This window comes from Phodopus roborovskii, unplaced genomic scaffold (genome assembly GCF_943737965.1).
Source record: "Phodopus roborovskii unplaced genomic scaffold, PHOROB, whole genome shotgun sequence".
NCBI lineage: Eukaryota > Metazoa > Chordata > Mammalia > Rodentia > Cricetidae > Phodopus > Phodopus roborovskii.
The window spans coordinates 25,876,464-26,453,179 of record NW_026126460.1 but is presented as its reverse complement, the minus strand read 5'-3'; the positions used below and the strand labels follow the sequence as shown (position 1 = coordinate 26,453,179).

The following is a 576,716-nucleotide window of genomic DNA, read 5'->3' as shown; positions in this document are numbered from 1 at the left end:
AGATGGAAGGGCAGAAGTGGGTATACAGAAATAGAATTTTTTTGTATCTTTTGTTTATAAGGGGGATTTATCTTCAAAATTAATTGATATTAGCAACTTTAAAAGATAACCAGGTGAAGAAATAATGTACCACAAGAGCACCATCTTAGTAATTTCACTCTGCTATAATAAATTAATTATAAACCATATACCTTATAAACAAAAGATGTTTTTCTTGGTTCTAGTGGCTGGACGACAGATCAGAATACCAGCATAGTAGAGGCATCTTCTGAGATGCAGGCAACTCTGTCTTCTCTGCCAATCTCATTCATGAGAATTCCATCTTCATGATGTCATTAATTTACAATAGCATCTCCAAATATCATCACAGTGGAGTTTGGGTTTCAACATGAATTTGGAGGCAACACCCATATTAGCCTATTACAAACACTCCTCCTCACAAATAAATAAACACATTAACAAAAACCAAAAAAACTATGAACACCGAAATAGTGGTTCTTAAAGTTGAAGGAATGGGATCGAAGGGCCTTGCACTCCAGGCCTAAGCAAGGGAAAACAGTTTGGTGTATAAAATCTTGCCACTGTGTTAGATTTTACTCTTCAACATGTGTGTATTTGAATGAATTTGACCTGTTAATATTGCATTTTATGTGCTTGTGCAGAAAAGGAGAATCCAATGATGACTTTTGCTTTCAAGTACCCTTCACTTCAAGGTGATAGTTTCCCTGCTTTGAGTAACTGATGACTGAAGTATGAATATATGCATCAATGCATAGTCACTGTATATGGGTCATTATGTGGTCACTTTGGAGATTCACTGTTGAGGGCTAAGGAGAAAAAGCTTCGACTATCACTGCTTCCATGGCAACCAGAATGAAGCTCTCCTGCAGACCTGGGAGCTGCTTCTGAGATGTCATTGCTACCTGTAGTAGCATCAGATCACTGGCCGAATCTGAAAATTTAGCATTTCTCAATAGCCAAGAATAACACAATACATACTGTTGGGGAATAGAAGGAAAATATTTAGTTATTGTTTCACTATTAAGCATTCATTTATGATGATGTCACCAAAGTAAACCATTTCCCCCTCGTTCTTGATTTATTTTATATTCAGTAACAGAGGACCTTTGTTAGATGACCCAGATTTAGCCAAGTTAGTGACCTGGACATACTAGTGACAAAACAAAAGATGTCTGATTAAATGTAAGCAGACTTCCTTGGAACTGGATTGGATTCTATCCAAATGTTTTCATGTCCTAAGCATTGAATTGAAAATGCCTGTTTTGTAAGCCAAAGTATGTACATCACAGCTATACAAATAAGAAAATATTCTGACGAAAAATTACCAGAAGAAGTTCATGTGGGAAAAAGAAATGATTCCACTCAGCTCACCTCTTCCCATCCCACGGGGAAGCACAGAGCATAGAGCGTGGGATCATGAGGAAGAAACAGATTTTTCTTGTCTCTAACTAAAAGGCAAAAGCTAATAAGATTGCAATGTTAGGGATATGACAGAAATGAGGGCATTGTGAGAAACAGTGGGGTAATGCTGAGTGAGCCTCTCCATGCATTGTTTGAAAATACCTCTCAGGGCACTCTTGGATTTTTTCCTTTGTTTGTTTTTGTTTTTGTTCTCTAATGCAGAAAGAAGTCTATTGGGCAACCTGTCCAAGAGAGACTAGCTGTCAAATTATCTCATTCTAAGTCTCATGCACTAGGTTCCTGTGGTCCAAACAGAAAGGCTCCACCCCCAATGTGGAGACTCCATGAGTGCTATCACTTTAGGGATGGTCATTTGTTCACATACTTCTAAGATATTGGACAGATCAAAAGGACTGTCAACACTGATTTCTGATTTTTTAGTGAAGTTCCTCCTTCATCTAATTAAATAGTACACTCCCAGTTTTTCAGAAAAGAGTCTCCTCCTGACTTTGTCATACCATCTGCCTGCATACTGCAATTTATTCTGCTTTGGGTAGCATGTGTCTGATGGAGTTTTACCCAGAAAGACCCAGAAAGTCTTTCACAGTCCCCCCCCATGTGTGAGTGTATGATCAGTCTAGGATAATACATTGTCCCAAAAGTATTCAAGAGAAATGTTCATCTGGCAATGAAGATGGTAGCTGAATCAAAGAGGAAGTTAATCATGCGCATCTGAAGTATATTTCTACGAGCACCAGGGGCAAAGATAGTCTGTCATTGGATCAACTCATGCTCGTTTCCCTGTTGCAAATGTTCATATACATTTAATTTGTGGCATAGTATATTTGGTCAAAATCAAAACTGTAAACTAAATGAGCAGAAGCCTACACAAATATTTGTCTAGATGTGGTTGTTTTTATAAACAGAATTTCTATTTTTTTTGTAAAATTTGTTGTATCTATTTATCTATTTTTGTTAATTTTGAGTGTATACATGCTACAGTGGACATGTGGAATTAAAGAGTAACTTGTTGGAGTCTTTTCTCTGCTTTCATCATGTATGTTTTGGGGGTTGATCATCATACTAGGTGGCAAGTGCCCCTACCTACTGATCCATCTTGCCAGCCCTTAAATCTACACAATTTTCATTATAATTTTTAAATCTTTATAGTGACATTTTCCAGAAAATACTTTATTAGGAGTTTAAAACACAAGAGATGATACCTTCTGCATTTTCTGCTCAGTCATTCATTCTGATATAGTGATGCCATTATTTTTATAGAAAATGACAAGACTTTTGAAATAATGTATATAACATGTTAATTATAGAAGCCTTATGCATATTTACTGTCAGTTTATATGAAAAATATTTGTGATTATGCTTACTCTTTCATGTTGCTACTGTGTACTAAGAAATGTTTTTTGAGCTCAAACATTTATTTCTCTAAATCATTTGATACTTAATATACATTTTAATTTAGTGAACTGAGTTGAACTTGATCCCATTTTACACTTTTTTCCCTGTCTTTTCTTTCCAATTGTGTAGGTTAACTTATTTAAACTCATTCAAATTATCTTGATTCAGGCTTCCAAGTGTTTGGATGATAACTATGAGCTAGGATTCCTGGTGTAGAAAAGTATCTGATGCCTGTGCATTACCGGTCATTATAATGCATGGTTAATAAATTTATTTACTGGGGTCTATATTATCAACTATGAAACAGTTATCCCCTCACTGTGTTTCAATGCACTGTGTTAAGTACAGATAGATGCAGGATAATATGATAGTTTTAAGTCTGGCATAGGTGATGGCCAAGGGTTATATAGGCACCTGATTAAATCAAGCTCCTTTCTTCATCTTGATAATTTTCAAAGGAGCACTTGAATGAAGCCTATCCAAGAGATAGGAGCATTGTGTATGTCATGTGTATATCATATGTAATAAGCATCTAAACATATTAGAACATTACCTGACACAAAGTCATTGCTCTTTAAATGTTGTCCTGACCGTAAATGAGTGTAGACGTGAAAATAAAGTCATCCCTTGGTAACTAACCATGGGGATCGAATTCAGGAACCCCTAGGGATGCTAAAATCTTCAATGTCTGAGTCCCTTATATAAAATGATGTAAGTAGTATGTGCAAAAAACAGATGTTAAATCCATTATGAATTAAAGTCATGTCTAAAGGACTTTACCCAATATTATATACTGGCATGTAAATACTTGCTGTAGTTATTGTTTAGAGAATGGCAAAATCATTAGCATATGTTCAGTACAGATGCATCCACAATTGATCGACTCCTTGGATAAAAAGCTCATAGACACAGAGAACCATCTTCATTGCTTAGGTAAGACTCATTGTTCTGCTAATTCTGCTATGTCTCCAGCATACAAGAATGAGCCTTGCACTTACTCTTCCATACATACTTAAATTCAGTGCTCACTGTGTATATTGATTGGCATGTCTGGTTTCTCGCCTGGATTATCAACAATAGGAATGATCCATTCTTTCAGGCGTAGCTTATTCTGGCTAATAACCAAAGTGTTGTTTTGGTTTCATTGTGATTGAGTGAATTCATTCCTTGACTTTTCTGAGTCAGATAATTCTATTAATATGCCTGGGATGGTGGGTATTTATAAGCTATTTCTCATTGTATGCAGGCTTTGTTGTTTTATGAATTTTACCAAAAGAAAATGTTACCTTTCATCACTTTATGTGACCCTAACCATATGATGAACCATTCGTATAGAAACATATTTTTATGTGAACAACATTTGCCATAAAAAGAATCATTAACCCTTCTTAATGACTTTACATTATAATGATAACTTCAAGTGTAAGACTTCAGCCTGTCTTCTTTCTTGCTTACAGCCCAAAGAAGCTAAAGCACCTGTTTTGTATATTGTATCTGTTAATGTAATTGCAAATATAGCCAGTCAGGTTCTTTACAATGATTATTTGGTTCTCACATATCAGCTATAATCAACCTTGCAAACTGAAAGATAGTCTATTGTTATATCAGGAGAATCAAGTTGATTGCAACTCATTATCCATCTCCCTCTTCATCATCCTGAGAAAGGAGTGGCAAAGTAAGGCATCCAACATAATAAAAGTTTGAATAATCTGTGGCACACACTGTATTTTAGTGATTTTCTGTTTGAATGCATTTGACATTTGCTTACATATTTTAACATATAAAAACATAAAAAAACTAATATATAATTTAAGCGATGAAATACAGTACTTTTATTTATTATGCATTATTCAATAGAATAAAAATTGAGTTAATATGACAAAATGATTCTACAAAATATAAATGTATTTCCTGTCTCCTAATGGCATGGAGAAGGGAAATGGTTTTTGATTTGGGAACTCATACTTGGAGAAATGGCCAACAATCCTGTACTCTATTAGTGGGGCCCATTGTTCTCATTTCCATCTAATGCTGAAAAAATGTAAGTGGTATTTCTAAAACAAGTGTATTTTAGCTTTAGAAGGCAAAAATTGAAAATGTAACCTTTCCTCCTACTCCTTTGACAAGAACTTAGTCAAGGCCACACCTTACTACCTCAAACTAGAAAGCATCTTCTGCACTAGCAGCTTTATATCCTATATAAGCTATTGTTTCAGAAGATGCAGAATGGACATTTGACTAAGTAAGTAGCATTTTCTTATGGCTATACAGAGTGGAATTTTATATTTTACATGAAAATGGAAGCATACCATCTGCTTTGTTTACTTTGCAGGACCTAATGAATGACACTGTCTTTGTCTTCCTTGAGTAGTATAAATACAAAGTTATCTCCTTGAGTACTGCAAATATAACTGTCTCATTCTTCCTGAAGAATGTAGAAGATGGGAAGTAACAGTAAATAGGTTTGTGCCTTTGCCAGGGCAGACCATGGAGGATGATGACCGTGCACAGATATGCAAGCTTCATTGGGTCAAACAAGTGATCACGTAATGTCCCATAAATGATGAAAGAAGACTGTGATAATGGGGAGTGAGGATAATTTCTCAGGACTATGACTTAGGTTCATGATCTGCAGCTCTTGCAAATTGTGGTGAGGGCAGTTGGGGAGCAGGAACAGAAATAAAGAACTATAGCCTAAGGTATATTGTTAATTATGAAAGATGCTCTATGGCTGATATGTGGCCACAAGGACTAAAGCAAGGATACATGGAATTAGGATGAAAAGGAAACCTGAGATTTGCTAAAGAGATGAACACAAATTACTCAGTGAAGCATGTAGGTTCTTGTTTATTATTCTTAGTTTCTTAATGAGGTTCACACGCTAGAGTAAGTTAAATCTATAGCCATCCTTGATGATACCAGCATGCCGAGCTGTTAGGAGTCAAGGAGAAAAGATATGTTAGCCACTTAAATATAATTAAATTAAACTATTAGCCATAATAATTCCTAGAATAAAATGGAAAGAATGAACCTTTCATACATTGAAGAATACACTATATCTAAATATCTAATATCTAAAACCTGTTCTTTAAAGTAAAAAATGAGGGGTGTCATTTAGAAGAGTGAAAGTCTAAACATTTTTTGAAAATGAGAACCATGGAAATGGTTCAGTGAATACAACACCTAACATTAAAACTTGAGTGGTATATGGTACTCACAAAGGGAGCTGGCAGGTTGTGGCAGTCTTTCTGCAATCCCAGCACCTTGGAGACAGAGACTGGATCTCAGGGCAAGTTGGCTAGTTAGATTAAGCTAATCAATAAGCTTCTGGTTCAGTAAGAGATGCTGCCTCACCAAATATGCACAACCATCACCAACCTCTGACCTATACACACAAGGGGGGGTTGGAGAGAGAGAAGAGGAAGAAGGAGGAGGAGAAGAAGAAGAAAAAGAAAAAAGGAAAGGAAAAGGAGAAGAAAATAAAGGAGAAGAAGTTGGGTTAAGTGTTCAAGAGCTTGTTATTAAAATTAGGACAGCCAAGAGAGCTGAAAAAGCCTGATGGTTGTATTATATGATATATTTAATAGCAGAAGATGCTTAACAGTAATTAAGATGGAACATTTAATGCTGCATTTTCATTAACAGAATAGAAAATTAAAAAATAGGAATTGGAGTTTAGAAGTAATTATGTCTATCAAATTGTATCAATTATTACTATTCATACATAAAACTGACAGCAATTGCATGCCAATCATATATGTAAAATTTAAATGCAACATAATTTCCAACACACTTATTAGTGTTGATTACAAATATTGCTTCAGTTTGTTTACATCAGAGATTGTTTGTTGGATCTTGAAATTTCCTTTATTGAAAATTCTCTGCAACAAAAATAACAGCAAAGAAATACAACTAAAAGTTATTGATTCATCAAAGAGTATACATCTATAAAACCTTGACAAGTAAAAGCACAACAAGGAAACACAATGTTACGTACATGTGCCTTACTGCATGATAATCTCTCCTATGTGTTCTGTATTAGAACTAAATTTAGATTTAGAGCATCTTCTTAAATACCTATTACCAAAGAAAACCTAGAAATGTTTCTGTATATATTGTAAACAATTCTAGGCAGCATTTGGCTATGCTGAGCTGATTGCTAGCTTATGAGCTCAGTTAGTCCTTCTACGCAAGCCTCCAGAGAAACTGAGGTAAGAGATATTGGCCACTATGCCTAGTTTGTTTGTATTTTCTTAAGATGCTAGAGACCACTGATAAGGAGCTTCCCTTCACAGCCATGGTAGACAGTTACCTCTGAGTATGGTTGCTTTGTTATCCTTACCTCCTGCTGCTCAGACCTCCATGGGCTTTCTTCCTTTGAGAGTATTTTGAATGTGGTGTGCTCCAAATGATAAATTCCTTCATAACTGAAAGCCAAAATTACACTTTTTTTGAAGGCTAAGGCTTAAGTTTGAGGGTTCTTCCTCTTTCTAGAAAGCTTGCCATAAAGGAAACCAGCTTCTAAGTTGTGTATTGCTCAATGGTAATGCCTATGTGACCAAAGCCAAGATCTGATAACAGTCAACAGACAGAGAACAATATTGACTACTGATATACCAAAACGTGATCCTCCCAGCAGCCTTGTTGACATCTGTAGAATATCCTGAGTTTAAGGTCAGTGGAACCTATGTCTGTATTCCTAATCTAGAGAACATTTAGTTATGGTGTACCTGTCTTAAGTAATTACGCTTTAGAAATTCTTTTTTTTTCCCCTAAAATAACTAATGAATACTTGCTCAGTATATACTGATGATTTTCAAACAAGACAAGAATAATAAACCCTCCCTTTGTTTATCAAAAATATATGAGGTAAAGTTGGCTATTGTCAGGTCACTGGGATCTAGGGCAGTGGTTCTCAACCTGTGGGTCATGACCCACTGGGGATTGAGCGACCTTTTCACAGGGGCTGCCTCAGACCATCAGAAAATACAGGTATTTATATTACAACCCATAACAATAGCAAAATTACAGTTATTAAGTAGCAATGAAAATAATTTTATGGTTGGGGGAACATCATCACAACATGATAGACTTACTTAGTAGAGGGTCACAAACAGCATCAGGAAGGTTGAAAACCATTAATCTAGGATAATCTATGGGTTCATGCTAGAAGCAGCTACCCAGCCAGAAGCTATATTTCTAGTACTATATTTCACCCCCTCCTGTCCATGAGTGGCCATGTGATTAGTTATCATCATGGAAATATTTTTTTTTTGTGCTACTTCAGCCTGAAAGTTAGAACAAAGCACCCCCCTCCCCCATGCTGGCTTCCTAGAACAAAAAATGAACTCGGGATTTAGAGATTCTGTTGTTATAGTCGATAATATTAGTGTTACTAACATAAGAATGGATGAGTGTACATGGCTTAGAACACTGGGCAGAGACAAACTCCTCTTTTAAAGTATCCACATGGCCAACAACATCTAAAGACTAAAGGCAAATGTCTTCCTATTTCAGAGAAGTACCTACATTTTTCCATATAGCATTGTATCTAGGAGAGAAGGTAAGATGTTAATTGGGTTTTGAGATATCACTAATTCAAGCGTTGACACTCTTTATCATGGTTCTTGCTTTTCTGTCTACTTTCTTACTATGGGTCTTGTGTTAATGAGGATAATGCACATGGTTGCTGGCAAACATCAAAAAGAAGACATGAATAGTTTTGAGGGAAAGAAATGTCAAAATTTGGAAAAAAGGAAGAGAAAAGAGAGAAGTCTTAAAATTAACTTCCTTATTTAAGCCAATAACAAATTGTCAGTCTTTCCTCTTATTTACAGTTTTGTTTATTTTATTTTAGCAAGATTGGACATTCCAGAATGTTGCTAGAAAACACTAAATTGGCTTTCAACATGAAACTCAGATAAGAACTGTGACAGTTCTTATTAATCCTTCAGTAACTCACCAAACTTTGACATTTACATGCTCTGACATTATTCTGGAAATGATAATCCCACTTCTCTGAAGCTATTTTAGCCATATTGTTTGGAGCATTTTGATTTCATTCTGCTTTTTGTCATTTTTTACCACCTCCTTAAAATCTACTATCAAAGGAGACTTTTATGAAAGCCATATGAAGAATGTGTTTTGAGAAGTATGCTTGAACAACTCCCATATTGTCACCATTTTTTAAAATATAAGTTTGACTGAAACAGAAACTATGTTCCTTTCAACAAGATACCTAAAGTCAAATTCCTTGTGGGATGGAGCATAAGAATCTGATTGGTTCTTTCAGATAAGGAGCCAGAACTGGAAACGGAGAGGGAGAAGAGAAGGAAATAAAAACCTCAATTTTTTATTAGCTTTCTAGTGAATAAATTTTGACATGGTGTTTTATACAAAGGAACACAGCACTGTGGGAGAGATGAAAGAAATGATGAACTGTTGTTGAGCTAAGTAAGGAAACTAATCTTTTTTAAAATTCTTGTTTTATTTTTCATTATTTATTCACATACATGTCCATGTATTTATATGAACATTAACATGCAAGTGCCCACAGAAGCCAGAAAAGGGTGTCAAATACCATGGAGTTAGAGGTACTATAGGAGTTTCTGAGCCATGTGGTGTGGATGCTAGGAGATGAACTCAGGTTCAAAGTCAAATTTGGAAAGTCATAATCCATTGGTGACTGAAGTTAGGGCAGGGACTCAATGCAGGACAGTAAATTAAAGCTCCTTATAGGCTAGTATTCTGGCTAGTTCACTGACCATGCTTAGCTAGCTTTCTTAATCAGCTCAGGACAGCCTGTTTAAGGATGGTGCCACTGGCAGTAGGCTGAATGCACCAATTAAAGTCAATACAATTTCTGATAGACATGGCCACAGACCCAACAGACACTTACTCAACTGAAACTTTTGTTCCAGATGATTCCAGGCTATGGCAAGTGGACAGTTAATATTAACTACCTAGAACAGGCTTAGAGATGGCAAGTAACAGAAAGAGAATGATGGTTATTTAATTGCCTCAATTCAAACCAATGCCCAGGGAACATACCTCCATAAGCATCTTTATGAAACAGGAGGTACCAACAACCAATCTCTAGATGTAGGGAGCAATGTGCAGCTCAGTTGGAAAGAAACACATCTCTTCTCACTTCTGAAAAATTCTTCCATGGTTCCAATTGGCCAGAGTTGTAACAGACTGAGTGCTTCCTGACATCTTGTGTTTTGGAGTTTGGGGATATCTTGAGGGAACTATGTGTTTGGCTGAGAAGAAGTATACATAGTGAGGACCTCTGGCCACATCACGACACCATATGTCAACTGATTGGCCAGCAGGCTACTTCCAGAGAGCCAATCAGCAGAGCCAGTTGGGCTTATTCATATGTGAAACACCCTAGAGAAAAGCATATTAGGCAAGAGTGAGATCTTCAGTCACCTCAAGGCAAGGGGGTGTTGTTTGAGATTGAACAAGTGCCATTAGCTAGGGGCCTCCTGATGCTTAGAGTGTACCAAGAATGTCTTAGCTAGTTCAAGTACAGTCCTTTGAAGGGTGTCTATCAAATGTGAGCCATTAAGCTGAGGATAGTATCTGAGAGGCCCAAGGTCTCCACCAAGGTTTAACACCTTTAATCACCTTACCCCTAAACATCTGGGCCTGACTTTGAAGAAAACAACCTGAGATCCTATAAGCCACGGCTAGTACCCTCACATGATACTGCAGTACCACTGCCGTATTAATAAATGCTTTGTGTTTTTCATAATGAATCTTCATAGTTCATATTGAACAACATCAGAGCTGAAAAAAACCTTTGAACTATGATTGATAATTCTTTTGTGTTCCATAGTGAACATGCTAAGGACATAGAAAGTAAATCATTTGTCCAAGGCCAAAACAGCTAACCCTGTTGCAAGGGGTGCAAAACCAAAACAAAACAAAAACCAAAAACCAGACAAAAATCAAACCTCTCTTGAAATAACTTTTTCCAATTTAACAAAACAATTTGCAAAACAGATTTTATTTCTTGGTTAGAGGACCTGCAATTCTTGAATACATGCTATGGACGAGCCAGTCTCTTTCAAGGAGGACAACAGAGTGCTATCACCTGTGTTCAGGACTCCACTCACAAGAGGGCTTCTTTTCATAACTTGATTTTATTTCATTTATTTTGAATATAAGTTGTTTGAGTATTTTTCTGCACTCTTCTGTCTTCTCTGGTAAGACAAGGAGATACAGAATTAGGACCAAAATTATTAGAATGAATCTATTTCCCTTTTCATTGAAAATTGTGCATCCCATCACTGATTGTCTGAACCACTATTCTCATGAGTTCTTACAGAGCCTGTTACGCTGTTTCCCAAATCCCTTCCTGTCTATTACCATACCTAAAATGCATGGAGAAAAGACAATTTCTTTAGAGGGCTTAGGCTGAAAACCTAGGCCAATCATAGCCTGCTCTGTTCAATACAACATCAGATGGATCCTTCAGTATTTGGGGCCACAACTAGGAGGGAAAGGCCAGTAGATTAGCAGCAATAACCCCAAATGACCCTGATATACCTGGTCCAGAGCCACATTCCTCTCAAGGTGAGCCTGGCTTTGCCCTGCCCTAATTATCCTGTGAGCAGGGCAGTGTTCTCTGTGGTGTCAAGACTATTCTTAGGTCTGATTCAAAGGGGACATATGAGGTCACAGAAAGTAGGTTTGGGTGCAGGACACTGCTTGAATTCTAAATCTGTCACTAGCTGTCAGATTTGGCCATTTAGCCCACTCATTCCTGCCACATTCTACAATGTAGTATGCATGAATTTGGTAGAAGTCTACAATAGAACCTATGCACATTAAATACATATTTATACAGAGACCGAAGGCATATGTCTTGCAGGAAACTGAAAACAGGCTAAAATCCAGAAATCTGAAACACCTCTTGCAAGAATCCTTCAAAATTTTCACCATAGCTTCTTGACAACATTTCCCCTGTCTTCTAAACTTATTTCCCAGTTTCTAAACAGAAAAAGTCAAATCATTCTATGCATTATATTATAAAGAAATCAATTTCATGTCTAAAGGTCATTATGAGTCACTGATATAGAGTCCTTCATGATTTTATAAGATAGATAGGTTCCACACTCATTTCACAGGACTGTAGGGATGATTCAGCATGTCCTTGCAGAGACGTGGAGCCACAGTTTCCAGCACCTTCATCAGTGGCCCACCAGTAATTGTAACTGCAGCTTCTAGGGATCTGACACACTTTTCTAGCTTTCATATGCCCTTACATATGTAGATGCAGGCACACATGTAAATAAAATAAAATTAATATTTAAAAAATTAATTCACAATGTTTCTTAAAAATAATTAAGTTAAATCCAGTGTTGATATGTTAAGAAAAGCATTGAAATGCCATAGTCTGTTGTTTAGAAAATCTAGTTATATAAGCACATACTCTGTGACAGAAGAGATAGTTGAAATAGTAGATTGACTATAGATTTATTTAGTGAGAGGAGTGTGTGTGTGTGTGTGTGTGTGTGTGTGTATGTGTGTGAGTGTGCCTGCTTGTGTGTAAGGCAGGACCTCACTGAACTCATGGCAGTCCTGCTGCCTTGGCTGGTCAAATGCTAGGATTATTACAGACATGTGCTACCACATTGCCACATTGATTTTATAAACAAGGTGCCAATTGAAAACCAGAGAAATACATATTGACAACAAGAAGTAATACTCAAGAGAAGACTAATGAATGCAAAGGTGCAATGCCATAGCTCAGAGAAACAGAAGATAGGCTTGCATTTGTCATAGAGAGTGATCCAGGAAGGTGCCTGACATCAAAATCTGACCTCTACGCACATGTGCACTCATATAAACATGGACTTACATGCACACAAACATGAACATACATACACAAATATCACACAAACACACAGATAAATAAAGATTTTAGTTTTGTATTTTTAAACCATCAGGAGGTGACATTTCTTTTTATTATCCTGGTGGGAATTCCCTAAAAAGCCAACATCAGCATAGTTCACTAACAGCAAGATACAACTGAAGGTGGGTTCATAAATGTCCCATTTCCTTAGTGGTTTTGGCAGCTAAGATTCCCCTTGTCCTGTAAGCCATTTAAAGAACCTTTTTCTAAATAAATGAACGAAGAGTGGAATGAACAAAATGTACTCACCTCCTTTCCTTTCATGTGACTCTAAGAACTAAGCCAACTTATACTACATTGACTTTGACAGTTTTGTGCATTTAGTCAACTGTATTTAACACCAAATGCACCCAACATGAAGCAGGGTAATCTAAAAATTCCAATGAATGGTGAATGTTCAATATAGTTAAATAAATATTTATAAGGGGTCATTTTCTTTTATAATTTAAAAAGTCATTTTATTATGTTGATTTATAAATTTAATTTATATGTTTTTATGTTTTATTATAAATCATCTTATTTTAAATAGCAATCTCAGTTCTCCCTCCCTCCCATCCTTCCATGCCCTCCACCGACCCCGCATCCCATCCCCTCACCTCAGGGAGGGTAAGGCCTTCTATGATGGATCATCAAAATCTGTCAAGTTATTTAGAGTAGGGCCTAGGCTCTCCACTGTGTATCTAAGCTGAAAGAGTATTCCTCCATAGGGAAGGGGCTCCCAAAGTCCGTTCGTGCACTAGGGATACATCCTGGTTTCACTGCCAGAGGCACCATACACTGCCCAGTCCTCCTCGCTGACGCCCATGTTCATGGGGTCTGATTTGGTCCTATGTTGGTTCTCCAGCTGTCAGACTGGGGTCCACGATTTCCCACTTGGTCAGGTCAGCCTTTTCTGTGGGTTTTCCCAGAGTGGTCTTGACCCCTTTGCTCATCACTCCTCCTTCTCTGAAAACTGGATTCTAGGAGTTTGGCTCAGTACTTAGCTGTGGATCTCTGCTACTGTTTCCATCAGCTACTGGATGAAGGCTCTAGGATGGAATATAAGGTAGTGGTCATTCTCATTATGGGGGAAGGGCATTTAAGGTAGCCTCTCCACTATTGCTTACATTCCTAGGTGGAGTGTGGAGTTGTGGATTTCTATACAATTTGCTAGTGCCAGATTTCTCTTCAAATCCATTATGGCTCCCTCTATTGATGTTTCTCTTTTCTTGCTCTCCTCTATTCATCTCCCCACTCAATTTTCCTGATCCTTCATGTTCTCCTCTCCCTCATCTTTCTCCTACCTCCTTCCCCACTTCTAAGAATGGATACAGAAAATATGGTACATTTACACTATAAAGTCTACTCAGCAGGAAAAAACAAAAACAAAAAACAATGGACTATCGAAATTCTCAGGCAAATGGATAGAACTAGAAGAGACCATCCTAAGTGAGGTAATCCAGTCACAGAAAGACAAACATGGTATCTCCTCGCTCACATATGGATTTTAAACATAGAGTGAAGGTTTACCAGATTACAATCCACACCTCCACAGAAGCTAGGAAACAAGGAGGACTGTAGGAGAGACATACACAGTCCCATCGTGAGGGGGACTAGAGCTCCTGAACAAATTGGGGGTGTAAGGGGTTCAGAGTTATTTTCCTAGAATCATAATTTAGTTTAGATCGCTAGTCTTTCTTCATATAATTCAGATCATCATTTGAGAAGTTGATACTTACTTGTGTCTGATAATTTTTATGCATCTATGGCTGACAAGGAGATGGTAAAATCAAGTTGGTGTGGGTCACATAATCACTTTATTCAAGTGATGTAGGCTAGGAAATGCAGTGTTGCGTATTTGATCAGAAAAAAAGTCAGACAAAGCTCACAATCCTTACACTCATACTTATAGCATGTATTTATGCTCTGGACTTGAGTCTGAAAACACTATTATACTGTGCTCCAGAGTCAGAGTGAAACACCTTTATTGTGAGCCAATTACCATCATGCTGCTTCCTTGTGATTGGTTTATTTAGGGTACAGTAACAGAACTTTACTCTTTGGGGAGATTTGCTAACTATTCTTCAGAAAATCTTATTCAGGGCTTCAGTCCTGAGGGACAAGTGGCAGTCCGGTTTCTTCCTTTGCATGAGTAAATAGAGCATCTCTGAACTGCATTAGCTTCTGAAAAACACCATTGGAACTGGGCTGTGGAAGAGTGTTTAAGTCTGTGACAAAGTTGGAAGATAGAGGGAGCCTGGGTTTGTTTGTTTGTTTGTTGGTTTCTTTTGTTTTGTTTTAACAATATCAGCAGCCTGCCATGTGAACTCAGATAATTTCTTTTTCCTCCTTGTCTTCTTGGATGGTAATATAGATTTGCGACTATGGCGCTGTTTCATTCGGGTTTCAAATTTCTGTGGCTGAAATTGTTCTAAGAGATTTAAATTACCACCTTTCATCCTGATGCAGTCATGGAGCCTATGATGAACTTATTTTGTTCATGATACAGTGAATGACTACTATGTGTTTGATTCTAAGTGTCAGGTATATAGATTTGAAGAAAAACAAGTTCCCTGATCTTGAAATTTCATAGAGATACAAACAAGCAACAGCAGTTAAGTAAATAAATGCATGTATATTAATTAAGACTATCTCTCTGAAGGGGACAGAGTGACATGACTGAGTGAAGAGTTCAGCAAACAGACGTTTCTTTAAACAGAGTAATTGCAATGACCTTTCTAAGGGTGGGGACACATGGGAGCTGGTTGGAGTCAGTTTGGGAGAGTATGAAAAAGCTCACCTTAGAGAAAGATAATAAAATTAGTGTGTCACTTTGCCTAGGAGCATTGCCTTAGTTACTATTCTATCACTATAAGGAGACACCACAATACAGGTGACTATTATTAAAGAAAGCATTTATTTGGTGGCTTGCTTGCAATTTTAGTGAGTAGAGTTAGTTCATGATCATCATGGCAGGACGATGACAGGCACGGAGGTATAGAAGTAGCTGGGAACTTCACATCCTCATCTACAGGCAGCAGACAGAAAGAGAGAATCACAATGGGACAGTTCCAGGGTAGCTAGGGCTACATAGAGAAACCCTGTCTCAAAAACAAAACAAAACAAAATAATTTAAAAAGTCAGGAAAGGGCAGTTTAAATAAAGGTCGAGAAAAAGGAAAGAATGGAAAACAAAGAGAATCGAGTTTTGCACGGGATGCTAGAACAACAAAGAATCATGTTTAGTGGCTGGATAGATGGTTTTATGGTTGAGAGCACTTGCTTCTCTCACAGAGGACCCTGAATCTTTGCCCCAACACAATGTGGTTTCTCACAACTGTTTATAACTTCAGTCAAGAAAATTTGATGCCTCCTTCTGGCCTCCTGAAGCACCAGGACTACACATGGTACAAATACACTTATGTAAGAAAACATTCATACACATAAAATAAAAAAAAGTAATACATTTAATTAAAGTTTAAAAGAGTCATGCTTCTAAAGCTGCAGAGGTGGCTAACTCTTAAGAGTGCTAGCTAGTGTTGCAGAAGAGGGAAGGTAAGTGCCCAGCACCCACTTCAGGTGACTCACAACTAACCATAACTACAGCTCCAGAAGATTTGTCTGCTCTCCTCCAGCCTCTGTGGACCCTTGAATATACATGCACACACACACACAGAGATATAACCAATTAAAATATTTTTAAAAAAAGTCGGTAAATAGAGTGATGAATATGAAGAGCTTCTGACCAATGAATTTAGCTCCTATCATTAAACCTGCAAGCATCAGTTTCCATGGAAACGAGGCCAAGGCTAAGTTCCTTAAAAGTCCATGACCAGAAATGCATACCTCAATGAAAAGGTCTGAGAAATACGTGGGTCTGTAGAATTGCATGGCAATTTAGTATACCATACACACCATTGCTTAGAGCTAATTACATTAGGCACAGTTTCAAATAAAATGCTGAATGGTGGGAAGGAATCAGAAAATGCATAACATCAACATCAAGAGAAATTAGTAATCATGAATGCTCCTCTGTTAAATTAATAATTTTTATGTATTCTCAGCAGAAAAAGCAGAGACTTATGAATATCTTCTCTATGTCCATGTCTGTCTCTGTGTGTCTTTGTTTCTCTCTTCTTTCTCTCCCTCCTTTTCCCCATCTCTGTGTTCCCAATCCTTAGTTTTGTTTTGTTTGGTTTCTATTTTCCAATGGAGGACAAAGGAACACAAAAACTATTTGGACTTCTTCCATATATCATTTTCTGAAACTGCTACTTAGAAACGTGAACGCTTCCATTCCAATTTTGCTTCATTGTTCGTATACTTTTATCTCTGCTTGCTTAGTGTTTTCTTATCTTTCTACCACCCTGTGCCAAAAGCATTGCAAATGTGCACTAATACATACCACCTGGAGTGGTCCTCTTCAGAAGAGGAAATGTGCACTCGAGAACTGGATAAATTCTACCAGGCCCACATTCTACAGCTAGATATCCATTTGCCTCTCATACATAAAGTCAGTGCAAGATGGCAGGACTCCAGGCATCTCTTTTGGGTGTGGCTAGCCCAAGGCCTCTTACACAGCAGAAGGATCTTTTCAATTAGAAGAATTTCTTGGGTATTTCAGAAGTGGTAAAGCTTTGAGCAATACTCTGAAGTCAAATAGCTTTAAACCATTTTGTCACAAACTATAAAATGGTGTGAGAGAGACAGCAATAACAGGCATTGGTGAGACACCAAGGAGTGTTAGTCTTTGAACTTTTTTGGCACTCCCAGAAGCTCCAGTTTGTTTGGAGACAGCCCTGTAGGCAATATAGGAGGGGAAGGCATAGTTTACTTGATAGTTTTTGAGTCATATTTTGGTCAAGTTGTACTATGGTCTATAATTTTATTATACTGTACAGCTTAAACTGCAACTAGGATTTGGATTTTCTTTTACAAAGACTTTCATTTTTATTTATGTGTGCAAGTATGTATGTATGTATGTATGTAGGTATGTTTGTATGTGTCTGTGTGTATTGGCTTGTGTTGGGGTTCCCATAGACAGGTGTTGGTGAGCTGCCTGATTGGGGTGCTTAGGGCAGAACTCTAATTTCCCAAAATGGCAGTAAAGATACTTAATGAGTCATCTCCTGCCCTGAAGTCTGCATAGCCTTGAAAATTATATAAATACTAGTACAATGAGAAGGTGTGTTTTGATTAAGCTTAGCCACCAAGAACACACAGAAGAAGGTAAAGGGATTATGTAATAGAGATGAAAATCTTTTGTTTAAAACTGATTAGAGCTGGGCAGGAGGCAGAGGCAGGTGGATCACTGTGAGTTCGAGGCCAGCCTGGTCTTCAGGGTGAGTGCCAGGATAGGCTCCAAAGCTACACAGAAAAATCCTGTCTCAAAAACAGACAGACAGATAAAAGTGATTAGAGATGGCCACACTAATATTAAAGCTTTTATGAGGCTGAGACAGGAGGATTTTGTTCCCTGTCACCCTGTCTTTAAAAAAAGAAAGGAAGGAAGGAAGGAGAGAGAAAGCAAATTTTAGAATCACTTTGCATTTTACCAGCATTAGGCTGAAGGAAAAAACAAGACAAAACAAGCACATCACAGGTCTGAAATTAAATGTTGACATGAACAGGGATGATTAATATTTGACACTAATTCCTCATCCTACTGAATAAGGCTGTTGGCCACCTTTCCTGCAGTACATTAGAATTTCACTTTTGCAAGACACCTTTTTCTATACCAAGACTCCTCTAGAACCTTGAGAATTGCATTACTGAAGTATGGAATGAATGGCTGCTTTCCATAGGGAGAACTTAATTCCAACTCATCAGCAGCCCTTCCTCCCTTCTTGAATATTCTGAGGTTGACAAAACTCATCAAGACGAAAGGATTCCGTTCAAGGAACAATGCTTCTCAAAGAGAACTAAAAGATTACTGTGATCATACACTGCATATCTAATTCCTGTCATTGGTGCAATGATGCCACACCCAGCAAAGGGGAGTGAGGAAAAATTGTCTTTTCATTTTCTTGTTTGACTGGTTCAGATCTGGGAAACAAAGTCTGTTTGAATTAGAGAGGAAAGCACCAGTTTTTATTCAGCATGTGCTGGACTGTGCATATCACATCCTGCTAATGTAAGAGAGATATAGACTCGTTTACTTAAGTGGATGATCATTTCTCTCTTTCACTGAAACTATTTCTCATCTTCTACTTTGTTCTCTGTTTCTGTTCTCCTCTTCCTCCCAATTCTTTGAACAGATTCTGCTCGAAATGTATGCAATCAAAATGATGATGATTAAAACAGAAAATGCCAGTCTTCCTGTGTTCTCATTGTGAAGAGATTTAATCATAAATATATTGCGACTCTCTCCCTCTTCTATCTTTTCCAACATATGGCCTTTTACATCTTCTTTTACAGTATTACTGAGGTATAATTTCTTTTCCAGGAAAAATCTAAATAAAAAAAAATGAAAAACGTAATTCTGGGAACCCAATTTTTAGAATTCCATTCTGGTCATTACCAATTATATGTACTTAGACCAAGTATTCAGTATGCACAGCCTTCATGACTGGGACTCATTTCATCAAATAGTGGAAAACTTAAGTAAGGCAACAGGAGGAAAGTCCTCACTATGTGGGCATTACAGAAACAGGCATTGCATGACAACTTTTGCTCTTATAATCGTAACAGTTTCTATTATAATTTTATTTTAAGGCTATGTTTTGTTGTGATTATAGTATGAATTTGAATTAATTTTGATCAGTTTCTACAATTAATTTCTACAATATTATGAAGTTTGGAAAATAGCTTTACAAATGTCATATCCCTTAGAATAAAAGAAGGGTTTATTTTTAAATTGATATATTTTTAAATGGATTTAAAATGATGTAGTCACAATTCTCCTTAAGACAAATGTCTGTATTTTATAAATAAATCTGAAACCTCCTTTGTTGTCTTGTAACTATAACAATCTGATAAACTAGAATATGTATCAGGAAACAGAAATGCCATAAATATGTTCAATGTTTTCAAAGATGACAAGCTTCAATGTGAAAGCTGTGGATGAGATGAAACAAAGGAACTGTGCAGCGATTAAGATGGAAGGAACTATGAAACATTTGGATTTGATTCCATCTTGGCTCTATTCCACCCAAGTTCAGTGAAGTGTACAGCCTGAAGCAAGTGATTCCTCTTTTTAGTCTTTATTCTTTTTTGCCTTCTTTGAACTTTTATGCTGTAGGCCAAGAATTTTCAAGGTATCAGATTTCTGAGCAATTAGTGATTTACTTTTGTATTAGAGATTAAAAAATGAGAGAGGAGAAACAAACAGGTTTAGATAAATGATAGATACTTCCAATGGCCATTCGTTAAATGTGTCAGAACATGACACAGCAGTAGAGGGTGTTCTGTTGGCAGGGTGTATTTTGATGGAGTAACTCTGAACAGGAAGCGTGCTTTTGCGCAACATTCCATATGGTGCTTGCACAGAAAGTACTGACATTTAGGACTGCAAACATGTCTATTAGGACATGGCAATACCAATGCCATTGGAGATATGAATCCACTTGATTGATGTTACAGAATGTTGACTTGTACTTTATTTTAAGAAAAAGTGTGTGTGTGTGTGTGTGTGTGTGTGTGTGTGTGTGTGTGTGTGTGTATACTTTCAGAGCCCGGAGAAAGATGTTAGATCCCCTGGAACTGGAGTTACCGACTTTTGGAAGCTGACTGCTGTGGGTAATGGGAACCAAACATTAATTCTCTGAAAGAGCATCAAGAACTCTTAACCACTGAGTTATGCTTGCAGTGAGTGTACTTTTGTTCTGATTAATAGACGCTACAGTTATGAGCTTAGTGAATCAGTCTTTATCCTCCTTTCTCTTGTCCCCAGTCTCACAGAAAGAAGCCTCTTATTCCCAGTAAGATTGTGAACTCACCAAGTTTTTTTGTGGAAGACCAGAAGGTAAGAAAACACACTAATCTCAGTTCTTTATGTTTGCATACGGAAAGCCAGTACTGCATCCAGTCTGAAAGGAATGTTTATCAAGATGAAAGAAGATTCAAAACACAAAAAGAAGACCCTGGAACACAAGTAAATACTGTGCCTCCAACAGAGATTGAATCTCCAAGTTTCACAAATGTTCAGAAAAAAAGATTTCTTAAGTAAACTAAAATGTTTCCAAATGTTCCTGTTTCTGAATATTTTAAAAACATCACATTTCCTTAAAAAGAATTATTGATATCTCTTTTAAAATTATCAATTAATTATTTGAAAAAATATGGGTCATTCAATATCATATAGAAGTCTCTATTCTAGCTAAAAGATGAATTTCATGTTTAAGTGAAACATAACAGCTAGGAGCAAATGACATTTAATATTATCAGTATTGATCCCCCAAAACTCATTTGTAATGCATTAATTTATTCATAAGCCTTGTTGGAATGATGAACCATTGTGTGATAGTTACAAGAGAGATCTATTGTTTGTAGGAAAGAACTAATAAAATATGATAAATATCAACATAATAAAAATGTCTAGAATTGCTGCCATTAATTAGGTAATTGCTGACTTGTGTTTGGGGGTTATAGATATGGAAGTGTGTGTCTGTCTGTAAATGTGTGTAAGGATTAACTCCATAAGGAAAAGATTGAGCACAGGGTAATGTTTAAAATGTTTACCTTACTTTTTTCTTTGTGTTTTGTCTACGTTTTGTTTATTTTTATATTGCTCAACCAAGCCTATAAAAACAGTCATAATTTTTTCATGTTTCTAAATAATATTGTATAAACAAACTCTCTTTTTCTAAGTTTGGTAAAACACTTTCCATATAAAATCCTATCATTTGATAAGAATAATAAAATATTAAAAATGAACATTAGAACATATGGTATTCTTTTAACTAAAAGGAAAATAAAAACCATGTGGTTTTTCCTATAAGACTTATATAAATGTGTATATTTAATTAAAATATCTTCTTGTCTGATGACAAATTTATCCTGATTTTTCTATGATCCTCAGAGTACCTACTGCCATTGAAAACTGTCATCTTCTATGTAAATGTGAATTAGGCAATGTCTCATAGAAGAACATTGAGAATCAAATATCATAAGCCATACAATAATCTTCAAATGTTAGTGGTAGGATTAATAGTACCCTATTTTGTAATTATTTCTACAGAGCTTGGAATTGAACTCAGGCCTCCCAGGGTTCTATGTAACCAGTTCACTGTTTTCCTTCTGTTTTAAACAAAGACACTTTCTAAGCAACTTGAATTTTACTTTCTCAGCCAAATATTGATAAGTACAGACTAATTATTTACATTTCATAATTGACATAAACCTTCTATTTTCATGCTGCATTAATACAGAAGCCCTTGCCTCTTATACCCATAGGAAAGCCTAATTTTTGCAGCGTTTTTGTTCAGTTTGTCAATTAACCCAATGAATTATCCTCCTGTAGGATTTACTCTGCTTGTGAAACATACTTAACCATCTACCTCAAACAAGCACATACCATAACGTATGCAACAAATAGCATAGATTCTCTGGTTCACATAAAATTGATAGCTTTTTCTTTCTTATATTAGCATACACTGTCAGTATGGCAAATGGCATGATTGTGATTAGGAACAGACATGACAGGTCCCTTGAAAACATACTGATGGTGTGGGAGACATTCTTTTTAATTAAAATATAGAGTCAGCTTAGCTAGACAAACACAAGTTTCTCACAATCTATCACATATATTCAGTCTTGTATTTGTTTATTTATATTATTTACTATGAATGATGGTGAATCAGGGTAATATACAAAAGGCAAGTTCTAGAAAACAGGGCACGGCCTTTTGCTCATGGCAAGTAAAAGCACTACTTTGTGTGGGATGTTTAGCAGGTTTATTTGTTCCTTTCAGTTTTATTTCTGTGCAGTTTCTTTATTACTCCATTGTTTTAAGCAAGATTGGGTCCCCCACTTTCACCCGCTTCCTTTCACCAAGTATAGCTTAGGCAAGCAATTCCAGCCCCAGTTGCCCAATATTCTTGGGGTTATTGTGATCTCAAAGGACGTTGTGAAATTCTCCAAGTGAAATTAACTGCAATGTGATTTAGTTTTTCAAAGTGCGATGTATACCATTAAAACGCACCAAAGAAGAGTTCGGGTGGATGAAGAAGGCAGGAGTGAATCCAGAGAACGATTACAGGGCGTCAGAGCTGCAGGACTGGAGGGGCTGGCAATGACTTCTATGTTTGTCCACAGACATTTGCGGGCAAGGGCAGGAGATGAAAAGCCAGGCATCCTCTCTATAATTTATATTGCCACAGCATTCCACGCTGGCCACATGCTTTGGTCATAGGGAGCTTACTTACAAGCTCTTTTGTTCATTCAGATGGCTTTCCAGAAGATTTCCTGTCTGCCTGTGAGCAAGTTTTGATGCCTCTTAGGGAAGCAGTGAGTTAGGCTCTGGAGTACATTTGCTTTATGTCTGTTTATTTGTTTGCTTTAGAATATAACCTCTGACTCTCAACCATCTCTTCTCCTTTTCCAAAGAGTCGCTGGTTTTAATTTGTCTTTTCTGACAATGTTTCAGACACCTACCTCATAGAGGTATTGAAGGGTTTTAAATACCCTGGCAGATTACTTTTTGAGTGAAAGGAACTCCACCAAGTTGAGCCCCTGATCTTCCGGAATTAAGATATTTTAACTACAGCTGTCACCATAATTGTACTTCTACTTGTCTTTGCCACCCTAACCATCTCCCTTCTCTGTTTTCACTGGAAGTTCTGGGTCACTCCCAAACACAACCTTCTATTTGTCATCTCTCACCACACACCTCATCACCTCCCTTTGTTTTCATAGAAAGAAAATATTAGGAAATGCCCTTTGTGGTTATTTAATTCATTGCCCCCACTTCTGAGTCTCATGGAAATGAGAGTCAAATTTCACAGCCTTGCATTAATTTGCAGGAACAATTGGTGACTTAGGTGAGATGGAATATCATTTGGGAGGCTAAATTCATTCTCGTCTTTTATGTCTCTCTCCCACCCCTTCATTCTTCTCGTTTATTTGGCTAGAATCATTCCCAGTCGTTTATATCTCCCCTGCTTCTTAATTTTTCTGTATTTTTATTTCAAAACCTGTCATTGTCTTAGGAATAAATGGTGCTGGGATTCTGTGTAATCAATAGTCCTCAGTTAATATAACGAAATTCAAGTTTATTTTCCACTTTCCACACATTTATTTATTGGGTGCACAGTGTGCCACAGTGTGCGCGTGCGTGCATGCATGTGTGTGTGTGTGTGTGTGTGTGTGTGTGTGTGTGTGTGTAAGTCAGAAGATAACTTGTGGGAGTAGGTTCTCCCCTTCCAATGTGTACATTCTTAGGACTCCTGGCTTCCAGTCCTCAAACTTGACAATAAGTACTCTAATCCACTGAGCCATCTTGGTGGTTTGAATGAGAAGGCTCCCCCCATAGGCTCCTAGATTTGGTTGTGTAGTTCCCAGTTGGAAGGATTTAGGAAAGTTTAGAAGAGGTGGCTTTCCTGGAGGAGGATGTCACTAGGAGTGGGCTTTGAGATTTCAAAAGCCTACACCTCGCCCAGTCTTTTCTACCTCCTGCCTGTGGATATAAGTTCTTAGTAATTGCCTCAGCACCCAGCCTGCTAGCATGCTTCCATGCTCCCCTCCAAGATGGAAATGAATTAACCCTCTGAAACTATAGGAAGGCCCCCATTAAATGCTTTCCTTTGTATGTAGCCTTGGTCCTGGTGTCTCTTCACAGCCACAGAAGAGTAACAAAGATAGCATCTTGGTAGCCCTCAGAGTTTGCCTTTCTTGAAGCAGCTAATTAGTAGAGGAACACCAGTGTGTGTTTTTATACCAGTCAGGAGCTGTAAACTTACAGCCTCAAGATAGTGAGTGATGAATCTGACAAACCAATTTGAGTTACCAAAAGCCATAAATACAATTAATAAGACAAGAAAGAAGGGTCACATGACATCCCCTCTATGGATTGATTTATGTATAAGTGATTTGCTTTGTAAAAGAACTTACAACAACGATTTTAAGGAACATAGAGAATTCTCAAAATAAAGGTGTGGACTGATCACATTTGAGTTAGCATTATGTAAGAAGGTGATAGCATCTCTCAAAAACCTTTCTATGTCTCTATGCGTTGGGTCTTGGTTGGACTAAGAGCAGCTCTCTAGGACTTGGTTGAAGTGAGAACAGTTCATAATTACGCTGTTTCAAAACTGCTATTTCCCTGATTTTAACACACCTTACAAGAGACTGATGGTGAGAGAGTCTAAGAAACCTTAACTAGTACACAAACTCTCTTTAGGAAGAGCAGAAAACATGTTCAGCAAGCCAATGTCCTCCAGAAGTATCACAACTTGTCTTCCTAGGCACAGTGACATAGCTTAGAAACAATAACATCAAGCCAAAAATCACTGCAGCCATAGTAAAAAAAAATACATGATATATAAACAATAATAATAAGACATATGCTCAGATATATAAATTTGAAAAGAGAGGACTATGAGAAAAGACTGAGCAACTGTTGAAAATAATACCAACCCATCAAAAGAGTCTTATTAGACATGGGTGATTTTCCCAGATATATTTTTTGGACTGAATTGCTATGATTTTAAACTTTTTCTTGGTTTTATAACAAATGGTCATGTCAGAAATTGATGTGAAATATTGACAAAACCCAATTGGACTAGAAGGAAAAGCAGGCAATATCTGTTCTGGAGGATAACTGTTCGTGCCACACATCTTGTGATACTATTTATTTATGTATACCCCTGTTAATTCCTCGTCTGGATTTCAGTATTCTCCAACTAGTATTGCCAAGTACCTTCTCTTGTTGTAGATTTTGTGACATGGGAGAACTTGAGTTGTAGTATCTGGGATTGAGGTTAGATTCTACCCAAGCTTTTGGTAAGTGACTTCACTGCTTCAGACTTCATTTCTCTAATCTGTGAGGTGAAGATCTGACATATTAGGGCTATTGTAATGCATAAGAAAATCATAGTTGTGTGACAACAGAGGTCATGGATGGCAGCAGCCAACTTAATATTCCACTGAAAAAAAATTCTATGGAGTGGCTGCAGAGATGGCTCAGAGGTTAAGAGCACTGGCTGCTCTTATAGAAGTCTTGAGTTCAATTCCCAGCAACCACATGGTGGCTCACAACCATCTATAATGAGATATGGTGCCCTCTTCTGGCCTGCAATTATATATGCAGACAGGACACCATATACATAATAAAAGAATAAATCTTAAAAAAAAAAATCTGTGGAGCTAAAACATGTTAGAGTGTATGCTCATGGCTACTCAGCTTCTCTAGAAATATTTGAATATGATTGATTCTTATTTTAATAGTGATGGGAAAGAGTCAGGCCAGGATCTAATGAATGAAAACAGCAGCATTTGTCAGCACACAACTTAATGTTGTATCTTATACATTATGACCTGTAGAGCCTGTAGAGACCATGAGTCCCTTTGTTGCTGAGCCCCTCTTCTCACAGAGCAAATGTTGCTGTGACTAACCTGCAAATTCCAAGGAATTTATCATTAAATATTCTAGATGACATGTGCATTACTTAAAACTACAAATGAATCCACCATCTTCCAATTCAGAAGCTTACTTAGTATAGACATTCTGTTGAACCTTTCGTATGTTTCAAACACAGAAAAGTAAGCCAAGGCTGTCATTTATTTGTTTCTACTTTGTGTGTTTAAGCACTTCTCTTACTATTGATCTCCTACACGTGGCCTCTAGTACAGAGGAAAATTGACCTTTGCCAGAATTCAAGCTCTTAACAAAAAAACATGCCTGACTGATTCACTGCTGTCTCTCTGATTCAGTTATAGCTAACACAGAACCAAGCACATAGAAGGTACTTAACACATATTGGTGAAATACCTATTTTTGAAGAACTGTGTTATTAGTTACTTCAATACTACTCATCCAAGAGATGTCTGAATGGGATTCAAAATGGTGTTGTGGAAGGTGGCCTTCAGCCTGGATACTTATCTAAATGTTGTCACAAACTTGGCTTCTGATCTAAAAAGCTACCTCACCTTCCTTTGTAGACTGTAAAGAATATTATATCTCAAAAACTACACAGACATGGCTTTCTTTAATAACTTGTTCTCATTTCTAGCTTGCTATCAATTTATAACTTTTTAAAAAAAAAAAAAACTGAAAACAATGACTTTGTCTTGTGGTAGTGGGAAGAGAAACATGAGGAACAAGCAAAACCATATATACCAGAAAGATGACTACATATTCCTTTGGATGGAGTGTTTGAAGGTTTGGCATGGTGAGCATGGAGTCCCTAGTGATTAACTGTGCCTCTGATTAGCACACTGACTCACCACACAAATAACCACACATTAGATATTTGTCTTGGGCCAACCCTGGTTGACTCATAATCTATGGTTTACATGAAGATCTGTGCTTCCTTTGATCCTCTTGTGAACATTTCAAAGAAGATAATACCCTGTGATGAAGCAAAGCCAACCTGACTGCCTCACAAGATGGACCAAATCCCATTATTCTGAGTCCTCAGAGAAGAGGTATATGAGAAAGAGTATTGGAAACATCTTTTCTGAATGATATTTGGATGACAAGGCTTGCAGAAGCAAACACAATTTTGTCATAAATTATGTGTTTTTGAAGAAAGAACTGCCTGCAAGCATGATGTAGACATTAATTAGTAAATGACATTAGTCAAAATCAAGTGTAAGGAATCAATGACTTACTTTGCCATTATATAGCTACTTTTTACATTAGATTGTGTGTGTGTGTGTGTGTGTGTGTGTGTGCGTATGTGTTTAGTGAATGGTTGTGTGTATATTCATGCTGTTCATATGGAGGCCAGAGGTCAACCTGTCCTCTATCTTTTTTACTCTCCCCCTTATTTCTTCAGACAGGGTCTCTTAATGAATCTTGACCTCACACAATGATGTAGTCATATTGCTTCATCAGAAAGACTCTAGGGATCTTCTTGCCTCTGCCTTTTGGTGCTGGTGCACAAGTATTCCCAACTCTTTATGTAGGAGGCAAGGTTCTAAAACTAAGCCCTGGCAATGTTTTACACATTTTCCCAAGTCTTCCAATCTTGGTTTCTTGTGGACATAGATTGTTATCTATGCAGAATTTGAGGTAAAAAACAGAGAGACTGTTAGGAAGACTGGGAAAGAGAAGACAGGCTTTGTGGTAACTAAACTTTGCTCATATGTAGGACTCAAGTGGCCTTTGAGCCTTTCCCATCTATGAGTCAAAATGACTGGGTTTTGTTAGTCTCCAAATGTAAGTTCTTAGATGCTGGCAGGATTTGACCTGTCACTACATTGTGGCTATGGCTTACAAAGACAATCAGGAAGCTCTCAAGAAGCTGTTGCATTCTTCCACTACCACCCATGGGGAAAATGTTCTATTCTAAATACCATTGGGAAAGAGAACCTTATCATCCATAGTGTACACCAAGCAGCAAATAATGTGAGGAGACAAGAGCAAAATAGGACCAATTTTTATGATATATAATTGCTTGTGCATAAAAAAGTTATTGATTGTTTCATATGAATAATTACATCAGAAGTAGTATAAAGATTACTTTCTATAAGATACCATTTTCTTGGGGACAAAGGCTATGTCCTCTGATCTCTCTGTAGCGGATAGCATCTGTATTTGAAAATAGGATATATTTATCATTTTATTATAGATGTATCTAGCTACATTGCATTGTCTAATTAAAATTATCAAATAAATATCAAACTATAGAGGATAACTTTAATATTTATGTCATTTTTTTGAAAAGAAAACTGATATCACAGTATGGTGGCATGTTGCCTTGCCAGTGAACTTGTGATAGTGGCCACGCCCTTTGGGCATAGTTTCAGGTGCAGACTTAACACATTACAAGGGCTGGCTCATGCTCTCTTGGGTTACAGAGATCATTGGAAAGGCAGAGAGACTGTATCTTCTGGAGTAGGAAGACCTGTGCAGTTATTTACTCTTATCTGTGTAAGTGCTTCCCTAATAAATACCTATTTATCATTATCTTGGGTCTGGTGGACTCATTTAAACCACACCTTCATCACAGACTCAGTAAAGGACCATATTTGTCCTCATCTATCAAATAATGTTAAATTTAGACAAACTCTAATGCTGTTTTCAATTGTAAGCATATAAAAATACCACCATTGTGTTCCAGAAGTAAATCAAGTTACTAAGAATGACAACAGGTAGCAAATTTCTTCATAGGCTCAGGATTTTTATTTCACTGCATATGCCATGAACCCTAGATTTTTATGAAAATCAAATCTATTCAAATTTGAGCTTGCGTTATAAGGATGTGAAGATCAAAGGAATGATTGGGAAATTGGCTATAAAAACGTTTAATATGATTGGAGATGGCAGACACTAAAGTCCAATGACTCCTATGTTTTCTGTGTGTCAGTTGAGTGTGGAAATAGGATAACTTTTCTATTGGGGAAAATGCATGTAATTCATGAATAGAAGGAAACAACTCTATTAGTCTTCTATTTTAACAACTTAGGCATTTGCTTTCAGTAGATTTTTGTCTTTGCATAACAAAAAGCATTGTACTTTCCTGTATACTCTGACAGATCACAACAACATTGGGTGATACAGGGAATTAAATTTCAAAGTAGTGTCTTGTTGATAAAGCTAATCAGCTAACTTTTTGGGCAGTGAAAATTACATTCTGTTTTGTTTCTTCAGCTTTCTTGAAGAATGACTGATACACACAAATCCATCATATATACATATATATGTGTGTGTGTGTGTGTGTGTGTGTGTGTGTGTGTGTGTGTGTGAGTTTGCAAATACAATTACACTCATGGAAATACCTTTAAATACTCTAAATCATAATATGGCCTGTACTTCTATAGTTTCCTTCCTCCTTTATCTCCTTTCATTATTTCTTCCATCCTTCCTTAAATCATAATATGGCCTGTACTTCTATAGTTTCCTTCCTCCTTTATTTCCTTTCATTATTTCTTCCATCCTTCCTTCCTTTTTTCTGTCTTCCCCTTTCTGTTTTGTGATGAGAATATTTATTTAGAATTTATTGCCTTAACAAAATTCTTAATATACACCATTTGGCAAACATAGGTTAGGCATACAGACAGTAGAAGTGTAGAATTTATTGATACTGCACAACCAAAACCTCTGTATTCTTTGATGAATATCATTCTATTTATCCTTTTCCCATAGGCACCAGCCTATATTCTACTTTTTAGAGTAATTTTTAGATTCCTCAATGTAAATCATATAATTTATTTTACCATTTTCTGTCTTCCAGGTTTACTCATATTGATGAAAATAATAACACTCTTGAAAACTTTTTGTATAAGGATATTTCCCTTTGTATTTATACACATTTTCTCTATCCACCCATATATTATTGGGTAGTAAAGTCATTCCCACATTTTGAACATTATAAAATGATGTTGTGGACACAGGAGGGCAAATAACTTTTTTGATACTGATTTCATTTCCTTTGGATATGGTAGGGATAATTTACTGTAGATAATAATTGATGCATATCCTACAAAAGAAAACACTCCCTTCATCCTTCCTCATTCCATCTAGGTTTGCAGTTTTGTTCTGCTTTTTAATCTTCTCCTTTTACTTTACAGCCTCATTTAGAAGATGAATGCAGTTGTAGAACAAAGTAGCTCATGAGAAACCAAAAGTAATCAAATTCTAAATCTTCCTGGATTCAATGAAATTTATATAAATCAATCTTTCTAATAAATAAAGAATGCTACAAACAAGAAGTATTACATGGCTCAATTGACATTTACATTTGTGTCAATAGTTATTAATATGCAGAATTAAAAAGACATGCTACATTCATCTGTGTCAACATGAGAAGGTGGAATAAAAAAGTAGAAAAGTAGTGTTAATCATCTTTGTCTCTCGTAACACAGAGGGAATTGTTCCTTTTTTTTTTTTTTTTTTTTTTTTTTTTTTTCTTTAAAAACATTTTCAGTTGATTTTCATGCTCTTTACATAAATTGAAATCTTTTTATGAAGGGGAGATGTCAAACTATTACATCTATGATCCAAATATGCACCTTTGCTGCTAAAATTATACAAGTGGAAAAGAATAAATAGACACACAAACACGGATTCATATCATCTCATTCATTATTCTATCAGATCACACATTCAATTTGTTTTCACTATCACTTTTCAGACACAGCTTCTTCATCATTTCTATGATTGAAATATCTGCAGTAAATATACTGTCTGGGACTTTTATTTGCCTTTTTTATCTACAGTTGCTTTCTGTGAACCACTGACTGACTTTACCATGTAAACCAAGAGTAAGCTTTAAAAAAATATTTTTCAGAGATACAGAGTTTTTGTATATTTTGGGGAACATAATAGCTTGTAAAATAAAAAGTTACACAGAATGTAAAAATTGGAGCAAATATAGTCTTATCTAAGCCAGACTTGTGGTTATTAAATTAAAGCTTTACAAGGGAAAAGGCAGTATCTAATTTTATATGAATAGTCCTAAATATAATATGATGGTCTTACTTTGCATCACATGTTTTCAGTTTCAGCTGAGTACATTCTCTTGCTTGTGTTTCTTCTCTTTGTTTTAAATGTTTTGAATTTAAAATGTACTTAGGTTGTTATGGTTCCTCTTAATTATGAAGTATAAGATTTATCATGTTTTATACATGTGTTGTTCCACAATGACTCCTCACATGAATTGTGTCATTACAGACTTCATGTGCTGGGTACATGTTCATTATCAGATTAACATGTAGAATGTTTTTCCTTTGTACCTGTCATCCAATTACTAGAAAATGCGCACTAATTTTTCTTAAATGCAGTCTTATGATTTACTGGTAGCATTCACAAAAAGTGTGTGTCCTTAAAATTTAATTTACCTGTAGGAGTAGCAATTTTCCCATTTTGACTCTATTTGGAGACAGCATCTTTAAAAGAGCAGCTCAATGAGACCGTCACAATACTCTGATTTGGCCTTAATAGAAAAGGACACCAGAAGTGTGTATGCACAGTGTAGAGTTCATGTTGTCCTAATGCAAATGGCAGACATATACAAGTCAAGGGGATATATGAGACTCCCTGACCTTAGCTTATTTTCTCCAGAGCTACGAGAAGTTGAGATTTATTGTTTAAGATACTAGTACATGATATGTTGTTATGGCCACCTTAGGCACTGAGCACTGCCTGACCAACCACTAGACCTAAACAACTTAACTACTCTGTAAACATTGGCACAACTCTTTCTATATGTATAACCACTTTGATGTGGCTGGTATCATTTATATACCATGAAACACCCATTTGAAATGTAGAGTTCAATAGTTTTTGTTGAGTTAATATCATAGTTAAAACATAGCATAATAACTTATATTTTACAAATCTTTGCAGTGCAATCTAAATACACCAGTAAGCATAGAATCATGCATTCATTAATTTGTTCTCTGTAGCAATATGTCTCTTTCCTATCTATCATATATACATGCATAGCACCTAATACTCCTGTGTAACCACACAAAACGTTGGTCAATTATATTAATCAGTCCATTGCACTTTGTTTCCACTTAATAGAATTTGAAGTTCGTCCTTGCTCCTTATGGTCACGCTTCACCCTTCAGTTTCTGAATAATGTTCTGTAGTAAGGCATTGCCACACTTGTGTATTTATTCATCGGGCAATGGGCATTTCAGATGCTTTTTGTTTGGGCTCATAATTAATATTGCAAAGGAGACGTGTGCTTTCATATCTATTGAAGAAATGGTTATGAGTGGACTTGCTACTCCCATGGTTGACACTCTGTTTTGTTTGCTCCATAATCACTAATGGGATTTCTGGTTGCCTCATCCTCACTGGCACATGATGTGAGCCATCAGCCCCACTAGAGGTCTGCAGGGATATCAACTCATAATTTTCCTTTGCATGTTTCTGGTGATTGGCCACACTGAGTATCTTTAGGTGTGCTTACAAATACAGAGTTTTCTTCTTTTTTTTTTATATTCAAAAACATTTATTCTTTTCTTCAGTCTTACACTTTCCAAGGCATTATGTACATACAATTCTTACAATTCTTTTTTTTAATTTTTTTCTTATTTTACATATTAATCCCAGGTCCCTCTGCCTCCCTCACTCCCTCCTACCCTCCCTGAGTCCTTCTCATCTTCCCTCCCATGCCCCCCGACCACCAACCCATCCCCCCAACTCCACAGGGAGGGTGGTGCCTTCCAGGAGGGGTCAACAAAATCTGTCAAGTCATCTGGAGTAGGGACTAGGCCCTCCCTCCTGTCTCTAGATTAAGGGAGTATCCCTCCATGGGGAATGTGCTCCCAAAGTCCTTTTGTACACCAGAGATACATTCTGGTTCCACTGTCAGAGGTCCCTTTAGACTTCACAGGCCTTCTAACTGAGACCCATGTTCAGGGGGTCTGAGTCGGTCCAGTGCTGGTTTCCCAGCTATCAGTCTGGGGGCCCATTGGCTCCTCCTTGTTCAGGTCAGCTGTCTGTATGTGTTTCTGTAGCCTGGTCTTGTCCTCCCTCTCTGCATCTGGATTCTAGTTTGGATCAGTGTTTAGCTGTAGATGTCTGCTTCTGTTTCCATCAGCTACTAGATGAGGGCTTTATGATGGTGGATAAGTTAGTCATCAATCTCATTGTCAGGGAAGGGCATTTATGGTAGCCTTTCCACTGTTGCTGAAATTGTAAGTTGGGGTCAGTCTTGTAGGTCTCTGAACATTTCTCTAGAGTCAGTTTTCTCTTCAAACCTTCTTATAAGATGGTGTTCAAATCATTTGCCCATTGTTTTGACTAATTTATTTTTTCATTACTATCTTTATAAACATCTATATATATCTGAAAACAAAGGCTTTTTGTTGAATTTTGCAAAAAAATATTTTCACACTGCATGGCTTGCCTTAATATTCTGTTAATTATACTTTTTGAATAGAAAAACATAATTATAGTGAAATTCAATTACATTATTAAATTTGCTTGTTATCACAAACACTTTTTCTCCTTTATTTTCCTTCAGATACTAAGTAAATTATCTTATTGCGAGTTAATTTTATGTTTGAGGTGACATAAGAGGCACAAAGTATATTTTCATGAAGACTTACAGTAATTTAAGCAGCAGGAGACCACCCCCCCCTCAAGTTCCCATTTGATTACCTTATCAACTTTCCAAACATCACTTAATCATTATGGGACTCACCACCGTATTAATTAATCTATGCCATTATTTAAGGAATGCACCATGTCTTATTAATCTATATATGTATGTATACACTAGTATCAATACATCATTACTATTTATTACAGTCAAATTAATATGGTTTGAATATGACATGTTCCCCACCGGCTCATGTCTATGAACATTTGGTTCCTAGCTATAAGTGCTGTTTGCAAAGGTGGTAGAATGTTCTAAGTGGGGATGCTCCTAAGTGGGTCAGGGGGTGTAGTGAGATAGTCCTTCTGTAGCACTGACCACGCCCATTGGGGGGTGGAGCGATGGGCGGAGGTGACCTGAGGAAGGAGGTCGGAGGGGGCCAGGAAGGTGCACTCTCTTTCTGGCGTGACTCGGACAGGAGAGGATCGGGTTGAATTTCCTGGTGTTCATCTGTCTAGGTTGTAAGTTATTTCTCCCTGAATAAACATCTATTCGGCCTATTTGTTTATCCTGATCCTTATTTACCACAATAAGGGGGAGCAAGACTTTGATACTTACAGAATGGTTTCACTTTTGGCCCAACCTTTTCCTTCACTGGCTTAAAGTTTGTGTAAAGAGTACTGCCATGCCTGGGCTGTGTTCCCCCAAAATATGAGCTCTAAAAAAGATTTTTTTTCTTGTTTCTTCTGTCAGATAATATGTCAAAGACATGAGACATAACTAAAAAGAAAATTCTAGAAGAGGTGGAGTTATTGCTGTGATAAACCTGCCTATGTGGTTTTTAAGCCTTTAAAATTGATTTGTGGCAAGGACATAGAATTCTTTGGAGCTGAAGGCAAATTTAGTCTCAGAAGGCCCTCAGCAGAGAATCTGGGACACTTTGCTGAGAGTTTGGAAGTGCAGAACATAGATAGATGTGCAGACAGTGAATTTCGTGGGGTTTTGAATGGAAACTAACATCCCATAAGGAAGTGGGCGCACAGCCACTGATACTACACATGGACAAATAATTTGACTACATTTTGCCAATTGCCTGAAATTTTAAAAGAGGCTGGATTTAAAAGTAATGGAGTGATTTGTTTGATAGAAAAAAAAAATTAAGGCAGGACTCAGGATGAGGCATGGTTATTGCAGGCTATATTTATCCATGTTTACGGAGTTAATTCTGAGCAAAAATTGGAGCAGGAAGATGTGATAATGTACTGTTTGGTGAGAAAAGGAGAATGAATATTTTTAAAAATATTTACAGTAGAAGAAAACATGGATCTGGATAAATTTATTGTAGTCAGTAAAGAGAGATTTTACCATTAAAGAGAAACCACCCTGGTTCAACTGGTGGCCCTTCAATCTATCCATCTGAACCAGCGGTAACTAATTTTGAAATGATATTACTTTAATAAAAGTTGGGTGTTTTTATATACCTTCTCATGTGAATTTCATCTTCACATTACTTTAGCTTCTTTACTTTATTGTATGTACCAATTCCTTAGTTATGATTTTTCAATTTTCTTTAACATGTGTTTTCCCTTTTCATTGTGTTCCCATTAAAACTCTCTTGAGAGATGGTCCAATCATGAAGAGAAAGTTTTGTTCTCACAGGCAACCTAGTTCTGTTCTCAGCATCCACAGTGGGATCCTAACTACCTGCTGCAGAGAATCAAAAACCTTCTTCAGGTCTCTGTAGGCAATTGCACACACATGTACACATAATTTAAAATAAAAATTAATCTCAAAAGAAACACTTTCTTTAGCTGCAGAATTTGTGTACAGTAATGTGAAATCATTGCATCCATCCCCTGTATTTTTTAGTAGTTTTCAAACTAACTTTGTTTTGTGTTTTCTTTTTCTTTCACCTGCAGTGTGTCTTGGTCCCTGATTCCAAATAGAGTTCTACACAAGTTAGTCCTTTTGATCTACATTCCTCTATTGCAATATCAAATATACTTTTTTTGTTGTGCTTTTTATAATGTAGTTAGTCTTCCCTTTAACTTTTTATCTTATGTTGTCACTATAAACTCAAAATTTATCCACTAAGACCTTTTACAAGATATTAGAACTCTCCTGGAAAATGATTTAGATACTTAAGTTCCATTTGTTAAAAGCATGCCTGGCCTGAGCCTTTGAAATGTTTTATCTCTTGTCTCATGCTCTAGGAGATTTTTCTAGCTGAAATATTGCTGTGGATTAGCTGTAGATGTATATGATTTTCCCATTAATGATGAGTGTGGTGGTTTGAATAGGAATTAAATGTTTTCCTTTATAAGATTGCAATGGTTATAGCATCTCTTCACAGCAACAAAACGCTAACAAGACAGAAGTTGGTACCAGGGACTGGTGTATTGTTATAGGTCTGACTATGCTTTTGTTTGCAGGAATGTGGATTTAGGGATTTTGGGATTAGAATCACAGTTAGATGGCTAAATGGGCCATCCTAGTAGGAACACAGAAGACAGCGGTGCTGAGGGTGATTTGAACTGTGTGAGCATGGCTCAAGAGGTTTCAGAAGAGAGGAATATTAGTGTGTGGGCTAGAGACTGCTTTTGTGACATTTTCGTGAAAAAAAGGGGACTTCGTTAGGCCAGTGTCCAAATAGTCAGCCTGAGATTAAATTGAAGAGTTGGGGACTAATTGCTTTGGCAGAGAAAATCTCAAAACAGCCTAGTATGGACTGTGTCATGTGGCTGCTAGTGTTTAATCTTATGCAAATCTAAAATGAAAAAGAGTAAACCAAACAAGGAAAAGTATAAAGTATACAGTTTGAAAAGAAAGCTGGCACCAGGAAATGGAACAGAGTTCAGTCCTGTCTTCAAGGAGATGAACAGATTAGAGAAAATTCTAACAGTAACTGTAATAGAGTGAGTGGTGACCTCAGGGCAAGACCCACACAGCCAGGCTCCCAACTTGTGAAAAGGAATTAAAGAAAAACCTAGAGCCAAGCTTGGTGGTACATGCTTTCACTCCTGGAACTCAGGAAGGAGAAGAGGTAGATCTCTAAGATCAAGGCCAGTCTGGTCTATGAGCAAGTTCCAGGACAAGCAAGCTTGGGTAATGAAGGAAACCACTGAAAACAGAAAGATGGTGAAGACATAATTGAATGAGGAGGCCATGTTCCAGCAATCAGCAGGACTTGGCAGCTTAAGCCACATGGGCCCTAGCTTTACAAACAAGGATACACGAGAGGGGTTATGTAATCTCTCTCTGGAACTAAGGAAAGCTGTTGAGGCCAGGCATGTAGCAAGGGTGTCCCTGAATGGAGACCGATATAGGCCATAGCATGCAGCTGTGAAGACAAAGCCTGGATTGCTTTGGAGACCCCAAGATGTTAGAGATGTCAGAGTCATGGGATGCCTGCCAAGGAAAACTGCTAGCAGGGAGTGGAAACAGCCCCAAAGAAAAAAATATGTTATAATCAACAAAGATGAAAGTAGTTAGAGAGCTGAAAAGCATTTTGACATTTGACACGGAGATGCAGAGTTTGGAGTTTTCCCAGCTGGTTTTTGCTGTCTCTTTGGTCCAGTATTTCCTCAATATGCTACCTTTCCTCCATTTTGGAATGGTAATGTATAGCTTGTGCCATGGTATGTTGAAAGTGATTTGCTTTTTGGGTTTGATTTTACAGGGGATTACACTTAAGAGATTGAATGAGTCTCAGAAGAGACTTTGATCTTTGGACTTTTAAATGCTGTTGAGACCGTTATAGATTCTGGGAACTTTTAAAGTTGGACTGAGTATTTCTGCATCATGTTAGGCTAAAAGCCTATGGAGGCCAGGCAATGGAAGGTGATGGTTTGATTAAGAATGTCCCCCATAGACTCATGTGTTTGAATACTTGGTCCATAGAGAGTGCCACTATTCAAGGTGTGGCCTTGTTGGAGTAGGTGTGGCCTTGTTGGAGGAAGTGTGTCACTCTTAACTTCCTGCTGCCTTTGGATCCAGATGTAGACCTCTCAGCTCCTTCTCTACCACCATGTCTGCCTACATGCCACCATGCTTCCCACCTTAACAACAGATAATGTATCAAACCTCTGGCAACCCCAATTGAATATTTTCCTTGATTTTGCTGTGGTTATCGTGCTGCTTCATAGTAATAAGTACTAACTAAGGCAGTGAGGAAAGGTGGGATCCTACCTGGATATGGTCTAGTCTGTCTTTGCAGAGATTGGATATTATGGTTATTTTGACCTTGCTTTCTGGTTTTTTTTTTTTTCATTTTTGCCAATCTCCTTTCACATGTTTGAGTGTTTCTGAGATTTAGATAATATAGAGCCCAGATGATAGTCTGGTATGTTTATAGGAACTGGACCTTTGCTATTCTGGGCAGCACCTTCCTCCTAATTCTATGTTATTTCCTCTATCTTTGAAAATCTGAGTTGCAGTACATAGACACAGAGTCTTCTTCTCTTAAGTACCCTGCACCAGATGTTTTCCTCCATTCTGTTTGCCATTGGTTTCTTTGGAAAGTTCTCAAAGCTGAGTTTTCTAGAAATAAAAAAAGAACATGTAAAAATATTGCCCTATTATCCACACTGAGCAACTTCCTGCCCCATCTAAAGTTTCTAAAGACTGTGGTCTTGTACTAAATATAGGAAATATGAGATGGTGAAAGTGAGGGGGAAAGGCCATGATTGCAAAGAATAGAGGCTGTCTGTTCAGTTTTCTCCTTAGAACATTTAGCTTCATGAGGCAATGAACAGAAAGTAGAGAATAAGACATGCCTTTCCATTTCAATTGTTTAAAAGTTGAGTCCAAGGTCGTAATTTTCTAGAGCCTGCATATTGCCACAATCATGTTCATCTACCTTATAATTAGAATTTCTCTTCAAATTATAATAGCAGAGTCTTAGTGGCACTTATCCTTTTTATGACCCTGTTAACACTGGAATTGCAATGCAGATGTCATCTTGCATCATCATTAGTCTGTTTCTCAGTGACAATCTAACACTGCATCTAGTCTTGAACTTTGTGATTCCCAAGGCAAAAGGGCAGGAAATAAAATTATGTCTTTGGTAATAATGTTGAATCATTCTCTTCTCCTGCAAGAGGAAAGGTCCTGAATAAGGTAGACTGTTACTTCCTGGCATCTCTCTATTTGTGAGTAAACTCACATGGGTCCATCTTCAAGTCAAAAGACAAGCTTCTAGTTTGGTCGGATGTTTTCCTGCTTGTGTCTGCTTCTGGGCTTCTGTACACGAGAGACTGTACATGTTAGTGCTGAGAATAGCAGGGCTGCCTCAGGATGAGAGCTCAACACAGTTACCAGGATAGCATGGGGCTGGATGAAACAAAGACATCAAGAAGGAAGTTGTTCTGAAGATCTAGTAAAAGACTTCATCCAGTAGTTATGGATCTCCCTAGCACTTAATTGGAAACAAACAAACAAACAAACAGCAACAAAAAATGAAAAGAAAAAAGAAAGCAAAACAAAACAACCCACTAACTGTAAGAAAACAGAAGAAGATAGTTAAGGGACCCGAACCTGCTAGAACACAGAAGAAGCATAACACCAGATAATTCATTGCAGGAACTCCTGCTAACGAAAATACCCAGAAGAATACAATAGATATTCATTATTTCCTCATATTCCCAGCTGACACACATGACTCCACACAGCCTGATTATTTTACTCTAAGAACTTGGCAAGCATTTCTTAGGAGTATTTGTTGCATGATGCATTCAAGTATCCTCATTTAGTGAAGTAATCCATTCTTGTTGGATTGTTTATGTGTAAACATGTTTTCCTGTTATAAAATTGCTACAGTGACTGTTCACATACATAATTGGTTTGTATATCTTTATTGTGTGTCAGTGTGCTGTGAGTGTGCTGGGATTTCTCTTTTATTCCATGATCCATTTGTTTTGCTTCCAAAAGTCATACTTAGGCTATATCAACATACAGTTGTTTTCAGGTAATGTTTGCAAGGTAGAAAAGAACTAACCACATTAATCAAAGTAAGAGTGTTGATAATAAGTAACAGTATGTTCATATAGCTAAATGCCATGGAAGAATGAAAGTAACATGTTTGCATGTTTTACATATTAAATATTAAAACCTATCTCAATAGAGGGTATATGCTATAATATCATTTCAAAGGAATATATATGTAGATATATACTTGTAATACTTAGAAAAAAAGTAGTATTTTGAGAAAGATCATTGATTATTGGGATCATTATTTTTTTTAATTTTATATAACCAAGTCCATTTAAATGAAAACAAAACATTTATAGACAATATTTGGGAATTTGGGCGTTGTTCTTTCCAAACTACTTCCTGCTGGTAAGGGGCGCTGTCATGGGGGATTCAAAGAAGATTCAGAAATCCAGGCTGTAGTCTGTCTGGCTGCTTTGTCCAGCATTTTTTGAATGTAGGATCACCTCCTACTCTGTTTCAGGTGGTCTGGCTTGATCAAACCACATTAGTCTGGAAGGAATCCACATCTTTTCATTTTCTGTGGAAACAAAAATAGAAATCCTTTTCCCCAGTAACTTGTCCTTGAACTTAAATTTTGGAGTCAAAGCATTTTTTTTCAATTTAATTTATTATTTTACATGTCGATCCCAGTTCCCTCTCCCTCCCTCTCTCCCTCTCAACCTCCCTCAGTCCCTCCCTTCCTACCTTCCTCCTTCCCTCCCTTTTACCCTCTCTGCCCTCTCACATGCACTCTAACCACCCTCCCATCCCCCCACCCCAATTCCATATGTAGGGGAATGTCATCCAGTAGGGGTCATGTAGGTCTGACAGGTTATGTGAAGTAGGGACTAGGGCTTCTCTCCTGTCTCTAGATTAAGGCAGTTATCCCTCCATGGGGGATGTGTTCGCAAAGTCCTTTTGTGCACCAGGGATACATCCTGGCTCCACTGTCTGAGGTCCCTTAGACTGCTCAGTCCTTCTGGCTGAGACCCATATTCAGGGGGGCCTGAGTCAGTCCCATGCTGGCTTCCCAGCTATCAGTCTGGTGGCCTGTTAGCTCCTCCTTGTTCAGGTAAGCTGTCTCTATGTGTTTGTGCTGCCTGGTCTTATCCTCTCCCTCTGCATCTGAGTTCTACTTCGACTCAGTGTTTATGTATGGGTATTTGCTCCTGTTTCCAACAGGCATTAATTGAGGGCTCCATGGACAAGTTAGTTGTTGATCTCACTCTCCAGGAAGGGCATTTATGATAGCCTTTCCACAGAAGCTCAAATTGTTAGTTGGCAGCATTCTTGTAGTTCTCTAGACCTTTCTTTGTGTTCAATTTTATCTTCAAACCAACATTGGCTCCCTCCCTCCCTCCCTCCCTCCCTCTCTCTCTCTCTCTCTCTCTCTTTCCTGTCTTCTATTCCGAACCAGGCTAAATCTTCCTGGTCGCACATGTTTTCCTTTCCTCCCCCTCGTTTTCTCCTACTTCTATTGAGATCATTATAAGGTTTACCTCTACTATTAGCTGGCTTTCTTGCTGTGTGCTATTTAATATCTGAAAACAGGGAATTAAGAAAGGAGAGACCTTCCAAATTTTTTTTTATATATAAATATGGTGAGTTTGTAATAGCACATGTCTCATAGCATTTGAAACCAAAATCCTCCATATATTTGGCTGTATATATTTTATATTTTCATAAGACATTTAAATGACTGATGTGTTCTGAACATCATATTGGTATTAGACATACTGGAAAATGTTAACTCTCTTCATCTATCAATTAAATTTCTATTTGTGCTTATATACAAGTTTGAAAAGTACACCATACACATTTTCTGTATAAATGATATCTGCCTTTTGTTACAAATATACTATTATTGTTTATTTATTTGTCTGAAATAACATAAATTTATTTTCTCATACTCCTGTAGGCTAAAAATCAAAGATCAAGGTGTCAGTACATTTCTTTTCTCTTGAGGGTTCTCTTTAGTTTGCAGGTGCTGGGATCTTCTGTATTACATGATTCTTTTTTTCTATGTCCTTAATATCTCTCTGTGTGGCTAAATTTCCTTTTCTTTAAGAAAGTATTTTGCTTTATTGTTCAGTTGCATAGGAATTGTATCTCTTAGAGTGTTATGTTTAATGTTGCATGGGAATCAAGATTCACTAGACTCCGTAGAGGTTAAATGAAGTTTATTTGGGGAGAATGCACTTACACAAGAAGCAGGTGACTGCTGCAAGTTCTAGCTCCAAGGATTCACCCAGGCTGCCCTTGGTGACCCAGCTGAAAGTAAGAGAGCAACACCTGTGTCTCGATCCCAGACCTAAAAGCATTTTCCATCACATCTGCACCTGTGGCCACGAAAAAATGGGCCTGGTTAGCACTACAGGTGTGGGCAAGGTGGGTATCTCACTACACAATCTCATGTTTCAATAGAGTATACATTATAAATTCATATGACAATCAAACCACTTACTGTACCTATAACCCCATGCTCATTACTTCCCTTGGTTCTCTGTGTGGAAATACATTAAGAAGACTTAAGACCTACCTCATAAAAGTTTCAGTTTACACAGAATAATACTGTCAACTGGTTCACCATGCTCCATGCCAGACCTCCAGCATTCATTATTTTGAACTATTAAAGCTTTATACACATTCACTAACATTACACCCATTGCCCCACACCCATTTTCTGGCCACTGTCATTCTTAACTCTGCTTTCATGAGACCAGCTACTTTACTTTCCACAAGTAAATGGATGAGGCATGTGTAATGAGTACGTATTTATCTTGAAGTCAGTATCCATGATAAATCCTGTTGCTATAGTCAAGGAGTTTCCTATTGAAATTACTTCTTTTCTGGGTAGACAGGTCTGGCCTATATAGTTCAAAGGCTAACAAATCAATTTAGTAAGTAGATAGTTTGGTTTTCCCTCTTCCAGTAGATTTATGTCTTATCTCTTTTTGTGTAATACTTATTTAACTACACTACAAGTAATGCTGATTATGGTGACATGAATCTTTTTTATGTCTTTAATGGAAATATCTAATTTGTGCATTATGTTTAATTAAGCCGAATGTAATCACTGATTAATTAATCTCAGAAATATTCTTCTTTTCTTGGATGCTCTTTCAGTCATTTAATTTGTGGTTAAAATTATCATGAATTCCTAGCCAAAACATCCAGAAAATTTGGGACACTATTTTTAAAAAATCTTAAGAATATTAGGAATAGAAGGAAAAGAAGCCCAGCTCAAAGGCCCAGAAAATATATTTTTTAAAAAATCACAGAAGAAAATTTTCCCAACCTAAAGAAAAATATGCCTATAAAGGTACAAGAAGCTTACAGAATACCAAATAGAATGGACCAGAAAATGTCCTCTTGCCACCTAGTAATCAAAACACTAAACATACAGAATAAAAAAGAATATTAAAAGCTTCAAAGAAAAAAAAATCAAGTAATATATTAAGGCAGACTTGTCAGAATTACTTCTGACTTTGCAATGGAGACTCCAAAAGTCAGACAAGCCTGGACAAATATTTTGCAGATGCTAAAAAACCATGGATTCCAGTCCAGACTACTATACCCAGCAAAGCATTTATCACCATAGATACAGAAAACAAGACATTTCATGAAAAGACAAATTTAAACAATATCTATTCACAAATCTATTCCTACAGAAGATACTGGAAGGAAAAATTCCAAGGGAGTAAGCTATATCTACAAAAACATAGACAAAAGATAATCTCACGCCAACAAAACCCAAAAAAGAGAAACATACACACACACATACTACCACTACCACCAACAATAACAACAACAACAACAAAAAAAAAATCACAGGAATTAACAGTCACTGCTCATTAATAGCTCTCAATGTCAATGGACTCAATCCAATAAAAATAAAAAATAAATACAAAACCCTACAGGCTAACAGAATGAGTATAAAAACAGGATCCATCCATCCATTTTCTACTTACAACATACCCCAACATGAAAGATAGACATTAACTCAGTGTAAAGAGTTGTAAAAAGATTTTCTTCAATTAAATGGGCCTAAGAAGCCAACTGATGTAACTATCCTAATATCTAGCAAAATAGACTTCAAACCAAAATTAATCAAAAGAGATGGAGAAGGATATTTCATGTCTCAATTCTGAACATCTTTGTCCCAAATGAAAGAGTATCCACATTTATAAAAGAAACATTACAAAAGCTAAAATCACATATTAAACCCCACACATTAATTGTGAGAGACTTCAACATCACACTCTCATTAAACATGTCAGCCAAACAGAAACTAGCCAGAGAAATAACAGAACTAACAAATGTTATGACTCTAATGCACCTAACAGACATCTACAGAGTGTTTCACCCAAACACCTAAGAATATATCTTCTTCTTGGGACCTTATAAAACCTCCTCCAAAATTGATCACATACTTGGTAACAAAGCAAATCTTAACAGACACAGAAAAAAATTAATAACTCCCTGTATGTTATCAGATCACTTCGGATTTACATTGGAGTCCCTCCTTTAACCATATGAACTCTGGAGATCAAATTCTTTGGGCTTAGTGGCAAATGCTTTGAGCTCTCACATCAGCCCAATTTAATGACTTCTAGAACATAAGCTAAACTGCATGGCTCTTTTTAAATAGATAAATCCGTTATGTTTCTAAACAACAATTATGATAATCTGGTACAATATTATAATTTATCTTGAAAGTATTTTATAAAGTCTTAGCAATTTATTCTCTCAAGCCTAAAAGGCCAATAGTTACTATGACTTAAAAATTTATACACATTTCAACTGTATAAAATGTATATACTCCAACCTACTGGCTGTGGCTTGAGAGTTCATGCATTTCAAGGTTGTTGTCAGGTTGCAGCACTTGGAGGCGATGCAAGTGTATGGGGTCTCTTAAGTGGGCATTAAGTCACTGAAGATGTGTTGTCAGCAGGATGGCTGTATTCTACTACCTCACTTCCTCTATGCTTCCACACTCAAGATGCACTTGACTTTGACTCCCATGATTCTGCTGTGATTTCTCCCAAGCCAGAAGCCAAATTCAAGGGCAATTCGAGGCATGACTTGAATTTTTAGAAGCTTGAACCAAAATAAATCTTTCTTAATTTATAGGGTAAATATTACCATGACTTGTCATGATCAAAAGCTGACTAACTTCCTAGTGTACTGATTTATTAGAGAAGAGTTCCACAAACTGCATGGTTTACAGAATTGAATTTAAGTGTTTGACTCTTCCAGAGGCTAGAAATCTGAGGTCAGGTTGTCAACAGTTCAGTGCATTATCTGGGTGCTCGAAAGCATTCCTTCATTTTAAGTCGACATTCTGTATGACAGTAATTCTAAATATGGGGCATTCTAAGGAAGTGGACTACAGTATGTTTTTTGTAGAAAACATAATTCAACACATTCACTTTCCATTTAAAAATATTTTTGAAGCAAGTGAGATGTTATTTTCAATTATGTATGTCTGACAGGAATAACTTTTGAGGTGATAAGAAGTAAATTGTATATATGACAGTTTTCTGAATAAAGAATAATGATGTCTAATTTCTTAGTCTATGAAATTGTGTCTTCTTGGGAGGCCGTGCATCAAAAAGCGTAATTGAATTATAGCATATTTGAAAACAACTATTAGCTGTTGAAAAACTATTTTTAGCTCTCGATTTTAGTATATGCTCAAGCTTGGAATGTTTTGAAGAGATTAATATGTATACTTGACTTAATCTATATGATAATATTGCTAATAGAATCAAGAATGCTCTTGTTTCCCTTTAAAATATATCCAGCTGTGTGGGTATTCTGTCAAGTCGTTTATTCATAATGTTGCAACAAATGAGGTCTCTTTTGTGACAGGCAGTACTTGAAGATATAGGAATGAATACAGTTACTTAATTCCCTGAATCAAAGAGTGGACATTCTGGTGTGGAAACTGAGTCAATGAATGACTGAATACACAAGGAACCTTTAGAAAATGATATGCATTGTGAAAAGTTTGAGAAGAACAGTGAAAGAGTGTGATTCATTTAGAGATGCAGATTATTGAAGATAATCTTTTCTCAAAAGGTCAGGTCAAGGTTTGGACAAGTTTGCATTAAAAAAAAAAAATCAAGTCAGTGTGCCTTTGGATCCACATGTACCAGATAATGCTCTCCTCCTTTTTTATCCCCTGAAGAGACACAGTGGCTATCATAGCACCTTTCCTTTTCAGTTCAACATGCATATCTATTGACACATAGATATTTACACAGCATTTTTTGGAAGTAGTGATCACTGTAGTCTTACTTAGTCATACCACACTGATCTCCTGATATCCCAAATATCTTTGTCATATGTGCTTGTGGCAACACCTTTCCTAGAGAAATATATAAGTGTCTCCTCATAACTAACAGTAGAAAGTCAATTAGAAGTTGGAGATGGAGGAAGATGACATTTAAAATCAGCTGTTTTTAAGCAGTTGATCTTTATGAAGATTATCCCTGGATGCTGGCCCCAGGGTACATAATGCTGTACATCTGAAAGGAGTTTCCAAATAGTTTTGCCTATCAGCACTTGATGAAACAAATGGCAGATACCAGTGAAATAATTTGTACAAAGGCAGAGATAAATCACAGTGCATCCCATGAAACAACAACTTGTCTGTAGCCCATTTCTTTTTCTCCACTCCAAATGCAACATTGTGATCAGCTAAACATGACCTATGGCTTTCCTGGAGTCATGACTGATGTAATTTACTGTCAGGATTCCCAGTTTCAAAGCATACACATATGAAATGGCAAAGTGTCGATGCACCTATCTAGAACACCATGGTCATGATATCACCCCACTGGCAAAGATACAGCCCCTGGACAATTTATTGAGTACAGAACAATCATATGGATAATTTCTTCTTTCATATCTTTTAACCAAAACACTGGATTTGAATCTTTGGAGTATGAAATGACTTTACTTCTAACTCCAAAGAACTGTTTGCAGCTTTATTCTCAGGGTCTGAAGATTTCTCCATCATTTTGTTTATAATCATGCTGAATCCTTTCTCGAAGTGATCAGCTCTTCTTTGTGACTTCTGACGAAGCTATACTATTTTAATAAACTGCATTTGACCTATTTATCTTGACACAAAAATTTTATGCTTGAACCCAGCTGGATCCTATAGTCAAGAAGTAGAGATACATGGATGCCAAAGCTTGGGTACTTTTCTCCCTTTCATGAAGTTCAGAAGTCAAATGTATTTGATGGTGGGGCTCACTTTTAGGATTTATCCTCTCCACTCAATTATCCTAATCAACATAATCCTTCCCAGGCTATCCCAGAGGCTGAATAACTCATCACAGATCTACCTGGAGGCTCATCTCCTAGGTAATCCAAGATCTTAAGTTGACAACTCACACTGTCTCCTTGTACCTTTATAAAACACTCAGTCTATTCGTATTCTATCTTATTCAATCTCCCCAGCAAACCTGCAAAACAATTGCTATCTTTATTCTTATTACAGGTGAAAGATTCATGATACATGGTTAATATGGGAGGTTACACAGTCAGTCTGACACCAGAGCCTGTGTCTCGGTCATTAGGGGCATATATGGTCAGAATGACAATCAGTGGATAAGGAGGTCCAGATAAGTACAGAGGGACAGTAGAGGTTAATATGCATCTGAAGACAATCTCAGGAAGGATGAGGAAGGAGACAGGCTACAACAGCACATAAGTTAAATCATCCTATGATGAGAATACCAGCACTGTAAATAGTAGAATCTACTATAGAATATTATTTTAGGGTGTGTTACTTTTGTTTATGCTCTGGAACATTTGTCTAATGATGCAAAGAAGTGTTCGATTAAATAGAATTCACCTGTGGTCAGGAGGCTGGCTCAGCAATTAGCTGACAGGAAGTTGTAGGGCAGAGTCAGGGTTTATAAGGAGGGGCGAGAAAAACTATGAGGACTTCTTGGGAGACCAGAAGAGGTGAACTAGGTGAGCTATTTCAGCCTCTTTGGGAGACAGGATTCTACCTCAACCTTTGGAATTTTTTTTAGCAGGACAGAGATTTAAATAAGGTTTTTTAGTAGCCCTGAAAGAGTCAGTGCCTGAGGGAACAGAATTCCCTCAGGCTTCAGCTCCTTTAGCCTAGCCTAGCCACTGCTGGTAGCTGCAAAACTGTAGTTGCTAAATAGGATAGCCTTGGCTTTAAGGCAGCAACAATTAAATAAGAAAAGAATAAGAACCAGAAGCAAATATGACTTCATATGAATTATTGTTTGGGCAACTTGAGAACAGAATACAGAACTCAAGCCAGAGTTACCAAACAAGCCTGACCAGTAGAAAATGATCAAAACCATGTAAGAGAAATGTAATCAAAGGGAAACTTCCAAAGACAGAATCTAATCAGAAAAAATAAGATTCTGGATCTGCTCTATGGATACAAAATACAGATGGTGTGAGAACCAATTGAGCTGGATCCTTGCTTTGGCTCCCATACTGTTCCTCGTGGGCACTGATGCTTAGAGAGCCCCTAGTGTATAAGCCTGAAGTTTCCTTTATGCTTAACAACTTAGGTTCTAGAGAGAAAGTCTGAACTTAATGGGTCATTTTCAAAGGATGGAGAGATAAGATCTTCATCACTGATTTGTGTATTTATGGTACCCAAAATCAGCCCACACCCTGGGCTCCTGGACAACAGCAATGTACACTCTCTTGATTCTAGAGGCTAGACATCTGAGCTCGAGGTGTTAGCAGGGGTGGTTTCCCCTGAAGTCATGAGATTATTGACCAGGCACATTGTCTTAACCTCTATATTTATCTTCTTCTCATTTTCATGTAGGAAGATCAATATTCTTCATTATAGCCTTCACTAACAATCTCATTAATGATGATTTCTCCTTTCTCCAAATTTGATTAGCTTCTGTGCTACTGGGGTTGGGACATGAGCATATAACTTAAAAGAAGCAAACAATTTGGCTCATGACAACGCCAAATGCAAGTCTGCCAGTGAATGGTGGAGGGGGGGGCAGGAAGAGAGAAAGAGACTGCCTGAATTGTGAATTCACCAACTCTAGACACTTTGAAGTTCTGTAGTACATAACTAAAAGAAACCATGAAATAATCCCATTATGGGCAAAATTCCTTAGTTCCAAATCATCCATATTCAAGCATCTCCAGTCAAGATAGTTTCCAATATAACTTTAAACATTACTTTCCATGACAGAAAAATCACAAGTTTTGAGGTCATTCACTTTTAAACAGAACCCTTATAGAACTACATGAAACTGTCTTTATCACCTATTAAGCTAGATTCAGCAAGGCATGCACATTTTAACAAATACAAAGTTTCATTATTTTCCCATCTTTGTATTCTATTCAGCAGGGAGAGAAGTAGAACACAAAACAAGGGAAACAGACATAATTGACCAAAAAATATCCTTGTATCAGTGGCTGTTAAGGAGAGGTTACTTCTTTGATAGGTAGATAAATAAAAATGTTACTACTTCAAATCCTACTTGATAAAATTTGACTCCAGAGGAGGAGTCAAAGTTCATTGGGTAAGATGCCTGCCATATAAGCATGAGGATGAGCGTTCAGATCCCTAGACACCCTTAAATCTGAGGCAGGCATGACAGTTTCCTGTAACTCCAGTGCAATGAAGGCAGAGATCAGATCCCTTGAGCAAACTGGCTAAAGAGATTGGCTGAGTCAGAAAGCCCTGGGTTCAAGTGAGAGACCCTGCCTTGACTTACATGGTAAGGAACAGATTAAGACAACATTCAGTGTCTACCTCTGGCTCCACATGTTAGCATGAGCCTTCATACACACTGGAACATTTTTGCACACATGTAATCTCTTTGTGCCCACTCCCAAGCCAAATAGCAACAAAGGTCAAGTTTCAATTCCTTTCCCTTCCAGAGGAAGTATTATTTAGCTCCCATAAAAGATTTGTAAAGAAAGAATAAATCTCTAGTGTTTGGTTGAAACATAAGGTATCTCAAAACAAGTTTTGAAAAACATTCTACATTTGGCTTTATCGATTCTAAGTATATCTTAGCAGCATTCTCAGCAGCGTATGCTGAAGCCCATGTGATCTCAATGGGAATCCAATCCATATGTCTCTGATTCATTCACACTTAGCTCATCAAAATATTGTTTTGCAAGAGCTATCTGAAGTCCAAGAAAGCTTTGAAAAGCTCTTTTTCTTAGAAACAAGGAAGTCAGTTTTTTGCCAAGTATAAACAAACACATTCCCTTAGTCCCTGTGCTTCTTTGAATTAGAAATGTAGAAGACAGACGGCTACAGAGCTCTGTAAACCTGTTCAAACAGAAATCCATCCTTTATAGGAGTGGCACTGAAGTGTGCTCCTTTCTTATCTTCATGTTTAAGTGCCTTTAACTATAAATTTCCCTATAACTAGTCTGTTTAAATTATTAGTATTTTTTTACTGTTAACTTAATTTTTCACTGAACAATTTTTAATCTAAGTATTCTTAAAATAACAATGCAATGAGAAAATTCTGCATAAGCATTGTCCTGATACCATGTAGATAATCTCCTAAACCCTTAAATCAGGTCTCCCAAAGTTATTCTGTTAGCTTAGATAAAATAAAAACACATTAATCAGAGTTATGTTAGTCTCATCACTTACCAACCCCACGGTTTGTGCATGTTTTTGTGTCCCCTATGTCCATGGGTGTGTATATATTCCAGGTGGCATGTGCAGAGTTCAGGTGACAACTTCTCTGCAGTTGGCTCTTTTCCTTCACCTTTACATGCATTCCAGTCATCCTACTCTCATCGTCAGGACTGCACACCAGCCTCCTTTGTCCACAGAGCCCATCAAGTTGGTCCTTGTGTCATCTTTCTTTCGATAATCAATCAAAGCATAGTAAAGTTCTCTAAAGTACAGATTAAAGAATCAGCCTGATGGATGATGGAAACTTAAGACTCCAACTGAAGTAAAAGGTAGCCAGAATTACCAGCCTACTGTAAGAATTTTCAAGTGTGCATTGGAAACTTATGACTTGAGAAATAGAAACACCATCTTTTAGACTCACCAATAATAATTTCAAAGGAGACTATTGTCTGTCTTTCCTCTTGAGTATTTATGACAGGCTGAAAAGTGGTCCACAGGAATGTGTTAGCACTTCACCAAGCCTGGTCAAGAGGATGGCAACTCAAACCGGGAGCTAACTAAGAAGGTGATTAACTCAGAGCAGGCAGGGTTAGGAGTGCCTGGGTTCCAGAGCAAACTCCAGCCCGGAAAGGCAATCTAGAGCTAAAACCAAGAATAGAGGTGGTAAGCAAGGGAGGGGGTATGAGAGGGGATGGGGGAAGGGGAATGGGGGGGTGGAAGGGATGGGGAAAGGATATAATTATATTATCATCTCAGAGCATAAAATAAATGTTTTTAAAGGGAAAAACAAAGAGTGAGTGTGGAGCTTAAATCAAGCAGATATACCAGTATTGAATGTGAACAATAGAAGATGAAGCTGAATTAAAGAGATGGAATCTAAGTTACCATGGCTTAAATCTCAGGATCATACCCCAGGCTGATTGTCTTCTTACAAAGCCTCTTACAGAAGGAAGCTAACAACCCTTTCCTCCTAGCTTCATGAGAATCTCCTATGCTGTATAGGGCAAGAGGTTTGGGGAAAAGAAATGGGGGACCACTCAACATCTAACTCATATCCCAATGCAAAACTTAGCTCTTTTAAAGACTCTAGCTAGTTCTTCTACCTTACAATTCTAATGCCAGAAGTAGAATTGCCACAAGTTCACAGCCAGGGTCCATTAAAACACTTGATGTAGGCTAGGCTAGGCTAGGCTATAGAATGCTACTCTTTCTTAAAAATCAAAACAGTCAAGTTATTTAAGGATATAAATGGAAAAATATTATGAAATCAAGCTTTCATGCCATTCACAAAATCTAAAATTGACAACCAATTTTTATCCTTGTTATATATGAGAGATTATTAGGTTTGGCTGTTGCCTTTTTCTAAAATGGCATTGCCTGGAGCAAAGATTTCAAATTGTGCATGGTGACAGATTTATTTTTTTAATTACCAAATGGAATGTAATCTCCATTTTTCTGAAGAAATAGAAAATGATTTCTTGGAAAAGTGACCCACCAAGTAAGCACATTTCTATGAATGGGTTCAGGTTGTAGTCCAGCTTCTCAAGACAATCAGATAGCTTTATAAGGGATACTTTCACAGGTGTCAGTGGCTGTTTGATTCCCCATGTTCCACATTCTGTTTCCCTCTCTTCATCTAGATTCTGCTTCAACACTCATGGTGGTAAACCTGCAATGTGGATTGCCCTGCAGGAGGTCCCCTGGTTTCATAAACTGAGAAAACACACCTCCTTGTATTGACTGAATCATGCTTAACTGTTTTGCTCTGATTCTGGGTTGTTGCTCCTGTAGAACAAAAACTAATCTCAAAATAAAGAACATTTAGCCAGGCAGTGGTAGTGCCAGCCTTTAATCCCAGCACTCTTAAATTTGAGGAAAGCCTGTTCTGCAGAGTGAGTCATAGGCCAGCAAGGGCTACACAGAAAAACTGTCTCACAAAACCAAAAGAAGAGAGAATGTTACTCATGTTTCTGTGTGATTTTCTATTTAGTTACTTTCACTTTTGCAGACATTTTTAAAGTGTCATAAATCTCTTAAATCTGTCCCCAATCTTTCATTATTCCCTTGTGTTGTCTAATGTCTTCTAACCCTCTAATCTCCACTCCTCCAGAGAGATCTGGTCTGTTGACTCAGGAAACCTGGCCATATCGTCTTAGTACGTTTAAAGTCCATATAGCTTTCAAAATTTTCTCCTGCATTACAGATGTCTCTGCACCAAGCCAGATCTCCCTTGAGTCCCTAATCTAAACTCTTCAGTAGAAAGCTTTAGAACTGATCTAATAAATAATGCTTTTCTGAGAATCCATGTGTGCAGTCTTCAAGTTCTGTGACTCCCATTTGGCAATGGCAGGGTAAGACTGCATGATTATGTTTAGGTATCAGCATGAGAGGATTAAGGAATACCTAGAGATTTAGATATTGCTATTGTAGGGTATATCTGTGAGGGAGACTTGCATGTGAGTCAGGGGGTTGAGCAGGGAACACTCACCTTCAATGTGCACAGACACTAGGCAGGAAGGACAGATGAAAAAGAAAATCTCTTCCCTTGTCACCTGACTTTGACCCTAGACTTAAAGATCTTCAGCCTTTGGACTTTAGAATGCACATGAATATATCTCTGGATTCTGCAGGCTTTGGTCTCAGGCTGAGCTGTACCACTGGCTTGCCTGGGCTGAGAATGTTAGGCTTGGTTTACCCATATTTATCATTGACATTGAGAGTCTTCAGGATAAAGACAACTTGCTGTGGGAATTATCAGTCTCCATAGACACATGAGCCATTTCCCCTAATTCATGACTCTTCATCTCTGTATATATCCATGCACATGTGTGTATGTTTATATATGCCATAGGTAGTTTTATGGCAGCTTGACGCATGTGGTTTCCAATGATCTTAGGAATCCCTGATCATAAATTTAGTTTTGTTGCTACATAATAACTGTAATTTTGTTACCTAGTGGTATCTCAGTTCCTCAGAGTATAAGAAACATGTGTTTTCCAATGGAACAAATGACAGGTTGAGAACTGCTTATCTAGAGTCTTCTGAGAGGAGGGGACTTCAACTGAGAAAATGCTTCTATAAGATAAGGACAAACCTGTAGGGTATTTTCTTAATTGATGATTGATGTGGGGGACCCAATCCATTGCAGGTGGTGTTATCCCTGTGGTGGAGGTCTTGGATGCTATAAGAAAGTACTCTGAGCAAGCCATGTAGAATAAGCCAGTAAGCAGCACCTCTCCCTGGCCTCTGCATCAGCTCCTGCCTCCAAGTTCCTACCTTGTTGAGTTCTTTTTCTGACTTCCCTCAGTGAAGGATAGTGATATCCTTTTTCCCCCCAAGTACTTAGGCTCATGATATTTCATCATACCAATAGAAACTGTAACTAATACTCTCTTTATATATATGTATATTATATACATATATATATGTATATGAGTCACACATATATACAGATAATCTATATATAGACACATATGAGATATGTGTATCATAAGAATATATCATATACATACAAACACATACATGAGATAGTGTATGCATACATATATAATATATGTGTGTACGGGACCACACACTTTTTTGTTTCTGTGAAGTATCCTGATTAATACACTTCTATTTGAGCCAACTTGTAAAGTTCCTTTGAAATTTGTATTACTGCATAATAACCTGTCATTTTGATAGCACAAAGTTCAATTTGCAGTTCCTTCTGCTACTTTACTGAAGCCAGGCTAAAATGAATGGTGTGGCATTGTTTGTGCACTTGAATTGCAGTGAGTCTTGAAGTGCCCTTCTAATCAATGTGCTTTGGACAAGCTATGGATGAGTCGAAATATTTTCATTTTCACATTGTTAAACTAACCATATCTGACTCTTTTAATTTTGCAAAAATGTCAGATTAATTTTTTATGTAATTTATAAACAAAGAAGGCTTTATTGGAGCCTAAAATTTCAGTAAATATCACCTGAATTTTCACAACTAACCTAAAAATTATTGTAATGCTTTTAAACTCCTCTTTATTCTCAAACTGAGCTCCAAGAATATTTTCCACTCAAGATTTGTAATATTGTAATGTTAGAAATAATTGTTCAGAAACTTTGGTTTCTGTTGATAGAATGACATTGACAGTATTTTCAATCTCTATTTAAAACATAGCTGCCCTGGCCAGCAGGGCAGCAATAAGGGCCTGAACCCCAAAGGACCTGGAATGAAGGACAGGAGACAGGAGAAACCAGAAGCAAGACAGGCTTTTTGATCAAGCTGCAAAATTTTATTTTTCTCAAGCATGTTATATAGTGGTCAGGGCAGGAAGGTAGGTAAGGTGGGAATTTAGAGGAGGGAGGTCATTGCCTGGTAACTGGACTGCAGGATGTTCTTAGTCATAGGTCACTGAAGGTGAGCAGGCTTTGGCTAAGAGGAAATGTAGGTAGAGATAAGCAGGTTGTTAGCAGCAGATCTAGGAAGTCCCAGGAGTTGCTAAGTACCCTAGCTGCATAATGAAGGGTTACCAAGTAACCTAATTGCATTCCTGTAAGCCCTAAATTCTACTTATCAGGAAGTTGGGGAAGGGGAGAAGGTTGATTGGGACTGAAGGTAGCAATCTTCTAACTCAATGGGCTATTCTTAAAAAAAGGCTGGCAATCTCTAAGGCTTATGCCGTGATCTCTACCACCACATAACCAGACATTTCTCATCACTTCATATATAAGTATATAAGTGTATCTATATATGTATATCTATATCATGGATCATCAAGTTATTGATTGTTCCTTGTAGATAGATGATATTGTTGTGAGGATTTCACATTGGAAAGTGTTCCTTGTGACAACATAGCAGCGTAACCTTAGGCATAATTTAGAATTGGTTTTACAAATTCTTTTTTCTTTAAATTTAACAATATAATTAATTAAATGCTTATATTAAATACATTTCTACTTTAGAGTCAAGATTTTTTTTTAGAAAAAGTATTTAAATAGATGAACAGTTACCTCAAAACACTCATGAATGGAGCCAAATAAATTTGAGTTTATTCTAAAAAGTTATAAAGATGAAAAACACTTGGGGGAGATTTAAAAAGATTTGGCTTATATACTTTTAAAAGTAACCCAATCTTCCTCCCTCTCTCATTTTCCTTCTCCTGCTTTGTTTTTGCATCCTAATTCCCCACATGTCTCCCCAAGGAAACAATAAAAATAAGGAAAGGAAAATATTAAATAATACTGCAGATGTTCACAAAGAAACCATAGTTTGCATTTTATACAAGAACTCAAGTTCTTGTCCAAAGTGTGATTTAGACACGCATACTTTAAGTCTGGATCCTGTCCAAAGAGTGAGGGATGACCACATACACAAACACACACACACACATACACACACACACACAGAGAGAGAGAGAGAGAGAGAGAGAGAGAGAGAGGGAGAGAGAGAGAGAGAGAGAGAGAGAGAGAGAGAGAGAGAGAGAGAATACAATATGATGCTAAAGAAATGGTGATATTCAGCTGCAATCAGATTTAGAATTTTGACCTTTGACTTTAAATTTCCAGCTTAAAACTGAAATCCTTGAACCTCTTTACAAACAGAAAAGCAGGAGGGTTTCCTTCATCTAACTTAAAAATTGTGTTCTGTTAAATTTTGCTTTGGTTTTCAACTTCTCTGGAGGAGCAGATGATTCAGATTCTCTCTGTTTCCCCAAAGACATTATTTTTGGTATTGTGTTTTATACAAGCCTTAACTATGTAACTTAAAATTTTACACTATAAAATTGCATTCACTTTTTTTTCCCTCTGATTTCACTGAACCTGGATTTAAGAGGATGCATAGGAAAGGAGGTAACAGTGGGAAGGAAGCTGGTATTCTTAAAGGGCCTAAAAAATCAACAAAATTGAAGATGTTGGGATTGGGCTTAAAGACAGCAGACTGAACATGTGTGCTTGCTACTATACCCCTTGCTCTATCTTTTAAGAAGAGACTTTAAGAGTATATTAACACTGGTGGTAGTGATGCACGCCTTTAATTCAGCACTTGAGAAGTAGAGACAGACAAATCTCTGTGAGTTCAAAGCCAGCCTGTGCTACAAAGTGTTTCAGGACAGCCAGAGCTGTTACATAGGGAAACACTGTCTTGAAAAAGAAACAAACAAACAGAACAAAGAAAAAATTAAAAGCAGAGTGTATTAACAATAAAAGGCATGAATCTGTATGCTATATGTATGGAGAAAAGAGATAGCAGAAGAAATGGGTTTGGATGCCAAGAAGCAGTTGGAACAGTGGTAAAAGACCAGGCAGAAAGGGGTTCTAAATCAAGAGGAAAGAAAAGCCCTGAGAAGTCCTCCAGTCTCAGGTGACATAAAAACTGTGTGAAGTTGTGGTTAGAAACAAATAATAGGGTCAATCCTGTTACAAGTTATACTCCCTTCTCTGGCCCCTCCACTGAACACTGAATGGGAATGCTTGTGACTTATGCTTACTTACCCACAGTTACAGAAACTGTTGCTAGTTTTCAAAGATGCAAGAAATAACTGTGCTCACCTGAAGAATCCAGAGCATTCTCATTAACTTAAGATCCTTCCTCTTAACACATCTACAAAATACAATTGGCAGTACAAAGTAACAGGCTGGCAGGTTCCAAGGGTAAGTTGGTGGGCAGTTTTCAGAAGGATGGTCTTTTATTCTGAGTACTGAATGGAGTCCATTCAGATACTGTTATTTAAAAGGGGTAGGGACAGGCAAAAGTGCTTGGTGAGCAGTGGTGACAAACTAAGTTTTGATCACCAGGAACCATGTACAAAGCCAGATACAGTATTTCAAGCATGTACACAATCCCAGTGTATCCCTGTTGAGAGAAAGCATCTGTATAAACCTAGTGTATCCATACTAGGAGATGGGAAGTAGAAACTTAGAGACAGGAGAATCTTCAGCAGCCAATAGCCAGAAGGCTTAATTTACAGAGGCAGAGACAAATAAGGCATCCCAAATAAGGGGGGAGGAAAGAACCAACATAAAGGCTGAGCTCTGAATGGCACACTAGCCCCATGGTACCCACATGTCCTTAAACACACACACACACACACACACACACACACACACACACACTGTCTTAGTTAGGGTTTCTCCTATTGTGATGAAACAAGGTGACAAAAAGCAATTTAGTGGAAGGGGGCTTATTTCAGTCACACTTCCATATATTTGGTCATTATCAAAAGCAGTGAAGGCAACAACTCAAACAGGTCAGGAATCTGGAAGCAGGAGGCCATGAAAAGACATGAAGGATGCTGCTTACTTGCTTGCTTCTGAGGACCTGGTTAGCTGATTTCCAAAATACACAAAGAACTCAAGAAACTAGACAAAATAAAGAACAAACAAGTAATCTAATTTAAAAATGGGGTATAGATCTAAACAGAGGGTTCTCAACAGAAGAATCTCAAATGGCCAAGAAATATTTAAAGAAATGTTCAACTTAAAGCAATTATCCATCAGGGAAATGCAAATCCATTGTCTCTCTTAAAATTAAATTTCCTACATAGCACATATGCCAAATACCATGAAATTATACTTACTTCTTGTATTTTAAAGAAGAAAAAGAAACTAAAACTAATGAAATGGCTCAATGGGTAAAAGCACTTCGTATGAAAGTCTGGCAACCTGAGTTTCCTCTCCAGAACCTACAAAAAGCCAGATGTGGGAGCTCACATCTATAACGCTGACATTCTTCTGGCCAAAGGGAAGTTAGAGGAAGAATTTCCCAGAAGCTCCCAGGACAGCTGGTCTGGACTAAACAGAGTGGCAGGAATATAAAGAGTCTCCCCTTCAGCAAGGCAGGTGATGAGACCTGATTGTTGGAAGCTGACCTCTGATCTCTGTATATACATGCATGCTATATCATAAGTATGTCCCACTCAGACACACACATCACACACATGTATTTAATGATTAAAAAAAAGCGATCAGAATCATCTTTCATTAAAGAAAGAAAGAAACTAAATTCTTCTTCCAGATGCTCTTAACGCAGGATCTGCTCTGGGTTGAGACGGGTGCTACATTCTTCATTGAATTGACCCTGTGGTTTTGGTCAACTGCTCCTGTGAGCAGCTATGAGCTAGAGGATGCATATTTCTTAATCCCTTTGTGGATATGGATGTTAACAGGGCATTTATGTAAGTCTAAACCAGCTAGTAAGAATTCAGACTTCGATGGGAGATGTCAACCTGTAAATATGTTTCTCTTATTGGCTAATGAATAAAACACTGTTGGCTAGGTGGGACTAGGAGAGGTGGAAGATTCTGGGAAACATAAGACAGAGTCACGATGTGATCTTGGGAGGAAAGGACTCATGAGCCTGGAATTCTGAGTAAGATAAGACCATATATATATATATATATATATATATATATATATATGTAAATATGGGTTAATAATTTAGACAAAGCTAGCCAATAAGAAATGCCAGTAACTGGCCAACAGTTTCATAATTAATACAGTGTCTATGTGTGTTATTTGGGGCTAACACAGCTGTGGGACCAGGCTGGCAGGAAAGTGATCATAACAAGACTTACTATGTAACAGTGAAATTTCCATCAAAGAACATAGTGGAAATACTGAGAGTCCTATTAAAACATATCTGTCATTGGTTACCCAAACAGAGCATAACATGATTAATAAATATATCTCAGTGAAGGAGCCCAGCTCTAGTAACAAATGGTTCTGTATCACTGATTGAGTAATTAGATTATTTTAAAATTCCATATATAAACTGTATTAGTTTTTGACAAAAACTCATTTCTTTCTAAACCATTATTTATTTTTAAATAAAACAGAGCAAGTAAAAACTCTACTTGGCTAACATTCTTTACTATAGTTACTTTGATCCCCTGGGAACAAAGGCACAATCCTAATGTTTACAACTTAGAAAAAAAAAAAGTGAAGGGGATGGAAAGATGTCTCAGCACTTAAGAGGATGCATTGCTTTTTCAGGTGACCAGAGTTTGGTTCAGCACCCACATCTAGTGGTTGGTTGATTGCCTCCTATAATTCTAGCTTCAGGAGATCCAAAGCTTTCTTCAAGCCTCTGAGGGAACCTCACTTTGCTACATGTATACCTCTTACACATACACCCATACACATACACATCATTAAAAAATAAAGATAAACCCCCTTCAAACCAGAAAATAACTCTTTATAGAGGAAAAATTGTATGTGAGATTACAGTTACCTGGATCCATAAAGCATAGTCTTGAGTGGGAATTTTTGATTTTGTTTTTTGGGTATTTTTGTTTGTTTGTTTTTTTGGTTTGTTTTTTTTAATTTCCATTTCTTTTATTGTAATTTTATTTGATTTTTTTTCATTTTACATATAGATCCCAGGTCCCTCTCCTTCCATGCCCCCCACTGATCCTCCCATCCCATTTCCCCGTACACTCCTCAGGGAGGGTAAGACCTTCCATGAAGGAACATCAAATTTATCAAGTCATTTGAGATCAGGCCTAGGCCTACCCCCGTGTCTCTCTAGGCTAAGGGAGTATCCTTCCATGGGGAATGGGCTCCCAAAGTCCATTCATGAACTAGGGATATATCCTTGTTTTACTGCCAGAGGCCCCATAGACTGCCCAGGCCTCCTAATTGAGACCCACATTCAGGGGGGTCTAGGTTGGTCCATGCTGGTTTCCCAGCTGTCAGTCTGGGGTCCATGAGGTCTTGAGTGTTTTCAATTTTGTCATTACCCCTTGGAATTGGAATTTTCTGTACATTCATCTGCCAAATCCTTTCCAATATCAGTTTTTTTCTTGAGGGTCAAGCCAAGATATTTCATGTTCCCTAATTATCTTATACATTGTAATATTAACAAAATCAGATATAGTAGATGTTGGCTAAACATGCTTATTATCTAAACAATTGAGCAAATGGGCACATGAATAAATGAAAGCAATGTGTAGAGTGGTAGTAGACTTTGTTTGGGTATAGACAAAGAAAAATACTGAGAGACAAATTATGATACTTGAAAATGAATTTTACTTTATACATTTTTATTACTGGTTTTATAGAACTATATATATGTGTGTGTATATACACACATACATACACACACATATATATATATACATATATATATATGTATATATATATGAGTAAAAATGAGGAGTAGATAAGTAAATACAGAGATCAGAAAACAAGAAAGCAAAGAAAGTGACTGCATAAGATACTGAGTTTTTCAGACAGTTTCCGTGTAGGATGATTAAGGGCAGACAATAAAGGATAGCACTTCTGATAAGTTGACAGTTTAATGTTTATCTGGCTTGAAAGACATTTTGGTTTAATTTGAAGCCTGTTCATCTCACTTGCTAACTCTAGATGCTAAATGAAACTACTAAACTTCCTTCTTAATTTCCCCATCTGAAAAGTAAGGTTTATTATAGTGACTGCCTTGAGCAATTGTCATGAGTATCAAAATCTGTGTGTGGAAAGAGCCTATAGCAATCACAAGCATATAGCTGATACTGTGTGTGTGATTGTAAAAATTCACTGGACAATATTATTGATGGGTGGGTGTGTTGTTTGATTAAACAAGAGACTACTACCAACTGAATTGTGTCTACTAAAAATTCCTATGTGGGAATCGTATCTCAAATATGACTGCATGTGATAAAGGACCAAGGAAAGCAATTAGGCTTAGGTGACATCATGAAGGTATATCTAACATGTTGCAACTAGTGATCTTGAAAGAATACACACCCTAACCTTATTTACCATTGATTTTGCTTCATCTGCGAGGACAAAGAAAGCAGATGCCTACAAGTCATGCAAAGCTCATTTAGTGAGGAACCAACTCTAACAATCACTTGATCATGAATTTTTCTATCCCCCAGAACTGGATTTAATAAATTTCTAGTGTTAAATCACCCAAACTGTGCTATTTATTTTGACTTTCTGAACAGAGTACTGTGAAATGCAATATTATCTTTTTGTTGTTGTTGTTGTAAAACTCTATGCATGGCTAAAGGCAGAATGATAGATGCCAACAGGAAGAATGAATATAAACAACAGTATAAGAATACCCATCTAGGTACAGTTGTTTCTCATGATGCCTTTGTTGGACGGGCCTTTTGCTCCTTTATTGTCTGTTTCCTTTATTGTCTTTTGGCCTAAATGACCAATGGTTCTGGTGATTGGCTGGTCTTCAGGTCCAGTAGGGTTCTCTCAACTGAAGTCTGTGTGGGTTTGGGCACCCTATAGAGTCTGTTCTTCCTACTGGTATGGGTTGTGCCTGTGCCAATGGAGACTGCTCTTCCAACCGGAATGGGTGTACTTGATTGCTTTGCCCAGCCTTGATGCAAGGGGAGGAGCTTGGTCCTGCCTCCACTTTGACCAAGGCTGCATGGGAAGCCTGCCCTTTCCTGAATGGAGATGTAGGAGAAGTGGAAGGGGAGGGGTAGATGGGAAGCATGCAGGGTGAGGGAGGAGACTGGGAGGAGAAGAAGGACGGGGAAAACTGCAGTTAGTATGTAAGACAAATGAAAATGCTATTTAAATGAAAATAAAATATATAATAATAACAATTTTAAAAAGAAAGACTCAGGAGCCAGATGCTCAGTAGCTCAAAAAGGCAGAGAAAGCAACTAGCTGATCTTCCTCCTCTGCTATCATCCCTAAAAGACCTCTTCTCCTACTTTCTCTCAAACAAAAACCAAAACTCAACGTCCCTCCCTCTACTTCCTGTGTGTCTCTCTGTCCATCCTCTTGACATCTTCTTACTCTCTGTGTTTTTTTTTTTTTTTTTCTATATTCCCTTCCTGTCAATTGGCTGCTCACCACCACCCCCCTTTCACCTATGGTTGACCTTATTTAATCCTGTTTGCAACATTTAATCAGAAAATTCTTGGATTAAAGGTGTGTTCCACCTTTAATGAAAGGATGGAGCCACACCACAACTAGAAGCAGGTTACTCCAGTAAATAATGCAAACTTGGGGGGGGGTCACAGTGTGATCATATACCCTGCAACAGGGGAGGGGCATTGGAAGCTCCTCTCCAATCCACGCTGGGATTTTTTTTAATCGGCATGACTCTGAGTAGAAACCACAGCTGCCCTGAGTTTATGTGTGTAACAAGCATGTCTTATCCAAAGGTCAGCATTTCATAGCACTCCTTTCTATACTCTGGCTTATACTTACAGGCTTTCTGTCCCACTTCCAAGATGATTCCTGAACCATGGAATTTATGTCCAGTACTATGAGCATGGTCAGATCCAACCTCAAGGGAAGTCATATACCTTAGGAGAGAACATAGTTTTTTTCTAAATATTGTAATTCATAAATTTGAAACAGGGAATTTTGTTTTAAAATTTACTTTGCTTTTCTTTGTCTTCTTTTGAATCTATACCTTTTGTATGTTTAACAAATAATGCCCTAGTTTAACTATAAAATTGATGCATAACTCAGAACAGTGCTTGCTATCATCACAAACTCTGGGTTTAATCTTCAATGTCACATAAATGGTAGTGGTGGAACGACCCTGTAGTCCCTAGTACCTAGGATATAAAGGCAGAAAAATCAGGATTTCAAGGCCAATGTTGGCTATACAATGTAAGGCTAGCCTGGGAAGATATTAGACATTGTCTCAAAAACAGGATTAGCCAAATAAAATTGATTTCATATTATTAAGTTCTTACTAAAATTGTGAATTAAATTAACATTATGAAATAAAAGGCTGACATAGGTACTATGTGTCTTTTGTTTCTTAAAGCACAAAAGTAAATTTCCTATATTCATCAAGAATCCAACATTGTACCCCATGTCTTTCAGGGAGAGTACAAAGAAATAGCCATAATAAGGCACTGTGATTTTTATCAAGAGACACAACGTGAATACAGGGATGATCTGATTTCATCAGGATGTAATATATTTCAGATGCTTGGTCTCTGAAAGAACACCAGGGACCAAATGAAATGAACATGGATAAAGGAAAAAGATCTAAATGGAATGTGAATATAGGTTGTTTTTTTTTTTTTTGTGTGTGTGTGTGTGTGGAAAAGCTGTGCAGTTGATGGATGTGTTGAGTGAAGACAAATGTCAAAGACAGCTCTTGGTAAGGCAATAGGTATCAGTAATAAAAAGAAAAAAATAGTCCTTATCTTAGATAGCTCATAACAATAACGGCATGTTGTCTTAGAGATGCCACCAGGAGATTATGCTTGGATAGCAGCCACAAAATCCTTGACAGGTGGTGATTCTATGGTCTTCAGTATTATTCACAGGTAGATGTGAGTGGAGAAAAGACTGATAACTGGATGTTACTAGCAGAAGAGGTATCCTCAAGTCACAACTTTGTAGGTCACCCCTAGAAACATGTAACTGCATCTTTCTCCATGTTCTCACTGCCTTTTTGAGCCGTGTTGTTATCAATTTAGGCAGTTTTGTTCTCAGCTCTGTAATGGAGCAGGAGCGTACTAATCTGGGTTCTCCAAAAGCACCAGGGTTGCTGTGAATTGGCCATGAATGCTACCTGCTACTTGTGGCTTAGAAAGAAATTACAATTTGCATAAAGAGCACAAATGTTGAAAATAACACCACGGGATGGTCACGTATCCCTGAATGGAGCAACTACATTGCACTGTCCCCACCTCTGATATAATTTGGAAGCATAAAATTCCCTAAGTTGATTTTTACACATAAAGGCTGATCATAGGTCACAGGATGCCTGCCATCTGACATGAACAATGTTTTGTGTGTGTGTGCATAAAACTATTCTTGCAAACTATATAAGATATATTACACATGTATTACTATGGAAATATACAGTGTAAAACAAACATACATAATGTAACTGTTATTGTTAACAATAATAAGAAGAGTAATATTATAGTACCTTAGAAGCTGTTCACTTGTAAGTGTGCATATGAAGGGTTGTCATTCAGTATTGAAAAATGGGTGGCAGACAAGACCATGTGCTGAAAATTATTGCTAGCAACTGATCTGTCTTCAACCTAATAGCATTTTGTATTATGGACAATCCTGCCTCCATGGTGTCTGGCTTCCTGAGGCAACAGCTGTTCTTTTTTATTGCAGTTTCCTTCAACTGACTCCTTCAAGTGACTCCTGAAGCACTGCTGTCACTCACAATATTTTGTAAGTGATGATGAAATCCCAGGTAAGCATGTGTCTGTATGGATATTGTCTGAAAGACATTTACTTATATGTGTATGTGCAATGCCTTCCCATATATGTGTATGCATAGTGTAACGTTTACACAGAACGGACTATATTTCTTTAATAGGTATTCTAACTTGTCAGTTTTCCTCAATATATTCATTTCAAAGTCAGTTATTAATAGTTCCAAGATTTACTGTCTGGAACTTAAAATTCTTCAGCCTGTTGAGTGTGTGCACTCTCTCACCTCTTCCTCCCTGCTTAATCTACACGAAGTGAGGATCAGAGATCCTAACAGGCATCGACTTCAAAGAGGAAAGGGAAGTGCAAAACCTTCATGGTGTCCCCTAATGAGGAGTAAAGAGAAGAAATCCAAGGCAGGGCTGTGGTTGCTCACATAGTTTAGTTGCATATGGTAACACCCAAGACTTTGCAGACAAGAACCTCCCATCCATCAATCAGTCCATCCCTTGGCCTCTGGGCAGGACCACACCTCAGAAATTCCAGACAAGTGAGATGCTACATCCAACAGGATGGCTCCAGGACAGAAGGCTTAGCACAACGTTCCCCAGCACTGGTAGGGACTCCAAGTGACTCACAAGCCTCAGGCGCAAGCAGCGATCATGTACAGCTTAATTAGCACCTTCCATACCACAAGATGTTTTACTGCATTTCTCACTGCTGTAGCCAATGGGAAAAACCTGATCCACAAATGATTTTATTATTTTAGACATTAAAAGGAAGGATCCAGGTTCAGGCACACTATGCTGACATTAATTATAGTCGTGGGATACTTTTTTCAAACATAGATGAAGTACATAAAGCTGCTCAAGACTATAGTATAATACACATTGTTTAAAAATAAGCAAGGGATGAACTGCCTTTGTTTGTAGTAGCAAGTGTGATTTGGAGACACTAATAAGTGCATTTTAAGGAGCATGCAAAACAAGACAATTTAAATAAGAAAAGCCAAGAGGTTCAGAATTATTTATGGGAAAGTATTTTCATAAGAAAACTAGGAGTTCAACTTATACATCCTATAACTAGCTAACTAGTACTTATCTGTTTATCTATCTATTTATCATCTATGTACCTATCCATCCATTATATATCTATCTATTATCTATCCATCTATCATTTATTTGCCTATCTATAATCCATTCATCTATCTATCATCTATTTATCGTCTATCTACTAGCCTATCTAGTATCTATCTAGTGTATCATCTTTCTATGCAACTGTGGGTTTCACCTTTTCTGTTTCCATGGTGCTCCAGAATTTGGTCTCATTCATTAATTCCTGAGATATTCAGACTTCGTCTTTCATTACTCCTTTTAGGTTTTTGAACAAATTGAATAGAAAATTTTACCTAGTCCTTACCCCTCCCTTAACCCCTAAATGATGAGATGTAAGCCTTTTTAATATGCATGTAGTGGTGTGTCACTTTTGTTCTGAATTGAAATTAATTTTCATTTGTTTCACTGATTTTAAATGAATGAAGACAATTCATATGATAGTACATACCTTTTCTTATTGCTATATTAATCTTTGGTAAGTTATTGTTTGTTCAGAAATAATGCCTTTTTAAAAAATGTATTGTTTTGACTTCTGGAGAGCTTGGTATGTAGTCCTTTAGTGATGTGACCCTCAGGTCAGGAAAGCTTCCTGCAGTCTGAAGAGGAGGTCTGTCTCCATAGGTCTATGAACTAGGAACCCACAATATTTTGGAGAGACATGATGGCTTCAGGGGCAGGAGTTGTATATCTACTTTCCTTGGGTCAGACAGGATTTGATAAAAACCCAGTAGGACAGCTCTAGTAAAATGACTTTTCCTGGGTTAGGGAGATAGCTCACTTGGGAAAGTGCTAGCTTGTAAACATGAGACTCTGAGTTCAATGACCAGAACCTACATAAAAACACCATGCTAGGAGTGGGGAGACAGTAGGATTTATAGGCTTCTCTCGTCAGCTACTCTAACCTAACTGATGAGTTGTAAGCCAGTAAGAAGCATGCACACACTCATGCACACAGGCAAACACCTCACACAACTTTCTCCTGAGGTTGGGTTGCCTTAGGAAAAACAAAATGTTCTGCATAGAGAGATAGTAAATGATTTAGGGAGATATTTTAACTCCATGGAGGGGTTAAAATTATAGGCATTCAGGACAACAGCCCTTCAAATTTTGATTTGGGAGCTAGCATGATGGCTCAGTGAGTTGGTGTGATGAGCTGAGCTTCATCCCCAGAGCCTATATGGTAGAAGGAGAGAACCAACTCCTGTATTTCCTCTGACCTGAACATGTGTCATGGCATGGACATGCACACATTTCCCCATCCACACTTTACTCTCACATGCATGTGAACACACATGCATAAATACACACATCCACAACGTAAAAACACATATATTTACATAATGTATTTAGATAGATATATGCATATGTATGTATGCATGTGTCTGAACTCTTCTCCTTGGCTAGTGATGCATACATAGCTTACAGACAACTATGTAACTAGAGGAGAACTAAGATGCTGTGTTTTACCCTTTCACTAAGCATTGATTTTGGAGTTTTAGGTGTTGAAAGGAAGCTTTGGGGACTTAGGATATTTTCTATGATGGTTTGTTTACTCACATGTAACACATCCTAAGGGGCAGAGCACCTGGAGTTACAGGACTGCATTTCTCCAATCCTCAGGGATCATGAGTGGATTTTTGTCAGATCTTCCATGCGGATTTGGAAAAAAGTAGGGTTCCTGGAGGTAAAATAAGGAAGAATGGGGTCTCCATGAGTATCTTGGCCTGCTGCCGTGTTTCAGTCATGTTCATGCAAAAGTCTTATCCACAAGTGGCATTCAACAATTCGGCAATTACTGTTTTAGTTGATTTCTCCTGTCCTGATTCTTGCCAGTCCCTGTGATATTGAGTGTCAGTTCAGTTAAGGTGAGATTCCATGAATGCTCCTTACTTTTCTCCAGTGCTCAGAGCAGCCTTTTTCTTTGACCTCAGTTTGCTGGTAGATGGAAGGAGAACCTCCAGTTTTCACTATGTTCAACCCATTTTCTTCTTGTGTGGATAAAAGCAGTTTCCATGGTCACAGCATGACAGGCTGGAAATTGGAAGCTAAATACTCATTTTGAATGTTCCCAATAAAGAACCCACTAGCTGCCCAGTAGGCCTTGATAATAGTCTCCCACTCATACCTTCTATTTCAATTCTCTCACAAAACCTTCTAAAATGCATTATTTTCTTGTCAAAAGTTATTTTGTTCCTTAATTACTATAAAGTAAGCATTTTACAATTTATTTAAATTATTAAATTATTAAAATTATTTTAAGTAATAATAGAATAAGAAACTACATCATACTGACTCATGTTAAATCTGTAGCTCCTTGTGTGATGTTGAGAACTAAGCAGTATCTTATTTAATCCATGCAGTTTATACATTTTTGCAAAATAGACATTGGAAAATAATTCATGGGGTGTTAGGTGATATTTTGATTCACATAAACTATATTCTATATTAAATTGAGTTACATATAATTGCATATTTTATCTTATAAAAGATTTCATTCTATATGGAAAAACATTCATAATCTATTTTATTAAAATACACGATGTGTTTTTACTTATGTATTGCTATCTATTGTTGTAAAAACATACTGCCTCATCATTGTCATGCATTTTTTAAACAATTACTACTACCTAATGTTTAATATGATCACCTCCTCAGAGTATCTCAAGGTAATATATATCTTCTGAGTGTAAATTTTATATTTTCAGTTCCTTATTAAATACATCAGAGCTATAAATCCATTCATGGATATAGATTCTCACAAACCACACATAAAACCAGTCTAAAACTAATAATGAGACTAAATTAGGGAATTTGTGAGTTTATGGGAAAATTATAACCACAATATAGTGAAAATAAGAGTATAAATGTATTAATTTCTTGTTCAGTTATCAGTTCTGTATTTCTATGGCTGATCACTTGGATTGTGGTGTCTGCCAGTTGAGTTATATTTAAAAACATTTATACTTCATTTGTACCCATTGAGATGGCTTGTGAACTATGCAGATGATGACATAATTAACCCTCATTTTTTGGTTGTAAACTATTCTAAAGCTTCAACAACCATATTTTTGTCAACTCTAGTGTGCACATCAGCACTTCCTCTGCAAGCAACTCATTTTTCTCTTCTAGAATTTCATAGCTCTACACTCATTCACTGATTTCCTCTGTGAAGATGGGAAACATACATCAAGTTCTCAGATCCTCCCTCCCTTGGTTTGTGTTTCCACTTGTAAAAGAAAATAAATAAACATATAAAACTAGAGAGCTGAGAATGTTGTGCCCAAATTCTGAACACCCCCTCCAGATCACCAAGGGACCCATTTCCATGCAAAAGTAGAGTCTTTTATTGTTTAATGAGCTAACCACATTAACTGGGGCCCTTTATCAGTCCAACAGGGAGACAGACTGGTGTGAAAAAGGACCCCAAGGGGTTGGGAAAAGCATGGAGAGAATATATTGGGTAGAGCAAGGGGACTGGTATGCTTCCAGGCTTGGACAACCTGTCCTGGGTTGATTGGTCAACTGCTTGTTATGGCCTCTAGGCCTCTGGGTCCTCCCAGGGCAGTTGCTATGCTCTACACAGCACTGCTACACCACTTTTAGCATAAAATATACCCAGAGCCATAAAGCACATCCAGAGTCCTGCCAGCTAATTTCTAATTAGTTCCTTGCCATGAGGAGGATATCTGACCCCATAGTGACTTGGGCAGGCCCATCAAGGTCAGACTTGTGCTGAGTCAGAGGCCCACCTATCTTTTCTGCAGCCTGTCATGGCTACTAAAGCAGGAGGCTGGGTGAGGGTCTGGTCACTTCAAGAAGAAGCTTGCCTTAAAATTATGAAGAACTAAGTTCAAACTCAGAACCCTGTAAAACTGGGCACTACAGTGTTGTTCTTACAGTTAGATGAAAGAGAAAGGGAAGAACTGGTAAACACTCATGAACTAGCTAGTGTAGTGTACCCAGAAGAGAACAGCATCAGCATGCTGCCTTAAACACTATAAAAGGCAAGGACTAACATTTGAGTGTGTCTTCTGGTTTTTGTTTGTTTGTTTGTTTGTTTGTTTTTTGTTTTGTGCATTCCATCTCTCATGAATGCACACAAACGCATGCACACAGAGAGGTACAAAGACAGAGAGAGAGAGAGGGAGATGCTCATTAATGATGTAGAGTCAATATACAAAACACAGAAGATTGGAATAAGGTGAGTACTGCATAATGTTTATTTATTCTCCAATCATCAAAGAAGCAACCATGATATTATAGATATATAGATATAAATTTATATAGACATGGAATGGATGCATATTCCAGTTTCCTAAATATGCTCTGATGCTCTGTCTATTGACTCTAAATCATTAGCAAGCAACCCTAAATACTATCATCCCTCTTTGGAGACATGCAGCCTTCAGACTCCATATCTAGGTGAAGGCACAATTACTTCCCCTTTCCACAAATGTCACACAGTCGAGCCAAGGAAGATTTTATATATAGATATAGATGTAGGTGTAGATGAAGATGAAGATTGTGTGTGTGTGTGTGTGTGTGTGTGTGTGTGTGTAGATTAGCTAGAGATCTCCATATAATCAAATCAATAAGTTCATCATGGGAATGTATATTTTGCTCTTGCCATGTCATGCTTATGCTTTTAGTTCTAAAAGTTCAGTTGTCCCACATAATAATCTCTTGGCTAATTTATCTCATGTATCAATTTCTCCCTCTATATATCAATATCTATATATCATCTTTATGTATATATGTATGTATACATACACACACATACATATATATATATATATATCATACACACACAGAGAGATAGAGAGAGGTAGGAAAGAGAGAGATACAGTTGTTTTATGGAAGAGTAACGAACATCTATCTATGACTACATTGTAGGCAAAAGTGAGGCTATCTGTATGTGTGTGTACAGTTGTTTAATATCAAGACTTATGGGATATTTAACTGGTTTGTTGTAATGTAGTAGCATGATAATCCTAGTGATTGCTGAGTGAAACTATAGCTTTCAAATCACTTTGGTCTGTGGGAGTTGAAAGAGATAATTTTCAATGACATCTTCATTCTTAGTATGAACAAATGCATCTTTTTTATTAAGATAGGCTTTCAATAGCATTTGACATTGCTGACTTTTAGCCAGCTGGTATAGCAATTTCAAAGCCACAAATTAGGTCTCCCCAGGAGCTATGCTTTTGACTTTTAGGAGAACAGTGTATTATGTCTACCTTGATAATAGCACTTTCTCATGGCCTGGCCCAAACACATACCACACAGTCAACCATCCATAAAGGTGAGTCAAAGTCTCCTGTGTTCCCCTGTATCATGCCTTGCTGACTCACTTACCCTTGCCATGTGTACACATAAAAAGCAGTAGTGCTAATCTCATTGTTGATTCTTTGAGGTTTATAAAATAAATAAACACTATGCATTGCTAACCATATTCCAGTTTCCTAAACATGCTCTGTCCATTGACTCTAGATCATTAGCAGGCAACTCTAAATACAGCCTCCAGCCTCCATATCTAGGTGAAGGCACAATTACTTCCCCCTTGCACAAATGTCACACAGACAAGCTAAGGAAGTTTCTTCACACAGGCCACACAGGCTATGAGACAGAAATAATGGAACGTAGGAATCATGTTTAATGATTTCCCATCCTTAGTACTATACAGTGTAAAGCCCATCTCATGATGGTCTTTGATATTGCTCGCACACAGTCTCCTAGTTTGTCTAACTTGTATAAAGGTTTTGATTTGCTCTTGGTATACCTTACCTATGTGAAGTCTATTTTAAAAAAGTCTATTAAATTTTTCTATTATTTTTCAGTAATACAGTGATTTGTTTTTCTGTCTAAATGAGTGTGTGTGTGTGTGTGTGTGTGTGTGTGTGTGTGTGTGTGTGCTATGTCTGCAATGATGCCATTGGTAAGCACCTGGAAAGCTGCTTTCAATACACAAAAATAATTCTAGTAAACAACAGATCAAGAGTGCTAAAGGATGTCTACTCTTCGCTAGCCTGAAATCAGATAAAAGAACTTGAACATTGTCTTAGGACATTAGCATTTACAGTCAACTAAGCTGCCAAGTTCACGCAATACTTCCTCCAATTACCTGATAAACTTGCTGCAGAGGATTGTAGACACCTGCAACCTGATGGGAAGTGTCTCCCAAGTTGAAATATAGACGTGTTCTCCAACACTACATGATGGGAATTCATCAATACATGATAGCATTATGATCCAAGGTAATTATATTTTTGAAATTCATCAACCATTTCAAAATTTGCAAATTTAAATGGAGGTAAAAAGCTTACTTGGAGTTTTTTTTTTTTTTTTTTTTTTTTTTGGTTTTTAAAACCATTTTTAAAATGTGATTTTTTTTTTACCCATGAATTATAGGATAGTGTATCTATAGCTTATATTTTTATTTTCTTCCTTATTCTCCAGTGAGGACAAAACGAAGGAATCACGGTGATGATGTGTTAAATAATCTAAAGCAATGAAAGTAAGATGAGTTTTTCCCTAAAATTATAAGTATTTTAAAGTGGATGCAAGGCTGAAATGCACACAATGGTTAGGGATTGGTATTGGGGTAAAACAGCTAGTTTATTAGCTATCTAGTGGCACCCACTGTCCTTGAGGTGACACCTATGAGTTAGATTTGATTATCCCGTGTTAAAGACAAAATGGTGTGCTGCAAGTAGGCAGGGTAGTCATGATTTGAATCCAAGCATGGCCCTGAGTCTTTGTTTTTAACTACTTTTATTCTAGTTTCCTTTCTAAAGACTTCTGATATTAATGGTAAGAAGGAACAGGGGTTGTATTTATTCTTCATGCTCCTATGTAGTGAAGAGAATGTTAATGCTCGGGGTTAGTGGGTCTGCCTTATCTATTCTGTTGCCTCCTTCCTACAAATGGAGATACGATACTGCTTATCGATTAGTGTGGCAGGAAGATCTCATAACCCTGAGCTGAGGTGCCCTTGTCATATCCATTTTGTTCTGGACCAACCTCTCAGATGGTAGTTTTCTCTGTCCTCACTATGGCCAAGCAACGCTTCTCCTAGGTGGGTGGTCTAAAACTGCCCAATGATGCTACTGATATTCTATGTGAGATAAGGAAAGAGGCTTGTCTAGATGCACCTTATTGAGTCTTCTTGATTATTGACACTGTGGTTTTCATCATGATGAGTTTTCATCTTGGTGAGGATAAAGCCAAATTAGACATAGCAAGAAATAACAGTGGAGATTTCTACTTTTAATGGGTAAGAAAGCATGGCAGTAATTTCCTAAGTAGTGACTTCCTTAGAGAGGAAGCATGGTCATTTGATTGAGCATTTGTACATAGGAATTCATTTCAGGGTCTGACACATTCTGAGCTTGATTAGTTTAGATAATAATCCTAGCAGGTAAGATGACAGTCACATTTAGCTCAAGTTCATGGCACACACATGTCAAAGTTAAAATGACAGAAAAAAGATTTGGGCCCATGTTTACTTGTGCTGTAAGATGACATATAGAAATGTGTTAGGGCATGCTCAATTTAGACAATAAAGATAACAGACAGGAATTCCTTTAGGCATGCTCAGTTTGAATCATGAAGATGGTGCACTGAAGCACTTCTTGGGATGCTTGATTCTCCATAAAGTTTTAGCTTGAAAAAAAAATAGGGATACTTCAAAGATACAATAATACAGAGGTATGTTGCTAAAGGTTCCTCTATCCCTTAGTAGCTATTCTAGGAAGCATACAAAGGAGTCCTGCTTCTCAATGTGCTTTGCATAGTTTTCTTTCTCTTGGCCAGGCTCCTTCTTCCGTATCTGACATAGCTAGCCCAACAGTAACAAAATCAAATATGCATGTGGGTTTAGAGGTAACATGCATATATACCCACTGGACCCATATTTATTTATATTTCTTATAATTTATTATTATTCTTTCTCATTTCACATATCGATCCCAGTTCCCTCTCCCATCCTTTCATGCCCACCTTGACACCCCTCATCCCATCCTATTCCCCACCTACTCATCAGGGAGGGTGAGGCCTTCCAGGAGGGATCATAAAAATCTGTCATGTCATTTGGAGTAGGGTCTAGGCCCTCCCTCCTGCCTCTAGGCTAAGGGAGTATCCCTCCATGGGGAATGTGCTCCCAAAGTCCTTTCATGCACCAGGAAAACATCTTGGTTCCACTGAGGTTCCATAGACTGCCCAGGCCTTCTAATTGGGAACCATGTTCAGTGGGTCTGAGTTGGTCCATGCTGATTTCCCAGCTATTTATCTGGGAGGTTCATGAGCTCCCCCTTGTTTAGGTCAACTGTCTCTGTGGGTTTCTTTAGCTTGGTCTTGACCCCTTTGCTCATCACTCCTTCCTCTCTGCAACTGAGTTTGGCTCAGTGTTTAGCTGTGGGTAACTAGATGAAGGTTCTAGGATGGCATGTAAGTTAGTTATCAATTTCATTATCAGGGAAGGGCCTCTCCATTGTTGCTCAGATTATTAGTTAGGGTCATCCTTGTAGGTCTCTGAACATTTCTCTTGTCAGTTTTCTGTTCAAATCTCTTTTCTTGCTCTTGACTATTTGTTCCTGACTCAATGTTCCTGGTCCCACATGGTCTCCTCTCCTCCCCTTCTCTTTCTCCTAACTTCCTCTCTACTCACTGACCCCTCCTCCCAATACGCTCAGGAGATCTTGTCCCTTCCCTTGCCTTCCCGTCCCTTTCCTTCCCTTCCCTTCCCTCTCCTCTCTTCTTTACTTTTTATTTTGAAATATGGTGTGGTACTGTAGTCCAAACTAGCCTGGAACTTGCTAGGCAGCTCCGGCTGGCAATCTTAAATTCTGGGCTTCTAGGCATAAACCACTGTGTATAGCTGAATCTTTTCTTTTTGCCCCTGTGGGATTCTTGGGCAATTCCCTTCAGGTGCTTGGAAGTCTTTATAGGCTATTGAACTTGAACTTAATTGTAGTCAGATGATCAGTTTTCAGGTAAATTCTGGTCATGTGATCTTCTTTGGAATAGAGAGGCTTTATTTCCCTCTCTCCTCTAGAGAGAGGGCATATGGGGACAAGGTCAGGTGTTTGTTTTTCATCAAACAATCTTCACTGAATTCTGATTTTAGATTTACGAGCTTCAATACCTTGAAGATGCGCATGTGTACAGCGTAGGAGCTATGATATGAGCAAGGAGGACTGAGAATTGCTATTTTATTTATGCTAAAAGGTCTAATGAAGGGCTATATTAACATGCTCGGGGAGAACCTGGGCAATTATGCAACTTGTGTCTGGGTTGAAGATAAACAGTTCCCTGTTCCTTTCTTTCAGCTGAGGCAGAACAATTTGCCACCATGGCCTTGGGCAGAGAAGTCAAAGAACTGAGAAAAGCAGGAGCTTGCCAGTGCCAGACTCTGTAGTTTCAGCAGAGGAAGACTGGAAGAATTGGTCACACTAGCCTAGAGAACAAGGAAAGCTCACAGGAGGCAACACCATGCAATTCTTGCCTGTTTCTCATAGCTCCCTTTGTACTTCCTCTTGCCAAGTAGTTCTTCCTTTGCCCTGGAGAGAAATTCATTCCAGTGCTTGCATTTCATGCTTCCTCTTCGGTAACAGGAGGTTCAACAGTCCTTTTAATTGGCAAGCACATTTTCAATTTATCTGCTACAATTATTCATTGCAATGTGTCACTTTATATTCCTATGTTTGTTTAAGTGGGAGATTTCATTTCCTTTAGCTCAGGTTGCCAGACTGTTGGCGTTTTCAGTAAGTTAAGTTCATTTTCTCTTTAATGATCACCTCCCCACAACCACCCTAGCTACAGCTTTAAAAAATCCTATGTTTAGTTCTGGAGGATGAATAAAGGGTAAGATAGAGGTCATGGAAGTTCTTTCTCGGCTAGGTTCCTGATCTGTTGTTTTCAGGCTTTTAAAGCCATATCTAGTCGTACATGGTTCCCTGGGATCTGAGCCTTTCTTTCTAAATGTCCATCCACCCAAGTTCTCATCATTTCATATCCATTGTCACTGCTGGTCTTTACATTTTTTTTAACATAATCTTTTCAGGGAGTCTTTAGTAGCTTTGTTTATGCTGTGTCATTGTTTGAATATGAAGTATCCACCAAAGTTTCATAAGTTTGGGGACCTGACCCTCGGTGGCACTGTTCTGAGAGGTGGTACAAGCTTTGGCAAGCTAAACTTTGAAGGAAAATGTAGAACATTTTGGATGGGCCTTTGAAAGTTATATCTGGCACCTGGTTCTAGACTCTCTCTCTCTCTCTCTCTCTCTTTCTCTCCCTCTCCCTTCCTTCTATTCTCCCCTTTCGTTCCTATCCACCAAGAAATCAAGAACAACCTCTACCACAAGCTCCTGCCTAGGCAGTGATCTGTTTATGCACAGAGAACCAACTAATCATGAATGAAACACACTAAACATTTATTAAAGAATATTCTCAGTCCATATTGGTGACATTTCTCACTGTTACTACAAAAACATAATTTACGGGCTTAAGGAAGGAAAAGGTCACACTGGCTCTGATGATGGTATAATCCACCATGGCCTTCCCCCCCCCACCCCCGGCTGCTATAGGAAAAGCAACTTGAGGCTGTGGAAGGAGCATGAGAGCCATTACTCAACTTTGGGAAGTTCAGGAAGCAAGGAAATAGGAATTTTGGTGGTTAATATTTCCTTTCACTCAGCCTGGCATTCTAGCACATGAGATGGTACTGCCTATATTCATGATAGATTTTTTTTCCCCTCACCATTGGTGGTCTATTCTCTCTCTCTCTCTCTCTCTCTGTGTGTGTGTGTGTGTGTGTGTGTACATATGACTTCATGTATACTCAGAGGATAGTAAGTTACCCAACATAGATACTGGGAAGAAAATTCAGGAAGGATTTTGTCATGACACCACTAAGCCTAACTAATAGATAAAATTGATGTCATGGTAATGAGCTTGTTACTGAGGCTAAATCTGACCATGTGTTTCTTAGGCATTTAGAATTTGATTGGGGGAGATTCAGAAGAGATTGGAGATACAGGATAAGTAGCCATAGCTTCATTAAACAGAAGCCTACCACTTTGTACCAAAACAGTGGAAAAGACATCTTGAGGGTGTCTCAGAAAGTAGACTGAACCCATCCATAGCAGAATTCCCACTGCAAGTTGCAAACTCATTTGAAAAAATTTCTGAGAATTTGACAGTTGCTATTTGCTGCTGCATATGGTCACGCAAGACTGCCTAGGGAAGTATTATCACAAGTTCACAATCCAGATATTCTATGACCACTGCAAACAGCCCCATGGAAGACATGCTCCAGAGGAAACTTTGGGAGGTGTTATCCTGGCCCCTGGTTCAAGTCTCCTCTCTCTTTCCATTCTTTGACCAAATAGAACAGCCCCTGCCATGTGTCTCTGCCATCATATTTTTCCCAACTGCCCATAGATGAATCCACTGAAACTAGAAGAATGAAATCTTTCATGTAAGTTATTATATTAATTATTTTGTCACAGAGACAATAGAAATGACATGTGTGATCTACTTCTGAATTGTGAAACACCTAAAATATTACTGTGGAATTCTTATTTTCAACAGCAGGTTTCACTGTTCTGCTTACAAATAATGCTTATAAATTATTGTCCTTTGACATATATTTCTTCCCCTCAGACTCTTGGCCACTGATCACCCATCCCAAATTCCAGTCTCTAGAACTCATTCCAAGTTCTCTGAAAGTCTCTATTACAGTTAATGTCTGCTGAAGTACAGACAGTTGAGAAAAAGAATATATTCTTTTTTGTTTGATATATATATATATATATATATATATATATAATCTTATTTTACATAATGATCCTAGTTCCCTCTCGCTTGCTCCCATCTCCCCAACCCCCTTTCCTGTCCTATTCCCCAACACTCCACAGGGACGGTGATGCCTTCCAGGAGTGATCATCAAAATCTGTCTAGGCCCTCCCTCCTGCCTCTAGGCTGATTTCCCAGCTATCAGTCTGGTGGTCCATGAGCTGTCTCTGTGGGTTTCTGTAGCCTATTCTTGACCCCTTTGCTCATCACTCCTCCCTCTCTGCAACTGGATTCCAGGAGTTCAGCTCAGTGTTTAGCTGTGGGGTCTGCTTCTGCTTCCATCAGCTACTAGATGAGGGCTTTATGATAGCATACAAGTTAGCTATCAATCTCATTATCAGGGAAGGGCATTTAAGGTAGCCTCTCCACTATTGCTCAGATTGTTAGTTGGGGTCATCCTTGTAGGTCTCTGGACATTTCTCTAGAGTCAGTTTTCTCTTCAAACCTATAATGGCTTCCTCTATTATGGTATCTCTTCTTTTGCTCTCATCTATTTGTTCACTGACTCAATCTTCCTGGTCCTCCATATTCTCCTTTCCTCCCCTTCTCTCTCTCCTGACTCCCTCTCCATTCACTGTCCCCCCTCCCAATATGGTCAGGAGATCTTGTTCCTTTCCCCTTCTGTGAGGGACCTTATATGAATATCTTAGAATCCTCCTTGTATCCTAGTTTCTCTGGCGGTGTGAATTATAGGCTGGTGATCCTTTGCTCTATGTCTAAAATCCATACAAGCATGAGTACATACTATGTTTCTTTTTCTGTGACTGGGTTATTTCACTTAGGATGGCTTCTTCAATTTCCATCCATTTGCCTGCAAATTTCAAGATTCCATTATTTTTTTTCCGTAGAGTAGTATTCCATTGTGTAAATGTACCACATCTTCTTTATCCATTCCTCAGTTGAGGGGCATCTAGGTTGCTTCAAATTTCTTGGTATTACAAATAATATACTCTTAAGAGTTACTTAAAAATCTCTATGGAAAGTAAAACAGTCCCTTCCAATCAGACCTTCAGTCATCTTACATACAGGTCCTATAGTAGATTGAAACTCCAGTGAAAGGTTCAAATAACCTTAGCTGGTAATTTACCTAGTATATTAACCCATAGTACATGCTAGAGCAACACTTTCTTTCCATCTAAACAATGGACTGAGAGAAATGTTTCTGAACCATTGGTTAGAATATTTGGCACTGCTGTGTCTAATCCAGGGATAGTTACAAATTCAAAATTGAAAGTATAGATTTTGTTGAAATTCTATGAATTAAACTTTATAAATTAAAAAAGGCTATGCAGCAAGTCCAGGGTTGTCTGCATTTGGTATGGAGTTCTTTATACAGTTGTTATTCTTGTTCATTCTGAGCCTCACACTGAGACTTGCTTACCAAGAGTTCTGTCCCATCACTTACTTTGTTGCCTTGAATGAAAATGTTCTATACAGTATCCACTTTTGTTTACCTTGCTCCATTTATGGGCTGCAAAATCACAGCCAGTTTACAAAGCTGATACTGTATTTCCTTAGAAGCACTCTCAAACAATGAGGAAGAACAGTTGTCTGTGCTTCCTATCTCAAAGAGAAGAGTGAAAACAATACAGAAACTGCCACCTCACCACTTCTGAGTTGTAGCTTGCTCCTAAGTATGAAAATGTGCAAAGGACTCATTAATCTAATGTTTTCCCACCCAGCATCCATACCATCCCACATATCTTATTTGAATTTTGACTTGAAATTGATTCTCATGGTGGTACCTAGTAGAGGTGGGTAGAAGCAGAAATGCCTCCTTTTCTTCAAGTTATTTGGATATATAGATGATTCGTGTAACCCAAGTGGTATTTGTTGACTGGAGTTTCTGGGGACAATTTCTTAGATGGAGGTGAATAAGCTATTGGACCTCTGCTCTCTCTCTCTCAGCTGAGCATAACAACTTTTCACTAAACTTAGAACAACCAGTTAAATTCATACCAAGAGTTATGGATCTGTTATGGGATGTTTCTGATTGGCCAACACCTGCTTTGAGAAAACCCTCATTTAAGTATTTTTAGATCTGTTATGGTCTAAATTTATTACTATTAAGTTAGGTAGCAGATATGAGACATTGATTGAGAAGGCTGTGTGATATATCTATGTGTCAACTTCCTTGTCTGTAAAAGCATGATCTTGGAAGCATTGGGAAGCACAAAAGGCAGCAAGCATAAAGACTTCCTAACATATTGCTTGAATATCATGAGTAGTTCCATTTACATCATATAGTCGCAAAAGTGGGTTGTTTGACTGAAAGAGGCATACATTTTAAAATATTTTAAATGGTAGTGGTTACCTAAAAGCATCCTGATTCATTTTTAGGTTTATTTTTTAATTTGCATATATGGTATGCCCAGAACTATTAACTGAAAATTCTCTTCTTTTGGCTAAAGTGCCACAGTCAGTAACTGTCTTGATTGAGCACTTGAAAGTGGCCTTACCCACAATTAGATGCCAGTAAATCCTTAATTTGAAATGAAAGAAATCCCTACTGAAATTTATCAAGGTGGACTGTTTGCTATAAAGCCCTGCTCATGCCCAATCAATGTCTTGCACATGCCCTCTTCTTTCTTTCCAGTTTGATGATTTTACATTTTCTATGAATCCTTCTTTCATGTTGGATTTCAGAGTTTCACTAAGGAAATGTCAGGTACAGAATATGTTCTCTGTTACCACGTGGTCAAAGGCTCTTTAAGGTTTGCTTCACCAGTTAATAAGTACTGTTTTGAGCTGAGCTGCCATCTCACTAAACAAGTACAGTACATTGCTGAGACTAGTGATAAGTGGAAACGTCAGGGATCATGGGCAAAGAGACCTGAAAGGGTCACCGTGGCTTCTTTTTTACCCTTTGTTCTGCCTGAGTCTTACTTACTTCACTGTATGGAGAAAAAAAAAAAAGCAGGTCTATTAGAAACTGATTGATTGATTGAGTTTTAGACAGGGTTTCACTTCATAGCTTTGGAGCCTATCCTGGAACTTGCTCAGTATACCAGGCTGGCCTTGAACTCATAGAGCTCTGCTTCTGCCTCCTCCTTACTGGGATTAAAGGCATGCACCACCACAGCCAGCTCTATTTGATAATTTATTTATGCTATTCTCTTGTGATGAATTTTAAGTTTTCCATTGGCTGCCAAGTCACAACTCAAGGAACTCTGACATCTATTCAGGCTCCTAAAGTCCCTTTGCAGGATATGTTTTGTGGATGTTCAAGCTGTGATGCTGAACAGGAACAGGGACTTCCATAGGGCTTGGCTTAATGTGGCTTAATGATAATATCAGTAATATTTGAACAATGGGTTCAACATCCCATTTCACATGTGGCCCTGAGAACTCTGTCTCTACCCTGAGCTCACTGCCTGCCTCCTACTTAGTTGAATCTGTGATTAGGGGAGTCTTTGGAACTTGTGTTCTTGGAAAATTCTCTCAAAGGATGTTCTTATTTATTACAGAATTTTAGTACTACATTAGCAAACAATTCCCTGGGACTTTGGACTCATATTACTGTTTTATAATTGACATTATCTTTGGCAATAAAAAATGAAGGTTATCTAGTTTTTTATTAGTTAGAATTCCCTTCTACATGGAAATAATTCTTTTATTTTATAAACAGACTCTCTTAATTTGTACAAACCATATTTATCTTCTTTCCTCTGTGGATCAGAGGCATAATTAATTGTCATTCTAATTTAACATAAAGCAGTTTAACCAATAAGTCAAAGAAGATAAAAATGATGGGAATTTTTTTTCATGAAATTTGATTGAGTCCCTTTCCTTTTCAGACTATATATTGAGTAAACTGATATTGATTTTGGACTTTAAATGAGAACATCTGAGAGGTAAATATAACTGAAATGCTAAAAAAAATATTGTGTTATCACAGACTAAAGTCTAACATATTATTATTACATATTGAGATAAATTGCAAGGTTCTATTTTTTCCTCAAATGATTCCTGAGTAAGATAGATTTGTCCTTTGGAAAATGCACAGCATAAATCAATGGCCCTAATATTGTGCATGTCCACAGTGACTCCGATGGACCAATATTCAACATAGTCAAGGGACTGATACAGTTTAGTTCCCATTAAATACTTTTTATTAATTGTGTCAGTGGATAGTGACTAATGGGAAGATATGTTGAAGTCCTGTCAGATTTTTGAGAAGCAATATATTCACAGGAAAAGTGTGGTAAATGAGTATCTGGGAATGATAGGTTGATGGATATTTATTCAGGGAGAAATCACTTAGACTAGAAACAGATGACTGCCGCTTGTTCTGGTCCCAATGATGACTTCATATGTTCTCTGTCTTCAACCAGTAAGTAAGAGAAGGAGACCCAGTCCCCCCAGTTCATGTCGGCACCTGCCCCAAGCCCCAATGGGCGTGGTCAGTGTAACAGGTGTAGGCAGGGTGGATATCTCACTACACACACGTGTCTTCTATCAAGACTCACAAATGCCGACATGTAAAAGAATTAAGCTAATGGTTTGAAGTGTTATACATAGTTTTTATGAAACAATGGCTTTTGGTAAATTCCAACAAAGTTTTTCGCCTGTTTTGCTTATTGTATTGTATAACTTTTTCAGTGTTTATATTGCAATTTTTCTATTTTAACAATTTATTAGTTACCTTCATATGTGACAAGTTTTCAGTTTTGTTGTGTATCCTTTTTCTCTGTTTTAAATGAACCACACGTTTTTGGTAAGTTCTGAAAACCATGGATGACTTAATAATTCCTGTCTCCCACAAGGGAGGCAAAGGGCAGATATGTTTTTATCCTAGAGACCACATCTCCCTTTGTTTCCTACTTAGAAGCTTTTTTCCCCCATGTACAAAATACATTAAATATTCCACACCACATCCTTACCAAGCAAATGTATTATTTTATTCTCTGTGAACTCTAATTGATTTCTGTGCCTGGCACTAAAAGGCATGTGTTAATCTTTCCAAGTCATGAAGCCACGAGAGAGATGATGAGAGCCATGCCTTCTTTCTCAGTTAGAGACCCTGGTTACAATTTCAGGAGGTTCATGGGTCACTGAAGTTCTTCATGACTAAATATTACAAACGCCTGGTAAGAGCCATCATTTCCTGTTTTATAGATTTTTGTACTTATTGTTTCCAGTACTGTTACTTTTACTTTACTAACCTTTTAAGTCCACTCTGCCCATTCCTTAACTACACCAGTTTAGAAAACCCTGTGTGTTTTCAGCCTCTGTTTCTGATATTCATATCCAGAAACTTGTTTATTGCAAGAAATATGAAACAATCATATCCTCACATTGCCAAGAAGGAATGAGTGCTTATGCTTTGTGCATTTTAGAATGTTCAAAACCAAATATGGAAAGAGTTTACATCTCAGGATTTTATTAATGACAATTGGTAATATTGCCATTGGCTCATTTTAATTAGACATATTTTATATTCTTTTTGTTTGTTTGTTTTTTGTTTTTGCTTTTGTTTTTCAAGACAGGGTTTCTCTGTGGCTTTGGAAGCTGTCCTGGAACTAGCTCTTATAGACCAGGCTGGCCTTAAACTCACAGAGATCTGCCTGCCTCTGCCTCCAGAATGCTGCGATTAAAGGCATGAGCCCCCACCACCCAGCCCATATTTTTTATTCTAAGAACTATATTTTTATTATCTTTCATTCTGTTCTTTTTCACCTCTTTATCTTTTTTTTAATATTTTTATCATGTTTTGTAGCTGATTGAACAATCTAAGTTGACAAGGATTAAATAACTTATTAAAGGTCTTACAAAATTATAAAACTAAGTGAGCTTGACTTCACTTCAAACAAAGGTTTCTCTGATTTTAGAGCAAGCAGTTTTCAATTTATTGCTTTATTGTGATGGGGTTTTCCTTTGTAGGACAGAATGGCTTCAAAATCATGATTCCTCTAAATGAATCTCTCAACTTCTATGATTAATCTTATGTGCCTTCCCCCCAACTGTTAGAAAACGTGATCAATGGATGTACATACATATCTTAGTATCTGATCTCTTACCTATTATAGTAGTAAAAATTTTCTTTGGTGAATTAATTTACCCATTCAGAGATAACGGGTGCTGCCAACATACACCTTCTACTAGTACAAGGGAAGAAAAGGGAAAGCATGTAACGTATCTAAATGCTGTAGAGATTATGGGAGCTAGGAAATATTTACTCCTTTCTTCGTGGCAGAGTTGGCATGTGAAATGCCAGAAAGAGTTTGTCCTGGTATCAGAGACCTCTGAACTCCAGAAATGTTTGCATTCACTTTAGTAGCAGTCAGTGAAGGGAGGTTTGTCACTGATGGAAGGAGGGGTGAGAATACTGGGAAGCTAGGAGGGAAGAGTTGCTTTCCACAAAAAACACGTTTCTTCTCATCCCCTTGACTACATTTTTCGGAATGAGACATCAGTGATGGTCTCTGCATTGAGGTGGGACTGGGGAGCTCTGTGACTCAGGTAGCTATACAACCAATAAAAAAAAAACCATCGAGGCTACTCAGTCCTAGCCATCTGTTTTATTGTAGTTTGCACATCCTCCTGGCTTAGGTGTCCTCCCTACTTTGCTTTCTCTCTAGCCTTTCCTCTTTGCTTGCATTTTTATTCTCTTTCCTAACTACTTGTGTTAACAGCCACTGATTTAATCTTGTTGTTGTGTCTATAGGTTTGATATGCTTGATCTATATCTTCCTTCTCTCAACAATGATACCCTTAACCATTAATCACTACCCTTGTACCCTGCTGGTCACTGCTGAGGTCAGCTCATCTTATATCATGTGTTTCTGCTACTAATTTTCATTTGCTCCTGATGCAGGCATCTTAATGAGCTGGTAAACATCAGAGGCTCTTGGTCTTTGCCTGGACTGTCATGAGTTAGAAGAATCTTAGAGCAGCCTAAACACACAGATGTGTGAGTTTCTACCTATTGTCCTGTGTGTTAGGGTAAGATAGTACTGCTCCTATCCAGGAATGGAAGCAGCTGGCAAGTACTAAAGCAGCATTCTACCAGTAATTAGGCAGTTCTGGAAAAGAGAGGGAATGAGTTATGCAGCAGTTTCTACTGAGTATGTGGGGGATAAAAGGAAGAAATGCAAAAATAAAAATAATGACAATTACACATTATTACAGACACAAATAGATGCTGCTTTCTTGTGATAGCTGTGATTTGTGCTGGGTTTCTTGTTTGTAGATGGATGGGACTAGTTTAAGTTTAGGACTTTCTCTAGGTTATATGGTCCCATCTTTTCCCTCTTAGTTTATATTTGAACATAGATTTGACTAAGACCCTAACCAATGCTGCATTTATACTTTTCTCAATGGTTTGAAAATTGTTTGAATGATTATATTTGCACTAGAAATTAGATAAAACTTCCAATAAAATATTCTTAATCCCTTCTATATTGGGTCCACATGATGTAAACACAGTTAGCTGGTTCCTGTCATTTTCAATTATGGAATTATATACAACTTGGGTTTGGAATTTTTCCCTTTATCAAATGTATTTGGAAAATCCAGCAGAGGGAAATTTAACATGCTACCTACTTGAGATTTTTTTCCTTTGTAATTACTCTCTGTAAAGGACCAGAGAGAGAGCCTTTTTGGAAGGACTCCTCAGTGCTGTCAAGGTAGGATTTGTATATCTTTTTTTCTTGACACCAAGGTCATTCCCCAATTCCTTTCCTTGAGTTGTGGGAAAGGTCAGAACACTGTGTGTCATTCATTCTAATGTATGCCAGCCCACCTAGTAAGCTGCAATATTTACTCCAGGAAGTTTCCATTCACTTTATATCCTGAAGGGTTAAAAAGACAGAGAGTCACTGTATTATAGTGTTGTTGCTGATGTTACCAAGGAAACCAAAGAAGGAATATTGGAATACCTTGTTTCTCCTCAAATCCACAGGGTTGCTTGTATGAGGTTTTGATGTCCTCTTAATTCTTGCCACAGTTGCTCTATGGGAAGGTTTCTGACTGGATCAGAACTCCATGGAAACCAACAGCTAGGCTCATAGAATCAAGAAGCTCGGGCAGAGTTGATTTTGCATCTTCCTCTAGAAATAGGCTGAGGGAAATTTGACTTGGTTACAAACAGGATGAAAAACAAAGAGAGAAGGGGGCAGATAAGGAGAGGGAAGGAGAGAGGTGATGAGGGGAGAAGGAACAAGAGGAGTTAATAGACAGTGAGGGTAGAGGATGGGAAAGGAAAAAAAAAAGAGTCTCTAAGGTGTTCCCCATAAATGTTGACTATAGATTATTTTCTTCAGACATGCACCATAGCAGACTCCCTGAACATTTCATTCATGATAAATAAATGGTTTTATGTAGCAGCATCACGAAAAGATTAAGTGTACATGGTATGGAAGACAGTGATGGAATTTAGAGGTATTTTAAGGGCTATTGGAGATACGATGCAGTTATTACACGGAGATTTCTGCTGCCTTCCAGTGGTTATAAGCAGTGTTTGATGTCATCTTGTTTAGAAAATATATATCCAAATAAAAATAAAATTATGAAGAATCCTAAGCTGATGTCTCAAAGCAGTAATTTATTTAAGTTTGAATTAAACATTTTAAACAGTAAATGCAATAAGATAATAACTAATTCTTTTTAGAAGTTTGTTAAAAGGACAGACAAATGAAGAACACAAGAATTTTTGTTCAGATTATTTAGACAAGGAAGACATTCTCTCACAAATTCTACTCCCATCCAAACACAGAGCATACAGAAACACACACACACACACACACACACACACACACACACACAAACACAAACACACACACACACACACACAGACAGAACATGCAGGCACAGGTTACTATCACATATACATGGCAGTTCATTTGTGTGTCCCTCAAGCATTTGAAAGTATTCAATTATACACAGATAGATGGGTAAAAATTTTTATTTTTATTTGAAAATCATGATTTACCAAAGGATATAACTCATTTTTAATGCTATTATTTCCCAGGATAAGGATGTAATTATAAATTAGAATTATGATTGCCGTTTTCAGTTATTTTTCTGTAACTGTTTCTTGCAAGTTATCTTTAGACTAACCTATGGTGTTTTGAGTATCATATGCATAAATGATCTAAGATGAGATGAATTTTTAATGTGTAATTATACATTCACGGCTGTCTTCAATGTGCTGTCCATTTAATGTGGATTAGTATCATTTCATTTGCTTCTTTCTTTAAGGACTAGCAAAAATTTCAGAAGGGATGCAAGATGTTTAATATCCTATTAGTATGTATTGTGTATTTATATAAATAACTGTAGCTAAATTATTCCTATAAGAGTTGTTTTGGTAAAGTCTTGCATATCCTTAAATATACATATAAAGTGTTGAATAACAATTATGAGATGATAACAGCTTACATTCTGTTATTTTTAATTAGAAAAATAATAATTTGTCGCTAACCTGCCTTCATTCTCCAATTGTTATCACTGAATAGTTAGAGCATATAAATGGTCCAGCGAAGATGTCTTTAAATTGCCATTTCCTTTATTATTAAACATTTAATGGACATAGTACCTTTTTATGCATGGTGAGGTTGAGCCAGCCATGGCACAGACTGTGTTTCCTTTACTGTAGAGTGTGTAAATAAGCATAAGACAAAATGTTAATCCTGTACATTAAATGTGAATCTACTCAAAAAAGTAAAGCATGTTAAGAAAGCAATCAAATAGCTTTTGAGAATGTTTCAAATAACTATTTTCTGTCTTTAAAAATATATGCATGTAGAAACAAAGGCAATTAATAACCAATCAGAAGCCACCTGCTGCATCCCATTCCTTAATCTGCCACTTTTATAAATCATTGAGATTTGGCAAAATAGCAGTGCCTTGTATCCTGGTGGGGTTTCTTTGTAGACAGCCTGAGGCTGGTATTGGGTGTCACAGGGAGTCCACTGGGGTCTGCTCCAAGGACACAGAAGCAGAGTGTCAGAGAATATGAGAATAGTAGGAATTGGCATTATAGCCTGGCAGTCTACAGGCACTGTTGGGGGCAAAACAATTTAATTTTCCAAAGATGTTTGCAAGGATTGTTGCCCAAAATAGGAAGCAAGATAAGATCTATTGATAGTCTGCCCATTTCCCTTGGTTGAAGATAGATCATCTCAGACACTTTTCTCTGCTCCTCTAATCCAGACTGCAGGACTGAAGGGAAGCAATGGGCTTCTGTCACTTTCAGGAGGCTCCAGGAAGGAAGAGACAGGATGTTGTCAGGGTCTGTCTGCAAAGTGCAAATCTAAGCTGCCAGTCACTGCATGGGGTAGGTTGGGGTTGTATCTTGGGCTTAGGCAAACAAAGCCACACCAGCTGCAATATTTCAGAAGGAGTTGCTGCCCAAAGGTGTGCTCTGCTATGGAGCCATGAACCATCTATCTAATGGGATCACTTGGTTACAGGTAGCTTGTAATTAGATAGCAGGAACTGTCCCATGAAGCTAGGGAAACTGAAAGCTTTTCCAATATGATAGCCTCAATCACAGGTAAGGTCAATGACTGATGGGCTGATGGAAATGTCATATTTCTCAACTCCAGAATTCATTAATGTAGTTTCATTTCATATCTCTTTATATACAATGAAATAATCACTGAATCGTGAGCATGACTGTTGCCTTCTATTTTTAAATATCTAGTAAATTTGACTTTACTAAATCAATTCATTGAACTTTTCATTTGTGTTCTACTGACATGCTGCCAACTCTTGCTAATTTTGTAATATGAAGCTTCTCACTCAACAAGGTTCACAGAAACTCAAATAATTTTCCCAATTATCATCACTTTGCCAGTTTGGCATAAATTTGACTAGTTAAGGATTAAGATATTAAGATGTTTCTGGATACTTTGAACAGCTAGAAAAGTTTCAGAGAACCAGATACATAGTTAGAATATGCTTGAAGTTTAGATAAAACCTTCACTTCCTATGAATTATTAATATTCTCATTTTTTGACAGGTAAACAGCACAGATATCCACAATTACACAAGCTTAAAAGTATTTCTTTATTTGTATGTGTGTATGTGTGTATGTATGTATGTATGTATGTATGTGTGAACATGATATGTCTTGGTGCAAGGTAGTCATACATACCATGGCTCATGTGTGGATATCAAAGAGTACTTTGTTGATTCAGTTCTCTCCTTCTACTTTTGTGTTTGCTGCTAGTTATTGAACTTTGTTCATCAGGGTACATAGTGTGCACCTTTAACCACTGAGCCATCTCATCAGCCAAATTCCCACTGCTTCAGAATCACTGAAAGTACAAAATAGAATAAATTACAATAGCCACTTTAGAGACAATGGAAAATGTGGAAGATACTGCCATTACGGCACAGCTAATAACTCAACTGAGATTTTTGTAGGGCATTATTTTGCCTACAGATAATTCTTATTTTGGTTTGAATGTGACCTGCCTCCTTTAAGATTTTGTTAAAATTTAATTGATAATGTTATAAATTGAGAATCCATGGGACTTTTAAAGAGTAATTGGGTCATTGGGAAGGTCATAATGCCTTTCTTGAGGATGTAGGCTAATATGGGAGAAAAGCAGATTGCTGCTATTAAGTCTGCCACTAGTATTTTGTCTCCTTTACATAGGACAGCCTCCTCTTTCATCCTTATTATAACATTGTAAAAGAGCCTTACCCAGACTTGTGGCTACCCAATCTTGGATTTCCAGCTTCCAAAACTATGATACATCAACAGAAAACAGACTAAGATGGTTCACCACTGCATGCTTATGAGAAATGTTACCCTGGTAGTTTTAATGACAAATTATACATTCCTACATGGAATCAAATACATCTAACATAAAATATACCATTTTGTACTGGTCAGTAACTTCATCTGCTAGAGCAGAGTAAAGAAGAATTTATATTGCTTAAGAGACAATTTACAACTATAGCCAGGATTTTATACTTGAAATTACTCTTGAAAGTTAAGATAAAATTGCCAAGTTTACAGAAGTTGTTAACATTTCTACTTGGTGTGTGTGTAGACAGATAAAATAGGGAGGGCTAAAAATAAATTATAACTAAAAGTCATACTTTCCCTTTGAGCCTGCCTATCAGTTTGTTTTTCGTTTGTTTGTTTGTTTTTTAAAGACAGACTTTCTCTGTGTAACAGCCCTAGCTGCCCTATAACTTTGTAAACCAGAAACCAGGATGGCCTCAAATTCACAGAGATCTGCCTGTCTCTGCCTTCTGGGTGCTAGAATTAAAGGTATAAGCCACCACACCTGGCTAGATCAATAGTTTCTATATATATGTTAGCCAACAGCTTCTTCTTATGACCACAAAATTGAAGACCTTATCCTGAGAATGTACAGTATCTTTGGATGTATTACTTAGAGTAATTTTGACTATCTTCCATTTATAGTTTACACACATCATCCTGAAGCCTACTTCTGTTCCTTTCATTCACTCACAAAGCTGTAGTTAATCAAAACTTCAAAATCTAGATCACTAAATGCACCTTTTATATGTGCCAAAGATCTCTGAGCACTATTTTTAATTCAGTAGAGTTTAATTGGTAGATTACATTTCAAGTGTATCTTAAGAGGAAAATCTCTTTTATTTATGAAATAAATAAATATATAAAAATATACTTAGAATTTGACAACAAGGCTGCTAATGATTATCTTACTAGATTTTTCCATCTTAGGTTGCTCATTTGTAATACAGCCTTTCTAATCCCTCACTCCCCTGATTTCTACATACTGGGAGGTATGCTATTACATATGTTGGCTACAGTGTACAGAGGCAAAAACTGTGGAGTGAAACAATTATGTTGAAAAGAAAAGACTTGATTACTACAGAGATATTGATACATTTCATTCCACACTGAGTATTCCTTTGAGGGGCTTCCCACCTCAGGGTTCAGAGGCTGGAATGATGATGCTCTGAGGGCATGATTTATATATAGATGTCTTCCTATATCCCTCTCTTGGGAACAAGAAATCACAACAGGCCTGTCTGGCACACTGGATGGTGTATTACCATTTTCCCAGTTGTCTTTTGGAGAGTGATGTTTACTTGTAAGCTCTCAGGAACATTTTCTAATTTCTAAGCAGCCAGTTTTCTCCCTACATATTATCTTCTCTACCAAATGTTCTTATTGAGGCATTGGCATCTGAGGTTAGAAGCAGTCACCCTCCCATTGCTATGGAAAATCGCCAAGGATAGCTAACTTAAAAGAATAGCTTGTTTTAGTTTTTGACGGTTGATCTTGTGGCTGTTTGGCCGTATTGCTTTTATACTGTGGTGGCACAGTGTATCACGATAGCTGTGAGGCAATGAGGAAAGACCAGGCTTCCAAAATTAATTTTACCTCAGTTTCATTTATCTTTCTGTGATAAACTATCCTGACGAAATGCAGTGTAGGGCAGAAAGCTTTTCTTTTAGCTTACCCCAGGTCATAATGCACCCCAGGGAAGGCCAGGTAGTGGCATGTGTCATTCACAGTCAAGGGCAGAATGGAGTGAATGCATGCATGCTGCCCACTTCATTTGATTTCTCTGCTCATATGTAGCTCAGGGTTCCGTGCCCAGGAAATAATGCTGCACACAGTGGGCTGGGTCTTCCTATATCCACTGCATACTCACAGTCCATCCTAGTGTAGACAATCCCTCGTTGAGACCCTTTCCGCAGATGGCTATAGGTTGTGTCAAGCTGACAATTAAAGTTAACCACAGCATCTTTAGTACATGATTCCTCCCCACCTGACAGTGACCTTTGAAATGTTCTGAGACAAGTTGGGGTCTTTCCATGGAAGCACATGTTTTCATAATGACCCACTGCTTTAAACTGAAGAGCTTTGGTTTACAGTTATGCTCCTTTTATCTGTTTGTGCTTTTATTCTCATACCTAACCTTGGTGTGAAGTTTGAAGACATTATATTATGTCTGTTTTAGCAGAGAAGGATCTGAGCACTGTACTCCTCCAGATGCCATTTTTCCAGAGTGAAGCAGGAGCTTTAAACACTCCTTAGGACCTCTTTCCAGACCCTGTCCCTAAGTGCTCTACCCACCTCCATCACCCCAGCACTGGAGACCAAACTTCCAGGAAATGAACCCAAGACACTTGTTAATTTGTTTGCTTCAGGGCAATCTTCTTCCCTAAAAGTATAAAATTTACTGGTATGGTGTAAGGACTCACCCAGAGGTTTTGGGGGTAAAGAGTTTTTTTTTTTTTTTTGTGTTTTTTTTTTTTTTTTTTTTTGAGAATTTCACCCATGAATTCTATGTTTACCTCATTTCCATCTTCCTTCACACCCAACCAACTCCTCCCTTGTCCCCTCCACTCTCCAAAGTTTATGACAACTTTTGTTTTTTTTTGTAGCTATTATTGTAGCCTGGGCCCTTGCCCTAGTGTGCCTTTCCACACAGGCCCAGCTGGGAACCATATTACCTGACATTCTTGAACTTTACCCAAACAGTCTCACATAGCCCTTAATGTTACCACATCACACCAGTTACCTGTAAAGTGGAGTCACCTAGTTTTCCAAGTCAATGATTAGTACTGAGCATCAGAAGGACAGATGTCCTCATTCCATTTGCCTGACCTGATGTCAAGAGCAAAGTAAATCCAAGTGTTAGGTCACAAAGTGGGGTCACAAACATAGTAGTGCTGCTGAGAATGTACTACCGTGACGATCAGTCATAACCCAGGCAAGATTCTTACCAAGTATAAATATAAAGCATAAATAGAAATCTAAACTCAGAATTCCTCAGAAATCTTGAGGGTTTGGGTTTCTGTTTGTCAGGACTCTAACCCAACAGTCAGCTGAGGTGGGTAAAGGCCATTTACTTCCCAGTGAATTCAAACGACCAGCATTATCTATTCTGGCCCAATATACTCCTCCAACTGCTGCCTAGCAGCTCGTCATACAATAAACTGTTTTCTGTACACAGAGTGTCTTTGCTGTGCTTGCTAACAGAAACTTCGACTCAGCCTAAGCAGGCTATAACCTTACTTTAGACGCACGCACACACAAACATTGAAATAAACCTTTATGCCCAGATCCCACTGTAACAGTTTTAAAATATTACATGGCATCTTTTTCTAGTCCTTTCCTTTGGATATATTTGATGCTTGTACAGGTTTTTCTAGTCTTAAGGAACCATCTGCTGCACAAACCAAATGAACCAAAGAATTGGCAAATACCAGCTTAAGCCGTGTAACATATTAAAGATTCATGCCAGATTATTTAAAAAAAAAAACGACAAACTAGTATTTGTTTATAAGAAAAAGTAGAACAACTGAAAAGCTAATGAAGAGGACTGTTAGGTCAATATTTCTCCTTAGAAGTTACATTCATTGTAGTAAAAATATACAGCACCATTGGTCAGCAGAGACTACAAATCCAACCCCAGATGAGTTGCTTTCTTCCTGACTAGAATGACCACAGTAAGAAAATTGTAACTGTCAGTAAGGAGTTGGAGCAATGAGAGCTTGCACATTCCTTGTTAGTGAAAATGGAAAACGATGCAGCTTCTTTGGAATACAGTTCACTGGTTCTCGTAAAGCTTTGTGTACTCTAGGCAACAGCAACTTTACTTTCAGCCCTTTGTTTTTTTTTTTTTTAATATGTATTCACATATTCAGTTGTACGTGAGTTTTCAGAGCTGCATCATGTGTGTTGTTTCAGAGAAGAAAGAATTTGAAGGTTTGTCAGCTGCTGATGAAAATATGGTATACTCATACATTGGCAAACCATTTTGTAGTTGGCATGTTCTTTGGGCCACCAACCAGCTCCCAAATAAAGACAAGGAGACTTAATATTAAATATGAATGCTTGGTTTTAGCTTGGGCTTGTCCCATTAGCTCTTTTAACTTAACTTCAGCTTTTGTTTGTCTACTTTTTGTCTTCGGACTTTTTACCTTTCTTTCATTCTGTATGTACATCTTTCCTGCTTCCTCCCTCTCTGTCTGGCTGTCCCCTGGGATCTCTCTGTCGTCTCCCTTTCTTTCTTTTCTGAGCTTAAATTCCCCCTCCGACTTTACTCTTCTTGTCTGGAAGTCCCAGCTATGTTTCCTCTGTCACTATTGGCTGTTCATCTTTCTATTAGACACTCAGGTACCTTAGGCAGGCAAAGGAAAACAGCAACACATCTTTATATAGTTAAACAAGTATTCCATAGCACTAATTACCAATGAAGAAGAGCAAAATGCGTAGATCTAAAGCCAGTGCTCAGAGAAAGAAGTCAAACACACATACTTACACACTGTATGGTTCCATTTATATGAAATGTGCCAAGCTGACAAATAAATATAGTGATTAGAAATGATGAGGGAAAGGGATGTGTTATAAAATAACCTCCATAGGACATCTCTGTAAATATTTTAGGATCACAGAATTGAACAACAAAATTTATTTTTTGTTATTTAATGATATGTAAATTATATCTCAGTGGTTTTTAATTTTATGTGTGTAATTTGTAAGAGTAGACAAGAACATCCATGTGTTAAACATACAATGACTAATTGCTGTTATATTGTTTCCTAGGGCACCTATTAGCATTCCTGTGACAACCTCATTCTTGCCAAACTAAATGTTGTTTGGAAATGTAGTCTTTTCAAACCTAAAGGTCCATCATCACCTTGAATGTTTACACCCAAGAAAACTTGAATGAGGTGTGATATGCCTTCTGTATGTTATGAGTGGCGAGAATCTGACCACATACATTCAGTGTCAGTTGTAGTTTTTAATTATAATACACTAGAAATTACTTCCCATAAGTTTTCTTCAATATTAAGCAAAATTATTTAATTCTCAGACCTGTATGGATTTACATGTAAAGGGTTATCAGATTCACCCTCCCCCCTATTTCATTCCCCACACTGGATCTTTAAGAGCAAAATGCATTTTTCTTTACACTGTTGGTATGCTGTGCATCAGATAGAGACAAGGGAGCTCCAATCAAATGAATATTCTCTGATGCAGAGCATGAACTGCACAATTTTCCCAACCTCCCCACTGTTGCTTCCTCATGGAAGCTTTGCTGAAAAACAAATAAACCAACAAACAAAGACAACACATGGCTTCTTATTGGCTTTCATTTTTCTGTACCAGGATACATTAGTGGGTATGCTGACATTCTCTCCAATTGTGCAGTGAACTTTCACAGGGGCTGGAGGATAGGCTTTCTGCTCTCCCTTCTCTGTATCCTTGGGATGCAATCTAAACTACCCTTGAAGAAACCCTGTAATGTCTCTCTGGAGCCCCCCTGAGCATCCAATGGGAAGATCTTCTGACATCATCTAGGAATCAACTATGCCATTTCCATATTGATCACTCAAGGACCCTGGTTCTGAGCATGTGTCTATTTCAAGAGCAAAGCCCCCCCCCCCCCCAATCTCTGCTTTTCCCTAGCAGAGGCTGCTAAATCCTGTAGCCTCCTTATTCCCTCCCTCTGTCTAGATCCAGGGGCCAGAGAGGGAGAGCCTAGAATCCAGTCTATTCCTGGGAGCCTGAAGTATATAAGAACACAGTCTGTTGGCTAAAGCGATCTGTTTGCTTAATTTCTCCCAGTTCAGTTAGGTCGTTTTGTCATCATCATGGTGCTCTCTGTATTTTCTAAAAAACTGCCAGCTTCCAACAACACTCTCTTTCTTCCCACTGGAAACAGAAACACATCCTCTGCAGGAATTTTCCACTTTGCAGTCCTTGCTTCCCTGGCTGTGGCCTCAGCACACCAGCCTGCAATGCTGTATTTATTTCCACTGCAGTTTGTCGTTTTTTTCGACCAAGCACAATGAGTGGTATTCAGTCATTTTTAAGCCACCCAAGCCCCCTCCTATACCTTAGCACTCCTTTTTAAAATAGTGTATAATTTCCAACAGTGTCAGGGGGAGCCAAAAGCTTTACATTACATTTAATCAGTTATGTCACCATCACAGAATCATCAGCATTCTGGTCGTTGCTCCTCCCCTCTTCTCTCCTCCTCTCCCTATTCTACCCCATAATTTCCCCATCCCTGATCCCTTTCCTGTCCTGTAAACACGTTAAAGACAAACCTCACGTTGCATATACTTTTCTTCCAGTTATTTACCTTTGCAAATTATGTCTTTTGAACAATATTTACAAACCATGCAACGCAGCCTGACGCGACGATAAGAGGGAGATAGATTGTTTATAATTTTCGCTGGAAACCGGGAACAGAGATTGCAAATGTGTTCTCTGCCCTGTCTGCAAGCATCAGCAAAGGCTTGCTGCTGAGCCCCAGATCAGCGCCACTCCCCACCACTCAAACGCCAGCTGCTGCAGAACTGGGGACCCCTAGGAGTCCTGGGGCAATCCCAAATCCCTAGTGAATACAGGGAAATGGAAGCATTTTAGCGGGGATCAGCCACAGGGTGAGTTACAGGGAAATGATGCTCGCCTTCTCTGGTGCAAACTGTAGGATTCATGACCACAAATGCCTGCAGTGTGATGCTCTAAGGAGCCCTCCACAGGCAGAAGGAGGAGGAGTCAGGCTGAATGTCCCCTGTCTGGCTGGGTGGTAGCTTCTCAGACAGTCTGGCCCAGGGGGTCACAGAAGCACAGCCCAGTGTCTCCAGAAGGAACTAGAATTCTGAAGACTTAGAGGAGGCAAGAAGAGGGGGGGTTTGTTCAAGCTGGGAGGGCGGGCCCCAGGGGGCGTGTGCAACAAAAGAAGAAATAGATTGCGGCCTTGCAGGACAACTAGGATATTTCTTTCAGGGGACATTACTTCCACTTTTAGTCAGGAACAAGAGCTGGGAGGCAAACAGCAGCACGAACTGACAGCTCCAGGGTGATCAAAGGGGACAGCATGAATGTCTTGCTCTGCCAGCTATTTATTACAAAGAGAGGGGTTGCTCCTGGCCATGCTGAAAGGGAGAGGGATGAAGATCAAATAGAGAGACTGGCCAGGGCCTGGCTCCTTTATGTAGGAGAGGAAAACAGGCATGTATATTTTAATATATGGATATTTAAATGTACTGGGGTTTGTAGAATGGATTTCAGCAAAGCTGCTCCTCCCCACCCCCTGCCATACACACACCCCTGCTAGCACCACCTGTGTGCTATCATTTTGTCTACAGAGGAAATTCCACCTCTTCTTTCCAAATGTTATAATGCCTATTATCTCCTTTCTGGGTGGGCTTGGATTGTCTTAGTAGCCCAGGGTGGATGGTCCAGGATTGGGACATTCTTATCCACAAATATTCCCCAGGTGAGTGTGGTTAGCCTTAAGAATCAAGTTCTCACACATACTTCTGGGATTCAGGGAGTATTTGACTCTTCCTGGACAACAGGGCAAGGTGTAAAAAATGTTCTTCCAAGAGGCCCCTGTCCAGAAAGCTTTTATGTGTGTCCCTTGTAACATATGGGCAGATAGATCTCTGTGTGCTTCACAAGTCCCAGCATGGTTGTTGATCTCACAACAAAGGCATGGGAAAACAGAAGTGAGTCTGCCAGGGCATTTGGTGCAGTTTGTCCAGCTAAGTAGCTGTGGTCTTAACACTTGGAAGCACAATGCAGCTGTATAGGGAGTCTTGCATTATGAAATAGAAAACAGTTTTGTATGTAATAACTTTGTTTGGGCTGAGAATCAGTGTTACACACATATGTGTGTGCCCACAACATTGTCTGTCTTTTTCCACTAAAACTTTAGAAGACAAAACAATTCAACATAACAAACAAGCCAGATTTTACCCAAAGTCAATTTAAAACAATGGTACACATCTTGCCACGAGGTTCCATTTGCTCCAAATGACTCCTTTCCCCAGAAGGGGTCATGTTTATGCTATGACCATATGTGCCTTGTAAGATATTTTTTTGCATGCATATATATGCATGTGCAACCACTTACTGTTTAAACTTCATAATTCCAACCATAGCATTTACACAATTTATATATGTACATGTGTGTGTATGTGTGTGTGTGTTTCACTAAGTTGATTTTTATGTATTTATGAGGCAGATAACTTTTTATATCAGTAGTTATAAATCTAATTCTTTGCACTGTTATTGAATATTTTGTAATTTATTATAATTATTATTGATGTAAAACTAGATTATTTCTAGTACTTACTATTATTACAAGAAATGCTAAAAACGATATGTTAAGTATTTTACCATACATATTGGTACTGTATAAAGGCTAAGTGCATTGGAATCAGCAAGCTAAAGGCATATTATAACATTTTTAATTTATAGATACCACCAAATTACTCTTCAGAAGGACCAAGACACAACTTGATTATGATTAGAATATTCCATATGCTGTCAAACAACATCTCAGTTTAAAAATGCACTTCCATGCCTGGGAAGATGGCTCAGTGGTTAAGAGTACCGACTCTCGATCCAGGTTCAGTTCCTAGTACTCACAGGGTGAAGAACCACCTTTTAACTCCTGTTCTGGGGGATCTGGCACTCTCTTGTGGAGTCTGTGTGCACTGCATGCACGTAGTCCACAGACATACCTGCAGACAAAGCACCCATCTGTACGAATAGAACAACAACAACAACAACAACAAAAATCTCAAAATGATTACAAATAGACTGTCAACTTCTTTCCGAAAAAATAAGTCTCAGGTGGTGGAACCTGGTGCACAAAGGACTTTGGGAGCACATTTCCCATGGAGTAATACTCCCTTAACCTAGAGGCAGGAGGGAGGGCCTAGACCCTACTCCAAATGACTGGACAGATTTAGATGACCCCTCCTGGAAGGCATCACCCTACATGTGGAGTGGGGGTGGGTGGGATTGGAGAGGGCTCAGGGGGCATGGGAGGGAAAGGGAACTGGGATTGATATGTAAAATAAGAAAAAATAATAAATATGTAAAAAAAATCTCAGGTTTCTTCCAAATTTATTATTTTTTTTCCGATCACTATTGAGTTAAACAAATCTTACTTATTGGTGATTATTATTTTTTTCTTTGAGCTCTCTGTTCAAGCGTTTGCCCCATTTCACACAGTAGAGTATTATGTGGTGCCTCCCAGATGTATTCCTTTCTCAGCTGCTTGTGTTCCAGAGGCTAACTTTTCTCACTTGAACGATTTTCTGGCAATTTCCCTCAGTTGGTGAGAGCCACTGGATTTAAGATAGGGTACCTCCCCAGAGTATCAAGTGTCTTGGTGATTAATTGGGATGTGTATAAATATCAGGGTGGGAGCATTACAAGGATCTTATACTGCCTACAGAACTTCTGAATTTGGATTTATTTCCTTTACTGAGGAAGATAAATTATTGCTATTAATATCTTATAAGTCTCTGCTTTTCATAGTGTACCAGGCTACTCTATTACAGGAGAATAGGTTCAATCCAGGTGGAAGGTAAAGTAAAATCTCTAAAATTAAGTGTTTAAAATATAAACAAATGTCAGATAGAAATACACATGCATCTTAAATAAAATTTTCACTGCATGTATTTTGGACAATTAATTCAATTAATTTAAACTGGTACTTCCACATTTCATTTCATACATTTTAAATTAAGGCTTATATAAAACACTATTTATTATAAAATACAATATACACACATTACACATTCACAAATGTCCACAGATATATTTGTGCATATATATATATATATATATATATATATATATGTGAGTGTGTGTGTGTATGTACATACATATATACGCGTTATATATGTCACAGAGTAAAATTCTTCTTGCATGTTGTTTTAAAACTGTCTTTAAATTAGGTCTCTAGTAGGAGTTGTAAGATTATATTGTATGATAAATTTGCACAATAGAAGCTTATTTAAATAAATCTGATCACTTATATCACTGGTTCTAAAATCATTCACTACTCACGAATATTAAGACAGGAGTGAAGAGCTCCTTCAGTATGCTCCTTTCCACACTGCCATGCCTTCTTTATATACAACTTTGTGAAATGTTAGTTTTAGTGCATCTATCATGAATTGTCAATCAGGGTATAGATAAGTTTTATTACAGCCTTTATTCCTGGCTCAAGTGCTCAAGGCCTAAAGAGCTATCTATTGTTATCTACAGAATCCCTTTTTGTTTTTCTTGTTAATGTGGAACAGATAGATTTGGGAGTTAAAGTTCTTTTTTTCTTTTTAACTTCTGCAAAAATATAATTAGTATTTGAAAAACTTACCCATGAAATCTATGCAGTTACTTGGAGAATAGGAATATAATCCAGACATAGTAGACACATTTTATTATTATTATTTTGCTTCAGAAAATATAAAGGTAAATTTTTGACCCTCCTCTGCTTAGAGGATGCTAATGAACTTTTGTCCCTATACTCCCTGTACCTCCAGGCCAGGGTAGATTACTACACAAGGGTAAATAGTGGAAATAACACACATTAGAGAAGTATATTGAACAGCTTATTGCATTTCTGGCCTTAGAGCCCCTCGGGATGTTTCATGATGGAGCAATGTTTTCAGAACCTGCAATCTATACAGAGTCTTTTGGAACACAAAATACACTCACTGTTCTCAAGGACTGATAATCAGAGCAATGAAGTAGAATATGGAGCATTAAGGAATGCTGTGGCAACAGAGTAGAGTTTCTGAAGAAAGAGGACACAAGAGACAGGTTTTAAAAGTCAAGCAGGCACTGTCTAGAGGAGTGAAGAAATCTAAGCAGACACAGCATCCAGCCCACATGCTGTTATTCACTGTGTTTACTTTAGTTCAGTTCCCAGGCTTGATGCTAGTTTTCTTAATGTTACTGAATCATAATATGCTATATTTTATGGTTAAACCTCTCAATTTATATAGGAGGAACTAGTTATATGAGCTCAAGTACTTGCCTATTGTAATAACTGCTTCCTTACTTGGAGAATTCAGGCCACCAGGATTCCAGTGATGGCACACACTACAAACTATATCACATAGCCATCATGATCCACAAAGAGGCAGGGTTCTGGAGAGGATCATTGGTAAGAGCTCCAGTACTACAATATTGAAATGTTTTTGAGTATAGACAGTTTGAAATTTTGACTGAGAAGTTAAATCTTACCTAAACAATATAAAGGAAACCACAAAAAGTTTGAATGAGGAGATGGAGGAAGAATTTCAAAAATATTGGCTGGCTGAGTATGTAAAAAGATAGGCAGGATTTTGTGACTAGCTAATCTTTAGAAAGAGGAGAACAAAATCCCTCATAATAGTATTGAACATGAGAATAAAATGACTTCATGACTCACAGAGATTTTCCTTGCAGGTAAAACAGAAGGAAGGTTATGGACATTTTAGAGACTCAAATAAGGATTCAAAACAGTGCTACGGAATCACAACTGATAATAATATATAAATATGATTTATGGATAATGTAAGAATTCTGGATACTACAACATAAACATAAAATTCCAACTGTGATGGTCAAGCCCTAGAACCACCATTAAGAAAAATAAACTTTTGTTTCCTTGAGTTGCTTTTCTTAGATATTTTTATCACAGTAACATGAAAGCTGAAAAATAAACACATGCAGTCTTTGCTATCATTGTAATACACATAATAGATGAGGTTACAGATTATAATAGCTCATGAGTAAATCAGCTGACAAACAGCAAAGATAGCATCTAGATGGCTTTGTCTACCAGCTTTAAATTCTGGTGTCCATTGCCCGAAATCAGTATCCAAGAGATAAATATCGTCTTCATTTTGCCTTGTAAATCCCTGTGTCTTTAGCAACATTCTGAGATCTCTTAGCTCTTCTTTCTCTACTGGGATCAGGGACTTTAGATGGCATGCTTCTGTGAAAACTTGTGCTGCTTTAGGATAGATGAGTCTACAGCTGTGTGTGGAAGTGACTCATTAGAAGAAACACACAAGACAGTGTTGTTCAACAAGATTATATTTACAACCAGAGTCATGTTAGACATGGTGAGACACCAACCTCAAAACCTGAAGCACTTGCTAAGGATATGGATGGTTAGCTGTGCAAAAAAGTTCAAGTGCAGAGAACTCTTATTCTACTGACCCATTTAATGTGCTTTCAAACCTTTTAAGCTCTTATTTTCTGGTACAATGACTGCTACTCGTCTCGTCTCGTAGGTGGCACTGCTAATTGAAACCACATCACAGTGCAGATCAAAATAAGCCAGCCAGGCTTTACCACTGAAGACACACCCAGCAGGATGGCCCCTTTGTTCCTCTTAAAATGAACTAGTTCACAAAATGCATTGGCTCCAGATCATTATCCACTAATGTATGCAGCATCCCTTTTCCCTCTTCACCTTTCACTGTAATATTCTTGTGGATAAATAAAAGAGCTCCAGTCCTCCTGTAAACTGAATAATTGTGTTTAATATGCAGACATACCATTTTTAGGCAAGTACGTTTTCTGCACTAATGGGATCTGTACTCAGGATATTTGCAGATCACCTGTGGAAGGCTCGTTAATTAACCAAGTTGGAAGCCGGTTTCATTCCACCAAAACCAGAGCAATGAAATCAAGGTCTTTACCACTACAGAAGCCAGCACATTTCCTTCTTTATTTTGGTAATTATGCTCCTGGATGAGCATGTTAATACATGTCATGGTTACTTTCTGTAATGGATGTCTCTGGGTCCTAAGTTCTGTGCTTTGTCTTATCTTTCATTATCACATCTGGTCTGAAAATATAAAAATAGTCTGTCATCTTTTTAGCCTTTGTGCCAAATCTAGTCTACAATCTATGAGATGTTCAGGAAAACACAGAAAAGCAACTAAACCTAAATTCCAGCTTTATCCTATGATTCCTTACACTATCAATTTTCATATTAATAGAATCACTTGTAGTTAGTGAAGTGCAGTTAGTGCAAAATTAGTGCTAACACTCAGAGGTCTTTCTCTCCTTTAGTTAACTAACCTGTGACCACAAGAACTCTGAATTGGATCAGATAGAAGGCATTGGGCTCCTACTGCAACTCACAGGTAAAGCAAATAACAGGAAAACACACACACACACACACACACACACACAAAGTCAAGGAAAAGAAAGGGAAAATATTTTAGTGTTACATTTGTGTCATCTTCTATATTTTCAACTACTACTGTGGAAGACAAATTGCATATTCCAGAATTAGAATGTGAATTCTAAGCTGGTAAGCTGGTACAATAGCAATAATTCTGTTTCATTGATTTGGAGTATAATATATTTCTCAATTATTTGCAGTACCATCGTACAATGTCTCAGTAATCTTTCTTCCAATTACACATGTTCCCAGATTTTCTTGGATACAGTTAATAGAAATAAAACACACCCTTGTGATAGCAGCACAATATGTGGGAACTGTATATTCAACTCCTTTCAATCTGTTCTTACATACCTTCTGCAACTAATATTTACTGATTCTTTTCTATTTTTATATCTGTTCAGACAAATTTCTAAACACGAATCTCACCAGCAAACATATCTATTTATTGGACATTTTTTGCTACCTGATACATTCTTACTCCTACATACACCCATTGTTTCTGAGTTTATTTTTTTAATGGAAAATGGGAAAATTATTTATTTAGCTATTTATGATGGAAGTGTGGATGTGTTCATGTTTCCGCTAAGTTGTTTCTGGATTCTCTTTTTTGTGAGAAGGAACATTTGAAATCTTCTTGAAATTTTCTCAATCATAAATGTTCATTTATTTTGGCCTGTGGTATTCGTGGTCAATGGTGATATTTATACACATTTATTATATACATGTTTTGCCCACTGGAACATTTTCCCAATGGATTAATCTTATTTTTACATGTGGTTTTTTCCTGTATAGTTGATGAAATTTTCCTTTCTGAAGCTCTTATATTTATTGCTTCCCAACTGCAATTGTCTGTCTCAAAAGGTAAAGATGTAGCTTGAATAATTTCATTCTGTGAAGGAATCATAATTAGTCTCTTAATGAAAGAGAGTTGGGGAAGAGGAGAGGGAAGAAGAGATCATTAGATTACATATATTAAGTTTGTTTATCACTATAAAAATTAATTATCAGTACAACTTTCTAGTCTGATGTATGCCATTCTAGCCATGCCACTGGCAATAAGTTACTTCAGCAATTCTACTTAATACTGCCCTACACATTTATTCAAAAACATTTTTGTTCATAGTCTATCCTGATTTTGTAATATGCAATTAGAGAAAATGACCATTTTAATATAGAACAATTTTCTTGTGAATTATACAGTAAAAATATTTGAAACATATTAAAATCAAATAGATTTAGAGTGATTATAGCTATAAATTACTGTAATTTGGTCTTACACTGCTAATTCCAGAAGACTGCACAGCCATTTAGCAATTTCCGTTCTTTAAATATCTCATAATGGGATTAAAACAAAAAGGAAAAAGGAATCTTCGTATGTCCTTCTAACTGTTCCCCTTCTTTTGTAAAAAAAAAAAAAAAAAAAAAAAAAAAAATAAGCCTCTTCTCCTACCAGCATCAGGAACATCGAGGAATTAGCCCAGCTTCTTTCTTCAACCTGCTACATGACCATGTCATGACCATGACAACCCATCGCTCAGATATACCTAAGTACTCCACCTACTGCCACTCATGTCCTCTGCCATCTGCTGTTCACTGAAACACTAGATATGCACTTACACCATATCCTCCTCATGAGACGTGAGGCCCAACAAGATTTTGTCATAAGGGCTTATGAGAATGCAAATGCAACAATGTTGCATTCCAACTTGAAGTCCAACAGTAGATAAACTCTAAGGAGTATTTATGGTAAATACAAACCCTGGCTAGGTACATAAAGCCCTTCATGCATGAACAGTTTCTGGCCTTTGGCAATATCTAAGAGTGAAGTGTTCTTATTCCTATTGGTCAACTCTCTGTTTTCATATGATCATTAGATTTGATGCATTTATATCAATTTTAGCTAATATTTTATATAATTTTCTTTAATTCTAAAGCCAGCATTAATTTCTTAGGGATTTATGGATAAGTGAACAATAAGTTCCAGCCTGAATAATTCATCCAGAACATTTTTCTATTTTTGTCATTACTTTACATTATTATATAAATTAAGAACTAATTTTAAGTCAACATCTGACTTAAGACATACAGAATCTAAGCAATCATGTGATCATGGCCAATTTTTTTTTTTTTTAACAAAATGAATAAGGTCCCCACTATCTGCCTATCTCCACTCCGGATCCCCAGTACTGTGGTTATATATGTAACCATGAGTAGCTTTGAAATGTTTTATTCAGACATTAACTTGTTTTTACAGATGCTTCAGTGTTGTCCTTATTATTTTCTACTGGGGAGAAATCAGAACAGTAGAAGTCCCTTGAAAATTCACAATGCTTAGGCACTGGTGTGAGACTGTAATAGTCCAGTTACAAACTTGCCTCTTCCCCTCTGCTAACATCTTCCTGTTACTATAATATCTCTTCCTCAAAAAGCTCCTTTAGAACAGATTTGATAATGTGCTGCAGTAACTTCAAGACAAATAATTATCCTAAGAGTGGGGACTTCATCACTTATTGTCCACCACAGGCTACCAAACTCTCAATTTCTTTGAAGTTTCCTGCTGAAAATGATAGATGTCATCAGGTCTAGTTAGCAATCAGAGCATGACCACAGTCACTTGAAGGTTTCTTTGATGCAGACATTCCTCAATTTGGAGCTAAAATGATCCTGACCCTTCTGAGTGTGCACTGCCTTTCTGACAAGTGGAGGGGATGACATAATTGACTCTTGGATTCATGGGCTCTTTTGCACATGTGGGAAATTTAGATAGTACACAGGTGATCTGAAAGCCCACTACAAGTCAAAGACATCTGTTTAGAGACCTTGCACAAGGGTTTAATTTTCTTTCTCTTTTCTTTTTCTCCAAGTGATTCTGCATTCTTTCATTTAAAAACTCTTTTCCCTTAACAAATGAAAAGCAACGTCAGAAAGAGCACATTTTATATCGCTTTGATATTCAGAATTACAAGTCTTTCAAAGGAAACTGGTTTAAGGCATGCTAAACCAAGGAGCCCTTTGACACATGGGTGTCATCTCTCCAGACAGCACCCAACAACCTCATTTAGGTATGATAGCTTTTATTCTGCAGAATTCTAAAACATTACATAAGGTAATATGGAGAGTAAATGATATACAATGACTCAGAAACAACAAAAGTCTGGGAGCCTTGCAGTAATCACTTATTTTCCTCTCAATTCTGGAGGCTAGGAAGTCCATGATCAAGATGCCAACAGCAAGAAAGGGATTGGCAGGATCCCTCTCTCTGCTTCACAGATGGCTGAAGTCTTGCTGCAAATTTCTATAGAAGAGAGATCATTTCTCTTTTGTTTCTAGTCAAAGCCTTGTGTGCATTGCTAACCAGAAAAGTTACATTTGAAACACAGAAAGCTACTTTCTCTAAATTATTATTTTTATAGACAGAATTTCAGCTCCCATATTCGCTAAAATCCACAAATTTAGAAACACATCTGGGAAACCAAACAAACAAAAAATGACCCTACCAAACTAGTCACTGGGCAAGATATCCATACAAAGACAACAGTTTTTTCAGCTCAGGGACCTTTTTTCTCAGAGGCTTTGTGCATCTGGTTTCTGGAAAGCAAACTGCTTGGAGTAAAGACACAGCAGAAGGAATCAGTAAACAGAAAACGAAGGAGAACAGATTTCTAAATCAGTTCATTAAACATCTCTGGAGTCTACAAATTCTGGGCATAAAATCCCATAAATTATGGCAACAGTGCTGCCAAGAAAAATCCATGATGTTCTTTGAAATATTTCATAAGGGAACCTAGATATCCAAAATATATTTCACTGAAAGAAGAGGAGAAAGAAACAGTGATGCTTTTGCTCATGACTACAAGAAGAAATTTCAGTTTTCTTTAGGGATTAGCAAAAAGAAATATTGTTCCCCCTCAAACAGGAAATCTAAATACAGCATGTATCTATGGCCACTTCATTTCTCTAATATTTGAATATCATCTTCCTAATTATTAGTTATAAAGACTAATGTGTAGGATTGTGAAGATCATCATCTTTTAGTGGGCTCTGTCTTCTCATGGCTACCTCATACCTTCCTGCAGGGCACCTGTGGCCATAGGTGGACTCTATTCTCTCTGCCTTGCTTGTGCTGGGCCTATCCCCCATGACAGAGGGAGATATGAGTAGCCAGCTAAATGCAGCTAATTTATTTCTAATAATATTTTAAGGTGCTATTATTATCTATGCGTAAAATAACTATTTCCACACAGTGATCTGACTTAAGGGATGGGCATGAGCTTTCCAAGAACATTAATGAAGACACTCCTGCTCTTTCTTTCCTCTGTGCCTTTTGGTTAGCCTTTGCTGTTCAGCTCCGGTTCATGTGTAGGGCATACATTTACTATCATAAGTTGGTAATATCAGAAAAGTCCCCCCCACACACACAGTTATTTTCTTCTTTTTGATGGTGGGGAGCCCTTTGGTGCCTTCTTGAAGTACTTCGAGATTCCTTCAACTATTGCCCAGTAGGAGGAATGGATGAATTTAATTTATTTATCTATTTATTATTTATTCATTTATTTATGGAGTAAGACATCAACCCAGGGCTCAAGTATACTCAGAAACCATGTCACCATTGAGCTGCATCTTCAACCTGAGTGGAAGCCTTTTAAAGCAGGAAATTCAAACAAATAGGAGTTGTATCTCCAGTAATATACTCAGAATTGCCTGCTGAATTCATTGCTATTTTTCCTCCTCCTCTTCCTCCTCCTTCTTCTTTTGTTGTTGTTACTGCTTCCTGTCCTTCTGATAGTCATGAGTAGACAGTTTTGTCTGTGATTATGTGCTTGGTTTCTAAGTTCTGAAGTTTGGCTCTTTTCATTAGACTACTACAGTTTTCTTATTAGCTGTATTATCAAAACTAAATTGCTTAACCCCTCTGTTATTTTGTTTTACCAACTGAAGTTTATGGTAATCATAATGATGATGATGATGATACCTCCCTCAAAGCTTTGTTGAAGTGAATGAATGGATTAAAGGAGTTAGTAAGTATTTAAAATAAGTCCTGCAAGGTAAGTTATGCTCTATGCCATCCTAGCTCTAATAGCATCTGGCTCTGCAATAAACTTGTGGTTTTGCTTGTAAGACCTATGGTTGTTCTTGACTATTCCTTGTCATAAAAATTTGAAAGCCATGTCTTGATGAAACCCAAACATTGGATTTCAAAAACCACTTTTGAATCCTGGATACAGTTGATAATTTTTTTTTATTGTTATTTTTTTTTCTCATTCTAGAAAAGTATTTTTCTGCTTTTTTAAAATTTAAATTTGAAACAAGGTTGTTTTACATGTCAATCCCAGTTCCCTCTCCCTGTCCTTTGCCTCTGTCCCTCCTCCCCCAACCTTAATCTCATCCCCTCTCTGTTCCCCAGAGAGGGTGAGGCCTTCCATAGGGGATACTCAAAGTCTGTCATATCATTTGGAACAGGGCCTAGGCCCTCCCCAATGTGTCTAGGCTGAGAGAGTATCCCTCTATGTGGAATGGGCTCCCAAAGTCCATTCCTATACTTTGGATAGATACAGATCCACTATCAGAGGTCCCATAGACTTACCAGTCTTCCTAACAAACACCCACATTCAGGGCATTTGGGTTGGTCCTATGCTGGTTTCCCAGCTATCAGACTGGGGTCCATGAGATCCTCCTAGTTCAGGTGAGCTGTCTCTGTGGGTTTCTGTAGCCTGGTCTTGCTTGACCCCTTTGCTCATCACTCCTCCCTCTCTGCAACTGGATTCCAGGAGTTTGGCTCAGTGTTTAGCTGTGGGTGTCTGCTTCTGCTTCCATCAGCTACTAGATGAAGGAACTAGGATGGCATATAAGGTAGTCATCAATCTCATTACTGGGGGAGGGCATTTAAGGTAGGCTCTCCACTATTGCTTAGATTGTTAGTAGATCCTTGTAGATCTCTGGATATTTCCCTAGTGCCATATTTCTCTTTATACCTATAATGGCTCCCTCTATTAAGGTATCTCTTTTCTTGCTCTCCTCTATTCTTTCCCTGACTCAAACTTTCTGCTCCCTCATGTCCTCCTCTCCCCTCCTCTTCTCCCTTTTCTTTCTCCCAACTCCCTCTTTCCCCTCCCTGCTGCTCCCAATTTGCTCAGGAGATCTTGTCCCTTTCCCCTTTTCTGCGGGACCATGTATGTTTCTCTTAGGGTCCTCCTTGTTTCCTAGCTTTTCTGGTGGTGTGGATTATAGGCTGGTGATCCTTTGCTCTATATCTGAAATTCATATGAGTTAGTACATACCTTGTTTGTCTTTTTGTGACTGGGTTACCTTATTCAGGTTGGTTTCTTCTAGTTCCATCCAATTGCCTGAAAATTTCAAGATTCCATTGTTGCTGATTAGTACTCCATTGTGTAAATGTATCACATTTTCTCCATCCATTCTTCCATTGAGGGCCATTTAGGTTGCTTCCAGATTCTGGGTATTACAAATAATGCTGCTGTGAATATAGTTGAACAAATGTCCTTGTTGTATGAGTGTGCACCTTTTGGGTATATGCCTAAGAATGGAATTGCTATATCTTGCAGTAGACTGATTCCTATTTTCCTGAGGAAACACCATACTGATTTTCAAAGTGGCTGTATGTGTTTGCACTCCCACCAGCAGGGGAGGAGTGTTCCCCTTTCTCCACATCCTCTCTAGCATAAAAGGTCTTTGGTGTTTTTTTGATTTTAGCCATTGTGACAGAAGTAAGATGGTATCTTGCAAATGTTTTGATTTGCAGTTTCCTGATGGCTAAAGATGTTGAGCACTTTCTTAAGTGTCTTTCAGCCATTTTAATTCCTCTATTGAGAATTCTCTATGTAGTTCTGTACACCATTTTTTAAAATTGGATAATTTGGTGTTTTGATGACTAGCTTCTTGAGTTCTTTGTATATTTTGGAAATCAATGCTCTGTCAGTTGTGGGGTTGGTGAATATCTTTTTCCATTCTGTGGGCTGCCATTTTGTCTTGTTGACAGTGTCCTTTGCCTTACAGAAGCTTCTCAGTTTCAGGAGGCCCCATTTATTAATTGTTGATCTCAGTAACTGTGCTACTGGTGTTACGTTTAGTTAGCGACAGATAGGGATCTATCTGCAGTCTTCTATACACAAGCATCTAGTTATGCCAGCACCATTTGTCGAAGATGCTTTCTTTTTTATTTTTTATCTTTATTTCTTTTTTAGCTTCTTTGTCAAAAATCAGGTGTTCATAGGTGTGTGGGCTAATATCAGGGTTTTCAATTTATTGGACTACCTGTCTGTTTTTGTGCCAATACCAACCTGTTTTCATGACTATAGCTCTATAATAGAACTTGAAGTCAGGGATGGAGATGCCTCAGGAAGTTCCTTTATTGCACAGGGTTGTTTTGACTATCCTGGGTCTTTTCTTTTCCCATACAAAGTTGAGTATTGTTTTTACAAGGTCTGTGAAGAGTTGTGCTGGGATTTTGATGGAGATTGAATTGAATTTGTAGATTGCTTTTGGCAAGACTGCCATTTTTACTACATTGATTCTACCTATTCAAGAGCATGGGAGAGCTTTCCTTTTTCTGGCATCTTCTATAATTTATTTCTTTAAAGACTTAAAGTTATTGTTATATAGTCATTCTAGACTTCCACATTTAACTGTTTTTTTTTTCAGGCATATAGAGAGTATTTTGTATGTGCCCCTCTGTTAAGCTATGTGGATACACTCAGGAAAATGATAATTATGTGGAGTCAGGTTAAAGTAGCTTGTGGATTTGTTACTTGTTTTATTCATTAGTAGAACCTGAACTAGGATCCTGGTAACAGTGGATGGTTAGGCTACCTGGAGATATTGTGGCAGCTCCATCTGCTATTGTTGACATTTAGAAATTGAAATCTGATGTTCTCTTTGCTGAAACAGCTGCTGCACAAGCTGCCAGGACTTGAATATGTGTTAGATACTTAATGCAAAGGCTTACTATGTGCAACCATACATATTTCTCATATAAACCTTAAAACATAAATTCTATCATATTTATTTAGACAAAACACACAAATACAATATAGCCTGCTCACCCATTTCTGAATGGGTGAATTTCTAGAGGCTAAGGTATTCCTAAAATTTCTTTGAAAAGTTTACTATGGAGTTGGATTAACTATATTGTCAGCTTGCTGCTAAGTCTATTATTTGATATGAAGGAAGAACAGAGTGTCTCAAAATTTGTAAACAATCTGAAATAATTAAAATCAATAACAATTTAAGACACCAGTGATGTGAGAATTAGGATTAAACAATAACAACACAAATGATGAGAAATAGATAAAGGCAGCATAGTAAGATGCTGAACATACCTACAACACCTCAGTTAGATTGTAAGTCTATTCAAATTCAGTGGTGATATCTAGCTATATCATTTGAATAGTAAGGTCTCAGTAATGTTTATGAAAAAGAAAATTCAAATTTGAGCATTGTGACAGTATACAAGCATCAAATAAACTATAAAACAATAGTAGGACAAATTAATAAAATTAAATCCACATGTTTTATAAAATTAACATGATTTGTTATAATTGTTTCATTTTGTAAAGTTATTCAAACTGATATATAGTTAAGTGTACTCATGTATACTTTTTTGATTTTTATATAGATCTAGTAATGGTGGTGTGTGTGTGTGTTTGTGTGTTTACTGCTTAGTTTTGTCTACTTGATAATAACTAGAGTCATCTGGAAAGATGAACTTCAATTGAGGAGGAATTGTCCCCACCAACATGACCCCTTGGTCAATTTGTGGGAGGATTTTCTTGATTGGTAATTGATGTGGGAGGGTTCATCCATCTGTGGGCAGTGCTAACCCTGAGTGGATCTGGACTTCCTTTAGAGATCCACTAAGATCCAGACATGTAAACCCAATAAATTCTGTCTTCCTCAAGTTGCTTTTGGTTGTGGTGTTTGTCACATCAATATAAACCAAACCAGAACAGTGTATGTCTGTGAGTGTTTAATGTGTTGCAGGTATTAGCCAAAATTAAATAGTATTATAATGCATAACTTTTGATAAAAACACAGGAACTCTGAGTTTTGCTCATAAAAAAAATTATAGATATGTCAAATGCCACCACTGTTATTTTCTGGCTTTGAATTTTGTTTTGTTTATGTCTAAAAACCTTTAGTTCCTGACTGTCCAGATACTGGCCCATTAACAAGGCTTATCGCATTCTATTTTCTGTGACATTCTCATGGAGATGACTTTGACATTAACCATTTGTAAATGCTTTGCTCCTTTGTAGCTTGACCCAGTGGCTTTCATGTGATGGCAGGAGACTGATTTTCCACCTCATTTCATTGCCCAATGTGTGACCAAAAAAGACACAATCTAGTAATAGTGAAATTTACAAAGATTTTTATGTTATTAGGATTATTTAAAAACATGCTAAGATTGGAAATTTTAACCCAGCTTCCTCCCTTTGAACACTTAGCCATTCTGTATTTTACCCTCTTTATTTGCTGGATACTAGAGGGCCAACTGTGTCAATTGGGCCCCTCTGTAGAGAATCCAGACATCAATATTGACAGAGTGCTCTAATATTAATGATATTGTTTACTAGTGGTAGAATCATCTCTACTGGTGATACTAGCTGCTCAGGAAGACAATCCTGATTGCTGACCAAGCTTTATTTACTTTATAAAAAGAAACTACAGCCCAGAACTTTTAGTTTACAAGCCAAGGAAATACCTACCTTAAGTAATTTGCTGTTAAATTGCATCCTGCCCACTCTTGCTTGGAGGCTACTCTGAAAATTCTTTAGTATAAGACTATGCTAAAACAGGAGGGTGCATATTTCGCAGTAAGAGGGCTTTAAAAGTCAACAAATTAATTTGCTTTCCCCTTCCAGCTGTGCCATTCACCCCCCCTACTCCAGCTTTGAGCTGTAATTAAGTGCATGTTTTCATAATAAGAGCAATCTTGTCCGGGTGCTTCCCCAGATGCACATTCTGACCTAGATTCCCATTATGAATCATGACTGTCACACGGTTTTGAAATCAGCTTCATTTCCCCTTTCTACTCCCCAGCCCAGATGCTGAAGATTTATTCTCACTTCAGCATTTAATTTGATTTGCAGTTGTTTTGGTTTTCAATTCTTTAAATTCTTTTTCACTTAACAATTTTTACATAGAATAGATTTTAGTCAGATTACCTCTCATCCCCAGGTGCTCCCCACCTCCATACTCAACTCACCTTCATGTTCTCTCTCTTTCAACCAAACCACCGTAAAAACAAAAAGCATACACCAAAAACCAAACAGAAAACCAACCTGATGAAAAATCCCAGAATGATACAATACAAAACAAAAAAGTACAGGTGTATGCCCACACACACACACACACACACACACACACACACACACACACACACTGAAGTCCATTTTGTATTGGTCAAGTACTCCTGACCATGCGGCCTGCTCTGAAGTATAGGGACACTCTTACTGTAGAAAATTTATTTTCCCTTTCATCATTTGCAAATAGCTTTTTGGTTAGGAGTGGAACTTTGTGTCCATTTTCTTTTCTGGTGTTCAGATTTTCTCTGGGTTGAATCTGTGCTGGTCTTGTGGGTGTTGTCATAGGCTCTATGAGTTCATCTGTGATCCACCCTGTTGAGTATGGAAATTACTGTTTCCTTAGAGTCACTGACCCCCTCTGACTGTGAGAATCTTACTGCCTCCCTCCCCTTGCACATAGGTCCCTGAGCTTTCAGGAGAGTGGTTTGATAAAGACATTCCATTTAGGTCTGGCTTCTCCAAAGTCTCTCATTCTGCCCATTGTTCCACGATTTAATTTATTTTTATTGATTGCTTAGAGAAAGGATTTAACTCTTAGGCTCCTTGAAATTGGCAGTGCCTTTATGTTTCATTTTACAGAAAGGGTCAATATCCAAGAATCCAATAATGACAGCTAGGAATAAAACTATTATCATTAAGTAGCATTGAACAGTTGGATAGGGATGTTGTGGAGAAGTAGGGTCATTGCCTTCTGTGATGGTCAGTCTTGGGTCAACTTGAGCAGATCTAGAATCACCTAGGAGATTAAGCAACCCTCTAGATATGTTTGTGAGAGCACTTCCAGAGAGGATTAACTAAGGAGGATAGACCATAACTGAACTGGGAAGCACCATCCCATGGGCTTGGGTCCTAGACTACAGAAAGCCACCTGAGTAACAGCATTCATCTCTGTGCTGCCTGACTGTGGACTGCATTCACCCCTTTACTTTTCATGCCTCTGCCACGGTGTCTTCATAACCATGAGTCAAAAATAAGTTCTTTGTCCCGCAGGCTGTTTCTCTTAGGTATTTTGTCTCAGCATTGGGGAATGTAACTCAAGTGCCTAGAATGCTAAAAGCTCAGGATTTCAGAAAAGCTATCATTCAAATAATCAAACATCTAATTTAAATCCATGTTGAATAATTGTAGCAGTCACCACCATTTTTGTTCCTTCTGGGAAGATACATCCTGACACCAGTCCAATGTAGTTTTCCTTTTGATGTTGGAATCTTTTCTTCCACCATAGTTCTGCTCATAGTCTCTTTTGTGTCTTTCCTGACAGGCCCCAAACTAGGTCCTCCATGTTAGAAGTAAACTGCTCTTCAACCATTGTCTTCTTCTCATACAGTTTCATTCCTGCCCTCATTGGCGTCCCTATCTCTTACAGACTCCACTCAGTAATCATTAAATCATTTTATCTATAGCTTCTGTCTTCCAAAGCCGTTGGAACATCGTTTCCAATTTTTTTTTCCCATCACTTGAAAGACAAACTCTCTTTCAAAGTCCTCACCACACTCACCCTCTCTTCCCTTCTTGGCTTCTGTAAGCCTTTTTCATATTTTAACTTCTTTGGGATTTCTAAAATATTTCCGTCTTCCATTTCTTATGCTCCCCGATAGCTCATTAAAGTTTCTTTTTCTGGTTCTTCCCCCAGACACTGTTTCAATGGACCTAAAGCTTTACTCTTATAGGATTTGACCTGGGAGCCTTGGGAAAACCTGTGTTGCTGAACCTGACTTTCAGAACTTGCTTAGTAAGTCTGGACTAGGGACCACAATTTTGCATTTCTATCAAGTTCATAGAGGAAGTAAACAAAACTTTGTAGATGGAAATCCCATGAAAAGAATTGTCCCTAAATTTCAACTTTGCCCCAGAACTTATCTCTGCTGTCACTCATTCCTTTAGGTCCCAGATTTCTGTTAGGCACCATTCCATCTCCATCTGAGGCTGGCATTCTAGAGCTCTGGTTTCCTCCCAGATCTCCCTAATCCTTCTATCCAATTAGACTTACTATCCTGTTATTTCATTTGTAACTGCCCTCTTTTTATGTGTAATCAATGTCTTTGTGGCTCAGCCTAGTCATGTAGAGTATGGGAAGACACTTCATTTCCACAACACACTTTTGTAAAATGGCTTTAAAATGTAAATTAATGGCTCCCTATTGCCTTCAGATTAAAATATGAAGTTTTTTGCTTGATTGACATATAAATCTCTTTGATCTCACTTAATGGTTTTAGCTCTTTCTAATCCTCCTATCAAAGCCCTTTCTCTGGGCTTTTCTTAATGCCTGGCTGAATAGAAGACAGACTTCTTTGCATAATTTTACATTCCTACCAGAAATACATGTGGGTTTTAATTTCTCTGTATTTTTTCCAACACTTCCCACATATTTGTTAACTGTTATTTCTGCTCTAATACCACATGTGGAATGGTATTTCATTGTGATTTGAGACTGTAGTTCTTTAACACTGATAATTACTTATGGTGGCTATGCTGCAGCCACTTATTTGCCTGTTGTATGGTGTGATGACTAATTTTGATTTTCAACTTGACATGATTTGGAGTCACCAAGGAAAGTAACATCTGTGTAAGTCCAAAAGAGATTGCTAGATTGGGTGGGTAAACTGAGGAAGGAAGACCCACTCTTGATGGGGCAGGACTACTCCAGGGCATGGGGTCTCAGGTTGAATAAAAAGAAAGGAGGGGACTTAGAGGCATCATTCTTTATTCTCTACATTTTAACTGATAATACAATATGAGCATCTGCCTCATGGATTCCATTCCATGATGGAATGGACCCAAAATTAACCTTTCTCCTCTTATCAGTTATTCTATCTCAACACCAAGAAAAATAAGTAATGCACAAGTGTTATTTAGAGAAAGGCCGCTTCAAGGTTTTGTTGATGAAAATATATATCCATATTGTTGATCTCTAAGTATTCGATGCATTCTCTGTAGCAGACTATTACTAGACATGTGGTATGCAAATAAGATCTCTCATTCTATTAGCTGTTGCTTCAATTACATGCACAAGGAGTTTTAATTTTTGTTACATCAATTTTTTTCCTGGTTACTTTGGGTTCAGTTTGTTTACAAATTAGTTACCTAACCCTTCTCATAAAGTATTGCACTTATATTTTTTTCTAGGTGTTTTGACTAGTTAAAATAAGTGGTTCAGGCTTGACAGCAAGCACTTTTACCTAGTGAGTCATCTCACTGGCTTTCTTAGAAAATGTCTTCCTTCAAGTGCTTTCTTCTGTTTCGTAGGTTCATGTCTTATATTACATTAAAGCATTTGCTTGGCCCGTCTGTAATTGATTTCAGTGTGGAGTGAGATATAGGAATCTAGTTGTTTTAATTCTCCCTGCCCAATCAGTATGCTTTTTAAATTTCTATTTTATACCCAGTGCAAGTACTTTATACTCAGTGCAAGTATTCAGAACCTCTAGGATAACCTCAGTATAAGGTGTTAAAATCATTGATTTTTGTCCTTTATAGATCTTAATGGAGAAGGCAGAATGCAGTCTGGGATCTTTATATTCCCTATTCTCCTTGGAAGTTTCTGTGAAGAATTCATATCAATTTTCCTTTAAATGTTTCATATAACTCACCAATAAGAGTGGCCATGGTTAGAGAGCTGGAGTGAACTTGTAATGACCCAGAAATATCTTTTCATTCTTTCACTTTCAACTAATTTGTACACTTGACTTACACAACCTGCTTAGTCCATGTAATGGTGCCTATAGAAGGGGTCTCCACAGGGAAGAGATTCTCTATTAGTCATTCAATTCCTGAGGTCAGTCTGGAGGTTCTATTAATTTTTTTACCATAATTTTTTGAGTCTCTGGGAATTTCACATCATGCACCCCAATTCCACTCATTTCCTAGCCATTCAATATCTGCTATCCAGCCTTGTAACCTCCCCCACCAAAAAAAAAAAAAAAAAAATTAAAAAGTAAAAAATAAAAACTGGAAATTAGAAAAGAAGAAGAAAGAAAAAGAAAACAAAACCAAACAAACACAAAACTATTTCTATGACCCCTCTGAGCACTGATGTGGTCCTCTTTCAACCACAGCCTTCTGTGCATGTACCATTTCGCTCACATGTATTTCCTGTCTCTCCATTACATATCTGTGGTCATAGTGGCATTGGAGTTGTGTGTTACATAGTATACCCTTTTGACCAAACAGCTCAGCATGGCCCTTGGACATCAACATGGCTAGGCTGCAGTTCAGACCATGAATGTTTCTTTTCCTTCCAGGGACATCAATACAGACCATGGCTGCCATAGGACCATGGTCCAGACATGGCACTTGGTGGCAATATGGCCAGACATCACTATGACCTTAGGTGGCAGCCCAGGCTTCTTATATTGGCCTGTTCCTCACTGCTGTTAACACTCTAGTTCTGACTCTCTTAGTAATACACAAACAGTTCTGCCTCTCCCATCTCTCCTCAACCACATGCGTGCTTCTTGCCTCCCTTTCCTATTGAGGGATGGTTGTAGCCTGGTGTGTTTCAATGCTTCCTAGTCTATTATTTTTTAAAAGTCTCTTCTGCTATCTTCTTTTTAATTGGAAAGTTGGTTCATTTACATTTGATTAGTGATAAGGTATAATATACATACATGGCATATTTTGCTGGTTGTTTTACATACCTTTTGCTGATGTTGGATTAAAAATCCATCTACTACTGCTGTCTTTTATTTTCTAGCAGCTCCCTTTAGTTATTTCTCTCTTTTTGTTGTAATTTTGAGTTATCAATCCCTGGTTAGGTTCAATAATACCGTTCAATAATATACATAACTTTAGTAATTTGAACTTTATTTTCTCATTTTATGTTATATTTACTACAAAATTGTTTTTAAACATTGTACATCTATTCACCTAGACTGTTACCATTTTACGTAGTTAAATCAGAAGAGAGAGAGAAAAAATGGAGTTAAAACAAAGAGTTTATGGGCTAGCAAGATGACTCACTTACTTACCCCTAAGCCTGAGGATGCAAGTGAATTCTCGGGCCCCATTTAGTGGAATGGAAGAATAACTCCCACAAGATCCTTTGATCTCCACACTTTTGTACTGACAGATGCCCACAACAACAACAACACAGAAACACACACAATGAATAAATGTAATATAATGTTTAAAGAACACATGCTGTCTTTTACATATGTGCCCATGTGGTAGCTATGCATTCTCCTTATTTTCTTATGTGGTCTGTGTTACAGTCCACAGTCATTTCATTTGAATGCCAAGGTCAGCCAAGGATGACTGCTTAGGGACCGCCTAGGTCTTTGTGACCATATACACAGCCACATGCAACCTGCACATACTTGCAGGTCTCCAGGAACATGTCAGAGCTTTGCAAAAATCTCTAGGGCATCTCATCCACAGTCCTTCTCTCTTTTTAAGCTTTTGTCAAGCCTGTCATTTGCTGTGACTTTCATCCTTTGCCTCAGGCATCCATGATTTTAAACATCATAAAGACCCTCTCCTCTGAGATGTGTAGCAGTCTGTGAATCCTAGCAAGTTGGACTAAAGACAAACTTTTTGAGTGGGATTTTCCAGAAAACCATAGAACAGGTCAAATACTGACAATTGTTTGGGAGCAAGATCTGTTATCCTTGAAGTGCCAGAAATTGGGCTATCACAGGTTCTCCATAGCTAGCCACTTCTCAGTTGGAGAACTGTACACAAAACTAAACGCACAAAGGCAGAAGCACATTTTCTGCCTTTAGTGTTCATTTTTGTTTTTTGGTGAGGATTTTTGTTTTCTTTGCTTTTGTTAAACACTGCCCTGGCTACATACAGTAAGCCTTTAGTTAATTCCTGAAGTCTTAAACAAACAAGCAAATCAATTCTTAGTAACTTTAGTCAGTTACATTCATTAACTGAATGGTTTTACAGAAGACTGAATTTATTTTAAGAATTAAAAGGTCCTTAATTTTTTTATTCCTGGCACCACTACCACAATTTACAGGACAATATACCCAGTGTAACCCATGTAATAAAAAGAAAAGGCTACAACAGCTAAAATACCTCAGGAATGGACATCTAATTGACACTATATTTGAGCTACAGTAGCTTTTCTGACTGGATCATTGTTCCTTCTGTGCATTACAGTTCCTCTAATGCATTTAGGACAACTGTTCAAAGACACCTGCAGCTTTCCTGACAACCCCTCACTCTCTCTCCTGCTAAGAACTGTAGCTGTTTCCTGATGTTTTTTTGTCTGTTTGTTTGTTTGCTTTGTTTTCTTAACCTTCCGCTAACATATCCACCACTTCCACCACCAGATTCACAGCCACCACCTGAGCTTCTATCATCAAAACTGTCCCCTTTCATGGCTCCATAATTTGACTGCTGTTGTTACAGTTCCCACCACCATAGTTACCTCCACCAACATTTCCTCCTTCATTGTAAACATCATATCCTCCTCCACCTCTACCATATCCACCACCTTGGTTTCCACGTCCTGTCCACCACCACCATAGCCGTTTCTACTCCTGTAACCATGATTATGCCAGAGTTTACTGTCTCCCCCAAATCCATTCTATCCACCATTGCCACCTCCTCTGCTGCCACCACCTCCCCCACCAAAGTTTCCACCACAACCAAATACCTCAGCCACCTCCAAAGTTTCCTCCCTGACCCATAAAGTTGCCAGATCCACCTCCATGACCTCTCTGTGATCCAGCACACTGAATCTCTTGCTTAGAAAGGGCCCTTTTCATTTCACAACTATGCCCATTAATAGTGTGGTATTTCTGAACAATTTTATCAACTGTGTCGTGATAATCAAAAGTTACAGGAGCAAATCTCTTTTTTCCACTCTTCCTGTCTCCCATCACATCTATGGCTTCAATCTTGCCATGCTTTTCAAAGTAGGCCCCCGGATTATAGTCTTCTGTATATTCTTTAATACCACCAACAAAAAAGTTTCTTCAAGGTTAAATGGGCACAAGGATTTACAGAATCCTCTCTAGAATCAGCTCACATTACAGCATCTGCCTCTTCAACACAAGAGTAGATCAAAAGACTAAAAAGCCCATGAGGCATTTTATTTGGGGATTTCTCATTGCCACACAGTCTGCCTGTATGCCCCATTTCTCCAAATGTTATCTTAAGCTATCATGGGTGGTTTTAAACTCAAACCACCAATAAAGAGCTTCCTCAATGGGTCTGGTTCCTTTGGATCATGGCTGTTTGTTTTGAGACATGACTTGCCTCTTCCAACTTCAATAGAAAGGGTGAGATTTGAAAAGACCTTACTAACTCATTCCCATTAAAATCCTAATGACATTTTCTAAAAAATAAAACATGTTGCATTGATTATGATTATTATTCCAACAACATCAAGACTTATTAATGAGAAAAGTAAACACACTTTATGTGCAAATTTAGCAGTTTCAAACTATTGCTTTTGTTCAGATTTTAAGTGTGCTCCCATATCTGATAGCTCATGATCAACGTTTATATGCAATCCACATTTATTTTTACATAAGCACTGGAAATCATCTGGCACTCCTTGCTACTTTATGAGCTATGATTTTCACCAGGTCTAGTCACTTGGATAACATTTTGGAAATTTGCAGGTGATTTGGATGCTTTACCCTCTTGCTCTGGCCAAGATGACAGTGTCTAAAAAGCTGCAGAACTCACTCATGCTTCCAAAAGTCACAGCAGAGTAGAAAAATAGCACTTGAAGGGACACTAGCCCACTTGAGCATGTGGCTTTTACAGGCCTTGCCCTTCTTCCTCATTCCCCGTGCCTAAAACAAAACAAAACAAAACCCCAAAAAACATTAAAAACCTTAGATTACATTCCTGAAGCTAGCTCCCAAAGTTCATTGCCTTATATGGCCAATCCCTCCTCCTGAGGCTGACAACAAAGGTCTAGCTATCAAAGTACTGAAATCCAGCAATCAAAAGGTCCCTTCAGCTCATGTAATGAACATGCCCAAATAAAATTAAACACCTCATCCTAACACAAGGATTCCTTTTCTAGCTTTCTAAACTGCCAGTTTGCTATATGCCAAGTCTGTCTCCTCACTATCATTTGTCCTCTGGGACAAATACCATTTCCCCCTCTGTCTTTCCATTGTTCTCCCTTCTCTTTTGCTTTCTATCCCTTCCCTGTCTTCCTCTACCTCCTGATTTTGTCCTTTATTCCTGCCCTTTGTCCCTCTGGTGCAAATGAATCTTTCATGTGCTTACTCTTGTTCTGAGAACTTGGTCTTGGGTGTCCTGAGCCTATACTTTTCCTTTCACTACTAAATAATAGCTGTAGAATCATGGTGATTGTATCTATCCCCACAAACTCTTTGGTGTTTTTAACACATTTGCCTTAATTATATTTACGAGTATGCATGTATGTTTCTGTGTGTGAATGGGACCTGTGTGCAGGTATCCACTGTATTTGAAGTCCAATGAATTTCAATGGAAGACCATAAGCACGAAGACTTTCAAACTCCTCAGTTTTAACGTTATCATCCTGGCTGTGAAGTGAACAGATATTAGAAAAAGTTGCAGTAGTGACAAAGATGAAGACTAGCTGGAAGGCTAAGGCAGCTTCCCCGGTGTTAAATGGATGACTGTTCAGAGTAGAAAGGGCAGTAGACTTGGAGGGAAGTATATTGTTATGAACCACTTTGTATATAGAGTATAATCTGTTAATGTATTAAAAGAGCATGTGTGGTAAAACTAACTGCGGGGTCTTGGGCTTGAAAAAAAAAAAAAAAAAACCAGAAGGATAGAGATTTATATGCTAGAGGAGGCTTGCCAGGCAGGCAGAAGGAGGTGGAGCACACTGAGCTTGGAATGGAAAGGGAAGGTTAAAGCCATCGGCATAGATGTCTGAGATTCAGGAGCAGATTATATGAGAAAGTCATGGCATGCATATGAATGTTGAGATTTTAAGGCAGTTCTGGGAAATATCTTATTTAAGGGGCGGAAGAGCTGGTTCACCACGCAAATTGCTTTCTTCACAAGAGTAAGGACCTAAGTTTGAATATCCAGACCTACATACAGCCAGTTACTATAGTGTGTAATTAATTATAATTCCAGTACTCTTGTGGTGAGGAGGATTGAAGAATCCTGGAAGCTTGTGAGCCAACTATCCCGGTGTACCCAGGGGTGATCAGCCGAGAGACACTGCCTCAAACAAGGTGGGAGATGAGTCTCAAGGTTGTCCTCTGTCTTCTACATGCATGCCATGTCACATACTCCTGTACTCACATGCACAAACATGTCATACACACACACACACACACACACACACACACACACACACACACACACACATGCATAATTATAGGCTTCTTGTATACAAAGATTAAAATAAAAGCCTTATTTGTAAAACCTGTGGTAGTCTGTCTCTTATGAATTTAGATAAAGAAAAAGGCCACTAAGTAAAAGATTAAACTATGGTAGATAAAAATTTAGGACCCAAAGGGAGTGATTCTTAACCTTTCAACCATTAGTTTACAGTGAAGCCCTAAGTTTTGGGATCTGGCAACTGAGTGGCTGCCTTTGTAGCTCAGCTCTGCCCTTAACTTCTTCATTTCTCACTTGTTACTTTACAAGACGTTTGCAAGGATAAATGGATGTAGCTGAAGTATGTGGAGCAATACTCAGTAAGTGGTCATTGTAATTCTCAGCAGCTTTAATTTATCGAATAAAGCTTTTTGTATTAATTCCTCCAGAAAGGTTTTATTCCTTGCTGTGGAATTCATGAAAGAGTGTGATATTTAATTGAGGATTTACATGAAAAATATATATGAAATATTGGAGTAATGGAGATAGGTTAAACTTGCAAGGGTAGTATGAGAAGTGGGCTTGCCTCACTGCAGGAATGATACAAAGATGTGAAGAGCTGCATGAGGTATCCAGTAGCAGACTGAGGCACCGTATACATGATGGAAAGCGGAGAAGTTTGCAAGAGCAGTAAGGATGGTAGAGGTTGTGAACCCTTAAGTCTAAATTACAAATAGGTGATGGAACACAGAGATCTGATCATAAAAGGTTTTTGTTTGGTTGTATTTTGTTTCCCCGTGATAAAGCTAAAAAAAAGTCATTTAATTATGGGGTACATTTTAAGGGAGAAGAAGGTGAGTGTGTTGAATGAAGTAGCTGGCTTATAAGACACTTTGTGGGCAGTTTGTCCCAGCTGTTTTCTGATTTAGAGGCAGAAAAGAGAGTTTGTTGAATACTTTGCAAGTGTCTATTGCAACTTGTGATGCATACATGGGGGTATGTTTGGTGCTGTCATTGCATATAGATGTGGTCTAGCGTTGTAGCTGATTAACTGCCAATCATTTAAAGATAAAACAACGACTGTTTTGAAACAAGCATGGCTGAGACATACTGTAGTGAATTATCCACCCTGTCCATACCTGTTGCACTATGCCCAAATGGGTACAGATGTGACCGGGTGGGGGGTATGGCTCTGTGGTCCTGGGCCCCAGCTTGCTCTCTTGCTTCCTGGTCTGGTTGCAGAGAGCATCCAGGTGGCAGGGTGGCTTCCCTGGAGCAGGAACCCACAACAGTCATCTGTTTCATGTGTAAGTGAATTCTCCCCAAATAAACCTCACTTAACTTATACTGAGTCTAGTGAATCTTGATTCTCACCCAATAGCATAAGCTGGTCTAAAATTGTCTATTTGTGCCTACATTCTTACATAGGAACAAAGAGCTAAATACTTTCCCGATTTTTGAAAGGTAACAGCTATGTTAAAATGAAAACTATTACACATCACAAAATCAACAGTGGTAGCTCAAAGAGCAGAGAACAAGTTACCTAAAGTCCCCTTTAGTGTTGTCTGTCATATTCCAGGTATAGTGATAAACTAAGGATGAGCTGTGAAAACAGACATCCAAAATTGAACTACAAATTGAAAATAAATGAATCAAAATCTAGAAAATAATGTCAAAAAGCCAATTTCTAGATCAAAACAATAAAAGATCATAGCATTGGTTTGGAAAGAAATGCAGAGTATCAGAGATGCCATCATCTTTACTGACTTCATCAGATAATAATTAAGGGTGCCCTTGAACAGAACACAGGGGAAATTAAGAAAAGCATGGATTCAGTGAATAGTACTTTAAGTCGACAGTGGATAGGAGAATAGGAAACTTGGAGAGCAAGGCAACCTCAGAGCATGATTGCAGAAAGATTTGGAGGCTATTTGGTGTTTGTGCATGTGTGTGTGTTGTGTGTGTGTGCGTGTCCATGTCCATTGTGTGTCCGTGTGTGTCTGTGTGTGTGTGTGTGTGTGTGTGTGTTTGAATAGGAGCTGATGTTAAAGATGGAATTATGAGGTCACTGAATGAAATAAGAGAATTAGTGAAGTGACCCAAAAAGAAGGAAACATTGTGAACACATTCTGTCTTGACTATGCAGCATCTTTTTTGTGTATAATAATTGGGTTATAAGACCTGTTTGGCTCCATGGTAACCTTTCTGTATAAATTACTGCAAAAGAAACATACTTCTAAAATCTACACATAAATTAACTGTATAGCTTAATTATGTTTACTAAAACAAAATGCATGTCTTACAATGCTGAACCGAAGATGCAGCTGCAGCAGTCTAGATGCAGAAGATAGGAAGAAGGAGTGAATGGAAATAAGGAAGAAACATCTTAGAAGGGGAACATCAAATATGTGGAATGAGCATGTGTACAGGGCAGGGAAATTGAAAGAGACCCATGAAGTGTGGAAAGAGGAGTTAAAGAAAGTGATGTGGACAGTAATGGCGTATACAAGATAGGGAAGTAAGAGGAGGACAGGGGAGGGAGGGAGGGAGGGAGAGAGGGGGAAGGGAGGGAGAGGGAACTGGGATCGATATGCAAAATAAGAAAAAGAAGGAAAGAAAGAAATTATACCCTAAAAAGAAGCAGAAGCAGAAGCAGAAGCAGAAGCAGAAGCAGAAGAAGAAGAAGAAGAAGAAGAAGAAGAAGAAGAAGAAGAAGAAGAAGAAAAGAAGAAGAAAAGAAGAAGAAGAAGAAGAAAAGAAGAAGAAAAGAAGAATAGAAGAAGAAGAAGAAGAAGAAGAAGAAAAGAAGAAGAAAAGAAGAAGAAGAAGAAAAGAAGAAGAAAAGAAGAATAGAAGAAGAAGAAGAAGAAGAAGAAGAAGAAGAAGAAGAAGAAGAAGAAGAAGAAGAAGAAGAAGAAGAAGAAGAAGAAGAAGAAGGCTACTGGCGGCAAAAGAGTACCAGCAGGGACACAGGTAGGAGATGCAGAAGAGGAGCAGGAAGACAGAAGTAAACATGAAAACACCACAAGGAAATCTAAGTTTGTATGCTAATTAAAATATAGACATATTAGGTGAAGGCAACAGAATCAGAAATTCAAGGGCACCCATGGCTAGGCAGGAAATTCCAGGACAGCTTGAACTGCATGAGACTAAATCTCAAAAATATTTTTAAAACATATTTAAAAAGAAGTGCAATGAAGAGAGAAGGAGAAGGATTAGCTCATTCCTCTGGAGCAGGCATTTACAAAGGAACACCTGCAATAATAATGTTCTTACTTATCTGCGAATGGAAGAGGAAACAAGTGGTGTGGGTTGCTAATAGCTAACCTGTTAGAAAAGAAAGAACATGTGTTCATAGCATAAACAAAATTTATGGGTTTTGTGATTCACAAATAAATAAATAAAAAAAACATTAAGAATGTTTTCCAGCCTCTCCCATACCTCTACAAGACTGGGATTTGTAATATATTGATTATATTATATATTATACTGTAGTTTGATGTAATTATGAGGTCTTGTTATCAAGGTTAAATATCTAAAGGACCATGTTTTACTTTGGTGCTAATGAAATGTATGAGGATGGAGTTTTAATTGTTCCAAGATTTCTGCCTTGGAAATGAAAGAATGATGATCAAGAATAGAAGAAGAGAAATTATGGCAAGACTAGATAGAGATATTAGGTAACCTTTAAATTCCAAGGCAGCAAAAATCACTAGAGAGAAGTCTGGACTCAGATGAATTTTTCTAGTGTGATTTTCCCAAGAAAGTTATTGAAGCCAAGTAGATGGATGAGGCCACCTAGATGATGCCAGGTAATAGTTAAAAAAAAAAAAAAAAAAAAAAAAAAAAAAGGACTTCAGACAGTGGAACCAGGACGTATCCCTGGTGCACAAAAGGACTTTTTGAACACATCCCCCATGGAGGGATAACTGCCTTAACCCAGAGACAGGATAGAAGTCCCACTCCCTACTTCAAATGACCTGTCATATCTACATGACCCCACCTGGATGGCATTGCCCTACATGTGGAATTGGGGTGGGGGGATGGGAGGGAAGGGTGGTCAGGGTTCATGTGAGAGGGCAGAGAGGGTAAAAGTGAGGGAGGGAGGGATGGAGGGAGGGACAGAGACCTGGGATCGACATGTAAAATAATAAATTAAATTTAAAAAAAAAGGTTAAACTCAGAGTCTTAAAGAAAACAGGAGAAAATGATAATTTGCATGTTCAAGAGAAATTCCTTATTTTCCATTTAGCCCAAGATGAGAACTTATTATGCTGAGGCTACAAAGGAGAGAAAAATCTACTCTACAAGGACATAATAAACAAAGCATACAGTCTTTTCACAAAAATGTAAGCGTATGAAAGCTTGCATTCATTAGCACTTGATAGGTGATTCTGGGTACAATAAACCACTGAATTCTCACCAAGTTTCAAAGAACATTACTAGAAGAAGGAAAGCATAGATCTAGAAAACATGGTTGCCACAATACTTTTGTCCTTTCTCTTGTTTCTCTTGTTCTCTCCATGTTTTCCATATCCTGAATTTTAAGCCTCGTAGTTCATTAAGCAAGTTGCTTAGCCTAAAGACTTCCGTTAAGACTTAAAATCCTTCTTCCTAACAGAAAAATACTGTCTCTGGTCATGATACTAAAATTCAGTATTTCTGGTGACAATCACTCCCTTCCACCACTCTGTCTCCATATTGCTAGATACGTCAGGCAAACGATTCAGAACATCTGTTCTCAAGGACTGTTTTTGTACATTTCCTCTGTCTGAAACTACTTTCTCTACCAAGTCTGGACCTCCCAAGCATTCAGTCTCATAACTATTTAATTAAACTTTTTGTTTACAATTCATTTTCCATATTCCCCTTGCTGGTCAGCTTATTCCCATCATTGAAAAAGTTGTTTTTATATTTACTAAAAGCCAATGTTTGAACAACAATGTCAAAAGAAGATCTTACATTGATTTGAGTAACCAAGTGGGCAGTAGTTAATTTTATGTAGGGAGGGTGATTTCCAGACATTTGATTGGATAATGTTTCTAGATATGCCTTTAAGGTTATATCCAGAAGAAATCATCATTCATATCTTTGGACTGTGAAAATTTGATGACCTCTGATATGATCCACTACAGATTGAATTAGAACAGAAAGCCAGAGAAAATGAACTCAGGATGTCTCATTGCTTGAGTATGAGCATGCCCTTCCTGTCCTTAGCTTTCCTATATGCAAGCTATTAGGTAGACACTGGAGTCTATGGCAGTTACAACATAGCCTGTTTAGATTTTCTACTTTTGAATGACATTGTTTAGTTTCCTAAGTAGTCAATTGCAGAAGACAAGAGAATGAGACAGTCTTCACTATTTAGTAGAGACTATCTATCTATCATCTATCTATTTAATCTTATCTTGTATGTACATTCTGAGTTTTCTTGATTTAAAAAATAAACAATATAGTTTAATATTATTTAAGACACTGGCTTAAATAATACCTAAGCACAGAATCAACCCTTGATGACGTTGCAATGAAGTGTCTGAATTCAGAGCTATTGGCATTTGTTTGCTTTTTTTTACTTAATGATCTCCACAGTAATGTGTTTTTAATGGATTCCTTTAAAGAATGGATAGTGTCTTTTGGAAATTTCTATCATCATAAGTGGTTATTTATTCATATAATATAATTCATGTAACATGGTAGTTAAAGACATGGACTAGGTAAAGAGACAGACGCACACTGAAACCATTTCTTTGGAACCTCATTTAGAAAGATGCCATTCTCTTCAAAGTCTGATCCCGTCATCTTACCCACAGTTAAAGCCAGCTCACCTCTCTTGTTATTTCCACCCACTTCATCTTTCTTTTTAGCATCTTCCTTGCAAGTTAACATCTGACATGTTTTATGGTTCACACTCTCCAAACTCACTGAAGTGGCTAGCAGGAATTATGAGGCCTTTTATTTATCACTCTCCTATTGCTTCATTGTGAAGTCTTTGCACACAGGAGCAATAGATCCTATCTGTGAATGGGATCCTGCTTCACCTACTCACTAGCTGTGTGCTCAAGAGAGTTACTTAAGTGCCTAGTCTTTGATTACTACCATTCAACACTGAGGGTACCAGAGCTCACTCTGACATCATTTTTATTAGAATTGATAGGAAATAATTCATCCAAAAATTTTTCAAAATTCCTGGTCCCATTCAGAACATGTACTTCATTTGTTGACTACTGGCTTGTACCATCACTGGTTCTAATAGTCTCAAATTAAAATTAGGAAATTGTCCAGCAATAGTAGACTGCATACAGACATTTTGGTACATTCATGTGTCAATACAATGAGACATCAGTATATAAATATCACAGATGTATATACTAATATGGATGAACATTAAATTTAAACAAACATGTAATTAAAGACATAAAACAAGTATTATCTATGGTATGAGACTTTAGTTGAATTTAAATCCTGTAGAGGGGTAGAAATGAGTTGTGTTGGGAAATTGAAAATACTATTGCTTTTTATAATTGTCACTGTCATTTAAAAATAAAACAGTACAATTATTCAGCAACAATGATATGTGACTAGAAAGCAAGATTCTCAGTGTTCACAAATATGTAGCATGTTACTCTTTGAGATTCAGGGACAGTAAGTCAGTAGTCCAGCAACAATGATATGTGACTAGAAAGCAAGATTCTCAGTGTTCACAAATATGTAGCATGTTACTCTTTGAGATTCAGGGACAGTAAGTCAGTAGTCCAAGAATTTTTGAAATGATGATTATTTTACACATATATTTCTAACAAACTACACTTTATTATTTGAATATCTTATGTTGTATATTTAAAGAATGAAATATACTGACAAAGATAAAATATATTTAACAAATATCTACACCCTACAGAAATACTCAAACAATGAAAAAATACTCATCATTTAAAACACAGATCTCCAAGCAAGGTAGCAGTGCCCTGAGACGCACATGTGGACATTGTACATTAAGAACATATTTTTCTGCATTGAAAATAAGATATGGCATGATAGAATATCCTAAAATCTTACATGAAGTATACTGTATCACAGCTCATTACTAATCTATTTTTTTTATTTTAAATTAGTATTTTTGTTCCCTTTTCTAAATGTTACTATGCCAACACATATACTGTTTACTTACAACTTACATCCATGAATACTGTGTATTTTTTTTCTTTAAGTTTTGACCCAGGGTCTCACAGTGTAGTTAAGGCTAACCTGAAATCCCCTACATAACTGAGAATAACCTGGGAGTTTTAATTCTTAAACTCTTTCTTCAATCTGAATGATGGCTACACAGTGAAGCTTCATAAAACTTCACTGGCTTTTTCTCAAGAATAGCCTATCTGAAGTTCTTTTTATTTCGGAATAAGCTGTTTCTGTTTCATTTCACAGTGAAGTCACTTTTGCAAATAGTTTTTTTTTTTTTTTTTGTTAAGTTTAAATAGTCAGTTTTTAATAGTGGTAAGATATTTTTCTAATACATGAAACATAACAACAGCAGATAATAAACAGCACCTATTGACAATGCAGGCAAATATCTTATGAAAAGAATATTTAATTTATGTTTCAACACATTATCAGAATTTACAAACATAAAATAACATTTCATTAAATTTTAGTCTGGTTAAACAATTCTTATTAATTTTTGCCTCATATTATGAGTCTCAATCTTATAATTGTTTCATTTACATTTCTATGGCTATATATGCACTTTTTTTAAATTCAAGATTATAACTCCACAAACATTGTTACTGCCATAGAACATTATCTACCCACAGTAACCGTAGATTTCCAGGGGCATAGCTGTTTGAGTGACAGATAGAAGATAACAAAGAATTTTTATCTTATGTAACAAGCCACATCATCTTTTGGGAATGCAAAGTAAGTCATGTGAATTCCATGCTGTGATGAAATGTCCCCAGTGCTTGTCCAGGGCAGACAGCAATCTTTACCCGTGTATCCCCTCTGAATATAAACCTTGTCTGATCATCTAACCCCATCCTCTCTTTGATCTAAGCCAGTCTTACTAAATTTTCCTTTTCCTTGATTAACCACACAAGAGAAAACATTTACTTATTATTTAAGAAACCTCAGGTGATCTTCCTATTTCTGTATGCCTGGCTACTTACCAACACAGACATGTCACCTAAAGCACTTCTTTGTCTGTGAGGGAATCTCTCAACAACTTAACTAAAGTGCTTCGGCTTCTCCTCACCACATATGGTTCTGTTTAGTTCTTCAAGAGGGAAGACTCTTCTCCATATTTATAGTGAGGTATGATAATGAGGGTCTTACCATGGGTCTGTAACAACTGCAGGTTGGTATTGGTAATGAATGGAAAGCAGTGCTACCAAATGCAACAGAGATTTCTGATCTCATTAAAATGAGTTGGCTCTTGATCCTTTGCATCACTCAAATAATAATAAGTTTAAACTTATTTATGCTCTTCTAGATATCTATGTGCCCACATCTGTCTGATGGAAGCAATTGTTCTATTGTATGTTGCTCCTAGAAGGTGGTATGAGGCTTTAGTAATGGACATTTAAGTCTTAAAACTATACACACAATGATTCACATTGTAACTTCCTTATATGAGGACTCAGACTTTAAAGTATGTTGCAACTGTACTCAAAATCATTGCATGTATAGCTCATGATTTTTCCCTATCTTTTTTAGATAAATTATTGAAGGCAAAAGTGACTAAAATGATATGTTATGCTCCAACATGCATATTCTAGGTTAGCAGTTTCTGATCTATGATTCTGAGTACTGTTTGGGGTCATGGATAGCTATAATCCTGTCAGTAAAAGGAAATGCCATTTACATTTTAAACCAAAGTAACCAAAAAATTTATTATATCAACCTTATTTCTATAGTGATAAAAAGTGTTATTGTCATGTGGGTCAAAGTGTCTTGCTAGGAGGTAAGCCACCAATTCCCTGGTACTGATGGTGACCTTTTATACTGGATGATAGCCTTCACTTGTGTCAGACTCTGCTGACAGAATGTGACTAGGGATATTGCCCTTGTTGCATCATGTGGAATGTGAGACAAGATAATTTAAGGCCTGCACCTGCTATGGAATCTTTAGTCACCACCAACTGCTAATTTGGTCTCAGGTTCACAGCTGCACATCTATTTGTGAATATGTAAATAACTTAACAGGCAAAGGACAAAGATTACGTAAGTTGAACCACACATGACTTTCTATTGCGTATTAGCATCCTCAATTATAAAATAAGTAGCTATAACCTGATTGTTAGATTCTTTCAGTTCTGAGGTTCTTTGGATCCATTAATATATGGAGAAATTTGTTTACTGCAGAATGATTGATTAATTGATGGTAACAATATTGTATAGGTCCTGGACTATAATTATTTAGTTTACGCATGAATCAATGATTAAAAACACATTAGGCATAAGTAGATAGAATCTATGTATGCTACAATTAATTTGATAGCATTTTCCAAATTGACAATATTTAAATAAAATTAAGTCTTAACAAACTTCTTTTAAAATTTTGATCATCAGCCACAGATTGTAGCACACTTAATATTTTTTTGGTTAAAAAGAAAGCTTTCTGGACAGTTGCAATTCTGGGTACTAGAAAAAAATGACAACTAGAATTTTAAAGAAAGCAAAGCAGATTCACAATATTCTGTCACTAAAGTTATTATTCTCCATGTCATCACCAAGACTTTACCAACTTTATCTGACCAACATCATTAATAGTATTGTCCAAACTGGAAATGTTACTGTAGCATACTGTAGAGGATGTAGCATTGCTGTAGACAAAGCTTGAATCACATGTCTGGATTGGGTCTGAGCCCCAGGACTATTTCTTTGTTCATTCTTTGCTTAACAGCTGTTTATAACGGAAGGACAATAGGCCAGGCACTGTCCCAGGTGCTGAAATATGGCACCAGTCATTCAATATAGTTTTAAAAAAATCTAATCATATATAAGAAAATGAATTTACTATTAAACAACAAGAATCTACATTTTCCCTTTGGTGTAATTTAACCAGTTTTCTGGAATCTTCTGCTACCCATCATGCCTTAGCTTTTGTCAAGTTGATATGAGGAGATTTTCCATCACTGATCATTTTGGAAGAGTCTAAGTACATTTATACTAATATAAATATAATCTTGTCTCAAAATATTTTTCCAAGAATAATTTATTGTCTGTTTTCTGATTGTCTTCATATAAGTATAGAAGAAATTTCAGTCAGGGCATTTTGCTGTAGCTTCCAATATTTTCTAATTCTTCCACTACGAGATATATTCAGTGTGTATATTGGACCATATAGAATATTATAGGCTATGTGATTAAAATATGCACAAGCCAAAGTAAGTGTTCAATCTTCAAATGCCTGTTGGAGGTGAATATATTCACTGATGTATTTTAATTTTATAGAATATTTTCTTAAACTATTACAATAAAAAAGTATAATCATGTGTCAGGGGAGTCAATAATTAGGCCTGATAAATCAAGTGAAAGAAAGAATAGGAAATAAGAAACAGGTATCATTCCACAAATAGAAAGACATCCTGCCCTTGGATTTCTGCTTGAGGCAACACTTTGTTTCCTTTTTTAGAGTTCACCTTATCTAAGTTTGGATTTCTTAGCTTCAGTTGTAAAAGTTCTCATATAGAGCATCAGAAGATAAATGGAGTTAGTGGGAGGAAGTTTCCAAAGCTCCAGGGAGCATATCACTTGGTAATGAGATACAGCCTCTAAGAAAGGACAGTGTTAGAAGGAGAAATATAGAGAAAGAAGGTAGAGAAAATAGAGAACAAATGTTCTGGTAGGGTCATGCCTAAATACAGAATTAGCTGGGGGAACTCACAGAAACAATCTCTTTTTCCTATTTATCATCTAAGTTTATTCCTGTGTTTTTCTACACCAGAATTAAAGAAAAAAGCAAGAGGTTTCAGTTGGAGATATAGTCCAGACATAGATTGTGCTCATGCATACAGGAACTAAGTTCTGGTTTCAACACTCAACATCAATAGAAATAGTCAAATCCAAAGATAAACCCCAAAGAAACAAACACTACAATACATCGGATAAGTGTTTTCTGGAGCAAGTTTCTATTTTTATTCAAATCTGATCTAATGGCCTAAGAATTAGATGTGACTATCTAGAGGGCAACATAAAAATGGTTAGGTTGTCCTGTCCACTGGCCACTACTTGTAGCAGTATTTAATTGATTTTTAAAGTTTTTTTTTTCAATGCTAGATTTGAGTCTACTAAAAGTATTTTGAGTTTTTATATTAAAATTGTTAAAATCCTAACTGTATACGTAACCACGGTTTGAGTATTTGTTCTTTAAAAATAAATTTTTCTGGTAGCTTTTCACCATACCAAACTTAATTTTAAAGTATTAGACAACTTGTAGGCACATAATTGCTGGTATTAAACTGCCTTCACATATTGCAATGATTTATAGAAGACACATGTGTCATTTATGCAGAGAAATTAGACTATAAATTCTGTGTGTTTGCTTTTTTTTTTTACTTATATCCCAGTTGAGTGTAGAAAAAGCATGCCATTCTTTAGTGGCTGGCAGAGCTAATTTAGTGTTATATTTGAAGTTATGGACACTGAGTTTTAGAAGTAATCACAGAAGTTTAACCATTTCTAGTGACAATGTTGTGATGAGATTTCCACTACTGATTCTCTGTTCAGTTGCTTCTTTCTCTCAGATACCCGTATGCCCCTATCCATTTAGGGAAAAAAAAAATCTAAGTTCTAGTTCATAGCTACTTTACCACTAAAGAATTGTTTGAGGTATGAAAATAAGAGTTCTGAGCTAATTTAATCATCACTGTGGATATTGTACCATACATAGACTCCAGTATTTCTTTCTAAAACAAGAATTAATAATGTGTGTGTGTGTGTGTGTGTGTGAGAGAGAGAGAGAGAGAGAGAGAGAGAGAGAGAGAGAGAGAGAGGGAGGGAAAGTTGATGGAAGTTGGTTCTTTCCTTCTTTCGTGAGGCATCCTGGGATTGAACTCAGGTCATCAAGCTTGGCAGCAGTGCCCTCACCCACTGAGGCATATCTCTGGCCTTGCAATGGAGATATTTCCAAATCCAATTTTAATAGATCACCTATTTAAAAAAAAATCAGAAGTAAGTACTTAGTGACTCTTCCAATTCCAAATAGCAAGTTTTGCATGACTTCAGTGTCAAAGAACGAGCTGATTAAAGTTCCATACAAAATCTTAGTGTTCATCACTAATGCCCACATCATTTTATGATGCCCTATGAAAATTTTCATCAGTTTTCTCACTTTATTTTGCTGTGTTTATCCCCAAACCCCCTCCCTACTAGTTTTAAGTGGCTGAAAAGGATCTGTCTCTGTTGCCCTTCATAATAGTTTGAATTTTCTCCAATGACTTTTGCTCTGAATAAACCATTCCCTTCCACAGGTAGGGGAATGCCACTACTTCACAAAGTAAGCTCTTCAATGTTTGGTTCCAGTGCTTGCCTTTCTCACGACTGTCACATTGGGAAACGTAGAAGGCTTCATAAGCTTTGGTGACTGAGGTTGTTTTCCTTAACACAGAGTCAGAATGTTGTAAACATGAAACCTTATACAATAATGGAGCAGAAACTTGAACTAAGTGGTGATGGATGCTTTCTCAGTGGTTTGCATTAACAAATCACCTTAAGAAGAATGAGTAAGTATCAAGACCAGTGATTTTTATAAACTAGAAAGAAATTAAGTGTGCGTGTAAATACAAATCTACCATCAACCAGCACCTGCAAAGCAAGAAGCCCAGCGTCACTGTCCAACCTGATTGGGTTGACAAATTTATAATCAACCTCAGTATTAAATAACATTCTCTGCTCAGGACCTTCTCCAACTAACGGGTGAGCTTCATGGTTTGACATTTAACAATTCATGCTGGTGATGATTTATTCTCTTTCTGTCAGAGACTTGTGATCACAGAAGGACTCAGAAGAGAACATGGTTCTTTCTGTTGCTGCAGACAGTGCTGTTTCTTAGCAAAACAGAGCCAAAGAAATATCTAGTACATTTTAACAGAAATTCAATTCTATTTCCCCAAGCAGTGTGATCTGGAGAATGAAGCTTGCGTCTAATAAAATTCCCATTCAGAGTTCCTCACCTTATGGTTACTATTAATATTTAGTTGATGAGAGAAAAGAAAACAGTGACTATACTCCTTACAGCACCTTCTCAAACATTAATGGAACATTTATTCCTACATACTGTTAAAACTCTAGCAAAAAGTCATGGACATTAGTAGAGATAAGCTCACTATCTGATGTTCTTGAACATTAAAAATTTCACATGGGTCTCTGTGGGACAAACTCCTGGTGTCAGCAGGGCTACATTCCTTTCAGAGCCTGAGAAGGAATCCATTTCCACCTTCTAAAGGGCATTTGCATTCCTTGGCTTGTAGCTTTTACAGTCTATCTCTACAGACATCAATGTCAAATTGAACCATTTTCACATCATATCACAGTTACACTGACTCTCCTATGCCCTCTTTAGAGTGTAATGAAATATACCCACAGGTTCAGTGTATGCTCAAATTGTAGGCACTTTTTTTTTTTTCTTCTTCAGAAGGGAGGCATTCTGCTAAAAGCTGGGTTGGAGAATGTTCTTAGTATTTCCTCACAGAAACACAGGCAAGCGTGCACAGGGGGAGATACAAATGCAACAATAAATTTAAGGAAAAATGGTTAAAAATACTCTCCGTACTTCTTGTCAATGTCAAAATGTCTGTATTTCTACCTAAGAGGTACTGACAAGGGAAAACGGTGTTTGTGCCCATGTGAGTTCATAATGAGCTATCCAGTCAAACCTCTCGACTGGATAGGTGTAACAAGTTATTAAGAAAGCAAATCAAATTTAAGGCAAATGACAAACAAACTTGCTATTCAACATGCCCACCTCTCCTGTCCTCTATAGATAGCTCTTACAAGTATAAAGACTACTAAATAGAGAAAATCTCAAAAAGAGCATGCCTATCAGACTTCAGTGACTCCCCAAGGGAGGCCTTTTCCTCTCTGAGGAGTGGATAGTGATGACATGCGAGATGGTGGGGAGCAGGAGAAGGGGAGGGAGGGGGAACTGGGGTTGGTATGTTAAATGAAAAAAAATTCTAATTTAAAAAATAATAATAAAAGGATCTGAACAAGCATAAAAATAAAGAAGGCCTATTAAAACGAATTCTTATAAGAAATCATTTTGATTTTCAAAACTTGTTATTTTTAGATGAAGTTTTCAATGAATGTAATATTAATGAAAAACACGTGAGTTCTCATAAAATCCTCAAGGACTGCTGACATGGAATGAGTTCCTTTAGTCTTATATTTGTCATTTCCTGTCTCCTCTCAATCTATGAAATAAGATATTTAGACTTTACCCCTTCAGTTTCTACTGGCATTCTCCAGTCAACTGGACACAGTAGAGGACATGCCTTAAAAAATATGTCCATTTATGTGGTTTAGAAGAGTGTTGTCAGCACAGCATTTGAAGTTGTAATTCTTGCACTTTATGTGCACATTACAAACTTTATAAAGGTTAAAACTTCTGTATTTGAAACAATGTTTTTTGAGTCATGGTCCCATGGGCTCATCATTTGATTCCTTAATTTTTTGTGTCTGTTTCTAATAAGTTTTATTTGAAAAATAAAAAGATAGGATCATATGAAAACCTAGATACTCACGTGTTAGACTTTACTTGGGAATATCATGAATATCATATTTGCTAACTCAGTCTGAGCTGCACAAGAATATCAGATACTAATGATAAAATATCTCAGTGGACTGAAACCACATAAAGGCTTATTCCTTAGTCATGGGGAATCCCTGGTGGATCCAAGCAACTTCTAAGGAGAGTGTCCTCTCTGTAATGACATGGCAATTCATGGTCCTTCCAACCATAGTTATGCCACTAGAATCTGAATTTTTCCTGTTACCAATAGAGGGAAGAAGGGGAATGGAGATGGAGACAGAGATGGTGATTGTGGGGCTTTAACTCACAATTAAATACTTGACTTTGTAAGTGGCATGTGTTTGTTTTGGTCTCAGGATTGTGTCCTTCCCCCACACTCTATGCCCTGGAAAAAGTCCTGGATGTCCCAGAATGCTTTCTTTAGACAAGGCTGGCCTTGAACTCAGAGATCTGCCTGCCTCTACCTCCTAAGTGCTGGGATTAAAGGTGTGTGCCACCATGGTCTGGTCTCAGGTTCTTAATCTGCAATGCCTAGTACAAGAGTGAGAAACAAAATCCTTCTGGGAACCTGCAAGGGAGAAAGGAATGCATATGTGTGTGTACTGTGGAGACTTACCTTACCAATCAGAGGGCAAAGATAACTAATGTATCAACACTTCCTTTAATTTTTACATTTTTTCACATACAATAAAGACTGGTGTTGAAGCCAGCCTTTTAGTAAGTCAATTGAATCAATTTTCCTTTTAAAAAAAGTCATAAGCCTTTTCTATGTGCTTTGTATAAGACTATATCAATGTAACTTATAGTCAAAAATGTTTGTGGTTTCGTGAATTGTCTACTCCTTTACCATTTAATCTGTCAAAACAACCATCATTTGAAACTACTGTCACACAATCATATGCACATTGATATATGCATTCATATATACACAATGATTCCTTCAAACTCATGGCCCTACTACCACTGTAAGCAAAGAAGAATAGCATTCTTGTGCATGCTGTCATTTACAAAGACACTAGTTTGTATGAACTTTTCTGATAGGTCCATGTTAAATATAAACATTTGTATGTGTAACATGAAATTAATAAATTGTGTTCAAATGTATCTTTTAGTTGCAGTGAAAATATTTGTACATGCAAAAGAGATCTTAAAAGAGCACTTAAATATTATTGCTGAATTTTCTAGTACAAACCAATTTTCCAATATTAAGTTTACATATTTCATCTGAGAAGTTATATCTGCTCCACAGTGGCTACTATTGCGTACATAGGCAGATCATACATGTAATTTTCTTTTTAGGACCAAAAGTTGTCTACATTCTCTGTACTTCCAAGTGAATTATTCTCCTCATTTCTGAAACATATTTTCTCAACAATTATTTTCAATGATATAAGACAGTCTTCCGGCCTGAAGTAAGTTTGGAGAGTACTGAAACCAATGCCTCTGTCTTCATTTTCATGTTCTGTGTAGAACTGACACAATACAGCTGAGATCTGGAGGCCCATCTCAGAGAACAAGAAAGATAATACCCATGGGCAGTGCATTGTTCTATCCCAGCCTGCCCAACCTCTTCATGGTGTCTATTAGAATCTGTCTTCCCAATGACTCATATGTGTCACTGAAACCTTGATAATTTTGCTCATCATGTACATTTTTACCTGGTTGTTATCTCTCTTGAGTTACAGTAGATACATATATTGGGCTTGGAAAAAACACTATCAAATTTCTACATTCTTTCTAATTTAAATGCTCATGACAGTGAAGAGGACCCAACAGTTAGGACACTGCCGTGGAAGCCATTTCCCAGGTACTCTGCATGTTCTGTAACATTTTCAATCATCCCCACCATAAAAAAGACTTATGGTAACAAAATACTTATTTGTCTCCTTAAGTGCTTGTCTGTAATTTAGTTTAATGATGCTACACTTTCTTGTGGTCTCTTTAGCCCTCCAGGGCCATTTGTATTGATTTAGCCATTTGGTTTGTCTCAGTAACAAACAGTCACATAAAACACAGACTAGAACAAAAGGAACTTTGCTGGAGTGGAAAATAACACTTATCAGTGAACAAAACTTTGGGTTCTGGGTGACTTCTAGGGAAATTTTCTACTTCTCAAAATTTAAATGATGATGGCTATGCCAAAGAATGATATCTCAACTTTATAAACATATGCTTTACATTTTTAGATACAACAACCAATTTCTATTGATTAGAAAACACGCAGAATTAGTTTGCTCTATCAATTCAGGTTGGTTCATAATATTTTGTTACTTAATGTTAATACACAAGGAGTGTAGAGAAAAATATGGAGTAAGACCAACTAACACAAATAAACTACTACAAAGACATAGGGAATCAGCTAAGGGGGGGATTATCCAGGTGGCCTTTATTTTTTTTATATTATTCTTTTTTAAATTTATTTTATATAACAAAGTCCATTTAAATGAAAACAAACATTTATAGACAATATTTGGGAATTTGGGTGTTGTTCTTTCCAAACTACTTCCTGCTGATAAGGGGCGCTGTCATGGGAGATTCAAAGACGATTCAGAAATCCTGGCTGTAGTCTGTAAGGCTGCTTTGTCCAGCTGTTTTGAATGTAGGATCACCTGCTACTCTGTTTCAGGTGGTCTGGCTTGATCAAACCACATTAGTCTGGAAGGAATCCACATCTTTTCATTTTCTGTGGAAGTAAAAATAGAAATCCTTTTCCCCAGTAACTTGTCCTTGAACTTAAATTTTGGAGTCAAAGCATTTTTTTAATTTAATTTATTATTTTACATGTCGATCCCAGTTCCCTCTCCCTTCCTCCCTCCCTCCCTCCCTCCCTTTTACCCTCTCTGCCCTCTCACATGCACTCTAACCACCCTCCCCTCCCATTCCCCCACCCCAATTCCATATGTAGGGGAATGCCATCCAGTTGGGGTCATGTAGATCTGACAGGTCATGTGAAGTAGGGACTAGGGCTTCTCTCCTGTCTCTAGATTAAGGCAGTTATCCCTCCATGGGGGATGTGTTCGCAAAGTCCTTTTGTGCACCAGGGATACATCCTGGCTCTACTGTCTGGGGTCCCTTAGATTGCTCAGTCCTTCTGGCTGAGACCCATATTCAGGGGGGCCTGAGTCAGTCCCATGCTGGCTTCCCAGCTATCAATCTGGTGTCCTGTGAGCTCCTCCTTGTTCAGGTAAGCTGTCTGTATGTGTTTCTGCCATCTGGTCTTGTCCTCTATATCTGCATCTGGGTACTAGTTCGACTCAGTGTTTATGTATGTTTGATCCTGTTTTCAGTTGAGGGCTCCATGGATAAGTTAGTTGTTGATCTCACTCTCCAGGAAGGGCATTTATGATAGCCTTTCCACGGAAGCTTAAAACTCAAGTCCAAATGGATCAAAGACCTCAACATCAATCCAGCCACATTGAACCTCTTAGAAGAGAAAGTAGGAGGTACCCTTGAACAAATTGGTATAGGAGACCACTTCCTGAACATAACTCCAGGGGCACAGACACTGAGAGAAACAATTAATAAATGGGACCTCTTCAAGCTTAGAAGCTTCTGTAAGGCAAAGGACACAGTGGACAAGACCAAATGGCAGCCCACAGACTGGGAAAAGATTTCCACCAATCCTATATCCGACAAAGGGCTGATCTCCAAAATATACAAAGAACTCAAGAAACAAGTCAACAAAACGCCAAATAACCCTATTAAAAAATGGGGTACAGAACTGAAGAAAGAATTCTCAATAGAGGAAATCAAAAAGGCTGAAAGACACTTAAGAAAATGCTCCACATCCCTAGCTATCAGGGAAATGCAAATCAAAACAACTTTGAGATGCCATCTTACTCCTGCCAGAATGGCTAAAATTAGAAACACCAATGAGGATTCATGTTGGAGAGATGTGGAGAAAGGGGAACATTCCTCCACTGCTGGTGGGAGTGCAAACTCATACAGCCATTTTGGAGATTAGTATGGCACTTCCTCAGGAAAATGGGAATTATTTTACCACAGGACCCGGCAATCCCCCTCTTAGGCATATACCCATAGGATTCACATCCATGCAACAAAGACATCTGTTCAACTATGTTCATAGCAGCACTATTTGTAATAGCAAGAAACTGGAAGCAACCTAGATGCCCCTCAATTGAAGAATGGTTAATGAAGATGTGGCACATCTACATAATGGAATACTACTCTGCAGAAAAAAATAATGGTATCTTGAAATTCGCAGGCAAGTGGATGGCACTTGAAGAAACCATATTGAATGAGGTAACCCAGTCACAAAAAGAGGAACACAGTATGTACTCACTCATATATGGATTTTAGACCTAGATCAAAGGATCACCAGCCTATAATTCACACCACCAGAGGAATTAGGATACAAGGTGTATTCTAAGAGATTCATATAAAGTCCCTCACAGAACTGGGAAGGGACAAGTCCACCAGAGCTCAGGGGAAGTGGGGGGGGCAGCGAGTGGAGAGAGAAGTAGGAGAAAAGAAGGGGGAGGAAAGGAAAACATGCGCGACCAGGAAGATTGAGCCTGGTTAGGAACAGAAGACAGGAAAGAGAGAGAGAGACAGAGACAGAGAGAGAGAGAGAGAACATAAAAGAGGGAGCCAATATTGGTTTGAAGATAAAATTGAACACAAAGAAAGGTCTAGAGAACTACAAGTCTGCTCCCAACAGCCTTTATTTTTTTTTAAGACTCTTGAAAATAATATTTTTTTCTTATTTTGACATAAACCATTGATTATTATAGAGACTACAGTGATGACATTTTTATTCAGAGGTACCATTCTTAGCTTAATTAACTATATAACTCAAATCCAAGAGAGCTAGAATTTTGAGATCACAGAAAGCCTGTCACTTAAAGAGCCCAGACACTTCATTGCATCTTATTATCAGTTACAGTTTTTTTTTTCATCATAATTTAAGGGGTTGAGATATTAAAACATTCATTTATATCCAGGTATCTAGTCAATAAATGAGCCCAGCTACCAATCATGAATAATCCCCATATGACTGCTACACTGAAATGGGAAGATAGGGTGAGGAACTAAGATTTTCCAAATTCATAGCATATTGTGCACACAGTTCTGTCGAAAGACACACACAAGAAATAAGACAATCAACTCATGCTTATTGCAAATGGCCAAAGAATCATTTGGCGTTGGTTAAAATCATTAGCAGAATCAATACTGATTCAAATTGAAGACACTAAACTCAATAAACCCTTATGCTATATCTATGAATAATCCCGTATGCTATATCTATGTACCCAGAATAGTGCCAGCACCTCTGAACTGAACAAAATGTGGCACCTTTGTTTAGAGGCTCAAAGTCTATTGGAAGAAACAGATGCACCATGAACCCTAATACTCTCTTGCCATGTGGGGACCAACAGATTTAATTCTTAGTTTACCAAATGAGTGTGTTGTTTGTCTCAACAAAACAGCCAACTGTTCCCTTTTGCCATCATCCAGATTCCTTGAAAAAGCATGCTGTAGATTCTGGACATCTTCCCAAAAAATATAGTTTCCAAGTGGTTTTACACATCAACAGCAAGTGTAGATACATAACTAAGCAAGTTTACCCTACAGTAAATACAGTAATTTTCTTGTGCTATTCTGTTAAGTTAATTTTTCAAAGTCACAAGTCACATCATATAGAAGTATGATGGTCCAACAAAGAAAGTTAAGAAAGGAATAATTAAGCAGAATTGGATGTGATTTTAACAATGGTTTTCTGTACAAATATGAGAATATCTTAAAACTTTTTGTTATTGATCCAATACATGTTTTCATTTTCTTTCTTTCTTCCTTCCTTTCTTTCTTTCTTTCTTTCTTCCTTCCTTCCTTTCTTTCTTTCTTTCTTTCTTTCTTTCTTTCTTTCTTTCTTTCTTTGTTTTGTAGGAATGTTATCAGTATAACAACTTCATTTAAAATTCTCAAATAAAATAAAAATAATGCTGGTATGATTCATGATTTCAGGCACTAAAATGAAATGGTATGGAGTCTCCTCTAATCAAACGTCAACTTGTATAGCCACATTATGAGGCAAACATCGAGTATGGATAAAACAGCCATGAAAATCATTCAGGGTGATTCCATGTTGCAGATTGCCATATAGCACTCATAACTCCAGCACAAGCATATTTACAATTGTATGTATTTAAAACACATTTATTAAATTTTGTTTTAAATCCAGAATTATAATCCATAGACATTTCTTAAATGAGAATAATTAAGTACCTGGATAACAGTTCATTCTCTTGATATATGACAAGATATATGACCTTAGAATTAAGATTATACTGAGTGTCAACCAGAGAGAAACTGACTAAGGGAATAAGCACCAGTATCCATGTACCTTCCTCCTTCCCTCCTCCATTTCTGTCTTCCTTCCTCAGAAGAGGACATGTATCCTCGTCAGTAGAAGATAATTATTTCCACTTCTTTAGACATTCTTCTGTCTTTTCTCATTCTTTTTTGGTTGTATTACATTTTCACATCTCTTTACATCAAATCTTCCCCAGCATTATGACCTGACTTCTGTAACAAAAGCTATAGCCTTAATCTTGGACTATTTTTTCAAATTGTGAGATAAATACATAAAAAACAGACTCATATTTATATTTTAGACTATTCTTAGCATGGATTTCATGGTTGATTATATAGCTTTTATGGATCGTGTGTTAAAAATACTTTACAGTATACAATACATCCCATCTCAAAATTTCTCAAATCATATACTTGAACATAAATTGATTCTACATGTTGAACTCTACTAAAAAAATAAAACTGCATTTTATCTGTGAAAAATCACACAGTAAATAACTGTTTTTGAGTTATATGTAGCAGACTTGTGCCTAGTAGTGTAGGTGAACTCCACCCAGCATCTGTGGACTATCTTGGAACCAGTAGACTGCCTAGTAGAAAAGGGTCATTTATTTGCTTTCATAAACACACATTCATTTAGTGTGTTTGTACATGAACTACTTCTAGCCCCACCTCCGAAGACAAGATCAAACACAACAGATTGCATGTTTTACAAAAACCACACACATCTAAATTCATTTTTATTAAAGCTCAGTTACATTCCCTTTCCTCCGTTAAGTTTCCTTCAGTGATGGATCCATGGAGTCTCACTATCAGATTTTTGAGAATAGAGAGGAAATAGACAGAATGAATCTATTCAATTGCAATGTTGAAGAAAAAGCAACCTTTGTTCGAAATCCAGATTTTATGAATGTGCTTTGTTTCATGAAAGCAGAAATCCCAACAATAAATACAGTATTAACATAAGGGGTTGTGCAGAATATGCAGAGCTTTAATGGGGCAGGGATGCTTGAAATCACTTAGAGTACTGTGGGGTGTTTTCTTGGCAATTTGTGATAAACCACAAAATTTTAAGAGAGACAGAAATCTTTCTACATGGGGATTACACTAGACTCCTAGTGAATTCACCCTGGGTCTCAGAAACCTATTTTCAGAAGGGTACATTTTGCCATGGTTAGCAAGAAAACCAGAAAACCATCTCAGTAAACAGTGCAAGCCATTTGTCTGTTTGCTTGGGCATGGGACTTAAAGGGTCTGTATTCATAAATAGAAGTCTGCCTTTCCTTCCCTCAAATTAAAGTCTGTAAATGATGGAAAGAACCTGAATCTAATGGCCATTTTACCCCCAAAACAGAAATCTCTCTGAACACTTTATCACTTTGAAATACAGAGATTTATAAAAATATTTTAGAATTAGATGAAATTAAAGGTACATTATAAATAAATAGCATGTCACTGAAACATATACTTTATTATGATCAATTGCATACTATGAATATTTTATCTGGAAAGAAATCAGTTTGTGTTTCAGGTTACATTCAAATCCTGAGCTGTTAAATGTGATTGTATGTGAATAATATTTTTTAATGTATATTACACAAAATCTTGTTTTACATGTCAATCCCAGTTCCCTCTCTATCTCCTCCTCTCCTGACCCCCACTGATTCTCTGGTGCCCTATCTCATCCCCTTTCTGCTCCCTAGGGATCCCATGGGGGGTATTCAAAGTCTGTCATATCATTTGGAGCAGGTCCTTGGCCCTCCCCTGTGTGTCTAGGCTGAGAGAGTAACCCTTTATGTGCAAAGGGTTCCCAAAGTCCATCTGTACACTAGGGATAAATACTGATCTACTACCAGATGCCCCATAGTCTGCCCAGACCTCCTAACTGACACTCACATTCATTGAGTTGGGGTTAGTCCTATTCTGGTTTCCCAACTCTCAGTCTGGAGTCCATGAGCTCTTTCTTGTTCAGATCAGCTGTTTCTGTGGGTTTCTCCAGCTTGGTCTTGACCCCTTTGCTCATCATTCCTCCTTCTCTACAACTGGGTTCCAGGAGTTCAGCTCATTGTTTAGCTGTGGATGTCTGCTTCTGCTTCCATCAACTACTGGATGAAGGCTCTAGGGTGGCATATAAGGTAGTCATCAATCTCATTATAGGGGAAGAGTATTTAATTTAACCTCTCTACTATTGCTTAGATTGTTAGATGGTGTCATCCTCGTATGTCCCTGGACATTTCCCTACTTCCAGATTTCTCTTTAGACCTATAATGGCTTCCTCTATTATGGTACCTCTTTTCTTGCTCTCCTGTATTTTTCCCCCTACTCAATCTTCTTGCTCGCTCATATCCTCCTCCCCTCTCCTCTCCTTTTATCCCTTTCTCTTTCTCTAAGAGACATACATGGTCCCCCAGAGAAGAGGAAAGTGACAAGATCTCCCGAGTTAATTGGGAGCATGGTGGGGAGGGGAGAGGGAATTAAATTAATCTGAATCAATGCTCCGAGTGACTCTTGTCTGCCACTGTCCCCATCCCATTCCCACAAAGGAGCCGTTGGGTTGGTAGGGGCAATGAATACTCAGAGTTTCATGCTGCCCAAGAGAAAATGAGAGATATCTTATACATGATACCCCACAAGAAGCTCAAGATGCAATAAGCAACATGGACTGGTATGGGTATCCAGATTTTGTGATGTCTGAGGCTTCCATACTATGAGAGGTTTCTCTTAAAATTAAATGCCTTATTATAAAGGCAAAGTTAAAAACCAATGTAAACACTTATTCACACTAAAATCAAAAAATTATAAATTTTAAAACAATAAGCTCACACATGTGATCCATATACTAAAATAGTAAAATTTTTTTACAAGATTTACATATTCTGTGCTCATCTCTTCATAAGAAAAAATTTTGAATCACCATTTGTTACTTTTAAAAAATCTGTTAACATTTGTAGTCACATTTTTATTTTTATTTATTATGACATTGTTTTGCTTTATTTTCTGTTGTTGTGATAAAACATCATGACCAAAGCAATTTATAGAAGGGAAGGTTTATTTGGCTTATGGTTCCAGAGGGATAAACAGTACATAATGCCATGGAATCCTTGACAGCAGGCAGCAGAAAGGGTGACAGGTCCAGGAAGTTGAGAGCTCACAAGCCTGAAATGGAGAGAATGAACCAGGAATGGTGTCTGGGTTTAGAAATGGCAAAGCTGTACCCCAGTGACCTTACCTCCAGCAATGCCACACCTCTCATTACTCCCAAAACAGTGCTACCAACCAGGATGAATTCTTGTTCAAACCATCACAAGTGTAAAGTGTAACACCAGATTTGAAGGTTTGGAACATTCTTAAGTATCTTTTATGAATGCTGCATCATATTTCAGAGAGTTCATGGCTCCACTTTTTAATGTTTGCCATATATTGAATATTAATTAGCCATGTTATGCTTGATAGCCATGGCAGCAATTTATAAAAATTTATAAATAAATTTATTTGTATATTCCCTATTCCCTATTTCTATTCAATAATTAGTCAGTAATACAAATATTAGTTATTTGTATTAAAGCTTGTATCGATTACTCTCAAAGAACTATTACTTTTGGTATAAGTATATTTTGTCTACAATTTGATTCTGAACAGAAAAATCATTCTTATATTTATTTCCTTGCTGTTCTTTACTATCATTTCTCTTTCAAGCACATTTTATTTTTCTCAGAATTTTCATTCAACCCTTTAACAAGTAAATTTAATCTTTACACAGACACAGACACACAGACACACACACACAAAGTCTAGCTTTGTGAGTCATCAACTCCTTTTCAAGTAGGATATCAAATGATATATTTAAATGTTATTAAATATTTTATTTGCATTAAAATGTATTATGTATTTGAATGGATTATATGGTTTTATTAATATCACTCCTAAGACTATAAACACTTTTCTCTTTGAACAGGTAATGAAGAGAAATATATGTACTAATTATAAATTTACACTTCAGCTTTGATAAAGAATTTTCTTGACTCTACTGTCACTATACATTTTAAGAAAAGTCTTCTTCCTTACATTTCCATAAGGCCGTATAGTGGGGTCCCTCATATTCCATTTTAACACCATGGGGGGTCCAGGTTTATGTAGCATTAGCAGGAGAATGGGATCACATAACTGAAGAAATCTTGAGAACTTCTCCCCACTTTTAGTATTCAGACATCTGTACTGGCCTGCCCTTGGGATTCTGACAAGATACTTCCTCAGCTGCAACCACTCAAGAGCACCACCAGTAAACATTCCCTATGTTCCCTTTTTAAAAGCACCCTGCCCACCCATCCCCCAGTTCTTCCCTTCTCTCTCCCATCTTTTCATCTGTTTCCTATCTCCCCCTTTTTCCTTTATCCTCTCTCCTGCTGCTCCTGTCTCCAGAGGCTAGTCAGCCTCTCCCCCTTTCCCTGATAAAGAACCCCTCTGCTTGAACTCTGTCACATGGCTTCCTTCTCTCATGTGCTGCTTTTCTTAACTTACAACACCCACTATTTCGAAGAAGTGATCAGGACCCCACAAAACACTATCACAGAGAAATTTAAATGCTTTTCTTTACTTCTTTTTAGATAACTCTCCGGAACAGCCTGGTCCAACAGACAAGGGGGAATTTGAAGAGGGAGTGGCAGTTCTTTGAAAGGTAAATAAATTAAACTATTTTCGCAAAAATATGTGAACATATGCCAACGTGAACACACATATAAAATCTTTTCTAGAGTGTTAAACATGATTTTGAAGCTTTCTGTTCATTTTACAGTAAAGTTGACTCTGGCAGGTATACGCCTAAGATGGTTTCCTCAATGTTGTAAGCACCTGGCCTCTCCTCTCTCTGACTAATTAGTACAACAACCAGTGTTCTGCTGTGAAGAGATTTGATGAATATAATGAAGATTATAAGCCAGAGCCTCTTGAGAAGGGAAGGTTTCTGGGTAGAGCTGGGATGATTGCAAGACCCTTTAAAAGTAGAGACCTTTTAAAAGGACAGAGGAAAAGTCAGGCAGTTTTGAACTGGTTATCCTGGGAAGAAACAAATGTATGCTATGGCAGATCCTATAGGGGAAACTTGACACAGAACTGCAGCATTCTCCAGTTCCTGGAAGCTGTGGCTGGTCAACAGCAGAAGAAAAAGGGACACAGGGTGCTGCCTTTTCTCCCCAAACTTGAGTGAAACAATTTTTGCTGATAATGACCTTGGAGTAAGACTCCAAGCTCAGGTGACCCTAATGATGAGGGAATGCAACCTGCACCCTTAGTGAGGTCCTGAGCAGAGATTTTAGGCACAACATCCCAGGATCTCATACCTCGTGGAAGAGTGTTTGTAATAAATATGTTATTTTAAGCTTCTGAATTCATGGATAATTAAAAATACTTATTTTATTAAAAGTTAAGTATGCTATGTTTTGAAAATATCTAGCCATAAGGGGAAAACCAAGGTAATTGAGACATGATGCATGAATGAGACCCAGACATTTTTGTTTCTCATCAGGGGTTTGGTCTGGAGAAACTGTCTATAAGGAAAAAGCAACAGTGTGAATGAGGAGGACCTCATTTCCTGTGGCTACAGTAGGACCCACTGGAAGATTCGAAGTGAAGCGCTAGACTCCAGAGGTCAGGTTGTCATGAGGAACTGCATGCTACAAACACACTTCCGTGGAAGAACTATGTAGAGCATAAAAATAGTGATATCTACATTAATAGAGTCTAGTTTGGTCTTATGCAGGCTCCCGGTTTGTCACATCTGAGTCAATGATCTCTCACTAGCTTGGGTCAGCTGATTCTGTGGGTTTCCCATCATGGTATTGACTCCTGTCTTTATACTATTGCTCCTCTCTCACTTCGGTTGTACTCCGGGAGTTCGGCCCATTGGTTAGCATTAAATAGTAATTTCCCTTTTTTGATTATGTAGCTTTCACACATTTTGTAAGAAAACCTATATTGCTTATAAGTGATGCACCATTGTGAGAGTGAAGAAGATGGAAATTGGCATCGGCTTTGGGATTAGGGTGAAGCTGAGGAGCTAACCGCACTGGGATTCATGAACATCCTTGATTTTTAAGTTGGCATGTTTAGAGTCAGCTAACTTGAATCGCGACCTCAAATTGAGAGTGTAAAAGAGCTGAGTAAAATATTCATGACAAACACGTGTAGCTGTAGATGTGAGTGAGAAAAAGAGAACCACGCTGTGTGATCAGATCAGAGTTGTCATCAGGGAAACAAGGTGACATTTGCTTTGATGCGTTCTCCAAGGCTCACTGTTGAGATTTTGCTTTCATCTCCATAGTATGATTAATTCAGCATTTAAGAGGGTGCATGTCCCTGAGGAGCAGTGAAGGAGAGACAGATACAGTAATAGTAATCAAATGTCCATCTTGAAATTATGTGCAAGCATGCAAATTTCCAGGGAGATAATCAATGCCAAGAGCACTGGGATATTTTGGTTGATAGGGTTAGCACTATTGCCATAGACAGATCTCCACAGAAAGCTTGGAGCCAAAGGAGGATGCTTTTAATATTCTAAAATGAGAGAACAAGGTGGGGTTTCTGAAGTGTCTAGTGTTTGGTGATAGCTAACACTGATGTCTTCACAGCAGGGGATACTAGCCTTCCACCTAGAGTTAAACTATCTGCTACTTCAATTGCAAAGGCGCCCAACCTTTTGGTATTATAAAACACAGTAAAGAAAGAACTATCTTGGACTAAAACTAAAAGTACACCATCAGAAAGGGCAACTGATGACTGTGAACTACAAAAACACTCTATATAGTTTTCATGATCTATGCCAACATCAATAAGCAAAACTGCCCTCCCATTACAGGGTTTGGATACCTCTGGTAGAGTTATGTATTTCTATCCTGAGTGTTTCAAGGTAAATAAGGAGCACTGGTGTTTGTATAAACTCTTCTTTCTGACATTATTCCTTATTGTAATTCACCCAGTGAGGCATTTAGCACCTTATTAAATGATAGCTTACATATTCACCACAAATTCATTTAGGCAGAGGCTCACGCTTAGTAGTCTATATAATCCAAGCTATTAGATGTGTCACATCTTCAGATAATAAATGCTTGGGAATGAATTAACTCATGAATGATAATGTATAAATTAAATATATAGGTGCTTTTTTGTGTGTATAATAACTCTTTGTTCTACTTAGGATCTCCCCACTCCTATCTGGCCTGGTATGACTCATTTCCTTCCTAATAAAACAGGGGAAAATTTTCATCCTTGGAGATTCTGTCAGTATCTTCAGTGGCTTTTCATTTCAAAGGCAATTAAACAGCTTGGTCCTGGAATATTCTGTCTTAACCATCAGTTTCCCTTCCAACCTATAAGCATCTTCTCTAATCTCCATTGTCCAATGATATACAGTTCCATTTTTGAAGCATGTTTACTGGACAGAGTGCAATTAGGATTCAGTATATTAATAAAATAAATGTCGATACTAATAGGCAATTTTTAATAAATCATAAAGTACTTTGTAAATTTTTAAAATAATAATTATGCTGCAGTTTTGGTCATCACACCATTTGAAAAAAGCATCTTAGGAAAATAGTTTATTATTCAGTTATATTTTACAATTACTTATATGAAATAATTACAAAACTATCATTTTGATCATAATTTTATTTGTATTTTTATCATTGTTTTATTATGATTTAAATTATTTACCATTTTGACAAGACTGAGCTAATTATTAACCCAAAGTTACTGCCAACACTCCTGAAGGAATCTCAGATTTTCTTTCAGTTGCATAGGGTAAGAAAGGAGAAAAGCCTGAGGGGGAATTCAAGTCCCCTCTAGGAGTTCCTAGTCTAGTTAAAAAACGAATCTAAAAATGGACTTTTAAAGCTTAGTGACAATTTTCTCAGGGTGAAAAAATAAAGACAAAGAAAGGAAGGAAGAAAGAAAGGAAGGAAGAAAAAAGGGAGGGAGGGAGGGAGGAAAAAAGGAAGGAAGGAAGGAAGGAAGGAAGGAAGGAAGGAAGGAAGGAAGGAAGGAAGGAAGAGACCCCAGAAAAGCAAGGTGTAAATATCAACAGCTACCTGGAAAATAAAAAACTTAAAAAGTGATGGGGAAAAATAAAACATGACATTTAGGCTGGCATGGAGGTAAAGATAGAGGGAGGACTTAGGTTCTAGCCAGCATGCCTTCCAAAAGGACAGAAAAAAAGGAAAATGGAGTTCTGTGACTGTTCTCAGAAATGTTGCCAGTCTCAGCCAAAGCTCAAGGCGGCCCATAGGGACTGTGTGGTAGGTTTGGAATTCCAGGGATTACAGTATCTTATTAAAGGAGAGTTATTCCACCTGTATCTTTAGTATGGCTGAGGGTGAGCCTCCTCTTCTAGATCAGCCCCTTAGATGATTGGCATCTCCAACGGGAATGTTAAATCTCCACCAAGGCCAGATTCTATTCTCCTGACTGGAAGGAGATTTTCCTTGATGGAATTTCACTGCTTACCCTAACATCATCTTCCTTTAAGGTGAACTTTATGCATGACACGACCATTCACAGTCACTGTGGTACTTTGAACATTTGATCCACCAATATTAGAAGAAGTAGAATACCTATAGTATTTGATCATCAGAAAACTATAAATATGAACCAGACTAGAAAACGTTCAAAACTGTATAAACAACAAAGGGTATTTTGTCCCTGATGTCACTCAAGTTACTGGAAAATTAAGACATTATCAGGATAACTGAGTTTATGACAGTAGGGCCTCACTAAAGGGAATGTTAAAGAAGATATTCTGGTAGGGAAATAAGTGATGAGGAGCATGGTACCAGAGAAAGAAATGATCTGCAAACATGCTAACAGTTAGAACCTTTAGTTTGCAATGATTCCTACAGAGGGGACTTAGAAATTGGCTCAACATAAAATATTGAATTAAAATAAAATGTTCTAGGAAGCACCATACTGATTTCCATAACTGAACTAATTCTTATTCCTATCACCCAGTTTATAAGGAGTTCCATTTACCTACATCCTTTACTGCATATTTTATTGTTTATTTTTTTTTTATGATAGCCATTCTGAGGGAAGAGAGATGGGATATCATTGTCATTTCAATTTTTCATTTTCTTCACAGCTATTTCTATTTGGTCATTTTTTGGTCATTTGGATTTACTCTTTTGAGAATTGTCTGTTGTATTAGTGCACTTGTTAGTAGGATTGTTTGCAATTTTGATATTTAGTCTTAAAAATACCTTTTGTGTATTTATCCTCTGTTGAACGTCCATGTAGTGCAGATCTTTATTCCATCCTTTAGGCTGTTCACTTGATTATTTTTTCATTTGTTGCGCAGAAGCTTTTAAGTTTGTCAACTCTTGATATTATTTTCTCTTCAGAAAATCCTTATATCAACATGTTGACTTATTTTTCTGATTTTATTTCTTCTGACAATTTCAGAGTTTAAGTTTTTCTTTCATGTTTTTGATCCTTTTTGATTAGATTTTTGTACATATAGGTAATATACTACTAGAATATGAGGTTTCATTCTTCTAGGCAGGGATATTCAGTTTGTCTAACGCAATTTATTAGAGAAACTGTCTTTTCTCCAATGTAAAGTTTTGACATCTTTTATAAAATCACAGGTAGCCATAGTATTATTGATAATATTTTTGTCTTCAGTTCAATTTACATTTTCTTGATCAGGGGTACCATTGCTGTGAAGAGACATCATGACTATAGAAACTCTTAAAAAGGATAGCATTAATAGTGATTGGCTTACAGGTTTAGACATTTAGTCCATTAGCATCATGGTAGGAAGCAGGTTGGCACGTAGGCAAACATGGTGCTAGAGAAGGAGCCAAGAGAGAAACATTGGGCCTGAATTGAGCTCTAAAACCTCAGTGCCCAACCCTAATGACACACTTCCTCTAACAAGGCCACAGCCACTCTATAAAGGACACATGTCCTAATCTTTTCAAATTATTAGCCCATGCGGGCATTTTCATTCAAACTACCACATACACGGCTTTGTTTTGTGGTGGTATTATCCTGGGTCTGTTACAAAGGCTCTGCACTACAACTTGAAATCAGTTATTATTTATTCTTTTGCCCAAGGTTGCTTTTGCTTTCTGGGGACTTCCCTATTTCCATATCAAATTTTTAAATCAGGTAGAATTTAGCAGTGAATCCATATAGGCCTGGTCTTTAGGTAGTTGAGAGACTTTATGTTATTATTTTAATATTCATGCTTAGTATTAATCTATTTAAGTAGTTTATATCCTTAATTTCTGTAGGTCATATGTGCCTAGCAAAGTATGCAATTTCACTTAAATTTTCCTGTTTGATAAGACATACATTTTCAAAGTATGCTATTATGTTCCCCAGAATTTCAGTGGTATATGTTGTGATGTCTCCCTTTTTATTACTTTGAGACAATAGACAGCTCAATCTTTCTAAAGGGTGGGTTTTCTTTTCTTTTAAGGTTTGCCATTCTTCTTTGCCTTTTAAAGAACTGAATTTTCATTTTTAATTGGGTTGTTATTGTTTTACATTTTTTATTTCATTAGTTCTTGCCCTGATGTGTATTATTTCTGCCTACCCAAGTCTTTTACATTTAGTTTCTTCTTTCTCCAAGACATTGATACTCATCATTGTATTATTTGCTGATTATTTACTGAATAATTTTGGAGTTTTTAAAATCAGACATTTACAGTCATAAACTTACTCTCAAAACCACTTTTATTAGTAGAAAAGCAGGTTCTAGTACATCGTGTTTTCATTTTTCTTTAATTTTAGGATAATTTTAAGGTTTTGAAAATTGATTTTATTTTATTTTTGGTTATGGGTCTGTATTTATCTGGGGTGTTTGGGGGAGGTGTGTTTGTGTGTGTGTGTGTGTGTGTGTGTGTGTGTGTGTGTGTGTGTGTGTGTGTGTGCTGTTACTGGAAACCTGAGGCATTGGATCCCCTTGAAGGTACTGGAACATGAACTCAGTTCAGTTTGCCTGTTTGTATTTTTTTTTTTTTTTTGAGTTAGTCTTTCTGCATTCTTGGTTGGAACTGTACTTCCTTTTAACCCAAAGCTGGCCTTGGATGATCCTCCTGTCTCCACTTGCAGAATTATAAGTGCTAACTCCACTCCATACACAACTTAATTTTGGTTTACTTGTCTTCATTCCTAAGGGGAGTTTTCAGAAGAAGACCACTTATACAAATAGGTACTTCCTTTTCTTTACTACTTTAGGTGTTCAGAGTGATTAAAATTGACCCTGTAATCCCAGATATCCCCTTACATGTTAACATCAGCATTTGCAAATAGAGTTGTTTGTAATTCATTATTTTAGGAACCTACATAATTTGCCCCAGTCACACTGAAAATAAATTAGTATTCCTTCACAAGGTTGTAGTGAGGAAGGTTCTTGGGGACCAGGCATTTCCATGACTTCTTTATGAATGATCTGCATAACTCTGGAGTAGAAGACATGGGGAGTTATTAGATAAAACACCATGTCCATGTATTTTCTACATGTGGTTTCTCCAACATGACTGCCTAAGGATGGTTTTAAGTCACTTGTTTGATGGGAGATGTCATTCTGTATATGTTTCTCATACTGGTTAATAATAAAGCACTGTTGGCCAATAGGAAAGGAAGATAGGAGGGACTAGGAGACAAGGAGGAAATAGGAAGTAGTAAGGAGGAGCCAAGATGGAGAGTCTGGAGAAAGCAATATGCCGCCGGCTCCCCGGTAAGAGAAATACATAGATCAGCAGAAATGGGTTAATAATTAAGATAGAGCTAGCCAATAAGAAACTAGTAACTGGCCAACAGGATAATGTCAAATACAGAGTCTCTGTGTATTATTTGGGGCTGGTGGCGTGGCGGCCGGACAAGACCAGGCGGCGACAGGCAGAAGAACCTGTACGCCTTACACTTGTTTTTATTCATGATCCTAAATATGGAAGGAAGGGAACTGGTGGTAGAAAAGAAGGGAGACAAAGAAAGGGGGAGGGAGAGAGAGAGAGAGAGATTAGCAGAAACAAACCTCCCATATCACACATCATCTCTTCTGTGAAGCCCATTCATGTCCCTCTTGCTCACATATTTTTCACATTAATATTTTAAAATAAGGCAATTCATAATTTTTATACTAGATTGAAAGATTTTTAAAATTACATTTTATTCATCCAAACCAAAGCCAATGTATGTGAGGCAATTTTTGGAAAATTCAGGGGTCTGTTTGGTCCTAGAAAAAGGCAATTTCAAGTCACAGCACCGCCTTGGCTTGGAATGAAATCCTGCCCACTATGAGTGGGACCCACATGGGATAGTGGATCCAACAGTGACACCTAGTCACATCTCAGCTTCCCCAGGTGTGAACTATGACCCATGATAAAACTGCCTAATTATGACTTCCTCAGAATAAATCCAAAACATCGCCAAGATATGGCTTTTAATTAAAAGATATAAAATAATAAGATTCCTTGTGAGTTTTTCATAGATATATAATATATCACTATGGCTTTTTTCCCCTTCCCATTCTATCTTATCTTTTACTTTCAAATTATGTATTTATGTGTCGGGGGGATACATGTATGTAAGAACAGGTACCTGTGGAATCCAGAGGCATCAGTTTCCCCTGGAGCTAGAATTACAGGTGGTTGTAGTGCTGGAGACTGAACTTGGATCCTTTACAGGAGTGATAGGTGCTCTTAACTGTAAACCATTTCTCCAGCTCCTAATTCCCAACTCCTACTGATCCATTTTCTCCAATTTGTTGACATTTTGTTTTCCTGATTCTGGTAGAATGAAAATTGGCAGAGCACCCTGGAAACATCTTAGAATCTGCTATATACACTCACTGACCCATTACTTTCACTCCTAGAATTACATGCAACAGAAACATACATGTGACAGTTGACTCAGCATCCTCTTGGAAAATACAGGCTGCTACATGCTTAACTCATTCTGTCTATCTAATCACTTGATCTCATTTACATACAAAGAGGGTAGAAAGGAGAAAGGAGATCTGTGTTGTGTCTCCCAATAGTGGCCTTGAGGCCCCTTATAAGTCTTCTTCACATAGCACTGAGGTGCTGGGCTACTAATGTGTCTTGCTGTTGAGCTTCACAGAGTCACTCTTTATTAGTAGTTTGCTTTCTGGCTCTGATGGATGACACTCATAAGGAGAAGTAGCCTGCAAAGCAGCGTCACTGTTTGCACTCACTGTAGAAACACTGGAGAATGTTATCCATCACATCAATACACTCTGTGGAAAACTTCTAATGAGTTATCTTTTCTACATTTAACACCAGCAAGAAAGTTCCCTCCATTTAGGCACTGGCAGGCTTCCTCCTCTCTAATGAGAACTGTGCCATTTATCATGATGTCTCTTCTTTCTGCATCCTAGGAGTTTCAGAGCCAACTGTGAAACGTAACCATAGTGACGCAGCTAACCAGTTGCTAAGGTTAGCACACTATGCTTTTCTCTATTCCTAATTCATCATTCATGTTTATTAAACCCCCCTTGGTATGTAATTTGATATAAGGAATCACAGATAAGTTCAATACAAAATAAATGTAAATTGAAATATTATTCTGAAATAAAGAACAAAGCCTAGTTTAATTCTCCATTATGTTGGATGATGAAGGCTACTCGTCTGATGAAAATGCATGATCTAAAACTCCCTTGGAGTGAAAGCCATATACATTCAAGTAACAGGTTAACGGGTATCAGGAACTATGACCATTGAGGGAAGATCTAGTGTGAGTGAGATATCCTGAGGGTTATCTTCCTGATTTTAGGAGGGTTCTAAAAAGTGTATACCTGATAAAATAACAATGGCATTCACATTAATGTCAACTTTTAATTTCTTTACTCAGTCATGATTCCATAATATTTAACTACCCAGTAAATGCTGACAAAGGACATAGTATGTTCTAGATTTGTAACTTCCAGCAAACCTCTAATTTTTAAAAAAATCAAGAAATATTTAGAAAGTTATCACTGTACTTATGTCTACAGATACAGGTTACAGTGAGGAGCTATGTGGGGAAACCATGATGAACTATGCTGTTTTACTATAAAATAAAATATTTCGGACATATTATTGACCAATACATTTGATAGGGGATTTTGATTGTGTGGCTATTATACGAGGAATAATATTGATATTGCAATATTAGTTATTAGTTGCTACATAGTGAAATGAATGTTTATACTTATCTGCTCTTGAAAGGACTCTGAGTTTGAATTACTTAAAAAATACTAGTAAGTAGTGTTCAGTTTGGTTTGTCAAATCATTTTTGAAAAAGGTCTACAGATATTTATACTTAGGGGATGGAAAAAAATATTAATAGATTACAGTATTTGCTCCACAATTATGAGAACTTGATTTTGAACCCTCAAACTTGCTTTAAAATGTAAAGTCATCTCAGTGTTTGTTCTCATTATCAGGGAAGGACATTTATGGTAGCCTTTCCACTGTCGCTCAAATTGTTAGTTGGAGTCAGTCTTGTAGGTATCTGGACATTTCTTTAGGTTCAGTTTTCTCTTCAATCCTATAATGGCTCCCTCTTTTATGTTCTCTCTCTCTCTCTCTCTCTCTCTCTCTCTCTCTCTCTCTCTCTCTCTCTCTCTCTCTCTTCTGTCTTCTATTCCTCCCCTGACTCAATATTCCTAGTCCCATGTGCTTTCCTCTCCTTCCCTTCTCTTTCTTCTAGTTCCCTCTCCTTTCACTGCCCCCCAAGCCCCATGTGCTCTGGAGAACTTGTCCCTTCCCCCTTCTGTGAGGGACCTTGTATGAATCTCTTAGAATACACCATTTTTCCTAGTTCCTCTGGCGGTGTGAATTATAGGCTGGTGATCCTTTGTTCTAGGTCTAAAAATCATATATGAGTTGAATACATACTATGTGCTTCTTTTTGTGACTGGGTTACCTCATTCAGGATGGTTTCTTCAAGTTCCATCCACTTACCTTCGAATTTCAAGATTCCATTTTTTTTTATCCCCCCGCAGAGTAGTATTCCATTGTGTAGATGTGCCATATTTTCTTTATCCATTCTTTAGTAGTCCCGCCTATACTTTCTGCCTGGCTTCTGATCAATCAGTGTTTTATTCATCAATAAATAAGAGAAACATATATACAGAAGGAAATCCACATCACTGGAATAGTCCTGTTGCTTCTCAGGAGAGGAGACCTCAGAGCTAACCTTCACCGGGCACAAGGGCACTGTTTACACCGGCAGTAATGGATAGGACATAACAGAAAGCATCAGATTGGTCAAAATCAAATTCTTCTCTCTGGAGTTTTAATGTCTATTTTAAGTTGTGAATGTCTGGTGGAACAAATGCAGTAGATATTTGTCCTCCTCCAAGTGCAGAAACCAAATATCTGGAAATAACTAGAACACAGGGGCTGAGAGCAGGAGCGGCAGCCAGGAGCCTGAAACATTCACAGTGGGAGGAATTGGCTCCTGGAGGCATAGCATTGCTAGATTCTGAAAAATCTTTGAAGTGCACATGGCCCCAAAGAACCTAATAATGTAATTCTAGATGTCTACATTTGTTTCCTTAGATACAGAACACTGCACAAACAATTTGGTTGCAGTTTTAGGGCAGTTGTTTGTAGTGACTTGGTTAAATTAAGGGGCTTTTTTGAATCGGGAGATGGACTGATAGCCCTCAAAGATTTAAGCGAGAACCACAATTGAAAATTATAACCTAGCCTGCTTACATGGGTATTTTTAGCTCATTCTTCCCCTCACAAACACATCTCCCTCTATTACTTTTATATTCCTCTTGATCACAGAGACTTCCCTTCCAGCTATGCTAACATGACTCTTTTCTGAGACCAACGGCAATAATATCAAGTCAAAAACAACAAAAATGCAACAAAGAGTTAAGAGTAGTGTGCCACTCCTTTAAAACATCCACAAGAAAACGTTCTTACACATGAAGAATTTTCTTTACATTTGACCATTCTCGAAAGAGAAACCTTTAATGTCTGCAGTCAAATGAGCTAACCTGAGTGGAGAGGGCTTGAGCCATGAGATTCAAAGCAAGCAAAGAAGAAAAGCTGGAGCACGCTGATGAATGGCTGTGTATTCTCACAGGGTGAGGTCATGCATTTTCCCCATGAATAGTTATCTCCCTTTTTACAATCGACTACATCACCCATTTTATTTAGGATTATTTTGTTTGGGTGTCAGGGATATTTGTTCCCGTGACCACCCTTCCCCCATAGAAACCAACATTTTATCCATAAACACAAGACACTGTCGTTTGAAGCAGGTAGCATCAGAGCTGTTCAGCTGTTGCCCTTGACCTTAAGGGAACTTTTATTTTTCTCAGGCCAGATACTATTTTTCTGCCAACATAACACTGTGGCCATTCTCATGAAGAGTTGCTACTTGTGCTGAATTGGCTAAATGGTACCGAATATTTGACATGTATTTAATAAATGTCATGTTGAACTGTAAGGAATTGCTCTTGCTGCATGCATTACCCTTGGTTGATCAGACAGCTTCATCTAAGCCAAAGGAGAGGTGTGAACAGTGTGTGTATGAACATGATTATTAAAAAGTTAATAAACTGGAAAGCATTATCTTATTTTCATTTTTAGCTGTAGTTTTAAAATAGACCCAAAGCAAAACAAAAGAGTTTCTGGTTGCTTTTTATTTAGTTACCCACCCCATTTTCAACTGTTTTCATTTTTTTTAATTTCAATAATAAAGTTTATAAAATAAGTTACCTAATATTTGGAATTTTGCTTCTTTTTTATCTGGGGCTAAGAAAGGTAGAAAAAGAAGTAGAGGAAATGATCCTGATCACAATCATGTGTGGCCACGAAGCAATGCTGACCATGGCTTTTTCTAATATTAACTCCATGCTAGTTTTATTGCAATCATTTTGGTGGTGTTTTGGACTGTGTACATGAACCTTTGCTGTTATGAAAATCAAAGGATCTGCTTGTTCTAAGCCCTAAAATGAACCAGAGAAAGCTGGTTGTTGATGCAGATGGCACACTAATAAGCTTCTCCTTCTCTTCCTCCTCTTCCTCTTTCTTCTCCTCCTCCTCTTCTTCCTTCTCCTCCTTCTCCTTCTCCTCCTTTTCCTCCTCCTCTTCCTCCTCCCATTCCTCCTTCTCCTCCTCCTCCCTTTTAACTGCCTTCCTTTTTGTCTCAATATATTTAACATGCTTACTATACTTTACATTCAGCAATGTAAAACCTGAGAAAACTGGCACTAAGTAAGCATAAGGTGAACTAATTTTTGAGAAACAGTATCCTCCTTGTAATATATAAACATTGTTTGGCAAGATGAACTTCAGATTTTTTATAGTTTTAGAAACCTGAATATATAAACTTATAATCTAATTTTTGGAAATTGAATAAAAAACAAAATAGAAACCAATGTATTTTTGAGGACAGGGCAACATAATAAGATTCAATATAAAAAGTGAATTAAATGAATTATTTGAAACAATATAATGTTTCCTTTAAGCATTAGCTCTTTTGTAATATAAATCTATCCATCTGTAATAATTATTAAATTAGTAATAAACAAGAGTGGAGTGTATTCATTATAACCAGAGGATTGCATTTAATTCACATTGGTTATTAAAATATCACACTTAAAAAGTGATGCTAGAACTCCAGCATAAATCCTCAAAATTGACAGAGATCAAAAGAATGTAGGTGAACCATCCAAACCATAAGTTTTCAAAATTCATATGTATTTCAGTTTCACAGGAAAATCCAAAACCTTAATTTTTAAGTACGGTGTCTTGGGTAATTCCGGCTGCTCTAGTAACCAGGCCCTCAGGACACACTCTCCAAACCATCTGTGACTCAGGTCAAAGGGGTCCTAGAAGCCACTAGAGTATCATATAGAACAAGGGTGAGGCTCCATGACAGTGGTGTTGGTCTCCCTGCCTTGCTTCCAGCAGTCTACACAGAGCAGACTCATCCTTGGTAGATCTCTGGCTGGAGGAATCGGAGATTAAGTGTAGGTGTCTCTCTAGTGAACTCTGCTGAGTGTCAAGACAAGGTGGGGATGAAACAAAAGGTCTCAGGTCGAGTATCCCTCAGACGCAAAGGGAAGTCCACCATCCTTCTCCCATACTTATTCTATTCCTCTTTCTCCCTTTTCCTCTGTGTCTGTAGTTCACCAATACCTTTATGTTTTCATTTCTCTAACTTCTCAGTGTCCTATTTTTCCACTTCCGACTGGTGTCTTCTCCTTAGCATCTTTTCAGAACTGGGTCATCTTTCTTCACAGAGATGGTGCTTGTTGGCTATACTTGCTCCTGACAGGCAGGTTGTCAAGTATAATTTATTTCTTTGAGATTGTGTTGAATCCAGGTATTTTACTTAGTAATAAGTCATAGCTGCTAACCTTGATGACCTGCAAATACACACAGAGGCATGAGACAAGTCAATAAATAGTTGATCTTCATGTAGGAATAAATGAGATCGTGTCTGTAAGGAGTAAGGTTTTTCTGCCCGCTGCCTGGTCTTGTCCCGCCGCCATTCCAACCCCAATTAACACACTGAGGCTCTTTTTTTTTTTTATATAATGCTGTTGGCCACATACTAGTTTCTTATCGGCTAACTCTGTCTTAATTATTAACCCATTTCTATGTATTTCCACGTGGTCTTACCGGAGAGCGGGGCCGGCGGTTCTGTTCTCTCCATCTTGACCCCTCCTTAGTCCTCCTCTTCCCTCCTTGTCTCCTAGTCCCTCCTATCTTTCTTTCCTATTGGTCAACAGTGCTTTATTCATTAACCAGTATGAGAAACATATTTACAGAATGACATCTCCCATCATGTGTCTACCTTAAGGAAGCAATGTATTCTGAATTACATAGATAAATTTCAAATTGAACAAGGAGTTTGCAGCAATAACAGGAAGGGGTTTAAGAATTATATTTAAATTGTTAGATGTGCAATAGGCTGGGTAAAGAGCATGAATCTATGGAGAATCTTCAAAGCTAGATTAAATGTTCATATCTAATTAAGTACTTGGTGATGCTACCTTGAAAACATTTTTAAATTAAATAGTGAAGTGTTTGTTTTTAAAATGTTCCCTCTCTTTCTCCTCGTGTGTGTGTGTATGAGAGAGAGAGAGAGAGAGAGAGAGAGAACACATGCATGTGCACAATGTACGACCCAAATTCACCAAATTAAATAAAGAAAAAGCCACTTTTTCAAAACCAAACTCAGAAACAGAACCAAAGCATGGCAGTTTCATAAAGGTTATTTAAGATCCCACCAAATGATTAGTTCTACAACATCTACTTGGAACCAATTTTTACTAACTCTATTTCTTTGTGATTTGAAGCCAGTCAGACTGAATGAAAAGAGTCATGAAACAAAAACATTAAAAGACAAAGAGACTAGCATAGAACAACACAGATCTATAAACAAAGGAAATATTTTTTTAAAGTAGGCTTGAATGTAAAGATATTTTGTTCACTTATATTTGTGCATAGTTTGGGGTATACTTATATTGTCTGCATTTGGCATAATAACTTCAAAGAATGAAAAGCTATCTTACTGCCTTCACTGTGGAGAAATCAGACTTTGGTATAGAAGCTCAGCACATCCCAATACACAAATTGTCATGCTCTCTAGAACACCGATGTATGTAGTCTCCTACATTGGAGACTACAACTCCTGAATTGGAATATTCTTTCTAACCCTCCAAATTAATGTATTATCACTTTTTCCACACATGTTCAATATGTATTTGGATGGAGAGTAAGTTCTATTTTCTATACTATATTACATTCTTACATTCACAAAGATTTTACTAATAAGAACACCGCTGAAAGAATTATTTCTCATTACTGATGTCCAAATTATTCACAAATTCTTATTTTGCTCATCAGAAAGTCTTTCAAATTCTCTTAACAAATAAAATTGGTTGTGTTGCTACTGCCTTATCTTGTAGAGTTATTTCCCCTAGGGTAAATCACTATTATTTTTAAACAAGAACATCCCAAACACATGTATTAAGATGTTAAATTTCATACTTCATCATCTTGGATGTAAGTCATAGGAATATTTTCCAAGTGAAAAAGTGTTAAGAAGACCCAATGGATATTATCTTAAATATCACTTTTATAATACCAAGGGTTACACCGGGAAACTGTTCATCTTCACCGAAGAAGCAGGATTCCTTGGGATGTGGCTCATCAGAATGACTAATACCAAGCAATTTTTTTTCATAAATCTGCCTATTCTCTCAGCATCTGTTATTCAAATTTTTATAGAAAGTTAAAAAAATACTAATGGAATGTTTTGATCCAAGTGTAGTTAAATTCATATGATCTATGCCCTGGTCCCAAGATGACAAGCCTATAGTTGGTGTATTGCATCAGATTATATTTTGCAATGAGAATATAGGTGAGACATCTAGAGGTCAAAGGGAGAACTGCTCTAGAATTCCTTTACTGGTGGGGGTTCTATTTCCAACATGTCAAACCTGAGAGTGTAACAAACTTTTTATATTTCTAATGAAGTACTAGAATGCAAGCTCATAACATCAAAACAATCTGTTACAGGAGAGACAGAGTGCTTTATGATTGAACATATATTTAGACACATGGAGCCAGACAAACGCAAGACAATGCACACTCAGGGATTTTAATCTAGAGATCCTTTTGTTCAAATCAAACATTATTCATCCTGCAGTGTATAGTGTATTCTTCTGGCTATGTCTTAATATGCAAAGATGATCTTTGCCTTCATGACCATTATAGTTTAATGTGAAAAAAGGTTTTACTGCATGTATGTGTGTGTACTTGTCAGCGTATAAGTGAACATGTTATATTGTGTATGTGGGTGTCAGAGTATACTCTCAAATTCTGGCCTATACCTTGAACAGTTTTTGAGGCAGAGCCCCTCTGTCTGCTTGCCACTGAGAAGTACAGGGTGACTAGCCCAAGTACTTTTGTCTCCACCCCTTGTTTCACCAAAGAAAAACTGAGATTAGAAGTAATCCGCCACATGTCGTTATATCTTGAGTCTAGGGAAATGGCCCAGAGGTTAAGAACATACAATGCTTTTCCAGAAGATCTGAAACTGATTCCCAATACCCATGTCACTCTGGGACTAGGGCACCTGACACCTTTGGTGTCTTCTGGCACTGCTATTTGTGGGTGCATTCTCACACATGTACATACAATTTAAATTTTATCAAAGTCATTACATATCTTATGTGCTTACAAGGCAAGCCTGTCATTCATCCGATATTGTTCTGTTGTAAGGAAGAGGACCACATGGATATCATGAGAGTGATAAACACATGGATGTCATGTTCTGGCACCAAGGCTCTAAGAGATGTATATTTTAGTGACAGGAACACAAGAGTATCTGACAATACATCTGACTGCTTACCCTTTTCTGCTTGCATATAATTTATCCCAGTAATAAGACACTCTTTTTGTTGTTAGTGAAACCTTTCCTCTTCTCTTGATCCATGAGGTCTGGACACAGCCTCCATCTTTCATAGTGATATAAGGAAGTATAGAAGGAATGTGACATTATGTGAAAAAGGAAAAGTTGAAAAACTAAGATCTGGGTAAGGCATGAGTGCCCACTCTCCCCACTACAGTTCAGATAGTAATTAGGACCATGTTTTTTAGAAACTCAAATTAAAATGTCTCAAGAACTTAAACATAAGAGCCAAAACTTTGAAATGAATAGAAGAAAAACATATAAGGAAGAAATTCAGGGTGGCAGGATCGATGATGTTTTGGCCAAGTCTTCAATAGTGTAAAAAACAAATGTAAATTTAAAAAATGTGTTTATGTCTACCTAAAAGCGCACACACAACAAAGAAGTTATCAGTAATGGAGAGGAGAAACAAATTCTTTGCATACTATATACCTGAAAAGAAATTGTATCTAGAATAGATACATGGCTCAACTCTATTGATCAGGAAAATGGTCACATTTGAAGATGAGAGATTTATCTGAACAGCCATTTCTCAAGAACTTATGCAAATGGCTGTCAAGTACATGAAAAACATTCAACATTACTCATCACCAGCAAGTGTTCCAGTCCTTGGGTACTTGGATACCCAAGAGGAGTTATATTTTTGTCCTTTCAGTGTGATGCATATTTTCATTTTGATGGAAATCAGGAAAACATGAAGGCATGTGTAAGGGAGATTGTATTTTTTACCTATGGTACTTAAAGTTAAGGATTGAAATTAGTTCCGACAGCTGCCAAAAATAATGATTCAATTTTAGAGTATCCTTATCCTTTATGAAGTCATGTCAAATCTTCCAAGTGCTTGAAAATACATTTATAACAGGCAAGGTAGTAAACAACAGAGTGTCTAGTGTGTTCATCATTTTAAGTTCCTAATAGATTTCTAACTTGTAACTTGCCAGTGGATCTCACAGTGAAAGATTTTGTTTTGGTTTTACTCAAGAATAACTAAAGGGTGATTTGTGATGTCTTTCCCAAGCAGTTTTTCTTTCTTTTTATTTCTTTCTTTCTTTTTTTTTTTTTTTGCACAAACTTATTTCCAGTTTTACAGTAAACATGCTAAATGTGCTAAATGGGAAGATAGAAGTTTTTATATCTCTAGGGGAAATATCAGTTTCAATATTCTGAGATTAACCAATAGGAATAACCGTTAATTGGTCATCTTGAAAAAAAATCACCTAAGTTTTAGATCAGCCATATGGGCCAAAAGGAATACTTGGAGTCTGCAATAAAAGACTTGAAATTATAAGTAGTAATTCTGAATGCAGTGACATGACATATCCAAAACTCATAGCAACTAAATATAGTGAACAATACTAAGTTATGGTATGGATTAATTGATACATAACACTAAAAACTGAGTAGAATGGGTTTCTGCAGATAAAAATCCAATCTTCATATTCAATGGCTTAGCATTGTCTTACAAAGCAAAGTAAATGTAAGCATATAGAGGTAGATTTTATTGTTGGGGGCCTTATGTGGTAAAGTACTTCCTGAAAGAAATGTTTTCCCAGGTTAAAGATGATAAAAATCAGAATTTCACTGATGGTGAGAACAGTAAAACCCAGAATCTTTAAAAATCATGAGGAGTGTTCATTAAGATCTTTCTTGCTAATCCTTTTCGTACCCCTATTAATGTCATTCCCTTTAACTTGACATTAAGAGGCAGTATCTTGTCCTTATTCTGTGAACACTACATCTGCAGCCTAGCTTGCTTTTTTGAAGTCACACAGTTGCAGCTGGGGTGAGGAGATCTCATTTGAGTCCAGGCTTACTCCACTCAAGATCTTGCATATATGCATCAGTGTTGTCTAATATTCCTTCTTCATTCTTTAAGTGCCCAACAACAAAGTCCTCTAAAGAAAAGGGCCTAGTGTGGCTGTTCATAGCCTTAGTACCCAGTCCAGCACTACTAATAAAGTTATAATAATGTGAACAGCGCTGTTGAATATAGAAAAGTAAAACATCAAAAGATGGTCATATTATGCCCAATCTAATTACTCAGCTAGCAGGCAATCTCATGATCTTCTAGAATCCTCATATCAGTTGAGAAATTTCTTCAAGTGATGACAGCAATTTTATCAATGTATTCTGATAGTCTTACTACAGCTGCCAAGTATGGTTCCCATACTAAGCAAGAGGAATTGGGGGCTTGGAATTGTGTCCTATGAAATGAACTTCATTCAATTAGCTTTAAGGGGTTAAGGAGAAAAATCTAAATAAAAACATTTCCATGTTCTCTAAAGTCATGAAACTTAAACTCATTGAAAGCACAATGTTCATGGATACATCTTGAAGTTTTGTCAGGTGTTGGCTGTATCAACCTTACAATGCTTAGAGTTAGAGATCCCCATGTTGGGACTACAGATGTTTTCCTCGGGTAATTTTATTTTGAGCAGTATCCTAGAAGTAAGTCTCATGATAGTTCTTCTAGAGATTTTTTTATTAAAAATATAAAAATAAATGTGTTTATCAGCCAAAGGATTTTGCCAAAATTAAATCTATAAGCTGTCATCTATAACTGCAATGTTTATCTTATTTTTTTTTCCTTTGACAGTGATTAAAGCAGATGTCTCTCCCCTCTCTGTAGACCACTTCCCCATGAGGAGAAGCCATATTTATTGATCATTGAAACTTGAAGGTCTCTGTTTCTGAGGTGTTAGTTTTTATGAGTCTAGTTCTTTATCATTTAATTATTTCAACTCTGAATTTGCCTCTGGGCTCTTTGAGTTGTGACAAAACAGCTGGTACATGACAAGTTGCTAGAGTTAACAGCCACCCGTCACACTCCACTGCCAACCATGACACCAATGATGAACGCAATCCTAGCTTTAAATGGGCACATTTTTTTTTAACCTTAGAAAACTGTCTCTGTGACATTGGGCTGTCAAGTAGCAAAGAACATGCACACAGTAACTTGTATCTAATTCATCATTTCTTTAATGCTTGCCTCATATTGCCACTTGGTGATAACCAAAAGCCATTCATATTAAAAGTGCAGTCATGAGAAACATATGTAGAAACAAAGCATGTTTTATAAACTACTTGAACAATATGGCAAATGGTAAGATAATAAGATGCAATAGATATATAACAGACCCAAGGACAATGGAGAATTATAATAAATTGAGAAAATAGTATGTTTGTGTATTACAAGAATACATGTAAAGAGTTAAGGGAAAGAGGCACAATCTTGATAAAAACATATCATATTAATTTTCTTTTAATTAATTATAGCCACACCCTATATTGTCACTAAAAATCACAAAAGAAAAAGAACCATTCTAGGGTTCAAAAAATTTAATGCTCTTAACCATGCTGAGGTCGGTGGCATGCGTTGACACCAGAGACCTTGTGGAAGCTCATGGTCCTTACTATCTCAGGAAACCCTGTAGAAATCAATGATCTCTGTGCCCACTGACTGCAAATGGCAAGAAATTTACCTTTGCAATGGTATCAATGTCTCATAGTTAAGAAAGAGGGACATAGAAGGCTTGTGTGACACCCCCTACCTCCATCCCTACCCCACAATCTCCCAAAATACCAGACTTGACAGAAATCCACTGAAAAGAACACTTAGAAATTTCAATAAGAATGCTGAACTGTAACTCTACACAACACAGTACTTCTTCAGGGGCACAGGTGGAGAAGGACTCAATTTACTTTTAGGGTCTGACTAACTGGAAGTTTGCTCCAGTAAGTATATGGGCAACACAAATTAGATGTGTTTTTTATTTATTTTGTTTATTTGTTTTCTTTTGGGGGGAGAGGAAGGGGAGTTATAGGGGTGGGAAGTGGACCAGGAAGGACTGGGAAGTATGATTGGATACATGGTGTGACATTCCCAAATAGTCAATACAAATATTATACTGGGAAACTCTTTTAAAAATGGAAAGAATATTAATACAAACCACATTGATCAATTTGGAGACTCTGTTGTTAAGTTAACCATTATCCTTAAACTATCCTATAGTTTCCTTGATATCTCAAAATAATGCCTAATCATTTTTTGCTAAAATATATTAATGTTACAATTTTATATTTGAAAACCTAAATATCTCATCATATTATGTTGGCTTTCTTTTTATGTTTTTAAAGTTCATCCTCCTCTCAAGGACAAGGAATCTATGGGGAAGAGGAGGTAAATAGATTGATTGTAAGAGGCAGAGATTATGGATAACTACAAGGAAACAGTGTCTTCTAGACACTACAAGTCTGATGCACATATGAAGTCACAGAGATTATTGCTGTAAGCACAAGACTTGCACAAGTTCAAGCCAGATGGTATACCACCACTGAGACAGAGAAGTGGACACCAGATCCCATCCTTAACCAAGAAGCTATTTATAATTGACACCCACCGGGAAAAGGAAACACAGTTTTCTTCCATGGAGAGTCACTGGTTATATCAATCATGTTGCAGGCCATGTCAACACAAAACAGACCCCATGCTTTATTATTTATTTATTTAATATTTTTCTCTCTCTCTCTCTCTTATATTTTGTCTTTGACTTTTATGTTTTCTTTTTGTTGTCTGTTCATATATTGAAAGAGTTAGAAAAATGTGAAGTTGAATATGGAGGGAGGGAGAAAAAGGGAGGGACCTAAGAGGGGTTGGGATAGAGGAAAAGATGAACAGAATTCACTGTATGAAAAAAAAAACATTAAATAGAAAGTAGTGTTTGTGTGAGTGTAACAAGTGTGTGTGTGTGTGTGTGTGTGTGTGCGCGTGCGCACCATGTTAATATCAGTGCCCATATGAAGATGAGAGGAAAACCTCCAGTGTCAGTCCTGTGTTTGCACTTTATTCAGTGAAGCCAACACAATGCTATCTGGCACTAAACCTATTTGTATTCTGCTGTGTCCACTCCACATAGAAGCACTGATTATAACGATTATCAGTGATTTGATAATCATTTATTAATTATTCCTTTTCCTGGTTTCTGATGCCCAGATAAGTCCCTGCACTATTTCCTCATCAGGCTTTTGACACAGCTCTTTAGTACAGGTGCTACATTACTACATCCTGTTCTTCATCCTACCCCAGGAAGACATTACCAAAGGCCTCATCTATTATAGTGTGCTTACTCAAACAAACTCTTAGGACCTTGATACCTCCTGGGTACACACTGCTTTTGGTCTTCTGCTAAGGGAGCTTTTTCTAAGTCAGAATGAACAAAGAGAAGGCTGAGAGGCTAGGTAAGGGCATTGGTGGATGAAGACTGCATCCCTGGGGTATAAGCAAAAAGTGTGTGACTCTGCCTTTCCTGTGCCCTTAGTTATATCACCAACATGCTTCAACCACCATGGTTTCGGTGTATAAAGTAGAAGCCCACCCCACTCCATCACAGTGAGATGTTCTTTTTCTTATTGTCTAGCTTGAATGTCATACATTGTTTCAATCATTCTCCCCAGTTGAGTGAAAGCTAGAGGTTTACATTTTTGTTTACTCTACCTGAAGTAGCCTGAATACAGTAGAGACTCAGTAAATATTTATTGATTATAGAAGGTAGGGAGGGAAGGAAGGAAGGAGGAAGGAAGAAAGGAAGGGAAGGCAGGAAGAAAAAGAAGTGAAATAGTGAAAACTGTTTTCAGCATTTTTTCCTGGAACAAGAGAACATATTCAGCTTCCACATAAACCACCTAATGATTGACATTTTCCATAATATTTTTGCACCTTTTTTCCCCACAATTAAATTTGTTTCACATTTGAGTATCTTTTGAATACTCACCTAAAAAGAAATCAAAAGTAAATTACTTCTATCATTGAGATCTGTTTACTCTTCAGAAGCAATCAGTTTCCTTTTTATGTGGTTCGTGTATACTTTCAAAGGAAATCTCAAAAAGAAACAAATTGACTTGAAACACCATAATTATTGTTATTTTTCTGCCAGATGCCTAAGCATATTTTCTTATATACTCCCTTATTCACACACACTTTTGGTTGGAATTCATGACATGTAAGTTCTTTATGAAACCACACTGACTCCGTGCAAAGGGTCAGTGAAAGCACATGACCTCTCACAGTCATCGTGTCAGTTTTTCAACCACCTTTAGAATGTGGTAAATTTGCATGGTTTTGTATCCATACAAGGAGATTGAGTAAAGTTAAATTTTTGAGGTTTGTGTATTAGAACATCTTCCAGAGAGAAAAATAACTATAGTTAGTTCTTTTCACAGTAGAACATGCCACATAGCATGTATGATGTTCAGAGGACAACTTGTTCTCTATTTCTGCCATGTAGGTCCTAGGAATTGAACTCGGGTTACTTCACTTGGTGACAAGCACCTCAACCCATATGAACTATTTCGCTGGCTCTATGCACTTTGAGAGATGATTAAGTGAGATTTAGTATTTAATTCAATTAGACAGCAAATAATTAACTTCTGTTGGGATTATCTTAAGGCTTTTTCTCCACATCAATTGATGCTTATTTACAGGGCAAGAAACACAACATTATACATTATAATCAGACAAAGCTTTTTCTATCCATGTACTTGGTCAACTCATAATCATTAGAAATGAAATGATTTCCTAAGTTAATACTTGGTTAAGAAAATAGAAAGAGAAAAATAACTGGCATGATGATAAAGTCTAGAATCACATGAAATGGGCAGGGACCTTATATACTTCCATATGAACACCTTAGCTTAGCCCCTACTTCATTGCACCCACTTAGCCCTGGGCAGAGGCCCCAGATGAAGTGTTCCTGGGCTTATGGACTTCAGAGGCATTTCATTAAGAAATATGTAGACAATGACAAAACACTAACACACCATACCTATTCCTACCATATTATTTAGAATTCACTTTCTACATAGATCAAGCCAAATGAACTTAGGAATATTTGACCAATTGGATAAACAAAAGAACGGCAGTTTCAAAGATTTTCAAGAATAGGTTTTCATGCTGATTGGCATATCATTTTGTGGCTGTAAGACTGAGACACTTCTGGTGCTCTCTCACATGGTCTACATAGCAGTATGAATTCCCAGATAAGATTAGAGTGCACACATGCATACCCATCTGTACCTTGGAGAAAGCTTGATTGTCTCTGGCTTATGAAAGTGCTCTTCCTGTTGACTGCATGAGCATCACCTGATTAATAAAAATAGTCAACTGTGCAAATAATTTCACCTTTGCTATATCCTAACAGATAGAAGCAAGTAGGTGATTATAAAAAGATGTGTGTTTTAATAATTTTAAATTACAATCATTTAACAACAGATATACTCATTAACAAGATATATCTAAGAGAACCATTTAGAATCTACAACCCCAAAAGAGCTTTAATATCTGTGTATCTATGTCTTTATTGGCTATCTATTGCTTATTTTAGCCTATGTATTCCAATTGGTTTTGCCTTATAAAGTGTTCTTAATTGTAGCTAATTCCCATTCTTGAATTTTTTGCTAGCAAAAAAAGTCTGTGTCAGTTTTATCAAATCCATATAATATTTTGGTAATATACATTCTGCTAAAAAATATCAGAGATGTTCATATAAATAATGATATGTTCCTTTTGTTCAAAATCTGTCTCTCTATCCTCTGCTGTCTGTCTGTATGTGTCTGTCTGTCTGTCTGTCTGTCTGTCCGCCTGCATGCCTGCCTGCCTGCCTGGTTTATAGCTCTGGCTAGCCCTTAATTCAAGAACCATGAACTTCCTCAGCCTCTTGAACACTGGGACAGCAGCATTGTATCAGCACAATCAACCTTCCAATTCTCTTAATTAGATTGTTTGTTTGTTTTTTTTTTTTTTTTTTTGTCATTGTTTTCAGGAGATTTTATGACAAATCTGGGCAATGTCACACAGATTTAAGAGCAAACTCATAAGCTGATTCAGGAGACAGATGTTATTCGAGTAAACACACACAAAGAAAGTTAATTTTGACTGAAAATTGGGAGGCAAGCCCATAGTTTTGTATCTGAGAAGCACATCTGACAGGGCTACTATATTTCCTGAGTAAGGCAAGCTCGAAGTAGATCGGAATGATGAAGAAAATGTCAGTGCAAGATGGTAGGAAAAAGAGAGGAAAGAATACAAAGGAATTCTATAGACAAGCTACTACATTGAGCACTTTCATATTCTTTTTTGCATTCTTTTGAATGATTATTGAACAAAACCAGTTAGTGTAAGAGCTCAGTAATCTAAGGGGCTGAATGGTACAGCATGACATACTCATGTACACCTGCAGAATGTAGTGGTTTCAAACACAGATCCTGGGGCTGAAGAAGTGGTTCAGGAGCTATGCATTGCTTTTCCTAGTACCCATGTAAGGTAGCTCATAACCACCAGTAACTCCAGCTCCTGGGCATCTGACACCATCTTCTTCTAACCTCTGTCAGCACATACTCACACAAACACAAATGTCTGTCTACACATAAACAAAATGAAATAAAATCTCGGATTTGCCTGACTTTAGTCTGTGATAGTAGCATTGGAAGAAGGTAGTAAATGCTGTATAGCTAGTTAAGCATATCTTTTGTTGCTTAGTGATTGTATCTGGTACATGGCTCAAAGTGCTGATAAACACATGAAGACAGAGAAACCATACATCATTGAGTGTTTGAGCATACACTAGTCAAGAACAACACAGTTTATATCTTAGTGACTCCTGGAAGGGGACCTGCCAGATGCCAGATGGCCAGTATGGAAATTGTGGTTGCTTTCTATGCTAGAACTATACTTTCTGAAATTCTACTGTTTTGTCTATTTTTTATTCCTTTCAGTGGTTAGCAGTAAACTTTCCAATCTTCTTTTAATAACTAGGTTGTTAGGGTAATCATCTATCATCTTAGAAAAAGAAAAATCAAAAGGCTTTTGTGAGATAGTAATTGCATTGATCCATATATATATATATATATATATATATATATATATATATATATATATGATGCAATTACATAAACATACAAATGTGTGATTGTTTTAAAAAGTTCATGAAAAGATGGTAAAATCTACATAAAACCAGTGGGTTGTGCCAATGTTGATTAACTTTCTGTGTTATTTTCCAAGTTACTCATGGCATTCATATTTTAGAATCTACGTGAAGGGTACAGGGATTTGTCAGTATGTGGTGATTCTAATAGAAATGGTCCCCATAGGGTCATACATTGGAATTCGTGGTCATTAGGAAGTGGAGCTATATGACAGGGATTAGGAGGTGTGACCTTTCCAGAGTAGGTGTGGTCTTGTTAGCAGAAACATGTCACTGGTGGTGGGCTTTGGGTTTCAAATGCTCAAGCCAGGCTCAGCGTCTTTCACTTCCTGTTGCCTTGGGATCCATTTGTAGGCTCTCAGTTACCATGTCTACCTGTGTGGCATCATGTTCCCCACCATGAGGACAATGGACAAAACCCTCTGAAATTGCAAACAAGTATCAGTTAAATGCTTCTTTTTATAAGAATTGCCATGGTCATGGTGTTTCTTCACAGCAATAGAATACTGACTAAGGCACAGTAGTAAATCAAAGTTCATGTAACCTTACGACACTTTAATTCATTGGCCAATATGTTTTATGATTAAATTAAATTAAAAACAACATTTAGCAGAGGAACAAATGAGAGACTGTTTCTTCTGTTTTCTTGGCCACACATTGCAGCTAATTGTTCTCGATGGACCTCTGTACCCCTTGTATCTAGAGCTCGCAAGAAGTTCTCTGTGCACATCTAATATGCTTACTAAAAAAATGAAGACAATCTCTACTTTGATACTAATATTTGCATCTTAAAGTTTTTAATTCTGTTATAGTCAGCAAAGAAAATAATGTTCTTTATTAGGATACTTCCATGTGTATATCACTCTACCGTGTTATTACTCATGCCTCTGTGTCTTCTGTGGTCCAGCCCCATTTTCTGGTTCCTTTCCAGTCTGCACACAGTGCTCCCTTAACCTTTTATGTCACATTTTCCATTACCCTCTCAATTTGACTTTTATTTTTGATACAATTAAAAATATCCACAGAAAGAAGAAATGAATTTGGGCAATAAGTGTTTGTAAGTTTTCCTCCTTCAGAATTAAACATATTAACAAATTTATAGGCAATGCTTCTTGGCATGATTTAAGTTAACAGTTTGAAGTTCTAAAGCTATGAACCACTCTTCATCTGAGATCAGAATTGATGCCTTAATTTCACAGTCTAGCCTCCCCGGCTAGAGGGCCTAGAAAATGGTAGGAGTATTTCTGAGTAAGTTTGACATTTTGTTTATCAGACTACGGGGAACAGCAATTGTTCCTTCCTTATGTATGTGGGCACATCCAGTTAGCGAAAAGACCAAATAAGACAAAAAAAAAAAAAAAAAAAAAAAAAAAAAAAAAGAGTATAGTCTTCAACAGGTCAGAGAGAGTTTCCTGGTGTGTCACTAGTCTGTTATCATGTAATTGGAATGATACTGTTCTTGTGAGTCTTCAGTTTGCCGACAAAGATCTTAAGAGAACCATCAGCTTCTGTGATCATATGACTATTGTATTAATCTGGGGAATTCAAACTAATATAAATGCTTACAATTTGTGATGACTTTAGACCCTCTTTAAAGGCTAATTCACATAAGGTATTATATGGATGTGTGCATGTGCATATTCTAATTATTATTCAGAATCTGTTCACAATGATTATATATATACATATATGTATATGTATATATATATATTACATATAAGAAGAGAAAAATACATGTATACATGGGTTGGAGAGGAAACTTCGAGGGTAGGAATACTTACTGAGGAAGCATGAGGACCTGTGTTCACTGATGTCAAAAGCCAGTCTTTGCCACTTATTCAAACAAGCCCAGTGTTGTGGGAGGCAGACAGCAGAATCATTGGACCTCACTAGCTGCCATACTTGCCTTGGGTACACTGAGAGACACTGTCTCAAAAAGAACACATTAGAGTGACAGAGAAGTTCACAATGTCTCTCAATTCCATATGTACACATGGACATACAAAACAATGCTCACATGTGGACCTGCATAAAACACAAATATACTTTCCACACATGCACTTATACATGCATACATAATATGTGTGCTATTTGAGATATAAGCCAAAGACATTGCCAATTTAAAATATTAAGGAAGACTTCTCAATGTTTATGGAACAATATTGTTGACCGAAAGAGAGGGGAAAACCCTGTAAAACAAGATTCTTTAAGTGATAAAACTTACTTAAATTGGTGGACACTCCAAGCATGCAAATGAGAGAGTTTACATCAAAGAGCTTGGTGAAAACCTGGACTAGAATGTAGTTTGATGAACTTACAGGATAGTGAAGGTGCCCAAAAAGGCAGGAATGAAGGCTGACGGCTGGAAGGTGAATAGCCACAATGTCGCTTAAAATGCCACAGAAGAAAATCTCTCTATACTTTCTACTTTCTATACTCAGTACAAATTCCCCACAGAGCCAAACCAAGAAACAATAAGCTGTGTTTGTCACTGGACTCAGAACTCTATGACACTTCTAAGGAAATGCCAGGTGCCATCCATGTTCCTTCTAAGTGCCATGTCTGGATTTCATTATTCCCATCTGCTGCCATATGGGGGGGTCTAAGTATATCAGGGAGGCCTGCAGGCTTTTCTGTTCATATGTTAAGGTATCATTGGAGAATATTCTTTCAGCTCTGCATGTAACATAACAGAATGTAGGAAGTTCATGCTTGATACAATGTGCTTACTGATAACCCGACAAAAAACTTTACAGTAAACCTAGACTGAAGGAAGAGAATTGTGAGTATCAGTAGAACTCTGAGATGAGGTTCCAAAATACACTTTGCTGGCTTATTTAAGGAAAATCAAACGTCCCCCAGTGCTCCGGAGTCTCTACTGAAGAGATTTACTCTCAGGAAGGATAATAACAAGTCTGGTGAAGCACAAACCAAGGAGCTGGGGAAAATGTCAACTTTGTTTCTGCTAGGAACAAAAAGAGTTCTAGCAAAATTGTCTGTGAACACAGGCAATGACTTAAGGAGATGGCTTTACAGAGCAGAAATTACAGAGCTGTTTCATCCTAGGTTAAAAGACTCTTGGAGGATTTTTCTCTGGCCAATTTGGCTATAATTGTTGTTAATACAAAAAAGTACATGATAGGATCTTCTTATTCATTGTCTTGATTTCATTTTGGCTCTCAGTGGACACATAGTTTACAGTTATATTTCCTTCATGTAAACTCACATCCTTTTAATTTTTTCAAAACTTAAAATTTTCTTCCAAGCTTCCTTCATGTTTTGTGCATCGATTCTACAACAGTATTTATCCTTACTTAATGACTGGTTCTCCATATTTACACAGTCATTTCTGCATCTAGGTAGCATTAGTAAGTAGTTCAGTTTCTACTTTCCATCATGTTGTCTTCCATCATGCTTTGTTTATATATTATATAACAGCATTCATCACTGCTTGACGATTAGCTCTTAATATTTATACTTTTTATCTACGCCTTGGTAGCACTAGCAGTTCAATTTCTACTTTCTAGCAGAGCCTTATCTTCCAGATCCTTTTTCTGTTTATACTTTAACTCCTGGTTCTAAGGAATCTCTTTGGAAAAGGTTCTACTTACCCTGGGTCAGTAGGCTTATATAGATTATTCTATAGATCACACATGTTTAGTTTCATTTCAAAGTATCTGCATGTGTCTCTTGAGATGGACTGAATAAAAACTAATGTCTGTTTTCCATATTTTACCACTTATGTAATAAACACATGCATGCATAAAAGAAGATGTATATAATTTTTAAAGAAGAACTTAAGGAATTTTCAAGATGCCTAATAAAGGTTATTTTAGCTCTACTCCTGGGCTTCCATATACTTTGGCTGGTAAATCATTCTTTGACTATGGAAGGACTTATTGACTCTTATTATCTTAATATAATTGTGATTTCTAATCTAAGCACATAAACGAAAACATCCAATATTTTACCTAGACTTTAAAAAACCACCCAGTTATCTGTAGTCAGATACAATATGTATAAGGGTAAAAGTCTTTATAGGACTTTGATAGGACACACAAAGGACTCTTCAATTACTTTTTCTACATTAGTGCATTATTTTTCCCCAGAGAAATTTTTGTCCTCAATGAGAAATACCACTGTTAAGGCAATGTTAACCACAGGTGTTGCTTGGAAGCCAAAATGTGCAGCAGACTGTCATATGTAGAACAATAGTAAGCAAGGTAATATCTAGAATAATAGCAAACAATGTGTTTGGTACACTTGATTCTTTATCTAAAATCCTTTCTATCCTTTCTCTGAAAGTCTTAAGACATCCCTATGATAAAACTATGTTCTTTTCCCAAATGCATCATACATTATTTTGTTATTTGAAACCTTTGTAACATTTTTCTCATTTACCAATTTCACTGCAATTCTTCACATGTTGAAACTTTGGTTAAAGCCTAAAAGCACCTATCCAAGTTTCCTAGGATATTATCTTTTATACCAATATTTAGATGCCATCTTCTTTTCCTGACTCTCAAACCAGTTCAGATATCAACTGAATGTATTGCACACATATATCACTTCCCATGGACCCAATGGTTTTAAAAGTCAATACATACATATATACTTCCTTTAAGAGACACTGACCCATGTGATCAAGCTCTAAGAAAAATAATTCATGACTCAGAAGACAATCTAGTATTTTAAACAATAGATTCATGTACAGATTGAAATCCATCAGTAATCAATTTATAGGAGAATTTTTGATGTGAAGGTTTCAGTGAGGAATAAAATTGCATATTTAAATGTTATCTCTCAAGTTGGAAAGCTTATGGCACTTTCTGGAAGCATTCTTCCTATGGTCTCAATGAAATTCTAATTTGTAGTCTTTTTCTATCCAGGCTTCTTAGTGGAGCAAATGTATTCAGCAAAAAGAAAAATATCCAGTTCCTTGAGAAAATTAGGAAATGCTGAAGGTCTTGCTCTTTGTACCTCACCCCTCTGACAGACTGAATCAATTAGGACAAACCAATAAAATTTCCATTATCTTTGGTCAAAAATAATCTAGATTCATTAAAGACACATAGTCGAAAGCAACACCTTTCTTCTAATTCTAAATCATGCTGTGACAGTTGAATTGAAATTTCCTTTTGTTTCATTTCACTGTGGGCAACATCTTCTCATCATTGAGACTAGTTTCTCTTGCTCCACAACTAGTTATCAACAGATGTACATAACACATAGTAAATTGTACTGCTTGCCATTTCTTTCTGCTTATTTTAAATAGAAAGTGAAGCCTTCTTGAACCTGGGCCCATGGCTTCCAAAGCATCAGTAAGACTAAAGTAATGTGACTGAGTATAATACAGCTACACTCTTTAGAGACTTCTAGCATACACTTTCTTGTCTGTGACAGTATCATTGAAGTTATAACAGATCTAAACCATGAGACACAATGTAGTTTAGTACAGTGATGCTGATGTAGATGGGTGTGTACACAATCCAATGGGTTTTAAAGCTTTGTTAGTTTCAATGAAATATAAAATACAGCTTCTCTGGAATTTCAAATACATGGCTCTCAAATAACAAGGACACTGAGGATGGAACTATAAACAGTTTGTGTTATACTTATCTAACATGGCTGATACAACTAACAGTTTAAATATACACCTGCCCACAAATCTTGGAGTATTTATAATATTAAGTGATAAACTACAATTGATGTTTCAGGTTTGACTTCCTGTATATACCACTTAGAATATTAGCACACAGAAAAAGTGAACATGTAGGGATTTTTATTTTTCTGTTTTTTCCTTCCCCTCCTCCTTAGAAACCTTGGCACAAGAGCTTTGGTGTGTTTTCTGTTGGTAATAACCACAGGCTGAAAACTGATGGCAAAGTTTATGTAAGCAAGTTAGATGGTTGAAAGAACAAGGCGTCCTAAGTCACATCTTGAGGGAAAACAAACAAATAAGACCTCAGTGCAAATCTTAATTACAGTATAAACATACATGCTGCCCATAATATTCCTGGTGTTTATAGGCTAAACCAGCTCTTTCTGAGACGCTTACATTTAAAAGTTTGAAGAAAAAATTTATAAAAATATGAGGATTAGTTTTAGAATTACATAAAACTTGAGAACATCTAATTCCCACATACTTGAAGGTAGTTTTCCTGCTTGTAATATCTTAAGTAATTACAATACATATATAAGTAACTAACTCATTTATCTAGTACTACAAACTGAATTTATGTTCTATTCAATGCTGTCTTGTTTTTACCTTAGGACAGCTTCTTGCCAGTGGAATCCTATGGAATTTAGTTGCCATCCTTTTTAGGCTTCCTTTATCCCACATTTCTTGAGCTTTCCTTGTTTTTGATGACATTTTTGAGGAGTCAATTTAGCTATTTGTTTCAGTGTATGTTCATTAGTAGGAGTTAGTCTCTTGTTTTTCACAAAATTATGTTATCATCTCTAGGGATTTAAACCATAAGGTTATGATGATATTGCTTTGACTTCCCACACTTGAGTTAACCCTAGTCAAAATTATACATGCATTTAATTATATATTGTTAGTTATATGTTTATTTTTTCTTACAAGAGAAACAACTCATTCTCTAGTCTCTAGTACTTTAGACTCTTCTACTTTGCAACTTTTGGATAACTATATTAATTCTAAAATTAAACCTTGTCGTGGAAGTTGTCATTTAATTTATTGTTAATTGAATAAATACCATCAAATGCTTTATTTTCCAGTGTTATTCTGAGGGGAAGACTTACCAGTGAGTAAAGCATAATTTTCATTCTCGTGGGTTGGAATTTCCTAGTTGGAAATATGTAAAATGGCAGATAAAACTAAACATGATAGATTCAGTAATGAAGGTATCTCAGATAAAATGAGGCAGAGGAAAGGGATGTAGGCACAGAAGTTTCAGATCAAATCTACCCAACATGATCAGGAAATCCAGACCCCATTTGAACACATCAAGTTTGACTTACTGGTAATAAATTTTCCTAGAGATATAAAAACGATGGAATTTCTTTGAAGAACAATGTACTATACAAAGTAACTATGAGTAAATGTCAAATCTATTCATTTTTAAAAATTATTTCATTTTTGGAGATTATAATCTAGTTACCTCATTTTTCTTCCTTTCCTAAACCTTCCCATATACTTCTTGTTTTCTTTCAAATTCATGACCTCTTTTGAACTCTAATTTTTGAGTAGCCAAATTGATTTCAACATCATAACTTTCGTCCACACTACAGAGAAGCAAAAAAGTTTATAGGACATATGCAGCTATTAATTAGTAGAGAGCTATTAATTAGTAGAGAGAACATGAATCAAAGGTAACTTACACCAATGTGAACATCACAAGAAAAATATGAAGCATTTTACAAAATAGGAAAACAACCCTAAAATTCAAACTGTACTCAGAGAGAACATGAAATTGGATCTCTTGTTCTAGATCCAAGTAGTTACATTTAAAGGATATTCTTTAGAAGTCTTAGATTTTTGGAATAGTCCATTCCTCTGTGGCTGAATGAGGTTGAGATTTAGTGAGGAAAGAGTGGTGAATGCTGACGTTACCATCCCTTTGGGTAGCCTGACTTCTCAGCACTGCACAGTGAAAGAGAGAGATTATGTGCAGCTTGCCATGTACTTTAGACTTATTTATGTCACATCAGTAACTTTCCATTGCATTCTGGTTCATCTTTCACCAGAACTATGTCTCAGTCCATTTAGACTTACTAAATAGACCCTATTATTTAACAAAATCGCAAGACTGTTTAGTCTTACCACACACTCAGATGTCTCAAGAGTATGGCCTACCAGGAAAACCTACAAGGATTTAAGCTATTGCCAAATAAAACTAAGGCTTATTTGAAAAACTTATCCAAACCATTTTTTGACATCTGTTACATGCAAACTAAATATTATATTCAGAAGCTTAGAATTTTAAGTTCATAATATAGCACATAGATGATAAAATTGTGGGATTAACTATAGTATTTACAAATAAGTTTAATGGATATTCTAATGTTGAAACTCCTTCATGCATTATCTTTTTCAGTTAGAACATATATCTGTAATAAAATATATACTGGATATACATTCCCTAAACTTTTTATTTCCCCATTTCTCTTGGTCATAGATCTGGGCAACACTTCTCACATATATTCCTGTGCATTAGGCCATGGCTCTGTGGATCAGGTCTATATGCCACTTAGAACATTCTGCACATGACTGAATGGAGCTTCTCTTGCTTCAAGCAACACTGAGTGTGTTTCATGTGAATGAAAAATATGTTGCTTCTAAGTTATTAAAATAATGAAATTTCTCTATTATAATAGTTCTGTTTCTTTAATAATTATAAATCTCTACACACAGGTTATCATAAAGGTCAAGTGAAATAGTGTATACAAAAAGTACAGTTTCCACACAAAGTAAGACCTGCAATAAAAATATGAATTGCTACAACCAAATAAGCTGTGCTCAGTGGCAAAAGGTTGGCACAAACCATACCCATTGGTGCCCCAGATTATTAAAGTTTGATTTTAACTATGGAAAAGTGTTTTTCCATTTGGGGTCAATGTTTAATTTTTGGATAGTATGATGTTTATAAGGTCATAGTATCAAACTAAGAAGAAGCACTCTTTTTGTGTGTGGCAAATATGTGAAAGTGTTACTGTTCACCTGTAAAACCAGTATCCAAAATCAGAGACAGCCCCTGATCTCACCATTAGAAGTCCCACAAGAAGACCATATTATACAATTGTCACATATATACAGGGGACCTATGTCAGTCCCATGCAGGCTCTTTAGTTGCCAGTTCAGTCTCTGTGAGATCCTATAAGGCCAGATTAGTTAGTTGATTCTGTGGGTTGTCTTGTGATAGTCTTGACAACTCTGGCTCTACAATCTTTCATCCCTTTCTTCAACAGGATTCCTTGGCCTAATGTTTGGCTGGGAATCTCTGCATCTGTTTCCACCAGTAGCCGGAGATTGCTTTTGGGCCGTTTCTTCCTACTGGATTGACTTACCCAGCATTAATTCAAGATGAGGTCTTACTACAATGTGATATGCCATGTTTTGTCAATATTCATGGAGGCCTGTCCTTTTCTGAATAGAAGCAGAGTAGGGGTAGGTTTGGGTGGCAGATGGCAGGGGAGGCAAATCAACTGTAGAAAGTCATCCTGGCTATTTGGTTTTTAATGCTTATGTCATGACTGCCTTTTTTTTTTTTTTTTTTTTTTGCTTGTTTGTTTGTTTGGTTTTTGTGGTTGTTGTTATTTATTTATTTATTTTTATTTAGAAGCAATCTTATTTTACATATTAATCCCCTATTCCTTCTTCCTTCCATCGTCCATTACCCTCCATTGGCACCCCAACTCACCCCTCACCTACTCCCCAAGGATAGTCAGGCCTTCCATGGGGGATTATACCAGTCTGTCACATCATTTGGGGAAAGGCCTAGGCCGTCCTCTGCGTGTATCTGGGTTGAAATAGTATCCCTCCATAGGGAATGGGTGTTTTAAAAGGCATAATAAATAAAATTGTAATGAAATAGCTTTCATATCACTAACACACACACACAAAGAGAGAGAGAGAGAGAGAGAGAGAGAGAGAGAGAGAGAGAGACTTCACTAAGAAAATCTGTAAACTCAAATTCTTTATTAGTCACCAGAAGGTCCACAATATTAACCCCCAATTTGAACAAAGCTTTCCCTGCCTTTACTTTGCATTATCTAACATCAGACCCTGGGAAGGGAAGAGGTGTGGTGAGATGGCTCCATCAGTAAAGTTCTTGTCTTGTAATAATGAGGACTTGAGTTCTACACCCAGAACCCATGTAAAGATCTAGGCACAGTAGTTGTTGGTAAGATGGGGGATGTAAACAGGTAGAGGTAGATTCCTGGAACTTTCTGGTCACCTTAACTAGCTTACATGGTTCCAGGACAATGAGAGACCCTGTCTCAAATAAAATATGGAAGGTGCCTAAGGAGTGAACTACTCTAACTTCCATCCACATATTCAACCATGTGTATGTGTGCACCTATACATACATGTACATCCACATTCACATAAACACAAATTAGTAAATGTCTATCCATTCTCAGAATATTGGATTCAGTTGAAAAATGCATTTGTTTGAATATGAAAATTGATTATAAAGTGACTTATAGTATTCAAAAGTGAATAAATTTGAATTCCTAATCAAGCTTCCATGTGTGAGAAATGCAAGTTGTAGTTTGATAAAAAAGAAGATGAAATTTGAAATAAATCAATCATATTTTTAAGGTTTAGGAGTCAGAATAATAGAACTACTCACTGTGTTCTGCCTCGTTCTACAGGTTTACTATGTGGGGTCGCCCTTGTTACTTTGTTAACTAGTTTGATACATACTTTCAGCCCTTGCCCTAGTTTGCTTCTTTGATGCTGTGATCAACACTGACCAACACCATCTTGTGAATTTATTTATTTGACCTTGTAGGTATAGTCCACCTGCAACAAAACAAAACAAAACAAAAAAACACCCAAGGCAATAATTCAAAGCTGAAGCCTGGAATCAAGGACTGATAAAGAGACCATGAAGAACCTCTGCGTATTGGCTTGCTTCCCTGGCTTGCTCAACTTCCTTCCTTACTCAGCCTAGGCACACTGTCTAGGGATGGTACCACCCATAGTAGGCTGGGATTTCCTACATCAATTAGCAATGAAGAAAATGTCCCACAGCTATACCACAGGCCAGTGTGATAATCCTTCAAGTGAATTCCTCTAATTAATTCCATCTAAATTTACACCCAATTGACAAAAATGAATTAAATCCTGAAGTATCTTATATAGAGCATATAAATAAAATAATTAAAATAGTAGCTTATAATTTTCTATACCTGTACATTTCCTGCAGTCATGTGTAGGATGTTTCTCATATCCTAAACTGTATAGTTGTGAACATCTTGACAACGGGCATGAATTTTGTTCATCTATTGCCAGAAAATGTCCTAAACCCAGGCCAAATTTTATCTAACCCAATGTTTATTTCTTCAAAGACAGAAAGACAATGAAGTATTTCATAGAAACTTGATTGCAGAATGTGGGGCTCTCCATGAAACATGATATTTATTTGTCAGAAAGAATTCAGTATTACTTAGTAACAAGTTAACACTGGAAATGAAAAGATTTCTTTGCCAACATTCTGATTTTCTTTACTGCCTTTATGTCTGAAGTGAAGAGGATTATTGAAAGTAGTTGGCATGCTTCCATGTATTTGTCATAAACTGATGATACTAAAAATCAAATGGCTGATGCTGCAATTGTACTCCCAAGCCTTCTCATAGACCTTAATCCACTTCATTAAGGAAAAATACAATCAGATATTTTTTTATTCACTTTTATGCCCAGTCTTTCACATGGGATAGAATCATAAGCTAATGTACTTTATGAGATCATGTGGAACAACATTTTAGTTCTTCAGGACACTGTGTTCTTTGTAAGGTCACAGTGACATGAACAAAGGCAGCGTGAATGACTAATAGAGAAATCTTTGCTGTCTCCATGCAAATGCTTTAATGTGGATTTGACATTGGAATTCAAAACAAAATATGTTTCTGATTAGAACGATTAAAATATTTCTTTTTTGTTTCAGGTACAAAGCCACCACCTAAACCCTTCCTTAGCTTTGCTTTCTCAGAACTCCTGGAAGATAAGCCTTTGTGCTTGTAAGGCATGCCTTCAAAAAATTAAATCACACATGTCACAATTTTCTAGGTAATTAAGCAAAGAAACAAATACCAAAGAAATGATGGGGTCAAAATTATTGGAACTCTCTGTTGTTTCTACTTAATTATATGCATTCTAAAGAAAACAGTAGTTTCAAAGTTAATATACTCCAAACATTAATTTTCACCTGAGTAATGGGCAGCTTATAATGCATTCACATCGAGATCTTAAGTTTTCTAAATTGTGATTTCACCATTGCTTGAGCTGTCTGGTAGCCCAAAGCTAGATACCAGGGAGAAGCTGTTACTTTCTTAGCTGTCCTGCAAGCCTGGCATTTTGCCATACCTTGTCACAGAAGATTTTAGAGACTTGTTGCCCCATGACATGAAACTTTGAAATTTGATCCCTAAATTCTCAATATATGAAGATCAAAATGTGTCACATCTGTGGTGCTTATGAAAGCGCTGAAAATGATTTTATGTATGTAAATATGAAGCTGTGATCAACAATGCATGCATATTTAATGTAATATTGTCTAGAAAATAACTACTTTCCACATTTCTTACTACTTTAACCACCACTTTCTTTCCTAGTCCTTTGTACTACTCTTAACAACATAGAAAGTACATTTCTGGGGCCTGAGAGATGGACTGGGGGTAAGAGCACTAGAGCTCTTCCAGAGAACCTGGTTTCAATTCCCAGTGTCCCCATGGCAGCTCACAACTCTATGTAATTCTATTTTCAGGGACCATCACACTGACACACATACAGACAAAATACAATACACTTAAAAATAAATTAAAAAGAGTACATAAAGAAAGTAGACTTCTATCTATTTTCTTACCAAACAATAGTATTACTTGGATATGTGTATATTATGTTCAATCAAGATTCATATAGATGTGTGATTCTGATAATAAATTTTAATAAATACATCATGCCTGATGGTCACATTTTGGACTTTTTCTTCCTTGGTAAATAGAAATCTCTCAAAGTTAACTGATATGCAGTGAGTGACAAGATCAGAATAGAAGCAGCAAGGATCTAGCCTGGTGGGAAGAAGTGTCCAGTAGGATTTTGTAGAAATCCCAGCAGCAGATTGTATTACTCAAAGTATCTGCTACTTAGATGGACTCTCCATAGACAACAAACTTCTATATTGACTTCATACAAGTGCATTGTGCTCACTACCTAGCCCTCTATCTACTCAGGACACAACATGATTATATAGTGCCAATTCTTTGCTGATAGCAGCTGCATATTTCAGGTCATGCACATTTGAAGACTTCTGTTGAATTCTCTCTAGTTTGGTCTTGATGGCCCTTTATAAGGATGGCTGTCAACTCTGTCACTGTCTTCATAGTGCACTACAGAATTTGGTTGTGGATATTTACAACATGCTTTTCACTGGGTAATTCTTTGTTCTGGCAAACATTCTAATGCTTGTGTCTAACTCATGACCAAGGGTCCTTGTCACAGCTAATGTTTATGCTAGTAGATGTCCTTGTGGCTCTTGACAATCTGAGTCCTGTTTATTCCTACTAAGACAGACTGCTACTGTAACAGAAATCAGATCCCATGAGGTCTAAATCCAAGAGGAGACACAGATGAGATAATATAACAAAACATAGAAAAAGATGCAGCATACTACTACTCAGTTATAAAAAAGAAGAAAGCATAGCCTGGAGGACAATAAGACATTGCAGGCTATTGGTAATGAATGGTACATTCATCTCTTAAATGGGAAGGAAGCCAGATAAGGAATGGAAATATGGACTAGGGACTCTAATAGAGTATGAATATGTCTGAACACCTTCCTTGAAGGAGTTAACTTGGCTAGTTTGGAACAACGTTACGACACATTCTCAGTGGAGCTATATGCCTCCTTTTATCATTCATGTATTAATTCCATAGATATTATAGATATTTAGCATGTGACAGGACAATGCTTTACTTAGAAAAGATTTAAAGGAAATGAAAAAGTTAATAAATAGACCAGATTTTTACATGGAAAATTGCTAATGTGCCTGTAGATTAAGTTTATTTTTGAAGTAAAGAGATACATTTTTATAATCTTGAAGTAGCATGCAAAACTCAAAAGTTATATGCAAATGTGGAAATGTGAAACCATCAAAATTCTGTGTAAAAAGAGAAAGCATTAAGGTTGGTAAAGATAACCCCCATCACCAGACTTGAGTGTTCATATACCTGTAATCCTGATATTTGGGAGGCTGGAGTGGAAGATTTGGAGAATTAAGGACCAGGCTGGGCTACAGTGGGGCAAAGGATGTAAAGGTTAGAGAACAGATTTCCAATGTTGATTCTCTCCTACCATATGGCTCCCTTAGACTGAACTCAATTTGTTAGGCTCACCTGTAAAGTGCTCCTGTGTTGTCTTTCATCCCAAACTGTATCACTGTTGACCTGTTTCTGACCCTTGTAGAAGTGACTTAACTGAGATTATAGGATTAGAGCCAGGAATTATGCTGTGATAGCACTGATGATAGATGCTTAAGTGATAACTATGATTCCCCAGGAAAATCTTTGTCAATCCTGTGAATTTTTTTTTTAATCTCACCAACTGCATTATTTGTTGAAAATATTAGTTTTTCTTTTGTCTTGCTGACATTTTCAATCTCATTAAAGGGTAATGGGAAACCTTCCAGAACAGGGTCCTCTCTAAATGACTATGTATTGTCTATGGTGTCAACTTGATTCATTGGAGATATTTTCTGTTGGTGGATATGCAAACCACTCTTGCTTTCTTTCACTTTTCTTGATTTCTGAGACAGTGCTTCTCTGTGTAATAGCTCTGGCTGTCCTGGAGCTTGCTCTATGGACCAAGCTGGCCTTGAACTCACTGAGATTCAACTGCCTCTGCCTCTCTAGTGCTGAGATTAAAGGAATGCTTCACCACAGCTCAGCTGTGTAGACTTCTCTTCACCCAGACTTCTGATGCTGCCCTTAGAAACAGCCCCAACCAAACTTTTAAAAATAAAAGTCTATGGGCAAATTAGGCATCAGTCTCCAGGAAATCTGCACTCTAGGCTACTTTAAGGTTTCTTTTGGCTCCACTTTGGATTCCATGTTGCATTATACTACTGAGTAACTGTTTTCAGCAAATCATCTGCTAATGGATGAACAAGATGGAGCCTAAAGAAGATGACTGCAAGGATTAACATATCACTATTCTCCAAAGATCTCATAAAAAACATCTCCATTTTTTTTAATTAAAGTGGTTGGGAAATAATTGAAAGAATTTAGTTGTTTGTAACATAAAGACAGATAGAACTTTTTAAAGAAGTGGGAGCTTGATTATGTCAAATAGTATATGCAGAGGGTGGGTATTTTGAGATTGATAATTCAACTCTCTATAAATCACTTAGGGTTTAGTTTCTGTCCAGTTCTCAGATTTTGGATATATAATTAGCCTGGGTATGAGGCTCAAGCATCTCCTTGAAATGTGGAGGTAATTATAATCTATTGTTTTTAGAGTGAAGGACCAAAACAGAAGCTCAGAAGGCAGATCATCAGTTTATGTTGCAATAAATACAGATGGTGCTTGCATTTAATGGTTTAAGATGGAAGAAAGCTAGTTTTTCAAACAATGGTTTAAATACAATTTTTTGTAGAAAGTTGAACTGATTCTACAGGTAAAATTGAATTCTAGTTTTGACACTGTTATCATTTTTTTTCTATTTATTCTTCTCTCATAAAATTCATCCTGACCACAGGTTTCTCTCCCTTCAGTCCCCACTTCACCCCCTTCCCTGTCCCCCAGATCCACTGCTCTTCCACTTCCCTTCAGAAACAAACAGGTCCTAATGACATCAACTGGACAGGGCCTAATAAGATGCAAGATGGCCAGGCACAAACCCTCATATCGAGGCTGCGTAAGGCAGCCCAGTAGGAAGAAAAGGATCCCAAGAGCAAGCAAAAGAGTCAGAGACAGCCCCACTCTCACTGTTAGGAGTCCCTCAAAAATTCCAATCTTCACAACCATAGCATTTACACTGAGGACCTAATACAGAGCCATGGAGCTTCTGGTTGCCACTTCCATCTCTTTGAGCCCTATAAGTCCTACTTAGCTGATTCTGTGGTTCAGGCTCTCCTGGGAATGGCAAAATTTTTAAATCTTTCTTGAAATGCCACAAATATCCACCAACACACAAGTGAGAAAAAATGTTTGAGCAGTTTTGAAGCAAATACTCAAAGCAAGATGGTTTTGAAGCTGCTCAGAAAGTTCCCACATGCTGCTTTCCTATCATGCCTATGGTTGGCACCCAAAGCCTTCATCAGGATTTCCGTCTCACCACTTACTTTACATGTGTTGAAGAGGTCATGTAATTCAAGTCATGCTGCATGTCCTTTCTATGTCCCCTTTCTTTTGGCTGGTAAGCCCACAATTTGTCCATTAGTATTCCTCAGTGCTATTCTATTGCATATGAGTGAACCCTTGTGGGCACACTCTGGCTTATTTCCAGTTGTAGGCAACACATACTAGGTAGCTGTGAACCCTATTTCATGTCTTTATTTATGAAATGCCCTTTAAAATTTTTAAATATTAGTTCAAGTATCAAACCTGGGATCTCAACCTCATGCAAGATGAATTCTCTATCATTATTCACTCCCAGGACCTTAAGTTCTTTTTCTTACACCCTACTTTTTCTTTTTTCTTTTTATTGTGGGTTTTAGTCTATATAAAAGTTCAGCTGTGAGTGTCCTTCAGTTGTTCCATATCAAGGATGGAGTACCTTGACAGTTTTTTAAAGCATCGGCAAAGTATGCCACCCATCTTTTCTTGTCTTCAGAAACTCTATAGGACATATAGTAAAATTTTCAGTTGCTTTACACATATAGTTACTCTTATATTGTTGTTGGTACCTACCCCATGTAACAAGAATTTAAGCTTCGGTAGGATAAAAACACAACCAATTTATTTATTCCTTCTTACTTTCATGGGTTTTGCAACGAATAGTTAGTAGTTGGTTGCCGTTCTATGCCTTTATGGCTTACTACTTAGGCAATAACTTTAAGTGGAACTATTTGCAAAAAAAAAAAAAAAATCTTTCACTTCACTCATGTGTTACTGGTTGTTACAGACTAGCTGCCAGAACATGTGCAAGACCTTTCTACTCATACTTGAGCTTCTTCATAGCACAGTGGTGTAATTTCAAAGGTGAGTGATCTGGAGAGAAGTAAGTGTGATAACCTTAGCTAACCAATATGGGGAAGCCTTGAAGCTATTCCATTAACTACTTTGCATCTATCAAGGAAACTACAAAGTTTCCCCTTGATGGGAAAATATCATAAAAAAATTTATGAGTATATTGTAACTTACTCATTTCTTTGTTTACCCTTTTTCTTAGGTTTTATCTACCTATTATCTACTGACTAGTTTTCAATTTTATCAATCCATTATTATGTTTATGCAGTCTCCTACTAAACAAATATATTGCACATTTGATTTAGGTTTTTCCATCTCTACCATTTCTATTTGGTTCTCTACTCTTTCCATGAATATTGTCTGCCTTTCTACTGTGTCATTTATTATATATCTGGGCTCCTATTTTACAGACCCTCTTTTAGAATCCCAATCTCTGCATAATTTCAGGACCCATTTTACTTGACAATTTTGTTTCTTTATTAAGTTTCATGTTGCATGCTGTTTGGCATTTCCACATATTTGGCTCTAGAGATAGTGATCCTCTTTTATAATTAGATGAAGAGGTCTACTAAGTGATTTGGGTGAAGAATTTGTTAAATCTTTACTTGGATTTAGCTCAGTTTTCACTAATCAGCTTGATGTCTATGAGCAGAGTCAGATTTTTTTTCCTGATAATGTCATGTGCCTTACAACAACCAACCTACATCTTTAATACCTGGGGAATTCTCTCTCCTTTTGTTTCTTATCCTAATATTTGGCTTGAAATCTTGCAGACATACACATTGTAATTCAAGAGTGCTCAGAACTCTTTAGGGATTTTTTCCAGTTCTTGATCTTAGTAGATAAAAGCCTGAGTATGTAAGGCTGTACGCCATGACCTCTCTTTTCCTGGTCTTCCTTTCAGGTAGAGGAATGGCTTGAGTGTTTTAGTTAGATTCATCTGCATTTTGGGCTCTATTTTTCTGTACATATGCAGAGAATTACCCAGCACTTAGGAATACCCTGCACACTAACTTAGAAGGACAACTGTGTTTATTTTGGCTTACCTCCTATCTTAGTTAGGGTTTCTAATGCTGTGAAAAGAAACTTTGACCACAATAACACTTATAAAGGAAAACATTTAGTTATGATGGCTTGATCATTATAATCATTGTGGGAAGCAAGGCATCGTGCAGGCAGATAAGGTACTAGAGAAGGTGCTGACAGTTCTTACACCTTGACTCACAGGCAACAGGACATGGTCTGAGATAATGGGTATGGCTTGAGCATATATAAAACCTCAAAGCCCGCCTTCACAGTGACACACTTTTTCAAACAAGGCCATACTCACCGCAGAAAAGCCCTTCCTCCTAATAGTGGCATTCCCTTTGTAGGCCATCTGAAACCACCATACCTTCAGTTTCAGTACATTGGCCCTTATCTATTGTGGAACATTCATTGTAAAGTTTAATCTACAGGTCCTGGGGGCTCCTCAAAATTCTAATCTGAACAATGGACCATAAGAAGCCCATAGAAAGTTAAAATTTCCAATATTAATTCCTCTGGTGTATAAAGAATATTTTTTCTCTCTTCCATGAGAATGGCTATGAGTCTCTTTTCTCCCTTAAAGAGAGCTTGTCACTATTTTGAATTTACTTACTCTTGTTTTGCATTCTTGTTTCCAATACAAGTTTATATAATCTTTGATTTTTGGTTTTTGGGTTTTGTTTGGTTTGGTTTTTTTGTTTGTTTTGTTTTGTGTGTGTGTGATTTTTTTTTGTTATAAAGCTGTTGGCCAATGGCTAGAGCTTCTTATTGGCTAGCTCTGCCTTAAATATTAAACCCATAATCACTAATAGATGTATTTCTAAATAGTTTTATCTTACCAAGAATGCCAGACTCACATACACTCTTCCTGAGATCACATTGCAACTCTCCATAGTCTCTGATTTTTAAGTATGACTACATTACCAGGTTGTGGCGACACACTGGCATTTTATGTCCTTTTGCTATAAGAATACGGCACTCTCTATATTTCCCTTTTCTGATTTTCCAACTGTCTCTGTAACCAGAGTCACATTTTCTCACTATCATGTGTTTCTTTTACAGTCACTTCTTATCATTTTATTCCAGTTTTCTCCTTTTGTATCTTTGCTAGTTTGAGACAACGTCTTGTTATCTCATCAAGGTGGACCTACTCATTTTGTAGTACAGCTCATTTCAAACATAAGCCTGAGATGACCTATTAATGTTAGCATCACAGATGTATACCATGTGTTTGGATATTTTTTTATGTTTAATTATTTTTGTTTTGATATATTTTATTACCTATTATTTTTCTCAAAAAGTATGGGTTTTCAACTTCATCTGAGGTGTACTGAGTCTTTCCCCAATTTAATATGTTCAGATAATATGTTTTCCTTCAGCTACACTCTTTATACCCTTTAAGTAAATACTGATTCACAGGCCTCTTTTCTTTGGTTTTGATAGATGGGATGTATGCACATATGCAACGAGTCTTCAAATATGCATTTGAAGAAATAAACCCTGCTGAAAGTATTATCTTTTTTTGATTTAACTAAGAAATAGCATTGCTGGAGTCTAAACTCCAGCTAAATGTGGACTTCTCAGTCTGTGATATCAGTCAGGCAAAAATAATACTCTATAAAATGTGTAAATTAGGTATAGATTTCAGTAAAATGTCTATACTATACAGTTCATTCCAAGGAGGTATGATTTTAAAACTATCAGAAAAACAATCAAGATTTTCAAATTACTTCCTGGATTATTTTTTCCTAATATGACCTTTGGGTTTTTAATTTTGATGTTTTAATAAAAATAGTTATTTTAACATAAGAATAGCTAAACATATCACCTCCAATTGGAAATTTTGACCGGAACTTTTTAGGCTACTATGAATAATTTCTGTGATCAGCATAACTTTCTTTGTTATTAAATGTTAGGTGAGTTTTGGAGGTAGTGATGGTTAATTTTAATTGTCAAATCAATAGGATTGAGAATCCCTATGGAAATAAATTCTGGGCATGCCTGTGAAGGATTATCTAGATTAGGGTAAGTGAAGTGGGAAGGTTCATTGTATATGTGATCCCAACCATTCCATGGGTTGGGCTCTGAATAAAAAAGAAGAAATATTGATGAGCTCAAGCATTCACCAGTCTTTACTTGCTGGTGGTGGATGCAATGTGACTAGCTATCTCAAGTTCCTGCCCCTATGATTGCCTTGCCATGATGAACTGTATTCCCGAAATTTCTTCCTCAATTTGCTTTGTAAGATGTTTTGTTGCAAAACCCTTGATCTGCAATTGGTCCTGCCTACAAAATATGCTAGGACAAAGGTTGGTACAAACATTATGTGAGTAATCAACTGATATCTACTTTGACTTAAGGCCCACTCCATTACATAAAACCCATGGGCTGGAGAGATGTTCAACCTTTAAAGGCTAGGCTCACAACCCAAAATATAAGATGCAACCTATGTCTGATACTGCTGGAGTGACCAAGAACTAGAGTTTGGATAGCCCAGAGAACTAGGGGAAAACCAAATGGTACAGGTCTAAAAGGAAAAAGTAGCAATAAAAAGACTCCTAATATTATTCTGCTATACTCATAGAATGGTGACTTTTTCAGTCATCATGAGAGAGGCTTCTTCCTGTAACATATGGGAACAAATACAGAGACCTATGGCTAGTATTTTTACAGAGGGAGAGACTTTGAAACACATATCACTAAACAAGATCTTTCTTTTAAATTCCTCTCTTCACTGCTCATGGAAGGAACCTGTCAGAAGAGGAAGCAGAAGGAGTAGTGGACATAGAACAAGGCTCTATAAAATAAATGGACAAAATTCATGAGAACTGATAGAGAATGAAGCAGCATGCACAGGACCTACAGGAGTCTGCAACAGGGCCTCTGCATACATATCATATTTTTCAATTTAGAACTTTTATAGGATTCTAGGATGTGTAAATGAGCTCTCTGATGCCTTCTTGCCTTCTCTTGAGCTCTTTTATTTTTCTGATGGTATATTTTGTCCAACTTCAATACAATGCTTTTACTTTTATCTTATTATATTTTATTTCAGTGTGCTATGTTGTTTTCTTCTAGAAGCATGTCATTTTCTAATGAGAGACTTTGGAAATGGAATGGACTAATATGGGAGAGGAAGTGAGGAGGAACTGGGAGGAACAGAGGAAGAGGTAACACTATTCAGATTTTATTGTGTGAGAAAGGATTCTATGTTTAATGAAAGGGAAAAATATTTAACAAAGATGTTTTGTTGCATCATAGACACAAGTAAACACTACAGAGATATAGTTTCTTAATTAAAACAGTGTTACATGGTAAGTAGTTAATGTTTCAGCCTAACATAAGTGGACTGTAATTTATAGGGTCTGGGAGATAAAAATGAAAGATTTTTTTAGAGGAAAAATGCATAGATTTCAATAATGTTCATTTAGATAACCATACCACTCCAAAACATTCCAGAAATACTCTGTGATTTTAAATGCTAGAGTGTTCCTTGGCAGCTTCATAGTAGATAGTACTGGCTTAGAGAAAACAGCTGTGCTCATCTTCATTGTCTGTGTGGGTTGAGAACATTCCATGTTCTAGAAACTCTACATGTGTAAATCTCATGCCATATTCACAATAGGACAAATGTGGTTTATATCATTCTTGTTTAACACAGGAAGGATTTGAGGCTTGGAGAAGTTAATTTCCTTTCCAGTCTTAATATTTCTGAGTTCTGATGCCAGAATCTGAGCTCACCTGCTTTAAACAGGAACTCTTCTTACTTTGCCTAAGAAGTTTAGAAAGTTTAGAAAGGAAATGCTGCAACATGAAACAGAAGAGATGAGCAGGATCATATGAAACTGTAAAGTATTAAGATATGCTAATATCATTAGGAAGCCACAAAGCTTTTGTTTAATAAGCAAAAATCCAGTTACATTAAAAACCACTCTGATCTTTGATTCTTCCCATTGTGAAGCATTTCTATGAATTTCTTTTAAAAAGTCCCTCATTATGTACTCCTTGCTGCCAATAAAATACTACATATTGACAATCCAATGGGGTGCTATGGGTGGGACTAGGGGTATCTTTATAATATGAAAGCAATGAAAGACAGCATGATTGAGTTGGGACAGTAGACACTAAATAGAAATAGTAAATAATGCAGAGATACTCACTGAAGATTCTGTGATGGACGTAAGGGATGGAAGGGGCTACACTCAGAAGAGCTACCTGGGGTGTTATAAATTGACATAGTAAAATCCTTTCAGAAAGCAATTTGGTAACTTGTCTGAAAGGCTATAAAACTTTTATTTCTTCTGACCCAGTAATCTCTCTCCTGTGAGTTTATCCTGGTGAAATTATTCAAAAGAGAAATACAATTACATCCATAAATTTATTAATTACAACATTAACTATATCAGTACAAACTAGAAGCAACCTAAATGTACTGCAATCAGATAGTAAATTATGAAACTTTAAATTAAAAAGAATTATCCAGTTCTTAGAAGTGTAATGAGGAAGATGGGAACCACATTATATATGCAGTAGCGTTAATGAAAGTATAGACTAACATGTCATGTACTGGTACTTAATAATGAGCTTTTCTACAAAAATCAAGCATGGATATGACTTTATAAGACATAGAAGAAAATTAAATCATTCTACAACACATGATAGCATCTAAGCCGAATCAGTTTCCTATTGGTATATTGCCTCCCAATGATATAAGCACTGGTATACAATGATAAACAAAGAAACAAGTGCATCAAAGGTCAGTGTGTTCATTCTCCTTCCATTGTATTTGACAGTTCTGATACTTAGGATGCTTGCTTTTTAAATTATTGATTTAATATGTAAGTTGACAGGTTGCTATAATTCACTACTATGGTTGCAGAAGAAAATCTATTAGAGGTATTCCATGGACCTTCATTTACATAGTCTTGCAGCAGTCCTTGATGGCCACTATTGCACTATTTGAACACTTTCCTATTTGTGTGTTTTGAACTTCTGTGAATTTATACAACCTCCATTCTGCATCTCTAAATGTTCAAGTCTTACCAACTAAAGCCTTCCTTCCAGAAAATTCTTCCCCTGTGAACTAAGCTATTTTTAGAAATTCAGGTTAATGTCATTTGATATTACTTAGTTGAATGTTTGTGATACCATTTTACTCTCAGACATATACTTCTATTATTTTTGCTTGTTTATGTGAACAACCAGAAACTTTTAATTTTAAAGAAATGAATGAAAACAAAGATTCATAAGGTAGGGAAACATAGGCAACTAGCGAGATTGCTAACTGGAATAATATCTATGATGGGTTTGAGATATTTGGCACACTAGATTAAGCATATATTTATTTGTGGGTGACACCAAATACTGTCTCATGATCCCACTATAATAATCTGTGCACAAATGTCAAAGCTGTAGATTGCTTTATTCCCCCATTTCCTTCCATAAAATAGTATTACTAGACACAGGGCCACACTCTATGTACTTTAACTTCTTTGTAAAGTTGAAGCTAAGCATGTATTTTTTATACCCTTGTCACAGAGAAATTTGCTAATTAATATTTCCTGAATGCATATGTCATTTAATTATTTTTGGATGTATTACTGGTATATATTGACATTTAGAACTCTGCATGCTCTCATTTTGAAATACCATTTAGAAATGACAAAACTATATTGCAGTGTGTGTGTTTGCGTGTGTGTGTGTGTGTGTGTGCGTGCTCGTGTGCTTGCGCATGTGCGTGCACTCATTTTTACAGGAAAGGAAGAAATATAATTTCCTCATTTACATCTTGTGCCTATATAAATGACTTGATATAAGGTATTCATAAGAAATTTATTTCTTTGCTCATACTGATTTTTAGAATTTAAAAAAAGTATTTAATATGTGATAAGAACTTTTGTTCAGGATTTTCAGTTACACAATTCTCTTTGAGGCACACAGTATCACATTAAACTTTAGGCTTCAGAAATATAATAGTTACTTATTCCTCTTCGTAGAGACTGCAGATAACCAGTCATATAAAAATGTTTCACAATTCTCATGTTCAATGAATATAATTCTTTATTCCTACCAGAATTTTTGTAATCAGTCAAATATAGTTGTGTTTTAGGTATAAAACTTTTCTTAAAAGATTAGATATAAAGTATTCAAAACCAACATTATAGTTGCAACTGTGACACTAGTGGTTATGAATTTTATATTAGTTTAAATTCATATGAAAAGAAATTAGTAGCCCTAAGTCAATTCAATTCCTCACTAAAATATGCTGAATGTTGCAGCTTCTACCCTGTAATGATATCTTGATTATGTGTCCTCTGGGAGGAAGGCTTACATTTTGTATAAACTCAACTGTTCTATTTAAAACCTCAATTGGAGTATAAAAAATTGTCGTGCCTCAAATGAAATATCATGCATTAACTAAGGAGATGGTGTTTATTGTTACTTTGGGTGTTTGTGTTTTACTTTCCTTTAGGATCTTGAGTAAACAAAATCTTTGTATGACCTGCTCTGAAAACAAACTTAATGTTGTTTACACAAGAAAAAGCAAATATGGAAGCCATAATATTAAAAAGGAGGTGTCATTAATTCTTACTTCTGTTCTACTTCTGATTACCTATCTTGGAAGGTAAGGGTAATGGAGAGAAAATGAAGAAAAGATCAACCTAGTACATGTATCTGTAGGAAAGAGATAGCAAATTCTGTGGTTAGGCATGTCCAATTGTCAATTGAAATTTTGCTTGATTTAGAAAACTCTTATATTTGTTAAATGTTAAGCACTGTTATAAGAATTTGGCTAGTGCCAATCAATAAAATAGTTACAGAATCTGTTCTTGTTAGTTTTATGTCATCTCAACACAAACAGGAGTCATCTCTGAGGAAACAACTGAGATAATGCCTCTGTGAAATCCAGCTTTAGGGCTTTTAAATTAGTTACTGATGTGGGAGGGCCCTGCCCATTGGGAGTGCTACTACTTATGGGTTGGTGGTACTTGGCTCTATAAGAAAGCAAGCTGAGAAAATTATGATGAGCAAGCCAGTATGCAACACCCCTCCATGGTCTCTGCATCAGCTCTGGCCAACGGGTTCTTATCCTGTTTCTGTTTTGATCTGGTTTCTTGCAATGATGGACTATAATGTTAAGGCCAGTAAACCCCTTCTTCCCCAACTTGCATTTTTGGTCATGGAGTTTCATTACAGAAATAGAAAACCTAACTCGGATGAGTTGGTACCAGGATTGGGGTATTACCATGTTTATTTTGGAGAGTATAGAAGACAGACTTTGACACATTGAACTAGAAAAACCATTCATTAAGTGTTGAGGGCTAAGTAAGGTGTTCTTTAGGATATTTTGAGATAAGAATGTTGAGAGTGGTATATATGATAGAGGTCTGCCTTGTGAAGTTTCACAGGGAAGCAAAGACTGCTGGGTAAGTTGAGGTAAAAAAAAAATTGTTGTTCTTCTTAGCTGGGGCTGAAGAATAGACTGTGATGAACAAGATGCCCGAACCACTAAAGTGAAACCTTTGCTTTGCTGGGAATATAGATGCTGGTCCCCTGGAGCTGAAAAGTAGTTATAATTATGAGGAAACCAGCATTGTTGAGGTGAAGTCTTCTTGTAAGTGTTTCTACAGGGTCAGCACACAGAAATTGTGTTCCCAAAGTAGCCAAGGTTGTATCTCTTGTTGTTGGCAGCCAAACTTGGCACTTAGGTAATACTGGTTTTGAAGACATGAAGTGGTCATGGAAAGCATCTGAGACTTGGCAATGTGTGACAGAGCTAGAGTCCTTGAAGAGAGCCCAACAGAAGTTATTCTTGAAAGTGCAGCCCTGTTGCAGCAGAAGACTTCAATATTCTGAGGATACCAGTACTATGGATGGCCATTCAGAATAGCATCAGGTTTGGAATGAGACCAGTCTGGGTCTAGAAGACAATTTGTATGTATGCTGCAGATGGAAGAGCCCAGAAGTGACTTAGGCCTTCTGGAGGAGCCCAGGAGACCATGAGTGACACAAAGATAATTGAAAATTGAGTAATTTACAATTTCAGAGTTTACTTTGTTCAGATTGGTACTGTGCCCTGGTTCTTTCCTATAGAAGTGAGAAAGTATTTAACTTACTTTTGATTTTCCAGGATCCCAGAGTTGAATGACTATATTTAAAAAGAGATTTTAGATTTTGGATTTTTAAAGAGCATGGATTTTAATATATTTGAATTTGTAATGATTGTAGGACTTTTAAGGTTGTAAAATGTTTGATACTGTAATATTGATATTAGTATGTGAACTTGGGAATGAATAAGGAAAGAATGATTAAAGCTTGACAGTGATGCACATTGACAAAGGGTCAACTGTCCTGGTTATTTCTGTCAACTTGACAAGCTAGAGTCACCAGAAAGGAGAGAAACTCAGTTGAGAAAATGCCACCAAATGATATAACTATAGAGTCATTTCTTAGTTAGTTATTGATGTGGGGGATTCTAGTGCATTGTGAGAAGATTTTTTCCTGAGCTGGTGCTCTACAGTTCTATAAGTAAGCAGCCAGAGTAAGCCATGTGTTCAAGCCAGTAATCAGCATCCCTCTATGTCATTTACATCAGTTCCTGCTTCCAGGTTCCTTCCCTGCTTGAGTTCCCAAGCTGTGTTACCTTTGATGATGGACTACTATATATAAAAATAATCCAAAGCAGAGCTGGTATGTATGATTTATAGTTCATTAGGCTGCAAGCCCGTATTTCTGATTGTATGATCCACTAGAACTGTCATTCCTGCAAAGATCTGCTTTCTTCCATTACTACCATATCTGATTTGAGCTGAACTTCTTCACCATTTTTCCAATCCCCAGTTTTCTTATATTTATACACATACACTTAGCATTATTAAAGTTAATATTTAATGATATTTTATATTATAATGCATTGATGTAAGATATACCCTAATCATTTTTCTGTTTGTTTTGTATCTTTCATATTTAACTTGGCATCTATAGTAGGATATGAGAGTCTGCTTGAGCTAGCTTTATCCTCTTCCCACCACCCAAATGGATGCTAATATTTGGGAGGGAGTCCAGAGATGCAAGTATAAATGGTAAATAAATGGTAAGTTCCACAATTGTCTAAAATGTTCTGATAAGTGCATCTTCATTACTATGCAGGCTACAATAATGATAGCATTTCCAAGATTCAAACATGATAAAAATGACAAATGAACCAACAGAAATTACAAGCTAAACAATTAAAGAAAAAGACACTATGAATTTAAGAGAGCGTAAGGAGCTACATATGAGAGGTTGGAGAGAAAAAAGGAAGGGGGATGATATAATTATTCTATCATTTTAAAAAATAAAAATTATCATAAAAAAGATCATAGATTCCACATGAAATAGTCATGAAGATCTTTGGATTTTCTTGTGACTTCTTTATCTACAATGTTAATTCATACCAAAATTAAACTTTCTCTATTTTTCTGGTAAGAGATTTTATGGGGGAAAGCCAGGTTTTTAATTTTTCCTTAATGTGTAGAACTGTAAATTTATTCATTTGTATCTAATGAGATGAATATATAAAACTATAGAGGAAATTGAAATTCTTTTATAAAATGGGCCCAAGGAAACAATAAAAAGATGAGTGTATGTGTTTTTAATTACTTGTGGATGGAATCCTATCTTATACATAAGAAGCAGTCAGACGTCCAAGCACCTGTTCAAGTTCATGCCAATTACCTCCAAGTCAGCTGCCTGACTTGCAGGTTCAGAGCCTGCAACAGGATGCACCCCAGATGAACAAGGGCAGCTGTTGCTAAAGGGCAGGTGTGGCTTCTTGATTGTCATCCATGTTTTGACATAATCTTTTTAGAGGGAAGAAAGGAATCATTAAACACTTGCTTTTTAAAGACTGCTTTTCAAATGAGTTTGAAATAAAAAGCATACACTAGGAAATTTAATTGGGTTATATCAAGCCTAAACAAACAATATTTGGCCTTGTTGTTTCTATTTGATTTTGTTTGTTGTTGTTGTTGCAATTGTTTTGGTATTCTGTTTGTTTTGTTCATTTATTTATTTTTGTTTTGTTATCCCTAGACAAGGTTTCCCTGTGTAACATCTCCCACTGTCCTGGGAATTCCTCTGTAGATCATGCTGGCCTCAAACTCAGAATAATCTGCCTTCCTCTGCCTCCTGAGTGATGGGATTAAACATGTGTACTAACACCACCTCGCTACAATACTTATTTTCAAAGAAAAAAAAAAGACTCATGGGGCAAATGGTCTACAAAAATACCATTGAGTATTTTTATTTTAGTGTTTTTCATCTATTGCTGATCATGGGGCTGTCTTTATGTGTACTTCATATACCCTATGAGACTCCATTGGAGAACACTTTTTCTTTTGCAACTAGTTGTCATTAGATATAGCTTCTTAGATAAGGATCCCACATGGATTAAACCTATATAGGTCCTGCTCTGTCTGAGGATTTTTGAAAATCTTACTTGTCTTTTGCTTATTTATTATAACTTCTGATGTCATGTTTTCATGTTCCTCCATACACACACACTCTCTCTCTCTCTGTATGTGTTTCTTGTGATTTTTATTTTTTAAACAATTCTGGATTGATTGCTTCTTATCTTTTGTTTGCCTGTTTGTTTTCTGAACAAACAAATAAATAAATTATTTTTAATAAAATAGACATATGGGGGCTGGGAAGTAGGCTCAGATGGTGAAGTGTTTCTCACACAAGCATGAGATGTGGAGATAGGCAGATTCCTCAAGCTCATTGATCTGTCCCCCAGTTGAGTCAGGACCTTTTTACATTCAGTGATATAGATTCTGTTTTAGAAAATGAAATATATAGCAATTGAGGAAGACAAAAATTGACCTATAGCCTCTACACATATGAGCACACAAGTTCATTTATACTTACATAAACAATCACATACCCACAATAACAACTAGTTGCACATATCACATACATGTGACACATACATTCATACATGCATACACTCACATAGAAAACATTTTGGATCACTGTAGTTTCACAAGGAGATGAACTCACTGATGGGATTGTAAAAGGTTCACGTATTCTTGACCATGCCCTTGTGAAAGAGGTAAATGGTTTAGAGTTATGAACGGCTGTAAGTTTCCACTGGGTCAACCTCCATGATACAGGTCATAGGTAATGGCACAGTGAGCTCTTTCCACAAGGATGTGAAGCACAGAGGTCTCACAGTTTGATGATCCTAGAACACTCTCAATTTCGTCATTGACTCCAATGGCAATGTGCATGATTGTAGGAGTTAGCAATCTATAATTCACAGGCAAATCCAAGTTACATCCTCATTTTATGTTCCTGTGATTTCTAACCACTTGATCTTTTTAATACTTGAAATAAGAATATTGCTATTAAAAACTACATATAAGTTAGATGGTCATACCTATACATAAAAATTTAATTGGAAGGTAGCCCATCAAATGATTAAATATTAGGTAGTTGCCTTTGTGCTTCACCAATAGAGCAGTTTTGACAAACCTGTATATTCTGCACAACCCAACAACATCTGTTCCCTATTCCTTTAATTGGAGTGTCATTGTTGATGAACCGCTCACCTGTGCTAACAGGTGATTTACTAAGACACTAAGACACTTGAGCCTCAGTTGCCCCATCTGTTAGAGACATTGATACTAGCTGCTGGGCTGTTGGGCAAAATACTTGCTCAACAAGTTATGTGTGGAACAAATGAGTAGATGAAAAAGAAATAGTTGCCTATACGGACATAAGATCCTATGGAATTTGTAGTTTCACTTCCCAATGTGAAAGTAATAATAGAATACAACAAAAGATATTTCACATCACTCTCTCCACGTGGAAATATTCCCCCAGGGAAAAGAGTCCAAATTGCCACTACTGACCTTAATTAAAAAAAAAAAAAAAGCAAGGGAGTACAATAGTGAGATTTCACGCATGGAGTCAAACAACCCACTCTTTAAATTTCTTACTATAGACACTTGATATAAACATCACACTCTTCTTTAAACAATGTACCATTGGCAAACTCATTGAGTACTGAACAGACATGCTGTCATATGCAAGCTTGTTAAGAACTCCAAGGAGGAGCACTGATTCAAACTGGAGGTATAACAAGGAGATATCTGTTCAAACTTATGTTTTTTTCATAATATTTGTCCACAAATACCTTTAAAATGAAGGAGGAAAATATAATGTGAGAACAAATGTTGACACGTTTGGAATTGGCAACTAAATTAAGCTCTAGCCTTGTCACTGTCACCACTACAAATAGAAAATGAATCCAGGAACTCTAATGTTATTGGACATTAAATTACATGCATGTCAAGTTTTATAACTGATTATAACTCCTTTCAAGACAACACAGGGATTTCTGCACAACTAAGTAATTGGTACTCAACATTGCAGATAGCAAGCAGAAAGACCAAAAGAATGGCAGGCTTACAGACAGGGTAGTGGGGCAATCTTCATTCTTCCTGCTAAGCCATGTAACCAAATCAGCTTTATTTTAAAGACATATTTGATATAAAGTCAACTTGAGAACATGGTAGAAATATGTCACCTTGGGTACTCAGTATAAACAAAATTTAATACAGGAGAGTGTAGTCTTTTCTACCTAGGCATGTCCAAATTGTCTTTGTAACAGTTAGTGCAAGAGCTTAGATGCTCACAATAGAGTAACAGCTCAGTATCCCACATTACAGTTCCTTGTGAATCTAAATATGCACTGAAAAGATCTGAAGTATGCTCTTCTTAGAGGCATTCTTATTTTCTGATTCTTAATGTTTTATCAATCAACATGTTCTTGTAATTTCATCTTTAATTTTTTATTAATTTATTTTTTTACATTCCAATCTAAGTTTCACCCCTCTCTCCTCTCCTCCCTCTCCCCCCACTCACTCACCCACCACCCATCTGCTCCTTGGAGAGGGTAAGGCCTCCCCTAGAAAGTCTACTAACTCTGTCCCATCATCTTGTTGATGCAAGAGCAAGGCACCTCACCATCCCACACACCCCTGTGTCTACCCCTGAGTGAGGTATCTCTCCATATAGAATGTGCTCTATTAAGTCAGTTTGGCATTAGTGTTAGATCTTGGACCCACTGCCAGTGGCTTCCCAGGCACACCACTGTCACCTATATGAAGGGAGTCTACTTTGGTCTTATGCAGGTTCCCCATTTGTCAGACCTGAGTCAATGATCTCTCTCTAACCTGGGTCAGCTGATTCTGTTGGTTTCCCCAGTATGGTTTTGACTTTGTTCATATTGTTGCTCCTCCCTCACTTTAATTGTGTTATCTTTTTAGGGCCTTATTGCTCTTAGATTTTTTTTGTTTTTATTTATTATTTTTGTTTCCTATTTTTCTTTTCCCTTCAACATACACTTTTTATTTTCCTCTTTCATTCCTCTTACGCATTTCTCACTGTCTGCAAGGTTGTTTGCTTGACGTCTTCCCATCTCAACTCTTCAACCTCAGATATAATCTACTTCAAATACATTGTTTTCCAGACAAATCTTACAAATATCTAGTCTTTTAGTCTGAAACACTCTTCTCCAAGCTTTCTTCGGTCTCATCAAATGTATTTATTATGTGTAACCACATATAATATGCAGTACAATTCCAGACGCAGTAATCACTCAGATCAAGACACTGTTGCTGGTGATCCTGCTTTGACACCACTTGCAGGAGGGTATGAGAAGATGAAATACCAATGACTCAGGCACTGTGGGTCAGTGAGTAGCAGAGCATGCTGCAGACCCCTTTAGAAATAGTAATAATACACTGACCCTGTTGTAACAGTGAGGGTTATGTTAACTGTATTTTACTAATAGTTTCATAATGGATTGTAGGGGAACACACCTCTGGTTATTGTTTCAGCACTTTGCTTAGGTCCACAAACCATTACTGACATAGTAGAGATGCTAATGCTAAATGAATTTCAGCAGAAAGAATGAATGTAAGGTGTGTGTGTGTTATTTGATTTTTTTTTTCTTTTTTACAGTGTCAGATTGGCAGGGAGCTCGATTAGCAACTGAGAATAGCTTCAAACTGCTAGCAGTCCTCTTGCCTCAGCCTCCCAAGTTCTGGGATTTCCAGCAACCATGTATAATGTTTCTTCCTTCGGTTAAATTGTCTTGTTCAATAGCAGTTGTCATTCAAATATAAAACTTTCAATCCAGAGGAATGAAATCACTCTAATTTTACATGAATTAAAAGTGGTAGAATGCAGGATATGATGTTTCCCTGCATTTTAAAATGTGACTACTGTGCTATTTAACTACACATACTGTGCTAATACAGAAAACTGGGATTGCCAAATACTAGTGGCCCAAATCAGAGATCTCTAGTAGAGTTTATCCATGCTAATATGGCAATCAAGGGTATCTTGCAATGAAATCTACAAATATTGGAGTAGTTAGCAGTAGTAAGAATTTGATTTGGTGCTCGAAGACAGGGGACTTCTCTCCTTCATTCTCTCTCCATCAAATGCAAAACATGTAGCCAAGTAACTCAGGGTCTCTGGTGGGTCATATCTGTAACTATGAATAGCATTTAGTTTATGAAACACATTTCTTTTATGCATGGCATCTTCCTGGAATCCAAACTTTATAAATGCATAGATTGTGTGTTAATTAACTATAAACAATATGTAATCAGAGACAGCCCATTAAGAATATTCCATAGATACAGACTCTCCCTAGAACATGTTATTAGTCCATTTATCTGAAGGTCTAGCTATCACACTGATGAGGCAATTAGATAGGGTAATTTGCCTTCTTTCTTTTCCCAGAGTACATTCCCATTAAACAATGAATGGATTGTAGATGAGTTGACTTAACTTTTTCTTACATACCAAATAAAAATAAATGGAAATTACCTAACAAATATCAAATATATGCACAAGTGATTTGAATATGAAATAGGTCTCTCCAGTTGGAAAATATGGAATCAAACACCAGAAATGATAGTTTCCCTTTGTAAATTAAGTTCATTATATGATGGGAGATGCCATTATGTATATATGTTTCTCATACTGGTTAATAATAAAGCACTGTTGGCCAATAGGAAAGGGAGATAGGAGGGACTAGGAGACAAGGAGGAAATAGGAAGGAGGAGGGAGGAGTCAAGATGGAGAGTCTGGAGAAAGCAGTATGCCGCCAGCTCCCCGGTAAGAGAAATACATAGATCAGCAGAAATGGGTTAATAATTAAGGCAGAGCTAGCCGATAAGAAACAAGTAACAGGGCCAACAGTATTGTACCAAATACAGAGTCTCTGTGTGTTATTTGGGGCTGGCTTGGTGCCGGAACAAGAGCAGGTGGCAGGCAGAAAAACCGTACTCGTTACAATTATAGCTCTGTTTTCACACCTCCCAAAAGTTATGCTGTTTAGTAGTGTTTTCCCATGATTAGTCTTATCTTGGCCAGCTGGTTTCTTTTATGGCTAAAACATGTGCTTCATGCTGAGGCATGAAGACTCACCGTGATGTTTACTCTTTCACTGACACTTGATGGTAAAGAATCTTTAGCCATCTTGCTAGACGATGAGAGAAAAAACTAAGATTATATATTTCATTCCCCCTTGAGGCTATTATAAATTATCTGCTCATATCAAGATGAAGACTGACTTTTTTTGGAAAGGACTATATGTCCCATGCTCCTTTTCAAGCCTCTGGTGGCTTCCTTAATCTTTAGTTTTCTTAGGTCATAGATGTTTCTCTTCAATATCTGCCTGTATTGTCACATAGCTGCATGTGACAGCTTATTATAACTATATGTTTCTTTATGACGTTCATCTGCCTAGAAGGATACCTGTTTGTTATCAAGAGTTTTAACAAATCTAAATCTTGATTTAATCTCAAAATCTATAAATATATTTACCCAGAATGTGTATTTCCAAATAAGCTCTCATTCCATATAAATCCTAGTCATGAATTTTGTGACATATAATCTGGGAAGACAACTGATTAAACAAATGTACCTTTGGAATGATGTTCAAATGGGTTTCTACCACCTTCTGAAGTGCAGACATCAGCACATACATTTGTCTCTACCATCCTAATACCTCCACAACACCTGAATATCTTTGATCAGACAACCAAACTCAACAAAGGTGACTATTATGAGGGCCCAGTCTCTCCACTTACTCTTAAACATGAGGCTCTCAACCTTAATTCACAGGCACTGGGACCAAAACCAAATAGCCCTTAAACCTGATATGTATGAAGGAGGCAGCCTCAGAGAAATGGATAGACAGTGATCTTGCTTTCACAGTTCATGAGAAAATTGAAATGGTGATGTCATTTTTTTGTCCCGTATAGGCTGTCTAGCATCAGAAAAAAAAAAAGAGCGAACCTTCCTCTTTTTGATGATGAGAATATGGTTGAAAGAATAAAACTGAAAAACACATTGAATGTTTAATATAAGAAAGACAAGTAAATGACAAACAAAAATGGAAAGGCTGACTGCCATTGTAGTCTGTTAAACTCCTATGAGAGTGATACAATACCAAAGAGGATCACCATTATAATAATCACCAATATAGGTATTGGTGACTATAGATATAGATAGTAAGATATTTTTATACCAAGAAATGCCTTTAGAATATGTGAACATACATTACCCGAGAGTTTTACAGAGCTGTTTTCTTTGCTTGGCATAGTTTGTGCAGTTATTAAACACAGAAAACAGATGATAGCATCCAGGTGTCTCCTCTGACTCAAGAATTTTCATGCTCACTATGGAAAATGTTGACCCCAAATTTGAGATTAGAATTCATGTTTACAAAGATGCTATTTGGACTTCTTTGAGTTCCTGTTAGCACTGCTTGTCAAAAATAATTACTATGAGTATGAATAAACTCCAGGATATTAATGAATTATTGAAGAGTATTCTGGAAAATACACTTCCATCAAAAGCTAGAACAATCATTTTATTTATTTACACAGACTGAGTGTAATAAATATTTTAATGTCAGTGGAACTCAAATTAATCCCACTTGATTCAAAGAGCCTTTGCCACGTGGTTATCACATTTTCTGAATATGGCAGACACCAGGTTCTTTGATGTCTGTATTATGTATGGTAAGTATATGGCTATTGTTTGTGGATCCCCCAATGACAATGATATAAATAACATAATTTGTTTGTCTTCCAGAAAATCATCCCCATTTGTAGCTTATTTGTCCATTCTGTGATAGTATCATATTGCATATAATTACTCAGAAGACACTAGGCATAGGGATATCTTCAAGATTCAAAGAAACACTATTTCAGGCACCATGGAGCAGAACCATGAAAAGCAAAAAGAGTCCATGTTCTCATTTTATTTCTATTTTATATAATATTTTTATTTTTGAATTTATGAAATAATTGTATAATTTCCCTTTCCTGTTTCTAACCCCCTGCACCAACTTTCTCAAATTCATTATCCCCTTTTCTTTAAGTAACATGTGTTCACATACACACAAACACACAAACATATACTTCCCCCATATATATGTAAGCCTATACATAAACACACAAACACACACACACACATATATATAATACATATATATGTATATAAATATAAATATGTATATATATAAATATATAAATACAACCTTTTCTGTCTGTATAATGTATGTACTGACCACCACTTAGTATTGCATAACCAACTTGAGGGCTCTTCTCTGGAGAAGAAAATTTCTGTTCACAGCATTTTCCTTTTGTCCATAGAATTTTGGCAAGGGTTAAGGTTCCACAAGCTTTTCCTCTTCTATGTTATCATATCAGTTGGTGTTGTACTTGTTCAGGTCATATTCAGACAGCCATATTGATTCCTTCCTGAGTATAGCCTCTGAGAAATTTCTGGAAGACTCAATCTTATAGCAAACTTTCTGACCCTTTGCTTCTTACCATCTGTCTGCCCTCTGTTTCCCTGTGATCCCCAGATTTTACATGTAGAAACTTTGTTGTAGATGTATCTGTTATGACTGGCTACTTCATTATCTCTTGTCCTGTGTAATTTGATCATTTGTGGTTTTCTGTAATGGTCTGTGTAAAAAGTGAATTTTCTTTGATGAGAGGTGAGATATACACTTATCTGTGAATGTAAGGAGAAATACTTGGAATGTAGGTAGAGTTCCTTCTGGTTTAGGAACATTGTGGCTGTAAGTTCTCCTCCAAGATCCATGACTTCTCTAGTCCCAGGCCACTTGCTTGATTTTAAATACTTCTTGTTGTGCAGGCCTTAAATCCAATTGGAGAGCTGTTGGTTACTGCCTGAGCATCCAAGGAGTCAAACACTATGAGAAAGGGGAAGGGTGGATTTAGAAGACCAGCAACCACAACTATTAGAATCTCGAAGGACCAGGTCACCACAAAGAAACTTTCACAATCAGAATTGGCAATTTACAGCCCATATGGAGAGCACCAGAAAGAAGGCATGAAGTTGGGAGAGGAATGTTAATGAATATGGAGGGACTGGAGAGAACAAATGGGGTGAAGGTAAATTTGTTTATATTTTATTGCATATGTGTATGAAATTATCAAAGAATAAAACAACCATTTTAATGAAAAAAAGTGACTAGCATTTTACAACATCAAAAAAGTTTTAATTTAGATGAATTATTAAATAATATGCATGGGAGAGAATTTATATAATGCTGGTACTAATAAAATTTAAGTACACATATTTACTATTGTATAGGGACATAGCAATTGGGGAAAAGAAAATGAAACATTAAACAATCACAAATGACCAATATAATATGGACATATATGGTCAAACACACTAGTTAAAATGCAAATTTAAGGAGTAAAATATTGCTGAACTCTCATATTAAAATTAAACAAACATTTTATACTTATTCTTGCAAACATTTGAGAAAAATATACTCAGTAATTATTGAAAGAGATACTGTTGAAAATTTGGAAAACCAATCTGGTGGCAAATAGAAATTGTACAATTATGGTCATTTTAACTCAATACTTAGGAATCTATTACACATAAATAAGAAGTAATTGAGTGAGAAACCCATGTGTATTAAGGTACTCAACACAGTTTTCTTTGTAATGGCCGACCCTAAAAAACAATCAGTTGGTGCTCTTTGGTGGATAGGTGAATAAGTAATCAAGCACCTGTGCTTAAAATGCTATATTGATGATAAAGCTGTCACTTTGGTCATTGAAGGACTTCTGTGGGAAATCTGTCCAGCAATTATGATGAAGTATAAATGTGCATGTAACAAAGTCTGTTCCATCACCAGATTGAGGCAGGACCAAGGTGCTCCCCTCTGTGTCTAGACTGGGCAAGGTATCTCTTTATAGGAAATGGGCTACAAGTGGGTCTCCTTACCCATTTCGAGAGGCAGATGGGGGTGGGTTGGGGCGAGGGAAAGGTGGGAGGAGCAGGAGGGAAGAAGGGGAGGGAAGGGAACTGAGAATTAGTATGTAACTAAAAAATAGTAATGGAACATTATTCAATGTTATTATGTGTTTCCTGCCATGTGTGAGGCTCTCATGGGTTTGGGAGAGAATTTGGTTTGAAAATTATTTCTTAATGATATAAAATGTATATTGGATTTTTGTCCCTTGTAAAAAAAAATACATGCATTTATCATATATTCTGTAAATGTAGTTCCTTGATTCTTCCAGAAACATATGTGTTTAAGTCCAATCCCTGAAATGTATGAATGTGTCATTGTTCAGAACTGCGTCATTGTAAATAATATGAAGTTATTTGAATTAGGGACCCGGTGTGGCAGGCACCTTACACCAAGACTATAAGAGCCAGGCTGCAGACTGCAGAGAACACTATGTTAGGACTAGGGTGTTGTTAGAGGGAGGAGTTTGTAACAGAAACCGGTGTTTCCTAGAAATCCTGGAAGCTAAGATAAAAGCATCACACAAGCCTGGATTAGGATTTCCTGCCTCCAGAACATGAAGAGCATATGTGTTTTGCTTTAAGCCCTAGCCAGAGAAAACTGATGTAGCATCCATGTTTTTCTACATAAACAACAGAAAGTGTGCAAGGAAAGAATAAACAAAGACCACAGCAAAAATTGCAAAATTCAACCAGAATTTAGAAAATAAAACAAACAAAAACAAGCAATCTTAGATGAACATGTATAATTATTTAAAAATAAATAACTTAAACACAAACAAGTATAAGAATTCTGCTTTTAAACACTGGTGTTTGTCTATAATGCTGCCATGTTCACCTGATTTATGTCTTTTCTGCTGTGTTTCCAGTATGAGGAATGAAAGCTAGATCCTTATGTTTAAGAGCAAAATTCTACTACTAAGGTACATTCCCAGCCCTCAGCATGGCTTTCATTGTATGCTAAGGTATGCTTCAATGGATTGGATTCTGAATTTAAATAAATATAAATGCATAAGAATAAAAATCATTTAAAAATTTACTTAAAGATTTTAATGTTTGAAGCCTTAAATAAATTTGAAAAAGTTTACTCATTAAAATATTGGACTCATGTATGGAGGTGTGAATGAATCTTATTACAAATATAAAATGAGTAAGGAATGGACTTGACTACATAAAGTAATAATAAGAGAAAAATTTTAGCAGTTACTAAATATACTACTGTGCATATTACAAATTAAATTTTATTCTTAAATTTCTAACAATTTTCATATTTACCCTCTGATTTAATGGAGTATTTATTACACATTGTTACTACTTAGTAATTGATCCAACAAATTCTGAATGAGTAGATTTACCTTTCATATGTAATGTTTGTAGGAGTATGGTTGTGGTAGGGACTAGCCATTTGCCAATAATTCACTTTACATACTCTTAGACTGCAAAGAAACACCCCTAAACCATACAGATGGATGCAGCCTATATCTAGACCAATTAGTATTTTTTATAAAGCTACTGACAGGACAGTCATCAACTCTACCAGCCCAATTGTTTGGTGGCAGTGCACAGATAACACTGGGTGTTTTATATTGAGCACCTTTGACTACATGGGGAAGTCAATTCCATCAAGCAGGATAGATTGATATCCATTGCATGCTCAATTCTTAAGCATAAGACACATCAGCCCTAAGAAATAATAACTTTAAAATGCAAAAGATTTAGATGATCTGACAGCTGTACCAATATGCATAGTGATCAAGATGCCCCTACAGTGAAGTAAAAGTATTTTAATGGAAGCATAATAATTGATCAAAGAGACACTCAGGCCTCCTGAGTCTGCAGTGAGGCTGTTCCAAGTCCTTAAATCTGCCATAAAGCTCTAATGGACACCCAGGGGGCACTTCTAACAATTTATTTTACTTTAAGTGAATTACGGGACCTTAAATTACTAGAGAAAGAGCCCAGTCACTTGTTATATTAGTCTGTTTTTCAGTTTCTTATTGCATTATTGATTATATTCAAGTTTTTCTTTGTTGATAATTTCATGATGAGAACCAAACAGCTAACAGAAATGCCGATGAATAATAACACCTGTAAGCAATGCTTGTTTATAAATACTGTTGGGATTTTAGCATCAACATGGCATTTAAAAACATTGGCTTGAGCTCTCAAAACGCTTTTTTGCTGCCTCACAAAGATGATCTCAAACTGTCTTTAAAATAATCTGACACTGATATATTTGTGAGTCTAATAGACACTATTCACCAGCCAAAAGTTTATGTCAGCCTGCTAGCATCTGAATAGGAGCTGATAATTATGGGAAATCTCTGAAAAGCTTTCTAGTTTCTTATAAGACCTCAAATAGCCATTGACAAAGTAAAGCTATTGCTTTGAATAATGTGGAGAGATGACTTCCGATTAGAGTGTTCAAATACACACATCACTTCAAACTGCACCTTGACCAAATCTTGTGAGACATCTTCCATTAGCTACCATCCAAAACAGAGGAGAGTGCCCTTAAAATTGTTTATTTAATGATGTCATTTATTAAACAAATATAATATCTATGTGGAATGTGTGTGTGTTTGAGTGCAGGTGCATTTGTGCTAAGTTATGCAAGTTCATGTAAAGAAGACAACCCGCAGGAGCCAGTTATTTCCTTCAGTTCTGGATTCCAGGATTCCAGTATTGGCAGAGTTGGCACCAGGCACCTTGACCTGCTGAGTCATCTCTTTAACTAGAAAGTATATTTTTAAAAATAGTGGAATGATGGAGAGGGAGGTAGATGGGAAGCAGAGAGTGGGGCCAGGAGAAGAAGATGGAGGGGAAACTGTGTTCAGTCTGTAAAATAAATGAAAAGATGTATTAATAAAAACCAACATGATGGGATGAATATGACTAAAATACTTGTTAAAAGCATGTTAGTTTCAAAATGTTTATTGCACTAATTCTTACTTTCCTCATTTCAAATTTGACTTATTTGAGAAATTCAACTTCTAAACAATTATTTGTGAATTTTACAGAATCTGGGACTAAGGTTCATTATGGGTCAACAGTAGAGCACTTGTCTAGTAAGCCCAGGTTAATCTTTGTCAATCTGCATAGGTTTGATATCATTCACACAGTCAGGACATTGAAATGTATCAATTCCAAAATTCTCTTGCCCCTTTGTAAACAGGTGAAATTAATCTGCTCCCCCATCATCCTTCACTGGAAAACATAGACATGTATGCAGATGAATGTAAGAGCTGTATAATAGAGAGAATTGGATTGTAAAATCATGATCAAAGACATATACCTTTCTATACACACAGTTGATGTTTGTAAGTACTTGTATTTTTTTAATGTTTAAGTGTAGGGGATATAGTCATACAGGCTGTGATGATTTGCAACTTCACATATTTGTTTACAAACCTGTTGCTTGTATCTATTAAAATTTACCACTATCTGATCAGCTTTAGAAACATCGGATAGTGCATCTACAATAGGGGATAATTAATGAAATTATGCACTGTAGTTCCAGATACATTCCTAACATAACCTCAAAGGAAATTATTTCAATAAATTCTTTTAATTTGATATGAACTAGAAGCAATTACAATTCTTATTTCATCCTAAATATCCTTGGAAGAATATTAAAAACTAATTATAAAAAAGCAAGTACCATGAGAGGCATTAAAATGAACATCAAAGTAAATGTGTATTGCAAGAGATCAAAGGCATTCTCAGCATTTGCTCATGTACTCTAATAACTAAAATATTTCTTACCTTACTTTAGGCAACAACTATTTTCCATTTGAGCAGTGTTTTATAACATGAAATCCCATAGTTCAAATGGAGCTAAATTTCTTTAAAACAGTATAATGTCTCAGAAAATAATTACTAAGACAAAACTATATGGCATACATAATAAATCCACTTTAATTATAAAAACCCTTGAAAGGTTATGAAATAGAGAAATGGAGAGGAAATCATGATGAAACTTGTCAAAAGAAAATGGAACAGTTGTGTTAACTTTAGACAAATGCAATGGCTAATAGAAAAGATTAACAGAGATACATACAGAAAGTCATAACTTGATAAAATTCTCTAGTATTTTGGCAACCATAGGGTTATATACCCCTACAAATGAACATTAAGATATATGCTTTTTTAATAAGGCAAAATTTGCATTATCCAATATCAAATCCAATGATTTTATTATAGAAAAGAATACTAGAGGTAATTATGAATTTCCTGCATGAACATTGTGAAAATCTTAAAAACCAATAGCCATCCCCAAATGAGGCACCTTTATCAACTCTTCCTCCAAAGCTTAGAGAATGGCAAAGAAGAGGGGGCACAAAGAAGGTAAGAACTTGGAGGATGGGGAGGAGTGCTATCAAATTCTTTTTTCAGGATGTGTCAAGGCCATTACAGTCAGGGAAGCAGAGCAGCTGAAGTTACCTACATGAGATCATACCAAGCAAGAAAGAATCACAGATGGGGGAGGCATTCTCCAGGCCCAGATGCATACTGAGGACAATTGCCCACTGATAGTTCCTAGGGGAAAGACAATTATTCTTCCTAGAGGGTATGACCACTGGTTAAGTTCCCATGTTCTAATGCCCACCACCTCTGCCCTCACACACAGGTAGGTAGCTCTAATTGAACTTAGAGGATTATCAAAAAAGAAAGAGGGGGGATTGAGGAAGGAGGGAGAGAGAGAAAGAGAAAACATGAAATTGAGAGATGTGGAGTAGTTGAAGAAGTTGGAGGAGAAAAAGGGGCGTGGTTATGATATTCCATATATATTAAATTCTCAATAAAATATGTATATATATGTGTGTGTATATGTGTGTCATATGTATTAAATTCTCAATAAAAAGTATATATATTATATATATATACATGTATATATATACACACACACAAATATATATACACATTCCTAAATGCAAATGTCTCAGTCTGTGTAATGTTACTTGTAGGTATATGTCCAGAGCTGACTACTTGATATTGAATAATCAATGCTCTGTTCTTCCCTGGGGAAGACTGCTTCTCCTCCTCTCAACATTCCTTGGTTGTGTGTAGCACTTTGTGGGCTTTCCTCCATTTACTTGGAATATATATTATTGTTGTCCTTGTTCAGACAGTCATGCTGGTGAGGGTTTGTATGCTTAGCTTCTAACTGTCTTCGGAGAAACACTCTCACATCAAAGTCCCTGGTCCTCTGGCTTTTAATACCTTTCTCTTCCTTCCTCCCCTATATTCCCTGAGCTATAAGTGCAAGCATGTTCTGTAGCTTTGTGACTGGGCTCCACAGCTCTGTATTCTCATTGGTTGTGGTTTTCTGTAATGGTCTCCATCTATTGAAAAAAAGAATTTCCTTGATGAGGAAATTAATTTTAGGTATAAGGACAAATATTTAGAATATGGCAAATTATTATTCTAGTTTAGTAAAGTGCTAGCTATAGGTTCTCCTCCAATATCCATGACTTAATTAGCCCTAGATAGTTTTTCAAGTTTCTAGAGCCATGCATTATTTCTCTCTCATTGAGTTGGTTTCTAATTCAAATTCTTAATGGATCACTTCAATAAAATATTTAATATTCAAATCACAAAATTCTATTTTTACATCTAAGCGTCAGTAACCATACTGGATAAATTTCCATTTTCAATTACCCAAGTCTTATACATTGGTGTAAACTGAGTTTAAGGAAAAATTCTGTAGTTGATGTATTAATATATAATGCAATTAATACATGATGTATAGTAAATGTAAATGATACATTAAATTCAATGTGTACTTAGTTACTATATAAAAGTGCAGAAGGACTTTTTAAATGAATGGGACTTTATAATATACTTGAATATAAAACTATTCACAATGTGTAAATTATAAAATACAAACACATGTAATTATCAACATGATACATATTACTATCTGAACTTTAACCTTAAGTAAGCTTTTATTTCTGTTTTCACATATGCTGCAGGCAATAATGATGTTCATGTCCAACCTAGAAATTTCAGATCATACATAAAAGTATCTGTCAAGCTCAGCTTTAGAAACAGAAAAAAAAATAATCAAGAGAAGATCTGAATATTTAAGTATTTGAGTACACAGTTGAAGGCTGGCTTTAAATGAGTTCACTAGACCCATGATAAATGGAAGCACTTACACAGATAAGATCAAATAACTGAAGCAGTCTTCCTGCCCCAGAAGATGCAGTCTCTGCCCTTCCAATGTCTCCACAACCCAAATGAGCAGGAGCCAGCCCCTCATCTACCTTACAATGAGTCATGTCTGCACCTGAAACCATACCCAAAAGGTGGAGCAACCACTACAAGTTCACTAGCAAAACAAGATGCCAGTACACACAGTGTCTTTTGTCTCAAGGTGTTACTCTCAAAGAAAGATGAGACTCACAATAGCCATTTAAAACTAACCAGTATAAACTGCTCATAATAGAGCATGTCTTAAAAATCATGACTTCAAACAAAATATTCTTTTGGGCAGGAGCTTCAAGACAGAGTTTCTATGTAGATTTGGAACCTATCCTGAAACTTTCTCTGTGGACAAGCCTGGCCTCGAACTCACAGAGATCCATCTGTTTCTGTCTCACCAAGTGATGGGATGAGTACCAGCACCTAGCTCAAAAATTTCTTTTCTGTATAACAGATAAAGAAGTATTAAAATAAATCCCCAAATACAAAGTACTTAAGGGTGTCAAATGATACTATTTTTATTAATTTTCAGTGTGAAAAACAAATGTGGTTTTTGTGTCAATAATGAGGAGAGTTTTATTTTTTCCAATCATTTTAGTGGGCATTAACTAAACAAAGTCTTCAGTGATTGAACTGGGATTCAGTTGTGATATGAGAGAGCCTATTTTTTTGTTGTTGTTGTTGTTGTTTTTGGTAAGAGCTGAGCAGATAGACAGCATCAATGACACCCTGTCTCCTTATTATAGATGGGGTGTAAACTTTGGTGTTAATCAAAATCTTTTTTTGGTGCATAGACTGTTATGCAGACATCAGAAATATTATGAATATAAGAGTTTATTATCCTAAACAACGTAGGAGTGCAACATAATGTGTTCAGTGTGGACCACAGGTTCTTTATTGCAAGGAAGGAGGGAGGGAAGAGAAAAGGAAGAATAGAAGGGTGGGAGGGGAAATAGTACAGAAGGAAAGAAAGGATGGATAGAGGAATCGAGGGAAGAATAAAACAAGGCAGGGAGGGAAAGAGTAAGAGAAAAGATTGAAGAGCATTTTTATGAGAGATTCTGAATTATCTGAAAAAATCCTGGATACACAGAAGCATGAGCCCCTTTGGTATTTCTAAGGGAATAAGCTCAGAGTATCTAGGGATTTCAAATAACTTAGCACTAAGACTTGTGCTCACGCTATGGTGGTCCCTGCTGTCATAGTAAAACTGATGTCCTGGTTAGGGTTACTATTTTTATAATGAAATCCCATGATAAAAAATCAAGTTGAGGAGGAAAGGGTTTTACTTGCCTTTACTTCCACAACATAACTCATCATTCAAGAAAATCAGCATAGAAACTGAAGTAGAGATACAATGTGGAGGCAGAAGCTGATGCAGAGGCCATGGAGGAGAGCTGTTTACTAGTTTGCTCATCATGGCTTGCTCAGCCTGCTTTCTTATAGAACCCAGGACCACCAGCCCAGGGATAACACTACACAGAATGGGCTAGGCCCTCCCATCAATCACTAATTAAGAAAATGTCCTACAGCTAGATCTTATGGAAACATTTTATCCTTCTTTTAGATGACTCCAGCATGTGACAAGTTGATATGAACTAGCCAGCACAGGTGACTTTTATGATAACCCTTCCCTCTCACCACCAGTAGGTAATTAGATTCCCAAGACTGCTTTTCTCTACCTTATGTTTCCAATATGCCTTTAACTTTGAAAGGCCTGAAGGTAAAAACATAATAAAAACATTCACTAAATTATTTAGTCAAACTGATGGCAACCTAATATAGTATATTTCACACCACCATTTCATCTTGGCAGGCAATTAGTAAAACAGGTTTTTCTTTCTGTCCTAAGATTAAGAAACTCAGTCCTCTGCAAAATAATACCCAAAGGTGGTTTACATTGAAATAGTCTGTCTCCTTACCCCCAAAAGTATATTTCGCCTACTTCTAATCTATTTAAAATAAAAAAAGAAGAATGAGAATGTATGTGAACTCGAACTTAATAACAACAAAAAAGAATGAATTTCAAGGATTTAAGGTAATTACCAGCTTTCAATGTGCAAAATAATATATACCCCTTCTGGAAACCAAGAGTTAAATTACATGGGAGATATGATGACCTCTGTAAGGTATTTGGCATACATGTAAGAACCAAACCATTAATGAGAGCGTGCCCACAGTATGGCATCCTAGCTTTTCTTCCTTCTTGCTGGCTGATAAAGAGCCTGTGAAACATGGTAGTGTATAAATTGCTGCAGTACCCTGATCTGCTTTTCTCAAAGACAATATGTAAAGCATATTATGCTATAAAAAACAAAATATCACTGACAAACTGTATTAAGCCAAAGTGGTACTAAGAGCTTAAGGAGAAATGTTTGGAACTCCTTCACAACCCTACCGTATGTTCAGCATCTTCATTTGCCTTATTTCAAAAGCCACATGTGTGGATGATGTTATTTGCATAAAGGAAGAGACCTAAGTCAGGGACAGGACATTTTTTGTAGTATGGGCAATTCCTACTCTTACAGTAAGAGTGACTTTTATCACAATCTATGTCTATAACTCACAGTAAATAAAAGAACAAGTTAGTGACTCAGGTCTATTACTTTGACTTTCTGGTTTCAAATTATGTGTTTTTCCAAGTCAGTAGACAGAACCTTCCAAAAACAAGGACAATACAAACAGCACTGTTTACAAAAGCAATGATGAACTTCCTGATATATTACCATGTCCACATCTTAAAATGTTTGCATATATGTGTGAATGCAACAGCTGTATTGATCAGAAAGGAAGGAATGTGTTTCTGAGAAGAGGGAGTGTGAACTGCAAGAAATAAAATCATTTGAAAAGAAAACATGAGGGAGAGCAGAGATATGTGGGCGAGAGCACTTGCTGTATACACTTAGAGACCTTAATGTGAAATTCCCAGAAGCTTATAAGTTAGCCAGTCACCAGGCATAATACTGAAACACTTTGTGTGGGTTCAAAACAGTAGGATTATCAGGGTTTTCTGCCTGCCAGCCTAGCTGGGGATGCAGTGAAATATCCTGTCTTAGGGTAACAAGGCAAAGAGTGACAGAGGAGGACTCTTGGTGAATACTTCTCACCCTTGCACACACACACTGACATGTGTGCTTGCACACATGCATGTGAATATACCAAACACGTGCGTGTGCGCGCACGCGCGCACACACACACACACACACACACACACACACACACACACACACAGAGGAAGTGTAAAAGAGATGGACAATAAACAGTTGACTAAAAAGCGTGAGAAAGGTTCCTAACGTGCTGGAATTCACTTAAAGCATCCGTTCTTAACCTGTGGGTCATGACTCCTTTCATAAGGGGCTGCATATCAGATAGTCATATTACAATTCATAATAGTAGCAAAATTACAGTTAGGAAGTAGCATCATAAGAAATGTTATGGTTGGTAGTCACCACAGCATGAAAGACTGTATTAAAATGTAGCAGCATTAGGAAGGTTGAGAACCACTGACCGAGAATAGAGAGCTCAGAGCTCTTTGAATGACAACTCAGAGAAAACAGGTGCTACCTTCTAGAGATGACAGCATCATCTTCAGGCACAGGGATGCTACACATGGAGCTAATGTTAACAATGGTTGGCCTTCTGTTAGATTTCCAGCTAGAATCCCAACTGACCACTTCCCAGCTATGGAACCTCAGGAAAATAGCTTCTTGAGATTCACTTTCTTTAGCTGAAGAATTGGATATAAAAGTCTTATGAGAATAAAATAGGGAAGTACTTCTGTGATCTAACCATTGTATTTCCATAGTTAGGCATTTCTATGTCTGATGTGTATGGTATTAAATAACAGTTATAATATTATTTTGGATGATAGCTGTCCATTTCTCTTTAAAATGGCTAACTAAAAGATATTCTTCATAATCCATTTCATAAATTTAAAAAAGAATTTATTAGATAATTATGAACATAAAAGCAAACAAACATTTTTCATAATGTGATTTTAGTTTAAAATCAACTAACAACATTAAGTAAAATATAAATAGGTCTTTTGACATTTTTTTTTCTGTTTGCTCTGTCTGGTTTTTGTTGCTTAAGAGCAATGTCTTAAGTAGCACAGATTTGAAAGCACCTTGCTATTTTAGCCAAGGATGGCCTTAAATTTCTTCTTGCCTCCTTCAACTCTCAGGTACAAAGATTGCAAGCATGGGCCACCATAGGTCCTCAGTGCTGAGGACCAAGCCTAGGACTTTGTGAATGCTAAGCAACTGCTTTACCAACTGAAACACATCCAGCCCTCCATATCTGTAACTTGGTCTTACTCTCGCTCTGGGTTTGCTTTCTCCTGCTATTTCTAATTTACTTGGAGAACCTCAAATGTGAGAGAAACTGGTAAACATGTGGAACGTAGGAATTAGTGGTTGTTGGAGAACTTGTCTGACAGTGTGAAATTAAAAAATTAGAGCACTAAAACCTCATATCTAATTTAGATGCTAGGAAGTTTTTTAAAAATTAAATTCTTTGAGCTGAATTTGGTGATTTTGAGAGGTGGAGGCATAGAGATGGCAAGCTGGAGGCCAGCCTGAGCTACACAGCAAATTCGGAGCAAATCAGGCAATATATGAATACCAGGTTAAGTTAATGTACTGACCATGCTTACTGTTATTGAGCTACCAGGATCATCACAATGACAAGCACTGCAATCATAATTATGACACTACTTGACTTTAAAATACAACATGATGTGTCCCTGTATCTATGAAAGACCCTTGAAACAAGATCAGTAAAGTTTAGGCGTTCCCAACCTGACCAGAGAAGAGTAACAGTCAGGAATGCAAGGCCTGATTTCACAATGGCTAAATTTGGAAGCGTAAAAACTCTATAAAAGTAGACCAGTCCAAATTCCAACACAGATAGAGCAGGGATCAGAAAGTGCCACCTCAGCTGAAAAGCTATTGATTCATCTAGGAGAAGCAAAATCATTTTTCTTCTGGGCTGTGACCCCTGATAGGTACCCCAAGTTCTAGTTCCTACATCTATGCACTTACTGACAGTACTAAATTAACTTAATAGTTAATTAAAAAAATATTATATTAGCAAGGAGATGGTGTGGGCTTATGTTTAATCAAACAGAATTTGGGGCTGGTCTTCACAAGAATAACTTCTTGAGAAAAGAGCCCCTTCAGCTGATCTTCTCATTACTTGCTACAGTAGATTGAATGATAACACTGCTCATCCTAATCTCCCAAAAGTCTGTGAATGAATATTACCTTAGTTTATAAAATCAAATGAGCTGTGTAGGAATAGTCAGTCAGTGATATTGAAGTGAACAACATCTTGGATCAACTGAGTGTTTCTAAATAGAATTTTAAGTATCGTAAGAAAAGAAGAAATTATCTGTTTATGACAGAAGAGGACATGTGCAGACACAAACCTTTTCCTCCTTTGGCTTTTTTATCGGGTATCTGCCACAACACTAGAAATGAAGAGACCTGGAAAACAGATTATGGTTTTGGTACAGCTTTGTTTGATTTGGTTTGTTTGTTGTTGTTGTTTTATTCACCCAAAGGAGGCTTCAGTAGTTTACAACTGAGAGCCATGCCTTGTCATCCACATTCATGGGGAGAATTCTGAGCAGTCATGGGGTAGTTTCACATTCATAGATCTTTGACTTCCTGTTAGTTTGTTTTGTCAATGGGCATGCACAGCAGAAGCCTCTATCAGGATGGCGAGTACTCAATTTAGTAAAAAAAAAAAAAAAAAAATTAATGACACATTATGATAAATGAAGAGTATTTGTATAAGGTTGACCTCTTACAATGAGCATGCATGTTTAAGATTATTCTATGCAAGGCAATTTCATGTACTTACAAGAGTAGTATCCAATGACCCAAAACCAAAATTATATCTGTTATGTGACCTACCAGTAGTAGAACACTGTCTGCATCATTTTAACTATCATTGGCTCAGCTTGTCATTCGAGAAAATGGGATTATATTAAACTAATCGTGCTGTGGGTATTGAGAACATTAGTATAAGTCAAGATCTTAGTATCTCACTCTGTACTACTCATCTGCATTCATTGTTTCTTATAGTATGGGCATGTTATGTCACATAAGCTGTGGTTTTATAACAAAAGGTCACCCTTACACACTAGCATAGAATTATATGGTATAATTTCTAATGAGTATAGAAACATTCCATTTTGACATCCATACTGAGTTCTCACCCTCAATCTCTGATTTCTTATGCTTTTACATTTATTGGAGAAGATGTAGTTTCTTTGGAGAAAAATGCCATATGATTTTTCTTTTGTATTATAAATTTGTATCCCTCTTATAATATACTCATTTTTCCAATAGATTTTTTAACATGCAGCTTGAAATGATTGAATTAATGAGTCTAATCCTTCCAGAACGATGTCTAACAATGGTCCAAGGAACTGGTTGTAACTTCCTAGGCTTTTTAGAGTCCAGCCAGAGTAGTGAGTGCTAATGATGGTGTGTGTTTGCCAAGCTCAGTCCTTGCCTATGCACCAAAAACGTGAGCCAGAACTAGTGTGAAAATGCTTTGAAGTAACAGAATGTCTTGGACACTATGATTAAAGAGAACTTGTTTACAAAACAAATTTCAAGATTACAGGACATTTTCCTCAGTGACTTCAGTGACTATGACTTTTTTTTTTTTTTTTTTTTTATCTTTGAGTCATTGAACCAGACCTTTCCTTTCTTCCATGGAGTGAAGCTAACCTAGACCACAACCACAATAGAGAAAGTCACACTCATGGTTAAGCCTGCCAATGCTGTAGGATGCAATTAGTGGGAAACTTTAAATTGTGGCCTTGAAATAGCAGGTGGGAAATGATCAAAAACGAAATCAGTTCGGGCCCTTATCTCCTTTTTTATTCACCATTCATAACTTTTGTAAGTGTGTAATTAAAGAGGAGACTTCTTCTCTTTCCGGAACTATAAATATGACACTGACAGTCATGGAGCCTGGAGCCTGTTGGACCAGGTGACGAAATGGAAACTACTAACCAAGGAGGAAGGCCTTTGAGTATGGTGTAATTTTAAGACTTCCTGTCTTGCTTTTGTTATGTTTGCGTGTTTGGCTTTAAAAATAGAACTGCTTTGTTTCAAAGAAAGTACTTATCACTAAACCACACTCTCCATTCCTGAAGGAAAGAGAAAATCTAGTCTGGTCTCAGAGCAAGTAAGAAAGTTGTCTTGTTTAGAATTGTGTTTTCAGAAAAGAGACCTCTGGATAAACATTGTAACCACTCAATAAAGAGTTGTTAAGTAAATGATAAAAAAAAGATACAACAGCAACAACAGCAAATCATTAGGGCAACTGTGGAGGTGGGTCAGTAGATAAGAGTGCTTGCTCTGTAAGTGTATGGACCCAAGTTCAAATCCCCAGCATCCAAGTTAAAAAGCCAGGCATAGCTAACATGTTTGGACGCCAGTATTGCAAGGGAGAGGGGGAGGTAAGCAGATTCCTATGGCTACTGACTAATTGAAGCTGGGATCTTCCAGGTCAGTGAGAGGTAATAAAGAAGAAAGCAATAGAGGAAGTAAGGGATCTATGCCTGGCAAATATGACCAAACAACCCCCACACTCATACACTCATAAGAATACACCCATACACCTCCAGCACACACACACACACTTCTGTCTTTAAGTTGAATCTAATTTTTCCTCTTCTCACAGGATGTAATTTCATTTGATAAAAATGTAATTCCATTTGATAAAAAGCTATGAAAACAAACATATGTGAATCCTAGCAACACATGCAGAGTTACATCTTGGAATATATCTTAATAGTGGTTTTGTCCATGGTAAATTTGACTACTCTCCACACTGTTCACTACACTCAGTCACTCTTCCATCAGTTCTTTACTTTCTCACCTTTGACACAGTGTTTTTGAGAGCTGAGTGCTTATAGGGTCATTGTTATTTTCATTTCTAGAATGCAAGCAACTAGATCTAGATGAGCAGAGACACAGCCTAGCTCACTCAGCATTCTGTCCCTAGAACGAGCCTGGCATGTGGCTAATCTCATACCAGAATCTTAGTGAGTACTTGTTTTAAATAAATTACTAAGATGGGTGTGGTGGTACATGCTTAAACAGCACTCAGGAGGCAGAGGCAGACATATCTGTGGGTGTTCGAGGCCTGGCTAGCCTACATAGTGAGTTCTAGGACAACTAAGCTATGTAGAGGGATCATGTCTCAAAAAAAAAGGATTATTAACTTTAATTTCATGTACATAACTTGATAAAGTTTGTTATTCTGTTACAAATTTAGAAAAAGTTTTTGATATGTCATACCCACATAATATTTAAGGTAAATATGTAATTACAGAATACAAACAAAGCACTACTTAACTCAAATTACCTGCTTAATTTTGAATTTTGGTTGCTTTAGTAAACAAGACTCATCTTTGTTACATGGGTTTTGTTCATATCATTGATGAACTATGCTATATAAACAGTCATTAGAATAGAAATACCTGGTAGAGCTTGTTGTATCTGTCTTAATGTGAATTTTATCAAAATTCCTCTATGTCAGGTTAATTAAATTTTGAGTAGTACTATGAGCTACAATAACTACCATTATACAAGATGTACCCACTGGCTTAATAGTGGGAAAAATGTCATAGAAATAACCAACCATTTCTGATTGGATATAAGACACACTATACAAGTTAAAACCCATATCTGGCACCATTATCAGGATTTGGGGTTAGGGTATACTGGTCACAGGCTCTATGGGAGACTCTACTACTATTAATCTACTCAAAGGATATACTACTAAATTCCTAATGACTTATACTTACACCTGTTGACTAGTGACTCTCTGAACCCTCATCATTGAGACTTCTTTATTGCATAGATGACAATTAACACAAAAACCCATACCTTATCAAGATGCAGAGAATAAAATGTCAGAGTATGTTCAGTTCTAAATAAGACATCTGTATTGTACCCATTTCTCCCTAAGCTCAGTGGTCAAGTAGGAGAAAGGAGGCATAAAGATTCTTGGAGCTAGAGGTATTTGATGACAGCAAAGGACCAGTGTTTTAAGGATACCGCATAGACGTTACACATTGGACTTCACAGCAGTGGTGACAGCTTGTATAAGATCTGCATAAGTAAAATCCAGACAAAACAACATGGAGAATGAGATGGTCATGAAATCCCATTGTTAGCTATTGGGAGAAGGAAAGGGTGAGGAAGACTCAAATATTTTTTAAGTGTGTCACCTCTGGTAGGACACTCATGCTGTAGTGGAAGGCTACATGCTACATGTCTAAGAGGATATGAGTGGTGCAAACTGAACAAATATAGTGTACAAATTTTCAAGGAACTCATAAAAAGTAAAGAGAATACAATAAAAACAAATAAACAAATTAGAGTGGTGAAGAAAAATCCACTGAGAAAAAGATAAATTGAAAAGGTTGCACATGAATCAGAAAATACACACACATATATTTATAAGACCGATATAATGCATACACACATTTGTCTTGTTTTTGTAAGGTTTGGGTATACCTTAGTCTTTGGTGGCTACTATATCAGAGAATCACAAAGTGTATGGCTTACAAACAATACAAATTTATTTGTTCTAGAAATCAAAAGAGTCTACAATCATGGCGACACCTGTGATTGGTGTATGCCAGTAGTCTGGTCCTTGGCTCATAGATGTGGTATCACTGAGACTCACATGATGAAAACATAAAGAAAACTGTCTGGATTGTTAGTCACTATAGCATGAACAAATCCTAACCACCCACTAAAGGTCTGACCTCCAAGCACCACCACATCAGAGGTAGGCTTAGATTTGTGAATTCTAGGGGAAAAGGACTGTGGGCTGGCTAATTTTATGTCAGCTTGACAAAGACAAAACCACTAGAGAGGAGGAAGTCCCAGTTGAGAAAAATATCTTCACAAGATAAGGAGGCAGGTAGGCCTATATTGTGAAATGACTTTGGAACTTTGGGATAGATAAGTTATTAAGTGTTCAAGCAGTAGTAGGCTGTTTTGTGGGAGTTTGGAAGCTAAGTGTGTTAAGAGAAATGCAGAGGATGAAGGACTAACTTGTGAAATTCTGGAGTTGGAGAGTTAAAGACTCTGTTAAAACCACTGCATAATTTGAGTTGAGAACTTGTACTTCCTGTCATTAGGGCTGAAAAATTGGCTATGATTAGCAAGATACCAGGACCACTAAAGTGAACCTTTCACTTTTCTGGGATACTCAGATCTGATCAGCTATTGTTGAGAAATTAACAGTGAATAAGAAGAGGCCAGCATCTTTGAGGTGAAATCTGGGAAGTGTTTTCTCAGAGTTTGCACACAGGAGCTGTGTTCCAGAGGATGTCACTCCCCAACAGCCAAACTTGGGAGTGAAAATGTCACTCAGGTGGTACTGGTTTTGAAGAGATGAAGGGGTCATTGAGAACAGTTGAAGGTTGGCATTGTGCAACAGGACTAATATCCCTGAAGAGAGCTCTTGAATTGCTATTGGTGAATGCACAGTCCACTAGAAGCAGAAGACCCCTGAACTTTGATGATGGTAGTACCATCAGATGGTCACCAAAAACATCAGTTATGACAGTGTTGAGTCAGCCTGAGCCTAGAAGACAATCTGTGTGCTGCAGATAAACCTACAGAGGACAGACAGAATATAGTCTGTAGGGGTCAATTCCTTCCCTTCCCCAATTATATTCTCATATTGAAAGATTGAAAGTACATCTACTATATTTCAACTATTCCCCAAGTCATATTCCAACATCATTTTTTCTAACATATTTTTATTATGGAAATTTCATACACTGTGCCCCATCATGGGTGTCTCCCATTTCTCACTGGTCACCTTCCATCCTTTAGCCCTTCCCCACAAAGAAAAGAAAGTACACAAAAATCAATTTGTGTTGTCTAAATATACTTTGGAGCATAACCAAACTCCCAGTGACCAGCCCATTAAAGATAACTGAGTCCTCACCCTCCCATGCTGCCACAAACCATGAACTGCGAAGAGCTATGGTTGGGCTTCTTTGTCACAAATTTTAAGGATTCTCTGGATTTGAGCAGTCCAGTCTGGACTGTTTCTTTTGAGGGGGAAGAAGGGGAGAGGTTACTGCAGAAGCCATCAAAGACTCCATTCTCAACTATGAGTCTGTTGTCATTGGTAACACCAGAAAATGAATGCCCACACCATCTGCTGACAACAGTGATCATGGACTTTCCTGTGGTTTCCAGTGGCATCACAGAACACAGACATCCACACAGCCTCTGGTGGCAGCATGGTTCATGGGCAGCAGCACAGACAACAGTAACATCAGTTATAAGATATAAAGCCTCTGTGTGGTCATGAGAATGGAAAAGCAGACACTGGCCCTCACTGGCTATAGTGCTCAGGAGAGTTGGCCCTGCACCTTGCCTGGGTACCACAGTACAGTTGTCCCTGTTGATTTGGGTGCAGGTGATCTGCTTCCATGAACCTGTATGGGATATCTTCCCCCAGCCCTCATCTGCCGCATGGTAGAGTAGGAGAGAAAAGATGACTTCCCCCTTTCTCCATCCCTCTGCTGCCTGTGGTGGTGGGCAAGCAAGACCTGGGGTCACAAGAGTAAGAGAGCTGGCACTGCCCCTTCCCAACTGTGGCAATCAGGAGAGTGGGCCCTGCACCTCAACTGCATAAAACAGTAGAGGTGTCCTGGTGGTGTGAGTTCAGGTGAGCAGGCTGGAGAACTGGACCTGCTCCTTGCTGCAGGCTGCATTGGGTGAGCTAGCAAGGGCAGTGCTGGAGAGCTCACCCTGGTGATGATGAAGAGAGAAACCTACCCCCACTTCTATCCCAGGTACTCACCCCATCTGTGATTTGCTGGATCAGATCTGAAGCTCCAGAGTTGCAGGATCTCCATACACAATGCAATAATAGGATATCCAAGAGGATTTCCAGCGAGGGCCCATTATCCATTGTGTAGTAGAATCCAGAGGCCTTGACCAGACCAGTGACTGCAATGAACACTTCAAAGCAAAAGTGTTTGGACTAAAGGGTAAACTGAGTGACTCACTGGGACACTATAGTGACCATGATAAGATTTTCTTTGTTGTTTTGCTTTTCTTTGTTTTATATTTATTTATTTTTTCTTATTTTACATACAGATCCTCTACCTAATCCCCTTCCCATGACCCTGACACCCATCCTATCCCATTCCCCACCCATTCTACAGGGAGGAAGGTCCCTTCCAGGAGGGATCATCAAAATCTGTCAAATCATTTGGAGTAGGGTCTAGGCCCTCCCTCCTGCCTCTAGGTTAAGGGGGTATCCCTCCATGGGGAATATGCTCCCAAAGTTCTTATATGTGCCAGGAATACATCCTGGCTCTACTGTCAGAGGTCCCTTAGACTGCCCAGGCCTTCTAACTGAGACCCATGTTCAGGGGTTCTGAGTCGGTCCATGAGATCACCCTTGTTCAGGTCAGCTGTCTCTGTGGGTTTCTGTAGCCTGGGGTTGACCCCTTTTCTTATCACTCCTCCCTCTCTGCAACTGATATCCAGCAGTTCAGCTTGGTGTTTAGCTGTGGGTGTCTGCTTCTGTTTCCATCAACTACTAGATGAGGGCTCTATGATGGCATAAAAGTCAGTTAGCAGGGAAGGGCATTTAAGGTAACCTTTCTACTATTGCTCAGTAGAGGGAGCCTATAACGGCTCCCTCTATTATCATATCTCTCTCTCTCTCTCTCTCTTTTTTTTTTTTTTTTTTTTTTTTTTTTTTTTTGCTCTTGTCTATTCATCCCCAGACTCAATCTTTTTGGTCCCACATATTCTCCTCTCTTTTTGTTTGTTTTTTCTTTGTTTGGTTTTTCTTTTAAATTGTGTTTTGTTTTGAGGGGGAGGTTGCAAGGGCAGAGGGCAGATGCAATAATCAGGGTTAGTGTGCATGATGTGAAATTCACAAAGAATCAATAAAAATTTTTTTCAAAAATTATCTAAAACTTCATCACAATATTGTCCAAGTCAGACATATGTAAATCTTAAGACATTTATCTTAAGACAAACTCTTATTCAGCTGGAAATATATGAGCAAACAAGTTTATCTATCTAAAAGATGAAGCCAACAAAAGTTTAAAACAGACATTGTATTTCAAAGAAAAACAAAACAAACAAACAAAAACAAAAACAAACAAAAAAAAAACAGGAAAGAGGAAAGGAGTCTTGCATCCCAAGTGTAAACTCATGATGCAAGCTCCAGGAGACTTTAGTACCATTCGCCTCAGGATTCAGCTTTTGGTCCTACTGAGGGGAATTTGTATGTAGGTGGTTTTACAAGCTGTGGGTAAAGTTTGAGTACTCATAGCTGAAAACAGGCATCTTCTGGCCTGCTGAAAGAATTATATTTCTACCCATCCAAGGTTTCTGCATCATCAAAACAAACAAAAAATAGAAACTAAAAGAGGGAACGCCACTAATTGCTGAGTCACATAAGGCTAAGTCCTTACTTGTCTTAAACAGTTTCATCTGGCTTTCAGGTGACTGATCATGCCTGAAGTCTTGTCTAAACTAAGTTGCTTTATAATAAAGCAAACATGGGCACACTTTTGTGTTCTCTTCTGAACACACTCAATTTTTACTGTTTGATATGCTGGTACCTTGTCAAATCTTACCATTCTAGATCCTTTTTGCCTAGCAATTACATCTTTAAATTACTTTTTCTTCTCTCCCATTTTATCAAAAGCAGCCAGGAGGGATCAAGTTGCAACTTTAACACTTTATTTGAAGTCATTTTACACTAACAAGTCAATTCTGTGGCTATCAAGCTTCACCTTCGGCAAAATGCTAGAGCATAAACACAACTCAACCAGCATTCCGGAAACTTGATTGAAGTTGCAGTGAAATATTTTTCATTTTTCCTCTGGGACCTGATCAGAATCCACCACATATGCATATCTCTATCACTGCTCTTTGCATGATTACTTAGGCATCTTTAACATAGAGGATTTCACTATATCTTCCTATTTTGACTTCTCATCAGAATCACCCTTAAAGGTCTATTCAGAGCAATATTTGCTTTTTCTAGCATGGACCGCCAATTTTCCAGTCTTGCCTCACTAACTATTACAACAACTACTTCAATATTTTCATTCACTTCTTAAAGCAACATACCCCTTCTCTGTACAAATTTCTCTTTTCATCAACTTAAACTTCTGTAACAAAATATCATAGAGTATGCACAGACATAAATTTGAAGAATCTTTGCCAGAATTATCCAGATAAATGTTCGTATTATTTGCTGATGTTTGTTTCTGTTCCGCACACAATGAGATTATATTAAGAAGTGGAGATTTTCATGCACAAGACTGGGCCATCTTATGACTGGAATTTGTACCTTTATTAAAAACACTAGTCTTGTGTCTTACTCTAATAGACAAAGACTATAAGTGACTAATGCCTGATTTAGAAGGAGAATTAGCCTCTCCTGGGAGAAATTTATTGGTTCCCCAAAGCAGAGTGGTCAGCCCTCATAACAATAAGGGGATGAGAAAGTTGTATTTATATTTGTGCATACATACACACATATGAAAAGCAAAGAAAAAGAGGCTACATATTTGAGAGAGAAAATCAATTCTTTATAAACTTCCCATTCTGGAATATTGTCACAGCATACAGACATTATCAAAACACTGAATTCTGGTAAATCGAAATTGTCTACAGCCTTAAATCATAACTTTTAACTTGAATATAGCATTTACTTAAAAGTAAGCAGAAAGCCTTGAAATGGTATTGAAATTAAACCAATGTTTGTGAGATTTCAAGAATCTTAGGGCTAAATATTTGTAAAATTTGTGGATAAAAATGAGTTAATGTCTTGCCGTTATGCTGGTGGTAATAACAAGAACTTTTCCTCTTACCATACAACTTACTTTGCTTGATCTTAATTTCAGAAAAATCTGGCTATTAAGTAATTAGAATGTAGTAAATGTAAGGAAATTAACTTTTTATTGATTTAGTATGCATATGTAGTGAATAGGTACCATAATGGGCAATTCATTTATAGATACTAGATTCAAAATCTATTCCCTGATTTCCCCTTAAAAATTCACAGATCAGTTTCAAGAGTCCAAGCAGTGTAGTTCTTTTTGTTTGGGAAGTTAATCTAGTACAAAAACTAAAAAAAGACAACCAACCACAAATGGTAGATCATGTGACTCAAACAATATGACATTTCCCAACCACAATGCTAGAGATCCTTTTCCAGGGTCACCAGATGAGCAAGGAAACTAATAGAGAAAGGAAATTGGACAAAATTAAACTCATGACATTGTTTTGTTTAACTGGTTCAGAAAAAAGGTTTTATTCACAGTAATATAACCTGTATAGGAATCTAGCATAAGGTGAAATGGTTATTTTTGAAGTTAATAAAGGATTCAATATAACAAAAAATATAATATGGAAATTCAATACTTTTAAATATTTGGAAGAAACTTGAAAAGAAAATAGATATGTCTGTTACTTCAGCCTTTTGTAGGTCACAAGCCTTGGAATACAGAACCTTATATTTGAAATTTAAGCAACATTAATTCCAAGTGGACTATTCACATTGATACCATTATCCATTTACTCTCTCCTTGAGTTTGGAATGGAAATTAAATTATTGGTTTTTTCCAGAAGTTTTCAAGTGATGTGATTGCAAAAGAATTCAACTCACTGCATAAGGTATGACCCCTTTAAACTGTTACCTCCCTCTCACCTCTACCATGTCACAGCTATAAATTTAACAAGTTGCCTGTGCAACACTGAAGACAGCTTGTCAAAAGGACCACTTCTAAACGTCGCTTTTAAGTATATATAACAAACAACTTTCTACAAGCTCATAAATGGACATTTGAACCTAAGTAATGGAAATACAGCTGCCTGTTATCATATAACCACAAAATCCATGGAAGAGATCAGGGTGAAGTCATAACCACAGAAAGCAGCTTTCTCCATCCCATTACCCTCCATAAGAACCTGACTTGTGTATAATGTATGCAATGGAGTCTTGTGGGCTAAAGACAAATAGTGTGTGATGTACATTCCATTTTCATCCAGAAAGGCATATCACAATAAGAGAGAGAGATAAAAAAATCTTTTTAAAATACCCAAAACACAAACCAAGAAAAAGTTGGCATTTTAGAAGTTAGAGATCTAGTACATATGTTAATGAAAATTTTGTTGATAGGGATTATAGAATAGACCACACAGGATATTACCTAAACAGAGACATAGTTCAGAGTTGATGCAATGTAGAGACTTTCTCACACAAAGCAAGCAAATTATTTAACCACAGAGTTATATGTTTATTTCTGAGATGACTAAGTTTCCTCTGGTTCTCTGATTTTTTGCACTTCTTAAGATAATCTGTTTTTCAGAAACCATTTCATTCTTGCTGTTTTGATAGGACCTTTAGCAATGTATTCAGCAAAATTTGATTTTCTTCTCCTCTGCAGTAGTTTAACACCATTCAGCAAAGTTATGTTACATTTATCATTTGCTAATACCTCTTATATGTTAATTCTATTCCTATAATTATAAAGTGAATTCTTCTGAGCAGTCTAAGGAACCTCAGACAGTAGAATCAGGATGTGACCTTGTGGACACATCCCCCCATGGAGGGATACTCCCTTAACCTAGAGACAGGAGACAAGTCCTAGTCCCTACTTCAAATGACTTGACAGATTTACATGACCCCACCTGGATGGCATAGCCCTACATGTGGAATGGGGGTAGGGGGATGGGAGTGGAGGGTGGTCAGGGTGCATGTGAGGGGGGAGAGAGGGCAAGAGGGAGGGAGGGAGGGAGGGAGGGAAAGGAGAAGGGAAGGAGGGAGAGAGGAAGGGAGAGGGAACTGGGATTGACATGTAAAATAAAATAAAAATATAAAGTGAATTCTTAAACAAAAATGCTTTCAGTACCCTAAAAAGAGTTGCTCAACAAATAGCATACTACTGGCTTATGCTCTGTATTTTCAAAGGCCTGTTCATGTCTTTGACTCCCACAAGGTCTTCCATAACCAAGGCCACTCAGCAGTACTTGAATGTCTGACATGTGTGGGAATACATACAGCACTGTCTTTTCAGCTAGGTGGCAAAGCTACTGATAGAAGCCTCTGTGTCTCTATTCTGAAGTCCCTAAAAGAACTCACACATAGCAATGATAGACAGAAGACCTAACACTGGCCACTCCCACTAACAACATACCATTTTATAACAGACAGACATGTTATAAAGCAGCCACATCTAGGAAAACTGTACAAAGATAAAGTGCTTAGCTAACGTAAAACCAGCCTCATCTTGCATTGTGGATCTAGGTGGTTATGTGATAAGGGTGGGTTTGAGGTGTTTATTTAATTATACTTTTATCAATAAAGTCTCTGGAGTCAAATAGCAGGGTAAAAACATAGTCAGTCAGAGAAGCCCAGAAGAAATGACCAGTGAACTCCCCCCCTCTCTTTCCTTGATCTAAAAGGGCTGAGCATCTCTCTAAGCCCCTCCCTGCTACTTCTGGTGTCTCTGTATGTGCTAGACCCTCCAAAACCTCTCTGGCTAGGTATCAGCTAGTTCAAACCTCTGATTCAAGATAAACTTTATTGCCAGTCTCATTAATGTCAGAGTATAAACAAAATATCCCACAATGTTTCACCCTTTTTGTCTAAATAAAAAGGAAGGCTTAACTCTAACACAGTAAAATTATAACAATAATTAGTTAAGAATTATATTCACAGTGTTCTGATTTGGCAAAATCAGAAATACTCCAATATCTATTTTATATTGTTGGGTTCAAATTTTGTACCTAATTCATTTTCTATCCTAACTTGACAAAACTATCTTTTTAAACCTCAAAGCATTTTCTTAGATAAATAACTAAAGGGGTTTTTGTTTGTTTGTTTGTTTGTTTGTTTTATTTTGTCTTTCAACCGTATGTACTTTCTTTTATGAATTTGGTAACAAGGAAAATTATAACTACAACTATCTAGTCTTTAACCCCATCAAAGACCTGAGGGAGGATATATTACTTGTAGAATCAGGAAGTACAGAGCAAAAATATTAGCATCAACCCACTTTGTGTGCAAATAATAGGCTAAACTCCAAGCTAATCAATTATTTTCTAACCATAATCTTAGTTAATATAAAGATAAAAGATACAGAGATCCCCCAATCTGAATTTCTGTAATGCTCTTCTCTATCCTTCTGTTGAAAATTCACTGAACTATGTAAGACAACCATGTTCTGGTATAGAGAATGTTCATATAGAAGTGTTTATTAAAGAGACTGTTAACTTGCTCAAAATACCTTTTATTTCCTATTTCCTTTTTTATGTCATTAATACCCTGGAAAGCTCATGTAGAAAAGTTTATTATGTGTTTGTTCATCGTTTATCATGGGCTTCTCCTATCTTGGTAAGAGCTAGGGATGTTGACAGAGTCTGTCTCTATATCCAAATCTATATTTGACTCTTGGTCCTTTCCATAGCCTACCTCCAAGCAGCCTCAATAGAATAACAAGGGCTCTTAAACAGATCACTGTTTCTTTTTTTTTTCCATCTATTCATCTTTTTGATTCACTTTCTATTGCCTCAGTTTCACTTAAAAACAACTAAAAATCATTTCATGCTGGATTGCTGAGTCCATGCCTGAACTGACAGGATCCTCAGATCTTTTCTTCAGGGAAGGATTGTATTTGCATCCCTAGGCAGACATTGTCATATTTTGTTGTTGTTTTTTGTTTGTTTGTTTTCTGGTTTTTCGAGACAGGGTCTCTCTGTGGCTTTGGAGCCTGTCCTGGAACTAGCTCTGTAGACTAGGCTGTTCTTGAACTCACAGAGATCTGCCTGCCTCTGTCTCCCGAATGCTGGAAGTAAAGGCATGCACCACTGCCACCTTGCAGTTGTGTATTTTTATGACCCCAGCACCGAGGATGAAGACATAGGAGAATCACCACTGCAGCTTGCTGGACACCAGTCTTGCCAAAATACAGCAAGCTCCAGATTTAGTGATAGACTCAAATTTAAATGAATAATATAAATAGCAATGTAAGATACCTACCATTGTCTACTGTTCTTCTATGAATTCCTGCTCTCTAACAGCAAGCCACTTTCAAACACTGTACACACACACACACACACACACACACACACAAACATACCACAACCACCACCACCACCACCAAATCAACAAAAAAATCTTTTATAAGACTATGCTTAATAAATTTATTTTCCTTTATTATATCAAATGCACAACACACTTCAAGTAAGAACAAAAAAAAAGCATTTATGATCAGGAGTTCCTTAAGCATATTCATGTCATGTATATTCTTTTACCATTCTTATCTTTCCTCTTGCAAAACCTCTTGCTCCTTTTATGATTTTCTTTCTAGTTATGACCTGTATTCACACTCACACTCATATACCTACATATACATGCATATATGTGTATACATGTATACACACAGAAATATATGCATATGCATATACATGCACACATAAATAATAAATTAAAATCTATTTTTCCACATGAAAAAAAAACATGAAATATTTTTTCTTCCTAAATTTAGATTACTTCATTTATAATGTTTATAATGTTCATCCATTTTCCTTGAAAGTTTTCATTCTTGTTTTTCTTTTTGATGCATGGATGTGGATCATTTGGGTATATGCCTAAGAGGGGGATTGCCGGGTCCTGTGGCAAACTAATTCCCATATTCCTGAGGAACCACCATACTGATCTCCAAAATGGTTGTACGAGTTTGCACTCCCACCAGCAGTGGAGGAGTGTTCCCCTTTTTCCACATCCTCTCCAGCATGAGTTGTCATGGTTGTTTTTAATTTTAGCCATTCTGGCAGGAGTAAGATGGTATCTCAAAGTTGTTTTGATTTGCATTTCCCTGATAGCTAAGGATGTTGAACACTTTCTTAACTGTCTCTCAGCCTTTTTGATTTCCTCTATTGAGAGTTCTTTCTTCAGTTCTGTACCCCATTTTTTAATAGGGTTATTTGGGGTTTTGATGATTACTTTCTTGAGTTCTTTGTGTATTTTGGAGATCAGCTCTTTGTCGGATGTAGGATTGGTGAAATTATAGTTCACTCTGAGAATCAAGTTTAGATCCAGGGGAGTCAATAGTATGACTCGCAGTCCAAACACAAAGACTTGAGAACCATGTGTGCTAGTTATGGGAGAGACATTCCACTGTGATTTTTGAAATCTGAAACTTCCAATATCATTACTCAAGATTTAGAGAAGATGGATACCCTTACTTCCCACAAAAATTCCCCATGCTTTTATTATATTTGCATTCCCAAAAGGATAGGATGATCCCACCCACCTTGGTAAAGGAATGTTAATAATGACAAAACCCAGACACCTAGAAATAGTATTCTATCAGCAGTATGGTTTGTTAGATCAGTTAAGTTGACACATCCAATTAATGGCCACAGATTTCATTTTAAAATTCAATTATAAAGTTAACGATATAATTGTTATGGTCAGAAATTCTCTGTTCAGCAGCAGATCTCTTAGTTTGGGGCCAGCCTGTTCTACAAAGTGAGTTTCAATACAGCAATGGCTACACAGAGAAACCCTGTCTTAAAAACCAAAAGAAAATGAATGAAAAAAGAAAGGAAGGAAGGAAGGAAGGAAGGTAGGTAGAAAGGAAGGAAAGAAAGAGAAGAAAAAACTCTTTATTCAAAGACTGGTGCTAACCCTCCCAATCTTTTTTCTCTGGCCTTCTTAGAGACACATGAGACACTAGTACAGCATCTAAAACCATGTCCTTCTCATAGTACTTTATGATCTTGGAAATTGGCACCTTTTCCTCTTTTCTTCCTAAAATTCAAACTCAGACTTATAGTTAAAGAATATCCAAAACCTCATGCTATACCGTTAGTCTCCTTAGTGACTTTAGTTTCCTGTCATTTGACCTTCTCTGAGCTCTATGCTCTCAACCTCAGCTTTTCCCTTCCCAAAGATAAACTTTTGTTTTAGCAGGAAAGACATCAAGGGCTAGAGAGACAACTCAGCAGTTAAGATGGGTTGCTGCTCTTTCAGAGGATCCAGAATATGGTTTCTACCATCCAAACCCACATCAGGCTGTTCATAATTGCTTGGAATTGCAGCTCCAGTGGATCTGACACCCTTTTCTGACCTCCATGTTCTCTGTATATAGTATAGATACATGCAGATACATGCTTATACATAATAAAATTATATAAAAGCTGTAAAACTATTTAACTCAGTGATTATCAAAGTCAATTTAAATATGAAGACACTGAGGCTCAAAGAAGTCAATAATAGAAGTAAAGAAAAACCTGGAGCAAATGTCAGTTTCTGAGATGACCCCATTCTGCCTCAGTTGACAGATTCTAGTTAGTGGAGAGTGATATCTTTGCCAGTATTAGAACTTAGCATGTTCTGTCTTGCACTTCAGCAGGTGAGAGACTCACCCATGTATCTGAGTAAAGACTGAATGTACTGTTTTCATGCCCTGACCCATAGCTCTAAATCCTGTAAATATCCCAAGGATTTCTTTTCATTCATGTATCAAGTGATGCTGCACCACATGGACTTGACAACACTCCAAGCAGTAGTAGAAAATATGGCATTCTTAGATTTTAAAGAGGTTTCACCGACATATCATCAGAGGGCTCACCCTACTGGCTTTGGTGAGCATGTTTACTTTCCTCCCGCCTTGCCACCACACAAGGAATGTCACCCCTTGGTCAGCTGATACTATAAGCACTTCATGCAGGCACTGGTGATTGTCTTGCACTAACCCTTTTTATAAATCATTTTCTGTCTCACATATATCTGTAGAACCTAATACTCTCACAATATTTGCACTGACTTTGTCTTGGAAGAAATCTTGATCACAGCTTGCCAGGAATAGGAAACTTTTGAGATAAATTGGAAAGAATGGTGTATCATTGGAAATAACTTCACTGTTGAGTCTAGTGCCCATCAAAATTTTACTTGTTCTTTGTTCTGAATTAATATTTCAAATATGTTAGTGTTTACAAGAATTCCCCTTGCTTTTAAGAGTTTCTTCTTTTCAAATGTTCTGCATAAATAATGCTCTTCTATGAAGCCATATTCATAGATTTGAAACTACTCTATCTGTGCTTGCTTACAATATATTGATCTACACTCTTGAGTTAAAATAGTCTGATATTTTTGCTACATGTTTATGACTTTATATTCTACATAGCAAGAGCCTTACTGTAGTTGATATCATGACTTTTGAGCAAATGTCCTGGTCCAAAAGGATGTCTTAAACATTCAATGTGAGGAAGAAAGGAGTATGCAGGCAGTAAAATGGCAATCTCATATAGCAATATTAAGAGCTCACTATATATGTTTATTTGTCTAGAAGACTGAGACAAGAATGTCTGGAAGTGAGATTCTTTTGAAGTTAGTCATCAACAACATTGTCTTTTCTTCAGATAAATGCTTATATGCTGTTTACATGTGTCTATACATTATGGCATACTTGAATTGTAATTAAGGACACTTTGGATAAATTACACATTTTATATGACACAAAACTTGTGCTACATAGTATTTAGTCAAAGAATGTAGTTTTAAGATTTGAAAACATTATACATGTGCACACATGTGCATATGCTTGTATTTGAATGTTTGTGCATTGGGTGAATGAGTGTGTGCATGTATATATTCATCTGCGCAAACAGATGGGTGTGTATGTGCATCTGTGTTCACATGTGCATGTGTCTTTCTTTATGAGATACTGAGGATAAGACCTAGGGCCTCACTCATGCTAACTCCATTGTGTACATGAACTACAGCCTAATGTTATTATAATATTTCAAAATGACAAAAATCTTCTCATTAATAATTGTGACACTTTGCACATGTAGAAAGTTTTCAGATTTGGTTGTATTGATTAAACGCAGCAAAGAAAACACATCTATTTGGATAGATTTATGAAATTGGCTAGAGTAATGGAAAACTACAAAGCTTCCTTTGTTGCAGAGGTTTCTTCCAGTCAGGTCCTGCCGCCCTTCAGCCCAAAATAAACACACAAAGACATATTAATTATAAAACTAGTAGCTGAAGGCTAGGCTTATTATTGGCTAGCTATGTCTTAATTATTAATCCATTTCTATAAATCTATATATTCCCACATGGTCTTGGCTTACTGGAGAATGCCTGGTGTGTCCTATCCTCCAAGCACCTCCATTGTGTCTCTTTCTGTCTACCTTTCCCAGAATTCTTCTAGTCTCCAAGTCCTGCCTATTTTCCTGCCTCTACTGGCTATTGGCCACACAGTGTTTTATTCATCAACCAATAAGAGAAACATATATGCAGAAGGACATCCCCCAACATTCTTCCAGTGTTGAGTCCCCAGAATCAATTACAGAGCATCAAGGCTATTATTTTCCCCTTGTAAACAAAGATTCATTAAATGCTGACACTCCCAATTGCCCATTTTGCCTAACTCTGCATCTTCCAGTAATGGTCCCTTTAGGAATTAGACATAGAATGAGTCCTGCGTCCTGTGTTCACAACTTAGTCACCAGTATGTTTTTGTAAAGATTTATTTATTTATTTGTCTGTTTATTTATTGACATGTACTATTAATTTGCCTGTGTGTGTGTGTGTGTGTGTGTGTGTGTGTGTGTGTGTGTGTGTGTGTGTGTACATGAGCATATCTTTTGTCTTTTGTTCACAGAGGCCAAAGAGGGCATCAAGCTTCTGCAACTGTAACTACAGAAGGTTTCAAGTCACCATGCAGGTGCTGGGAATCAAACTTAGGCCCTCTACAAGAGCAATAATTGCTCTTAACCTCAGCCATCTCTTTAGATATCAGTTCTTAAAAAATGAGGGTTTAATTAAAATCACATGAAAGAGATTTTGTATCTTATCTTAGACTCTCATATTGAGTGATTTAGACATAATCTGACTCTTCCTGCTGCTTGGCTGCACTGAAAGGATGTCATGGTTTGGGTGGGTTTCTGTTTTTAGCTTTTCAGGGTCTGACCAACCTTCAATCATGCAGGTCTCACTGGCACTTACTAGGCTTTTCAAAATAGAGCTGTTCCGTTTTTGTCTGGGAAAATCTTTTGTAATTTTATCCAAAGAATAACACTGAGTTTATATTTTAAAGAAGTATAGGTCAGGCAAGATTGAAGCTTTATTATAACCACTGTGCAGACTGCATTCCAAAGCCTTCTTAATCCAACTTTGAAGTTTTCTTATTATACTTCCTTAGATGGTGATTCCCAAACCTGTGAGAATAAAGAGAAATTCACTGCAAAAATAGGCTGAAAACCCAAGCATTTAACTATCATATTCGGTGGAGGGAAAAAAAGAAATGATTTTACGTGCTTTTAAAAAAACTCAAAAAAACAACATGAGTTACCTCAAAGGAGTAATAATATTTATACGTTGACACTCACTCCAGAAGAACAGGAATTGACAACAAGAGTCATCTTCCATGGTAGCTGAATGAGTCTTTAATTTTATGATTACTCTATATGATGATGTCTCACAACATTCCCACATACAGTGCCTGAAATTAGAGTTGTTGAACACATAGCACTGCCTTTAACACTGCACTCATCACATAGGCATTAATCATGGACAAGATCTCTCATTCATCATTTTGTATCATGTAATAAAAATAGTTCATGACAAAATGATTTTATTTTCCATATTACCATTTTCATTATATAACTTCCTCCAATCTTGTCAAAATAATATGGGATATAAATTCACAGCAAAAAATTAAAGCTCTAGACTATTTCTGAAAAAAAAATCACACACACACACACGTGTGTGTAAATATATATGTCTGTCCTTGGACTTAAATTTTGAAGTCAAAGCATTTTTAAAATATATAAATTGGATTAATCTAGCAGCATTTCTTTTAGCAGTTGTTGCTTTTCCTCAGCAGTCAAATAATATAAAGACTAAAGCAGATACCCACAAGTAAACACTGAGCTGAACTCCTGGAATCCAGCTGCAGAAAAGAAGGAGTAATGAGCAAAGTGGTCAAAACCAAGCTAGAGAAATGCACAGAAACTACTGACCTGAACAAGGGGAGCTCATGGACTCCAATCTGATAGTTGAGAAACTATCATAGGATTATCCAGAGCCCCTGAATGTGGGTGTTAGTTGGGAGGACTAGGCAGGCTATGGGGCCTCTGGAAATGGATCAGTATTATCTCTAGTACATGAATGGACTTTGGGAGCCCACTCCACATAGAGGAATACTCTCTCAGCCTAGACACACAGGGGAGGACCTAGGTCCTGCTCCAAATGATATGACAGACTTTGAAGACTCCCCATGGAAAGCCTCACCCTCCCTGGGGAGCAGAAAGAGGATAGGATGGGGGTTGATGGGGAAAACAGGAAGACAAGAGGGGTGCTGGAACTGAGATTGACATGTAAAACAAGCTTGTTTCAAATTTAAATAAAAAACAATTTTAAAAAACAATAAGAAAAGCCTTTTATCAAACTAGGGAAATAAATACCCCCATCTGATGAAATGATGCAGTCAATACCTTCCAACACTAAGAAGAAAAAAAATGGTAAACTTTAAAATACTTTACATGGAGAAAACACAATTATGGACACATAAAATTAACTTCAACAAAAATTCAAATTCTACAAAAGAACATGAATTCATAAAGGATACCAAATAGATAATTTATTTTAAAAGAACAAAATGACAATAATAAAATGTTTAATAATATTTTTGATGGGTGTATTTTTTAACTACCCAGAACATGAAGGAGTAAAGAGTTGTTGGATTCGTGCCCAGGGTCATTAAGCTGGTAAGAATCCCAAGTGCTATGATCAAACTTGTTGCAACATCTCTATGAGCTCACAGAATTTCCCATTCATTGTACTATATTCTTTTTATTCATCAACAGCAAGAGTTTAATACAAAACTATTGGTAAATCTCTCACAACCTCTCCAACTAGGCTAGGAATATGTATATCATTCTATGAGGCAGATATAAGGGTGTTATTTTCCTACTATAAAATTGTATTGCATATAGATACATATGTCTTTATATGCACAAACATGTGGCATATATCTACTAGGCATTCAACTGTGCATGCATTCAGCTAAAATTTACTTTGAAATATCCTTCACATTGCTCTGAGGTGATAAATAGAATACAATGGAGTGTTTATTCAAATGGGATTGATGTTTATTTTTCTATGTTTATTCAGGCAGAATAAATGTTTATTTAAGTAGAATAAATAATTTCAGATCTCAGGAAGCCCTGATGTTAAAAGCCTGTTTAAATAAACAAGAACACTTTGGGGAAGAATTTCCATTTCCATTACATTAATATTACCCCAAGAGCATCTATAAATATAAAAAAAATGTGAGTGATCAATTTATACAATTATTGAACAATAAGTGAAGAAAATAAAACACTTTATATGGATTTAATTAAGTCACAGATTGTTATTCAGTTATTAGATTAATATGAAATATACAAAAGAGACAGTCTTAAACTTTAATAATGTGGTTCAAAATTATCCTGCACATTCTGTTCCTTAGAATCCTCATTTTCATCCAGATATCGCTATCATTAAGAAAGACTGAGGTTAAGCTGAGGTGAATTAAGTTATTAATAATAGTTATATTGAGATATGAATATTATGTACAAAAGTGACAAACATTTAATACATTACCAATTTTGAAATGGATAGGAGAATTCTCATATTCCACATGTCACTGTATTAATAAATAAATGAACAAATGAAACCTTCCATAGTTCTTTAGGTAGATAAAAATAAGAAATTAATGACATTCAACACTTTTCATTTCAAAAATTAATTTAAGACTATATAGAAACAAAAATGTCAGAAATATTTAGTTTTGTTTGGTTTAGCATTCATTCATCTTCAGTAAAACTAGACAATTCATTATAAGGGGAAACATAATATACTTAAACCATCAGTGAGCACTATTCAAAGGTGATACTTATCTACATTGGGTACCTAAGATAATGAACTTATTAGCCTGTATTTAAACATGCAAAATTGATAACATTAGTATTGATATTATTAAAAGTAACCATATCACTATAAACAGCAATAAATATTGGGTTAATAATAATTTAAATGAGGACAAAAGCAGATGATCATAAATATCTAGTCTTAAATCAAAACCTAAATATTACAGTAATTTTTTCACTTTTTTATACTATCATAGTCTTGATATGTAAAAACAAAAGAAAACAATTTTTAGTTCATTACATGGAGACAATATAACCTTCATTTGATACCTGGAAGAAAATTTATAATGAGAGAGGTAAAGTCTAAGCAACAATAGTGTTCTTTCTATATTCTTAACCCTCCTTGTGTCAGACTATCAAAATTAATGGAGATAATTCCTATTTGAGAATAATTGATTTCCAGGTAAATGTGGTAACTTACAAAGATGTTAAACATTCTTATATTGGATGATTTATAATTTAACCTTTCACCTTCCCGAAAGAAGTTTATATCTGTCTGTCTATTTATGTTCTATCATCTGTCTATTTATCTATCATCTGTCTATCTATTATCTATAAATCTAGAACATAGAGAAGTTGTAATAGTTAAAATATCAGTTGTCCCACAGGCTGATGTCATTGCACTCTTACTTTTGACTTATTGGCATTGTTTTATGGGGTTGTGGAACCTGTACAATGTGAGGCATACCTGGAGAAAGGGTACCTTAGGGGAGATGTCTTTAAGGTGATAAATGCTCTGGTTCCCACCCACATTCTCTCTTTCTGAACAACTGAGTAGTATATTTCACAGAAGTTCCCACTGATGTGGACAGAATCCTAGCAGCCACACCCTACACTTAAACCCTGAGCCAAGACAAATTTTCCTTCTTCAAGTTGCTTCTGTCAGGTACATAGTCACAACTGTGGTAAGACTTACTAGAGCAGACAGGTACAAAAATTGCTCACATCACACCTTACAAAAGAGGCATAATGTAAACAACTTGAACATACTTTGTGGGGTGAACAAATATTGTTAGACTGAATAGAATGTGGTTAAAGGTTTAGTAGGAACTATCCATGTATTAAAAGTGTAAATAAGTACTGGCTGATAAATAAAAAGAAAATTTATCATGCTTGTCTCATTGTGTGGTAATATTCAGGAGGTAAAAATCACAATAATAAGATTCATGATGTTCATATTTTATGACTATTTAATATTAATAAGTAAGTCAGGATAATGACATGTGCTAAAATCTGTGGGATTTTAAGAGCAATAATATCATCTCAAATGAAACTTTAAAAATACTAACAAATTAATGACTTCATGAAAGAGATTAGAAAAATAATAAGAGAAAATGAATTCTATCACATGCACAAATCAATGCTTACCTGAGAAAAAGAAATATCAATTGGAATATTACCTCCATCAGACTGGCTGTGGACTTTACCTTGAATACCAGTTTAGGTAGAAGGGTCCAGCCCACTGTGAGAAGTGTCATTCCTAGGCAGCTAAACATGAACTATATTAGTAAGACAGATGAGGAAGCCAGGGAAGACAAGCCAATGAGGATCTCTCCATGGTCACAGCTTCAGCTCTTGCCTCCAGAGCCTCAAGCTCTATCCTGGCTTCCCCTGGTGATGGACTGTATCCTGCAAGCTTAAACAAACTCCTCTGCAAATTGCATTTGGTGATGGTGTTTATCACAGCAGCAGAAACCAGAACACAAGAAAAAGAAAACAAATGCAGAATAAAAACAAGAACATGAAATAGTGAGGCTGACAAAACAAACAAGGGGTTATTTAGAAAACATTAAATATACATTAATATTTTTTTGTTATTCTAAACAATAAATCCCAAACTATGAATCATGAGAACATGTTTAAGTAAATGCAAGATAATTTTATAATTTAGTAAAATACTTAATTAATGAATTTTAAAACATAAGCAATATGTTGGGCTGAAGAAATAAAACATGGAAAATACACCATGTGTAAATATAAAATGTAAAAGTAATAGTAATGCATACTATCTCATTAATGAACAGAAAATTTTATAATATGGGAGGAAGAAATCAAAAGCTCACATTTCTTATGATTCTATTTGTAGAAAATAAACAGAAAAGTTAAAATTTTATCAGATAAAAAATCTGGTGGTGGAAAAGAAAACCAACTCCTGAAGAACACAGTGATCTTATCATATGAAAGCGATATTCTACAAATCAACAGTGATGATGGAGGTAAAATTTACACTTCAAAATTTTGTTATTTTACTGACATTTTTTGAACTGCACATTGAACTTATAGCTCATAATATGTATCTCAATAAACTATTGAAAGTAAAAATTCTCAAGAAGATCATTACTCATTAAGGTAAATAATTATTAAGGAAAAATAGCAACCTATTTCCCAGACTAGTTCAAACCCTGGGAGAAAATAAGCTTGTAGGATTTTATAGGTGCAATTTATTAAAAATTCCAAGAAGCAACATATAAATTATAACCCTTGTAATCATTTTAACAAAATTAAGAAGAAAATTCTATGCATTTTAATATCTATGGTAATATATTCCAATAGTAAACCAGATCAGCAATAGTAAAAGAAAAATTCATACAATTGTTTTATTTGACATATAGTTTTAAAAATCCAATATAAAGTCTCATTACTCTGAATTGCATTCTTTGTTCATATAATTGTAATTAAATCATGTTTATCTGACAACTATAAAAGTTAATAAACTCATTTTGACACCTTAATGACTGTGACATAAAAACCATATGATTGTCTTAATAGATGCTAAAACGACAGTAAATACAATTATGACTTAATATGAAAATGAAACTCTCCCAATGTGACAAATAACTTGATAGCAGGCATACATACATACATACACACACACACACACACACACACACATATATATATATATATTCATTTTTATTGAACATTTATATACATTAAATTCTCTCAATGAATGTTTTCCCTGTGGCCATAACAATTCATTTAATTTTATAATTACTGGATAATGTTATGCATTATATTAAAGAACTAGTACCAATGTTGATTATTTCTTTGAGCAAATTATGCTCAGTATACTTACTATAAGAAAGAAGCTTCAGGGCATGGAACCAAAAATATTGTAGCTGACATTCCTGTGTAAGGAATGGCTACGAGTTTCTTCCTCTCATGTCATAAAACACCCTCTTTTACTTAAAAACGAAAAGCTTTTGGAAATCTTGTCAGTATTTTGCAGCTGCTACTCACCTCTGAATATAAAAATGGCCTAACAGAAAAAAATCTCCTCGTTTCTAATGAACATGGGATTAAAAAAAGTTTATTCCTTGAAATTTTCATAGATATATTTTATAAGATCTATTTTCCATACACCCTTTTCAATACATCCAACACATCTCTTTCCCAAAAATCATATCCTTCACCTTTCCTTCTTATTTTGAACCCACAGGGTCCAATTAGTGCCTCACATCATATTTGCTTAAATATGGTACACCAAATAGAGCATGAATAACCCACTCCACCTCTAGAGAAAAAGGACTTTCTTTTCTCCAGCAGCCATCCACTGTCTATATGCCCTCAGTTAAGGATGGGGCCTTGAGTAGCACTCTATATTTTATGTTTGAGTTTTAACTGGCTTGCTCTTGCTCAGGTCTTATGCTGGTAAAGGCAAGTGCCATGACCTCCTGTGGGCAACAACTGTGGCTTGTTCAGAAGACAGCATTTCCAAGACTCTTCTTATTTTTTCTGCTTTTAAATTCTCTATGCACACTTGTTTTTAATATTCTCTGAGCCTTGGTGGGGTGGTAGCTAATACAGATGACCCTCCTAAAGCTGAATACTCACTGTCACTTAATCTGAGCTTTCCCCCAGGTTTGAATCATTACCCACTGTCCACTGAAAAGGGAAGCTTCTCTGACTGAGGTTGGTAGCACACACACACACACACACACACACACACACACACACACACACACACACACAGCATTCAAGCATGTAATCATAAGTATTTAGAGGGAAATTTGACAACAAGATTGTTTAGCAAGACAACAATGGTGGGTTCCCCACGAGAACCCACGACTTTCCAAACAATGTACTTTTGACCTGGATCACAATACCAAACATGTTAATTAACTGACATGGATTAGACCTCACATCCAATCAGAAAGTTGATGGTCACCCCCATAACTAAGTGATAGCACTATTGTACCAGTGAACTTATCTTGCCAGGATGGACATTATAAAAATGTCCATGGCAGAGTGAATTAATGGATGACTTTCTCCCCTAGCTGCTGGCATAACACCCTCTAACATCATGAGAACTTGTCAGCAGGGAGAAAATTTTCTAGCCAGTTCAAGATTGACTTCTGTATGTCCTGAAACCAGCGTGTGTGTTATCTTCAGCAATGGGATCTTAACACCTAGTTATGGTGGGCAACCAAAAGCAATGGCAATAGCTTCTGTTGGCTTGAGTGTCTTTGGAGATTACCTGCTTAACAAATTGTAGCAAGGTAACCCATGCCTGGTTTTCATTTACTACCTCATGTTCTGAGAGCAGAATCATACACCTATGTGGGGTTCCTCTATCCAAAATCTTCAGTCTTTTCCTTTTTCTTTTCTTCTCATAATTTGTCTTTTCTTTGAATATATATATTTAATTTAAATAGAATTGCATCACCCCCTTTCCTCCCTTTAGCCCTTCCCAGGTCCTCCATCCAACACCCCTTACTCTCCAGTTGATTGCATCTTCTTCTTTGACTATTTTTAGATGTATGTATATGCATACATGTGTATGTACAAAAATACAAATAAACCCTGCTGAGTCCACTTGTGTTATTGAGATTAGAGTTTTCATGAGGCTTATTCATACATACTTAGCTTTGCTGAATTTGTACCTACCTTCTTTCCCCCTCCCTTGTGCCAATACCCACTTAAATCTTAACTATCAGTATTCTACTCTCCGCTTGGTTCTTTCACAGTGCATTGGTTCTACTATCAACATTTATTTTAATTTGAAAAAATATATAAAACATTGTGGACAAAATTGGAGTCCTTTTTCATTACCTCTAAAATCTTTTCTTTGATTCTTTCCATAGAAATAGTTAATACTTCTATTTGCACTTTCTACAATGTTTGTATCTCTACAAAACCTGAAACTATAGAAAAGTCCTGAGCACCCAGGAGGGAGATATTCCTATTTTTTGCTTTGATGTATTTCCCATATTTTCTTAGACAATGATGTAGAATGGCCAGCTTTTAACCTTAACTTTGTTCATCAACTTAGGCAATGTGGATTAGCTTACTAGGGCTGTCACAACAAAGGACCAAAACTAGGTGTCTTAACAAAGGAAAAACAATTTCTCTGACAGTTCTGGGGACCAGAAGTACAAAATAAAGTACTTACCACAGCCGTTTTCCTTCCTATATATCAGGAGGATGAACTTTGTCATACCTTCTATAGCTCTGATAAATCCCTGGCTTGTAGCAACATGACATTAACATCTACCTCATTCTTCACATAACTGCCTGTGTGACTTTGTTCCTTCTCTTGTTTTTAAGAATATGTCAGTCATGGTGGATTAAAGGGCCACCCTCATCGAGTATGACATCATCTTAACTAATTATATCTACAATGAACTCATTTCCAAATAAAGTCACATTCTGAGTTTCCTAGAAGAATCTGAATTTTGGGAGGACCTTTATTCAACTTAATAAACAAGAGCTAAAAATTTTAATTAGATTTTCCCATGAAATGATGTGGAGTACGTCCTAAGAAAATAAAAAGTTATCAATACTTCGTTTGATTTTATTCACCTGACTGAAGCTATCTTTAATACTTTCCCTATGGTATTTCATTTTTTTGTTTTTCCTAGCTGGCTGTTAGAAGACAAGGTTGCATTCCTTTTATAGTCATTGAATTGCAAACACTGCAAGATTTGGTAGGTCCTTAGAAACTAGAGATTGTTTCAATGGTGTGTGTGTGTGTGTGTGTGTGCGCGCGCGCACGTGTGTGTGTGTGTGTGTGTGTGTGTGTGTGTGTGTGCGTGCGTGTGCATGTTGGGAAAACAGAATACAAATCCTCTGGGAAATCAACACTCTTTGTCCTGTGTTGCCAAGAGAAAGGGCACATGAAATAGCATGCATGGTGTGACCCCCAAGGGTCTAAAGAGTGAGTCTTATAACCTCTTGCAACTATTCAAGACTGGTAAGTATTGTTCATTAATTTTCACAGAGTAAAAAGCAATCTTGAGTCATAACAACCTAAAAGTCATAGATTTTGCTGGAGTTGTTTTTCTCCACCAAGGAAGAAAAAGGAGACTATTGAAATTTCAGGGAGCGGTTTGATTTCCTGATCTAAAAATTGAAATAATCACAAACAGTGTGAACGGGGGTGTGTTCACAATGGAGAGAGGTGTCCCTTTTAAACTCATTAGTAAAAGCCATTCACAATTGATACTCTCCTTAATTTCTTCACCATATAGCCTCATACACTTCATTTCTCTCAAACAATAGAGTTGACATTTTCATGACTCAAAGGCACTCCTTCTACTGGTGTTTTAATTTTTGTAAGCCAGGTGGAAGTCTTTGTTCTTAAACAGCAGGTCTCTTGCTTAAACCTCAATGGAATCCTCAGGCTCCTAGCCAGCTCAGGGGGACTCTGAGTTGCAAGATGACTCCAATATACTCATGCTGCATTAGACCTCAGACAACTAACAGATACCCAAGAAAATCGTGCCAAGTAAAGTTATACACTGACATTTACTGTCATTCCCTGTGATATAGAAGTGCTGTAGTGTGCTGTTCAATATACTCAGGAGGGTAAAGGAAAAGGATGGTGATACACTAGGATGGCTCCCAAAGATATCGAGATAGTGTCCTGTGTGAAATAAGCCATGCAAAAAAGTCCCATGTCTGATTACATTTTCATTAATGTTCTGCAAACTGAAGAGCTACAGAAATTGACATGATTTGGGTTTAAGATGTAAGTAAAGAAAGTTTGGGTTGGAGCTGGAGAAATAGCTCAGTGGTTAAGAGCACTGCCTACTCTTCCAAAGGTTGTGAGTTCAATTCCTGGCAACCATCTGTAATGAGATCTGGTGTCCTTTTTGGCTTACAGACATACGTGTAGGCATAACATTGTGTACATAGTAAATAAATAAATATTTTAAAAAAGAAAGAAAGTTTGGGTTAATTAAGATACCCAAGTCATAACCCCAGGTAATGTTACAAACCACAATTTCATGCTGTTAAAGTGTTAATTTGATAAGCTCTAATAATTGTTGCATTTGCAATGGTACATATTAGTATAGCCAACCTTAAGTATTGTTGGTATAATATCACCTCTTTTACCAAAATCTAAGTATTATAAAACTACCCTGACTGAAGTAACACATTGATTGAATGTGTAATGCCATTGACACCCAATGCAATGGCTTGCTTACACACACTTTCTGTGAAGACCACATCCTATTACTTAAGTTCATTCAGGACCATAGATAAACACTGGCCATCCCATTTAATGCACAATGACATCATATAAAATCCACAACTTTTTGATAAACACAATTTGGTTTAATTAAGAGTAGTTAATACTTGAATATGAATACTCTAGCAACTGAGAGAACATCAGAGAGAAAGATGCCTACAGACAACACCTGTTATCTAAAAGGCACCTCTATAGAACCCTCCCTACTCCCAAGGAATTTTTATTGTAGTGTGGTAGATGAATTGTGTCTCCCAGAACTAGAGCACAGAATGGGCATGGCTTGTTACCAACCATATCTATTGCCAGAAAGAGAGATAAAATACTCTCCATTGAGTAATGGTGGTTTCCTTCCTACTTCTCCAGTGCAAGCTCATCCATCACATTAACACCAGATTGGATTTCCTCATGGTTCAATGATGCCTCCTCACTTATAAGAAAGCTAGAGTCCTGTTTCAGCAGCTTTGTCTCATTGCAGCCTGCTTTCTACCTCTTCACTATCCAATTCTCTGAGTTCCGATTTTAGTTATTAAATTAGAAATGGGTGTATAGGAAATCCTATGGGTATTTAGTTTGTTAGTTTTGTTTTTTGTTTGTTTGTTTGTTTGATCATATATCATTATTACTTGATATTGGAAATTATAAATGTGAGGATGATGTCACCTGAGTCCTGCTCTGAAACTCTGAGACTCTTATGTAAATGTCTCAAAATTCTTAACAATTTTGTGTTTCAAGTTGAATTTGGGAGTCCTATAGGACAAGAAGGTATACAAATGTGGAGAGGAGAAAATTACGATTTAGTGTACTTTTGTAGGTATGGTGTAGAAGTTGCTAGAACAAGAATGGAATGGTCACATATAAGTCATCCCTATCTGTGTACCCAGACACAGAGACAGTCATGGGTAGCCAGCCCTCTTTACCTCTGCCATGGTTACTGCTCTGAATAAAAATGTATGTGTGGTGGCTTGAAAGAGAATGGCCCCCATAGGCTCATATGTTTTCTGGGAAGGATTAGAAGGTGTGGTCATGGGCAGGCTTTGAGATTTCAAAAGCCCACACTGAGCCTAGTCTCTCTCTGCTTGATGCCTGTGAATCAGGATGCAAAGTTCTCAGCTACTTCCCCAACACCATACCTGCTTGCATGCTTCCATGCTCCCTGAAATCATGATGATGATAGACTAACCCTCTGAAGCTGTAATCAAGCCCCCATTAAATGTTTTCTTTAATAAGTTGTCTTGGTCATGGTGTATTGTACATTACACAATTATGGTTAGGCAATATGTAATAACTCAGTTGGTAGAATTCTTACTATTTGTACACAAAATCCTAGGTTTCATGCACAGCCCTAAATGAACACTAAGTAGTGACATGTCCTGTAAGTTCATGAGGTGGAGGTAGGTTCAGTTGGAGCCAGGTTCACAAACAACCTAGGATATAGCCAAGTTATAATCCCATCTCAAGAACAAAAATTAATACACTGGGGAAACAGCTCATCAATATTATGCAAGCATGACAACCAGCACCTACATCATTGCTGTCCAGGTATGAAGGTCTATTTGTCATCAAAGTACTCAGAACCCAGAAGAAGATTATTTCCACAATAAGCTAGCTAGTCAAATATCTGAATCTGTGAGTACTGGAGTCAAGTGAGAAACACTTCTCCAGTATGTAAGTTGGAGAGTGATCAATAAAAACATCTTACTACAACCCATGACCTCCATTTGCATACACTTGCAAATATACCACACTATGCAAACACACACACACCATACACATTTATATACACACAGAAAGAATATTGTATAAGTATTCAAAGTTAACTGAACCCACACTGACTTGCATTATTTTTGCCACTTAGCACAGTGTTCTCCAACATATTTGCTCCCTGCTAATGAAAACAGAGAAGGTGTAGGCAAATTAGCATCTTTATACATGGCAGTAGGGAGTGAAAGTCTGTGTATTTGGGTTGTCCTAGGCTTCCAAGCAATTTGCTGTCATTCAGTCTGGTGAGACACAGCCATGTCCACAGCCGTCTCTGAGCCTTTCCATCCCATCTTCCTGCTATCCTGGCCTGCCACCTGTTTACACTCGCTTTTATGTGAAATTAAACTGTCTTAAATTCACTGGGGAGCAGATTCCTTCCACATGATTGAATTTAATATTGCTGTGTTTACTTCCTGGCTTTTTGTTGAGCGTTTAAATCCAGGTGTTTACAATATGGGTTTCTTCTTCTGTAATTTCTCTTCATCCCCAGTGTATTCCTCAAAACAGCTGGTGGCACATGTGTAAACAAAATCAAAATATTTGTTTAAAATTTTCTAGAATTTTAGCTCTACTGGACATTGTTTATTTTCAAATTGACTATGAATGTTGTAATCAAGATTATGTTACCAGGGAAATGTAAAACAATTGAAATGGGAGCTATTAAGGAACATCACCTATTAAGGTGTATTGCTGTAATTATTGGACCACTATTTAGGATAGTGAATAAAGCAGACAGGGAATAGCACCTTTTATGAACTGGGATGCATTATACAGTAAACTGAAACTAAGAGAATGTGCTATGCCTTGTGAGAGTTTACTGAAGCAAGCACACATCTGAGGTCAGTTTGTGAGTTAAAAATGATTTAGGCACAGATTATCAAACCCATTCACAAATTGCTCCTAAATAATAATTCTCAACATACCTGATTTATAAAAGGTTAGTAATTAAAAACTTCAATTAAGAAAGTGACTCAGTAGAAGGATGGGACAGGGCCAGAGGATATGTACTTGTGGGGAGTGTCCATGAGGTCAGTTTTCATGGTCAATTACTGACCTCAACAAGCCAACTAACTTTACGTGTCATGCACTGCAGAAGTGCAGAGCAGAGTAAAAAGTTCATGGTTTTGGCCCATGAGAATATCTAGATGAGTCTTACATAAGTCACAGAATTCTGTGCAAAGTGTTATCTGGGAATAACACTATGAAGAAGAGTAATGCATTAGGTAATACAAAGAGCTATACAAAGTCTGCACTGGAAGGAGCAATTTTGACCTGGAAATTTAACTGAGGAAAACAGTGGAAGAAAAAATAGTAAACAATAGCAACTTAAGCAGAGTTAAACTGAAAGCAGTGGTGATAGAAAACAGGCAGGCTGCCAGGAGACTGGAAGTCTGAACAACATCCCAAGTACTTCAGTTTAAAAACAATCAAAGGAGTCTTGGATCTTTAGCAGATAGTCAAACTTGACAGAAAATATCTGTGTAAAAGAGGACAAAAATTAGAGAAAGAAAACAAGAGGATCCTCTATGAATTTCTTAAAGCCTCACTCCCAAACCTAGAGTATAAGTGTAGTATCCAGTATCAGGATCTACTAGAGGCCACACACATGATCGCATGTGTACATAAACACACATACATGTACATATTATTTGTGTACATAGTAAGCCTTTTCATCTAAATATGTAAAAGTGATCCACATCTGTTTGTCAGTGTTAGAAAATATTCACATCTACCTCTAAGTGTGACTCTAGTGAGAGCAAGGCCAAGGTTCTGTAAGGTCACACAGCTGTTCAGCAGAAGATCCCTATCCTAGGGGCCATGACCCAAGTGTGAAACTCAAAACAACTTTGGATGTTCCTTCATTAGCATTGTAGAGTCTGGCAGCAGTGTGCAAGTGTAGGGTAAGAAGGCTCAGAAAGCATTTGTGTTTGTCAAGGAATGTATAGAAATAAAAACCAGCCAAGAACTCTTTTAGCCTTTGTAGGTTCTGACTATGGGATTGCATATCCTTGTGACTGAATATTTGTGCTTCTTGCTAATCAAAAGCACCTGCGTGGGAGAAACACAGAAGTCATTTTCTAATTGAAAACAGTTTAGGAATCTAAATCTTGGAGTTGTTCCACCCTTCCCCTCCCTAATAAAGTATGTGTAGCTTTCCCAGCATATGGGATAAAGATTAGATGCATGATAACATCATGCTGAGCTAACTACCAAATATGCTGGGGAGGAAAGGTGCAACTCATCCCTTATTCTGGATTACACAGATATGAAATCTATCTAATACTAAAAAATGCTAATAGTTTGAGCATAGAAAATCTCACTGCAGGATACCTGAGTTTTCAAATACCAATAATGTTCAATATTTACAATACAATTGTGGCTTTTATCTACTGAGTTTCTTCATACTTTCATATTTTGACGGCACACCAAGAGTGACAAATGAGACAGGTATCTTGCCTAAAAGGGATTTCTTAACTAAAGACAGACACAAATTGGTTAGCAAATAGGAAACGTGATAGAAGAATGGCTGATGTTGCAGTAGAAAATAGTGGGGGGTCATACACTAGCTAACATGATTGCCTTCTAGTGTGTTCTGATCTCAGTAGCATTTTTTTTAAAACCTTGAACAAGTAGCTTTGTCTCTGATGACTACCTTAACTTTTCAGCAGGCTTCTGCTTGCAAGAACTTCTGAACAGATCAATGCACACATTTCTAATATTTCTGGGAAGTCCACCATGCCAATTAATTTCAAAACTTTGCTTACCTGCTATGCTCCCAAAATTGAGAAAAGCATGTTATCATACATCATGAACTGCAAATCTATGGCCCACTATCAATGAGGTCTTAAACATTGTACTACCATTTAATCATTTATGTAATCACATAGGAATATTTTTCTTTCATTTATTGCTTTGTATGCAGAACAGATGAATGAAATGATAATTATAAATGATTATGTTAATAAAGAGTATATCAGTCATCGTATACACAGGACTGTAGATGAGAATGCCCTGAAGAAGTTAAGAAAAACCACAATATAAGAATCTATTTCATAGATATAGTAATGTAAATAACGATATAGATGAATCAAAACAATATACCATGTGTGTAATATATGTATATGTGTGTATGTGTTTGTGTATATTCTGTGAATGACTCAAGATTTATTGTGTATGCCATTTGAAATGCATCAGGTGCGTCAAAGTCCAACTTGGTGAACCAATGTTTTTTCATTGAGGTCACTAACAAGTATGGGTGAGGGAAGTCTCAAAAGCAGCTACCTTACCAAAAGTCCCAGTCCCATTCCATTTTATGACAGCTGCAACACTGGAGTACTCTGCACAACCTGAAGCTAGCTCAATAGCTCCCAGAGATTCCTTCCCCATAGTTCATCTGGTCAGTCTCCCCACTTAGCAGTTATGCTTTGCTTCTATAACACTGGGGAGAGGGCCTGCTAGACTCTAGTTTCAGTTTTCCCAGACATGCATGTGAAGTTTATCTCCATCTTGGGAGTTTCCCTCTCCCTCCTGGAAACAAAGAAAGAAAAAGAGTACAAGTGGCTCTCATAGAACTTCCCTACCCAAGCTAAGATACCAAGACTAGCTAGCATGTGCAACTTTTTCTCTCAAGCAGGAAGCAGATGTCTGTTACCCGAGGAGGGTGGGTCTTGCCAGTGGCGGTAGCAAATGACAATGAGGGCCTTAGGAGTTAGATCATGAATCGTTAATTCCTCCTGAGAGATCTGGACGTTATTCTATAAAGGGCCCCTTTGGACACACACTTATGTGTTCTTTAAAACACACAAACAAGGCCTTTGTATTTCACTTCCTATTAGATCTTCAATCTTCCATGCGCTATCATTTCATAGTGGTGTTTTTGCACTTAGTATGCAGAAAGTACAATATCTGGGGATGGTTTCTTGCTTTCTTCATCCTAGAAAAGTTTCTTTCATAATAATGAGGTTTATGTTCAGAGAAAGTCCTGGCCACAGATAAACCTGAATAATTTAGAGGATACCCCACAGCTAAGCCAAGCCAGACACCAGTAGGTGGCTGTATCCTTCTGGTTATGTAGCATCATGTGCTACCAAACCTGTTGCTTTGTGACATATCAAGCCAATAAGATTACCCCCAGAAGATTTTCTCCGTTGCCACTCTTTCTTTATTTCATTCAGTTTTTTAATATTCTTGTTTAAACAGGGATGTGCCCACATTTGTCATACCGGTGACAGCATGATTCATGTCCCCAAGATGTTTGCACCTATTTTATAAGAAAGAAAAATAACACCTCAGAATTACATTTAGAGACACACCCCATTTCCACACTCCCTCACATTTGATTGTTCAGTCATAGCATTAGAAACCACTGAGTACCACAATTGCTTAAGGTAGTGTTTCTCAACCTGTGGGTTATGACTCCTATTGGGGTCGCCTATCAAATATCCTGCATATCAGATATTTATATTATGTTTCATAATAGTGGCATAACTAAAGTTATAAAGTTGTAATGAAATAATTTCTTGTTTGAAGGCTACCACAACATGAGGAATTGTAGTAAAGGGTCAAAGCATTAAGAAAGTTGGGAATCACTGGATTATGGGGAGGTAAAGTGTACCTTATACAACTGTAGTCAGGGAAGAATTAAGGGATTAATGGAATCTTGTATATGTGTGTGCCTCTGTGTGTGTGTGTGTGTGTGTGTGTGTGTGTGTGTGTGTGTATAGAGGTGTAGAGAGAGAGAGATTGCCTGGGAAATAACATTCTCTGGGAACATGGTATAGGTTGAATAAAGTTTATTCAGGGAGAAATCACTTACACCTGAAACAGATAACCTCCTCGGCTCCTGATCCAAGGATGCCACCAGGATGTTCTCTACAATCTGACCAGGAAGTAAGATCCTGCTGGGGTCCTGGACCCTAGGCCTAGCTCTATCCCCAAAATGTCCATACCTGTACCCCTGCCCCAATGGGTCAGTGTAACAGATGCAGGCAGGGTGAATATCTCATGAGAGAGAGAGGAGAGACTTACATATCTTAAGTTAGATTCCCAAATAGCTTGAATTCATCATTTTCCTATTCCTTGTAAACACAGGTAAATAGTATCAGAAAATGAGACTCTTCAGTTCAGTACTTTGAAATAACATTTTCATTCTAACAACCCCTCTCTAAATCAGAAACATGATAGAAGCTGATGTTTTTGAGTACAGAAACTAGTCTGCAAGCATGAGCAATATCTGCTCACATTTGTTGATGAAATCTATGAGGGTGGCCCAGCTGTAAGCTTTTATAAATTTTTGACAGCAGTCTTATCAGTTTCTCTGATTATTTATGCCTATACTTGAATGAGTCATATTCTCCTTTCTTGCTCTATGAGTCACTTGGAGGGATTTCTGCTGAGTTGGAACATTGCATGTCAAGGAGCAGGTATTAGGCTGAGTGTACGTGTACTTGATGATGGCCAGATGTGCACATGAGAATTGTTTGCTCTTTTCCAGACCCCTGACCAAGTTTTATAACAGCTTCAATTAAAAAAAAAAAAAAAAAAAAAAAAAAAAGACCCTAACACTGGCTCTATAGTTCTCAGTATCAACCTCGACTTTTGAAATTTCCAGAAAATAAAGCAATGCTGTAGCAAATGTAGGTGGAGAAACAGGATGGTGACAACTCAGGCACTAACAATGCTACCCGTTCTTCCATGGGTCTTGAGTTCAATTCCCAGCAACCACATGGTGATGGCTGGCAACCATCTGTAATGAAGTCTGGTGCCCTCTTCTGGCCTGCAGAGATATATGCAGGCAGAACACTGTAAACATAATACATGCATAAACCTTTAAAAAAAAAATGTTACAAACATCTGAGGGAGGGATACAGGGGAAACCCTATCCAGCTCATTACAGGTTACTGTTGTCTGTAAATCTTTCATAAAAAGCCATGTAGGAAATGCAAAGAAACAAGAATTGCAATCAAGAAATAATTTTCGATTTACTATTTTAAAAGATCATGTTCCTATAATGAATTTCAGAGAGAACCAAAAGAATATCTAATAATTATTTATCAGTGTTAATAACATTTTTGGTTTGAAATATAAGATGTTTCCTTTTTTTCCATATTGAAGTCTTAAATATACATTGGTATATCACTTCACTGTATGGTGTCAACAGCGAGAAGGAAAGCAATGGGTGGAGAAATGTAAAAAGTGAGCTGCCTTAAGGCAAGATATCAAGTCTTTACACTGTGAAGAAGGTGTGCTTCTAAAATTCTGTGTTAAATGCCAGAAATTTGAGCCTATCTACAGGAGGGTTTCTTTCATTTGTTATTTAATATTTTTTTCTTGTTTTTCATATTAATCCCAGTTCCCTCTCCCTCCTGTTTTCCCATGCCCCCCCATAGAATCCCCCATCCCATCCCCTATCTACCCCCCCCAGGGAGAGGGAGGCCTTTATGAGGGATCATCAAAGTCTGTCAAGTCATTTGGGGTAGGGCCAAGGCCCTCCCTCTTGTCTCTGGCCTAAGGAAGTATCCTTCCATGGGGAAATGGGCTCCTGAAGTCCATTCATTCACTAGGGATACATCATGGTTCCACCAACAGAGGTCCCATAGACTGCCCAGGCCTCCTAACTAAGACCCACATTCAGGGGGATCTGGGTCTGTCCAATGCTAGCTTCCCAGCTATCAGTCTGGGTTCCATGAACTCCCTCTTGTTCAAGTCAGCTGTGTCTTTGGGTTTCTGTAGCCTGGTCTTGACCCCTTTGCTCATCACTCCTCCCGGTCTGCAACTGGATTCCAGGAGTCCGGGACAGTGTTTGCTGTGGGTGTCTGCCTCTACTTCTGTTAGCTACTGGATGAAGGTTATAGGATGGCATATAAGTTAGTCATCAGTCTCATTATCAGAGAATGGCATTTAAGGTAGCCTCTCCACTCTTCCCTAGGTTGTTAGTTGGGGTTATCCTTGTAGGTATCTGGACATTTCCATAGTGCCAGATCTCTCTTTAAACCTGTAATAGCTCCCTCTATTATGGTATCTCTTTTCTTGCTCTCCTCTACTCTTCTACCAACTCAATATTCATGCTTCCTCATGTTCTCCTCTCCCCTACTCTTTCTCCCAACTCCCTCTACCCTGTCCCCACAGCACACCCTGCTCCCAATTTGATCAGGAGATCCTGTCCCTTTCTCTTTCTCTGGGGGACCATATATGTCTGTCTCTCTTAGGGTGCTCTTTGATTCCTAGCTTCTCTGGTAGTGGGGATTTGTAGGCTGGTGACCCTTTATTTCTTAACCTCGGTACCATTGACATTGGATTCAGGGCATCCTTTCTGGTAGGAACTAACCTGCGTGTTGTAGAATGTGTAGGAACATCTCTGAATGCTACCCAGTGGACTGCAGTACTCCTTCCCCACTGCAAAAACAAATGCTAAGTCAAGATAATGTGAGATAAAATGGTGGAAATCCACCCTCTCTGAGAGCCATAGGACTCAGGGCACTATGTTTGTTGTATGGTTGACTCTTTCTGGGTGTGATAGCATGCATCCTCCACCCAGCTTGTCTCCCCAACTCCATTGGATACCTGAAACTCATTTCACTGTGACTCATGGCAGGTGGACTTCTTCAAGTTGTTACTGTAATTTAAGTCTGCCAAAATTATAACATGGAACAAATTTTTAAGCATCTTCACAATGTAGGGTTAGATCAGTAACAAATGCTTGACACTCTAATACCACAAATGTACTATACAAATCCATCAATGGGAAGCACTATGAGCTATTTTCTTCCTCGGTCTCTGATATCCTGTGTGGTCCTAGTTTCTTCCCTTCTTCGTTTTCTAGGTCACTATCCCCTTTCACCAGCGACATATTACCTTTACCTCTCAATGTCCTTTTATGACTACATAATATATACAACACATTTTAGCTTTATATCTCACTTCAGAGCCTCAATTTACACAATATATAGTTGCAAAATAGGTACAGATAGGCAAATGTGTACCATTAGCATTCATGCCTTTGTCTTCCTCATGCACATATAAGTTCTGTTGGAAGAAGATGAGATGCACCCTTTATTTTCATTGCTGCTAAAATAACCACAGTCTTTTCCTGCTATCTTAAGTAACCATCTCTCACTATCTTTACTTTCACCAAGTAGAGGAACCCAATGATCTTAGGTTGTTTGACTATGTAAAGTTCTCCTTACCATTTAAACCACTCCCATCAAAGCCAGCATCTAAAATACCAATTAGATCATAGCCCATTTTTCTTACAAACATCCAAACATGCTGTCCTTCTATGGGGCAGCAGCTCTAGGAAAAGAGCTGGGGTTGCACCTGATACTAAATCAAAGGGGGAGGGGCAAGGAACCACACAGAGATTGAGGTGAAAGACTGACACAGTACAGAGACATTTTCTTTGGACCACTGGCAACAGCATCTGGTTTCTCTACAGTCAAACACTTAGAGCAAGATGTGAAAACTGAAGTCTGGGTAAATACAATAGAGTAGGTAGATATGCTTGGTGGAGGTACATTGTCTGAACTTGAAGAAAACTGATTAATCATTCTCAAAATTTTAACTTTAACATGGTTTTATTGAGCAACATGAAGCCCTTCCCTTTCATAATTACAGACTTAATTCTGAAATTGCATCAATGACTTTATATTATACCCGGCACATCCCAGGGTTTTCTTGTTTTGCATTAATATATTCAAGTACTTGAGGTATTACTGGCAGCCTCAGCACCATACATGACTAACTCAACTGGAAAAATTAAAGGAGTTTCATCACTCTAAACTATGCCTATGATAGTTAGATCATGACACCCATTTGGCTGAGATTAGTGGCCCTTCTCAGGTTTTATTGCATCTCAAATATGATTTCCTTAGAAATGCTGCAGGACCTGACTGGAAAAACTTTCCATGTTCAAAATAATAAAAGTATATCTGACACAAAGGCATAATTAGGCCAAGGTATGTAGGAGTCTTCACACCTTCCAAAGCGCTGTCAGAGCCAAACTTGGATCTAATGGTTATTTTATCTTTTCATCAGAAGATTAAAATTATTCTGTGAGTGTTCTGTAACTTTGAAGTCCAAATGGTTGGTTCCCTAAAGAGAAATTAAGATTAATATAAATTATATTCTCAAGTAAGATTTTTGTCAAAAGAGTTCACAAATCAACCAAGATTTTTAAACACTTACACACAGGAATACACATCCATAAAACATGTGATAGATGGATGCTGATATTTGTATGGAAAGCATTGTTAGATGAACTTAGATGAAGTTACAACAACCCACATTTTGTACAGTAAGTAATACCTACATAGATCATCTAGAATTGTCTGTGCTAGAGGGACACATTCATGTCTTAATGGAGCCCAGCAACAGAGTCTTGCCTGAATGTCCTAGAAATATCAAAAAGGATACCCATAAAGTCTCATCAACAGACTGCCCCAGGAAAGGATGACACCAATGAGCATGGCTAACCGACCTTCACAAAGAAGTATGGGTACCAGAGAAAAGATGAGAGTGGAGAGGTGGTCTTCCCCAGGGAAGAGCACACCAGCTGTTTGTCCAGTGACAAAGAGTCAGCCCCAAAACATACATCTGCATAACATTATATTGAATGAATAGGTTATATTTAAGAAATTATATATGTATAGACATATATGAATATAATAACAATTAGTGACGAAAGAGACCATGAATTTGAAGGAAAGTGGGGAGGGGCATATGGGAGGTATGGAAGGGAGGAAAGAGTAGTAACAAATGTAGTCATTAAATTACAATCTTAAAAATAAAAAAGAAAATATTTTGAGCAGGCAGTGTTTTTTCCTCTCTCCTCCTAATTCCATCATTCACCTTGCAGAGCAGTTTCACAAGAACATTGTGTATTAACCAGGTACATTTGAACAGGAATTTCTTTTCTCCAAACTTCAAAACTGTGCATCCCAGAGCCTACTGTATCTGGATGCCCCACAGCCATCAATGTGCACTTTTTCAAGATCTTTCTAACAATATTTCTGCATATTCCCTATAATGGAAGCCAACAAAGATGCTGTCATGGTTACATGTACAGAATTTGCTTAATGCGAATAATAGGTAAACAGTCTGTGCTTTATAAAGATATGCCAATATCCTGAACATTTTGACAGCTCATCCTTTTCTCAAAGGAAGATTTTGGTCATGTTGTAAATTATTACTTTAAAAGTAAAAAGTAAATGCCACTCTTCTGATTAAACACTGAGTTGTACATGGTTTTGTTGTTTTGATTGATATATCTAGCTGATTCTGAGAGAGAAGAACACACCCACTTCTATTCCTAGTGCAATTATAGTAGTGCCTAATTTACAGAAGGGATTTATGTTTCCTGTAGTTGGATGCAACTATGAGATTTTCATTAATGAAATCACTTGAAGTTGGACGATCCATCCTAACTCTATATCTTTTGAGGTGGTAAGATCCACCTTTAATCTGAGCCATGTCTTCTGCCGGTAGCCTATATAAGGATGTGGAAGAAGTAAGTGCTTGATGTTTGCCTGTTTGCCCTTGCTCTCATTAGCATGTTAATTTCCTTCACTGTTATTAGACACTACTTCTTTGAGAGTTTATCATATACTGAAATCCAGCTCACACTGCCTTGGGACTGAACAACTACTGGATTCTTAGACTTTCCATTGGCAAACAGCCGTTGTTGGAATACTTGAACCATAACCTGTAAGGCATTCTAATATATCCATATATATATATATATATGGATATATATATATAATCACCTATAAGTTCCATATCTCTAGAGAACTATGATTAATATGGGGACTAAACAGAAGAATGTAGTTCACTACTGACAGGCACTTTATGTTATATTATTCCTTGTTAACATATGACTCACTCTTCTGGATTGGTCTCACAGCCAGGAGACAAGCTTTGCTGCAATAGAGGCACTATGATGAATGAATCCATGAGCCTGAAACAATGAACCAAGTAGATTCTTTCTCACTTTAAGTTGATGCTGTCAAGAATTTTGTCACAGCAATAGCAATAGTTACTAACAGGAAAAATTGGTATGGAGAAGTAGGATTGTGGCTGTCATAAACATGGCTGACCTTGTGGTGGGTTCAAAGATCTTTGAAACTGGCCCCAGGAGGACTGTGAAAGAGTTCAGGACTTTAAACACCAGAAGCCTTCTATGCTGTTAGCAGAGTTTTATGGGTGTTTCTCATAGGGAAGTGGAAGAGAAAAATGGTGATAGAAATCCTCATAGTAAGGACTGTATTCTTTAAGGTTCACTTGGCGTAAGGGTTGTATTCAGAACCAGACTGCGGACTCTTTGAATTACATTCTGGCAGAGAATCTAGCTGTGGTCTTCTTATGTCTGGAAATGTGAATAAGGCTGAATTTAGAAGTAGTGGGCTGAGAAAACCAAACAAGGTGTGCCATGATTGATACTACATTTCATCATGATTTCAGTAAGAATTCAAAGCAGAGAGCAGAATAGAAAAATGGAGAAGTCCAGTAGAAAGGAAAGAAGTACATGTGTGTGTGCAAGCTTCATTCTCCTCCTGAGTATGTCTATAGCTAAAGCCAGTGGACTCAGTGCTAGTGGTTCTCAAAGCAATGTCAAGATCACCAGCTTGAAAATGCTGAGATGTCCATCTTCCTAGACTCGGAGTATTGTGTGCTCTGTTCAGAGATGCCATTGTTGGAATACCTAGACCCTGTCATGTTAGTTAATCTACTGAATGTAATTTTACCATATATGAATTACTATATGCATATTTTGTTATACATTCATATAATGATACATATTCTCTTTTTCTAGATAACTCTGCTACACTACTGTTCAAACACTGTCATCATCTGTGATGCTATTAAATTCCTTTGAAAGAAATGTCCCATGTTTTGCCACTCTGCCTTGTATTTCAGATTCTACTGTCTTTTCATTTCCTCTTACTCTGAAAAAGGATATTTAGCTCATATTATTTCTTGTTTAAGCTCCAGTTTTGTGCAATTTAATCTTTGTTGTAAACATGAATTTCAGTATGTTATATCTTCAAAGTTATATGTTATCAGTTACCACTTTCAACATCTAATCAATAATTAAATAAATGTTTGCTGAAAAAAGAAATTCTACAAGTATATGCATTTCTATGTCTTTACTATTTGCACAAATTATATTTACCTTTATTTAAGAAAAAGTGTGAATGGAAAAGTCTAATAGAGGGGAATATTTTCTTAGAACTGTAAAATCCTGCCATGTAGCAGCTCTTCTTATGCTAGCCCTGGCATGGAGGTACTTCCAGTGATTTTCCATGACTTTCCAGTGACTAACATCCTATGCCCTATGTAAAAACATCCTGAGGTACCTGTGCTCTACTTGGATATCTGCCAGACATAACCTGAAACAGAATTTCTGCCACACCTGCCTTATCTGGTTTCTAGAGTATGATTTATATCGTTTGATATTAAAAGTAGCTGTAATAAAATTTGGAAAGATGCATTGAGGAATGTTTGTTCTCAAGAATCTGTCTATAGTCCTGTCTATAGCCAGGGCTTTTGTTCTGACAATTTACAAATCAAAATAGCCAGTAATCCTTGTAGCAGAAATTTACATTTTATAAAACCTAGTATTCATACAAAAGATTATAGTTTGTTAATTTATATTGTAAGCTTAAGTGTTATTACTGAAAATCTATTTATGTTTTTATGCATTTAAAATGAGTAATGATGAATTGTATTGTGTTCATTGAAGCATCCTTTGTTGAACATTGTTCATTATAATAGTGGCTGAATCTAATCCTTTGATTAACATACAACTGTCTTATCATGGGATGGAGATGTACTGTGTGATATTTTGAATCTATGATCAGAACCTGATCCATACTCATTTATTTTTCCTTTTACTATGCCATACTTGTATACAATGAACTATGTTCACATTTCTTCCATTATCATAACAATTAGTAGATAATCAATTTAATATACTCAAAATCAAGTGGAATTTATTGAATAAAATATGTTGGTGGTGTTCTGATAACAAACAATAATGAACATGATTATTAATTATGCCATTATTCTCAAATGCCAGCTATAAAGCCTCCTAATTTCTATGTTTTTTTTTCCTTTGAGCCTGTGAGATTGTGATTGTGAATAAACCAGGCAGAAGCCCTGCTTCCATAGAGGCTCGGAGAAGAAAATAAAACTCTGACTGGAGTAAACTGATGGAAAGAAATGCAGGGAGGTACAGGGCCACTCTTGTGGCAGAAGAGAAGGACTGAGAGATGGTTCTCACAAAAGGCAGTGAAGATGCTTCATCATTCATATCTAAATGGCAAAAACAAACCTTTGCCCAAAAACAACCAAAGAATGGGAATAACAATTCCAAACGCACTTGAGAAGAAATGAATGGCAGATATGATTACAGTACTGAAATGTCATGGTCACAAACAGTACCATGTTTTTAATGTATTGTATATCAAAGGTTATGTAAGGTTATGTGAGTGAATTTTAAGCCGAAGAATGGCATGATCTTATTGAACTGTTTTACTGATAACTTAAGAAAACATAGAATGAATACCTCCCCACTGCATGTACCCTCTACATAGTATACCTAGGATGAACTGATTCCATTAGACACCAAGGAGAAGGAGAAGTTACAGGAAAGAAAGCAAAACAGAGAGAGAGAGAGAGAGAGAGAGAGAGAGAGAGGGAGAGAGTGAGTGAAGGAAGGAAGGGAGGGAGGTAGGTAGGTAGGGAGGGAGGGAGGGAGGAAAGGAAGAAGGAAGAGAAAGAGAAAAAGAAAAAGAAAGAGGAGGCAGAGAAGATACCTAAGTTCAAAGGATTTTAGAATGAAGAAGTCCTTCTTATTCCCAGCAAGGAAATTTTAAGAGTTATCTCCCTTTAGAAAATACATGATAAATTTCTTAAGACTTCATGAATTTATTCACCCATTGTGTATACTGTTTATAAATGATATAGTCACTTCCTCTTTAACAGTATTTTTGTTTGTTTGATTACAAAATTATACATTGAGCCCATGCAATTAAAATCTAAGAAATGGAATAGCAAATAAATACAATGTTGGTCACAGTCTTTTGACTCAGGGCGATTGAATTTTATAGTGTTTTCTTATAAGTAAATGGGAGACATAAACCCTGTAACTGAAATGAGATGAACTCAGTTTCTTGCCTACAGTCCAAGCTATTTATCATCAATTCAACGCATTTCTTAGATTCCTAATGCTTTCCACCTCAAGCTGAAATAAACATATGTACTACTCTAATCTTGAGTGAATTTCCACTCAAATGATTTATTATTAAAAGGGCAAGAACAAATAAAGAAAATCTAGATGCTTATTCAATTGGAACAACCAAGCATTGGATCAGTTCTCCAGGTGGTCCTGGAATTTTAGCTCAAACAATTCATTGTTTTCCTTATCTACCTTGTATGAAGTCTAGACTTTCCATAGAGATTCTCCCTGAGCCCTCTTGTAGTTGTTGGATTCACTTTCCCACATTAATCGGGTATCTGCTTTAATCTGCCAAGAACCCAGCCCACTCTATTTTATTTAAGAGTGATCTATCTGCATAGCACCCATACTTAGATATGAGGATGCTAAGGCCCTTTACACCTTCTGGAGATTCAGGTTTCTATGTATTATTGGCATGAGAAGAATGAATGAAGACTAAAAGAAGACACATGCTTGAGAATGAATGTCTTTAACAGAGTAACAGGACAAAAAGGATTTTGCATAATAAAATATAATAGACTAATCTATGAGTACACAATTTTGACTTAGATTTTGCATTTAATTATCATCTATTTTCATAATTCCTAGACATTTAAATTTATTAAGATTCATCATTATTATTATTACTTGTTCTGATTTGGGAAACCTCAAGTACAACTGGCAGTTTCATTTAATTAAGTGCAGTTAATATGCATTTCTGACTAAAAAAGAACATACATTATTTCATTCATCTGTTTGTTTCCCTGTATTAACTCATTTCATAAATAAATATTTATGAATCAATCTGGGTCAAACTGTAATCTAATCATACATCCAAATACTCATGAAATAATTGATTTTTTATCATCTCAACAGATTGAATTTATAGGTTATCTTTTGCTAGATTTATCAAGGGTAAAGATCTTATCTTTCAGGAATTAAGCAAAAGATATTTTAGATTGATTTATTTTATGTGTATGAGTGTTTATTTCAGTGTTTGTCTGAATTTATGTATGTACTTATACTACATTCAGACCTAGTGCCTGAGGATGTAGGAAGAGGACATCAGATCCCATGGAACTGGAGTTACAGTTATTAGTCACCAGGTGTTTGTTGGAGGATAAATAGGGAGCAGATAGCCTGGGATAAGAAGTTCTGGAAGGAGCCTGTTGTATTAGACTTTGTGACACATAAGAAGTCTTAATCAGAAACTGAGTTTAGGAGAGGATGAGGAAGGAACCCACTCAATAAGGTTTTATATCCCCATCAGCATGTCTTTTTAAAGCCTAGATATAAATATGAGTCAACAGAACTCTCCAGAGGAACAGAGGTAATAGAAACATATACATATATATGTATCCAAATATAATACAAACACACACACACACACACACACACACACACACACACACACACACACCTGCCATATACAAACTAGAAAAACAAACCTTTGTGCATGATATTCTGCTGTAAGGCATTTATTTTCTTAAATATAGTTAAACATGCAGGTTGATCTCTTCAAAGAAAGGGGTTTACCTGTTTTCCACCCTGAAATATTGTAGTGGATTTTACATGTTTTCCACCCCAAAATCTGGTAGTGGATGCAGTTTACAACCTAGTGATCTTGTGTTATATGTATGGCCAAGCTCAACACAAATCCCTCAAATTGTTTCATTTGTTTATCCAGACTCTCCCCACTTAAGATATTGAGCATTGCTTCTCAATTGATAAAAAAACCATCCTTATGAGAGATGTCACTTGTCATTTTAACAGCCTAGGAAACTTCTGCGTTATCTTAGAGCAAGACCAAATCTGGCTCCCACAGGCCATTATGTTTACATCAGTCATTCCCGTAGACTCTAATCGTGAGCATTGTTTCTGAGTAAACAGTACTCGTCTTTATGGAAGATATGTGTTTCTAAATGGAAAAATATTAGCATTTCTTTCTAAAAGTACTTCTTCTGGCTTAAGATCTGAAAGGTCATAGAGAAAAAATAAGAACTTAAATTCTCAAGCAAAGTATGTTTTGGAGTAAAAGGCCTAATACTTCATTGTCTAATATATATATCCTAGTCCATTTCAATGAAAACAAACATTTATAGAAAATATTTGGGAATTTGGGTGTCGTTCTTTCCAAACTACTTCCTGCTGGTAAGGGACGCTGTCATGGGGGATTCTAAGAAGTTGCAGAAATCCTGGCTGTAGTCCATAAGGCTGCTTTGTCCAGCTGTTTTGAATGTAGAATCACCTGGTCTATTTTAAAATAGAGTCAGTAACTACATACAAGGTGGGACATGCAAAACATAGCAAATACATTGATCCATATTAGTGTTTGATAACAATTTTCCCCATCTGAATATATGTGATGGTTCAAAAAAAAAAAATCAGGCATCTTTTTAAAAAGATTGTATAAGGACATATTAAGTTAAAAATATTCCACACTCAACACACAGAGTTTTATCCTCATATTAATAACTTTGCTTTACTATTTTAAACAATATCTATTAGCATAGATAAACATGCACATACACAAATTATTTTAAAATAGCAATGGAACTTTAAAATGATCTAAAATTAGATAATAATAAAATAGTAAACAAAAAATGTTTATCTACTGTACTGGCTGTTTTTGTGGCTGGTTTGACACAAGCTAGAGTCATCAGAGAGGATGGAGCCCCAGTTGAGGAAATGCTTCCATGAGAGCCAGCTGTAAGGCATTTTCTCAATTAGAGATCAGTGGGAAACGTCTCAGCCCTTGGTAGGTGGTGCCATCTCTGGGATGGTGGTTCTGGGTTCTATAAGCAGACTCAGCAAGCCATATAAAATAAGTCAGTAAGCAGCTTCCCTCCATGACCTCTGCATCAGCTCCTGCTTCCAGGTTGCAGCCCTGCTTGATTTCCTGTTCTGATTTCCTTTTGTGATGAACTGTGATCTGGAAGTATAAGCTAAATAACCCCCTTCTTCCTCAGCTGGCGTTTAGATCATGGTGTTTCATCATAGCAGTAGAAATCCGAAGATAAATTGGTACCAACATAGTGGGGTATTGCTGTGACAGACTTGACCATTTTTTTTTTGGGGGGGGGAGGATTTTGGAAGGACTTTGGAAATTTGGGCTAGAAGAACCATTGAGTGTTAAGAGCTCTGTGGGATGTTCTTTATGAGTTTGGAAAATAAGAATATTAAGAACAAAAGATGGAGGCCTTACTTGTGAAGTTTCAGGGGAAGTTTAAAGACTTTATCAGGGCCATTTGTTACTTTGATTTAAGATTCTGTAGTTCCAGTTAGCCAGGGCTGAAGAATCAGCCATGAATAACAAGATACTAAGGCAAAACTTTGTTTTGCTGGGATGTTTGATGCTGGTCATCTTGAACTATGAAATTCGCAGTGATTAAGAAGAGACCAGCATCACTGAGGTGAAGTCTTCTAGGAAGTGTTTCCTGAGAGCACAGAGAAGCTGTGTTCCTGAGGCTTGTTCATTGTAACCACAAAAGGCATCTGAGCAAAAAATTTTGTACTAGACCAGAAACTACATGTTAGTCCTCTTTCCCTAAAGCAGAGCAGGAGAGGCTAAGAAGTTACTGAATGTCCCTTGACTCAGACCCCCTGAATATGGGTCTCAGCTAGAAGTACTGAGCAGTCTAAGGGACCTTAGACAGTGGAACCAGGATGTGTTCATGGTGTACAAAAGGATCTTGTGAACACATCCCCCATGGAGGGATACTGCCTTAACCTAGAGACAGGAGAGAAGTCCTAGTCCCTACTTCAAATGACTTCACAGATTTACATGACCCCACCTGGATAGCATTGCCCTACATGTGGAATTGGGGTAGGAGGATGGGAGGGGAGGGTGGTCAGGGTGCATGTGAGGGGGGAGAGAGGTTAAGAGGGAGGGAGGGAGAAGGAACTGGGATTGACATGTAAAATAAAAGATAAAAAAATAAAAAAGTAATACAGTTAAAAACAGAAAAGAAAAAAGGAAGAGGGAAGTGGGAGCAATTTAAATAGTAAGATAACATTTATTTTTCACAGTTTAAAAAATAAAATTTTTCTAAAGCAAAAAAAAAAAAAAAGAAGAAAAGAAAAGAAAATAGAAGTTACTGAATGGCCCTAACATGGAGAGAAACATTACACATTCACACATATTCACATATAACATTAATGTCATATATATATATATGTATATATATATATGTATATGTGTGTGTGTGTGTGTGTGTAAGAAATGATATGATTCAAATAAACATATAAGGAGGCTTCTATGGTTTGAAAGTCTTTCCTAATACCCAGTTTGCTAGATGGAATGAGCATAGCAAAGCCTTAAACATGAGAATGCCCATGAACATGTAGACCTACTTTGTGCATCTGTGTGCTAAGGAGGTGGGCTGTGGAGTCAAAAATTATTATCTAGTCTTGAGGTATAATATGGTTTTCTCTACTGAGTTTGGGGCTTGGCACCACTTTGCTCTTATTGAACACCTATTGTTACTATTGCTTTGGGGATGGGAATATTTATTTTATACCTATCCAACATGGCAGTTGGGAAGTAGAAACTTGCTTTGATTCCATAGGGAACTAGGATTAACATGTAAAATAATAAATAAAAACTATGCTTACTCCCACAACCACCCAAAAAAATCTCTGTCAACAAAAACATGGTACTTGGTTAACTGGTTTCTATAGGTAAGTAGGACACTTTCAAATTTGTGTAATGAAAGAAGTATCACAGGCTATGAGAATTTAAGGGTAATTTAAAGTAACTCAAACAATAGAAAGAAGGCCTCATAACAAACATCCATAGCATCCCCAGGCAAAAAGAAGATTTAGAATTTTATAATTTGTCATGTTTAAGGATTTATAAATTATTTTCAGTGGTCTGTATCTAAATCTTCAGAAACTTTCTATCATAAGAGAATATATGGCCAAGCACAAGAAAGTAATTCCATAATATTTTCTTTGAATAGAACTCCTTGCTATGAAGTTGCATGAGTAATATGAATGACAAGAAATATGAAAGGATGAGCTCTTTGGCTAGAATGTTATTTCTAGGAGAAACCACGTAAGTTACAATATATTGTATAGAGTGTTCCTGTGATTGGCTTTCTCAATGCCACTTTTATATTATAGTTTATTGGGAGGCTGTAGGCAAAGAAAAAAAGAGAAAAGATGCAAGAAGAAACTTTTTCTGGCCCTAAACCAAAGGCCATGATGAATTCAGAATCTCTGAGTGTGGGTCCCAGATATCAATCTTGAAAAGAAAATCTGTCAGGGGTGAATGCAATGTTTTACACAGGTAAAAACATGATCAGACAGCATTTCCCAAACTTTTCTGCACATGCAAATCATCATCATATCTTGCTGAAACAGGTTTGTGTCCCTCAACCACTCAGGTCACTGCGGATAGAGCTCAAGGTGTCATCTCTAACAACCTACCACAATATCTGTGTCTGAGCTTCCATCTGGATACAGATACTCTGGAATACCACTTTCAATTGTTTCCTAAACATAGTTAGGGAAACCAAATATTCATTTGTGGCTGATCAAATGTGTTGTCTGTGCATTAAAGTGTCAGCGTGTTCTGGAATTTGGAGAAAGGTGTTAAATCTCATTGTTTATGATTCCAATCCCCTGGTTAAGACAATCTCAAGGAAATGGGCTTGTGCAATAAAGTTTGAGAATCTCTGCTCTTATTCTTAAACATATTAGAATCATCCATGGAAATTTCTTTAAAATGATATGTGGACTTACCTCAGGATACTCCATTTAAAAACTTTTTTCCTCGGGTTTCCTAATTCTTGGAGAATTTTGTGCAGTATACTTTGATCATCTTCATCTCCAGTTGTTACCAGATCCAGCCCCTTTTCCTTACCATGCAACTTTGTGCTTTTTCATTCCACCAATAAGTCTAATTTGTGCTACACATATGTTCCTGGATGTGTGGTGGTCCACTGGAGAATCATTTACCTACCAACAACACTCTTAAAGAAATCTGGCTCTCCTAGCAGCTAACAATTGCCAATAGTTCCTCAGCTAGGCCTGGAGTTTTGTGCCTACCTCCCCTCTCCATGCCAGGATTTTGACTGGCTTAAGCTTGCACAGGCCTTTCACATACTGTCACAAGTATTGTGAGTTGAAATGTACAACTTGAAAACACTACTGTTTCTTTGTAGTCACTCACCACCTATTCTTCCTCTTGTGATCTGGCCACTTTCTCTTCCTCAATGATCACTGAGATCTTTAGAGAGGAGATGTCATGTGAGGACTGAGAATTCTGTATTGTCTTATTCTGAGCACCTGTCTTCTTGAGATTGAGTGTCTTGGTTAGTGTTGTGGTCATCTTGACACAGACTGGAATTATCAGTGAAGAGGAAAGCACAATTCAGAACATGTCTTTATGAGATTGCCCTAGACACAATGTATAGGGCATTTCCTTAATTGTTGATTGATATAGCAGGGCCCAATCATTGTAGGTGGTTCCATACCTGGGCAAGTGGTCTTGGGTTGTATAATAAAGCAGGCTGAACAACCCAGGAAGAATAAGCCAATAAGTACTTTTGCCCATGTTTGTGAGCAAACCTGCATTTTAGTAAATATGCCTTGACTACAAATCACCATAACAGAATGTGTTTCATTTAACAGTAACTGACCTACTACTTTTAAAATAATTGTATTAAGGTCTGAGTTCAAGAGCAGGCAACAGGGATTTAAAGGGACTTAGGATAATAAAAGCCATTTTTTAATTGAAAATATGGAGTACTCCTTATCATTGACTGAACTGAATGAAAGATTGGAGCTTTGGCAGTAAGATGAAAGTGTGACTGGTTAATTCTTGTTAAACCAAGAGGACACAGAGAATCGTCCTGAGCATTGAAATACTTTGAGGAGCTGAGCTAAACAGTGGCGATACATTGGAGTCCTTTTAAGGTATCATCGTGAGCATGTGGGTAAAGACTCCACCACTAAGAATGCTTGGCGTTCTTACAAGGGACACACAGAGCCTCTCACAACCATCTGCAACTCCAGTTCCAAGAGATCCAATGACCTCTTTTGACCCCAAGGCCACCAGGCAAACAATTGTTTCACATACATACAGGTAGACCAAACAACCGTGCAGATAAAATGAATAAGTCTTAAAATAAATGAATGGTGTAAGTATTTGCTAACTATGAAAACATATTCAATTAAATTCATATTAATTGTATGATTATTATATAAGTGGTTGATGAAGATGGCATTAGAGACCATTAGAGGATATTACAATTTTATAAGATCGATGAGACCCAAAGTCATGTTTCAGATATTTAGGGATAGTTTATATACTGACATCCTACCTTCAGTAAATACTGACTCATTATTTCATTTATGTTATTTCTAGAAGGATGATCAGCATAAAATATGACTTAATAGCATTCCAATAAATATCTTATCTGAAAACATGGGCTCAGGATTGTTGGATTCCAGTCTAGTATTAAATCTGACTGATTCTAGGTCGAGTTGAAATAAAATGAAATATAAAAGTACCTTGAGTAATGCATCATCTTCAGAAAGAAATTAAGTCATAACTAAGGACAGCAAGGGTCACATAACTAAAGAGTTATGTCCTTTAATACTTAACAGTATCAGAGTCCAACAATTCATACAGCCTCACAAATGAATCTAAAAGTTAAAAGAAGGTGTGCTTTTCTATAAGTCTTTTGAAAAATAAAAGTTTAATCTATAAATTAAATGACATAGTGAAATTCTGATATATGTATAGAATGTTTTTCACTTATCAACCCAATTGCCCTTTAAATCTTGCTTCTCGGTGGATAGATATGAGAAATGACAGCATCTAATTTAAACTATTGCTTTTATTATAATTACACGGGAGCACAAATAAATAAGCACAAAATATCATAAAATATTGTCAATGCACTAGAGAGAAATCAATTTGTTTTCAAACAACATCTGGTTACTTCAGTAGTATCAAAGTACATATTCAATTACATATTACTAAAAAATCAAGTACAAAAATTAAGAGACATTAAACATCAGTGTTTATATTATTATGTATATAGAAATGCCTAGGAATACGTGAATAGAGAAATCTGTTATCTAATGCTTATTTGCACAAATATTCAGGCACATACCTGACATTGCTAATGAGTTATGAAAATGCAATATGACATTCAGAATTTTAGGTATGGTAAACATCTTAATGTTTGAATGGATGTTAAATGGTTTTCTTTAAAAACCCTGTCTTTTAAAAATGTAGTGTAATTACCCACTATAAAACAGATTAGTATATCATTTTCCATAGCTATTTGTTTCAAATGTCTGAAAAGTCAAGAAAGTAAACATACAGTTGCTAAATACGTAAACACGCTTTTAGTGCAAGATAACAAAAGTGTGACTGTACTGTGCTTTGATTTTTCTTATAATCACAGTGCACTTTACACAAATTGCTACACTATAAATGTTAAGAAGTCCAAACAAAAGAAGTGCATACTAAACATTGTCATATATATTATATACAGTATGCATTCTGTATCTGAGTGTGTACATGTTTAAATATAAATGCATGTAGGTTGGGCAAACCCAGTTATATTTGGGAACAAATGAATATTTTGAAGGCATATTCATAAATGTTTATTTGAGATAAATTCCACAATATTTTTTAATGTTTCTCCTTAAATCTGAAGCATCATCATAATAAAAGGAAATGTAACCAGATATTTTTCCATATTAGACACATTTTGTTCCATAAAATTGACCCAAATATGAGAGGGCTTTAAACCATCCAAACCCTAAGTCAAAGTCACAATGTTTACATTAAACATGATAATACAGTGTTATCATTTTTTGATTTACACAGATAGCAGTACATATTGTAAGGTACAGGTAGAAGCTTACACATACACATATGCTATACTTAGACATAAATTTAGTATATGTTCATCTTTTATTTTGACTGTACACTTGACCAGAGAACAACAAAAATGCTGCATATAAGCAGTTAAAAACTGCCAAACCTGTGAAATCATGTATACCCTTGAAGACATTTGACTTTTTATTTTGAAAATATTATTGTCTGCATAATTGAGTCCCTTAATTACAAAATCCACATTTATTTCAATGTCCAATTTCAAGTGCTTTTGAAACTGTCCAATAAATGATAATGTGAACTTTTAAAGAAATAATGGATTGCTTACAAATTGTCCAAATTCTATAATTAGCTAGTTATTATCCCAAGCCAGGAAGATGGTATAATTTCCCCTATGCACTGTATGTGTCATTTCTCTTTTATGTCCTTTTAAATTTGAGATATAAGTCATGAGGAGATCATAGTCTATCCTATCAACATTGCTTTTCAAGTGAGACTTAAAACCCCTCAAATTACCCACTCCATAAATTATAGGAACATTTGCTTTAATTTCAACTGAAAATGTGGTTAATTTACAAGATCTACATTGGAAATCTGTGAATTTAACATGTAAGTGATATAAAAATGTATCTGTGGGTGCATTCTTCTGATATCTTTATTAAAACTAGCTGAGTCTGGTCAAGTGTGTTGACTTTCTACTCAACTTGTTCAAAAGAAGCAAACCAAATTCTGTGTGTAGACAAGACTACACATATGTCACTATCTCTGTTTTCTAAAACCATTTGTACAAAATCTTGTTGCTTGTCAGTAGTTCAGTATTTTGAAAAGTGATATTACAGCCAAGGTATATGCTTTATAAAATAACAGATTTTACTTCTTGATGTTTTCTTTTCTTTTTCAATTATTATGTAGCTGAAAATTCACCCTTAATTGCACAAATCTACCACTTTGCACCTCAAACTTGCATCAATAAGCATACAGAGGGAGATATTGACAGTGTCTGTTAAGTGTGATTTCTCACGTAGTTCTGGCTTCTGTGATGGGGAAAACACAATATTTTACTCTTCCTTTCCATCACTTCCAAGGAAATTCTCCACCAAGAAGTATTTCACACCTAAAAGTATCTTGGTGACAGGCAATAAAATTCTGTTTTTACAACATTTGCTGTGAAAAGACTATTTGTCGTAAGTATGAGTTCCCTTGGCCTGATAACATGCCTTTCTATGATTTGTTCTTTGGCATTGCTAGAAATATGAGCTTTATCGTGACATCATGTGCTGGCTGCAGATTATCTTCTGACCAGATTCGTATGGTGAAGTGCCTGATTTATTGCCACAGAGAGTCAGCATGATTTTCTCTATCTACTAATGACTCTTTTCTCACAGCAAAGAGAAGCTCTATAGGAAGAGGAAGTCGACTGTAGAATAGCTAATTGCCACAGTGGGCAATTCTATGTTTTATAGGCACAGAGTAACAGATCTGGAGTCAAATCCAAGTAAAACCATCTTTTCAGATATTCCAACTGTTCCTCGTGTAGAGAGAGGTTTGGAAAAATAAATGAAAAAGGTTACCTAAGTTCAAATTTTCAAAATAGCTAACTCCTCAAGAAATAACACATTTGAAAAGGAAAGGAGTTTGTGACTTGTGGCCCTGACACAAACTTAACAGAGCACCCATGAATGGCTGAGTCCAACACAAATCATTTTAGTAACTCTGTTGCCTTCTGGACAAGTGACCAACATTCAAAATTATCTTCTGTCTAGTTCAGAAGGATATGTGTAAGATCAGCAGGTAAAAACACACTTGGAAATATATTACTCACACTTAAATGTCAAAAGGGCTCATCTTTACTTTAATAGCTGGAATGCGCATGTATTAAGATCACCGAGAATCCAACAAATTCAGCACTGTGTTTGATTGATTGGATTGAATATATGAAGTCATACTAGCTTAAATCAAGATAACTACTTGGGCCCAAGACACACTTGATTTTAATTATGATTTTTATCTTAAAACATTTTTATCACTTTTATATCTGTGCTGAATTGATTGTTGGGTTTGAATTATAAATCCACATCGCTGGTAAAACACAGCAACAGCTTTCGTTTAAGGTACTTAAGATCTCTCTGCGGTATTCTATATTTGTGATTTTGCCTTTGTCACATCTTCCTTGTACGAGCAGAACTCACCACGTCAGTGAGCATTTTATATATACAGTTTTGCCACTGATTGTTTACACACACACACAAACACACACCCATACAACACATGCTCCCACTTACCGTGTTCCTTATTCTTTCAGGATTATAATTGGACATCAAAATATACATTAATTATAAAACATTAAAAAATTATGTTATAACATTTCAAGCTCTCTTCGAGGAACTATTACTGATAAAGAATTACTAGAATTTTTTTATCAATATAGATTACAAAAACTCCTTAAATTCTGTTATATTTGGCTTTATTGAGCAGCATGGAACTATTGCTGTCAATACCCTCACAAGAAAAACTACTAGGATAATAACTTCAAACACACTTTTTCCTCTCAGAAATATAATACTAAATTGATTGTTAATGAAGAACCACATACTGTCAATTTTAGGAAGCATAAATATTAATTTAAATATACAAAATATATGTGATAGCTTTCTTTTTATTCATCCATGGCAATATTTACTTTCGACTAACACGTTATATTTAAAGATATATACCATTTTCTTAAATTAAATTTCTTAACTTAAAGTTCACCACCACATAAAATTGAGTCCACCCTAATTTTTTTTCTCCCCTGCACTTCCTGTTTCTTCCTTGAAACAAAATAAAATAAAGAAGTGGTCATAATTCTTTGGTCATGGTGTCATAATCAGTAAGAATGGGTACAGTGTATATAAATGGAAGATTAAGACCCCCAAAATGTAATAACTAGCTTTAAAAGATTGGCAAGAAATACCTTTTCATGAATGGACTTAAATTTGAGGAAGGTTGTCATGGAGTATACTAAAATATGTAAATTGGTATAGTTGAATGTTTATTTCTCTAATTCTTGTGGGAAAATCATGCCCACAAAGTGGTACTTAAAGATATCATGTCTATAGTGCCTCTGTTTCCACTTTCTTGAAAATAGCCATCATTTTATGGTTTTGATTCTTCGTTCCTTCCAATGTCACAGTGAACCCTGGTCTCCTCCAATCAACTCAATGCTGCAAGGACACATGTCCCTAAAAGTCATTTCTGAAAGAAAGTTTTCTGTTGGAGTGTCCCAATATATCCTACTACCTTTCTGTGTAGTCTGACTAACTAATACTAAGTGCAAACATCAGGATGTGAAAGAAATCCTTAGGAAGTCACTGTAGCAAAGACGGTCAGTGTCAGGGTAACATGGGCATGCAGATGAGTGTCATATTTTAACTCACTTTCCATCAATCCCCTACAAACATAGACAGCAGCAGACAATTCTTACAAATACAATATTCAACTTCTGTATCGCTAGCACCAGATTACATTTTATGTGCTTAAATAGGACTTACACTTGTGAGATCTCCTACAGAAGCCAAATGTGGGCAGGAGGACAAAGATATTCTCAATGCAAAATAAATAAGAAAAGGCATCCAGGGGTTACATATAAAAGAGATAACAAACCAGTTAATACCAAATTATATCATCTAGTAAACTTTTCTGGTATTTCTCCAACTCAAATATGTATAATGAACATTATTTCAGGTGTCACCCATACACTAGCAAAATATTTACAATTTAGTATGTTCTGGATTCAAAATAATCCACAATAAGAGAATGTACCTTAATTGCAAAGACAAAAACATTTTATCTTGGGCTTGCCACAGTACCCATAGATTCTTGTGGAATCCCACATCAACAAAGAATATATGTAACAATTATCACAAGACCAAGTCAACCTCCCTTGTATTAAGCAATGTGGAGCTCACACCAGTACAGGCTCATATGGCAGTATCCCAGAATACCGTTTGCTGTTTAGAATAGGGTGGAGGGCTGTACTTCTTTGTTCCTGCGTTCTTCTTCCAGCTGGGTAGGATTGGCATGCTATCCTGTTTGCAAAGGCCCTTTTCCGTTTTCTGTCTAGCCTTTATTTCTTTGCACAAGCAACGCTTTTTCTCAATCATCTCAAGCATTGTATGGTCTCCATGAAACCACTGCATGCATGCCACCTAGCAAAAAAGAAACAGTGAATACAAAAGAAAAAGATGGAATGAAAGTGTGTCTTTCACACTGTGCTAATAGCTGTTATGAAAACTGTCAACTATTTATACACCTACTTTTTTGAAAAAGTTAAAATCGACTAATAGAACACAAAAGTCTAACAAAGCAAAAGTGAAAGCATAATTGCTATAAATAAGCATTCTTCTTAAATTGGCAAATGTCATGACATGATTTACTAACAGTTTGGATATAAATATTTCCCAAAATATATCTGAAGTCCTCAGTAGGGTCAGTGACATGACACAACAAGAAAAGGTATTTGTTTCCAAGCATGTTGACCTGCATTCGGTCCCTGTAATGCACACAGTAGGAAAGAACCAGTTCCTATCCGTCCGTGGTCCCCTAACTCTACATTTCTCTTTCTCTCTTTCTCTCTCTCTCTTTCCCTCCCTCCTCCTACTCCTCATCATCTTTCTCTCTCACATACCTTGCACAGTAAATAAGTAAATTAATGTTTTCTTCTTAAAAATACCACAATGTGGAAACAAAATAACTTTATTTTCTAAACAAATTTCCAAATATTTACCATTGTGTTATTGTTCCCAATATATATAAATTAAGATACAAAAACTATGACTATGTTTTTAAAGTTGTTAAGGACCATTTTCATTCCTGAAATATGTTTTAAATACTTGGATTTCTTTCTAAACAGAATCAAGTAAAACACATTTGTTGAATAATTCCACCAGCTGAAGTGACTCTGGGTGTGCACTCCAAGTTTAGATGGGTTCTCAAATGTCCATCTGCTGAGTTATTTTTACTGTAGTTTTTGATATACAGGAAACATCTGAGATGAAATCACTGCCCTCTACAAGCATGCTAATAACAACTTAGAGAAGACAGTTCATCAGTTAGACTCACAAAGAAGGATCAGTGTGGACTATAGGTTGAACATACAGTAATAAACATATTGCTTGACAGGTGTTCATACACACACAGACACACACACACACACACACACACACACACACACGTGTGTGTGTCTGTGTGTGTAATGATTTTCTTCTGAACCAATTTTGCCATAGAAAGATAGCAATGAGATAAGCCCATCATTAATCCAAGCAAGGAAGAACACATTTAATTGTTTAAGCAAATATCCCCTCTGACTAAAAGGTTGAAATAAAGCAAATTAAGTCACCAAATTTGTCATTATGGATTTAGGATGATATCAAACAAATCCTTATCTAATTTTAGTTCTTCAGCTGATGACATTGTGATGCTTTAATGGCTTAACCCATACCTTCCTTGCAATAATGAAGTTCTAAAATAAGCACTGTACATTACCATGGTCTAGTATGTGAAATTTCATAGAAAAAACAATTTCCCACCCTATAATAAAGAGCTAGGTAGTTGGAGATCATTCAACTCTATAACACTGGAAAATTGCCAACTCAAAGTAAGATTTCTTTGTAATATATGTTTACAAATATATGTAGCCTCATACATAGAATATTTTCTTTTTGATTTAAATTTGAAACAAGGTTGTTTTACATGTTCCCTCACCCTCCCATCTGTCCCTATCACTCACACCAAACTGCAGTCCATCTCCTTTATGCTCCTCAGGGAGGGTAAGGCCTTCCATGGGGAGTCTTCAAAGTCTGCCATATCATTTGGGGCAGGGCCTAGGCCCTCTCCCATGTGTCTAGGCTGAGAAGTATCCTTCTATGTGGGATGGGCTCCCAAAGACCATTTGTATACTAGAGATAAATACTGATCCATTACTAGAGGCCCCATAGACTGTCTAGTTCTCCAACTAACATCCACATTCAGGGATCTGGGTCAATCCTATGCTAGTTTCCTAACTATAAAACTAGGCTGCATGAGCTCCCCTTTATTCAGGTCAGCTGATTCTGTGGGTTTCTCCAGCCTGGTCTTGATCCCTTTGTTCATCACTCCTCCCTCTCTGTAACTAGATTCCAAGAGATCAGCTAATGTTTAGTTGTAGGTGTCTGTTTATGCTTTCATCAGCTACTAGATGAAGGCTCTAGGACGGCATATAAGGTAGTGATCAATCTCATTATTTGGAAGGGCATTAAAGGTAGCCTTTCCACTATTGCTTAGATTGTTAGTTGGGTTCATCCTTGTAGATCTCTGGGAATTTCCCTAGTGCCAGATTTATCCTTAAATCTATAATGGCTCCTTTATTAAATTTGCTATCTATCAGTTTTTCTTACTCTTAAGATAAAAAAATAAAGATGAAATGAATGACTGTATTATAGAATGTGGTTTATGTGGGAAGATAAACCTCCTTTGTAGTTATAATTTAAATAGGACATGTTTAGGTTCATGTTTAAATTCTCACATTAAAACCCAGTGCTACTGCTATGGACATTTAAATTTAAAATCTCTACCCACAAAGTGATTTTAAATATTATCCTTTACACTGACATAGTGATGTTAGGACATCATGTATTAGAGACATAAGAAGTATATTTATCACTTACATGAACTATATAAAAATAATATCTGTATTTATCAACCTTAATTTTTTTCTTTAATCACAAAATGTCTTAATCTTGTTTAAATACAGCTTCAAAATGCTATTCCATTTCTCCCTATTGGTGAAACAAATTTGAATGTTAAAATTAATTTAAAATAAGCCCACCAAAAACATTCTTCTAGTTTAGTTATTTAGATAAATTATCTTGTTTATTATACACAACCCAAACATATTTGTGTATATATATGATAATTACATACTAAGGCATAATAATGAAATAATTGCTCAATTATTATGAATAGACAGCTTTGGGACAGCATTTTTTTATTAACATGACTCAATAGAGATGCTATTTTTGAATAATAAATTTGTGGGATAAAGTCAAGCAAAGTTTCCCACGGAGGAGGCGAAATGAAAATGTTCATGTCTGTCTGTGAGCTACACAGTAACATCAGCATGGTGCGGTGGAGGAAGGTGCTGGAGGTAGCATCTCACAGAGAAGTCTGGGTCTATGCTCTGGACCTTAGTGCCCTCCCCTAATTCTTGTGTTGAAATTTACCTTAGTGGGCTTAAAAATGAGAACTTGGCAAGAGTTAGGAGAAATTAGTTCCCAAATGGGGTTGATCTCCTTACAAAAGGGACTCAAGATAGCTTTCTCCTTTTGACCATGTGAAGACACAGTGAGAAGTCAAATGACCCAAGTTTGCAGAGGGAACTTTCAGTAAGTTCCATGGATGCACCCTCATGTTGTTCTTTCTAATCCTCAGAGCTGTGATAAACACTTTTACTTTGTGTGTAAATGACTGTGTTTGTGGAATTTTGTTATATGTTCTTATAGAAACCAAAACAGACAAGGCAGTTGAAAACTTAGTGGTTAGTTGGTGTTCAATAGTTGTGACATTTATCACTGCAATGAGAAGTCATGGTCCCAATTCCTTATATCTCTCTCCTTCAAGCGCTTGAAGCAGATGAGAAATGCAAAAGCTAAACTTCATGTGAGAGGCAGTCTACAAAATACTACATCAGTACACCTGACATCCTATCAAGGTTATACAAAATAAGTGAAGTTCCCTTAGAAAAACTTGCCTACACAAGTCTGAAGAAAGTCCCTAACTATAATCACTGTGCACCTTGAGAAGGAATTAGGAAGCAGAAAAGAAAGATATTGGATAAATGCTAAGGAAAATGGAACAAAGGGCAGCCTTTACCTGATTATAATATATCAATATTGATGCTCTAGTTGTGTTAAATAAATTACAGTACTGCAAGTTACAAATTATATAGGAAACAATGAATATGTATTATTTTGGAGCCCTAAACATGTTTTGTAGGTTTTCATTATATCTAAAATTTATGTTTCTGTGTCAGATAAAAGGCTGTCTTTTCAAATGCTAGTTTTTAGTGCATTTCATAAATGGTAAAATAAGAAAATTTAAATTATTTGCTTAGGATAATTGTAGTTGTGGCACTTAAAAGTAATGTATCTCTGAACATTGTGTGCATTGTAAATTGGTATATAACCCACATATATAAGCATGTGTATTATACATTTTAAAACAAGTTTATGTATATGGCATATAAGTAACTTACAAATCAGTTAGTCAATTGCATACACATTATATTTTTACATGGTTGTAGGGAGCATAAAATAACTCCTTTTCACCAAGGATCATTTCACCTTTTCACTATGTTAGAGTTTTTTGTTTGTTTGTTTTGTCTTGTTTATTTTTGTTTTTGAAGAGGGGGTAAGCAAAATTCAGGACTTTCTGAGACTGAATATATTTTTGTGAAAGAGAAAACAACAATAATAGCAAGTATTATATATTTGAAAATTTCCCAAATACATAAAACAAAACAAAAGAGAACTACTCTGCAATTAGCATTTAGAGTATTTGAAGATTAAATAAATGAGAAATAAAACTGATATAAATCATTTTTATTTAAATGGCATTACTAATTAGCGTGGAATAGATATTAAATACTCAGGATACAGACTGCAATATTAAGGAAGTGCCTTTGTGATTTAGAAATTGAGTTCTACAGTTAGTAGAAACTTGTATATAACACCTAGTTTCTGAAACAGTAGACACCTGTTATTTTCATACAGCCCCTGAGAAGAGTTTTTTTTTAAATGTCCTTGGTTTTTTATACAAAACACAATTGAAATATTTCACAATACATGGGAATTATTAAATAAAAATGTCAGTATACATAAGTAAATAGTGGAGTCATTGAGACAGAGAGTTTGTGGCTCGCCACACATACAATATTTACAGCATGGCTGTAAGGACTCAGGCATTATGCTGGCCTGGCCTGTCACCTGTCAGAATGCATTCAGGCAGTACCCTGGTCAGCCCAGGGTTCCATGAGTACTAGTCTGCAGGAAGGTGTAAAGTTTCCCTTTTAAAAGTCAGACACCTGCCCACTAACACCCTCTTTTGCTCATTCTCTCTCTCTCTCTCTCTCTCTCTCTCTCTCTCTCTCTCTCTCTCTCTCTCTCCTGCGTTCCGTTGGCCACCAGCTACCCTCCTCTTCTTCTCCCCCCCAGTCTCCCCTCTTCTGTTCCCAATTCCTCTAAGTCTCTTCCCTTCCCCCTCATTCCCCTTTCCAAGCACTATCTGCCTGGCGTGTTATTCCCTCCGGCCTCAGTCTCCCTCACCTGCTATGGAACCTGCTATGTTCTACCACCTGGTCCCTTACCTTGGGACCCCACTCACTTGGGACCCTCATTTGGGACCATCCTCCACCCCCTTCTCCAGCTTTTATTCTTATAACTGTAACTAAAGAACAACCATGGCCATTTGTAGAAATAAACGAGTGTTCTAAAAGGGAAAAACACAACACATTGATACAAAATATTGAAATAATTACTGAAGTATGAAGAAAGTTAAAAGGCCAAGTAAATTCTGTGTTAGATCTGTAAAAGTGGAGATAGATATGATTAATGAATTAAACATAAAACTAGTGGAAATGCCCACGTGTTTTTATTGATATGACTGCTTACTGGAATCAGATCAAAGTCCTATCATTCTCTGGTCACACTCTTTCCTGAAGATGCTTTCAGCTCAGTAAATAGTGAATTGACTCTTAACAAACATGTATTAGACTTGTCTGATGGAAGATGGAAAACAATGCCAACCTTGGTATTATGAAAGTGTTGTGAAACCAAATAAAAAAACATTGATTCAGACTATCTTATGGTGCTTTTTTTAAATATAAATTTGACCCATCCAATAAATCAGAAATGATGAGAAACAGATTTGAAGTCAAATTAAAGAACTCATTTGGGTGTGCTGGCTATATATTTTGCTGTCACAGCCTTATAAGAAGTAGATTGCTTCCATTGTAAAATGGCTGGGCTTAGACTGTGCTATAAAGACTAACACTAGGTGAGTTCATTCTTTTACATTAGCAAATCATTGCCTCTAATGTGTCACTCTGGTGGCAACCTAAAAACAAATATTGATACCATTCCCTCAATTTTAGTCAATTATTTTCCATGTCTACTTTTCCAAATGTACTTTGGAAGGATGTTTTCAACCTTATAAAGAATAGACAATAACATAAACCCTCAATAAGACTTGAAATTGACAATAACACAGAGCCCAAAGAGGTTCAATTTTCTGAACTTGTCTGTCTCTTCACTGATAAGAATGCTTCATTTCATAGTTAACAAAACACAAATCCTTCAAATACCATCGCACAAAATAAAAAATAAAAATGAGAATTTGTCTATGTATCTACTACTAAGTAAAATGCTTTGGAAAAATACAGAGGTAGCACAACTTCCTATGTTTATGTTAAGTATTTGAAAGGTATCATTAACTTAAACCCCCTGACTCTGCAGTTGTTTTGTGATAAAAATTTCAAAAGTATAAACCTGGGACTGAAGATGTGGCTCATTAGTTAAGCTAATTGGTTAAGCACACTTGCAGCTCTTATGGAGACCCAGGTTCGGTTCTCAGCATATACACACGGTGGCTCACAATGCTCACTAACTCTATAGTTCTAGGGCATCCAATGTTTTCTTGTGGCATCCACAGGAACCAGACACACATATGATTCATACACATACATGCAATCAAAATTTCATATACATAAAGTAAATGAATCTTTTTTAAAGTATAAATTCCAGGACACTAAGATGAGTGAGAACTAATGGTCTGTTTCTTTTTAATTTCTTCAAGGCCACAGTGAGGTTATCTGCACTGATATCATGAAAACAAGATGTTTGGACTCTGTTGCCCTCAGGCTGACCAGAAGCTTTTGATATGACTTCATTGGTGTTGTACACAAGGTATATGTTGCTTTCTTGCTTGAATTATTGTAAGAACTGAAGATGAAATAGAAAGAATTCTAACTTTTAGAGTTTGCTTTTTGTTAGTGTTATTTTTCCTTTTAAAAAAATTAAGATAGTGTCTTACTGTGTATCACAGGCTGTCCTGGTAATTTCTATGTAGTCTAAGATGGCTTTGAACTCCAATTCTCTTTTCTCAGCCTCACCAGTGCTGGAATTGTGGGTATGTATCACCATGCCTGGCTGTTTTTCTTTATTTTGTTGTTTTGACATGCTGTGGTTTCACACATACTAATCAACCTGTTTTTTCACTTTGACTACACCATTTGGGTTTTGTGGAACTCCTAGTACTCAGAGTGGGGTTTTTTCTGACTCTTTTGCCAGTTGTGGGGACCCTTTCCCTCCTACTGGGTTGCCTCATCCATCCTTGTTCGGCTTATGCCTAGTTTTATTGAATCTTCTTATACCACGTTCAGTTGATATCTCTGGGAGGTCTGCTCATTGCTGAAGGCCAGCAGTGGATTTAGCCGAGAGTGGAGGTGGGAATATACTGTGAGGAGGGGACACATCTAAGCTTTTTATGTGTCTCTCTTTATGTGTGTTGAGTGTTCCTATGTGTATCTATGGATGTGAATGTAATTCTAATCTATTGACTGGCTGTTTCTTAATTATTCCCTCATAGATCTTCCTCTTTTAACACTTTGACTCAGAAAATATGTTTAATGGGAGAATCATTAAGAAAGTCTATACCCGAGCCATGAACTGGAATTTAATGCTTTATTCCCTATGTCTAAACTTAGTTTTGATATACATCTGTGTTCACAATTGAGAACCACACCTTCATTTCAGATTTATTTTACAATACTAAGTAGTGGCAACACACCAATTCCCACTCTTCTGTGTTTTGATCTGACTGTATCCCTAGATATATAAACTCCATCAGCTGCAATGAACCTACAAGAAATACTGAATGTTGAATTGTGTGTTTTGTTTGAATTTACATATCTATGCTTGCATTGATTATGTAAATCTCAAAAATAAAAATAATTAAAACTAATGGAAATTTTAAGCTAACTACTGTGTATTTTCTCCGCTGTAAAAAGAAGACTGTGTCTAACTCTTCAGTTTTATGATGATACTCTTTCATCGAAGACAATATCAAAAGTCACAGGGCTGGGGGTTGCTTTCAGTTTTCTCCCAAGCTCCTCATATGTTTGCTTTTCTTATTTCTTGCCAGATGGTATAAAATGGATAAGATAAAGAAAATGATACAATGTTTTAAAATCACTATTTACTATATCTGGGGACTAGTTATTTAAGTGTTATGAGACCATATTTTTTATTTTTTGTAATGCAAAAACAGTAAGACCTTATGGCTATTGAAAATTGAATGCAGTGATGTGGCATTTACTAAAAGTAGATGATATATATATATGTATATATATATATATATATTTCAATATTCTTTATCTAGATATTTAAATATAGGAACATTCTTGTTAATTCTTTTACTCAACTTCTAGAGCAAGGGAAGTGGTATACAATAAATGTCCTTAAAATTAGTGAATGGATGAACAAATATATAGATAATGTATGTTATGTGATTGTTTTCATAAAAGCCACTTTTGAATAATTTTGTTTTGTGAAATATTTCCCTTCACTTTGAATCACTTATATCTAACAATATCCTTAATTGCACAAAATTGAAAAATATTTTGTAAGGAGGTCTCACAAACATATAAATAGGAATAAAAGATGTTAAAATGTAAACCTAAATAACCCAGCCACATTATTTTGCTACTTTCTATACTACTGTATACAATGTGCAAGCAATCATTTGAAGGTAGGTAATTGGATAATTTTTTCTCTGAGAAAATTGCTGCAGGTGCAGCCCACCTATGCATGGGTTTGCATGTCTGTATGTACATTTATGCTTCAGTATAAATATCACAAATAATTATATCACAGAAACTCTGTGAAAGCCATTCACTTGCTATATTTAATGAAAACAAAATGGAAGTAGAAAGGGGGATTCTGGAGAAAAGAACAAATTAGCTCCAGCTGTAGGAAAAGAAGGTAATGGAGGATGATAATGTACAAAAGTTATTATGTACAGGTATGCAAATATTGTAATGAACTTCAATCCCTTGTCTAATTAATATATGCTAACAAAATGAAATATAATAAAAATAAAGTCATAAAAGTGCCAGTGAATAACATATCTACTGAAAATGTCACTTAAGAAAAAGCCATATAACAGGTAATGTGTCAAATACTAAAATTCTTGATGGATGTAATGAGCTTAAAATATTCTTCAGGGAAACAGGTATATAAAACATGTCCCTTTCATCATGTCACATTTGAGTGAAGGGTTATTGCAATAAAAGTAAGTTTTCTAGCAGCATCAATAATGTAATATAATAGTACCAGAAATTATTAGTTTCCCATAACTTATTTTGAACAGATGATGGGCACAATGCCTTTATCGATTCCCTAAAGTATAAGAAAAATTAGGCATGCCTGTAATGCTATTTATTTATTGTAAAGTTAAATTTGTACTTATTTAATCACAGAGGATACCACTTGGATAGGCATTCATGGGACTAGGAGTTGTAGAAGCTAGTTCCTCTGCCATTAATATCACAGTACATGGTCTCAGAGCTAGTCACAAGTAAAGGAGCCACAGCAGTAGCAGACACATAACACAGAAAAACAAACACACAGTGTTGAAGATATTTAGGTTTCATACAGCCAATGGCATGGGGCAGTGTACTAAGTTAAAGGAATCAGCCAAGTTTAAAGCTAGAAAATCACAGTATTTTAAAATTAAAAGTACCTCATGGTGAGATGTTTATGCTATTTATTATTGTCATATTTCCATACATCCTTTTACAATCAAAGTCATGAACAAAATTGCAGTGCCAGGGCCTCCCAATGGGGACAAACAGTGCTGTGTCAGTAGTTTGCCTTCCTGGCTTCATTCTAGCCTCTGTGATCACTGTTGTCTAGATGAGAAAATCTGGTTTGGAAGCTCATAAAGACTGTTCGTCAGCCTTTGGAGCAGATTCCATACTGGGAGTAAAGAAGTGGCAGATATGAGCAGGGAAACATCCCTTCCTCTACTACTCCCTCCTCCAGCTCACAACCTTTGCCTCTGTCTATCAGAATGCACCAGCACAGTCTACTGAGTTTTTGACACATTTTTCTATCTAAAGGTTATTGATCTCTGCTCTTTAGTGTATCAACCCCAATAACTGACATTTTGGTATTGAAAACACTGCCTGCACTTGGTACCACATTTATGAAAAGCCTGGTGGTGCAAATTTTTTTTTCTTATTTTATTGGCCATGTAACAGTTCATTCCTCAATTACAAAGTATCAATAAACAAAACATAGGAATCCCCCATGCGTGTTTATGCTTCTCCTAGAGAAATCACAATTATTGGGGGATGGTAGTATCTTTACTGCATTTCACAAATGTATTGGTTATTTAGAGTTGGATTAAAAGACAAAGCCCAAGAGAATTGTTTAATAAGGCAAAAGGCTGGAGTCTCATTTCATGTCACCATGGAGAAAACGTTAGTGGTAGTCAGCCATCATTTTACAAACACTTTACTGATACACATATTGAAACTAGTAAGATAGCTGTGAGAAAAAGCAATGAGAAAAGTTGAGATGGGTACTAACTTATGGTTACACAGAAGTAGATTCTTTCACTCTGCACAGTAGGTTGGTTGACTAAAGATATGTCTGTGCACAGTATGATTGAACTGGCTAGAAGGATAAAGGATATTTGGCCATGAAGAAATAGATAATTTGGGAGATAGATCCATTTATACTGACTTAGTATTAAAGCATATATGTTGATATAGCACATAATATCCTGCTAATATGTACAATATCTATGCTTAGTTACTAGTTTAAAAACAAGTGTAAATACCATAAAAGAGGAAGCCATTATAGATTTGAGGAGAAAACTGACTCTAGAGAAATGTCCAGAGACCTACAAGACTGACCCCAACTAACATTTTGAGCAACAGTGGAAAGGCTACCATAAATGCCCTTCCCTGATAATTAGATTGATGACTAACTTATCCACCATCATAGAGCCTTCATCTAGTAGCTGATGGAAACAGAAGCAGATACCCACAGCTAAACACTGAGCTGAACTGGAATCCAGATGCAGAGAGGGAGGACAAGACCAGGCTACAGAAACCCACAGAGACAGCTGACCTGAACAAAGAGCAGCTAATGGGCCCCCGGACTGATAGCTGGGAAACCAGCATTAGATGACTCAGCCCCCCCCCCCCCCGAACATGAGTCTCAGTTAAAAGGCTTGGGCAGTCTAAGGGACCTCTGACAGTGGAACCAGGATATATCCCTGGTGTACAAAAGGACTTTGGGAGCACATTCCCCATGGATGGATACTCCCTTAACCTAGAGGCAGGAAGGAGGGCCTATTCCCTCTCCAAAAGCCTTGACAGATTTTGTTGACCCTTCCTGGAAGGCATCACCCTCCCTGTGGAATAGGGGAGAGAATGGGATGGGAAGGTGGTTGGGGTGCATGGTAGGGAGGGAAAGAGGGAGGAAGAAAAGGGAGGGAGAGAAGGGAGGGAGAGAGGGAAAGGAACTGGGATGGATATGTAAAATAAGAAAAAAATAAAAATTAAAAATACTAGTGTAAATATAACATTAAAAAGTAATATATTTTCTGTGGCTGGAGAGAGGGCTCAGTGTCCAGAAGTACTGGCTGCTTTTCCAGAGTATCTGGATTTGACTCCCAACACATACATGATGCCTCAGAAAGGCTTAAAACTCTAGTCCCAGCGCACTGTAGGCCTGCTCCTGGCCTCTGCAGGCACCAGGGACACAAAAGGTGCACAGGCATGTATATGTTCAAACACCCATACAAATAAATTAAATATTTGTTGTTAAAAAGACAATTAAATGCTTATTATGACTCTGGTGTCCTATTGCATATAGATGTTTATCTCTTCAGATAAAAATTGAAGTGTAAACTGAGAAGTATAAATGGCTGTATAGGCTTCTATGCATGTTATCTGGTGAAAGGAAATGATCAAATGTACAAGAAATGAATCCACTCAACCATGAGGGTGAGCTGCACCCACGGCTCTACACAGAGCACGTATGCAGGGGCAGTAAGTGGGCTATACTTTGCAAAGGGCCGAGCATTGCAATGCCATAAAAAATAACAATATTACAAGAGAGTCAATGTGTTGTGCCAGTTTTATTTGTGAGTGAAACTAGAAGCTTCTGCTGCTTTAAAATCTGTAGAAATTCTGAAAACCATCTAGGGCAGGCATAGACAATGTGACACAGGGTTTACTCATACCTTCCAAGGAGAACTGATTTGTGTTTGCATATAAAAACATGTGTATCAGCCCATGCTGTTACCTTGAAATCTATGATGAGTCGCAGCTTGATTTTCTACTATTATAGGATTTGATTTTTTTCTTTGGAAAGTAAAATGGCTATAGTTAAAATAAAATAGTTTTCCAATAAAGAAGATATCACAGGATTCTCAAGAATTAAACCTTGTAATGACTACAGGAATAATTCTAGCTATTAATTGATTAAGCTAATTATTTATAATAAAGAAAGCCCTAAGAAATTTCTAGAAGTAATTCATATGTTTTTAAATGAGCAGGATGTTTATCAGAGGAGAACTTTTAAAAGAAATTCCCGGAAGGAAAGCACAGTGTTACAAGATAAAATTCAATTACAGAAAATGTATTGATGTTTTCACTAAGTGTATTCTCTTAATCACCTACATTAGCATTAATTTAATTGCAGGTTTAATTTTATTATAAAATACTGGCTTTTGATAATGGATGTAGGCTCGGCCCCAGTAATTGGAGGAGGAATGTAACATTGGTTAACAGGTCCTTTCTGTAGAGAGAAGTCGTCTGTGGACAAGCTGTGTACTAGTTCTCAAGGAGCACAATGACAATATCCAATGAACTCAGTAAGACATGGTCATTCTTACAACTTGGTATTGAGCTGGGGAGACTCAATATGCTTTTCTCCACTGAAATGCCCTTCCTATCACAGGTAAATACATGCAGGCTATGGAAAGGGAAGCAAGCAGAGCATTCACAGTGATCTGTTCTGGTGCTAAATTCACCATTATTCTGGTTCTGTGTGATTCAACCCATGTGTCTCAGCCTCAGGATCTAAGACCAAGAAAGCCTAAACTGTGGGATATAAAACTATATTAGGCTTCTGATTTAAAGAAACTGCATAATAGTGACAAGTTTTGAACCCATACATAAAAGCATTAATTAATTGATATTTTAGATTTAAGAGAGAAGAGGAAGTAATTTGGAGGAGAGGGTCAATTGTGGCCAGGAATACCTAGACTCAAGATTGTCTTGCAGATCAGAACAATAGCACAAAAGTCATCAGGAACCATGCTTCCTCTAGCTTCCTGAATAGCTAGATTTTCCCACTCAGCTTAGTGGTGTTGCAAGCTCAGTGCTGGGCAAAGCGCCAGCTATGGTTTTTCATTTTCTTGGTGACAAAGCTTTTTGTATACTAGAAAAATTTGAATTCATCAAAGTGAGAAAATGTTAACTCCCCATTGCCTCCGAGGCAGATGTAGATGCCGGGGGTCTTTGTTTCTTTGGCCACGGAATCAAAATAAAAACAAACTTTTAACAATGAATTCAAAAATCGGTTACAAACAGCTTTTTAAAGTTCGTATTCCACAAGCTAAGTGTTCAAAGAGGAGAGGAGTCCCCTTCCTTTCTGCCTCTTCCTCTCTACTGTTGCTTCTCAGCTCCTTCTGTGTTCCTTACTCAGTGTCTCAGAGGACATATTCAGGTTTTCAGAATATCCAAAATCACACACACACGCACACACACACACCACCCTGTCTGAGATTGATGCTGCCTGTAAGATGGGCAGAGACAGGAAACAGGGACTTCCACTGCAGTCCTAATTGAAAGCCTTTAAACCTGATTTACAGAATTGAAGGCTCTTATTTCCTGTTAAGCTACTCTTGTGAGTATGATTTGATGCGGTTTGCTCGAGGACAAATGACTGCAAGGAATTTCTTATTAAGTGGTGGTGACTGTCTCTGGCACTAAGGGTGCAGGCTACCTTAAACACTTCCCTTCTAAGTTAATGCTCACGCAGAGCTTCTGTAGTCGTGACAAGCAGATCCTGTTTGGGCCTGAAGATGATCGAAGCTTTTATGGAGGAAATTTATCTGCCATTCCAGGCACTGTCAAGAGCCATCTCTCAAAGGACTCCGTATGGACCATGATTCCATTCTCCTCTAGAAATAAGAACCAAAAAGTCTCCTCTCTATCTTCCTCTAGAATCATGAACAGGTGTGAAATCAAAGACGGGGTGTGTCACACTAAGCTTTGGTGCGGCATTGTTTCAAGAGTGGCCCTGTGCCTTTCTCCTATCTTGATTCCCCAGATCTGAGGTTGCCTCGGTGTTTCCGGTTTCTTGTCTCAGTACCTTTCAGCTGAATGGTTCAGAAAGAGATGTCAGCAGAGTTTTAATGTCTCTAGCCATGACAGGGGGAACAGAACACGGAGATCTAAAACTACACAACTTTATACATGAAGTCTGGTGTCTATTTAGCATTGCCAGGGACCCTGGGATCAATAATATCACATTTATACAATCGAGGTTACTAGGGAGACTCATAGACGATATGGGAACATCCACTTTTCACAATCCCCTTTGCCTACACTGAATCAAAGATTCTCTCTTAGACAAAATCTGAGCTCTGGGCTTGGGAGATGACTCCGGATATAAGAGAGTTTTCAGATGCAAGGGTCTGAGTTTAATCTCCAATAGCCATAAAAAAAATCCACACATGACTGAGAGTGTTTCTGTAGCTTTAGCACTGTGGTGGGTGTAAATGGCATGTGAGTAGAGACAGGAGGGTTGCTGAGGTCTGGGAATTGCTCACTCCTACCTATTTCCAGATTTGGTGAGGAGACTGTGTCTCAGGTAAAAAAAAATGACATGGCCAGACACTCTATCAGACTATCAGACTCTGGGCTTTGTGTAGGCTCACAGGCATGCACACCAACACACACATGTGAATATACACTACAGGAACGCGCGCGCGCGCACACACACACACACACACACACACACACACACACACCTTACTTTTCTCCATCTTCTTGGAACCCACACTAATTCTGTTCCAATCAAAATAACATTTCTTTTGGTTGAGACTGCTAGGTCTTCTTCCTAAAGTGCGACTTATTTTGCAAAGATGGGGAATTCCTTTCGGCAGCTGCTTAAGCCGGAGTTCTAAAACATCAAGAAAGTGACCCAATATAATTCTCAGGGCCATTCTTTCACAAACAGTGTGATGGTGAACACTTCCTTCCAGATTCAGACCTTCAAACCACTCCAAAAGAAAATGCAAGTGCGGAAAAAATGAAAATCATGACAAAGGGGAATGGAGAGGACTTGGTGTTTTGTAACTCACAGAAGGCTTCAATTAGACGCCAGTCAGCCTGAGCACTCCCAGTGCTCTACACGTTAATGTATTCCTCCTCATTTACCCTGATTTTTTAGATATCCTAACGCTTTCCAGAACAATGATAGACCCAAGAGTATTAAAGCATTTGTTAAATTGTTGTGAGAATGCATTACCTTGTTCAAAAGAAAAGAAAACCATAATTTCTCATGACTGTCCTTGGGGCCATCTAGGAAATTAATTTTAAAAGCTTATATTTAATTATCATATTATTTTCTAGATTAGCTGCATCAGGATCAATTTCTTCTAAACTAAATGAACCTTATTTTGTAAATTGGTCAAGAAAAAAAATATTCATTCTCAACTCCACAGTTCTTGGAGTCAGCATGTGATCATTCATGTGTTTTCTCTGTCTCTTACTGCTTTTAGAGTTTAAGGAGGTGAGGTTGGGGGCAGATGCACCTGCTGCCCAGAGCACACAAAGCTTTCCTGCTCCTCCTTCACAAAATACGTTCCTCACAATGACCCTCCCTTCTTTTACACCTCTGCTCTCATCATAATACATGTATTTATGCTCCCAGGAATTATCAACTGGTGGTTCTATACTGTCACACACAGCCTCATACAATGACCTCAATTCTATAGTAAAGTTCTTTTTTTTAAAAAAAAGAAAAAATCAACTTCCTAAGACTGCCCATGACCAATGCTAGAAAAATGCAAACTGTTGAATCAAAGGGCTTTAACTCAGAGGCTGAGAGCTGGCATCATAAAACATGTGCAATATTGAAATAGTGCAGAAAACGGCATCACCATGCTTAGCACCTACAGGAGGAGACAACCTACTGGGTGAATAAATCACAGCTTGGAGTATATAGTAACCCCCAGAACTTACTGCATACTTTTGCACTGAATTGGAATGATTTTACAAGGCAGGGCATGCAGGAAGGAGAACTTTAGACACATTTATAAACTTGAGTGGCATGTCTTTCCCTCCACCCAGAAACCATTTCTAACTTCATAGCAACAAAGTGTCAACTATTATGACTTAAAACATCAAAGCAGGCAAATGGCTTCCCAGATGAATCTGCTTTCAATAGATAATGGAGTAAGTCTCATAATGTGCTAAATACTATACCAAATGTTCTACATGTTACTGAATTTAGTCTAAAATATTTGTGTAATCATATTTGCTAAACTAACTTCATTCAATTATAATCGAGTTTTCCAATAATGTTAAAAGTAATTATTCCTACTCACCTACTTTAGTCTAGTTAAGAACATCTCCCTTGGGGCTGGAGAGATGGTTCAGAGGTTAAGAGCACTGACTGCTCTCCCAAAGGTCCTGAGTTCAATTTCCAGCAACCACTTAGTGGCTCACAACCATCTGTGATGAGATCTGGTGCCCTCTTCTGGCCTACAGGAATACATGCCAGCAGAACACTGCATACATAATAAACAAGTCTTTAAAAGAAAAATTTCTTATTGTAGGTGAAGAAACTGCATTTCTAGAGCTGAGTGAAACATTTTTAAAAGGGCTAAGCTAAAGTTGATTGAGTATAGAATCTGTCATCGTTCTACACACAAACACATGGAAATACTAGTAAGACAATGTGCTTCGAAGTCATGGTCTTAGAAAAACTTAATACTAATAACTCACGAATTTCACATCAATTATCTCATGTAGGAAATGCTTTAAACTGCTTATTTGTGTGTGCGTGAGACATGTGTGTTGAGGGAGTGGGACAAATGTGTCAAGGCTTGCAAATGGACAGAGATTAATAACAAAGATCTTGCGCTTGTTTTTCAAAATTGATTTTATTATAGATCTTTGTGTATTTAGAAATATTCAAATAGTCTTTAAAAATAATTTTGATAACTAAATTTTTAAAAACTTTTCATGTCTATGGGTATTTTGACTGCATGTATGTCTGTGTACTATGTGAACTCAGTGGCTGTGGAAGCCAGAAGAAGGCATTAGATCCCTCAGGTCACATGATTTTAAGATGCTTCTTGAACACTGTATTTTTAAAAAGTTAAGGCAAGCAAGGGAGATTACTTGAGGGTAAAGCTTTTGCCATGCTACATGAAGACCTGAGGCCGAATCCCTCAAATCTCTAGAGTGCACATGAAGTTGGCCATCGTAGAATGTATTTGCAGTCTTAGTAGTCCTGTGGTGAGATGGGAGGCAGAGACTAAAGAATCCCTAAAAGCTCTCAGGCAAGCTGGACTAGTTTATAGGAAGCAAGCAAGCAAACCAACCAACCAACCAACCAACCAACAAACCAGAAAACACACACATACACACACACACACACACCACCACACACACACACCCCCAAACCCAAACCAAGAAGAATAAAAAGTAAATCCCACAACTTTTCAAAAATATTAGGAGCTAAGGACTCACACACAAAATTGTCCTCTGACTTCCACCTTGGCACATATGTGCCCACATATAAGCACACATCCCTACTCACAAATAAATAAAAAAGCTTAAGGTATTCCCTACATAAAATAATTGTGATATGAAACATGTTACTTGCTGGCATTAGTTTTTCTAGGTCATGGTTTTGGATTTGTTAGTGTTAGCAATATTTTAATGTCTACATTTTTCCTTGACATAAAGTGATTGTTTTCTTACAGCATTCCTAAACAATGAGGCCAAGCTTCTGGAAGCACTCATAATCATGTCCATACTTGCCAACCTACATATTCCCTGATCAGCACTTGCCAAATTTCTGATACAATATATTTGATACCTTTCTTTCTGCTCCAGGATCAGCATAAAATAATGTATTCACTATCCTTTGAGTATTGAGTAATGATAAGTAAACCAATGATATAATCAACCCACCTCACCATAAGTTACCTTTGTCCTGCATTAGTTAGGACTATAATTACAGCCCTCTTAATTACTAGCATTCTTCAGACGAGGCACCTGAGTCACAGAAGTTCAATAACTCGTCCATGGAACTCATCAGGGGGACAATTGAGGCCTAGAGATTGCACATCTGCGCATTCATATTTAACCCCAGAACCTGAAGAGTGACATCCGTATCTGACTCCAGAACCTGATGAGTTACATCTCAAGTAAGTTAGAATCTCCTGGCTGGCTCCTCTAGTCTCCCTCTCATACCTTATCGTGCAACTCAGAAAAGAATGTTAAGTTCAGGGAGGAAATAAACTCTTCATGTTTATTACTTTACTTATTTAGTTATGTATTACTCTTTAATAAAATACTACAAAAGTGCATAAGGAAAGGATGCCTCTTTCCCAGGAAGTTGTAGAAAACTACAGGAAAGGACTCAACTTCCAAAGACAGGGTCCCTAATTTGTCCTAAAATTTGAAGGCAACAGTGGAAACATTGCCAAAGTAGATTATGAGGATGCAATTACTGCCATGCATGGGCTGTGGGAGAAGATGAATCTTTTCCAGGTTTCATCATGGTGGTCATGGATTATCATTGCTTTTGAAACTAAGACTTGCTTCACTCATATGAAACTGGGGTTGCATTACTCACTTTGCTGAGATACTGTTGGTTTTTATAATCACTGTCTTATTAGAAACATGACTTCCAAGTGATATTTATTCTGGGTTTGGGTGGTGTTTCATATTAGAGCACTTGACTTATATGTGTGAGCAACTAAATTATACCCCTCTCCAAATTGCACACTGCTTTTTAATTCCCTGAATTCTGATGACCTTCTGTGCTTGGTAACTATGAGCAATTTCCCACACGTTATGGTGACAGATATAACCTCAGCTTCTCTAGCAGCACACAATTTCCAGAAAACTCTGAAAGCAGATCAGATTTGGCACATATCATCATACATTCAGGCCAGCTTTCGATTTACTATCAACCAATCATAAGAGTTGTCCTGGTCTCAGCTAACCAACTGCAAAAGGCTCAGGGAGCTTGTGGTCACTGGTAAACGGGGCGGGGGGGGGGGTCTTGAGTTTCCCCAGATAATCAGTGTCACACCATCACACACCACTGCCCTTTGCAAGGAGTCCAGTCACAGGCTCAAGAGAGCAAAGGCTAACGCAAACACTTCCTGCCAATTACTCCCTCAGCAATTGGAATAATTTCCAAATCCCAAAGATGATTTAGGTATAGACATATGCTAGCAAACGCCTGCTATCTTTAAGTTTACTTTAAGTCATTTCATTGGATAACACAGAAGTACATATAACCCTTCTTATCATAACATCTCTGTAAACACTTTAAACCCACGTGTTCAGCTCTTGAATTCAAAGACTACAAATGAATAAGGATCCACTGTCCCAAACTGTGGGAGTTAGCCATGATCTTCCCATCTCATCTGCCTCCCCACCTCCAGCAGAAAGGAAGACTCAGCTTTAGCCTTCTTTGGCTCTACCCAGCAGCTCTCATCATAGACAGCTAATTACTCAGAGTCTCTTGGACAGGCTCCAGAGAATTAGACCCTAACCTTTGTAGTATCACTCGACTTCTGCTATGAGTGTGTTCTCTCTCTCTGCACACCTCATGGAAAATCCACCAAAGCTTCGTCCTGCATCTCAGTTGGACCAGGGACAGCAATCTGCTTGACCTTGGACCCAGCACAAAAGGGAGACAGAACTGTTGGTAGTGACTACAGAGAAGGTGAAAGACTCCTTTGGCCTTTTCATCTTCCCACCACGGAAGCCTCGGCTTTCAGACTCTCCTGCAGGTCTAATACGCGTTCATTAGTCCTAGAATACTATTGCTAAAACGGTTACATGACCATGGATTTGATTCACAAGAGGCCATAGTGAAGCCCATATCTCCCCTATTGGCACTTGAGGGGGAAAGGAGAGTGGCATTTATCACTGACACAGAATAATTCATTTTTCTAAAATAAAAGCGGGGGGGGGGGGAACTACAGAGAATTTTGAGGAGTGCTAATCTTTAGTCAGATCTTTGTCATTCTGAAACACGTGACACAGGATTACCGGATTAATTACTTCTTGCTGCTTCCTAAGCAAGTGATTAAAAAAAAAAAAAAAAATCCACTGCAGGATTTTAGGAGAAAAGCTAAGATGGAAGGAGAAAACACTGAGGCAATACTGCCCTCTTGTGGCCACATAAGAGATTGTAAATGATGTGGCCATTTGAAAATGTTTAATAGCATATGAAGTGTTCAAGTTCAGTGTATTATTTTTCAAACAAAATTCATTTCTGTTGCCTCTCTCTCCAGTCTCTGTTCCCGTCCTCCATGGTCACCTTGGGCTCTTCAAAGCCTGGCAGACCCCTTTCAAAAGCTTCCATGTCACATGTTGAATCCCGCTTGTTCCCTAGAATCATCTCCTACCTAGTCTACCTAGTTTTATAGTATATACGCATTCTCACAACCTTCATATTACACAGACACATCAAACAACCGTGTGAAAGTTGGAGTATTTCATCTTTAAAATCTCCTACAGTCTCATCTTGTGAAGTTGTAAAGACCAACTATCACCCCTTTTAGTTGCCTGGTAGAAGCCGGCTGGTGCCATCTCTCCGCTCCAAAAATCTATCAGTTTTAAAGGTACCCAGATGAAGGTTCTAGGACCTCCCTTTCAGAAACATTCCCGGGTTTGCTTTTACATCTAATAAAAATGCCATTTACGGTGGCATGGGCCCATTTCTTCTAGTCGAACCTACTTGTGTGGGTGAGGAGGGAAGTAATATCCCTCACCTCTGTTCCTTGATGCTCTTGCACAAGGTCAAAGCTGGAGAGGCAGAACCACAGCTGCCAGGGAATCATCGTGATGTGTTCACAGTTAGGAGCAGCAGCACCACAGCCTCAGTCTAGGACAATCTGTATTTGAACAGATTGAAGTGTGCACAGCCAATGACTTCATCTGAACACCACGCCATTGTTGCCTAAGACAATTCCCTGATGCTGCCGCGAACATTATACAAACCTCTTTCCTCAGAGGGTGTTTCAAAAAGCTAGAGGTTTTGAATGACTTCATCTATGTTTTTAGTGCTCTTTGCTAGCCACTCACTCAACTAGTGGAACTAGTCATTCTTTTCTTAGTTTTGTATTTTGTGAGATTTGTTTTGATTGCTTTTAATTATGTGTGTAGGCTTGTGTCTGTGTGTGTGTGTGTGTGTGTGTGTGTGTGTGTGTGTGTGTCCGTGTAAGTGTAGGTGCCTACAGAGGTCAGCGGCATCAGATATTTATGAAACTGTCTTTGCAGGCAGTTGTGATCAACCTAACATGGGTACTAGGAATTGTACTTGGGTACAATGCAAGAGCACCATCTACTCTAACTTGCTGAGCTATCTCTTCAGTCCCTATTTTCAATTATTTTTTTCAAATAATTTAAGACATGGTATGTATGATGTTTGTATATATGTGTGTCTATATGCATATGTACATATTCATGTATGTGAATGTGGGTTAACTCATAACATGGCCTGTATAGGGATCCCAGGGAAAATTCAAGTATCGTTCTAGACCTTCCATCTGTTTGAGAGGGTTTGGGCTATGACCATCACTCTGTGAGTGTTCCCATCCCCTCTGATATCACAAGCTGAGCAGGGTGGAGCTCGTTGGAAGGGAGATATAGTCTCTTCACTGTATACTCCAAGCTACCTGGCTCAAGAGGCTTGAGGGAGTTTCCTTTCTCCTTCCTATCTCTTTATAGGAACCCTGAAATAACAGACACTCACACTATCCATCTGGCTAAATGTGGGTTCTGTTGATTCAAACTTGAAGAATCCTCAAGCTTGTGGAAGCATTTTCATTCACTGAACCTGGTGTTATTGTTCTGAAAAGACTGCATTTCCCAGCTTGCCTTGTGGCCTATGGAAGTCATTTCTGCTCCTATATGAGGAAGCATCCCACTTTCCTCGGTAGGTAAAGCATGTCAGGTTGTCTGGGCTCATCTGCAGATACACATCAATTGTTTATGGATATGTCAGTCACTGGTTTTAGTCTTACAGAAATTGAAATGTCTTTTAGGTATGAATAATATAGTAAAAAATTGTTTCATGCTATTCTGCTCTACAGCGAAGGCTGGCACTGGAATTGGAATTTAGCATGCCTTCCTCATATCCAAACAAGTTTGTTCAAAAGTATCTTCTAAAGTCTCTATCCTGGCTAGTCCAATCACTTGACTCTGTGACATTGAAAAGGCAGAAACACGGAGCAGCCCAGGAAAAGACATTTTTTGCACTAGAGAACAACTAAGAAGTAAACTATTCCTTACAAACAGCAAGGTGTTTAATGCTCTTAATTGCCCCCCCCTTCTGGTTTTGTTCACTGTCTCTAAAGCTTCCGTTGAAACTTTAACTTTCTATATTTTAGGGTTTGTGAATTCATTGAATGCCATTTAAAAGGAATGTGTAGATAATCTGCTATAATATAACATGTATGTAACATGAACTAAACTTTTTTTCAGGAAAAGGGTATGTACCTTGGAGTACCACATGGTTCATGGTTTATTTTCATCTTCATTGGTGTGTGAGTGTGTGTGAGTGAGTGTGTACTGGTGTGTAACCCTTAAATTGCAATAAACTTGTGACTAATGATTTCTAGTTCAAGCAAAGGCAGTCACATTAACTTTGAAAGTCCTCTCTCCCCCTCTAGTGGTGATGAACTGCATAAGAAATTTGCAAAGGGCATTTGCTCTAGAACTCTGATGGGAATGGACTTCAGGGGATTCACACAACCCAGAACCAGCACTGGAGAGTGAGATGGGCGGAGGTCTAGTCCCCCACCATCTGTTACATGCTTTGTGAACATGGAATTCTGTTTCACCTGCTGCTAATCAATTGCTTCATCTGATAGAGCATCTATTTGCAGGACTGCCATAAGACAACACAGACTGTAAGCCAAATTTATATAGATGAAAACACACAAGAAAATAGATCCCTTTCTTTTTCTGTATAAGATTCAAGAGACACAAATATCTAGCCAGTACATTGATTCTGCGGTGGAAAGCTTCTCAAGATATTTTTCTCTGTCCCTTCGTCCAAGAGTATTTAGAGTGGAAGTTCTGGAAAAACTGGGAGAGCAAACTGGCATTGTGTATGTGAGCCCTGGCATTGCTGGGGAATCACCCACGTACACTTCCTGCTAATAGAGGTGAATTCACATCTACCTGCAAAGGAACTGTCAGACAAATCAAAACCAGAGAGAAAGGGAGAGAGAGAGAGAGAGAGAGAGAGAGAGAGAGAGAGAGAGAGAGAGAGAGAGAGAATTTACTTGAAAGAGCACAGAAGACAGAAAACACTCCTGATGGAAGGCGCCACTGTGGGCTGGAATGATTCAGAGTGCTTGCTGCCCTTGTAGAAGCCACAGGTGTGGTTCCCAGCATTTGCAAGGTTCTTTTACACTTATCTGTTACTCCAGTCCCAAGGATTCAATGTTCTTTCCTAACCTCAGTGACCACCATGCACACGCACGGTACACATACACATTTGCAGGCAAGACATTCTTTAAAATGTTCATTAGAAAAAACAAAACAAAACAAAAACAAACAAACAACAACAACAACAACACAAGCCAATCCCCTTCTCTACAAAAAGAGCAAGAAAAATCTTTGATACTACAACTAATTCACACACCAGGATTTGATTCTGGATATTTGAAGAACTTTTGGGACTAGCCATTGTGAGATCTGAAAACAAGCTTCGATTATACCATAGAATTGAACCCTTATCGGTTACTTGATTGCTTTCATATTTAGGTTAGTGGAGGGGTTTAAAGAGATATTCTTGACACATTGAAATATCCAGAGATGGATTATAATGCAAAGAATGTTAGTCTGTCTATTAGTATTCACGTTTGCCTAGAGTAAGGAAAAGTAAGCGAGCAAAATGACCTTAGGAATTCCACCCATTTGGGCTCTTTTGAGCTGTTTCCTGCTTTAGTCCTGTTAATCGTTTACTTTAAGGCTCTCTTCTATAATCATCTTGCCATCTGGTCCTTAGGGATTATGTACAAAGGAATGAGCATTTGACTTCTAAGGAAGCAGCTCTTGGCAAGTCACTGAATATCCTAAGCAGGCCAGTTGCTTTATTCACAAGATGGAGAAAGAATGAGTACTGGAATGCTTCTTAGGTTTTTCGGAGCTTAGATATTTGTTCTTCATCCCCTCATGAGTTTCCCCCCATCCCCATCTTTCCCTCTTCAACATCCATAACTCCCCTGATGCTAGTGGCTTGAGTCTAGCTGCACTGTCAAATTACACAGCTTATAGATCTTTGCTCCTTTACAAACCTGGTGTCTGTTGTAATGACCTTGTTCCCTTTCTTGTTAAAGTGTCCATCAAATGCCACTTCCTCCTTCTATAAAGCTGCACTTGACCATCTTCAGTGACATCTCCAACAGTGGCAATTAATCCTCCTGTCTTCCGTGTACCTACTTCTTAATTATACTGATCTGTGGGTGCACACACATGTACACACATATAACTGGTCTGCTTTGTTGGGCTGAAATTCTTCAGAATATAAGGAATTGGGTTAACAGTTTTGCAAGCCAGAACACCTATGAGACCACATATTGTGGCAGCAGCTGAACCATGAGAATCTGTTGACTGAATATATGAAAGCCATTGGCAAAGTCTAACATAGGTCTGAGCATTACTGCAAAATGCCATGACAGCGGCAAATGTTAGTTCTCAAGGCTTAGTCAGTGGCACATAAAAAGCCATGCTAAATAGGTGATAGGGTGCGCAAGAAGTGGACAGCTTTTGCAGACAATGATGACATTTAGAGAGCACAGGAGTTTAGAATACAAACAAAAACAAAATGGCCTAAAATTCCTTTTTTGTCCTTTGCACTTTTGAGGAGTTACCAGCTGCTGGTTTCTGGCCTATGTCATGCAAGACTGCCAGAGCAGGACCCTACCCTGAGGGTCCCAGCATCCAGGGGCTTGCAGTCACCCACCTGGCCTGCCAAGATGCAGCCGATGGGAAGGTGAAGGACAGGTAAAGGTGGGGGCAGAAAAGGATCCGGTTCCCTCTACTTCACCTTCGGGGCCCCACACCACAACCTCATTTCTGTCACAGGTACTGAAACCTGTCACTCCAGTGGAAGCCTGAGCAGTTTATTCTTGCTCAGGGTGGGAGTTGGGGGGGGCAGGTAAAACGCTGCCCCTTTTTGTGTGTTAGTTGGCATGGCCTCTCTGTGAGCCGCCAACAGCACAAACTGAACCTGATTGTAATCAAGTCAGTGGATTATCACCCCAGCCATTGTCTGTCTCTGTGAAATTTAGCTGCTTTTGAATTTTTGACTTTCACTTTGGCTGCAGAGATATTCTTAAAAACTCTGCAAGTGTGTACCTAATGCAGAATCACCGAAGAAGCACGTGGTCGTGGGCCACAGCACCAGTTCTGTGAGGCTGTGACAGAGCAATTGAAGGGGTTGGGGTGGGGTGAGGGTGGGGGTGAGGGTTGTGGTCAGGGTGGGGGTGAAGGAAAGAACAAAAACGAGAAAAATCACAGCTTCAATAAACTTATCCTTTTTTAAAGATAATGCCTTGTCCTGAATTATTTGTGGGAAAGACTCCCCTCCACTCTGTTCTCTGAGACACTACAGGTTTCCATACACTTCCATTCACTCTCCATAAGGGTTAATGTTCTGCCCCAAACACATATTTGTATCACTGAAGGACAGAATGCATTTCTCTAATGGCACCAGTGATAATGCTATCTCCTTTTGCTGATGAAGCTGGTTAAAAATAAACTTCCTGTTCAGGAATGTGTTTGATGGGAATTTCTTTCCTCTATGAGTTGCAACGTCGCTGTGTTACCTCTCAGTGGGCATTGCCTTTCTATTATCTCCCTTATTTCCCTGGTCCCTCTCAGCAAGCTAATGAACTCCTCCATTTACTGGCTGGTGGAGAGATGTGTAAGAATTATGAGAACTGCTGTGGGGAATGCCCAACTTTCCACCAATCATTATCACAGCATGCTGCAGGCTTATCCGTTACACCTTTATCCAGAATCACTTCTTCAGTGCATACTAAGATAGCTAGAACTTACTAACTTGAAGTATATATTCCCATTTTAAAGAAACCTGAAATCTAATGCAAATACAAACAGCACTACTGTATCTCTGGAGTTTAAAAAATGTCTTTATGGGAAAAAATGAAAATGCTACTATAGTGAGAAATGTGATATCTCTTTTCTCTCTCTCTCTCTCTCTCTCTCTCTCTCTCTCTCTCTCTCTCTCCCTTTCTCTCTCACTCTCTGCCTCTTTCTGACTTTATCTCCTCACCCAAGAACTATCTGACATATGTCTATAAATGTAAAACTCTGATAGTAAAGAAATTCAACAGTAATTTCCCATGCTCCTTGTTTAGGCACACATAGAACAGAGGTCACATGTGTTAGGAGCAGTAGTGGTCTTTGTTGGGAAAGGAACTGACAGTTACTCTTCTGAAATAGAGGGATGGTTCCAAGACTTTAAGAGCCATGGCCAGGCCTCCGGCAGGAAAGCATTGAAAAAAAAAAAAAAAAGAGTATATTTAATCGCAGACAGCCGAAGTGGGGCCTAAAGGGGAAAGGTGGGGGTGTCTCCTCTTCCAATCCAGCAGGAAGGGGCATCATTAACTGGGATCACTCAAGTGAGCATATATGAGCCACAGCCATCATGTGCAGGATGATGGATACAGATGGGTGCAAGAACAGAGAAGAAACCCTCTCAAATAAAAGAAAACAGTTGACTCATATCCTTTGGGTTAGGCATCACATGATTTAGTTCAACATAACGGACCTGATAGAAAGCACGGAGAAACCATCAATTGAAAACTGTTGAGCCATAGTACAGCATGGCTTCTTAAATCCACTCTAAAATAAAGGGGGAGAAAGGGAGGGAGACAGACAGGCAGGCAAGCAGGCAGGCAGAGAGACAGACAAACAGACAGATGCTTTCTTCAGGTTTCAGGATATGGTCTCTTAGAATGACATGCCTCTTCAAGAGACAAGTCTGATTTTTATAAAACAATGTCTTTCAGCCAATGTTTACTACTAGGTCTTTTATGATTGTGAAGAAAAGGAAAAAAAGGAAAACATGCTTGGGATAGTAGGAACAGCTTCATAGATAGCAGATCGCATTTGACTGTGACCAGAGGTTGAACTGTTGCTCATGTCACCTCTAGGAGGTTCCCAGAAGTTAGGGTTGTGCAACATTTATAAAATCCCCTGGAGTGCTAAAAAGCACAAAAGATTGCCTGATAGTATACAGTGGGACCAGGGAGTAGTGGATAGATATGAGAAGTGGTGTATAATTTAGTTGAACAAGACCAGGACTGATTCACAGGGATCTTGAAATCCTTTGAGTAGTACGTCTTCCTGCACTATGAGCAATGGGCATCTCTACAGAATGTCCCACAGGGAAGGGCGTGCAACATATAACATTACTCTTTTATAGGTGTGCAAAATAAATCTGGGCTAGAGATTGGAGTGGAAGAAATGGACTAGGGATAGTGGTCTTCCTATAAGTGCATAGCTATCTTCCAAAATACATCTGTATTCAAGAGAAAAAAATTCAAAGCACAAAAGTGAGGGTGTATTTGCTTCTTTCCTGATCTCCAACCCAATGGGTCTCTTGTTCTCTTGATGCATGCCTGTGCTAAGAAGTAAGAGACAATTATCTGCATTTCTGTATGCAAACAAAATGATCAAAGGAGCCATATGATGAACAAATGAATGGCAGAAAAAGAACATTGCTACTTTCAAACATTCTAGTCTAAGATGTGCTTTCAAATCCATTATCTTATTTTTGGAAGAATTCAGAAATCAAAATACTTGGAGATTTCACAAATTTGGCAACACCAAGATAGTGTGTGAATGTCTGGATTCCCCAAGGACACTCCCCCATGTTTTATTATTTAGGCTTCTCTTGGTAAATGGCACAGATTGGTGATCTACCCAGAGTGCATTCCAAAACTAAACAACTTTGGATCCATGGGCTTCTCCAGAAAGCCTGGTTTGTTCCTTTTCATATGCAAAGTTGATGGTATCAGGTAGGATTACTCTTGACACTCTTTGGTCCTTCAAATGACTTCCTCATTTTCTAGGAACAGAACCATTAAATGCAGCATTTCAAATACCATCCCTGTCAAAATAGCTGACAACCAGGGATTATTAACCAGCTCTAATGCAGCCTTGGCTTCACAAATACAAATGCTTTGAACTGACAGTATGGTTATTTTTCCCCTTTAAAGTGTCTATTTATGGGATTGCTGTGGAAATCCAGAAGTCAGGTAAACCTTAGCGAATACATTAATGTCTGTTCTGTGTCGTTGGTTAAATCTACATGCACACTCCTGAAGCTGATACTTTCAGGTCCGGACTTGAGAAGGGTTGCACACTGTTTCAGAATGTACAATGTATTAGATGTGCTCAAGGCACATCTTCAGAGACATGCACACTCACATACATAGGCATGTACACTTATGTATGCTCACACCAGTACATGCACATTTATGCACACACACACACATGCATGTGAGCATGCACACACCCTGAATACTCATATTGACTTGGATGAACACTAAGGCATCCTTTCAACATGGTTAGAAGTTTCTCCTGACACTACTCTACACCCCACAACAGAATGTTGCAAACAATAGGTGATGCCCGGCTCTTTTCTAGCTGTCAAGTAGCTCAGGTATCAGCAGGCTTGGAGATGCCATCCCTATAATCAGCTCATCAGCAGCTTGTAAAAGAAAGGACTACAACTACAAAGGACTATTGAACAACAGAATGGGATTTGAATTGAATCTCTGACCCTGGAAAGGAGGCGTGACATTTGAATGCCTAGAAAGTTTATTAGGAGCTAACTACCAAAAACTTTACATGCTTGTTCTCTAGCCAATGGCTTTCTGATTCCAAGTACATCATGATACCCCCTCATTTTAAAAGGGGGCTGCTTAGTCAGTGAAGTACCCCCAAAGAAAAGCTGCATGTTCTCGAGACATTAGACATTCAAAGCTGTGGTGCTTTGAATGAGATAGCACCCAGAGTCTCATGTGTTTGAATGTTTGGTCCCCAGTTGGTGACACTGTTTGGGGAGACTTAGTAGGCATGGCCCTGCTGACAGAAGCATGACACTGGGAACAGACTCATCAATCTCATATCATTCCTCATTCATTCTCTCTTCTTCTTGCTGCAGTCCAATATGTGAACACTCAGCACAGCATACTCCTCTAACTGGCTAGTGGTTGCCATGCTTCCTTGCCAAAATGGACACTTATCCCCCTAGATCATAAGCCCAAGCAAGCCTTTCTTTTTATACATTACCTTTATGATGGTATTTTATCACTACAATAGAAGAGTAACTAATACACCTGGAACTCGCTATCCTGGAACTCGCTCTGTCGGCCAGGCTGGCCTTGAACTCACAGAGATCCTCCTGCCTCTGCCTCCCAAGTGCTGGGATTAAAGGAGTGTGCCACTAACGCCCGTCATCACAACATACACTTTCATCCCTTTCTTCTGCAACAATATTCTGTCTTTCTGAATTTTTTTTCAATGGAGAACACAAGAGTTGGGAACCAAGAGGAGTTCAGAGTCAAATCCCAAAGATGGAGCCACATTGACAACATCCTTTCACTTCGGGGACTCTAAGTCATACCCTCCTTGGTTGAAGACTTGGTGAACTGTATCCTCTTTTAAGCAGTCTTCACAAAAAAACAAACAAACAAACAAATAAACAATAACAAAGACAAAATACCCAAATAAACAACAAAAACAAACAAATAAACAAAAAACAAACCCTGCATAAGCACATGAGCGAATGAGACTGTGAAAGACAACTGATAAAGGAAGGATGAAGAAGGTAGATGTGTGTGAGGCATGGCTTTACTGGAATGACCTGGGCTTGCACCTTGGAAGCATACGACTAGTCTCAGATGTTGAACTGACAGAGACATTCTAGCTTCAACTTCCCCACTATCAGAAACACTGTGTCTGTTTAAGAGATAAAGGCATACAAAGCACTGATAATTTATGGTATGGATATGGTAATACATGATTCTGAGAATGGTGACAGTTGTAGGAAGAATACAAATGCTGCTTTAGATATCTGTATCAACCTGAGGAGTAATATTCATTTGTAGTTCAGAATACAAGGGGACAACTAAAGGTCTCTAGTGTTTCTTCAGAAAGGCATGCACTACTGTGTGACTGTGTGTATTCTTCAAATAAAGCAGTGCCTCTCAACTTGTGTGTCAAAGCCCTTTGGGTGCGTCACTTATGAGATTTTTTCATTATGATTCGTAATGGTAGCAAACGTATAGTTTTGAAGTGGCAATATGATGATTTTATGGTTTGGGGTTGATCACCGCAACATGAGGTATAGTAATAAAGGGTCGCAGCATGAGAAAGGTTGAGAACCAGTGGAAAAGTAAAGCGAGGTACAGCTAGTGAGCAGTATTAATGCATGGAATTTCTTCATACTCCACTAGTCACCTCAGTTAGAGGTAAACTTACCACTAGACAGAACTAGACAGAACTTCCTTTTAAGAAGGACTCGGGCTACTCATTTCAAATACATTGGTGGCAGGAAAAAATTCAGGAATATACTCTTCTGTTTGCTGAATTAAGCTTTATTTGTTTGTTTGTTTGTTTGTTTTTTCCATACTTTAATTTCCCATTGTGGAAGAAGGGTCACCTTTGTTTTTGAGACACAGGTTGCATGAAGATGATTAGAATGAATGGACGATGTCATGAAACTTCATCCATTCAGAAAGATAAATAGCACTCGGAGTCATTGGATGTGACTCCTTAGTTTTCTCTGCCCAAAATGTGCATTTAAAAGTAAGACAGTAAGTCTTTAATATAAACCTCCTTTGAAGTACAGGTTGTAGTATACAGTTCAGTTGCTAGGGGGAGCCATGTATCCACTTTTGTTAACTTGCTCCAAGCTGTGTGTGCAGTGGCCTGTTTCAGTTGCTAAACATATATTCTACAATATGCATGGTGTTTTTTAAAGAGAACACGGTATTGGAAACATCAGGGTAGTAAGTCTTAAGGCAAATTCTGACCTTAGCAAAAATGTGTCCCATGTTTCCGAATCTTTTGTCCTTAAACACAAGGGATGATAGCATCCCATGTAGCAATAGTATTATTTCCATTGCATCCGGTTATCATTTAATTCAAATAGGACAATAAATAATATTAGATGACAGGTGAGCTGAAATTACACCTCTGGTTAAGTTTTCATACACTTTGCTTCCAAACTTAAGTACAAGACCAGAAGAAAAAAGTCACTACTGCCTAGCAAATTCTGAGTGCCTAATTCCTCATGGTTCTATGTAGGGCTGGTAATACTGGGGAGAAGCAAGCAGTCCATCAGCATTCACCTTTTTGTAATATCACTGGTTGGAAATTCTCCCTTAGAATTTTCCAGTAAATAGGAAAATTAAATTATTGGGAGAGTAAAATAAAGGAAGAAGAGAAAGAATATTTTTTCTAGCTATTATTATCTACCTAGGCCTTTGCATTTATATATATGTATATGTGTGCATATGTATATATGTGTATGTATGTATATGTGCACACACACACACACGCATATATATGTATATGAAGTCACATTGATTCTTGAGAATACTACTAATCAATGAATACTTCTAATATTTTACAGAGAAGAAAAAAGGCCCAGAAAAAAATGTGTCACACATTTGAGTGTTTAAGATCTACCATAGGCTCTAGGATCCCATCAGCAAACAAAATGAAACATACAAATGAAATATCTCTGGGGAAGCTGTGTTAGCCACCTCACACTAGCACTCCCAATTGCCATGCGGGGGTAGTAAAAGCACTCATCTGATATTGCACAGCCTTGGAATGCTTTGCACTTGTCTGTGTGAGTCCTGTGTGCAAGAAGCAGAGAAGCAGGGATGACAATGAATGGCACGGGATTGTCACTGTGCAAACTTCACCTCAGATCCTCAAATAACTTCTGTGCCTTTCACAGAGAAAAATAAGGAAAAAAAGAAAAGCTTCGGTTACTTTATACGGTTCCTGCTTCCTTATACCATCAGCTTTGACTTCTGATGATAAAGGTATAAAGGACACATCCTGCTATGGAAGACTGTAGGGACAGGTAGCAGACACCACAGCATCCTTTGACCTAATTGCCACCCCTAATTGCCACCCTTTGGGATAAAGTTCTAAATCACTCACACCTGGGTGTGAAAGATGGCACACTGTTGTGGATTGGCATGAGTTTGTTAGCCTTTATTCAGCTTGGTAATGTACTTCCTAAGATGCTCCTATAAGAGTAATGGACTCAAGAAGTGGCCTCTAAATATCTTTTACTTAAAACATTCAAATTTAATGACCATACAGTATCTAAATTATAAATATCCTATGATACCGTGGTTTACAAAGTGTAATCAGAATCCTTGCCATCTGAAAACCTTTCAGGGATATAGAAATTAAATTATTCCAACATTTCAAGATCCAGCTGCCATTTAAAGGTAATCTTCCCTTTATTTAACTCCAACAGTGATTAAACAGAATAGAGAGCGCTACAGAATTATTGAGAGTACACATAAGATAATGGAGATTTTCCTACTTGCATTATGTTAATGTAACATCATTATAATGCATGGGTACAGGTTAGATTAATAAGAGCAGTAGTCTTATTGCTAACATTAGTTCATTTCATATTTCACAGAAGTAAATCCAATTCTCATTGAAATAAGCATTATTTCTGTAAGACACTCTGCTAATAGAATTTCTTTTTCAGTTTGAAGTAAGTACAGATAAACACTTCTCCAACAAGAGCTGATTTTGTATAATGATCTTTGTGGCTGTTTTCCATGTCCTCTATTTTGGGCTTTTCTGTATTTAGAAATGCATGCTAAGCTGACCTAGAGGTACGCTAACATGAATGACAGATACTTTTGGCTAAATCTCTACATGGCCCAGAGGAATCTCTGCTGTGGAGAAGCTTGGTGTTCAGTAGAAGGTCAGTGTTGGCTGCTGAAATACCTATTCACTTTTGGTCATTCTTCTGTTTCCAAGTTATATAATCATAAACACACAACCAGACAAATATCCATAACCTACAGGTAACCATCTATGGATGTGGAGAATTTCCTTTGTGTTGGAAGGGACTAATCTGCACTTAAGTTTTTACTAGTTTTTCAATGTTTGAGAGACAGTAGAGAAGAGGTCTTTCTGTCACTGTGACACAGAGACAAGTGTCTCCTCCCCACATATCCTGTAATCCTTATGTAGTTAATATGGCTACATTTACTCACAAAGGCCTTTAGTGGTTTAAATTAAGACACAAGAAATCCTAATTAATACTTGAGATGCACCTGAGAGAGACAAGTGTTTGAGGATATTAATATATTCATAAATTAAGTACTGTGAATAGTTTTGTCAGACAAAAATACTAAGAAGCACAATGTTTCTCACTGTAAAATGCAATTATTTTGCTTACTTATGATATCAAAAGGTCCAAACACTTAACATATTTGATGAATGATCAATTTGATGATCAATGCTGGGCAGTTTCCTAGGAGATCTTATCATTGGTTTTAGGAAGTCCTGTTTCACCAGAGTACCATGAATGCGAATACAAGATCTGGGAAACAGAACAGTTACTCCAAAATGGCATTGTCCTACTTAGTACCCATGATGCCTCATGGCAAAAATAACTGCACTTCCCCCGTTATGTTAAGGTACTAGTTTTCTATTGGTTGAGTTGCAAAATGAAATTTTTATGTAGTGATTGTCCTTGTTCTAAACTCCCGTTCACAGAACCATTCACCCACATGAACATCAAAACAACATATTATACTATAAAGGAATGAATGGTATTTTAGCTTATGCCTTTATTTCTTATTTCTTTTCTTCAAGTGATAATGAAGCTCTCATTTGCCATGCACAGACACTTACATTCCCTTTCTGAGAACATTTCTGATATTATTGGTTTAAGAGAGAAATGTCATTTATTTAAGAGGTTGTCTTACTAGTCTACAGCTGTTGGTAAACATTTAAGTTATTTGATTGGTTTGTCTCTATGGCCTAAAGAATGAAGAAAATCTAGCTGCCACGTTCAATCCATAGTAATCAATAGATATATGAATATTTATAAGAACATCAATATTGACATTGTCTTACAGTCATGCTTGAAGCTAAATGAGAATCCGAGTAAATTACCACAAATATTACAGTATAATAGGTTAAGAGAGTTAAAATATATGTACAGATTCATTGACAACATCTGTGCAAATATTGTGGACAAAACATTTAAAAAGAAATTTACACAAAAATAGATAAATTTATCAAATGTTGATAAATTTTCAAAGACAGTATAAAAGTACACAAAACATGGAAAAGCGAACGAATTTTTTAAAGTAGCCACTATGCCCATACATATAGTGCACATTTACTACATTTATAATTCAGAATGATGGAAACCAGAGACAAAAAACGATTCAGTAACAAACAGCAAAGAAAGTTTCACCAATCACAAAGAAGGACATTCTTTTGGGGATGGAAACACAGATGCTGAAACCCTCCCTTCTCCATACACACAGAGAGAAATTAAAGCAAACGCAAATGCAAACGTTGTCTATAGCAACACAGGACAGACAGGTGGGAGGCATTTGGTATGTTGCATCACAGGAAGTCAATCACGATTGGCTAACGATGATGGTACCTGGCTCTGTTGTAGATCACTGGCTTGTCTGAGAGGAGCAACTGAAGGAGGAGGAACTCCTGATGTAGATGCAGACCGGCCTAGCTTGCAGCTCACTTTAGGTTCTGTGAACAAGGGAGAGACAAAATATTAGCTGAACAACATCCACATTCGTAGTGTAAGACCCTCAGAATGAGGAGTCTTCCAGGTTCGGTCAATCCCCAAGAACTCAGTGTCCAGTCCAGTTGCTGCAAAACACAAGAGGCTTTAATGAATAGGAAACATTTGTGCAAATGGGCTCCTCCAGCACACAGGCTAGAGAGAAGCCCCCTCCCCTGGGCCCAGGTGTTTTTAAAAGCAAACACACAAGCTTAGGAAGGGGTGGGACCCTCTGTCCATTGAGTACGTGACCCTTGGAGGCCGGATGGTCTGCTATTAGGGTCAACAGACCTTAGGGCCTCAGGGTGTGCTAATTAATTTTGTCTGGGCATACACTATCTCTTTGTTTCCTAACGACCCTATTCACCACCTGTTGGCTCACAGGAAAGGAGGGCAGTGTGAATTCTTCTTATCTCAGGGCCTTGTGAGAGGAAGTTAGCAAATTTCAAGGAACAGATATTGGTTTTCAGGTTAGTCCATCATTAACATTACTTTTTTGGTCTTTCAGTAGGGTGGAACTCAGCCTCCACTTCTGCCTTGCTGCCTGTGGGCATGTACAAAATGCTTCTGGTGTTAGTTAATATTTATTCCGGTGACAAACCTTTTTCATAGCTACTTGTTTCAAAGGCACTTTATTCACAGATGAGTTCCTGGGGGAGTAGAGGCCTTCAAGCACAGGCCTTATGTCCTTGCTCGTTTTGCTACAGTTAGTTTCCATGCCAAAAAAAAAAAACACTACATTCAGGAGTAAAGCAAGTGAACCTGTTTTAGTCCATATTCACTTTTAGTTCCTAGGACTCCACGGCCCTAAAATGTCTTAGTTAACCTATCCAAGTTACTCCTTCTTTCTTTGCTTCTTTATTTCCTTCTCCTGCTTCCTCCCTGCTTCCCATTCTCCCCCCACCAATTCCTTTCCTCATTGCCTCTGCCTCCTTTGTCCTCCCTCCTCCCCTTTCTTACTCTCACAACTATGTTTATCCTGCTTTCAAAATAGCACTTTTCTTCCAACTTCTCTTCATTTTCCTTCTGCAGGCTGACGTGTGTGTGTGTGTGTGTGTGTGTGTGTGTGTGTGTGTGTGTGTGTGTGTGTAGCATGCACATGGAATGGCATGTATGTAAGTGGAAGACAGAGAACAACTTATAGGAATTAGTTGTCAGTTGCTGCATTTGCCAACAACTGTTTCTCCCGCTGAGAAATCTCACAGGTTCGCCTTTTAATTTGAATTTGAAAATATCTGAACTTTAAAACATATGCAATCTGTTGTGTATTCATCTTATACCCATCACATGAAATGAACATGGCTGAGCACAGTGACCACAATCCTTCTCTTGCCCTTAAAGTCTTCCCATTCTCTCTCCAGGAATGCAGACTCTACACAGCAGTCAGGCATTTGATTCATAACATCGAATTCTTGCCTGTCGATCCATTCCACATTAAGGCAATAATTATCATTCAAGGAACTATGACCCTCTAGGACTCATGTCAGAAATTTTTAGCTTTGTATGTGTGATTTGAATTGAGGCTGTTTGAGCGAGTATGTCAAATATTATATAAATTATATGAGAACATAAAGTGTCACTGTCACTTACAATATAAATTCATTTACCAGGAAGCAGAAATTCTTGGGGAAATAATTAGAGAATCAGGTTTATTTCCCTCCCCCTCCCCCTGCATGAAATAGTAGGTAAAGACTACATCAGAGTCCTGATAAAAAGCAACTGCCTGACATACTCCAAGGTCTTTTATACTGTCTAATACAACTAAAGATTAACTTCCACTACTGAGGGTTTTTTTTTTTTCAGTCCAACCCTAACTTAATTGGCATCTTCTAAATATAGTCATGGATCTCTAATATGTAGAGTAAATATCACCACCATCCAAAACAAAAAAAAAAAAAAAAAAAAAAAAAAAAAACCAAAACCAAAAACAAAAATCCAGATTTCATTGTGAATAGGAAAGCCTGGCTTTGCCTCTAGAAGTCAGTCCAGATCATGATAAGGTTATTCAGTCCACTTATGCATGGACACCTTCTGCTAATCATTACACATAGCAATTTAAACTAATTGCAAGACACCCTATGGGCCAGCTTTGGAGTCAGGTCACCCAACAGGCAAATGTTTGATATTACTTTACATCATGTGAGCCAAGACTCTACCTGATTATTTAGATTGAGATTATTCATATAAATCATTATAGATGCATGTATACAAGTAGATACAAACATTCTCTCTCTCACGAACACATACACACATGTGTGAAGTAACATTAATGATTTTTTAATGGTGTGATTTTTATCCCTCATGTTGGCTCCAGTTTGTGGCACTTGGATTTTATTGTGGTGTTTGTGAGAGAAGATGAATGCTACAAATGTTTATATTGCCACCGAGATTTCTAGGAAAAAGGAATTACACAAAATCATCCTGAAAAACCTAGAAAGAATTTTAGTTGTAATTGAACCTTTTTAGAGATTGTCTAGGTTTATGCCATCAAAAGTAAATTGTCCAGGTCTATGACCTCCAAAACAAAAGACTCTTTCAGACCTAAACAATAGACCTAAGCTTTCTTTCCAATTTTAGTATAACATGTAGATTTTTGGGGGCTCTAAGAAAACAATGAACCTATGCCTAGGAAAAAAAGATAAGATAGGGATGTCATGCTTCAAGAACATCTATCCCCTCAAAAACATCCATCCCCGCAAGAGGTTAGTTAATTGTGAGGTAAAGGACACATATTCCTTTTATAACTAAGGAAAGAGAGACGTTCCTTTGAAAACTCTACCAATGATGCTTGTAAAACTCTAGTGACAATTAGGTATGATGAGGGAAAGGGGTAATTTAGATTAGGAAACAGACCAACAAAGGAAGAAAAGGAAAGTTAGTGAAGAGAGATAAAGGGAGAGAGATAATTACAAGGTGTTTCCAGGTAAATCCTAACCCATTTTCTTTTCTCACTCAGTTAAGCACTCAGTGAATCAAGTAACTTAGTTCCTATTAGTTTTTTTGTTCGAAAACAATAAAACAAAAGCGAACCATCACAGCCAGAGAGGCCAGCTCCCAGGTATGCACTCAGAATAGCAAAAAGAATGTCTTCAGAATAGCAAGACTTAGAAAACATTCTTGTCTCTTTGAGGGTCTTTAGAAAAGGACTCATGAGTTTTGAAGGTAACTTTCTTTATTAACAAATCTTGAAAAAAAATACCTCTTCTTCCTGACAATCTTTCTATAGTTATGTCTCTTTACACACAGCTACATCTCTTTCCTCCATATATCTGTCTTCTATACACATTTCTTCTCTCTACTCTGTTTCATTTCTTCGCACATTGCTCAATCTCTCTTCCATATCATTTACTCACCCACCCACCCACCCACCAATCACTCACTCACTTACTCACTTACTCACTCTCTCACTCACTCCCTCCCGCACCCACTCACTCATATTTTCATATACTTCTCCCAAACTCCAACTCTGGACAATTATGAGTTACACATAATGGCTCCACCCATTCTAATAACACATGATACATTACAGTTTCTCTCAGGCTAGGGAAGTCACACTGACTGAGCATGGTGATTAAAGCATGCACATAGCTCTTAGTGGTCATGGTTCCCAGACAGAGAGTGACATTGAAATTCAGGACTTAAACAATAAACAGTTAGCTGGCTGGACCTTGAGTCCTGCATCACAAACTAAGGCCAGGAGTATTTGCAGAAAGTCAATTGCTGCAGGGAATTTTGTCTTAATGTTTTGAGTGTGACTTTGGTTCAACAAACAGATACCTATGAACTTGCCCTTGTACAAACTTTGCAGGGGCAATTAGCCTATTTTGAATCTGCTCTGAAGTATAAATCAGCTAAATGTATGAAAAGCTGTCTTTGTAACTGAGAATCTTGTAATTTTCCTATGTCAGTCTGAGCTAAGAAAAACATCCTAGCATTATTTCTACTTATCAAAATTATACAGTTTAAGCACATAGCATCTTCCCGATCATCCACAGCTATTTGTGTGCCCAGTACATGGAATATATATAAGATAGACATTTTTAAGGAATAAATGTAGTGACACATGAGAAAAATTACAGAGAGAAGCAACCAGTTTTCACAGTCAGTAACCCCATGGTCCTTGCCTAGCAGAGCTCACCATCAGAAAGTCATTCATCTGGTGGGTTGACCTGTAGAATATTAGCTGTCAACTGCTATATATTCTTGTAGGCTCTGGTAAAGCCATTGCTAACAGCATCTCTCAGAAACAAATGAAGAAACCATTTCTTATCTTCCCCCTATAATGTGTTCCTGAGCACTGATACAGGAGAAGATCCAAGAGGAGGCAGTTGCTCTGTTGTGGATTGGTGGTCCCTGCTTTCAGAAAGGCAAATGACTACCTGCATGACCTTAACAGATAAGTACATTTTCTCAAAAATGAATGAATAAATGAAAATAAAAGATCTCACTTTCATCTATTGTCAAAGAAGACAATCCATTCAAATATGGGCACCCACCATCTTTTCACTATTCTGATGCTCTGCTCCGTTCATCAGAGCATGTACTAACAGAGACCTGTCCTGGTCTCCATGTCAGTTCTGCTGCTCAAAGCTGCCAATCAGCATCTCAGAACTGCCCTGAAGTTAGTGAGTAGCCTTTCTGCTAGCACATCAAACTATGGGTTTTTTTTGAAGATATTTTAAAAACTAATTATCTAAATCATTTGAGATAAACTGGCAACTTAACAATCATAAGACCTGGTGACATGTTGTAAAGACATATAAAATTTTGTTACCTGTCATACCAAAATATTAAGATGACCACAAGCTGTGAACTAAATCTAATTTTCACACATATGCACATTTATTAATGAGTTTTTATAATTTGGTTTTATTTTATTGAGTTTAAATTAATCACATGTCTTATTGACATGTGATTGGCCACTAGGCTGACCCTGAACTCAAAAGCCTCTAGCTTAACCATCCTCAGTTTGAGATGTTAAAATGTGTGCAACCAACCTAGCATCATACCCTCAAAATCAATTTAACTATTGGACAATCAAGTCTAAAAAACCTTTTCAAGCATAAAGGTGTCTTTTGTTTGTAAATTTCACAACTTCACCCCATGACACACTGTACTTTATTTCTAAATTTCTATTATTGTTAACACTACAGGGTGTGTGTGTGTATGTGTGTGTGTGTGTGTGTGTGTGAGAGAGAGAGAGAGAGAGAGAGAGAGAGAGAGAGAGGTGGCAGAGAAGGAGAGAGAGAGACAGAGTATCTATACACGTGAATATGAGTATACAGGAGTATGTAGGTGCACGTACATGTATGTGCATGCGTGTGGAGGACAGAGGACAACTTCACTTTCCCTCAGGTGCATTCCAGTTTATTTTTTAAGATAGAATCCTTCACTTGCCTGGAGTTCACTCATTAGTCCAGTTTGGGCGGCCAGGCAACCTTAGGGGTTATCTTCATCCCCAAGTTCTGGGATTATAGGTGAACACCATTATACATGCTTTTATTTTGCATGGGTTCTGGGGGTTAAACTGAAGTCCTAACATTTATGTGACAGTCATTTTCATGACTGAGTTACCTCCCAAGTCTGCCTTTTGTCTTAGATATTTCTGTAGATCTCTGAGAGAGTGACAGGCCTGAGTGTTATGCGTGTGGCTCTGATGGGAGGATGAATCTGAAAATGCTATCACCATTTTTTGTGGATATGGAGAAACAGAAAAAAGTCATCAAGATGAAAAAAACTCTGTCATGGAAGAAGGCAGTGTCTTTCTCTAGATTTCCAAGGAATTTTCCTCTGATGTGACAAGAGAGACATGAACAGCTGTGAATGACTTCCAACACCCTAAGCCAGCTAGCTCCAGTGTTCTATGAAGGGTCAAATAGTAGGGTCACTCACTCTACTACTGTGTGGTAATTATCAGCATTGTCAGAGACCTGGTACAAACCTAAACTCCAAAGAATAGTGAAGTAGCCATGCAGTGTGGCACTTGTGATCTGTGAATAGATGTGGAGAACTATAAGGGTTATTGCATGTAAGAGAAAGAGAATCGTATACATATCTTAGTGGAAATATTCATTCCATTCCATTTTGTGATCTGAGGGCTCAAAATCCCTACTCTCTCATATTCATTTAGGAGAATATCAATCACATTTCTCCCTGTATGGTGACCTTCGATTCTGTAATCGAAGGGGTGGCATAATGGAATGCAGCATAAACATGTTTTCCTATGTCAGTACCATCTATTCTGTTAAAGACTAACAAAACAGAAAAAAGGAGTAGATTTAAATTTTTCATGTGACTTAACTTGTTGATATTAAAACTATTTCCTTCTGAAAAATTAAAATTGGCCATAACACTAATGACATTTCCTTTTTATTAGAGTAGATTTTGTAATAGGCTAATGAGCAAACATGAAACTGGGAGCAGTTATAAATTTCATGCTCAACTAGAGGCACATAAAGGGAAATGACATGTTTTATTTCAGTATCTTAAGTCTCTATGCTGCTAAATTAATGACTATTACAGACAGCAGCAAAGGTACATGTGGCTGACCAAAGACCATACGCAGGAGCTTATTTCAACCTGGCTCCTTTAGTGGCTATTCTTGTTTACTCTATAGCAGAAGTTCCAGGGACCCTAATATCTTTAATATCAGAGAAGAATTCCTTTTCTATGAAAATATCAAGAATTTTAATTCACTGTGTTGGCAGATACACTGAAACGACAAAAACAATGCTCAAACCTGCTGCTTCTTAACCCCCTCATAGCAGAGGTTCCCAACCATACCTGTGCTGCTCTGTTACCTACCTCACAGGCTTGGGAAGACAACTATTTTCTCAAGAATGAATGCACAGATTCTATAAGTTCAAAGATAGGATGTGACAGTATCTGTTCACAACAGTGAATTCAAGCATTCAGGTAAAACCAAATTTTGAGTACTTGGATCTATCAACATGAGCTAGAGAACATCCAACACTGAAGGCTTTTCTTGTGATATCAGGGTATGATATTAATGTATTTCTTTTATTGATTTTATAATGGACTGATTTAGCATATGGCAGAACGGCACTTAGGATAGTCTTGGTGAACTGGTAATTTTCTAGGCACACTAGCTTATAAATCACAGTAAGGGAACATTGTACTTTGCAGGTCGAGAAAAAAAATAATGGATTTTTATAGATATGATAAGTTTATCGATATGAGAAAATTATGAATAACCTTTAAAATATTACTGTTCATTGAGCTTCTGGAAGACACTGAAGAGGAATATATGCACTTATGTCAAAAGCCATTACTCTTCCCCCATTAACTACCTATCTATCTGTAGCTGGATTTCCTACATATGTTCAACCTTAGCATGATTATGACTGGTCTGTGATAGGAACTCATTAAGTATTCATGAAAGAAATAATTTTAAACCATATTTTAAAGGTGACTATAATATGAATTAATTTATAGTCCATATTTATATAATAGAATTTTCTCCACCTCTTAAGTTTTCCATGCTTCTTGCAAAAACAACTGCTAAAATACACTGTGCAATCTTCAAGTTAAAGGATGGAGAGGATGAGGAGAGGATGAGAGAGAAAGAGCTAGAACACCCACAGCAGGTGAAGGGAGGGTGTGTGGCTGGAAGGAGGGATGATTTGGAGTTTGTAGTTCCTGTCTTGAACAGGAGATGGCAGTGAAAACATTACACTTCCTGAACTAGTCTCACTGCCTAACAGAAGTCAGACTGAGCCTATACTGTTAGGTAATGGTTTCTATGGATTTTCAAAGAAACAGCAAGAGTGTTCTTTTTGAGTAGTGTTGGTACAGTAGACCCATGGGGTCTTGGCCAAGATAGCCAAATGCTGCCAATAGGAGCATTACCAAGGTTGGTATCCCCAGGGGGCAGGGTAAGAGTGATGTGCCAGGCAGAGAAAGACCCTGGTTGCTGGAGTTATAACCAAAACTCAGCCAGCACGTAGCCATCCATGTGCTCAGGCAGGTTTAATCTTTTACTGAGAGAAGTGATATAAAGCTGCCTTCTCTATCAGCTTAGCTGTCTATGGCTGCTTCTCCTCAAGGGACTCAAAAATTAGCTGGAAATTCAAGGTTTCTTTGACAACAATGAAATCATCACCAGATTGTATTTTTCTATAGTGTTCATAGAATCTCTATATGTTCTGTGTACATTTTTGATGGTAATAAAGTTTGGTTGATACTATAAATCTGGAATGTTCAGACTCTAGCTTAAAACTCTAAGTGGCTTTGTGGGCAGGTACTGTCACAGCCAAGTCAATGTCACCTAAATCCTTGACTTCAGACTGCCCTATAACTTTAATTAACACCTTACTCTTGCCTCCAATTTAAAATGAGAATACAATTGCTTAAGAAAATTTCTAGAAAACTACTGGAAAAGCAAAGACCAGTGTCCCATTTTATTGTATTGGGGGCAAGGGTAGCAATGATGTTTCTACCATCAAACCCTTGGGAAAGCAAGAACAAGCTCCTAGGTATCAGACAGCACCTTCCCATCACCCCTGAGCCTGTTTCTTACAGATGTGTGGGACAAGTCAGTGCCCACCTAAGTATGTATCACTTTTCTGTTTTGTGTTTTCATAAATGAGCAAAACACATGTGTGATTTGGTTGCTCAGGCTTTCAAGAATTAATACTATAACATGGTAACACAATAACACAACCAGGAACAACACACCTTCTACTTAGTTACAGAAACAGAAATTACATGGACTGAGGAGCGAGGAAAACATTTCTCCTTTGCTTTTATAAGGCATGCCATTTCGGACAGGATATTTATATCCATAATTCTGTTGCCCTTGCTTTAAGAGGATGAGAAATTAGAGACTCCCACTGATCACCTAAGCCCTGGTTTTAAAAATCCATAAATGGCTTCCTGTCGTTTTTTAGGTAAGACTCAAATCACAAATGCAGGCGTTGAACTGCCTCTCTGCTCTCCTTTCAGCTCCTATACACATGGGACATCCAATCTTAAAGGCATAGACCTTCCTGGTCCTCTTGCTATAATGTAATTTCTCCTAATTAGTCTCGAGGCCTTGGTATCTACATCATCAGAATGCCAGACAATGTGTTCCAAAGAAGTGTTGTAGCTGAACTTTTAGCTCTGCCACCATCACCACCACTAACCTCTAGTAGATACTCAATACCTAATAATATGGAACTGAATATAAAATATATGAATAAAAAATGAATGGCTATTGAACATCAAAGTGGAAATAGGGAAATTCTGTAAGTCTCTGGGCAAGGCCTATGCTGAAATAAAAACAAAATAAAACAAACAACTTGAAGTCTGTTTCTTGGTTTGAAAATATTACTTACCAAAGAATCCTGAATATTACACCCTGTTATAATTTTGAGCCTTAGTATTATTTTGTTAAAAAAAATCATTTACTAACATCTATCCACGTATGTGTATGCTCTTTTGAATTTCCATAGCTTGTGTTTAAAGCTGTTTCTGGGAACTCCCACATATTTATACATATGCATAATAGGCTGTGTGCTACAGTCTCTGTGTTATAGGATCTTACTCTGTTTCTTTATGGCACAGAAATGTTCACTGTATATTAATTCTATTTAATCAAACATTATTTTCATGATTACCTACTATTTACATCAAAAATCATTCTAAGAACGTGAAAAGATGCAAATTTCAAGAATGATAATGGGATACACATACACAAAGATCTCAGATCTTCCCAAGAGCCACTGTTATCAACAATTAATTGAGTAAAGGACAGTGTTGCACATAGAACAAAGATGAACTGCAGCTTGGAGTCGGTTTTGGCTTGGTCTTGTCAGTCTGGCCTGAATGCTTTGGGTTGGAAGCAAACTTTCTCTCTGTCTCTCTCTTCCTCTCTTTTTCTCTCCCTCCCCCACCTCTCTCTCACTCACACACAGAAACACATAGAAAGGGAGTTATTCATACATAATTTATGCCTAGACAAGCATGAAATTCATAAAAAAAGAAACACCCTTGCTTCTCTATCCTCACCTTTCAGAGTTCATGGTCTTAAGGAGTCAGTAAGTGATGGGATAGATCAGTGATTGGATAGGCCATGGATGGAATGTGTCAGTGATAGAATAGGTCAATGATTAAATGGGTCTGTAACGGGATGGGTGAAGGGTGAGATGGTTCAGGGATAGAGTATGTCAGTGCTGGCATAGATCAGAGATATGATGGATCAGAAATAGGGTGAGTCAGTAATGAGTTGAATCAGGAATAGATTGTGTATGTGATGGGATGGGTCAGTAATAGGATGGGTCAGGGATGCGATGGTAGCGAAGATGTTCATTGAAAAGAAAGGCATATTATTGAAAAGCTTCCTTCTTGAAACCAGACATGATTTTGCCCACATAGAAAACATGTCAACAAACATATTTCACTCTCACAGAGGAAATTATTTTATCATTTTTCTTACAGTATGAAGCCCTTTAGTCTAAGCTATATATTTCCTCATTTCTTAGAAGCACAGAAATGAAAACATACCTCTCAGTGAAAAAGAAAAGCCATTTCATATTCAGGACCTCAGAACTCAGAGATAGGCATGTGGGTGACTTGGAAAGCACGAATCATGTCAAGAAGACTGAAGCATCCCAGGCTAATGAGGGTCCAAGATTTCCACATTTAGTTGTAAGCATGTGAAAGCTCCCTTTTTCTCCAATAGTACTATTTATTTATTTATTTATTTATTTATTTATTTATTTATTTATTGTTTTACATACTAGTCCTAGTTCCATTCCCTCCCCTTCTCCTGCTCCCCACTTTATTCCATCCCTCCCAGCATCTACTCCTCCCTCCCTAGGGGGTAAGTCCTCCCTTGGAGAGTCAATAAAGCATAGCATATCAAATTGAAGCAGGACCAAGCCCCTTCTCCTCTTTATCTAAGCTGAGCAAGATATCCCACCATAGAGAATGAGCTCAAAAAGCGGGCTCCAATTCATGTACCCAGGATAAGTCCTGGTCCCACTTCCAGGGCCCCAGAAACAGATCAAGCCACAAAACTATCATTCACATTCAGGGAGCCTAGTTCAGTCCCATGCAGTTCCCCAGCTATCAGTCCAGAATCTGTGAGCTCCCACTAGCTTGTGTCAGCTGTCTGTGATTTTTTTCCCATTGCCATCTTGACCCTCCTTGCTCATATGATCCCTCCTCCCTTTCTTCAACTGAACTCCAGGATCTCAACCCTGTGCTTGGCTATGGATCACTGTGTCTGCTTCTGTCAGTTACTGGATGTTGGTTCTATGATGACAATTAGGGTAGTCACTAATCTGATTATAAGGGAAGGCCAGTCCATGCACTCTTTCCACTATTGCTAAGAGTCTTAGCATGGGTCATCCTTGTGGATTTGGGGGGATTTCCCTAGCATCTGGTTTCTCCACACCCCCTAATGTTTTGCTATATCCAGATCTCTTTTATTGTTCCCCCTCGCTGTCCCTCCCCCAACTCAGCCATCTTGAGCCAAGCCCTCATGCTCCCATCCCCCATCCCTTCCCTTCTATTCCTCTTCCCAGTTCACCCAGATCTTAACTATTTCCCTTTCCTGGAGCCCTCTATGTTTGTCCCTCATAGGATTCTTCTTTTTAACTAAAGCTCCCAAGTTTTAAACATAGCATAGTCTTCAGAAAGCATCCAGTCAAATGATTCCCTCGCTCCAGCTTTGTAAAGCCTGAGGGTTGTCAGTATGAATTTTCTGGTTGATAATATCAAGCCTGACAGCTAAACGGAGTCATGGGTTCTGACAGGTACATAAAGTTTCAAAAGAAGCAGGAGGGCCAACAGATACTTCACCCTCTGAGTCTACATTCTCCAGAAGCCACTGTGATTTAAGAAAGCCAGGGAGAGAGAATGTAATAGAAGAAGACAGCAGGTCTGGATTTTCATGAATAGTGATTTAACTGCTAATTCTGTTTTATATTGTTATATTGTTGAGGAAACTAGGCAGACACTTTCACCTTTCTGAGGTTTATTTACAAATGATGGATGATACTAATATGTAACAAAACAATTTTGAAAATTAAAGTCAGTGACTGTGAAAATGTATCAGGTGTTGAAGGCTCACAATCAAAATAATAGTAATATAGTAATAACAATGTTAATAAATCAAACAAAAAATAGAATTAAGGCAAGGTTTAGTAGGGTTGATTGAGTTAAATATGGAACACACTAAGCATAGCTCCTGAACACAGTGACTTTTAGATAAATACTACACTTACCCTTGTAGATACTTGGACATTGCAGTGCTCTTCCTACCAAAGCCAAGAAAACTAACAGCCCAGAACAGTGAAGGAAAGCTTTCTGTAAGAAGTCCAATGTGAGATGGGCCTTTCCTGACCAGAATTTGGATAAAAGACAAAATGAGAGAAAAGAAAGACAAAAGGCAACAGGAGAAGAGCAGCCAGGCAGGAGTAATGTTCTGTCCTCTGGGAGACTGAGCGCTCCAGCAGTGGGACTCCACACCAAAGCCAAGGCTCATAAGGTGTCTGCAGCTGTCATTCTGATTCCAATCACCTTCATGGAAATTGGGGAAACTGCACAGATACTGGAGAGAGTTGTTCAAGGAGCCTGGAAATGTGGGAAACAGATATAGGACAACAGAGTCATGTTAGTCTAAGCAAGAGAAAACAGATTCCAGGATAGAATCACAATGAACACGGCATTTGCATCCATCAATTTGTAGACAAGATGTTTTCTCTTTGAAAATGATGATGTATTTGTCACTGTTGGTGATGCCGGAAGAATGGTAAACTTCTGATGAACATTCTGATGCTACAACACAAAGATGGACCTGGATCTAACCTTTGTATATAAGAAGAACCCCAAGTGCACAGGCATAGACAAACAGCAAACAAAACCATATCTTAGAAACATGGGGCTGAGGGCTATGACAGTACTTGTGACAACACTTCTTGCTTTCTATTTTCAGTGAAGAAAGTGATGCTTGACAAAAAACATTAATAAAATATTGTGTCAATGATAATGACTTGAAAGAATTATGGAACTCTGCTGTCATTCAAAGCTAAGATAAAGGAAATTTCATTGCCTATGTCATTAAGGACTTTAAAAATGCATGGAAATTTGTAACTTGAAGCCTATGTGAAGCTTCTGCTAGACTGATGCTATCCGAGTCTCTTTCAACTTTTCTTGAAAGCTTTGTGAACTTTCTCCCTAGGATAAGACAGAATGCTTTCTTTGGAAAGAACAACACATAGACTCCAAAGGATTTTCTTAGCTATATATGTACTCACTGGCTACAGGGCTTCAAGTTTGTGTTTGTGTGTGTGTGTGTTTTAAAAGACTAGATCATGTGCATAACATTTTTTTAATCAGGTAAGTATACATTAGTAGATGGAATTAAGAGACATGATCTAAGGCAAACCTCACAGTTTGTTATAACATGCACAGTTATCTAAAGTAATCTTGCACCATCAAATTGGCTTAGGGGCTAAAAATATCTTGTACATGAATTTGATCCCCAAGCCCTGAAAGGTGACAGGAAAGAATGGACTTCCAGAATTATCTCTAACCTCCATACTTACAGTATAGCACATGTACTCCTGCAACCATGCATCACAACATCACAAATGCACACAAACCACAAACAGGCACAAACACACACACACACACACACACACAGAGGCACATGCATTCACATATACAAACACATGCTCATATTCACACAAAATAAATGTTTAAAAAGTTAAGAAAATAATTTTAATTTATTACACTACTTCTGTTCTCCATAGTGAAATCAACAGGATTTAAACTATGTTATATTGGCAAGGAAATAAGCATAAGAAGATATTAACAAACACACAATCATTTTATCTCTTTGATGAATATCCTACTTGACATTTGTTCAATCATTCACTGTCTTTGAAATCATATTTTTTAATAAGAAAACAATATTTGGTATTTTCTCTGTATCATGTGGGATCTAAATGCCAAATGATCACATGGAATACCCTCTTGCTAAGAGAAAGACAATTCCATGGGCTTCTGAAATCTGTTATTAAAATTGGAACAGCATAATAAATAGTAGCCAGATGACCGTGAGGAAGTAGCTTTCTGTCTTACTTTAAGAAGCTAATATTAACTGTTATAATATTATGTCATAATTTCCACATCATCCCCTTCCTTTCCCCCCATTGCATCTCCATGCAATGCTAACCCTACATTCAGACCTTTGGAATCTGCATTCATAGCTTTTTTTTTTTTTTTTTTTTTTTTTTTTTTTACCAAGAAGCGAGGTCCTTTTCCCATTCTGTGAATCTATGTTGACCTTTTGTCTTTTGTGTCCAATGTAATGGGATAGAAGTTACTGGGCATGACTCTGGAGCCTTTGTCTCGGGGAGCATGAGGACTTACACCTGATTTTCTCCAATTCTGCCACCAGCATATGAACAATACTTTGCCAACATGCTGAGAGGTGAAACCAACATAGATAGAAGCAGAAGTTTCTGGCCTTTAGACAAACAACCCATAGACATAAGAAAATAAATCAGTGCACACACACACACACACACACACACACACACACACACACCAAAACATACACAAACCACAAATATAACACACACAGAGACACCACACAAACCACAACACACACAAACTACAAACACAACATACACAGGAATACGAATACACACACAAACCACAATACATACAAATCACAAACACAATACACACATACACACATAGACACCACACACAGAGACCATACAAACCACCACACAACTGGCTGAATGAGCAACAGATTCAAAGCAAAAAAAAAAAAAAAAAATCAAAAACAAAACAGCAAAACAAAACAAACAAACAAAAACCAAAGAACAAAGCAAATAACTGCCTGCTGATTCACTGAACTACGAATAAGGAGTTAGTCACAGAGTTTGAGGGTTTGAACAGAAATAACTGATAAAGAAATCATGATTTCTGAATTTACTGTCTTTCTTTCAGATGAAATGCTTTAATTTTGCTGTGAAAGCACGTGAAATTGATGGTAAAATAGCCCACACTTGCTAATTAACACCTTTGTAAAGTAAATGAAAATCTCCACTCCCAGTTTTCCTTACCATCTTAATTTTCAAACTATGGTGTTTGACCACCCTGCGAGTACATTGCATTCACTTTTATTCTGCACCAAGAATAATAGCAAAGCTCTCTGGTAGATCTCATTGTAATGTGGACTTGGCTGTGGGTTGCATTCTGGCTTCCTGCCTGCCTCCACTTCAGCCCCACACAGCTGTGAGCTTTGTATTTACAACCCTCCAGGCTACCATCCTGTGCAGTGGGCTCATGCACCGGAAGCCACTTTCATCATAGGCTTCTCTTCCCAGTTCCTGCACTTGGTTATTTCCTTGGGAAACATTTGCTGGCCCCTGCTGCTTGGTTTTTCACACTCTTGTCTCACGCTGGAATTTAGCCTTTTGAATTCTAGTAGTAAACACATGGCCAGATTCTCATATGGAGCCTTCAGAGACTCATGGAAAGTACACCCCCAATGGTTCCACTATTTCTCTGTGGAAAGCTGTGATTTTTGTCCCCAGAATTTGTGTCAACTGGAGAAATGGTATTATTTCTTCTTTTCCTGATGCTGTTCAGACAGCATTGGGAAATAACCAGAAAGGGAGAAACGGGAGTGTGTTAAGTATTTTAAGTGGTCAGGGTGTTTCTTAATAGACTTTGAATGGAAATAAGCAGGGTATAAAATGCAAAAGCTAATTACACAATAATATAAGATAATTAGTCTCATATCCCAAGACAAAAGCAATCCACAGAAGAACTTGCAAAATGAGTATTGGTGTCCTCATCTGAACTCTACTCTGTAGCCTAAGAAGGCAGTTAGAGGCAGAGACAGAAACCAGTGTTAGGAGTTTAGATTGACTTTGTGTGCACGGTTTTGTGTGATTTGTATGGTGGTGTGTGTGGTTTTGGTGTATGAAATTTGTGTGATGGTACATGTGTGGTTTATATGTGGCTTGAGAGCGATTTTTATGCGTGCTTGTGCATATGTATGTGTGATTTGTTGTGGTCTGTACATACATGGATTTTGTGTTGTTTTGGTGTGATCCCGGATAATTGAAAGCATGTGACCTGTGTGTGATCATGTGTAATTGTACGTGATTTGTGTACATGTTTGTATGCAGGTAATTGTCTTGTGATAATGTACATGTATGATTAAATGTATGTGAATGCATGAGGGTATGTGATTGTACATGTGTTGATTTACTGTGATTATATATCACAATGTTGATATGTATATGTGGTTTGGTGTGTAGGTTAGGTGTATGGGGTGTACATATATTTCTGCGATCCTGTGACTAGCTGTATGTGATAATGTTAGTATGTGACTGCATATGTATGTGATTGAGTATATGTGCTAATGCTATTTGTTTGCATATGGGGGTATGTGATTATATTGATTCATATGCATGTGACTGTATGTATGTGACAGATATACAGTGCATGAATACAAGTATTTGGGAATTCCATCTGTAATGAAAAGGTTATAGATTTGAACCCAATTACCTCTGTAGATTGTCTAGGCATAAATTATGTATGAATAACTCCCTTTCTATGTGTTTCTGTGTGTGAGTGAGAGAGAGGTGGGGGAGGGAGAGAAAAAGAGAGGAAGAGAGAGACAGAGAGAAAGTTTGCTTCCAACCCAAAGCATTCAGGCCAGACTGACAAGACCAAGCCAAAACCGACTCCAAGCTGCAGTTCATCTTTGTTCTATGTGCAACACTGTCCTTTACTCAATTAATTGTTGATAACAGTGGCTCTTGGGAAGATCTGAGATCTTTGTGTATGTGTATCCCATTATCATTCTTGAAATTTGCATCTTTTCACGTTCTTAGAATGATTTTTGATGTAAATAGTAGGTAATCATGAAAATAATGTTTGATTAAATAGAATTAATATACAGTGAACATTTCTGTGCCATAAAGAAACAGAGTAAGATCCTATAACACAGAGACTGTAGCACACAGCCTATTATGCATATGTATAAATATGTGGGAGTTCCCAGAAACAGCTTTAAACACAAGCTATGGAAACTATAACTGACTGAAGTCTGAGGTGTTGTTAATACCTTATTTATTCTCATAAATTCGCCCACATCCCCCCATTATATTCATGAGTATGCGATTCCAGTTCTCCACTGCTTTCAGGAATCACCCTCTGGGGATGTTCTGACTTACTAAACAACAGTAGTTTAATAAACTACTGTAGCAACCAGTGGCAATGTTAATTAGAATGGGGGATGTGCTGACATGTTTTCTGTACTTCAGCAATTCCTCCATTTCTCAGCAGTGCTGTTAAGAAGAGCCATTCCAAGGAGCTAAACTACCTTGGGAACAGCAATTGTTCATGCAAATGTGTGTATGTGTAAGCATGCATGCCTGGTGTTGTAGGGGTGTGTGTGTGTGTGTGTGTGTGTGTGTGTGTGTGTGTGACTGTAAAGGGCACATCAGAGCACCAGAGAGAGGAAAGAAACTTTATGAGAAAGAGGAGTGTGTACATAGACTACCCTTCCTCCCCTGTAAGGTATGGTGCCATTGATAACTATGCAACTGAAAGAAGAGTGTTGTAGATTACTATTCTAGCATCTCTAGCAAGGCTTTAGTGGCTCAATGACCCCAGAACCCAAGAATATACTGAAGTGTGTAGAAGGAGAGGCAGTTAGGATTGGCTTATTCTCTTCTCTTCAGAAACAACAAGTCCAGAATATTCTCCATGAGTGGCTATCTTCCTATTACTGACCCAGGACATTTTGCAGGTCCATGGAATTCAGGTGGTGGCTGGCTTGTTTAAAACACCAACAGTGAATGGGATTCATTTCTTTGCATATCTTCACTGATGGAACTATGGTTTTTTAGAACATATCTGGCCCATTTTAAACTCTTTCTGATCAGAAAAATAATGCTCAAGACATAAGAAACACCTTTTCCTTTTGTCAAAAAAGGGAGAGAGAGAGAAAAAAACAAAGAGAAGTAGAAGGAAAGACTAAGTAGTTGAGTAACAGTAACAATTGTTTGGAATGACACCTTCACATGCAAAACTCAGAAGAGAGCTGTCATAAATTCATGCCTCTGCATTTGCTTCTACATTGTGGGTTTTCTTGTTGTTTGGATATTGTTTTTCTTCTTGACACAGGATCTTACTATGTAGCACTGGTTAGCCTGGAACTTGTTTCACAGACCAGGCTGGCATTGAACTAACAGACCTCAACTGCCCCTTGTCTCACCAAATGCTGCGATTAAAGGTATGGACCACCACCAGCTACATTTTGAAAATTTTAAACTATAGAATCAAATTTTTGACAAGCCCCCTTTTTTACTACTATACATATCTAACTGTTGTAGAACCAAAAGTAAAGGGCATAAGAGACCAAAATCATGTTTTCCATTCCCTTTCATTGATAGATGGTTTGTTGCTCTATAATCAGAAGATAGGCTTGTAATGTTGCAAACAAAAAAATGCTTCAGGAGCTCAAGGAAGAATGTGGAGCCTTCGAACATTTTTTTATTTAAGCTCCAAACTTGTTAGAAAGTGCATGTCCAAGTGCTAAAGAACATAAGCGATGTGCTTGCCAATTTCTGTGCAACAAGCTATTTAGTGAGAGTCAGATCATTCACCACATAATTCTGTTATTTCCATTCACACCAGCCTAGGTTTTTTTTTTTTGTAAGTTCTAAACAATAGACTCCCTGGATCCCATATCGATTGCCTACTCTCTCATGTCTCCTCTCTTCTTCATGTATGGCTCATTCACTCTATCTTGCAACCATTCCTAAGATCTCTAGTCTAGGCCTGAAGTTCTGGTAAATCTTGTGATTCCCACTGTTTGCTGGCCCCTCATTTAGATATCCAATCATGTTTCCAAATTGAAAGGCAAAATTCAATGCCTAACTCTCTGGTTTATTCCTTGCTCCATATCTCACGTATACTACCTATTTCTCAGGTAATGGTCTTCTCACTCAAATTTAAAGTCATAAAGTAGCTAAGTGCCTAAGGTGATGCAAGTTCATTTTCTCATTATATCTACTAGGTGCACCCTCTCTCCCTTACTGAGCAAGAGGAAGGTTCTTGCTTTCTCCAGGGAAGACCTTTTCCGCTTCAGTCAGGGGTGGATCTCAGAATTGATCTTCTGATCTCAATTCTGATCAATTGGACGGCGTTGAAAAAGTCAACCTTCATTTTACAACCCATGGCTGTGGAACAAAAATATTGAAGAAAGCAAAGCAGAGCCCTGAGCTCTAAGGACAGGGTGGCATCCAGGGACAGTTGTAGAAAATCTGTAGCTACACACCTCCAGATTCAGTGGTACTCATCAGCACCAGTAATGTGCACCACATGGAACACTGTTAACTTGTGCTTGATGATGAAAGTGTTTCCAGTTAGTACATGGGGTCCTTCAGATTCTCATCTGCTTCAGTTGATTCCCAATTAACGGCCCTAAGTTCTTCATGCTGAACGTGTGTGTGTGTGTGTGTGTGTGTGTGTGTGTGTGTATGTGTGTGTATGTGTGTGTGTGTGTGTGTGTGTGTGTGTGTGTGTGTGTGTGTGTGTGTGCACGTGCATGTATATGTGTATGTGTCCTCTAGGTTTTCAGGTCTTACAAGAAAGTATGGCATTTTATTTCTCTCATCCTGGTGAACCTCTAGAAATTACATCTTTTCTACCAAAGCACCTGATTGTTCCTTCCAAAGCCAACTTCTTCTTGAAAGAATTCACTCATTTCTTTTCACATATTATTCTGTATTATCAACTTGCCTGAACTAAGGGATCTAAGATAATCAGTTAAAGCATTCTTTTAAACTCTGTAAGGGATGGGTATTTGAATCAACAGATGCTCACAAACCTCATGCCAGCCATTGGGGGTCTAAACGCAAAAGGATAGATCAGATTCTTTCTCTCTTCTTGAGCTGCAACTTTCAATTTTACCCATGCATAGACATTGACACTTCTAAACTCAGGATGTGGCTTGTGCCATTGACACTGAATTTGGTCTTCATTACCTGCCAAGGGCTTTTCTGTACCATCAGCTTGCAAATAGCAGGTCTGGATCTTCCAAGTTTTCACGGTGATGTGAAGATGTCCCTTGTAATAAATCACTTTCTGTACATGAATATCTATTGGTTTTGTTTCTTTGGGTACCACTGACTAAGGTAAGCATTACATTACAATAATATATTTGTCTATTAATAGACTGTAAAGAACCAGTGAATATAAGGAAGGATATTTGACTGATCATTATGACATCTGCCCCTAAATGTTGGCTGTTGCATCACAGGTACTCAGGTAACAATTTTTGTTTTTATTAAACATGTCTATATTATGAGTCTATCATTCACATACTTTAGGTAGAAGTTGTACAATTTTAGATGAGTCTATGAAAATGTTGATAAACTCTAAATTAGTTATTAGTCTTAGCTGGTAAGTCTACTATTTTTATTTACATATTTTGTTTTTGAAATAAATGTGCAGGTAGTCTTAATTTCACTTCTAGTTGTCAAAAGCCACTTTGAGGGGAAAGAGTTTATTTAAGCTCACAATACTAGGCTTACAGGAACTTGAAGCAGCCAGTTAAGAGCACAATTAAGAGAGAATTAATGCATGCATACTGACTACTCGGCTCATTTAACCCACTCATAAAATGCTCAGTGCCCAAACTATGGAATGGTGCTAACTGTAGTGGGTTGAATTTTTCCATATCAATTAATGTAGTCAGGATAATCTCCCACAGGCATGACCACAACTAAATTGATCTACACAATCAATCCCTTGGTAACATCAATTCTTCAGTGACATTTTTTTCTAGATGATTCTAGAGTGTATCCAATTGACAATTAGACTAATCATCATGTGTAACTATCGCCACTTTTACTTTAATATAAAAATCATTTAGAATCTCTGTACATGCATCAAATTTTTCTTCTAATAGTTTTTAACTTGAGCCGAAAGGTAAATATTTCATAGTTTACATGGGATGGCTCCACCATCAGCTTTACCTAACCTTCTAAACCTGGGTAGATATGGGTAGGTCTATTCCAAGAAAAATTCCTCCCTAAATCCAGAGATCACTGGTCTCCTGTATTTTAACTTACCCATATCAGGGAGTACACAGGTTAACTTAGTGTAAATTGCTTTCCTTGATGAATATTAAAGTCAAAAAGAACATGAAAGGATTGGTCTTTTCTTTAGGGACCTAGAAATCTTTCAGAACAGAAATGTGAAAACTGCAGGAGGTTCCTTGATTATTCACTGTTTATTTTAATTGACAGCTCTCTGTGAGTCCAACATATAAATGAATCAAATCAAAGCAAACATATGCTGTTTTACAAAATTGTTGTTTAATAATACTTATCTGTTAGCCATGCAGAATTGCATTGCCTATTTAAGTATCAAGATATGAAATTGAAAGGTACATTAATGTTTCCTCTTTTGGTTTGGGTTTGAGAATTTCATGCCATGTTACATGCCCATGTGACTCAAACCAGATTCTCCGTCTTGTGCCTTCAGAACGTTACTGTTACATTTCTATTCTGCGTTTTACTTCTGATCAAATTTCACTGGCTGCCTAAAAAAGTTTCTTAAGAAAAAGAACCACAAACACTAGATCTAATTTCAAATTGAAGTCGACTTAGCTGGGGTCTATAGTCACTTTTGAAGACAGCTAGAACTAAGTGTTTCTAGATGTACACTGCTGCATGGCAGAACTTCAAGAACCACCATTTTCCTTACCATCCCTGTGAGTAGCGCCCCGGAATGTGCTGCATGAGCTGACCCTGTTACATGTATGTCTGGGGTTGGAGTCTGAGTGGAGGCAGACTGGCCTGAGCTGATGGTTGCCTAAGAGCAGCCTATACACTGACAGAGCCTTGTGGAAGAACAGGGCCTGCTTACCGGAACTGTGATTTCCAGCCAACAAGGTGGGGCTCACGGAGCACCTGCCCATTCTGCTGGTGACCACAGGTGGACCCGGTGTTCCGTCCCATTCTTGAGCTTTCCTTGGCTCCCTGGAAGAAGCTGCTCCATGATGACCTCTCTCTTTGCTGTCCAGCTTTGGTAATGGCTCCGTGCTGTGGCTTCGGACTTTCAGCTCCTCGGTGGATTCTGTGCATTAATAAAATTGCTTGTTATTTGAGAATTAAATCCTCCCTGAAATTGTTATTAGAAACTTGAATGCCTTTCTAAAGTGCTTGCGAGATGTTGTAAGGATTGTACTGGAGACCCCGGTTTTTGAAATATAACAGAAATGGGTCCCATGAGGAATTTTCTTTTCTTCCAAGATGTGGGCACATTAATATCACCAGAAAGAAAATCGTTTTCTCTTTTGATATACAATACTTCAGTGAATTGCAACTCTTCTTTATTAACTCCCCCTCTTGGTTTCATCTTTAAGGATTTCTCTTAAGGAGTATGTTACAGTCCTTCCTACTTTCTACTCCCTCACCTTTCCTTTACTGTACTGTGGCGTGAATCCAACCCAACCATTCTCCAGTACTGCTATTGCTAAGCAAATATAGTGGGTTTTATTAGCTGAAACATTTACCACAATTCCTAATAACTGGACAGCCTTCTGTCACTTGTTTTTATGCATTCATTTTTATGGTTTCACAGATTCTTCCTTTACTTGAATGTTATTCTACATCAAACCCCTTTTCTATGTCGCCCGTAATTTTCTTTTTTGACACATTCTTTACAGACTGGTTATCTCTAAGGCAATGGCTGAGACACTGTCCTCATTCACTATAGATTCTTTGTATGATTTTTATTCTTCTGGTTCCAATGAAAATCTCAGCTAATTTCTAATGATTTCCCAAACTTTTCGTCAAAAGGCAAGACTGTTCTCCTAGTTCATTATCCAATAATTGTCTTATAGATAACACGAATTTCACATTTCAGGTGCTGCACAGATATTTCTTACTCAACTAATGCCTCTTCCTGGCTATCCATTCATCCATGCTAACGGATTGTCTGTTCTTGTCTTTGACTGATAAAGCCCAAATTCAAATCCATCAGTCAGAAAAGTCTACTGAGCCTTTTCCCTACTCTTCTCTACTTGTTGCATGTCTACCTCAAGAACCCCAATTGAAACTCTTAAATTGAATTATGTCTCTTGAATTGTCACAACTGGCTTCCTTGACTTTGTCTTTGATATCCAAAGTACAAGTCACAACATTCATTTATAATACAAATGTGGTCATAATGTCCACCTGACAAGTATACTTTGAGGCATTTCCAGTTCCCAACACAATAACCAAGTTTCCTCTTTATTGTCTGCCACAGTGGCCTTCTCTCTAATGTAACTCTCTCATAATCACTCCAACCAAGGAACAGTGTTAACTGATCATAGCTTCTGTCACCCTCTGCCACTCCTGAACAAAATAATGCTGCCTGTACAACTTCAAGCTCTACCCTGACTACCCTTAAATCTTAGTAGAGCAAAGCAATCGATTCTTGGTGACTTCAGTGTCTTCTGAAGTGTTACCTCCACCATGGTCATGCCTTCTTGTCATTTATATAGCAAGATAGCATGTTGTCTTTCCACATATTTACTTTGCCCCTGAACTCCAAATTCTTGAAAGGCATATGCTTTGTTTGGTTTTTCATTCTTTAGGACTGGTTCAGCTACCAGCAAACATCCTGTTTAACAAGTCTTCTACTTTATTTACTTAGCAAGTTTGTCAATTCGTCCATCATTTTCATCATTTTTCTGCTATGTATAGGCTGTACCATATTTCTAATTAAACCGAAGAGTCAAGTGAGGATGAATGAATTAAAGTGGCATGATCTTGATAGTGCTTTCCTTTAAATAAGATCATTTGATAATAATAATATATAAAATTCATCAAATTAGAAGTCTAATCCATATGAATATTTTTGATAAACTCATAATTTTAAAACTGTATTTTTGTTCTCTTTTCTCTTAATTTAGCTTCAACTGTTCTTCAGCTTTCAACAGCTTAAACAAAAATGATGTTCGGTTCCTCATTATCTTGCTGCATGGTAAAAAGAGCAGGCTTCTGTGTATTGAGCAGTAATGGTCAGGGTTCCGAGGGCCTCACAGGGCTCCACTTGGCAGTGCTAGCAAGCAGTAATTATAGACAGAAAAAGGAAGTGGTAGACAGAAATAGCCCAGTTGGTTATAGTGCCTGATTTGGATGTGTGGGGGCAGTTGCAGCCTCTGATTGGCTGCAACGATTGGTCAGCACTCTGCTATTTGTTACAAGGGGAAGCTGTTAAGTAAGGGCAAGGGCACAGTTTGTTTACACAGTGATTATAGAGAAGCACCTGTGGGCCACTTTAATTTCGCATTTTTGCCGTTTTGCTCTCCCATTCCTCTGCCTGCTGGGAGACTCTGCTAAATGACAGCCCTGAAAGAACAGCCTTTCTGTTCTCACTGCTCTGGTCTTCTTTTGTTTTCACACTGCTCCAGCCACTTCCAGCTATATAAATACAGGGATTCCACTTTATGTGATGAACAAACCAGGAGGGTAGTCTGATCCAATTGTCATCTCAGAAAGAGTTCAGGCCTCTCGAGACAGCTGTTACAAAGTTAGGTTACAGTTACACTGAACTCAAATATGAGAAGTCAATGTATTTGAATGGTAACATATTTAATCATAATCATGAGGACAGAACATTTAACTTGCTATTCAGTGCCCTGAGACAAGTGGAATTAAATCAGCACCAGAAGTGATCAACAGAGGCCATCCCCAAGCTGTTTCTTCACAGTCTCAAAGAAAATGCAACTCTGGCTTCTGAATGCTGCGGCCTAAATCTAAGGGCCCATCTGTTTCACCTGAATTTCTCTTCCACAGTTGACTACTTATGTGCTTGTGCTGTCATCTGCTTCTTAAATGAGATTCCCCTCCATCTCTTCCTTCCTTCCTGTCTCTCTCTGCCACCTTCTCTTTAATAACATATACAAGAGCCACAGGAGTTGGAACTAGCCCAAATATAAATATATAAAGTTCAAACTTAAAGCTGCATCCAGTACTATACTTTCAGATATTTTAAATGTTGAAGATTTATGTGAAGGTGTCTTCATCAAAGTTGGTTTCTTTATTCTTATTTGCATCATTCTACCAAAAATATCAGTGGTGTATAATTTAGGACTGAAGTCTCAACTATTTGAAAGCCCAATACTACTTTGGAAACAAAAAAGGAGCGATAGTTTCCTTCTTTGTGTCTTTCTTTGTAAGTGCCAAGGGTTAGTTTCAGTTAATTTCGGAGGTGTATTTAGAGAAACTTGAACAAAGTGTCGAAGAATCTACACTGTTCAGTTTTAAATGTGTGTACCTTCATATATACTTTACAATTAGAAAGCAGAGACAAAATATTAGTAAGAAATTCATAAGCATATTTTTGAGCATTTATTTTGTAATAAATCTTTCCTCCATGTACATATATATTTAAGAACTGCTTTCAAGATTAAATATGTTTTCTCAATAAAATAATGATATAACTCTTCAAAATAACTGTCAAAAAAGACATTTGCAAAATGGAAAAACTGAATTAAGAACTAACTAGTCAGACAATTAGATTAAAAACTATGAAATTAAGAAATACTGAGGGTTCAAAGAAATCTATTCAGGAAGCAAAGACAATTACCTATATCCGAATATTTTGATGTTGTTTGACATCAGTTAAACCAATTTTGAATTTAGTAACATAAACTGTCCAAAAGATCCTTCTTATATCATATGGAACCTTTCTACAAACTCATAATTTCTCAGTTCCTATGTAGCTGTTTCCATTTCTAGATAGGTAATTACTGTGTTTTGTGCACTCTGTTCATCTGATGGATAACCGTGCTTTTAGTGGGTGACTGAGAAAGGATAGATATTTATTTCTCATATTTCTACAGCCTTAAAGTCGATGGCAGAAGGCCCACAACTAGTAAGGGTCTTCAGTGTGTCACTATCCCTTGGCAGAAGGTCAAAAGGAAGGCAAACAAACAAGGAAGAGGAAGGAGGAGATGGAGGAATGGAGGACAATGAAAGGAGAGGGAAGGACACAGATAGAAATAGAAGCAAACTCATCTTTTATAAGAAACACACTTGCATGAAAAACAATCTGTTCCTGTGACACAGCATTAATCCATTCACAGGGGAGAAGGTACCAAGGCCTCCCCCATCATTACTGCTGATAGAGGATTTAGTAAGTGACACGTGCCAATTCAGAACCAACCTCTTTCTGTTTTTTGTTTGTTTGTTTGTTTTTAAAGATAAACACCCTGGTGAATACACAGTGAGGTCTCCTGTCTCCTTTTGGTCATGTCTTCCGTATAATACAAATGAACAATTCTTTCTGTGACCCTAACCTGAACTCTTAATTGCATGTTATTGTGTCTTTCAAAAACAGTGCTGTGTGGAGCTGATCACTGCCAGACAGAGATAGTTTACCTACAAGTCTAGACATGCACTGGATCCTTTTCTGACCTTCTGTCATCTCATTTCTTGAATCTCTAGGAGGTTAGGTCAAAAGGTCTTCTGTCTCCACAATCAGAGGGCAGTGGGATGATGGGAAATTTTTATTTATCATTATTCCTTCATTCTTGTGTGAACCCTGTCATTTGTGGTCAGAGAGGCCTTCTCTTACACAAACACACACACACACACACACACACACACACACACACGTACGCAGCTCAGTCATTTGCTGATCTGACCATTTTAAATGAATCTGAAACTCCAAGTTTTTTTTAAGGAGGTACACAGTATAAAATCTCAGTAATAAGAAGAGGTACACTGAGGCAGAGTTTAATATGCACCAAGGACTGATGGATGTCTTTTTAAAGATGGGGTCTAATGTATCCCAGACTACTCACCAACTTGCTACATAGCCACAAACTTTGAACACCTGATTGTCACACCTCTATCTTGCAGGTGCTAAGATTACAAGTGTGCACGTTATCAGTATTTATGAGATGCTAGAGGGAGACACAACCATAGCTTCAGGCTACACAAGCAGTCCACTAGCTGAGCTCCATTGCCTGCCCAACTCTAACCATCTGAAGCAGTAAAAACACCTCAAAGTTCTTCTGTAACTTGCCCAAGCTCACACATGACAATTGGCAAAATTTTGTAGAGAACCAGGGTGCTCATAGCTCCACTTAGCTCAGCACACTGAAACTCTGCTGCTGACATAGAAATCAATTGCTGTTTTCTCATAGGTGCAATGAAATCAGTTTGTCAATCATGGTTACTTTCCCAGGAAGTTTTGCTTATCTGCCCACTAGGCCCATGTTTGAGCTGAAAACTTCTTCAGCTGTTCAAGCCAATGATTTAAGCCTGTGACAGTTATGGAGACATCACCATCAAATTATCTGTATCTAAAAATCATTCACCAAGATCACCAAGAAGTACTGGAATATCAAACTATTATGGCAAAGCTTCTATCAAAAAAGCTCATCAGATCAGGGCAGAGAGACAACTTACTAGAAGAATGCCAGTTACAATTGCCTCTGTATTCACAGGATGAAAGCTAAAATGATCTCTGAGCAGAGGCTACTCCCAAAATCCTCTTGCCAATCTCTCTGGCCATCAACCTAACCAACCCCTTACTCCTTGCAGTAAGAGAGTGATATAACAATGCTCTAGCCAGTAGTAGGTGGGAGACTGGTGACTGCTCATTCCAGCTGTGCTCAGAGCTGTCCACATAGCATAGTCAGGTTCCTACGTCTCTTGCATAATGGATTTTGTTGAAGTCTTAAGAGCTGGCAGAGCCTGCACTTGGAAATCCCTCCATTAACAGAGGCTCATCTTTCAGTCCATTAATTGATTGTCACCTCGTCTGCGATAAAATCTTGGTTGGAAACATGCATGACCCAAGGATCTGCTGCATTGTATTAAACCATAAATTTTGGAGGGGTTGTAATTTTTGTAGCATTTGAATTATCTGAGCACATAATTTTAAAATATATTAGTTCACACTTCCCCTTCTATAAAAAACAGTCTAGATGTAATATTGTTGAATTTCTAATGAATGAAAATATTTTATACATATACTGTTTTTAAAAATTAAGGAGGGATGAGGTTAGATCTCAGAAGTTTTGGCTAGCAAAATAACTTGCAGCACATGCTTAAGTTAGAACCCAGAAACCCAAAGCAATGGATAGAACTAATTCCCAGAAGTTATCCTCTGCCCTCTACACACATGACATGGCACATATGGACATGCACTCACACTTGCCCTCACCCCACTAAACTGAAATCTCAATTCTTCAATCTTGTTTTCCTCCTTGCTTTAATTCTAGAAAAACTCCTTCATGAAATGGATAATCTTCAGTGACTATTTAAGAAATATTTAAAATACCTTGGTTTTAGTAAGTTTATTACAAATATACAGTCAATATATGGGAATAATTACCCATATATTTACATATATTATTCACATGAATTTGAATGGGGATGGTATCTCACCCAAATTTTTATACTTTTCTATTCAGACTAGCAACAAAGAATCATAGCAAGTGATGGGAGATATCATTCTGTAAATTTGTTTCTCATACTGGTTAATGACTAAAGCACTGTTGGCCAATAGGAAAGCAAGATAGGTGGGACTAGGAGACAAGGAGGATTCCAGGAAGTAGTAAGGAGGAGTCATGATGGAAGATGGAGAGAGCAGAACGCTGGCCTCTCTCTCCGGTAAGATAAAACCACGTGGAAGTACTTAGATTAATAAAAATGGATTAATAATTAAGACAGAGCTAGCCGATGAGAAACTAGTACCTGGCCAACAGCATTATATCAAATACAGAGTCTCTGTATGTTATTTAGGGTGGCGCGGCTGTGGAGACTGGTGGCGGAGAAAAACTACTCGCAATAAGCAAGAAATTAAATAAGACTTTTCCGTAGTGACTAAGGTCAGTGTTAGATCCTTAGAAAATACTCAAAAGGAAATATTAAACACTTCAACATGGAAATAATTTCAACATAAGCCCGGAATGCTGGTGTGCAATTTAGATGATTTATACTCTGCTCCATTCTGTAACCCCTGGGACTCCGAGGAAGTAATATTGACCATATTTTAAATTTCCCAAATAAAACAAGAAGCTTGAAACAAAATCTTTCTAAATATGCTTCTAAGTTTCATATTGTGTACCTCTGTTACAATTCTAGAGAAAAACGAAATGACCAAGACTTCCTGCCTTAACTCTGCTTATAAATACACCTCTAAATGGTACATGGCTCACTCCATCTGTCTGAACATTTTCAAGCCAGGCACTCTAATTTTAAGCAACAAGACAATGGACTGACATGGTGACCACCATGCTAAAGGAACTCTCTAAGACAGAAGCAGTTACATGAAGTAACTCAGAAGTCAAGTTCCCATAAGCAGACCGTGATCATTGTAATGTGACTACATCATTCTGATTTTAATGATGGGGAAACCAAAGCCTACTCCGGTATGTTACCAAGAATCTGACTGGTGAACAATTAGGCTTTGATTAGTTCCAATTAAACAAGCTGCAATTGCTGTGTTGACTAGAGCACAACACCTTTTTTCTAGGACTGTATTCCTTTACTTCTGACTGTAGTATTTCATACAATACTAGGCCACTTTTGAAGTCCTGTCCAAATTTCAGGTACTATCATGCTTATTTACACTTTACTGCCACTTGGTTTCATGTATTTAATTTGAGTCAGATGTACCCTTTCACCCTCAATATTACCCTATGAGGATTTGAGTTCTGACTCCCTTTCTATTACTCCTTCATAATGGAGTGAGAAGTCTGTCAAGCCAAAGGTCTGTGCCCAGCACACTACAGGTACATCCTCTTTTCTACACTGATCCTGCTCATGCCTGGACCCAGAACTTTCTGCATGAATAGTTTTGAGAGGACTGCAAGATCCTTGGCTACCCTTTCACCAGAAAGCCAATGTTGTATGAGGACACACAGGCACATGGAATGTAGGTAAGTCAAAACTTGGGAATGTCTGGTCCTGCCAAACAGCATAGGCCAGTCTTTCAGCAGTCAGGTAAAAGGGCAAAATCAAGGATCCACAATACTTTCAATTCTTGCTTAAAATAAGCTGCATGTGGGAAGAGTATTTATTATCTGAGATGACATGTAAAGAAGCTAAACATTCTGTATTAATTCATTTTTAAGAAACAGGGACCAGATGGTGGTGGTGTATGCCTTTAATCACAGTAGTTGGTAGGCAGAGCAGGAAGAACTCTAGGAGTTTGATTGAGGTCAGGCTGGTCTGCAGAGTGAGTTCCAGGACATCCTCCAAAGTTATAGAGAAACACTGTAGGAAGGAAGGAAGGAAGGAATGAAGGAAGGAAGGGAGGGAGGGAGGGAGGGAGGAAGGAAGAAAGGGAGGAAGGAAGGGGAAGGAAGGGAGAGAAAGCAAGAAACACAGAAGAAAATAGAGAGAGAAAGGAAGAAAGGAAAGAAAGGAAGGAAGGAAGAGGGCAAGGTAAAGTATCAGTGCTTTTAGAGGAAATTTTACCTAGGAGGCAAAATCAATCAAAACTGGGACATGTGAATTTAACCAAGTCAGAGCTTCATGACCATGCCTGCTTTGTCTGTGCTCTCATAAAACCCACAGAACTCAAGATGTCCCTGCATGAACATGAGTGTGCCACCAAGTTCTAACACATCCTTTGCAAAGGGTTGGGCAGTCCTGATGCCAAGAGGCTGAACTAGTAAATGTTTACTGGTATTTCATCTTTATAAACAACTTTCATGGTTTGTATTTAATGAAGGTGAAGTTGTGGCTCCTTGCCAAAAGAAAAATTTCTCTTTGGAAATAGGATTCATGAGAACCTAAGTCCTTTACAGAAGTCATGTTTTATGTGAACGTTTCCCCACTAATGCCCACTATTTTTCAAACTACAAAGCTAAGTCTGACCTAATGAGGTTTTAAAGCAAATATTTACTTGCCATGGACAGAATATGGATGTTTATTTAAAAATATTGTTTTTTCTAAAGCCAGGAAGTCCCATCCCCAGAGTCTAGAAGAAATGAAGCAAAACCCTGGAAAAGTATACATGAACATATTCTTTTTTTTAATAGCTATGATTTTGGTTATTCTTCAGTAAGAAATTAAAAAAAATCTATCTTCATTTATAGAGTTTCTGCTTACTATTATCATGAGAAAAACAATATAATAATTATCTGTTAAGAGGAATTCAAACAGATTTTTTTTTCTTTTTGAAAAGGAAAAACATGGAATTCTATTGATGCAGCTACCATCTCTGTTTTTGTCTGCTTTCAAGTGATCAAAGCAGGAGAATCCTTTGAACAGTCAGAGATGAAGAGAATGACTAGGGGAAGGAAGGGAGGATTCCATTAGAGGAGATTTTAAAAGATAGAATAACTTTGGTGAAGGAAGATGATTTTATATATCACCAAGCTTGAGTTACTCTATTAGAAATTACTGGTAATACTCATGAATCAAAATCAAGGATGCTGTTGCAGAGGTTATTACCATATTATTTATAAATGGTCTAAATATTTTTAGGAAGTATAAAACTGGTACTAATAATGCAGAGTATGAGTTAATACTGACAATCTGGGGGGCTGCGTGCAGAGTCCACACCCCTTTGGGTATTTTGATATGGGGAGTCTCAGTCAGAGCATAGTATAGCAACAGTGTTGTTGAATTGACTTTGGAGTGATAAGCACCTGAGTTCCAGCTTAGAATTACCCTCTAATTAACTCTCAGGCCCTGGGCCACACTGTCCTCTTCTGAGCACCCATGTTCTTATCGTAAAGGAGGCATTTAGACTCAAGGTTCTTCAAAGCCAGCATTGGGAGAATAAGTGCTACATTAGACATTCTGCTTCCTTACTGCTTATTAAAGGCTTGGGAGGGGGATAGTTTTTTTTTTTTCTTTTTTTAAGCTCTTCATTCTTAAGGCATAATTAAATTGAATTTTTTAGAATTGGTCCTAAATATGGTTTTCTAAAAATATTTTTGTTATTTCTAATATAAAGAGTCAATGCCACTGTTGAACATTATGAAAATTTATTATCCTTCTTAAAGTAATTTGGATTGTTAACTTGGTGAGGCCCCTTTTCTTTTATAGCTTTACCTATTTTTAGATGAAATTATCCTAATTATCCTCTTTTTTTCAAGTGAAGGATAAAAGTAAAAAATAACATAGGTGCTTATCTATTTTCACATTTTAAAGAATATTTTAGAAGAGGTATAGGAAGAGAAAAAAATCTGAGGACTTCAAAGTTGAAGATAATCTCCATAGTTTATTTATGTTCTGTTATGATTACCCCCAAATTCTTAAATAAGGAAGGATCAGGCTTTCAAAACTAAGAACACATAAAGGCACAAAATGATATGGCTGGTTTCTGATTATTTCATTGGCTGCTTCAGCTGTGCAGGCTCACTTATGAAAAGGTGATTCACTCTACAAGGTAGACAACTCTGTTGCATTAATGACAACCATTAGGAGATAAAACATGCAGTTGATCTAAAACAGCCAAGGAAAACTCTCATTTAACATTTCTTAATGTTTCCAGTCTTGCATGCCTATGCATTTTTTTAAAGAAAGGTCATAGTTCAATTTATTTTTAATTTTTTGAAGGAAAAGCAAGGTTTTCCACTGTTTTTAGTGGGAAGTGTGTGGGTAGTTGAATCTATGCACAGGTGCAATCACATTTAATTAAGACTCAAATCATTTTAACAGACAGATGGGAAAACTCTCCATCCTTAAAGAATTAAAAACATTTAAGCACTAAATATATTAATTTATGAGAGGAAAAATACCATTTCTATTACATTCATAAATGTTCCTAAAGCAAACGTCAAATGCTAAGGAGGATGGCACCCCAGCAAAAAGGATAAGAGGAGCATTTAATATCTGCCAATGCAAAGAAACAACTGTGTACTGCTGCAATCACAATTGCTGATGGCCATATTTGAGGGAGATGAAGATGACATTCATATGAAAAATTTCACAAAATTGAAACGATTCCTACAAGGATAATACCCCTGGTGGGAGCAGTAGTGAATGTCCATAGCACTGTTTTTCTCCTGATTTCAATTTACTTATTCTAGAAAAAAACTGGTTGGAGATAGTAAGGGTGTTTTGGAACTATTTCACAAAATGTGAAATATGTCAGAACATCTAAGAGAAGAAATGCACATATAAATTCTATTAGGGCATATGTGAACTAGTTTTAATCTTTCTCCACAAATGGATATCTTAAGTGAAATTGATAATATGCCTCTAGAATCAGAAAGCTACATAGGGAGAAGGAGAGTCAGATTCCTTTCCAAGGTGTTCAGTCTTAACCTATCCATCTTCTTTCCTGTGCCTGTTTGTGTGGCAGCGACTTCGTCTGCCATGCTTTCCCTCAGAAAAGTGACATCTCTGTTACAAATATAACTCCAATCTTCATTTCATTATTTAAAATTGTCTTACATTGTGACACTCAAAGAAAACATAAGAGAAAATTCTAAGAGACAGTTGAGAGTGATTTTTGAATTTAACAATAAAGCACAGGTAACAAAAGCAAAAGTAAATGAATTAGAATAAATTGAAACTGAAAAATGTATGAGTCAATGGTTTTCATAAGCAGAATGAAAGTATAGTCTATGGGATGGGAGTCAATAGCTACAAACTATATGTCTAGTAAAGGATTAATGGCATACTAGGTGCTGGGGAGATTCCTTATTGAATAAAAGCATGACTGTGCAACTGAGAGGACACGAGTTCAAATCCCTAGCACTCATGTAAAACGTGTTAGATTACCATGGATCTGTAACTCCAGCACTGGGAAGCAGAGCCAGGGAATTTTGGAAGCTGAATAACCAACCGAGCTCAAACAGAGATTCTAGTTCAATGAAGATGCTATTCTGAGGGAATAAGGAAGAAAGTGAAAAGAAAAATACCTCATGTCCTCTGCCTTCTGCAGATGTGTGCAAGCACACACACAGAGAAAGAAAAAACATACCTTGATTATGTATAGAACTTTTATAACTCAGTATTAACCTCAAATGTTCAAATCATACAGCATTAAATGGGAAACACCTTAGGTATGTATTCCTCTGAGGATGATATGTTAACTAATAAATGCATATAAAATGATCAGCATTATTAATTATATTAAAATACAAGTCAAACCTGACTTATAAAACTCCACGACCATTTGTCATTACAGGTGGTTTAAGACATCATGTAGTTGCTGGGAATTGAACTCGGGACCTCTGGAAGAGCTGCCAGTGCTCTTAACCATTGATCCATCTCTCCAGCCCATCTTACTTCCAGTTTGGGCCATGGAGAGCATACAGGTGGCAGGGTTGGCATCCTTGGAGAGGGAACCTGTGGCAGTCATCTGTTTCCTGTGTGAGTGCATCCTCCCCAAATAAGCTTCTCTTCACCTGTATTGAGTCTAGGGAATTTTGATTCCCATGCCAATAACCATTAAGATTTCCATTTTTTTTTTCAAAAAATCAAGTTTTGGCTAGAGTATAGCCAAATTTTCAGTTTGGAAGGGACAAGGAGGAGGAGATAGATTTTAGGTTGTTCAATGGTGATGGCAACACACTGTGGTAATTTACTGACTGTTATCCAAGTATATACTTAAAATTACTTATAAGTTGAATGTTACATAGACTTTACCATAGTAAATAAATACTTGTATTTGTACTGAGGTGAGTCTTAGGATTAGCATGAACAAATGAGGCATGAACAAATGCTGATTCTTAACTTTTAAGCTTGTCTTTCATCTTTAATAGAAATTTCTGGGCCTTTGAAGGGCTCCCATCATGGATATGCTTAGTGATCGAATTTACACTCTTTTTCCCACCAGTCTCTCAGTTGAGATTAATGACTGTGAAGTTTAGCATGAGGCAGTATCTACAGGATCTAGGGCCAAAAGTTCACACTAACCACCTATGTGGGTGCACATTAACCCTTAATGGGTGCCTCTATGCTCCCCATGGAAGTGCCCCTGTTTAGATGTAGACTCTGTGTGTTCCTTAGCGCAGGAAGGACCATGACTTATCCATCTAGATGGTAGTGATTTATTCCTACTCTGATGGCCTTAGGACACTAAGTATCTAAAGGCCACATTCTGTTAGAATATTCTGCAATATACTTGAATGAAAGGGGCAGAGGGTTTAGGCTTTTGTTCTCTTCCAGCCTCAGACTCAGCACTTGTTAACAAGAAACCACCTCAAATGTAGCTGAACTCACAACTCCTTGGGGGCCCATAACTGTGGCATGACCTCACTTCCCTGTCTCCCCACCTACTTTAGCCTCCTCTGCTGTTAGAATAACAAGGAGGCAGGGAAGCCAGAGGAATGGGGAGAGGGAGAGAATAAAAGGAATGGGAGGTAATGAAGGAGGTAGAAGGAAGGAGACAGGCAGGAGAGAAGAAATGATAACTGAAGCCCAGGGAAACATATTTCACACCAACCCAGATTATGAGAGCTGGCTTCCTTAAACGTCAGCTTCTGAAGCCCTTCATTGATTTCATAGGGAACTAGGTCAGGGCTGCTTTTAACTGGGGAAGCTGCATCGTGCAGGTTTCATTTTCCTGTGAGGAGTGGATATTAAAAATTGATGTGTAACGCAAGCCTCTGCTTAATTAGTGTCTGGATAAGGACTTAGCAAGGAATGCCATGGAAGTTAATAGAAGAATGAGTGATGGACAAATGTTTCCACCACTACTTTTATATCTGTAGCTTTGCCCTTATAAATATTATTCTGGAAGGCCATTCAGCATAAAAGCCCTCCCCTCCCCCACCCCACCCCTTTTTTGTGCCAGCTACTCTGTATTTCGGAGTATTACCTCTTATGCCTTTATGGTGGGACAAGTGTTTTAAAATAAAGTCTGAGTGCTTGCTAGTTTTTCTGCGAGTTCTTTTGTTTTGTTTTGTTTTGCAAATTCTAAACTTAATGTTGGAGGAGGAGGCATTTGATGTAATCACATTAAAAGAAAATCAAAATATTTATGATGTTTGAAAAGCATATGAGCAGTTGGATTTTAGTGACTGTCATACTCCTGGCAGTATAAGGTTTGGACCTTTATATAATGAGATCAGCCAGTTTGTCCTCAGAGTTGGTACTTGTGAGGGAGGGAGGTTCCATCTATATGATGGCCCTTCATTTCCCTCACTTCCTTCCACCTCTCTCCAAGTTCCTCTAATCTCTTCACCCCCACCTCCATCCTCTACCTCCCCATACCCCTCCATCCTCTCTACCTCTCTCGACTTCCTTCTGCCTCAACTCCATCTTCAAGGCTTAGACTTCAATCAGCAACCTGAAGCTGTTCCCAAAGGGGTAGGAAATGGCTTAGTTGTCTACAGTTCTTTATGCTCCAGGTACCAGGATTATTTATTCACTTAAGATGTCAGATCGTTCATCCAGCTCTAACTGAAGAGGAAGATGCACAGACAATAGCAAGGATCTCTGGCACTTTCATCCTTTTCCATACCCCTCTTTTGAAATGAACTGCACGTTATTTCTGGATATAGCTGGGGTTCTGTGATCACTCTTCTAAAGTAGGTAAAAATAGATATTTTATAGAATACTTCCATGTATATCATTTTTTAATTGCAGTGATCTTAAAGGTAAATTTTTGGGGGAATAAAAGCCTGTAGCTGTGGAAGTTTTTTTTTGTCCTAAAATAGCAAGTTAGATGGAAATCTATCTGTTGTCCTGGGGAATTGGACTGCTGATCTTTTACACATACACACACACACACACACACACACACACACACACACACACAAATAAAGACAGATACAAAATTTGAGTTGCCAAACTATCTTATAGTATAGCAAGGTAGTTTTAAAGCTGGTTTAAAAATTACATTTTAAACAAAACTGTGAAAATGAATATTCAGGCTTATCTTTACTTTCTTTCAATTTTCTAAAAATTCAACAGTAAGCAGGCCATATTCAATGCCACCTGGAGCCCAGCTAAGCTAACCAACTGCAAAGACTGCTGCCAGCAATCACTGGTGATGGTCTGTGCTCTGCTGTTTCTCGTAGAACTTATATTAGTACTTCTTTGACCTGTGAAAAAAGTATTTGCTTTTATTTTTGTTGCTGTCTCACTTGATGTTTGTCTTTATCGCTCAATCTGTAATTGCAGTAGTTCTTCTTTTAGCTAAAACACATTTTCATATTTAAATATGTAAATTATTTGTACATATAGTATGTATAAATTATCTAAGCCTGAGTCTTCAATGGGCTTTACTTAGAACCTTTGGTCTTTAACTATCTTAACTAGTGTTCATCTTGGCTCCCTGTGAATAATTCAGGTTATCAATACTTTATAACAATGATATTTAAGAATGCTATTAAAAAGTTTACGTTTGGAAAAATCAATAACTCCACAAGTATGAACTTCATTCATTCATTCATTAATAACAACTATGGACAGGGAATGAGAACTTCATATGACCCATGTCTTTAAAAAAAATGGCATCAGTTCAGACAGGAAGGTGTGATAAGCACAGGGGTCAAGACAAGGCTGGAGAACCCCACAGAAATTGGTGACCTGACAAGGAGAAGCTCATGGACTCCAGTCTGATAGCTGGGAAACCAGCATAGGACTGACCCAGATTTCCTGAATGTGCTATTAGTTAGGAGGACTGGGCAGTCTATGGGGCCTCTGGTAGTGAAACAGTATTTATCCCTAGTATATGAATGGACTTTGGGAGCCAATTCCACATAGAGGGATACTCCCTCAGCCTAGATACATCTGAGAGGGCCTGGGCCCTATTCCAAAAGATATGAAGACTCCTCATGGAAGTCCTCACCCTCCCTGGGGAGCAGAAAGGGTGTGGGATGGGGGTTTGTGGTGGGAACAGTGGAGGGTGTGATGGTTCAGGAACTGGGATTGACATGTAAAACAAATTTGTTTAAAATTTAAGTAAAAAGTATTAAAAAAAATTGTGCTCAGTTATAGGGACCAATGCACATTTTTAAAGATGATCTTGATCTGGAAAATTGTTAGCTCTTATGGCAAAACCACGCCCATCACATGCCCTGATCATGCCTTTAACATATGACATTACAATTCTGTCAGTCCTAGGCCAGAAGAACCTCTAACACATACATGAAGAAAGCTCCTATAAAGAATGAGAGGAAGGAGCTCACGAAGAATCCTACAGAGGGTGTTTATGGCATGGCAGTGACAGAAAAGCCTTTATAGAGAAAAAGGTGGAAGGCCAGATATGTCATGAGAAGTATATTAACTTGCTTTCAATTGCACTAACTAAAATCAATTTGGGTGAGGAAAGGATTTATTCATCTCACACTGCCATGTGTCACAGTCAATCACAGAGAACTCAGGGTAGGAACTTAAGTAAAAATCATGGGAGAAAGCTACTTCTTGGCTCATTTCCTTTGGCTTGCTCTGCCACTTTTTAAAATAGTGCCACACCCAACTAGGGACAACATCACCAACAGTGGGCAGGATCTTCCTATATTAATTAACAACTAAGAATATGTTCATAGACATGCTCTCAGGGCAATGTGATGGAGGCAATTCCTCAACATTCTTGCTTTCTGGGTGACTCTAGTTAGTGCCAAGTTCAGAAAAACTAACCAGTGCAAGGGTTAAGGGAGTATGGATGGAAAATGGACCAGAGTCAGATAACAACGAGATAACTTTACGTGACTTCAGGCTTAGTACAAAGAAACTGAGGTTGAGATAGAATGAGAGAAGGGAGAGCTGTGGACACCACATACAGAACATGCCCTTGAGTGGAGACCTATCACTAGATGTAGTGAGACAATGTGGGATGATTTGTGTGAATTTCCTAGGTTTGAAATATCTCTGACCATTGTGCCACTGACAAGCTTTCATCTTCTGACAGCTCTCTCTTGGTGTTAATCACTAGTAAGTGGCTAATAACTAATCAGTCAAAACGGTAAAATTAGTATGCAGGTATAAAGGCAAATTTGACATCCATAATGTGATACTCAAATAAAGCAACGCTTCACCTCAGCTCTGATCATTCTCTTGGGGGCTGCTATCAATTAAATCATTCAGATATTTTAGTTGTGTCATGAGAACAAAAAGACATGATGGGAATATCCATCCACAGCATCATGAGGGAGTCTGTATTAGACAATAAATGGATGTCCTGATCTGGTCTATACTTGTTTCAAATTACTATAATTTATTTATTCTTTCATAATCACATACATATGTCTGCATATAGTACGCACATTGATTACATTATCCTCTCTCATCTTTAGTCCTCCCGAATCCCTCATTTCTAATAAATGCCCTTCTTACCATCATGGTGTGTGTGTGTGTGTGTGTGTGTGTGTGTGTGTGTGTGTGTGTGTCCTATCAAATTTAATTAATGTTACTTGATTGGGCATGAGTGAGGGTTACTTTTATTTGAACAACTTAAATAGGTTACCTTTGAGGAATATGAATCCCCCTCCTGAAGCAACCCTTAACTACCCAGAAGTCTTTAAGATTATTTAATACCTTTTCATACTCCTTCTTGTTTAGTCATAATAATCCCATTTATAACAGGAAAATGCTTGCAGAAAGTAGAAAAATGTCATCTTACTGAATGCAACTAAAATTGGAGCAGGAGAAGATGTAGGTACAGTTCCTCTTCTGTTATCCATAGTCAGAAGGAAGGCTAAGATGGCTCAATTGAAGTGCCCCTCCCCCACTTAGGTAGTTGTATACCTACCTAGATATCATGCATAGATTCAAAATTCATGTCATCAACACTTGTCCCTCTCCTCTCAGATACTCATTAGGGCCTTCATTCCTTCCTTTGGGAACAGCAATGGCCCAGATTCTCCAGCTGATTGGCTTTTCTACTAGGAGTGGGATGTTTAATTAACCCAACTCCCATCAGCAAGCTGCAATAATGAGCTTGCTTCAACCATGAATCGCCGTACACTGATACATACACCTTATTAAATTTAGAGTTGTTATTCAGTTGCAAACTTCTGGAGGAAATTATTTTATATAAAAAACTATGAAAAGCTTTTAAAATATTTTATAAATGAACTCAGTTTTACCTGAGAACACACATGCACACTTAAGACAGCTAGTGGCACCATAATAATTCCCTAGGTTTCCACATTACTTCTTTTCAAAGAGATTAAATGACTTGCTTGAAGAGGTTTTCATTCTTCTTTCTATTTGTGCTCAATAATGCATAATGTTTAGCAGATTGGAATTCCTTCTTTAAAGTGTTAATCTCTTACTTTCTTTTATAAATGCACCTTCTTAATTCCAGACATCCAAAAGCGACCAATTTCCACAGCTCATTCATTGGCACAGTAGCCAATGATGATTTGACATCTACAGAATGGCTTACATTGAAATGCTTCATGGTTATAATCTTTATGTATTTTTTATTCCAATTAAATATGCCTGGAATGAAATGGCTCTTTAAATCATGCCACTTAAGAGTATAAGCATGGATTCAGTATTTAGCATTACTTCTCTTGTTGAATGACTATATTGATTTCAATGTGAAATTTTCTAGGTCATGGAAGCCTGCTTGTTTGAAACTTAATGGTCAAACATTTTTCTTACATGATTTCTTCTGCTCAAGTTCAATAGCCTTTTCAAGTTATAATGCATATTCATTCAAGTTCACACGTCATGGTTTGTCTCTGCTTTGACTCTGAGAAATACACAGCAGGCAAATGTGTTACAAGAAATAAAATTACTATAACATATAGTTCTTGTACTGTCTGCATTTTGTCTTAATAATATTAATTTTAATATTTTTAATTTTTAATAATTTTAAATATGAGACATTTGAATAACTTTTGAAACATTACAAAAGTACAAGGAAAGCACACAAAGGCACTGTCATTTGTAAAATTCTAAGTTAAAGAATTCTGGGTAGAGTTTCCAGGCTGAAACTGACACAGTTTAGTGAGATTTATAGGAATCCTTGGAGCAAGTGAAGACATCAGATAAGAAGAGTCAGAGGTTTGTTTGGGGGTTGCCAGGCCACTCAGACATCCAGAGAAGCACAAAGCACAGAAGCACAAAAGACCTGAGTTTTACCACTTACTATTTTCACTTGACAAGTTGGAAAACTAGGGCATAAAAATCTTATCCAAAGTCTCAGTGACTTTTTGGTTGGGCCAAGATGGAAGCTACTTGTTAATGACATCCAGTCTTTTTCTACAGCCCTAGATCATTTAGTTAAGTAGAGGCCATGCACCAGACACTATAATATGGCACTAAGAACTTTTTTACTTAATCATAGGAGTGTACTCATTACTCTTGTCAAAGCTTTCAAAACCCATGATAGAAAATAAAACCCAGAAAATAAAGTTCCTGTTTCAATTAACTGGTCAAGAGGGAAAGAAATCAGTTGTAGTATATTCCAACAGAGTAACTTAGATACAACTGAGAGTTTCTTTTTAAACAGGCCAGTGTAGTTTATTTCTGAATTGTCAACATGACTGGATTTTAGAGTCTAAAGTAACAAGGGTTCTTCTTAATGGAGAGAATTACTGCTTTAAATCACTGACAAGAAATTGCACTTTAAGATTCAGCAGCCAGTGGATACAAACACTAGGGATAAACATGTCTACTTGCATCAATCAAGGACAGCTGAGCTAAGCTGCACCCCCAGAAATGTGAGCAATTATTTATGAAATTATCTTTTCTTCAGTGATTCTAAACTGCAATTCTAGAATAAACGGCATGAGGAAAACTGACAATGTCACCATTCCAATTAACCATGGAGTCACATGAATATCCAAAACCAAGGAATTTTAGTTATTCTTTGCTTAACCTTAGCACTTTTGACACAGAGTTTTTTTTAGCTTTAAAAGAAGACTGATTAAATAGACCAACAGACTGGCCCATTCTTCATATACATACATACATACATACATACATACATACATACATACATACAATTGTATATGTATATGTTTATATATATGTATATATATATATACATGTGTACATATATATTAAAGACAAGTGTGTGAATAAACAGACTCACATGTCTAAAGACAAAAAGGTGGGGCAGAGAGCACTTAGTAGAACGTTTTGTGGTTACCTGAGTCAGGTTTGGATCATCTGTTGTGGAGCTGTCATTGCCTTTAGCCATTTTATTGTTGCCATTGTTATTGTTTATATGTGTATGATATATGTTTGGTATATATACACATATATGTGTGCAGAGGATGGAGGAGGACATGGGTGTCCTCTTCTAGTACAGAGTCCCCTATTGAATCAAAAGTTAGGCCGGTAAATGATAATCTCTAGAGAGCCTTCTGTCACCCCTGTTCAGAGCATTAGCATTAGAGACACATGAGCACCTATTCCCAGTTTTATGTGGGTGCTGGGATGTCAATTGAGGTTGTTATGTCTGTGTCACAAGGTCACATGCCTGCAAGCCACTTCTCTAGCCATTGTTTGGGTTTTGGATCAGTGTCTTAATTTTCCTGGGAATAGTCACGAATTACTAATCTATACAGTGGTTACCATGATGTCAGCAGTCAAAGACAAGAACACTAGATTTCTGAAGCCAATGCATCTAATGACAGTGCAGGACCAAAATCTGACTGTCTCTATCAGGTTATTTTGTGAGCAAGTCTCCGAGAGAATTTTTTAAAGATTTTTCTTTTTAATTTGTGTGTGAGTGTTTTGTCTGCCACATGTTGTATGCCACATGTATACCTGGTGTTCATGGAGGCCGGAAGTGGGCTGCAGATCCACTGGGACTAGAATTAGAGAGGGTTGCAATATGAATGCTGGGAACTGAACTCTCATACTCTATAAAAGAAACAAGTGCTGGGCAGTGGTGGTGCTGGGCAGTGGTGGTGGACCCCTTTAACCCCAGCACTCAGGCAGCAGAGGCAGGCAAATATCTGAGTTCAAGGCCAGCCTGATCTACAGAGTGAGTTCCAGGAAAGGTTCCAAAACTTCACTGAGGACCCCTGTCTTGAAAGAGAGGGGGGTGGAAAGAGAGGGAGAGAGAGAGAAGTGTGACTGAGGCATGTCTCGAGCTCCCATGAGGGACTTTCTTGATTGTTAATTGAGTCAGAAGGAAACAGGTCACTATGGTTGGACCATTCCTTGGGCACTGGTGCTGCTGTGTATAACAAAGCTAGCTAAGCATGAGTTTTCGAGCAAGTGAACTGGAAAGTTAGCCCAGCAAACAGTGCTTCTCCACAGTCCCTGCTGAGCTTCTTGGCCATAAAGTAAATTCCCTTGTTGGAATACATGCTATGAAACAAGAAGCCTGCCTTCAGATTCCTGCCTTCAGTCCTTGCCTTGGCATCCTTCAGTGATGGACTGAGGCTTGAAAGTGTAAGCTAAACGAATCCTTCCCCTCCTTATGTTGCCTTTTGCCAATGAGCTTTAGCACAGCAGTGGAAAGCAAACTAGAAAAGCATCTTTTAGAATATTAAAAATAATATTCAAGAGTATAAATTTTATTTTACAATTTTTCTTTAGTTAAAAGCAAGATCATTTTTAAATTAAATGCTTTAAAATTGCTTTTCAAAGGAGTCAAGGGAGAGGGTGAACAAACAACAATCTTTCATCCTTAAAATATAAAATAATCCTGGACCATTATTTTTAAAAATTGACCACATTTGAGTCATGAATATCTCACTACTTTGTGTTACTCGTTCTGTGTTTATGATATCAACAGGTACCTACTAACGCTGTCAGGCTGGGGTAAAAGGAAGAAGATATCACTGAAGGTAATGAAACAACGATCACCAGCTAAAATTGTAGTTATTAACAATTTTGGTTCATGTGCATAACATTATGTTTCTAAGAGCACACCTGATATTTTTAAACATAAAGTAATATTTTTTTATTTTACTCTATAATCAAGAACAATTAAAAGTGTAATTATCCCTTCCTACTCTGCATTTTACTTCCCTCCCATTTATGTAGAATACAATGTCAGGTCTAATAAAACTCAGCATGACTTTCTCTGAAGGCTTGAGACACAGCTAATAAATGGTAGAAAGGAACACAGCTCTTGGTTCTCAAAGGCTGCAAAGGACCCAGGTCTTTCTTCTATGTACAAGTTTTGTTCTGGAAGCATGCAAAGGCCTCTCAAAATCAGACAATGGTGTCTCTGAGAAACATCCCATAGATTTATACTTAGCAGATGAATTTTTCCCCTGAAATTACTTCATTAGTTAACTGTCCCCTTTATCCAGTTTTTCTAGCTAATTGGCACAGCTGCCAACTGGAAGTGTTAAGGGTTCTCCAAAGAAGCTGATAGGTATGGAGAAAACCCAATAGTTTCACAAGTCCTAAGTGAAAGGCCTGATAATTTCACAGGGGAATTGTGTGTTTTAGAAGTACATACTCTCTTTATATGTTTCTCTTTTGTTATAAAAGAAATACTTGTTATGGATCTTCCTTTTGGTGAGTAGTTTTTAATTATTGTCTATAATCCCAACTTTTTTGCTATAGACAACAGTATCAACCCAGAGTGCCAACCAATGGTTTTATTAGACATTGACTTGTCAAACATTCCTGCAGGCCAAAACTGAATTCTGAACAACTGCACTATAGACACATTGCTCCTAAGAATTTTGAGTGTTGCATGAGTGACTTGAGATGTTGAGGTGTTATATACATGTGTAGTTTTTGTTTTGTGCATCTAAAATTAACTGTAGAATCCCCTTAATTTTTAAATTCAATTCTTGAAATAACTTAAAGTGATTTATATGTATGCACATATGCATAGATGTAACTCAAGCATGTTGGAGACATTAAAAACTACTGTTTATTCAGTTACGCTCATAAGAAGATGGAGAGAGTATCATTTGGTTAACTAATGAGTTTATAAATATTTCCAGGTAAAGAGAGGGAAAGTCACTTGTAACTATCAATGACTATGGATTACTTGAGAATGCCATGGTCATCTCCAGCATCAAAAGTGATAGGGACTGCTTTTCTTCCCCATATATACAGTAGAACCATGCAAGATAACCAAATTGCATGGTGGGCTCATTTGATATACAGTGGTGGAATCAGTTTAAGTAACTAAAGCATGTTTAAAACAAAAGAAACAAAAGCTAGTGTGACTGAACGATCTGGACATGGAAACAATTGATCTGGAACTGCATGGGGCTTTACACAGACTTGTGGTGTGAGTCGTGTAGGGCAAATGCAAGAGCTACTCACTCAGAAACTGAAATTCCCTGGTCTTTGAAACTCAACGGCAACAGTTTTCACCCCTTAATGATTTCATATAATATACTCAACAACGGATTCAGGAAGGAGGATCCTAAACATAGATATTGCTACGGTGATAAAAGATAAATGTGTGTGTGTGTGTGTTTTTGCTGGTGTATGTATGTATCTGTGTGTGTGTCTGTATGGTATGTGGTATGGTGGTGTTGTTGGTGGTGTGTATGTGTGTGTGTTTGCTGGTGTATGTATGTATCTGTGTGTGTGTGTCTGTATGGTATGTGGTATGGTGATGGTGTTGGTGGTGTGTATGTGTGTGTTTGCTGGTGTATGTATGTATCTGTGTGTGTGTCTGTATGGTATGTGGTATGGTGGTGGTGTTGGTGGTGTGTATGTGTGTGTTTGCTGGTGTATGTATGTATCTGTGTGTGTGTGTCTGTATGGTATGTGGTATGGTGATGGTGTTGGTGGTGTGTATGTGTGTGTTTGCTGGTGTATGTATGTATCTGTGTGTGTGTCTGTATGGTATGTGGTATGGTGATGGTGTTGGTGGTGTGTATGTGTGTGTTTGCTGGTGTATGTATGTATCTGTGTGTGTGTCTGTATGGTATGTGGTATGGTGATGGTGGTGGTGGTGCTAGACCCTGTGATGGTGTACAGTGGGGAATTGATGAGTCTATTGTCATTGACAATGAAGGGAACCCTGTGATAATATGAAGTAGGCAGACAGAACAATTCCTTACATGAAAGGGAAATAAATCCCAAACTTTGTCCAGTTTGCTGTCTTTCATGCAAGATTTCCTGCAGTAAATCCCCAACAGCTGAGTTGGAACAATCTTAGTTAAGCTTTTTTTCCTTTAGCAATTCTGGACATGGTTAGATTCGTCCAAATCAAACCTTTCATCTAAAAACCTCATGGTCTTCTCCATTAGAATTTTTGGAGCTGTTGTAAGAATTCTGATTTTAGCCTTAAGAAGCTCACACCTTTGGGGGGACAAAACGTATTGCAACTTGCCAGATTGTCATTTTAGTGCCCACTCAGAACACACTAGTTCTTACAACATGCCTGAACTTAAAAAAATTTTCTTTGTATTTTGACATTGGAACCAAAAGACTCAGAAGCAAGTCCCCTGAGCTTTGCTTGGGCATAAGGGGCCTCTTGTTGGTTTTGAGGCCTTCAACAGACCAGATTGCTCAACTTACTCTCTGCAGGCTCTTTGGACCTTCGGCCACTGGATGATTTCCTCAGCAGGCTCCGTCCTGAGGTAAAAAGGCTGGTGAGCTCCTCCAAAGGACTGGTGGGTGTCCGGGACCTGGAGCCACTCTGCGCAGCGCTGTAGGTGTTCACTGCGGCATTGATCATCTTGGCCCCATCTTGGGACATGGGTCTGGGGGTCGAGTGAGGCACTGAGGATGAACTTCTTGAGAGGCTGCCCGAATGCACAGCATCATACGGGGGAGGTCTCTTGAGACTCAAGGGCGTCAGGGACCGCCCCATGCTGACAGGGGAAGGTGATGTGGAATGACTTTTAGGATAGCCATGAGGAGACTGTGTTCTGTACAAAGTGGATGGAGGTGGAGGAGATGAGGAGAGCACAGATGTTGCAGGCACAGGACCCAGTGCTCCAGTCTGGTCTTTAGCGTGGCTGGAGGTGTGCGATGGCAGGGAGGATGGACATGCTCCGGGTGGCTGTTTCATGTAAGACACATTTTCCAACACAGGAAGCTTTGTGACCTCCAGGGGAGTCAGCGGAGACTCATCAGAATTGGGGGAGCAGTGTACCGGGGCTGGTGGGAACACCAGCAGGGGTGGTCTATGGGAAAGCAAGTTAGGGAAGGGTGGGGGTATCTCACAAAGCAGACCCTTAGGAGTACATGGTCCTGAAGACTTGATGAAGTCCAGGTCAGGCACTGTGGGAGTAGCACACTGCGAAGAACAACTGTGATGATCAAAGTCACATTTGGAATCATGCCCCAAGTCGTCGAAAATGGGGTATTTCATCTCCTCATATACAGCCTCGCTCTGGTCATCTTCTTCCTTCCTGAAGTCTCTGAGAATGTTACCCACCATCTCGATGTACACAGGCTCCTCTTCTTCGGGGTCTGCTGCGGGACTGCAGACCTGAGACAGGGATGAATCTCGTGGCAGCGAGGTCCTCCTCGGCACATGCTTTTTGATGTAGGTTTCATCGAATGATGTGCTAAGCTGTGTGTTAGGGTTCCGTTTTGGTTTTGGAGGGGGGATTTTCTTTGAATATTCATCACTGTGGGGTCTTGGCTTGGCAGACACTGAAAGAGGGAAAAGAAAAGATTGAGGAGTAAACCATGAATATATTAGAAAGCTTTTAAATTTGACCTGTGCTTATGTTTTCCCCAATTATTTATGGAAAGAGTAGTCAACTTCGTTATTAGCTTGAGTCTTTGATTAAAACTCAAACTCCCTAATCCTATAGTGGCTCTCTATTAAGATATCACTTTCATAGCTCTTCCACTGCATCCCTCCCCTCTCAAACACCCCATTCCTTCATGTTCTCATCTCCCTCCCCTCTAGGTGCTGGGGTAATTCTCAAGTAACCGCGAGTATGACCCCAGATAAGGCTCTTAGCAGTAGTGGAGAGGGTGCCCAAACTGGTCTTCCTATGTAATCAGAATACTACAACTATCATCATAGAGCCTTTATCCAGTAACTGAGGGAAACAGATGCAGAAATCCGTAACCAAGAACTAGACCTAGCTCCTGTTATCCAGTTGAATTCGAAGAGAGGGAGGAAGGAATATGTGTGCAAGGGAGGTCAAGATCATGATGGAGAAATCTACACAGACAGCTGAACTAAGGTTGTGGAAACTCATGACCTCTAGACCAACAATGGCAGAGATTCCAGGCCCTCCATTTGTGAGAGACACTTATGAAGTTTGGACTATCAGAGGGGCCCCAAGTAGTAGGACCATGATACAACCTGATACATGAGCTAGCTTGTTGGAGCCCATTCCCTATGGTGGGATTCCATGTTCAGCCCTAATGCATTGGAAAGGGGTTTGACCCTTCCCCAACCTATTGTGTCAGACTCTGTTAATGCCTCATAAGAGAGAGATAGAGGAGTGGAATGTGTGTGTGTGCTGGGGCGGACGTAAGGGGAGGAGGAGGATTGGGAAAACTTGTATCTTAAAATGAAATTTGAAAGAACAAATAAATTATATACTTAAAAAATCATTCAAACTCACAGTCAAACATGTCCCACAGAAAATCTTGGTTGTAGAATCATACTTAATCTCGATTTCAGACTAATTATTATCTAGCTACTCATCTAAAACTGATAAATGTGTTAGATGCCTGGGGGTAGTTACTACCCTGCCTTGGAATTATCAATGGAAAACTTAAGGGTGAAGCTTCTTGGATAATGACATATAAAAATTAATTTGGAAGAATTAAGTGAAACTAAAATTGTTGCTGGTGGGAAAAATATGATGTATGTCACAAAAAATGTAACAGGAATTGAGATATTTTGCTGGTGTGGATGTAATACATGCTTTCTCCTTTCATTTAGAATAAAAAAAATCTTAGCTTATTGGATATAATCTCTGTGCTGACACAAATAAACAGCTCCTTCGAAGATGGATCCAAGACTTCAGAGAAATGGCTATGAAAATCTTTGAAGTCTAGATGAATTAATCTCTAGATTTCTTGCTATGTTTAGGGCATATTTATCTACTTTTGTTCAGCAGATATCTTAAGGTATGCCAAATGCCATCTTGGTGTGAATTTATTAGCAATGTTCCACTCTCATTTGAAGTCCCTGGATAGTTTTAAAAGTGAATAACTAAGGGGCAATGCATCAGCTCCAATAAATGCTAGAAAGTGGGAACTTGTGACAGATGAGTATAACAACGAACTACCTCCCTATAGGCTGGAAGTCCTATCCCCACTCCACACCTCTTGACAGAAAAAAACTTTCTGACACAATACCATAAGGTAGACCCTGGTGGAAAATATCTTCAAGTAAAACCTGATGTTTATTATGAGAAAAGATTCTGGAATATTCTTATTGCCCTATTACCTCATTCGGTTGATTAGTACTTAAATGATTATCACCTGATGCAATGTGACAGACCTAGGGGCATACATAGATGGCAGTACATGAGGTAGGGTGACATCAAAGTTTACAGGGACCAAACTAGGACAAAGTTAACTGGACTACTCTATAATTTGCACATTAAGAGGGGTCTCAATGCACAAACCAAGGAACTTTGTATTTCTCTTTTGCCGTTTTCAAATTACATAGCTTATGACACAAACACCTTTCCAAAATTTACTAATATATAGGAATATTCCTAAGTGCTTTGTATGTGCTTGCTCTGTGCATCCACTGTGTCTCTAAGAAAGAAACAATCAATTATCTTATGCACTTCATTTGGCTGAGTGATTCATATAATTTTGAGCATTCTTGCCCATGCTGATGACTGCATGCTTCACAACTAAACAGCTTATTTGAATTCCATCCTCTGGTATTAGAATACTATGAGTACCTCTATTGTTTTAAAATTTAATGCAGAACATCCCAAGGCAGCCTTTTAAATTTTTTCCATCCCCTACCTTACACCATCTTGCCTTCTTCAAGAGAGCATTTTTTTTTTCATTTGTTGTACACAGCACTATTCAGGACAAATAGCTACACAAGAGCAGGCTTCTTGTTGGTAATCATGGTGACTCTCCAGTCTGTAATTATGACCACAAATCAACTGCCTAATTCTCTCTTTCTGGAGGCTTGTTGCTTATAATAGACACTGGCTGCTACTCACTTAGTCCCTGTACTTCCTCAGCCCATCACCAGGTGAAGCAGTTCTCTAGCTGGCCTTTCCTGGAAAAACCCTCATGTATCAGGAGGGAAGCCTCTCTCCTCCCTCTCCTGATTGGAGAAGGATCCCCAGTGCCAGCATCCTCATAAAACTCCAGTACTTCTTTCCCTGACTCTGCTAATTAGCATTATACAAATTTCCAGTTGGAAGAATAAGGATTATTTAGAGAGTAAATTGTTGAATAAATAACAAATAATTGAGTCTATTCCCTCCCTATTGGAGGGAAGTTGATTCCTATACTGCATCTTTATTTCATAACCCCCACCCCTTTCTAGAAATCTCACGGATCAGAGGCACACTTACTTTCCATGGATCTAACTTTCCAATTGCCCACATATCACAGGGTAGATCAATGATAATTTCAACTGTCATATTTTTAAAGTTTACCTATATATGGAAAAGCCTGAAATTTTAGGTAACATTATCCCCTAATTTATTCTACTTTAATCTATTTCTGGCAAATTAAAAAGTAATGAAAATTAATTCTCAATGTGATTTTTTCTAAGGCCCTTAAAAAAGTTTTGTGTTACATATACAAATATATAATTGTTGCTAATTAAAGTCACACACATACAAAGAGACAAAAAGGACTGCATTGCAACTTTCAATATTTGATTGGATTCAACCATGAGAAAAAGGTGATTTTATCATTTTAAAATGAATTTTAATTTATTTCTAATAAGCCCAAAGATAGAAGCAATAATTCTTGTTCAGCTTCAGAACACAAATTTTAAAGCTTAAAATAGTCTAATGACAGTCTCATTGAATGAGCAGAAAGTGACATTTTTGAAATGAAGAACCTGAGCACAAAGGTTATGCGTGGCTTTCAGTCATGCCCAGATGATCTGTCTTTCACAGTTAATTTTGGAAATTCCCCATGTCCTCTGTCAACTTATCCTTCAGAAATACACTTTTTTTGTGTGTTTTTAAAAGGGTAATATAAAAATATGCTTTAATGTCTGTCAGTGTACATTACCTGTGAGATTAAAAGAGTAACACAATGCAGGTTAGGAATATTCCTCATGGAAATACTCTGTAGTCACAGGATTGCTGAGTTTGAAGGACATACAGACATTATTCAGCCCAGACATTCATTCATTTGAGTGTGTGTGTGTTTCTATAATTTGATTTTAGACAATCTAACAATTCCACATGATGGATATGGCCACTCTCATCCCACTCCCACCCACATTCCTACCATCCCTCTCCAACCACCTCTTCGCCACCAATCTCTCATGCTTTGGTCTATTTGTTTTATTTTGTGACTCGCTGACTTCATCCCGGCCCCTCTGTGTGGCCATGGGTTTGCAGCTATCTTTTAGAGCCTGGCAGCAGACCTTCAACAGAATACAATGTTTTTCTGTCTCCATGAATCTATGAATAACCACTAGTTCAACAGCAAATGTAGGGCCCTCTGAACACATTCCCCCCTCCCATGACTCATGGCAGCAGAGCCCATCTTGTACGGCTCCAGTGCAGATAACCAGAGTTTTCAAACTCTATATGTGTGCTAGGCAAATATGAATTGCCTACCACCTATATTTTAGAAAAGAATATCCCAAGTTCAACTTAATATTCTATACCTTTTGAGACAAGGAATTTAATAGGGGAAAGCTATATACTTCATTATTTTAGCTAGGGTTGGCTGTAATATATTGCTTTAAATGCTGTTCACCCATACACCACGCAGGCAAAACCAAAGTGCTTTACATCTCATCGTACAGATTTATTTAAGCAATAATTCAACCTGGAAAATAATGTCCACACTGTGTGATTCTGGGACAGGTTGATTTTGAAAGTGAGAGACACATTTGCCACTTACAGGGGAAATTGTGCTCACAATAACTCTCTTCACAACTCGCATTTCCACAGCTTCCAGAGATATTTCTGTTTTTCACAGTCACAAGCTCTAAAATACTATCAACGATTTTTAAAAGATGTTTGTTAAGGGATGGAAGCTGCAAGGTCCTTGGTCTACTTACAGGAGGAAAGATAAAGCATGTAAAGTCACAGGGAACATCAAGACTGAAGTTGCGGGACTCATGTTCCAGCCCCAGATGAGGTGGCAAAACAAGCAGAGATCTCCGATGAATGTCAAATGGATCAAAGTAAACCAAGGCTGGCTCTTGGCTTAGTCGTGCATTCTGATGTTTAAAGGCTGTCAGCTGAGTGAGGCCTGAAGGAGTTTTGGCTTAAGATCAAAGACAGGATCTTAGCATGCTTTGATTGTCTTGTGATCCATGACATTAGGCACATTACCTTTAGGAATGAATTACTTACTCTCCTATTTTCCTTCCTTTTCTCTTCTGCATACTTATCTCAAAATGTGTGTGTGTGTGTGTGTGTGGTGTGTATACTTTTGAAAGATTGCTAGGTTTTGTTTCCATCTTTAATCTACTGTTTGTAAAATAAACTTAAGGTCTATAGCTTTCATTTTTTTTTAATAGAGTAGTTTTGAAGATGTGAGTCCATTTCACATCAAGGTTGGTCAATTCCTGAAATCATACTTATTTTGAGGTATAAAGATATTCCCCATATCACACATAATCTTTTACAGGTCATGGTGAGAAATATTTAAATAATCCTAAATCAGAAAAAAAGTCTCTGATAGTCTCCAGTAACAGTTCTCTTTAGTTCTATGTGTACATATTGTTGTTTCCAAGTTAGTGAAGTCTATTTATTCCCACCTTCCAGGATATCCAGTCAACATTGAGAATGATACCTAGCCTTTCAGAGATCACTATATTGGAAGAAAGCTCTGGTTAACCAGTGAGAGAGAGAGAGAGAGAGAGAGAGAGAGAGAGAGAGAGAGAGAGAGAGAGGGAGGGAGGGAGGGAGGTACCAATAATGAGTAACCAGCCAAATAAGCCCAGTAAAGCTGATCTGCTCATCTCACTCTGCTTCTCAATTATTCCATTAAGACAGGAGGCATTCAGTCATGGAAAGATGACCCTCATTGTATCCTGGTGTATTTTACTAACAAAATCATGAGTTAATATGATCATGTTTGTATTACTATTAATATAATACAATAATATTATACCAGGCATGTTAAACCTGTGGTCCATGAGCTGAAGATATCAGAGGGTAGCCATAAATGTAGTCCAGTTGAAATTTATAAACATACTCAAAATATTCTGACTCAATTGTACAGGTCTCCAGTGTAAAATATGTGGACAACAAAATCTTTGTGTGTGTGTGTGTGTGTGTTTGTGTGTGTGTGTGGCAAGGCCAAAAGTTTGGATACACCTGAGGACAGGACAGTACATTATACAATGGGGCAAAATTGACACGAACATCAGGACTGATACTGGGTTAGCCTAAACCAGCTTTGGGACAAAGAAGACACAAGAGTGTACAAATAGGAAGCAGAGCGATGAAGGACAGTGTGTTGGAAGACCAAACAATTGTTGAGTAAGCTTCTACTTAAGATGGGAAAATGGGAAATCTGTGCTGGAGGCTGGGGAAAAATTAGGATGATTGTTGTCTGCCACCACACAGTAATAAAAAATATGCACAATAAAACTATGGAGAGATTCAGAAGGCTGGAACAGCACAAATAGGTTTGTTTTGGCTACATGTGGTGAAGGAAAAAGTGTTGAAGATGCTGAAAGAGAAGCTGCTGTATCTTCAGGCAAAGATGAAAGGAAGTGTTTCCAGTGCTATACTTTGTTGGGAAGCCTCCCCCAGGCAGCCAATCATTCTAAAAGAAAAGTAGATTGAGGTTGAGAGCCATCCCAGGACAATTTGACCATGAAGAGAAAATAAAAATAAAAATTAGGGTTATACAATCCATTGTTGAAAACTCTAAACTATTTTAGATCATGAACTCAGAGATTTTAAGACCTTATAATATTCTACAATAACCCACAATTATCCTCATGAAGAGGGGGGCTAGATGAATCTGTTGCTTCACTCTTTCATTTAATGACGTGAAGGCTAATTTGAAAGTTTATGAAATATATAGAGGTGGTTTACAACCCAGATTTTGCAGAGACAATTCAAAATTTAAATAAAAGAATACTTTGGGAACTAAAATAAAGACTACAAATCAACAGAAAACTACTCACTGTAGATTCCAGGCCACTTCTCGTGGATAAGAGAAAGTAACTTGGGGAAAGAACTTTAGAAACCAGAAGGTAAATGAAAAGCATAGAGACTAGACCCTAATCAGCAAATATTTTCTGCCCCCAGAGTGTAGACATCGCTGCAACTTTCTTCTAAGATGCTGAAGATCATTGAATTTTCATTTTCTTAACTTATTTTTTTTCCTTTTTGTTTTTGTCCAACAGTGTACACAGTAGGTTTCTCACTACTGGTATGTTAGTATGGGGTGTCCACATAGCTCATATATATTTGGCTTTGTATTCAAAGCTTTTTCACAATAGAGCTATAGCCAAGGAGCTCTCCCTGAGAAGCCATATCAGAGAAGACTCATTTCAAACCAATGTCATAAGACAATGAAAGTTTCAGAAAAAGCTTGAGGATATTTTATTCACCAGTAGTGTTAACTGTTAAATCTTGAAAGCAAATTTTGGAAATCAAATAGTCTTCAAAGATAGCCAACCCTAATTCCTTCCTTTCCATCATACAATCATATATCAATAGGTATAGGTTGTCTCTTCCTGAATCAGATTGGACTTGAACTTCCCTTAGCCAATAGAATGTGGCAAAAATGACTTGCTGGGTTTCAGACTGAAGCACTCTTCACATTTCCAACTCATATCTAGTGCCATATAAGTACAATCAAATGAAAGACCCTAACTAGTGTCACAGAGATTAGAAGAACAATTCTTATAAGGCTAATTCAAGTCTTGTAATAATGAGAAATAATAAATTATTGTCTTATCTATGGCATTTTGGGTCTGCTCAGCATACAGCCATTGATAAATGAAATAATCCAAAATTAATATCCTGTACATGTAGATATATTAGAAAATTGTTATTGTCATTTTTTATAGAAGTAAGGTGCATACTGTCTTCTGAGGACACTGGAAGCATCCTTCCAGATTATAAAAATTAAGGAAGTAATATTGCTTCCTGAATATTATCAAATCACCACAGGGTGAATCATAGGAGAGGTATAAAAAGAGGTTACATCATTTCTGGACCAAAAGCCTAAATTAAAATCAGTGTGATGATATTAACATAAAAGAGAAGAACTAACCACCATATGGACCTAGTTATTAGAATGAAAAGCAAAAGACAGACAGAGCAACTCTTGGTGGTCCAAGGGAAGTTCCCAGTAGCTCTATATATCAAGTACTATGGGCACAGCATGCTAACTTAAACTTAAGTTAGTATCTTCATATATCTTATGGGGCATTTATTCCTTAACTTCAGATTTGCTTCTGGATATTTTTAATTTCTAAACTGTATGCACATGTTTTTGATTTGGAATCTAGTATGGTTGAATACTGCTTTCATATAGCCATCTCTTTTGAGTTTGGTTATCAAGTTTTCCACTGACTGTGTGCTTTTACACCATCATTAAGTCAAAATACTGTAAGTGAAAAATACCTGACTTCTTTGTGTTGCTTAGAAGTCACCAGCTGCCAATGTGAGTTCCTTCTCTAGCTTTCTTGGTTAGTTCAAGAGAGGTAGAGGTGCCCATGCAAGTATTTCACTTCACCACACTTAGTTCTACTCTCTATGGGATCATGGATGTGAAGGTGCAGAATAATCTTTGACTGGTCACTACAATAAGTAGGCTGGAATAATTATGTCTGTGGAAGACAGTTTTCACTGTTGAATGTGTGTAAGATCTTTGGCATTCTTATAGAAAGCTTTAAGACTTCAAATATTCTCTATTGACCTTAAAAAGCCAGGGGAAACTCTAGAGCTTGTCATTTCTTTAGGCATTATTTGACTTGATAAGCAAGGAAATGATGAGACTAATGAAGGGTAGTAACATTTAGAAAGGAAGGACATATATTAGAGGCATGTCTGTGAAGGAACACTCAGATTACCCATGAAGCATAAGGAGGATTAAATATTTTATCTGCTGAAAAGGAGGGCTGGAAAAATGAAAATGTCCCTTTTTCTATCACCATCAAATGCCAAGGGAAAGCCAGGGAGGGGCATAATGAAACAGTTAAAGGAAATCAAGTTGGATTCTGCAGTTTATAGAGTCTAAGGGTTTGTTAAGCCTTGTCCAAGGCCAGGAATCAGAAGTTCAAGTGTCAATTTCCTAGAGAATACTTTCTTTGTTGATACAAAACTTAATATATCAAAGTCACTACAAACAAGGACACCAACATACTGTCTATTTCTTTATAGCTACCATCCCATGTGTGAGAATGATATTTTACCAGGATCTCTGTGTAAGAGGAGGAATAATACAGAAAATATGAGAGCCAACATGTTCTTGACTTACCCAATAGCATACCAGACAGCTATGTCATCCCCAAACTGAATTAATATCTTTGTGATTCCTACTGATAATGTCCATTTTTCATGTGTCCTTCACATGAGCTGAAGCAGGCAGTCGTTTTCTCGTGCTTCTCAGCCATGTGTACACTTTACTCAGTCATTTCTTTTCTACAGTCTTCCTGAGATGAAACCGTTCAAATGCCACCACCTCTGCCCTTTGTCCTTATACTACTTAGTTCTTCTTTATTGCGAATTTTCCTTCCTTATCTAGTACTAGAATATCAGCATCTCTCTCTTAGGCCCTATGAGCTGTCTAAGAAAAGAGTTAACTCATTTATAAGAGCCCCCTAAACTTAACATAGACTTGATCTCAATAGGGTATTGATCAATAATTATTAGCCAATTAAAGTTCACCAAACAATAAACTACAAATGTATTAGTTAAAGTTTTAATTGCATTTTTCTTATATATTCCTTTGCTTTTTTTTTCTGCTTCTCTTCCACCTCCAGGCTTATAAATAAAATTTTATCTACCAGACGTCTTTAGAAACACTTAATTTAAAGATGAAATATATTTAGAAAAGTGATTTCAATAATTATCAACACACATTACAACAGCTTCCCAAACTATGAGTGCTATAAACCATTTTCTTTCTTAATACAAATCACCTATGTCCCGGAACCATCCAAACAACCTGAATTTAGAAAGAGCAACCCACATTGAAAACTTAGGGGCATCTAAGTTATTAAATAACTAGTCCTTTTTATTTTTTGCTTTGACCAAATACTTTTAGACCATCCCCTAGTTGTCTCCATAAATTGACAGTAGCTATCATTTGCTGCATCTCTGCCTGCAGTGAAAGAAAGTCACCAAATAAGTTGATTTCCTGTCTTGAGGGGGAAAATGTGATAACATCAAAGTGCCCATGGAAAATGCATGGTGCTGAGCACCCAATAGACGCTCAGTTAATTTGGATTTCACCCAGGAGGTTATTATGTTATGGGAACACACGATGGAAGAGAAATCCGATTAACGATTAGAACATTTCTCCTGTCCCTGGGGCAGCCAACCCTGTAGAAGCTAAGTTCCTGCAGTTCCACAGATAGGGTACCCTGGGGATTATCCTTTGTAAGTTTGTCCTGGTTGTGATACAAAGATAGAAATGTTTGTGATCTTTGTAAGTATGTGAGATCACAGGGAAAGCAGCTTGAATTTCCAAAGCTACAAACCATTTTTTAACTTCACTGAATCTGTGTTGATGTTTGCTAACATCTGTAAAGGAATTATAACTTCAAAGATTAAGGCACTATCATTAATATTATTATTATTATTATTATAGAAATCATCTCTCTGATACCTCATTTCTACCAGACAGTGTACTTTTGGGGGATTATTTCTTGTGATTTTCATCACATCCCTGTGCATTAGACACTACTACTTTTTTCTGATATTAAAATTCAGTTCTAAAAGTGTTGAACAACTTGCCCAAGTTCAGAATCTAGTTTAATATCCAGGTTGTCTGACTCTACTTGTCATACAGTCAAAGAACAACTTGCCTATGCGGATGATAGTCCATATTAATTTTAAAAATACAAAAATAAAAATAAGAGTTGTTATGTAGCTATTTCTTTCCAATTAAAACATTCCCTCCTGCAGAGTTAATGGAGACATAATGCTTAGAAAGAAGACTCATGCCTGTTTGAAGACCAGAGAAACTTAGAAAATTCCAAGACTCAGAAGGATCCTCTTTGATTTTGCAAGAGCAGTAAATAAGAGCTTGGATAGAGGAGACTCTTCAAGGGAATTGCCTGCAAGTTGGGCAGAGCACACCAAGAGTGTCATTTTTGTGAGCTATCATTCAAGTTGCAGTAAGCTTTCTGTGACACAGCCACCTCTGAGATGTTCATATTCTTGTAAGTCCTTTTACCTTCATGTTTCCATAAGTTAACCCAGGACACTTATGGGATCACCAAGTTTGATTTAGATGAAAATATTTATTGGGTGTGTGGTTGGTGTTCTATCTGTGACTTACAGACATTTGTCTGCATCTCCCTAAGAGAAGTCACACAGCAGGAAGATTTTAGCCACAGTTAATATTATTATTTCATGTGTTAGATGGTTGGATTCATCTTAATTTGAATCAATTTTGGTAGTTGTATAACTTAGGAAGAGCAAAAAGATGAATTCTTTAAGCCTCATTGAACTCAACTGTCAAAGGAAGCTAGCAATGTTTCTTCATATGGCCATGCAAGGATGTTAAAAGATGCTGGATTGGAGGTATCTGTAATACTGTCTGGGACATAGAAAATACTCAAATCACAGAAGCAGCATCATTATCAATTATTGCCACATTCTCTATAAAACTCTTTCTGGCTGCATAGGAAACTGTAATGAGAGCATGTGTTGTTACATATACTGCACATTCATTTAACATAAAGCTATAAAAATGAATGGTGCCAATATCAAAGAACCACCAGGAAATTGTAAAATGAGTGATTACCTAGATAAACATAAATTTTATGTTCATTGAACTGTCAGATCAATATTCCACTTTCCTCATACAATAGTTTTCAGTTCTGTGAATGTGCATATTTTAGAACTTGGCTTACCCTGAAAAATAGAATGTCTTTTTGAGAGCATTTATTATCAGAGTGATGTCAGTGTTCCCATCCTTAGTTTTTCTAATTTTAATGCTTTTATTCAGTAAAATGGAAACTATGCTTAAGTATTTCCATAAACATTGCCACATAGATTCTTGGTAAATGTTCATAGAATAGGATACAGGAATAAAAGAAATGCACATTAAACATTTCTTATTAATTTTTTAACAGTTTTGTATGTGTGTAGAATGCATTCTGATTACCCACTTCCTCTCATCTTTCTCCACCCCCATGATCTTCCCTTCCCCTTTCTTGCCAATACTTTTCCTGGATTCATGATTTGGCTTTGTTTTGTGACTAATATAGTTTAACCAGGGACATCTGTGTCATCACTAGATTCGGATTATTTGCGGAATGTGAATGGTTTCATGAGATTATGTTGAATCTAGTCTTTATTTTAAAAGTTACAATAACTTAACAAGCTATTAGTTATTATCAGTGTAAGCTCAGGTGTTAAGGAAAAGAATAAAAATGGTGAAGTGAGGGGGCAAGTTAAGGCTTAATAGATATGAACTATCCATGAAGAACCTGCTTTCAAACCCATGATCTCAGAATTCAAGTAAAATGGTAGGATAAGAAGCTATAGCAGATCATGTATGACATAAAAGAAAATGGGGATAATAGTGGGACCTAGAGGTTTAAGAAGAAATGAGGTCATAGAGTTGGGAGAAAAGAGAAGTATAGGATGGGTTAACCAAAACTAAGACACATGAAGAAGCCATATGAAACCTCATTAGTTTATAAGCTAACTAAAAATATAGTGTATTTAAAAGAAAATGAGTTTGAACAGAAATATCCCATATTAGTAAATAATACTATTCACAGTAGACACAGGTTATTAAATGAAAATATCAGTGCTAGGCAAATATTACATCCCTAATAGTTATTGGTCATAGAATGCCCAGAGATACTCAAAACTATTGCTATTGCTGTTGTTCTTGATTGAACATTATAAGATGGTAAGACCTTATTGCTGAAGACACCACACACTTTGCTTTCAGCACACAGATAAATCAGCTCTCTAATGATCAGGAAACTGTTCCTGCTGACTAAATTTCACACTGGTGGAAGGTGCTATGCAAGCTGCTACTAGAGAAGAGAAAGTGATGATCATATCCTACAACAGGCCCTTCATGCTACAGTAATGCTCTGCAAGACATGTTCATTAGTACAATAAAGGCATGACTATTTATGGCATGGAGGACTGTTCTCCTGACTGGATTTGGATCTTCCTTCACAGAAGAAATATTCATGTCTACAACCATAATCATGGAAAAAATACATGTCTAATGAAGCCATGGAGCCCAAGGGAGAACCAAAATGGTCTTAATGGTCATGTTATCAAATTTATATACAGATTGGTCCTGCCCAAAACCTTGTCCAGAGAATGTTCTAGTTGCAGTGCATAGTAGTTAATAACGAGGTACACTGCTGTTCAAAGTGCTGAGACTAAGCAACCTGAGCTGGTATACATGTATTTTCAAAGAATGACTTAAGTAATGAAATCAGGAAGATGACATGGATCCTCAATCTGAATCATGAATAAGAAGAAATAAAATATCACACCCTATCTTAGTTGGGTTTCTATTGCTATGAAGAGACACCATGACCATGGCAGTTCTTACAGAGGAAAACATTTAATTGAGGAGGCAGCTTACTGTTCAGAGATTCACTCTATTATCATCATGGCAGCTTGCCATGGCAGCTTGATATTGGAGAAGAAGCTGAGATATTTTGATCCCCAGGAAACAGGAAGTAGACTGAAAGACTGAGCATGGCTTGAGCTTATATGAGACCTCAAAGGCTACCCCCATGGTGACACACTTCCTCCCACAAGGCCACACCATTTCCAACAAAGCCACTCCTACTAGTGCCATTCCCTATGAGTTTGGCGGGGGGAATGCTTCCAAACTCCCATACATCCAGACTACAATACTGTCTCATTTTCCTTACAGGTCTCTTCTAAGTCTTGCTTCACATCTTTGCCTTCTATCTAACTCAATATTAGGTTTAGCTATGATGATGAAATTTAAACCTCAACTTACAGACACGTTGAGCAATGGTGAAAATATAAAGACATGAGTCTAAGATTAATCTCAACATATAATTTCTAAGTTATATATGTGCACATATCTGTAAGGTGTACGGTTTTTCTGCCCGCCGCCAGTCTTGTCCCGCGGCCGCGCCAGCCCCAAATAACACACAGAGACTCTGTATTTGATACTATGCTGTTGGCCCAGTTACTTGTTTCTTATCGGCTAGCTCTGCCTTAATTATTAACCCATTTCTGCTGATCTATGTATTTCTCTTACCGGGGAGCCGGCGGCATACTGCTTTCTTCAGACTCTCCATCTTGACTCCTCCTTCCTACTTCCTATTTCCTCCTTGTCTCCTAGTCCCTCCTATCTTCCTTTCCTATTGGCCAACAGTGCTTTATTATTAACCAGTATGAGAAACATATACAGAATGACGTCTCCCATCACATATCTCTTATATATGTATATCTATATCTACATCTATCTATCTATATATGTTCTTTGTGTTCATTTAGAAATAGAGATCCTTTATAAGATTTTAATTATTCCAATAATTTAACGCCAACTCTGTCAGGAACATACTTCTCTATTTCATGCTTGGCAAAACCTTGGACACAGATTTGGACCTATGAAAGCCTATGTGCTAAAGGTTTAGTTGGATGGCTCCATTTTAAAGTGATAGTTACTGTTAAAACAGAGATATAATGGAAGAAAGTTAGGTTATTAAAGCATGTTTTTGAAGGAAGTTTCAGGAATCTGGTCTCTCTCTTTCGGTTTTTGACTAGCACTAATCGAATGGCCTTCTTTACCACAAGCTGTCAGTTTTGCTGCATACCCTGCTGCCAAGTGAATATAGACTTGAATCTCTGCAACTGGGAGTAGTGATATGTATTTTCTCCTTTTGGAGTTCTCTGCCATGGTGATGGAAAGCTGACTGGGACACCTTTGCATAAGAGGATGAAGAAGAGCTTCCATTGCCTTCCTAAGCCAAGTGTCCCAGAGATTGTTTCCATGGTAAGAACCTGCAGAAAGAGGCTTCTATTTCAGGAAGTCAGACCCCAGAAGCCCTCCCATTCAGGATTTTCCTGCCAAGTGCTCTCCCAACATCATGTACTCCACTGCCCTATTTCCTACTTAGTCTTTCAATTCCAGATCGATTTTTAGTCAAGGACTGCTTTTCAAGTCAGTATAAGAACAAGGCTCATTGGGGTCTCTTTCTTCTTTTGATCGCCATCTCTACAGACACGTGTAGTATTACTGCTTATTGAGTGTCTTTCTTGCCCTTTAAATAAACTGTCTCTTATCTCTTGAGCCCCAGAATCTTGCTTGATATCTGCTTTAAAACAGAAATGGAAATTGCATAAAGTGACAAAATATAACGAGATATAAACTTTCACATTACCCCTTCATTCTGAATATCCTGATATTAGTTTCAACTCAAGAATATTGTTTAATAGTGGATTAAGTATCTTATATGGTCATTGGGCACTGATACGAACAATGATTCTCCATGCTATGAAAAGCTAAGGAACTAAAATGAGGGAAAATATTCAATCAGAATGTATAGAACGTAAGTCTGCTTCTTAGGCACAAACCAACAAAGGAGTATGGTGCTGGAAAAGTGCAGCTTCCGAGGAAGTTTGTTGTAATAGGAAATGGGTTATGGGGTGATGGCTTGGACCTCTCATCAGGTACAACCCACACAGAACAAACAAGCACTTGAGGTAATTGGCATCTGTGCTGCCTCTTCCATTTTTGAAACTCTGAATGTTCTCAAGCAAATTTACCCCATAATGCTTTCCAAATACCAAAAAGACTTGCAGAAGGAAGACAAACTGTTCTCAGCCAATAAGAATTTAGTGTTACCTTGGAGATAGGCATCCTTTTCAATCAAGTGTGTGTCCTCAAATTCTTCCACAATCACCCCCAAAGAACACAGAATTTAGACCAGAAAATAAGAACATTCCAAAGACACAGCCCAGCAAGTGGCTTGAAACAGTAACAGGATGTCCTGATGTTAGGAGATAATGAAGATATTGGGCACATATGGGGAAATGACTGGAAGCCGAAGCCTCTGGATGTCTGGATTTTCTGAGCAGTGTTGTGAACAGATTCCATTGGGAAGATTTGCTACTGTTCATTTGAGTATAATTTGTCATACACCCATAGGAGGCAATATCAGCAATTGTTCTTTTCTCCCCCAGTGAATTCACCATTTAGAGGAGAAACAAAACAATATAATTATTTGCTATTTACCAGCAAGTGAAATTCAAAACTGACAAATGAGCATGAAAAGCACCCATGGGTCCACAATGACACTCCCATCCTCTGTAGTATACTTTGTCCCCAGATTCCTAGCAAGCTTCAGTTAATTTTTTAATCCTGGAGTATACAGGTAAATTCAGAACATTGCAGAAGACAGGAAGCTGGACTTGTGTCAAGTGATGGCTTTTCATTAAAGGTTCACTGTGCATTTCAGGAGACAGGTGAAAAGCTGTGGTACCTAATTGCAGGACTCAGTGCTCTAATGCAAGTGTCTGATTCATGTCAAAATAACACTGTATCTGCAGAATCAGAATGCCATTAACAGGCTACTGAAAGACAAATCATCTTAGACTTAAAAGGGAGTGATTTTTGCATAGTACTCACCTAGGTAAATTGTTATGCCCTGAGCCCCATCTAATGACCTCTGTTCATCCTGACCAGCATTTGCATGGTAAAGTGTAATCCTCCCTGCTCTTTCTGGGTTCTCCCTTAGAATACTTGCACAGTGACAGCTCTGCCTGGTTTCCTCTCCCTTCTATCCCCAGAGTCTAGCCTGTGGACTATGACATTTCAAGTGACTTACAATACACATTGAGTGGATGGGTGTAATGATTCATAATATGTTATAAAGAGTCATATAACATTGGGAATGAAAAAAATCCAAGTTCACAATGTTCCAGCCATGTTGTTCTTCTCCTAGTATTAAACTGTCAGCTTTGTTCTGGTCTCAGAATATTGACACTTGAGGAAGACACTCCCTCTGCCTGGTATATTCTTATTCCTGACATCTACTTAGTATCCTCCATAAATTCTATTACAATTTTGATTAAATGTTACCTAATTATTGAAAGGTTTTTGTTTTCCTGTTCATCTAATCTAAAATTTGTCACTCCTTTGCCCATCTTTCATGTTGCTCACCGTTTTATTGGCTTTCATGTCAAAATAACACTGTATCTGCAGAATCAGAAGTGCCTTCTTATTTATTTATGCTTACTGCTTCCCTCCACTGAAATACAAATTCCCCAATGGTAGTGATTAGCTTTTAGTCAGACTGGCAATAGCTCCCATCACCTACTAATTGCTCAATAAAATGTTGTTGATAAATTCATGAGGAGCAGTACATAAAAATGATTTGGAATATATGTTGGTTCATGTACCTCTTCCTCCTCTAACTTGTACAGACATCCATGTACAGAAGCTAGCTTGAAATATGTGGACAAATTATAAATGGCACAAAAAGGAAATTAGAATGGAACATCAAAAATGGTTTATATTAAAAACATATTCCCATTTATTTGTATACACATACACACACACACATTCATACACACACAAGCCCTATATTATTGGTGAGTCATTATACTTGTAAAATTCTGAGCACATGACAAATCTCTTTCTAAATCAGACTTGCTCAAAGGGGCGTCTATTCCAATTGAATAGTTACACCCTCTAAAAATACCCCAGTCATCTGGAAGAAGATGCTACTCAGTTGCCCAGAGCCAAGTTTTGCTATGATAATGCATTTTTGAAAGAAAGTGCAAATGTATAGATGTACAATTTAGCCTCACATTTCCAATTTCTTACAAAATGCATTGTGTTTGCTTACAAATGGTACTTGCAGGCATGAATCTCAAGGAGAGATTCAGTTACAAAAGAAAACATGCCCAAGGCCCTATAACTTAATGAACTTCATTCTCTCAAAAAAAAAAAAAATAGAAAAGAACACAAGTATTGAGTCTTTAAATTATGAGATATTCATAACTAGATAATGATGTATTTTTCAATGTAAATACTGACATTATAATATCCCAATAAACATAGAAAAGTGGTTACGACTCACAAATTACAAACATGTGAAATCTGTGTGTGTGTGTGTGTGTGTGTGTGTGTGTAAAGGAGTAAAGAATGCACTGAGAAATTCTGGGGTGTACAGATGTTTTTCCATACATAAGCTATAAATCTCATAAACAGTGGATATTGGCTATTCTTTGTGTTCATATTGTAATCTTTATAACATGAGAAGTCTCCATTTTTAAAATGTAGAATTATAGTAATATAAAACTAGAGAGTAGTTGAAGCTTGACCTTGGAATTTATGCCATATATTCTTAATTAAGGAAAATGTTGCATATCAGCATTGGTCCTTGAGGGAGTAGTGAAATATTACTTTGATGTGTAAAGTGTAAATATGCATATAACACATAGATGGTTATGGGAAAGAATAGATCTTAAGAGGCTCCCTATGGGACTATTAATGATATGATTTTTGGGAAGTCTTTTTATTTCAATTCAAATACTTTAATCTCATGTTTATGGTTTTTAAAATATCTTTGCAATGTTAAAGTTTCTTCCATCTATTTTTCTTTTCTTTTTTGTTTAAGGTTTCTGCAAATTTATATTCAGGGAAGCTGATAACAGTTTTGGACACTATGTTTTTTTAAAGTGAAAATTTTCATTTAAAATTTTATTCTTCATTTTACATACCAACTTAGTTCACTGTCCTTCCTCTTGTCTTGCACCCGAACTTTCCTCTTCCCATCCCCATCTACTCCTTATGGGGAATAAGGTCTTCCTTGGGGAGTCAACAAAATATGGCATACCAAGTTGAGGCAGGACCTAGCCCCTCCCCTCGGAATCAAGGCTGGGCAAGATATTTCATAATAGGAAAAAGCCAGTTTATACCCCCTGAAATAAGTCCTGGTGTCACTGGCAGGCTCCCCCCCCAACAGATCAAGTCACATAACTGTCACCACATCAAAGAGTCTAGGTCAGTCCCATGCAGGTTCCCTAGCTGTCAGTCCATAGTACATGAGATCCCATTAACTTTGGCCAATTGTCTCTGTGGTTTTCCCCATCATAGTCTTGACCTGCCTTGTTCATATGAAACCTCCTCTCTCTCTCCAACTGAACTCCAGGAATTTAGCCCACTGATTGGCTGTGGATCACTGCATCTGCTTCTGTCAGTTACTAGATGTAGGTTATGTGATGGTAATTAGGGTAGTCACTAATCTGATTAAAGGCCAAAGCCTGTTTAGACAACCTCTCCATTATTTTTAGGAGTCTTAGCTGGGGTCTCCTTGTGGATTCCTGAGAATTTCTTTAGCACCAGGTTTCTCCCTAACCCATAATGGCTCCCTCTACCAAGATATCTTTTTCATTACTCCCCTCCTCTGTGTCTTCCCCAACTTAGTCTTCTTGATCCTTCATGTTGCCATGCTGCATCCCCTTCCTTCTACCTTTTCCTATTTTACCTGGGAGGTCTTAACTACTTTCCCTTCCTGGGGACCTCCATGTGTGTCCCTCTTAGGGTCCTTTGTTTGACCTAGCTTCTCTGGGGTCGTAGAATATAGCCTGGTTATCCTTTGCTTTACATCTAATATCCACTTATGTGTGATATGCAACTCGAAAAAACGAGTCTAAGGTAGACACCATCTTAAACCTGTCAGGATGGCTAAGATCATGAACACTGTTGACAGCTTATGCTGGAGAGAATGTGGAATACAGGCTATACTCCTCCAGTACTGGTTGGATTGCATATTTGCGCAGTTTCTCAGAAAACTTAGAATTAATTTACTTCAAGATATAGCAATACTATTTTTGGGCATATACCCAAAGGATGTATAATCATGTCACAAGGACATTTGCTCAACTATGTTCATAGCAGTATTATTTGCAATAGCCAAAACCTGGCTATTGCAGAGAATGGATAAAGAAAATGTGGTAAAGTTACACAATGAAGTAAAACAAACAAACAAACAAACAAAATCAATAACATCTTGAAATATGCAGGCAAGTGGATGAAACTAGAAAAAAAGTCATCCCTAGTGAGGTAACTCAGACCCACAAAGACAATCACAGTATGTATTCACTCATAAGTGGATTTTATATGTGAACCATTTATTTTTCATTCAGTTGTCTCCATCATTTCTAGTAAACACAAACTCAAATTCAACCACAGACTCTGAAGAGTAAACCTTGTTAAATTCATGAATGCTTCTGAAAATATGTCAAGGAAGGAGATCATGGGATCACAGATGGTAAGAACTTCAGTTTAAGGAAGGGGTAGCTCCATCATCCAGTAAGCCACTTCAGCCCCTCAAAAGCAATCCTTGGAATTACGTCTCATGTTTTCTAATTGAGGTCAGACAGTGGGAAGCTGCTCCCAATCCCCAGACGTAGCACTTGTCTTTCCGTTTTTTTGGCATTTGTACAACATTTTCATTTAAGACTTTTCTTAAGATCACCTACTCACTGATAAATGAGAACTAGGCTTGGCAAGCCTTTCTTCCATGGCTCTAATATTTCAGAAAGTCAGGACTGTGATTTAAGAAGCACAATATCAAAGACAGGTCTCAGATCATCCCCTGGAGCAAAGGCAGCTGAAATTTGAATACTGCCAGGGCTTCTTCCCAGGAATAATTTTGAATCCATCCAAAAGCATAGAAGCACATAATGCTGAAACACACACACACACACACACACACAAACACACACACACACACACACACACACACACACACACGCACACACACACACACATGGGGGGGCAGAGGGAGAGAGAGACAAAGAATTTGAATCAGATTTATGACTTCCATAATAATAAATTTCTCTAGTTTATCATAAAGTGTCTTCAAGAACCGCCTCAAATTCCATTCACAAAAGTCTGTCCAGATGATTCCCACTAATCACCTTACTCTCATTAAAAACTGGATTTACCTGATGATGGTTCCCACAGCAGTGAGAGCTGTGCTAATATTAAATAGAAGATATAATAGGTAGAATAATGACAAAAAGACATGTTCATGTCCTAAAATCTATGGTCTGTGAACATACTGCTTTCCATGAAAAAAAAATGGAATTTGAAAGATGTAACAAGATTTAAGGAATTCAAGAAAGGTACAATAGCCTCAATTATCTAGCTGAATCCAGCCTAACAAGAATCTTTAAGACAGAGAACCCATTACTTGGTCATAGATTCTCTGAGAGACAGGACAACAGAAGTAGGGCCAGAAAGAAGTGACATGGGGATGTGAAAGGATACCGCCAAGCTCTGAAGATGAAGGCCATACAACAGGAGCTATATGTGGCTGTCAGAAGATGAAGTCATGAAAGTGATTCTCCCCAATGTTGCCAGAAAGATCATTAATCTTTACTTTAGTTCAGAAAGACTCACACAAGACAAATTATTGCTATTTTAAGCTACTAAGTTTCAATCATGTCACTGTAGCAATGATAGAACTAAACGTAAAAATTTTAAAAATTCATTACCAACATTTTTAGTTCTTAATTATAATCTAAACATCTTGAATGTTATTTAATGTAGACATATTTCTGCAACAATTAGACAACCCTACTGGAAGACCATGTCATAGTATCAAACCAATCAGAACCTGTGTTAGTTTTGAATTACTAGGACAGTTCGCCTGAAGAAGTACCCCAGATAGGCTATGTTTGAAGATTAAAAGTTTCCTTTCTGTATAGTTTCAGGAGCTAAAGTCCTAGAGAGGACAGCTCAAGTAATTTGGTTTCTGCTTAGGGTTGAAAATTTGATGACATCAGAACAGGAGTAGATACTCAAAAGAAATAATAGCTTGGAACAAAAAACAATGGAGATCCTCTCCCCACAATACTTTCCTAGCAGAACACCCCTAGTGAGCTAAAGACTCCCATTACACACACACACACACACACACACACACACACACACACACACACACACACACACACACAGAGAGAGAGAGAGAGAGAGAGAGATGTGAGTGAAGTGAATGGAACCCAGTTCTTTTGCAATAACAAGAAACCTCAACTGATGAGCCCTTGCTTCAGTCATCAAACTGTAACTATAACTCTAAAGAGATTTGCCTAAAAGAAGCCATCAATTTTAAAAAGCTAACTTTCCAAAATGAAGTTATCATTTAAAATAATAGTAAAAATAGGAATAGTAATAATTGTTCTTAATTTAATGCATATATAAGATGCTGTGGCTGATGAATTTACATTAGTGAAAAATTCCTGTTCTTATAGAGTTAATATATTGGTAAGATTTAAACAATAGAGGCTGGAGAATTGGCTCAGTGATTAAAAATTCCTGTTACTCTTGCTTAGGGTCTAGATCTCATTTCCAGGACTAGCAAGGCAATTCACAACTGTGTATAGCCAACATCTAGAGGATCTGATGCCTCTTTTTGGGATCTGTGGGCAACATGGTGCATATGTGTGGGTATGTATGTATGGTGTGTGTGTGTGTGTGTGTGTGTGTGTGTGTGTGTGTGTGTGTGGGCAAAATGCTCATAAAATAGAAACAGGTAAATCTGAAAAAGAGATTTAAACAATAAGTCATCAGATTTCAAAAGTAGATTATGTAACTCATTGAAAAGTAATGGTTGGGTACAGCAACACAAGAACAAGCATGAGGATGTTTATGGTTGTACTATTTGACTTCTATGTAGAGTTATTGGAAAGTGATGGAGGAGCATCCTCATCGACCCCTTCCATTCATATACCTTACCAGCTACTATACTCATTTTGGAAGATCTAGCTCTAGGATTCTGTTTTTCCTAGGCAGGAGAAGAGGAGGAACCTACTCAGAATTAGTTTTTTATAGTGGGATTGGGAAACCAGAAGCATTTGTATGCATCTTGATTAAGATTTGTAGAGCATTATTCTGTGTGCCCAGTAAAGCCTCTCCCATGGCCACTGGCACACAGGCCATATTTTTCAGTTTAAAATTTACCATGGGCAGCCTACAGAGAGCACAAGTCTGGAGATTGTAGTTATCACTAATAAACAATTATGTGATGGCTGAGAAGATAACTAAAAGATATGACAACATGGAATCTATAGCTGTAAGAGCAACTCTGGGAAAGACTCTTTGGTTCATCAATTAGCCCAAAATCAACTTTACTTTTTCCGCATATAAGTTACAAAATAAGAAATTTGAAAGAGTGTAAAGTATAACTCAGGTGCACAAAATATATATTTAAAACATGAGAAACAACATGTTTTCCTTTCTACTCCCACCCTATGCTATATTTATTTTGGCTGCTTATAACACCTTCCAAATGTCTGGTAAAAACACAAGTTCTTCTGGGATATAATTTCAATATGATTATTTAGGATCACAAATTATTATTCAGAAATTATTTCAAGGCCAGTGGAGTGGCTTAGGGATAAGGGCATTTACCACTAATTCTTACAACTAGAGTTCAATTCTTAGAATCCAGGTGGTAGAAAGAGGGCACACACCACACACACACAGAGAGAGGGGGGGGGGAGAAATACAAAGATATACAAACTAATCAATACTCAAATATAATTTTTTAAAATTGATTTCAAACTATTAGCCTATTTTTGTATAGAAAGTAACTCAAGATGAAAGACAGGGACGACAACTGAAAAATGCCTACAGTTTTGTATGCTGCTTTGATGTTGGGTTCAGAAAACTGATTTTTTTCCCAAATCAGAATTCTCTTGATCTGAGCAATAGCGGTTATTAAGACAATTGGTTTCTGATGACAGTTTTAGAGTTGGTTTTAGATTGTGGATTTTTGAAAAAAATTAATAGTTTACATTAATTCCATAGTTGGAAGCAAGAAAGAAATGCCTGTGCTCCTTTAAAATGCATTATTTATATTATTTTTTGTAATTTCACTTTGAAATAAAAAATATGGAACCCAAGACAAATTAGTCATGAAAACAAGAAATTAAATGACCATGGATTAATAACTTGTCTAAATTATTTTAAAATTTCCAATTCTAGGCATCACTTTTATGCGTCTTAAATTCTGGCAAAGCATTGATTTTCTTCTTCAAATCATTGTAATACAGAAATGGAAGATATATACACTCTTTAGAACTGGAAATTTTAAAACAATGCTTATAATAATAAATACGAAAAGTGATGAATACAATCTAGACTTTAAGAGATGGTGGTGTTATAGCAAAAGATATGCCATATAAAGTCCCCAATAATAGTTACCCTTTATTTTACTTCTCTTTTGATATCACTGAGGAGATAGAAAATTCAGTGGCTATGGAGACCTGGATAGGTTAATAAGAAATTATTACTGAGGTCCTATCTTCTCTTCCCATGCTTGGCCTTATGACACTGGGTTAACTTCCTGAATAGCATGCACCTGCTTGCCTACATTTGTTTAAATAGTTAAAAGAGAGAAGCTTCTCATTTCTCTCTGCTGTGCTTCTTATTTACCAACAGAAATGCCTTCTTCCATTTTCCATGATCTCCTATCAGTATCCACACAAGTTTCATCATGCTTGATAGACAGTGGCAGCATCAGCATCAGTGCAGTGCCCATGACTAAAACTTCCTCTGGGTTTTTATGGTTAAATAAGCACAACCCTTTGCTTACAAAAGATGTGTTAGTTGGGCCTGCTACAATAAGGAACTGTTGTCTGAGTGACTTGTAAACAGCAGAGGTTGATTTTCCCCCTTTCTCAAGACAGAGGTGTGGAATCAGGGTCCTTTGCAACTGAGAAGGAAGTTAACCATTTTACTCATCCTACATTGATTAAAGGAACCTTTACGACTTTACTTTTTCATCTCCCACTATACAAAAATGTCTCAACATCTCCAAATTCAGTTGACAAATTCATCAAAATTAGTAATTCTGTACTCTGTTGCTTTTGGAATGTGGCAATTAATTTTACATGTAATATAATTGTTTTCACTGTCAAGCTGTTTTGCACATGTTAAAACAATGGTTTCACAAATACTGGAACAGGGTAACATTTCAATTAAGAAATAAATCTATATTCTACTGGCTTCCTTAATTTGAAATCAAATATAGATGTATATGCTTTTTTTCTCAAACTTTATATTGTGTGTAAATTATCTTGACCAAATTTAATGGCCAGGCATGATTAGGGGAAACATTTAATTGAAATATATAAAACTTATAGGGCCATAAAAATTGCTCATAGGTAGAATGACTACTGTTCAAACAGGAAGACTTGCTTTCAGATCCTTAGCAACCATGTAAAACCCAGCTGTAGAAAACAGCTGTATCCCCAGTCCTGTTGGGTGGAGGGTGGAGACAGGCATAGCCTTGGAATTCACCAGCCATATAGTCTATCCAAATCAATGAGTTCCATGTTGGTAAAATACTGTCTCAAAAAGTGAAGTAAAGAGAAATCAAATATATACAACTTGATCTCTCATTTACATGTAGACACAGATGTTAACACACTCATACATGCATGCATTTACTCAAAAATTCACACCACACACACACACACACACAAGGCAAAGGCTGCTTTTCACTTCTCTTGATAGTACCTGAGTTTTGTGAATATTTTACACTTTAGAAGCATCTCTGAGTTTCATCTTTGTGAATTACATTTTTTATCAATATAGTCCACCTCAATATATTTCATGGAGATAAAAGGACACTAGAGATGAAATAAGTTACTGAACTCTTCAAGTAAAAGTCCTATGCTGAGAGAAATTTGACTGTTTGCAAACGCAAGGATATTACTCAATTTGACTGGACAGATATCCTAGAATATAATAACCTTTCATTAAGTAACATTGAGATTTTTCATCTTAAATGTTTTCCTAAGAATTGTTTCTGAAACATTTTGCATTTTTATTTTCAATATTTTAAAACACTTCCTTTACTGACTCTCCTAGTCTGGGATGGAGGTCTTCTACCTGCATTTTGAACATGCCTTTCTTCTCAGCCCTGAATTTTGATACCTGTTCATTTTCATTGTATCTTTGTGCATATATAAATTCTGGTAACTCTTAATGAGAGGATGTATTCTTCACTACCTGGCATTGTACCCTGTACATATTAGACAATCAGTAAATGCTTGTTGACTAGTAACACTTCCAGAAACATCAACATAAATGCTATAGACTTGAGACTAAACTTTTACTAAGAAAAATAATAAAGTAAATAAAGCAACTAGCTCTAATGTAAAAATAAGTTTAAATTCCCTAAGGCACTCCCCCAACACTAATTTTTAGCAGAAATATGTGAAGAATGATATATTTCCATATTCCTCACCATGTGAAAACTTAATATACATTATTAGCAAAGAATAAACTTTAAATGATCTACTATTAAATTACCCCCTCCCACTGACAGAATTCCGTAGAGAGCAACTCTTCTAGAAACTCTCAAAACAGGGATCATAAAATAAAAACACTCTTTCTGCAATTAGTGTTTTCTTCACTGAGGTCAATTAAAGGGAAGATGCATGCCTGTATGTAGTTATTCTGCCTTAGCAAGTGAGTTTTCACACTCTCCTGAGGAAGGGTTTAAAACTATTCAAAATCTGAATGTCCATAGAATAGAAAATATACTTAACTAGTCAGATCAATCCTGGCTCTATACTAATCAGAGGAGCTTCCTCCTGCAATAGATGGGAACATTACCAAGACACAAAGACAAAATAATCAGAGAGTGAGAGACCTTGGAACACTCAGTCTTAAAGAGTAGGTGTTCATGTAATCTCTACCCTTGGGATTCAAGAAACACTTTGGAAAAGAAGGCAGAAAATGTTTATGAGCCAGAGGGTCTGGAGAACACCAAAGAAACAAGGCTCTCTAAACAAAACAGGATAGATAGAAACACATTTAAATCACAGAGACAGAGGCAGCATGCCCAGGGCCTGTATGGAACTACACCAGATGCCATGCTAGAAACAAATGGACACATGCTTCCATCCCTAGTGCATGTGGCCTAACTGTGGATTTTCACTTCTCCCCTAAACACAATCCCTCTGTCTCACCACCATTTGTGTAGCAAACCACCTGCTGCACTCTCCTCCCCTTGTCCCCATATCCAACTTAGCACACACATCCCTACTCATTCTGTTATCATAGCCTCAAACTCTACCATGAATTCCCTAGGAACCTACCAACCAAGTCTGCCAGAGAAGCAAGAAGGCCAGTGAAGCAGGTAAGCGAGCCTCAGATCTTCATATTCCTACCTCTTCTCCAAACCCAGTCTCCTGATCTCATTACCAACTCTGTAATATACCACCTGTTGCAACATCTCATCATCCCCTGTTCTCAATACCCGAGGACTAAGTAGAACACCCTACCCTCTTCCCTTCTGTAGAACACTTTAGGCCTTCCACCTCACTAACTTATACTGAATCCTAAATGTCAGTTCCAAATACCTAGAAAAACATTTTTTTTTTTTTACTAAGAATCTCCAAGCACAAAATATCCAGTAATTCATGGACATTGTGAGGAGAAAAAAAATCTAAGGATAATAGGAATAGAGGAAACAAGAAACCTAGGACAAAGGCACAGAAAATAGTTTCAACAAAATCATAAAAGAAAACTTTCCTAACCCAAAAATGACTATGAGTATCAAGATACAAGAAGTATACAGAACACCACATAGATGGAACCAGAAAATTGCTCAAACTGGATGGTTGCATGTAAGTAGATCCATATGTATTACCCTGCAAAAAACTCAAAATGAATGTAAGACTTCAACACAAAACTATATACACTAAACCTGATATAAGAGAAATTTGGAAATAGCCTTGCACTCATTTGCACAGAAAGACTTTCTTAACAAAGGCATGAAGATCAACAATATGGCTAATTGGGAAACTCATGAAACTAAGCAGCTTCTACATGGGATAAGACACAGTCATTTGAACAAAATGGAAGCCTACAGAATGGGAAGAGGTTTTTTTTGTTGTTGTTGTTTGTTTTTTTCAATTACACACATCCTATAGAAGGGCTGATCTAAGCCACATAAAGAAGTCAAAAAATATATATATTAAATAACCCAATTAAAAATAGGACCGATCTAAACATAGAACTGACAAAAGAGGAAATTCAGATGCCTGGCTGAGGAACACTTAAAGAAATGTTCAACATCCTTAGTCACCAGAGAAATGTAAATCAAAACTACTTTGAGGTTTCATCTTATACCTGTCAGAATCTCTAAGATCATTATTTAAAATAAATGACATATTATGCTGGCAACGATGTGTAGTAAGGGGACCACTCAAACATTGCTGGTGGAATTCCAAACATCCATTCAGAAAATCAGTGTAGTAGTACCTCAGGAAGATGGGAATCGATCTACCTTAAGATAAAGTGATACCACTCTTGGGCATATATCCAAAGGATAGTGATTCTTACCACAAAGACATCTGATCAATCATATTCATTCATTGCTGCTCTATTCATAATAGCCAAGAATTAAAACAACCTAGATGTCCCTCAATAGATAAGTAGATGTGGTACATTTACACAACAAACTCACCCATTAAAAAAAAATAAAAGTCTGAAATTCACAGTAAATGGCTAGAACTAGAAAAAAGATCTTTGTAAGTAAGGTATCCCAGACCCAGAAATTCAAATATGATTTGTATTTGCTAATATGAATACTTTAGCTGTTAACTCAATTTTAAAATAGCTAGAACATGGAGGTTTGGTTTAAAGTAAAGGGCTAAAAAGGACAGATAAATCTCTACAGGAAAAGTAATAGAATAGCTAGTTATTGATGGACGGTGATGGCATGCAATGGGAGGTTCAAGTGTGGAATGGGAGGGCAGAGGGGGTAAGGTGGGAAATATGGGGAAAGACACCTAAAATTAAGGGCAATTTGAGGAGTATTATGAAACCTAATAAAGTAGAAGCTTCCTAAAATATGTACCTATATGAAGGCAATATAAAATAAATTATCCAATAATGGGGAGACAGAGCCCCAGCTGGGAACATCTGGTCATAAAAGGAAGTTTCCAGTACCAGGAATGATTCTATAAGTTGCTCTTCACAAAAAAATGTTCAAATTCTTTTGCTGAAGATAACAATTATTTAACTAATTGACCATTGACAAGTCAAGCTAGTGCCTTCATTGAGCATTAATTCCTACATGCTAGTGTCTTCAGTACAGGAGGCATTGTGTACATTACTTAAGGAGTAATGTGAACAACAGCCCAGCTACAAACCCTTTGATGTACACTGGTGTCCTCCCTTCCAGAAATGCTACAACAATGGTGGCACCAAGCTTGTGGAAGTGACTATTTTATTTGATAAGTCTTAACTCTTCAAGATGGAACTCATATCCAGCACTGCTATGGTGATTAAGAATCTGAGACTAAACAGCCTAGGGACCTAGGGTAAAACCAAATACTAATGTTCTATTAAAATAATATAGCAACACTCATAGATCAGAGTTGTGCTCAGCCATCATCAGAACAGCTTCCTCCTACAGCAAATGAGAATGCAGAGATGCACAGCCAGACAAAATGCAGAGAATGAGAGACCTTGGAACACTAATCACTAAATGGGATGCTTCCATCAAATTCCTCCCCTCGGGGATCAAGGAACCATTTGGAAGAGGAGACAGGATAGTTTAGGCAGAAGAGATGGGGGACACAAAGGGAACAAGGGTCTCTAAACACAACAGAATAAACACACTCTCACACTCAAGAGACTGAGACAGCTTGCTCAGGTTCTATGTGTCTGCACCAGATGCATCCTAAAGCTGAAAGAAGTGTACACATGCCCCCCCCCATCCTTAATCCAGAAACTGTTTTCAATTGATAACCATTTTCAAACAAAAATTTAGTTTTATCCAAGGGAGTCTCACTGTGGAAATAAATGGTAAGTTGAATGTTCAACAATAGAAGGTCAAGACAAAATGAACCCAATGGTATCTTTGGAGGTTCTTTGTCATCTAATGTCATGTCCTGTTGGGGCTTAATTATTCACTTACATTTTTATTTTTACATTATTTTGTTTTTATACTGTTTTATTTAATTTATATATAATTTATATATATATATACACATATGTATATATATATATATATATATATATATATATATATATATACTGTTTTCTAAGTTTAGCCTACAGTTCTTTTAAGTATATATTATAGCTTCCATTTAGGGTTTTTACGGGATTCCCTAGTGTGCCAGTGACTGGATCTCAGAATCAATATTTGTTTCTTATGTCTACTTATGTCTTCTTTTTCTTTATTTGTTTCTGATGGGTTGGTTTTTGTTTTAACTTTACTCTGTTTTTTTTATTTTATTACCCATTAGCAGCCTGTTAGTTTTCTAATGAGAGTGAGAAAGGGGGTGGATTCAGATGGGGCAAGGAAGTGGGCAAGGACTGGGAGGAACAGAGGGAGGGAAACCAGAACCATGATATATTATGTAAGAAAAATCCATTTCCAATAAAAGAAAAATATCAAAATAAAAAAGTAAATATAATACTATAATGGAGCCAAAATGGCTTAATAAAACCCTGAAATATAAATTATAAAAATTAAAATTAGAATCTAATTGACATTTAAGAGAAAAATAGCACTTCTGTCGTGCATGTTAATTGAAAAGCATACTCTTCTTTTTTGAGATTATAAAGGTACAAGTCAAAAATTCTTTGATTTATATCTTTCAGGTAAATTAAAAAGTAAATGGTGAAATAACATATTATAGCTTGTTAACTGAATAATTTGCTGCTACCCACACTGAATTTGTGTTTAATCAAGATTCACAATTTCAAAACACCAAAAGAAATACAAGATTTATATAAAATTAAGAACAAGCAAATCAATCTCATCTTTTAAATCTTCCTGAATGATTACTATGTCATAAACAAAGCTGTGGCTGAGAAATTGGTAGAGGCATAGCAAACCAGCTGCCTGAGGATCATGACCCACCCTGCCTTTCCTCACTATGCGTGTCCTCTATGTTCTTTAAATGCCTGAACTTGTTTCTTTAGTAAAGATGTCTGAGAAAAGGCATTCATTCTTCAGAGCAGTTAATATCCTGGGAGACTTATTTGTGAAACTGAACCGAATCAAAAACTAACACCATCTGGAAATCCCAGAGCAGCCATACTGTTTGGTAGGCATAAAAAATGTGAAGAGAAAGAAATAAGAACCCTGGCTTTATAGAATGTTTACACTCAATAGACTACAAAAGGTAATCAAATAGTTTAAATAAATGAAATATCAGATAAGATATAAAGGAAAAATACACAAAGTGTAGTTTAATCACAGAAAAGCACACCCATATTAATCACCACAGAGAAAGCAGTTGGTCTTGAACTTTGTAGGATTTAAAATTTCCCATATGGAGTAAGTTAGAAAAAGACCTCTCTAAGTGGAAATCTTACTTCTAAGTAAGATAGAGGTAGGATTGACTTATTTATAGAAGTCCATGGCTTGCATCTTCTGTGATCATCGTGATGATGATTTGTGGGTACACATGGTAATAAAGGTCCATGCCATTGAACTCACCTCTGGGTGAAAAGCACAGTGACATGATGGGATAACATCATGAGAATTGCATTTCAAGTGAGGAAGGCTTGGAAGAAGTAAGGATGGTTGACTTGGGAGGGTGAAGCTGTGGGAAGCCAGGCTCCCTACAAATGTCGCTGTGAAGATAGATAGTGGCAGTCAGAGATAGACCAGTCTAGATAGACATGAAGGTTGACACAAAGAACAATCTATAAAGATTTACTTGAGCATCAAAATCAAAATGGAAGACGTGTTGGTATGAGCAGTAGGAATTCTTGATGGTATCTCTTAAAGGATGCATATAAATATTCAGTCAAGTGTCTGGAGGACAAGTATAATTCATAACTTATGTATTCAACATGATTACAATGAAGAAGAGAGGAGTCAGAGTTCAGATACATCATTTAAGCTGTTAAGTGGACAAAAGATACTGTCTGCAACACACCCCCACACCCCCACACACACAATGATTATTAATGAAAAAAACCAAGATCATTAATCTGTCAGACAGTAAGAACAGGTATATTGGAGGGTAGGGTACCACTGAGAAGACACAATGATGGCAAAATTGTGGAGCAGGAAATTGGATGCAGTTACTTAACAGATGAGAGCTTGGGCAGTGGAGTGATCATGCACAGAAATTCTTTCCGCCTCCATCTGAGCAAGCAAGCTAGAAGAAATGTGGCATCACAGTTAGAGGAGACCTCCTGGTTAATGAGTTATCAGAGTCCTAATGAGTTGGAGAAGAAATGTACTTTGAACCATCAGAAAGATTCCATTCCATCACTGCAGACTGTAGACACAAGATTGTCTAAAAGCAAAAGTTCAATATTCAGTGAAATAGCAAATTGTTTAAGCAATCAAACGGTGATTGTGGTATTTCAGTGCAAATGGTTTCAGGAAGGAAATGTGGGAATGAAGCTGGGTTAACTCAGGAAACATGCCTGTGAAAGTACTCGAAGGCTCCCAAACCTGACTTCTAGGAATGGTGGTTTCAGTTCTTTTTGAGACTCAGGCACCACACAGAAATCTGAAGTAATAGAGAAAAAGTGGTAGTTTTGCAGAGATGGAGGCTAAAAAAGGAGGATCTCAATAAAAGACAGAAACTGTTAACTGTCATTCCTCCATTTTTCTTATGAACGTGATATTAATTAGCAATTCACTTGCTTTGTGTAAATGTAAAGGAGATGTACAACCCTACCCAAGTCTTAGGCTAGACCAATTCATAGACTGTGAGGAAAGACAGAGACTTTTCTATTCATTTCAGGCTGCAAGGTTCTGATCTTCATTATCCATTATCAAGAACTGATAAGAGAGGGATAAGGTTATGGAGGTGAGCATAAACAAAACCCATTCTACACATTTTTGAATTGTCAAAAATGAATGAAATGGTGCAGTCATTGCAATTGAAAAGTTATATAACTAGGGATCACACACTCTCACACATATCATCAAAATGTTATTCACAGGCACACATTGATCAGAAGTCACAGAGCATTGCATACAAAAAAACATTCCAAAATTGAGGGGTCTGGAGAAACCCATGAACCAAAGCAGAATGGAGTACTATCCCTGCATCAGAATTGATAGTGAGTTAGCTTTACTTGATCCATAGCCATCAGGTGTTTCAAGAGGAAAGTGATTATTTGGCCAGGTTAGCATATGTAGTCAGGAGATTTGACAAATTAGGGAAGTTAGCAGTGGGAACTCTCACAGACAGATGTCTATGGAAACAATCGTAATAATTAGGCCATGTTCATCCACATTATACTATGAGTTGTAATTCTTAGCCTGGGAATTTCTGAACACAGAAATGTTTTCTACATTAATCTGAAGCCATAGTAAATGTGATGTTTTCAACTTCCATGAAATAAAATAATCAAGCTGTTTTGCCACATGGATGATTTTTATTATATGGATAAAAGGGAGGGATTTGTTCAGTATCCCTTTAACATGTCTGGGAATTCTATAGAATTGTGATATATTTGTTTTATTCAAATTTATTTTCCAACATTCATTTTAGTATCTAATAATTGGATCGTACATAGGAAAGCAATGCATGTCTATTACCCTCTTTATCACCGAGCTCTCAAGATTCTTTACTATCTCCCAAGAGTCCCACTCACAGGGGCATGCACCTTGTATAATTTCCTCTCTAAGAAGAAGCTTGGCAGTGACTGTGGTGGCACTTCATGTGTATGATTAAGCTACAGGATATGTAAAATGACCAGGGGATTGTCCAGTTGTAGTAAAGGTTCTTAACAAGTTGTCTCTTAACCAACACAGGTAAATCTAGGGAAGCCTGTACTATTCTTTAAAAGGCCTTTGTTGGGTGGGGATAATCAATAAGAAATGTGCTGGTGGCCTAAGTTTAGATCCCCATAGTCTATACAGCCCAATTCAGTGACAGATGCTTTTGTAATCTATGTATTCCTTTTTGAGGATAGTAGGCATACATAGAAATCTCAGAAGGACCGAGGTCAGACAGCCTCATAAACAGGAAGGTTTCTTCCTCAAACAAGGAGAAAGCCAAATACTGAAACTTGAAGTTATCTCTGGGCCTTGATATGTGTGCATGGGCATGTACACAGCTATATTTATGCAGACAGACATGCACACACACTCAAATGCACCACATTACATATGCATAAACCATAATACTTACACTTAAAAAAAAACCTGATGTCTCTGAAAGAGAAAAATCAGCTTTCTGGAACTTGTCTGTTCTCTTTTATGTGTCTATTGATACAATGTTCCAAAATTGTATGAATATAATTTGTAATTTGGCATAAGTTTTGACAGAGATCCTAAGCCTCAGATGAGATCCCAAATCTTGTTGGTATCCTTAATGACAACCTTGAGGAATATGGGGATGTATCTAACCAATATACACTGTGAAATAATAACAATGTGCCACAATTATTTGGGGTGATTTAGTACTAGCCAGAGAAAAGCTTCAAAAATCCATCCCCAGTCACAATAGATCTTCATAACTTTTGGCATGTCGACTCATCGAGGAGCAATCTATTTGTGTCATGAACACAGATCATGATCCCTTTTGTGAGTCTGGGCATGGAAAAGTTAGGTCAGTGTTAGTCTCAGTATAAGATATTGGATCAGACCAATGCTAAGGCAGCTAGTGTTTTGTTTTAGATCCCTAGCCATGGTGTGAACAGAGAGAAACATGCAATGCACGAGGATTTGACTTGCAAACCATTTCATTCATGAGCTTCAGGGTTCATTTAGAGAGCAATCACACAGTAGTTGTACAGCCCCATCTCCATCTGAACAGTGTATGGTTGACAGATGGCCTTTTCTCTAGGAAGCCAAGTAGCATGTGATTCTGCCAACCTGGAAAGGGAAATCCACGAACGGAGGCCTTCCACAATAACCTCACACTTTCCATGTCCATAAAATGAGCAAGAACTATCCCATGATAACAGAATGGAGAACTCTCTAAAGGTTTCTTTACATTTAATTACTATAGGCTAAGTGAGGCTTACTGTACGTCTTATAATCATGCTGTGAAGGACAGGTACCTCTTATTCTGTGTACAAAGACACTAAGTAGGTCAGTGGAAGTGATCCCAATAAGTCCATCAAAAGGCCACAGCTGTATCCTTTGTAGGAGAAAACATTCTTGGGAGTTCTATAGGCTTTCCCACACATTGTTAGTTTTGGTTAACTCACTCCCTAATAATAAATGATAGGTAGAGAGATAATATAGATATAGATGATAGATAGATAGATAGATAGATAGACAGATAGATGTGAAGATAATGATTTGGGAGGGGATGTGTTCAGAGGGAGGCTGGGAGAAGTTGGAGGAGAGAAATGGGAGTCTGTATAATCAAAATGCATTTTGTATGGCTATGAAATTCTCAGAACAATTAAGGTTTTTTAAACTGTTAGGGTAGGAGGAAATGATGAGTGTGGATAAACACATAAAAACTATAAATCGAGACAGGGATCAGTCGATACTGTGAAGGCTTAAGCACCCATGTTTTCTGAAGCTCACTATCTTATTTTCTCTCAAAGCCTAGCTGGGAAAGCCTAAGAAGACTTGGTATTAACTAGTCACTGCTGGTAACTTAACTTCTACTGAAAGAAGAAGGGAAACAGGGCTATGAGGCACCTACAATCCTGCTTCATGGAAGAGTCTTCCAGACAATCTGCAGGACACAGAGAAAAATGACTGACACACTGCCAATACAGGTAGACAGTTTAGTTTCCTGCTTTGCTGAGGAGTCTGACAGACACACTATGGCCTATAGGCTGACGATAGAACATTACAGAAGAACTTCAGGTGACTGATCAGGTTTGAGATGCCTCTGTCATTTCTAGGGTTTATATATTGTCCTTCTGTGGTCTTTGAGGGAGTTGAAGACAGTAATGATTATAGTTTCCTTTAGTCAGGATTTAAAAAAAAGTTACATATAGGACATTAGACTCACAAAAATACGATAAATGATAAAATATTTTCTTTAAATCTTACTAAATGTTTATGGACTAAATATTGTTAACTGTGATTCTTATTTGATAACTGTTGTGTGATGTATTTTGCTATGCTAAGGTTAAAACCTTTCTTTTTATTTTAGACAGAAAAGAGGAGATGACTAGAGATATTGTTCTGTAAATATCTTTCTCTATTTAATTTAATTTAATTTATTATTTTACATATCGATCCCAGTTCCCTCTCCTTCCCTCCCTCCCTCACTTTACCCTCTCTGCCCTCTCACATGCGCTCTGTCCACCCTCCCATCCCCCCACCCCAATTCCACATGTAGGGCAATGCCATCCAGGTGGGGTCATGTAGATCTGACAGGTCATTTGAAGTAGGGACTAGGGCTTCTCTCCTGTCTTTAGGTTAAGGTAGTTATCCCTCAAAGGGGGATATGTTCTCAAGGTTCTTTTGTGCACCAGGGATACATCCTGGTTCCACTGTCTAAGGTCCCTTAGACTGCTCAGTCCTTCTGGCTGAGACCCATATTTAGGGGGGTTTGAGTAAGTCCCCATGTTGGATTCCCAGCTATCAGTCTGGAGGCCCGTTAGCTCCTCCTTGTTCAGGTAAGCTGTCTCTAAGTGTTTCTGCAACCTGATTTTGTCCTCTCCATCTGCATCTGGGTTGTAGTTCAACTCAGTGTTTAGGTAGGGTGCTTGCTTTTGTTTCCAACAGGTATTAGATGAGGGCTCCATGTATAAGTAAGTTGTTGATCTCACTATCCGGGAAGGGCATTTATGGTAGCCTTTCCACGGATGTTCAAATTGTTAGTTGGCGGCAATCTTGTAGGTCTCTAGATTTTCTTTGGGTTCAATTTTCTCTTCAAACCAATATTGGCTCCCTCTTTTATGTTCTCTCTCTCTCTCTGTCTGTCTCTGTCTGTCTCTGTCTCTCTCTCTCTCTCTCTCTCTCTCCTGTCTTCTATTCCTACCCTGACTCAACCTTCCTAGTGGCACATGTTTTCCTCTTCTCCCCTTCTCTTTCTGCTACTTCTCTCTCCATTCACTGCCCCCTCCCATTTTCCCTGTGCTCTGGGGGCCTTGTCCATTCCCCCTTCTGTGAGGAACTTTTTATGAATCTCTTAGAATACACCTTATATCCTAGTTTCTCTGGCGGTGTGAATTATAGGCTGATGATCCTTTGCTCTATGTCTAAAATCCATATAAGAGTGAGTACATACTATGTTCCTCCTTTTGTGACTGGGTTACCTCATTCAGGATGGTTTCTTCAAGTGCCATCCACTTGCCTGCGAAATTCAAGATATCATTATTTTTTTCTGCAGAGTAGTATTCCATTGTGTAGATGTGCCACTTCTTCAATTGAGGGGTATCTAGGTTGCTTCCAGGTTGTTGCTATTACAAATAGTGCTGCTATGAATATAGTTGAACAGATGTCTTTGTTGAATGGATCTGGATGTGGAGAGATGGCTCAGCCATTAAAGGCTAGGCTCACAACCAAATATGTTTCTCTTATTGGTTAATGAATAAAGCACTGTTGCCCAATAGGAAAGGAAGATAGGAGGGACTAGGAGACAAGGAGTAAAAGGAAGTCGTAAGGAGGAGTCAACATGGAGAGATTGGAGAGAGCAGAACCGCCAGCCACCTCTCTCTGGTAAGATAAGACCACGTTGAAGTACTTAGATCAATAGAAATGTGTTAATAATTAAGACAGAGCTAGCCGATAAGAAACAAGTAACTGGCCAACAGAATTATATCTAATGCAGCATGTCTGTGTGTTATTTGGGGCTGCCGCCGCGGTGTTCTTGGCCGGCAGGAAAAACTCAGGTTTCTTCCCAGCACCTATATGGCAACTTATCAGTACCTGTAACTCTCAAGCCTGGTAATCCAATGTCATCTTCTGACCTCTATGGCACTGGGCATGCACAGACTATGCACACATGCCTGCAGGCAAAATATCTTATACACATAAACAAAGATCGAATGAATGAAAGTATTTATACTTGTCATGCTTACTCTGTAGGTTTTTAATAAGCATATGTTGTAGAATAGATTAACTGAAATGATTACTATGAATGACTTAACATAGTTAGGTTTTCATGGTGAAAACATTAACTCTAGTTTGGAGATATAGCTCATTGGTGAAGAGAACATGCTCCTCTTACTGAGAATCCAGATTCAGTTCCTAGAATCCACAAGGTTGCTCACAGTCATCTTCATATCCATTTCTAGGAAATCAAGAGCTCTCTTCTGGCCCCTACAGCAATGTACCAGGTGGCATACATACATGCAAAGAAAAAACTGATATACTCACATAAAATAAAACCAAATAAATCTTTAATATAGAAAAAAACTAGTATGATCTACTCTCTGTTGTGTGTAAGAATATACCATCATTGACTTAGTCACCATTAGTGCACAGTGAATCTCTTGAAACTTAAACTAGTATCTTTTGGTAATACTCTCCCAACTGCATCCCCTGGTAACATTCATTATAATCTGCTTTAATGAGGTCAGTTATGATGATGCACGCCACATGTAAATGAGACCGTATGACAGTTGTCTTTCTGTACTTGTTGTGCTCCATTTAAGATATCATCGTCCAGATTGCCCCTCCACTTTGCAGAAAAAAAAGTTATTTAATGAAAAAAAGAAGATTCTTCTGTGTGTATAGACACTATTTTCCTTACCCATTATCAGCTGTCAAACTTATGGTGATCCCTATCTTGACTATTATGAATAATTATACAATAAAGGAGTTCATAAAGTGATTTTTGCATGTATATCCTATGGTGAAAATGCCAGATCCCACTGCAGTAGCTTTTCAAGTTTTTGAGGAACTCACATTTTATTTTCCATAACACCTGCACTGCTTAACATCACTACTAGCTGTGTACAAAATGTTCCCTTTCTCTACATTCTTGACAGAACTTTTTATCTTTCATGATTTTATATTAGCCTTATATGTTCCATGTTGGAGAGCGCTTGAATATATCTTCTCTTCCCTTCCGTATTTGTTTTGAACACCTGTGATTTGAGGCCTACTAATGACATTTAGTATTTTATTCAACTTATATATTTTTAGCAATTTATTTTATCTAGTACGCCATTAGCACTGACAGGTCAAGTCATCATAAAGCTGTGAGTGCCATTTAGATTTTTGTACAGTAGATGTTATCTCAATGGTTTTTTTTTTTTAAGTTTTATTTTGTTACTTTTCTCTAGACTCTGTGAGCAATCTCTTGACCAAGGCCAGGCAGTGTTTCTCTCCTTGTATTTAAGGAGGAATGGGTTCTATGAAAGGACGATGACTGAGGTAAAGCTGCATAACTACTTCGTTGGTTGAGTAACTCCCAAGAAGCAACTCTTATGGCCTGTGGTTCTTTCTAGGGAACTCTTAGCTTTTTGGTTCCTGACAAAAATAACCCCCACAGAGAGACCAAAACAAAACCCTCAACCATCTAAACATTTGTAGTTTCATGATTGCCAGTTATAGTGTCTAATGATAAAATTTTAGAGTCATGACTACGGTAGAAGAATCTGTTCAAATGGCCAATGTATATTTGAATGTGATAGGACAACTTTTAAAAACCAAATCTTACTCTTCCCCTTGGTGTGATGTGCGCGTGTTCAAATTTCTTTCCTTTTCTTAATTCTGAAAAGCTATTTTTGCTAAAGTCCACTTCCTTTTTCTTCTATCCACAGGGAAGTCATAATCCTCTCTTTAAATAGCAGCTGGTTACCATGGAAATCATTCTAATGCCCCTGAATCAATATTGTGATTTTGCTGACATTTCAGGTGAAAAAGAAAAAGACAGGCTAAGATGTATAAAAGTCACATTTTCTTCTTTTGTAATGTTGACAGCAAGGAGTCGTAAAGAAAACACGAGCTCTACAATAAACTCCAGTGAGCTTCTTATTATAAAGAACTGAGGATTCATAAAAGACCAATCTTTATATTTAAATAATTTTAGATTTGAGTACAGACATATGTGCACATGCTCTTTGATTCAAAGGAGTTCCTCCCATCTCTGAACTGAGCCCTGATTTAACCCTGTTTGTATTATTCTAATGACTCATTAGAAGACAGTTTTGTACATATGGCTCTGCAATTGTCTCTTTCCAATGAACTCTAAAGAGAAAGGTAAATTTACATAGCAAATGCTGTCCTGCCTATTACTGGATTCAAATCACCATCCAGCCTATGTAAGACCCTTATTCACACACAGCTAAGGGCTTTCTAGTGCATTCTGAGAGTTCCTTTCTGAAGAGAAATGTTGAGTTTGGGCCTGGTGGTGCATAAGTTGCAGAGTCCATCAAATAATTTTTACGTCTATCTAACTTAAGCCCTCACCACAGAAACTGAATCACTTTCTCATGTCCTCCTTCATAAAATCAAAAACAATTATTAAAAGGCTAATGTCTGTTTAATAATTATTCCGAAGGAACCCTTCATGCATAGTCAGTGATAGTGCCTGAAATAGAATAATGGCTTCAATACAATACAAGTAGATGAAGATTTTTTTCCTTTTAAGGTGATTGACAGACATTCATGTGTTGCTTCTAAGAGCAGGTGATCATACTGTTCCACTAGTTTCATGCTCTATACAATACTTTCTCCTCCTCTTAGCAGGGCTCTTCTGAGGCATGTGCCATACACTCTTTCTAGTAGTTGGCTGCATGGCATGGCCTTGTGGCACAGATCTTACAATCTTTGCAACAAATAACAATGTTTAAAGCTTACAAAGTTTCCATTGCCCAGCTCTCATTAATAAAGAAACTAGAGAAAGGAGAGAAGTCCTAGTCCCTACTTCAAATGACCTGACAGATCAACATGACCACACCTGGATGGCATTGCCCTACATGTGGAATTGGGGTGGGGGATGGGAGGGGAGGGTGGTCAGGGTGCATGTGAGGGGGCAGAGAGGGTAAAAGTGACAGAGGGAGTGGGAACTGGGATCGACATGTAAAATAATAAATTAAAAAATAAAGAAACTAAACATCTGTTGTGTCTAAATGCATAAATGTGTTGTATATAAGGTTCAGGACACACTTGTAACTGTAAATCATGATAAAAGGGATCCAAATTCTAATAGATACTAAGAAGGTATGGAGAAATAATGTCTTCTCAGAATGTAAACAGACACGCTTGCATGCACGTGCACATGCACGTGCGCACGCGCACGCACGCGCGCGCGCGCACACACACACACACACACACACACACACACACAGAAAGCTGCATTAAAAATTACCAACAAGATAGATAAACAAATCCTCATGTCTTGAAGATTTCTGTCTGTAAAAGTGTAAAAAACAATAATAATTTAAAAAATGAAATTGAATGCCATGGAAATGAATCACAGAAAAGCAGTGTAAATACAGGACTGGGAAGGCAGTGAGCACCCTGTCTCATTGTTCCTAGCTCTCAAAAGCATGGTATGTTTTTGCTTATGTATACACACGCACACACACACACACACACACACACACACTCAGATGTCTAGTGTGTGGACAAAAGATATTAAAGAGGAAAACTGTCTTTTTGAATGTGAAAGATTCGTTCCATTTCCAGGTATTTATCTACATTGTTTAACAATTCTGAGATAATATCTTCAGAGCAAGGATTAAGAAGATGTAAGAAGAGTGAAGGGAGAGGTGGCATGTCAGCCACGGGCATCTTATCTCTCATTCTGCATGTGAATTTCTGGGCAAAGAGTCAGGAAACACTGGAAATTTCAGGTGGCAAAGAATTATCAGGTGAGAAAACGATGGCATGGCTTGCTTTCATTATAAACAGGACTGAGAAGCGGTAGTGTTGGGTTCAGGGAAAGACTATGTGGCTAGGCAGAAATCTGTTGCCTGCCACTGGCAGGATTGCAGACATTGAAGCATGCCTCATAGCTGACACACATAAACAATGACTTGGAGCAAGGGACACAATGCTGTGTTCTTCAAAATTAAAGTCCTGAAAATTTAAGCTCCATGTGATGGTTTTTGGGAGGTGATGTCTTTGGGAGGTAAGAAGGACCCAAAGTCAGAACTTTTGCTGACAAGAATATTTAACATTCTTACCATCAGTCCCATCCCATACAAGGCAAGACTATCAGAAGAGAAGACTCCAAACCCTTGAAGGGAGCTCTGTTCTGAGAACATATTGGTTCCTGCTTTGCAGCAGAGGTGGAGAGATGACTTTCCACCCTTCATAAACAAGCCAGCCAAAGACAATTTGATATAGCAGGCTAAACTGGGACAGCTATGAACGCTCTAGTACAACTCTGCTTCAACCAAGGGGTTTCTTGGAAAAGCTCAAGTAAGCTGTGGGCTTCCTTACTCCAGAAGTTAAAGGATTTGTGAGATATTAGGCTAATGTGACCAGATTTCTATCCATATACCCTCAGTAGTGTTTGATTTGTGTATCTCATAGCTGAGAGGAAATTAAAAAAGAAAAATTACAAAGGAAGAAATAAGACTTATGAAGCAGAAACTGAAATACTTAGCTGATACAGACACACAATGATGTAAAAATGGATATTTCTAAAAGATCACACATTTCCTACATTAAAATCTCCCCTATGAAATGTTCCAATGATCATCCAATATGTCTTTTAACTATGTAAATAGCAAATTACATAGTAAGAAAGTATAAACAGTAGAAATACTTCTAGGCAAAAATAATTTCGGATGATTCAAAGCCTTAAAAGGGCTGTAATGCTCACACACTGCCTTGCCCGTTTTTGTTCTGTTTTTGTACTTGGGGCACCACACATGCTATTGCAAACCCTCTGCTACTGAACTGCAATACCTGGACTATCTGGCTTTTCTGTTTGAACATACTAAGTATGATTGGGTGTTATTTGACAGTACACCGTAATGCCTTCTACCCTTCATGTTTCTTTCCTGAGAACCAAGAGGAGGAAACAGGTTCCCAGAAGTTGCAGCCCTTAGAGATGCCTGGGAAGTAGCCACGGTGAGCTTACCTTCTGCCCTCTCCAAAGTTCTCCCGCTTTTACTGGCTGCAGTGCTGTTGACTGTCTCGGATGAGGTGCTAAGCTTGGTGCTGGGATCTCGCTTGGGCTTGGGTGGTGGTTGTCTCCGGGATCCACAGCTGCTGTCATCCTCGGTACCCCCAACAGAGTGCAGGGACTGAGATCTCACAGTGAATCCACTGGAACAGGGATGCGGGAGTCTGTCCTGAGGAGCAGGCATCGTCATGAACCCCATGCGGAAGTGCTTGCCCGCGTAGCTGGTGTCCTGGCCTCTCCCTACTTCTCCCCCTATGCTGTAAGAGAAAGCAGAAACCACCTGTGAGGAGAAAAGCAGCCAAGATATACTTGAAGACAGAGGTACCACCAGCATGTCCTTGAGAGGTGAAAATCCTCACTGGTGAAGAAGTATACCATTTTGCAAGGGGTTGACATGCAGACCAGTCTTAAATATCATGAAAGCAGTCTATACTCTAAGTCAAAATATGAAAATAAAACCAAAACAACTTGATTAGAATCACAAAATTTATCATGTGTCTACGGGCACATTTACCTCCAGATAAACTTACTATCTTAAGGGAGAAAATCCTGTACAACAGACTTTACTTTCAACCACTCACTCAATTTTTTTTTTTTTAGAACTTGGTGGCGAAACTTGTCTCATGACTTGAAAAGTAGACAAAAAAAATGAGATAACTATATTCCTTAGACTAGCACCTATTGAGTGACTGGACACCATTCTATTCATCAAAACTATCCCTAGCAGCGTTGATGGTATAATGGTGAGCATAGCTGCCTTCCAAAATATCCCTGATTCCCTGCTTAACATGTTGAGGAAAAAGTGGCATAAACAAGTGCAGCAAGGGTTCTATTAATAAGCAGTAGGAAGAGAGAATGAAAAAGGCAAAGGTTAGGGAGGAGGAGTAGGGGCAGCCGGAAAGGAGAACAGGAAAGACAGGGTATTAGAGGACGACAGAGTGGAAGAAGGGAAAAGACTATGAATGAAACTCAGAGAGAGAGAGAGAGAGAGAGTGAGAGAGAGAGAGAGAGAGAGAGAAGAGAGGAAGCAGGTGTGGGAGGAAAGAGAGGGAAGGAGGGAGAAAGGAAAAGCTAAGAAGGGAGGCGGGAAGACAATTATATGGAGGAAGTCAGAGGGGAACAAGGACAATGGAAGAGGAGGAGATGACATACATTTCAAATTGGTGAGTGAACTGTCTGTCTTTTTATTTTCTAGAAACAGTCCGCATCCCTTGATGATAAATATGTGGAGCCAATAAGAAGCAAGCCCCACCTCATATTGTAGGAGAGTTTAACAAGGTGTTAAAAGACCTGATCCTGAGATGACTCTACCTCTAAAGTACTGAGGATATAAAACACTTTCCAAATTTGACATTTTTCCAGTGTCACTGGGGAAAATAGGAAGATTGAGAAAGATGTAGTTTGAAGTTCAGTTAACCACAGGAGAAACACTGCTTGGGGTTGCTTTCTGTACTGTACATAATGACAACTCTTCATGAAGAAAACATCATGAATATGTATGTGAACTTTTAGGAAAAAAGATTTTCTTAGAGTTTCCTTTGTCCATCAAGCTCGTTCACTGAAAGGAAAAGCTAAAAGAAAAATCATGTGTAAAATATTTGCATTTTCCTGAAATATGTGAATTGTGAAAAGAAATTTAGAGCATATGAATTTTGTAAGCTTGTTGAGTCTTTCTAGTATATAGATTTATTTGGAAATATTAAACTAGATTTCAGTTTAATTTCCATAAATGATGCAATTCAAAGTAAGATTTGAAGTTTGTTTATTGAGTCTTTCATACCATTATGATATTCATCATAACTTTATAATTCTCAGGCTGGTGAATGTATCTCTGTAGAAGAGTATGGCTTTTACATAGATGAGGCCCTAGGCTCACTTTCAAACAGCAATAAATAAGTAAACAAATTAATCAATTAATAAAGTAATACATTTTGAAAATCAAATTCAAATAGGAACAATTGTGGGAAATAAATGTTTTCCATTTTCTTTTTTTCATTTATTATTATTTTTTCCTATTTTATATATCAATCCCAGTTCCCTCTCTCTCCCTTACTCCCCTGTCCCCTGACTCCCCCTTCCATCCCATTCACTCCCCAGCCCCTCCTTGGGGAGTGGGTGAGGCTTCCTGGAGGGATCATCAAAATCTGTCAAGTCATTTGGAGTAGGGCCTAGGCATACCCTTCTGTCTCTAGGGTAAGGGAGTATCCCTCCATGGGAAATGTGCACCAAATCCTTTTGTGCACCAGGGAGACATCCTGGTTCTACTGTCAGAGGTCCCATAGACTACCCAGGCCTTCTAATAGAAACCCGTATTGAGATGTTTTCCATTATCAACTAAGGCAGTGGTTGTCAACCTTCTTAATGCTGTGACCCTTTATTTAATACAGTTCCTCATATTGTGGTAACTCTCCACTGCATAACTATAATTTTGCTTCTGTTATGATTCATAATATAAATATCTGATGTGCCACCCCTATGAAAGTATCTTTTTATGCCAAGGCCTCACCATCCACAACTAGAGGACTGCTGAACTTGGGACTTGAGAGGATTACATGTATATTGTGGGGAATGCCAAAAGACACAACAAGATCCTTCTAGTTTGATTCGAGCACTTACAAAAATAATTTGTAGCTTCAACACAACTCTTATTTCTATTTCCACCATTTCTTGTTTAATATTTTGTGTTCATGTACAGACACTGAGTATGCATGTTAGTAACATGGATGGCAGTGTTAAAACAGGGCAGTGGACATGCAAGACGCAGGTGGCCTCAACCTGACAGCTAAGTGGATTTTCTTACAGAGACAGGAAGCATCCTATTTAATGTCCCTATGCATTTTAATTTCTGTGTTTGCTTCAAGACCATCAATCGAGACACAAATGAGAAGCTTACACAGAGTGTTTTTCGGAAAATCTATTAAGAATTTCTGGGAAAATGGGCTTAGTGGTGGGGAGAGGAGTCTTGAGCATATGTGAAGATTTCACTCTGGGATGATAAGTCTTTGATGCTCCCCACAGAATATATTTTATTCCATATAACTTTGCCTTAAATTATTTTCTTCTCTTTTTCACTTCTGTTGTATCGCTGCAGAAAAGCTGCTTTAAAGATTTATTTAGACAGCTGCCTCTTTGCCAGGAACACACTCACCTAGGGAGATCTATGCATGTGTTAATGCACACAGACATTTATGAGACAGTTACTAGAAATAATTGTATCAGCAATTTATCTGTTACCTTTGACCTAAATAGAGCCTGCACCTTTTCCCAGATAATTAGCCCTGCTTCTTTGTGTCAGGATTTTCTGTTTATCAGCACAAAACAATTTTGTGTAATGCTGGATTTGCTCATAAATATCCTGTTATGCACAGTAACACTTCTTCCAAGTGAAATACAATGAGTACTTCAAACAATAGCAGGTATAAAGATGCAAGTTTAGTACCACCTGGCAGTGCATACATAATAAAAACATGTGACTTAGAGTGAGTTACATGTGCACAGGCCTTTGTTCAAGTCAAGGTTAAGGACAAGTAATAAGGATAATGCCACAGCTAATAGTAAGAGATTTAGAAGGGTGTTGAGACCAAAGCACACTGAAGATCATAGAATGAAGCATATAACTAGTTCTGGAATCTGCTGAATATCTGTTTTGTTTTTGGAGGACTTTTATTTATGTATGTATGTATGTATGTATGTATGTATGTATGTATTTATTTTTACATGCCAAATGCAAGATATTCCATCCTAAAGGCAACAGTATAATCACATCTGTTACATATCTGTCAATATGATCTTTGAGTTTATGCCTTTAGAACTTTATCTATTTTGTTCTTTTATTTTTTTATTAATTTTGCATCCCAAGCAAAGTTCCTCCTACTTCTCCTCCTCCCCCTTCTTCCACCTTCCCCCAACCCTCTCCCCATCCACTCCTCAAAAAGGGTAAGGTCTACCATGGGAGTCAACAAAGCCTTGCACATTCAGTTGAGGCATCGCCACCTGCCCTGTCTACCCTGCCTCATCAAAACTGAGCAAGGCAGCCCACTATATGGAATGGGCCTCAAAGAGCCAGGTCATGCACTAGGGATAGATCCTAGTCTGTTTTTAAGACCCCTGTCAGTGGGAAAATCTATTTATTTCTAATGTTATTACTACAGAACCCTTAAGGGGAAGTATCCATCACTGAGAATAACTGTTATAAAGAGTCAGAAGAAATAAATGCAAGACAAAATGCAGTGGACTTATCAGGCAGATCTATTTACGTCATCATGGAAGTAGCAATGGTTCATTATCTGTGGCTCTAGCTCACTTTCTTTCTTCATTGTACAATCAGTCCCTATTGGGTCATGATGTTCTTCTGAAATAGAAAGAGTGCCCATGATTAAAGCACAGTGACCCCCTAAGACTGTAGTTCACTTTTAGTGTGTAAGCTTTCATTTATGTTCTTCTAATTATAAGGGATATATTCAGTCACAGGAAGATGTGGCAAGTGATATTGCAGTGTGTGGGTATGTATGCCCCTCTTATAAGTAAAGGATTAAATGCCTCATGTAATAGCTACAGTAGTATGTGGCTGAGATCTTACTTGATGAGAAAACATACAATGATGGGTGAAATTAGTTGAGGAAATAAGCAATTTGTGTTCCCAATTTGCTGAGAATTAGCTGTGTTTGCCAAAACACATATATGTTGGAAATGCAACTCTCAATTCAACTGTGTTGGGAAGTAGATCCCATTAGTAGGCATTTTATCCAAAAGGCTCCATTTGCATGAAAGAATTTGTGCTGATTATAAAAGGGCCCATTTTACGGTTTAATATCCTATGTTCCTAATATGTCCATTTATCCTGTGATACCTTAGACCAAGTTATAATGAAACCTGAAAGCCTTCACTATATGCATACCTTTGATCTTGGACTTCTCAACCTTTACAGCAGTGAGCAAGTCAGTGAGAGTTCAAGCATTAGTGGGAGACTCTGTCTCAAAATAACATGAAAGAAGAAAGAAAGGAATGAAGGAAGAAAGAAAGAAAGAAAGAAAGAAGGAAAGAAAGGAGAGAGGGAGAGGGAGGGAGGTGGAGGGAGGGAGGAAGAGGAAAAGAGAGAAGGAGAGGGGGGGCAGAGTGATAGAAGAGATATTGACATATGGCCTCTACAAACGTAGGCACAGATGAGATCACATGCAAACATACCACGGAAATGAATAAAGCAGGAAACATCCTCTCAGTCGACAAGACCACTGTCCTTGAGCATCAAAAACAGAGAGGACTGCTTTTCCAACCAAACAGAGTAAAATGTATTTGAAACGTGGGTAGCAGATAGCATTGGGTGTTTCTTGGAGCTTTGGTTGTGAATCTTTTCCTTTGAAAGCTAAGCTATCTCTCCAGCCCTTTGGAGTAGCTCTTGATACCCCTGTCTCACTTGTGACTTTGAGATGTCATATGCAGCAAACTTGGCTTATGGAGGTTTCAGTCACAAGAAGTTCTACGTTTTCATGAGACTAATTTAGTTACCACCAAGGCCAGAAAATGTGTTCACAAGGGTCCAGTTAATTAATGACTACGCACTAGAGGTTTGCTGAACATAAGTTGAAGCCTCCACACTAGCTGCAGTGACTGTGATGGTGATTTATTGCACTGACTGCATCCTTCTCAATTTCCCCTTAGGAGGAGTCAAGTGGGAACCAGCAAAGTAACTTCAGCTGCAAATTGGGAAGAGCATGTGGCAACTTTGCAGGTGTGTAGCTCAGCTATGCTTCAAGAGAAAATATCGGAGATGAACAGCTAACTCCCAGCATCCAGCTATAACCTTCAAAACATGCTGACATGTGAGGTGTAAGAGCTTGCTTCTGCCCCATTATTCAGAAATCTTTGTCTCTGGGTTCCCATAGCTACAGCACCATCTCAGGTACTTCCTGTTCACTAGTCTCTCCTTCCCTTTCTTCTTTTGTACTTAACAGAACAGCTCCAAAGTTGAGCAAGCTTCCTCACCCCAGTTTCTCCTTTTTTATCTCTCTCAGGCAAGCGCCTCAGCAAAACTCAGTATCTGCACCTTTGGGGAGCCTGACATGACATATGACATAGTGAAGCCGAATCTTATTCAGACCAGGTTTTATACCAAACTTTACAAAATTAGCATATTAAAAAAAGACAGTTGGAGAAGAAGAAGGCTGGGAACACCCGTCCCCCCACTAAATCGGGGCAATGAGATAAGCACAGAGACACTCCCTCCAGAGTGTCTGAAGGTGACCTATAGCTTGTTGTACAAAATTAAAAAAAAATAAAGACTGTGGTCAATTTAAATTTTTCTATATTGGGGACTAAATATAGGGCTTTGCTTATGCGAAGTCAGCGCTCCACCAGTAAAGTAGGAGCTTCAGCCCTCATTATAATGCTAATGCACACATCCCAGGGTGGACATTTAAGATGCTAATGATATATATGACACACGAAGTCATTTATAGAACCACAAGTAACAGAGCTTGCGCAGAAAAGCACACACTAGACAAATGATCCCCAAATCCTGCACACTGTGACATAAAAGTCCTGGCACTTTCAACAATGGCAGTGCAATTTGAAACAGTAAACTTGCTGTGTGCTGATCCTCCTCTTTCTTGGAAACATACATTTCCCTAGCAACCTGTTTCTACTTCTGATGCAACTGTGTGACTCTGCAATTTCTCACTTGGGGACACAAGAACCTGGAAACCTTCTGAGAGATCTGCTGAACCCCAATGTCTACGAAGCACAGAAACCAAACTAACAACAGAGAAAGCCTAAAAACAAATGTGAGGCTCAGAAAGAAGAAATGCTTGCGCAAATAGGTCACTCCCTTGTTTCAGACTGAACGTATAAATGATGTTGAGAGTGTGGGGAACCGGTTCTGCTGTAGGACTGACTACTTGGCTCTGAGTGAAAGCTATGTGGGCTGAAGGAAAAAAAAGTCATTTGCAACAAGACTCCAGCTCTGAAGATAGACTAAGCCTGACACATCTTATGTTATAAAAATAAAAATCAAGTTTCATAATCCTGAACTTAAGCAAGTCTGTTTCTTCTCGCACAGTGGAAGTAAGGCAACAGGGTCAAGTTGTCTGTCCTTAGTGTGACTGCTATAAAACATGGTGAATAGTGGCTCACATACTTCTAAAATTCTACCCTGTAATAATTAATCTTAATTGTCAAGTTGAAGGGATTTATAATCACCGTGGAAACAGATCTCTGGGCATGTCTGGGAGGGAGTGTTTCTTGGCTGTGTTGATTGAGGTAGAAAGTCCCACCCTAAGATGTGGGCAACACCATTCCTTTGGTTGGAGTTCTTACATGAAGAAAAAGTAGCATTCAAATATCTGCTCCCTAATCAGAGACACAATGTGACCAGCTGCCTCATGCTACTGCTCTCATGGCCAAAACTTCCTCCCCACCATGCACTGTAACATGAAATTATGAGCCAAAATAGACCCCTACTTCCTTAAGTTGTCAAGTATTTTCTTACAATAACATACGTGACTAACACACACAATGAAAAAGCTATTGGCTGATGGACAGGTCTGGAAATTTGAGTGATATACAGATACACTACACAGATACGTTTTTGTGTGTTTGTATCCATTTACATACACATTATGTGTGTGTTCAGTATATATCCTAAGATATCTCATTCAGTAACTGGAAATCTTTAGGTCCTGAATTTTTATGGCTACTTTTTAAAGTTTATTAAATCCTAGTATTTGTTTCAAAAACTCATCAGCTTTGCCTGAGTGCACCTGTGAAATAAATACTTGGGGCATAAATCTGATGTGTGTACAATCTTAGCTTTAAAGTACTTTCTTTTAATCCCCATCCTACTGAATTTTAGTAATAAGATCATCACTTGTCTAGTGAATCCACATGTGAAAAATACAGCATATGGTACTACAGAACTTAAACTTAAAAAAAAAAAAGGAAAAGAAAAGAAAAAAGAAAAGAAAAAAAAAACTTCATGAGAAGAAAATCAAAACAAATTCTTATTTTTAACTGCAAGGTAAATAGAGCCCTTCCTTGCAGAACATCCTAAATGATTGCTTCATTTTCTCACAGCATTGTTTATCAGGACTGAAAAGAAAACTTGAGAAACATGAACTTTGAAAATCTCATACACAGATCGTCAAGATGCTCATTTGCCTGCTTATCATGACTCTTATGTTTGGGAAAGGCTGATTTTCAGATAGAGACAAATTCTTGGTAACGGTGAATTCCTGAGATCAGGTGTCATCTTTAAAAGTGACAAGGGCATGACTTTGTATATAACAATTTTGAAGCAAACATGCCAGTATTTTGCAATAAAAATTCTTCAGTAATAACTGGAGAAATAAAAAGAAAAGAAAAGGAATCCTAGTCTCTGTTCACATGCATGCATGCATTTTTTTAAAAGTCTGTCTAGAAAACCAGTAAACAAACATAAGGTATAGCTAAGTCTTTGCTTACTTTAGAAGATTTTCAGCAGTGATTCTGTATAGCTAGACTTAGAAATCCATTTCTGAAGCTGTTTCTGATTCCAGCATATGTCTACCTTTGTGAATACCGGAGGCACTGGGACAGTCTTTTCTATGTGTGTTTCTGGTAACTGCACTAGTACACTTTCAACCATAAAGTAAATGGACAAACTTGAAAGAAAAAAAGCAACAACTCTGTAAGAGACAAGTTTGCCAGGTGAGGAAGTGGATCGCTGTCCTACTTAACATTAGGTATTTCACTGTGAATGAATCATGAATGCTAAGTTATCAACCTTCTGACTTCATTCAGGGAAAGAACGCCAAGAGTTTGCATTTGACACATTCTTCCTTTTGCTGTTTCTGTGTATGCATGAGAATTATGGCTGATTCCTGCTCTTCTGAGACACTGCCTAGCCCAATTTAACAGGGGACACATATACCTGATCAAGAACCAGGCCTCTTCCTGATATGAGCCACAGCTACACTTGTCTGTGTTATAAGAAAATTGGGCACTGGAAGAGCCATGAGGCTAATACATCATATATTGACTGGTAATGCCTCAAATCAAAACCAAAGTCAGACAAAATCAGACATGGTTAATCATGTCTGCCTCAGTGCCTATCAACTGATAATTATAAAATCTCATATATGCATTGTGAACATTCAAGACTGGCTATTCCAAGTCACCCATCTACAACTTTGTGATAAACTGAAATCATTCATGACTGCGGCTCCTATCTATCTGTCTCATTCTCTTTCCCTGTTGTCATGATACACTACTGTAAGGAAAGTAACTCCAGGGAGAAAGGGTCTATTCTGACTCACAACTCCATAGAGGAGCTAAGGGAGTAGGCGCCTAAAGATTGTATCTGTCATCAAGAAGAAAAGAAAATTAATCCCCACAAGGAATGGCAAGACCCATAGTGAGTGAGTCTTCTCATCACAGTGGACAGAATCTGGACAATATCAAAGACATGCCCAGAAGCGACCACCTAGGTGATTTTAGATCTCATAAAGTTCACAACTACAAGTAGCCATCACACTAGTAAATCCTTGCCCAGTGAAGGAAAAGCAAACAACACAAGTCTACCTAAGAAATAACCAAGTGAGAGGCTTCTAGAGTTAACATATGCCATTTATTTAGAGGGTTAGTGTTTTCCCCTCAGGTCAGGCTGATAAAGCTTCTAGTCACCAAGATTAGTCTAGGGATTGGCAGATGCTTCTTCTTGGGAAAATAATGGTGTAACCTAATCACTGTGTTGGAAGTTCTGGCCTTTCTTTTGAATATGAAAATAAAGTAGTGGGATCCTTTGTTGCAGCATTCCATAGAGCCTGAATCTAGCCATGCTGGAAGACAAATCAAACCAAAGCTCTTTAGGCATGTCAACTGCTAAATTTTATTTTGTTGGAACAACCATGTTGAATTTTCATAACATCTATATTGCAGAAAATTCCAACTGAACCAAGATGATGTTCTCCACACAGTAGTCACTAAGGGAAGGCTGATAATGTGCTGGAAAAGGCCACTGTTGCCAGGAAAGGGAAGGATTGATAGGCAGACAAACAATATAGTATTGTCCAAAAGCATTCTTATTTTATCACTAAGCATAGAAATAATTAACTGCCTGATACATTTGCCTTTTATATATTTTTATATATAGTCCACTTTGATGTGGAAACTTGTCTCCTGTAAAATTAAGTGTTCATATTTTCTTCCAAATTATTCACTCACCATTACCCATAACATCTTCCCTTAGCCCCGCGTGTTCATTCAGAGCCATAATCTGTGGCTTCTTGCCTTAGGCTCCAGCATTTATTTTCAGCACTTCATATCCTCTATGATATCTGTTTTCTGTTTTTTTACTTCTAATATCTCTACTCGCCTAGGCTCTATTCCAGACATCAATTTCCTGTGTCTGGCTGTTTGTTGATGCTTCTTGTATGCTTAAGTCAGGTGTTAAGATGGGTTTTTTTTATATATATCATTTCATTCACTGTTTTAATAAACTCTACAGAAAAGATAAGATAAATCAAAAGGGAAAAAACTGAAAAATTGTTTCAAAGACATGAAATTGTTTTCATTAACTCCATGTGTTATATTTAAAATTACTAAGCATCAAGGCAAAGTTTCTTTCTCCGTGCTGGACTGTTTCAACTACATCCAAACTTTGTATCTTAGAAAGAATAAGAAACATGCAATGAGATGTCTATTTAATAATTATTTAAATTTAGGTAAGAAGTGTATACTTTTCAATTTTCAATTATTATTATTTATATAAGGGTAAGACACTTTTTAAGGTTTTTGTAACAAATTTAAATGGTACAAGGCAACTATAAATTACCTACCAAGGTGGTTCATATAGGTGCTGTAGAATGGATGCTGTGTCCAACCTCAATCTGCCAAAACTCATAATCTGATGCTAACATTCAGACTGAAAGCATTTAGAGGTGGTAAGTGGGAAATAACTAGGCAAGGAGAATAGCTATCTCTTATGTGAGATTAATGTCCTTATTAAAGAGAACTGATCAGCTCTCCCTCAATGCTTCTGCCATGTAAACATATAGTAATATATAGGCTTTCTGTGGATCAAGAAGCAGGATCGTTGTGAGCCAAGACTTCTGTGGATGAGGAAGTAGAACATCTGTGGACCAGGAAATAAGACCTTTCTGTGATCCAGGAAGCAGACATTCTTTATGATTTAGGATGTAGGACTTCTCTGTGACCCAGGAAGCAGGACTGTTATACACCAAGAAACAGTTAAGCAGGCTCTCTCTATGAGCCAGGAAGCATGGCCTTAGTGTAATAAGAGACCAAAACTCTTTGGGCCAGGAAGCAGAACCTCTGTGGGTCAGTAAGTAGAACTTCTGTGAACCAATAAGCAGGACCTCTGTGGACCAGAAAACAGGACCTATCTGTGACCCTTATGAACACTGGATCTACTAGAGGCATGATACTGGGTTTCTCAGCCTTCAGCACTGTGAAAAATAAACTTGTTTATAAGCCACTGAATTGTGGAACATCTTTCTTTCTTCCTTTCCTTTCTCTTCTTTCCTTCTTCCTTTCTTCCTTCCTCCCTTCCTTCCTTCATTTTTCTTAGTACCCTAGGAAGACTAAGAGTCTGTGTGCATATTATGTAAGTCTCCAAAATTTCATTTCTCTCATTCTGAATTTCTAAAGAGGCAAGCCTGTGATATGGTTCTTATTAAGGGCAGAACAAATTCCCCTGATCATCTTTAAGACTTACTCAAAACATGACAAGTTCTTTTAAGATTAACATATGTAATTATCCATGGTACTTTAGAATCTAAAATTAAAACATTACTTATTTCTATACACAAATAAGATCTCCAAGCTTCTTAAAGTATAGTGCTTGAAGAAGAGAAGGTATATGAAAAAATAAGTTGTGATACCTTGATTCAGTTTAAATGTAGCTTACACAAGTTCACACCAAGGGAGATCTTTTCTAACAATTCTATCCCAAAAGAGGAAGTTCTGAAAAATGTTATATTAATTGTGTCATGAAAACCGACATAAACTTTGAATATGGTTTGAGTACCTGCCAACTTTCTAGAAATAAGTTTAGCTAGCCATATGTAGTTTTTTTTCCATTCTAGAAGTAGCAACTAGAAAGGGAATGTTAATGTAATGGCTTTGCACTTCCTCTGCAGAAGGGACTAAGTTAAGGCACATTTAAAGTACTAAAATAATTAGTTAGAATTTTTGGAATATAATTTTTAACCAGACAGGACAATTCCATTAGGGAACTTGTTTAAGTTTACTATTTACTAAAGAAAAATAAAAATCTAGGTAACTTTTAGCTGAGCAATGAACAAAGCTGATTGGTCAATAAACTCAAGGAACAACAGACTATAGAACCAGCATGAACTCAGCATCATGTGGCCAAGCATGTTCCTAGAGGAAGCACCATGTACATTCAAAGAAAGCAAACCTTTGGGCCTTAACCACCACTGAGGATCCAGGAAATCCCATGACAGGAAGTGGCTTTTCAGCTCATGCAGTGCATGAATGAGATTTCATCAGATGAAGGCATTGAGTGCTGACACATGGAATCAAGAGAGCTTGAAAAGTGTGACAGGGATAGTGAGGTAGAACTTTAGGGCTATTGTTACCTTGTCATTTGTTTGCAGGCACAGAGCTTGGTTCAAATGGACAATTATTAAGTATACACTAAATGGATAATGAGTGTGTACATATTTTGGAATACTAAAGAATAACTCATAGGAGTCTTAAGCAATAGGTATTGTTTTACTTAACTATAATCTTCATTTCTCCCTTTCCTTTAGTTGACATTTTCTACATTAATGATGGAAAAGGGAGCAAGATCTCTGAATGTTCATGCACTCATCATCTTCCATCAAAACCAGAGAGTCAAATGCTGAGGTCAGCATAATCCCTTCCTTCTAAAATTCACACTCATCTGTGTTATCTAAGGTCTTTTAAGACCTAGATCCTCTGTAGATAATCCATCTTTTCCTCACCTTGAGCCTAAGAGTCTTCTTACACAATGTATTCCCACTTTACCACTGCTCCAGACAGTTGATAGAAAGACCATCCAGGCTCCATGAGTTGTCAAAAGTTTTCAGTCTAACGTGTAAAATATCAAGACAGTGATGACCTCAGCCAACAGTTGCACAGCCCTCTCTAATATTCCTTTTGAATAAATTATGTATATGATTTTGTCCCAGTGTTGTTTCTTTGAGGAAACTTTCCATCATCAGATGGGTTTCATCAAGGTCAAACTCCATACCGGTCAGAGGATTCTGCTTGTCCTGTCTGGAGATAAAAAATAACCCAACTATCTTTATGTTGTTTCCCAGGTCCTTTCAGTCTTAAAACACACAACCCCACTTTATTAGCTTCTTAGTGGATCTTCTCCACTGATCAATAAGACCCCTGCAGGCATTATTTCAGTAAATAGACAGACAAAATACCATAAACAAAGAAAAGTTGTATCCTCCAAGAAAAACACTAGCTATTTTCACAATCATCCTAGTTTTGAATTCCTTGACATTGACAGTCTCAAACTGTCATTGAAAGGAAGCTGTGCTGACTCTGTGAGGCAGGCAGGATTAGCCAGTCATTATTTTATTATCTGCAAAATCATGTCTTCAAATGCGATTTCCCAATATCCCAGTGGCCAATTTGCAAACTTAATCTTAACACACCTAAATTGCAAGCTCTGTTACTGACTAGCTCTATGTCCTCCAGGACATTAATTTTTTTCAAGTGTTACTTTCCTTATCTGGAAATAGAGATTATTGATATATGCCTGTCATATGGTTTTTATAGGTAAATTAGATGCCCAAGATAACACAGTAGAATCTCTAAACAAATTGTCTTGGAGACAATCTCTGGAGTAGATCTCAAGTTTCTTACTTGACAACCATGGCATTCTGAGAACAGCAGCCAAGTGTCTGCTTTTTGTTATGCCCACACACTTATGCTCTGGAGATGAAATTGTAGGCTTATGAGAGTCTGTTACATTTGAATTCAAGGCAGCTTGTACATGATCCTTGGAAGAATAATACACCTTTGCTAATAGTGGTAACATACAGTGTGGTGGATTTGAAAAAAAAAAATATCATGAAAGCATCAGATGTCATGATCTTCAACACAGCTTCACTATTCACTATTTCCAAAGTGGTGTAACCATCATTCAAAAGGTACCAGGTGTCTTTCCAAAGTTAGATTGTCATTTATGACACACTATTTGACTCACTCCACAAATAAACTCATATAATTATTATATTATTGCTTTATGAAAAAAACTACTAAAATGTCTAATCTATTTTACAGAAGCTGGATTTTCCATAATCTTGGCTGGAAAAAGATTGGTATGACCCAAAGTTATTTCTGGTTTCAAATTTCACAGCCAGAAAAATGAGTGATCTTGGAATTTGTAAAGCTCCCAATTATACTGCCAGACATTCATTGACCTTCTAGCAAAGAAATAGTATAATTTGCCAAATAAAATCACAGGACTGGAATGAAGTAATCCTTAATGTCAACCCTGTTTCAAACATAAGGTGTCTCTCCTCCTCAAATGCATGTAGGATGTGCATCTTCTGACCACGCTGCCTTGCAATTTAATGGGCACCTTAATTTTCTTGGGTAAAAGCTTAAAGACTAGAAAGCAAGTACTGGGAGATTTAGTGTACTTGAGAATGGCGAAATGCTTCTTGCAAAATATGCTTCTCAGAGCTCATAAATATTTTTAAGGTTTAGACCAAATTATGTTGGTGGAGGAAAAATGTGCCCTGAAAATAAGAAAATCATGGAAATCTATTTTAAAAAATTAAGTTGAAACAAATGAACTGGTGAGGACTAAAAATATACCAGTTTCTTTCAAAATAATGCAATGTCTTCCTAATGTATTAGTGTTAACTTAAGGTTTCCCTTGCTTACAGTGAAGATACTGCTACAGATACAAATGAACCCACCTTGTGATGACTGAAAGATTGAAGATCCTGTGGTTTCATTAATTCAATGCATAAAAACTTCAAAATCCATTTGACTGACTGAGAAAACGGTATATTCTGGTGCTTTTTATCACTCCAGCCTCCCCCTCCCCCGGTGCTCATTCCTTCTATTGAACATGTGTCTTCTGCAGTACCATGATACTCTTATTCATGGAGTCTAAGAACTTCCAAACTTTTGTCCAATTCCAAGAATTTAACACCTATATTGTAGCTATATACCCCTCATCACCATATGATAATTCCTTAGTCTTCTATCAAGTCTCCACATATGTGACCTGTTGTTCAATCTGTCTCCAAAGCTTTCTGTTAGTGTTTGCCTGTGCACAGTGTATTGGTTACTTTTCTCATTTCTCATGTTCATATACCTGACAGGCTATAACTTATAGGAAGAAGAGTTTATTTTATCTCATATTTCAAAGGTATATAGTTCATCATAGTAGGGAAAACATGGCTACAGGGGCAAGACAGAGCTCTTCACATTGTATCCACAGTAAAGATGCAGAAAGTGACTAATGCTTGGGCCTAGCTCAATTTTCTCTTTTCATCCAGTTGAGGGGCCACAGCCCAGGGAATTGCATGTATGTCCCATATTAGGGAAGTCCTCAGGTATCAATTAATATCATTTAGATGATCCCTCACAAAAGTGCCCAGGGGAACAGGAATTCTAGACTCTGTCAAGATGACAAACAATATTAACCATCACAGACACTCTCAGTTTTCCCCATGAAGGGGGAAATACTCCTAAGAAAGAAATAGTATAAAATCATCCATCCTCTTTAGTGTTACTGGGCATATATTTGAGACTGTGCAGCTCCTCTGTAAGACCCCTTAGGCTTTGTGTGACCCAGTTCAGCCTTCTTTTGCATTTTATTATCAACTCATGATCCCACAGCTCTGGGATCTTATGTCTTTCAGATTGCAATTCCACTTTAAAAAAAGATATCTCTGAGCTGAGTGGTGGTGGCACACGCCTTTAATCCCAGTACTCTGGACTAAGAGGCTGGTGAATCTGTGAGATCAAGGCCAGCCTGGTCTACAAAGCTACACAGAGACACCCTTATCATCAAAGCTACCCCACCTCTGAATCTTCAGTCAATTATTGCTTTCTTCTTTAGTTTGTCTTATCTAGTGTCATTTTGTGTTGTTATTATAGTTATCCTATGCAAACTTAAAATTCTAGAATTCTTTAGAAAGAGAATCAAATGCATCTCTATAATTATTTCCTATACACCCAATGTGCTTCTTAAATGAAAAGTAACTTCTACATGGTCAGGTATTTAAATTAAATTCAGACCCACATTAAATCAAGTCTATAATTATTGTGATTAATTTCCAGACATATGTTGTATTAAAGGGTCACAACTATCTAAAATGTATTTCTAATAGAATAAATACAAAAAGTCAAAATATTGTAAAATGGAAACATAATTTGCAAGGAAGCAACAAGGCATAGGAAACTGTATGTCATCCTGAAATCCCCAGCTTCTGGAGAGAGCAGTAAATCCACCCTCTTTCCACAAAGAACCTTCAAAATGGAAAAAGTAAGTAAATCATCTGTAATCTGTGTATCAGCAGAAAAGAGGCTATTGATCTCTCCTCTCTCTCTCTCTCTCTCTCTCTCTCTCTCTCTCTCTCACACACACACACACACACACACACACACATACACACACACATACACACACACACACACACACACACACACACACGAACACATGGTACCATACCCCTTCTCTAGGTTACTTTTGTCTCCAAACTAGTTAGGAAATTTTGTTTTTAATTCTGTCCCTGAACTATGGCTTGATGATTAGTAACTTCATTCCCAAAGAGAGAGAGTCATTTGTTTATCAAACAGGGGTAGTGATCCTTCAGAATATATGTAGTATTGGAATGAAAATGAAAATGAAGGTCAGACTTTATTCATGAAGCATTTTTTTTCTATTTAAGAACAAAGAATATTTTACAACTATTTTAATTGTGCAAATTACCATGGTAAACACATGGGTTGAGATACATACTTCCTGACACTTTTGAACTCCATTAAAAAGTAATTCATGTAATTAGAAAAACAATATCTCCACCCTTCATCCTTATAATCAGTGACATATAAATATGAATGACAAGAGATACTGCTTTAAGAATCAAATATTTATTCATGGATGTTTAGTTCCTGTAAATGGAACAGTGACCCATCTTTATGCACAACAGGATCACATCTTCTTAATGCCCCAAATGGAGTAATGGAAAAGGTTGAAATATAGATGTCATAGACTGCCGACTCAGAGGGCAGAAGTCTGGCGGCCTGCTTTCCTGGAATGGATTTCTGGGAACAATGCACTCTACATGATTAGTTTCCTTTAGACAAAAATAATTGAATCTAATGCTCTGATGTCAATGAAAGCCCTTGGATTATCTACTTTATGTGGATAACCCCTAGAGGCTCCAGGGTCTGGTGTTAAAACTTGCCTTTGATTAAACCTCTTCTTGCCCTATACATCTTTATGCATAGCAAATTAAAAGCTATTATCACAACATATTATCCACTGTTTTAATGCCAATGATGCTTCTAGGAACAAAAGAAAACAATTACGCATTATAATGGATGCACTATCTTAGTTGTCCTCTTTATATTTATCATCTGTTATATGTTACACACAACAGTACAACAAGCCATTGCTAAACAATAGAGAAAGATACATACTCCTCAGGATTTACAGTGTAGTGAAGAAGAAATCTAAATTAAAGATCTATTCTATTAAAATGAACCCTTCCTGTGGACGCTGGAGAGGACCAGGGAACCATTAATTTATGGCTATCTAATTGGAAATGGCTTCTGACATTTACTAAAGCACGGTTAAACTAAAGGAGGACTATTAAGTAGGTGATTGTTCAGAAACAGATTTTTAGGTTTGCTTTAGCATTTATAACTGTCATTTGTAGATATTTGTTTCAATTTTCTCTCAAGTAGTATCCACATAGAGATTGAATCTAGCAAGTAATGACCAAAAGAAAATATCTTTGTGACATATTTTACCTAAAAGAAAATAGATAAGTTTAAGGTTAATGTGTTCTATGCCACACTTTCTGAAAACAAAACAAAACAGAACAAAACAAAAAACTCTACAGAGACAGCATTTGCTTTCTGCATTGATAACAGCACTATGGTACTAATATGATGCTTGCGATTACCAAAGCTTTACCCTCTCCAAAACTTCAATTTTAAGCATCTTAATGGTTGGTTCCTAATGCTTCTCTTTCCAACTCACTTCCTCTCTTTCTCAACTCATCTTTTCTATTAATTGGGAATTTCTATTTTCTCTGTATTCCTCAAACACTGCAAAACTTGTTTTGCTTGTGTAGCTTATATTTTACAGTTAATTGTTATTGTGGTTGCCTGGAATATCTTCTTCATCATGTGCTGTTCTAGGCACTCTAGTATCATGAGATGAACACAGTTGTGTCAGTTGCAGAGGTCAAGATCGCCATTTTTTTTTTTTTCTGAAGAAAATGGCCTAAAGAAGCTGAAAGATTGGATACCTCTGAAGTAAAGCATCCCTTGACTCAGACTCAAACAGCACTTAATTTAAACTGTTTTATTACTTGGCAATAGTACATATGCTCATTTCCAGTCTCTACTGGTGCTCGTGAAGGATCTAACACATGGCTGAATTAGGTACTTTAATTTAGACTTACCTATGCTAGCTAGTATACTAGGCCATTGTTATTCAGCAATGGTATATAGGATACTCTCTTCAAAAAAAACTTGGAAATAGGGTGATTAAGATTGCCATTGTAAAGGAAGCATTGGCAAGAAAGAGAAATACATAAATTTCTCCTTTAGCTATGGGAAATTAATAAATGATAATTCTTCTGGTACAAGATATCTTTCCATTTTTCCAACTCTTGTCCTTAAGACACAGAACACCTTCCTCTGCCAGAGAGTTCAATCTCTAACAGGGTAGCCAGTCTATAAATGCTTCTACTTTCTGAGCTTCTAGGCTTGTAAATAAAACAGCTTGTCCCTTGAGTCATTTCATTCAATTTTGGATCCAAAAGTATATATTTATATTTTGTTTTCATTTATTTGTTAAGTTTGAGATATTGTCAAACCTGTTTTGTAACTTCTGGCCTCAAGTAAATATCTTCCCTCAATTTCCCAGTTCTGCCATTACTGGGATGCCACCTTCACCCAACTAAAATATTAAATCTGGGAAATAATTCTATGGTTTTTTTTTCCTTACAAGTGTTTAGCTCTTGATCGTGGAAAATGTGGTTGAAACAGTGTAACTAACTGACCTGTTAAAATTTAGTCATTAATTACTAAATTATGCACATATGTAAGGTTTTTGAAGAAAGAAGCTACATAAACTCTACTAATTTCATTCTGTATGATATTCAAACATACTGCTTTGAACATACTAGTTAAATTAAGAGTTTAAGAGTACATACAATTGATGTTGTAGTTTTTAGTTAGTATTATTTCCTTTTGCACTAGGAATATAATGGAAAACATAATAGCTAAAGTCTTCTCTTGTCTTCTATATTGCATTTTTGAGAAGTCCAAGGAAATAAAAACAAAGATCCTCCACCAAGACAAAGATGAAAGTCCTACAGATTTGGGCACACAAACTTTGCAGATAGGTACCAATTCATTCCACCTCTCCCTACCTTAGCCTAGTCTCCAAATGTCACTAACAGTAACATTCTCCAAAATAATGCCACCAAGTTCAGGAAATAATGTGAAAATACTACATTTCACCTTGATGCATCAAACACATATGAAAAGTCTATTTGCAAGTCAAACTCTAAAAATAATTTTTTGGAAAGAATAAAATTACATACCTGGACACCTGGTATCTTTTCACAGTAAAACAGGAGATCTTGCATGGAGCTAAAATGAATGGTTATTTGGGGAACGAGGGTGAATCTTTCAGAGTTAGTGGTCACTTCAGAGTAACATGTGAGTGACTGATCTTGCTCAACTCAGAAGGGATGAGTGTGATTAACTGCATTGAGGCAAATGATTTATTTTCGCCACTGTAAGTCATTTTCAGAGTACTTCCCTTCAGTTATAGTGTCCATTCACCATACATCAGGTGACAGAAACTTTGGTTCACATCCAGTTTTGTGGGAAAGACAGACTTGTTGAGTAATGGAAGATAGTGATCTACGTGTCACATTTTCTCACAATGAAGGAACTTGAATTTATTAAATCCTTTCTTAAGAGTACCAAAGGCTGAAATTTATCTTATATGATGAAATGTATCTTATATGATGTGCTGCAATCAATGCATGTGATGGATATCCATTTTATATATCAAACCACAGGACAGTAAAGAAGTGAATTTAAGTGTTGAACTGTCACTAGCAAGGACAGTAGGTTGGAGGTAACTGATAATGTGAGGTTGGTTCAGAAGAATGCAAAGACTTGAATTAGAGTGATGTGAGAAGTTATTAGGAAGATTTCCAGTAGTGCCTAAGTTAGAGCACACTGACTTGGCAAGGAAGCCTGGGTGCCCCTTCCCAACCAACTGCCGTGAGATCTTTAAAACAGCTGCTGTGGAGATAATTATACCATAGAATCCAGAAAAGTCCCCTAATCAAGTATTTCCTTTTGTCTGTATAAAAGTAATTATTAAATGCCTTGCTAGATTAAAAAAAAAATAGTAACATCGTGCAACCTGATTTCTAAATAAATAATGGAAGTAGATGGTGGGACCACTGATGGGAGCTCAATCAGAAGGCTGAAGCACTAATTAGCATAAGTGAAGGCTTACACTTGGCTAGCAGTGGGAGAGACAACAGGGAGTTCCCTAGGAAGTTTTGTGCTGGATAGACAATTCCACTTGCAGTTTTGGGAAAAATATAAAAACATACAGGATAAATAATAGGAAACTCCTGTTCGCACTGCATATACAAAAATAAACTAAATTGTAGGTAAATCTCCCTGTATCAGCTCAGACTTGATGAGACAGTTAATAGTGATGTTCTTTCCTGATATGTGTTTGTAGAGTACATTTAAAGTCACTTTCATTAAAAAAAAAAAAGTCTTATTTCACCTGAAACTATTCTTCACAAAATATATTTTGACACCATTTACCATTTAAAAAATATGTAAGTAGAATGATTTACATTTATGTGAAACAAACTATTCTGGTGTGATATGTTTGTTAGAATGTCTTTATTATTATCAAGTATAGTATTATTTTACCCATTTTATAAAGAAAAAACATGGTCTGATTTATAAGTAGACTGAAGGGGTCAATGTTGGGACATTACACTTCTAGAATAATCTCCGTCTTTGGGAAAATTACTATAATATATTTGAATTCAGAAACAAAGATCCCTGATAATTGATTTTATTGTGTAAAATAATGTAGAAATTAAATTCTTCATAGGGTAATGATAATGATGAGAGAAATTAAATATCCTCTATAATTAAGACACTACCTGAGGTATGACAAACACTGAACAGGGCTATACAAAGAGATTATAATTATCCCATTCTTTCAAGTGGAGAGATGAGTTATAAAGATACAGTCACCTGTTCCCAAAACTCACAGCTTACAACTGTGTGTTTTCTGAATAACATGTGCTAAACCAACAACATCATAATTGTACATATAAAATTGATACAAGAGAAACAATATTCTAGGGATACAATATAATTGTGGTGTTGGATACCTGAAAGTTCCCAGTCTTAAAAGAAAACATATTAGAATAATTTTACCTCTGATGGTCTGATGCTGATCTTTCAGTTACTTAACATGGATGGAGTGCTATGGTATGTGGGTGTGAGATGACATTGTCCTTCCTGTCATATACCAGCCATTGTGGGCATGCTCCTGACCTAAACCTTTCCAGGACATGGTTTTGCCCTTGGACCACCCTACCTGGGTTGTAGACTTAAGTCATATCCCTTTGATTCATTCCACCTTCTTTACTGAAGCTTAACATAAAATAGTTCCAGAGTCAGATAGGGAGTAGAGTTCCAGACATATATTGCTAGATTAAAATGAGAGAGTAGAAAAATGTGTAGAAAAAAAAAGGAAGATAATAAATGTTCAAATCATGAACTCTTCACAGCTTAGAAAATGGTTCATTTCCTTACAAAAGTATCCAATAACCAATCATTTTAAAGGAGATGAGAACCATCATGTTAATAGCCAGCCTGCAAGTAACTGCTTCCAACATTTAAGTAAATATTGCTCACGGCTTGAAATAGCACTAAGCATGGGGAAAAGATATCTACAGTCAACTGGAACAGACACATCTGCAACACAAGTATGAGAAAGGGGCAACTAATTCTTTCCAAAGACAGTTCACTGATGGTTAAAAATGTAAAGAAAATTTTTCATAAATGCATTATTTTTCTTGGACTTTCCAAATTGTTGAGAGCTATTTCAATGCAAAGCCACTTAAGGTCGGATTTAACATCCAAAATGAAAGAAAAAAGTCAGCAAACCAGAGTAAATGGACAGTGTTCAACACAAAATGTGATAGTGGATAATACTGAATGATGAACTCAGAGGTCCGGAAAGAAAGTAAAAGCTCCACTAGCAGCAGGATACTTTCTTTCAATACAACCAAGCTCTATGACTGCTAAGCAGAGTAGGGACCTAGTCCTTTGACCCCAAAATACCCGTAGTCAAGCCTTCAGAGAGTAGGAAATGATTAGGTAGGGTAAAACCAAAACTAAAAATCAGATTACTTTTCCCATGTACAGTGGGAACTGGACAAGCTGATATTGTTTTTGAGAGGGAGATTGTTCTCTGCAAACATACTAAGCTACCTATCCTTATAATCCTTGTCATACAAGGGTAAAGCACATTACCAAACTAATGATATCTACACATATATAGCCTAGCATGTGAAAACCTTCTCTCTGAAGTAAACAATGAAGTATTATAGTGATGCCTAGACACCACTACTGGATTCTTCTGAACAACATAGTCAAACTATGGTCATTCTTTGTAGTCCCTTCTTGTTGGTCTAGACATTGCTGGAGGTCTGATTTCGTTAGGAAATTAATCTTCTCTGTTGGCTTCTCTGTGAGATGTTCAAAAAAATGTTATGTCTTCCATCACTCTTTTGAGTGTAGGGGCTTACCTCACTGCTCCTGCACTTCAGACTGTAGATATTGCATGATAAACACATGAAGAAATGGTAAGTTCACCAAATGTGCCACTCATTGTTGTATAATTACCCTAAATGTGATATGCTATATGTAATAGCCTCTTTCAGGAAAAAAAATATATAACTTGCTTTTTTTTTTTTTATTGGCTGCACTAGTTGGAGGCAACATCTTTAGCACATGACCCATATATGAAATGTGTTGTGTTGTGAGCGTATGTGTGTGTGTGTGTGTGTGTGTGTGTGTGTGTGCATGCGCGCGCACGCACACATGCGCGCACACACACACTCAGGTGCATATCAGCACGTGTGTGCAAGCAAGCATGCAGACTTGTTAAATAACTTGCTTTTTTATCCTTATATTTTAAAGTTCTATGTTAGCAAGTCTTTAGACATCATTAGGAAAGTGCATTATATAAATTAGATAGTATTTAGAAGATTCCAAATTATGTCCCTTGTTGTTTACTCAGTGTCTCCATATTTAATGTTACATTTGAAATATAACCACATTCATAAATTACTTGGTAGACAATAGCCCATGTGAATAATTTCATAACTTCAGTCAAGAGTATTATGCTCCTTCAAGGACAGAAAAACCAAGACAAAGATACACAACTCCTCAAGGTGGTGTAAACTACTGTCAATATTTTGTATAATGTTTGGTAATTCCACATTAAAAACAAAACAAAGCAAAAGGCCAGGGTATATCCAAATTGTGATTTCTAGTAGTTACCTCCATCTACTAGACCCATTCCTCTAGACAGATGCTCAGAGTCAGTGCAGACTAGACCCCCCTTTTAGTTGCTAGGCTGGCAATCATTACTGAAGTACTTTGTCTTGACTAGTAGTAACACCTAGCTTTAGCTCACTCATCACTTCTTCTGCCCAGGAGGCATATCTGAAGAATAGAAAGCACTAATGGTAAAATATATTTTTTTTGGTTTTTTGTTTGTTTGCTGTTAATTTTTGAGATAGGGTTTCTGTGTGTCACCCTGGCTGTCCTGGAACTCACTCTGTATCCCAGACTTAACTTGAATTCAAAAAGATCCTCATGCCCCTGCCTTCCTGAGTGCTAAGATTAAAGACATCACTGCTCAGTAAGATAGTTTTATTTTTTGGTTTTTAGAAATATAATTTAAAAGAGTCACACAGATGCATTTACATCTATAAGAAAAATCTAGTTTTCTTCAGAGATGGTCTGTTCCCTCAATTAGCAATATGTGTTTTGAACCAATGATTCTGAGCAAAAGCCATGGAAAAGTTTGGGAAATTTTCTTCTAAGGATAATGATTATGGGTCTCATGCATCCTTGCTAATGGAACTAAGCAGGAGTCTTTATGTTGTAAGTAATCAAAAAACTACCTTTGGGACATTGCTTTATGCTGAATGCAAAATAACAGAACAGAATGGAATGGAAATTAAGTCTCAAAATTAGACACTGCCAAGACTCTCTGGAGTATTTGGTTTGATAATTCCCTGAAGTATTCTGGCAATCAGGACCTCCTGTAATGGTGGAGGCATGAAATACAACAGCTCCATGGTCAAGTAAGCAACTTTCTTGGCTGTAAGTCACATGGATTAACAGTATACAGATATGTTGTGTGAATAGCCAAGAGCCTGTCATAGTTCTTGGTATTTCTCACAGTGTTTTTTGGCAGGAATCTCACAGCAGCGTGTTCATCCTCTGGGAAAAGACTGGTTATTCTGTGGGCCTTACCCATGGCTGCACACCACATCTACACAGGGTTATTTTTAAAGGATTTCTTTTGAGATACATTTCTGGATGGTTCTATAATTTGGTTTAGGTCAGGGTTCCAAGGTACTAATGTTCAGCCAGCTTTCTAGGGCTTCATATCAGGATACCAAAGTTTGAGACACTAAATCTTCTGAGTCCAGCCTTATGCTTTTAAAGCACCTTGCTTTATTGAACACCTTATTTGACTGGAGGACCCTGTGTTTCTGGGTAAAAATTGAAGACAAACTAATATTTATTAAAAGCTAAAGAGGTTATTTGCTATGCTTTTAGTGGGTAAATAAGAGTCTATCTTCTTATTTGTTGTAGAACTATTAATGACTTGAAAGTTCCAGAAAGGAATCAAGCAACTTGTAATAGACTGGAATAGGATCTACAAAGACCTAATTGTCATGTGAATACATGGACTTGTGTAGGGTTAGGGAAACAGGGAACATGGTCAAGAATTTCTATTGAGAACAGGAATGTCAATCATCATGCATTTTATAGACATAGTAACAGCTCTTCCTCATAGCAACAATGCAGAGCCAGCAAACATTCATTTCCTTGCTGGAGAGGCACATTTCCCTGTTTATTGTATGGTTTTGAGCTAGATTGTTCTTGAAAGGAAATCCTTGTTTCACTGTTACTGATAGCATATTTAGTGGCCATCATGGTGGAATTCATTTATGATAGTTGAATGAATCATTTAGCTCTGTAGACTTAAAAACTCTCCAAAACCTGGCCCATTATAGAGAAACAAAAAGGAGGTTGCCTGCTTAGAAAGTTTGAGAAGCAAAAGTCCTATCACAGGAATGAAATTAAAATTCCATTAAGTTTCTATGATTGACTTACAAACTGAGCAACCTAACTTCCTCCCTAAATTAAATAAACAAAATCTGCTTACTGTATTTTTCAAGGCCAAGGATTTTCATTGTTTCCTGGCATTTATGGCTTTATTAGGCATATACTGCCAAACATTTTTCCTTACTTTTTGAGATATAGAGAACAATTGTGATTTTCTTTTATTGTTCTTTTTTTGAAGCAGCAGTGGGATTATAAAATGGAAAGCAATACATTTTGATTTCACTTATAATGGTCAATGTGTTGGTTGGAAAAAAACTTCCAAGAAGACTAAAGAGAAAACCTTATTAATCCCAAGTCTAAGATTTCTTTTCTGTCCACAAATGGTACCTTCTTTTTCTCTCAGATCAAGTACTCATTCCCTTTCCTATTAAAGCATAGTCACTTTTTGTGGTGGTTTGAGTAGGAATGCCACTATAGATTCACTCATTTGAATGCTTAGTCACCAGAAAGTAACACCATTAGGATGCATGGCCTTGTTGGAGGAGACATGGTGTTGTTGAAGGAAATGTGGCACGCAAAAAAGATTTTAAGGTCTCAGATGCTTAAGCCAGGTCCAATGTGTCAGTTTTCTTCTTGCTGCCTGTGGATCCAAATGTAAAACTCTCAGCTACTTCTCTACACCAATTGTCTGCACACCACTGTAATTCCGTCCATGCTGAAAATGGACTAGACTTCTGAACTGTAAGCCAGTTGAGTTGCTATGGTTATGATGTTTCTTCACAGCATTGGAAACTCTAAATAAAACACTGTACAAAGAGATATGCAGTTGTGGACTGAGAAAGACAGTTGAATATCTGCTTGCAGTCACTAAAATATGGAAATGCTGCTGTTTTACCCACTTGATCACACAGTTCTATTGATTGTGATTATTTAATAGAGTCTATTAAGTTAAGAAAGTAAACTGTGGACTAAAGCATAAGTAATTGGGATCTGTTAAGAGCACCCCCAACCTAGGACCTGCATCTCAGAGGGGTCTCTTGTGCATGTATTGTTCACTCCCTTTATTTCATACCAGAACTGGAATAGGAAACCAGGGCCTCTTCAGAGTTCATCTCCAGACCAAAAAGAGAAAACACCACTGTTCTCAAAGTGAAAATAGTCAAGACATGCAAAACCCACATGTTCCCCATGATATCCTGGATTACGGAAACCACAAAAAGCAGGAGAAGCTGGAAGCTGGCATTGGAAAGTAGATAGCTCTTTGGGATTTACTCTGTCAGTGATTTCAGAAGTGGTAGTCTTACTTTCCCTATGCCAGGGTAGTTCTATATTTGGCTAACATTTTTCAAAAGGTAAGTAAGGATCCTTGCATTAGATAGTTTTTGTTTCTAGGAAACAGCTGAAGGTCAGATTACATGCAGTATTAGATAATGGTTAACATGAGATAGGCTACCCAAAGAAGGGGACCATGAGAGATTGAATTTCAAAAGGAGGAGCAGAAGTAGGAAACAAGAAAGTGTCATATCAGAGTTGCTTCTTTAGCCAAGTCTCCTTTAAAATGGGTCCTTTAACTTTGTATGTTAATGTAACTATAATTTCTTTGATATCAGATGATGAGTTCAGATAAACGAAGCTCAGATACACATCCAGAGATTATTTTAAAGGTCCTTTATGAGAAACAAAAGTCTCCATGGAGAAACTCAGTGGCATTTGGAAGTAGAGCACATGTTTACCTGATACCATAACTGATCCTACATAGCGCCTTGCAGACTAACAGTAAATACTACTGTTCTGCTCACACAGACCTTCAGAGAATTCTCAGCAGCATCAAAGCTTGCAACATCTACCACCTACAGAAATGTTAATAGTTGGCAGTTTTCTTTTCAGCTCATCTGCTTCCATAACTCCCACCCTTGGTTATTTTTCCAAAGGGAGCTAGTGCCAGAATAAGACCACTGAGCCTCCTCTAGACATCACTGAGTATCTTTCACTTGTTACTTCTAGACTATGAAAAGCAGTTAAGCTTCTTGAGAACCTAGGGCTCTTCTCATTGCTCTGGTCATAAAAGAATAGCAGGAGAACTAAGGTGAAGAAAGTAATGGTTGCTGCATCTCTAACCTCATCAACTCAACCAAAAGTTGACATGTAAAAAGGGAATCAAGAAATAATCAAGGATGGTAGTTCTCAGCCAAAATGTGGGAAATATTTACCTCCAGGAGACATTTGATAATGACTTGGCATGTCTTTGGTTATCATACTTTGTGCTAAGGGTTGTTCCTTACATTTACTGATGACAGGTCACATATTCTGAAAAAAAATCCTAAAACATACAAAACCATCACTACACAAAAAATTATCCAGCCCCAAATGCCAGTCATGTCTCTGATTAGAAGCCTCCAGCATAGGCTGGTGTGGTGGTAACGTTCTTTTCTTCTGCTTCACAAAAGTCTTTTGCTTGTTACCCTGTGAGTCAGGTCATGCTGTTCCAAAAGAGGGAGCTGAGAGCAAAAACACTCTTTATACTTTTCCCTTCAAGTCTGAGAGCAATGTAACCTTCAAGGTTCTTTATTCTGCTTCTTTCTTAGATAATTTTCAACATTAAAATCCTGGTACACAAAAAGACTTTGGGAGCACATTCCCATGGAGGGATACTCCCTTAACCTAGAGGCAGGATGGAGGCCTAGTCCCTACTCCAAATGACTTGACAGATTTAGATGACCCCTCCAGGAAGGCATCACCCTGCATGTGGAGTGGGAGGGGGTGGAATGGGAAGGTGGTCAGGGGCATGAGAGGGTGGAAGAGAGGGAGGGAGGGAGAGGGAACTGGGATTGATATGTAAAATAAAAATAAAAAAATCCTGTCCAAACAAGGTAAGTGGAAACTTGACTTAGGCACACACATTAGTAGGCTGTTTAAAGAGCCACTAACCAAATGATGTAAGGATGTCAGTATAGGTCAAATAGCTAGTGATTATGCTATACTTCAGAGAACCAAAACTTGTGCAGGCTTGGTAAAACAGAAAACATTGAGCCAACGACAGTTTCTGAATCAGTAAGACTAGACCACATGAGAGCCACAAATATCAGTACCAAGTAGCCTAGTCCTGATGAAATATATGCTCCTACCTAAGTGCCATTTCTCATGATATTTATGTGCTGGAAGAAAAATATCATTCCAAGAGTTTAAAAGGATACGACCTATGGACAGAGCTAGCGAAAAAAGATTAGGTTAGATAAAAGTTGTAATTACTGCTGGCTCTTTAAAATAGTCAGAAACAAGGTTCATTGAGATGGCTGAGTGAGTAAAGGTGCTTGCCACTAAGCTTGACAACTTGAATTTGATCTCAGGAATTCACACAAAAAGAACGGACTAATAGTCACCATTTCTCCAACCTCCATATGTGCTCCATGCCACCTACACCCCCACACCCCCACATACATACACACACAGAGAATGAATATATATATGTATGTATGTATATATGTGTATGTATGTGTATATGTATATATATATACATATATATATATGAATTAAATAAGGTAAAAATAAAATATGTAGGGGAACAATAGCATAATACAGCCAAATGGATTCCATATGAAGTACTGAGTTAGAAATGTAATTTTTATAAACATTTAAGGGTTGATTGCTGTGGTGATCAAGAAAAACAGCACACTGAAAAACACAACATGAAAATATGTCTTGATTCACGTGAGTCCTTCATGCAAAAACTATGGGATTTTAAAAAATTACAACCAAGTTGCCTTCATTTATTTAACACTTTTCTTAATCTTTGTGAAAAAGGGAGGCTTTCATCTCTGGTATAAATTCATATAACCAAAAATTCCCTTTTCAAGAGAATAATTTCTTTTGTTTAAAATTTTGGGACAGGACGCAACATTTTTCCAAGATAAAAGTTACTTCATTAAAGTATTTTTCTTGTACCTTGTTCTGGAAAATAAAATACAATCAAAATTACATGTGTAAAACTAAAAAGTAGCTGCAATTTTGAGAACGAAATTAAATATTGACAGAAATTTCCTCTTTGCTATATATCTAATATTATTAATTTATATCATGCTTGTATATATTTATTATTAACTTTGTACCCTCTGTAAAAGTAGATGACACTTTGAGTCAAGTATCACAAACAGTTATAAACAAATACTTTAGCATTGATTTCACTGAGAATATGACATTTTCAATAGCTCCAGGTGAATCAGAAGTTAGCATATTCCATCCTTAAAAATCTCCTTTCAAACTACAGTAAGGACTGTATATTGTGGTAGATTAACTTTCCCAAATTTCTTTAATCTTTGTTTGGATACAAAAAAGCTGAACATCTGAATATATATATATAAATATATATATATATATATGTATGTATGTATGTATGTATGTATATGTTCAAATTGAACATTTATGGCAATTATGGCAATGGAGGTATGCTTGAAAGGTGAACCAAAACCTATCTATGACCCCTCCCCAAGTCTTTTATTTATTATACTTCCATTTGTGATAAACACATCTGTCATAAAGCTATCCTCTTAGCCAGGTTTCATGTAAATAATATTGTGCTGTTCACTGTAGAACAGTGTGGTTACTTGGTTTTTAAACATTTACTATGGATGAATTTTGTATTATTCATTATCTGCATATAAATTACTAATGCACAAAACCACACAGGTACACTATAGCAACACATGTATTAGATAAACAAAACCCGATCTCTCCTTAAAAGAGGATACAATATTTACCAGCTGTCAGAGGATGTCCTGAACAGTCCACAGAATCCCTGAAACAAAGGATCCTCAGGCTTTACTCTTCTGCTATGGAGCATCTTCTCCATTTCTTTTAATCTCTTGTTTTTCCCATTTTCAGGAAGACCGCACAATTGTTTACCTAAGTCATTTGCTCAGGGTAGGTCTGTCTCAGGGAAAAGGTACCTAGGGATTGCAGCTAGGAGACCTAGAGGAGGGAATTTCCCTAGAAGGGAAAAAGAGGTGGCAATGGGGACTCCAGGCAGCTAAGCAGCAAGTATATAAAATAACATTCTGGAAGGCTTGGTTTCCTGTTGCATCTAAGTGAAGAGATAATAAACGATTGTGGGATCTCAGCAGTATCTTTCAATCGAAATGATCACTCTACTCATCATTTGTGGCTATATTTTCCTTTTTAACAAACTTTGGCATACTAAAATAGGAGTTAAATACATTTAAAATTAAAGATATTAAATGTTATCTTATTGATGCAATGCATAACCTTTGCTGGCAAGATAAGGCTAGGGAAACAACAGTTGAGACAAGAAACATCACCATGCTAGCTTGAGGTATCCTATTTGAATTCTTTGTTGTCTCCAGCACACATCACAGTTATTCATGAATACAAAGAATAAGGATGGTGAAGCAAACAGTTTAAGTTTTTAAGGGGAAAAACAGAGAGAAAGATGTTTTGCTCTTTAATGGATCCTTTACTGTAAAATGGTAGGTAGTGAGGCTTAAAGGGTTTCAAATCAATTTAGCAAAGTCTTGACCGAATCTCACTTTACAGGGACAGAATAAGGATGAAATGAGAATCCTCAGCATGCATTCTATGCAGAGGGAAGGGATCTTTTGCATCTTTCTGCTTTGCAATTTTATTCTCATTATAGTCTTCTATGCAATTAACAAGCATTGGTTTTCACCAATGATCACCATGGCCATTGGTTGCTTGTGTGGGATGTGTCTTTGTGTATATGTACAAGTACCACATATCTGCTTCAGTGTCTTTATGTGTCTATCTGTGTCTGTGTGTGCATGGTTTCTGAGTCTCTCGGTCTATCTGCATGTATATGTGTCTGTGTGTGTCTCTGAGTGTGTTTTTTGGTGTTCATCTGCTATTAAGATTCCTCTACCTTTTAATGTTGAAATCACAAAGGTCGAGGGCCATGAATTTAACTTCTCATCCTTAAATCTAGCATTTGGCAAAAGTTTAGCTAGACTTGAAATTAAAAGAAGTTATTGAATAAATGACAAATGATTGACTGAGGGAGGGGGAAGGAGAGAGAAAGAAAGAGAGAGAGAGAGAGAGTGTGTGTGTGTGTGTGTGTGTGTGAGAGAGAGAGAGAGAGAGAGAGAGAGAGAGAGAGAGAGAGAGGATAGACACTGGCTTCTCAGAGTCTCATTTTGCAAAGAATGTTACAAACTACTGACTTTACATATTAGTCTTCAAAAGCATAACACATTTATCCTTTTCTTTTGAATTTTTCAGAAATATCAATACATATTGCATAAGACAGAATGCTGACTCAGAAGTGAGCCTAGCAACTTTCAATCAGTCAGCTGAGCTTACAATAATAATTGGCACCATGGCTGTGTTTTTCGTAGTGTTGTTTTCTAATTTGTTCAGTTCCTTATTAAATGAAAACTTCACATGCAAATTCTGCACTAAACTTTAGAACTAAAACACAAATCAAATAAAGGCATTGATTGACTGAACTTATGGTGGTATTTTTTATTATTATAGAGCATTTGAAAATGAATAGAAAGTCATTACATTAATTGACAAGTAATTAGAAAAGTACATAGTACTCACTGTAACTTGCCCATTGGTGAAAATACTGATTAGTCAAAGCCTCCAAAAAAATAAGGATAACCTGACTACTTCGTGAAACATAGACATATATATATATATATATGACATATGTAGCAGTTTCTATCTGAGGAAAAGACACTTTAAAACAAAACAACGTGGAACCAGGGACCAGTAGCCTTCAGCTAAATTCCCCAGATGTTATGTCATAAAAAAATAAAAGTGACATTCACTTTTCAAAGACATGTAATTCAGGGAGAAATGAGAAGATAAAAGAGAAAGCTCTGCTTTGTGGTATTATATTAAACACACCAAAGACATTGGAAACAACATGGGATGTACAGCCTAAATTTAAGAGAGTTAATGCTAAACCATGCAACACTTGTCACATGTTATTGAACATGTGAAGATTTTTAAAATCTTGGTCCAAAATTGACAAATTAAATATGCAAGGAAGAAAAGAAGCATCTCATCACTCATTGCTCCGATATTATTTCTTCTTCCTCTTTGTAAGAACTTTGTTGACTCCACTGAAGCACATATCCCTCTGAATGGTCCTTCATGCATGAAATATTTCTTATATTCTTCCTATAAAGGTAGCTACTCTACCTTCTTCTCCTCTCTATCCATACTGAGCTTTCAATTATCAATGGCACATTTTATTTCTATTAAAACATCAACTCTAGATTCATTTTTACTGCTGAGTATTTATAAATCACAGAATATATATATATATTCTTGTTTCTAAAATATGTACTTAGCCACTCTCATTCTTTTCCTTAATTCCTATAAATATCTATTAAATTTAAACATAACATTAACAAACTTGCAAATCTCATAAAATTATTCTCTAAAATTTATATATGTCTTAGATTATCAGAAACAATGGTCTAAATTAAAAATTACCACTTTGTAACAGTTTAGAATTTGTTAGGAAGTAATATCTACTTTGATTTAACTTTTATCAAGGTTACATGCTTCAAGTTCAAGGCTCATCAGTAGACAAGTTAAAGAATTTCTTAATATATATTTCCATTTGGGATTGGTGTAAAATTGAAGAGAGGAATATGGAAATGGAATAATATTTGCATTAGGAAAATTCTTTTAACACAAAACAGGGCTTGGGGAATGAATGCCACAATGGGCAAATTTTGGTGAAATTATTCATTCTGAGAAGAAATGAAATGCTTTCCATATCTTAACAGCTCAACTTTAACCTCTGAATTCTCTGAGAGGTGTCTTTAAGGAAACACTGGTCACACTATGTGACATTCAAGGTGATTGTGTTTAGTAATTGCTGGTAAATTAAGAACAAAATGTGAAAAAATAGTATTTTGAAATTCTATGCATTTCCGCAGTATGTTGGAAGAAAGTCAACAAAGCAATTATAAGTTATTATTTTGGCTGGACTGTGAGTACCAGCGGAAAGTTGAGTCTTTGGCAAATTACACCATTTAATTAAAGAACTGTTGATATGCATAAAGAAACAGTGTCTTTTAATTCTGCCACTGGGTCATTTAGGATAGTTGAAATTGTCTGGACATGTTTCATTTAGTTTGCTAAATAACTAGATCATATTGGTGTACTTCTGATACACTGGAGAATTTTATTAATTTGTGGCAACTTGTGTGTTAAATTAGGAATAACTGACTCGGGCTTATAAGAACAAGAGATTCTCTTGCAAATGCTTACAAATTTAAAGGGATGGGTTAGATGACAGTGGTTTGTTTATCTGGCTCCTTTTTCTGGCTGAAGGGTAAAGAGAATTAACATCATTTGGAATTCCTCCCCTTTCCTCAATACTTTTTTCCTTGGATGTTCTTTGAATCATTATAAATGTATTTCTCTCCCTTGACTTTAAGTCATATCTTATTGAAATTTTAAAACATATTAATGACCTAGGTACCAGATTTAATATCATTCTTTTTTTTTCCTTTCTAGAGATAAAACTTACTTTGTAGCCCAGGATATCATGAAACTAATGATTCTATGCATCCAAACTTGTAGATTGCTAGTATTATAGCAATATACAACCATGCTTGACCATGCGCCTTATTTCTTTACCCTTTTTCATTTACTTTGAAACTAATTACTTGTGATGTGCCTGTAAAGACCTGTCTTGTATCACATGAACTATTTATCAGTTATATTGCTGTACTAACAGGTGACAAGAGATATTCTGAAAATTCCCCCTTTCTGTCTCTCATGTGCCTCCTTCTGCCCCCTCCATCTATCCATCCATTCTTTGTCCCCTCACTTCTTCTTCCCTCTAATAGGATCTCGATTGATTTCCTTTAATTACTTCAATTTCACTTTTCATATCTAGCATTTAGAACCTATACTTTTCATGAAAAGAGCATCCTCCTTTCCCACTCCTCCTCTACCTCTTCCACCAGGTCTGTAATTGAACCTAGGGGAGGTGATCTACCCATAATCTATATCACCAGCCATTTTCTAACGTTTCTTTTTAGATAAGGTCTCACTAAGTTGCTCAGGCTAGCTCTAAATTTATTCTGTAACTTTCTTTCTTTCTTTTTTTAGTGACAGATTTTCTCTGTGTAGCTTTGGAGCCTGTCCTGGAACTTGCTCTGTAGAACAGGCTGGCCTTGAACTCATGGACATCTACCTGTCTCTGCCTTCCTAGTGCTGGGATTAAAGGCATGTGCCACCACCATCCAGCTCTGTAACTTGCTTAAATATGAAATATCCCGGCCTCAGCCTCCCAAGTACTGAGCTTACTACATCAGGCAACCTATAATTTAAAATTTAGATTGCTCCCAGAATTTAAGAATCATATTGCTAAGAATGGAAACAATATGATCAATGGAGTGATTAGCAGTAAATATTCCATTTCTAGGCTACAAGCTGTAAATTTTTGGATTTCTTTCTAATATGTCTATGGCCAAACACAAACATACATGCATGTGTAGTACATGTTATTTTTTACTAGGTTAGCACACTTACATTATTATTACATTATTAAATGTACCATCAACAGTTGTATCTTGGAGTTATTTTAACATTGAGAAAAATGTATTAATAAAATTTACTTATTTTGTTTTAATATATGCATTTATGTGTGCATGTGCAATAAATGCACAGGTCAGAGGTCAACCTTAGGCATTATTCCTCAAGAGCCATTCACCATGTTTCTTAGAGATACAGTATCTTATTGAGACCTGTTATTTGAAGATTAAGCTAGTCTTCCTGGTCACTAAGCTGGAATAAGCATCTGTCCCCATTTCTTCAGACCTGGGAATTACAAGAAATGAGTAAGCCATTCCAATTGACTTTTAAACTTTTAATTCAATTCATTCTTTTACTTTTTTTAGTCTCTGTGTGTATGTTTGTGTGTGTGTATGTGTGTGTGTGTGTTTGTGTGTTTGTGTGTGTGTGTGTGTGTGTGTGTGTGTGTGTGTGTGTACCTGCTACAGTACATGTGTAGATGCATGGATGTCAATGAATGATGAATAACATTTGGTTCTTTCCTTCCACTATATGGTTCCCAGGGACTGAAAAATCAGGTTAACAATCTTGGCAACAAACACCTTTACTTAATTTAATTAGGTTCTAGGGCTCAAACTTGGGACCTCGAGTTTGTACAGGAAGCACTTTATCAACTGATCTGTCCTCCTAACCCCCAAATTAATATTTTTTTGTTAATGAGATGATTGATAGATAGACAGACAGATGATGGTTAGATGATAGAAAGATAGAGACAAACAGACAGACAGATAAACAGACAGACAGATAGACTGAAAGTCTTATACAGTAAGACTCCAAGGAAACTAGTCAGGGCATTTGCCATACCATGTTTGATGTATGAAACAACAATATCTAGTAAATTGTTAGTAATATATCAAGCATATTAAATCAAATTCTGAATCTAAACAAGGTGTCCAAGACATTTATTTGAATGTTGAAGTTTGTGAAATACCAAATATATACAAAATGGGTAACTTATATCTGCAAAATATGGTTTGATTACATATGCTATATTACATGTAGTATGTAATATTCCTTTATAAGGTCCTTTTTTTCTGAAAAAAATAGGCAGGAGTAGCTAACAGGGAATCAAAGTAGACATAAAGAGATTTACATTTTCAGCACATTACTGAGGTTTGTTAAACATGGCTAACTGTTTAAAACAGTATAAAATTCATAATTTGATAACTCAGGGAAAAACAAATTATCCAATAACATAATCTGACTATTGCCATTATCTCTCTAATTCCTTAAGTTAATTTTATTTGCCTATCATAATGTTATGTAATCGTACAGTGATTGCTTTTCTACCCTATGTTCAGTGACCACTAGATGATACCTTGAAATCAACTATTGTTGTGTTATACAATAATAATCCACAAATGTTCAGAAATAAAAGCCAATTTATTGTGTTGAATGTCTGTATTCAGGAAAGTGATAGAGAAATTGATAGTACAAATGGTTCCTAAGTATGAGAGCATATATACTAATATACACATATGTATATATGCATGAATATATATAAATAAATATAAATATTTTTAAATGTCTGTTATATATTTTCCAGGACAATACTGGGTAGAGAACTACAATGAAATGCTCTTACAACAAACAGAAACCTAGCATAACTTTTTCATAGAGTGTTTTTCAGGTATCTATTGAAGCTGGTCTATTTGGAAGACCTTTATTAACTTTTTGAGTTAGTACTGAGTTTCCTTCAAAACTATTCTGATATTCTCTAGTGCCATCAAATCATGAACCATTTTACTAGGTTCTCCCTCACATGGCTATTGGAAAGTCACCAACTTCTCTCAGCCCAGCAGCTCTGGCTTCTGTTTATTTAACTGAACCATGAAGAACTAATATCTTCTGAGCTATTGTGTTCTCTAGAATCAGTACTACTGAGAAATATTATAAACACATAACTTCCTTAAATGTACAGACTTGTAATTCACAATTTCTCAGACAGAAACCAGTCCAGAATTTTATAATTACTGGTTACTCTATACTTATGTCTGGTCAACAATGAAATAGTTGGACACAATCACGAAAAAGATCGCTAAAGCAAGATATGTGACTTATTACTTCAAACTTCATATTTAACATTTGAGAGTTTAAGTGGCTGTTAAGTCTAAAATTGGTGAGAAAATGATACACCAGGAGACATCACTTGAAGTAACCTCACTTTTCAGAACATGCAGGCTCCTTCCATTACATATACATTGTGGAAATTTTACTGAGTTTTTTCCTGTGATCTTGTTTATATTTTCAATATCAGTATTGTCACAAACTAACATAACACAGAAAAATTCAAGTTCCACAGATGGGACAGTGAAACAAAGAAGAGCTGGAATCCTTAGAAAGAATGGGCCTTGTTGGTGCTATTATGCAGCCACAGTGCAGATCTCAGCTGTTAAAAAAAAAAATCTCCAACAACTGTCAGTTTGAACAAATTTATTGTCCTCAGTGAAATACCATCAAATGCATTTGGTGAATTTTATTGATTTATCTATATCTTCTTTTCTTTATACTTTAAGTGCAGTTTTCTCTTCTTTCAAAAATGTCTACCATAAGCAGCAACAAAGATAAAACATTTTTTAAGTCAGTAAATTGCTCTTCTAGTAAACTGACTACTGATCTACTTGGAATTCAAGAATCACACAACGAGTGCTGAATGTCTCTAGTTATGTAGACTCACACTCCTAAGAGCATTCAGAAAATGTCATAAAAATGATATTTTGGGAGGAAAAGGAATATTGGTATATTTATCTACTACCAAGGATAGAACTGTTTCATTTGCTTATTTCCAAAGATCTTACCAAAAAATTTCATGACTTAAAATTAAAATATATATATTGTGGTTATATAAGGATCAGGATAAACAAATAGGCCGAATGGATGTTTATTTAGGGAGAAATAACTTACAACCTAGACAGATGAACACCAGCAAGTTCCACTGGATGCTCTCCTGTCTGAGTCCCGCCAGCAAGAGAGCTTTCCCCGGCTCTTCCTCAGACCTCCTTCCACAGGTCACTTCCGCCCATAGCTCTTCCCTCCAATGGGCATGGTCAGTGCCACAGAAGGAGACAAAGTAAATATCTCACTACATATATAATTTCTGCCATGAGATTAACACTTTCAGAAATCAGAAAGTGAGGCTTTTAAATATCTTGATAATTCAGCATCCCTTCCCTTTTAACTATTTCAGACTGTAATAAAAGTGTCAGCACTGGGCTAAGTTTGAAAATAGACTAAGGATTTTAGGGAAAGTTGAATTTTGATGCCTCTGACCACTTGTCTATGCACGATGAGGCAGGAAATTCCACATGGGACTTATGGTAGTGTATAACATAATGCATGCTTAAAGTATTTCATCCAAGACCAGAAAGCCAGCAGCAATCCACTACAAATGCTCCTTCAATACAATTGTGTAGGTGATGGCAGAGAGCATCCACGTGAGCCCATTCCACATATATGATAGGATGTTCTCAGTTTACTGTCTTTCTCCACAGATTAGAGGAAGCTAAATGACTGAAAACAGATGTTACATACCTTAGTACCTCCATGTTCCCTTATATAGAGAGGATAAAAACAGTTTGATGGAAACTGTTTTTTTTTTTCAAATAGCCCCACACATACATCCATAGCACACATATATGTATGCACACACATAACAAATACACCAAGATATGAAAAGCTACTAAGTTTTAGCTTTTTAACATGGCTTGAGAACTGTGATTTTACAACACGTTCATCAAAACAGATGTGGTTGCTGATGAACTTTTTTGTTTTGTTTTAATTTGTTTTGTTTTGTTTTGTTTTTGAGACAAGGTCTCTATGTATTGCTTCAGAGCCTGTCCAGGAAATAAATCTGTAGACAAGGCTTGCCTGGAACTCACAGAGATCTGCCTGCCTCTGCTTCCCAAGTGCTGGGATTAAAGGTTTCTGCCACCCATTCCCTGCAAACATTTTTTATAACTTGTCTAGTAGCTCTTTACTTCCCATAAACAATAGAAGTGTGATTAAGATCCTTCAAGGAGGAACTGAAAGTTATCTCTTGGCAGAATTTTAGCTTTAGTTGTGAGAAAAATTCCACAGGCAAGAATGCAAGTTAGTCACTTTTGCCATGACTTAGCGCTTTGCCCTATAAAAATACATGATTCATGTAAGATTTGACATGTTTATTTGTGCAAAATATCACATGACATTTTAAAGTCAGATGCCATCATGTGTGCTCTGTTTTCATTTATTTTTTAACTATGCCCTGAGTAAAGGGCTGAATAGTGATATTTTAGAATGCAAGTGATACAAGATATCTGATGCCTTCATTCTCTTATCTGTATTCTGTCAGCATAATGCCCACACCCATCACTGAGTAATAATTTTATTCCAGTTGCTTCCTACCTACATGAAACGCTGAGTGCACTTCTCTTCAAGCATAGCAAACATTTCAGCAAAGCCAACAGAATTCAAAAAACCTTGGACCACATATGCTAGACTGCACTTCTGAAATTTGGGGCTTCAAATTATTCTAGTGAATGCATCACAATGAGATTTCACTTCTGTTTGTAGTTGCTCTCTCTCTCTCTCTCTCTCTCTCTCTCTCTCTCTCTCTCTCTCTCTGTGTGTGTGTGTGTGTTAGTAACATACCAATAAGCCGAAGTGAAGAAAATAAAGGCAAATTTTATAGCAATATTTTAGAGGCAGCATCTTACCAGATGCATATTGCATATGTGAACACAGGCACATGTGCACAAATGTACACACATGAACACACATGTGTATACACCCATGCACACACATCATAGGCAACATTATGAAGCATTTCTTTTCTACAGCCTGCCAATAGTTAATGGGAGACATACGGGGCTGTTGCTCAGTCATTACAGAGGATCAGAAAAATAAAATGCTGCAATAATTTTGTTGCAAAATCATCAGACTACCCCTACTAAGTATTATCTGCTAGCACCATTTTATTCAGGTTATGCAAGTAGAAACAATGGACAGAGGAAAAGTTCATAAGGTTGGAATCCAAATGTATAGAACCTATGATTCAGTTCATAGTTTTCATGGAAGCATCTATCATTAATAGGAGTGAACAACATGTGAAAGACACTTTGTTCTGTTTCCTCTTCAAGTCCTCACATGTCCCCATTCTTTCTATTTTCATCTTTTAGCAAACAGATATGTTCTCCAATACTTTATTAGGATAACTGAACTTGGTTCTTGCTTTTGAAACTCCTATAGTGCTGCTTTTTACAGACCTATGATTTTATCATTGATCTTTTGTGTTCTGGGTATAAGTTCCCTTACTTATTGGTCTAACACAATCTTATTTGGGCCACAAAATCCTCCTAGTATAAATGACCCATTTCAATTAAAGCAGTGGTTTGAATAATCTTTTTCTTATCCTAAGTGCTGTTTCTGTTTTTCTTTTCCTTCTTCCTTCCTTCCTTTCTTTCTTTCTTTACTTCCTTCCTTCCTTTACTCTTACCTTCTCACTAATGGATTTCAAAATCATTTGACCAAATCTAAGTCTACATTTCTGATGACTCATCAGCTTTCTAAATACTTGCAATTCCCTAGTGTCAGAGTATCAGCTAGCATTCAGCAGGAGCTCAGTAAGATCATGTTGCCTGAGCAAATAATTTAAACAACTAAACACATTCCACTTAATTTAGCTATTTGTGTGTGTGTGTGTGTGTGTGTGTGTACGTGTGTGTAAAAGAATAGAATTATTTTTTTCTTTAATAACTATCCAGGAAAATTTGAATGACATTGTTTTATATTCCAGAGTCACATAGCCCAGCATACATAGTATGTGCACATGAATAGAAAGCCAATAAATGCTTTGCTAACTGATTGGCCTGTAAAACATATTTGATTGAAAGGCAGGAAAGAATCTTTGACAATCTCTTCAGAGGTATTAAAAAATTAGTGGAATGCATTTCCAGCAAGGAAAATGGCAACAGAGATAACAACCTAGCCAAGTAGATTGGCTGAGCAATGTTTTGTTTGTACCAAACAAAAAATATCTTCATAGGATAAAACATTAGAATATCTTTTTAAAAAGCAGAATTATTGAAACACCATCTAGACAGATTCCTCATTTTTCAAGCTTTGATTCTTCTGAGGTTCTCTCTGTTTTTATATTTAAATATGTATGTTAGCGCTAAACACCATTTTAAACAGGAAAATCCTAAAAGCAACTCCTGCTGCCTCCATCCCTCACTTGGCACAATTCCTAATCAGTTTCACAATGGGGAGCAGAGCAAGATTCACACCTGGGGCTTGAAGCATGACACAGGATGCTGGAAATCAGAGAATTCAAACATTTTCTGTTCGCTATTAGTATTTTTACCCAAGCCATCTCTGCATTCTCTACGTGGTTGCCAAATTCTCATTCTCTTAATCTAAATGATAAATAGGGGGAGGGGTGATTTTCACCTGGGATCCTGGTGTTCATGCTACCCTTCCCACTCACACTCAGAATGAGCAATATAAAGAATCTATGCACAGCCTTGTTCTAAAAAACATAGGGAAATATAAACACAGCATAAGTCAAGGAGGCATAAATCTTTTGCAAACATTTAAAGAAATAATGTTTTGGGGAAGTAGTATGTTTGAAAAGAATATAGAAAAGTTGTATATAGGCCTTATAGGCCTTTTTTTTTTTTTTTCATCAGTTTGGTGTTGTATGCTAGACAAAGCACAAGGTAGTTTAGGATACCAGAACACTATTTGTAATGTAAATTAATGAACAATTTGGTTCCTTCCATTAGAGGTAAGTTTTAATAAGCTTGCTGGTTTCTTCATAAGAGTGTGGTTATTTTGTGCACAAGGAATTAGTGAATGTTAGAAAACTGAACATTATAAGAATGCAACAAAGGGCAGGGATATTGGAATGCAGAAAAGCAGAGTGACTTCACTGATCATGGTAGCAAAATGTTCAAATTTTTGTCCTTCGTAAAGCACTCATGGAACATGAGACACACTTTTGTTTTTGGTTATGTACTCCATGACACAGAAGGTCATTTTAGGATATATGCAGATCCAGCAAACACAAAGAATTACCAATTCATTTACAAGTCTGACCCAAGAGAGAAATTCCAGCATTCAGTAAGGCTGAGGCCAGTATATGAAGTTCGAACTGTCAAGAGTCAGTTAAGGCCAGTCTCAGCTATGTAGTAAGACACTTTCATAAAGGGCTAAATGAAGGGATAGATAACTCGGTAACAAGCATACCAGGAAATTATGAGCAACTGAGTTTAGATCCCCAACATCCACAAAAAATCTGGAAACGACAGAGCATCTATAACCCAATGAAGGAGGACTCCTGGGGTTTATGCCCAGCCAGTTTAGCTGAAATGGCAATGTCCAGGTCCTGCTAGAGATCCTGACTCAACAAATAAGGCAGAGAGCAATACAGGAAAATTCCAGATGCCACATTCTGCCATGCACATGAGTAAGCATACATGAACACATGTAAATATATCCACCATTACACATAAACACGCACACACACACGTACATGCACACACACACACACACACACACACACACTCAAAAGCAAAATGAGTATTTTATAAAAGCTTCACCCTATGCCAAATTTTCTTCATAAACATGCAAATATTACCTCAAGGTGTTGTACATAGCACTTCAAGGAGTAATCGGCCAAGAGAGGACAGGAAGTGTAACATGCATGACAGAGTTCAAGGTCCCCAACTCCCAATGCATTCTCATTGGTCACCTGTTTCCTTTGTAAACCAAGAAACATCTGTACATAGTCTCCCACACCACTCCTAACCTGTCAGAATCACTTAAGACGCATAGAGTTTACTTTGGCACAACAATCTCGTTCTCATTGTCTGCTTATTTACCAGAATCATAAACTCCACATTAATAAATATGCATCTTGTTCTTAACCAAAAGGACCAGCATGCTTCCGTGGATTGAGCTCATTTTTGCTCTCTAAAAATAGCATCCCTATCTTTCCTGAGGTGTGTCCTACTCACAATCTATAGTCAGACTATCTGTTGTGCTCAAATAGCTATCACTCCTGTTCTTTTTCACCTGAGTACTTTTTGAGTGTCCTATAAAAGACATTGGTGGAGAATTTCTGGGGAAGAGTGAGATGCTGTGTAAGGAAAGCCTTCAATATTTTGATTGAAGAGATTTTATCCATGTGGCACAATTTGCCCAGATAGCATAGTTTAATATTGATTGACAAGAAAATCAGCTCAGTAGTTCAGTCACTGCAGCAAGGAAGCTCTGGATTTACTGAAGCAGGTTCACTGCTACAAACAAAGCTGAACATGACAGTTGCTTTTTTAAATAAACAACTTTTAATAAAAGACCAACTGATTCACAGTTAAAATGCTCATCAGAAATATGTCAACATTACAAATATGTGAAAATAACATGATTGATCGATGGATAACCTATTCAGTTTGACAGAATTACTTCTACAAATCTGTCTGCTGAAAAATAATCCCAAATTCCAGAGATGGCAATGATCCTGAGTTTTATCTTCTACTCCAACCAGAAAGCAAACTCTTCCACCTTGCACCCTGTGGCCTTAGCTAACTAAATTCAAGTCAAAGTATGGTGAGATGCACGTGTGAGGATTCACGGTTTGTTTGGAGATCACATACTAAAATTTGTATGAGAACTTGAGTTCGGATCCTCAACATCCACATGAAAAGACAAACTTAGTAGCACACTCCAAAAATCCCAGTCCTGGGAAAACAGATTTCAGGTGCTTGCTGGCCAGCTGGTCTAGCCAATCAGCAAGCTATATGTTCAATGAGAGAGTCAGGCCCCAAAATATAATGTGGAGAGTGAAAGAAATACAGATACCTAACATCAACTTCTGTCCTCTTCATGCACAAATGTCTGTGTCCACATAAGCACACAAAGACATAGGAATGCCACACACATACAATTGCTCACACAAAAATAAAAGAAAACAAAATGTTTCTAGAAATTCATGTATTTAATTTTCATCCCCAGCTGCTGATACTGTTGAGGTATGTGATTAAATGGAGAGGTCTAACCTTACAGTATGCCATTTCATTTCATTGATGAATTTATAGGAGAAGGGGCCTACCTGAAAAGAAGGAGGCCATTGAAGACACTGTTTGAAAGGTGTATCTCATCCCCAGATCTCTCCTTTTGTTCCTTCCTGCCTAACTCTTTGTTTTCTGGTCCCATGAAGTGAGCAACTTTCTTTGCCACATGTTTCTACTATGGTCCTCTACATTGGGAAGGCTCCAAACAATGAAGCTAGCTGACTTCTAAAACTGTAGATTAAAATATTTTTTCTACCTATTTTCTCTAGTATTTGGTCCAAGAATGGAAATTTGACTAATATAATTATTATACTGTGAGCAGAAGTCAGGCAACAGACTCATCTAGACTCAACCTTCTTTTATTCATTTATTAATGCTTATTCATTTCTCCCAAGGTCTGTCTCATCATGCATGTTACATGTCTACTGCTAATGGTTCACTTCAGCTTGAATCTCTCGCTACAAATCATGATGAGTAGTAACCAGATAAGTATAACCTCCTAAAAATATATTTATTATTAAGATGAGCTATATGGAACAATTTAAAGCTATTTCAATATATTTAGACTATATATCAAATGCTACTGGAACAAGACTTTTTAAAAAAATACATATACTAACTGAATCTATTTGAGGGATTTCTAAATGAAATTCTGACCTGACTGAACTCACAATTACTGACAATACTTGTCCTGTCTTGTATTCTGGTTATATTCTGATCCAGACCATTTATATTTGCAAAGTCAGGGATTTCAGTACAGCTTATGGGAATCACATTTCTTTAGACATGGCCTGGAAAAATATGACCTAATGATATCAGGAAGATAGATGGCAGACATGCATCTCCTTTGACCCATGTACAGCATTACCCATTACAGAGACATTTATTTAGATACTAAAATTGGAGGCTGGAGTCTTCAAGTCTGGGTAAGTATATGTCATCAGGAAATAGCTAAAACTTTTCATGAAACAGAAGAAAGATGGAAGAAGTTGTCAAGATGGGAAGCAAGGGGAAGGCAGTAAGGAAACATACAACCAAAATTTAAAACCTGAAGAATAAAAGGCATTGGTTAATTTTTAAAATCTAAAATTTAAACCTGCTATGATTTACATAAGTAGATTGTTTCTCCCTAATTTTATTATTAACTGCTCTCTTGTGTATTTACCCTTAAATACCTACAGAAACATATGTGTAAAAAACATTAAAGGGAAAAAATTTTAAAATAAGCTCATGCTATACTTATATCAAGTATGTATGTACTGTACATTAATATTCACAAGTTTCATTAGCCATTACATTTTACATGACATAAATGCAGATTTCTAATTAGGATTTAACATTGTTGGAAATTTATATTTCTAATTAATTAATGTTTATATTGAGTCACATAATGTATTTATAATATTTGTTGGGAAAATGTCCCACATTTTTAACTAAGTAAGGTAAGTGGTAAATGTCTGGATGTGGAGAGATTGCCTAGGAAATAAGAATGTTTGCTGTACAAACATGAGGATTTAAGTTTGGATCTAAGTGTCCATATAAAATGGTTGGTGTAATAGCATGTTCACCTGTAACCACCACATTGTGGGATACTGAGATAGCAGGATTGCTGGTACTTGCTGGATTCTAGCCTATTTTCTGGCTTAATAGTAAACCCCGATAAAATGAATATGATATTGAATAAAAGAGCAGGGCATATAACACCTTCGCTGGCCTCCAAAAGCATAGACATGTGCAACTACACACATACAAACAAAATGAAAGTTTATAATTGACTCTTCTTAACTTATTACTTAACTATGACAACAGAATTGAACAATTTTAATGATAAGGTAGAGGAGGAAGAAGTGTGATCAGAATACTTTGTATGAAATTTTTTTTTCAATACAAAAATAAAGGAAATACAAAGAAAATGTTTAAGTACAGAATAAGTGGTCATTCACTAAAACATTAATAAATATACATAACATTTACTATTTTTTAAAACACTTGGCTCATTGATTTTATCAATATACAGTCATATATACTTATTTACTTCAAGAGCTAGAATTGTTTAACCTGTACTTGGTAGATAGAAGAATCCTTAAGTTTGTGACTTTTGCATGTTGCTACTCAAAATAAGAATATAGTAGGAGCTACAAGACAAAAAGCAAGAACTAGATATCTAGAACAAATGATGACAAGTAAAGGTGACAGTAATTTTCTTCTTCCAAATACAGTGAATGGCTAACTAACCTCTTGTTCACCAGGCCCTTATATTAGTAACTTTTCTGTTGCTGTGGTAAAACACCATGGCAAAGACAAGTTTTGGAAGGAAGGGTTAATTTGATTTTTATGATTCTGAAGGAATAAGAATTCAGTGTAGGGAATCAGCAGGAATAGTGGTTGGAGCATGTCTCAGAGAACTTATTAATTTTTTGGCAACAAATTAGAAATATTTATGTTTTTAAATAAATTATTTCAGTTGTGGCTGAATAAAGGTTTTCACTTGGAAAGCAGCTTGATTGGTATTGGCTGGTTGGTATGAGGATCTATAGGGGATGTGCTTTGGGTTACAGATCTGGGATTGATTAGAGATGTCTGCCATCCCCATGACAAAGGAGAGTGCAATATGGCATCCTGGATCTCTAACATGAGCCACACTAGTAGTTGTCATTTTCTGCTGGGCCATGCCCTGGCATAGCCTTGGCTGGCTGAGAACCTATATCTTAAATCTCAAGTCCAAGGCAGAGAACACACTGGGTATGTTTTAAAACTTCAGTGCTCACCTGCTTCCAGTGACATAATTTTTCCTTCAAGTCCACACCTCCTAAATTTACCAAAGGAGTTTTAAAGCTGGGCCTTGAGTGTTCAAACAGCTGAGTCTATGGGAAACATACTCATTCTCACCTCATGCTCTTTCTTCTTCAAGAAGCCATCTACATTTTAAAGATTATTCTCTGGAATTGATTTTTCTCCACTGATTCCCCCTCCCCATACTTGACAATTCATTCTCTTTATATATTGTTTCTCATTTTCTGCACAATGTTCAGATAACACTTTATAAGGATGTCCTGAACAATGAGGAAGTATGTGCATGAATTAAAGTGCACCATAATATAGGTAGCGATTTCAATGCCACTACACACATATAGGAAGAGGTAACAATATATTCCCAAGGTCCAGGAGAATTTCAATATAGGCTATTGTGAGTCAGAATCTACCACAGCCCATATAGAGCTTTCCACTTGGAGAACAAATGGGTATCGGTGTATGACATTTGTTTTGGGGAAGCCACCATTTAGTTTAAGCAGAATGATCTGTAAGTGGGAAGCAGACAGTAGATATATGGACAACCCACACCATGCTTCTCTGTAAATGAACCCTGATCTTTTCTCTGGGAAAATAAATCTTATCCACTTGTCTAATTTGTGGATAAAGTAATCTCTCATTGAATTATAAGAATAAGTTTTGGCCACACAGTGAGTCCATAACACAAAAGTAACCTATCTATGCTTTATTTTCTAAATAGCAATTTTGAATTCCAAAGAATTCAGCAAAGCTGAATTCCAAATTCCAAATTCAGCAAAGCTAATCATTTTTTCCCTTTGAAGGTTGTACTCCAGAAAGAAAATAAGAAAGCAAAAATATGTATGCTCACATAGTTCCTTCTAATGGACCAGCCAGGGAACCTAAACATATTATACTTACCTTCATGTATTGGGGAAATACCAAAGCTACAGAAGAATTTTCTCTCACCTGTTAGTATAAAACTATTAAAATGTAAACATATAACTGAACATGATTTTATTGGCTAAGACTTTCAATGAAATGAAATCTTAAGAATTCTACCCACAAGAAAGCTGATAAAGTTCAAATCTTTGAGAACTTTTTGTAATTGAAGTACATCATTGATTAAAACCACACGTCACCAAAAATTCTAGAATACTCTGTGCCCAACAATCTAGCAAATGGATTAAGAAGTAGTTGCTACTTTATAAAATTAAGATTATCTGTACAGGAAATGGCCAACATTTTGGAATGTATTTAAAGCTAGTATAAGGGACAGACAGTACCTATACGTTCAATTATTTGACATATTGGGATCCATTACACCTAAAATGTGATGAATAAAAGACACTATCCTAAATCTCTACAACTGCTTGCACTGGTAACTTTTTTCAACTATAATTACATTCTAAAGAACGTGTTCACAAATGCCCAAGGCATTAGTGGAAATAAAAACTCCCAATTTAAGGTTAAATCATGTTATAATAACTTTGAAATGTATGTGTGTGTTTGATTTTTTCCCATTTAATTTTCCTTATATTAAACTAATTACATATAAATCTTTGTCAACTTGTAGCTACAGTTCATCCATTGATAGAAGGGGCCATTCCTTTCTTCTCAACAGATGCTAAGAAGTACTTTCTAAGAACTTATAGGAATGACCTTCCTTGCCAAAAAATGGAAGATTATAAAAATGGGCAAGTCCCCCTTTCTACAATCCTGACCCCAATTCCAAGAGAAGCATTGTACTTCGTAAGGTAAAGACAGCTATAAAGCAAGAAGACCACAACCCACTACTCAGATAAGATGTAGCTGTTTGAAACAAACATAATTTAATCCTAGTACTAACAAAAAGTTAAAATTCCAAATTATTTCTGTCTCATCAAAAACTTTTACTGTACAAAATAAAGTATGTGTGTAGTCTGGCTACAGTGGATCATCTGATTATGAAAAGCTTGTTCCCCTGTGGTCTTTAATAAAGAAAAGCAATGATTCATTGAACATTATCTTTTTTCTACCTGCCTGGTATATGACCTTTGGTCTTCATTAATGTGAAAATGAATCGAATTTATCTCTGTGTATTTACAAATGCACTCGGGGCCAATGAAATGGCATATGGCATAATTAAATCATGTGTTCTATCATAATTATTATTAGCTAAACACACTCATGCTTGTGGAAATTGACACACGTCCATCTTGTCTGGAATACCTCTGGGTTAAGATGTTTCTCTGATCTTTGTTTTGGGTTTAATTGCATTGAGATTTTTAACAGCCTAGACAGAAGGGATTTCTACAGTTCTAGAAATAGAATCTTTGTCCCTGCAGTTGATTTTCAAAGATAACTACAATGGGATTCAAAATTATGGGGCAAGTTAAAAGCATGTTTATTTTTTTCTCTTTTATCAGCAAAGGGGTATACGTTGAAAGACTAGTAGATTCATCTTTGCCTTACTAATAAGCCTTGCATCTTTCTACCAATAAAGCTGGGAGCACTTAAAAAGATTTATTCTACTTTTAATGATGTGTAACTCTCTTTCCCTCTGTGTGTGTGTGCATGTGTGAATGTGTGTGTGTGTGTGTGTGTGTGTGTGTGTGTGTGTGTGTGTGAGTGTATAAGCATGTTCAGATATGACTGCAGATTCCTGTGGAATTTACAAGAAGTTGCTGGATATCCTGGAGCTGGAGTTACATGTGCTTCTAAGCCACCAGATATGGATGCTGAGAACCCATACTTTGGTCTTCTGTAAAAGCAATAGGGAACTTATGAGCTATCTTTCCAGCCCTAATAAATTTTTGTATATTTTTAAATTATTTCTTTTATTAATATAAATAATTATTTCTTCCCTCCTCACTTCATCAAAGCTTCATGTGCCCATATACCCCTCCTTCCTCTTTTTCAAATCCATGGCTTCTTTTCTTATTAATTACACACAAACACACACATACACACACACACACATATGTATACATATATATGTAATATTATATAATATATAATATTCAGTCTATATAACATCTCTTGTATGTATGTTGTGCTGCTGATCAATTGGGATTGGTGAGCCATTTAGTGTGGTTTTCAATGGGGAAGACTATTTCTCACTCTCTCAACATTCTATCTTACACTGCTTTTATAACCAAGTATTGCCCAACATTAAAGGCATAATATAAGCCAAGCAACATGTGTGCATAGCAATCACTCTGGAACAGTAGTGAATCAGGGTCTCAAATAGAATTGTGTCTTCATAAAAGCACTATGAGTCAATAAAAAAGGATGTAACAGACAGAAGACAAAGGAATCAAATTCATGTCCTCAGTCTTAGAGTAGAGATGACACTGTGCCAGTCAGTAGGAAGAGTGTCAGAGTTTTGGTCTGTGAAACAAACAGAGTGAGTAACTTTTAATTACAAGCAATACAATAGAAGATATGGTCTCATAAACTAAAGTGTGTCAAAGATGGGAAATATTGATATGGCTATTTGTCATTGGTTCAGAGCATTGCCCAAAGAGTAGGGCAAGCTATTTCTAATTATGCCAGGACAAACTGAGGATGTGTAATATGTGACTTTCATTCAAGCTCTCCATGGAAACAATAATTAAGATGGGTATGTCTTCTAGAGACCAGCCTGTCAGTGGATGGACTCACTGATTCTCATATGAACCAGTGTTTCTTGAAATCCTAAAACCATTCATTTGGCTGATGATTATGATAATGTGCCCATCATAAGACTCTATTTTATTTTTCTAATGATATATCTCTGTTTCACTTACTTAATGCTAACATTCTTAGAGCTTGTTCAATAGCATTCAAGTATAGTGATGGCTAAACCTTTAAATCATCAGAACTTAGGATCTCAAACATTTCCATGGTTAGTCTAATTAACACAGAATGGTGAGATTACTACTCTGTAGAAGGAAGGGTTGTAGAAGATCCCCCAAAAATGCTAGTGTTTCCTTTAGTCCTATTTAAGACTTGCATTTTTGCTTTATCATCCTTATATAAAATCCATTTAAAAATATAAACATAATGAAAGGAAAATTTCTTGGTATTCTCACATACATACCCTAGTTTCCTTGTAGAAGTCACATGTCATTGATTGTCATTACTCTGGTCCAACTAAATAAAACATTATTATTAACTGTGTGGCAACATCCATTAGGATATATATTAAAAGGCTGCAACTACTCATCTCACATCAGGGCGATAAATGGTACCTTGTGCTGAGTGGGCAATGCATCACTAAGAACATGGATGTGAAAACAGAGAGACACCAGCAGTGTTCATTCTGAAGGTATTGGAGTGTGGCCACAAAGTAAATGGTATTCAGTAAATGACAACCGTCGTGGTTTGCTGAAGCTACTGTTAAAAAATGACTACAAATTTGGAGGTTTAAAACAACACAATTGAATTTTGTTATAGTTTTGGACTTTCAGTGTCTGAAATGAGGCATCGCTGGCTAACATTAAGACATCAGAATATCTTTCTGGACACTGTCAGGAAAAAAAAATCTGTCATTTTCCTTTTCCCAATTCAAAAGCCTACTAATGCATAGTTCCGTCATTCTTCCACCATATTAAGCCAACAATGGCAAGGTGAGTCCCATCAGAGGCTATCACCCTGACTCATTGCTGTCCTCTCCATTTAAGTAATTTGCAATCAAGACAAGTCCACTCAGGGATTTCAGAATAATTCTCTTATTTTGCAGGCCATAATGTGGAAGACTTCAACCCAATTTGTCTTTATTTGATAATGTAAGTCCCTTCTGAGGGATATGATATGGACATTCCTGGAAGCTATTCTCTCTACAGAGAAGGTAATACCACAATTAAGAAATGAATTCCTAAGCCAGGCAGGTGGAGCAGGCCTGCAAGCTTAGCACTTGGAAGATAAAAGCTGTAGAATTAGGAGTTCAAGGCCAATACATACTAACCTGAGCTAAGTGAAACACGTTGTCCAAAAATAAAAGAACTGACTTTCTCAACTACAAAAATAATCTAATTTTTACTAAAACAAAACCCTTTATTTGATATTTATTCCTAACGAACTTATTAGTCATTTTTTAAGTTACGTATAATGACACAAAAATATTAACTGTTCTCTAAAATAATTAGACTGGGTCTTTTAACAGCTTTAGGCTACAGGATTATGTTCTGGACTTCTGTGGAGTCATATCAGTTACACATTTTCTAACATAGTCTCTGCCTGAGAAGCTGTAACAGAATCTGTGAGCCAAACTCTCTGAATCTGAAAATGAGCTTTCGTGTTCACCCCACCATCACCTCCCATCCCCACCCCCACCCCCACACAACGCTTTGGAAGCAAGATTACAGTCTGAGAAACATTGATACAAGTCCCTTACTTAATGTAAATATTTGCATTAGCTGTCAATATGCTACTGTGTTTATTTCACGGCTTGAAAGGCCCTTATTAGTGTTTAGGTGAAAGAAATTAACAGCTTTCATGATCATACTTTTATTTATACAACAATGAATCAACATTTATACTTCAAATCACTGGTAGAATTTTAATCTGTGAAGCCAGAAGCTTTACATTCCGAGTTCCATCTAGAATCTGCCTATATTTGGAAATGAAATTTCAGACACAACATACAGCTGAATTACATGTCTCCTTTTATCTCTGAGCAGGGTGTGATAATTGAATTTGAACGTTTCCTAAAATATTTCATAATGGTTAGTTATGAGTGAATTTAGGCAATATATTCAAACAGTGATTTTGTGATTGCCTTCCAAGGCCAAGATTAACACCAAAACTAACAACTCATCTCTCTCCCTGACTCCTCCTCTCTTTTCTCAGTTAAATTGTTATGATTTTAAAAAGATTTTTTAAAATTTATGTATATGGGCAGTGGGTCCAAGATCTAATACTAATGCCCAAACTGACTTAGTGGAGCACATTATGCATTGAGAGATACCTTGCTCAGCCTAGACACAGGGGTGTGGAGGTGCAGAGGTGCCTTGGTTCTGCCTCAATGAGATGATGGGACAGACTTAGTAGACTTTCTAGGGAGGACTTACCCTCTCCTTGGAGAAGATGGAAGAAGGGAGGGGAGTGGAGGGATTAGTAGGAGAGGAGAGAGGAGGAACTGGGATTGGAATGTCAAAAATAAATTAATTTTAAAATTGTGTGAGAGACAATCACCTTCATGTAGGTACCTATGGACACAGAATCCATTGGTTCTGGAATCACAGGCCCTAGTGAGCTGCCCAACATGGTTAGTGGAACTGCACTCAGGTCCTTTGGAGGTGCAGTAAGTACATTTAACAGCATTAGACTCTCTTTCACTACTTGGCTTCAAACAAATCAAATTGAGAGGAAATAACACTTATCTTCAAGTATTTAGTGGATCATAAAAGAAAGATGAATAAGTGGTATAAAGGGAAGCTCTCAGGGGTCAGCCTGATATTTATGCAATCATATTATAGAGAAAGGATTTCATTTGCCTTATGAAATATTTCCAGCCTTCTAGGAGAAATGCCCAAACATCCAATGAAGAAACCTGAAAGCCAGAATGTTATCCTTGTCCCACCTCCTTTCAGCCATCCAAATTTAGGCAGAGAAACCAGTTCTGGTGTGCACTGCACAGGGGTGTACATTCTGTATGGATGGTTAACATCAATGGATAGCATTTATTGAGTAGTTCTGGGGTATACTACACATCACTGGCAGCTTTTACGCAATCTTAGTGACTAACAACAGCTCCTTCATTTGATGCTACTGTTATTTTCAGGGCTGGTTTAGAGAAATTAATGTCGGTAATATCTCAAATTGTTCTAAATAATGGATGGAGAATTTTAATTTGAATCCAAACTTATTAGATTATAGAGTTGTAAATAAATTTGGCCTCTGATCTCAACATCAAAATAGGTTTGTAACATTATGTGTGAAGTGCCATATTTATACAGCTTTTTAAAAAAAATGAATATTTACAAGTGGCTGCTTCAAGTTTAGTGCTTATCTATAGGAATTATATAAAAGTATGTGTGCATATTACCTGTGTGTGTGCGTGTGTGTGTATAGCATGTTTATGTGTTATCTTTGTGTGTAGTGTGATTATATGTTATGTGTATATGTGATATATGTAAATCTGCCATGTATAGGTTTGTATAGTATAGTATGTGTTGTGTGTTTATGGTATATGGTGTATGTGGTATGTGTGTGGTGTGTGGTGTGTGTGTGTGTGTGTGTGTGTATGAATGTATTGTACTTAAGGTATAGTATTATATGTGGGGGGGTTGTGTGCTTGTGTGTATGGTGTATTATGTGCATGTATTTATTGTGTTGTATGTATATATTTGTCAAAGGAGAGAAGACAAGAAGTTAACTACCTACTTCATTCATTGACAGGATTAAACAAATTAATATAAGGCAAGTTAACTAAACTTTGTTTAGGAGAAAGTCATGATGTGGTTGCTAAATAAATGTGCAAATGAATGGACATTGCATTCTTATAAACATATTTTTAACAGTTTTGAAACAAAGAAACATAATATTTGATCCAATACTTTTATCTAATATTTCTAAAATGGTGCCAAATTAGTACCTGAGTAAAAATGAGTAATGGAGGTTATATGAGACTGAAAATGGATTTAGCCAGCGGCTCCAATCTGCTCTAAAGTGGTCCACCTGTTACTTTAAATTACAATCTCAGTAATGGTTTCCGTAAAGAATACATCATCTGCTAGGTCTTATTACCCACACATGGTTTTAAAAGGCAGAGCAATAATTTCCAGCCTCTAAATTACTCTTACAGGTAGTGATGGCAGTTTGCCAAGTCTAATTCATTGGAGCTTAAGAAAAACGTCTTCTCCAGCTACAGCAAAATAAATTTCTATATAAAAATACTGGGTTCATGTTCCCCCTTGCATGTTTTCCATACCAATATATATATTGAAAGATCAAGTACATAAAGGCTTTGGGCTTTTGTCATTCACTGTAGACAGGGACAGATGGAGTGCTTACTGCTCTGTGCCACCTGGTGATTATGATTGGTTCTTCTACCCCCAAGCCTGCCTCACTTTGTCCTCCTAATCCCCCCTCCCATTACTCAAAATGTAGGGCCACCATAAGCTGGCTCCTATTTGAATTGTAGCTTCATTAATTATTTCTTTTTTCAAGTTGCTCTTATTAGGGACCACATCGGTTTAATTATTGCTAACTATTCTGTCCCTTTACATGATCATGGTATCCATGTTTTGCTTTTTTTTATTTAATTTTATATAACAAAGTCCAATTAAATGAAAACAAACATTTATACACAATATTTGGGAATTTGGGCGTCGTTCTTTCCTTTTTGAAGTGCTCCTTTCCCCAACTCTAATTACTATCTTCTCACATGCCCCACAGATATTCTCATAAAGAACATGGAAGTTTGGTCACATATGGAAAATTCCTGAACATAACACATGGTTGAAGAAAAGACCAGTGAAAGGCATGATTAAACTAAGATACTTTTCTACTGACCCTCAATCCGGGAGATTTTTAGATACATTGCAGATCCTGAGAGATGACAAAAAGTAGCAGGTATGTGCATTTAGAGGCTTAACAAACCCAAGATTAAGCTATTGGGGACTCGGGATACAGTATACCTGGTAAAATACTTGTGGTTTGCCCTGTAAGTTAAATGACCTGAGTTTACTCCCTGACCTATATGTAATATAATGTAAATTATATAAATTTAATGATCTTACAATATTACTTATATTACTTATATCAACAAACAGTTTTATATCTGGACAATATGGTTCACAGTAATAATTTTAGTACCTCTAGCACCCAGAAGACAATTGCTACACACTGTTTCAAAAGAAAAAGTGTCAGTTATTAAATGATGTGTGATATCTACAATAATTTGATTTCTTCGTGTTTACTCAGCTTATTAGATTGACAGTGTGTAGAACACATGATTTCAGTACTGTCTCCTAATGTCCTTGAGCAATGTACTTCTACTGTATCAGGAAAGTTAGGTTCCAGGCTAACTGACTGCCAGAGAATAAACATCAAATATTTCACTGTAGTTATTTTACATTTCTCTTGAGCTTTAACCATTTCTGATTTTATTATTTCATGACCAGGAGAATATCTGTTATTTGGTAGGTACATATATAAGTATGCACTTCTGTACTCCTTAAATTTTTGCACATATATATTTCTCATTTTTATTAGTCAAGAATTTTGCACAATAAATTTCAATCATATTTGCTACCCTCTTCTAACTCTTTCCCTACCCACTCAACTTTGTGGGCTGTTTCTCTTTCTCCTTTTTTTTTGTTCAATCCTAAATTGGTCATCTAGATCACATCCCATCCTCCCAAGGTTCAGGGATTTTTTCTGTAAGAGGGGGTGCAAAGTTTATAAGAACCACAAGTGGTAAATGACTTTAGGAAAACATTTTCCAGACACAGCAGGGCAGTTACAAAAATGAATTCACAGTAGTTGAGATATGGGCATGACTTATGCAAGTTCAAGCCGCACAAAATCCTAGCACAGAGAGGTAAGATGTGTACAAGTGTCACCCCCAGTAAAGGAGTTATGGGGATTTGATAATAGTTAGAAGAAGAAAAGTTGGTTTTCATTAAGAGCAAACGTTGGTCATGTCCTAGTGAAAGGTCACACATCCAAGAGCATATGGGCAGAACCATCCCTCCTTGATGAGTTTAAAAAGCATATTTTTAAATTAACTAATTTAAATGAATAAATGTAAATTAATTAAATTAAATTAATAAAAACCATATTATTAAATTAAAAATGTATTTGACCTGTTATGCTAAATTCCAATTGATGCCATGGGGTACTATAGCAAAGACATTTTCACTGGCTAAAGAAGTTCACCACATAGTTTGTATAGAAAGTCCTTGCAATAAAATCAATTGTATCCATTTACTCATCAGAGTGGGTGTAGATTTGAGTATACGCCAACCAGGAGGGTAATGAACAAAAACCAAAGCTCACAGTTTGCAAACTGACTTGAAAATTAACAGCCTAAACTTAGAGTTCATCACTGAATCCCCACTGGCTAATACTGACTCTGGAGCATGACGAAACCAATGTTTTGTCTCCACTCACTGATTCTAAGGAGTAAGGATAACTTGAAGCTTAGAAATTGCAGCTAAAATTGTGGGTTCTTTGGAATCTGAAGGAATCTACCACTACTATGGTCATTTAGGCCAGAATGTGTGTATGCATCCATAGGAGGCAGAGCACACATTAACTATGCTCTACAAATCAATCATTTTGAGACATTGTGATCCATAGCTTCACTATAAGAAGTTTGTTTTAGAACTAACTGCTTTGCATATCTTTTTATACTATCATGCAGAGAATGAACACATTGATTCAAATGTTCCTTCAAAAGGAAACAATCTGAGGTTGGAAAGATGGCTCAGTGCTTAAGAGAACTTATTGCAACTGCAGAGATTCCAGGTTTGGGTTCCAGCACACACGTGAGAGCTTACAACAGTCTGTAACACCTTTCTAAGGGATCCAGTACCTTCTTCTGGTCTCCACGGGCACTAAATGCATGTGGTACTTACATATATGTATACAAAACACACACACACACACACACACACACACACACAGACACACCCTTAAAGATACCTTCTTAAGAAGCAGGCATACTTCCCTACCCACTCTCATTTTTAGGTTTAAATGATCTCCCTATGTTCCTATAATCCCTTAATTATTCTCAATCCCTTTCATCCCAATTATCTATTGTCATCATTTGTGACTACCACTGAATGGTACTTGTCCTCAAATGCAGTGGGTAGTATGTTATTGGTTTTGCATAGCCCCAAGCCCTCTTCACTTGACCCCCTCTCTGCACTTCTTCCTATAGGCTTGCTTCCTTGCTTTGCATCTTACCATGCTGGACCTCCCATAGCAGCCCTGGCTGTGAGCAGAACCTTGCCAGCAAAGTTGGCCAGGCCTCTTTTTGGTGGTGATGAACCAGGAAAGCTTCTCACATTTCTTTCTTCTTTTTTTTTTTAACCATCACAATTCTGTTCCTAAATTCCACTTCAAATGAACTCCAAACCAGCATTGTTTTTACAAGAAAGGTCAGACCCAAGACCACCAAGAACATGCACGGATTTTGTGTTTGAACAGCTGCTTGGGACTGCTCTCACTGCTGTTGGAATCTTCTGCTATAATCTTTTGGTCAGAGAGCTGTAAGTTCAAATTGCTTATATTGAATTAAGCATAAATGATGCAGTGGGCCATAGAAGCCATTGATTTTACCATTCCCCAGTCATTTCTATGTTCTTTGTGCTTCAGTGCTCTGAGTACCACAGATTTATTATATTTGATCTTTCAACCTCTTTTATCTTCCCATTTTGTTAGATTGCTTTATGTAGTCCTTACAGATTTAAAGAATTGGCAACAGATTTGAGGTTTTAACCATCAGTTTTGGAATTTAATTACTTTACTCTAATTTATATTTCCTGTCGACTCCTGCATTTGGTTGGTTTGTAAGAAACTCCTTGGTTCATAGGTGATTCATATTGCCTTAATCCAGAACTCTCTATATCTATACATTACTCTCAAGTGACATGGTGTTTTAAGATAAATTAATCAGATACAATATTTGAGTTATTAATAGAAATTAAACAGGTATAGAAAATGCAGTCAAATAAAGAAAAATACATTTCACACAAAACAGCCTGAAGGAAATTAAAGTGTCTGTCACTAGAATCAAAGGTCACTGGGGTCTAGCACTTAGGGATCAGAAAACATCTCAGAAAATACCAATTGTACAGATGACTTTTAAGGTGACCAGCATGTGGGTTAAGTTGTCTTATTATCTTGTTGAACTATTCATAGAACATCCTCTAAATTCTTCTGGAGTGTGGTGAGAGATTAACAGTCTGGTAAGGAGCTACCATGAGGTAACTTCCCATTGATCTTGCTCTCCCCATTCTGCTTTAGGCTATAGATACACAATCCCCTGCAGATCTATGAAATAGCTTTCCTATGGTTTAGTGTTTGTTGACTTCTCAGGGTAAGAGGTGTGCACTGACATTCCATTGGCCTCCTTGGTAGGCATAACTTGTTGAATTAGGGACACTGACAATGAACATCATCCCGATGTTGCTATTATTGTTTGTGTAAGTGACAAATTTTCTGAATCCATTTGTCTTGTTGGTCTCCTTAATAGCTGAAGGTGGTAGCTGCAGTGCTGACCCTGTAGCCTGTTAATTACCCTGTACTGTACATAGACTATTTACCACCCACTAGGGAAAATTCAATTTCTTTGAAGTATATGACATTTTGGGTACATTAACAGTACACAACTGCATTTCACAATAAATTGAAAGCTTTAGAATTAAAACTCCTTATTTGGGGGCACTACAATAAGGGTCTTTCCCTTTTCTCATACAGTTAATGTTAGTAATCCTACTCTGTGATTCTGTTTAAATTAGCTGACATGACTATTTTAGATTTTGTTTATGTATATGTGTATCTTGCATTCATGAGAAAGTGTGTGTGTGTGTGTGAGTGTGTGTGTGTGTTTGTGTGTTATGTGCATGGTTGGTACTTGTAGAGGTCAGAAGAGGACATTGAATTCCATAAAACTGAAGTGAAGGATGGCTGAGAGACACCATGAGGTACCTGTGCAAGATAAGCCCATGCTCTCTCAAGTACTGAGCCATCTTTCTAGACATTTTATGTACATATTTAACTTAATCATAAAGTGGTTGATTTTTTTCAAAAATATTTATTTTGATTCTCTAGATTCAACAAAGTAAAAGTGATACAGTGGATGAATGGATGGATGGATAAAAACTTGTAACTGTAAGTACTTGTGTATTTTTCAATTTCCATTTGTTTTTTAAGTCATTTAATTACTAACTCATGCCAGAAACATCATGAAGCTTGTGCAAATTTTATATATAAGTAAATTCAAATGCTGAAATATGTAAATCAAGGTAGAGATGAAGATCATTAAAAATGGGTAAATCAATAAAATATTTTATCAATAACTAGGAGGGGAAATTATCTGTATTTTGTATTTTCTTCTTAACATGCTAAATTTAATGAATCACATGACTTTGTGATTCATTAAAACAATATTTTTTGTTTATGTTGTGGCAGTCTGGTTAAGGTGACAGCTTGACAACTAGTGAAAACTGAAGATGACATTCTCTACTTAGAATCATTGTCCCTTGACATTATAAGCAATCTAAGCTTGATTTTAATGTCTTCTACAGCAAAAGCTATTCTTGTACTTCTAAAATATGTTTTTTTTTACTCCAAACACAATATTTTCTGAGGATTAGCTGTATAAATGTAAAGTGGTAACAAGAGTATATAGGGATGATTTTATTCTCCACTTCGTCTCTTTCATTGTCTTGAGGGAAGGGCAGATGCCTGGTCCAAGGTCTCAGCCCTTCTTTCTTTTGGTTTCTGAAGTGGGTTTACAGTGCTCAGTCACATAAAACAAGAAGTGTCTTCTCTAATCTTACATCACATTGTTTTCCCCAAAGTAAGCTAAAGAGCACTTGCATTTCTTAAGCCAGTATTGTTTTTGCATGATCCTGTGACCAGGCCAACAAGTAGTGAAAAAAGGAGATACTGTTCAAATCACTCCCAGAAACACTACAACTTTTACCATCATAGAACAAATATGTGAATTCTCCAAATAAAGAATGACAGCTTTCAGAGAGTGTTCTGTAGGTAAATTGCTTTTAACTTTTTGAGAATTTTTGTATTATTTGTGCATATGCAAACTCTATTAACTCACTAATTTCAGGAATAAATAGGCTCCTATGCAAATCCCTAAGAGAAGATATTTTAACAAAGTTTTAATCTAGCAAAATTTTGTAACCCTACTTGAAAATGATCATATGAAAGAAACTTTTAATAAGACAAAACACAGACTTTGCAGTGAGCATAACTACTAGCACCCATGATATAACTTGTGTTCATTCCAAGAATATTGATATTAAAAAATCATGGAATATACTGAGTTTCTACAGAGATGTTAAGGCTATAATGAATAGAGGAAATTAATCTCTTTAATCATCAGAGACTTGACAATATTACTCCTACTAGTTGGCCATCAGTTAAATGTATTTTGTTTCAGCCTTTAAAATTATCACCAAAACTGAACAAAACAGATGATAGTTAGTATGAACTTAACTCATTCACTATGAAAGTCCCTATTGGAATTATCTGTATTTACCTGAAGCTGTGAGAACTTAGCTTGATAGGCAACACAACACAATGCCTAAAACTTCATGCTGCCACAAGTAGCTAGGAATTTTTATCTACAAAGAAATTTAATCATTAACTTTTATCTGAAGCCATTTCCTGTTGATTTCAAACATAACAGAGTATCTCACAAAGTTCAATATTCCAAACAGAAAAGAGTAACTGATAGAAACAGAATGAATACAGCAATATTGTTGGGAAGATGGTTGGCCAACAAGGACTAATTTTTGGAAATACCAAAAATACAGAACAAAAAGTCATCTAGGGACATTTACTGCACAACTTCCCCAAGTATCAAATATAAAGATAGGCAACATGAGTAGTAATTATGGTACATTTTCCAACTGTAAAATGTCAACAAGCTTTTATAAACATAGACAAACCCCAAAGGACTGGAATTCCACAGAACACATGTGGAAAATGCCACTTATTTTTGTTAAAACCAACAAAGTAAACCTATGAAAACTCAGGGGATGTTTCTATGAGTGAGATACTGCAGTAATGATCTTAGCTTTATACTCTTCATGAGCCAGATTATTAGTAACTTTACCTGCTGCCCCATCTCCTGCTTTGAGTCTTCTGTCCAGACACCCAATTCTTTTACAGTATAAGCTTAGCCATTTCCCTCCTCAGTTCTTATTCCTTGCATATTCTCTTTTGGCTTCATGATGTTTTCAAATTTGACTACTGTTTGTGCAATCAGCTCAATATTTATAACCCTCCACTTCATTCAAACCTACACTTTCATTTAGTACCCTATGTGTCTGGGATACTTAGACCTATTTCACTTTATTTTTTTTCTATTGACTTTTATTGTTTCTATTGACTTCTGGTCCCTGGCTTGTCTTCTCAACATTAACTGTAATGCTTTGTCAGTTGTTCTGCTATTTATGTTATTATCTACCTTTAATAAACTATTACCTTTTATGAATTTTATCCAATCCTTAGACCCACCCCCCTCAAATCTCCTGGCATATAATCAGTTATGATCAAGTCTGGCTAATTGCCCATACCTCATTTATTTTCTACTTTTTACTTTAGACTTAGCTTAGTTTTAGGACCTTGGCTTCTTGCTTGTGCTACCAATTAATTATGCTTTATAATACTTTTGCAAAAACTGTACATGTGACTTTTTTATACCTTTGACTAACTCAGATGTATTCATTATTCTTCAGTCTACTAACAGTAAATGGGCCATTTAAATTTTTGGTTTTTCTTTATAAAAGTAATCTATATTGAAAATGCTATAGCTACTTTTAAAAGTATTAATTATGATAAAAGTCAATTGGGGAGCTGAAAAGATTGTTCAGTGGTTAAGAACACTTGCTGTCAATTATGAGGAAAAGAGCTCAGATCTCAGAAAACATATAATATGACCAATGTCCCAAAAATACCTTTAACTTTTCCTCTGAGGGATCTGATGCCCTTGACTCACTTCTGCACACCCACAGACATGTGTGCATGCATACACTCACAGAGAAACATTTACTCATATCCACATATAATTTTTTTTAAAGAAGTCATTGTTGACCAGTGCCATCATTAGGATGTAGCACCAAGAAAGCTAACTGTAGCAATTGTAGAACAACATGTCTGGTCTTAAAGAAGAATGGAACAGTTTCTGTAGAAATTGTCCTTCACCTGCAAAGACAGCCACTCAATTTGGCTCAGCACCAGAGTGGCATGCTAACTAACACCTTTCCCAGAACAACACTGACTCAAGCCCACTCAAACAAATTAATGTTGTTCTTTTAAGTAACTCATTTGGCAAAAACAAGCCATTTGGATGCCAATTTAAAGAGACAGAAGTAGGGCATGAGCAAAGGAGACATTTGGGGGAAGTATCTTACTTTATGTCAAACCGCAGCGTCATTTACTCATAGGTTTCCTCTAAATATCTCAGCACAGATACCTGATAAAGTGGAACACACATACATTCCAAACACAGATACTACAAGGGTAAAAAAAATCCTAACACAAAAACATCCAGAGAATTTTGTTCAGAAAGACCCAATGAAAACCAGATACATTCTGGCTTCCAGTGCATAGGTAACCCATTTAAGATTTAGATAGGTTAAGAATATGGTCCAAGATCAATTATCTGGCTAGTAGCAGAATAGGTGTCTGAAACAAAACTATCAGACTCCAGAATTCATGTAGTATGCATCTAACTGAAACTGTACCCTCTGGTATACATTGAGGGACCAACCAATATCCTTCTGAGGTCCAGTCTCATTAATGAATAGACTTGATTTATTCCTTGGAAGGTATCTACTCAATCACTATACAAGTTTAACACTCGAAAAGATGCAGATGGAACACAAGCATGGGCAAGTATAGGAGTTTTCTACTGTACAATGATTCACTCACCTGTAAAGCTTGCTACTTCTCAACATGAAGCTATAAAAGAATGGATTCACCTTGGGCACAGGAGTTTGGAGTTTAACTTCTGAGACCCAAATATTCTTATTGCCATAGAGTATAAACAATAATATAGCTACATTGGGAAGAGCTGGCAGCTAGAATTTAACACAGACCTACTGCTCACTATGCTGAAGTGAACTTATAGAGGTCATCACTGACCACCAACATTTCTTGACAATAGCCTTCAAATCTCAGACCCTTGCATCTCCATGATAAGCAGCCAGACTTTGATTGACATCACTAAAATCTCCCATCAACAAGAAAGTCAAGTCATTCAAGGAGAGAAGTTCTGAGAATTCTGAACACATCTTGCTTATACCCACTAGGAAAACCAAATATTTTGGTAGACTTGTGTTGGGTAAGTTCAGTCTTGCATGATGTATAATCCAGATATCCCACCTACTGCCTCAGATGTAATAATGCCTCACCTACATAGAGCCATCTTTACCCCATTTTCAAACTTTTGTCATACCACAGGTCTGAGACTTTGGTTACATTCTTTAATGTAGACAACTCTTTTTCTAAAGTCACATTTCTCCTTCTCCCAAGTCACTCTACCTAGTACTCCATAACCCTTGTCCTATATTAACGATCCTTTTATATTGAAGTATCTTTTTTTCAAGTGTTAATTAAAGTCACTTAGCTTTAAAAAAAAAAAACACAAGCCATTGAGGAATGTGATGTTTTATTTTATTTTTGTTAAGAGTTGTGAAGGTTTGACCATTATGGTAGTCCTCAATCTGATTATGAGGGAAGCCCAATTCAGTCCCCCTTGCCACTATTGCTTAGAATTTTATCTGGGGTCATCCTTGTGTATTCTTGGGAATTTCCCTAATACCAGGTTTCTTGCTAATCATAAAATGGGTCTCTCTGTCAAGCAGTTTCTTCCCTTGCTTTCCCTCTCTGTTTTTCCCCCAACTGGACCTTACTGTTCCCTCATATTCTCCTTTTCATTTTTGCTTCATTAATTAACTGATGGAAGCAGATCCACAACTAGCCACTAGGCCAAGTTCCCCAAGTCCAGTCAAAGAGAGGGAGGAGTGACAATATAAGCAAAGGGGCTAAGACCATGATGGAGAAACCCACAGAAACAGCTGACTTGACCTAATGAGAGCTCACTAAATCTGGCCTAAGAGCTTCAGAACCAGCATAGGATCTAACTAGACCTTCTGAATGAAGGTAACAGTGGGTAGATTGGGCAATTTATGAGGCCATTAGCAGTAGGATCAGGAACTATCCTTAGTATAAGAACTGACTTTTTGGAGCCCATTTACTATGGAAAGATACCTTGCTCAGCCTAAACACAGGGAGAAGTAGAGCTTTGCCCTGTCTCAAATTTGTATGACAGCTTTTGTTGACTCCCCAAGGGAGGCCTTACCCCCTATCAGGAGTCGATGGGTGGATAAGAGGGAGCTGTGGAGGGTGGGAGAATAAGAGGGAGGGTGAACTGGGGTTGGTACATAAAATGAAAAAAATATTGCATTAAAAATAAAATAAAGAGATTTGGCTCAACAAAAGGAAAGTGAAATATCTCATTTTTCATTGATTTAAATCATCTATTATTATTATTTAATATGTTTTCTTATTTTACATATCAATCCCAGTTCCCTCTTCCTTCCATTCTCCCATGCCCTGCAACTACCCCCCAATCCATCCCCCCCATCCACTTCTCATGGAGGGTGAGGCCTTCCATGAGGGATTATCAAAATCTGTAAAGTCATTTGGGAGAGGGACTAGGGCCTCCCCCATGTGTCTAAGGGAGTAAACCTCCATGGGTAATGGGTTCCCAAAGTCCGTTCATGCACTAAGGATACATCCTGGTTCCACTGTCAGAGGTCCCAGGCCTTCTAACTGAGACCCATGTTCAGGGGTTCTAGGTCAGTCCTATGCTGGTTTCCCAACTATCATCAGTCTAGGGTTCATGAGTTCCCCCTTGTTCAGGTCAGCTGTCTCTGTGGGTTTCTTAGCCCATTCTTGACCCCCTTTCTTATCACTCCTCCTTCTCTGCAACTGGATTCAAATCATTTAGCATGGTATAAAAGTGTCCTTTTTATTTTTCCGAAAAAGTCCAAACAATTAGCACATGGTGTGGCTTTCACTCTGATTAGAAAACAGGCAAGGAAAATGAGATGGAACCCTGATCACTGACAGTGTGCTCTGAAAGTGGGAAGGTCACCCATGGAGTGGGAGTCATCCTGACAGACTCTTGGCTCTAGCTGATATATACCATCAGCACCATCAGCAAAATACAGTTTTATCAATGGTTCTTATTGTTCTCTGCAGAGGACTGAAGCAGAGAAACAGATGCCACCCCCCTTATACTCAATGTTACACATTGAGTCATCCATAAATCTTAGCCATGCTTGTTATTTTCATACAGTCTCCTTAAGTGGCTTTGGAGGGGAGAGCTAGTGAAGGGCACACACTCCAATCTACCACATCCTATCTTAAAGCTACAGCTACTTAGCTTCACAAGATAAGCACCAAGTGATAAGATTATTCTATTGTCTATTTCCGGTGTGCAGTCAAGTTAGCTGACTTTTATTGTCCGTTTCAAAGCTCAATTTTCCTTTGCATGGTTCACTCCATTTTTAAGGTCTGTCAAGATAGCTTCTGTGGTTACTCAAGTCATATGTTGTCCTGGTAATTATATCTGTCCCTCAGCCTAACTAATAGAGTCTGATTGAATAAATGAGGATCTAATGAGGAGGGGTAGTTCACAGGATCGTCCTATGAGTGGGTACAGGAAGACATTGGAATACTGACAGAAAGGGCACACAGTGCAGTTGTACTTTGATTTGAGAACTAGTAGCACACCATATATGTTTATAAAAAGTGTACATACAAGTACGCATTGTACTAACACAAAGAGTATGGGCTAGAACTGTGCCTTACAATTGTGTTGTTGATGCCAAAGTGAATTTCCTGTCTCTACCACCAACGCCTCACTCATAGGAATTCAGGTGAGTTGACTCTAAAATCTTATAGGTTGAACTGTTTGTCCTTGCCTGTGGTCTTTTAAATGAGGATTTCCCCTCACATGTTCTGGCCTTTGAATACTCCATTCTCGGTTGGTTGTGCTGCTAAGGAAGTAGACTTCTGGAGGAATTACATAGCTAAGGGTAGGCTTTGAGAGTTTACAAACTCAATCCACTCTCATTTAGCTCTTCCTGCTTGGTGTCTGCACTTTCAGATGTGACCCTTCATCTTTGGCTCTAGCCTCCATACCTCTACTTGCTGCCTCTCCTCTGCATCACAGTATCTAATCCTCTGGAACCATCAGCCCAAACAAACCCCTGCTTTAATAAGTTGCCTTAGTCTTGATGCTTCATCACCAAAAAGTAACTAAAACAGTCCACAAATTCACATGGGAAGTTTAAATTTTCAGCACATCAAAATGTTACTGTAGAACAAGTTAGACTCCTAAGTGAATATGAGTGAAGTCTTTATAAAAAGTGAGACTTACATAGGAGGCCACAAAGAATAACACTAGGCAAAGATTAAAGTGAAGGTCAGGATGATGCTTCTGATATACAAGATATGCTAGGGATTGTCAGATGAACCATAAGTATAAGAACTATGTGTAGAATGAGTTTTTATAGCCCCCAGAAGGAACTGACTAAGTTTCATCTCCAGAATCAAGAGATAATACGCTCCCATTTGTTAAGGCAACCAGTCTGCAGACCTTCATTGTGCCAACCCTGGAATATAATACATGTTTAATATTGTATGAAACTTTACATGACTTTGATTTAAGGAAACGTATAGTAGAAACAATATCAGGGAAGAAATGCAATCACACCAGTTTCTTTGGCCACATGTATTAAATGAAATGAACCAAATGCAAGATATGCAGGGTGGAGACTGGAAGCAATAAGCAATGTAACACGAGCCACAGTGTCTACTGCTTAGAAAGTAATTAATGAAGAAACATATCTTAAAATTACGAGTATCTATTATCTAGCACACCTCCAAGTTCTTATTTATTTTTATTTGCTTCTATTACATAATAGGGATAGCATCAGCACATCTGCTTTACAAATAACCAAATTTATCATCAAAGAAGCTGGTGGTACAGCTGGAGATTGAGCCAAGATCTGATTTAAGCCAGAGCTTACCTTGTCACTATCTTATATGATTCTATATTAATTTATATTTGTATCTTATATTTCATATATTTGATATATAATATAATTTGTTGTTTATATGAGATATATAATATGCAATATTAATAGATATTTTATCATTACGTAATATGGCATATATATTTGATTAAATGTATTTATAGTTATATGCAAGAAACATAAAGCAAAAATGATTTATTGGTATAATGTAAATTCTTCCTCTTGGGATATTGTATTGAATCAGATACTTTTCATGGAATTAACCAAAAAGACTAAAATGCAGAAAACTTGTGAGCATTTAAATAATTTTGAATAATATAAAATTCATTTGGTTAAAATAAGACCAATCCAATAAACAGGGCATAGCTATAGACACAGAAGATTTGAAATTTGAATACTTGAGCAGTCAAATGGAATTTAACACTTAAACATATTTAGAGTCAGTCATTTGCAGTACTTGTTCTGAAGTCTGAGACTGATATAGAACATTATTTGATCCTTGGAGCTCTCCATCCCAGCCAGCTCTAATTAGTGATTACAATACCAACAGTGTCCTCAGACTTAGATTCTGTTCCACCTCTCTTTCCATAGGTCACTTTCCATTCTAACTTGAGGATTGTCTTTGATATTAAATAAAATGAAGAAATGGTATCATTTAGTGGGGGTCAAGTTAATTGACTTTCAGTGGTTATTTGATTATGGAAGATCTTTGAGGACCAGCAGTCCCTCTGTCAGGTGCAAATTCAGAGGATAAATGTGACAGAAACAAAAGAACACAACACAAAAGATCATTCATAAAAGATAATGAAATCATACATCATGAGCAGCCATGAATCAAGATACACAAAGAGTACAAGCATGAGATAAAGCATACTGTCGTGTACTAGTACACACTTCAACATCATCTCAGAAAACCTCTTAGGTAGCTCCATAAGACCTTCAGAAAACAGCAGTGTTTTATCCAAGAAAGGATTTATGCATGATTACCGTCACATGGATATACAAGTGTGTCGTATTTGAAGAATCTCAATTTGACAGGTCAGTTATTTGCATGTGTATATGTGTTCTGTGTATGCTCATAGATATGTATCATCTGGAACAATGGCAATGTCTCTTTTATGAAATACCATTCTATGAGTAAGAGAGAAGATTCTTAAAGAACATGTTAATCAACAATATCAGCAAGTGTGATAAAGAGCTCCTGCATTCATGTTATACACTCTAAGGCAGGGCTTCTCAACCTGTGTGTTACAACCTCTTTGAGATCTCATATCAGACATCCTGCATATCTGATATTTACATTACGATCCAGGACAGTAGCAAAATTATAGTTATGAAGGAGCAACAAGATAATTTTATGGTTGGGGGTCACCGCATCACAAGGATCTGTATTAAAGGGTTGCAGTATTAAGAAGGCTGAGAAACCACTGCTCTAGTGTCTCCTAAAAGCACAGGCACAGAAAGGTCAGTCAGCTGGTATTGGCAGAACACACGAACACCTGTAAAATAAAGAATTTGCTTTGTCCAACTTGAAAAAATATTTCTCAAAATTCATGCTCATGAATTCAAAGTTCAAGGTTATTTTGCCCTTTATTACAAAAATTACGCAGGCAAGTACTGGACTTTCAGAAGGATAAGAAAGGTGTGTGTGTGTGTGTGTGTGTGTGTGTGTGTGTGTGTGTGACGTTTTGTGTTGCCTTTTCTATCAAATAAATTTGCACCTGCATACATAATACCTACAAATGTATAAAATATAACATATTGCTTGCTGCCTTTCTTTCAATTTCTGAAGAGCTTTAAAAAATACCATTATTATAAATATTTATTATCGTCCCAACTTTCATGTAAATTCAATGAATTTGCTCACTGATGAAACCATTATTCAATGGTCCCTGTTCGACTCCTCAACATTTCTGTATTCTTAGTAGATACTATATGGATTAGTATATTAGAACTGTATTTCTTAATGCATAAATGCATTTGCAAATGAGTTCCTGGAACATGCTAATAACATTTTTTCTGGACCATTTCCAAAATGATCGCATGCTAACAAGCTAATATGAATGAAAGAGACAGAGAAAGAGAGACAGAAAGAGACAGAGTCTGGGAGAAAGACAATTATCCAGTGGCTGTTAACTAAAAACATTTGCACATAAATTTGATTACTTGGGGAAAAGCATTGGAGTCTGATTGACTGACACTGGAAATTGAAAAAGCACTCCCTTTAAGTTGAAAGCTTTATCACAAATCACAGAATCATTAATTACCCTACACAAGATCTAGGGCGTTGCCCATTCATAAAGTCGACCGCCTTTATGTTATTAGAGATAAACTAGAAAGGTAGAGTCCCAGGAAGCAATGAGAAAATGGAATTTTGTTAATTAAACCATTATGCAAACAGAGTCTGAAAAAAATGCCAAAACTCTACCATTAGTTGGTGAGGTATCATTTCCCTTTAACAGTAGCATATGAACATCAAGAAACTGGAGGGGGGCGGCTTAATCTAGGTGGATTGTAGAGCTAGACAGACATTTGCAATATCTTTTGCAAAGCATACAACCATCATTGTCAAGAGAAAGAATCCAAAAGCACTGCAGACTTTGAAGCATATCTGGCTTCTTTATTTTCCTGTGTGTGTACTTGCATTATCATGTACAGGACACTGTCTGTTGGGTTCACATTGATGATATGTTGATTATTGAGGTCCTGGGCCTCCTTACATTATATATAGAGCAGAACAATAATTACATATAAGTCACATGTAATTAAATCACATGTAATTCATGATCTCCTATTATGTGAGTTCTTAGGGCAATTCAATGTGTGGAACCAGGTTCAATGTCAGTGTGATGCACAGTGTGATATAAATCAATAATCAATCAATCAATACAGTCAATAAATATATGGCCATCCCTAAGAAAGGCTTCTTAAGGGGGTAATATAGTGAATAGTTGATAAATGCAAAAGTAGGCTTTCACTTGATAAATAACTTTGATGCAATTAAAATACTAACCAAGAAAATAATCTCCCATTGCAAAATTATAAGAAAGAAATTTCAATAACTCTCATACTTTTTCTGGATAGTTCATGACTTTTCCCAGGCTTTGCAAAACCTCATGTGAGTTGTGTTCCAAGACATCAACAGTGAAATTAATAAAGTCCTAAGCATTGTAAGATGCATTTTCCCAGTTGTAGATATTTCATTGAAAGCCTCATTGGGAGATAACCTAAAGTGGTAGACAAGCCTTTAAGGGTCCTATTTCTTATCCTATAAGAGTGAAAGAGGAAGATATGGAGGGAAGGAAAAGGAAAGGAGCAGGGAGAGAAGAAAGCAGATCAGAAGAAACCAGAAGGCAGAACCACCCAGTGTATGAGCTTACACTGACACTTTTCCCTGGCCACAGCTGCTGGCTATAGGCAAATTCACAGGACCAGGCTGAATCTTGAATAGGTGTGTGCTGTGTGCATTTACATATGTGAATGTGTGTGTGTGTGTGTGTGTGTGTGTGTGTGTGTGTGTGTGTGTGTGTAAAGTTCTTTGAAGCACTTTGGCTTCAGTCTAGCATGCACAATGTGTGATGCGGATGTTGTCAGGGTGTGCATATGCAGTGAGCAGCTGATTTCTGTTTGTGCTGCTAGACCACAGAGGGTCTATAGTTCAAATTAATACTGAAAGAAAATAGCAGCAAAACCAAGATTCAAGGAGGTTGCTTTAAACATTCAGCAACTCTGCACAGGCTTTTCTTTGATACTACATGCTAGTTTGCTACATCCATCTATTATTTTTCTTCAGGTTTTTTTTATCCTAAAATAATTGAGAGACACTCAAATTTATCAACTATGGATTCTCTGTTTCCTCTGCTATGTTGAAGTGTATAATTACTAAAATTTCTATCTTAATATAATTTTAAAAATGAATATTCCTAGCATTTTATAATTTAGACATAAGAAAATAAAAGAAGGGTGGCAAGAAATTTCAAATATGCCTTTTTTTCTTTTAGTCCAAGACCCACAGCCAGGCATTATGCAGAGATTCTTAATGGAAGGTCTCCATCAGATAGGGAGAGGGAAGAATCTTTGAGTCAGAGAACATGAAGGATACCAGGAAAACATGGTCCTCTCAATCAAAAAGTTTGCCCTTATGGATTCACAAAGACTGAAGCAGCAAGCCAAGGTGCTTACATGTGTCTACACCAGGTCCTCTGCATGCATGTTATTGTTGTTAGCTTGGTGTTTTTGTGAGATGCCCACCAGCAGCTGTGTCTCTGACTCTTTTGTCTTTTCTTGAGACTTCCTTCTATTGTGTTGTCTTGTCCAACCTCTATACAAGGGCTTTTGTCTTCTCTGATTGGATCTTGTTTTGTCATGTTTGGTTGTTGTCTCTTGGGGGCCTTCTGTTTTCTAAAGAGAATCAGAGGGAGAGAGGAATTGGAAGACAGGAGGTGGAACAAGGTGCTGGGAGGAATCAGGGTGGGGTGGGGAGTGTGCTTTGAGAGAAGAGTATGCTTTGAGTTAAATGAAAAGGAAAGGAAAATCTGAAGACAGTGGTACAGGTTTTTACTTTACAGCTTCCCTGGAGTCCAGATCTTTGGATTCAGTGGCTCTTGGGATTTCAAAATACCCAGAAAGTCGCTACAGCTCCTTGCAGCACTAAAGGAATGGTCCTTTAGAAATCCTGTTAGGTTGCCTTTGGGATCTGTTATACTAGGTTCAGGGAGGACCAACTGATGGGTAAGTCATCACTTAGTTCTCACCCCTAAAGCATTGCATGCTTTCTCATTCTTCTTTTCTACAGCTATTCCTTGGAATCAAGTTCATCTGAGATTTAGCTTGAGAAAAAGAATCTAATATATCTCATGGGGAAATCATCTAGAACTGGGGTGTGTTATGTAAGTCTTTTAGCATAGTGTATACACAAACACAAAGTCAATGTCAGCTGCCACTGTGGTCTTTCTCTAGCTTATATATTTCTCTCTTATTTCAAGAAAATTCTCAGAAACTATTTGTCCTAGTTTCTACTACTGATGTTGTATTATAAATAAGGACGAAGATTCTAATCAGATAATTCAATACTGAGTACAAATCAAAAGCACAAAGCAAAAGAAATACAAGCAAAAATTAGCTTCTCTGAAGAATTGGCCGTAAAGGAAATAATTAAATAATTTACAGACCATAAAATTTTAAAAAAAAGATGCACTGGCCAAAAAAGCTTGTCATGTGTTTGAAAGAGTTTCATTGGTGTATTGCCCATTTAGGTAAATATTGTTAGGTGTACTTTTATGTACAAGGGCAGAACTAACTAAAACTTAAATTTTATTCTATGCAAATTCTAAAGCCATCACTCTCTCAAAATATTTGTTGAGCCATGGACTAGACGGTGTGTAAGTATGAGAATGTAGGAGACAAAGAAGAGAATATTAAAGATGCCAGAACACAACTTTAACATCATCTTTCAAGTCAGTATAGGAATTTTCTTTCATTTACAGAGTTGAGGAAATTTACAAAGACTAAACAAGGAAAATAAACCAACATTTCTTGCTTTTTCTCAAGACACACAAAATCTGGAAAATTATCTTGGTGCATGGAAAAAGAAGCCTAACCAAAGAGTATAATAGAGAGAGAAGAACTGGAGTTATCTATTGTACAATTTTTCAATAAGAAGAAGGGCCATAGTGTTGGGTTTCTAGATGAAAAACTCATTCGGCGATTAACTGTCTCATTTTAAAAATATTCCAGGTCATTGACTCTTATTGTTTGAATAAGTCTCTATGCCTGAGTCCAGAGTCCAATCATAATTTTTCTCAGCTTTAATTTGATGTCTGGAAAGGAAATGCTATAGAAGTTGTATTACATGTGACTAAAGTTATTCAGAGTTACATGAGAGCAAAGAGAAGATAAGAAATGATGTTTATGAGGATCAGACACAACTTCGAAGAGATGCTGTGTGGTCCAACTTCTAAGGTAGGCTATCCATGGAAACTGTAGACACAAATAACAGTAAACCTGTGAGTAACAATTTGGCAATGAGCTGGTGAGAGAAATACTTATCCTCCTCTGAGGGAATGCAGTATTCCCTCTAACAATAATGACCATTTATTCAGCTCTTGGTGAAGTGGACTTGTGGGGTATTCACTTGTCATTTTCTTTGGTTCAGACTTCTGATATATTGTCTAATTAGTCTCTTTGTGACCAATAATAATAAAGGTGATGATTTCAGAAACACTGAACGCACAGTCAATCTAGGCATTCCCTAACATTCAACCATCTATATTTAAGCTTTTTGCAAAATCTTTTATTTATTTATTTATTTGTTTGTTTGTTTATTATCTTTTCTTATTTTACATATCAATCCCAGTTCCCTCTCCCTCCCATTCCCCCATGACCCCCTTTCATCCAATTACCCCCCACACACACACTGCACAGGGAGGGTAATGCCTTCCAGGAAAGGTCATCAAAATCTGTCAAGTCATTTGGAGTAGGTTTTAGGCCCTTCCCACTGCCTCTAGGCTAAGGAAGTATCCCTTGATGGGGAATGTGCAAATAATCTTAGGAGAGAAATTTTTTATGTTCTAAGGTCTTTGGAAAGTTCTTACATTTACATTTCTTATTCCATTTATCACTTGCTTTCTGTGCCCAACAAAAAGTTAACATAATCAGGTTCAATTAGATAAATAATATCGGGGAACTAGCCACATCTTACTTTTACAACTTAAGGATTCCCTGAATGACTACAGAGAGAAGACTACCTTTCCAGTTTGCTGACTGACATTCTATATTAATCAAAACCTGATAAGAATATAAAATAGTATAAAATACAGGGATCCTTCTTTCAGTTCATAATCTTTTCTGATTGATGTATTTACTTGAAATAACTGCTATCAAAAGAGATTTTATAAAATAATTTACTGTAAGGCAAAAATGGCTATCTCCATTAGGACTATCACACTACACTGTTTATGTGGGTCCTCTTAAAAGAGTGAGACAATATTCAAGCCAAAAGATTAGGTTTGTAATTTTGATATTTGTGGTATTTTAATCAAAGGAGTTCTTCCCATGGGGAAGTATTTATAAAGCATTTTCTGTTTTCTGTCTTGTTTAGCATGTTACTACGTTCTGACACAAGCATACATTGGGTTAATCTTCAAAAATAAACATTGAATGTTCACTGTTATAGGTGGGAAGGATAGAGCAGATCCAGGTCCTTGCTTTTGGAGAGGGGTATTGTTCAGTGGAATAGAGTCAGTAGTTACTCTGAGCTCTTGTGTTTCATTCTCTAGCTGATGGATGTCATTAATGCCTTACAACATTCACAGTGATATGCATTGTTATGAACACCAAGCTCACTTTACCAAGAAAAATGTGCAGCCCAGAGAATCAATAACATGGGCACAATCACAACCCAAAATTGAGGTCAGCCTCTGACACCATAGACTTTATTGTCACACCATGAAAACACTAAATAAATATAGCAGGGGCAAAGGAGAGTCGTGAGAAAAGGAAGTGTGATATGTGGGTAATTTTGTAGGGGAGACTAGAAGACTAGAACCCTCTTGTGATTTCATTATTAACTTATTCTTGGAAAACCACCTGATTTTTTTTCTGTATCTTAATGATTCCCACTATGATAAATTAAAACAAATTTGTGATTTAATCTTCTTCTCTGTCTTACACACCCATATGCATACAAAGATGTGATTATACTTTCTCATAATCTTGTCATCCAACAGGAAATCAGACATGTATTAAGCATACATAAGTTATTAGTGTAATGTTACTATATTATAAATGATTTGCCTTTGAAATTATCTTAATTAAAGTGTCAGTTAATGTCTATTATAATAAAACCCCTGCTGGTTGAATAAAATTTTTAAAAATCCAAAAATAAAACATATTTCTTCTTTGGTGGTTCTTTATACAACAGGTAGCATACCACCACATAAAGCAAAAATATGTCTTTAATATATTACAAATATATTTTTAAAAATACATTTTCATCCAGAAACCTGACAATTGATAATCTACTTTAATTTCCCCTTTCATACTGTTTCTCATTCCAGTGTGTGTCAAGAATTTAATTGTAGCTTGAAATTAACCAGTTATAAAATGTTGCACTTATGCCCTTGCCTTCTAAAGCAGAATGCACTAAATAATTTGCTTAATGGCCTCTAACATGGGACTTCAATTTAATAACGAAAGTGCCCTTACTCACTGGATGAATTCCTGGTGAGAAGTGCTCTGTATGAAATCCATCAAAACATTAATGGATCAAACACACACAGAAATCCACATGCATGTACCCAATCAGACACAAATCCATACCATGCATGCATACACATAAACACACACTAATTCTACTACCCCCACATACCACAGTCACATTCACAGAAACTAAATTATAAATACACACTCTAGAATACAAAGCTGTTAGGTTTGAAGCAAATTTATCTAGCCAATAATTGTTCCTTTTGTGAATGTGAGAGCTGATAATCTTTTAGCTGGTGTGTGGATATGCCTTAATGACTAGTAGTTGGAGTGAACATATGTTCCTGTCTCCTTTTTATAAAATCACTCTCTCTTAAAAATATACATTGCCTAAGTTTGGAAGGGAAGTGGAGGGGATCACCAGTGAAGGGGGAGAAAAAATGAACTATAATGTCTGAAAAAAATTAGTAAAAATCAATTTCTACAAGTTCTAGGTCCAAAAGTTTAGCTTCTAGAAAACAATTCTACTATAAGATAAAGGAATGCAGGTTTATAGATGAACTTGGAGTTGATTAACATTATTCCAAACCTTCACAAAATTGCATGGATTGTCTTCCATAACCATGCTTTTATAAGCATGCTACAAACCAATATATTCATAGACTGAAGAAAGGGTGTGAGACATGTCTTTTTAGAGAACTGAATAAAATTCCTTGATTGGTCTGTCTTCTATTTTAATTGATTCCAACTATTGCTTTAAGTTATAAAACTTAAGGCACTAAGAGTGGCAGAACACAATAAAATAAAAATAACTTGACCATAACCATTGAAAATTGATAAAATACTAAACTTTAAGATTTTTTATGATTTAGACAGATTTAGCAATTGTCGTATTTATTTGGGCATCTATAATGATTACATTGCAGACATTTAAAAGTAAGGACTTCACATGTAAGTATACAGCAAACCCTTGGACTCTGAAGTTGAAAAAAAAATAAAAACTCCATGTTCAATTTTAAACCACGTGATGTAGAAGAATTCTTCATATTGCTTGGAAGTATTGTATGATTTATGTGGCTGTGTGCTTTGGACACAGATGATAGATGGAGTTTGAGTAATATAAACTGAGACTAGAAAACATTTAGAGGACTTATAGAAATGGGGTATTCCATTAACTCAAATTATTTCTACATGACAAGAAAAATAATTTGATGAAAATTTGAATTTTAATGATTGCTCCCATATGAACTGATGGGAGATGTCATTCTATAAATATGTTTCTTTTATTGGCTAATGAATAAAGCACTGTTTGCCTGTTATTAGCATTTCTTATTGGCTAGCTCTGTCTTAAATATTAACCCATTTCCATTAATCTAAGTATTTCCACGTGGGCTTATCTTACTGGAGAGAGAGCCTGGCGTACTACCCTGTTGATCATACATCTTGAAACTCTTCCCTACTTCCTCCTCTCTCCACCTAGTCTCCTAGTCCCACCTGTCTTGCTTTCCTATTGGCCAACAGTGCTTTATTCATTAAACATAAGAGAAACATATTTACAGAATGACATCTCCCATCAATGAACATTTTAACACAGAATAACATTTTTAGTACAAATATTTCAGCCTTTTGTAATGAGTTTAAAAAGCCGGTGGATGACAGCCTTATCCCCAAAGCCTAGATATCTATGTAGATGAACTAAACATTGAACAGTCTATTAGGTCTGACCTTAGATTCCTGGTAGTGAATTTCATTGATAATCTTAAGAATGATATTATACACATAAGAATCAATATGATCCCATGTGTCCACTTGACACAATCTTATAAGTGACAATCCATGATTCATGTGGAATTTATTAACTAAATTACTCCATCAAGGAATTGAGACTAGTTAATATTTCTATGGTATATTATCTTGTCTATCCAAGCATAGTGCACCCTGACTACCATCAAGCAAGAGACTCAAGCTGCATGTTTAGATAGTCATTGCTTGAGGTTGATCATCATGAGCCTGCTCATTACAAATGGGTAATGATATCACACCCATGTATTTATCATTTTATGGTAAACATTGGAATCATTGTATGTGACAGCACTACGTCCCAGTATGTGTGTTTTTCTTTTTCTGTATCTTCACAATGGTCTTTGCCTTGTGTTTCCAGGTTCTCTCTTGGCATTAATTCATACATGCCATCAAACCTGTATTGTACTCCTCCTTCAGCTCTGGGGTGGTAGAGGTCATTCTATTCTCATGTTAACTAAATCAGTCTGTTTCAAACCAAAATTGCCAATTGCATTGAGCTAAAGATAGAGGCTTTTAGCTAGAGAGAACTTACACAAGGGGCTGTGTTGATACCTTTAAGCTGACTTCTTTTTACAATTCTGAGTCACATTGAAATGGAAAGACTTGGGCAGATAAGGTCACTGCATTAAGGGCAAATCCCCAAGCAGTATTTCTTCCTAAAATGCAATACCCCTCTAATCTTTCACTCCTATACTTCAATGCAACCATATAACTGTGCAAGCTTAGTGTTTCCACCTCATTTCAAAATGCTCTCTTATATTCACAATATCTCCTTGGAGACTTTTAATCTTTTGCAAAGTGACAGAGCACTTTCCCTTTGACTACAGGTTCAAAAGCAAGTGCTCGTGTTTTCAGGTCATATGTGAAATTGATTGGCTCCTTTAGAAAAACCCCGTGGTGTCAATTCAAGCCAGAGTCTCACAAAAGCAGGTTGTATTGGGCTTGTAAAAAGTATCTGTTTATAACAATGAGTACTCCTGACAGCTGCTCATTGGAAAAGACATTAGTCATGGGTCTCATCATTAAATACATCATTCATGGTTAGAAAGCGAGCTACAACTATGTAATTCAAAAACTCAAGGAAATAGTTATCTGTTTTCCTTCTCTTCTCTTCTGTTCTCATTCTCTGTGACCTCATGTTGTTACCTGATGGTGGATAGCAGTTTACACTGTTTTAATAGTCTCACTGGAGTCCTTCAGCTCTATTTTCACTATACTTTTCCTGCTTTCTTTGTAGCTGACACTTGACAATAGTGATCATCTGGATTAATCCCTGCCAGCTCAGTTATGGTGGATTGCTTATAGACATTTAAATACTCTTTCTCTTTTTCAGTCTTCTGCTACACCTGTATTGTCCAGTCTAACTCTGAGGGGAGAAAAACATTGTCATTAATCAGAGAAAATTCAGCAAGGCATGTATTATGGGTATTATGATTGAGTGGCAGCCGGCCGACACTTAGAGAACAATTTATCTACCTGAATTGGGCTAGACATCTCTAATGCACATGGCAGATTGATTGCGCAGCTTTAGTGGATGTATTCTTTATTAATGAGATTCAGTATGATTTGCTAAAAAGCCTTTTACTGGACAGTAACTTTTATCCCCTCCCCCATCTCCCTTTATCCCATTTAATCTGTTGAACTATGTGCCATGTTTTAAAATGTGTTCTGCTCTGTTTTTGTTTGGAATACCAAAGCTTTTTTAAAAAAAAATAACTGCAGGGGAACTGAATAGAACAATTACAAAAGTTTAGAAAGAAATATTGAACTGGAATGGACCATACAATGGAAACCTAAAGATTAAATTAAAATCCCCAGGAGTCATTAAGAAGTTATAAAAGCGTAATTATATGAAAAAGATGATACAGCCTAAGAAAAATATTTGACATCTGGATTAATTAATTTCTCAAAAATCAATGTTTATCCTACCATGGCTTACAAACACATCATGAGAGCTCTTTATAAATAAAACAAACAATATTCATGGGTTTCCTGAGTTCCCTTATGGACTTCAAAAACAAGAGAGTAGACATTCACACAAGAAGCATCACCTGCGTATCTCTCAGCTACTTGCTTAATCAACGAGAGGCTATGGGGCAGAGGGAATAACTTGCATTGACTATGACTTTATAATTGAATATGATGCTTTTCCAAAACTGTAAGGTGGGTCTTCTCAGAACCTGGTATCACCTGAAAAACGACTGCTTCATAACTGGAATGGGAGGGGAGACAAAGGCAATCACCTCCCTCGTCCTTAGAGAAGGATTCGCACAGGCTTTGTCTGCTGCGGTTATTTTACCATTCTTTTTACTCTCAATTTCTTTATTGCTGACCTCTATCACACTCCTTGTAAATCACAAAATGTCTTTACCTCTCTAAATAAAATACAATATATTTTAGACAGTTATATATTTCAACTGTTAACATACACACAAACTTTTTTTGTTTTTGTTTTTTGTTTTTTTTTTGTTTGTTTGTTTGTTTTTTTAATTGTGTATGAAAACTGACAACAGGCATCTTTGGAAGTTAAGCATTTCCTGAGGAAAATTTTAAGGAACTCAGGTTCCTCCACGTATGTCTAGTACACTTTGTCAAGAAGCTGGACATGCCTGAGTTACAATTACTACACCAAAGAGAAAGAAACAGGAAGAGCCTTTTCCCCAGGCAAAGGGCAGCCGTGAACGTGGCAAGGCCAGCTCACCCAATGTCCAGAAATACTTGCAGGGCAAAAAAATGTCTTGGGAGGAGTTTACACTTTGAAAATGCACTGCTTGCCTGAAGAGGAACACAAGTGCAAAGCACTGGAAGACATCATTTTAGATGTGAGCTCTTGAGATATGCCATAGTTGTTTTATCTTCATGATACATTATTGATGGATGCTCCTTAGCTACAGCAAAAAAATAATGTTAAAGTGGTTGAATAGAAAAGGTATTTCCCTTTAAAAAAAAAAAAAGTGAACTTATTAACATTTCATACTCTAAGAAGGCAAATGTTCAAGGTAATTCCTTTTAAAAATGTGGAAATTGATTAGCAGATTGCACTAGCAATATGATGTGTTGTGTTAGATTATGTTACAATGCCACACTGTGTGAGTTCATCCCAATTTGTTGTGACAAAGATTAGAAAGCATACTATCCACCAATAAAAATCAAAACAAAACAAAAAACTTTCCTTTCTTTTGGCTATCAGTTTAAAATTAAAGCCCAAACCCATGAAAGACAGACTCCTTTTAAATTTATCTCTAAAACTCCTATAATTTTTAAGAATTTTAGGGAAAAGAACAAAGTATGTGCATATGAAGAAACAGAAAGAAAATGTTGGAAGTTCTATGGCAGTGTGTGTCATTTGTTAATCCCTAAAGGAGAAATATTTCTATATTGATTTTTAGCCTCCATGAAGGCATAAAGTTTTTGAACATGGAACTAAATGTAATGATAAAGAAGGGAAAATGGTGTTTACAGAGGCAATCACAGCCACATCAACAACAATTCTTACGGTAACAGAGGCTGCCAGTTCTGGGCAACTGTGTGTTGGCTGCTTTATATGGTAAAGAGACCCGCATGGTGCATGTACCTGTTATGTGCTTTAGCAATTGAAAAACAAACAAATATTATTTTTTTCAATGAAGAAGAAATGAGTAAGTTTGAGATTAGTTAAATAACTTTATATGGATCTCACTAAATCTGGCAAGTAAAGACTGTAATCACATCTTGTATTTAGAAACTCCTGTTTCAACACTGTTAGGCTATGCTTCATTCTGATTACATACACAGCAGGCTCCAAATTTCCTCCTTACAATGGGGTAGAAATTGCAGGTTTATCAAAAGATCTTACAACAGGGAATGTGTCCTATATACATGAATTAACAGGCTAATTATTCATTTCTCCACAGTTGCCAAAACACCATACATGAACATTACCAATGGCAATAATGATTGAATCTACTCATTTATAAAGGCATTGTTTCCGTTTGAAAATGTCAAGTGTTTCATCTTGCTTCTTAAATTACAGCATTAGGAGCATTAGGGTAGTTAGATTTAACCTACATGAGAAATCCCTCAATGCATGGATTCCATAGATCTGAGAAATCAAGATCACCGACTCCCATAAACACACAAAATCAATTCCTTTGGGCGATTATCCATTTGTTCTAGTTAATGTATATGCTCACCCTCATTTGCTTCAGTGAATATAAGTTTCAGATTTGCTCAGTGAAATTACTGTATCATATGTTGACAAGATAATAGTTTGGTGGGTAGATTGCATGTCCAATATTTTCATAATAACAATAATAATAATAAAGTTTCCTTGAACTTAAATGTGTATATGGATATATATATTCATAATACAAATATTGTTAAATCACTGGAAGCCCAATAGACACCTGCAGCAATATGTATGACATCTTTTGTCACTAACCTAATTCTTGTCTTTTCTCCTTAATCCCAATTAAGGTTACCATCATCCCTCTATGGTACTTTCACTCCCACATCCACACCTGACACAACTTTGACCTATCCTACCTTTGAGAAAGATCTATAGTTTCACCTCAGCTCATCAACTCCAGGCCATAGTCTACCCTCAACTTAGACTTTCTACAGTTGGAGGACCTGTCTCTCTCCTTGCTGACCCACAGATGAGCAAAAAGATGACCTGTTGTTTCAAGAATAGGAGTTAGATTTCTTATTCTTCATTCCAAATGACCTTAGTAGTTTCCCATTTTATTCCAGTTGCTGTGACTGAGGTCGAGTCATATCAGTAACCCCAACATCCATGAAAGGCCATCCACCTGACCTGATTATCTGGACTTTTCCACCTCACTGGCTTGGCCCTGTTCTAGTCACACCCTTAAATTTCCTCTCTTGTCATAAAAGACTTCCTCTAACCTCTTCCCCTGGTGTCCCTTCTTCTGGTAAGTAAGCCTGCTGTTCCAGACAGCATGGCTCTCTCCCTCCCTCCCTATAAGCTCTTTGTTCACATGTGACATGCCATCTGAGATAGCTTGTGCAACCTGATTTAAACTTCACTCTGTCGATGCTCCAAAATGCAATTCCATCTTTGTTGACAACTTTGTCATTTATCATAGGCATGGACAGTAAGACTTGATATAAAAGATGCTCAATAATGGGGCAATGAAACATGTAATATAGCCATCAAATAGCTATGTAGTACACATATACATTAGCCTGATAGAAAATCACCTCTCCTTGATAATGTTCATTTTCATTCCATTGAGCCACTTCATTCTTAGTCTAACACCAAAGAATACTGAATTTTTACTTAGCTGCAAATCAAAGACTAAAATGGAATTTGCCAATTAAAATAATGGATTCTAAAAATTGCTACATTTTTGTGTTTTTAAAACATCTACCTGGTACACAGCATGCTGAAGGTGCTTGTTTTTTAGAAAACAAAGGAATTTCCTCCCTATGCATCTTGGTAGGCTTGCTATGCCCATATTCTGATATGAATATTTCCAAGTAAGAACATCCTGAGAATAACTTTATTAGAGGTACATATGTCTCCATCAGAAATTCACAGGGAAAGGTTTGATTTTCCTTCTATCAACTTACAATTATAATTACTTTCAAGATAACCCACACATTTGTAACACAGACATTTTCTTCAAGCAAGTTGGACAGACCTCAGAGGCAATTTTATTAGCATGCTTGGGTTCTACTAATCTATTCTACTACAATTCTGTTACATTAGAAATGTTCTCCAGGAGCTATTTCACATTTAGTAGAAAAAAATAAAAACATTCACTGGTTCATATTCTATTCCACAATAATTCCTTTTTGTATTTGCCATTTTCATCATTTTTATGAATGTCATATTTACATAAAGGATTGAGAATATCCCCCCCATAACTTAAATTGTGTATCAAAATAGCCTTTGATAGGAAATGGTAACCAAAGGTTCCCTGGGAATTTGTAAACAATTTAGCCATATATATTAAGGAAAGGGTACCTTTACTTCTGCAATGGGGTTCCTTTAAGTCACCCAGTTGTCTTGGAGTTAGGTGTCCAGAAGTCTGCTGCTTCCTTGACATCAGAAGAAATCACCCTAGAAACTGCTCTGTCTCTATGTGGCTCTGTTCTAAAAAGCCCCTCCTCTTGCTAGCATCTGTCTGTTTATTCAGATACAGAACAGACACTGATCGTCTTAAAGCATAAAGCCAGGGCTAGGACCAGGATGTAATTGAAGCAGAAACAACAGAAAACCTAGTTGTTCTGAAATCATTCTGTTAGAAACTAAAGTAGACAAATCCTACACAAGGGAATTGAAAACCCATTCATGTGAGCTCTAATCTCTACTGCCAGGTGATTAAGTATGGACACTGGCCACCGTCATTGAAAATATTAGCATCATGAAAATCACAAGTTGATGATTTATAAAAATACATGTTAATCATCTTAGGACAGGGGGTGACCTTACTAAAAACAGTGGGACAGCATAGCCAACACCATTTGCCTAGCACAAAGGGAGTTCTTAGATATTCAATAATATCAACGTTCACCTCGTCATTGAAAAATCTTTACTAAATTGAGGTACAGGTAGCTATCCTTGTAGACATTCTTTCTGGCTCACTAAAAAAACAGCCACCATGGGATGACCAAGGCTGCTTACTAATTTTTTTCTTCTAATCCCAGTGTTCTATGGATTAAAATAAAATTCTTAAATATTTGGGAAAGTAACCCAAATAACTGATATGTTTGATTTCTTGTTGAACTCAGCTAAAGACTGTCTGGATATATAGTTTTAACATCAAAAACAATCAAAACAGCCTGTGACACTCTGCAGTGATTAATAGAAGAGTGGTTTGGATTAACCTAAAGGACATGAGGAAGCCAAAATTAGAGAGGGCTATTAGGAGATTCTGCTGTTTAATCTCACTCTGTATGGAAACATTAACCTTGTTTTCTCTGCCTGAACACCAAGTCCTACGGTAAAATTAGGTCAGAAACTCACATCACATCAGATCAACAGATTCATGGCAGCCCAGGCACCGGCAAGCTGCGGATGGCAGAGGGCTTATGCCAGTGGTTGTCTAAGCCTAGAAGCAATGGCTAGCTAGAGGCTAGCCCTGAGCTACCTGTAGATAATTTCTTTATATTGTAAAGTTAGCTATAGAGCCCTGCATTTCTGAACTTTTGTTCATTTAGCTGCCTTCACTTTGCTTAAGGAATGATGCTTTTGGTATCCTTTCTAATGCAAATGTAGGAAAGTTGTCATTACCACACTCTTGTGTTGAGAACAAATTTGTTGTGGAGAGCTGTATGTGACCAGAGTGGCTGCTCATGCTACACTGAGGAGGTATAGCATTCACAAAATGCACATCAATGCATTTTCTCTGTAACCACAGTGTTTTCTATTATGTTGTGAATATGATTCCAAAAGTCAAAGCTAACTAAATTATTTGTATAAATGACCATATGTCGGTGATAAGTATTCTCTGTGTAACTATGACAATGTAATAAAACAAACTGATTTGCAAATTAGGTATCATAACCATGTCCTTTGGGGTAATAGTGAATCAGTACATGAAAAAAAATTTAAAATTCTTATTTTTTTTATTGTAGCTTTCCCCCTAAAAGTACACACTTGTACTTTAGTAGCACTTGGATTCACTTTGCATAACAGGCAATCTGAAACTCTTCAATCTACATAGTTTTCATGTGCATACACAAATATACAACTGTATGCCTTTTTAAAAGAAGCCATGTGTAATCTAATTCTATTTCAGACTGTCACTTTTAAAGAGGAAATATAACCTCATATAGATCCCCTGAGGGTATCCATGGGGAATAGAGACGCTGGTAATCAGCCTAAGTAGTCCTTTGCGTCAGAACCACTTTGCTAAAGTCAGGAGCTGTCTTCCAGACTCACAATGTTTGGAGAAATGTCACTAACGCAGCATTTCTTTCATTAGGAGAAAAACAACCAACTGTTTCCTACAGAGATGTGAAAAGATGTGAAAGTTTTCCTGTTGTTTTTTATTTAGTTGTATTTCTTACATTGTTTTCAAAAATAACAAAATGGGATGGTATGAGAACTCTATCCAGAATTCAAAATGAATTTTGCTCAAAAGGAATCCCAGAAGCCAGTGAGTTTTACCTGTGGTGTGTAAGATGGTCTTTTGGTTATTCATCTTCTTCCTTGGCTGTCTTTATTTGATGACCTAACAGGGGGTTACTTAATCACAGAGCACCTCCAAGAAAGCCCATTCTCAATGGTGCTGGCAGATCCTGCCTCATACTCACCTGTAGCTCATCCCTTCCTTCTCATTGGTCGCAACTGAAGACACTGACCATCAAAGTTTGTTCCTCTCCTTTCTTCATATTTATGACAAATTAGTGCATTCTAACCCATCTTCAGTGAACTATCTTGTTGAAAGGTACTTTTGCATGCTTGTTTTTCTTTCAGGCTACTTGATAAATATAAATCTCATTTACTTGGGCCTGTACAAAGCCGTTGGGATTTAAAACAGCAGAGACAGTGAACCACTGAAATAATTGCTTTCACCCTCCATTAATTTCCCCCTCTAAGTGTTTCTCTCCTTTCCACCAAACATCGCTTTAAGAGAAGCACTAAGAATGTCACTCTTTGCTTTATTTAGTCTTTCGTTTTCATCAGCAAGCCTTTTCAGTAAAGCCCCTATGACAGATAGAGGGGAAGATACAAGGAGGTTAAATAGTGGCAAGGGCTCAAGTTGGTTTAAAAATAAGGAACTGGGCTCAGAAAGCCTAAGTGACTTAGATCACAGAAAAAATCGACGGTGATAGTGTTTGTCTAAGGGCTCTGTGTTAAAGCTTCCCAGCTTGAGCACAAAAGGCATTTCAGCGGTATGTGGTCCAGAAAGCCAAGCACACGAAATCCTATTTCCATGTTTTAAGCATGCCTTGGCAGTCTGCACATTTTTGAAATTGCAACTGGCGCATTTCACAGAGAATTATCATCAATGCCTTTTCAAGGTCAAATGTGCTGCCTTTTAGGATTCCTGGCATTTATGTCCCCATATATTAAATCACAGAATATATTTTGAAGCCATTCAAAAACAGATGATGTAAATTTAATTAATTAGATGGTATTTATTAATACCTTGCTGATTTTTTTCTACAAGGTTAAAAAAAGCAAATCAAAAACTGAAATATGAGTTTTATTTAAATGTGGGTGTTCTGTGTTTTTGTGGGGTTTTTTTCGTTGTTGTTGTTGTTCAGCATTCCAGGATCCCTCAAATGCATGTTTGAATGAAACCCAGTTGATGAGTTCTAAAGAATGGAAATTTCTTTCTGAGAATGTTGAAGTGATATGATAAAAAAAAAAAAAAAAAAAAAAGAGAGAGAGAGAAGCAAATATTAAGGAGAGATTATCATCATTTAATTATCACCATACCCCTGGAACACCAGTCCTTATATGAACAAAATAAAACTGAATTCAGACAGTAAAATGATACCTAGACTTTTATTGGAGGATATGCCACAGCCAGTCCTTTCCCAAAGCAGGGAGGAGGATTTTAGACAGAGGCATTGCTGGTCCAGCTTTGTTCACATTTGTTGCCCTCTTTAAGTACCTCCCCAATCACATTCAAAGATATCTATGCCATTTTGCTTTACATGGGTTTTGCTTTTGGAAAAGAAAAGTGATTTGGAGAAGTTTCAATGATTTTTGGGCTCTCATAGGATTCTTACACTTCCAAGATATTTACACATTTAATTAGAATTCCAGAAAAAGATTTGGGGTAGAAGAACTGAGTTATAAATAGACACAAATCGTATCTTTTAATTCCTAAACCATTCAATCCCTGTGGGGCAAGAATTAAATGTTACTTTGGATATTTTTGTCCTTACCTAGATCTAGAGGATGCACACTTGGTCATTTTTTTTACATTACCATTGTGTCTCTGCTGGATGTGGCTATTCTCATTGTGAATTTTCCTTTAGATCTGGAGTAGGACAAGCCTGCACCTTAGTCTTTTCTCTGGCATAATGTGTTAGTTACACTGAGAGCTATCCCAACCTTCTGGGTCCTGCTCTGCACCTGTAACTACAGTGAAGCTTCTACAGGTGCAGGAAGAAGGGTATGTTCAGTGAGTCTGTCTCTCTGTTCCTTTCCCTGCTGGCTCTCCTCCAATGTTGTGGTTCTGGCATTGCTCAGTCTTCCTTTGTGGCTCTCCCTGACTACACATATTAGAATCTTCCGCTGCCCTTATCTTGTGCGGTGTTAGATGCCATGGGGAATATTCCTGGGTTTTTGACCATTTTAAAATTTAAGCCCTAGGTGTCCTTCTTATCCTGTAAGCTCATGATTTCAAAGCCTATGGAAAATTAAGATGTTTCTAACTCTTACCATATAGAACTCTTATTTTGTTCTCTACCAAATGTCCTAGGTCTTTTATGCAAGTTTTCACCCAGAAGCTCTACCTGAGCAGTTAAAAAGCTTAGTAACATTTGCACATCAAAGTAAGCTCCCATTCCCTGCTATTTGCCTTAAACTTGCTTCGCTTTCAGTCTTTGCCATTTCATTAAATAGAAATGCCATCCTGCTAGGTCAAGCAACAGCAACACACACATAGGGAGCAACAACAGCAAGCCAACCAGATCTCCTTGCCTTTCATTCGCCATACACAGTGCCTAAGTCTAAATCTCATCAATCTGAAAGTTCATATTGTGTCCACAATGTAGCTACTTAACCCAATATTACCACAGCCATCCTAGTTTCAACCACCATCAATTGAAAAAAAAAAAAAAAACTAGAAATCAACTAGAGTTGATTTAACACGTGGTATTTCTTCTCCAGCTCTGCCAGACTTAACGTCTAACATACAAGGTGGAAATCAATGCACACCATTTCAGGGTTTTTTCCCGGTCTACTAGGTGATCTGAGCTACCAGAAAGCAATCTGATTAATCCAGCAAAATGAACTCAATTTCACATAACCACATCTCTGACGCATAGCCCACCATGGAGTGACAGGATTAGGATGGATCTCCACCTATCTAGATGTTTGCTCCCAGGTGCCTTTGACTTCAGATTTCCTCATCATTGTTCATGCCTCTTTAAGCGCATGTCAATAAAGTACTTGAAACCTAGCCACTTCTGTTGTCACTACATTTGGGTATTTATGCAGAACCCTATTAAAGGCAATTAATATAATATGGAAGTTAGTGGGATGGTTGTGAACACTGTAGTGCTAGGAAGAAACAACAGGATATTACAGTAAATAAGTTTATTTGTATACTTATAAAAACAATTAATTGTTCATTTGCAGTTGTAAGATTGCGAAACTTTAAACATAATGTAGTGCTACTATTTCTCTAGAAATTGTGAAACTGATCCTCTTTGCTTTGAATTTTTAAAACTTCAACATTCTAAATTAAAAAAAAAAACACTGATATACAAGCAGAAGTCTGTCAGAAATGATACACAGAAAAGAAATAGTATGAAAAGATGCCTAGCATTCTACACCAAAGAATCAATCTGTAAGTCAAACTGGATAAAATTTTAATAATTCTGAAATAAAACAGTATGTTCCCTCAATATGTTCTTCTAAAACATTTTCTAGTTTTGTCTCTATCCTTCCCTACTCTTTCACTACCTACGTTCACTTTTTTTCCCTCCATCTTTCTCTGACATGTACAATTTTTTCTTTAAATTACTGGTTTGGTGCAACATTGTCTTGCAGCTTTACAACCTAAAAAATTGAACTTGAAAGAATATTTTCATTTCCTTAATATTGTAATCTTCCCTGAGAGTATGTGACTAACATATTGGATGGAAGTCCTCTATGAACATCCAAATATCCTATTACTAGTCTGTCATGCAATTTAATGAAAGGAATAATTTTCTCCACTTTGAAATTTGAACTTAGCAAGTGAACTCCAGTAATAAAACAGGATTCCCCAAAGCACCCTGTGATCATGGGGAAACACTTTAAGAAACAAGTGGCCTTATTTTTCTATAGAAAACCAAAGTTGTGCACCATTGCTTTGTGTACATGCACTAAGAGCTTTAACCTCTATTTGAAAGGTTGCAGTCTGTGGCTCATTAGCTTGTCACTAGTAGGTGTTACATCAAGAGAGCAATTTTGTTTGAACAAACTTTGGATGCTTTGTATCAAGCCAAGAGGTGTAATGGCCATAAAACTGCTCAAGAGCATATACCAAGGATTCCAAGTGCCTTTAGAGGCTCATACACATCTTATTATTCACTAGTCTACATCATGTTCTAGGAAGAAGATGAACTCTATTTTAAGGTAAAAACGATAAACACAGGCCATTAAAGGTGAGCATTCTTATAAAACTTTGGCTGCTAAAAAATGTGTCTGTGCTCTCTGGTGCTTTTACCAAGAGGTTGTTCAACGCACGCTTTTATGGAAAGAAAACTGAATTCTCTCCCCAGCCCATCTATACCTCCATATGCACAAAACACAAGCAAATAACTGCTGTTAACCAAGGCCAGGATCTGTCAGCAGGATAGATGAGCTTTTGGTAACATCCAGGTGTCCCTTTCACTATGTCTCCAGCCAATACTCTGACCAGCTCATTTTTGACCAGGTGTCAGCCAACCTTAGCAGGGATTGTAGATTCCCTCATGGAATGCAATGGTTTCTACTTACCGTTTGATTGTTTCTTCCTGTCTTCGCCGTTTCTCATTCTTCTCTTTCAGGTAAGCCAGATTGGTTTCATTTCTCAAGCGGTCATTCTCACGGGCAATGTCAGACGCATTTTGAATAACCAGACCATCATATGCCTTCATCCCCATGTCCTCAATATACTGGAGAAAAGTGTCCAAAGGGTCTTCTTCAGGATTAGCACTCATCATCTTGGAGTGTATCATGGAAACGGGATGCTTCCTGGAGATGACGATATATCATACCCTTAGCAAGAATGTTAAGTTTTGTCCCTAAGATGTTGTCACCCCAAATCTCAAGTGAGTTATTTGACTCCTCAGGACATATGTGTAAGGAGTACGGTTTTTCTGCCCGCTGCCGGTCTTGTCCCGCCACCGCACCAGCCCCAAATAGCACACAGAGACTCTGTATTAGATATAATTCTATTGGCCTGTTACTAGTTTCTTATCGGCTAGCTCTGTGTTAATTATTAACCCATTTCTATGCATTTCCACGTGGTCTTACCAGCGAGAGGCGGCTGGTGGTTCTAGTCTCTCTAGACTCTCCATCTTGAACCTCCTTCCTACTTTCTCTTTCCTCCTTGTCTCCTAGTCCCTCCTATCTTCATTTCCTATTGGCCAACAGTGCTTTATTCATTAGCCAGTATGAGAAACATATATACATAATGGCATCTCCCATCACATATGTGGCTCTGGTGATGTGTGACACTTAAGATAAGAGTCATTGAGATGACTCCATGGGTAAAGGTGCTTGCTGGCAGGGCTAATGTTCTGAAGTCTACCCCCAGAATCCCTATAGTGGTAGAGCATGACTGACTTTCCAAGTTGACCTCTGGTCTCCACACTTGCACTACAGCACACATGTGCTCATCTAGGTGTACTTATGCACTGAAAACAAACTAATGTGTTTAAAATGTAGAAAGAGAAGGGGAGAAGAGGAGGGGAGAGTAGGACATGAGGGAGCAGGAAGATTGAATCGGGGCAGAATAGAGGAGAGCAAGAAAGAGAAACCACAATAGAGAGAGCCATTTATAGGTTTAAGGAGAAATCTGGCACTAGGGAAATGTCCCAAGATCTACAAGGATGACCCCAACTAACAATCTAAGCAATAGTACAGAGGCTGCCTTAAATGCCCTTCCCTGATAATGAGATTAATGACTACCTTATGTGTCATCCTAGAGCCCTCATTTAGTAGCTGATGGAAGCAGAAGCAGACACCCACAGTTAAACACTGAGTAGAACCCCTGGAACCCAGTTGCAGAAATGGAGGAGTGATGAGCAAAGGGTCAAGACCAGGCTGGAGAAACCCACAGAAACAGTTGACTTGAACAAGGGGGAGCTCATGGACCACAGACTAATGGCTGGGAAACCAGCATCTAACTGATCAGATCCTCTGAATATGGGTGTTAATTGTGAGGCTACGGAAATCTATGGGGCCTCTGGTAGTGGATCAGCATTTATTCCTAGTATATGAATGGACTTTGGGAGCCCTTTTCAGATAGAGGGATATTCTCTCAGCCTAGACCCATGGGGGAGGATCTAGGCCCTGCTCCAAATTATATGACAGACTTTAAAGATTCCCCAGTGGGAGGCCTCAACCTCCCTTGGTAGCAGAAAGGGGAAGAGATGGTGGGTAAGGGAGGAGGGGAGGGAGAGGGAATGGGGATTGACATGAAAGACAAGCTTGTTTCAAATTTAAATTAAAATTTATTTAAATTATGAGTTAGAGCATAAAGTTGTTATAGAATGCTGTTAAGGAAAATAATAGCATCCATAAGGATTATATCCTGTTCATATTATATTAAACTTTTGTGTTCCATTTAATGTACCTGAATTTTATATAAATAATTTAGATTTATATACCTCATTATAAATTACACACTCCCAGAGTGTTTGAAATAACATGAATTGTATGTTACTTGAGTGTCAAATGCCAACAACATCAGCAGGACAAAGGACCACAGTTCTGCCATGAAACCTGCAAATGTGTAAACATTGTGTCTGAAGACAAATATTTGGTTTGCATCATTACAGTCATAATTTTGTATTTCAAAATACATCTTTATAATACCATAAATCTAAATTTTGTGTTTACATTATCATAATGACATTTCTATGCATATTTAAACTAAAATTTTTATGTTAGAGAAAAATTAAATTATGTTTTCCCTTAAAAAATCTTTAGTGAAAGTGTATACATCTACAATGGCCATACAAAATATAATAACAACCAAGGAAAAACACTTTGGCCATCTAATTTATATACTTTTGTGACTATGTTACTTTCAAACTGGCCCTCTATAACTGCTTCATGCCATGATTTTTTACGATATATATTGTGTATTGACAGGACCACACACATCCTCCCTATTCTTGTAACACTGGTGTTGATATTATCATAGCATTGCTAACTAAAACTCTTTAAAAAAATAACTTAAGTTACAGATGCAATAACTTGACAAATCAAGCCACAGATTAAAACATGGAACTTTGTTTATCTATCTAGCTTTCAACTATGAAAGAATGATAAATCTCCCATTACCTGCTGTGATTTGCAGAAGAGATAGCTGTGCAGGGTTTAGAATAGAACTCAACAGTACCATGCACACTAAAATACACCAGTCATGATAACACTAGTAAAGAAGCTGGACAATAACACCAGTGTGAAGTGGGTGTGTGGGTTGATGGATGCATGCATGCACAATGAATAGGTAGGTGACTTGGTGGTCAGACAGGCAAGTTTTAGAAATCACCATGCTTTGAAGAACTTTCAGGTGAGGTAGAAAAACTGCCTTCACCACAAGAAAAAACTAAACCACATAATAATAAAAAATTCGTCTTTTATGGTAATAAGGCTTCTTTAATTCCTTAATCACTATGATGTAGAAAACTGATACAAGTGAATGGAGTGTGGCATATGTCTGCCATGTTTAGAGACCCTTTCTCTAAACAAACACAAAGTACTCTACAGATCTTACTTTCTTTAAAAATCATAAAAATTTTGATCAGTTCTTCTATTTATTACAAAAGCCAAGAAGTTTCAGCTTTTCAGTATACATCAAAGTCATTCTGAAGTGAAAATCATACTTAATAACCCGGGTAGTAGTTATTGAAATCTCAATACATATCAGAATTTATTAGCCTTTTAGCTACCAGTTAATTTAAATTTGAATCTCATGCTGAACTTAAAAGATTTCTTTTCCAGTCTTTGATATTTTAAAAACTTTACATTGTTTATTGGCTTTGGATTTTTATGTTTAACTTTTATTGTTTGATTTCTTAGGTCTGGTCAGTTAGAACTGAATAGTCTTTTAATTCCAACTATATAGTGTATTGAATTATATGTAATATAATTGAATCATATTACAATTACATGCTTAAGAGGTGGTCATCTAGAAGAATAGACAGTAATACTGTGAATGAATTCCATATTGGTGAAAGGGACTCAAGAAAGTATCTTCAACTATCTAAAGATTTACTATTATGAGGAATTTGATTGCATTTCAAGAACATCCCTAGTAGGGACTCCAGGCTAAAAAAGAGACGAGCCTAACTTCATGACAATTAATCTTGCCTGAGTTAAGCAAGCCAAGTCAGTGTTATAAGCATGCTAAAGGTAACACCTCAGGCTAGAATGAGTCCTCCCACTCTGCCCTCCAGCAAAACTATATTTTTTCCAAGTGCAAGAGGCATGGTTATCCAAAGGATTGTATTTTATTCATTTATTTATTTTGCTGAGGTTTTCCAGTGACTGTTATACAGCTTATATATTGTAAATATTATCGAGGTAGTTAATGACTTCTGGACATTAATTATTATTATTAATAGCATTTCAAATTATGTGACGTTTAAATTGTTGTTCTGAGAAAATCAACCATATTGTCAAGTCCAACTCCATATTATCAAAATGGGTTACATGTTTATGTATGTGCCCATACACACCTCTAGGAACGTATTTGGTTATGTGGCAATCCATCTATTTAAGAATAGATTGAGCATCTACTACAAACAGGGCACTGATAAATTCTGAAGTATAATCTTCTAGATGTCACATTACTGAAGAAAACTACAATAATAACTACATCTCATCTGATTCTCCTACTGCTTATGTCATTACCTGGCCATGAATTCTTTATTGTCATTATTTATGAGAACAAGAAGGTATAGCTTCTCAACATTGATGCATGGTCTTTAAAATAAGACTAGCAGTCTGCCAATGATTAAGCTCACAGTATTTTATCTTCTGGTCCCCATAGAAATTAGTTTGTGATGTACTGGGCTCTGAAAAGGTCATGTAGAACACAGGTACAAGTTCATCCATGTGCTCTAAAGAGCTCAAATAAGTGGTTTCTAGGTCTGTGGTTTTGCATTAACTAATAACTTTAAACTTCACTTTACATTAAAAAAAATTATGGTAACTGGAATGAACCATGTCATGAGAATTTTATTTAAATAAAAAAAGTACATATGTTCCATAAGCATTGTGGTGATATTTCTAGTAGAGCCTTTCACAAATTCTTTTTAAATCAAACATTTTTATTACATTCATTTGAGGAGTTTTTAAATTGTTGGATATATGATGCCACAATTTCTATGTGAATGTCAAAGGACAACTTGAGGCAATTGACTATCCTGCCCTATCATATGGGTCATGGGGATCTAACTCAAGTTGTCAGGCTTGATGGCAAGTACCTTTTTCAGATAAGCCATCTGTCACCAACCACTATTGGTGTTTAAAATGAACTTATTTTAAAATGATTATTAATGATTTTGTTTTTTGTGTGTATATGTGTGTGTGTGTTCATGCATGCTTTCCACAGCTTGAATGTAGAGGTCAGAGTCAACTCTTATTAGCCTCTTCTCTCCTACCACCTGTAGGATCTGTTGATGCAACTCAGGTCATAAAACCACACACAAATGTTTCTGCTTCTCATTCAGGCCTTGCAGAAACTACTAAATTTAACAGCATGGCTCCTTGATAAATTAATTTTACTTTGAAACTTGTGGATAGATTATTTAAAACAATACCACTTCCTTCATCACAGATGTTCATATAATGGCAAAATTGGGAGTACACATATTTATTTATTTATTAACACAATAATTTATAATTAAGACACTTATGCATGCCACCTCTCATTGTCCAAATCTAAAAAGCAAGGACACTAGTATCTATGGAACACAATGTTCACTCTATCCTGAACCTTCCAACTTTGCCTTTTGAAGCTGAATGGTTTTATATGAATGAACCACAGGTCTCTCATGGTGAGCAGATTCAACAGAAAATTGAACTGTGTGAATTGTTTACATTGTTATAACTATTGTCATTTGCTGCAATGAGCATGAAAATCCAGTAAATCCTAAATGTGTTTTCAGAATGCACACTTATAGATAAGTTAGATGTTGAGTGAGGCATGCTCCATGTCTAGTCCATTTAAGTAGTTTCTGTCTCTTCAATTGCAATTCTGTTTAAACAGACACAGAATTCCTCAGCTGATCTCTCTTAGGGATTACTATTAAAATGCAAATGGGTTCTTATAGCATTTTAAGGGTTTTCTTAATAAGTAACCACCGCCTTCATTTGACTTCTAGTTAGCTATAGAAACATTAGAATGCAGAAGGCTGAAAGAGAACTTCTGCCTTCTTATGGCCATCAATAATTTTGTGTGCCCATTTTTTTTTTTTTTTTTTTTTTTGCTTAAAAGAAATGAGAGACTTTTGCTGCCAGTCTATACTCTCAGAGCAATGTATCTTCATTCTAAGTGTAGATGTACTTTCCTTGGAAGCCACAGCACTGATCCAAATAGTGTAGTTAATACAGTGCCATGTATGTGTTTAATGGAGTTCATAACTAAATTTAAAGATCATATCAAGGATTCTCATGGGAGAGTAGGTTAAATGACCAGATCAGAATCCCATGCAATACACAGGAAAATTCAAGTCTTTACTGTATGACTTCCTAGACTTCTATGCTCTGCATTTTCCAGAGAATCTGTTCATTCAGTATTTAGAATACTATGCCTACATTCATGTCTGATCTTAGCAAAGCTACAAATATTGGACTCAATGATAAAGTGGATGACTATTTTTTTCAGCTATTCAGTGTACATTATTCTTTCACTTTGTTACTTATAACCTTTGACCACACCCTTCACAAAGATTACATTGTATAATATTGTGAGACAGTCTAAAATTGGAGAACAGTATAAAATTGACTTAACTATAATGCACTATTCTTACCTTGGCCAACGGGCTAAGCATTTAACTTTGGATTGAATTTTACATACATACATATATATGTATGTATATATACTTATGTATATATATATATGTATGTATATACATACATATATATGTATTCTATATATATATATCCATTCCATCATTCCATCATTGTTCCTGACTAGTGCTGAATATAAAATTGATAGTGATATTAATTCTTCACAAATATTCCACAGAAATAAACTCTCCATTATCCAAACACAGAGCAAAAATCATGTAGATCCAAATGAAATTGATATAAATGTAAAATTAGAAAATTCTCATTTTCTTCCATTTTTGTAGCTGATACTTTGCTCAAGGAAACTCAAGTGCTAAGCCATTCTGTAACACATAGTATTAAAGAGAATTTAAAAATACAGAGCATTTTTGAAAAATAAATGCATGCAAATTTCACCAAGATTTCATGCTTATGTAGTGTTTTCCCTCCACCAATAAAGAAAGCCACTGTGCATACTGTCTGTTTACAGAGTCTATTTAATATAGCATCCACTTATGGTGAGTCTGAGTTTCTCAAAGACACAGGCTGGTGTGGGAGAGAACTCAAACAGAAAGAGTCAAATGAATATTTAGGCTTCCTGGCTCTTTCTCACCTATCTCTAAGCATCTCTCATATCTCTTCCCTTTATTAAATTCTGAAACAATTGCTCAATTAGTGTAATCTCCTGCGTAGCTAGATCCACCACTCCATCTCTGTAAAGCAGACCTGATGGAAGTGTACAGTCACACAGTAAGACTAATACCTGTGACAAACCTTATAATTCCACTTACCTAGGTAAGAGTTTCATGTATACCAACATCTTCTGAGTGAACCAGGCCACCAGCTTCCTGGACACTGGTACTTTGTTGCCTTTAGTCCTAAACTAGTTACCCAAATTTCTAAAATGAAGCTATTCTCTATATGATATTTGGCTTCTCAAGGCTAAAGAGTGGAGATAACTTCTTTAATCTTTATTTTCCCACCTATATTGAAAAATCGAGAGTGAAAGACAAATCTAATTTGGGAGTGCATTGTTTTCCCATATTTAAAGACTCATAAGAATTTCTAAATTGTAGGCCACAGTGAACAATGAAAGGTAATCTTACACCCAGGTCAAGGTAAAGCTCATTTACATTTGTTATCATGATATGATTTGTCATATGCTCAAACATCCTAATACCTGGAAGAGAGCAAATGACTTGATAAAAGCTGGATACGTGACCCTTACTTTATACTTATGTTTCAGTTTATTTACAGATAGTGCAAATTTCTTAGTTTCTATTCTTTACACTTTTTGGGTTTTTAAAGGGCACTTTTTTAATACTATAGGAAATTCTTGGAATTTGAGTTATTAAAATTTGGTTTTCACTCTTGTTTTCATCATTGCATCGTCCTTGAGATAGAGAATCCTTGGGTTTCAGGTCCAACGAATACTTTCCCAGGTGATTTTGACTATTGTGTTGTTGTTGTGTTGTCGAGTTGTTCAGCAGTATAAAGACTATTTTACATTGTTTGCATCTACTTACACTAATCTAAAATCACACACCACACACTGCATGTGAAAATATAAGTATTTAGTAGTCAGGCTTCACATACGTATGTTAAATGCATATGCAAATTTCTTATCTAAAATTTGCTAACTTCACAGACTAGGACCACATCAAAACTAGCTAGCACAGTTAAAACCCATAAGCTAAACCATGCTAAAATTGTTTCTGCAAGAAGAGATTTATAAACTATCAAATACTACTACCTGAGATTTCGGTCTGTGCTTGGAATCCTGCCCCCTACCCTGCAAATGGTCTTGTTCATACTCTCATTCTCAGGGTTCTCAAAATGCAGCTGCTTTGCACAAAATGGGGAAAGAAGTTACCACCCAGAAAGCCTGCAGGAGTAACTACAAAGGCACTGATTGCTTCTTTCTTGGAACACAGATTTTTTTTTTTTTTTTTTTTTTTTTGCAGGGAGTTTCTCTTCACTACCTCCCTCCCCCAAACTGGGAAGTGGGCATAGATCGTGCAAATGCCAGGCATCTCCCTGACTTCCAGGTTGTCGTGGTGTCTCTTCCTAAAGGTCTTAAAAGATTGGCTACATTCTGTCTAATATGAGAGGCTCAAGCAAGGTGCCAGTGGCTAAGGGACTTTGTGGAGCCTTGGGCCAATTGGTTCCAGACGCTTACAAGGCAGTATTTGCAAAGCACATATAGTCAGTTTACTAAATTGCAAAGCTGACTGGCGCTGCAGTGGAAGCCATCTAATTGAGATGATAGTCTGTGACTGACTGATTTTGAACAATAGCCACCATTCTTTCCCCAGAGATTTTGACACTTTTGTACAACTTTACCACCCATTCAAGGTTTATAACTCTTCTTGGCCTTTGTAAAGTTGTAGCATTTTCACAGGTCTGTTTTCACAATTTCCTAAATATTAAATGTCTTTCACAAAATCCCCTTCTTCTCAGAGTTGGACAAAAGTGTGCTCTACTTTTCAAAGAAAAAACAAAACCATTTGTACATCCCTGGCTCTGTTAGCTCATTATTTTTTTAGTTAACACTTTACAATACATCAAATAAATTGGAGCATGTCCAAAATGTGAAAAGTTTGGAGATTAGTTTTTTGCTTTTGCTCTCTATTCATATTTCTATGCTAGCTGATTAAATGTAGATACTAAAATTATCAAAATTATGCCATGTAACATCTTCCAGTAAATGTCCTTATATTTTTCACTACCTTTAGACAAAAATAAGTACTCCTTTACTACCAAAACAACTTTAGTATTTTTCAGGAAAGATGACCATTTTTAAACGATATTTTCCCAAATATGCAACATGTACATTTCAAGTATTGAATATATTCCTGGATAGTTTGGAAAATCAGAATGAAGATGTTCCACTGGAATCAGTGCATTTTCCAAGAAAACAAGTCTACCCAAAGTTCTCAAGAAGATGTACATTTTGCTGAGACTAATGAAATCTTCCTGATATTGACTGATAATAAAACACATTTTCAGGAAAATGTCTATTTGGAACCAGAAATAAGCAGTTTCAGCTTCAAAGTATGTCTATCAATTTGGGTATTTTGTGGTAGATTGTATATTTTTCTTTCTGAGAATGTAAAATCTATTTCTCATTGATGGCACAAATGAACTGAGCCTGTTGTAAAATATTTATGGTATGGAATTAAGATAAATAGCAGCACACACAACTTGAAGAGAAATTAATGACATCGAAATACTATCAATTCTTATAATAAGTTAACATATCTTATTTTACTAATGAAGTTATATTTAACATTTCCATGGTAATCTCTAGGTGAGTAAGGGATTAAAAATAGCTGGGGTCTCACAAACATTGTGGATGCCCATGTTATATCTTTATTTCTGCTCCATCTAATAAAACATGCAAACTTCAGCATTAAGTATCCCTAACTATAATCCATCCCATTCTATAACCAATTGCTTCTTCTATTTAGTTCCAGATTCAATTAGCATGCTTATAAATCTGAAAAAAAAATGAGATACATACCAAAAATTAAGTCCCCGGGGAAAGCTAAGTGCAATAGTCAGGAGGTGACTTGGGTCTGTCAGAGCCCTCTCTCAGGGCTGGTCTCGGGGCAGTTCGGTAGGAGTGATCCAGCACCATAAGAAACAGACTTGTAGGTCAGTTCAGCTTTTCTTCAATTAAAGTACATTATATCTGGATGGGGAAAGTGTCGAATCCAAGATTCTTCATCACTAGAGACCAGAGCATTTTCGGTATTCTTTCTATCTATCAGATTAAATGCCCTTTAAAGTTTGCTAAGAAGATGCAGTGGCAGAAGACAGCTGCTTGCTTCCTTAAATCGACATTCGGAGAAAAGAGGGCATAGCTAATGGGTGGGGATGAGCGCACAGCCCCTCTCCTTCCAGGTCCAGCAGGGAAGAAATTGAATGATTTTACCCACTTTGCTACACAGATGATTACAAGACCCGAAGCAATCACCAATCTGGCTAAGGTACCTCATTTGGTCATGTTCTGTGAAGACAAAAAATATATGGCAACAAAAATTAGACACAGCCTCTCTAAATGTCTTCTTGCAGCCCCAAAGAAGATACTCTCTGTCATTGCATACATACAGAAGGTTTGGAAAAGCCTAGCTTGTAGCATCGTCCCTCCCCCATGACAACCATTCTGGCTCTAGTCTGTCTCTCTCTCTCTCTCTCTCTCTCTCTCTCTCTCTCTCTCTCTCTCTCTCTCTCTCTCTCCCCTCCCTCCCTTCCCCGGACTCCCTCCCTTCCTGCATCTCTCTACTCTCCAGCTGCCTTAGTCTGTTGATGCTGCCGCTGCTGATTAATCAGGGATTCTGAAACAAAGAACCTACCTTCTGCAATAAGCAGTAATCTGTCTCCTCTGCTTCTGCAATCCGCCCGCATTGAACGGCAAAGCTGCCAGCATCCTAGAACCTTGGACAGTTCCCACACCCTAGGCCCACTAGAAAGGGAGGCAGAATGACTGAAGAAATGGCAAGAAATCCCGAAAGCAGCAACGATTTCGGCTCCCTGGGGGCTCCCATCCCCATTAAAGGCCTCCCATTCAAGCAACAGAACGTGTCTCTTTTATCTAACTGAGCTAAAGTCAATAACAAAATAAAAAGAAGATAAAGAAACCTCTTCATTTATATCCACTCTTTAGCACTAAATCAATATTTTTCAGAAAGGAAATGCAAATCCATCAGGACTATTGTTCTTGCACTGAGGATATTTAAGTTATAAGGTTTTTCGCCCCAGTGGGGCTTAGAAAAATGAGCAGCAACTTAAACGGGAACTATCGGATCTCAGTTTGATGCCCTTATTTGATATCAATTTTGCCTCCACCCACCCTGCACAGCAGAGCCATGCACACAATTACTGCTGACGTACTTCAGGCTGCTGCTTCCGAGAGGGGGAGGAGCCTTTTAACCTCATCAAAACAGCTTGATGCCACCTGCTCCCATGGCATGAGAACAAAACTAGCCCACTTGGAAAGAACGTGCACAGTGCACGTACACAGAACAAAGGTCTCCCTGGGACCGAGACGTTTTAACCAAAGTGAAATGTACAGTGATTACTCCATATGCACGCCTAACTCCTTCAGACTCACTGCAGACATGCCTTAAAGTCATTCTATTTCTTACCTTCTCCAACGAGACTGAATTCCTTTCTTAATATTCCACTGAATCCGTCTGTGTATGATTAACGTTATGCACTATGATTGACAGGTGTATATACTTGTGTCCACACATACACACTATATTTATATTCTTGTGTGAATATATATAAAATCCAAATTTTCAAGCTTGTTTTTCCTCACAGTAAATGATGCAAATAGATCTTTAAATAATATAGTAAGTTTATATAGGGTACAAGGCGATGATTTCTGTGTCTTCTTCTGTGTAATGACAAGACAAGAAGAAAGATGGAGTAAAGGAAAGTTGGGGGAAAGCAGGTAACCAAGGGGAAGGGGAATGGGGAAATAAAGGAGTACTCTGTTAAAACTAACAATAAGAATCGGGTCTAAGCTTCATATGGGTTAAAAGAGTTTTTCATAGAAAATGTGTCCACACTTTTACACTGTGGTCTCTACAGTTTTTTTTCACGTCACATTCCCCCAGAACTTTTTATAATAAATGGCTGTATGTATGCAGGCTGCTCTCCTTTCAGTTAAACAACTCCATATGAAATATCCCCATCTACCAACAAACCATAATAGCAGTAATCTTGACGTCACCTTTCCTAAGTCTTAAATGACAAAGAGGATTAAGCTAGGATTCCATATATTTTGGGTTTTTTTGAGTTTAACTTGTAAGTACCTGGGGAGAAATAAAATCAACACATTATATTGCTGTATATATCGCTAATATATTTCACTCTTTGTGACTCGTTATTCTTCTAACATACATTTTAAACTGGCTGACCACGAACTTCCAGGCAGGTCTTTGTGTATCCAGCTCTTGAGTTCAACAGGGTTTCCATCTAATGTAATGGGATGCCCTGGAAGATTACATATATGCAAAGGAAGGAGGGCAGAACAGGTGGGGGAGGGAACGAGATCATATCAGCTGTGTCTTTCTCAAATAGTTTCCCCTTTCCTTTCCCAGCCCCCAGCCCCCCTCCCACTCCTCCTCCCATCCCCCACCCTCCCAACCTCCCTCCGACCCCACCCTCCCAGCCCCCTTCCCAATCTATCCTCCCATCCCCCACCCTCCCAGCCCCCTCCCACTCCACCCTCCCAGGCCCCCTCCCACTCCACCCTCCCATCCCCCCACTCTCCCAGCCTGTAATGTTAAAAACTTAGCACATCTCAGTAAAGAGACTCAAGTACCACTTACAACCTGGCAACAGCTTTCACGCTGTGATTCAAGAGGGTTACTAATGTATCATTACTTTTGGTAGTAAAGTGCTCTTATAAGTTGTCTTTCACCTTAGAGCCAAAGTTGAAAAGTTTTTTTGTTTTTGTTGTTGTGGTTTTGCTTTTTGTTTGTTTGTTTTAAAAACGGAGTTCTTGTGACAGACATTTGGGGAAATGGAAATATTCTTATCATGACTGATAATTTAAGCAGTTTTAGATGGATAAACTTTGAAATACAGGAAGTGTGACTAAACAAGGGTGAAATCTCTCTACATTAATGGGAAAATAGTACTCAGGCAAATGAAATGACTTACCACCAGTTCTAAGCAGGAGTAGAAATTAAATCGCTGACTCTTACTGTCATTGTCTAGTATAGTGGTTTGGTCACAGTGACTCCATGCCAGAGAATGATTCCCCAAAGAGTAAAAAAAGAAAAATAAATAAATAAATAAAGTAAGTAAGTAATAAAAATGGACCTGACAAGTTTTACCACAAAGTTTCCAAAAAGGAGAGGTTAGTTTTAATCTCAAAAGAAGAATAAAATATGTATCACATTTCCAATGTTGAGAGAAATTGTATGATATTAGCTGCCCCTTACTTCGCTTTTCTCTCTTTGCTACATTACTCCCTCCCTCCTTTCCTTCATATTTCTTCTTTTCTCCCTTCTGACTCTTTTCCTTTCCCTCCCTTCCTTTCCTTTCTTCTCTCCCTCTTTTGTTTCCCTTTTCCTTTCTTTCCAAAGTTTTTTGTTTCCTTATTTTTTGTCGTTCCAAAATAGAGAGTAAGACCTAGAAATTGTGTTGCAACATGCTCATTCGCTCAAGCACACAATGCCTTCATTCTAACTACAGTGTGCTCTAATTGGACAACTTTGTATCAGGAGATGTATTAATGTCTAGGAGTTTGTGACACTTTTGAGGTTTGGCGCTTAGAACTATTTCTTCAAAAGTCAATTCAATAAAACAGAATGACCTATTGTTAGTTTTCACATAACCTTAGAACCAAATGCAGCTTCATGTCAGAGAAATATGCATCAAGAAAAATTAAAATTGAAAATCTTTATAAGGATAAAGATGTACAAAGAACAAAAAATTTCAATGTTAAGTTATGTGATTTATTAAGTTATTTATAAGTAAGTTAATTTATTTATTTTGTCCTATCTTCACAGAGTGGCTAAGTGTTCTGGTATTCCTAGGAAACCATATACTGCATGTTTTGTGTGATCTGAGAATTTACTAAGGTCTTTATTATAGAGATTCAATGGGAAATACAGACTTACATACACAGGACAATGTTTAAGCCGCCACGAGTCCAACTGCCGTGTTCCACTGATCTGCCCAGGGAGATGAGAACAACCACAAAGCCTGCTGTTGCTCTGACCTCCCACCTCCCAATAGAATTTGCGAGACCCCCTCCTCTTTCTTAAAAGAGATCATGTTCGCACACAGAAGCCATGCCTTAAAGTTGGTATTCCAAACACTATTGGTGGAATGGATTCCCATAATACTTGTGGCTGAAAGTTCTCTAAAAATTCTTAATCAGGGAAAAGTCACCTCTTTTTGTTGTATTGTGAAAAAGAGTAGGTACTTTATTTGTTAAATAGACAACTTCGGTAAACTCAGAGGGAGAGGAGAGCTCTGGAAATGTGTCTTATGCTATAAACCATCCAGATAGGAGGAATACCATTTTGTGTAAAAGTGACATATATGATAGAATTCATGACTGACATAAAATAATCTAGCTACCTAAAATTCAAGTCACCAAGCATTTCCTGAAGTCTTGTCATCATTTTTAACAAAGCCTTTCTAGCATTTCTCTATGATCTGTTTAGGGATATAAACCCATGTTATAACAAAGTTATTCTACTAAGTCAAAAGTTAATGTCCTTTCCATCCAGTAGGGTTATCGAAGGCACCCAACACCAGCAAGAGAAGAAACTCTTGAGAGAAAAAGAAAATCTACACGCCCCCCCTACTTTATTTTGCCTGCAAAAATTTAGATGTCACCAGAAGTCATACTGATACCCCATGTAGGAGCTGGTGAATTCTGTTTGGTACAGGTGCTGCCTGACCCAGATACTTTGTAACTAAGTAGTGATTAATAGTATAATACTCACAAGCTAAATTTACAGCACCTGAGGACAGAATGATATTCTGTGGGATATACATGTGGCAAGACAGATAAAAAAGATTACTGAAACAGACACCACTGCTTCATTTGAACAAATGGTATTTTTTAGTGAGGGTTCATAAATATAGTTGTTTTCATATGTATTCTCAAAATTTTAAAACTCTTAATAAAAAGGCACCCGATGATAGTGATTCAGATCACTTGTACTCCAGCCATCCAAATTCTTTCTTTGAGTGAGTAACTACCTACTCCAGGTTTCTTACCCTTAGAAGCCTGTTCTAATTCACTACAGCCAAAGTTGGTACTTGCTGTATGTTCTATGAAATATCTAGTGAATTATTAAAATTAAAATCATGAGAATTTTGTATAACATTGATGAACATAATTGCTTATACTTCTTTACACGTGCTTGTGTAAAACTCCTTAAAGAATGCCATTTTCCTTTCTGACCCTAGAGTGCCAGTACAGTGACTCCATCCCACCAGGGTTAGAGATTTGCTGAGTAGAGGAAAAAATCCAGGCACAAACAGATGGCAAATTGTGTACAGAAGTAGAAAATATGAAGTACCTATGTGATAAGCATAAAAAAGATCATCTCAATGATGAAACTATAAATGAATATTTCAAAATAAAATTAGTAAGTCAAATCGTAAATGCTTAAGAAAATCTACACTTTTTCTACCTGAAAATTCAAAGACTTCCAATATAAAATTAACTAGAAATTTAAAAAAAGGATTCCATGTGAAGAGTCACTGGATGTACAAACATGTCGTTCTTATTTTAAAAAGACACATGGGTTCGTTTTGAAATACAGTGCTAGTCTGAAGTTTGTAAGAAAGTACCACACTCCATGTGCCTTACACATTTCTAGTTTTCAAGTCCAAGATCAACATGCTTTTTTTTCCTCATGAGGACCCTTTCTGGCTTGCTGAAAAGAAGGGACTGGTTTCTCTTGCTCTCCCTGTAAATCTACTAACAGTCTCAAGACCTCACTCTCTCAACATTATCTAAACTTAATTACATCTCGAAAACCTAATTTCCAAATATCATTGCCTTTAGGGATTCAGGCTTTAATATGTGTATTGGGAGGTGCAGTTTATAATGGAGGTCTGAAGGAAGTATGGTGGAAATATCCAAAAAAGATACCTCTTTTGGAATTTTGTAAATAGTTATATTTTTATAAATTCATTATAGTCAATGTGACTTAAATTTGAATAAAATTAATAATGAAGGAATTTGATGGCTATTGGCATATAGGTCCTCAACAGAGTATTAAAATATCTTATAAAGCTACATTGATTTACTTGTACAGGATAAAATTGTAAAATAATAGAAATTAAAAGTCTAAGAAAAGCATGTATAGTTATTTTATCACATAACCAGCACATGTTTTAAGAATTAATGAAATTTATTAGAAATGTAAATGGATGCATATGTAGATGCTTCATAATTTACATTATAAGAATGAATAAAAACATTTGTAACTCAAAGTATACTGCAGAACCTCCCTGTGAATATTATTTGGGGTCTTGTTAGATGTGTAGAAGTCTGAGTTACTTCACAACTCATCTGTCAGTTTGGGATACTATAAGCAGATCCCATAGAATCTAAGGCATAGACAGTCTTAATCAGCAGAAAGTGATTCTTCCAAGTTCCAGAGGATGAGAACCAGATATCAGGTTGTCAATTGTCAAGCTTAGTCAACAGCACTCTTCATGGTTCTTCATACAAGGTAAGAGATGACTCCAAGAAAGGCAGAGACAAATAGGTGACAGATAGACAACAGACAGGCAGACAGAGAGACAGACATATAAATATATGATAGATGACAGATAGCTAGATGATAGTTGCATTCATGATTAGTAGTAGATAACTGATAAAAATTTGTAATTGATATATTTAAGATAGATAATAGATTGAGATGAATGAAAGCAGAGATTAGGAAGGGAAGGAGCAAGGAAGGGAGAGAGGGAGGGAAGGATGGAAAAATGGAGTGGGGGGAGGACTGGAAATAGTCCACCCACTGATAACACAAAAGACAGAGAAACTAAATGAAAATCAAGAAAAACAATCTGTAAATATTCAATAAAATTAAGGAGGAAATATTATAGAGTAAATTTAACTAAAAACTGGAAAATTATTAGCAATATAACATGTATGAAATCTACCAGTTACATATGGCTATGATATTTTTTTAAAAAATCATTAAATACATATAATAAGTAATCATGCAAGTACTAGATAATAAAAGTACCAGAAACACACATCAATCAAAAGATGGGAAAATAAGATGGGGAATAACTAGAGGAAAGGATGATTAACTTTAGTTAGACTAAAAAGGAAATTAAATCAGCAATGAGTCAACTTTTAATAATTGTCATGCTGGCATGTAGAAGGAGAAATGGACAGTTGTGTGAGCATATTCAGTTAAAATGCAAGTTAATCCGATTGTGTTTTAGTGTTTCAGTAGGCACAATCAGTGAAACATTACTTCTACTTTAAGTATGAAATAAGTGCAAAGCTCTCTATTTGAGGGGTTTTGTGCTTAATAATAACAACAATTTGCAAGATCCCTACTTATAAATCCTAGAAAATGAAAATTTTAATTGTTCCAAGACCTACCAACAAAAATATTTTCATTGCTCTGAATGTAGATATTACAAGGACTGGTGCAAGGAAACTGTCCTTACAACTGTCACATGGCCACACTATTTGCTTTAAATGTACTTATGTGACAATGATAAGGCATGGAAGCTGCCCTTGCCTGAGTTCATTAATCTGAAAAATGACAGTAATAAGAATATAAAACCTGTTTATTATAAAGATTAGTAAAAATTTCATCCCAGTGTATCATGCACTTTGGCTGTATTCAATCCTATTATATTCTCCTGTGTCTTCCCCAAACTGCACTGTCCTACCTTACAGATTTCATAATAGTAACAGGAAGCAGAATAGAAATGTCTCTGGACATTGCTCTTGAGTGAGTTTTCACTTCAAACCTATAATGGCTCCCTCTATTATGGTATCTCTTTTCTTGCTCTCATCTATTCGTCCCCCAACTCAATCCTGCTGGCCCCACATGTTCTACTCTCCTCCCCTGCTCTTAACTCCCACTCCACTCATTGTCTCCCTCCCCGAATATGATCAGATCTTGTTACTCTTCTCTTCTGTGAGGGATCTTGTATAAATCTCTTAGGTTCCTCCTTGTACCCTAGTTTCTTTGGCGGTGTGAATTATAGGCTGGTGATCCTTTGATCTATGTCTAAAAGCTATGTATGAGTGAGTACATACTATATTCCTCTTTTTGTGACAGGGTTACCTCACTCAGGATGGTTTCTTCAAGTTCCATCCATTTGCCTGTGAATTTCAAGATTCCATTGTTTTTTCCCACTGAGTAGCATTGTGTAAATGTATCACATCTTTGAGTGGCCTCCCCTTTTGGATGTCTTTATTTTTTTGTTTTTGTTTTTGTTTTTCTAATTTGGGAAGCCCCATATCTCACTTCTGGTCTTTATGTCCTCTGATCCTAATTTCTTTTCCTGATTTTCTACTCTGAAAAAGAAAACAAACACATTCTTGTTTATATATATTTGATATACATATTTGAGATATATATATATATATATATACATACATACATATATATACATATACATGTATATATATGTATACTGCCTTATTTAGGGTTTCAATTGCTGTAAAGAGACACCATGACCAAAGCAACTCTTATGAAGGAAAATATTTACGTTGTCATAGGCTTAGTCCATTATCATCATGGTGGCATACAACAGCATGCAGGTATACATGGTGCTGAAGAAGGAGCTGATAATTCCACACCTTGATTCAAAGTCAGTAGGAAGTAAATTGAAACACTGGGCATGGGATGAGCAAACATGAGACCTCAAAGCCTACCTCCAGAGTGAGACACTTCCTCCAACAAGGCCATATCTTCTCCAACAAAGCCATGCCTCTGAGCTTTTCAGGGCAATTACATTCAACCTACCACATTGACTGTAAGTTCTATAGTTATTTTTACTACAATATTTTCTTTCTACAATAGAAGCCCCATGAAAACAGGAAACTTGCATGTATTTGCTTACCTTTGCATTCCCAGTTCATACTTCAATGCCTATGGATAGGACACATTGAAATAAATACTTGAAAAACAAACATATATTACAAGTAACATACCTGAGCATAGCATGTAATAATAACAGTAACTACATATAAGAATAAAATTCATGATAACAGTATTATCAGCAAACATATATGTAATGGTCACTCTGTGCTGTGTTCCCATTAACTCACCCATTCTATAACCACACCGATCTCGTGAGACTGACACTCTAATTCCTCTCATTTTACAAACTGGAATCTTGAGGCAAAGGGAGTTAAATTGATTTGCTTGAGGTTATGCAACTATTACATGCACTGGAAAATATTTAAGGCAGATAAATGATAAGGGGTAATTTTTTTTATATGAGGTAGTGGCATTTTCATACATCTTAGAAATGGATATAGGAGTTGTTTCATTTTCTACAAATATATAGTGTTTTATAATAATTTAATAAGGCAATTTAAAGTAAAATGCAAATTCCATCTTCCACAGTGTCCCCCCTGAAATTGTTCCCTTTGGGACCTGTGGCTTTTCTTTTATTTTTTTCAGTGAGGAGGCTGTCTAGGATGGTGCGAGGAATGAAAAACTTATATTGATTGCATTATGGGGTTCACAATGTTTGAAATAAAGAGGCAAATCAAATAAGCATGAGCACACTGGTCATATAGGATCTGGGAGAAGTTAATAAAGTTGGATGCAAGTGAAAGCACAGCTTGTCTAATGAAAACATGTAAAACTCGGTGCAGTGTATGTTAAAGGTTGGCTTTCTGTATCAGTTTTACATGATACAGAGCTATATCTTGGCCTATCTTTCAATGTTTGTGACATCATATACTACGAATCTCTCACCAGAATGGGGGCATTGTACTATTGCTTACATTCATGCAGAGTGAGTGAGTATCTGAACACATCCATTGGTAATCATAGAGAATAATAGAAGAATCAATTTAAAGTAATGCCCTTGAAACATTTGTTTCTTTACCTCATTTGATTATTTCATCTAATTATAGTTATCTGAGTGAAGTCTAAGGCAGATGGAAGATACCATGTTTGCATTGCTCACTGAATCAAGACTGAAAACCCCAGCACTTTCCTAAAACATAACGTAAACAGAAATAATTTAACATTCTCCTGACTCTTGGTTAGAATTTTACATATACCTGGACGAAGTTTCAAGTTCCTCTGATCCACTTGCTCTCTAAAACCTTCCCTCTAAATGTTAAATTCACCATTGCCTTCACTCTGAACAGTCAGCACTGAGCACTGTGATCACCGAGATTTATATTTCCACTGTAGTCTGTAGCTACGGAAATTTGACCAATTGCTTGCCTCCTGTGTGGTTCAGCTTCCTCACTCATGTAAATGTAATAGTATCTACCAGATAGTGCTGTGAAAATTAAATAAATGAGAATCTTCAAAACACACATTAGCTCCCATAACCTCAATTTATTATCTTTCATACATTCTATTATATATCATTGACCTAATAACATACTTAATGGTCTATTTATTGTATGTCTCTGCTATTGTAATAAAATTCTAGGGAGAAGGCAACTCTGTTCCAGTAACTATAAATGACAGGCAACAGTGTCACTTAAGGAAAAATGTTTAAAAGGTGGGTGATGACTTTCTCCTTCCTTCCCTCCCTGTTTTTCTCTTTTCTTCTTCCTTCCCCTCTCCTCCTTGCTCTCCACTCCTCCCCTATTCATTTCCTGTTGATACTAAGCATAATTTTCAATGGGTCAAACAGTTTAACAGAAGAATTTATTTAAACAATATTTTTGGTAGAAGAATCACATACAGACATATAAGTGAAGTAATATAATTCAGAAAGGTGTTGCATTTTGAGAACTCTGTTAAACTTTCATTGTACACTGATATTAGAGTGAGCTATTTCAATAAACTCATATTTGTAATCTGTGATAGTAAAATAGGAGTTATGAGGTATTCTAACTATACCAGAAATCTTATCAAAATGATTATATCATTATAAAGGGATCACAACACATTACATTGCACACAGCATGAAACAATCATTTCAAATTAATTTTCAGCAGTTTCTTAATTGAATCTTTGGGAATTTCACCTCCTATGCCCTAATTCTGTCCACCTCCTAGTCCCTCCATATCTTCCTCTTCCACCTTACAGTAGCTCCACAAAAAAAAAAAAAAATCTAAAAAAGTCAGGCAGAACAAAAATGAACAAGCAAATACAAAGAAGAAACCAAAAATCCAAAACAACAACAACAAAACTCCCACCTCTCCAACACCTCTTCATTTATCCTGGTGACATTTGGAACCATGGTATGTCACACAGTGTCTCCCTTTGTCCAATCAGCTGGTCTGGTTGAAGACATCTGGTTTCCGGTACACCATCATCTCTGAATCCTCACTCCTCTCAGATAACCTGCAGCCACTGTGAATCATGGAGATACTGGGGTTATCATTTAGTAGGACCAGTGCCTTCACAAGCTCTAGCCTGCCCTAGAATGTGTCCCAGGCTACTGGGACAATCCCTTTAGGCCAAGTGAGAAGCCAGATCCCCTGTACCCATGCCATTTGGGCCAGCTGTTCCTTACCTATGGTGAGGGGTGGGACCATTGGCCATCTTTGCTGAGTGTTTGTTTGTAGGGAGAGGCATGGTCTCCCTTGAGGTTCAGAGCCAGCTCTCTTGCCATTGTGTCCACCAATGGACAGAACCAGCTATCCCAGGGCCAGAGAATGGCAGGGCCAGCTCGGGCATCACACATAGTTACCATGGCTACGTGAGGGAGACACAGGCGAGAGAGATGGCTCAGCCATTAAAAGATAGGTTCACAATAAAAAAATAAATTTAATTTTTAAACATCTATTTTTATAATAAAGGACATGAAACATGTGATTTCAGTGCTGTATCAATAGCTGTGGTTGGAATTTATTGTCATGCTCCTGTGTGGCATTCTTCCTACTGCCAGGCCCAGATGGGACAGGGGGAGATGAGATATGGCTAGTTTGGGGGCTCTTCAACTAGGAAATAATAAGTTGTTTTAGAATGTGCTTCTTAGTACATTCTTTCGGGAAAATCACTTAGTGAACAGTAAAGAGTATGTAACTGACCTGAGATGGAATAAATTTCATGGAATTCTAGTTCCCCTGAATCCCCTTTTGTTGAGTTATAATCTGTATGTGTTTTCAGCTTACAAGGGGCACAGTTAAAAATCAGAAGACAAACAGAGAAATACAAAACTGTACTATGAAGATTCAATTTCAGCAAATTCCTCACTGCAACCCGTGAAATATGTAAATGTGCAACTATACACACTGAAGCATACATGTGTGTAAAACAGTCAATACATTACCATAATTCTAAGTTTTACCAGTCTAAAGACTTTATAAGCTTGAAGTTTAATACAAAGTATTTACAATTTTAGTATTTCTCTCTCTCTCTCTCTCTCTCTCTCTCTCTCTCTCTCTCTGTGTGTGTGTGTGTGTGTGTGTGTGTGTGTGTGTGTGTGTTAGAGAGAGATGGGCTGGAGGAGAAGGGAGAGAGAGAGATGCTTGTGTAAGTGTGAAGGCCAGAAGACAACTTTTGTTCCAGTTCTTTCCTCTTCTCTTTGTAAGATTCCAAAGATGGAATTCAAGTCACCGGGATTTAGCAGCAATCACATTTGTCCACTGAATATTCATTCTGCATTTTATTTTATTAAGTAGATCTTGTGTGGGGAACACAGTGTGGCCATCCCATTAGAAAATTAAAAGTACATGACCTATGTAATTAGAACTTATATTTATCACCATAGTTATTCTAAATGGAAACTGTTAAGTAAAATACTTAAACCATTATCTGTAATTTTCTAAACAATATTTAAAGAAAACATACAAATGGTATATTCTTAAAACAAACATAGAAACCAAAACCCAAGTTAATTACTACACACACAGTGTCTTAATATCAAAATCCTTGTGAATTCTTAAAGCACCTTACACATTCATGATTTTCAAAATAATTGACTATGGAGTAATCTCAGCTTGAATTTAGCTGTTTTCCAACCATTTGAGTTAATGCTATGTATTTAACAGAACATTGTTTTTGCTATAAAAATATGTTTAAATATTGATAAATTATATCCTACCCTGATGGAAAATAATATATTTTCAGATTCTGAAGACATGTTTCTTCAGTAAAAAGCACATAATATTCTTTCAGAGGACCCATGTACAGTTTCCAGACTCATATTGAATGCCTATTTCTAAGGAATTCAATGCCCTTTTCTGGCCTCTGAACACACAGTACCCATATGAGCAAACCTACAGACAAGTACAAATAGACTTAAATAAATATTTAAAATGAAATATTTAAATGTAACAAAGCAATATGTTTTTTCTCATATGCAGATCTAAAAGCTGAAATTTGTAATAACTATATGCAACTAATAATATTAATGATTTAAACCAATCTCAATTATATTTTGCATAAATACATCTAAATATTCTAAAAATATCCAAATATCTTATATATTTAAATATATCAATGTAGTTTCTAGGTTTACTTATGTGTCTTTGCATATACACAAACATAGAAAGAATGAGTTAATTCAATAGCAAATCTTCAGTTGATTCTCTTTCCAAGTTTCCACCTAACTCACCCTAGAGTTTGTGGAATTCCTTTTCTGTGATTTTATTACCTGTTGGCTTTGGATGACAAGGGGCAATTCTGTGTTCGCAAAGTCAACCATTCTTGTCACATAGTATACCTTGATTTATGAATCAGAAACCTTTATGAAAGAAACCAGAATAAAGTCAACTTGAAAAGATAAAGCTGAGCTACTAAAAAAAAAAATACTTTTGTAGGTTGAGTCTATGCTAAAACATAGCTCTCACGACATAAGGAGTAAGACAGAATTTATTCTGGGGTCAAATTTGAGTGACTGTGACTTGGGAGAACAAACTCAGGTTACCCTAAATATTATATTCCAGTGTGGGAACAATTTGATGAAGTATTTTACAAAGATAGAGCAAACAAAGTCATAATTCAAGATACTTTAAAATTACTTGGTGTGAACACGAGGCAAGTAAGTAAGAACAAAGTGGATGCATCTCTAATACAGGCATTAGATGGCATCTGATGGCATTCTTAGTCTTTGGGTTGGTGCCAGCTAGAAGTCTGTTAGTATATCTCATTAAGTTATTTTATTTGATATTTATATATGCACATAACATTTTTGAACAAATCTATTCCCTATCACTTCTCTTCCAATTCCCACCTATCCTTTCTAGCATGTCTTCTCCCAATTTCATACGTTCTGTCTTTTTGAAATCATAATACCCTCTACTGTAGCATGATAGTATGTCAGGGCCAGAATCGCGAAGAGAACTGAGTCACATTTCAGAAGAACTTATCAATAGTTCCAAGGATAGATGTTCATCAGATACTGAAGTGAGCAAAGAACATGAAAGAAAGCCCAAGATAATCTGGCTCTGAGCCTGCAACATTTTATCTCTCTCCCCTTAAAGAAAGTCCTAATGAGGTTATAAGCTCTAAAAGGTCTTCTACACAGATCCAGCCTTTTTTCCTGAGCAGATCTTTTCATAATCCCTTTACCATTCACTGATGGTCTGAACAATCAATAGCGATAAGGCTGGGGGGTGGGTGCACATCAGAGGGAAGTTCAAGGCTCAAGTACAAAAGGGAAAGCCTTGAATACTTAACCATAGTCTCTCTCCGTGCCCATACATCTCTCTCTCTCATGAATCTTGGCTTGGTTTCAATTAAATATAGTCTTAAGGAGAAGTCTCTGGGCATAGAAGAACCTTTCCCTCAACACCTCTAAAAGCTCATGGTCACAGTCCTTGCTGCTAAAAGAAACTGCCTGTTTTTTTTTTTTTTTTTTTTTGAGTTCCAGCAAGAAGGGAGAAATCATAACATGAAGCCTGTATGAATCATCATTACCCAAATCTTAACCAGGCAGAATTTAGACTCATGGTCAAATTTAGCTGCACAAGAGACTTAAAAAGTTGTCTTAACCAGGACAGCCATACATTTAGAGAGACATATGGATTCCAAAGGACATTAGACAATTATTGCAGTACAGACATGATAGGGATAATTCTAGTGCTGATAGATTGCAGGAACTGAAGCAGAAACAGAAGGACCAAAAGTGAGTGGGTTTCAAAAGAAGGCAGTGAACATTAGAAGACATGCTGTCAGAAAAAGAAGTGATTTTGCTATTACAAATAAGGCTTTTACTTTCAAATTACTTTGTGCTTAGCTGAATAACTAAATTGAAACCAAGACCATTTCAGTTCTCTTCTCTCCACTAAATTGTTTTCATTTTACTTCAAAAGACTAAGCAGGGTACTTGTTTTTTTAGGGAAAACAGCACCTCATTTATATTAAGAGAAAACCTCATTCCCTTGATTAAAAACAAAAACCAACCAACAAACAAATAAAATATTGGGTTCTAGAAATGGACCAGCAGTTAAGGGTTAAGAGCTAATAACATTGACTGTTCTTGCAGAGGATCTAATTCAGTTTCCAGGATCCATGTCTTCTGGCTCACATCCACTTGTACCTCCAGCCCCAGGAGTATCTCGTGCCTCTGGTCTCTTTGAAGACCTTAAATCATGCACACATAAGCAGACCTAACCCCATAATATACATAATTAAATATTGTAAAATCATTTCTTAGCCAAGGGATAGTGGCGTTGCACTTGGGGGCAGAGGAGGCAGCTCTCTGAGTTCAAGTCCACCCCGATCTACAGAATGTATTACAAGATAGTCAGGACTACACAGAGAAGCACTGTCTCAAAAAACAAAAACAAAAGCAAAACCCAAATAAACAAAAAATAAAAACCAATAAAATAACTTGTTAAAACACTTGGTTTTTGTTTTGTTTTGTTTTGTTTTTGTTTTTAAAAACTTTTGCTTAAACATAATGTGCAGTGATCCACAACAGGGTGAAAAGCAGGGCATTTGACACAGAATACTTTTCTGGAACAAATGAAGCTGAGTTGACTGCCTTCTTCCATAAACCTGAGTCCTTCAGACATTTCCAACCTGGTCCTTCTTTGCAATGACTGCCTCAGTCTGCACACAATCAGAAAGAAGAACCCCTCTAGTTTTCCAAAGGCAAAGATACGCCTGGTTTTCTGTTGCCATGGTAAAACAGTTACTAAAACCTACTAAGGGAGGAAACGGTTTATTTTATTTAAAACTAAGAGTTCACCATGGAATGAAAGCCAGGGCAGGAGCCCAAGTAAGAGCCTGGAGGTATGAACTGAAGCAGACATCATGGAGGAAGGACATGTCCAAGGTTAACATCAACCAAAGTGAGATAGACTCCCACATCAATCATTAAGAAAATGCCCCACTGGCTTTCCCCCAGGCCAGTCCATTGAGATTCCCACTTCACATGTAATTCTAGTTTGTGTCCAGTTGACCAAACCTAACCAAGGCACCCTCAAAATACTTGTCAGTCGAGATGGCTCCTAAATGTGATGTCAATGATACTGTGTAATTGTGTAATGGAGGCATTTTTTTTAATGTCCTCCTAAATATCTTTGCATCTTAAATCTGATGAACAATCCCTGGTTTCACCTCCTACCAAAATATCTATTGTATATTTTAACTGGGAGAGGATGGCTGCCATGTAGCTAAATTGGAAGCATGGGTATTTTTAGTGCTTGGTGAAAAAGCTTACATAAAGAACAACTCTATTCACTCTACTGGGATCTTCTTATGTAAAAGGCCTGGCATGAGCGTAAGGTATTATTATGACTATAAAAGCTCCTCACGCTGTAATCATAAGAAAGGCAGTACTATGGAGAATACCATGCAGTTGCATGGCAACTGAATCCTTGCGGAGTTAGTTACCATGCAGAGATCTTGTGAGTGTTTCAAATCAACCCAGCCAAAAAGAACACCCAAATTACAAGCAGATAAACACCCACCTGTTGCACAAGGACAGTTTCTCCTGGTAAATGAATAGGTTTGAAGATAAAGATGTAGTTATTTCCTGTACAGAGCCTGAGTGCCAGTTACAGGGGCTTTGTCTGACAAGTTTTCAGCTCATTCCTCTGCACTGTGAAAATGAGAACACGTGCATATGATTGTAAGTAACACTAGGATGTCCACAGCCACAACATATGACAATTCAAGATTACTCTGGAAATGGAAATGCAATCCACTAACCTGTAACATGGTTCTAGCAACTCAAGATTCCAAGCAGGCCTCCAGGAGATCTGCCAAAACTATTCTGTTTGAAAGAAGTATAGGCAACCTCTGCAGCAGATCCTTCTTTCTCTGAAAGAAAAGGCAGACGTGGACATGGAAGGCCCCTTAGAGCCAACCAGGACTAGTCAGTTACAGCCAAAACAGCAGAAGATACCCCACTCCAAGATGCACATATGGAGGATATCAAAGATGAAAGAAAAGTCTCCATTTCTCCCACCAGAATATTCTCAAATAACTTAGCTAGCCCTGGTGGTGCAGGTCTGTGGTCTCAGCTTCTTGTGAAGCTGAAGCAGGAGGATTCCAAGTTTGAGGAGTGCCCGAAAAGGTTAACAAGACCTTATCTCATAACTAAAACAAAGTAGCCAAGGAGAATGGTGAGAGGTGGGGAAACAGTTCAGTGGGACAGCATTTAGCATATATGGGGGCTAAGGTTCAATCCCCAGTACAAATTGGGACAGATAAAGAAAGATTCAGAGGTCTCTGTGTGAAGTAAGTAGGACATACTGACCTACAGCAACAGGACTCTTTCAGAGATAAAACCAGTCACTCACGTTCTCTTCTGTTCTTAGGCTCTGTTTATACCAAGACATTAAAGCCAGGCAGCCATTAATCACTTCTGAGAAACTTTCTTCACACCTACCTCTTTAAGGGGCTGTGAATGCTATCTTGATTCCATGATAGACTGAACCTCCTTCATCCTTTTCCCATGAATCATGCTTCTCCTCTCTCATCTTTTCTAAGATAACTGGCATTACCAAGGCCCTTTGGGGACACCCTGGGATGTCTTCTGAGTAAGGCTTTTCTCTACCAGGCAAAACTCCTCTGCAGTCATAAAACAGCAAGTACAAAGAAAACATGTTTGGAAAGGGAATGAGATAAAAGGAAATAGAGAACAAAAAAATCAAATGACTATCTCATTCTGTTGTTTCTAAAAAGTAGCTAATATTCATTGGGTTGTCACAACAGCCATGGTGACAGGCAAAATTATTTAAACTTTCCTAGCTAATAAAGATCTTCCTATTCAGTTACAGTTGACAGTGTGCATACGGCAAATACCAAGCTATTGTCTTTATAAGATGGTCAGTTACAAACACCCAAATATGCATATAATGTGCATAACTGCTTAGTAGCAAACTGAAACTGCAACACACAACATTAACTAATGTGATTTTATTTATTCTAAAATATTTTCATATTGGACATCAACACAGAATTTCCCAAGAGTTTGCCACATACCCAGGAGTTCTACAGTACAGTTTGGCGGCCCTCACACTCCATTGTTTCCTCAAATGCCTACAGCCCCATGAGTACAGAGAGTTACATTAATCACATTTTAAGAGGGATAAACCAAAGGAGTCAACTGCTCGTTTATGTTTGATAGTGTATCCATTCTTATCAGAGCAAAGGAAAACAGTTTATATGAATCAGCATCTCCAAATCCTTTCCTTGAAACCACTCCTCCCCAATGACGAAAATTGGAGGGTGTGGTGTTTACATATCACCTGATCTTGATAATATCAATTTTTTTTTTTAGGTTTTTAGACAACTCACACAATCTCTAGTAAACACTGAATTGATTCGTCATTGCTTAATGTTGGATCTAGAGTGAACATGACCTCAGACATCTGCTGACACTGGGAATAGGAACTCAGAGTAAGAGTGACTCTAGAAAGCTGCAGGGACAAAGGGGAACATCAACAGAATACATCTCTGGGAAGGAATGTTTGTGAGGATCATTTGAAACTTTAACAGAATCACTGGAAATTGACAGGGACTCTGGGTGATGGAGAAGCATCACCATGACATCATGTTTGCCCAATCCCAAACCCCCAAACTGGCAATGCTAATAGCAATGTCCTAAATGACAATCTGGGTTCAGCTAAGACTAGGATTCAGAAAGACTGCTGGCAAATAGATGACTTATACTTAGCTAGCATCCTTCAGAAACCTGTTTCACAGAAAGCTGTCCAGAAAAGTCACTTCCCTTATTGTCCCTTACCTCCAGCAAATGGGGCACCTAGCAACATACTAAAGCCCTAAGCTAACCTCCAGGCCCACCTAAATGCTTGCCAGAGACACCAGTTCTTCTGGCCCTAAACTCGCAGGCTGTTCCAACCTAAAGCTTCTTGCTCTCTTTTTAACTGCAAAGATTTTTCTCTACATTTTTGGCAGCTTATTCTGCCACTATGACCCCTGTCACCATCACAGGTTGTACTCCATGACAGCTTTTGGGCTCCTCCAAATGCCACTGGCTATTCTCTCTCTACCAACAGAAAGATAGCCACATGGCAGCTATATAGTTACAATAAATTTTCTTCCCATCCATGGAGCAGTATAGTTCTGTGGTTCCATTGCACCCTCCCATATGATGCTGACTACTCATCAAGTGCCATCTGCAAGAGCAGCAAGGCGTCTTAACCGTGTTTCTCACTCCCATGTTTTTCTGCCTTTTGTTTTAATTTCCACATTTGAAAGAATATACATTATATTTGCCTTTCTGAGTCTGGCTTATTAAGTTTAACATGGTATACGCCAGTTCCATACACTTTTCTTTTTTTTTTTTTTTTTTTTCTGCAAATGATTGGTTTTGACATACTTGAATATTTTTCAGTCAAAATATGCATCATAATAAATGAGTCTGGTAGCTGATGGAGAATTGTCACAATGAATTTAGTATAAAAATCTATGTGGAGCTCTGATTCATAAGAAATGGGCAGCTACAACGAACATTAAGGTTCATATTCTGAGAATTTATATTTCCTGGAAATTGTGCCTTCTATGATCCATTGCTCAAGCAACAAGAGACTTCACATCCTCTCTTACATTATACACAGTCCTTCCCTTTTATGCAACCTCAAATTGTTCTTTTCTGGCTTTGCTTCTTGTACCTCCATTTTTGAGAAGTTGGAGCATCATAATAGGTAGACTATGCTTTCACTCAAATTTCTGCATCCCCACAAATACAAACCAAGGTTGCACATGTACATAGCTGACAGGAAGTTTTGTGTTAACCACAAGCTTGAATCTGAGCAGTTCTTATTGAGTGTTCTGAAGACAAGCACACATGACTGCATTTCAAATTGTGCCCAAGATGTTGGGTTCAGTGAATAGGGCAGGGCTACAATAAATATGTATGCCAACGTCTCCTTCAAGGGCAGAGAAAAGTGGAATTGGCTCAGTTACAATCACACACACACACCATAAAAATGCTTAATGATACATTTTCACAAGGCTTCCCCATGAAGAGACCTCTGTGTCTGATCTTACAGTAGCAATGCTAATGGACCAGCATTTGGAGAGAGATTTATTACAAAATTAACAGGGAAGTGGTCATATACCAATGATACTTATACTATATCGAGCATGTATAATGAGCTAAGAGCCACATGAGATGTTTTACAGATCTGCTCAACCCTCTAACAGCTCTGACAAGTAGATAAGTGAAGCCCCAGATTCAAAAACAGGGACATCAGTTTAAAAGTGGCATGCCATTATGCTAGGATAAAAAAGCAAAGACACAGGCTAAACAAGGACATGCAAAACTGGTGGCCAGAAGGTGTCTGATTAAGAACAAACAAAAACAAAAACATTTCCCAAAATGTTTGTGCAGTGGTTGTGTGACATGTTACCAAGTGAATTCACATATTCAGGTCCTAAGGAAACAGTGATAGCTTTTTGAAAATAGTCGTGCTCATTAATTTTGTTCTTTGACAAGTTCATACATGTATATGTCATATGCTGGTTCCTCTTCTCTTATCTCTGCCCTACAGAATTCAAGCTCCTCTTTGCCCACTAGACCCTTTCTTAGACTCATTACTCTGTTTTGTCTTGTTACTCTTTAGTTTAATCCATGCTCATGTGTATGATCATCCAATTAGAACTTTGGATTGGATTGGAGCACTGCATTGCAGCCTGGCGAGGTCAACACTACTGAGGCAAAGGCAATACCTGTCTCCGAATCTTTCAGTAGAAAACAATTTATCAGTGAGAGCATCTGAGTCTCCTAGTCCCTGGACCCCTGAGCCCTTTCACCATCCATGACCAAGATCAATTCTATTCTTGGATAGACCCAGTATATGCATTTGAAGCCACCGTCAATCTGTAATTGCAGTTATGTGCATCTTGCCCACAAGATGGCTACGGTGGCTAATCTTGATTTTCAAATTCACTGTATCCGGAATCAACTAAATTACAGCTGGTGGGTGCTTTTATGGAAGATTTTCTTCATCAGATTATTGGAAATATGAAGATCTACTCTAATTGTGTGTGGCACCTTCTGGTCACAGGCCAGGTGAAAGGAGTCAGAAGAAGGAAACTTTGTTCTTTGCCTATTTACTCTCACTATTGCTGGTAATTTCTTCTACTCATTTGCTGTAACATTTCTTCACTGATATTAGAATCAACTTTTTCTTTTATTCCAGTGTAGTCTGGATACCAAGAGACCTCTAAATATATTCTCTATCTTTCATATATTAGTACTGCTCAGACACACAGCATCATGGACTAAACAGCTCCCAGACTTTTCACTTCTCTAGTGTGAAATAGCAATAATTAGATGTGCAGACCACATCCTGTAAGTCAATCTAATGAATATCTTTTATAGGTGCATATATATTATGTATATATAATATATTACACATTATACACACACACATATATATATATATATGTGTGTGTGTATAATGTGTAATATTATATATATATATATATATATATATATATATATATATATATGATCACACGCACACATATCTGTTCACTCTGCTATCTCTTTGTAGAGAATCATGGTAATACACAGCCCTTCTCCCCACAATTTTACTTTTGCATTCTTTCTTCCATATTCCACATATGCCTTAGGAGGAATAATATAAATATCTTAATTACAACTAAGCCCTCATATATCATTTACTGTGAATTAAAGAAGTTAATACTATAGTATCGCTAAACTGATAGTGTCGATCTGCCTGCTAAATTTTATATTTATAAACATAGACAATTGCCACTCCTAGTCTTTTTAAAATTATTTTTGATATCTAACAGCAGAAGGTTAGCAGTCTTTCAATCTTAATAGGAGAAGCTTCCTTTTCCAGTAAATGCAGATAAAGAAGAAACATTAACTTTTGAAGAAATGTTTTACACACCAGACTAAGTGATGTTTTAGTTTTAAAATATTAAATCTACCAAATACAGAATGTGCATGAGGATCTTTGTTACCATTTTGTAGAAAATATTTTTTGAGAAAGATTTTAGTTCTAGGTATATACATAGTCCCTTTAAAATGATAACTGACAAATGGTTTTTGCCATGATAGCTTTCAAATTTTACCTCTACAGGACTATTTCATCTTTCTTTGGTTTTGGTTGTTGTCGTTTTAGTCTTTGAGATTTTTTTTGAGTGTGTGTGTGTGTGTGTGTGTGTGTGTGTGCATGTGTGCGTGTGTGTATTTCTAGTGAAGTGGTGGTTTTGATCAATAATTTTCATGATATAATTATCCCACAAAAACAACAAGAATACATTCTAATATCTAACATTATAATGCAATCCTAAGGAAACATGCACTTCAAAGCACAAATCTTTTTTAAGTGGTATCTTGACATCCTGGAACCCAGAAAAGATATAGTATTAAGGAGACATTATTGAAAATGTTACATCCAGGTAACTCAGTTTCTATAAACATGCATACCTATCATAATACTTAATGTATGCATTATCCATAATAAATTATTAACACTGATAAATATTACAAAATACAGCAATTTTAAAATAAAGTATAATAGTAAAACTGTTTTAAAATATCTTAATTCTAAACTGCTACACTTTTGAAAACATCTGGAAAAAAGGTCTATTAGTGTTTTCACTGCCCTTCTCTCAAGCTCCTAATGATACCTATATTCATAAAAATTAAGAGTCTGTTTTCTACTGCACTATATCCAACATACCCTGAAGATAGAAAAACAGCAATCTACACAGTAAGGGAAGGTATGGTATAACAAATATTTATGCCTATCAAAATATCTGTTCCTATACAATATAAAAATTGAGTTTCCTCACTATTGGGTACAATTTTTCTCTCGTATCTATTATGTAACTTTGGATTGGACATAGCATGTGAAATGGCTCACACAGTCAATAAAAGAGGAATTGGAAGTCGAGTGTGTGTGTTTCTCACTGTGTCAGTGTAGAGATGATTCAGTTTGGTTCTTTGTTTGTTTTGTCTATTAACACTTTAGGGTGCTTCATGGCTCTGGTCTCTGATGTTGTGTGCTCTAAATGCCCACATGCTGACAGTACTTCTTGCATCTCTGATACTATTCCCTTCCATAGATTAGACAGGCTTCAGCAGCCAATTGGGTTCTCCAGAGTATTCTAATACAGTTGAAATTATGTAGGCCTGACCTGTTGCTATTGGTCCCTAGTATTTCATTTAATGGTAGATTGATTTAAAGTATGATGTCGTGTGTGTGTGTGTGTGTGTGTGTGTGTGTGTGTGTGTGTGTGTGTATGTCCTATGTCCCGGAACCCCCTCCCACCACTCCCATTCCATAGAGAGGGTGATGCCTTCCAGGAGGGATCATCAAATTCTTTCAAGACATTTGGAGTAGGGTCTAGGCCTTCCCTCCTGCCTCTAGGCTAAGGGAGTATCCTGCTATAGGTAATGTGCTCACAAAATTCTTTCGGGCACCAGAGATACATCCTGGTTCCACTGTCAGAGGTCCCTTACACTGCCCAGGCTTTCTAACTGAGACACATGTTCAGGCGTCTGAGTGGTTACAATGCTGGTTTCCCAGCTATCAGTCTGGGGGTCCATGAGCTCCCCCTTGTTCAGGTTAGCTGTCTCTGTGGTTTTCTGTAGCCTGGTCTTGACCCCATTTTCTTATCACTCCTCCCCTCTGCAACTGGATTCCAGGAGTTCGGCTCAGTGTTTAGCTGTGGGTGTCTGCTTCTGTTTCCATCAGCTACTAGATGAGGACTCTAGGATGGCATATAAGTTAGTTATCATTCTCATTATCACGGAAGGGCATTTAACATAGCCTCTCCACTGTTGCTCAGATTGTTAGTTGGGGTCATCTTTGTAGGTCTCTGGACACTTATCTAGAGTGAGTTTTCTATTCAAACCTATAATGGCTCCCTCTATTATGGTATCCCTTTTCTTGCTCTCATCTATTCATCCCCGGACTCAATCTTCCTGGTCCCACATGTTCTCCTCTCCTCCCCTTCTCTTTCTCTTAACTCCCTCTCCACTCACTGCTCCCCCACTCCCTACATGCCCAGGAGATCCTGTTCCTTTCCCCTTCTGTGAGGGACCTTGTATGAATCTCTTAGGTTCCTCCTTGTATCCTAGTTTCTCTGTCAATTATAGGCTAGTGATCATTTGCTAAGATATCTAAAATCTTAATCCAAGCCCACACCCAAGGAAAAATGTATTGTAGACTTCAATTTCTCTTATTCTCTGCCCTTCACTTAAGCAGGCACAAGGTCTTGATGAGATTCTCAATATATATCTGCCATATTTTTCTAATTATACCCAAATATTTACCCAAATTTACTGAAATATATGCAGTTTTCTTTAACAGAATATTAAGAAATTTAAAGAGAAGAAAATAGCTGAGATGACTCTAAAAAGTAATTTGCTCTCTAGCAGTGAGAAAAATAAATATCCAAAGTCTCTTTCTTGCAATGTGAATGAATATATGGGCCAGAATATGGTTGTAAAATTTTGTATATATAAGGGTGCACAATGAGTCACAAAAGAGGATAATTAAAATAATGAAAATACAAGAGGGACTTTGTGTGGAGAAGCAGGGATTCAAAACAAGAGAGATAAGAAAAGATTATACTGGTAGAACATGATCAAAGTTATGCATATGATACTGTGAAGGAATGAATAATTATAAAAGAATTTAAGTTTTTGTGTATGTATGTGTGAATGTCTCTGTGTGTGTTGGGGGGGGGCTGTTTCTGTTGTCTGTGTGTTTAGGAGCTGGAGATCTAGGCAAATTGTGAGCCACTAGTCTTCAGTACTCAGAGCCAAAGAGCTTTGAGCTTCTACTAGCACATCAAATGCTCTTAACCACTAAGTTGTCTCTCCCACCCAAAATAAAATTAAAAAAAATGACTGGGGAGGGAGTTGTGAACAAGTACATAAAATATGTTTTATGATGAAAATGCAAAAGCTGTTGTGAGGAACCACAATTTCAGAATTACGAGTTTAACAATTCCCTGAAAGGTATAAACTTAGGGCATTGTAATGTGTGAGTGTGTGGTATTATTTGGTATTTCTTTACAAAAGAGATTTAGTAAAACTTTTAAAAGCAATGAAAAAAGATGTATTTGTTAACTAAATTGATATAAATGAACCAGAAGATTTTCCCTCTATTTATTTGATTTTGACTTAAAAATATCTGAGAATTACAGAATTGAGGATATAGTCTAGCTATGACATTAATCTACTTGTTACATAATTTTTAATCTAGAAAAATACACTCTCATCTCCTCACTAGGGAAATATAAAACATCACACATATATGTCTAGCCATTTTTTATTTAAATCCTCATGTTATTTTCATTAAACTTGGGTGTGGGATTCATTAAAATTTAACGTGTTCATCATGGGTAGTAGTTTTTATTCATTGAAAGTAAATAACCCATATACAGTGACAAAACTCACAGTTTTTTTTTCTTTAAACAAGAAAACACAGAACAATGTTGAAAAAATACAGCTGTAGCTTTCATAAGATATTTTCCCATGATGATCATTTGGCTTTGATTCATAGCTTCATTCACTGTGTTGTAACTTAACTTTTACATAGGAACTGGGTTCTTGAAAGCTTTATTTAATTTCCTAGAGAAATATAAAGCATTCATCTCAGAAGCCAGTTTGTAAAGGCAACTTCATGGAAAGCATGGTTGCTATTGACTCAGGCATTATGAGAGACAAGTACTCATTTTAGCAAGTATGTTGAAATTACAGCATTATCTATGATGGGATTCTCTTATTCTTTCCTTTCATTCTGCATTCCTCAGTTTCTGACTATTACAGACACTGCCTGTATGGAAGAAATTAAGACTCCTTTCAATTCCATTGCTTATTCTCTTCTCACATGCTAGTCTAATGCCTGAATTGAGAAGAAAAATGCTAAGTAGAAGCCACATGCAATTCAAGGTAGGCAGGTATGAAACATTTATGACAACACCCTCAGGAGAAGAAAATATAAATATCCAATTTTACTCTCAGTGAGTGTCTTGGATAATTTTGTGTTTTTCTGATAAAATGCCATGACCAGAACAACTTAAAAAAAGAAAACATTTAATTGGGGTTCATAGTTCCATATCATTAGAATTCATGACCATGATAGTGAGAAGCATGGCTACACGCATGGTGCTGGAGCCTTAGCTGAGAGCTTACATCTCATCAACAAGCACAATGAAGATAGAGAGAAAACTAACTGCAAATGGTGAGGAGCTTTGACTTCTTTTTAGAAACATTGTGTACCTCCTAATCCTTCCCAAACCTTTCCAATAACTATGAGGCAAGTATTCAAATATATGAGTTTACAAGAGCCCATTCTCCACTGAACCACCACAATGAGTAAGGCACATAGACTTTTTCCCACAGCACACTGTGGATTTGAAGTGAGTCTTAAAGTGGGTACTTCTCTCACGTCCTATGAGGCCAGAACTCACTAACATATGCACATTTGTAAACAGAAATGAAAATAGTAGAAAGAGATCTCATGGGTCTTACCTGTGAGCCAACACAGAGGGATGGTAGAACAGTGCTTAACAAGCTAGCTCAGAAGGACTATATGTCTGGTGTTCAGTAATAAGACAACAGTCCTTTGAGTAGTGTGGTTACTACTAATTCTGAGTCTACTAATTATGATATGGTATGACATAGAAGCACTTGATGTGGACCTTTCTATTAGATTAACTGCAAAATACACTCCATTCCTTTTTTAAATTGCTTTTGTCAGTGCATTTTATCACCCCAACAGAAAATTGACTAAGATAAGTAGTAAATGCACTCTTTGCACATAAGTGTTGTAGCATATATTTTACAAGTGACTTTTTTTAAAAAAAAATACAGTTTATGATGAAATAAATTAATAATGAATATCTACTTCTCATTTCTTTCAGTATCTAGAATACAAAATATAAATTGGCCTTATATTTGATACTAATGTCTAGTTCCTTGAACTACCATTTTATACAGACAGGTATTTGTGGAATTCTAGAGGTGATTAATTAGCAGCTCATTGAAATAAATAACAAAGCAGCTAAATGAAAATATATCAAAAATTAATCAATAGTGATTAAAAACAAGCTCAGAGTAATATTTTGTTTTCAAAAGAACATTCTCAATTATCCAGCTCAAGTAACTGGGGAGGTCATGTAGTAGTTAAGGGAATTAGATGAAAGGTTATACAATAATGGTTCCCTTGCCTTGAATCTTTGTTTTGTTTTTCATTTTATAGGACCAGTAAGTTGCAAATAAATTCCATCCTGTTGACTTAGCTATAGTCTACATTTTGAATTCATATATCTCAGAAAGCTGAAGAAGAAGTGCTGTGTAGTGATTTATGCATGAACATAACTAAATCATATGAAGATACTTGGTCAAGTATCATTCAGTTTATGAGATTGCTTCTGGATGAGATTAAGTTTTTAATAAATAAGATACAGCAAAATTACCTTACCTATCATGAAAGATCTTAACTAATCAAGGAGACATGAATCAAACAAAAATGTGAGGTAAGGGAATAATCAAAGAAAATGAGAGCATGCCTTTGAAAAAGAATAAGGAGAATATATGGTTGAGGATAAAGGGAAAAGAGAAATGTTATACTTATAATGTCAAAACATTTAAAATATAAGTTTTCCTGCCTAGCTAAGCTCAGGTTCTGGTCTATACTAACAATCAGTATCAGACTTAACCATCAGATTCAAACTCAAACATGAACACTGTGTGATTCTGGAAACTTGGATTTTTGGGATTCCTGGAGTTCAGAACCTTGGCACTCAGGTTACAAATTACTTGAACTTAAACACTTGTTGCTGTATATCTCCAGGAAATTCTTGGCACTTCCTTAACCACATAATTGCATAATCTAATTCCTTATAATGATGAGAGAGAGGAAGAAGGAGAGGAGGATTTAGGAAGAGGAGAAGGATGAGGAGGGGAAGGAGAGAAGGAAGAAGAAGAGGATGAGTTAGAAAAGGAGGAGGAGGTAGAGAAGAAGCAGAATCAGAAGAAACAGGGGAAGAGGAAGAAGGGGGAGGGTGAGAAGAAGAGGAAAAGGAAGAAAACTACAGATTAGATAGCTGTCAATAATACTATAGCAATTACTCACCCACATTGGTCATAAGTAGGTGACTTCTGCAATCTGCATGGACTGGTGGTTGAGAATCTTAAGATTTTCAGATGGGGAAACTATGTAAAGGAGAGAGGCATTATTGATTTGTGGACAGAAGCAAAGAATATCCTTTTTACAACTGAAATTTTGATATGTCTATCTGCAGAAAAATGGACAAGATATTCTGCTTAGAGAAAGAATGACTTGAGGCACAAAGTTGGAATTTGCAAAGCTATTTGTGAGAAGGGTAGGCTTGTTTGATTTCATGTCCACTCACTGATCATCATGTAGCCTATGCTTCAATATGAAATGCTCCTTAATCTACAGTTCCTTCATTCTCTCTTCCACTTAAGCTTTTGCATCTCATTCATATTTTCTCTAGAAGTGTCTGAAGAGACAAAATAGAGAAGTTTATATTCTCTTGTCAGCTGACATTATATCCACTTACAATTGTACTTCTGTGTTTCTTCTGCAGAAGCAAATACTATCCTTCCTTACTGTTTGTTATGTTGTTTACCCTCCATGTTTATCCATCTGCAAATTTGTATCTCTGTCTTATTACATTCTAAGGAGCAAGAATTACGTTAAACTGTGTTAGCCTTCAAGCCTAAGGACTTGAAACAATAAAAAGTAGTTCTAGTATATGCTTAATCTAGCTCTGAACAGAATTGGTGAATAAAAAATTAATAATAGAGAGGGATCCAGAGGCAGAACAAAGTACCCAGCATCAGCCTCCATTCTTGCTCTGTACCTCCACCCTCCAGTAGAGAGGTTTGTACTAGGTGAGACTCTTGCCACCCAACTCCCCCTCTTCGAGTCCCCTGACCTGTGGCCACCAGACCCTTCCTGCCACCAAATCCCCAGAGGGACTTGGAGGCAGAACAAAATATCCAGCATCAACTGCCATTTCTGTCTTTCCCCTGAACCCTCTGCAAGAGAGGAGAGGATAAGCCTTGAATCCCTACCTACCAGGAGAGGGAGATACCCCATCTCTACCCACTGGAAGAAAACATGGAAAGGTGACAGTATAAGAACACATCCAACAACAGAAAGACTTACATGACGCCACCAGAGTCAAGAGATTCTACACCAGCAAGACCTGAATGTTACCAGCACTTTCCTGCCAGCTTGGACCAATAGCCATGTCAGCCCCAAATAACATACAGAGACATTGTATTAGATATAAAGCTGTTGACCAATAGCTAAAGCTTCTTATTGGCTAGCTTCATCTTAAATATTAACCCATTTCTATCAATTTAAATGTTTCCACGTGGTGTTATCTTACTGGAGGAGGGTCGGGACCTCTTCTCTCAACTCCTACATCTTGACTCCTCTCTACTAAATCACCAAGCATCCTCCTTATCTCCTAGATCAACCTGTCTTGCCTTCCTATTGCCAACAGTGCTTTATTCATTAACCAGTAAGAGAAACCTGTTTATAGAATGACATCTCCCATCATCTATTTTTCTGTCTAAAAGTAAAAGAAGCGTTTTAAATTTGACATTTTAAAATATATAATAAAACAGTTATCAAATAAAACTATAGTTAACAATATTTAGTCCGTTAACATTATCAGGAATTAAAGAAAATATTCTATCATCTATCCTATCTTTGTGAGTCTAGAGTCTTATTTATAACTTATATTTAATCCTATCTAAGGAAAACTATAACCATAACTATCTGTCTTCAACTCCATCAAAGACCACAGAAGGATAGTACATAAACTCTAGAGACGACTCACTGCCTGGTCAGTCACTAAAGTTCTTCTGTAATGTTCCATCTTCAGCCTATTGGCCATATTGTGTCTGGAAAACTCCTCAGCAAAGCAGGAAACTTTAAACTGTCTATTGGTATTGGCAATTTGTCAGGCACTTTTCTCTGTGTCTTACAGAATGTCTGGCATGAAGCAAGAATCCTGTAGTATTGTCCATCTTGTTTCAGCATTTACTGTTTTGTGTTAGCAAAGGGTGTTGAGGAATTCAAGTCAAAAACGTTATAAACATATGAAGGAAAAAATGGTCATGTTGATAATAAAAACTGTTAAGCCTGTTCACACCTCAATTTCAGAGAACCAGGAGCATACCACCCTAGCCACAACTCTCAATTGAACTCAGTTCTCTGCTAGATTTGTTCTTGGGAGGACTTTTCAATGTGAGACCTGTCAGTTCCAAAATGGGATGTGACTCTACCACCAACTTTTATGGAAGATCACTCCATTTCCTTTTTTTAAATGCAGAACTCTTGAGGAGCCAATCTTAGCACCATTGTAGATCACCCTGTGTTATGGAATGGGAGACATGGCATGTGATATAACACCTGTCCAGATTTAGGTCATGTGTGGTTCTTAGGGCCAAGTCCAGGCATAAGTCTGCCTTGGGGCTGAGTAGTGAAGTTCCAAAAGAACATGTAAGGCCTCTTATTAGAAGATGGGAATATAACAAACCCTAATAAACATGTCTCCTGTGATCCCATTCCCACAATGTTAGCTCTTTTAATATGTAGAGATTGTGGCTCATCATCTTACTTGTAATTTTTCTGTGTTAGAAACTGTTGTGTGAATCCTTACATTATTGGCTTAGTTTATGACTAATTTTCTATTTTTCTTTTATTTAAAATTAATTTGAAATGGTATAACATATGGACTATGTATGGATTTTAATTATACAAAGGTAATAAACGTAAGTCCTACTAAATGTGTAAGCTACTAAAAATATTTCTGTAAATGAGGCCAGTATCTGAAGAAAAATATCCAAAACATATTTCTGTTGGAACTCAAAAATTTAGTATAGAATTAAAATAGCACTCTTGGTAGAAATTGATGCAACTATAGTTGATAAAATTCAGAGTTATAGCTTGTTGAATGGATTTATTTACCCTTCAGAGAATCTTGGGATGCAATTGTCTCAACCTCCCCACCCCTTTGAAACTTGGCATTACTGAATGGCATTCCAAAATATTCACTTACTTAATTGTGGAAATTTTGTTAGGCTTTTATTCTATGCAATTTTAGAGTCAGATTGAGTCCAGAAATTCATGAATCAGTAAATAACTCAAAATTACTCCTGAAAGACTCCAAATGAGGCAGTGTTTTGTAGTGAAAAGAATAACGGAGCTACATATAGTGCAAGCTATGTTTTTGTACTTGACACCAGGTCTGCATTGCCACAAGCAGGTCATTTAAATTCACCAGGGTTCTTTGACCTGAGAAATGAAGAGGGTTTATGTGATGTTTTGAAAACCCTCTTCTAAAAAATAAATCTGTAAAAATGAACTAATTTAGAACTCAATATCCCTGAATGCACACTTACTCTAAATTTAAGATTATTAGTATCATTATATATTATCTTGTAGTAAGGGAAGATCTAGTAGAATTATGAAGTTCTATCCTGAGATTATGAAGATGAATATATTGCCAATGCAACAATTATCAGAACCAACATTTGAGACACAGTAAATCAAATTTCAGATTGTCATGAGTTACCACAGCAAACTACCCACAACCAGAATGACTGTTCAAAAGTAAAATGTCATTTTAGCTCAGAGATAATCTACTAAGAGTTTAATACAAAGTGGGTCTTTTAATAGGATGCATTCTTTTAACCATTGCAGATTGTCTGAATAATAACTTAATGTTGTACTCTCTATCTTTCTCTTTAGTACTTATCTTATGAAACAGTCTTTTTATAAATAGTGTTTAGTCCTGCCCAAATAATGATAAAATCTTTAATAAAATTTGCTTGGAACTTTGAGCAATGTTTTCTTTTGCCTTCATACAAAATCCATGTTCCAAAATTTCAGCTAAAGTCCTAATTAAAATTTTACAGAGGGAGGAATGAAAAATACTGTCTGGGAACCCTAAATATAAAATACAATGAGAATCTATATATTGTTCTTATAATATTAAAAAAATTCCTAACACTCTGAAAAATATTTATATTATTCTATCTCCTTGAGAACAGCATTGCATGCAGTATCTCTCAACAGTCTTTTAACATAGAACCCTAAGGTTTTGAACATTACATATACATATATGTGTACATATACACATACATATATGTATCTTTATGTGTGTACATATATATATATATATATATATATATATATATAATAAAGTCAAGAAGATGAATGCAAGAAAGCACATCTTGGATTTAACATATATAAGTTTAGGAGAGTGTGCAATGATAAAATAGTGTTCGTCTGGTTATGCTATTACACAAACATAAATTCTAATAAATGTTATACTACTCATTGACTTAACAGAAAGTTGAGAATAAAAGTTGCCTTCAAATGCAGTGAAATGCATTGTCACCCAAGATTTCCTATGAAGATTCAAAACCCATTTTCAAAACCAAATATAAATACCTCTGAAGCAACAAACATGGTAACATAAGTGCATGCAAGTTACTAAGGTCTGATTTTGGTGGGGTTGAAGGGAAAACTTAAGTGGAATGCAATAGAATGGTATAGAACAATCCTGGGAGAGAGAGTTGTTTTAGATTTCCCCCAAAACAAATTCTCAGAATTCACTGTGTTAAATTCACTTTTCAGAAAATTTTTCCAAACACCTTTTTACAAGATAAAAATTTTTAAATTAAATCCTTTGCAAATTCTTACTCAGTCTATAGTGAAAATGGCAGCTGACTTAGAGATTGTCCAGAGCCTTGAGACTACAATTGTGTTGTGTGTTCAGACATCCCTGATTGTTGCAGTCTAGTCTCACACTCAGTAGCTAAGTGACTCCAGACAGTTCATAACTCCAAACCTTGTTTCCTCAGGTTTAAGTCTGTCATGGAAGACAGAGATAGGGTGGTTGCTTAACATTGATTTTTCTTCCACCACATCAACTATCCTTAAATGGAACTAACTGAGCTTCATAGTACTTCTGCTAGACATGAATCAACAATTTAAATAAAGCAGTAGGCATAATAAAGGGAGTTTGGTGCCTTCTGATGTGAGGTGGGAGGGAGCAGCATGGGGAGGGTGATGTGGTCTCCAAAGAACTAATTTTTTAACATACCCTTTCTAGATGTGAAATTCCCATTTATAACATAGTCAATTGAATGGCTTTTTCTAATGCTATTTTTGGAAGGAAATTGCTTGGGCGCAGATTAGTTAATATCTGCATGTTACTAGAACCTTTTCATAGGGTGGGATAATATTGCTTTTGAATTGCTAATCTACCTCACAGATGGAGGTGTTTGCCTCTAAATCCCTAGAGACAGACAGAATTATTAATGTGCTCAGAGCTATTGTAATAACTCTTGGCTAGATATATGAGTGATGTGATGTGTTTTATAAAACTCACTTATTAATAAAGGTTTTATTTCTTCTGAATTTATACTGTATTACTTATTAATAGTATTTCTGCAAATACCTATTATAAATATACTATCAGACCATTAGCAGGAAGTAAAGAAAAGCATTAATTGAAAACAAAGCATCTGAAAGAAAGTTTATGATTAAGATATAAAGTATTAAAAGCATAAAAGCATAAAATATAGGATATAAATAGTTTCTTAAGACATTCTTGAAACCCTGTGTATCTCTATTTGCTAAATGATGTACTAACGGACATATAAACAGTTACCTCTGTCTCAGGGAAAAGAAAAGTAATGAGTTATGAGCTCTTAGGCTAGCTGCATTATAAAACCATATGTATCCTGGAAACATCATTTGAGCACCCCATCCTGCCTCCCCAAGGGCAACTCTGCTCAACACACTGTCTTGCCACCATAATTGCATTTCATTCTACTTAGCACATTTGCTGAAACATCCATTTAGAATGTTCAGCTCACACAGCTTAGCTTAGGACTGTCTCACCTCTTCAGGGAGGTCTCCCAAAATTTGTACTGATTTCTTCATTCTAAAATATTGTTTTACTTTTAAACCCTGAGCTTCTTGGACTCCATTCCTCAGCACAGCCTTGTAAACTTAGGATACCATACACATAAATAGTGAAAGCATGAAGAAAGGGTGCACGATTTTGTTTTTCCCTTTTAAAAGTACTTCTTAGTACCATATATATATATATATATATATATATATATATATATATACTCATTTTCACTCCCCAATCCTCTCTTATCCCCTCATCTTCGACCCCTGTCCACCTTCCCTTATTAGCTTCATGTGTTCTGGACCACTGTCCACATTCCCTTATCAACTTCATAGCCTATTCCTTTTTTTCAAGTACTTATTTATTTTTATAGCTCAGTGAATCTAATCAGTACTTCCAGCAAGTACATGGTTATAGGGCCGTCACTGGAGCACAAACAACAATGTCAATTGATTCAAACCTTACACAAAACAAAGATGGTGTCCTAGTTAGCTTTCTGTTGCTTTGATAAAATGCCGGTGCACAAAAGCAACTTGAGGAAGAAAGGGTTTATTTCAGATCACAGCTCTAAGGTCACATTCATTACTGAGGGAAGTCAGGACAGGAAGTTAAAGTACCTGGAGACAAGAATCCAAACAGAAACCATGAAGAAATGCTGCTTACTGGGTTGTTCCTCATAGCTGCTCACCCTGATTCTTATACCACCCAGGACCACCTGCCCAAGGGTGGTACCAACTACAGTGAGCCAGAATACCCATATCAAACACTAAGAAAATGTCTGTCAGACTTGAATATAGCTTAATCCTTTTTTTGGGGTGGGGAACTATAGCTCAATCTTATGAAGGCAATTTTCTTTACTGTACTTTCTTGTTCTCAGATAACTCTAGTTATCTCTGTCAATTGGACACACAAACACATTATTATTAAACCATAAACTTTTCTTTCTTGCTGTTCCTAAGATATCATGTTAATATTAATATGACTATGAAACAGTCTAATTTTTTAAACATAATAAAACAAAATATAATATGATAAAATGAAACCACCACATTGAGGGTGGAAGAAAGTGAGTCCAGAAGGCACGAGAATCAGAAATCCACTCATTTTTACACTCATTTATACAATCAGACATTGGGTGTCTACTCCCAGAAGCTTTGTGCCACCATTGCCCCAACATATTTTACCACCTATTTCAGATCAAAGGCTTTGTGGTTGAGTTAATGTTTATGATTCTCTTTTGGTAACCTAGTCCAAATTTTAAAATCTTGGAAGGTCTCACCCTCTCTGGGTAGTGTATGGGGGAGGGATGTGGGTTGACGCTGGGGGGGGGGCATGGGAGGATGGAAGGGAGAGGGAACTGGGATTGATATGTAAAATTGTTTCTAATTTAAATATAATAAAAATATAATAATAAATGAAAAATAAATAAAATCTTTAAAAGTTCAAATTCTAAAAGTTCAGTCTCATCAAAGCATCCAAAGTCTCTTTAAAGGTGTAAAGTTTCTCTAAAAATAGCTGTCTCTAATCATACAAACTTCCAAAGTTTCTTGACTGTGGGATTCTGTAAAATCAAAAGTAAATTACATACTATCTTATTCCAAGAGGGAAGAATCAGGACATAATCACTGTCAAATCAAATCAAAATCAGAATACAGTGGTGTAAAAATTTTAGTGTTAGACATAGGGGATTCTCTCATAATCTTCTAGGCTCCAAAGGACCAATGTATCCACCCAGAGTAGGTTTAGGCCAACTTCCCAACACAGCTGCTACTGTCCTTCATAATTCTCCAATGGTACTGGCATTACCAAAATGCTGGGGTCTCCATCGCAACAGGTTTGCTCCTTAACCAGTAGCCTTTCTTGGGCTCTTTTCAGGGATTCTTACCCTGGCATATGGTGCCAATCTTCAGCTGTTCTCTATGATCCCTGCTTGTCTTCAAAACCAGTACCACCAGGGAAAGTCTTACACATTATCAGTTGTTAGCACAATGCATAGCTTTGGTAATCCACAGACTCTGTGTGGTGACCCTGAAGAAATACATCCCAGAGGATTTTACCTCAATGATTCTGGTCTAAGCTTAATCATAGCTGACATTTTAGTCTTAGTTTACCAGTATCAATTGTCCCAAGAAAGCAAAGGCTTTGCTTTAATGATTCTTAATTCAAAATATGACATCAATAGAATCTTTACTTTCCTCTGAAACTTTCTAATCCAAGCCTCTGTCACCTGCACTGTTCTCAGAATTATCTTTTAAGTTCCCGAAATAATATTGAATTAAGCTCTGATGACTCAATGGCTTATTTAGGCCAATGTCCCAAAGTCCATCCACAGTCATCTTAAAAACATGCTCCGGTCGGTCTGTCACAGCAATATCCTAAAAACCTGATACCAATTTCTATCTTTGTTGGGATTTTATCGCTGTGATAGGATACTGTGTCTTAAAGCAACTGGGAGAAAGGGGTTTATGTCAAGATAAAACTCTCAGGTCAATGAGGGAAGTCAGGGCAGGAACCTAGAAAATGCAGAGAGCATGGATGAAAGCTGCTCACTGGCTTGCTTCTCATAGACTGTTCAACATGCTTTCTTGTACACCACTAACAGCAAAGGCTGGCACCACCTAAAACAGACTGAGCTCTTCCACATCAATTATTAATCAATAAACTGTGTTCTAGGCTTGCCTATAGAACATTCTTATAGAGGTCTCTTCTCAATGCGATCCCTTCTTCTCAGATAATTCTAGCTTATGTCAAGTTTACCAGGGAAAATATCCATAACCAATGTTTTTTAAAGTTACTATAAGAGATATGAGATGTAGATCCTGGGTGGAAGAAGTATGACACCAGAGATGTGACTTTGATGTCTACGTTTTGATGTGAAATCCTCCATGTTATTAGTCTCAATACTTTCTAGCTGCCATCAGGCTGGACACCACAATTTTCTGCCTCATCACTGGCCTGGAAGAGATAAAACAAGATGGCCATGAGTTATGTAACCTTCCAAATGTAAGTCACAGTAACGACTTCTGCCATAAGATAAGGTGACCCTGGTACTTGATCACTGTGACATAAAAGTAAATAATACATGTGGTAAGAGTTTTAAATTTTCTAACACATTTGGCATTCATCCAATATGAGGCAGAATTAATTAAATGAATTTTCATGTGTACTCATGTGTTCTTACTATATGAACTCTCTAAGCCAGTTTCACAGAAAGCCAATGTGTGTCCCTGTGTAACACATGGGTTAACTGAGCACATGTTATAAACAAACAAAATACAATCAGTTCCAATTCTCTTCATGGCTTTGTCTTATAGTGATGGGATGTGTCATTCTGTATATATGTTTCTCTTATTTGTTAGTGAATAAAACCCTGTTGGCCAGTAGTAACGCAAAATATTCAGGACTAGGAGATAAGGAGGATTCTGGTTGATGTAGGAGAGAGGAGTCAAGATGTAGGCCATGAGAGGAATAAGAGGTCTGGACTCTCTCTTTCTCTGGTAAGACCACGTGGAAACACTCAGATTGATGGGAATCAGTTAATAGCTAAGACAGAGCTAGCCAATAAGAAACACTAGTAACTGGTCAGCAGTTTCATAATTAATATACTATCTCTGTGTGTGTTATTTGAGGCTGACTCAAATCTGGGACCTGTATGATGGGAAAGTTCTCATAACATTCTAGTCTATGTGAAATAACTTGCCAGTTTAGAAAAATCCAGCAACAAGTTAGATGAAGTAAATTAAACTATAAGAATGCTAAATTCCAATTAAATCTTAGGAAAAGATATCACTATGTCTAAATAGAATGGAGTAAATGGAAAGAGAAAACCAGGAAAATGTGCAGTTACAATTAGAGGCTATATTTAAACACAAACTTAGTAATTGTCTGTTAAGAAAAGGACTCTATGGGTCTTCTAGTGACCTTGAACAAATTGTATAATTTTTACATTAAAAGTTTCCCCCCATCTGTAAACCAGATGCCATTTTCCATTTACTGGCCCAAATAATGATGGCTTACAATTTTCATTACATGTTCTATGGTTGTCCTAAAAAAATTTTTTTAAGTTTTTGTTGACATCTTTATTGTTTTTTTTAATATAACAAAGTCCATTTAAATGAAAACTAACATTTATAGACAATATTTGGGAATTTGGGCGTTGTTCTTTCCAAACTACTTCCTGCTGGTAAGGAGCGCTGTCATGGGGGATTAGAAGTAGATTCAGAAATCCTGGCTGTAGTCCGTAGGGCTGCTTTGTCCAGCTGTTTTGAATGTAGGATCTCCTCAACTCTGTTTCAGGTGGTCTGGCTTGATTAAACCACATTAGCCTGGAAGAAATCCACATCTTTTCAACAAACAAAATCTATGGTTGTCCTAAACTTTTTATATGAATATAAACAATTATTGTTTTGCCAAAAACTAGTAATAGCTTGGTATATTGCATAACAACTCAAATAAATAGAGTCATCCTTCATATTAACACATAGAATTACACTAGTTTCTGTTTTATTTCTTCCACACATCCTGGTTTGCATTGGTACAATATATGGCTTTTTTACCCTAATCATATCTTTAACTTCTATGGACTTTATATAGTCTCTTTTCAACCCTTTTTCCAAGGTTGAAACCTCCAATATAGCATCAGTAGGAATTTTCATTATTATATTTCTTTCAAAAAGTTAGCAATTATATTAATTTAAAATTCTATGTGTTGTTATTATGAAAACAAAGTCAAAATAATTATTGTGGGTTAGGGAAGATACCCATAGAAGAGGGGACATGGGAGAAATTGCCATCAAAATTACAAAAGAGGGACTGGAAAGATAGCTTAAATATTAAGTGATCACGCTACTCTTTCAAAGTAACCAGGTTCAGTTCTCAGAAGCTAATTCCAATACCTCAGAGCTGCCTAGAACTCCTGTTCCAGAAGATCCATCCCCCGCTGGCATCTGTGGGCAACTGTAAGCACTTGGCACACATAAACTCACATATGTTTTCTTAAAAACCAAACATACAAATAAATATATAACATCAAAAAAAAAAGAAAAGAAAAAAAAGAAAAATAGATGCCAGATATATGCTATGGAGATACCAGGGGCCAGGCAGCCAGACATGGAGGAAGCAGGAAAATAGAACATACAGAATGAAAGAAAGGCATAAAGCCCCAAGGCAAAATGTAAATGAATAGAAACAGGTTAAATTAAGTTAAAAGAGCTAGTGGGACAAGCCTAAGCAAAGGCCTAACATTTCTAATTAATAATCATTCTTCCTGTCTTTATTTGGGAGCTGGTTGGTGACGTAAAGAAATTTCAACTATACGGCATAATTCAAAATGCTTGTTAATAAGACTTTAATAGTACCAAGTATGTTGCCATAGAACACACACACACACATATACATATATAAGTATATACATATATACATACACATATACACATATAAACATATACATATGTAGGTTTGTATATTAGTTCAGTGAATTAGTGGATCTCCAGTCAAACATTTAGCAATGTAAATGATCAAATGGATGGCTATTATCTATTTTACTTACAGTTGTTTGTTATTTCCCTGAGGCTTACAATTGGCTGTTTTTAATATTCATTGAACATTCTAAATGATTTAGACACTGATCATACTCCCTGCACTAAGGCTCCTTTCTCCATAGTTTTGTTTGCTGCAAGAATATCATCTAGACGTCATATTAAAAATATCACACTAACATATAAAGGCTATGCCACTTATGGACTATGGATACAGTCAACCATTGTTTCTAGTTTTTATAGTGTGCCTAGATCAATCTACAATATTTCACATGTGTTTATATGGACAAAAGAAGGAAGAAATGGAGACATCTGTAAACTTTGCCTTCATTGAAATTATAGTCTATTTAGAGAAAGACATTAAACAGTTAATTAAAAATGTAAGTGATAGAATTAGAAAAATAAAAATGGTGTGAATTCAATTGTGCAGGCAAGAGGTTAATTTGAAGAGTTAAACAAAGACCCCATTACTTGTAGTTTGTTTAGTTTTGCTCCAGTTACTTATTTGGAGTCTTAGTGCATACATCCATACATCCATTTGTTCATTCCACCAAATTTAATCAGTTTGATAGCCAAGGCTATCTTGATGAAGCTAAGAATAACCATCAAAGTGATTGGAAATATTTCACTTATTGCAGAGGCATTAGAATGATAGAATGGGGCGTTTAACTAAGACTTTATATTTAATCTAACACAGAAGCAAACTATTTTAGGCATAAATGTAACTAATTACATGAATCATTTCTTCAATCCCATTTTCTAAGCATGATTCGTGTTATTTTTTTCTGGATTCAACATTTGCAGTGTTTCCACAATTAAACCAGTTTGGAAATGAAAAGCATAGTGTTTTGTTATTTTAACACAAATCCAAGGAGTAAAGCTCATATAGCTATTTTATCAGTTGGAGTTATGAGCATGCCTGATAACTTCTAGAGGAGATAAAGTGGGAGGTGAGGTATGTTTTATGTCTATGCAAAATCAAATTAAATGAATGTAACACTATTAAGCCTTATCTGTTACATTTTGTTATTCATCTGCCTCATGTCATTTCCCAACCACATTATCAATCCTCTTTCCTTGGATGTCTCTGATACTTAACAATGGCTTAATTATGGTTACTTAGAATACAACAGAGGAAAAAATAATTATGCAGGATATTTAATTTCCCCACGTTGGCCATAAAACAATTTTTGTTGCAATGCTTATTTTAATTATGCTCCCAGATCTATACCAATACTTTGGCAAAAATGCTTGACACTTTACTTTTAACAAAAAAAAAATAGATTTATTTTTATTTTTCTTACATGTATGAGTATTTTGACTGAATGTGTGATGTGTACTACTTGCCTGGCTAGTGCCCTCCGAGCTCAAAAGGGAGTATTGGATAACTTAGACTTAAGTTACAGATAGTTGTTAGCTACCATATAGGCCCTAGGAAACAAATATATGTCTTCTGCAAGAATATACATGTTCTTAAGCACAGAACCATCTCTGTTCTCCTATCTCCATTTGTGAGACAAGGTATGGGGTACTCCTTGCTGATCTTAAACTCATTATGGCCAAAGCTGGCCTTTAACTACTGACTTCCCCCAAACCCCTGAGTGCTGGTATTACAAGTTTTCACAAGCCTGCACAGGCTAGTGAATGCTAGGGGTCAAACTCAGGGCTTTAAATATGCAAGTATTCTATCAGCCCAGCAGCAGCCCAGCACTGTTTTGCTTCTGTTAGTTATATACAACAGTCATGGGTGAAGTATGGGTGTGCTGGACCTTCCCCATTGTCATTACAAACTCTCCACTTTCTTTTGTGTATTGTGATCCATTACTAATTACAGCAGTAGAAGCCTGCTGTAACAACAACAACAACAACAAAGCCCCCTCCTTTCCACTCTGTTTTCATTTCTGGGGATCTATGCACTAAAACACTTTGCAAGTCTCTCAATGTGGGCATCCAGGGCCTAAACAACAGACAGGCAGTAAACTTTATTGAGAGTCAGGGAATGCAAGTCACAGCCCTGGATGCTCTGAGGTTATCATCAAGTTACTAAAGTTCCTAGAGAAACTCTACCAACCAATGGAGTCTCTTAGAGCCAAAGGCAGTGATTAGCTTCGGTATAAATCTATAACTTTATAAAGGTGATCTGTGCTTGCTAGATGTTTCTCACCAACCTAGATTCTGCAACATTTGGGTTTATTCTGATTTCACTGAGCTTTAATCCACCTGCTGGCTCAGTCTCATAGAGAGAAGTCAGTCATTTCAAGGAGAAAGTAATCAAAATGATTTCTCAACGAATGAAAACATATCATCATAGACTCTGTAGAAATAATATTATTTCAGTGTTGACAATTACATATGCTAGATAATGTCATATTTAAGATTGCTTGTATTTAGGAGTAGACTTCATTGCATAGTTTAGAAAGGTCCACGGGAGAAAATTTTACTATTTAACTGTAGACTATGTTTGATATTCTCACTTGTGAGGAGGTACAGTTAGGTTATGGATAGTGACTAGAGAACAGAAAATTTCTCATTGAGATGTTTCCTAGTCAGCTTTTACTGTCAACATTTCACTCCCTAGAGTCACCTGGTAAGGGGTTTTCAATTAAGCAATTACTCAGATAAGATTGGTCTATGGCCATGTCTGTGGAGGATTATCTTGATTAGTAGGGGTGTAACAGGGAATGGACCTCTGTGGGCAGAGCTATTACCTAGGTGGGTGGGCCTGGACAATATAAGAAAGCTAGGTAAACAGGAGCCTGTAAGGCATAGGCAATATTCCTCTAGGCTTTTTACTACAGCTTCCTACTTAAATTCCTACCCTGACATCCTTCAGTGAAACATAATATCTTGAAAGCTAAAAATGAACCCTTTCCTCCCCTAAGTTGCTTTAGGTCAGTGTTCATAACAGCAACAGAATAAAACAATAACAGAATATTTAAAATAGTCTAAATTTGGTAGTAATACAACACTTTGAACATAATATAGTACATTGAATAATACACTTTCAAATGGTGAGTTATGTTATATGACATGAAGCTGATAAAATATCTAATATTCGTTTCCATGAGATTTTGCCAGATCATAGCTACAGTGACATAGTCCTTTCTTGGTTAATTCTATTTGACTGTTTACAAAATTCATTTACCTTTTTTTCTTAGCCAACATAAAAGGAGGAAAGGTTTTGCAAGCTGAGCTTTTAAGAGTCTGCATCAGATGTTACCTAGCTTTAATGAAACGCATTTTGTAATTACACACCTGCATTCAATTATCCAAAGTGCAGACAAAACATATCTTTGTTTTGTCTAATCCACCGACTTAGCCTTATAGAAGGGGCACTCCAGAGTGCCTTCCCCCAGTCTGTGCATGTTGGTTCCTCCCTACTGGCTTTCCTGTTTTATCTTTGCCTCAAATAGCTCTGAAAACAACTATGCTCTTACTCGAACAATAGACTTGGAGAAGGCAACCAAAGCACTTCACTAAGGAACACTTGGAAAACTCCTCTTTCTTTTTTGTACAATCCTAAGTACATAAATGATACTTTAGATGTATTGTGTTATCCTTAAGTAACTCCTAGAAAATGGAAATATTGTATGGCTTGCTTGTTTTCATCTTTTTTAAAATGACAAAAAAAAAAAATCAGTTTTAAGAGAGGACAATAAAAGACTAACAAAATTTAGACAACTTAAAACAAGCAAAACTATATAATCATTCTAGCAGTGGAAATAAAATAAAAACTGAGGTTAGGAGAAATGACAAGATAGCCAGGGCATGGGGGAATTCTAAGGCTGGCGTTTGTTTCCCCAGAAAATGGTTCTTAAATTGGTATGGCTCTAACAGAATCCACGAGATTAAAAATATATGTATTGATTTTCTCAACTCTATTATAATTTGTATTAGTCCACAGTTTGAAAATCTCCTATAATTCAAATAGATGCCAAGTTGAAAGTTAAATTTAATTAAGATAAAGTAATAAAATTAATAAATTTTAGCAAGGAGTATCCCAATATCCATGTTGGGGTACCATAATACAATTTTTGTACCATTCTTTGGGGTACCATAATACAATTTTTAAAATGCAGGACTAAAAAAACTATTAGTCTGATCACTCAAAACACAGAAATTCTCAGGGACTGAAGACTCTTGGGTTACCAACCATGTCCTCATAATTCAACCATTGGCTCATTCATCCCCAACTCCCTTTTCTATATTATCTCTCATCTGCCACTCTCTAAACTTCCTCAAAGCACTATTATATTAGGAAACAAAGCAACATTTTTATGTAAATCCCAACTATTCAACTACTAAAGTCCCCAGAATCCTAAGAAAAGTGGTCATCGTCTCCCTTCCTGTTATTAACTTTGGAGTTCTAACTTGACCCTGAAGCCAAGTTGGATTTAGAGTTCTTCAACTAGGGACTAATAAAACTCAGCACAAAGTCAGCAAGCCAAATGTGCCATGTTCTTGCTAACTTGGAGTATGAATTAGAACCACTCAGGTTAAGACGGGAGTAGGAAGGTAAAACAGAGTGTTCAAAGATGAATTTTCTCTTCCTCTCCAAATCCTTGTCTCAACACTTGTTCTGTCCTGGCTGCTGTTATGATTCTCTACATAAAAATGCTAGTCATTTTTTACATCATTTTCCTTTTTTAAAAAAATCCAAATAGCTTTTAATACTTTTCCATTAAAATTTTGCGTAAAAATTTAAAATGTTCAGTTTCCCTGTATAATCTTTTCTGACTTAGGAAATTTCAGCTAATGTCCAGTTTTAAATTACTAGAGAACTTAGAGTTTATGCAAACTAGATGATTGATTAATTTCATAAAGCTCTTCTAGTCTCTATTTTTCTTGAATATAAAATGAGGTCATTGGGAATATAAATGAAGTGGTAGGTGGTTTAAAACAATGGCTCAAACATGATAACCACTACTTACTCACAGGATTGTGACATAGCAACATTGGAAGATAAACCTATCATTTCTAGAAGGAAAGAAAAGCAGAACCATACAGGCTCAATGGAATTGGGAAACAGTGTCATCTAAGGAGAAATTGTAAGCTGAAATAAACCCGTTCTCCCTTAAATTCCTTTATTTCAGGATATTTTATAATAACAGAAATGGAAGTAGTGCGATGGAATAATAGATGCCACCTTTCCTTGACCTCTCAGAATTTCAAAATTAAAAAGAAATAAACCTGGGCTGGCAAGTTACCTCAGTGAGAAAAATCACTTACCACACAGACGTACTGACCTGAGCATAATCCCCAGAACTCACTAATGAAGGACAGCACAAACCATTGGAAACTGTACTCTGAGTTCCACACATGCTGGGGCAGGTGTGTGCTCACACTCATATGCACATGCATATATATGCACACAAACATACACATACTTGCACACACATTCCAAAAGAAGAATCTATGAGGATATTTCTTTTGCTATATTTGTTTGAGTTTCAGTTCTATGACTAAAGTTTAAGAACCCAGATTTGCACTATTACAGCTTCCTTTGGGAATATAATGTTAGTAGTGGGATGAACACTACCCCCACAGAAGGACTAATGAAATTCTTGAAGGTGGTACACCCCAAAGAGCTTCTGAAAACCTTTCAACTACATGAGTCACAGTATCACGCCTTAAAAAATATGGTTAAAGGGTCTGGGAGCCCAAAGCTGAAAAGGCAACAAGGATTCACTTTCTTTTTCGCTAGCACAGAGACTAGAAGCACAACTCAAGCAAGTCAACTGTGTGAAAGAGAAGTTGAAATAAAGCACTCCCCAAAGTTGTACCTCTACAGTCATTCCCAGCCTTTGGTTCAACTTGTTCCATATGCACCTAGCTCCCAAGCCACCTGAGATCTATAACACAGTTCTAGTACCTTAGTTCATATCACTGGTTGCTGCTGGGATCTCTCAGAAAATGATCCATAGTGACAGATACCTGGAGAGAACTACTGTGTGTGTGTGTGTGTGTGTGTGTGTGTGTGTGTGTGTGTGAGAGAGAGAGAGAGAGAGAGAGAGAGAGAGAGAGAGAGAGAGAGAGAGAGCCTGTGTGTGGGTATGTGCATGTTTATGTGTATGCACAACTATGTACAAACGATGTGCATGTGTGTATGTATGTGCACACATATGTTAGCAATTGTGTACACATGTGCATGTGTTTATGCATGTATCTATGCCCATGTGTTCACCGCACTATTCTGTTAATTATGAAATGTCATATAAATATGATTCAAACCATTTTGTACCTAGCATATTTTGTTCAATTCACTGATCTAAAGATCTATTGAAGATATTTTTGTATCTAAACTTGAGTTCTAGTAGTTGCTGGGTATTATTCCCTTGAATGATTATACAGCAATTAGTTTATCCATTTTCATATTGATGGATACTTGGGGCATTTCCAGTTTTCTACTCTCATGAATACAGCTGCTCTGAACAATCTTGCATAAAGGTTTTGCAGACATGTTATTTCATTCCTCTTGATTAAAGACTGAGGATTGCAATTTCTCTTTCACAAGTGAGCATCTGTATGGGTTCATCACACAGCAGAAATGCTTAACTGTTTGCAGAGCTACATATTGCCTTATATCCCTGCAAGTTAAGCTGCTGGGAAATCACTCCCATACTAGAGGACTGTCAGTATTTTTACTTTTGCTCCTTCTGATCAGACTGCTGACACTTCACTCTGATTTCAATTTCCTGTTAACTACATTAATTACCTGAATGTGTGCTTATTGGACAGTTATAAGTATCTTTTGGAAAAATCCTTATTTAAGGTTTGGTCTGTTTCATAAATTGATTTATTGTCCTCTTAATTGCAGTGATTATTTATGCATTTTTAGAATCACTCATTTGAGAAAATACAAGGTTTTGCAAATATTCTCTCTCAGCTATAATTGCTTATTAATTTAAAGATCTGTCTGAAGTTTAATTTAACTAATATTTATGCTCAAGGTAAATATTTTGTTCTCTGAGAATTTTTGTGTAGTAAGAAAAATCTAAGCGTTCTTGGAGAAAAAAAGCTAATACATCAAACTCACTATATAGATTTATGGGTTTATCTTAAAATTTTATTTATGATCAATAAATGGTTTTAATTATCACTGTATGACTCTATGAGTGCCATTCATTTTCAAACCACCATAATCATTGTAGGTACAGGTAGTAAAATTTGAAATCTAGGAAAAAATTAAATAATAATATAATATTAGTGTTACATGTTATGGATATGTTATGGTTTTTGGTTGTATAACAGCAAGTGTTTTTAGGATACAAGGATTGTGACATTACAAAAAAATGTATGCTTAACAGTGGAAAGGCTACCATAAATGCCCTTCCCTGAAATGAGATCAATGACTAACTTATCTACCATCATAGAGTCCTCATCTAGTAGCTGATGGAAACAGAAGCAAACACCCACAACTAAACTCTGAGCCTAACTGGAATCCAGATTCAGAGAGGGAGGTTAAGAACAGGCTACAGAAACACATAGAGACAGACCTGAACAAGGAGGAGCTAATGGGCCCCAGACTGATAGCTGGGAAACCAGCATGGAACTGATTCAGACCCCATGAACATAGGTCTCAGCTAGAAGGCCTGGACAGTCTAAGGGATCTTGGACAGTGGAACCAGGGTGTATTCCTGGTGCACAAAAATACTTTGGGGGAACATTCCCCCATGGAGGGATACTTCCTTAACCTAGAGACAGGAGAGAAGGCCTAGTCCCTACTCCAAATGACTTGACAGATTTAGATGACTCCTCCTGGAAGGCATCACTCTATATGTGGAGTGGGGGGGGGTAGAAAGGGAGGGGGATTGGGGGCATGAGAGGGTGGGAGAGAGGGAAAGAGGGAGAGAGGGAGAGGGAACTGGGATCAATATGTAAAATAAAAATAAAAATAAATAAATAAAAAATATATGCTATTTGATCTCTACTATTTTGAGAATATATATATATATATATATATATATATATATAATAGATGAAAGAGATAGGTAGATGGTAGATATATGTATGACAGATTATAGATTGAGAGAAATAGAAGATAGAGGCTATGTAGATAGTAGATAGATAATAAAAAGATGATAAATAATGGATAGAGAGACAACAATATGTAAAAGAGCTCCACAAAACCTTTAAATTTTCTAAACTTATTTGAAGAACACATGATTTTTTTTGAAAATATTATTTTATGTCTATCTATTTACTCATGTGTGTGTGTTGTGTGTTTGGTGTGTATGTCTATCCCATGGTACATATGTGGAAGTCAGAGGAGAATCTTCTGGATCCTTATCTCCTTACACCACATGGGTCCCAGGAATCACACTCGCATCCTCGGTATCAGAAGCATGCTCTTACCCCCTGAGCCGCCTTTTCCAGTCCTTTCACATGATTTGTATGGAATCCTTTCGTTTCTGAGAGTTTGAAATCATATAGAAAGTTTAAAAATGTTCATGTTACTCTAAATAAGCAATTTTGTTGTTTGTTCTCTTAGAGACACAGAACAAAACTATACACCTATATTGCAGTTAAATAAGGATCAGGATAAACAAATAGGCCTAATATATGTTTATTCAGGGAGAAATAACTTACAACCTAGACAGATGAACACCAGCAAGTTCCACCGGATGCTCTCCTCTCCGCATCCCTCCACCAAGAGAGCATTCCCTGGCTCCTCCTCAGACCTCCTTCCACAGGTCACTTCCACCCCTGGCTCCACCCCCAATGGACATGGTCAGTGCCACAGGAGACAAAGTGAATATCCCACTACAATTCCCATTTTAGTCTAAAGAAAAGACTTAGGCTTGATACAAAACAAAATACAAAACAGTGAATAACAAGTGTGCTCTAAGAAAAGGAAAATCAAAAAGAAAACAACCTACATATCTAGTCCTAGGGTGAGGGCATAATGGAGTTTACAATAGAGTTGTCCTAAGCTGGAAAACGTAAGTCTAGTACCTAATATATCTAACTAGGAAGAGAAAATAATAGTTGTGATAGTTTAATCTTCAACCTCATCGATACCTGAGAAGGAAAATAATGATACTAGGGTAGACAGGAAGTGCAGATGGGCAACTCCCAAAAGGTGCAATGAAGACAGAAACAGCAAGCTACCTGGACAGTCACCCAAGGTCTCACAGCAACATTGGTACACCCAGTTTTGGCTAAGGTCAAGAGTACTTGACAGACCCTTTCACAGATTCAATACTTCTGGTTTGTCTTATGACATGCTTAGTTTATTCAGGGCTATGTGTGTGTGTCAAAGCCTGAGTCAATGGTGGGTATATAACTGAAGAGGGTGGCTCCATCTTTCCCTGAATCTATCAGTAGGGAATAATTCAGCAGTGAGGGGTGTGGTCTTCTGAGTCCCTCCTCTACCCATGCCTGCTGTCGATAGACTCATTCTTGTGAAGACCCTGTACACTAATCTGAAACTATTGTGCGTTCATGGTTTCAATGGCTGAGTCTTGTCCCAAAACATGCCATTCCATAGCTCTTCTCCTTATATTTGGATTTTTGTATTCTTGTTTCCTCAATGTCGTCTTGTCTTTACAGTGGAGGTATAAATGTCTTAACTCCTTCAGTCATTTACTTTAGCTCCTTATGTAGTCATGAGACTCTGCATTTCCTAACAAGAGCTAAGAAATAAAAGCAGACCACATGACCTTGGACAAATGGTGGATAATGAAAATGTGACACATATGCAAAAAGGAATTTTAACCACATAAAAATAAACATAAAATTTAGAGGTAAATGGAAGGTACTTCAAAAACTATGACTGGGATAATACAAGCCAGGGGTCAGGAGAGCATACCACTGCATAGTCTCCTTCAAACCTAAACCCTAACCTCGAATATTAAATTGTGTGTATTCAACCTGAAGTTCCTGTAGAAGCCAAGGATCTAGAAACGGGTCCTTAGGAGAAGGAGACCTTAAAAGATGTGGGGTTCTAGAACATAGGCAATATGAATAAATATAGAGCAGGAGAATGTTGGGAGTAGAAAGATTTAAGCAAGGTGGAAGATGGGAAGTAAGTGAGAAAAGGCTGTAATGGGTAGATATAACTCAAATGGGGGCATCTTATAAACACATATGGAAATCTAACCCAATTAGAACTATAATTTATAAAAGAGTAAATCTGTTGCCAGACTGGCAAAAGCTTCTACTGGAAGCTGTGGGTTGTTAAACAATAGCCAAATCCCAGGAATGGAATACTTCTTTATGAGTTGTTGTTTAGCGAAACCACAGTGACTCCCCAGACAATACTGGATCTTGTCATCCTCTTGGCTAGCCAACAGAACTAAATCAAAAGACCCTGCTTCTAAAAACATCATCATACATCTTGACTGCATGATACTAGCTGGAGATGGACCAGAGGATTCTTCTTTCAGGTAGCAGTCATAGTCTGGGTAAGTGGTATGCAGGCTGCTGAAGAAGAAAAGACAGAAATGGCATTGCCTATCTTTGAATCTTACAAATTATGAGTGCAACCATGTAGGCAAGGAGTGTCCAACAGGTACAAGAGTTACATTATCAGGATGGGGTGTGTTCAACAGGTACAATGGTTACAGTATCCGGATGGATTAACCAACAGCTCTGGGATTGGCTCTAAGTACTACTCCACAGGATAGAGTTCATTTTTAGTACTATAAACTTTATCAAAACCCAGGGAGAGTAAGATGTTACAGGTCCTAGGGGGCAACTAGATATTTCAATTTACCTAAATTGGCACGATTTAGTCTTTTTAAGTATTTCTTTTAACAATGTCAGAAAAATAATTAAAAAGCTATACAGAAGGCATCATTGAACCTGGGATATAGACCTGGCAGAAGTTTGGCAGTGATAGAATAATATCAATATAAGTTTTTGCCATTTAAATTATGTCAGTAATCTACTGAGAAAAAATTAAATAAACAAGTGTCACAGACATGATTTCCCAGCTACAACATTTCCTCTCACTATTTGGGATATTTTGAGTGGCAGGGGGCTAAATTATTCAGTCCCTTGATTTAGTTCTCATGTCAGAATGAGAGACTCATACAGACTATTTTATCTTATTTAGCTCTTGATTCTTATTCAGCAATCTGACACTGTCATTTTCTTCTTTTTGCCCATTAACAGCACTAGTATAGAATGAACATGCATTCTGCTTTAGGTTGAATTTTTAAAAGCCATTCTGTTTAATTACCTTCCTTAGGAAATTTTATAACATTTCCTCTCATCCATAAGGTAGCTTACCAGTGGTGCTGCATGTGGTCTTTCTCAAAAACACTAGAAAAAAGAAAATATTTTGACCTCAGATGAAGACATGTCATACAAATTTACATTTTCTAGCTTCTTTTTCTTTAAATATTTATTAGCACACATGCACAGGAATGGACTTATCACAGTTTTGTATTTAAATATCATTTATTTTTTTAGAATTCACACTTTATTTTCATCAGTTTCTACCCCCCACTATCCACCTCCAATTCCTCCCACATTAGAACCAAGATCCCTGTCACCACTCTCTCAAATTCTTGACCTTTTCTTTAGTTATTACTGTTACACATATATGCAACCTTCTTCGTCCATTTAACATCGCTCATACATGTGTTTATGGATTACTACTTGGGAATGATTAGCCTTCCACTAGGCTAACCCGTGGAGGAAACTGACTAATTACCTGTAGCTCTTCCTTTAGGGAAAGAGCCTGGTGAGGTTTCCTCTATACTCATTCACGTGTCAACTAGTGCTATCATTAGGCAGGTCTTGTTTAGGAAACCATATTTCTGAGATAGGAACCACTTACCTACTATATCCAGAAGACACTATCTCACAACAGATGTGCTGACCCTCTTACAATTTTAGTGTTCTCTCTTCTACAGTGTTCCTTGACCATTGACATAGGAGTTGTGTTATAAACATATCAGCTGGGAATGGCCTGGGCACCCCATGATCTGATGTTCTTTGCATTTTGACCAGCTATGGATTTCTGTATTAGATTCTGTCAACATCAAAGGGGAGGATGAGAGGTATACTAGTCTATTGAATATAAGGATGTTTTTAGAATGCAGTTAGAAATTATATTGGTTTAGGAAATTGGCAGAATTGGGTTTCGCTCTAGAGTTCAGGATTTTACCAGAAGGTAGTTTGCTCAGTTTACATTATCAGACATAAATACCCTGCTACTGAGTGGGTGGGTGGGCTTCAATCTAAAGAGACAGCTGTTGGTTACCCCTGAGAAGTAAATGTCACTACTGCACCACTGGGTTTATCTCACTAGTAAGATCATTGCTATTGTTCATAGGCTTTACAATACGAAGTATTTTACTGATTATGGTAAGCCAGACCCAGAAAAAAAATACTGCATGTTACCTCTTGTTAGTAGATCCTGGTGAATCTTTAGATGTAACTGTATATGTGCATATATGTGTGTGAATGTATAGATGTGGATATTTTTATTACCAGATATAACTGTGGAAGCCAGGAAATTTAAAAGGGCCAATAAGGGGAGTGAGCTCTAGAGAGGGTGATAAAGGGAAACAGGGACTGTGAAGGGGAAAATGTAAAAGGGGGGGGTGGGACATAAACTGAGTCATTGTTGGGAGAATAATAGAGAAGGAGAGAAGCCAGGAGACATAAATGAAATTAAGGATACTAAAATGCCATAATGAAACATTGTTTTATATTCACTTGAATACACATATGTACTATATATGACTTTATGTGCATACAGAGAGAGAGAGAGAGAGAGATTAATAAAGTTGTACTACTTGGGGTGATATCGCTATCCTCTAAGAGCCATAGAACGACCATATAACAAAAACTCCAGGGACAGGCATCTGAAACTTCCCTTTGAGTTATTGGTCCAGGGAGCACAAGAGACCCTAAAAACAACATAGGTGATTACTATTGTTCTTGATTACTTCCCTGAACTTGCAGGTGAGACCCTATTGCTGAACACACCATATACTTTAGACACAGGACTTGGAGGAATCAAACTGGGACATTCTTGGATACTACCTCCTTGAGGATTACCAATCATACTATCATTTGCCTCTTTTATTAAATTATATTTTATATGTAAGTTATATTACATTAAAGTGATTAAAAGCCAAAAATCCTTCTACTCACTATTCCATTACCTAAGTAAAAATTGCTCTTGAATCAGTAAATATACAAATTATATTTTTACATGTATGAAGTTATATTATGGACATAAAAATGTTTTGTTTATGATAGCTTATTAATAGTTGGCACATATTATTTGCCATACATATTACTTCTTTCTCTTTGCCCTAGGTCACCTCCTTCTTAGAAAACTCAATGTCACCAGATTGCCATATATTCTTCTATTTTATCTTATAATAAACATACACATATATATGATCATAGACACTCTACCTCATAAAAATATTGTATGTTTTCTCGCCATGTGATATTATTGTTATACGCAGATTTTTAAAGGGAAGCTAACAGTCTGCTGTGTCAAGCCAGGATGCTTCCCTTCCAACAAACTAACGTAGAACAATTCTATCCCTGATACTGCTGCATTTAGTGGAGTATAATGGTCTCTATGGTAGAATGCAAGAATATAGATGTCAAAGGAGAAGTTGTACCCCTGTGAAACACATACACAGATGAATAACCCATCCTTGCCTTATCATTTGAATACATCACAAGCAAAATTTTGTGGTCCTTAAACCTCTGGATGGAATGTGCTGCATTCAGAACAGCTGCTACCTTTTCTATGAATTCTTCCACATAAAACATTTAACCATGTAAAATACTTAATGATGCACAACTAAACACAGTTTTCATTTATCAAAAGTCAGGAAAAATTTGCAAGATAAGAATTGAGTCTGTATCATTATCATCATCATCATCATCATCATCATCATCATCATTATTATTATTATTATTATTATTATTATTATTTGTAGTGGGATATTCACTTTGTCTCCTTCTGTGGCACTGACCATGCCCATTGGGGGTAGAGCTAGGGGTGGAAGTGACCGGTGGAACTAGGTCTGAGGAGGAGCCAGGGAACACTCTCTTGTTGGAGGGACACAGAGAGGTGAGCATCTGGTGGAACCTGCTAGTGTGCATCTGTCTAGGTTGTAAGTTTTTTCTCCCTGAATAAACATCTACTCAGCCTATCCGTTTATACTGATCTTTATTAAACTACAATAATCATTTAATATTTTTTCTTATTTTACACATCAATCCCAGTTTCCTCTCCCTCCCATCCTCCCATGGCTCCACTGACCCCCATCCCATACCCCATCCATTTCGCAGGGAGGGTGAGGCTTTCTATGAGGGATCTAGGCCCTCCCCGGAGTCTCTAGGCTAAGGGAGTATCCCTCCATGGGGAATTAGTTCCTGAAGACAGTTTGTACACTAGGGATAATCCTGGTTCCACTGCCAGAGGTCCCATAGACTGCCAAGGCCTCCTAACTGAGAACCACGTTCAGGCAGTCTGGGTCAGTCCTATGCTGGTTTCCCAGTTATCAGGCTGGGTCCATGAGCTCCCCCTTGTTCAGTTCAGCTGTTTCTGTGGGTTTCTCCCTTTGCTCATCACTCCCCCCTCTCTGCAACTGGATTCCAGGAGTTCTGCTCAGTGTTCTGCTGTGGGTGTCTACCCCTCCTTCTGTTAGCTACTGGATGAAGGCTCTAGGATGGCACACAAGATAGTCTGCCTTTAATTACTCATGATAAAATAAGGAACTGGCATTCTGTAGTTGTTATAGGACAATGGGTTCTGACTTACCAACATGTCATATATCATCATTAAACCATTATTAATCAATGGTTTGTGCAAACTTAAGACTGATAAATATTGCAGAAAACTATCAGGACCACCGGGTTGAACAAGTCTTTTCTTTAAAGTTTCCAATCATGTGCTATATCTTCTAAATCAGCTGCTGTGTGTGTGCATCTAATAAAATATGATTACTGAATCTGCAAGATGCACTCAGTGTGCTCCATCACACGGGAGACTTGATGTGGTAACATGAGAACAGAGCTCTTGACTGTCAGTATCATTGACACACTGTGGAAGCTTTAAGTAGTCAGAAATATGCAGCTGGGCTTTACTATAATATCTTTATCCCTCATTTTAAATATTCCTACCATATTATATGTAAGCCAGGGATACAAGGTAATGAATGTTTGGGAATGTAAAAAGAAAAAATTGGCATGTTTTAAAACTTGCATTTGTATTCATTCATTATTTTGTACGCATGAAAAATAAGCAAACATCTGTGACAGTGTACATATGGAGGTCAGGGGGCAACTCATGAAGGCTGTTTTTTTTTTTTCCTTCCACAATGTGTCTCCAGAGGATCAAACTCAAGCTTGGTGGCAAGCACCTTGACCTGCTGAGCCATCTTATCCTAACCTTTACATGTTTTGTTACTGAAAATAATATTCCTTTCCTGTATGACTTTTACAGACTAGATTAACACATAGATTTTTACTAAGGGTATTATAGAATTATGAATTGCCTCTGTACTCAAACACTACTTTGAGTACAGGACAATGATGAAATAAGTCTGCTTTAGGTTTTCATTAATTGTATTTTCTGTACATCTTGTTATATGTACATCTACAATGACGGCATTACTATTTAATAAATTCATAGGAGGTGTTTTGTCATTGGGTATTAACTTGTGCTAAACTTTTAATCATAACACTCAACATAAACCTTCATCCCTCAATTTCCAAGTTAGCAGAAATGAGACTGTACACTCTAAGATCGAGTCATAATTTTGTGACATAGAAACCTCTGTTGTCTTTGAACTATTTGAAAACTCATATTGCTGTTCAAACTCTTAGGTGTTACATTATTAGAAGACAGAGCATGGAAGTAGAGAAGTGGTATGTTGTTTGCTGTGAAATTTTCTCTATAATCTTTGTGTCAATGAAAAGACTTATGGTATTCAACTTCTAAGTCTCAAGAGTGGAAAAATCAGAGGCAGTGGTAGCTCATATTGGTTTTTTTTTTATTATTTAATTTTATATAACAAAGTCCAATTAAATGAAAACAAACATTTATACACAATATTTGGGATTTTGGGCGTCGTTCTTTCCAAACTACTTCCTGCTGGTAAGGGGCGCTGTCTTGGGGGATTCGAAGAAGATTCAGATATCCTAGCTGTAGTCTGTAGGGATGTTTTGTCCAGCTGTTTTGAATGTAGGATCAGCTTGCACTCTGTTTCAGGCGGTCTGGCGTGATCAAACACATTAGTCTGGAAGGAATCCACATCTTTTCATTTTCTGTGGAAACAAAAATAGAAATCCTTTTCCCCAGTAACTTGTTCTTCAAGTTAAATTTAGGAGTCAAAGCATTTTTTTTTAATTTATTATTTTACATGTCGATCCCAGTTCCCTCTCCTTCCCTCCCTCCTTCCCTCCCTTTTACCCTCTCTGTCCTCTCACATGCACTCTAAACACCCTCCCATCCCATCCCCCCACCACAATTCCATATGTAGGGGAATGCCATCCAGTTGGGGTCATGTAGATGTGACAGGTCCCGTGAAGTAGGGACTAGGGCTTCTCTCCTGTCTCTAGAATAAGGCAGTTATCCCTCCATGGGGGATATGTTTGCAAAGTCCTTTTGTGTACCAGGGATACATCCTGGCTCCACTGTCTGAGGTCTCTTAGACTGCTCAGACCTTCTGGCTGAGACCCATATTCAGGGGGGCCCGAGTCAGTCTCCTGCTGGCTTCCCAGCTATCAGTCTAGCTAAGGGCCACTAGACTGGTAGCTCATATTGTTAATCTCAGCACTCATGAGGCAGAGGAAGGCAGATATCTATGACTTCAATCTATGATTTCAGGCAGCCAAGGCTCTGTGTAACAGAATAAAACTGTCTTGACAAAAAAAAGCAAACAAACAACAGCAACAAAGAGAAATCTATTTGTTTTCTTAGGCAGTAATAGGTAAACAGCAAGTATTTATAAGAATCTTCCTCCACTGCCCTGTCTCTTTCTCGTTTGCCTTAAACACATACTTCATATAGTCATGTTTTTTTTTTTTTTTTTTTTTACCTGATAGATTGACTGTAAGTATCATTCATGAAGGCACTGGCTTAGTGATTTCACTGCTTAAATGCAATTCTTATGATTTTTTTCCATTTCCCTCACATGTAGGGGAGGACAAAAAGAAATACACTGAAGGATTTCCAGTTTTGAATATGATTCTGTTCACCTTTTTGGAAAGGTAATAGTACAGAATATTTACAACTTTTCAATGCATAATAGTACTAAAGAGGATGAGGCAGGAGGATCACAGCAAGCCCAAAGATAGCATGGAGTTCAAGTCCATCCTGAGATACAAATCAAACTCCTACATCAAAGCAATCACATGACATTAAGATTATAATGGTCCTAAATTAATAAAAAGCTTAAAAACTTTTCTTTTCTGAATCCAGAAATAATTTGGGGACCAAATTAGAATAATGCAAACTAAAAACAACACAGTTATCTGTAATTCAACTGATTAAGTTTTAACAGTTCTTTTTCAAATTAGCTTATTAGCCATGAAAAGGCATAGGTCTATATTAAAACTGATGGACCTATTCAAGCTATATTTGTAGAAAACCATGCATATTATGTTTACCTATCCTACACAGACTTGGAAAGAAGGCTACTTGGTTCCTCTAATTAAAATGTCAGACCCATGCACAGTCTGGCTAGTACACACAGTGATAAGGACACAGAGGCAAAGTTTAATTCATTCTTCTAAAGTGCCAGCTTACAAGCTTCAATTGAATCCAGTCCAGGCTCAAAAACATAATTGATGGCAGTTCAAATTCTCAGCCAACAGCCAATGACAAACACTAAATGTATTGCTGTTGGCTTTGTTTGGGTTTCAGGTGCAGGGCCCCTGCCATATGGTATCCTAAAGACAGAGCTTTCATTACACTGTGTGTGTGTGGGGGGGGTTGCAGGTGTGTGTGTACTCTAATATTGCAAATACCCTTAATGCAACAATAAAAAGGAAGGCAAACAATGAAAAGACAGAAGAGAATATATTTTTTGCCTAGAACCACTGCAGACCACAAGCTGTTGGGCTATTAAAGTTACATAGCACATCAGACAAATAGGGGGTTCTACTTAAGTCATTGTTTCATCAGTGAACACTTTATTTGCCCTTTACACTTTGTTTTCTTTTCACCACCAAATGGTTACACATTCATAATTAATGAGATGACACTGTATGATTAACACAAAAGTCAAGACATTTTGCAACAGACAAGTATACTTTCAGGAAGTTTTATACCTAAATTGATTTTTGAATCAACATTGCCTGTGAATATTCAGCATTTTTACATACATGAAAAAATATTTTAGATCAAAAAGGAAAACCCTTTGAATTAAAATAGAATGGATGAATGATTGAAAAATTGACTGAATACATAATAAACAATTGAACAAATAAAAAGTGCAGGTTGTTATGATTGATTAGCATCAAATTTAATAAATTTGAAAACTTCCTTGTTTGTGCTATTATAACACTAGTTGCCCAATTGTTATTATCACCAAGGTACTAAAGAAGTCTTATGGCAAACAGCAGTCTCTACACTCAAGAACAAAGAGTTTTTCTGTCTAGCAGGAACTCATTTGAAGCGACAGTAGCTATTGTAGTCAGTATATGATTATTAAGCCGAATTAGGTTAGGATTAAAAGCTCCTACAAAGAAAGTTGCTGGCTGTCAATGACTGATAAGAGAAGGAGAACTATTCTCCTCCAGGAATAAGTCCCCTGACAGGTTGTCCAATCATAAGTAGTTAGTCCTTTAAACATGTGTACATACATAAAAGCCACATTAAATTGACTCTCTCTCTCTCTCTCTCTCTCTCTCTCTCTCTCTCTCTGTGTGTGTGTGTGTGTGTGTGTGTGTGTGTGTGTAAAATAATTACAGAAGAGTTCGTGAAGTTGAAATGGAGTAGGGATAGGATATCAGAGGAGTTGTATCTAAGAGAGGGAGGAGCTGAAAATATGTAAACACAGCTTAGAAACACAGGGGAGGGTCTAGGCCCTGAACCAAATGATGTGACAGACTTGGTTATTCCCCATGGAAGGCCTTGCCGTCCCTGGGGAGTGGATGAGATGTAGAATGGGGGACTTTGTGGGGAGCATGGGAGGATGGAAGGGAGAGGGAACTGAGATTGATATGTAAATAAGATCATTTCTAAATTAAATAAAAATATAAAAAATGGAAGCACAGGATTCATATATAGAATTCTCAAGAAATTATTATAAAACACAAGGAAGTCCAAGGACAACATGAATCCCAACATATCTAACAAAGGAAATCAATCTTAGCACAATTTTAAGCAGCAGATTGACATATTTTAACATAGAAAAAGAAATTACACCTAGAACAGCATTCCAGGAAAGACTCATAATATGTAGAAAACTAGAAACAAGTAGGAATGGCTGGATTACTTGTAAATATTCTCTCCCAGAAGTGAGAAGGAATGACTGTATTACTTGTAATGATGCTCTTCCAGAGAACAACCCAATAATTCAATTGGTAGGTTTTCCAAGAAACTGGTTTCCAGACATTTGAGACCTGATGTCATCGAGAAGTGTTGTCATTCAAAGCTTAGGTTATTGACAACTCTCTGCAAACCACTGATGGTATCTCATTAGATCCTAATGATGGGAGCATTACAGTAGCCTTATTAAGAGTCCTCCACTTTGCATGAGAAAATATTATAAAAAATTTTTGGATGTAATATCTCTAACTAAAAGAGTAATAGCTTCCACAATATTCAGTAAATTGTAAGAGAATCTTAACCCCATGTAAGCTCATATAACATGTTTATGCAGCAATAATTAAATTTACAATCATGGTTGTCATTATTTAATCTAAGCAAGCTGTAAGATGATACCAAAATTCTAGAAATATGTGCTCTTATTCACATCAACACTTTTGCTGTAATTTACACTATATTTAGAACATAATTAACCAAACATCCTAATATAAATACATTAGCTAATAAGGAAATATAATGCAGTAAGTTAGAAGCTATGTTGTTTTGTAACATAGTTTAGAGAGATACATTTTCCAAAAGAATAAAGGTGCACTTCTTATTGCCATTAATACGGTACCAAGAGATCACAAACTAGAAATAATTATTCACCTCACATCTGTTAGATTCATCTCTGTCATAGTCTTCTTATAGACCCCCCTGCATCATGTAATTTACAAAGCCAAGATTATAGAATGTGAGCCATTAGGCAGATTCTGATGTTCAACTAGATTGAGTCGAATTAATAGCACAGCTTCCTAATGAGTTCGTCTGAACACTTCTCTGGCACTGGCCAAGATCTAGTTTGGAAACACACCACCTTATATGCTGGGAGAGTGTGTTGATGGGCACGCTGACTAAATGATCTTTCTGCGTGAAAGTTACAGACAAAGGATTTCCACTGGTTTCCAGAAAGTTGCTCCATCAATACATAGCAGACTCTTCTGTGTGTTTCATTAACTGCTTCTTTGAAAGGTCAGTCAGGGCTGACCAATTTCTCCTGTGGGATATTGAATTTGACCTTTGGATTGTTGTACCCCCTTCCTGCTAATCCTGCCTCCTGTATATACTTTTTCCATGTGTTTGAATAGAACAGGGTTGGTGGCCACAAAAATAAATTGCTTTTTGGCAATTTATAAAATGTCCTGGATGCCTGATGAGGTATTTTCAGGACAAGGATAATCAGTATGTACTTCTTAACTACAGCATTGCCTTATTATACAGCCATTTCTTTGAAATACCATTTACGAACCTTACCTTACAATTGGAATGACCCTGGTCGCCTTTCCCTTTTATTGTCTGTTCAATGCCCACACTCTAAAACAAGCAATTAAAACAAAATCTCTAGCTTTAGGACCCAGATATCAACACTTTTCAAAAGATACCAGGGAGAATCTGATAAGTATCTAAGACTGAGAACAATGGTAGAATGGCAGTACCATACCAGATTTTTGTCAGTCATGTGATATTTTCAAATCTCTGCTCTCATGACAAAAGTTAAACTGTATCAGTGTCACTTGCCTTTAACGCAGAAGCTATATTATGATATTTGTGTTCACTTTAACATTTTCTCTAATTACCTCAGCTTAACTTTCTACCTGGTACTCTGGGAAATGACAGAAGGGAAGACTTTGTAAATAGAAACTCACTGTCATTTTTCTTCAGTGTATTAGTAGTTGTGTGTTAAGGTAGATTCCTCAACAGAGACTAAACCAATGAACATAGCCAATTTACAATATCACCCAAAAGAAACATTTAGAGATAGAGATAAACAATGGTGGTTTTATGTCACCATCTATATGATGACCACAGGCTTTTATTTTCCTCCCTCTCATGCCTCTGCCTCCTGTTGTGCTGGCTTTGTTCTCAGGTCTCATAGTGAGGCTCCATTGAGTTGCAGGCTAACAGCAGAGGGTGTCTCTTCAGGTAAGTTGTATCAAGTCTTTGGCAGTTATTTTAGTTTGCTTTTCTTGTATGTCTGAAGTAACACCTCAGACCATTAGGATATACAGACATATTTGTAGTTTACAGTTAGGTCAGTGTTTCCCACCCCCTCTTGCTGGTGTCAGAGATGAAGTGCACTACTTGAAACTGGAGTAGTTTATAGAAAAATCCATGCTACTGAAGTGAGGGATAGATTCTTATCTGAAGCACACTACCTGAATTGGGATAGTTTGTACCAAAATCCATGCTGCTGCTGTCTAAATAGAAACCATCAAGACTGGCTTCAGACGACATAGACAGACTTCCATTATAAAACAACATAGTCTTTTCAGCGTGAGCTTTTATGAAGAACAAGCAATTAACAAATGAGGAGCATCAGAACACCTCAGCCATAGTCAGCTCCTTCTCAGCCTCAAGGCAAATATGACCCCCATGATGATTGAGGTGTACAAGGTCATTTGGGAAGAAGAAATCAGTACAAAAATCATCATTGCTAATATAACTTCCTTAATGAGATATAAGCTTTAAAACAGCTACTTAAGGAAGAGGGGAGACTGAATGACATTTTAGGAAATAGAATGAAAAAGATCAGCTTGTTTTTATGTATATCTTTATCACTTACAAAAATGACTTGGAGTTGACATCCAGGCTGAATGAGCCTATATATGTTTGATTAGATAATCCTGTGAACAAAAAATGTTAACATCCAACAACCCTCTTCCTACCCTTGTTAAAAAAAAAAAGACACAACTTAAAGATTACCTGAGTTTTAAAATAGTACCCTGTTGAGTTTTAGTTCCGTGAGATATTTGGTTGAGATCTGCAATTAGTCTGATTAATTGTTATGGTTTAGGTATAAAATGTCTCCCACTGGCTCAAGTGTAAACTCTCAGTCCATCCAGTAACTGTATTGTTCTAGGACATTGTAGAACTTCTCAGAAATGAGCCCTAGCTATCAGAAGTGGGTCATCTGGAGAAGGCTTTTGAAGATTACATGCATTTCCAGTTTTGGCCTGTGATCTCTGTGTATGAAAACTCTGAGATACACTGCTACCACTGCAGAAGAAGCTATCCCAGCTGTCATGCTTTACACAATGGCTGACTGAAATCTCTAATCTACCCTTTGCCTAAGCTATTGTTCATTAGTTGTTGATGTCAGGCATCTTGGTCATAGCAATGTGAACAATAGCTAATATACTGTCCATGAAAGGGACCCAGCAATAGTTCTTACATGAGGCATGGTGAAGTGAATCCACCTCCTTCACTCCCTTTCCTCCTTCCTTTTATCATGCCACAATTATCAATATATGGCAATTAGTGTTATTTAATCACCAAGGTCACATACTATTTTTTCTTTAGATTAATTAGTTTGAGCTATAACATTTTGTCTGTTATATTTCTAGTCTGTTTACAAACTTTGCTTCCATAAATGTTACTCTTTACAGAAGAAGTTTGGAAAAAGAAAGTATGAGCAATAATTATGCCATTTAAACACAAGGGCCATTATGTTTTGGTAGTTTCCAACTCTTTTCTTTGGTGTAGTTTTTCTTATATATAGTTTATGCTTTTCTCTTACCTCCATGATATTCTCATCTTTACCTCATCATATTGAAGCAATTTATCACACACATGAATTCTCCAAATGTCCTTACAGTGTTCATCTGTCCCTTCCATCACCTCAGTTAATATCTAGCACTCTTGGATTCTCACCATAGGTTTCTGGTGTTATTCCTAGTCCCTTGCTTCCAATGCTGTCAGTTCTGTACATTGGGTCCAGCATGGTTTGCCTAAATTTATATATTTGATCACCTAATTATTCTGCTTTAAAATATATGGATACAAGGGATAGGGTATAACTCAGTCAGTAACGAGTTTGTCACACAGGCATGAGGGCCTGAGTTTGACCCCCAGAATTCATGGAGAAAAAAGAAAATTGGTGTGATGATACATTTTGTAATCTCAGCACTGGAGACATGGAGACAAGAAGATTGTTTGAGCTTCCTGAGAAGCCAGCCTAGATGAACTGGAAAGTGTCAAGCCCCAGTGAAAGACATAATTAAAAACATAAAGACCCCCCCCAAAGAACCCAATAAGGTAAAAAGCTTCAGATGAACTCAAGGCTGACATCTGGCTTCCACACATATTCTCAAATATGCATGCATTTGTACACATGAACATACATACAAAGATAAACATGCAAATACTTTCCCATTACTTCTCAGCATGATAAGCCAAGGAACAAACTTTGGGCCCAATGCAAACGTCTTTGTAAAATGCACTTACAGTCTGATCTCAGGATACCATCTCAGCCAATCTTCCTATCTCACAACATCTGACTTGTTTTCTAGGAACCCACATCTTCTGACAACTGCTCTATTTTATAGAATAAGAACCTGAAAAGAAAATTAACCATGCATATAACCATGACCTTTAGTATTGCTTAGCTTAAAGTCTGTAACATTTCCTTGTGTATAATTTCCTACAACAGATTCTATTTTTTAAAAGTTTATCTTATTTTAATAATGGGGGAATATGTGCACATGAGGACAGGTTCCTGGGGGAAGTGAGAGGCATCGAATATCCATGAAGTTTGAGTTACAGGAAGTTGTAAGTTACCTAACTTGAGTGCTAGGAAAAGCACTGAGGTCATCCACAAGAGTAGGAAGTACACTTAACCATTCGTCTCTACAGCCAACCAACCAGACAAGTCTTCATCTAAAAAGTGCTCTCCATTTGCTGTTTAAATCTTAGTCCAGGCATTAGATCTTCTCCAAGTTCCTCAGACAGAAGAGTGAACTGTTATTCAGTGTCCTAAAACCAGTCTCAGCAAACTCCAAGTCTCTGGAAAGGGTTCAGAACAGTGCTTTCTGGAAGGACACAGAGAATGGCAGCCTAGGGGACGTACTTAGCTTGGAGATTCACTGGTATAAGCAGCATGCTCTTTCCCTCCTATGCCTCATGAAAATTAAGATGATATAGATGCTGATGTGTTGCCAACTTGTGCATTAGCACCGCAGCATGGCTGCTCTTATACAAGTTGCACATTAATTCTCCCGTTGTAAATCCGCCTGTCAGACTAAAACAGCACTGTAAGCCCTTAACAACATCCTGTTCTTTCTCTTCCCTGCCCTTGGCAGAGAACTGACTTATATAGGAAGGGTAGAGTGAATTGTGCAACAATGAATGAATTAATGATTTCCTATCATATCATAACTTAATAATCTTTTCTCTGAACTTCATCAGGAACCAGGCTAGAAACTGGATGTTTTCAATTATCTATATAACCAATGACTATCTGTCAGTAACATGTGTGGCTATTTAGGTTAAAATACTTTAAACAAACAAGGCAATATAATACTCTTGGACAATCTGTTCTGGTAAGCACCATAATTTGCTTCGAAAAGGATATTTTCATAGATAGTTCACTTCCATATTGATATTGCATATATTGCTCATGTACCATCTAAAAATTAAATATTTTTGAAAATGTGCTCATAGTATGTATAATTTAGATAATAAAAATAATTGTAAATACTAATGTTTTTATAATGCACATAATGCTTAGTACTATCAACTTGACAGATTATAAAATAACCTAAGAGACAAGCCTTCTAATATGCCTGCTGGGAATTACTATGACAGTATAAAATAATGTAGAAATACAGCCCACTGTGAGAGGGACCATTCTCTGGCTAGGATGCTGAACTGTATGAATGGAGAATGGTAGCCACCATCAACACGATTTCATCACTCACTGCTTCCTGCATGTGGGTGTGTTGTGACCAAATGTTTAATGACTCTTCTGCCTTGACTTCTGTTTGTGATGTAAGTTGCCTTTAACTTATGAGCCAATATAAACTCCCCCTTGATTTGCTTTTCTTAGAGTGTTTTATCACAGCAACAAAATAGTTACTTAAACGACACGTGACTTACTCTTTTATCACCTCAAATCAGACCCCAAAGAGACAGTGGTGATATTCTACACAGAAACCTAAGAGGCAAAGCTGCAAAATTTTGTTCAAAAGTTGAGGAGGAAAAATGACAAAGAGCCAGATGCAGTATCTTACTCCCTTCATATATCAAGTGGAATAATGCAGAGACACAATTTTAACATATTCATTCTATCATTAATTATTGTGCCCGAATTTCTGTTAATCAAGTACTAGATTATTTGTAGAATTTTCTTATATAACTCTCACAGATGTATTTTATGAAGGTCTGTTCTTCTTTCTCTACAGAGACCCCCTAACTATAGCTCAACACACTTTCATATTTTACCAAATTAAGCAAACGGAGAAGGTTACAAAGCCTGACTTGACCTTTATGTAACTTACCTGATATCCACAGTCTGGGAACTATCTCTATAGCATCTTGATTTTATAATTATATGTATATCTTAGTTCTTTCAGGCATGAAAATTCACTAATGTATCATTTAGAATTACAGGTATTTCTAAAATTTAACCTTTACAATGTTTTGATTTACAGCATGAAATTACTGTGGGGATGAAATCAATGTGAAGCATCAGATCTGGTCCACAGCTCATAAATACTCAGTAAGCTGATGATGATGGTGGTGGTTGTGATGATCATGATGATGATGATTTCCTCTAACCTCCTCATGATTCGGTGATGCAATAATAAACCAGCTCACAGTAAGAAAATAACAAGGACTTAGACAAGAATGGTGGCAGAAACTGATATTCATTCACCCTCTATAATGCATACCTACTTGGAGATTGCTCAAAGGCATTTTGCAAATATTACCATGATAATTTCAGCATGTGGATTAAAGTGTGGAGGAAATAGGGGTAGTACAGGAAATCAGGGTGATGCAGGAAAGCAGGGTGACGCAGGAAAGCAAGGTGATAGTGTGTCTTGCTCCACAAAACAGCAGCAGCAGCATTAGGATCTTATTAGGAAGCAGGCACTTGGCAGCTGCCCAACCTAGTTGAACTGTAACCTACATTTCACCCACTGTCCAGTGACTCCTAATTTTATTAATGATGGGAAAATGACATTACACCCCATCTAGAAGTGAACTGAAGATCAGGGAGGTGGGTTGTGCAGAGAAGCCAGACTTCAACCATTCCCCACTATTCATTATATATGAGACTTTGAACATATTCTTAAATGCCATGTAGCATTTTAAACACCAGATCAGTTTCTTTTCCTATTGATCTTAATGATGAAAACAGGACAAGAGAGCAACATTGAGAAGCATATTATAAAAGACAAATGTGAGTGTATGTGTACATGTATTTAAGAATTGCATAGTTCATAAAATGTGGGTGAAAGAGAAAATTTCCAGGACAATAATGAAATGGGTAAGTTTTGTTTTTTATAAATACACATTTGTTATTTATACATTGTATTTTAATGATTGTTCATTCTCAGATAAAGATCATATTTACACAAGGAAAAGGAAACCTGATTGGAGAGACTATTTTTGAACTATGTCTACTTCCCATGTTTAGGTCCTTAACCATCTTAGGTGATCACTTAAGAGCACCTTAGATTGTGTAGACATGACTGACTTGCATTCAGTAAGTAGAGATTCTCTTGGTGATAAAGTTGGTCTCATCTTATCAGTTTCCAGTGTACTGTAGCACTGAAATGTTGAGACAATTCCTTTCCTGGTGTTTTAAAGTCAGTCAGGCCAAATGCAAATGCAATAAATCCAAACAGGGTTCTATATGGTCTTTCTATCACCAAGCATCACAGTCTTATTTTGAACTTCAAAATATGATTGTCTGAAATTATTTCTCAAGCAAAAATGTTGAATAAAGCTAAGCAGAAAGGTAATGAAATGCCCATCATTTGTGGAGAGATTAAATTCTCTCAAACAGCATGCATTTATTTTTACCAGCAGAGCTTTGGAAACAGATATAAAATCAGGGATACCATGATTCTATATTCTAAACTATAACTGACAGTGATGACATGTGTTTAGGAGAAGCAGATTTGGGAGCATCTCCTGTCACTCTCAATGTCACACAATTAAGACTGGCCCAAACTCCAGCCTGTATGTAGGAAACTAGGAACTGGGCATTTTATAAGTGAAAATGGAAAGCGTGTCTACACACTTGGCAGCATCAGTAAATCTATTATCCATCACAGAACTAAAACTAAAACTAAATCAGAACCCAAAACCTTGTTTGGGTCACTTTTACAGGTGAAGTGTAAATGATCCAAATCCTGATGACCTGAGCATGAATTTCATAGTGGGATAATAATATTTTTCTCCTCATAGGAATAATTACCACTTTTTATTTTTCCTGTAAAATATCAGCAAATTATAATTTAGTAAATTTGGCTGTCAGATTCAAGTCTTCATTTTCATTATCTAATGCTGGTTTTTAAATATTATGCCTGTATTTGGGACAATAACATTAATGCCCAGTTTAGGACAACACATTTTATATTATCTGATGGAAGAGGTAAAAAATAGTAGAGACCAACTGATTTTAGTTATTTTAAATGAATACATCCATTCAAGTTACTAACAGAAACCTCAGTTGTGACAAAGGTCTTCTGACCTACTTCTCAGCAAATTATTCGTCAATAAAATGTAGGGCTTAATTTGTGGCTATCATAATCACCTCACCTTCTATCACGGTCACTTCTCAGCATGGATCTCCAGGGATTACTTGTCACTACTGATTTTCTATCGCTCTAGAGATCCTTGAAATATTATATTTGATAACTGTTGTAGGCCTGATTAAATTGCTCAGACAAGAGTCTTTAATCCTAGCACCTCAGCCAAGTAGAGGAGTCATCTGGAGCAGTTAAGAGCTTGTCAGAGTGGCAGCCATCATTCTTTTATAATCAAGGTCTGGCAAAAGGAGATATTTTTTCTGAATGTTATAGTTAATATGCATCCAATTTCTTCCTCTCTCAACAATGAGACCTCATCAGTATCAGAAAGATGCTCCTATCTATTTTCATTTTTCATCTTTTCACCGGAGGCTGTTTAAATTAAGTTTTTCTTAAAAAATACCTGAAAGGGTCACTGATCTTAAGATGATTACTAATTATGTGGACTCCCATGCTTTCACTAATAGCCACAGCTCTGTAGAATTTCATATTTGTCTTTGTTGTGTTTTGTTTGCCAAACCAACATTTTTACCAAGTTACAAAAATGTGCTTTAAAACACTCCATTCTCCAGCTGCATCCACAATCAACAGCAGCCAGAGATTGCACTCATTTTTGACCATGCTATTCCTTCCTTGTCTATTTCTTTTTCCTAGTTTTATATCATTGTATTCACATACAGGGTCCTGATGCTAATACATTCTGTAAGCATAGTAGCAGGCTGAAAAGCATAATTGCTATCCTAGAAGACTTTACTAGGAAGCTTGGGGAACAGAATCAATCAAATTACATAGAAAAAAATATCATTAGTAACTTGATTAGCGTCAGGCAAGAGAAATCCCATAACTAAAGAAAAGGGGGTAAGATTGGGAGAGGTGCTAAGGTAGATTTGATCCCTTAAAAAAGGAAATTATCTTTGAGGAATCCTATTTGAGCTGAGGGCTAAACAGCAAGTAGGAGTTTCCTAGGCAAGGAACAGGATAAAACCACCCTCAATACAAACAGGGGACCCTAACAGGAGAGAGTATGGCCAGCATAGAGCTGCACACACAAAGCCTTAGAGAGAAGGGGAACGCTGCCTCTCTTTTTAAGAGTTGAGTGTGGAGGCATTTTAGACCAGGAAAAAAATGGTCATTTGGAAAATCCCTCTAGTTTTGTGTGGGTGGAGATTGGTACGGCAGATCTGTAGGCAAAGAAGGTGGATGTTATTATTTTAGAGAGAATTTAGGGAATGGAGAGGATGGTGGATTTTCTGAAATTGGAAGAAATAGTGTTGAGAGAAGCAGGCCATCTTCTTGAGCATCAAGTTCTTCATCTCAGATGTTGCTCTGAGCTTGTGTTAGATGGCTGGCATTGTCAACACACAATTGATGCATGTCAGTCTTTCCTCGGCTGCTCTCTAGCAGTTTCCTGGGGACAGGAAAGCCCATGGGTTGACATTCAAGCCTCTCACACTGATCCTCTTCTCTCCTTATGATGCTCTAGCTTTCTTTCTTTCTTTTTTTCCTTAATGAATTAATGTAAAAGCTTTGGATGGCTTCTTCTGTCCTTACACCCAACCTTTTTTTCCAAAGTATTCAGTTCACCTTTGGTTCCTGTGGGTCCCCTCACCCCCACCCTTCTCAAACACACTATAGAATGTGCTTCTTCCTTCCAAAACACTTTCTTCTAAACCTTTTTTTAATGCTAGTCTTAATTTAAAACCTAGCTGATTCTTTTTTTTTTTTTTTTTTGCCTCAAATGTTTTTCTCTCTGTGCCCCATTCTCAGCTTGGGCACTGTGTCATTTTATCCCTTTCCTCTGTGTCCCTGTTCTCAGCTTGGGCACCATGTCTTTTATTCCATTTTATGTAGAAAGAGTTTCAATTTACAATTAAACTAGAAATTCCTCAAAGGCAAGTTTTGGGGTTGAAAAGATGACTCTGTGAGTAAAGGTACTACCCACTAAGCCTGATGACCTGAGTTCAATCTCAGGACCCACATGGTGGATCAGGAGAACTAACTGCAGAGGGTTGTCTTCTGACCTTTACACATGCACACGATAGTATAAACATACACATACCCACATGCGTGCGCGCGCGCACACACACACACCCACTGTAATTAAAAGCTAACAGGTTCTTTTCTTAAAAGTCTTCTTATTGCCAGGAAGTAGTGTGATATGTACATAGGCCTAATGTCACATTCTAAAACAGCAGTTTCAGAACCATCTAAATCCCCTATACAAGGTTCTCCGAAGAGATCCTAGATGATAGCCAAGTGGTTAATAGCATGCACTTGAGAGCCTGGGTGCTGTTTCTAGTATCCATGCCAAATGCCTCAAAAACTATCATTCTAGCTGCAAATGATCTGATGCAGGCAACTGCATTGGTGTGTACATGCTACAGCACACACACTACAGGCACATTAGCATCCAGATAATTAACAAAAACAAAAACAACCCCAAGTCAGGATAATTGTGTTCATAACAAATAGAAAAGAAATTGAGACGTTGTGGGCATGTATGAAGGTAATGAAATATATGGGCTTTATACCTAACAGCTTCCTCATTTATTATATGAAAGATAATACCACACATAAGTAAATCATGTAAAAAAGACAATTGGAAATGAATATATATATATATATATATATATATATATATATATATATATAGTTCAAGGAGTAAGTAACAAACAAATGTATACCTCTGTTTCAAGTTGGAAATCAGATGATTAAAATTAACAGTATGGTTAACAATGATCAATTTATAGTTCAA

General features: G+C 37.1%; 1 protein-coding gene and 1 pseudogene across 3 annotated transcripts; both read right to left on the bottom strand.

Annotated features, from left to right (window-relative positions):
• Window positions 1–47,417: 47,417 nt before the first annotated feature.
• On the bottom strand, window positions 47,418–202,729 carry LOC127226555 (heterogeneous nuclear ribonucleoprotein A3-like; annotated as a pseudogene).
• Window positions 202,730–279,481: 76,752 nt separating this feature from the next.
• Window positions 279,482–507,043, bottom strand: Nyap2 (neuronal tyrosine-phosphorylated phosphoinositide-3-kinase adaptor 2). 3 transcript variants are annotated; one of them, XM_051190565.1, is made up of 8 exons: window positions 506,709–507,043; window positions 505,874–506,362; window positions 496,078–496,314; window positions 405,605–405,906; window positions 361,938–363,023; window positions 337,522–337,731; window positions 315,460–315,563; window positions 279,482–280,566 (listed from the first exon to the last, which is right to left on the bottom strand). In XM_051190565.1, exons 3-8 carry the CDS (start codon window positions 496,296–496,298, stop codon window positions 280,339–280,341), a joined length of 2,151 nt encoding a protein of 716 aa, XP_051046522.1. In that variant the 5' UTR covers window positions 496,299–496,314; window positions 505,874–506,362; window positions 506,709–507,043; the 3' UTR covers window positions 279,482–280,338. The 3 variants fall into 3 exon arrangements, with proteins under 3 accessions (XP_051046522.1, XP_051046523.1, XP_051046524.1); XM_051190566.1 differs by lacking the exon at window positions 506,709–507,043 and adding an exon at window positions 506,464–506,538; XM_051190567.1 differs by lacking the exon at window positions 279,482–280,566 and having other exon boundaries at window positions 314,858–315,563.
• Between the last annotated feature and the right edge of the window lie 69,673 nt (window positions 507,044–576,716).

Coding starts and splice junctions, on each gene's coding strand:
- Nyap2 (XM_051190565.1), bottom strand. CDS start 496,298: ATGATACACTCCAAGATGATGAGTGCTAATCCTGAAGAAGACCCTTTG. Junction 363,024..405,604: donor AACTTTGGAGAGGGCAGAAG/GTAAGCTCACCG, acceptor TCCCTCTTTCAG/TGTCTGCCAAGCCAAGACCC. Junction 337,732..361,937: donor GTCCAAAGAGCCTGCAGAGA/GTAAGTTGAGCA, acceptor ATTAATGCACAG/AATCCACCGAGGAGCTGAAA.